Source organism: Sorex araneus, chromosome 5 (assembly GCF_027595985.1).
Source record: "Sorex araneus isolate mSorAra2 chromosome 5, mSorAra2.pri, whole genome shotgun sequence".
Taxonomy (NCBI): domain Eukaryota; kingdom Metazoa; phylum Chordata; class Mammalia; order Eulipotyphla; family Soricidae; genus Sorex; species Sorex araneus.
The window spans coordinates 24,360,450-24,937,165 of record NC_073306.1 but is presented as its reverse complement, the minus strand read 5'-3'; the positions used below and the strand labels follow the sequence as shown (position 1 = coordinate 24,937,165).

Here is a 576,716-nt window from a genome sequence, read left to right as displayed (position 1 = left end):
AAGAGCAAGTACGTGATAGATTTCCATTAGGGTAAAAAAATCTTAACGTTCCCTTTAATTCTAAGCCCTGGAGGCCTTTAGCAAGGCTGACAACGTCGTCTGGAGGATGGTAAATATTTGTCTATTTCAGAGGCAGCATTTATCTTCTAAGGCGCTCGTGCCAGTCCCCGTGCTGACAAGCAACTTGTTTATTTATTACCCTAATAACAAATAGATTGTCAGGCCTCGGGGTTCTGCATGCGCCTACACCAAGGAGGGGCTACTTCAAGCCCTATCCAGCCCAAACTCTGGCACACTCTGGAGGCTGGGAAGCTGAGGGACCGGGGCAAACAGGGACCTTGCTTATTCCACATCCTGCCATTTCATTTTTCATATGTTCTACCCAAAACTTCTCATGTAGACTTCCCACTGTGAGGCTTTTCAGGGGCTGACCGTGGGCTAACGGGAAAAACCATACTCAGCATGGTCCTCAAACGACTCTAGTTTAGAGGGACATAATGGTAATGATGATGATGATTATGATGATGATGATGATGATATTAAATGACAATAATAGTATAGCAGCATATATTCTGTGCCATGCACTGTGCAAGGTTCTTTATACATACAGACTCACTTGAGCCAACCATAAGCAGAAACTATTATTATCCCCATTTTACTAATGAAGAAACAAGCAGAGAGAGATTAAGGGCCTGCTCCTAAATCACTCCTATAAAATCTATTGCAATGCAGAGCAGGGGTAGATGCCAAGTGTTACATAATAACTATATCACAGTAATAATATTAATAGTGCACTCATTTGTAGTCACACAGCCTCTTTTCACATGCCAGGCCCCCACCCACCTCTGGGCCTTTGCACTTGCTGCTTTCTTCTTCCTAGAACAGTCTATCCAGAAACCCATGTCCTGCACCTTCTTCAAATCTTCATTCAACTTGCAGGTCACCTTTCAGGAAGACCTTGCTTCCACTGATGCTGCTCAATCCGTTTTGCTTCACTAATCTGGAGAGCATTTGCCTCCACCTGTCAGAGCCATTTCGCTTCATTATGTCCACCTTTCTCCACTCCTATACCTGCATAGGTCAGGGAAGTTTTCAATCTTGTTTCCTGCTACATTCACAGCATGGTGAGCAGACCCTGGACACTGAAGGTGCTCTATTTGCTGAGTGAATAACTTCCCCCTTGCTGTGTGAAGGCAGTCACTCTGCAGCCTGCCCCTGGGGCCTTCCTCAGGGTCCAGTACCTTGTGTCTAATAATATGTGCTATTAGCTCCATGGAAAATCTCACACCTCCCCTCCCAAGGTCTCAGGCTCTGAAGCACTTTGGCCTCTTGGCTTTAGACAAGAGCCCCTTTCTCAAAAAAAAAAAAAACATAGCAGCCCCACACCCTATCCCAGCATCTCCTCTACCTGAACTGGCTGCTCATATTGCTGAGCACCCAATTGTGATCTTTGGAGCAGGTCTGAAGTGGCGTGGGGTGGCAGTGAAGCCTCAGGAGCCCTGGAGCAAGGCTTTCCTGCTGTCCTACCTACTCCTACATTTGGGGCCTGGGGCATGTGGAAAAACTATTCTTTGCCTGTTTTCCAATTACTTCATGGGGATATTTGTTGCCACAACCACAAAGTCTCATCATGAGGACTAACAGATTATAGTAAGCCCTTAAAATGATCACCATCAATGAGTTATGGTTACTGTTGTTGGGATTATTCACACTGGGAGAAGGGGCTGCACAGAGAGATGAAGCCCAGTTGCTATTGGATGAGATAAGTGTTACAAGGCCCTGTGCCCCAAACCCCAAAGAAGCCCCATGCAAAAGAAAGATCATGAGACAGAAAAGTGACTGATCATTGCTCCCCTAGTAAAGGAGTGGCTTTTGGGGGTATTCTTAGTTAGATTCTATGGTAGAGTCCTCAGAACTCATCTCCAGCCTCCCAGCCCTAATCTCCAGGGAGTTCACCCAGCCCTGGGCCTCCCGAGTTCCCATTACAACCCATCTCTATTATAACATTGGGCATCATTCCTGTTCATGGGCCTGCAACACACCCATCTAGGCTGTGACCCTAGATGTGACAAGTAGATACACTTTACCCTGATACAACACTGGGGCCCCAGCACCTACCATGAAGGCTCCACATCTGAGCAGAGCTCTCAAGCCCTTCCAAACCAGAAGTATAAAGTCTAAAGCCTTAGCCTCTTCCTCTTGATGAAGAACACACTTTCTAGCCTTCTGTGATGTGAGCATCTTGAAGAAAAGGACTTCTATGACCCTTCAAAGCATAGGTCTTCCAAAGTCAGTGCAATGATTCAGAAGCTAGAAATAAAGATCAGGGACTGAAGTTGGAATGTTTGTTAGAGAAGGATGAGAGTGGAATCAGTTCCCTTTGTGAAAAGCATCATGGGTAAGTTTAGAAATGGAACAACCAGCTTGACCAGTCAGGAGCCTCCTGCTATTCTTTATATCATAACTTTACTTACTGGTTGTAGGATGATTCATGGCTTGTAGGGAGAAGACAGGACCTGCTGTTGTGAGACAGTTTGCAAACATTTTAATATCCTGACAATATTCAGCCTCTATCCATAACACAGACAGTAGACCCTGACACACTAATGGGGACCCATGGTCTTATCTTCCAGGAGTTTACACCCCAATGGGGAGCTACTGACCCAGGAAGAAAGATAAACATCAAGAAGACGGGTACAATGAAATAAGAGTTTGCAAGGCATACAGGGGGCCCAGGGAAGGAAGAGTTGGGTTGTTCAGATGAAAATGTGTTTTTGACCTTGGTATTTATACCTTGGTATTTGACCCCACAGATGAGGGCTAACTCACAATAAAGACCGTGAGAGCAGCAAGTGCAAAACCTGGGATTAAGTAGGTGTGGGGTCAGGGTCATAGAGATAGTACAGCAGGTATGGTGCTTGCCTTGCTGTTAACTCCGGTTTGACATCCAGCTCCCATATGGTCCCCTGAACACTGTCAGGAGGGATTCCTGAATGCAGAGCCAGGAGTAGCCCCTAAGCATCACTGGCTGTGACACAAAAACTAAATTTATTTTAATATGTGGTCATGTTGAAGAAATAGGGCCAGAAGAGTTCAGGCAGGGCTCAGACTGGAAAAAATGGAAACTCCAAGCCAGGCTAAGGAGTTTAAAGTTCAATGCAGCAGACAGAAGACAAAGTGTATTCAGGCAGGTAGATACCATAGCTGGATCTGACAGGAAAAAGGTTCTGGTTACTGCATAGAGTTTGCAAAAGTCAGAAGGGAGGTCAGAAGGCCAGACAGAGGCTGCAGAATCCTAGTTGAGGAGAATGAGGTCTGGGTCAGGGCATGGAATAACCAGTGAGACAAGGAATAGAGAATGGCTCTGTGGGTGGGCAGCACCCTCTCAGTGAAACATTAGTTCCACTGGACTGGACTTGGCCCATAATTATTAGACAATCATTCTGCTTCTGGAGGAGGGAACCACAAAGACATCTGAGAGCTAAGGGGACCATGATGAGCACGGAGTACGGTCCCCACATGTTTAGCTATCAGGAAAAGATCATTGGCAACTCCCACACAGTGACAATCTATCTGAGGCCACCGTTATAGCCACTGGACCATTGAAAGGAAAGGGGGAGGAGTAATCCCAACTCACTCAAGATTCATTTGCTATTTATCTCTCAACAGAGAACTCTGTGGGACAGAGTATTTCTTGGAGTTGTCACGACCATCCTGCAACTGGTCAGAGAAGAATGGAGACCAAAAGTTCTAATCTGAAGCTGAACTGGGTTAAGGTTTCTGAGGCAGGAAATTTTGTGGTGTTCTGCTGCTGCCACTCAGTAGCAGGCCGTGACCTATGAGATGCAGGTTAGTTCCCTGCCCGATAGCCTCAGTGTTCTCTTTGTGAGAAGTAGACCATGGGCTGGAGTTGTAGCTCATCACAAGAGCACTCTCTGCATGTGTGGGGCCCTGGCCTTGATCCCCCAAGCACCACAAAAACAAAAATGAGAAAATAAATCACTGTGTACCTCACCTGGGGATGGTACCTCTGTTTTTATCTGCCTTCTGCTCTATAGGAACAAACCAACTCTGCTTGCATGCTAGCAGAACAATCCTTTATTAAGCACCAGACTGAAAAAAAACACTGTACATATGTACACACACATGCACACACACACACCCACACACCCTTACAGTGCAGACACTGTTGCCACCATTTTAGTGACACCATTTTATTCTTTAATAAGATTCAGGGAGATTCAATCTTGTTCAAGACCACACAGAAAGCAAAACGCAAATCTGGGGTTTAAATGTGGATTTGTTGAATGCTAAGAGGTGCAAGTTTTCTGCAAGGTCCTGTAGGGGCAGGATAAAAATGGCAGAGGTCTCGGGATCCCTTATTTCAGTCAGTAAGCGCAGGCTTTTCTACTCCCTTGGTGCTTTCTCTCCCTTTCTGATTATGCACAAACCTAAAATGATACCCTAACGAGGACAAGATGTGCATTTCTCCATGTCTCAGTGTTCTCATCTATAAAATGGAATTCCTACAGAATCTAGTTCATAAATTGTTGCAAATTAATTGAGTTAATTATGTAAACTTCTTGGAAGTATTTAGTGATTAACATTCAATATGTATTGTCTATATTTCTAGATAACCCTTACTGTCTACTGTAAAATATACTACTGCAGAATACCACTTATGGGTGCATTAATTCATACAAATATCATGCTCTTTAGCAGAAGCAGTTCTCTATCTCTCTCTCTCTCTCACCTCTTCCCTTCTTCCTCTAATGAAATAGAAAAATCTTGTGTTATAGGGTCTTAAAATCTTTCTAGCTCTTTAACAGACCTAAATCCTCTGCTTTCTGGGTAACGACTAGACCATCCGCCCTCACCTCTTTCCCCATTAGGAGATGACATATGACTGGATTCTGACCAACAAAATGTGAACAACAGTTACTTCGTGATCTGACCCATGAAAACCTCCATGCTCTTTTCCCCTTTATCCTCTGGGTAAAGATGAGATCATACTTTAGCCACATGCTGAACTTGACAGACCCACAATTTTTATGTAAGGAGCCTGGGTCTCTGACTCACCACTTGGAAGAGAGCTTTCCATCAATCATAAACAACTATTCTGAACTTTACTGGAGGATGAAATTAACTTCTGTAGTGTTTGAACCATCATGCTTTCATGGGTGTTCTTGTTATAGCAGCTAGTCATACCTAGCCAATTCTAATGTTTGCAAGCAGCTTAATGCAGAGCCTGGGGCATGGTGCATATTCAGTTTATGAAGTGTCAGAAGGCCAGAAATTCTAATAATGTTGCAGGAGACCCTAAAATATCAAATTTTATTTTTGGTTCTAGAAATTAAGTCTTAGTTTTTTCTAAACCCATGAAATCACATAGGGGAACTTCTTTTTAGAACAATAATCTGGCAGGGTGACTCTAAAGTATAATGGAAATAATTATAACTAGAATTTGTCAAGATTCTTACTATGCATCTATCATTTAACCTTTAGTAATGTCTTTACCTATTTTTTATTTATTTCTCCCAAGTAAAGTACAGATACCCATTTTATAGATTAAGAAACTGAGGTTAGGAATTAAGTAATTTAGCCAAGTCATAAAGATATTAAGTTGGTAGCCTAGCAGAGCTTGGGACTTGAACTTGAGCTTTATTGACTTTAACCTCTCACTTTCCCTGGGTGAAAAAAAACCCTCCAGTCCTTCAGCCCCTCTTAAACTGATCCTAGTGAGATTCACTCCAAACCCTCAACCAGCAAAGGAGGACCATTAGGTCTGAGATCACAGGACAGATAAGCCAAGTTTCAGTGTTAGGTCTTTCTGCCTCATTTTCCCAGGTTCAGTCCCAAGCCCAGATCCAAGTTTGGGTCCAGGACTGCCGCTGCTAGACCTACGCTGATGCAGCATGTAAAAAGCAGGAGAGAAAATCAAGGAAAGCAGCTCCCAGTAGGGAGGAGGGAACTTATCACCCCACTCTCTCTCCCCCTCCTCACCTTGCCCAGATTCCCGTGAGGCAGCTGGAGGTTGGACCCCGGCCTTCCCTGCAAGGTCACCTTCACAACAGTTCCACCAGGGCTCCGGCTGGCAGCACACGCCAACGCCAGGCCGTGATGGATTACTGCTCGCTCTGGCTACTGTTCACTGCACAATCCAATCTAGGAGACACACATATTTCTCAATTCAGGGACTTCTTTTATTTTATGAAAAATCAGCCAGCTGCTCAGGCATGAGTGGTGGGGCTTGGCAAGAGCCTTGGATTTTGTGAGCTTCCTCCAGCTCTGCCGCTTTCCAGAATTCTCTTCCTCTCTGCCTTAGTCTATCCAATTGCCTGCACTATCAGGCCCACAGAGTACAAAAGAAAGAGCATGGGCATGGAAGTCAGATAGTCCTGAATTCAGTTCCACTTCTGCCATTTATTCTCTAGGAGATTTTGCACAAGTTCTCCCTGAACTTCAGTTCCTGGTGCATAAAATGATGACAAAGCTTCCCAGACTCCAGAGTTATTATGAGACATACATGAGTCGTGGGTGTAGAGTTCCTGGCACAGTAAATAGCTCTGTACTAATGCACAGAATCTACTCAATTCTCTTCTTCACATCTATCCTTTTTGGGTTTATTTGTTTGTTCGGGGTCACACCTGGTAATGTTAAAGAACTACTCCTTTCCCATGCTCAAGGGTCTCTTCTGGCTGTGCTCAGAAGACCATACGGTGCTTGGGATCAAATCTGGGACTGCTACATGCAAAGCCTGTGCTCCAAGCCTTTGAGCATTTTCCTGGCCTTTCAGCTTCCTTTTTTTTTTGTCACATTTCTCTTCATTCTCTCTGTATACTTCTTTCCCTCCCTCTCTACCCCATTCACTGAGATCATGTCAGTCTTCTTCTCACTTCTCCTTATTTTGCCAGTGCCATTGTAGTCACTGAAGGTTGCACACACACTTAACTGTGATGCTCATGGGTCGTGGCACCCACATGCTCAGCCACGATGCTCACTCATCAGCCCTCATTTAGCTATGATAATCACACACATTCTGGTTGTAGGGCTCTCAGGAGTTCACACATATTGCCATGCTTCTGGCCACAGTGCTCTTATATCTTAATCTATAGTGCTCACAGTGCTCACAGTGCTTACACTTTAGTTTAGTTGTGGTGTTTGCACACACTGGCTGTGCACTTGAGATCATACTCCTGGTAGCCCCAGGAGTCCCACACAACACAGCCATTGGGACTACACTAGGCTCATATGGGCCATGCTGAGCGTTGAATTCATAGCCACATACTTGCAGTGTAGGTGCTTTTAATCCCTGAGCCATCCCCCCGACCCCAGTCATGTCCCTCTTAGGTCTCCCAGAGAATGTCTCAAACTGCACTGTCCTAGAAGTCAAAGCAATTACTACCATAGGTTCCTCTAAACGAAATTTGTTCTTTATTCATTTTTCGCCTTTTCTAAACAACTATAGTTTGTCTTGTGCTGTCACTAGGACATATTCCTTATGACTCAGACAACAATGATGTCGAGACTGTCACTAACTTCTGAAAAGGATAAATCTAGTGCACACTTGAGCTATGTTGTCACTGGTCTTTGACATTTCAGTAAATCACTCTTCCCCACTCTTCACCTTCTCTTGATGCTTAATCCTTATGATTTGAATATGGTACCTCCACTTGCTCTGAGAGAGGAGAAAGTAGCCAGAGACATAGCTCAATGGGCTAGAGCATATGCTTAACATGTGGAGGTCTGAGTTTGATTCCTGGCACAACGTGGTCCCCTAAGTGCCACTGGGAGTGACCCCTGAAGCAAAAGAAGGTGGGATTAGAGAATGTATTATTTGATAGGAAGTAACCAGAATGCTTTCTTTATGGAGATAAGTGAAAGCAAAATAGCAGGGGCTGGAGCAATAGCATAGCGGGTAGGGCGTTTGCCTTGCACGCGGCCGACCCAGGTTCAATTCCCAGCATCCCATATGGTCCCCTGAGTACCGCCAGGGGTAATTCCTGAATGCAGAGCCAGGAATAATCCCTGTGCATCGCCGGGTGTGACCCAAAAAGCAAAAAAAAAAAAAAAAAAAAGGCAAAATAGCAGCCCACTCTGTCCCAAGAGCCCAAGTTCTCTACTTCTTGGAAAACTTAAGTCATTCTGATGATGAGCTTTTAAGTGAGCAGAAAACTAGGAAGATGGGTTAGATATGAAATCAAAGCTGAGGGCCAGTGGGGCTGGAGTGATGGTACAATGGGTAGGGCATTTGCCTTGTATGCAACCGACCCAGATTCGATTCCCAGCATCTCATATGGTCTCCTGAGCACTTCCAGGAGTAATTCCTGAGTGCAGAGCCAGGAGCATTGCTGGGTGTAACCCAAAAAGAAAAAAAAGCTGATGGCCAGAGAGATAGTACAGTGGATAGAGCACTTGCCTTGCATGTGGACAATCTGAGTTCAATTCCCGGCATTCTGTATGGTCTCCTGAGTCAGCCAAGAGTGGTCCCTGTGTACAAAGCCAGGAGTAAGCCCTTAGCACTGCCAAATGTGGCCCCAAAACCAAAAATAAATATATAAATAAAATCAAAGCTGAATCAAAGCTGTGAGGAGAGATAAAAATTGAGCTCAGCCTTCTAAAATATCCTTGGGTTGCCTTCTGTGGAGGCCAGTTTGGGTGTAAGGCAAGGTTGTCCTTCAGTTCGAGAGGGCCCCTGGGTGGAAGAGGTCACATTGTGAGCTCCAGCAGGCAGCAAAGAGTCAGAGGTCCTGAGCACCTGAATCAGCCTCTATCACCAACCATCAACCAGCATCTTCCCAGCATTCCAACTTCCCACTCAGACACGCAACCCCTCGGCAAGCCTCTGCCATGGCCATCCTCCTGCTTCCATCCATACTGCCTCTGTATTAATCCACGCTCCCAATTTTTATCTGCATCATTACATCAAACTCCCCTATAAAGGTCTCCCAGCCCCAGCCTCTGACAACCTACTCAAACACAAAGTGGTTTATTCCAAGGCAAACCAAACCATTTCTCTCCAGTCCTTGAAATTCTCCAATGCCTGCCAGTCTAGTCTAATCTAACATTTTAGATTAGAAAACATTTCCTGCAATAGTCCAGGTGGTAAATTTTTTAGGGATGGTGTACTATAAACACTCTGTAGCAACCACTCAGCTGTGCTCTTGTAACAAAAGCAGTGATCGACAGCAAAGAAATAAATGGGTGTGGGGCTGGAGCAATAGCACAGCGGGTAGGGCGTTTGCCTTGCACTCGGCCGACCCGGGTTCAATTCCCAGCATCCCATATGGTCCCCTGAGCACCATCAGGAGTAACTCCTGAGTGCAAAGCCAGGAGGTAACCCCTGTGCATTGCTGGGTGTGACCCAAAAAGAAAAAAAAAAGAAATGGGTGTGGTGTGTCTGGAAAAAAATTTCTATGTACAGAAAGAGAAAGTGAGCCAGATTTGGCCAGTGACACAAAGTTTGACGATATCTGTTGTTTAGACCAATCCTCAGTGCTCTGAATGGTGAGTGCCCACAGCCTCATGAGTCACCCTGCTATGTGATGTTTGCTCTACAATCCAGTGACACAATATGACAAAGTTCCTCCAAACAGGTTCTGCTTTATCAGGGCCCCAGAATCTTGGTTTATTTTGTCCCTCATTTTCATGTCTTTACCTAAATCTTACCCACACATCTTAGAAGACACGACTTCGTGTTTGAAGGAAATTTTTGTCATGTCATCCAAATTTGACACATTCAAATTTCATTTGACTCTACAATGTACTTCTAAGAATGTGTCTCAGACAAACTCACCTGCAAGGACTCAAAGACATAAATCTTGAGGTTGTATGTTGCAGTATTGTTTGGAGTTTTAAAATAAACTAGAAATTACCTAAATGTTCATTAATAGGTGTGTGATTAAATTCTGATACACACATGTGAATATTATGCTGTTATTTATAATAACACCAGTCTCTTATTGGCAGTATGTAATTGGGTTTTGCTTTTAATCCATCCAGCCACTCTGAACCTCTAGGTTAGTTCAGTCAATTTATATTTAGAGTGATTATGATATATGAGGACTTGCTACTGATACTTGATCTTCTGTGTTCTTGTTCTGCCTATTTGTTTATTGACTTGCTTAATTTTTTGAACTTCAAAAATAATGAATAAGGGCCAGATAGATAGTTCAATGAGTAAACACTCACCTTGCATAAAGCTGACTGCAGTTCAATCCCTGGCTTCCTATATGGTCCACCAAACACCACCAGGAATGATCCCTGAGCCTGAGTAAACCCTGCCAGGTAAGGCTCAAGAACAAACAAAAAATTAAAAGTTAAACCTTCTTTCCACATTCCTTACAAGGGCAATCTACTGATGGTGAATTCATTCAACTTTTATTTTTCTGGAAAAGTCTTTATTTCTTCATGTTACCTAAAAGAGTTTTGTGGTAAAGTATTCTTGGCTGGCAGTTTCCATCTTTAAGTATGTTGAACATGTCATTTACTCTACCCTGGCCTGTAGATTTTCTGCTGAGAAGTCTGACAAGAGACTTGCTTAATCTTTAGAGAAAAACATAGATTTAAAGTAAATGGATGAAAAATGGGACTCCAAACTTATAGAAAACTTTAAAATTCAGGAAATTAATTATATTCTTTTTTTCAGATAAAACAGATTTTCAGCAAAAAAATAATAAGATATAAATATGAATATTATATATAATAGTTGAATCAATGTAACAGGATGACATAACTCTAATTGATATATGTACCAAATAAAGGATAAAATAGTAAATAGAATTCAATTACATAAAACAAATGTAAATATACCTAAAAGGAGACATTTACAACTACATAATAATTGTAAGGGACTTTAACAGCCCAGCCCATCTGTAGTATTGACAGACCATCTTGATAATCAACAAAGAAATAATGACCTAAAATGGCAAAATTATATGAAGACTTAATAGATATTATGGAGCATTTCACCTAAATACAACAGAATACCTGTTCTTTTTAAGTGTCTATTGAACATTCTCGAAGATGGATCATATGCTGAGAAACAGAAAAGTCTTATAAACTTATAAAGATTGAAATAATATCAAGCTGGGGCTGGAGTGATAGCACAGCTGGTAGGGCGTTTGCCTTGCATGCAGCCGATCCGGGTTCAAATTTGAGCATCCCATATGGTCCCCTGAGCACCGCCAGGGGTGATTCCTGAGTGCATGAGCCAGGAGTGACCCCTGTGCATTGCTGGGTGTGACCCAAAAAGAAAAAAAAAGAAATAATATCAAGCATCTTTTCTGATGATTATTGAACAAAATTCAAAATAAGAGAAGAAAACCACAAATATGTATAAATTAAACAGTATGCAACTGAACAATTATTGGATTAATGAAGAAATCAAGGGTGAAATTTAAAGGAAAATACCTGAAGGCAAATGAAAATGAACAAATGGCTCATCAGAACCTGTGGGACACGTAGTAGTAAGAGGGAAGTTTATGAGCAATGCAAGCATATCTCAAAAGATTAGAACATCACAAATTTAAAATCTACATTTATGGAGCATAGAAAAATAGTCCAAAGGGTTAGAACACATGCTTTGCATGTGGGAGATCGGGTCTCAAACCCTGGTACTGTATGATTCCTCATGCACTAGTGGGAATAACCCCAAAACAACAAGCCAGGAATAGCCCCTAACAAGTGTGACTCAAACTTGAGCACTAACAAGTGTGACTCAAAATTCAAAACTTAAAAAAAAATAAACTACATTTATAACTGAACAACTAGAGAAAGAATAATAATAAAGCTGAAAGACAGTAAAATTAAAGTGTGTTTTTTTAACTCAAAAGATAAGTGAACAAGCACTGGTGGAGGGATGGGTGTTTGAACATTATGTAACTGAGACTTAAGCCTTAAAGCTTTGTAACTTTCAACATGGTGATTCAATAAAAAAAATTAATTAAAAAAATCTAAAAAAAAAAGATAAGTGAAATCAAGAACATGTTCTTTGAAAAAATAACAAAATAAACAAACTTTTAATCAGACTGATAAAGAATAATGCAAATAAACTCAGAAGTAAATGAAGTTAAAATATGTTACTGAAATTCAAAAGATTGTAGGAGAGTATTGCAAATACCTATGTGGCAAAATAATGGATAATCTAGGAGAAATGGACAAATTCTTAGGAACACACAGTATTCTGATAATGAATCAGGCAGAACTAGAATTACTGAACAGACTGAGTAAGAAAAGAAACTAAAACAACAATCAAAAGCACCTCCCTCCAAAAAACAAAATACTAAGACCAGATGGCTTTGAATTTTACCAAACTTTCAAAAGAATTAATATCAACCTTCTCAAACTCTCCAAAAAAATTATAAGAGGGAAAACTTCCAAATATACTTTATGAAGCCAACATTATCTTAATCCAAAAACAGATAAGAAAATTACATAGACTGTAGACCAACATCTCTGATAAACACATATTCAAAAATCCTCAACAAAATAGTAGCAAACTAATTCAAAAATGCTTTTAAACACTCATATGCCATAATTAAGTGGGATTTATTTTATTTTACTTTATTTTTAATTTTTTAAATAAAATCACTGTGAGATGCATTTATAAAGCTTTCATGATGGGTTTCAGTCATATAATGTTTCAACACCCATCCCTCCACCAGTGTACATTTCAAGTGGGATTTATTTTAGGGATGCAAGAATGATTCAACACCTACAAATCAATAAGCATGATATTACATACTAACAAAAGGAAGTACTAAAACACAGTCATATAAATAGATCCAGATAAAACACTTATAAGATACAATATCCATCTATGACAAAACCCCTCAAAATAGTCATAAAGAGTATACCTCATGATAATAAAGGCCAGGTGAAAAATACCCAATAAGTATTATACTCAACAATGATAAGTTAAAATATTTTCCTCTAAAAATAAGAAATAAGGCAAGAAGGTCCACTTTTACCAGTATTATTCAATATAGTGTTGGAATATATAGAGACAATTATACAATAAAATGAAATAAAATTCAAGTTGGAAAGGCAAAAAAAGTAAAACTATCTGGGTTTTTTGAATTATTTTAAATTACATAAAAATATGCAGAGAAAATCCTGAGGGCTCCAATAAAAACATTAGAAGAAACTATTTTCAATAAATGACAGGCTACAAAATTAAAATAGAAAACTCTGCTGTATTTCTACATCCAATAATAAACTAGTGGAAAGAATAATCAGGAAAACAATCTCATTTATAACCCCATCAAAAATTAAATACTTGGAATAAATTTAGTTAAAGAAGTGAGAGACCTCTTTCACTGTTGGTAGGAATGCCGACTGGTCCAGCGTTTCTGGAAAACAATATGGACAGTCATTCAAAAACTAGAAATTGAGCTTCCATATGACCCCACAATACCACTTCTGGGAATATATCCTGAGGATGCAAAAAAAAAAAACCACAGTAGAAATGACATCTGTATCTATATATTCATTGCAGCACTGTTCACAATAGCCAAAATATGGAAACAACCCGAGTGCCCTATAACAGATGACTGGTTAAAGAAACTTTGGTACATCTACACAATGGAATGTTATGCAACTGTTAGGAGAGATGAAGTCATGAAATTTGCTTATAAATGGATAGGCATGGAGAGTATCATGCTAAGTGAAATGAGTCAGAAAAAGAGAAGGACAGACACAGAAAGACTGCACTCATTTGTGGAGTATAGAATAGCATCACATGAGGCTGACACCCAAAAACAGTAGAAACAAGGGCCAGGAGGTTTGCCCCATAGCTGGAAGACTGCTTCATAAGCGGAAGGGAGAAGGCAGATGGAATAGAGAAGGGATCACTAAGAAAATGATGGCTGGAGGAACCAGTTGGGATGGAGGATGTATGCCAAAAGTAGATAATGGACCCAACATGATGACCTCTCAGTGTCTGTGTTGCAAGCCATAATGCCCAAAAGTAGAGAGAGAGTACGGGGAATATTGTCTGCCACGGAGACATGGGAAGGGTGGGAAAGGGGGGGGTATACCCAGGATATTGGTGGTGGGAAATGTGCACTGTGGAGGGATGGGTGTTTGATCATTGTGAGATTGTAACCCAAGCATGAAATAAAATTTGAAAAAAAAAGAAGTGAGAGACCTGTATACAGAAAACTATAAGACATATTTGACAGCCAGGGAAATAGCTCAAAGAAATAGAGTACTTGTTTTGTATGTGGGACACCCAGGTTTGATCCCTGCTTCTGCTTGTATCCCAGCACTAAATTGTGAGTAGTTTATCCATGTAGCACCACCAAGGGTGGTCCCCCAAAACAAACAAAGAAGATATAATCAAAAAAAGTTGATGACACAACAAAATAATATATTCTGTGCTTATTGGTGAGAAAAATGAAAATCAATGAAATAGCTATATTATCAAAAGATAGCTATATTATCAAAAGAATATGCAGATTTGGTATAACCCCTATCATAATCCCAAAGGTATTCTCATACATATAAAAAAAAATAAAACAAAAGAAATAAAATTTATTCAGAGCTACAAAATATGTTAAATTGTACAAAGTAAAAAGTAAGATCCTTAGTTCCAGAAGGAAGAAGACAGAATAGACACTGCTTCAATCAAGACATAAAGATAACCACTAAATGCATAGATAGGTGTTCATCATCTTTTAGTATCAGGGAAGTGCATATCAAAACAACAATGAGATGCTACCTCACACAAGTGAGAAAAGCTATTACCAAAATGATAAGAAAAAAAAAGTGTTAGCTAGGATGTGTAGAAAAAGAAATCATCATTCAATTCACTGTAAGTAAGAATGTAAACTGGTGCAGTCACCATGGAAAATAGTACACAGATTTCTCAAAAAATATCTAAATAGTATTACCTTATCATCCATTTATCTCACTTCAGAGTCTACAACCAAAGGAAATGAAAATAGGATATCAGGGTTGGAGTACAGTGGTTAAGGTGTTTTTCTTGCATTTAGATGACCTTACCTCTAATCCCCAGCACCACATACAGCCCCCTACACATCACCAGGAGACACTCCTGTGCACAGTCAGGAATAGCCCTTGAGCTCCACAGTTGTGTCTCAAACCCCCTTCCATCCCCAAATAAAGAAAACATTATCCAAAAGATATCTGCATACCTGTGTTCACTGCAGTATTACAGTAGCAAGAAAATAGAAACAACTTAAGTGTTTTCCAATGGATGGATACATAGATAAAGAAGCTGGGTATGTGTTCCACTTTGGAATATACTGAGTATATATTTTAGCCAGGAGAAAAAAAGAAAATCATGACACATGAAAATCATGAGACAACATAAATGGACCATGAAAAAATCATGCTAAAGGAATCAATCAGCCAGAGAGAGAAAGACAAATCCTACATGGTATGTTTAAGTCAGACTTAGGGTTGGGGACATAACACAGCAGTCAAGCACTTGCTTTGTGTGTGAAAAGTCCAGCACCACCATTTACCACCCCCCACCTAAAAAATAAATAAATAAATACTAGACTGAGAAATAAAGTGGTTGCCAGGGACTAGGATGTAAGGGAATGGGGAAATGTTGATTTCAAGGGGCACAAATCTTCAGCTGTAAGATAAATAAAGGACAAAGGAGATGCTATACGATGGTATAGGCATTTAGGCCCATGCCTTGCATGAGATCAACCATGGTTCAATCCCTAGAATTACATGGTCCTCCCAGCATCTCCAGGTGCAGCCTACCAGGATGATTTTAGTAATTTCTGGCACCACAGGGGCTGAGCAGCACTGAATCCTCGGGCCCTTGCATTGAACCAACTCCCAATTAGCTAAGAATCACAAGGAAGGACCTTTGGCTTCCTGCGCTCTGCTTTGGAAGCACCCCACATCCCCCCCAAAAAAAAACAGGTCTGAGGATCAAATATGAAACGTGGTAACTATAGTCAATAACACTATACTGTACGATTGAAATTTGCTGAGTTGAACTTAAATATTCTCATCAATCAAAAGAGAAAGATGGATGTATTAATTAAGTAGATGGTGGAATATCTTCATAATGTATACATATATCAAATCAGTGTGATGTACATTTCAAATATCCTACAGTTTTGTCAATTATAATTCAGTAAAGCTGAAACATAAAATGGAAAACGAGATGCAGAAGATAAGTATGCATTCCCTTTTGTGTAAAAAGTGATCAACTTTTTACATAGGTTTGATATGTGTGATATCTATGTGTTTCTGAGGTAAAATACTGAAATATAATAGTGATTACCTCTGGACAATGGAACTGTATGTAAGGGTTGGAGCAGCGTCTCCTGGTGTGGTTGTAAAGCCTGTGCTCTGTGTGGATCCAGGGAACCCACAGTGGCAATAACGGTCTGGAGTTGTGCAATGCAATGGCAATAGCTCTGAGTGTGGAAAACAAAAAAATTTTACACCAAAATCTAGAGTTTTGGCATCAATCCTAGATTCAGAAACTGCTTGTAGCTGTTGTCTACTGCCAGATTATGAGCCTTTTAAGGGTGAAGAGTCTGCCATGTACACTGCACAATGCGAATCACACCATCAAAGACAAATATAAGGGCCAGGGACATTGCTCATCAGTACAGCACTTGAATTGCATGTGTGGGTCCTGGATCCTAGGTTCAATTCCTAGCACTGCCAATAAAATTAAAATGTATGCAATTGACAGGGAGAGAGGAGGTGACGGGGAACAGGAGAATGGATTAATCTGATTAGAGCTGGATCTCTCCAGAGACAAAGCAGGAAAAAAAAGAGAAACTTAAAGCAAAGAGAAGAGAACAATGCAAAAAGGTGAAAGTGGTGTTTAGTGTAATATAGACAGCCTATGTGTAGGTGGGGATTAGATTCAACACTTCAACAGACATGCTGTATGCCTGAAAGCATGCTGGACCAGCCAGTTTTCCGAACAAAGTCAAATGTAGCTGAAGTCAGCCATGCAGAGCTCAGCAAACTCTAGCCTTCTTTGATAGCACTACTTGCAGGCATGGAAAGATAAGAACAAGATCAGATTCCCTGAATATCTGGCAAAGTATTGGTATCCTAGAGGTGAGAGGTCAGAGATAGCTTCTGATGAGGTCTCTAAAAGCCTTCGTGAAGAAGCTGGTATGTGACATGGTAGGAATAGGGTTTCACCAACCAGAGAGAAATCAGTGAGGGGCAAACGTGGGTAACATCTTAAACAACAGAAGAGAAATAAGCACAACAGGACACTCTCAGGTTGCTGGAGCATAGAACCACACAGGAAGAACGCTACAGATGAAGCGTGTGAGGTTGGCTGGCTGGAGAGGGAGGGCCTGGAACATGAGGCCGAGGATGCTGGCCTGTCTCCACGCTTTTGGTAGAGTCTGGGTTTCCAGCTGACATTCTCGGAAGCCGAGGGTCATTATCCAGGACATTAAGTGGCTAATGGGCCCATCCTAGTGCCCTGTGCAGCCCGGAGCACAAATGTTTTCCAAATGGTGTTTTTATCTCTTGGCAACAGTGAGGCCAAGCCCTCTGAGCTAAAAGCCCTGTACTTGTTATTGTCTACTCTCCTCTCTACTGCCCATCGCCTAAAGCCGTGACAACTCTCTCCTTATCACTGTCGCCCTCCTCCAACCCTTCCCCGGAAATAAATCCAAACCCACACCTGCACTCTCTGACCTCATTTCTTGCCACTAATTGATCCGAGCACCAGGATAACAGGCAGCAGGAGGATTCGTCTCTGGAGGGTTGAAGCTCAGGAGAGAGCCTCGGTTATGAGCCCTGTGCCAGCTGCTGGGCCTAATATGCCTCCTGGGTCCTGAGAAGAATAGCCTAGACCCAGGAGAGGGTGAGGGGAGTAGGTATGAGGATGTCAGAATAAAACCCACCACTCCCAGGTCACATCTGGAGCCACTGGACAGCAGGATCCCCAGCCAAGCGTGAGGAGCCAGCCTCCCGGTGATGCTGTCAGCTGGGCCGTTAAGAAGGCCCTGAGGATGTTCTTCTGCTTCCCTTCTCCCATCTGCGGCACATGCTCTTCTTGCCACCTCACCTCCCCAAATAGGACCCAGAGGAACAACAGGGGAGAACTTTTCTAAGCATCCTGTCAAGCCCTTTGATGTCTTCTCCCCATAAGTTCAAGCTGGAGATGGAGACACAAATATAACTCCCTCACCTTTGCCTGCTCCACAGCGATGCCCAGCCTCTGCAGCTAACCTACTCCAGCATTGCTTCCTTCAGGAAGCCTACCTTGATTGTTTCTTTCCTCCCTGATTCATGTTTTCTCCTTTCACTCTGAGCCACGTCATGCAGTCTCCAGAAGAATGGCCTGGGTTTGCAGAGTTATATTTTTGTAATGACTGTTAATCAGTCAGTCACTACAACCCATAAACTTTAGAAGGGAGGTCTCTGTCATCTCTCTGTTTAAAGGGAAAGGATTGTAATTAGACCTACAAGAATGGAGTTCCACCTCTGTAGCAAACCACAACACCCAAAAAGAGAGTGCAAGCAAATGGGAATGCCCTGCCACAAAGGCAGGGTGGGGTGAAGGGGACAGAGTGGGGGTGGTGAGAGGGATGCTGGGACCATTGGTAGTGGAAAATGGGCACTGGTGGAGGGATGGGTACTCAATCATTGTATGACTGAAACGTAAGCATGAAAACCTATAAGTCTGTAACTTTGTCTCACGGTGATTCACTAATAAAATTTAAAAAAAAAGAATAGAGTTTCATCCTGACCTCTGCCAGCTAGCATGACCTCATAGAAGTGGTCCAACCTTTAAGAGCTTCAGGTTCCCCATCTGGAGAATGAAGAAAATGATAGTCCCCTTCTGGAGAAATTGTAATGGACCAGTGGGACTGTCCTCATGCCCTAGTCAGAAACTCTGCCTTCCTTGTAGGGCCCACTCCTCTATTCCCCACACTATGTGTTCACAGAAGAATGTTGATTTTCTAATTTAAAATGATATAAAACTGTTTTTATTAATGATGTTCTCCACTTCGTAGGCTGTAACATTACTGTAGCAGTGTGTTCTGACCAAAGTGTCCTGTGGACAATGAAGGCTTGACCTGGAATACATTGCCACATCTCTAAAAATGAGAAAGTCCCTGGCAGAAAGGCCAGGAGTGGGCCTGACCCCGGGAGACATTTAAGAGTGCACAGTAGGCTGCAAGAAAGGACTGAGGTCTGTGGGAACAAAGGGAGCCCTCCCAAAGTAGCCCAAGGACTGAAGTCATCTGCCAGAATCTCAAATCCTCTTCTTAGAAAGCTCTTTGTTTAGGTTTTTTCTCTGAAAGGCCTTTGAGTTCAGGTTTCCCTACCTGAGCATAATTCCTCCTTGAATGGGATACTAAAAAGAAAGGAAACAATCACTGCAAGATGCCTACCTACATAGGGGGTGTTCAAGAGACAGTGACTATGGATTTTAGGGACTAGGGTGCTCAGTTTTCCCGACGCATCATTTATATACCTAAAACTCATTGATCTTAAGTATACAATGCAATGAGTTTTGGTAAAGGCATCTTAGTCATGTAATTAACACCACAGTCAGAATATAGAACATTGTTATCACATTTTCCCTGTGGCCTCTCCCAATCAATATTCATGGTCCCTCACAATCACTGATCTGATTTCTGTTCTTACAGATTTCCTTTTCTGGGATTTAAAATAAATGTAACAGCACATTAAGTCACCTTTTGGGTCTTGCTTTTTCCATCAGGCAGAATACATTTGAGGATGCAGCATGTTGTGGCAAGTACCAGCAAACATTCCTCTTTATAGTCAGTAGTTTTCCTTTGGGTGGGTGTGCCATAATTTGTCTATTCTTTCAGCAGTTTGATGGATATTTGGGTGGTTTCTAATTTTTGCTATAGTTGCTATAAGTTATTATAGAATCACCAAAAATCAGGGCTAGAGAGGTCCTTAGAGACCATGAAGTATATTGTCCCTTCATCTGGAAGATTTTTTTTAAATGAAATTCAAAGGGGAAAACCTCATGGTTTAACTACGTGGTACTCAAAGTATTATCTGTTAATCAGCTACCTCAGCAGCAGCATAATAAGAATGTGGAGTCCCATAAAGGAACAAACATAACCTCTCAGAATCCGCATGGCAAACCATAATGCCCAAAAGAAGAGAGAGAGAGAGAGAGAGAGAGAGAGAGAGAGAGAGAGAGAGAGAGAAATTACCTGCTGTAAAGGCAGGTTGGGGGTGGGCAGTGGGGGGAAGCAAATTGGGTTCATCGGTGGGAAATGTACACTGGTGGAGAAGTGGGTGTTGGAACATTGTGTAACTGAAACCTGAGTATGAACAGCTCTGTACAGTGTATCTCATGATGACTCTCTCTCTCTCTCTCTCTCTCTCTCTCTCTCTCTATATATATATATATATATATATATATATCACTGTCTCTGTCATCCCGTTGATCATCAATGTGCTTGAGCGGGCACCAGTAACGTCTCCATTCATCCTAGCCCTGAGATTTTAGCAGCCTCTCTTTACTCACTCTTCCCAACGTTGCCGCATTGGAGGCTCTTTCAGGTAAGGGGAATGAGACCCATCATTATTACGGTATTTGGCATACTGAATACACCACAGAGAGATTGCCAGGCTAGGCCGTGCGGGCAGGATGCTCTCGGTACCTTGCCAGGTCCTCCAAGAGGGAGAACTAGGCTATAAGAGGTTTCGGGGAAAGCAGGGGTACACTGGGGATATTGATGGTGAGGAATGTGCACTGGTGGAGGGATGGGTGTTTGATCATTGTGTGATTGTAACACAAACATGAAAACTTGTAACTATCTCACAGTGATTCAATAAAATTTGAGGGGGAAAAAAAAGAGGTCATGCGGCCGCAAATGCAGCAGCGCGCTTCTGGGAGCTTTGTTTTTGTGATTTTTTTTTTTAATTTTATTAGTGAATCACTATGAGGTACCGTTACAGACTTACAAACTTTCTTGCTTGCATGTCAGTCATATAGTGGTCAAGTGCCCATCCCTCCACCAGTGCCCATTTTCCACCACCAATGGTCACAGCATTCCTCCCACCACCCCTCCCCGTACCCCACTCCGCCTCTGTGACAGGGCATTCCCTTTTGTTCTCTCTCTCTCTCTCTCTCCTTTTGGGTGTTGTGGTTTGCAGTAGAGGTATTAAGTGGCCATCATGTTTGGTCTATAGTCCACGTTCAGCCCACATCTCCCATTCCAAATGGCCCGGGAGCTTTGTTTTATAGTCTCTGCATCTTGGCCATTGATGGGATTACATGGCACCCGGGGCAGTTTGTGGGTGTGGCTGCTATTAGAAAATGGCAGAGTCTCTTGACCCCTGACCCTGGTTATCTTCACCAGGGCTCTGGAGGGGGGTGGGTTGAGTTTCCCTCCCCACCGCAAGCAGAGCCTCAGCAGCCAAAGACCTCCAGAACCCAGCCACAGCATGCTCAAAGCCATTCTCCACACATTTGAACAAGCCTCACGCATGAAGGAACCAGCAGAAGAATGTGGAGTCCTAGCCCCATCCAACTTTCTGAGTCTAAATCTTTGTGTTAGCAAAATACCTGACCACTTTGTAGACACTACCAGTTTAAAACCATTTGTCTAGAATGCAGTAGATTCATATAGGACTAAGTACTAAGACATCTGACTCCCAGGCAAGATCTGCTTGCCCCAAATCACAGTAATTTGTGGTAATGTAGTGGGAAGTTAGGGGTCCACCTTCAGGCTCACTAAGTGCCACTAATATGGAATGAATCTAGCTGCTCTATGGCTGCCTCTATAGCCCTTTGGCAGCATAGGAACACTTTGTGTCTGGGCCAGCCATGGTCCCAGAGGTCCTGGGTTCCTTAATTGAAAATAGCAATTATTTATTTAGATGACAATGCTGTTAACATGAAGAATTAATGTTAGTCATATGGCTGAGATGGAGGAGGCAGAAAAGAAGTCAGGAAATGAGTCAGGAGTCCTGATTGGCAGTGGGGGAGGGGTGGCCTTCAGAGACTAGAGCACTCAATAAATGCATCTCCCTCAGACACTCCTCCACCATCATGTCTTTTCAGCATACATCTTTGAGCTCATGCTCACTTTCCTTAAAGATATTATTTGTATTACTGTCAAATGACATAATGCATGTGATATTAGTAAACAATAGCAAAGAATTGTTCACAGTGTTTACAAATTATAAAATAGTCTATTGTTCTCATTTGTGGGTGTCTATTACAGAAAAGGAAGTCTAGAAGTGAAAATAATATTGCTAGTCATGAAATTTCTTTTATTCTGTGATAAGCTGTTAGAATGTATTTCCCAGCTAGGGAACAAACAACAAACTTTGTTCATCCCAGGAGATATAGTCAACTAGCAAACTCAGAGGATGGGGCCTCACACTTAAGACATTTTCTGAATGTCTATGATGGTGTGATGACTAAATGTCTATAATGGTGTGATGACTAAAAGCAGAGTTAAAGACAAGGCAGAGCTTGTATGAGTTCAAATGTAGGGGGCTACTCAATATATGCGTTCAGTGGCCAAGAACCATCTCCCCAGGCCTCCTGAGCAGAGGAACAAAGAGACAGGGGACTCACAGGTAAATGGTAAAAGTGGCCTGTTTAATGCAGAGCTGTTAGCATACTTATAGAACATTTGAGGTGGGTTGAGGATAGGATTGTATATAGGTGTGATTGATCATTTACAAAGGATCATTATCAGAGGCAATTATATCATCAAGTATATCATCAGAGGCAGTTCTTTTGGGGGGATTAACTCAAGAAGACTCTGTCTCCAGGGGCTATATGAAAAGATTTACCCAGGGTAACAAGCATTGTATTGCTTTTCTCTTCCCCTAGCTTCTAGTAAATAGTAAGTTTAAACTTAAACAATTAAGTTTACTTCTTATTAATACTTACAGTTATTTGAATAAACAGTAAGAGATATAAATTACAAAATTTAGTTCTCTGGACTCCAAGGACTAGCCTGGTGGGCTTTAATGTAAATCCCATACTAGTTCCTCAGGCCAGTTCAGCTTTTCCTTTCCCATGGGGGTCCTATCTCTTAAATCATAACAGCTTGCATCAAGACCATGCTTTTGTGCTTTCTAGACTGTCCCATTTTGATGCTAGGGTAGCTTTGTCACTTGCCCTGGATCCATTCAGTTCCCACAGTGAGACCCCCCTTTTTGGAGTGTTAGGAACTACAGTGACTGAAGCCTGAGTCAAGTAATTATGATGAATTCCCAGGAGTAAATATATTTCAGAGTCAATCAACTCCCAAATATTAGGAGCACAGCACTAACAGTCTTTCTGTGTTTAAGTGAAGAACACTGATCTGTGGTAAAATATAAAAAGTAATAAGGGAAATAGAAAAGCAAGCAATTCACTTCAAATACAAAAACCTAAGTAACAAGACCTAAGGAACCAAGTCAAACTTGGGGAATTGTAAAGCACAAAGGAAAGGTTAAAGATAAACCTGGGGGAATTAGGAGTGCTCATAAGAGCACTGTAAGCTTCTCTGTGGGGAGGAAAATGGTCAATTCACTGATGAAGCCTAAAGCACTTAGGGTTAATATCCAACACTTTATGGTTTAAAATTGGGATAAAGTTAAAATACAAATATGTAGCCATCCAAGGTGACCTGCCCATGACTAATAAGTAATGTCGTGTCAGTACTTGAAAAGAGACTGTGGCTGCAATGGCTATGGAATACTTTTTCCAGGAAAAAGTGAGGAGAAGCAAGATCTTAAAAGAGAAAAAAGGGAACAATGCACCAGAACGTTGTGGAGAGAGTGTTGGGGAGGGATATAAACTGCAAACAGAGTTCAACATTTGATGATTAGTACAGAGGTTCCCAAACTTATGATCACTGCCCCCTTTTCAGAAAGAAAAAAAAAAAAACACTAAGTAAGCGCTGGGAATCTACCTCATAAAGTGAACAAACAGAAAGCTCACTCCAATTGCCTCCAAAGCTACCACTGCCTAACCCCATCATTCCAGGGCCCCCTAGAGATAGAATTGCACTCTTTGGGAAACATAGGGCTAGAGTATAGAGTAGAGAAAAATGGCCTGAGATGAGATTAGACACCAAGACAGGCTAAGAAAGTGGGACCCTTTTCTTAAAAACAAGTCATGAAAGAGTTTTAAACAGAAGCCAGGTATGGTCACATTTGTAAATTGATCTTAAGAAAATTACAGATCTGTAACAATCTGAATCCAGTCAGCATCCATTTGCTCACAGGGAATGTGAGTCATACAAAGCCCAATGCTCACTAGAAGTGTAGATTCCTGTACCTCATTCTGGGCCCAACTATCTCAGGGTCACGAATCACGAATCACGAAACCCCGTTAATTGTCAATTTCTCAAGCGGGCTCAGTAACCTCTCATTCGTCCTTTCCCTGAGATCTTAGAAGTCTCTCTCACTCGGCCCTTTCAACGATGTCACACTGGAGGCTCTTTCAGGGTCAGGGGAATGACACCCAGCTTGTTACTGGATTTAGCATATGAGTACACCATGGGAAGCTTGCAAGGCTGTCACATGTGAGCAGGAAACTCTCAGAAGCTTGCCAATTTCTCCCAGAGGTAGAAGCAGGCTACAAGATATCGTGAGGCCACAAGCTTCTGGGAGCCTGCTTTTAAATCTCTGGATGTTGGGGCTGGAGCGATAGCACAGCAGATAGGGCGTTTGCCTTGCATGCGGCCGACCCGGGTTCGAATCCCAGCATCCCATATGGTCCCCTGAGCACCGCCAGGGGTGATTCCTGAGTGCATGAGCCAGAAGTGACCCCTGTGCATCGCCGGGTGTGACCCAAATAAATAAATAAATAAATCTCTGGATGTTGACCGTTGATGGTATTACACACACCTGTGTTCCTCTGCCAGTACCTTCATGCGTGAGGCCTGTCTGAACATGTGGAGAGGGGCCTCGAGCATGGCTGTAGCTAGGTTCCAGTGGTCTTTGGCTGCCAGGAGCTCTGCTCGGGGTGGAGAGGGAAGCTGGACCCCATCCCCTCCGAGGGGCCCCGGGGAAAACAGCCCCGCGTTTGGGCAAGAGACTCTGCAGTTCTTACAAAGACCTGTCCTTGTATCTCAGGGTAAGTTCTAGAAACCTGCTTCAGCTTAAGAATGCTAGTTTTAGTTTTGTTTTTTTGTCTTTGCTTTTGTTTTCCTTAGACCACTAGTTTTAAGTTCTTCATTTTCCAGAAGAGGAAATTAAGTTTTAAATGCACTTGAATTTCTCCCAGAGTTTATCAACTAGTAGATGGCAGAGTTAAAGACTGAAAAACCCAAAGCCATTTCAGGATTCTACCCTCATGAGATTAAACAAGGGTACATATGTCAATGCCAGACATTGTGTCTTGTAGACATATTCAATAATCCTATACACAGCCTCCTCAAGAAGAAGCATTCTATGGGGCTGGAGCGATAGCACAGCGGGGAGGGCATTTGCCTTGCACACAGCCGACCCGGGTTCGATTCCCAGCATCCCATATGGTCCCCTGAGCAGCGCCACGGGTGATTACTGAGTTCAGAGCCAGGAGTGACCCCTGTGCATGGCCGGGTGTGACCCAAGAAACAAACAAAAAAAAATTTAAAAAAAAAAAAGAAGCATTCTAGAACTCTCTACACACCCTTTCCATTGACTGTCCTACCACCCAGGCGACTCAAAACAGACCAGTCTCAGCTGGTTCAGATCATCCTTCAGAAAGTCTTCCTGTTGCTGTGCACTAATTGCCTGTCTGCAGCAGCTGGCCCCAGGTGATGGGTGTCACGTGAACAGATTAGAGGTAAAGAAAGTAGAAGTCAGTCTAATTGTGTGTCATGTCACAGAACACAGGGACTTCATTAAGGACCAAATTTTGCTAAACAAAAACTTCACTGAAATCTTCCTTGGCCTCCCCTGCCCTCCAGACACATGGCACTTATTCCCATAGACTGAGGAAGCAAAACAAAGAATCATGCCTTCTACTACAATCAGACCTGCCTCAAGTAAAGTGAATACTCTAAATGTACAATCAGGATTTAAATAATACGCAATCCTTATATAGCATGTACTCTATGCTACTCACTGTTCAAGTCATTTCCACTTTAACTTATAAAAACCCTGCAGAGATCAGGTGGACTGGTCAATGGTTGGAAGCTTGCCACTAGTGTATAGGGGGCAGAGGGCAATTAGGATAGAGAATGGACCAATGTGACAATCACTGTAGCACTGTCATCCTGTTGTTCATAGATTTGCTCGAGCAAACACCAGTAATGTCTCCATTGTGAGACTTGTTACTGATTTTGGCATATCTAATATGCCATGGGTAGCTTGTCATGCTCTGCCATGCAGGCAGGCTACTCTCAGTAGTTTGCTGGGATCTCTAAGAGGGACGGAGGAATCGAATCCAGGTCAGCCACATGCAAGGAAAACGCCCTACCCACTGTGCTATCGCTCCAGTAGAAATAATCACTCTGTACAAGAACTGAATGTGAAAATAGGTAAAGGTATATACATGATGGCCTTTCAGTGTCTGTATTGCAAGCATAATGCCCAAAAGGGAGAGAGAGAGAGAGAGAGAGAGAGAGAGAGAGAAAGTGCCTGCCATAGAGGCAGGTGGAGGGTGGGGAACGGGGTGGGGGACATTGGTGGTGGGAAATGTACACTGGCAAAGGGATACATTTTGGAACATTGTATGACTGAAACCCAATCATGAACAACTTTATAACTGTATCTTACAGTGTACCTCAATTTTTAAAAATCATACCCATTAGGAAGAAATTTTTTTAACCCCTCCAGGATAATAGCCATTATTACTACCACTTTACAGATGAGGAAATGAAGTCCCAGTGACTGACCATAGGTCTTCGGACTGATGAGTGGTCAAGCTAGAGTGCAAATGCAGGCAGTCTGGCTTCAGAGCTAATACGTCTAACTACGGTATTAAACCTACTCTGTGCCAGTTCCTGAACTAGGCACTGAAAACAAAGATGAACCCAAACCCAGAATCAAAAGAGCTCACAGTCCAGTGGAAGAGACAGTCATAAGAACAGGTGATATCAGCATTATGTGCTAATAAACAATAAAATCCAATAGATGGAGATCCTAGAAAAGATTCTCACCCCCAACACAGTTCAGAGATCAGGGAGGCATCCTGAAAGAAAGGGTTCCTGAGCTGTCCTTGAAAGATAAACATCTGCCAATAATTGCTCCCCAGGAGGCAGACATTAGTATTTCCTATGCCTCCATCAGTTCTGGTCCTGATAATCCTTTCCCTTCCTAATTAGATCTGTATACTTCCACCCAGATTCTGGGCCTGATGAGGGAAGATTTGACAAAACACTACTTTCTTGATCCCATGTATTTAGGCACTTCTAAAAACCTCAACATACCATTCTCCAAAACTTCTTTGGCCGCATTGTGAAAGAGATTCTTTGCAGTCAATCTTCTAGCAAAATACAATTAAATTATGGCTCTAAACCCGAAAATAGAGTAATGTTTCTCTCCTCTCTTATTTGGAATTTTTATGAGGAGAGGAACGTACATAGAAACTAGCTTAATTCAGTCACTGGAAGGTTCCAGAAACTAAGAAACATGAAACAAGAAGTAGGCAATAAGAAGGAGAGAGAGAGAAAGAGAGAGAGGGAATGTGCCTGCCATAGAGGCTGGGGGCGGGGAAGATGGGAATGGTGGGAGGGATACTGGGAACATTGGTGATGGAGAATGCACATGGGTGGAGGGATGGGTACTTGAACATTGTATGACTGAAATGTAATCTTGCAAGTTTGTAAGTCTGTAACTGTATCTCACAATGATTCATTAAAAATTTTTAAAAATTAAAATTAAAAAAGAAGTAGGCAATAACCTCTAGGTTCCTAGCTGCATAACGAGGAGAACAGTCCTCAAGATAAAGAACAAAGGAGAGCACATATTGGATGAGACTCTAAGCAACTGAAAGCATGTTACAGAGTTACCAGCTGTTCCTGTCTCCATCTGGACTCCTCTTATCAAAAATATCTAGGTGGCTCTTTTTATACAGGATCACCCCATGCAAGTGAGACTTCCCATCCATTTTTGGAAAGGAGATTGTGTCAAGCACCCCCAAGACTAAGTGCTGAACTGGGGGGAAATATCAGTGTTGCTCCCCAGTACATTGGTAAAGTCCAATAAAACTTGACTGATCTGACATCCAAACTGATTTGCCCCAAACAGAGTTCTTGGTGCCAAGAAACAGGTTTCGCTGGAAAGGAAATAGGGGAATGACTCTGAGGCTATACTGAGAGTTAGACTCTGGGTTCATCACTGCCTCAAGTCTTGTTTTTCTCATCTGTTAGATGAAGCTAATCTTCTGTGATAGGCTCATCCCTATAGGCTCCTCTTGCAGAGCTGTTGAGGGAATTGGATGGGACAATGGCTGTGAAAGCTCTTTGTAAATGGATTCAAGGTACAACTGTAAGCTTCCAATAACAATGCCCAGCTTTCCTTTAGTTACTGATCCCTATCCAAAAAAAACCCAAGTCATATTTTCTTGCTCATTTACATCTATTATTTTTATCTTCTTTTAGATATCTTGTATCTTATTTTATCTTCTTGCACTATTTCCATAAGGTAGCTAGGATAGGTGTCATCCTATTTCAGAGATAAGATATCAAGAACCCAGGGAACTAATTCTTATCCTAGATAATTTTCTTTCTCATCGAGCTTTCTATATAGGAATTAATAACAATTAAAAGTACAATGCATATATGTGCTTAATAACTCTAAAGTTGCTAAACAACTATGTTTAGATATTTTTTATGATTATTCCTCACAACCATGCAAAAAGGGGTAGGGCCCCTCACATTTTATAATGAAGCAACTCATGCTCCTAAAGGTGAGAATACAAAGTTCAGAGTCACACCATCAAAAAGAGCTAGAGCCAGATGTGGAACTCATTCCTAAGATTCCAGATTCAGCATCTGCTTTTCTCCATTGCTCCAGCTTAAGTCAATCCTAGGCAAAATTTTCTTCTAGATAATGGTTTCAGAAGTTTGGAGGTGGATTTTAGCATTTTGTAACTGACCTTGACTGATCTTTACTAGTTCAAATGGTCTTTTGAACTCTACATGCACTTCTGTGTAAAACAAGTGTCACCTTTTTAAAAACCGCACTAGCCCCTCCTAGATGCTATATTGCCTTCATGCCACTTGAATATACTAGTTTCTATTTGTTTCCATGTTCCTTCTTCTATTAGCCTGGGAAACTTCCATTTTATCTATGCCCTAAGTATCTACACACAAATGTCACACATGGTTTTACAATATTGGAAAAAGTATTTTATTTTTCTCTATTTAAGTTTTTTATCTGTAAAATGAAGGTGTAGGAATGATCATTTCTAAATTTCTTCCAGCACTAGGAGTATTTTATTTTATGAGAATGGTGTTTCCTCCACCTAAGAAATCACTCATACACTCCAGTGCCAGTTTTGTTCCCATCTATTCTCTGAGGGCTTCTTTAATTCCAACAGACCTTTAGGCCGACTTTCTCTTCTTCCTCCTGAAATTCTAGAGCAATCACTCTCTTTGCCAATATATCAGCCTTTAGCCCATACCATCTCAACCATCTCAAGGCCTGAGCATGGACAACCTGGCCATTCTCAGGGCTTACTTCTGGTTCTGTGCTCAGGGATCACATATGCCAGGACTTAACCCAAGTTAGCTGTCTACAAGGCAAACACCCTAACTGCTGTATTATCATTTCAGTTCTTTGTTACCTTTTCCTGGAGTATCTACCTTGTTTCCATACATTGGACAGTGCATCATATCTCTACAACTCTATCACAGGCCATAAAGCTTTCACTGACTGAGGGAATAAATTCTAGTTTTAAAAAAAATCACAGAATTTATAAGTCAGAGAGATAATAAAATGGACAACACACTTTCTTTTTGTGCTCCTGACCCTATATGCATCACCACATAAGATCCCCCAAATAGTTGCAGGGGTGACTCCTGATCATAGAGTCAGTAATTACCCTTCGGTACTGCTGAGTGTGGTCCAAAACAACCTTCCCTCAAAGTGGTAAGGAATTGTCAAATTTAAAGTCAAAACATTGGGTTTGAATCTCAGTTCTGTAACTTTCAAGAAGTGTAACTTTGGATCTAATCATTTTAACACTTTGAAGACAAATTTATTCCATTTAAAATGAGTAAGTTGTAACAGTTCTGAGAGTCTAAGAAAAAAAATTATGCCATCTTTTCAAACTCTAGAGGCTCAGTGGTGATGAATACACAGTTAACTTCTGAGTGACTGCTGTCAAGCAGAGGAAGAGGAAAGTGCACATGCCTTTTCATGGTGGAAGACACTGTCCTCAAATAGCACATCCTAAGCACCACTGGCCCTGGCCTGCCCGTGTCCTTTATCAAGGCCACGAAACAGAGGCTGCTTCAGAACCACGGATAGCTCCATGATGCTGAGCCCATGGCCTGGAGCCCAAACAGTCCTTTCCACCAACAACCAGATGTTCCTGCTTTTTCAGCCAGCTTAAGGCTAAAACAAACCTTTTCAACCAGGGTTTATCAGAGTTTCTAAATTACATAGTGGGAAGAAATTTAATTGGTTTAATTAAGAAAGTTTATTTCATGGTAATTCAGTTTTGTTATGCTGCAAGACTTAATGTGTCCTCTGGTGGGAGCGTCTGTTATAAATATTCATTGCTTCACTCAAATACCCTCTCCTGGCCCTAATCTCCCTTTCTTACCCCATAGAGTTTGAAAATGTGTCTGAAGAATATTGAAGAAAGTGAGGTCTTCCTGAACAAGGACACCAGGCCAGGACAAGGTCAACTAAATTTAGTGTGAAATGCACAGAGAGTAGAGCTAAAGGAGATTTTAGAGATGTCGTCCACTCCTCCATCATTTAAAAAAAAATAGAGAAACTAAGGCCTGGTGGGAAAAGGAAGGCAGAATTTAGCCAATGGCAGAACTTTAATTAGAGATCAAATCTCCTGATCTCCTATAGGCCACTCTCATCTTACAAATTCCAAATTCAGAATTGTGTGGTTGTCACTGTTTTTGGTGGCGGTAGTGGTTGACCCTCCCCAATAGTGCTCAGGGGCTATCCAAGCTTGATTCTTAGGGGTCACTCCCAGAAGTGCTTGGGGGAGGGCGGCTGTGTGGTGCTAGGAATTGAATCCAGGACTCTTGAATGCAAGGCAAGTACTCTAGCATGTTGAGATACCTCCCTGGCCCAAATCCAAATATTTTAAAGCTAATCATAGAGATCAATTTTCATATCTACAGGAGAGGAAATTAAGACCTAGTAGGGGTGCCGATTTTTTAAGCTGCATACAGACCCATCTACACCCCTCCAAGCAGCATTTTTTTCCAGGTCCTGAGAATCATGTTACATCTGTGGATCACTTCCAATAGAAAAATAGCAGCTTTGTGTTATATTTATACACCTACACTGGCTGTATATGGGGATAAGAACTGAGATTTGACATTTCCCTTCCTTGAAGTATCTTACAGTCCAGTTGGAAAAGGGAGATAAAATGACATTAAGAAGCATAATGATAATAATGAAACCCCTTATGCATAACTGAAATGTACTTCTCATGTAATTATTTCATGCTTTTGTGCCTTTTTATGTAGATATCTTTCCTCGATGCTGTTCCTCAGTCAACTCATGCTCAATCTTCAAGAACCCAGAAAACCTTCACACACCCTGCCTCCTGACATTTATAACCACAACTAAGTCCCTCCTTCCTCCATGCAATATTGTATACTACCATCCTGTCTCATGGCATTTATCCCACTAAACAGTTCTTACTTGTCTAGCTCCTCACTAGGGTAAGCTTCTTGCCAGTGCCAAGCGCATTATCTGGCATAAACTAGAAACTCAACAAATGCTAGCTAAATGGATGAATATGAAGCTGATTTACAGTGGTGTTTCAGTTCATTGGGGTATAAACCTCAAATGGTTTTCTTTTTCCAATAATTGCTACTAGCTGTGCTCTGCTGAACCCTCTCTTTCCTGCTGAGTATCAGGCTGCCTTAACAAACTCAGTGTGAGACCATAACTTTTCAGTCATGTTCAGTTATTATGAGTCTCATTTGGGTTCTTACGATGTAGTACTATTTTCTTATATTGTTTTATTCTGAGGATTTATTCCAATCTTTTCCTCACCCACCCTGTCATCTACTGCCTCATCTCCATCTTCCCTAACCCAGTTCAAATATGTTCTAGTTTGCATGGCAGGGTCTGCTCTCAGTCACCTTCCACTGCTCTGGCCCTGGGTGGCAAGGAGGGAGACAGGAGGTCACGGGCTCCCAATATGCCCTCTCAGTAGAATAGTTCTCTCATAATTGCATCTTTGCTTCTAACCAGGTTTGTTTTCTATGGGCTCCTTATCAGTAGCAGGGAAGCCCCCATAAACTCTTTCAGTGAGGGATTTCCCCGAGAAACTCCCCCACATACTGGTAATTCCTCCTGAGATTTGCCTCATCACTGACTGACATGCTATCACAGTCTCACAACTCAATCCCTTGACACCCCTTGTTGCGTGGGTTCTTAATCTCAACTAATCTCTGAGGGCCCTTTCTGAAATGTGAACACATTTCACATATGACTGGGGTAGGGGAGGCTGTCCTTGACCTTGCACTCACTGAGCCTACACCCATCTTTCCTCTGCTCTTCCACTGTTGACAGAACTAGGACAGGTGGTTCAATGGAGAAAAAGTGTCCCTCGATTGTTTCTGTGAGGCTTTTTGAAGAGGGGGAAAAAATGCCACATTTGGTTTATGGGAGGGGCTGGGAAACAATGGCCTTTTTGCATTTTTTATTTATTTACCATGAAATTGCAAAGTTATTCATGATTGGTTTCAGGCATACAATGTTTCAACACCAATCCCTTTACCAGTGTCCACTTCTCTCCACCAATGCCCCCCAGCCCCCAACACTTGTTTGCCTCTTACCCACCAGTCTGCTTCTTTAAGTGGTGCTTTTCTCTTTTTTAAATTTTTGCACTGTGGTTTACAGTACTGTTGCTGATAAGGTTTCCTATTTAACACTTTATCACCTTTCAGCACCACTTCCTCCTCCTGATTGAATACTTCTCTCCACCATAGTCATTGTCCTCCTTCCTGTCCTATCCCCCAGCCCCCTAAGGTGACATGTTTCCTACTGAATATGAGTTCTCATGTTATTTATTTCAACCGATAGCACAGCGGGTAGGGCATTTGCCTTGTACACAGCCGATCCAGGTTCAATTCCTCCATCCCTCTCGGAGAGCCCCAAAAGCTACCGAGAGTATCCCACCCGCATGGCAAAGGCTGGCAAGCTACCCATGGCGTATTTGATATGCCAAAAACAGTAACAAGTCTCACAATAGAGACGTTACTGGTGCCCGCTCAAGCAAATTGATAAACAATGGGACAACAGTGCTACAGTGCAGTGTCTTTGGGAAATAATAGTCTTTTTCTGCCTCACACCTCTGACTGGAGAAGAAGTCAAAATGGAGCTGGTTTTGAAACCAGGAGCATCTTGGCCAGCAGGTTACTATCCTGATTTGTGGTCAGTTTCTTTAGAACACAGGGACACTGTGTCTTTTTTCTATGCCAAAAGTTCCTGAGGGTGGTGGTGTGGGAGGAGGTTCCACTCTGTACCTCACTCTCCCCTGAATACTATTTCCTGGAATTGAGGCTCGCATAAAGGAGGTTCCCAGGGGTAATCAGGGCAAATTTCCTGAAGGGAACAGGCTTAGCCAAGTCTTAAAGACCAGATAAAATTAGAAGAGCTAAAGAAATAAATGTAGTGTGGGCACAAGGAAGAGGATATGGTTATGGGTTATGATGAAGATAGTACAGTGTTAGGTATATAGCAGACTCACAATAAACAATACAGATTAAATGGATCCACCTGCAGCTGGAAGCTTTCTCCAGAAAAAAAATTAAAAGACTTTACAGTCAGAACCCCAAATTTAGATTACCACTCCCATCCCCATTAATTTGGAATCTTTAGTAAATCATTTGACCTCTCAAGGTCTCTAATTCCTCATTGGAAGGGGAAAATTAATAAAATCACATAGAGGATTGCTAGGATGATGAACCAACTGTATGACATGTGGTAGTTGTAGAAACACCAGGAGGCCCCAAATGCATTTATTTTCTTCTTGGTGGCACAACTCAACTACACATCCCAGTTCCCATAGGATTCCACAGAACTGAATTCTGGCCAGTCGAATGTGGGAAGCACTGAATGGTACTCCCTCTAGCCTTGACCCATGAACATGCACTCACCATGCTTCCTTCTCCAGCAGGGAGTGAGAAGCAAAGACTTCAGGAAAGCAAAATTAGAAAAAGAAGTGCTCCCAAGAACTGCCTAGTCAGCCTTTAAGGTGGTCAAGAAATATGTCTTTGTGGTTTAATCCACTGAGATTTTTAAGAAGTCCCAGAACTACCTTAGCTCAGCATTAATTACCTCAACTAGCACACACTAGAAAGTATTTAGTAAATGTTGGTCATTGTTATTAACAATATTTTTATTTCATTCCTGTAGCTTAAGGCACTTTTTATTTCCACATGAAGTCAATCCTCACGGTGCCCTTACAAATGAGGTATGGAGAACAGAGATTTTAATGAAAGATGAAACTGAAATCAAAACATAGTGAGAAGTCGGGCCCGTGCTCGGCTCCGGCCGGCCGGGTTTTCGGCCCGGGCGCCCATGCCCCTGCAGAGCCAGTGGATGTGGAACAAGCGGGAACCAGAGACAGCTTTAGGAATTGGGGTTCCAGCAAGTGCCTGCACCCATGTATGGAGACTGTGAATTAAGCCTTTGCCCCACGCCGGCTAACGGAGGAAAGAACCTTCCTTCTTGGTCTCTCTCCCCTCCGGGAGAAGGCGTGGTGTCCGACATTTTGTGGGTCCGTTGAGAAGGTACGAACTTGGTGGCGCGGAAAAAAAAAAAAAAAAATGTGTGCTTTGAACTTGAAACAGCCGCAGGATACAGAGCCAGCCCTAGTCGGGCCCGTGCTCGGCTCCGGCCGGCCGGGTTTTCGGCCCGGGCGCCCATGCCCCTGCAGAGCCGGTGGATGTGGAACAAGCGCGAACCAGAGACAGCTTTAGGAATTGGGGTTCCAGCAAGTGCCTGCACCCATGTATGGAGACTGTGAATTAAGCCTTTGCCCCACGCCGGCTAACGGAGGAAAGAACCTTCCTTCTTGGTCTCTCTCCCCTCCGGGAGAAGGCGTGGTGTCCGACATTTTGTGGGTCCGTTGAGAAGGTACGAACTTGGTGGCGCGGAAAAAAAAAAAAAAAAAAAAATGTGTGCTTTGAACTTGAAACAGCCGCAGGATACAGAGCCAGCCCTAGTCGGGCCCGTGCTCGGCTCCGGCCGGCCGGGTTTTCGGCCCGGGCGCCCATGCCCCTGCAGAGCCGGTGGATGTGGAACAAGCGCGAACCAGACAGCTTTAGGAATTGGTTTCTGGCAGAATTTTCCCAAGACTTTATACAGAAATCCAAAACCGCGCGGACGCGGCAGCGTCCGCGCGACTTAACATTTATAATTGTCATCAATGTGAAAGGGTTCCATTTGAACAGGTCAGACTTGGGGGGGAAACTCCAAATAATAACAGTAAGTTTTTGTTGAAATATTGAAGGTTCTTAATGTAACAGCCACCTCTGGACTATGAGCTAAGCAAAAGCCCCACGCTGGCCAACGTGGCGTGGAGTACACCATACTATGAGGCGCAGGAAGGGGGATGAGGGGGAAAAATTAAAAAAAAAAAAAAATGGAAAAGGAAAAAGAGAAAAAAAAAGAGAGAGAGAGAGTTATGTCAACTATAGTGAGTTTTGTGTTGAATTATGGAATGTAATCAAGGTAAAGAAAAAATGAAGTGAAATTCATTAGTTATACAGTAGGGGGTAGGGGGTGGGGGAGGGGGGTAAACTGGGGTTTCTGGTGGTGGAATTTGGGCACTGGTGAAGGGATGGGTGTTTGAATATTGTATAACTGACATATAAACCTGAGAACTTTGTAACTTTCCACATGGTGATTTAATAAAAATTTAAAAAAAAAAAAAAAAAAAAAACATAGTGAGAGTGGAGGTACTCACAAATAACTTACCAGCCAAGTAGGACCAAGACCAACCTGACTCAGGTCCCTCTTATCCTGACCCAAAGCACTGGGATCTTTTGGGTTCACACAACCAGCACCTGCCCCACTCTCATTTCTGTGCAGGCCAGAAGCTGAATGTCAACTTAGAGTCAGTGACAAGACATAAGCGTCCATCATTCTTAATCAAGTTTGTGAAAGGACAGGCCAATCAGATTCCAGATAGTCAAGAGAGAGGAGGTAACATCATCCTTGATTCAGAAGACCAAATGCTCCCGAGAAAGAGGTAAGAAACTTAGATTCTTGGTCTGGCCATACTTCCTCACACAATGACCTTTGTCAAGACACAGTGCAGCCCAGGGTGGTGTGGTGAGTAGAGTCTGCAGAGCAGATCAGGTCTAGAGGCTGGTCTCACCCTAGAGGTCTAGAGCCAGGACTCTTCTGAGGCCAGCTTTGGGGATGGAGGTGTGGGGCAAAGGGGGGAGCTCATACTTCAAAACCCTAGTCAAATGGCATCTGTCACCAAAATAAGTGGCCCACGGTCCCATCAGGGAGCATGTGCTAGGAACAAATGGTGTTTTGTCACAATAATTGCTTCCAACAGCAATTTCCTTTCCTGGATGGCTTATTGTTATTATTATTGTCATGCCTGTTCGCTAATTAGGTTGAGACATGAAATATTTCCACAGTACTGATAACAAATTCCTCTATCAGAGGGAATCAACTGCCCTCCGGTTGGCAATCCTGAAGAAGACCTCACCTGCCAAAGCTGGAGAGTCTTGAGACCTGGAGACTCAAGAGATCCCAGGAGGACAGGGACTTGCCAAAGGCCACACAGAAATCAGAGAGCCAGGATGGGAATGCAGGCCACTGGGCCCAGAGAACAGTGACTAGCTGGTCACTAATCTGAGTGGGAACAAAATTTCATTACTATTGCTACTATTTTAGAACATGCACTTCCAGGCTGAATCCTAACACCACTTCTAGCTGCACATCCTTTTTTAAATTTCAGTTTTCTTATCTGAAAAATTGGTGAGTAATTTTTATCACCTCAGAAAATCACATAACCAAACATAAAGTGCCTGCTCTTTAGGAAATGACTGGTTCTTTTTAGTCAACATTAGTAAAAAGGCCCAGAAGACAAAAGAGGGCGGGAGAGGTATTATGATGAGGAATACAGATCTAGGACCTGAGATGGGTCTGAGGGGTTGAGCCCATGCTTCTAGGTGTGAAGGCCTGGATTTTTGTAGGTGGAACAATCTACAAATCTATGGGGTTTGGCCCCATTGCTAACAAGACAACAAAAGCACAGATTCAGAGCAGGATTGCTAAGGTTTGGACTGGCCTGCTAATCAAGCTGCTTTACCTCCTGGCTGGAGCGATAGCACAGCGGTTGAGCATTCGCCTTTCATGTGGCAGCCCGAGTTCGATTCCTCCGCCCCTCTCGGAGAGCCTGGCAAGCTACTGAGAGTATCAAGCCTGCGCGGCAGAGCCTGCAAGCTACCCGTGCATATTGGATATGCCAAAAACAATAACAATAAGTCTCTCAATGAGAGACGTTACTGGTGCCCGCTCAAACAAATCCATGAGCAACGGGATGACAGTGACCAGTGGTACATACATCACAGGTTACACACACACACACACACACACACACACACACACACACACACACATACATACACACTGTACCCAGAAGCACATGCAATTATTGAAACTGGCCCAAAAGAAATTAAAGAGATGAATTACCAGCAACTCTTCTGAGCAGGGACAGTTGTGCTCGTCTTGTCCTTCCCCTAAGACTTCAGCTACAATTACAGATAAGATAACGTAAGATGGAGTGTGCCTTGGGAAACCAGTGCAGGAGGAAATTCCTGCAGCCCCGCCTTTCTAAAATTGAGCTCCCTGAGTCCCTTGCTCTGTGAACACCACTTCTTGTCATGATGCAGACAAGGTGTTTGCCTGGAGGACACAAATCCACTGTCTTCCAAACCACTGATTTGCTGTCAAACAAGCTCTTAATCATCCCTGGCACCTGGCTCTCAACTGGACTGTCTCTCAACTATCTCTCTCAACTGTCTCTCAACTGGACTAACCTGCTAGTAGCCATGGAATATAGGATCTTCATGATACATGAGTATCTCTATTTTTGCTTTACAATCTTGTTTAGTGTTTAGTGTTTAAAAAAATTTTTCATGTGGACCTCTCAGTGTAACTTAGAAGGTAGGAAAATAAATATTGTTTTACCTGCTTCAAAGACCAGAGAGGGCTAGAGACACCCTAGGTCACAGAGCAGAAAATAAGACTGAACTCAGAGCACCAGCACTAAGTCCTGGCAACCCGAGACTGCAGAGCAGAGTGAAGAGAAAGATTCTTGCCCTTACCCTCCCCAGAAACTCCACCTTAGCTCTGTGCCAGACACCCCAGTGGTGGAAAGTGGGTGTGGGGAACACATGAGCTAAGGAGGTAGCTGTGAAGGGCTTGTTCTGAGGTGGTAAGGAAGGAGGGGATGGTGGTTTGGGGGCCTGGGTTTCCCTGGCAGGACAACAGCTGTAATGTCTGTGTGTGGTCAGGAACAAACCCAGGCTCTGTGCCAGAAAGTTAGAGAGGAGAGGGGCCACTGGGAAGAAGGTTAATGAGGCCTGGAAGGAGGGTCCTCCTTAAATTCTATACTCTAAGCACCTCTCATGCTCTAACTCCATCTTGACCATGAGTTGAGAAATAGCAGATTGGAGTCCAGGACGTGTGTGGTCAAGCCCCGGCAAGAAGTCATGCTCTGAGCCCCCTCCAAGCATTAAAGCAGACTGACCTCTGTGCCCTCCACCCACCGCCCAGCCTGCAAGTCCACTCACTGCACCAGCTCCGCCTCCTTCAGCCTGTGCTGGGCTCTAAAACCCTCCCTCTCATTCCCTAGAGTTCCGAACTTCTGCCTCTCCTGCTCTGCCTCTCCAAGCCCCTTCTCACCCCCACCCCTACTCCCACCCACTGGCTCCACAAATCACAGAGCATCCGTGGCCCGTGAACCATCTTCTGTCTGTGCCTATTCCATCTCCAGCAAGAAAAACGTTAGAGAAGGAAAGGTGTCCATCCAAATTCCATATATTAGTAAACTCTAGTTCCCAGTGTTCCTTTAAGGAAATAATGAAAGTTAAATGAGGTCAGAAGACTGGCTCCCTAAACCAATAAAGCTGGTGTCCTCTATAGGGTCAAGGATGGAGGCTGGAGAGATAGCACAGCAGGTAAAATTCAATCCCTGGCATTGCAAATGGTCCCCTGAGCACTGCCAGAACTGATTCCTGAGTGCAGAGCCAGGAGTAACCCCTGAGCATTGCCAGGTGTCAGCCCCTCCCCCAGCCCCCACCAAAAAAAATGAGGGAGAGCGAAGTGTGTGTGCACAAAGCCCTGGAAGGGACCAGCCAGAAGGTTACCATCTCCAAGCCCAGAAAAGAAATCAACCTTGCCAACACTTGAGGCTTGGACATGCAGCCTCCACAGTGAGAAGAAAAATTTCTAGCATCTGATCCCCCGGTCTAAAGTGCTCTGTGTGGCAGTGACAGCAGAGCTATCCTGTGTCATGTCTCAGTTGTATGACCTTAGATGGTCTCTTCCCTCTCCAAGACTTCTAGAATCAACAAATGGGGTTTGTTAAACTAATAGAAACTCAAGAATGTTCACCCGGGGAAGGTGATAGTCAAGCAGAAGTGATTGCTGGCAGGGAGGGTGACTTTCAAGAAGAGGAGTACCCAGCAAAGCTAGGGAGGCTTAAAATAGCTCAACTGGAATGGCCAGGTAAGGCTTGGTCTAAAAACAAACCAGTAAATAGTTCTTGGAAAAGTACTTAAAATCCAAACTCTCAATATTCTGTGCAACTGAAATAGTTTCTTCCTCCAATAAATGTTCGCTTGACTGAAAGCTCCCATATTCAAAAATAAAAGTACTTTTTTTCTTGCAAATATATTTAGTAAGAGGTCAGTATTCATATTAGAGAGACTATTGTGTCTCTAGCCTAAGCCAAGGTGGACTTTAGGTTGATTTTTTTAATCGCAATATTTCACTTGTAAGTATAAACATTACTCCATTAAAATAGGTGATCTTTCTCACTTTTGGGGATCTTCTTATGTGATTCACCATAACAAGTTGAAATAGAATAGTTCTTACCTAATTAAGGGAGAGAAGAAATTCACATGCCACATCCAGACAAACTAAGCCCTGAGTAGTTGCCCTTATAATGAGGTTTTTCACTTTCTCCTCTCCCAATTCAATGATTTGCCCCCCAAATCCACCACTTTGCACACCTACAGATTACATAGTGGAAAGATCATCAGGTGAGGAGATATCACAGAGGAGAGAGTTGAGGAGAAATTAGAAAAGGTGGGGGGTGGGAGCTGCCTACCCTTTCCATAGTCAGAAATGGGGGGTCACTCAGTGGGACTCACTGTGGCATGTCCTTGCTTCTGGATCCAAGGAAAGTGTTTCCCCTCCCAGTTGGTGGCTGATCCCTGGTCTAAGTCTTGGCTGCGAGATTATGCAAGTTAAATTTTTCTATGCTTCTGATTCTACTCTTCAGCACTTCTCTTGAACGGTCTCCTGTTTAAAGAGTCACTTTGTCATCAGGGGCCAAAAAGAGCTTCCACCACTGGAATCAATGATGCAAGAGTTTGACTTCGTCCAACAGTTGATTTTATCCTCTCTTTTCAATTAGGCCATGCTGTTTGGCATGATTGACACAGAACATGTACTGACTGGGCAGAGCAGAGCAGTTGGGGGTCTGCTGGGAGTTCTGGAAGTAACACTGGAGAATCTGGGCCTGCAGATCAGTATAAAGGGATGAGACTCAAACTGCTTGAACTTTCCCTCCACCACTTCGGCAGCCTTCTGATACTGCTCAGTGGTGACCTTGTAGAACTCTGCATTCCTTTCCTCCAGTCTAGCCAGCTGCTCTTTGGAGAATGCATCCTGCTTCTTAAGCCATTTGATCCTTCTCTTCCAGCTGCTTAGCCAGGGTTTTTGCCCTCTAGCGTTCCTCCTCCCTTGATATTCTCTCTCAAAGAGTAACTCTGGTTAGCTGATCCATACTTTGCTTTGCTTTATTCATTTCTGGATTGCAAGTTCTCTCTTGGTTTTCTCCATGCCAGTTCCTCAGATTTCCTTCTTTTCAACTCTATCAGAAACTGAGGCACCAGACGGACGGATAGAGTGAGAAGCCTTCTAACTAAGGGAGGTTTCCTTCATAAGATGGATGACATTTTCCAGAAGCCAGATGCCCTTCACCACAGTGATGTTCTCAAATGTTTTCATTCTCATCCAACTGGAAGGTGACCCAGCAGGTGCTGGAGGTTGCACCCATGGCTCCCACTTCTGTTCCCACAGAGATTTAGCATGGACCCCAGAGCACTGCTGGCCCCACGCACATGTGTGTACACATAAGCAGACATACCCAGACTCTCACCCAAAAGTACATTTGAATTTAAAATAATAAATCACTGTATCACTGTATTGCTGTCATCCCATTGTCCATCAATTTACTTGAACAAGCACCAGTAATGTCTCTATTCCTCCCAGCCCCGAGATTTTAGCAGCCTCTCCTTACTCGTCTTTCCCAACAATTGGAGGCTCTTTCAGGGTCAGGGGAATGAGACCTATCATTACTGTTTTTGGCATATCAAATATGGTGTGATAATCATGGAAAATGGGTAGGAATTTTCTTATAATGTGTTGCGGCTGCACAGTCTGGAAAGTGGCCTGGAGCATGGTGGCAGTTAGGTAGTGGAGGTCGACTGCCAGGGCTGGGTCCCTTGGGGCAGGGAGGGTTCTCACCCGCCCCCCCCCTCTGGATGCCCCGAATGAAAACAGCCTGGCACAGAATCCAGTGGCATGGCTATGGGGGCCTCATTTCAATAAATATAATAAATACAATTTTATATTATATACTTATATTAAAATATAGTTTTAATAAAGATAATAAATACAATTTTTAAATAAACCAAGAACTGTGTGAGATGAAATTAGGGCATGGGATTGAGTGCAGGTGGAGGTCACACAAAGGTCACACAAAGGCCCCTGTCCTTTCTTCTGGGAACAGAAAGAAGGCATGGAAGAGTCTTGAGCAGAGGATGACAGTGTGGGTGCTGGATTGAAAATGAAGTAACCACCATGGTGGTTAGGACAGGAGGATATGGTGTGAGTGACATTCAGAGATCAGACAGGCCAGATGAGGTGATGGCTTTGGTTTAGAAGGAAAAGGAAGGATGTTGCCCCCCAATGCCCCATTCTCCCTGTGTGCCAGCTCTCTGACAGCTGCACTGTGGAGCTGGGGATGGAGGAACCCATGGAGGGGAACACCACATCTTGACACATCGTGAGAGGGACTGTGGTTCAGTCCAGTAAGAGCAAAAGTCTATCACAGAATAGTCGATGACTGTTGACTTGAGAAATAAAAGGGATTATCACCTGGGACATACTTTAGATCTCAAATGGCCATCCAGGCTCCCCCCATAAACTGGCAGTCCCCTAAATGAACTCTTTTATTTTTCTATTTCAGTTAAGCAGAAGTTTTAACTTCTAATGAGGAAGGGCACAATTGTTTATAAACTATTATTAGTAGAAATTCATGCATGAACTATTCTAGCATCACACCCTCCACCTATGTGTCCACTTTCCTCCACCATTGTCCCAGGGTTCTTCACCCGCCCCACCTTCATGATAAGCTTCCTACAGAAGACAAGTTCTTAGTTTCTGTTGCCTGTAGACCTTTGTTTTTCCTCCTATCCTGTTTCTTCTTGTCCCACGTATGAGAGAAATCATTCTGTATTTGTCCCTCTCCTTCTGACTGACTTCATTTAGTCTAATGATTTCTAGCTCCATCCACATGGTAGCAAATTTCATAATTTTGCCTTAGTGAACTCTGACCTTCCCAACTAGCCAGACCGTATCAAGATAAGAACCAGATAGACCACCGGTTAGAAAACAATCAGACTAGAACCAGAACACAGATCCTCCTGGTTAAGGATCGATCAGGTGCTATGTGGGAGAGGACATACTTCAAACTTCATTCAGCCGCTGCACCCACCTTCCATTTGTCTGCAAAAAGACCAACTCCCTTTAAAGAAGAGGAAATTGGGGCTCAGAGTCTCAGCAATTATCCCCCTATCCCCACCAATCTCCCCTACACCACCCTTGCTGGCTGAACACAGCATGTCCACAAGAGAATACAAACAAATTCCTGAAAATCAGCTGTACTACTTGGCTAAAAAATATTTCTTTAAAAATATCCTCTTGGTGGGGCCTGAGCGATAGCACAGCGGGTTTGCCTTGCACGCGGCTGACCCAGGTTCAATCCCCAGCATCCCATATGGTCCCCCAAGCAAGCCAGGAGTAATTCCTGACTGCAAAGCCAGGAGTAACCCCTGAGCATCGCTGGGTGTGACTGAAAAAAAAAAAGCAAAAAAAAAAAATATATCCTCTTGGGATTGGAGTGATAGCACAGTGGGTAGGGCGTTTGCCTTGCACAGAGCCGACCCGGGTTTGATTCCCAGCATCCCATATGGTCCCCCAAGCACCGCCAGGAGTAATTCCTAAGTATATAGGCCAGGAGTAACCCCTGTGTATCACTGGGTGTGACCCAAAAAGTAATAAATAAATAAATATAAAAATATCCTCTTAACTATAATATTTTTCTCCATACTTGAACATCTTAGACCACAATTTTTAACTTAATCTGCTGGAAAATAGAGCCTGGCCCTGTTTCTTGTCACTCTGCTCTGAGAACTGGTTCTCAGCTACAAATTATTTCCACTTCTCATTAGGAATATTCATTCATCCCATCACATTCAGGGCCCAGTTATTACCCCTTGAAACATATAATTAGAATAAAATTAGAAAATCTGAGTATCAGATTTTCCCCTTGTCTTTTCTCTTATTGTCAGATAGAGAAACTGAGACCCAGAGAGGGAAAGAGTCACACATCCACGCAGTCACAGAGCTGAGACTTAAACCCCAGTCTTCTAGTACCCCATTCCTGTCTCTTCCATCACTTTTGCATAAATAAATCAGAAATGTCAATAAAACCAATTACCACTTGCCAGTAATTCATGTCAATTCACTACCTGGACATGGATTCTCTGGGTTTGGTTCTGGACATTCTGAGGGATCCACCAAGCTCTCCCTGCTCTCACCTGCATCCAAAAGCATATCATGGACGCCACATGCTGCCACTGCGGTATTGAGAGCCTGAGTAGCTCACAAAGTGGACTAAACAGAGAAACGGGGCATTTGACAGCAGAAGTCAGAAGCCAAAGATCAAGAAATAAATGAACCCAACACCTTTCTTGCCAGCACTGGGCTTGTTAGCTTTCATGCACTTTCTCATTTTGTCCTCACATCAACCTTTCAGGGTGGAGATGATAATATTTCCATTTTAATATGAAAAAATGGAGACTCAGAGAGATGAAAGACCTTTGACACCGTGTGCCACCATGGGAGGGACCCAGCTTCTTTCCCCCAGCAAAGTCTCAGTCTGTTTTCATGCCAGTTGTACATGAAAGTGGGTCTTTTCTGAGCCCCAAAGGGGGAAAAAGGATAAAATGTAAAACAAAACATGCATGTCCCCATCACTGAGAGATCAAAGGAAAATGTAAATAAGAGGAACAAAAGAAGGAAGCAAATGCCCCCCAAATCACTGCAAACAGAAGTCTGAGGGAATAGAGTGAAGGTGGCTTTGCACATGTGACCATTCCTCAGCTGTCCTACCCTTCATCAGGCTCAAGTTCTGGCTTGTTGGTTCCTTAGAATGTTCTCCACACCAACAGTAGGGCCTCTATCCCCTGATGTGCTTCCTACACTGAAGTTAGCTCCCAGACTTTTGAGGTCTTCACTACCAGTCTGCTCCAGACCCATAATCTCCCTTCCTGGGATCTGAGGAAGTAAAAGAAGGGCTGGAAAGCCTGGTCCCTGCCACATGTCCCCATGACCTGCATTAAGTCAGTGCAATCTCAGTCATTTCAGTGTTTGCTCTGTGGGAGGCCTATTGAAGGGACAGAGAAGCACAAAGTTACAGGCAAAGGAAGTCAACCTAGCTGAGTCCTGGTTTCTTCATCTGTAAATGGAAGCAACTCTCATTTCCCCTATAGAGCCTGCTAGAAATAAGCACAATACTCTGTGAATGTTCTGCCACTTCACAGGCAAAGATGCAGAGACTAAAACTATCCTACCACAATGATGGTATCTCTGTCCTTCCCAGAATCCTACAGCATGAACCCCAGCATCTTCCACACCAAAGATACTGTGGCCCTCAAAAGTGAGAATCTGGACCAGAGAGATAGTGCAGTGGGTAGGGCATTTGCCTTGTACATGCCCTACATGTACATGGTTGACCCAGGTTTGATCCCTGGCATCCCATATGGTCCCCCAAATACTTCCAGGAGTAATTTCTGAGTGCAAAGCCAGAAATAACATCTGAGCACTGCTGGGTGTGGTCCAAAACCAAACAAAAAGGTGAGAATCTATTTGCTTTAGCCACTAAGCTAGGAGTTGAACATCACTGTTTTCTCTCTTTTTTTTATTTTTAATTTTTTTTTAATTGAGATCAGCTCACTCTGTTCAAAGCAGGCCTCAAGAATCTCTAGGGTTGAGTCTGGGTCAGATGTGGACAGCGAGAAAGCCTTGCTGATCTGTTATATCATTGAATCAGCACCTAGCTCAGAGGTTGGTATAATCTAAGTATTCTGTAAATACTTGTTGAGCAAACAGTGTATTTGTAAGGGAAATTGTGTTGCAAACCCAGCAGAAACTTGCCTAGATAGCCAGGGAAAGGATAGTAGCACTGCACTGTAGCATTGTCATCCCGTTGTTCATCTTTGCTCGAGCGGGCACCAGCAATGTCTCCATTGTGAGACTTGTTGTTACTGTTTTTTGCATATCTAATATGCCATGGGTAGCTTGCCAGGCTCTGCCATGTGGGCAGGATATTCTCGGTATCTTGCCAGGCTAGTAAAAAGTGAAATTGGACCTTTTAAACTCTAAGAGACAAAAACTCAAATGTCCCCAAGCTTCTCTGTTACCTCTCTTTACTTCTCTCTACCTATAAACATCCTTCCACTCAAAAAAAAATAGGACTTCCCCCATACAGCATGAAATGTCACAGCCTGTGTCTCCTGAACCTCACATCTAACATCTACTACCAGAAAGGACCTGCAATTTTCTTCCCTTCATTCCAGTTCAAAAGATCCCAAATAGGCCTCTCTGGTTGTCCCCAGCTGAGTTAGAAGCACAACTCTGGCCTGGCAGGTGAGCTTACAGATCATAAACGCTATTTCTAGAGAGTGAACTGTTATGAGTCAGACAGTAATTCTAATTGGTGACTGTTACAGAAATACAAATTACATGAACACTTGTCATTGTGTGCACAGGATAGACAATTTTGCATTTTCACATTGTGTTATTTGATTCTCCAGGCAACCATTATTAGAGTAGTAGGGGAGAGACATCCCTCTCTGTTTGACAGAGTAAAAACACTGAGACTGAGAGGTTAAGTGAAACCCAAAAGAACACAGCTAGGTTTCAGAGTTGGACCAAACCTCATGTTATTTGACCTCTACACATATATTTGACTGGCAAATAGATACACAAGAAGCAAGAGAAGGACTGGTGAGATAGTACAGTAGGTAAAGCCTAGTCAACTAGGATTCTATCCCAGGGACACAATTAGTCCCCAGACTTTACCAGGGGTAATTCCTAAACACAGAGACAGGAGTAAACCCAAAGCATCGCTACATATGGCCTAAAAACAAAACAAAACAAAGAACAGTAATGTCTGTCAATTACTAAATATCAGGCCCTTTACATAATTAAATTACATTTAGCTCCTACTTCCCTGTAGGTATCATTCTCACTTCCACTTTTTTGTTTGTTTGACTTTAGGTTTTGGTTTTGGCTTTGGTTTTGATTTTGTTTGGAGCCACACCCAGCAGATCTAGAGACCAGTTGGTTCAGTGTGCAAAACCCACTCTTGGCAGTGCTCAAGGGACTACGTGGTATCAGGGATTGAACCTAGGCCTCCTATGTGCAAAGTATGTGCTCAGCCCTGGGGAGTTATACCCCCAGTCTTCACGTCCACTTTTTTTGGATGAGGAATTTGAAACTCATTCAAATAATTCAGGACTAAAAACAGGATTGGACCCATGTCTCTAATGGGAAAACCTGAACCCTCTCTTTACATATCACTGCAGGAACATAAAACCAGTGCCAGGAGCTTGGGAAATGCCCTAACATCCCTCAGTTCAAACCCTTCCCTCTCATTTGCCACTTAGAAATGTCTGGCTTCCTTCCACCTAACCATTGATTTCTCTGAGCTGAAGTCTGCTCCTGTCCTAGATGGATAAACCTTTCTGAGCTTGTGGTCCTCCAGGTGAGACCAGCAGCACTAGCTACCCTTGAGAATCTTTTGGAAATATACATGTTAGGGCCCACTGTTATGGACGGAAGGTACTCCCAGCCCTAATTTATTTGTTGAAACTCTAACTCTCAGTACCTCATAATGTGACTACATTTAAATACAGAATCTGTGGAGGTGACAAAGGTTAAGTGAAATATTGGAGTGGGCCCTAATCTATCATGATGCCAACCACTGAGTCATGTAATAATTGGTATCGTGGACTACCAAAAAGTATCATGAAATACTGGTATCCATTAAACAACTATTTCCTGAAGAAGTCTTGCAAAACTATAGCTCCCCCCGATCCCTGTGGCCATGGGTGAGTGCAGGACACATCAGCTCTTGCCTAGATTCCTGTGACAGCCTCTAATTGATCTTCCATTTCTAACCTCTCCTGGCCTTTCCATATCTACCCATCTTCCAGTGGAATGAGTCAGTTAAATCTCCTATCACTTTTCTGACCATATCACTGCCCTGATGAACACCCTCTCATGGCTTCCCATCCCACCATCCTCAGATCAAGTTCAAGTTCATTAGCTCAGCACTTGAGTCTTCATGAATCCTCCTCACCTGAGCTAGTATGCCACTTAGCCACGGATCCTAAGGTAAACACTGTTCCTTAGTCATCAAGTCCTTTCACTTTCTCTCTTAGATGTTAAGATCATATCACTCAAACTCCCTTGCAATTGGGTATTTCTATGTATTAAGAACCTATCAATAAAACGTAGAAAACCATATCCTATCTTGACCACCAAAACTTCCTGAATGTTCCTCTACCTGTTTTGTCCCTAACTGCCAGCCAGAGATCAATGCCAGGGTGATCTTGGAAGTCACATGAAGGCTATAAAACTTCTGTAGCCTGGATTAACAATGGTGAGGTATGAAGCACCCCTCACATCTCCCATTACTTCCACTAAATGAGCAAGATATTGCACCTATTTTATTAAGTCATTGACTATTTAGAATTTTACATTATAGCTTCTGGTGTTAAGAACAAATAAGGCCTTAGTCATATCTTGGTCATGCAGACTCTTTGGGGGAATTTTAAAAAAGCCTTGTCTTGTCTGTTTTCCCTCTGTTCCCATCCTCCTGTTCTGTTCATTACCCTATGAGTTTAGCTCCAGTGTCTCCTTCTCCAGTCACATGACTCACTCTCCACCCCACCTCAGGGTTTGTGGGTCCCTCCTCTCTTTGCACCAGGATTAGCTGTTATTCATTGACTGCTGACTATGTACCAGGCTCCATGCCACGCATCACAATCATGTCTCTTGAACTGCCCCACCCACTTTAAGTGGACACCTAGAGGTGAGGCACTAAGGATTAAGTGACTTGCCCAAGGTCACACAGCTAATACTTGGCAACATCAGAACTTCAGCGCAGGAAGACTGGCTCCCTCCCACTCTTAAGTATGACATGCCACCATCTCACGTTTCTCCATTATTATTCTTATACCCAATAAGAATTTCTCCTCCGGTGAGATTTATAATGCAAATTAAATATAATGTGATCCTTTAATTAGAGAGCACAGTTTGCACTGAGCAAATCAGGCTGGTTATAACACACGGTGGAGGAAGAATATGTCACAAGGGGACTCATGGAGGAGAGACCTGAGAGCTGGGACCCTGGTCTCCGTAAGATGCTTCCTGAGAAAGGCTTGGAATTTTTTACTCCAGTGGAGGATGGCCAAGGTCAATGGCAGGTGAGAGGAATCTGCTCAGTGACAGTGCTGGGGTGACAGGAGGGAAAATGGCTGCTCCTTAGCATAACAACGTGTAAGGCTAGATCTGCTCTGTGATGTTCAGGTTTACAGCCACGCACTTAGAGCTGTAAAAGCACCTTTATTGTTGACATTCCTGAAGGAAAAATAACTTCGCTATGGTGAGTCTAAAAGTGTCTAGCCCTTAACCTCTTTATCCCCATTGAAGCAATTGTCTCTGTAATTCCATTCTTTATAACCCAACATGACATAGGAAATCCTACTAGAACACAACACACACCTGAGTCTGCTGGGATGTTTGTGAGATGTTAGTGCTCCCAAAAGGCAAGCCCAGGTCCCCTCCACTGCTGGGCCTTGGAGTTTGGCATGGACCAAGAGCCCACCCCCATCTCCAGCTGCTTGCTGTGGACTGCCTCTGCTGTCACCCACTGCATCCCCCAAGATCCCTTTATTTTTTTCACTGTTGTGTCATTTGTGAAACAGAGCATTGTAACTGATCTGACTCACCCTACCTATCACTTTCAAATAAACTGGTTGATTTTCCCAGAGCCAATATTCAAGTGAAACCAATGGCACACACCACCAAACACAGCCACCAAGAATATTAGAAAACTCTCAGCAGTCAGTGAGTCCCAGGTTCAAACCCCCACTCTACTATACCCTTATTCTGTGGTCTGCGGCCAGGAGTAACCCCTAAGCACTACTGCATGTGGTCCCCAAATTATTTATTTATGTATATATGTATTCATATATACATATATATTGGCTACTGCTAAATGGCATCTTCTAATCATCTAGCACTAAACTATTTTTTTTAGGGTTTTTACTATGGTTAAATTCGCACAATGGACTTTTTTTTTGGCTAGTGCCAGGATGGAACCCAGGTTCTCTACATGCAAGCTTGAACTCTACCACTGAATCATATCCCTGGACCCCAAATTTAACCACTTTCAACACTTCAGTGGTATTAAGCACATTTGAAGTGTTGGGCAGTCATCACCACCATCCCTCTCCACTACTATTATCATCTTGAAAAACTAGCTCATTAGTGATAACTGTCTGTTCTTTTCCCTCCCAGGCCCTGGTGAGCACCCTGCTACTTTCTGTGTCTGAAATTTTGGCTAATCCAAATACCTCTTAGAAGTGGAACCATATAATATCATTTTGTGACTGGCATGTTTCTATAGTTAGGTATTTTTAATGCATCCTTATATTTAGAGACATGATGATATGCTGTCTAGACTTTTGCTTCAAAATAGTCTAGAGACATGGTAAGTTGGAGAGAGTGGGCAGGAGGAGATGAAACAAGAGAGGTCGTGCTTGGTTGATAGCTATTGATGCTGAGTGAAAGAAGAATATAGGGTGTGGTAAGGATTTATAATTCCCTCATATATTATCCTGATTTTATACAAACTTGAATTTTTCATCATAAAACTTTTTTGAGAAATAAAATATAAAATGAAAATATTTCCAAGCAGCAAAAGCAACAAAAAAATAATACAGCATACAATACAGAATAATGCACAAACAGCAAAACTAATACTGTTTTGTATCAAGAGGCAGCAACCTTTCAGACAGGCTGGCAATGGCATGAAGAGGAAGCAGGAGATGTTCAGGAAGAGCAGGGCCCAGTTGGGTTTTGCACATTTGACTCGGACATGCTGCGCTTCTTCAGGACAACATCCAGATCAGAACCAGCGTGCCTTGGAATGAGCAACTCCAGTCATTTGAAAGAAACCTTAAAATGAAACACTCGCTGCCTTGGAGAGCCCCATCCTGTGGCTTCCAATTCAGATTACAGTCTTTTGTCTTGTCCCATGTTTTCTATGTGTAAAACCCTTCTAAATTTGTGACAGACAGCTTCCCAAGTCCTATGGGGATGTAAATGTGGAAAGCATTAGAGAAAGGTGGCAATACCTCCCCTATCAGTGGAAACAGAAGCTCACATGCTGAAGTAGCCCACCAAGCACATAGTTCCTCCATGGTTGAACCCCAGCAGCATTCACTCAAGGTTCTCAGCTAAAAAGGACAGGTAGAGGGAAGCAATAAGTAACTAGCATTTTGTTTCATTTCATTGTTTTATGGAGCGGGGAGGGACTCCCCAACTGCTCAGAATGTCCGGGGACCCCTCTATTGACCAACCAGGCCAATCATTCAGTGCAAAAGCCTGAGGGCCCATTGCAGTACTTCTTTGGACCTATAGTGTGAATGATTTCCCAGGGCATGTTGTTAAGGCTTGGGGTCTCCAAAATTGCCCGCAGAAATGCTCTCAGGACCGTTTGGTGTCAGGGATCAAATGTGTGGACTAGCCACATGCAAGGCAATGCGTGCTATTCTTTCTCTCAAACCCAGTGTTTAAAGTAGGACTCTACTGGGGCTATTTGGGGTTTTCCTGTTTTGTTTTTTGTTTGGGAGCCACATTTCAGTGGCACTCACAGCTTTCTCCTGACTCTGCATTTAGAGATCACTCCTGACAAGGGTCGAGGAATCATAGGAGGCACCACGGATAGAATCCGGGTCAGCTGCTTGTAGGGCAAGAGTCCTACCCACTCTACTATCTCACCAGTCGAAGGAGTAGCCTATTGAGGCCAAGACTTCTGGTCAAGCTCTAAAAATCCCTTAGTTTTCAGCAATGCCAAACAATTCACATCTGACACATCTCCAAAATAACATGATACCAGTGAATCTTCTCAGGTTAATTTGTCCAGACTGAGAACTGTGGGGCCTTCTTGGAATGGGAACAGGCAGATTCCCCTTTCTACCAGAAGGCACAGCACCTGAAGCCAAGCCTAACACCCTCCAACACAGAAAAGGACCAGCTTCGCATCTAATCTCAAAGGACAAGCAGCTGAATCTTTTTAGTGGGACGACTCTATGGGCTGAAAACTCTGGGTTATTCTCAGTACGGAGTGAACTAAAACCCCACACACATTTAAACTCTGCAACCAAAAAAACCAACAGTCCTTGACCATACCCACCATCTTGCCAATAAAGAAACAGCCCAGCACACATGTCCAAAAGAACATGGACCACTGTAGCAACCTCCTCACAATGCTTCCTACCTCCACCTAGCCCCTTTCTAGTTACTCTGGGATCAAGCTTGCATTGCTCCATCACAGATCTGGTGGGAAACCCTTAGATATACCTTCGCTGAAAGTCCTTGGTGATCTGAAGTGCCTGCCTGTTCGGCCTCATTAATTGCCCCTCCACTCACAGCCCTGCCCTTCCAGTCACACTGGGGAACATTCCCTGCCAGCTCTGTCATCCCACCACCACAAACACATACAGACTATGAGATAACAATCCCTTCTGGGTCCATTGTTATCTCTCTGCCTATGAATTCTACCCCAAGATATAGGTTTCTATTACTGAGAGAGGTAGAAAAAGAGATTAGGAACACTGACGTCTGCTCTTCCTGGGGATTGCTAGAAAAAGACTGATGGAAGGAGTTGAGGGCAGAGACCTGTCTAGGACTGCTGCTGAGGTTCACGCCTGTAACCAGGCAAGGAAAGACATGCTGACACACAGTGAATTGCAGCACAGCTCAGCTACAGGTTTCTCCGGTGCCGAAGGGCCTTCAGAATTGTTCCAAACTAAAGAAAGAGAGCTGACTTTTATAGCCCTCCATCAGCCAATCCCTGACCATTGTGATTCTCCAAGAGGAAGCTGACATGGGGAATGTTGTCCTCCTGAAGCTAAGGGCAATGTCTAGGTAGCCACCACCACTGATGTTCCCAGAAGCCGAGACTGAGGGACTGGGCTGAGCTTCCAAAGCACCACAGTCTCCGCTCCAGCCTCTGGCAGACCCGAGTTTGAATCTTGCTTCTGTCATAGACAGGAGTTGTGACTTGTTTCTGTCATTCACCTTTGTGGAGAAAATAATAGGCACTGCCACTCATTGGACGTGGGAGTCTTAGGCAAGAGAACTGTCTGGATTACAGCCCCAGTTTAAACTCCACTGTTTATCTTCCCCATCTCTCTGCACCTCTCCCTTAAAATGACAGCAACGAAAAGAGAAAAATTAAACACCCACAGGACAGAAAGCTAGGAAGAAGAGTCACAAAGGGATTCAAGAGTTCAACATCCTTATGTTTGCTGGAAGGGGGGTGGAAGAAGGAATTGCAATTATTTTACAGAACGGTGAGAGCCACCCCACAGCCAAGCACTGGGGCTGGGCCTGCACTGGAAGAACATGAGCACCCTCGGGAGAGCGGCATTCACCAACTCCCTGCAAAGCAGCAGAGCAAAACACCCTCGTCTGCAAGGCTGTTCCCTAGACTGCTCATGGACATTTCTCCCATTTCATCTGTCTGCCTTCCCTGAAGCCACTTCTCTTCCCAAACCTCTTCATGCTATTAGGCTTGCTTTTGTAATTATGTGATTCAAATTAATATTAATAAACCAATAAAATGTGATTGAGAAAAGGGAGTTATTTTTATGGAAACTAAGCTGAATGCCTTGAGAGACTCAATGAGGACAGATTGCTTTTAAAATGTTCAGCTAAGTTACAGACAGGCAATTGGAACAGATTGGGAAGAAATGATATGAATCTAGACAGAATCTGCATTCAAATGGTTGTTCCCTGGTTCCTTTCAGTTTTAGTTGTACTTTCCAGAAGCTAAAGCAGGAAATGGCAGGCAATGCTTAAAGCATAGATCTATTTAAGCAAAGATCTTAGAATCTTAGACTCTTTAATAAAATTCCAGTTAACAAACCAGTACTCAAAGAAAAGGGTATCTGCATAGTTTAGAATAGAATTAAATGTTTATAATGTGTTTCATTTTTTAATGATTTCTCACTCGAAACAATCTTTTCAATTAACTCAATTTGCACTAGTTTCTACTGGGTCAGATAAGACCTGCAGAAGGTGTACTAATGAGGAGAAAGCCAATTGCCTCACAGAGCCAGAAAGAGGATAGGGAATAGGAAATGAGATTTTGAGGGTGAGGAGGGCTGAAAACAGAAGGATTGAGTGAGAATCTGCCGAGGTAATGATCAGCCCCCACATTAATGAACTTTCTTCCCTGCTCTTCTGGGAATATGATATGGCAGTAATCTCTAGAGTGATCCCTATGCACCGGGCTCAGGGTTTCACATACAAAAACTCAGCAAGCCATGGGGCCATAATCCTTATTAGGTCTAATTTAAAGATCAGAAACTGGAGCATCAAAAGATTAAGCAACTTGTCTGAAGTCATACATGAGTGAAACATAGAACAGGGATTTGCCACCGAGAAATCTGGCTCCAGAGTCCATGCACCTACCTACATCTACCCTGCCTCACCCAAGAACAAAGGTAAATCACAGAGAAAAGAGGTTTCCTTATTGATCTTTCTGTATTCTCCAAACAAATGGCCAGTGTGGTCCATCTGCCTTCACAGGATGTCCAAAGCAGACCCTTTTCCTTAACTACCAACAAAAGCTTAGGACCAATGAACATGAGTAAGACCTCCAACATGAGAGACATCAAGCCAGAAAACAGCACAATACAGCAAGCATGCAAAATGAGGAAGCTAAAGGACAGACACAGAAGTCAGAGATCAGAATGGAAAATATCACTAACTAGGGTCAGGGAGGTGGCTGAAAGAGCATGAGTGTATAATGTGGGCATCCCGGGTTCACTACACAGTCCCCTAAGCACCAACAGGAGCAACCTCCAAGGCTGGGGAGAGCCCTTGAAGACTGCTGGGTGCTAGCCCAAAACACAAACTGCTAATATCCTCAGAGGGTTAAGTAAGGATATATCTATGTCGGGGAGGGGGTGAAGAATATAGAATTGATGAAAAACACTCTTGAAAATTAAAAATAGAATAGCTGAGATTTAAAATTCAACATAAGAACTGGTACATAAATTCCAGAAAATAATCTCCAGGGTAGAACAGAAAGACAGAAAGAAGGAACTAAGAAGATAAAGGAGGCTCAGGAGCCAACTCAGAGGAGTTCCAGAAAGAAAGTGGTAAGAGAAAAAAATGAAAGTTTCAGGAACAGAAGGATGTCAGTCTCCAAGTTGAGAAAAGGGTCAATCAGCGCTCAGCACGACAAATGACAGAAGTCACCAACATCCAATATGTCACATAAATTGTGAAATTCCAGAATCCCAAGAGTAAACAGAAAATACTGTGAGACGGGGAGAAGAGAAGCTCTAATGACATGAAGCGTGCACAGCCTGGACACTCTGAAGGAGGGTCACTGCAACCCAGGACCCCGTGCTTAGAGGGATTATTTGAAAAGGGCAAGGGTGATATACCATAAATCCACATACACAAAAAAGCCCCATCCCTTTGAAATTTCTTAGGAAGAGATTGAGTTACCAAAAGAAGAGCGTAAACAGAGAGAGAGAGAGAGAGAGAGAGAGAGGGAGTTCCAGGGAAGGGGCACGGGCAGACAGCAGGGGCATGGGCAGACAGCTGGGGAGCACAGTACGAGAGGGACTGCCCCTGGGAGAAAGAAATTCAAGACAGAATATGGAACACGACAACGCTTTGTGAGGAAGACAGGGGACCATAGGTAGAGGGCAACTCTGACAGCTTTGGGGGAAATGAAGAGGCGTCTCCTTAACAGGAATGCTGATCACTGCCTTGCCTAAAAATAGCGCTCCAGATAAACAGGGCAACGGATGGGACTGGAACACGGCTAAGTCCTTCTTTTTCCAACAGGAAGACAATAGATAATGTCTGAAGTTGGTAAATTAAGAAAGAGCAGCATAAGCATATTGCTTGGAAATAAGTAGGTAAAGGTCAGAGAACACAGGTGACATTAGCTAAATTGGTTGCCAGCAGGGCTGCATTAGGTGCGGGCAAGCGAGAGACTGGAAGGTTCTGTTTGAACATAAGCCTTTTGATTTGCATCGGCCCGGACCTCAGAGTTCCTAAAGCATTTTCACCCGCAATAGCTCATCTGCTTCTTTAAGAAACTCCCGAGCACAGAGCCAGGAACCGAGGCCCAGACAAGGGCAGAGACTTTTCAAGGTCACAGAGCAAGGTCTGATCCATATTGTGGTTCCTGAGATGCCTCTGAGCACCCCTCCAGCCACGCCCCAACGGGAACTGACTAAGGGCCCTGAGGCGTCGGCGCGGACGACTCTTCGCCCCCCTCCCCCAAACAACCCTACCCCCCCGCCCCCTAGGTTTCCCAGATTTTGTCTCCGAACTCCGCCAGGCAATGGTAGCATGGACGTGACGGGTCTCCGCCAGCCACTGCCCCTGCGCCGCCCGCCGAGTCCCGCTGTCCTTGGGAGGACACGCAGGGAAGCCGCGCGCGGTGCGGCAGCGCCCCCTGCCGGACACTCTGCTCCCAGACATCCTCCCGGAAAGGGGCTGCGACCCCCGACTTGCTTAACTCTCTGGGGTCAGGTAAGATGATGGCTGCTCTGGTCACTCGATGGCCTGAGGACTCTGATGACAGTGCCATCCGCTCTTGAGTCACAGGACACGTCGGCCACCAGCTCCCTCTCCTTGGACAGACACCCGGGCTACAGGGTGACCTGCCCAAGGTCACACACAAATGTCCTCGGTTCAACCAGACTGGAACCCAGAAATCTGGTGGACCCTTACAGGGGGCCAAAACTAGTTCCCTCGAGCTGCCTCTTAGACTTTGCAGAACTAGTTAGGGGAGGGAGTTGGAGCCTAGCAACACTGGCATGAACCCCTGTGTCACCTTGGGTGAGTCCCCAATGAGAGCCCAGTTTCAGCCCAGCCAGTGGATTCTTGACTTCCTCTAGTCCTTAGACACCCAGTCTGGTCATGCCTGATCTCTACAGACAGATGGGAGAGTCTCAGATGGAAACCAACCTGCCCAGGGGGCCCACTATCCACCTCAGGGGCACCTCCTGCTTCAGTAAGGACAGCCTTCTGGCTGAGTTCGAGTGTGGGCTTTGGAGCCCCATCACCTGGGTTTGAAGCACAACTTTGTGCCTTCTCAGTCATGCGACCTTGGGCAAGACAGGAAAACTTCCCAATTCTCACCGTTTGCCCTCACAATATGGAACCCATAGCTAATACACAGAGACTGTGTGCATCAGAGCTCACCTAACACCAGAGCTACCCCAGCAGGAAGTAGTTACAGGTCTTACAAGTGAACACAGAAAGGTTAAGTAATTTAACCAAGGTCACACCAAAAACAAGAGGCGAGCTAGGACAAAAATCCAGGTGTTCTGTCACCTCCATTCATTACCATACTGTCCTGAGATGGTGACAGTATAGATGTGGAGAGGATTTTGTGAGCAGCGAGATGAGGGGTAGATAGCCCAGGGCTGTTGTTAGGATTGTTCACTGAGCACCTGCGTGCCCAGCAGTGCACTGACCCTCTGGGCGAGGCAGCAAGCAGGGTGCTGTATCACTCTTTGGTCCCTAGCCACAGCCCTCAGGTAACTGCCAGTCATGGAAAGACAGACACTGAACAGATCCACACAGGTCCTGGAAGGGAAGACATTGAACAGATCCCCACACAGGCCCTGGAGGGCCAGACATTGAATACATCTACACACTGACCTGCAGAGGAAGTGCTTGTCAGAGATGGGAATCCAGGCCCAGAGACAGAGCTCTGTGGTCGAGCACTTGCCTTGCATGTGGGAGACTGTAGATTCAATCCCTGGTCTTGCAAAATAATACTAATAATGATGTTTTAAAAGGGGGGTTCCAGGGAAATAGCTCTAAGGGCTAGTGTTTATGCTTTCCAGGTGGGATAGCCAGGTTTGATAGCCCACACTGCTTAGTTCTTTGAGCAACATGCCGGGCAAGTGCCTCCTGAGCACCATCCAGTATTTTCCCAAACCCAGGCAAAACAAAACAGAGGCAGGAGTCTATCCCAGGGTCCCAGAGTGATCCCAGATACCAAGGCCTCAGACCGGGCTGGGGAAGGCCTTTGGCCCTCATGCTCCTTGGGCTTAGCTGGAAAGGTGAGGTAGTGGAGGGGCCCCTGTGGCAGCTATTTGCACCACCACCAGCTGGAAATCCTCCAGTTCCATGTAAAACTGGGTGCTTGAGACTCATAAGTACGTTGTTTGAAAAACTCCCCCAACCCAGGAAAACACTTGCTGGGTGAGGGGGTCGGGCAAGAGGTTGTGTGAGTCCTCAGGGAGGAGACTATCCTTGGGGGCTCTCTCCTCAGAACTTAATCCTTCCAGAGGTGGCCTGGAGACTGGAAAGCCCATGCAGCAGGATCACAGAGGTCCCTCCCATCAGCACAGAAGAAGGCTCCTTCCTCTGTCCTGCTGAGGCCCCTGAGGGCAAAGGGGATCCAAGCATCTCTCCCCCAGCACAGACCATGGGCCTTCTACTGGCCCCTCACTGCAGGCTGGTTTGTTCAAGGGGAACTTGAGTCCGGTGAGCAGGGGGGAAGATGGGAACAGGTCAGGAGAGCGGGGGTTTTGGCAGCCACACAAAGGCTGAGGAACGCAGGTTGAAGGAGACAATGTGTTTGCCAAGGTCTTCATTTTCCTCCGAGGCCACACAAAACCAGCAGGGCTGGGTCCTCCTGCCTCTGCAGGGTATTTTTAAAACCACCCACCTCTAAAACTCTTCTGTTCCTGTGCTTTAAAGTTTCTCTGAAAAGTTAGAATAAATTTGCCTGTCTTTTCTCCCAGACAAATGCAGAGGAGGAAAACAAAAAGAACACGTATTTTATGAGCACAAATTTGGGACAGTGACACCTCCAATCATCATTTTATGGCACGATGATATACAGTAATTAGGTGTCAGGAGTAATCTATGGCCACAAGAATAGAGTCATTCTCTGCAGGAGAAAAAAAAAATGCTCTTTCCTCTCTGAAGGAAGTCTAAGCAGTGGGGAGAGATGGGGGGAGGAACCCAGCCTGCGCAAGGCAGCACCCAGAAGCCCACTGGGTACTGTGAAGGAGGCCAGGGCAGTCTGGAGGAAGCAATAAAGGGCCAAAGGCAACACAAGAGGAGAAATGGCCTGCACAACTGAGTTTGGATGGGGGGTATTGGGAAAGGAAAGGGTATTGGAGTCTTTGGGTGACGGAGGTGATGGGTATGATTTATAATTATGTACCCAGGAGATCATCATTAACAGTATTGCACTAACATTGCTCTGTCTGGGACTTCCAGTACTATGTTGAATGAAAGTGGCATGAGAGAAAATCCTTGTTTCTGACCTTAAAGGGAAAAACTTATATTTTACCACCATGGAGTATAATGTTAGCTGTGGCCCTATCATGCAAAGCCTTTATTAGGTAGAAGTTTATTTCCTCCACACTCATTTTGTTGAAAATTATTTTTCACAAATTGATGTTGAATTTGGGCTGGAGCGATAGCACAGCAGTTGGGTGTTCACCTTTCACGCGGCCGACCCGTGTTTGATTCCTCCGCCCTTCTCAGAGAGCCCGGCAAGCTACCGAGCATATGGAGCCCGCACAGCAAAGCCTCGCAAGCTACCCATGCATATTGGATGTGCCAAAAACAGTAACAATAAGTCTCTCAATAAGAGATGTTACTGGTGCCCACTCATACAAATCGATGAGCAACAGGATGACAGTGACAGTGACAGTGATGTTGAATTTATCAAAAGGTTTTTTTCTGCATATATATACAGATGCTCATATGGTTTTACATTCATTGTGCTAATGAGGTTCATCATCTTTTTAAAAAAAATTTTTAAATTTTATTTTAATGAATCACTATGAGATACAGTTACAGACTTACAAACTTTTGTGCTTACGTTTCAGTCATACAATGTTCGAGCACTCATTCCTCCACTAGTGCACATTTTCCACCACCAATGTTCCCAGTATCTCTCCCACCACCCTACCCCATCACACCCCTGCCTCTGTGGCAGGCACATTCCCTCTCTCTCTCCTTTTGGGTGTTATAGTTGGCAATACAGGTACTAAGCAGTCATCATGTTTGGTCCATAGTCTACTTTCAGCACGCATCTACCATCTCAAGCGAGCCCTCCACTTACTTAGTGGTCCCTTCTCTATCCCAGCTGCCTTTACACCAAGCAAGTGAGACCAGCTTTCAAGCAGTGGAGAGATGCTCCTGACCCTTATCTCTACTGTACTTAGGTGTTAGTCTCCTATTATGTTTCTTTATATTCCACAAATGAGGGGAGAAAGGGACTCTTCTTCACTGCTGGTAGGAATGCCGACTGGTCCAGCCTTTTTGGAAAACAATATGGACGTTTCTCAAAAAACTAGAAATTGAGCTCCCATTTGATGCAGCAATACTACTTCTGGGAATATATGCCATAGATGCAAAAATGTACAGTAGAACTATTTACAATACCCAGAATCTGGAAAAAACCTGAGGTTCATTGATACGCATATGTTGAACTATCCTTGCATCCCAGAAATGACTTTCAGAAACTTCACTTGATCGCAAATGTTATTCTTTCAGACTACACTGTCCTTTCAAAATACAACTGATTAGTAACCATAAAATACAATGAGTACACACAAAATTTTTGACCAATCTCAGCAATGGTCAGGGGTCACTCTTGGCTCTGCACTCCTGGTGGTGCCCAGGAGACCATATAGATCGAACTCAGGTCTGCTGCTTGCAAGGAAAATTTCCTACCCACTGTAATATTGCTCTGGTGTCATCCAAAAATATTTTAAGTAAAAGCTTTTTATTGATGTATAAAATAGATTCAGAAACTGCACTAATAAATGTACATTTTAGTAAGTTTTCATAAAGCATCCCACCTATGTAACTAGCAACCAGATCAAAGTTCATAATTAATAGCACTCCAGAAGTTCTCTTATCTCAGAATAATTAAAAACACTGCTCTTCAAGCCCTAAGGTTTTTTGGGATATCATCAATGGCTCTATGATCCCAGAGTTCAGACAATGATTTCAGACAGAAGCAATACAACCAATGCCTCAATAACTTTCTCCGTTCATTCACTTCTTTGCACACTGTTTTTTTAAGTATTCATTGTGTTCTTTCACACTGAGCTTGTGAGACTAACACAACTAACAATTAGTGGTTTCTCCATATTACAGATGGAGAAACTGAGGTTTAGAGAAGCAGCATAATATGCCTAGTGTGCAATAGGTAGTATTCAGAGAGGATGACATCATATGTGCCAGGTACTTTGTAGGATTTTTGTCATGTAAATTTCACATCAACTCTAAGGGAAGCTGAGAGGTTGATAAACTTGCCTTGGTCACACAGCTAATGAGAAGCTGGGATCTAAACACAAATCTAGTGGAGTTTAAAACAAAACACCATTCACCCAGCCCAGGACTATCTTCTGGAGTCTGAGACAGAATTGATCACAGCTGGTGACCGCTGCTCCTAGCCCCTCTCAATGAGTATGTCCAGGATTTGACACAGTCACTGAGCACTGTTGGCTCTGCTCTGAGTCACTCCAGAATCCTGCTCCAGTCCTTTTCCAGTGCATTGAGATTGTGTGCCAGGGAACAAGTACCACCTTCTGACACTGAGGCAGGCAGAGCGACAGGCAGGAGACTCCAGAATCCCATCTACACCCCTCCCTTCATATCCCTCAACCTGCCCTTCATGTCTCTTTCCCCTACATCCTCCTCTTGTCCCTCTCCATCCCATACCTTCAACAAGTCAGAGGAAGAGGTTTTCATTTAAAGTCAAGCCTCAGAAGAAGACACAGAAGGAAGAAGGAAAGAAAATAAAAAAGCACAGTCTCCTGGGACTGGAAGGGGATGGCCGCTCAAACATGGTCGCTGTCCTCTCTGTTCTATCACCAGCGACCTGTGACAAGCCCCCCAAATTCCAGCTGGCAAGAAAACAAACAGAAAACAGGTATAGGAGTAGGTCTGAGGTGTGTAAGTAATGTTACTTAATTTTAGCCACCTCTAATGACTGGAGCAATAGCACAGCAGGTGGGGCGTTTGCCTTGCATGTGGTTGACCCAGGTTCGATTCCTCCGTCCCTCTAGGAGAGCTCGGCAAGTAACCAAGAGTATACCGCCTACACAGCAGAGCCTGGCAAGCTCCCCGTAGCATATTTGATATGCCAAAAACAGTAACAACAAGTCTCACAATGGAGACGTTACTGGTGCCGCTTGAGCAAATCGATGAACAATGGGACAACGGTGCTACAACAGTGCTACAGTGCTAATTTTCCAGCTTGTCATTGCATACAATTTCTTCTTTGCTCCCCTTTCTGTTCCCAGCTAAATGTGGGAATTTCCAAACTCATGACCACATTTATTATGACCACAGAATAAATCTGTAGTCTGCATACTTCTCTCTGGGAGACAGAAAACAAGGCAAGACCATGACACACCCCATGTTCTGTAGGGGGAGACAATAGGGTTTGTGTCCCCTTCACTGTGTGACCTTCAGTTCACTGTACAGCCTCTGAGGGTATCAGCTTCCTCATATCTAAAGTGGGGATGGAGAGCCAGAGTGATAACTCAGTGGGTAGGGCATTTGCCTTGCATGCAGCCGACCTGAGTTCGATCCTCAGCATCCCATATGGTTCCTGAGTGCAAAGCTAGGAGCAACCCCTGAACATTGCCAGGTATAACCTGAAAAGATCAGATCAATTAATTAATTAAGTGGGGGTGAAGAAGGTACTGAGATGGTTTGATGGGCTGGAGGTGCAGTTGCACAGGTTCAATACTCATTTTTGTCCCTTTATGGCACCCAAGCATTGCCAGGAGTGTCTTGTATACCAAGGTGGGAGTAGCTCCTGAGGACCACTGTGTATAGTTCCCCCAGAAAAAAAAGTAGGGGGTGTTAATGCAGAGAAGCTTGCCTCCCAAACTTAATGACAATGAAAAGAGCAAAGAGATGAACGGTCCCTTGAGAGTCAAGTAGTTCTCAGTGCACAGTGCTCAGGACATGTAACTGATATTTTTGGAGGCCTGTGTCTCCAAGCACAGGTGCCCTGGGCTCTCAGAGCTGCTGTCTCAACTCTCACTGCCACGTGGTGGGAGCAGCAGCCTTTCATGCCCAGATGTTTACAGGGAAGCTTGCTGCCAGCTGCAAGGTGCTTTAGAGGCTGCTTCTATAGGAGGAGGTCCCTCCCTCCTTCCTGTGTGGGGCTCAGATACAGAGTTTCTGTTGGGTGGGTTCTGATCATCAATCCATTAGTCATCATTCTACCACTGAGTTATGATGGCAACTTACCATGAGCCCAGGACCAAAGTCTGAGACCTTGACATCTTTTTAAAAATGTGTATTGAATCACCATGAGATACACAGTTACAAAGTTGCTCACGATTGGGTTTCATTATACAATGTATACAATGAACATTATACAATGTTCCAACACCCATCCCTTCACCAGTGTACATTTCTCACCACCAAAGTTCCCAGTTTCCCTCCCACACACCTCTACGGCAGGCACTTTTCTTCCCTCTGTCTGTCTCTATCTATCTATCTCTATCTCTCCTTTTGGGCATTATAGTTTGCAATACATATACTGAAAGGTTATCATATTTATCCCTTTACCTACTTTCAGCAGTCAGTTCTTGTCCAGAGTGATCATTTCCAATTATCATTGTCGTAACTGTCCTCCCCACCACCACCACTGTGGCAAGCTTCCAACTGTGGACCAGTCTTCCTCCTCATTTCTACTGTCACTGGGCATTAGTCTCATACTAATTCGTATATTGTATAGTATTATTATATAATATATACTGTTATTATAGTTTATAGTCATACTATATAGTATTATTATAGTCTCATACTAATTATTACATCCCACAAATCAGTGCAATTATTCTATGTCTGTTCCTCTCCTTCTGAACTCATTTTACTCAGCATGATATTCTCCATGTCCATCCATTTATAGCAAATTTCATGGCTTCATTTTCCTGGTGGCTGTGTAATATTCCATTGCGTAGATGTAGCATACTTTCTTTATCTAGTCATCTGTTCTTGGGCACACAGTCCTTACATCAGTCCTTACTACAGCTAAAGCATTAGTTATGTCAAGAAATAGTCTCTACCATAACATTCCAAACCTCAAGGATGTCAGATGTTCGGCAGAAAACAGGATCTGCAGCAGCCTACAGATCTTTCTTCTATTCCACCTGGCTTCCAGAAACACAAAGAGAAAGAAAATACATAAATAATTTAGTTATATAATAAATCCCTCCCCACACCAGGAGTTCCTTTTACTTTCTTTTCTACTTTTTAATAAACTTTTCTACTTTCCAAAAAAAAAGAAGAAAAAATACAGAAACCCAACTTATTTACCCAGGCAATGGCTAGAGATGGATTAAAACCAGTGTTTGGGTGTAGGGGGACAGAGAAAGCACAAGGAATAAGACATTTGACTTGCTTGCAACTTTTGAGTCCCAGCAACACATGCTCCCCCCCTCCCCAAGCATGCCAGAAGTGATCTCTGAGCACAGAGCCCAGGGCAGCCCCTGTTGATGACAGGGTGTATCTCAAAAACTTCCTCCCCAACAACAAAAAAGAGCATTTATTAATGTCCATTGATTGCTGGGTCTTTGCTTTCCTCAAGTCATGTCATCTCTTTGAAAGAGGCATAAGCTTCCTGGTTGCAGATAAGAAAATGGAAGCTCAGGTTAAGGTGGCAGATCTGAGAGCACAGCCACCTGCTTCCCTGAGGAATGTGCCTTTCTCCCTGGCCTCTGCCTCCAAGCACATGATGGGCACCTATACCCTCCTCAGTCCTCAGTACCTCTCCCCCTGGGCTCTACTGCCTCCCAGCTTTCCCTCTCTCTTCTCTGAGCACTCCCACATACAGATGGTGTTCATGAATTCACCACTGTGGCCAGTTATCCACATAACTTCTGATGCTGCAGCAAACACATGAAAAGGGGGAAAAGCTTTTCTATGTATTAGAAACTCTGTCTTTTGTCACTGCTCACCATGGGTGTCTCAGCAAAGTACCATGGACAAGCTGGCCAGGAGCCCTGAGACTCAGAGAGGACACCTGTGGACAGGAGAAGTGCAACTATCTGCCACACATTCTAGTAGCTTCATCACTAGGCACCACCACAAGCTTAACAATCTACAATGGGAGACAGAAGCCCATAAATACTATCTCTATAAAACTCGGGTTAATAAGGGAATATAAATGTTTTGACTTCATCTTAGACTCAGCCATGAAAGAATCACCACCTCTTTTGGCCTTATTCCATGTGAGAGAATCAGATCCAAACTGAAACCCTTCTCTACAACACCCACATCCATAAACATCTCTAAGGCCACACTGTAAAAAATCACAGCCGGGGAAACCCTTCTTCTGACTCTCTCCCTAACTGCCACCTGCCTAAAGAGAGGGTGATTTTGTGCAAAGATACTGACTGTTTAGATGACAGTGTGGGACAACTCCTTCGGATCTGGAGGTCTTTCTTTTGGACACCTCCAGCTCCAAAGGACATCAGAGATGCACCTGGAGCTCATGACTGCAGGGGACCCAGTGGCCTTTTTATTTCTTCATTTACACAGAGCAGATGCACAGAGCACAGGCCCCTTACAGAGTCAGCTGATCTGCAGGCAGTTGGCTCACCCAGGAGGGAAGGCCAGGCCAGGAATCAGAGACAGGAAAGTTGCATCCTCATGACCCCAGTTGTTGCTCTTGGTGGCTCTCAGAGCTTTCCTGTTGCCCTCACCAGGTGAGAAGACCAGATTCGTGAGCAAAGAGCCTCTCGAGGTCTAGCAACAATTCTCTCACCACATGGGCCCTGAATAAGACCCAGGGAAGACTTATAGCAACTGAGTCTCTCAGACTCTGATTCTGATGCTAGATAATGGCTGTGTCACCCTGGGGAGATGGCTGGCCCTATCTGAACTTTAGTCTCTTTCATATTTGTTTTGTTAGGTTTTTTTTTCTTCAGTTGTTGGGCCACACCCAGCAATGTTCAGGGCTTACTCCTGGTTCTGCACTCCAGAATTACTCCTGGAAGCACTCAAGAGACCACATTGGCTTCTGGGGTTCAAATCTGGGTTAGCTGCATGCAAGGCAGCAGCACCCTCCCTGCTGTTTCTCCATCCCCTAAATTTGAGATTCTTTATAGATAAACTGTCTTACCTCCAGACTGTTCCTTTCTTGTTGGCCTTCTTTTCCAGTTTTAGTGAGATGTCATGAGCATAGAGTTCTGTTGAGATACATAAGTATGTGTACCACAAAATGGCTTGATACCCTACACTGCAAAATGACCTACAGTTAGTGAGCATCTATGGCCTCATCGTCCCCAAGAAAATGTTTCTCCAGTTCTTGGTCATGGGATTCTATCAAGCAAGCACGGGTGTCATTCTAATTAAGAAGCTGTTTTCTAGAGAGCTGGGTTAGAACATATTGGGATCCACTCGCAGGAAGGCAGAGTTAGAAGACAGCTCAAGGGGCTGGAACAATAGCACAGTGGGTAGGGTCTTTGCCTTGCATGTGGCCAGCTTGAGTTCAATTCCTAGCATCCCACATGGATGCTAGGACCCTCCAGCACCACCAGGAGTGATTCCTGAGTGCAGAGCCAAGAGTAACCCCTGAGCATCATGGGGTGTGACCCAAAAAGCAAAAACAAAAAAGAAAGAAAAAAGAAACAGTTAAAGGCCCCCCTCAAAGTGCTTCCCTGCACTGAAGACCCAACTCTTTCCTCTCTCAGATATCCTTCCCAGGATCTAGGGGCAACCTTTGGGCCTCTGTCTTCATGCCATCCCTTAATATTGCAGTCCTAAAGTAAATGTTTTCTTCCTGGTATTTGTTCCAGAAGGTCCATGTACTTCCATAAAACCCAGAATCCCAGTGAGCCACAGCTCAGTCACCCACCCCAAGTGCCACAGATCCTTGAACACAAGTTCCAGGGCTTGTCTGAGCACCAAATGTGCCACATCTCACTTTGCCCTTCGTGTGCCTTTGGGCACAGTCATCTGCCTTTTGCCAGTGAGGAAACAGAGGCAAAAAAAAGAGCAACCAACTCTGCTGGTAGGGAGGAGGGGCAGGGAAAATGAAGGATGACTTCCTGAAGATGGTGGTTTAAGAGCACCAACTTAAGAAAGAGATGTGGGCTGGGGATCGGTGGGGGCCTGTGGTCATAGGGTCCCATTATCCTAAGCCTCTAATTCTTACTGCCTTAGTAGCCTACTGGAGCTGAACTACATGCAGCTATTTCTATTATTTGAAGGAGAGACATACCTCATGGAACTCAAGGGCTATTCCTACCAGCATGGTGCACGGAGGACCATGTGGTTCTGGGGATCCTACATGCAAAGCATGTACCGGAGCCCTTTGGGCTATCTCCCTGGCCCCATAAGGTTATTTTTTAAACTCAATATTCCAGGCTGTGAAGCAGGCCTGGGAGAAGCAACCATTCTAATCTCTCTGCACGTGGACCTACAGAGTAAGTGCAAGCTCAATAGTCTCTGCCAGCACAGCTCAAACATCCATTACAGAAAGTGTCCTTCAGCAAGGAACAGGCTGTACTCCTAATCCACTGAAGCAAAGTCGGCTAGTTCCTGCTACGCCCTGTCCTCAGGCCTCCGTGCTGACAGAGTTGCAGCTGCCTGGGGAGAGGGAGCAGCATCCTGCACTGCCGCCTGGCAGGTGCCTTCAGGGAACAGCATGGTCATGCCAGTGCAGGCACTAGCATGAATGGGAAGGACGCAGGTTAGGGGCCCCACTTCCACCTGGTGGAAGAGTCAGGACCTGCTTGCTCCAGCAGAGAGATGGAAGGGCTGGCAGAAGAGGCTGCAGGTTCTGGAATTGCAGCAGTGACAAGCACTCAGCCAGGACACTGCACTGGCATGTGTGACAGTGGGGGTACGGAGGAGTGCGGAGAGCCTCAGTCACCAGCAATGATGGTGCCAGATAGTTTCATGCCCTCCCCGCCAAACACTGAGTTTGGCTCAGGATGAGGCTGGCCTGGAGCTGCACGGTGGAGAGCTGCAGGGCTAGAAGCCGTGAGAGAAAACTGATATAGAGGGAGACTTGAGAGAAAGGCTGGGAAGGGAAGGGGGGCTCCGTGTGGAACCTGCCTTCATCAGCCCCAAGCTTCTGGATCCTTGTAACTCCTAAAGGGTGCCTGGATGTAGTTTTACCAGTTGTCAGTGTAGATAAAGCCTAAAATCTCTAGGGTTTAACACCTCCCAGTTGGGTTCCTGCTCACAGTCCTGTATGGACAGGCTCCAGGCTCCTGGGTATGCTCTCCACTCGCACAGAAAATGGAAAAGGAAGAGGTCTGGGGGTTCCCTGGGAGGGCTCACCTCTGTCGCTGAGTCCCACCACTGCACCAACTCCAAGATGACTGGAAAAATGGATTCTGTGCACAGAAAACCGGTTTGGCAAACAAGCCAGTGGTTGTCGCTTCAGACCCTATTCTGATATTTAGAAGCACAGAACCTTAGAATCATAGACCCACTGAATCTATGGATTGCAAATTCAGAGATCTTAAAGCTGTGAGGCCTTTTCAAGTACCATCATCAGTATTTTTGAAAGAATTCATCACAGACTCAGCTGACTTGTGGAGGATTTTGCTCCTCTCCTGCATCAGCTTGTGAGAGGCTAGAGGGAGGAGTCCGCAATTCCCTATCTCCTCAGCATGCAGCTCACCAGTCACACTAGCCATGCAAGCAGTGCTGGCAGAAAGAGACCATTCTGTGCCAGACTCTAGGTGTCAAAGTTACCGGGGATACCTTTATAGGAAGCGGAGTGACACTATAAGGCATCTTAAGGCATTTGCTTTGTATGTGAAATACAAAGTACCACATATGATCCCCCCAAGTACCGCCAGGGGTCACTACTGAATACAGAGCCAGGAATAGCTCCTGACTACCAATGAGTATGGTCCAACACCCCCTGCAAAGAAAATTTCATTCACTCCTCACAGCAATCCTATTACTATCCCCAGTGAACAGATAAGAAAACTGAGGCAAAGCGGCTAAGGAGTTAACCTGAGGTCCAACTGCTGGTAAGCACTCAATAAATGTTGGTTGACAAGTAAATGCCAAAGTGTTGTGCATTGCTCCCAGAGCTGACTGCTTGCCTTTCATTCTCTCTCTCTCTCTCTCTCTCTCTCTCTCTCTCTCTCTCTCTCTCTCTCTCTCTCTCTCTCTCTCTCTCTCTCTCAGTTGCAAAGGAGGAAGACAGTTAGTTGTCAGGGCATAATTGAAATATAAAAGAGACCGACAGATGGAGAACAACTCACTTTGTCGTTTGCTCCCTAAACTTCCAAAACGAATCCCCCATCACAATGGGAACATTGGCAGGGCCTCATTAATTTGGGGGAATGGGGTGGGGGAGGATGTTGAAGTCAGCTTGAAGCAGAAGCTGTGGAAGGGCGTGTCCTCCGGCTCATGGAGGAGACCTTGCTGTTCTGTCTAATTAACAATAAACCGGATGCCCTGACACCAGTTCGTGTCTACATCTGTAACACACTGACAATCTAAAAATGCCAGCCTCCTCCTTGCATGTCAGCTAAATGTCACTGGCAACATTTGATGCAATTCAGAGATGAAAGTAAATCCAATATTATCCCTAACTAAATAACCACAGACCCAATCAGAAGGCCTCAGCCCCAGAGCAGGCTAGACAGAGGAGGCCAAGCTGCAGGAAGACGGGCAGGGAAGCTCCTTCCAACCTGAGCCAGCCCAGCTCCCTACCAGCCCAACCCATGGACAGGAAGCTTGTCCATGCTGCTGGGGCCCAGGACCTACAGTCCCTGAAGCCATTTGGTCAGGGCTCAAAGGTCTGTTTCCCACTCAGAGTCTTCACCTGTCCAGAGAGCAGGCTCAGCATGTCCTGAGGGAGGAATGACACTGCACAGATGCTCGGCAATTCAGCTATGTCAGCCCCTGATGATGATGTGATGATGATTTGGCAACATAGTTGCTGGAGACTGTCCGGTCCCCATCAGCACTGTGCATGCCTGTGTTCCTAGCCCCACCCTACAGGAACACAGGGAATGAATGGGTCTGAAGGAAGGAGCGTGTGCATAAATGAGTGAGACTACTTTTCCTGCTCCTCAAGAATCTAGAGGCTTTCACAAGCTGGGGGAAAATGCAGCTCACATAGAGAAGGGAACACCAAGTAGGGGATGTTGGGAGGACCCATTTGAGTTGGAAGGTGCAAACTGAAGGTAGACTATAGACCGAACATGAAGGCCACTCAATACCTCTATTGCAAACTACAACACCCAAAAGGAGAGAGAACAAAAGGGAATGCCCTGCCCTGCCGCAGAGGCAGGGTGGAGTGGTGGGGGATGGGGTGGGGGTGGTGGGAGGGATACTGGGATCATTGGTGGAGGTAAATGGGCACCGATGGAAGGATGGGTAAACGATCACTGTATGAGTGAAATGCCAACACAAAAGTTCATAAGTTTGTAACTGTACATCACAGTGATTCTGTAATAAAATTTAAAAATAAAAATCATTGTTGCTGTTTTTTAAAAAATAAATAAAATAAAATGTTATCATGGGGTCTGGGTGGTAATGTATAGGCCTTGCTTGTGTGAGGCACTGGGAGCCATCCTGGCTCCAAAGAGCCCTCCTCACACCACTGGGTGTGTCCCCCCTAGGCACTGCTAGAAATAACCCCAGGTCCCTGTGCACTGTCAGGCATACCCCTCCCACCCACCCCCATGCAAATGACATTGTCAGACAAGACAAAGAAATGCTGAGGGACTGTTCCAAGTACAGAGACTGAAGAGCTGTGATAACAATATACAGTGTGTGATGGGAGCAGTTGACCTGGCCAACCCACACACAGCAGCTAAGACTGATGAAACAATCCATGTTTCCTTCTGTGGCTCCCGTAACAGATTGTCACAAAGGCAGGGACTTAAAACAACACGCATTTATTTAGGATGTGGACTCGGATACTGTTATTTGCCTAGCTTCTTAACTGATTAAAAATCGTTGTACTGGCGATTAACTCACAGATGTTGATAGCTGTACTGGACTTAGAAAACCTCCTTATCTTTCAAAACTATGCACTATATTTAGAAGCAAAGGATCAGGAACTAGTCAATTCCTCTTAAGCTGTTTATAGATAAGTGGCAGAGAGGGGATCAGAAGTAAACGTGACAACCCACCACGGGTGCTCCTGGAATCGAAGAACGTGGCATTGTACCCAATGTGCAGCTCGCTGGGAATCTGAAAGAACGTCCTCCTGAAATGCATCTAGAGGGTCTCCAATGTGTGCAATAGTCAAAGACCTAAATGAGGGACTTCCTGTATCTTGGCTCCATCAGCAATCAAATAGGTTCAGCTTTGGGGGGAAGGGATGGGGTGCATTTTAGACAGTGTGTGTCCTCAACATATTAACAATACATTCAGGTGACTCAAGACCTTCTCCTTCTCCAACACCCACATTCTCCATCTCCTCTCATCCCTCCACCTACATCCAATTGCTCATCATGCCTGAACGTCGCACTATGATGTCTCCCATTATCAAGTATTAGTGCATCCTTGGTGTATCCCTATGTCATTTCATTTCATCAGTACAACAGCCATTCAAGTTGGGCACCATTATCACCTCTTACAAATGATGACTCCAAGATCAGAGAGACTAAGTAACTTGCTTAATTTCACTGTCAGAACTAGACTTTAAATCATATCCAGCTAATCCTAAACCCAGGTGCTTCCTACATACTGCATGCTTCTCCCTCCAGGACCCACTCAATCAACATTTCTTAATTAGGGAGGTAGCTGAAGGCAGTTGTTCCCCTGGTGGCCCCTGAGCACCACCATGGGGCTGAGCTTCATGGGAAGGGGCCCCAGTAACCCTTGGATTAACCCAATTACATATATTTCCCTAAAGAGAGGAAGAGGGGGAGATAGATAGATAGATAGAGGGGGGTGGGAATTACCTGCCATTGTTGGGGGAGGAGCAAGAGAGAAATAAGGGGCATTGGTGGTAGGAAATGTACACTGGTGAAGGGATAGTGTTGGAACATTATATGACTGAAGCCCGATTATGAGCAACTTTGTAGCTGTGTATCTCACTGTGATTCAAAGAAGAAGCAAGAAGAAAGAAGGAGAGAGGAGAAGAAGAAGGAGGAGGAGGAGGAGAAGAAGAAAGGGAAGGGAAGGGATGACGATGAGGAGAAGGAGAAGAAGACGAAGAGGGAGGAGGAGGAGGAGGAGAAGGAGGAAAGGAGGAGGAGAGAGGAAGAAGAGGAGAAGGAAGAGTATGAAGGAGAAGGAAGAGAAGAAGAAGAAGAGGAGAAGAAAAGAAGAAGAAGAGAAGAAGAAGAAGAAGAAGAAGAAGAAGAAGAAGAAGAAGAAGAAGAAGAAGAAGAAGAAGAAGAAGAAGCAAGAAAGAAAGAAAGAAAGAAAGAAAGAAAGAAAGAAAGAAAGAAAGAAAGAAAGAAAGAAAGAAAGAAAGAAAGAAAGAAAGAAAGAAAGAAAGAAAGAAAGAAAGAAAGAAAGAAAGAAAGAGAAGGAAGGAAGGAAGGAGAGGAGAGGAAGGAAGGAAGGAAGGAAGGAAGGAAGAAGGAAGGAAGGAAGGAAGGAAGGAAGGAAGGAAGGAAGGAAGGAAGGAAGGAAGGAAGGAAGGAAGGAAGGAAGGAAGGAAGGAAGGAAGGAAGGAAGGAAGGAAGGAGAGGAAGAGAAGGAGAGGAAGAGAAGGAGAAGAAGGACAACAGCAACAAAGACGACAACGACCCTGGAGTGATTCTTGACAGGACAGACCAGGCAAGGGACTGAAGAGGTCAGGTCAGTTCAGTTACCTGGAACATGGTGGGGCAGGGACAGGGGTGCAGGTCAAGCAGTGAAAAATACCTATTCCTGTGCCCAGCCCTCAGTAGTTGTGGCCTGGGTCAGTTTCCAGCCCCTTACTGAATAGGTGTTCGTGCTGCTCTTTCCTTTGTTAGTCAAGTCTCTGCTGCCCTCTAGTGGGACAGAAGGAGATGACGGGAAAGAGGCGCGGAGTCCAGGAGGAGGGAAACCTCCTGTTTGGGCAGAGGCATCTGTGAGCTGTTCCCCAGACACGTGAGGGGAAGGTACAAGTCAGTCAGCCTCAGCGGGAGAGGTATTCAACTCTCTTCAGGTCTTATACAGAGCGCTAAAATTAACTCCAAACTGAGGCTCCACAACAGTGACAAGAACAAGAAAATTAAACGACATGCATTTATGATTAACCTGTTTTAAAGAAAAGCAGCTGTAGGCAATGAAATGCACTATTTTCTAATCATTTGTTTCATTTTTCTACTCCATCCGTCGAGGTTATTTAGCTCTGGCATATCTACACAGTGAATCCTGTGCAACGGTGAGTTCCTGCCCCTGAGTCTGATTCTTCTCCGAGTCACCTGGGAGTTTGGAATCAGCTGTGCAGAATGCTGACACCACCAAACGGCCACACACTTCAGATTGGATACTTGCTTTACTGGTTGTCTAGACCGGGAATCAGCAAATAGTCATTAAGATTCTATTTTTGTAAAAGATTTTTTATAAGATTGATTTCTGCCTCTTTTTTTTATGTTGGAAAAACAAACCAAAGAAAAACTCACATGAGAGGTCATTGAAACTCACAAAGCTTCTACATTTATAGAGTTTGCTGACCTCTGTCTAGACATAAGAAAGTTATGGAGACCATGATATTCATACAGACCATTAACACATTAGAAGTGTGCCACTACATCATATTTCACTAATTATATTGAAGAAATGCTTCCCTACACCTAAAAATGTTGTGTGATGTGGCAAGCTAAAGAAAGAAAAGGAAAAAAGCATTCACGTCATTGACAAATAGGAGAAATATCAAAGTATGTTCTGTTGAAGCTGAAGGTTTCAGTTTAATAACTAAAATTTATATGGGGTTGAGGAAGCAGTTTTACAGCACATTAGACATCAGATTAAATGATACTAAAATTATATGCAAAACAAACTGGAATGACACTCCATTTGTCAGAGTATGGTTGAATTACATCCACCGTCTAGGCACAGAATTTAGGGACAAAAATCAAAGTATTCTCTGAGAATTAATTAGCTATATAGAATTTCCAACAAAGAATATTGCATGTTGCCACCAAAGAGAGATACTCATGTTCAGGGTCATGATTTTTATGCATCTAACACAAGTTTGATCCCCAGTCCCACATGACTGACCCCCAAGAGCTGCCTGGAACCCCAGCACCACTGGGCTAGCTGGTAATCCCTGGCACCATAGGGCCTGAGCACCACTTTTATCCTGAACCCCCAAATTGAACTTCCTGTCAGATTGGCCCAGAATTGCTAGGAGGGTCTCCCTGTCAGGCCTCGTGGACACTGTCCTATACATTTCACACCCACTCAAAAAAAACTCATAACAATACTGTATTTTTTATTATTATAAATTTGGTCTTACAATAGCAAAATTTTAAATAAACTTAAGGACACACAAGTGCTCCAGCTCAACATTCTTCAAATACCGCTCTAGCTCTCAGGCCATTGGTAACAGGGATTTCCCACAGTCCCTCTTACTTCATGGGGGTCCTCAGACCGTTTTCCCTCTTCTCCTGTAGCAGTACTACCTTTCAGAATTTGGACCTCTATTTTGGTTTTTATTTTGCTTGGCTTAGGAGGGGATTGAGGCCCCAACCAGGGGTCCTCAGGGGCTTTCCTGGCTCTGTGCTCAGGAGTGAGCCATGGCAGTGCTCAGGAGACCATAGGTGGTGCCAATTGGTACGTGCAAGGCAAGTGTGTTATGTGCTATACTAACTCACTAGCCCTGAACCTCTATTTGTCAGATATTTTCATCTTTCTTTTGCTTCACCTTTCAGATTTTCATCTCAATTTTTTCTCATAACTCCTGAATGAGTTCGGCATATGTGCTCTCAAAAACTTAACACCCTGGGGGTATGGTGTCGCCAGCAGGTACCTGCAGGGCGAGTGCATCAGCAGCCATATGGTGCCTTCAGGCTTTCTGATACCCCAATTGCTGCTGTATCTTTGGATGTATCCCAAAAACTTGGGACTGAGTTTACTAAGAAATTAAATGGCCAAAAGTTAGGTATATGGGAACCACACCCACAAACCACCTCCATCTCAGCTATACAAGTTTATTTATTGGCCTTATTTCAGAGACCCATAAATAAATCTTGAAAGAGATCAAAATCCACAATCAATCTTTTTTTGTTTTTTTTTTAAATTTTTTAAATTTTATTGAATCACTGTGTGATAGTTACAAGCTTTCATGTTTGGGTTACAATCTCACAATGATCAAACACCCATCCTTCTACCAGTGCACATTCCCCACCACCAATATCCCGGGTATACCCCCCCTTTCCCACCCTCCCCCTGCCTTGATGGCAGACAATATTCTCCATACTCTCTCTCTACTTTTGGGCATTATGGCTTACAACACAGACACAGAGAGGTCATCATGTTTGGTCCATTATCTACTTTTGGCATGCATCTCCCATCCCAACTGGTTCTTCCAGCCATCATTTTCTTAGTGATCCCTTCTCTATTCCATCTGCCTTCTCCCCTCCACTCATGAAGCAGTCTTCCAGCTATGGGGTAAACCCCCTGGACTTTGTATCCACTGTCCTTGGGTGTCAGCCTCATGTGATGTTATTTTATACTCCACAAATGAGTGCAGTCCTTCTGTGTCTGTCCCAATCTTTCTGACTCATTTCACTTAGCATGATACTCGCCATGTCTATCCATTTATAAGCAAACTTCATGACTTCATCTCTCCTAACAGCTGCATAGTATTCCATTGTGTAGATGTATCAAAGTTTCTTCAACCAGTCATCTGTTATAGGGCACTCGGGTTGTTTCCATATTTTGGCTACACAATTAATCTTAGACCTGTGCATGGCTGAACAGATCAGGGTAAACAGACCCCACCATCAGAGTGGGGTGGGGCAGCCTGGAGCTCACCCAAGCAGAGCCCCCAGCAGCTGCTTGCTTCCACAATTCAAAATCACCATCATACTCCTGGTCTGACTCCACCATCTCAGGATGAACCTCACCAAGATATAATCTGCTGAAAATATGGGTATACGAGTTTTTTGTCTGAAATCTCCAGGCTTTCTCAGAGTTGGGATGAGCTACCTCCCTTCACTTCCCAATACTCCTGAAAGCACTGGCAGTCACTCCCATGAACCAACTCCAGTGCCACCATGTAAGCTCTACCACAAGCCTTGCTTCAGAAACCCATAAATAAATCTCGAAAGAAATCAAAAGCCACAGTTAATCTCAGACCCACGCATGGCTGAACAGACCAGGGTAAATCAGAGGGGTTGGGTCAGCCTGGTGCCCGCTCAAGCAGAGCTCCCTGGCAGCCACTTGCTTCCACAATCCAAAATCACCGCCATGCCCCTGGCCTGACTCCATGGTCTCAAGATGGATCTCACTGAGACATAATCTGCTGAAAATTCTGGTGTACAGCTTTTATGACTGAAATCTCCAGGCTTTCTCAGGGTTGGGATGGTACCTCCCCACACCCACCTCCCTATACTTCCAGAAGCTTCAGTAGTCATATCCACACCCACAAATCTGCCACCTAATTGAAAAGTTACTCCAGCCTTACTGTCCAGATAAAAATACTGAATGCCCTGAACAAATACCATGACCTTTCAGCACCTGTATTGCAAACTGTAATGTACAAAAGGAAAAGGAGAGAGAGCAAAAAGGAAAGTGTCTCCCATAGAAGAAGGCTGGAGTAAGAGGTGTGGCGATGGGGGATGGTGGTAGGGAAATAGGAGACATTGGTGGTGGGAAATGTACACTGGTGGAGGGATGGGTGCTGGATCATTGTATGACTGAAACCCAGTTATGAAGAGCTTTGTAGTGGTCTATCTCACGGATATTCAGTTTGAAATAAATTTTTTAAGCAACTTGGAGTTCATACCCAATTCAATCAGCTTAATCAATGACTGAATAAATAGCAGTACTCCTACATTAAAATAATTTTTTAAAAAAACTTGATACTCAAGAGATTTTCTGCCTGATCATTCCTTTAACTGAATCCTGTTAATCTCCAATGGATGCAATATCTTCTGTATTTTTCTGAGAGTATTCATCAGAGGGCTGCTGGATTTAGGGGGGGGCGGGGAATTTGTCACCAAGCAGTCTTCCTCTGGAGTGACTTTTGACTGGTTGTTTTTGCTATATTTTTTCTACTAAAGGCTTTCCTTGATCTTTGATCATCCTTGTCTTTGTGTGAGGCATTACTAAGAGAACCAAGTTTCCTCAAAGAAAAGACAGATTTCCAAACCAGCACAAAGAAGGCAATAGATAAGCCTGGACATCTTTAAGATGAAAAGTGCACAAAGATGACATAATGGTAGACACAAAAGCCAGACTGAATGAATTTCCACCGCTAAATAAAAAATGAGTTGAGTATTTGAAATTGTGAGTAAGGCCAGGGAGATGGCTCAGAGAGATGAAGAACCTGTTTTGCATGAGGAAGCCCTGTGTCCCATCCCTGGCAACACAAGGTCACCAAGAACTGCTGGATATTGTCTCCTAGGATACATACTGTGCATGCTTGACCACCTGGGGAAAGCCACCAAATTACATACATGTTTTCTGTGAGGTATATATGGTGATAAATGTCTTAAAAGACTGGAAATCTTTGGTTAAAACCTATGAGTTCGCAATGATTTAACTTTATAAATAAATATCTGGGAAGAAAAGATTATCCTTTTACTAGAAATTTTTACTAGAAACTAATAAATATGAGAGAAATGGTGTAATTAGAAAATTACCCCCAGAAAACATCACGATGGATAAATTAGGCAAAAACTTTCTGCCCACAGGACAGAAGTCGGTGTACAACTGGACAAAGAGAGGGTCGCGCTGCAGAAACCTGTACTGCTTCTCTGGGAAACGCCAGCATGGGAGACAAAGCAAGACTCAGGAAGCTTCCAGTGGGCGGGACTGTGCAGGACAGAGCAACACTCTCCCCATCTGGAAGCTCGGCTCTAGGGGCCATTACTGGCACAGCTGGCAAAATCTGAGAGGGCTGCACATCGGATGGTGGCCTTGACTCCTTGTAAGGACCATGTCCTTGGTTTCTGAGAAACACTGATCTTTAGGGCCAAGGGGGCTGGTTTTCAGCAAATCAGCAAATATTACTATATTCACGTATCAAAGGAGTTTGGTGAAGTGTAGGCACTAGGAGCTCTTGAAACTTTTTTCTAAATCTGAAATTCAGCTCCCCAAATAGATAAAATTTAAAACATTTTAAAAAGAAAAATGAGAGTTGTGGACTTGCGGGTGGAGATTACGACAGCGGGACCCCCAGGCTGGGGGCAGTGCTGACTGGGTCAGGGTCACCCACTCCCACCCTGTGTTTTCCCCCCGGACGGCAGGAGCTGGGGCAACAGGGCGAGAGGCGTGCGGGGACTGTCGCTCTGGATGCAAACGTCCCCTTCTTCTCCTGTTTGCCCACCCTCCAGTCTCCTCAGGGCAGGGACTCAAAGTTCCACCCCAAGAAATGAACCTCTAGCCTTCTGCCCAGCTACGGAAGGGGTCATCTGGACAGGTGTAGCGAGAAGCCAGGGGTCATTGCGGGGCAAGCTTAAAAAGTAATTTTAAAAAATTTTAAGACGAAGAGGCTTCTCAGGTTAAGATGAGCTTGATAAGGAAGCCTGGGGTGAGGGGTCGTGAGCTAGGGGTGCGGGGAAATGATGGGGCTGCTGCGTGTCTTTCCCAGCCCTCTCTTCACGCGCGTTTTCACCTGCGGAGGAGAACTGCGATCACAAAAGAAAGTGCCGGGAGGGGCCAAGGGCCGGATTTGAGAGCGGCAGGAGGGGGTCCCGCGCCCCTGGGCCAGAGTCTTCCAGGGGCTGAAGCCCAGGGCTGCAAGCAAAACAGCGGCCAGTGCCAGACCTCGCCCTCGGGGCCAAGAACGGGCTCAGAATAGATTCAGGGGCCCACGTCCAACATTCTCGCTGGGATGGGTGCAGAGAGCAAGCTCCCAGCCGAGACCCACATCTGGATGCCCCCACACTCACCTCGGCGCCTCCCGCTGCTCCAGCTGCGCTCCGGGGTGGGCCCGAGGACCGACCCTTCCCCCCGACACCACACGGGGGCAGCAGAGGACAAGCGGAGAAGCGGGGTCTGGGGAGGGGGCAGGAGAGGATGGGAAGCAGAGAAAGGTCTAGAGAACCAAGAAAACGGGCACTGAACCGACAGAAGGCAGGAAAACGCAGCTGGGAGTAGAGACAGCCGAGCATTCTCAGGGAGGGCATGCCTAGGAGCCCCAGAGAGTGCTAGTCACAGTACAGTGACACCGTATGACAGATGTCACACTGGGACAAAGTGCTGTAGCAGCCGGCAGCTCCTTGCTGGGGCGAGTCGAGGGAGGCACAGGGCGAATCATCACCACCAGGTTTGCCCTCAAGCTGCTGAGAGCTGAGAAAGGACAGCCAGACAGTAGAGGGAGGCAGGGCTTACCCACTGGCCCTGGGGGGTGGGGGAGGACAAGGAGAGGAGACCCTGGGCTAAGTCACACCCTGCCCCCCGCCACCCACATACACATATACCCCACCTCAAATTCCACTGTGTCTGATCAACATCTAGACAAGCAACCGTCCTACAAGAGCCACCTCTTTGCTCAGGAGCTGGGGTGCCCCTCTCCTCCAACAGCTCCAAGGACAGTGCAGCTGGGCACCATGGGCAAGTGCTTCCCTCTCCTGGCCTCAGCCTTTTCTTCTGCAAAGTGGGCATCATTCCTTTTCTGAATGAGGTGGAGGATGAAAGGAGGCAATGACGGACAAGTAAGCCCACAAGGTGCTGGTTGACAGGAGTGCCCGGACTCAGAGGATGTCTGCAAGATTGTGGGGTTCTGAGCCTCAACACAGCAGATGCCCAGCAAAGGAGCTGGAATGCAGGTCCAGCCTTGCTCTGCAGCATCATAGCCCACTCCCATATCCCCGTCATACAAGCTGTATTTTCAGTCATCCATTAGTTGGGAGCAAAGCTTTGTATCCCCATCCACGCCCCTTAAGAGGCATGATCACTGTGGTAAAGGGGTGTTGGCTTTTCTCGCAAGGACTCCTGGTCATCTCTGGGGCCCACTGGAGGCAGACGGTCCTCTAGCCTTAGACACTGCCTTCACTCTCAGCAGGTGGCCGCCCAAACCCTGCCTCACAGTGGCCTCAGTGCCAATGGGTCCCTGCTTTCCCCTTCCTCCCTTGCCACACACACACACACACACACCCTTGCCACAACCTTGCCCCTGAACTTCCGACCTTCCTCTGTCCCTGTCCCTTGCAGGAGCTTTCGCGCATCCCACCCCTCTCTTGACACCTTCTCAGCAGCACATACTTGCCGAGTAGCAGGTGACCCTCTGCAGTCTTCTCTTATTCCTTCTGTCCACACATTCCTCTGCCCTGGCTTCCAACTCTGGACACCCTTCTAAATTAGCAAGTCCCCTCACATCCTTGCCCTTCTCAGAAGAGCCCCTGGAAGGCTGCCTTTTCTGTTTCCCAAGCACAACAGCTGTGGCAGTGCGCCCTTGCTCCTTCCAGCTTTTCCTCTTACTTCTCTGACCACAGCCCAGTTGTGACTGCACCTAAACACAGACCCACGGTAACTGCCTCCTTCTTGCCTCCATCGGTGTGTCTCACAGAACCTCAACTACAATCATCCCAAACCTGAGCGACTTCCCAGTCCAGGTGTGGTTCTTTCACAACTCACAGGACCTGAGCCCCTTCATGCTCCTCTCTCCTGCCTTCATATTCCATCAGCTCTGCTCTCCCAAACTTCCTCTACCTTCTCCCCACCATCCCAAAGAAATCTAGGCTACAGTCCTCCAACCTACCTCCTGCAGGAAGTCTTCCCTGGTTGCCTCAGCCATCATTAGGGGCTTGCCTGGAAGCCCCCTTCCCTCCATCCAGGTCCCAGTTTAAATACTAAAGTTAGGAACTAGGATTAGCGGTCAAATGTGTGGTGCTTTTCCCTCACTTCTGGGGAGAGCACACCAGTGAGAATGTCCTAGTAGGTCAAAAATATTGCAAATGGCTAGTGTTGACAATAATGTGTAGAAAGGGGAGGCTGGATATGGTCAGTGATATGCAAGTAAATTGACACAGACTCAATGGAAAATATTAGGAAGATTATTTTTGGGGGAAACATGTTTATACCATATGATCTAGCAATCCCATTTCTATATATTCATCCAAAGGACATGAAAATACTAATTTAAATCACTCATGTGTTCATAGGAGCACTATTCCCAATAGCCAAAGCATGGAATCAAGCTAAGTGCCCAACAATAGTGGATAAAGCAGTCATGGTACGTAGATTCAATGGAGTATTATTCTGCTATCTAAAAGGTGCATTTGAAGCCATAACCACATCCCACAGCCCCTGCCCAGCTTCAGGACTAATCTTTAAAAAGGTGCAAGCCAAGTCACTGAAATTCACTGGTACTAAGAACTCTGGACTAAAAACTCTGGGGTGTTCTCAGGAGGCAGCCAGGCTGAATCCCCGCACTGCCAAAGCCCTAGCAGCTGCACCCACACCCTACAGCCACTACCATACAAATGACCCAGCTTCACAGCTTCACAACTAATCTCCTAAGAGACATCAAGCTGGTGAAAATCACAGGACACAGATCCTTGAGCTCTTGGAACCCACAGCCATATATGCTATGAAGCAGTAGTAATTAAAACAGTATGGTACTGAAATAAGGACAGACTCTAAGATCAGTAGACACAATAGATACAGATCCACAGGTATATAGTCAGTTAATCTTCAACAAAGGAGTAAAAACTATGAAGTGGCATAAGAAAGCCTCCTCAACAAGTGGTGTTGGGAAAACTGGTCGGCCACATGCAGAGAGAGAGAGAGAGAGAGAGAGAGAGAAGGAACTCAGACCTCTTTCTAACACCATGCACAAAAGTCAAATCAAAATGGATTAAAGACTTTGATATCATACCTATATCCATATGGTGCATAGAGGAAAATATAGGTAGAACTCTCCATGACATTGAAGCTAGGAGCATCATTAAGGATGAAAGGCCACTGATCAAGCAAGTAGAAGCAATGGTAAACAAGTGAGATTACACTAAACTAAGAAGTTTCTGTGCCTCAAAGGAAACTGTGATTAGGATACAAAAATAGTCCACAGACTGGGAGTAATTATTTGTCCACAACTCATCCAACAAAGGGTTAATATCCAAGATATATAAACCACTAGTAGAACTCTACAAAAAAAATCCTACCCTATCAAAAATGGAGAGAAGAGATGAACAGGAACTTCTTCAAAGAGAAATACAAATGGCCAAAAGGAATATGAAAAGTTCTTATATTACTAATCATCAGGTCAATGCAAATCAAAACAACAATGAGATATCACTTTACACCACAGAGACTGGAACTCATAATAAAGAACAACTACAACAACCAGTATTTGCAGAGATATAGGGGAAAGGGGACCCTTATCACTGCTAGTGGCAGTCGACTGGCTCAGCTTTTTTGAAAACAATAAGGACATTCTCAAAAAAAACTAGGAATTAAGCTTTTATATGACCCAGAAATTCTACTTCTGGAAATATACTCCAAGGGCCAAAAAGCACAATACAGAAAAGACAGCTGCACTCCTGTCTATTGCAACACTACTTACAATAGCCAAAATATGAAAGACTCAAATGCCCAGAACAGATGGCTGACTATAGAAACTATGGTACATATACTCAACCATAATACTAAATAGCAAAATAAGTCATGAAAATGGCTGCAATGTGAATGGATCTGGAAAGTATCATGTTGAGTGAAATCAGAGGCAGAGGAACAACCTCAAACTGATCTCTTTCATACGTGGGACATAAAGATCCTTCATAGAGGAATGTCAAATGCGCAAAGGCAATAGAACTAAAGAACAGGAAAACTGGTCGTCAGTGGGAAGCTTGGCACTAGGGCGGGCATTGAGGGATAAGTTAGGGAAGGGAACACTGGGACCATGGGGGAAGGGGAAGGGGAAAGTACCTGCCACAGAGGCAGGTTGGGGGAAAACTGGGGATATTGGTGGAGGGTAGTGGGTATTGGCTAGGGATTGGCACCTGCAACTCAATCATAAATATCTTTGTAACTTTGTAATTCACCGTGATTCAGTTTAAAAAATGCAAACACAGAAAAAGAAAAAATAGCATGGGTTGAGTTTCCTTCCCCACCCCAAGAAGGACCCTGGCAGCCGAAAACTTCCAGTACCCAACTGCCACCATGCTCAAGGCCACTCTCCACATGATTGGAAAAGCCTCACCCAAGAGGGAGCCGGCAGAGAAACCCAAGTATGCAGGAATCTGTGACTGAGATCTCCAAACCCACTCAGATCCAGACTGGGCCTCCTACCCCCAGTTCCTCAGTTTTCCAGTAGCTTAGCTGTCACACCCACAAATTGCCCCCGGAACCATGTAATCTCATCAATGGCCAAGACCCAGAGACTGTAAACTAAAGCTCCTGGAAGAGAGTACCAAAGAATTTCCTAAAGCACGTGGCCACAAATGGCCTCTTATATTCTAACCCACTTACTTACCAAAAGTAGCACACATTTGTTTGATTTTAACATACTTGCATGTATTCTCTTATATTCGGGCTTAAATGGCTCCAGAATGAAATACAACAACCTTCACGCACTTCCCTCTTAATTGTGAAGGTGCTTGGTGGTGGGATTGGTGTTTGAATATTATCTGTAATGAACTTAAGTGAACTACTTTTATGAAAATAAAATATATGAAAATAGAAAATAAATAAGTGAAATAAATTAAGAACTGAAAAAAAATAAGAGAGATTCTAGAATCAAAGCACTGATTATATGACAAAAGGAATCCCCTTTCTGGTGGAAAGTGAGAGGCTTTCACAGCATCAGAACTAATAAGATTCTTTCCTGGAAGGGTCTGGGCAGATATACAAATGAAAAGTCCACTTAACAGTGGCTATATAATAACTCCAGCATCTCGGGGGCTGGAGTGATAGCACAGTGGGTAGGGCATTTGCCTTACATGCGGCCGACCCGGGTTCAATTCCCAGCATCCCATATGGTCCCCTGAGCACCACCAGGGGTAATTCCTGAGTGCAGAGCCAGGAATAACCCTTGTGCATCGCCGAGTGTGACCCAAAAAGCAAAAGAAAAACAAACAAACAAAAAAAGAGAATAACTCCAGCATCTGAAGGCTCTGGAGGCAATGAGAATTCTAGGATGCAAAGCTCATTATTAGCCAGAAGACCTTTAAAAAAAGAGCATCTGTTCTCTATTTTTAGTGGTCAGTTAAGTTCACTCAAGGCACATTACAAAAACTGGATCTCACACCTCAAAAGAAGCAGTAACCAAAATACAAAAAGAACACACAGAATGAGAAAAATATTTATACAATATCCATCAGATAGGGGCTTAATATCCAGGATACAAAAAACACTGGTAGAATTGTGCAAGAAAAAAATCTTCAACCTCATCAAAAAATGGGGAGAAGAAATGAACAGAAACTTCCTCAGCAAAGAAATTCAAATGGCCAAAAGGCACATGAGAAAATGCTCTATATCACTAATCATCAGGGAGATGCAAATCAAAACAACAATGAGGTATCATCTTATACCACAGAAACTTGTATTACTTGTATCACTTGTCATCCCATTGTTCATAGATTTGTTTGAGCGGGCACCGGTAATGTCTTCATTAGTCCCTGTCGAGTACTAGTGTAGCCCAATGGCATCTGCTCGCTCCAGGAACACAAAGAGCCTCAAAACGTTCATTCAGGGTCTTGACAAAGAAGTCTGGCCATCTCACAGGTGGGCGGTCACATGGTCTTTTGACATCCCGTGGAATCCAGTCAGTAACAACTCTAGTCCAGTGGTCATCTCTATATTGCATTACATGTCCAGCCCATGTGATTTTTGATGCCTTGGCAAATGAGACAGCGTACCTGATTCTTGATCGTCGATGGAAGTCAGAACTCCGGATTCCTTCTCTCACTTAAGTGAAACATGACACTCAAGCATAGCTCTTTCGATTCCTCTTGGGAGATCCAAATACCGTACTCATCCTGTTTTTGAGGGCCCAGGTCTCTGAGGTGTATATTAGTGCAGGAAGAACGGGGGAGTCAAAAAGATGTGCCTGGAGCAAGAAGTTCTTCGTCCTCTTAACCACTTCTTCGACGCTCTTGAAGGCATTCCATGCTGCTCTCTTCCTCTTGCACAGTTCAGGTGCCAGTTGTTTGTCATGTTGAGTTCTCGACCTAGGTATACATAACTGCTGCATTCAGAAATGTTTGTTTCATTGAAGGCAAATGAAACATCAGGAACTAGTCTGTTTCTCATGAACATTGTCTTTGTGAGATTCAGCTGAAGTCTGACCTCTCCACACTCATGGTCGAAGTCGGCCAGCATTCGTGCCTCTTGGCTGATATTTGGTGTTATGAGAACAGAAACTAGCACACATCAAAAAGAACAAGAACAACCAGTGCTGGTTCGAATGTGGGGAGAAAGGGACTCTCACTCATTGTTGGTGGGAATGCCAACTGGTCCAGCCTTCTTGGAAATTAATATGGACATTCCTCCAAAAACTAGAAATTGAGCTCCCATATGACCCAGCAATACCCCACTTCTGAGAATATTTCCTGAGGGTCAAAAAAAATTTAAAAAACAGTAGAAATGACATCTGCACTTGTACGTTTATTGCAGCACTGTTGACAATAGCCAGAATCTGGAAATAACCCGAGTGCCCAAGAATAGATGACTGGTTAAAGAAACACTGGTACATCTACACAATGGAATATTATGCAGCTGTTAGGAAAGATGAAATCATGAAATTTGCATATTTCATGCAAATTTAACCCTACAAATGGACATGGAGAGTATTATGCTAAGTGAAAGAGAGAGTCAAGCATAGAATGACTGCACTCATTTGTGGAATATAAAGTAACATAATAGAAGATTAACTCCTAAGGACAGTAGAGGTAAGGGCCAGGAGGATCACTCCACAGTTTGGAGCCGGCCTAGTGCTGGACGCAGTTGGGATGGAGAAGGGACCAATCAAGTAAATGATGGTTGGAGGGATTGCTTGGGATGGGAGATGCATACTAAAAGTAGACTAAGGAGCAAACACGATGGTCTCTTAGTATCTGTATTGAAAATAATAATGCCCCAAAGTAGAGAGAGAGTAAGAAGGAATGTACCTGCCACAGAGACAGGATGTGGGATGGGGTAGAGGTGGCGGGAGGGATACTGGGGACATTGGTGGTGGAAAATGTGCACTGGTGGAGGGATGGGTGATTGATCATTGTATGACTGAAACTTAATCGTGAAAGTTTATAACTGTATCTCATGGTGATTAAATAAAAATAAATAAATTTTAAAAAATTAAAACTGGGGGCTGGAGTGATAGCATAGTGGGTAGGGCGTTTGCCTTGCATGTGGCCGACCCGGGTTCAAATCCCAGCATCTCATATGGTCCCCTGAGCACCTCCATGAGTAATTCCTGAGAATTCCTGAGTGCAGAGCCAGGAGTAACCCCTGTGCATCGCCAGGTGTGACCCAAAAACCAAAAAAAAAAAATTAAAACTGGATTTCCATGGTACAATTTAAAAATACATTCATCTCCTGCAGTTGGAGGGCAGTCTGTGCCAAAAATCAACCCAGAATTTGATCATGAGTATGACTGAATTAGAAAAGAGATTGAATTAGCCCTCACAGTTCCAATGAACCTAGAGCTAGGGTTTCCATATATTGAGAACAAATGGTCCCTTTAATACTTGGGATTCATATTTGAAAACCTGAAATCCTCCTCACTCTCCAGACTCTACAAAATTGTATAATTCTCCCTTTCCTTTAAGAAGCAGCAGCAGCAGCAGCAGCAGCAGCAGCAGCAGCAGCAGAAGAAGAAGAAGAAGAAGAAGAAGAAGAAGAAGAAGAAGAAGAAGAAGAAGAAGAAGAAGAAGAAGAAGAAGAAGAAGAAGGAGGAGGAGGAGGAGGAGGAGGAGGAGGAGGAGGAGGAGGAGGAGAAGGAGGAGGAGGAGAAGGAGGAGGAGGAGAAGGAGGAGGAGGAGAAGGAGGAGGAGGAGAAGGAGGAGGAGGAGAAGGAGGAGGAGGAGAAGGAGGAGGAGGAGAAAGAGAAGAAGGAGGAGGAGGAGGAGGAGGAGGAGAAAGAGAAGAAGGAGGAGGAGGAGGAGGAGAAGAAGAAGAAGAAGAAGAAGAAGAAGAAGAAGAAGAAGAAGAAGAAGAAGAAGAAGAAGAAGAAGAAGAAGAAGAAGAAGAAGAAGAAGAAGAAGAAGAAGAAGAAGAAGAAGAAGAAGAAGAAGAAGAAGAAGAAGAAGAGAGGAAGAGCGGAAGAGAGGGAGGAGGAAGAAGAGAGAGGAAGAGAAGGAGGAGGAAGAAGGTAAAAAGAAGAGGAGAAGGAAGAGGAGGAGGAAGAACAAGAACAAAAAGCAGCCCCTCACATTACTGAGAATCCCTGTAAAGTCCTCCTCTGCATAAAATGTCTTCCAAGGTCATGATTGTGCTCCTCCTCCTACTCCACCCACCACAATTACATGTAGACAAAAAAAAATAGGTTGTGGTCTGATCTTGGAGTGGCCTGGTGGGAAAGTACTGTCCCTTTTCTGAGAGGTAAAGGATTATTCACCATCAGGCTGCAGGACCTAACTTACATAGCTCAAGAATAATTTTACATATGAACATTATACTTTTTGAGGATGATGGGCCTAGGGGAGAAAGACTCTAAGGAAGAAGGGAGGTGGTTTATTTAAGTAGTCCTATCACTCAAGACTTCATATCCTGACGTGGATGTTCAAAGCCAATCTTAATGCGTTGTTGGGATGATTTCTTAAAACTCAGTGATGGGGCCGGAGTGATAGCACAGCGGGTAGGGCATTTGCCTTGCACACGGCCGACCTGGGTTCGATCCCCGGCATCCCATATGGTCCCCCAAGCACCGCCAGGAGTAATTCCTGAGTGAAAAGCCAGGAGTAACCCCTGTGCATTGCTGGGTGTGACCCAAAAAGCAAAAAAAAAAAAAACTCAGTGATGATAATGGTCTATAAGAAATGAGAAAGCATTATCATATATGCCTTGGTAAAGTGTTAAGAATGAGGTTAGGAATTTCAGAGAAGTGAGCATATAAAATGTATTCATTATATAAGAACTTACTAAATTATGTAAGACTAAATAGTCACCATCTCTTTTTTTTGCTTTTGCTTTTTGGGTCACAGCCGGTGATACATAGGGGTTACTCCTGGCTCTGCACTCATGAATTACCCCTGGCGGTGCTCAGGGGACCATATGGGATGCTGGGAATCGAACCCGGGTCAGCCGCATGCAAGGCAAATACCCTACCCGCTGTGCTATTGCTCCAGCCCCTAAATAGTCACCATCTTATGTAATATTCATTATGTAAGACTTAAATAGTCACCAGCTAGAGACACACTAGAGGACAGCCTATGTAAACAGGCCAGGGGACAGCCACTTTACTATATGACTATGTCTCATTAAATAACAAAAAATGCACATGAGAAAGTTAGTGGTGGCTTTCCTCTGTAAGACAAACTTATAGAAAGCATCATGACTCCCCTAATGGATTGGGATCACATGAAGGATAGTGGTAATTGGATTCCTGACCCAAATTCACTTTACCATTGGGTCCATACTATGTTCTTTAGACTTGTCCCTGGGGTGCATATTAAGAAATTATACTTATATATATGCATCTATATCACTGTCACTGTCAGTCATCCCATTGCCCATCGATTTGCTCGAGCGGGCACCAGTAATGCCTCCATTTCGAGACTTGTTGTTACTGTATTTGGGATATCGAATACGACACAGGTAGCTTGCCAGGCTTTGCCGTGTGGGCGAGATACTCTCAGTAGCTTGCCAGGCTGTCCGAGAGGGGAGGAGGAATCAAACCCAGGTCGTCCACGTGCAAGGCAAATGCCCTACCACTTTGCTATCACTCCAGCCCATGCATGTATATATGTGTGTATATAGTCACAGAGATTATACATACATATACCATGCCGGGCCACAGCATCTCCTTCGGGGAAAGCATGTGGATCTAGAAGTGTTACTTCTGCTCAGGGCTCATCTACCCCGGCCACGGCATGATGTTCATTCGCAACGACTGCAAGGTGTTCAGATTCTATAAATCTAAGTGTCATGAAAACTTTAAGAAGAAGGGCAACCCTCGAAAAGTCAGGTGAACGAAAGTCTTCAGGAAAGCGACTGGCAAAGAGCTTTATTACAGTGGATAATTCATTTGAATTTGAAAAACAAAGAAATGAACCTATCAAGTACCAGCGAGAGCTATGGAATTAAACAATTGATGCAGTGAAGAGAGTCAAAGAGATCAAGCAGGAGCGGCAAGCTAAATTTATAATGAACAGATTAAAGAAACATAAAGAACTACAGAAAGTTAAGGATATCAAAGAAGTTAAGCAAAATATCCATCTCTATAGATGGATATCCGTGCCCCTATAGCAGACAAAGGAAAGAAGCTGGAAGAAAAAATGCTACAGAAATTACAACAGGTTGTGGGCATGGAAGATGTTTCTTAAAACTCCCACTGCCAAAAAACCATTTCCATACAGGCATTTGAAAATCTCCTTTGGAGTCTTAAAATTTTGAAATCATTGTTTTATTTTGTCTTATGTTAGTTCCTTCAAACAAAAGGTTTGAAGATGCGTCTGCCTTGCTATCTCCAAAGCTTAAGTGAGTATAGATGTTAGGTCATATCTGTGTTAACCCTTCACTGACGGATATACTTATGTAAGTCTTGAAAATTCTGTTGTAAATGGAAAAGTGCAATGAGAAAATAAAGTCACACTGCTTGAATATTGCAGCATTTACAAATAATTGATAAAACTTTATGACTCAGTGTTATATAAAACATTTTTGTTGTAAATAATTTTCTTTATTAATGTTGTAGAAGGAAAATGCAATAAGGAACTAACAATCTGTGATACTTAAGTAACTTTTGATTTCTTTTTCTTTCATTAAACTCTCCAAATATTATAATGGGTTCCTATGTTGAGGGCTAATTATATTGAACTATTCTTACCTAGCTTGATTGTTGGGATAGGTCAGGTAAGAGTTGAGCCATGTGTCCCTAGATTGGCACTGCACTGTGTAACTTGATGTGGTTCCCAGTAACAGCTGTTTCTCAGTTTCACAGTGACTTAGTAGCAAGGGAGTCGTGTGCCTTTAATAAAGTTTTTATTTTCCTGTAAAATACAAAATTTTTTAAAGTTAAATTTATGGGTTTCATCTTTATATATTGTTTGAATATAAAATAAACTATAAAGGTAATATATATATATAGTTGTAGAGAAGACCTCATTGGAAGAAAAGGTCAAGTTGGAACAACTATTCCCTGCCCTGGACAAGAAAAGGAATATAATATATTATAAAATCACACCTGGAGTGGAAGAAATTAGTGTAATTCTCAATAATGTAACAGATGCAAGAATAGTTTTTGGTTTAAATAAAATCCCTATTTAACTTACTACTAAATTGCTGCAAAAAAATAGAACACAGTGGAAAATATAGGATTCCTAGACATTAGCCAGTGGTAAGTTCAATCACAATCGTTGTCCTAGATATGGTATTTCTGTTAGAATAAATATATACTTTGAATGTAGTACTGGTGAAGTAAGTAAATTCTTTTCAACTTCCATCAAAAAGGAAGCTGAGAAGCACTCAGTTCACAGGTATTCACATTCACCTAGGATGAACAGCAATATGCATTGACCTTCTTGACCCAGGGCTATGATAATCCTCCTTCCTGTCACAATATAAGCCAAAAGAACACTGATCATTTTGACATTTCTACAGAACATCATCATACTGATCCACTATACTGATGACATCATGTTAATCAGATCTGTGAGCAGAAGTATCCTAGATGCTTTGTAAAGAAACATAAGTGCCAGAGAACAGATTAATCCCCCAAAGATTAAAGGACCTGCCACATCAATAATGCTTTTAGTAATTTAATGCTATACAGTATTCTAGGACACTATCCCAAACTAAAGGATCAGTTATTGAACTTTTTATCTCCTACAACGAAGAAAGAGATACAGAATTGGTAGTCTTTTTGGAATTTGGAGACAATCCACACAAGTATACTGCTTTAATCCACTTATTGGGTTATTTAAGTTACACCTTTTGGGAGGACTCTACAACTGGGTGGGGTTTTCGGGGGGGGGGTGCCGCTGCTATTAAATCTGCTCTGAACTTTGGCTATATCAACCAGTAAATTTAATGTTGTTAGAGGTGTTTGTGGTAATAAATAAGACATGAATCTCTGAAACACCTCCACCCAAATAAGACTTTCTATGTAGATGTCTAAGGTTCTGGAAGGAAACTACTTATAAAGGCAAGTTCCTGAAATGTAATAGGTCATTAGAGGACACTGAGCCTGACCTAGTCCATTAGATCAAGGAAACTAGAGGTTATCAGATCCACAGATAGCTATATTATATAATTTTAATGGTACTTTAATATTGGACTTGAGACAGTTCAAAAGGTACAAAAAGCTTCTACTTCTAAGTAGAAGTTATCTACCAGCATCCATAACTTCTACCTCTGTTGAAATCTGGCCTTCCAATCATCTGGGTTCATGAACAGGAAAATAAACCCATCGTTACATTCATGCAAATCAAAAACGTACTTACACTAGGGGCTGGAGCGATAGTACAATAGGTAGGGCGTTTGCCTTGCACACAGCCAACCCAGGTTGGATTCCCAGCATCACATATGGTCCCCTTAGCAATTCCAGAAGTATTTTCTAAGTGAAAAACCAGGAGTTACCCTTGTGCATAGCCAGGTGTGACCCAAAAAGCAAAAAAAAAAAAGTGTACTTATACTATACTGCAGCCCATTCATAAAGGGCTCCAGGAACCAGGAATGAGAGAAACCCTCCCAGTGGAAAAACTTGAGGCATTACATATAGTCATCAATTTTGCGTGGTTGGGTCAGAAGGAAGTAAAGACTCTCAGGAGATGGTGAAACGTTTATATGAAAAGTGAGAGGCATTGGGGGCTGGAGTGATAGCACAGCGGGTAGGGCATTCGCCTTGCACTCACCAGACTCGGGTTCAATTTCCAGCATCCCATACAGTCCCCCCAAGCACCACCAGGAGTAATTCCTGAGTGCATGAGCCAGGAGTAAATCCTGTGCATTTCTGGATGTGACCCCCCAAAAAAGCAAAAAAAAAAGTGAGAGGCCTTGAGGAAGGAACATTAAATGATAAAATATAAAGATATCCTGAAGGATCTAAATTAACGTATGGGAGTGGTTATGAAATGGAAAGCTCTTCATATTTCAAGAATATAAACTAATTAGATGTGAATGTGCTGCTCTTTAGCAACCTACCAAGTAGAGTGACTTTTTTTAGTGGGCAATATTTTATATATTATGTTTACAGTCTTGTCAGGTTGACAAAGATAGATGCTATGCATGGCCCAACACCTTAAACTCTTTCTCACCAAGCCTGATCTAGCAATGCCCACTTTCAATAATGGTATTGAATTTCTATAAGGTGCTATTTCTATATCCCAACAGCTATGGGTCCAACCCAAGAACTGAAAGTAAGCTTGGTTCATTTACCATAACTCAACTGGGAAATGTGCTTCTCATGTACAACACACACCTGAAAGAGACTTCCAAGGGTCAGAGGTTCTAAAAATCAAGGATGATTACTTTTTTGTTTCGGTTTGGCTTGGTTTTTTGCTGAAGGATATTGTAGAAGTTTCATTAAACCTAAAACTAGGATTATTTAGTGATTATTTTGAATTTTAATGATTCATCCTTCAGGTTATGAAGATATGTCCCCCGATAATACTACTGGAATACTCAGCCCTGAATATCATGAGGAAACATAATTGCTGTTGCTATTAATAAGGAGAGGATGAAGTATGTCTTGAATTTGGTATTCCATGACAAGTTAAAATTGTAAAAAATAAGCAACTGGAGTAACTGTGACCTTATAGAACAAGATTACTAGGGCTTAAATTCCTTAGGATTAGTGACTTAAGTCTCCCACTTAACTATCGAGACTAACAGGAGTTCTTACTGAGCTAAACAAAAACTAAAACTCTTAAATGGATGGTAGAGGAAGAATAGGATGCCTCTCAGTAAAAGCCTTCAAGATAGCATGCTGCAAGCGCTGTAATTTGTTTCACTAAGCTTTTAGTTGTCTTTTTTCAGGAATGATGAATGGTTGCCACCATGGAGAACCAGTGACAGGACCGAGTAGTCTTATTGTGGGAACAGAGTCATCTATGCCAGGAAAGGGGAGTCAGCAAATTCTGTACCTGCCTTCAGTTTTAAAATGATGTCTCTTGGGGGGTTGGGGGGGAGGTTTACTGTGGTTCTTGGTGGTGGAATATATGCACTGGTGAAGGGATGGGTGTTCGAGCATTATGTAACTGAGACTTAAGCTGAAAGCTTTGTAACTTTCAACATGGTGATTCAATAAAAAAAATTAATAAAAAATAAAATGATGTCTCTTAAAGTAAATATGGTCCTATTTTTCACCCAGTCTGATAATTTGCCTTTAGCTTAAGTATGTAACTTACTACATTTTTATGACTTTTTCATTTAATTTTACTTAAATTGTTTTTAACATCTTCTATCGTTTTAAACTTTTTTTTCTTCTTTTTTTTTCTTTTTGGGTCACATCCGGTGAGGCTCAGGGGTTACTCCTGGATCTGCAATCAGGGATTACTCCTGACGGTGCTCAGGAGACCATATGGGATGCTGGGAATCGAACCAGGGTCGGCCGCATGCAAGGCAAACGCCCTACCTGCTGTGCTATCATTCCTGCCCCCTTTTTTTCCTTTCTTAAAAAAAAATTTAATGAAACACCATGAGATAAAATTACAGACTTACACACTTTTGTGATTACATTTCAGTCATTCATACAATGGTCGAGTAACCATCCCTCCACCAGTGCACATTCTCCACCACCAATGTTCCCACTATCCCTCCCACCACCCCCACCCCATACCCCCTGTCTGTGTGGCAGGCACATTCCCTTTTACTCTTTCTCCTTTTGGGTGTTATGGTTTGCAATACAGGCAGGAAGTGGCATCATGTAGTCTATAGTCTACTTTCAGCATACAAGTCCCATCCTGAGCAAGGCTTCCAAGCATCCTTTGCTTGGTGGTCTCTATCTCAGCTGCCTTTTCCCACAGCATGTGAGACCAGCTTCCAAGCCATGGAGGAATGGTTTTTAACATCTCTTTATTACCGTTAATGCTTCTGCTTTCTTTTCTGTTGCCTTTGAATAGATTGAATGGTTTTTAGTCCTTTTTCTCTAATCGTTTTCAAAATTATACAGTTTTTTTCTATTCTTAAAGCTGCCATTATAACTTTTTCTTTTTTTTTGGGGGGGGGGAACCACACCTGGTGATTTGACTTAACAAAGTCTAAAAGCTCAAAATGTTACCATCATAATATGAGTTAGATTTTAACTCCAATAACGCCCTTTCATATACATGTTATCATTTTGTGCCACCTTTTTAGAACAATGAAAATTAGCCATTTTATTGTTATTCATTTATTTAAAAGTAGGAGTACTACTATTTACTCAGCCATTGATTAAACTGATTGAACTGGGCATGGACTCCACATTACTTTTTTTTTTAATTGAATCACCGTGAGATACAGTTACAAAGCTTTCATGTTCGAGATCCAGCCATACAATGATGGAACACCCATCCCTCCACCAGTGCACAATTTCCACCACCAGTGTCCCCAGTATATCCCCTCCTCCCATCCCAGTCCTCACCCTGCCTCCATCGCAGGCAATTTCCCCAATACTCTCTCTTTACTTTTGGGCATTATGTTTTGCTATAATTTTCCCAACACTATTCAAGCCTGCCTGCCAGGGGCAGATACTAAATCATGTATTGTTCATTGCTCATTTTTAATATCTTAGGTGCCATGGCCATGCACTTCTGGAATCCTAGATTATAAATGGTTGGGTTCCAGAGACATTTCTGTAGGGCACTAATCCATCTTGTGATTCAATTGGGTGTCTCTGAACCAGGGCTGTTGGTGTACTACGATGGCACCCAGAGGCACATTGGGAAGGTGACAGCTAGGCCGAGGAGAGGGCCAGAAGCCAGGGAGGGACAGCATGGAGATTTAGTCCTGGAACCCGAATACCTGGGACTTGTTTGTAGAAGCTCTTGGTTGCCAGGATTCCATCTGGAGTAGGTGGGGAGACTGTACCTGCTCCATTTGAAGTGCCCCGGTGAAAATGGCTCCATATAGAGCCCGGAAGATCTTCAGTTCTGTGGTGTCTTTCGGGACTTGCTGCTGTGTGTTTGGCTTTTGATCTCTTTCGAGATTTATTTATGGGTCTCTGAAGCAAGGTCAGTAATAGAGTTTACATGATGGCACTGGAGTTGGTTTGTGTGGGTGACTGCCAGTGCTTCCATGCGTATTGGGAAGTGGGGAAAGGTAACCTACCCCAACTGTGAAAGTCTGGAGATTTCAGTCACAAAACCCGCATACCCGAATTTTCAGCAGATTATATCTTGGTGAGGTCCACCCTGAGACGAAGTCAGGCTGGGGGTATGGCAGCAATTTTGGATTGTGGAAGCAATCGGCTGTTGGGGACTCTGCTTGGGCAGGCACAGGCCAACCTGTCACCCTCTGATTTACCCCAGTCTGCTTAGCCATGTGTGGGTCCAAGAATAACTGTGGCTTTTGGTCTTTTTCAAGATTTATCTATGGGTCTCTGAGATAAGGCCAATAAATAAGCTTGTATAGCTGAACTGGAGGTGGCTTGTGGGCATAGCTCCCACATCCCTAACTTTTGCCCATTTAATTTCTTGGTAAACTTGGTCCCAAGTTGTTGGGGTCCAACCAAAGGCACAGCGGAAATTTGGGGGTATCAGGAAGCCTGAAGGCACCATCAGGCTGCTGATGTACTCACCCCACAGGTTGACCTGTTGGCAGCATCATACCTCTAACAATCTTATTATAATTTAAAATAAATCATTTTATTATGTTTTATGTACCAGTGCTCATGTAGTAAACCCATAAGCTTAACATTTTTATTGTTCTTGTATTGTATTCTTACTTATCAGTTAGATTTTCTTCTTTTAGAAAAATAATTATCGTTATCCTTTCAACATGGGTCAGTTACTGGTAAATATCTCAGTCTATCCTAAAAATATCTTTATCTTATCCTTATGTTTAAAGCTGGTTTGCTACAGAATAAAATTCTACTAGATATTTATTTTATCTAGGAACTGTGGCAGTGCAATATCACTGTCAACCAGCTTCTAGTGATGCTACTAACTAAGCCTAAGCTAGTCAATTGTTATTTCTATGGTTCTCTTATTTTAAGATGTTCTCTTTCAGTTTTCTACATATGGGGTGTGTGTATATGTGTGCGTGTGTCTCTGTGTGTGTCTGTTTTTGTCTGTGTCTATGAGTAATTTTTTACCCTGCTTAAGATATTTAGGTTTCCTATACCTAAAAGTTTATGTCTTCCATAATTTCTTGACCATACTTATTCAAAATTTCTCTTCATATTGTCTTCATTCTCTGTATTCTCTTTCTGATTGTTGAACTCTCTTATTAGCTTTGTTTTCTAACTTATTATCTTTGTTTTCTGACTTGTGTCTAATATATTCATCTCTGTATATATGTACTTAGGTAATTTGGTAATTTTCAGCTATCTTCCTGTTCACAAATTTATCCTTCATCTGTGTCAAATCTTCTATTTAATCTGTTTATTTAATTTTTTACTTCATTCTCCAGTGATTATATTCCTCACATTCATAAGTTGTATCTGATTCTTTTTTAAGATTGCTTTACACTGTTTTATATTGTCTTGTTATTTTATTTTTTTAAATAAGAAATTATGGAGGTGTTGCCAAGACATTGCCTGGTCTAGTCTGTCCAATTCAATATAATTATTTAAATGGTTAGCATAAGTCACCTTATGATTGTGTGTTCCATAAGGGCAGAGCCATATCTGTGCTTCAATCAATGCAGTCAATATTAACTTTGATGCTCAACTTATTTTATCTTTGGCTCAGGAGATTCTGTGCTGTCTACTGAGTGCTTTTGATATAGTCCTATTTCTTGTTTGATAGCTTCAATACTTTCTCTCTTTTTTAATTGAATCACCATGAGATACAGTTACAAACCTTTCATGATTGAGTTTCAGTCATATGATGATTGAACATCCATTCCTCCACCAGTGTACATTTCCCACTACCAATGTCCCCAGTATCCTTCCTGCCATCCCCATCCCACCCCACTCCCTGCCTTTATGGCAGGCACTTTCTTTTTTACCCTCTCTCTACTTTGGGGCATTATGGTTTGCAATACAGATACTGAGAGACCATCATGTTTGGTCCTTTGTCTACTTTCAGCACACATCTCCCTCCCACTTTCTTGATAAAAAAATATTCCTTGGCAACTGAAGAGATAGTACAGCGAGTAGGGTGTTTGTCTTGCACATGATCAATCTTGGTTCAACCCAGGGCACCCCATATGACCCCCTGAGCCCTGTAAGAACTGATCCCTGAGCACAGATTCAGGTGTGCTCCCCCATGTCTGCCCCGTGGAGGAAGGAAGGAAGGAAGGAAGGAAGGAAGGAAGGAAGGAAGGAAGGAAGGAAGGAAGGAAGGAAGGAAGGAAGGAAGGAAGGAAGGAAGGAAGGAAGGAAGGAAGGAAGGAAGGAAGGAAGGAAGGAAAAGGAATAAAGGAAGGAGGGCGGGAGGGAGGGCAGGAGGGAGGGAGGGAGGGAGGGAAGGAAAGAAAAAGGGAGGGAGGGAGGGAGGGAGGGAAGGAAGGAAGGAAGGAAGGAAGGAAGGAAGGAAGGAAGGAAGGAAGGAAGGAAGGAAGGAAGGAAGGAAGGAAGGAAGGAAGGAAGGAAGGAAGGGAAGGAAGGAAGGGAAGGAAGGAGGGAAGGAAGGCGGGAGGGAGAGAGGGAGGGACGGAGGGACGGAGGGATGGAGGGACGGAGGAAAGAAAATGTTCCAGGTTTATCTGTGACTTGCAGTAGGCCATTGGGGATAGGATGGGGAGGAAAATGGCCTGGGGATTAAATAGCTTTAAGGGCTGGAACACAAGCCTTTATGCAAGATGCTGAGATTTGACTCGGGAAATGGTTCCCTGAGGACTGCTGGAAGCAACCTTCAGGCACAGTTACATATGACCCCAAAACTTAAAAGAAAACAAATAAATACCAAAACTTCCTGGTTATCACAGTATTGTGGTGAGGAAATAATATTTACATACCAAATTCTGATCATAGGAGATCTCTTTGCTCTAATTTGACATTATTTTAAGGCCAACTTACTGGACAGAATGAAGAAATTTAAATATTTTTAAAGTCATGAATTCATATTAAATTCCTCATTCAAATTCACATCAATAGGAATTTTTAAGCTTTGAATTTTTTTAATTGAATCACCATGAGATAGACCACCACAAAGCATCATGATTGGGCTTCAGTCATAGAATGTTCCAACACCCATCCCTCCATCAGTGTACATTTCCAGCACCACTCTCACCAGTGTACCTCACACCAACCTCCAAATCAAATCCTCCTCCCCACACCTGCCTCTATGGCAGGCACCTTTCTTCTCTCTCTCTCTCTCTCTCTCTCTCTCTCTCTCTCTCTCTCTCTCTCTCTCTCTCTCTCTCTCTCTCTCTCCCTCTCTCTCTCTCTCTCCCCCTCTCCCTCTCCTTCCCTCCCTCCCTCCCTCTCTCCTTCCCTCCCTCCCTCCCTCCTTTTGTGCATTATGGTTTGCAGTATGGGTGCCAAGAGGTCATCGTGTTTGTTCAGGGCATTCAGTATTCTTATTGGTAAGGTACATCAGAAGTAGCTTTATTTAACTGGGTGGCAGCTTTGGGGTGTAAACATGACTGTCAGGGCTTCCAGAGGTACAGGGAGGTGGGGGTAGCCCATCCTGACCCTGAGAAAGCCTGGAGATTTCAGTCACAAAACCTGCATACTCTAATTTGCAACAGATTAATAACTTGGTGAGATTCGTCTCAAGATGGTGGAGTGCAGCCAGGGGCATGGAAGCAAATTTGAATTGTGGGAGCAGGCAGCTGCCAGGGTCTCTGTTTGTGGGGGCACCAGGTTGACTCACCCCCCTCCAATTTACCCTGGTCTGTTCAGCCTTGTGCAGGTCTGAGATTAATTGTGGCTTTTGTTCTCTTTTGAGATTTACTTACGGGTCTCTGAAGCAAGGCGAGTAGAAGAGCTTACCTGGTGGAACCAGAGTTGCTTTGTGGGGGTGACTGCCTGTGCTTTCAGGAGTATAGGGAAGTGGGGGTAGGTGGCCCATCCTGAATCCGAGAAAGCCAGGAAATTTTAGTCACAAAACCTGCATATCCTAATTTTCAGCAGATTACTATCTCAGTAAGGTCCATCCCAAGACATTGAGGAGTATTCTACATTCAAGTTCCACTTTAAGCTAACTTTGGGTTTATTTGCTAAGTAGAGAGAACCTATAGGGAGACCAAGAAGTAACAGAGGGAAGGAAAGAAGTTAATGCAAGATTCCAGCTACAGCCATGGGCAATTAGATCTCAAGCTCATGAAAAAGTTTTGGGAATGGTTGCATGTCTGATCTATGGCATGCAGATATAATGTACCTACCAGTAAGATACATAGATTATTCCACAGCTTCAATGGATCACATTTTAAAACATTTTCTCTAGACAAATAACTCTTTTTAATACAAGCTCATTAACCAGCGACTCACAAATAAATCTTGGAAGAGATCAACAAGCTCCAAAAATGCCTCCAGACACCATGCCTGGCTGAATCTCATATCCGGAGCACCACAGATATGAGTCCTTTACCTGCCCAAACAGATCCCCGGCAGTGGAAAACCTCCAGAACCCAATCACTGCCATGCTCACGGTCAATCTCCACAGTCTCGGACAAACCTCATCCATGAATGAATCTGTTGAGAAACTCAGGTATGTGACTGAAATCTCCAGTCTCTCGTGAAGTCAGGGATGGGCGACATCTCACTTATTCCCCTGTTCTTCAGGAGCCTGGCAATCATACCCATGAACTGTCTCTGGTGCTATATAAGCTTATTAACCAGACACAATCCAGAAACTCACAGATAAATCTCAGAAGAGATCAATAAGCTTCAGAGATGCCTCCAGACCCCAAAGTCACCATCCAGTATACAGATAACTCCAACTGTATCACCTTATTTAAAATCTTAGAATTTCTGGAGATTTAGAATTTTTAGAATTTTAGAGAAAATTTAGAATTTTCTCTTCTGAATCTCAGAAGAGATCAATAAGCTTCAGAGATGCCTCCAGACCCCAAAGTCACCATCCAGATACAGATAACTCCAACTGTATCACCTTATTTAAAATCTTAGAATTTCTGGAGCAACATCTCATAATCTACACCACTGATGTACCAGAAGTAGCACACCACAGTGGATGAGATGTGAAGTAGAAAGCAACCGATCTCGATTTAAAAAAATATTAGCACATAAAGCTCAACCTTTAAGAACATGTTATTGCTTACACAAGGGCTTAATGACTCCAGGGTGAGATACAACAATCTTCACACACTTTTTTCTAAGGAAATCTTTTTTGATCATTTTTAGCGAATTATTTATAACAAGCAATGCAAAATGGGAAGTTGGGAAAATTTTAAATAATGTAAATAATGGTGGTGGTAAGGTGTAACGGTGGTGGGAGTGGTGTTGGAATATTAAATATAATAAATTATTGTGAACAATTTTATTAAAATTAAACAATTTTAAAAAGAGATTATGATATAAAACAGTGAAGCAAATGCCCCAAACATATTAAAAAACTCTCTATAATTAAAGTTGTGACTAAATGTTACTGAGTTAAGAAATAAAATATAGAAATAAAAACGGGGTGGGGGGGAGAATTCTTTTCATAGTCCCAGAGGAATAGAGAAAGGGCTTAGAAAGTATGCCTGGCAAGCATGTGACCATGAGTTCAAGTCCCTGTGTCTCACACGTATGGATAGTGATCCTGGAAGCCCTGCTGTCATCCATCCCTGGCAGCACAGGTAACTTCCAGCCACACCTCAGCCAGGTGTGCATAAGCACTACAAAAAATGAGTGCTACTTTGGTAATGGGGAGGTGAGTTCATCAAAACTGTAAGTGTTGGAGCCAGAGTGGGAAGTGCACTAGCCATGCCTGCAACCAACCTGGGTTCGATTCCTACCATCCTGTATGGTCCCCAAACACTGCTAGGAGTTATTCCTGAGTGCAGAGCTAAGAGTAACCCCTGATCTGGGTATGGCAAATGCCCCCCAAAATAAATTCTGTTAATAAAAACATAAGCATCTGGCTATAATGTATAATAATTCTATATAATTTGAAGCAGAATCTCCTGCCCCCGCACCAGGCTGTCTTCACCACAGCACCTCAGAGCAGGGAGGGGTTGAGTTTCGCTCCCCACCCCAAGCAGAACCCCAGCAGCCGAAAACCTCCAAAACCCAGCCACAGCCATGTTCAAGGCCACTTTCCACACACTCTGATGAGCCTCACCCATGAAGGAACCAAGAGAGGAATCCAGGTATGCGGGACCCATAACTGAGCTCTCCAAGCCTGCTCAGATTGCGACTGGGCCCCCTCCACCTAGGTTCCCCGTTTTCCAGTAGCTTGACAGCCACACCCACAAACTGCCCCCGGCACCATGTAACCTCATCTATGGCCAAGATTCAGAGACTAGAAAGCTCCTAGAAGAGAGTGAAGCAGAATCTCCTGCCCCCGCACCAGGCTGTTTTCACCAGGGCACCTTGGAGGAGGGCGGGTTGAGTTTCCCTCCCCACCCTAAGCAGAGCCCCGGCAGATGAAAACTTCAGAACCCAGCCACAGCCATGCTCAAGGCCACTCTCCACATGCTCGGATGAGCCTCACCCATGAATGAACTAGCAAAGGAACTCAGGTATGCGGGGCCATGGCTGAGATCTCCAAACCTGCTTGGATCGGGAGACTGGGCCTCCTCTATCCAGATCCCCCATTTTCCAGTAGCTTGGCAGCCACACCCACAAACGCCCCGGTGCCATGTAATCTCATCAACAGCCAAGATTCAGAGACTATAAAACAAAGCTCCCAGAAGAAAGCAATGCAGAATCTTGCACGGCAGAGCCTGGCAAGCTACCCATGGCGTATTCGATATGCCAAAAACAGTAACAATAATGGGCCTCATTCCCCTGACCCTGAACATGACAGGGACAAATAGAGACGTTACTGGGGCCTGCTCAAGAAAGTCGATGGGCAATGGGACAACAGTGATACAATGATATAATTTGAAATAATTAATCATATGTACAAACAAACATCTTTAATAATTTTTTTAAGTTTTCCAAATGAGGGATAGAGAGGAAGGGAAGGAACTTTGAGATATTGGTGGAGGGACACTGACACTGTTGGTAGGTGTGGAGCTGGAACACTGTATGCCTGAAACACTATCATTAATAGTAGTGTAAATCACAGTGCCTAAATACAAACTGGAAAGAAAAAAGGCATCGAGCCCCAGCAAACACCATAACTGGAAAAGTATGTGTGAATGCCATGGAAGTACAATATCTGGGAAGCCATAGGAGTACTCAGGAACCCCCTACAAGCACCACAACTATAACCAGTGTACTTCAATTAAAGAGCGTGACTCCCTGGAAAATGTGTGTGTGTGCAAGCACGATGGCTAAGAGTACAAACCTCAGGGAGCACAGAATTGGACCAATGGGCAAGCACTGCTATAAAGGGGAACCTCACAGGAGGTGTGTGTGCACTCCCAGGCTTTGCAATAGTAAGTTCAGTCACAATAACAACAAAGATAAGGGGGAAAGAAGAAGGAATTTTTAAAAGTTTCTTTCAGTAGTTATTATGAAGGAAAATAAAATCTGTGGCTCAGGGACAGTACAGCAGGTAGGGCACTTGTCTTTTATGCAGATGACCCGGATTTGATCCCTGGCACCTCATTTGGTCCCCCGAACACTGAGAGGAGTAATTCCTGAGTCCAGCAGGAGCAGGAGTAACTTCTGAGCATCACTGGTCATGACACCAAAAGAAAAAATGTAAAAGAAAAGAAAATGAAAGTTAATGGTGGATAGAAGAGAAATACAGACCACAAAAAGTTTCTCTGCTGAATTTTGCATGTATAATCTTGCCATTTGAAAAGTGTAAAACCAATGACAGTGTCTGCAATAGCATCCTCCTTGATGGTGTCTGCAGCTTATTGCTTATATAAGCTGCCCTTAGAAAACTTAGCGATTCTCCTTTGTGGTAGATATATATATTAGTCTTCATGCTGTTCCCAGTCTTAGATAGCAAACTGGTAGGCAGGTGCTTCCGGAAAACCCCAGGGCATTATGGGTTCATATTAATCAAGTATTTGTATCCATCTGCACCATGGAATATAAGATTGAGGCTCTACATCAGGGTGAGTTCAAGATCCCTGGCTGCCAGAAGGTCCACGTCTCCTAGAAGTGGGGCATTACCAAGTATAATATGGATGACTGTCAGGACGTTGTAGCCCAGAACTAACCTCAGAAGAGATGTCAACCTGATGTAACTCACAGCTACAAGGGTCTTTGGGCTAAAAAATATGAGGCTCCCTTGGAAGGGACACAGGCCAAGCCCAGCAACTGTACCCATACCCTAGAGTTGCCGACATATAAATGGCCCCGTTTATGTTGCCAAAATATAAACTTCACTGCTTCATGACTAATCTCAGAACAGACACCAAGTCAACAAAACTCCCAGGTACACTGGTCTTCAGGCTGAAAACTCTGGGGCTTCCTTGGGCAGAAGTTGGGCTGAGAATTATCCCAGTTCTATAGATCCTAGAGCTTCCAGAGTGGCATGGTCGTGCCACATACCCAAATTTCACAATACTGACAGTCCAGTAAAAAAAGCCCAGCAAATTAGATAGAAAAGTCATTTAAAAGCCAACTAAGTTCAATAAGCAAAAACAATACAACAGAAGGTTCTAATAACAACAAAAAGTTCAGTAAATCCTTAGATCGTGACTTAATAATCCTCTTATGAAGGGCCAGAGTGATAGTACAGGAAGTAGGATGCTTTTCTTGCCCACCGGGGTTCAAGCCCCAGCATTCCATATGATCCTCTGAGCCTGCCAGGAGCGATTTCGGTGTGGATAGCCAGGAATAACCCCAAGTACCACTAGGTGTGACCCCCAAATAAAACAAACAAAATTTACTGAACTATTTATTGGTAATTCTATTTACCACTTTGTTGTAACCAGCAATATAAAATAAATTACTTTGTGCCTGTCAAAAGGACAAGCTTGAAGCAGGGGGCTGGGGGGCTGGGAAACTGGGGACAATGGTGGAAAGAAGGTCACCATGGTGGTAGGATTGGTGTTAGTACATTGAATACATAAGAGGATTGTATTATGAACAATTTTGTAAACCATGGTGTTTAAATAAGATTTTAAAAAATGTAAGAACAAAGAAGAAACTGTAGCAAGAAAGCTGCTCATTCCATATGGCTGTAAGGCCATACACATCCCTAATCATGGGCCTCTGGACAAATACAGGGTTCTGCATTCCAGAGAACCTTGGACTTACCCTCCCAATTGCCTGATTGCCCTCCTGACCCCACCCCAATAAATTCTGCTTTCTATAAAAAATTAAATAAAATGAGTACTACAAATCCAGAAAAGGGAAAAGTAAAGGTTAATGCTTTCTAAATACATCATGTTATGGGGCTGGAGCGATAGCACAGCGGGTAGGGCGTTTGCCTTGCACGCGGCCGACCCAGGTTCGAATCCCAGCATCCCATATGGTCCCCTGAGCATCGCCAGGAGTAATTCCTGAGTGCAGAGCCAGGAGTAACCCCTGTGCATCGCTGGGTGTGACCCATAAAGCAAAAATAAATAAATAAATAAATAAATAAATACATCATGTTATTTAAAAGGGAAAAATATACACCCTATTTATTTATTGCAACAATTAATAACAACAAAATTGTCTTCAAGTCTTCATTTTTCAAGTTATGAAATTATCTTTATCTCCTGTTTTGTTGTGGTGCCAGGAATTGAACCTAAGACCCCACTGAAGTGAGGTTGTATGTTCTGCAGTTGAGCTATATAACTCAGTTCTCAGTTAATTATAACATTTTAACCATTTATCAAAATGTGATTCTGACTTAGCTCTACAGTATCAGGAAGCTAAAAACTAACATTTTCATGAGCTAGTTAAATACATTGCTCTCTGAGGTGATTTGTGTTGCTCTATGTGATCGAATTTCCTCACCTGGAGGAATTATTACAGACGCTCTTAACGTTCTTTGTATATTTTGCAAGATTATGAATTTTGTCCCCTTATACTTTTGGGATCCAAAATTGTGTTACTGTTAAAGACATAGCTTTTAAAAATAATGTATCATTGGACACATGAAAGCATATGAGACAAAATAGGTCAACTCATATTTTTTGTTTCTGAAAAATATTTTGAGGGAATAAGTGACACCACAAACTTCATATAAAGTATACATTTTAATAAGTTTTAATTTTATTTATGTAAATATCTTCATTATCATAATCAAGAAAATGAACGTATTCATCACTCAGATAAATTCTTCATGTTGCTTTTCAATCACTTCATATTTGCTTAAAATAGTATAGCCATCATCGGGGCTGGGGCAATAGCACAGGGGGTAGGGCATTTGCTGACCCGGGTTTGATTCTGAGCATCCCATATGGTTTCCTGAGCACTGCCAGGAGTGATTCCTGAGTGCATGAGCTAGGATTAACCCCTGTGCATCGCCAGGTGTGACCCAAAAAAAGCAAAAAAAAAAAAAATAGTATAGTCATTAATGCATGTTTACTATTTTGTTTTGTATACTTTTTATTTAAATTTATTTTATATTAAGAAAACTCCACATAATTTTAAAAGTATTCTTTTAAAATCACTTTATGGGTGGGGGGGCTGGAGCGATAGCACAACGGGTAGGGCGTTTGCCTTGCACGCGGCCGACCCGGGTTCGATCCCCGGCATCCCATATGGTCCCCCAAGCACCACCAGGAGTAATTCCTGAGTGCAAAGCCAGGAGTAACCCCTGAGCATCGCTGGGTATGACCCAAAAAGCAAAAAAAAAAAATCACTTTATGGGGGTATGGTGCCACCAGCAGGTCAACCTGTACCTGGGGGGCAAGTGAATCAGCAGCCTGATGGTGCCATCAGACTTCCTGATACCCCAAAATTGCCACTGTACCTTTGGCCAGACCCCAACAACTTGGGGCCAAGTTTACCAAGAAAGAAATAGCCAAAGTTAGGTATGTGGGATCGATACCCACAAACAACCTCTGGTTCAGCTATCCAAGTTCATTTATTGGCCTTATTTCAGAGACCCATAAATTTCCAGAGATCAAAAGCTGCAGTAGGGCCAGCGGTGCAGCGTTCTGCAGGTGAGTGGGCATGCCCTGCAGGGCATAAGCCAATAGTTTATTTCTCTGGAAAAAGATGGAGACAATGGTCATGATCCAGAGACACCTAAAAGAATCTCTGAACTAAGCAGCTCGCTGCTGAGATGCCTCTGGACTTTAAGCCAGGCTGACTTCACCTGGGCACCTTAGACAGGGGTCGGTGTTGTCTGTCCACCTGCCCCCTAAAAATCTCAGTGGCCACCAACTTCCAGAATCCAATGAGAAGTGCAGCTACGCAGGTTCAGTGACAGCAAAGTCCAGGCCTCAAGGGATAGGGGATGGGCCAGTCCCTCTCATCCACCGTCCCCAAGGGACCCTGGAGGTCACGCCCACAAACTGCCTCTGGCTACTACTTAAACTCCTTAATGGCCATGATCCGGAGACATACAAAAGAATCTCCCGATTCTTTTGTATGTCTGCATACAAACTCTGCAGAGATTTCTCCAGATCCTGATTATCTAAAATTTTAGAATTCCAGGTGCAACTGCTCTTGTGGCCACATGACATCATATGCTATTCATAACAAGCAATACAAAAGAGAGTATGGAAGAGACTGTCTGCCATAGAGGCAGGGGGAGGGGCGGGATGGGAGGGTTACTGGGCACCTTGGTAGTGGAAGATGTGCACTGGTGGAGGGTTGGGTGATCGATCATTGTATGATTGAAACCCAAACAGAAAAGCTTTGTAACTGTATTTCACGGTGATTAAAAAAATAATTTGAAAAATAACAATAAAATAAACATTCTTAAGTAAAAAAAAAGTAATGTGAATATCATGCCCAATTCAATCAGCTTAATCAATAGCTGTATAAATAGCAGTACTCCTACATTAAAAAAAAAATCACTGTATCACTGTCATCCCATTGTTCATTGATTTACTGGAGCAGGCACCAGTAACGTCTCTATTACATTCAGCCCTAAGATTTTAGCAGCCTCACCTTACTCATCTTTCCCAACCATTGGAGGCTCCTTCAGGATCAGGGGAATGAGACCTATCGTTACTGTTTTTGGCATATCGAATACGCCACGGGTAGCTTGCCAGGCTCTGTCGTGTGGGCAGGATACTCTTGGTAGCTTGCTGGGCTCTCTGAGAGGTATGTATATGTCTTTTTCTGTATTGGGGATATGAATATGTCATGGGGAGCTTGCAAGTCTCTCCCGTGTGAGCAATAGACTCTTAGTAGCTTGTCAGGCTCTCCAAGAGGGACAATAAGGCTATTACATGTCTGGGAGCTTGGTGGGACTACACGGAGCTGTGGGCAGTTTGTGGGTGTGGCTGCCAAGGTACTGGAAAATAGTAGGTCTGGGTGGAGAAGGCTCAGTCCCAACCCGAGAAGGCTTGGAGATCTCAGCCCCGGGTCCTGCAAGGCTGGATTCCTCTGCCAATCCCTTCATGTTTGAGGCTCATCCAAACATGTGGAGAGTGGCCTTGAGCATGGCCAATAAATAAATAAATAAAAATAAAAATCATTTTACAAAATCATTTTTGGTATGTTATAGCATCCAGCCATTGTTCTTTGATTTATCCTGGCATCTTTTGCAATTTTTCTTCAAAATTTAATTATTTTACTTCTTGTAAATATGGGTTCCCTTAATTTTGCCTTGCAGGATCAAAGGCTTCTTCACAATATTTATGTGCTGATCTTCAATTATGAGTTTTACTCTACATTGTTTAAGGCTTATTTTGGCTTTTTTGCAAATCACGATCACAATCACGAAATCCTGTTAATTGTCAAATTGCTCTAGTGGTCTCAGTAACTTATCCATTCATCCTATCCCTGAGATTTTAGAAGCCTCTTAGATGCCGTATTAGAGGGGCTCTTTCAGGATCAGGAGAATGAGATCCAGCTTGTTACTGGCTTTGGCATATGGATACACCATGGATAGCTTTCGAGGCTCTCCCATGTGGGCAGGAAACTCTCAGTAGCTCGCTAGTTTCTCCCAGAGGGAGAAGTAGGTTATAAGATATCCAGTGGCCACAAAGCAGCCTCGCACTTCTGGGAGCTTGCTTTTAAGTCTCTGGATGTTGGCCATTGATGGGATTACACACACCTGGATTCCTCTGCTGGTACCTTCATGCGTGGGGCTTGTCCGAACATGTGGAGAGGAGCCTTGAGCATGGCTGTGGCTAGGTTCCAGTGGTCTTTGGCCGCCGGGAGCTCTGCTCGGGGCGGGGAGGGAAGCTGGAGCCCATCCCCTCCGAGGGGCCCAGGGGAAGACAGCCAGGCATGCGGGCAAGAGACTTTTTTGCAAATATTTTTGTGTAAATATCTAAAATTTCATTGGGCCAGAGAAATAATACAGGAGGTGAAGCACTTGCCTTGCACACAGTCAGCTAGGGTTCAATCCCAACCACCTCATGTGGTTCACTGAGCTCCACCAAGCATGGCCCCAAATAAAAACAAGTTCACATAATATATAATTTAGAAAAATAATGTGGAACAAAGAACAAATTGTGAATTGAATCTTTTATGCTCATACTTTTTTTAGGCTCTAGAGTATTTATTAATACTTTACACAGTTGAATTTTATTGGAGTAGTCTGTTTCACTGTTATACCTGTACCCAACAGAATTTTGAACACATATGATGTTATTAAAAAAATGGATAAATTTTTCTTCAAGGTTTGAAAAACTTATCACACATTTGACACCACTTTTAAAGGTGTGAATCCCATAAAGTTTCAGAGAATGAGTGTATGAGGCATGAATAAGGATTTGGGGTTAGTATCTTTGATGTTTATCTGAACTAAGCCATACTTACCAAACCAAAAAAAAAAAGTATTTTTTTCTACACTTTATTATACTGTTTTAAGTTTAAATACAAGTAAAATCTCCAAAAAGTCACACACAAAAATGGAATTAAGTAACTCAAGTTCTTATTCTTCATCTGTATAATCACTATACTATCATCATTTATTCCAAATCTGTTTGAACATAGGAATATGGAATGCCATAGACATTGGAATAATGAACTGTGTTCAAGAAATCTCTAAGGCATCCAGATTTTTTCTTTTAGTCTTTGGGCCTTACCTAGCAGTGCTCAGGGCTTACTCCTGGCTCTGTGCTCAGGAATCACTCCTGGTGGAGTTCAGGGAACCATATGAAGTGCCAAGAATTGAACAAGACGGGAGCTGGAGTGATAGCACAGCGGGTAGGGCGTTTTCCTTGCACTCGGCCAACCCGGGTTTGATTCCCAGGATCCCATATGGTCCCCCAAGCACTGCCTGGAGTGATTCCTGAGCTCATGAGCCAGGAGTAACTCTGTGCATAGCCGGGTGTGACCCAAAAAGCCAAAAAAAAAAGAAAGAAAGAATTGAACAAGGAAAGCACCCTACTTATGTGACTATTGCTCTAGCTCCCAAACTTCTATGAGTTTTACCTGGAGACAAATGCAGAGTTGAGTTCGCATATGGTGGAAACTGACTGTTGGATTCCTCTGAAATTTCATGTAGAATATAATTCTAAGTAAGGTAAATTTAAAAAGTCATAAATTCTGGTTTCAATGAGGATGGAGTTAGCACATTCCACACTGTCTCTCTTATTGAAACACAACAACAAAATCCCGGGGGCAGGGTGGAATACATAGAACAGATATCCAACTCTAAAATTTAGGAATTGTAGGAAAAGACAAAACATGAAGAGCAATGAATCCTGGGGTGAGTTTCTTTGTTTTATAATTCTCAAATAATATCTCCCAGCCTGAAACTAAAGGCAGCCTGAAACCCAGAACAACACATCCAGAATTTACATATTCAACAGAAAAGACTAAATCTTTACTGGAAAAGATTGGGATAAGGCAAAAATTTCTACTCTCATCACTCCCATTCAACCTAGCAGTAGAATAGCAGTGGAAGTGAAATTATACCTACTTATAAATAACATAAGTACCTGCATAGAATATCTCAAGCATTATACAAACAAACAGACAAAATTCTCTAACAAGTGAATTTAGCAAGTTATAAAGAACATGATGTTGCTGAATGTACCAGGTCTGGACCGAGAACTCTGGGGCCTTCTCAGAATGGGAGTGGGAAGATTTTCCTTTCTGTTTGAAGGTTCAGCAGTTGCCACCCTCATCCCACAATCTCTAGCATCAAGCCACCAAGCCACTAAATCATTCCAGCTCCACAGCTTAAATTTAATAGTTCTGACAGCCCAGTAGGACCACAACAAGTTTGTTGGGAAAGTTGTAGAGAAGACTACCAAGCTCAATGAGTGAAAACAAGAATACAAAGGCTCAATTAGCACCAACCATCTCAGTAAATTCTCAATGACTTTAGTAACACCATTGTGAGATATAGCAATTATCGCAAATTGACTTTAATTGATCTATCTTTTGATAATTTCATTTGCCTTTTTGTTATAACAATAAATATGAAGTAAATTTGTTTGTGCCTGCTTGGGTGGTAAGTAGGGAACTGGAGATATTGGTGGAGGGAAGGTCACACTGGTAGAGGGATTGGTGTTGGTATTGAATGCATGAAATAACTGGATTATGGAAAAACATTGTAAATCATGGAATTATAATTTTAAAAGGTTACAATATCTACATACCAATGCCAAATGTATGTATGTATACATAAAACAAATTAATAATGGAATCCAAATTTTTTTTTTTTTGAGGGTACAGTTACAGATTTATACACTTTTGTGCTTATACTTCCCTCATACAAAGTTCGGGAACCCATCCCTTCACCAGTGCCCATTCTCCACCACCCGTAAACCCGGCGTCCCTCCCACCCTCCCCACTCCCATCTCCCCCCCACCCCACCCTGCCACTGTGGCAGGGCATTCCCTTCTGATCTCTCTCTCTAATTAGCTGTTGTGGTTTGCAATAAAGGTGTTGAGTGGCCGCTGTGCTCAGTCTCTAGCCCTCATTCAGCCCGCAACTCCCTTCCCCCACATGGCCTTCAACTACAATGTAGTTGGTGATCGCTTCTCTGAGTTGCCCTTTCCCCGGAACGTGAGGCCAGCCGCGAAGCCATGGGGTCAACCTCCTGGTACTTATTTCTACGGTTCTTGGGTATTAGTCTCCCACTCTGATATTCTATATACCATAGATGAGTGCAGTCTTTCTATGTCTGTCTCTCTCTTTCTGACTCATTTCACTCAGCATGAAACTTTTCATGCCCATCCACTTAACTACAAAATTCTTGACTTCCTTTTTTCTAACAGCTGCATAGTATGGAATCCAAATTTTTAACCCATCAAAACCTTTTTTATTTTTTGCTCTTTAGGTCACACCCAGCGATGCTCAGGGGTTACTCCTGGCTCATGCACTCAGGAACCACTCCTGGCAGTGTCGGGGGACCATATGGGATGCTGGGAATCGAACTCGGGTTGGCTGCATGCAAGGCAAAAGCCCTACCCGATGTGCTATTGCTTCAGCCCCCCATCAAAACTTTTTTAAATGGGCTGAAATGTTAGTAGAGTGGGTATGGTGCTTGTTTTGCATGGAGGTGACCCATTTTGATCTCTGATGCCACATATAGTACCTTGAGCCCCATCAGGAATGACCCCTGAGCACAGAGCCAGGAGTAAGTTAGTTATGAGGACCACTGAATGTGACCTCCAATCAACAAACAAACAAAAAAGTATTAATTTTCCTTTTTTTATACACCACTGGCTTGGTGGCTTGATGATGGAGATTGTGGGATGAGGGTGGCAAGCTAGGATTGGAGCAATAAATTCACAGTTAGGGGCAAGCTTTTCATTCAAAATGCCTGCGTTCAATCTAGGCATCACATGGTCCCCTGAGCACCACCAGAAATGACCATCCCCCAAGCCCAGCACCAAACTGGTAGCACCCCTGAGCATCTCGGATGTGGATCATCATCTACAAAGAAACTGACAAGCTAGTTCTGAAATTTATATGGAAATTAAAAGGATACATAATGGCCAAAACAATCTTCAAGAAGTCAAAAAACATGCTTTTCAATTTCAAAACCTATTACAGGACTAAAAAGATGACTTACTGAATATCTGATCAGCACCACACAGTCCTCTGAGCACTGCAAAGAATCAGGAGGTGCCCCTAAGTACCACCAGGTATGTCTCCAAAACAGACAGAAATATTATAATGCTACGATAATCAAGACTGTGTGATATTGGCATAAGATAGATGGATGTAGCTTCGTAGAATAGTACCTAGAATTCAGAAATAAACTCTCACATATCAATTAACATAGTTAATTGAATTTTGACAAGGGTGAAAAAGCAACACAATGAAGGAAAGAATAGTTTTTTTCAACAAATAATAAATAAAACAATTGTATATCTACCTTCAAAAGAACAGGTTAAAATCATTATTTCACACACATACAAAAATAACTGAAAGAAAACAAAAACCAAATATAAGTACGACAAATGTAAAACTAAGCAGAAATGTAGGTAGGAATATTTATGATCTTGGGGGACCATGTGTGCTGATTTCTTAGATATAAAATCAAAAGCATAAACCACAAAGGAAAATTAGATAAACTGTCACTGTCATCCCATTGCTCATCGATTTGTTCGAGCAGGCACCAGTACCGTCACTCATTGAGAGACTTATTGTTACTGTTTTTGGCATATCCAATACGCACGGGTAGCTTGCCAGGCTCTGCCATGCGGGCTTGATACTCTCCGTAGCTTGCCAGGCTCTCTGAGAGGGGCGGAGGAATCGAACACGGGTTGGCCGCATGCTATCGCTCCAGTCCAGATTGTACTTCATCAAAAATTTGTAATATGTTGCATAAGACATTACCAAAGAAATGAAATGTTAACCCAAAGAATGAGAGAAAATACTAGCAAATAATCTAGCTGACAAAGAGCTTTAATCTAAAATGTATAAAGGAATCTTACAACTTAATAGCAAAAAATACAACCAAATTTTAAGATGTACCAAAGATTTGAATAGACATTTCTAAAAGATACACAGATGGACAAATGATACATGAAAAAATGCAACATCATTAGCCACAGGGGTATGTGAATCAAAACCACAATTAAGTACCAGTACATACACATAAAGGTGGACCAGAGAGACAATACAGAAGGAAAGAGACTTGCCTTGCTCTTGCATTTAACTCACCTGGTTAGAATCCCTGGCACCACATATGGTCCCCTGAGCACCACTCAGATGTTACTTCTGGTCAAGGTACGACCTGAGCACCTTTGGGTATAGCCCTTCCCCAATCCCAAAAACAGACAATACATTTTGGCAAGAATGTGAAGAAATTTGAACCCTAATAAGCTACTGGGAACTAACATTGTACAACTGCCAAGTAAAATAGTTTGGCAGTTCTTCAGTTAAACCTGGATCCAGAATATGATCCAGCAATTCTACTTACTTTTAAGTATTTACCTTCAAGAAAAATGAAAAAATGCAAACATATGCCCAACAAAAATCTGTAAACAAACAAAAAAATCTGTAAACAAATGTTTATCGCTAATGAATGGATAAACAAAATGTGGTATGTCTATACAAATGAACAACAAAAAGGAGTGAAGTATTAATCCATGTGACACGGTTGGAGTTTGAAAATATTATGCTAAATGACAGTTTGAAAATATTATGCTAAATGACAGGTAGTAAAGGTAATGTACAGGGTCCAAGCAACAGTACAACTGGTAGGGTGCTTGCCTTGCATGCAACAGACAGGGTTCAATCCCTGACACCCTGATGGACACCTGAGCCCTACTTTTCAAAAAGTACTTGAAAAGTTACTTAATATAATTAGTTCATAGGCAAATGCAAATCAAAACCTCAATATCATGATATCACTGTACGGCTAAAAAATAGCTTTCAAAAGGAGAAAGTTGAGAGGAGCTAGTGAGATAGTAAAATAGGTACGGCATTGCCTTGTGAGCTAGTAGAAAGCCTGAACACACCAGGTGGTCCAAAATCAAACAAAAGAAAATCAAACTAGGAGCTGGAGCAATAGCACAGTGGGTAGGGCGTTTGCCTTGCAAGCGGACCCCGGGTTCAATTCCCAGCATCCCATATGGTCCCCTGAGCACTGCCAGGAGTAATTTCTGAGTGCAGAGCCAGGATTAACCCCTGTGCATCACCAGGTGTGACCCAAAAAGCAAAAAAAAAAAAAATCAAACCAGGTATAGCCCCAAATCCAGAAACAAAAAACAAAATAAACATACGTGCATACACACATACACGTATACACAAACATAAAATGACCTCAGTAGGGGTAGTTGGCCAATCCTCAAAATGTTTTGGTTATTAGGTATTATAACAGGAGTTATTACTATTATATATGTATATTTTTTTAATTAATTGACAATCAGATTTTAGTAACAAGGCTATAATAGCGTAAATGTTTGAGCTTTAGGTGACAGTATTACTGCATCATGCCCACCACCCAAGTATCAGTATCTTTCTGCCACTGTCCCTAAACCTCTTCCCATAAGCCTTCTCCCCACTGCACCTTGCTAACCTCACTTCTATTGCCACTCTAAGGGTCATTATGATTTGCAATTCCTAGATAATCCCAAGTGATGGTAAACACCTTTTCATATCTCTGTTGGCCATCTGTATGTCTTCTTTGAGGATTATGCAGCATATTAGTGATACTGTGATTTTGTAAGAAAAATAAAACAAAGAAAATATGCCATGTTTTATTGATGCATACTGAGGTATTTTATAGTGTAATTTTGCTTTTAAATATATCCAAGAAAGATCAGGTGAAACAAATAAAACAAAATTCTAATATTAGTTATGTTCTGAGCATATAAGTTTTTATTGTACTCTAATTCTTAAATACTTGAAACTTTTCACATTAAAACATTTTCCAAATTTGGGGAGATGCTCAAAGCACAGAAATGCAAGTTCTAGACCCCAAGTTCAATATCCAACACCACATCATTCCCACCTCAGCACTGACAGGTAAGACCAGCTTAGCACCACCAGGTATGACAGGGGCCCCACCTCAGCACTGCCTTAGTGTTCACAGCATTCTGAGGTCCAAGCATGCTGCACTCCTCCGGCCTGATTGCTGACTGTCCAGCTTGCACAGCCAGACTAAGTAACAACAGGGGCAGCACATTGATTTTCCCCAGCACTGCTTAGGAAGCCCCCATAACAGTTTTTAAAATTAAAAAAAAAAAACCCACATCATTGAAGCACAGAAATCTTGGGGTTAGAACCTGTAAGATCCTCGTGTCAATTTAATGCCACAGAATATCTCAACATTCTTTGGAGAGAAAATAGTAACATTCTTTATAAAGCATTTATTCTAACATGCTAAAAGACAGTTTTAGGTTGAAATGGATATAAAAAACAGAATAAATGAAACTTATTCTGAAGGCGTGGTTCAAATCCCTAATCTTCCATAGCTGCCAAATGAGATCATCACAGCTCTGCCCTTTGACCCTGGAAGCCCTGTTATCTGTAACCCCCAGTGCTGCAAACAGTTTCCGGATGCACCACAGTTGGTGTGCGTGAGCACCACAAAAAAGGGGCACAACCCTCAGTGAGCACTACCACTAGAAAGATATGGGTCACCAAAGCCAAAAATGCAACCTGTGGGGAGCACATGTGCACATTACAGAGATGCCCACAAGCACTGCCAATCACAACTCGTGCATCTCAAGTCAGAGTGCTCACCCTGATGAACACAGGTGCAAGAACAGCAACTTAAGAACCACAAACCTCAATAAGCACCACAGCCGAGCACGCAAGCACTACAGCGGGTCATGTGGCTTCTGCGAGCACCACACTCAAGTGTGAATATGCCCCCTATCACCACCACAGAAATAAAGACAATGATAAAGGGGAAGGGGCAAACAAAAACTGTTAGAGAACAAAAGAAGAACCGAGATGCACCCTGCTCATATTCCTGACCCACAAAATCATGACAATAAAATGGTACTGTTTTCAGTCACTAAAATTTTATGTCACTTACTTTGCAATAATAGTATTAGAAATAGAAAAAAAAAGAATGTTCTACCTAAACTGTGCAGTGACAGGTGTTTTTATCATTGGTGTGAAATTTTAAAAATAAGAAGCCATTTGCCCTTGAAAAAAAGCCGCAGAGGTGAGTGTCCTGACTACAAATTCTGCTGGACTCTCAATGACTGGACTGACTGTGCTTCAGTAGAGGGCAAGGGCAGAGCTTTCCAGGCCCTGGGATCTGCAAGGGCTAAGAGCAGGAAAGGGCATCTTTCGGTTAGGGACTGACTGAGAGGCACTCAGGATGGAGAGAGTGCAGGCAGCCAGGGATGGACAAGTGGGAAAAGGGGAGAAAAGTTGGTGTTAGGGAATAGAGGGAAGGGGCAGATTAAAAGGAACGTTCAGGAGGTGGGGAGCCCTGAGGTTTAAGAATCACTGGAGTCACAATAAATCTAGGAACATGCTGCCCAGGGTCTTACCCCAGGACAATGACCTTGAGGGGATGCAACAAGTTAAGTGAATTATTTTAAGAGGTATGAATAGAAATGGTGAGAGGCAGAACACCAATGTCTGGGGTCTCAAGGCACATCGCCTCCACTGAAGTCCTGCCCTGTGGTGGGAAGGAATGTGCTGGGCCACTCTATCGTTCCCAAGGGCCTGCAGCCACCCACCTGCTAACTCCTACTCCATTTAGTGCCCTCACTCAAAGGTTGTAATAAGCTCAACTCTGTATTTGAATATTAAGCTTCTCCCTTCACCTTCCAACTATATCTGCACTCCAGGGTCCCATAGTTCTGTAACTTCCAGTGACTCACCCAGCCCAGATTTGTAGGAATCAGCCTCAAGTCTTCCTGGTTTGCTCCCACATTGAATCTGGATTCCAGCTGCTCATAAGTCTGCCTCTTTTCTCCTGTTCTTATGGATATTTTTAATTAATTAATTAAGTTTAATCTTGGCGTCACACCCAATGATGCTCAGGGCTTATTCTTGGCTCTGTGTTCAGGGAATCACTTCTGCTGGTGCTCACAGAACCTTACGGTGCCAGGCATAGAGCCTGACTTGGCTGTGTGCAAATCCGTCCCTACCCAACTGTAATAACTGGGATCCCCACGGATCTTTTTCAGGTGCTACTATCTCTCAAGATTCCTCAGAGGAGAAGAGTCCACATAGTCCACATGGTTCACATGGTCCAAATGTGGGATCTCATCAGGCATGGCTGTCAGTGACTTCCAGTACTCTCCCAGTCTGGCATTCAGGTCATTCACATTCTGACCTCTGACCACTGACCTTCATCTGCTTTCCCCTCATTCCCTCACTACTGCCCTCCAGACATACCCATGTGATAACTCTTCCCCAAACTCTCTAGCTCTCCTTCAGCCTGGGGCACTCCAGGGGATTTGCAAGTAAAACTCTCTCTACTCAGTTCCTTTGAGTTGTTTATTCCTCCCAGAACTGTGGTGATCCTACACTCAAGCAACTGAGAGGTGTTACTAGGGGTGCCTAGAGATAAAGCACTCAGCTACCCATGATTCAATTCTTGCAGCAACCAAAGCAGAGTTGCTCCCATCTGCCCTACTTTTCTGAGGAGGAAAGTGAGGTGAAGGGCCTGCCTAATTGGCCTCTCCCTAAGCAGAACACTGGGGTGAAGCAGACAAGAGCCCCGCCTGCTTCTTGTCTCTTGGCCTCCTCCGTTGCAGAAAATTGGTTCTCAGGGCAAGAGTGGCACCTGTGCTGCCCTCTTGTGGACCCTAAGGTCATAGGAGAGCAGGGAGCATACAAAAAGTGCTTAATAGATGCTGTTAACTAAAGTGCTCTGTGAATGAATCAACCAGCCATTGAGGAGCCTGGGTCTCAGCTCTCCACTAGCTCAGGCACTGAGGAGGATCCTAGGCAGAGGTGCTTAACACACACCTGCCTTCCAGTAAACAGACAACCGCTGGGTTGGCCTATGAGGAGAATGACAATTAAAAAAAAAAACTGAATTATTCAGAAATACCAAATGATTATACTAGTGTATAAATTAAATATTATAAATTATGTAATAATGTAGAAATTATTGACTTGTTTAATTACATAATTAAAAATTAAAATATACTGAAAATTACTTCTTGGGTGGTAAGCAATCCTCCCTCCCCCTCCTGACGGTGCCTCCCCCACAGCCAAGGCCAACTTCCCGGAGAGTTTGGGAATTTGCAGGAACTGTAAAGGTCAAGAAGGAAAGTCCCTTGCCATCTCCACCTTCCCACAGAAAAAGCGGGAGACGCTCCAACCTACGACCGGCGTTTTCAGGGTCAGAGACGTAAGCTCAGCTGAGACACCAGAACCCTGTGCCCCACTGGCGCACGGACCCCCACAGAGCTCAGCTCCGGGAGCCAGATGTACTCACTCAGCACCCGCCCCCACCCAGTTCCGCCACAGGCATTTAGCACCCCGCCTGGGCCCCCCGCGTTCTGGGCTCAGACCCGCGCTGGCCGTCGCTGTCGGATTCGCAGCCTCAGTCTTCTCCAGCGCACGGGGCAGCGGAGTCGGAGTGTGAGCGAGGAGGGTGCAGAACTTGCCAGGCGCCGGGGATGCGACCGACCACCCCGAGTTTCCATACGGAGCCTGGGTCGCCGAGGATCTCTGGCGAGAACCAGAGGAAACTGGCAGGTCGAGAGCACTGTCTCCTTAAACTTGTTCCGCTCACGGGCCATGCTGATCTCGAGCGAAGGTGCTGGAAGCTCTGCACTGCAGCCGCGACCTGTCTGGGCGCTTAAGGCCAGCCCCTCTCCTCTCGGGAAGTTGGGTGTACACAGGAAGGGGGTTGCCCCGCCACTACCCCACCCCGCAACTTGGGCCAGCGGAGAGCGCTTCGTGAGAGGAGAGGTGAGCCCTAGGCCGAAGGAGAAGGGACCCGAGGTCCCCAAGCTTAGGCAAGTGTCTAAACCTGTTTCCTCCTTGGTAAATGGGGCAGATGGTAAACAACTCGCTGGGTTCTCCCGGCTTACTGTGAGCATGGACTATTATCATCCACGAAACCCAGAAGCTCAGAGTGGGCGACGGGGCGCGCAGGTCGCCGAGCCGCGGGTGGGACTGAGCAGCCGGAGAGATTGCGGGGCGGGAGAACCAGAGTAGGTGCCCCCCAGAAAGCAAGAGACTCAGAGGCTCTGTATGTCCCCTTGGGTGGAGACGGGCCTCTGGAAGGCGGGCGGAGAGGGCTCCCCACGTCTGGACACCTGGACCGGGAGTGGGTGCAGGAGGAGAGAGCGCAGCGGCGCGGGATCCCGAAGTTCTTGCTTCCAGAAGCTACGGGGCGTTTTCCGCGCCTTGTTCTCTTGTGAATAACTTCCCTCCCGACCTTCTCCTCTCCCACGTCTTTCCTTCCCTGTCCTCCTCACCTCTCTCTCTCTCTCTCTCTCTCTCTCTCTCTCTCTCTCTCTCTCTCTCTCTCTCTCTCTCTTCCCCCCTACACAGTACTGCTCCGATTCTTCTCCCCCAACCCCCCGCTTCTAGTTCGTCGTCACCCTCGCACTTTATAACCAGCCAAACACCCCTTTCCAATTAAAGTGGAATTAGGCAACTCAATCAAATTAGTTCCCTATTAAAGCCTTCTTTATTAAACCGTTTTCTTGTCCTGCTATTAAGTTTCACCGCCTGGCGGAACTCGAGCCGGCCCCAGAAGTTTACCTTGGGATGTCGCCGTCTAGGGGAAGGGATCCCCATTTCCCGGAGAGCGGGTCACCTAGAGGGGGTGGATGGTTGGCGGGGGAGGTCTGTGTGGCCATGGCGGTGCGGAGGTCAAGGGGTCCCACTCTCCCAGCAGCTCCCCTCCGCCGCCCCTACTTCCCCCACCGTCGCCAGCCCGCACCAAACTTCTCCAAAAAAGGAAGCTCCAGGTTCCGGGTGAGGGCTGCCACCAGGTTGAGCCCCAACCTGCGCCCGTGTAGCACACGGAGCCCAGGCCTCCCGCCTCGACGGGCTCGCGGAGAAGCTGCCCGCAGTGTGGACACCCAGAAAGCCCACCGCCCGCCGGCGGTATGGGGCGCACACCGAGTCCCAAAGGTGCCCAAGGCTCTCCAGCTCCGCGCCCTCCGAACTCTCCAAGTGCCGCAGCGAGGCTAGTCGCCCCGCGCCCCGGAGGGTCCGACTACCCGCCAGACCGCGGTCAAGTCGCATGCCGGACCTCTGCAGCCACAGCGAGAAAGCTACACCTTTTCCACCGAGAAGCGGGACCGGATTGTGTTTTCTTAGAAAATAACATTTATTTCTAGTTCATGTCTATGCAAAGGAAAGCACAAAGGGAGTCATTCTGGGCCGCGCACCCCACTCCAGCCTGGGAGCGTCCCGGGAGGGCGGCCGCTCGCTCAGTTTCTGCGTCCGCGCGCGCCTCGGCGGCCCGGCACAGGCCGGCTGCAGGCAGGAGGGGCAGTGGGCGGGAGCGGACCGAGTTGATGATATATTTTGTCTATCAAACCTGATAAGTACAATGCGCGCATAGTCTAATTTTTTTTCCCATTTTGTCCTTTTTTTGCTTGTTTTTGAATATTTTTCACGTTAATACGGAGGTCACCTACAGATTACAATTAATAACTTAGAATTCCATTTTATAACATTATACACTGGCTTGTATATATATATGTATAGATTATATATAGATTTATACATATATAAAAACACACTGCACCAAGGAAACCCATGCTTATCGGCATAAGCAACAAAGAGAGCAACAAATACCGCAACGAGGAAAGTGCACCTTAGAACTTGTTTCCTTTTTTTCACACTTGATATCGATATATATGTTGTGTCCCAAAGGCTCGACTCAGTGCCAAGAGATTTATACATCCTAAATTTATATTTGTTAGAGCAAATATTTTAAAACAAAAATAAGGGAGGGACGACACAGAAGCCAGACTCTAGGACTCTCCTGATCCTCCTGCGAGCTCGGCAGGTCTTGGGGGCTTAGGGGGAGGAGTGGGGGCGCAGAGAGCAAAGCTGGGGGGCGTGCGCAGCGCCCCGCCTCCAAAGTCTCCCGAACTCCCGGCCCTTTGAAGGGCTGAGGTCTCTAGGAGGGGGGACGGGCCGGGGAAGGGGATGAGGTTCAAGGACCCCTGCACCTGTCACTGCTCCTATTTGCTCCTCGGGCCCCGCCAAAACAAAAAGGTCAAGAACCTCAGCGGGAGAAGCGCCCCGCCGAGGCGAAACGGTCGCCCGGGACGCAGCGGGGCGGTGGCCGGAGGGGGGAACGGGTCTGGGATCCCTGCGGGGGGCGTCCGGCTGCCGGGCTCCGCGCCTACTGCTTCTCGGGGGCCCCGTTGACCATCGGCCCGTAGAGGCCGCCGCCGTAGGTGGGCTCCTTGTGCACGGCGGCGGCGGCGGCCGAGCGGTCGCGCATCAGGTCGCTGAAGGCGTAGTCCATGGGCGGCCGGAAGCCGAGCGTGGGCACCAGGCCGGCAGTGGAGTAGGGGGCCATGAAGGCCAGGCCGCGGCTGTGCGCCGCCGCCGCCGAGTAGGCCAGGCGCAGGGGGCTGAGGCCCAGCGGCGCCCCCAACGGGTAGGCCCCGGCGTCGGCGCCGAAGTGGCTGGCGTTGGGCTGCAGGGGAGAGAAGGCCGAGCGGCTGCTCAGCGAGCCCAGCGCCCCGGGCGCCATGGCTCCGGCCAGCAAAGGTCTGTGGTGCGGCGGCGCGGCGGGGCCCGCTTGCAGCGGCCCGGGCAGCGCGGGGCCCCCGCTCGCGGCCGCGTCTACGCGGCCCGGCCAGGCGTCGTCCGCGGCCGCCACGGCACCCACCGCCGCCTTCTCCGGGGGCGCGATGGGGCCTAGGCCGGCCGCCAGGCCCCCGCGGTGGTGGTTCAGCACCTGCTCGATGGCCTGCACCACGTCGCCGCCGCAGCCCTGCAATACCAGCTCCAGCACACCCCGCCGGTGGCCCGGGAAGACGCGCGTCAAGATGTCCAGCGGCGTCCGCTGCCGCGGCCCCGGGCCTCCGCCCAGCCCCGGCGCCGGCACGACTTCTGTCTCCTCTTTGTCAGCCTCGGAACCGGATTCGGAGCCCAACGGGCTAGCAGAGCCCCGGCTGTCCTCCTCGCCACCGCCCGGGCCAGCGCTGCCGGGGCAACTGCCACCTGCCTCCTTGGGGGCCCGGGCCAGAGGCGACCCCGAAAAAGACTCTCCGTCGCCGTTTTCCGAGCCGGAGCCGGGCCGTACCTCCGGGGACGATGTCCCAGGGCCCGAGTCCGCGCCGTCGGGAGATAAGGGCTTCCCCTGAGGCTGCGGGCTGCCGGGGCGGCCTGCCTGAAGCAGCGTCTTGGGGAACAGGTCGAACTTCTGTAACTTTGCCTCTGGAAGGGAAGAAAGGGGAGGTGAGAAGGGCTAGTGGGGAGCAGCCACACCCACAGTGTCTCAGTCCTTTGGATCTGTTCCCTTCTCCTCTGAGCCCCTCTTTCTTTCTGCTCCCACATATTCCTTCCTCTCATGGGACCTTGCAGTTCTCTTTCCATATACCCAACTCTCTTCTCCTCTCTCTCTCTCTCTCTCTCTCTCTCTCTCTCTCTCTCTCTCTCTCTCTCTCTCTCTCTCTCTCTCTCTCTTTCTCTCTCCTATGACCCAGCCAGATCACCTGTGCCTCCCTTCCTAAATCTGTGATCATCTGTGATCTTCACCTGCCTTTACTAGCCTTATCCAGTGCTAGAGAAGTGAGCTGGCCCTAGGTTCAGCAGCTGCAACATAACTTCCACCTTCACCAGGAAAAGTTAATGGGATTCCAAGACCTTGTGATTCCAAGAGCCAAACTGACCCTCTCTGTTCTGGGCCTGCCTGGGAGAGCTCACTGGGCAGTGAGAAACCGAACCCCACTCTCCACAGTCAGAAGTAGAACCGCTACTATTTCTAACCCAACTTTTCAGATATTAAGACCTAAATAGTCATTTCCTCCCGAGCTGGGATGTGACAGGGCCCCAGTGGCCCAGCCTGGCTTCTGGCTCCCCCAGTAACAGTCACAGGAAGCCTCCGAAGAGGGCGAAGAGGGTGGGGCCCAGCAGGTAATGGGTGGGGGGGACTCGCAAACAGGCTAGGGGGTACAGAGAAAAATGAGACTGGGTGGGGGTGGGGTGAAGAAGCTGAAAAATAGCAGTCAGGCGCAGCCTGCGCAGGCAGGAAGCTCAGGACTGTGAGAAAAATGGGAACACTGGGGGAAAGAAGCAAGAAGTCTTCCCTGCCAAGGGAGGAGAGAAGGGTGGGCGTGGATGAGATCGGGAGAGCTGGGGAGAATAGAAGGAAACCTGGTTCTTTGCGGGGGGGCGAGGGGGGAGGGTGAGCAGTAGGTGGGAAAGCCCGCGCGCGCGCGGGTTTCCGCACTAGGGACAGTGTGCGGAGTAGCTGTGTGTGGGTCGAGGAGAGGGAGATGAGAGCGTCTAAGTCGTTGGGTCTTGGTGGTTAAGAAGGAAAGTGTCAACGTTCCTGAACCGGGAGACATGCCGGTTGGGACGTTTCTGCCCCAAATCAGAGCTCCAACCTTGGAGCATTGGGAGCCGGGGACCCAACTCTTCAGTGCGGAGTTGTGGGGGAGGCGGAGGAAGTGGGGGCCGCGCGTTCCTGTTGCCCTGCTCTGCCCGGCCCGCCGCATCTCACCTGAGCTCCCGGCGCCCGCTGAGCCTCCTCCGGTCCCTGCGGGCGTCCCAGCTCCCGGCGCCCCGCCGTCGGCTGCGCACACAGAGCCGAAGACCTCGTAGGCAGGTCGTGGCGGGATGATGCCGTTGGCCGCCGCCAGCGCCAGGCCCTCGGCCGTGCCGTAGAGCAGCTGCAGCTCACGCGCCTCATTCTCCTCTTGCGCCTGCTGCCTGCGCAGCGCCACCTGTGCAGCCATGACGCGCTGGCGCTCGGCAATGAGCGTGCACTTGGCGCACAGACAGTCCTTCCAGCGGCAGTAGCGCTTGTGGCCCTTGAGGGCCGACACCACGCCGTGGTTGCGGCAGCGCGCGCACTTGGGCGTCCTCGGGTACTTTTCCGCAGCCCGCAACAAAAGTGGTGGCGCCCGCAGCAAGCCGCCCGCCACGCTCACGGGTAGAGATGCGGCGGCGGCTGCAGCCGCCGCCACCGACGCCACCGACGCCACGGGCGGCCCTGTCGCTGTCGCTGCCGCCGTCGCCGCGCCCGGCACGGTGGGCAGCTCCGAGCGCAGCTCCATGGCCGGACCTGGCGTGGAAGACGCGAGAAGGGGCAGAGACTGATCGGGAAGGGTGCGCTCCGGGGAAGAACCCAGGCTGGGGGGTTTGGTGGGGGACCCAGACTCGGGGGGAGCAAGTGCAGCAGCCGCAGCGAGGCTGGTGGTGGCCAAACGGCTGGAAGAAGGCGCCTCCCGAGCCCCCTCGGAAGAACTAGCTCCTCCCCACGCCCCCCGGAGCTCCTCTTCCCAGATCTGATGTATACGACGAGCGTGAGATTTCGTTTGAATCAGTGGCTCCGCTAGGGAGGAAAAAGACAAAAACATTAAAGTCACCGGGTCGGATTGAAAAGGAAGGTTAAAAATAATATTCCCTAAAGTTTAGCTTAATTGGAATGAGGCGAGAAAGATGTTCATTTGATGGGATCTGGGCTAGAGAAAAACTCTGACCCCAACAGCCCAGAGCAAGGTAAGAAATCCAAGGCGGAATGTTGGGTTCGTGACAGCGCGAGAGGCAGCGAGAGACGGGCGGGCAGAGTTCATCGGGCCGGACCGGAGGACCGAGAAGAGTTTGGGAGAAAAATCAGCGAGGTAAAGAAGCGCTTTTGGAAACAGAGTGAGGACTTGGAAACAATTCCGAGGCAAAGTTGGGGTGAGGGGCCCAGGAAGAGGTGGGGAAACGGGGCTGCAAGTTCCATGCTGCGGGCCTCCAGGGTATGGGAGAGAAAATGGGCGAGAAACTGAGGTTAGAAGGCCTGAACAGGAGGAGTGAAAAGGAAATACAGGACAAGAAACTTTCTAGGTGAGGCAAACCCAACACAAAGTTTAGGTCAAGAGGGCGAAGAAAAGAGCCAAATCCAGTATCTGGGCCGCAGGGTGCACGCCGGGACGAGGGGCGTGCGTGGGAAAAAATAAAACCAAGCAAGCAAAAAGGAGGTGAGAAGGAGTAATAAAACCTGCCACACAATGTTTAGCTCCGAGGCCTGGGCTCGAGTATCTCGCGGCAAGTTCCGTGCAGCAGGAGGGAGCCTGATCCCCACCTTCCCCCCTGCCCGCCCTCCCCTCGCTCCCTCCCTCTCTTCCTCCCTCCCTCCCTCCCTCCCTCCCTCCCTCCCTCCGGGTTTAGGGTCAGTGTCGTCAGACACGCCCTCCCGGGCTCCGAGGGGGGGGCACGGGGGCGCAGATCCCCGCGTTCCCGTCCCAGACTTGGATTCCTCGTCCTCTAGGGCCCTGCCCGCAGCGCCGCAACGGGGCAGCCGCCTCCGAAATCGGCTGCGAGTGTACACGGGAGTCCCACCTGCGCCGCGGCCCCAAGTAAGGCCGGCTTCCGAGCTTCCGCCACGGGCCTCCTCCGGGGCCCTGGGTCCCCTCGCGGGCCTGGGCCCCGGTTCTCGTGTCTCCGCCCCCGAAACACAGACCCACTTCCGACGCGCGCTGCCCGAACTTCCCTCAGACCCCTCGGGGCCAATCAGCCCTTGAGGTCAGCTTGGCCAGGGCCCGATCCACAAGGCCCGCAGGCCCGGCAGCCTCCCCTGCACCCCACCCCCTCCGGACCTCCATTACCTGCCTGGGCTTTGGGGAGCCTCCTCCTCCGCTGACGCTGCACGCGCCTCCCAGCTCCGCTCGCGACGCCGGCGCTCTCGGCCTCTTCCCCTGGTCCCCTGGCCGCTGGTCTGACCACGTCACCCTCCTTCGGTCACCATGTCCGAACTTCCGGACCCTTTGGAACGCCGCGCAGTCCAACCCCTCCGTCGGGACCCGGAGGAGGGGGCCGCGCGGGGACCGGCCGGCTGCAAGTTGCGTCCCGGCCCTCGCCGCGCCGCGTCCCCTCGCGGAGCGCGCCGGCCGCTGCGCACAGCCGGGCCCCAGTTGCCCGGCGCTGCCACACTCTCAATGAGCCGCTCGCCCGCTCTATTGTTGCTCCTTAGGGCTCCATTAGACAGAATTGGACAACAATGTGGCGCCTGCCATTGGCCAGGGGAGGCAGACGCCACTCTGATTGGCCGGGCCCGCGCCCGGGGAGCCCCGCATTCTACAGTGTCCGAAAGATTCGAAACTCCAAAAGCTCCGCCGAGTGCCTCGGGGAGGGGAGGGGGCGCGCCAGGGAAGGAGTGGAAAAAAAAAAAGTGGGCTAGGAGGAGCGTTGCAAATATCGTGACAAGTCGTTTCCGTGCGCCCGAAAGCGTGTGAATTGCGCCTAATTACTGTGTCCGGTGCGCCTCTGCGTAGACGAGTGTAACCCCTCGGTTTCTGGGGCGCGGACGTGGCTACGCGGCGCTCACAGGCCGGGGGGCACTTGGCAAGGCCGAGCTTCCCAAGTGGCCCAGGCGGCTGGGGGCGGGTTGGGGGCAGGTGACAATTCAATTACCGCCGTAGGGGTGGGGGTGGAATGGGGGCGCGGGTTGGGGAAGGGAGGGTGTTCATGGCATAAATGCCAAGAGGATTTTCCTGCCTCTTCCCTACTCGCTTTCCCCTTGCTCCCACGTCCCACACATCTGGGATAGTGAGAGACTATTGTTTGGGCTTCCCCCGCTGCCTCCTTTAAAGAGTAGGTCCTTTATTTGAAAAGTTTTGATACGATAAGTTATTCCGGAGGGTAAGTGTGGTCACCAAGGATTTTCGTTTGTAAAGAGGAGCCCACAGGAGAAAAATGAGATTGCGCTTGCAGCCGGCTCCCGCTGCGCTCCCCCAGCTCTACGCCTTCCCGCCCCCCCCCCCCGCCCCCCTAACCTCCTCTCCCTTCCACTCCTAGCTCTTTCCTTTTCCCGTTTCTCGACCATCTCGGGTTTTCCGCCCTGGAGATGGGATTCTTTCTAGTTGTCGGCGTTTTAAATGAACAGTTTGCGTTTCCTTTTGAAACGAAGTCAAAGTTGGCCTCTCTGATTCTCCAGATGCCCTTGAAGGCAGGACGCGCGCCCGTCTGCTTGTCCTTCCGGCTTGGAGACAAGGTCGCCACGGGCCCCCAGGAGCGGCTCTAACTTTCGCCGGGCTCTCCGTCCTGACGTCACGGTCGAGGAGCAGCGGCCTGCAGAGAGGTAACAGGTCCCGCGCTTCCCTAGTGAATGGCATCACTGGCGCTGCGTCCCCCGGCCGGCCAGAGCGACTCGGCTCTCTCTAGCTCCGCTCTCCCTGCCCTCCCCGTCTTTTCTAACTTCTAGTGAGTTTTCCCGCTCATTTTCACTCGGCTTTGCTCGCCGAGTAAAGGCTTTACATTTAATTAATCAGAAAAACGCGCTTTCCCGTTATCTGCCCTTCTGTCCCGACCGCCAAGTTGTCGCGTTTCTCTCCAGAGCCAAAGATGTGGGACCCGCGCCGTCGGGGGTGCGGTTGTTCTGGGCGTGTAGAAGGGACCCAGGGTCTCCGCCCGCAGATCCTGCACCTGACGTGGCGGCGGGGCCTTGAGTTTTGCCTGCTCGGTTGCTGCTGCAAAGTGGTGGGGCTGAGCGTTGGGAGTGTAGGCGCGGGCCGCGGGGCCCCACCTCAGAGCGCAAAAACCCTGGCTCGGGGCGCTTTCCCGGAAGGAGTTACCCCAGTAGCAGGCGGAGGGAGGGGAGAACCGTGGAGGGAAGGTTGGATGCCCCGGACCCAGCGGAACGTGCAGGAAACTTGAGGGACGCCTGTGAGACTCGCTGCGTGCGACATGGCGCTTGTCGGTGCTAGTGTCAGAGCCTGAGAAGGTTGTAGGGAGCAAGGAGGTCGGCTTCTGGGGTGGGGGGCAGGGGGCGCAATCTTCAGCGTGGGTGAGAGTTGGGGAGTGCCTCTGGCCTTGTCTGTCCCGTGGGAGCTGAGGGCCCCAGCCCCACCTTCTCACTCCTTTCGTTGATGAACAGTCTGTGCGGTTTTCACTAGACCCTGGGCCAGGGGGTGGGTGTTTGGGGTGGAGCACAGCCAGCAAGCACCAGGCACCCACCTCCTCCCAGAGCATTCTCAGATAAAGTTTTAAAGAAATTGCTTTGAGCCTACATCGAAATAAGATACAGAAGCTCGCCTAGCTTTGAGAACCACGGCCCAGACGCCCCTCTTTGACACCTCCACTTAGTGTGCCAAGGACCTTGTTTTCCTAGGATGGAGAGAGGGCACGTCCTGGAATCCAGCCCAATGTTCTTCTGTCTTCTTTCCTCATTGTTCACACCCCAGCAGGTCCCGAACCCACAACCTTTCTTCCCAACCCCATACAGGTCAGGGTGCTCTTGAGAGTAAAACGTGCTGTGATGGGGGTAGGTGGGGAGAGGGAGGCAAAGTAACCCTCCTGTGCCTCAGACCCCTGCAGGCCCCAGAAGGGTAATCCCGGCTGATTTTGGTGGCACTGTGAAGGGGAAGCAGGTGGCATGGAGGGGAGAGCTGATCCAGTGTGGAACACAGGGCTGCCCCATAGACACCCTTGAATGTAGCTTCACACTTGCCCACACACCTTGGCCACTTTTGCCACATTTTGCAAAAGTTTGGGATACACCCTCACACCTGCCTCCAAAGCCCACCCATAGGGAACCCCTCTCCTGCTGCACTTCCCCCATATCCAGGAGAGCCCCAGAAACTTCCATTGTTCTACCAGCATTCTCCCAAACAGGTTGCATCCCGGGGATGTGGGGGGGGGGCATCATTTGGTTGACCCCCACACCAGAGTTCCAGTCTCAGGGAGTAGAGACTACAAACCCAGATGGGGACACATCTCACACTGTTCCCCCCACCCCAACTCAACTCCGGGGAACCTGCAGGCACGACCCCCAGAGCAGGTAAAGCTGTACGGTTGGGACAAGTGAGGTTAGTGAGGGCCAGAGTCTGTCCACACATACTCACACACTGGCCCTGTGTGCCTTCTGAGCTCAGAATCATGTGAGCATCAAGCTGCCGCCTCCACAGTGAGGTAAATGTGGGGCTGAGGATGTTGAAAATGGGCTCAGCCTCCAAATCCAGAGGCATATCCTCCCTTCACGGTCTCAGTTGGGCTTCATCCCTCAGCTCCTGCCAGGGCACTGTTGGGGTTCACAGGGTGGGGCCTGGTGGAGATCTAGGGTGATTCAGAGGTTGGGGGCTGGAGGCACAGGCGGCAGCGCTGAGTGGGAGCTGGGCTGGGGGTGCTGCTGGGGGACCCGAGAGGCACTGACTTTTGCGCTATTTGCCCGCAGCCTCGGAGCAAGCAGACGCCATCTGTTTGCCGGCTGAGGCGCATCCCATTTAATTACCCTCCCGGCAGCCTAATAGAGATGATATTAAACTAAATCTTTCTGACATTAAAAGTAATTATCCCCAAACCAGTGGCTCTGGGACGGAATCGCCCCTCCCGCCTCACCCCTCCCCTGACCGAGCCAGATTCCGTTAGTTTGGCTGAAACTCGTCACCCTGGAAGAAACCTGGGGGGTGGGGATGGGGGGAGAAGGAAAGGGCCTTTGGGAGCTGGAGTCTACACTGGTCACCCCCCCCAAAGGTTTCCCCCCACAACACACCCCCCAAAACACTCCTGACGCATGAACACGGGTGTAGAGAAACACACACCTGTACACACACAGACACACAACGACAACGTTTTCCTCCGGATCAGCTCACGAGCCACGTTACCTGGGACTCAGCGGCGGGTGCAGGGAGGAGCAACCTGGGATGGGAGCCGCCCGGACCCGGCACCCCACCCCGCTGCGACGGCCCCTTGGTGGGCTCCAACCTGCGGCTCTGGTCGAGTCCAAGGCCAGGGCTCCCCGCACAGTTTAGGGCCAGAACCCCCTTCCCCGTCTGGGGTACTGCGCTGGTCTGCGCTCCCCGCGCGGGACCCAGCGCCCCACGATCCCCCAGCTGTGCCTCAGTCGCTCCACCTCTAGGAGGCGAGCCCTGTGATCCCACTTGACAGGTGAGAAAACAGAGTGGAGAGGGGATGCCCCGCACCTCACACCGGGTAGGGAGCCCGCAGAATTCAGTCGGAGCTCTGGCGTCCTAGAGCACCCACCCAAGTCCAAATCGCCTCCGGCTTCCGGGCGCTCGGCTCCCCGGGGCCTGGGGGTGCTCACTCTGTTCCCGACCCTCCACCCGACGCTGGCGGAGCGGGCTGTGGCCCGACTGGGGCCCGCGAAAGCCTGGCGCTACGAGCAGCCCGAAAATCCACGCGGAGCCGCACCCCTACACTCGGTGGGATGAAGCCTGGCGCCCGCAGGGCGCGTGCGGGAGAGACAGCGCTGTGGCCCAGGTTCCCCCGTTCCGAAACGTTCTTCTGGGGCGTCTCTGCTACTGGGACGAGCGTCCCGCTATTCACCTCGCTTTCTATCAGTCGCCCTTGGGTCCCACGCGCCACTCTGCTACACGCAGCGGAGGTGCCGGGGTGCTGGGTGAACTGGTTTGGGGAGAAGGCGCTACGCTCCCGCGTGAGACAGGCGGACCGCGGCCCAGCCGGGCGCGGGGCCCGGCCCGGGGCCACAGGGCTGCTAAGCGCAAAGGACGCGGGGATGGGTCTCGCACGCCGCTTTCTCACCTTCAGCTCTCGCCTCGTTGGAGAGACCCGGGGCGCTTCGGTGCGATTCCCCTCAATTCTTTGCTGCTTTTCGCGAATGCAGAAGGGAGAGTCATTTTATTCGTTCGTTCTGGCCCACAGGCGATCGCTCAGGATGCGGGCTCAGTGGATCCAGCGAAGTCAGCGGCGGGCGCCCTTAGAGAGCTCGTGGACCAACTGGGACACTGACCTGACGAGTGTACCAGGAGAGGACCGGGGGAGACTTCCTGGAGGACCCTCCAGGAGACTTCATTTTCCCAAGTGAAAACTGCTTAATCTGTGAGACATTATCAAGTCATTGTAGACAACCTAGCAAAGCATGTTTAGAATATATATATATTTTTTCTCTGCCTCCCCATTTACAAAATTAGACTTTTGTTACTTGCTTTTTATTTGCAAATATGATATTTTCACATAGCAGCAGTGCAAGAGAGTTGCGGGTTTTTTTGCATAATTTTTTTATTTTATTGCATAGATGTACTTTGATGTAACACGGTCAGTTCTCTATTACAGGTATTCAGTTCGCCAATAAACATTGCTACAATGACCATCTTTTGTGAGTTTGTCTAATTATTTCCTTAGGATGAATTCTGAGAAATGCAATAGACTGGTCAGAGGCTGCTTCTATTATGATAAAGATTTTTGGTAGTTACCTGTCAAACAACCCTCCAGAAAAGTCCCGTCAAGGACCAAGTAGAAGACATCTTGCTGACTTTTGTAATCTTTGCCTCAAGCAGGAAAAATGTATCTTAATTTTCATTGGAATTTGCATTTCCTTAATAATGCCTTACATTTTTTATGTTAATTACTTGTTAGTTTTAAAAATCCGTGACTACCCTTCCCCCCTTTTTTTATTATAAAACTTCTCCTTTAATTTGTAACTACATATTAAGGACAGTCATAACCTCTCATCTCTAATGCATCCTGCACTTCATTTTTCTTTTTGTTTATTGTGTTGTTGTTAGCCAAAGTTAACTTCTGAAACGTTACCAAGTCTTTCATTTTCTTTATTGAATCTATTCTCTCTCACTTAGCAAGGGTTTTTTGAATCCAACTTTAAAAAGTAGTTATTTATATTTTATATTATCAGTTTTATTTACATGTGTACATTTAGCTCATCTGAAATTAATTTTGATAGAAGGTGTGAAACTTGCTTGTAACTTAATTTTTCCCAAATGATTAACCAGTTACCATAGCACTACTTAATGACCCACCCTTTTCCCCATCGGCCATATACTATATACTAAATTCTCAAATGGCTGAGGTCCTTTCAGCACTTTCTCTTCTAGGGAACTATTTGCTTTTTCACTAACTATTTAAAATTATTGTAGTCTGTAATGCAGGGGAGGCAAGTCACCCTTCGGATTCCTTCCACATTCTCCTTTTTCAACATTCTCATGGCTTCTTTGTTAATACATTCTTTTGAATAGACTTCTGGATAAATATTTTAGAATTTATTGTATAGTTCTTCAAATAAATATTTTAGAATTTTTAAAGCAAGTCTTACAAAGCACATAAGATGGGCACGGGTGGATACTTTGGATATTTTATTTGACTGCCCTTAGGCATTAATTTGAGGAAAATTATGTCTTCACATACTAGGTATTTCCATTTGGGACACTGTATGACTTTCCATTATTCAGGCAAAGTTTGTCATTTTGTTCCTACAGTTCTCTTCAATAAGCATATTTCTTAGTTGAGAAGAGAATCACCTTTGCCATCATTTAACTAAATAAGGCAGAACCAAAGAAAGTTACTGATTATAATATATTTATTTTGGAACTACTATCCTTTCCAATCCCTTCCCCAATAAAAATTAGTTCTTGCAGTTGCCTGGAGCTGAGTTTGGAAGCCTTGGAATTGACCAGGCCAAGGAAGGGAGGGCGAGGCTGGCTGTTTGCACAGATGAAACCCTGCAAAAGACTGAGCTATTCACAGGTATTCCTGGGCTCTGGGGACCACAGCCACCTGTGTGGTTGTCTTTGGGCTTCTTTTCTCTCGCTCCCCAGAGGGCCTTTGGAAACAGATTCCAGGATTCAGTCCCCTGCCAACTTGCGACACAGACTTGCTGTGCTGCGTGACTGCGGGTAGCCGCCAGCCTTGTATGGGTGCACCTCTCTGCCACCCTAGAATGAATAGCCAGCAGCAATGGGCAGGCCGCCGGGTGTGGGTGGGGGTAGACTGAAGAGGAAGAGCATTAGAGCCAGAGATCAACTTGGATTTGAATCCTGACCCCTCTTCCAAACTGTGAGGAACAGATATTCTGGGCAACACACTCCCCATCACCAGCAAAATTAATCTGGGAGGGAACACTAAGGCTAGCAAGGAGGGAGCTAAATCCCACAGTTTCCACTCACCCTTGGCACCTTTTCCTCAAACAAGGAGTTCTCAGCTTCCTACAACTCCCCCCCCCCCCCCCCCGCCACCCCGCCCCCAACCAGCTCCCTCTCACCTTCTACTGCCTGCAGCCTCCTTCCAGACTGTGCATCCCTGGTAGAATTCCCAGATGCCTCATTGGCCTGGGGCACCTTATTAGTTTTCCTCCTGCTTGGGGTTGTGGTGGGGGCATGCTTTTAAGCCAGTTTTTTTCTGCTCATTTGAGGCTGTATAGGGTGAATAAATGTGTTTTCAGACTTCCAGTCCCAGGGCAGTCAGCCCCGGGAGACTTGTCAGTCTGGATACCAGCCACTAAGGTGCTGATGCCTCCCTCAGGCCTGCAGAACTGCAGGCTCATGCGGACCTCCGGCTCTCCTGACTCCATCTCCTGACTCCACACTCCACACTCCAGTTCAGAGCAGAAGAAATGGGGATATGGAGAAGTCACTTTTTCAGGGCTCCCAGTTAAGCACAAAAGGACAGGGGCCCTAGAGTCCATAGAAGAGGGTCTAAGAGGTGGAGTTGAGGCCACTTTTTCCCACTTCCAGTCTTGAACTGATCCCCTGGGGTGGGTGTATGATGGGGGGCAGGGAGCATTTTCTTTGTTGTTTGGAGCCTCTCTTTGGAGTTTCTTCCTGGCCTCTTGTGCCCCTCAGGACTGAGCTTGTCATCCCTCCACTGCCTGCCAGATATCTGTGCCCCTTGGTGAAGCTGCAGTACTGACCAATAGTGGAGCAGGGCCATCAGCTGGCCTGGGCTGGAGCCCTGCTCTGCTCACACTTCCCCTGCATGAGTGTGTGTGAGTAAGGCTCATGGGGTCCTAATGCAGTAGCACAACGCAGAAGTCCCTCTGGGCGCCGACACAGTGCAGGGCTCTGTGTGTCTGTTAGGTAGTGGTTAGGTAGGTGTGAAATGAATTTCTCCCTCCAGAGAGAAAAGCCTGCTCCCTCTCAGTACCATTCTGCCTTCTTTAGAAAGAACCCTGAGGAGCTGGGAGCTAATGACGGGAGGGCCTCTGCTCTTGAACAGAACCCGAACATGTGCTCCAGATAAAATTTTGATGGATTTTCTTGGGAGGAATTCTTGTATGAACTTCCAGGGACTCAGGACTCTCAGCTATGTCTCATCCTAAATTACCTCATCTGCCCTGCTCCAGTGGCTCCAGCAAGTAGAACATGTTTGCTATGAAGCACAGAGTGGGTTCTAAGGCAGGAAGAAAGGAGTGGCAGCTCAGGCCCTGTCCCCAACCTCCAGGAAGCAACCCTCTGGTCTCTTCAAGGGTGTCACTATTCAAGGCACATTCTGGCACTGCTGATTTTTAGTGTGGTTCTCCTAAGGTCCCCATGTCTCAGTATACTTTTACTCTAGAAATCATGATCTGCTCTTTGTGCCCATAAACTCCTGCAGTATGCAAAAACCCATCAAATGCACCCCACTTTTAATATGAGGAAATTGAGGTCTCTAGGCTATAGTTGTACAAGACAGTTCCTCACGATGTTGATATTGTTGGACATGCCAGAGTGGAAGCTGTGGGCAAGTCAGTCTGTTGCTCTGGGTCACAGTTTCCCCATCTGTATGATTTATAATGAAGACAGTTTAACTTGCTATCACTGAAAATGCTCTGAAAGGAGTAAGGGGCAATATAAACCCAGCTAAGAAGGTTCCCATGTGGGTCACCTGGGTATCCATCTTTGGAAATGTAGAAAAAGTCCTGGCCTCCTCACCTAGCTTTCTGTACACGCTTCTGGTTGACCCTCAAGGAAAGAATTTCAATAAGACTCTCTGTGGCCATTCCTCAGAAAATGGAATACCATCCAATGAGAATGTTACCAGTGTATGTCCTGGTGAGGTAGAGTACATATCTAGGACATGGAAAGCCAAGGTAGCAGGCAGATGCATTTGAATCTCATAGTGAACTTGTTTTCTAATCTGGAACCCAGACTGCCAGGCTGAGCAGGCTGCTTCATTTCACACGGACACCCCTCTCCCAGATTGGGGGCCTCCTCTGGGTTCTCACACCTCCTGGAACTTCTCTAGCACTCACCATATTGCTCTGGCATTAGTGGTCCCCCCCAGCCTGGCAGTTCTGAGACAACAGTAGGGGTTGAAAATCCAGTGATTAATAAAGAGCCTGAACATGACTGGCCAAGTCTAAGTTAACAAGATCTTCTAAAGCAAAGGGGTTATCAATGGAAAAATGTATTTGCTAACTCTGAGACTTTGAGCAAAGTAACCTCCAGGCTTCAGTTTCTTAGTATAGAAAGCAGCCAGCTCCACCTACTAGGACGGTGATGTGGGATACTTTCTTCCTGGGCCCAAGGGAGACTTCTGTGCAAATTATCACCATCCAGTGACAAGTGCTCTGCAAGGGGCCAACATAGGGATGAGAAGGGCCCTCTCTCTTGTCCTGGGGACTCTGGGAGGCTCCTTGGAGAATGGAGACCCTAAAGTCTGCTTGAAATTCCTGGATCCTGCTGCCATTGGAGACAATCTCTTAGTATTTCCTGCCCAAGTGTGTTCACTGAGTGAGCTAAATGAGGAGTAAATGAGCTAACATAAGTGGAGCAGCAGTGCCTGGCATACAATAAGCTGATAGAATCGTCTAGTTTTTATATTATCTTATTATATATTATTTATTAGTAGTATATATTTTTATTAATCCAGAATACTTGTTTTTTTAAGGACTGACATGTGCCAGGTGTGTGCTACGGAATAAAGCCACAAAGCATTAGCCTACCCTCAGGGTTCCTATCACACACAAAATCTGAGCTGTGCCTTAGGGTACAAATGACTTCCTCTCTATGGAGGCACTGAGCCAAGCAGAGGAAAGAGGCACTCAGGGACTTCAAACACTGAAAAGGGCAAATCTCAAGAAAGTGGTTGAGGAGACAGAGGGCGCTCTTCAGAGGCAGCAGGGAAGAGCAGTCTCCAGAAGGCGGGACGGTGGGGCTTCCTCTCCTACTCTGCCTTCAGAAGCAGCCCAGGGAGGGAACCTCCTGGGTGAGAGAACACAGAGCAAGCATGAACTCTGGGGACTGATTCAGAGTGGAAGCTCAGCTCCTTTTCTTCTTAGCTGTGTGTCTCTGGGACAGTGGCAGAATGTCTCTGAATTTGTTTTCCTAACTGTAAAATAAGGATACTATTAGTAACTCCAAAGTCTGAGGAGTTATGATGCCCAATAATATGGCTACGTTCATCTCCAGCATGTATCTTCTCTGGGAGCATGTGAAGTCCCCAGCATTGTAGGACTCAACACCAATTTCTCTGCTCTCAGCAGTGCCAGTCGGTTTTGCTCCAGCCTCAATTAGCTCACTGCTCAGTAACCAATGGATGCATGACTGTTAGGTGCCAGACCCAGGGTGGGCTCTGAAAATGAACAGATGATTAAGATTTGGTCTCTGCCCTTACCGTTCCCAGAGAAGCTACATACTGGAGATGAACATCACTGGGACATGGGCATCACTTTTTTTTTTCTTGCTTTAAATTCAGTGGCTAAGTACAAATTTAGTGGGCTAATTATGTATGATTATGTACTGGTCATCTTTTGGGTTTGTTTTTGGAGCTCAGGGCTTATTTCTGGCTCTGTGCTCAGGGATCACTCCTGGCAGGGTTCAGGGGACCATATGTGAGGCCAGAGATAGAACCCAGGTTGGCCATGTGCAAGGCAAGCATCTTACCTGCTGTACTATTGCTGTACTGGTCATTTTGTTAGACTTTGAAGACATAGTGTGACTCAGACCTTTAGTGGGGGTTCTAGTCTGGGGTTTGGGATATGATGCATGAGCTGAGTTATACTCCAGATGATCCAGATGGGTCTCCCAGGGAGGAAAGTTCACCAGAGGCACCTAACCTAGACGGTGTGCAGAGATTTGGGAAACCATCTTGTGTAGGAGCTTGTTAGTGATGGACGGGCACTGAGGGCAGAGGGCACAGAGTGGAGAGGTGATGAGGAATGAAGCTTTCAGGAAACTGCAGGCAGCTCAGCGAGTGTCAGGGCATGGCTGGAGTTACAGATGGGGAGGGAGGCCGGGGCCAGATGACAGGAGCTGCAAATCCAAGCCAAGAGTTTGGATTTTATTCAGAGGCCAACATGAAACCTTTGAGAGGATCAAAGCTGAGGTGTGGCATGATGAGGCAGGTGTTTAGAAAGCTCTTCCTGGCAGCTGTGTGGAGAGTGGAATAGGAGAGAGGGGACTGGAGACAGACAGAGCAATTGGGATGTGGTTTTATAGCCCAGGTGAGAGACTATAAGGAGCTGAAGGGAAGAAATGTCAGTGGGACACAGGATGAAGGAGCAGGCCTTGGATTTGAGATGGGAGATGGGAGAAGCAATGGGATGCTTCTAGATGGACTGCATGTGCTTAATAAAGAGCCAGCTTAAATTCTGGCTTCTGGTGCACCAGGAAATGGGTCATTTTGTAGAGCTGAATCTTCTATAAAAAATACTTTCCCCCTCTTACCACCTGTCAACATTTTAAGAGCTATAATTGCATTTATTCTTTGAAATGACTGGGTGTTCCTACGGTCTATGAAGGCAGTCGTATCTTTTTATACACACTAGCAGGAGATTTGGAGTCAACAGTCTGGGCCCAAGTCCTGCTCTTTTAGCCATGGAGCTCCAATGACCATTTCACCTTTTCTTCAGAATAGGGTCTAGATCAACCAGCTAGAGGAGTGTGTGTGTGGGGGTGGTAATGTATGGAATGTTCCCACTACATCCCAAGGCACTCCTCCCTTTTTCCAGGATGCCCCAGGTTTGTCCTTATGGATTTGTCGTGACACTGCAGGGCTCTTTGACTTGCCTTGATGAACTATGTCTTTTCACATAAAAGGCAACTTTTCATTGACTAGTTATTAACTGTTTTAATTGCTTTATGTGTTAACTGTTACATTTTGGGGGGCTCTGGGCAGCGCTCAGTGGTGGGTCCCACTGATGCCAGAGTTTGGACCAGGGTCAGAGTCTGGCCTGCAAGTTAAGAGTCTTAATCCCTGTACTATTTCTGGCCCTACATGTTAACTGCTAGTTAATTTAATCTCCATAACCTTATCTGCCTCTGCTATGATCTCCATCTCACAGCGGAAAAGCTGAGACTCAGGAAGGTGAATGTCCTAGTTCACAATGCTGGCACGTGAGCAGCGGGAACCCAGGCACTAAGGATCCAGAGGTTGTTCTTTTTTTTTTTTTTGCTTTTCGGGTCACACCCGGCATTGCACAGGGGTCATTCCTGGCTCATGCACTCAGGAATTACCCCTGGCGGTGCTCAGGGGACCGTATAGGATGCTGGGAATCGAACCCGGGTCGGCCGCGTGCAAGGCAAATGCCCTACTCGCTGTGCTATCACTCCAGCCCCAGAGGTTGTTCTTTCATGCATTTCATCACCTCACAAAACCAAGAGCCACAGTGTGTAAATTAACTAGCTGAGACTGGAGTGCAGTTCCGTCTTACTAATGTTTCCTTTCATAGCAACCTTTTGAAAGCAGAGAGAAGCTGTTTGGCTAGTTGGGTTAATGGTCATCTTCCAAAGCAGATGACAAGGGAGAAGCACTAAAATGCAGAGGAAGGTTCAAGGCAAGAAAGACTATATGCTGCTGCATGTCAACTTTGGGGATTGATCTTTCTTCAGTTTATTTTCAGGGTCCACACCCAGCTATACGCAGGCTTGCTCCTGGCTGTGCTCAGGAATCACTCCTGACAGTACTTGAGAGACCATATGTGGAGTCTGAGAATTGGCCACATGCAAGGCAAGCGTCTTACCCACTGTATTCTCTCTCTAGCTCGTTCCTTAAATAAGAATACAGTGCTCCTTTCAGAAGTGTTTAGCTTCTTTGTACACAATTGCATGATATTTCAAGATTCATTCTGGGACATGAAATTTTGAGATTCTACAGAGCTGCATATAGACATGAAAACCAGAGTTTGAGTCCTGACTCCTCCCTCTGCTGACACTCAATGTGATTTCAGCAGCCACTACCCCAGTCCCTCCCCAAGGATAGTCTCTGCCCTGTGCCTTGGCCGCAGGGGGCTGGTACAGATGTGGAAGGTGTGGTAGTGCATGGGAATGTTAGCAGGATGCTGAGGTTCAGATACTCACCGTAGGTCACACAGCCAGTCAGTGGCAGATTCAAGGATTCAAAGTGGAAGACACTGAGGTCTCTCTGTGTATGGCCTTCCTCCCTCCAGGAACGTTTGTCTTTTTATTGTGTTTGTCTATTTATTGTGAGGCCACACCTGGCAGCAGTAATTCTGGGGATACTAAGGCTATATATATATATATATATATATATATATATATATATATATATACACACACAAACACACACACCTACCAAGCAGTGCTTGGGACTCTCCGGTTCCAGAGATTCAACTCAGAGTTTGCGTATACAAGGCATAAGCTCTACCATTAGAGCCACATTCCTGGCCCTTACATTTCAGGGTTTCTTTTTGCATTTTTGGGCCACACCTGAAAGTACTCAGGAGCTACTCCTGGGTTCAGTGTGCTGGGATGTGGGGGTTGATCCTGGAAATGCTTGAGGGAACCTGAGGTGCCAGGCCTGGAAGCCAGGGCTCCCACATACAAAGCATGCGCATTAGCCCCTTGAGCTGTTTCTTGAGCTTTCCTCTCTGAATTTTAGAAGGGATCAAATGAGGTAACACATGTGGTTAAGGTCACACAGACCATATATGCAATGCCTGTCTGAGTTACTCCTGGACTGAACTAATTCTAGCTGTCATCCAGGACTGAGCAAACAAGGAGCTGAGTGTGATCGGGAAGTGACCAATCACAAGTACGGTGCTGGAAATGATGAAGAACCCATTCTACCTCCAAATGGAAACACCAGTGCTTTCAGAAAATTTGCTAGTGCTCAGCAATCTCTTTAAGATCCATTTCACTGACCAGCTAACTCTGATCAGCAGATGAGCTTTATAGAATAGCAATTCTAATGTAATTGAGACTTAAATTCTGTTGTTACAAAGTAAAATTTGTAATAGCCTAACTTCTCTTCTTCTGCATTAAAAAGGAAAGATTCCAGGGCAAGAGACATAGTACAGTGGGTAGGGCACTTGCCTTGCTTGTGGCCAATTTGGGTTCAATCCCCGATATCACATATGGTCCCCCAAGACCTGCCAGTAGTGATCCCTGAATGCAGAGTCAGGAGTCAGGCCTGAGCACCGCCAGGTGCACTATCCCTCTCTTCCAAATAGGGATGGTCCCATAAGGGATGTTCTCATACAAGCATCAGACTTTGGATGCTTATTTCTCTGTGATCCATAAAACCAGTGGTGCTAGAGTATGTTGTCAACATACCAAACCAGAACCTCTTGAGCTGCACTCGTGAGAATCAGTGGCAAGTGGGCAGTACTTCCTCAAACCTTTAGACATGTGCTCCAGATGTACAACCTTTTGAAATAGGAGCACTGGAACAGGGCCCCAGGAGCTTCACCACAGAAAGTAGGGCCCAAGACACTGAGCAGATCTTCGGATGGACTCACTGTGTCGGCAGGCTGGGATGGAAAGCCCAGGAAGTCTAAAGGCAGGAGGAAGAATGGTAGACAACTGACCTGCTGTTTCTGTGGTGATAGCAAACCGCTTAGGGTTTCCTGTAAGCTGCTTTAACCATATGAAGTCACTGAATGCTGACCTGTGAGAAGGAGCATGAAGCATGAAGGAGCATGAAGGAGCTGCTCTCACTGCCAGCTCTGAAGCTCAGTACACTAGAACGTCTCATGTGTACAGTGATGATTCAGAGGCTTTCCCCAATAGAGAGGTGAATGGGCTAGTACCTCATGGGACTGAGCAAAGAGACCCACCTTCCAAGACAGATAAGGTTCAAAGAGGGTGTGGAAACATCAGACACATTCAAGTAGCATTTAATAACTTTTATGAAATTGGTTTCAGAGTGAAGTCTGCATTATTAGAATACAGAAGTGATACTAGAAGGGAACAACAGGATTTCAAACCCAAATTGGATGGGGCAAGTTAGACATGCAAGTAAACGCAGAGTTCCTTCCTGCACCCCACCAGCACCATTGCTGCTATTTGAGTTCAGCCTGAGTTCAGGGCTGTAGCTTCTCCATGGCAGCTACAGAACAAAGTTTACTGGCAGGTAAAGAGTAGAGCTGGTGCTGAGAGTACTGCAACATTGGGAATGACTGTCATGGGGGGACATGGGGTGAGGAAAGTAGGAGTAGAAAGGAAGTGTTCAGAGTGAATTCCATAGCATATCTCTTTTCTCTTTCAGCTGCCCTGCAGAAGCAGAGTTGGAGGAGGCAGGTGTAGCACTGTCTTTTGTCTGTTGAAATCACATCTCCTTTAAGTGTGTACAAGAAGGACCCTTGTTGAAGCATCAGAAAAAAGACACCATGAATTTGTCTGGGTAATGCCCATTTTCGGGCTGAGGGAAAATGGCCAGGCATGTTGCAGGCTTCGGAGAGTTCCTCAGCTTGGGCCGGGGAAAGAATCAAGCACACATTTACTTTTGGACAAGTATACTTTGCCCAAAGTGAGGGCGGAGAAAGAGGATGGCAGGTAAGGCACTTGCCTTGCAGTGGCCAATCCTGCTTTGATCTCCAGCACCGTGTACAGTTCCCCAAGCACCACCAGGATAACCCCCAAATCAAAACCAAAATGCCCAAGTCCAACCCCTTGGGTTAAAGACCATAGGTTATACAACAAAAGATATGGAGAAACATTTCAGGACTAAAAAGAGATCCCTGGGCCAGGAATGTGGCTCACTGGCAGAGCACATGTCCTGCAGGTATGAGGCCCAGGACTGTATGCCCTTGAGCACCCAGAGTGGCCAGGCTAGCCCTTCGATTCTGCTGGGGTGGGTCCCTCCAATTAACAACAACAATGTGAAGAATGAACAGTGCTTCCATGAACTAAACTCCGAACCCCAAACCATGGGTTAGTAAAAACCCACACTTACTAGATCAAAACCCAAATTATTCTACGTGGGTTCAGGCAACACATGCATTCTGAGCTGAGTGCTCACATTAATTTTTTTAAATATAGGAAGGAATCAAAATTTTCAGCCCTCTCATTTGAAACATAAGAAGAATGAAACACCGACTCAAGAGTCCAGGATGGGGTGGCTGATCAAATTTTTGTCACAAAGTGTTTCAAGCACCAAGTGACAAGATCACTTGCATGACAGGGGAGGGCAGGAGGGAGGAAGGGTGGGGGGGAGAGAGAGGGGGAGGCAGAGAGGGAGGGAGAGGGAGAGGAAGAGAGAGAGAGGGAGAGGGCTAAGGAGAGGGAGAGAGGGCAAGGGAGAGAGAGAGGGGGAGAAGGAGATAGGGAGTGGGAGAGGGAGAGAGTGGAGGAGAGAGAGAGAGAGAGAAAGGGGGGAGGGAGAGAGAGAGAGAAAGGGGGGAGGGAGAGCGAGAGTGAGAGAGAGAGAGAGAGAGAGAGAGAGAGAGAGAGAGAGAGAGAGAGAGAGAGAGAGCACAGGAGAGCAGTAACCACACCCTGACATGCCAGCACTGCCCACATGCATGTCCGCAGCCAGGCCTCACCCATTAATTATGGGCCCAAAAAGCGTCTGCTTTGGTCTCACATCTACCCGGTGCTTGGGAACACCTGCCCTCTCCTCACTGCAGTGGAACAGCAAACACCTCCTGGATGAAACCCGGACACCAAGAACAGCAGCAGTCAAATAAGACGCTGCGTCTATGTCGCCTCAATCCTTGACACCTTACAGCTTAGTAAAGAAGTCAGAAGGTAGCAACGAAATGATAGGCTTGTTCCTCCGTTTTATTCTCCATGCCAAAGAACCCCAACTGACTATCCCTTCCACCTCTTACGAGTAAGTGAAAATAAAAAGGCAGAGGTGTATGAACGCGGACTCAAAAGACAGTGAAATGTGGTGACACGGACAGACAGAATTCTCCGAGACACCACAGGGAGAAGGTGGGCGGGAGAGGCTCAGCCCTGTTCTGGGCTCGCTCACACGGAGCAGTGCGGTGGTGGCTGAATGAGGGGGACAGGAGGGAGAGAGGGGGTACAGGGTTGGGAACACATACTCGTGGAGGGGAAATTTTAAGTAGCTATGTTTATTATTACTTCTTCCCCCCCGAGCAATCTTGCAAGAGGCAAAAGTGTGACATCTGAACTCAGTGAGACGAGCGTGTAGGTGGGTTGGCCATGAGCCGTCCTCTTGACATAGGCCTCTGGCTTGTCAAGGAATGGCTGGTTCCACGCAGGGCCGTGTTTACTCTTTTGCTTCCAGGAAAAGGGTTTCTTGAGGGAACAACTTTACCTCCAATAACGATTTATTTGGGTCCAGCTGGGTTACCTAAAACGATAGAAAACATGCATTCAAACACTAGAAACAGACACCGTCTCCCCCACGCACACTGATTCTGAGCCTACTATCGGCTGGCACAAGCACTTCACATTTATTATATTATTTGAGCTTCAAAATAATCCAGTGAAGTAGGTGTTGTTATTCCCATTTTATAAGTGAGGAAACCAGGTCTCAGAGAGGTCAAGTCTCATAGTTTGGTGGAGGAAACTAGCATGTGACCTTGGGCTCCAGCTTGGAGATGGGGCCTCTTCCAGGGCAGGGGTCAGTCCCAAGTCTCTCGCTCAAGTCACCCTAGTCACACCCTCGAAGATTCTTGGAAGGGTGCCAGTTCCATGACTGCTGCAGCACTGAGCACCTCTGCTTGCTTAACTCCTGAGAGCAGGGAGGTCTTTTCTGCATGGTGGGAGAAGAACTATGCCTTGGGGCTGATCTCACCCAAATGAACCAGTGTAAGCACTGAAGGGCGACTGTGACCAGGGAGGTATGTCCTTGGCTGAGGAATGGCTCCTGCAGGCTCATAATCTCCTTTGAAAAGGGAGGTAGCAGGGCAAATATTTAGTTTGAAAAAACAAGCAAATGTCAAGTAACTTTGCATTTAAGAAATTAAAAAATTGTTATTTTACACTACAAATTTCGAGGAGAAGATAGACAATATGTGGGCTCAGCAGGGATATATGCTAATTACAGAGGGACCCTAAGTTAGGTTTTTAGGCTCCTCAGGCTGGAGGTAGAAAGCAATGGAACATGGAGGTTTTCTTTCCTTTTTTTTGCTTTTTGGGTCACACCTGGCGATGCACAGGGGTTACTCCTGGCTCTGCACTGAGAAATTACCCCTGGTGGTGCTCAGGGGACCATCTGGGATGCTGGGAATCAAACCCGGGTTGGCTGTGTGCAAGGCAAACACTCTACCTGCTGTGCTATTGCTCCAGCCCTGGAGCATGGAGGTTTTCTATGGTTACTTTTTTGTGCCAGTAATCAGACCCAGGGCCTCACATATGCGAGGCAGACGCTTTGCCACTCAGGTGCTCCATCCATAACTATTGAGGTTTTCTGAATCCAAGCATGAAAAACAAAACTTTCTTCTTCATTATCAAAGGGGTACACGAGTTTTAGAAATATAAATTAAGTAGAAAGGACAATGGATTTTGATACTACACAGATACTGTTTAAGTGACAGCTGTATGGACTAATAGGTTTGTGGATTGAGTTAGTATCAACCTTGAAAGACTTCTGTGGGGATCAAATAAAATGAAGATAAAATTAAAAAACACAGTTTCTGGTACAGAGCAGATTTCCACAATGGCCACGAGTGAGAGCAACTCCAAGGATAGCCTGATACACAGCCTGCAATTTGCTAACAGACACAGGAGGTGAGAGCAGCACCTGAGGCATTAATCTTATCCTCTGCTTAATGCATCACATCTAACCTGTCTCCTAACCAAGGGAGAGGGAGGCTCTGGGTGAATTGGGGGAGGGAGGGGGGGTCAGGTTGGGAGGGTGGGGGCAATGGGTAGGGGAGTGCAATGGGCAGACTGGTGAGCTAAAGAAGGAACACTATCTTCCACTGTATCCAGCTGGAAACCTGGTAAGCCCATGAGGGTCATTAAGACACATCCACCGCTACGATCCTCTGCTTAGAAGAACCTGAAGCAAAATCACTCTACTGGGATCTCATGGGTGCTGGGCAGATGGGCAGGCAAGGCAGTGGGGAGGGCCTAGCCTGCTGTCTGCTTCCAATACACTGGGGGGCAAGCTGCTGGCAAATGTTTACCCACTTCCCAATTAGCGTACAATACTGCACTGGCTTCTGTCAACAAACAGAGCTATGCTGCCTCTGCTTCCGACTAGTTGGCATTTTCTGCCCAGCTGCTTCCGCTATTGTTCTTAATTAACATGCCAGTGCTCTTCCGGCATCTTCTACTTTGTTATTTGTAGTTTGTAAATATGATGCTTTCTGGGAGAAACCAAAACCACCACAGTGCTCTATCTGGGCATCCTGGCAGGAAGATGCTAAGCAGCTAAAGGGAAGGGACGCTGGAGCCACAGGTCACACTGTCACAGCCTGAGTTGTCAGTAAGCAAGGTTAGAGGTTCAGAAGACAACTCATTTTTCCCCCCTGCATGAGAAAACTGCCCAAGAATAATGAAGTGAGCTGGAGAGCTAGTATAGTGGGTACAGTGCTTACAACCTGGATTTGATTGCTGGCACCCCACATAGTCCTCTGAGACTTCTGTCAGGAGTCTAGCATAGAGCCAGAAGCAAGCCCTGATCATAGTTAGGTGTGGCCCCAAAACCAAAACAAGAAAAAAGAGTTAAGTAATTTCCCCAGTCATTTCAGATGGGAGAACTAGAATGAGAAGGAGGGAGCTAAAATTCTTGATCACCTATTGCTTGCCACACACTCTCAGCTCTATTACTAAAAATGACCTTGAAGAAGGTACACAATCTGAGAGCCTGAGTGTTCCCATCTGTAAGACAGCAGTGTTTGCAATTTCTCTTGTATCGATTGCTGGGATGGTTAAACAGAATAAAGTTGGTGAACACCTGGTAGAGTGCCCAAGCTATTCATTGCTCAGTTTCTGGTAGTCACGATGATGAACACTGTCTTCAATAGGTTCTTGGAAACTGAGACAAAAGTAAAAACCATGTATAATTGTAGGATAACACTGGGTTCGTCCTTTTAGCCTTGCCACAGGAACTTTGTTTACCTTAAAGCAATGCCCTTTCTGTACGGACACAGGAAGACAGTTAATATTATGCTTTGTAACTTGGGAGCTGATTGATTCCAATAATATTTACTCCTGGGCATCTACTTTCTCAACTCAGTTGCCTTTAGTTCCTAACACCCCAAAAGCAGGGTCCCAAAGAGGGACGGAATGGACCCAGGGCAAGCTGTGAGCTACCCTGGCATCGAAATGGGCCAAGCCAAAGCACCACAATACTCAACTATAAGTTGGGAGCATGGTCATAGACAAATGCTGTTACAATCCAAAAGTAATGATGAGACTAGGACCCTGCTGGGGTTAGGAAGACTAACCTGACCTGAGGACTGTGGTTAAAAAAATACAGTAAGATGTCCTCAGGAAGAACCAGACTTTAAGTTTGATATATCACTTACTGTGCTCATACAGAATGACATTGCTAGAAATATTAGAAGTAAATTTACTATTTAAATTTACTATTTAAGTAGATTACTAGCTGAGGAAAGAAGAAAGTGACACACCCTGGATGGGATCCCACCCTTGGGCAGATCTCCTAGTAATCTGGAGTAATCTCCTTAGATGAGGTTTTGTTAATCTCTGTAGGAGATTACCCCTCTTACCCCTCTTTGTTGATTTGTTAATGTTCAACCCACCTTTGTGTCACCACCCTAAGTGATTGCTATATAAACTAAGATTGTAAGAGAAGCAGAGAGAAGACACAGAAGTAGGAAAGAAGACACAGAAAGGAGATAACACAGAAGCAGGGAGAAGACACATAAGGAGGAAGAAGACACAGAAACAGAGCACAAAGAGAGAGAGTCAGGGAGTCTTGGAAGAGACCAGAGGAAAAATGACAGAGAGAGAGGTCAGAAGAGACCAGAGGAGAGACTACAGAGACAGACAGAGATAGATAGATAGACAGAAGAGAGCGCAGCGGCACATACAGAAGCAGAGCACAAGGAGGAGCCATCTCGATCTGGTCAATACACGGTGGCTCAACAGCACCGAATGTGAGTGACGCGTGAGAGAGAGCGAGAGAGCACCGCCCTGAAAGCCTGAGAACAACACTTCTGTTGTTCACCCACTTCTTTTTTTTAAAAAAATTTTTTTTTTTTGGTTTTTGGGTCACACCTGGCGATGCACAGGGGACCATATGGGATGCTGGGATTTGAACCCGGGTTGGCCGCGTGCAAGGCAAATGCCCTACCCGCTATGCTATCACTCCAGCTCCTGTTCACCCACTTCTGTGCATGCACACATTTGTATTTTCTTTTACATATAATGAAATTGTTCCTCAAATAATGTCCTGTTCGTTAGTGGCCAGGATTTAACTTTTCTCTCATCAACATTACAACAAAATAATGTTAAATGAAACGCTATTTAAATACCTGACATAGTGAATGAAGCACTGTGTGAGTAGTGGCTGTGGTTGAGCTAACTTAAAACTAGAGCTCTTTCCCAGAAGCCTCTTTGAGCCCAGATCTGCATCAGGATGCCTGGTAGAAGTGCTTCCTTCTCCCTAACATGACAATGTCTGAACACCTGGAGATCTCTTTCTATAGCATAGGTGAGTCTGGGGCACCCACACAAGTTCCCCCCTGATAGTTATTCACACAGGAATTTCTAAATTCTGTTTGGCTTCCTTTCCCATTTGCCTGCACAGACAAAGACTATTGGGGACCTAGGAGGATAAACAACTTGGAATTTCTTTCTGGGAGGATAGTGACCACAGTATCCTGCAGTGCTCTGGACCCCATTTCTGAAGGATCTGAGTCCCCTGGAGAGATCTCTTGATATGGGGGAGCTACAAACCATTCCTGCAGAATTGGAGGTGTCTCCCTGATGGGAGGGTGCTGACACGTGAGGGTGGTATACCACTCTACTGGGGTAGGTGGGGGCCAAGTCTGCTCTCAATGAGTATCTGAAGAGCTGATCAGTTGGACAAGAGCAGATGTGGGTGTAAACATCAAAGTTGCAACTAACACTTTTATTTTCTTAAACTCCTTCCCTTGGATGTTGTTCTAATGATTGGGGGGTGACACACAAGCCTGGCTCTGGTGAGTACCAAGTACTAGCACATTTAGTTATGGTGCTTACTGAGTTTTGGACTTCTTTAGTTGTGCTTACAGATATGCTCATACATGGGCTTATCAGAGGCTGCAATTCCTGGCTTTAGCACTTAATTTAATTTTTTTAGTTGCAGTAGCAGCTACTACTTACTGAGCACCCACTACATAGCTGGAACCATGTTTCATACTTCAGTTAGTTCTCAAATCAACCAAGTGAATGGGTATTATTATTATTGTCACTTTTCAGTAGAAAAGTAACACTTGGCCAAGATAACACTACAGGTGTATCTTGGCTAAAGTTGCAAGCAGAATAAGATTTCACATTCTAATGTGTCTGATTTTAAAGTACACGGCAACCAGAGCTGCAGTGGGGAAATGGAGAATGAGTGTACTTTCTACTGAATATCCTCTGAAGCAGAAGCTTGTTTTAGGATAATGATAACGATAGCTAACATTTACTGAGTATTTATTTTGTACTAAGCGTATTCCAATCACTTTACATTTATGTAATATTTAAATTTCATAATAACCGTCTGAGGAGGGTTATCTGGATTAGGAACAACTATTCTCATTTTACAGATTAGGAAACAGAATCATGGAACAGATTAAGCAACTAGTCCAGATCTCAAAGCTCTTAAGGGCAGAGCTAGGACATTAACCAAAGGCAATCTAGCCTTGGTATCCATGTTTCACTACTACTCTAAGAGAAGTAAGTGATGCTAAAAGTGAACACACACACACACACAAATTTTGGATGAAATGACTTGGAGTGTGTTTCTAACCAAGAAAATAAGACCCAGGATATAAGATCTTCACTTTAAGAATGGCAAAAGGTCAAAGGGTCAGGAAAAAAAATCCTGAAATGTTTATAAAATACGAATACAAAAACCCAATCTGAGCTTGTGTTCTGCCATTTACTTGGGACTTTACTGAATTATTGACTCTCTATATCAACAGAGAAGCTACCCTTTGGGACTCCTTGAAGAGGGGGGTTGTATTTCCAGTTAAGAGGTATGGCCTGACTTTGTCTATGTTGGAAAAGGAAAGTCAACTCTCTTGACGTTTTATTCATTATACTTAGGAAATGGGAATGGATCTACAATGTTCGTATTAAGTTAATATTTTAGCATTTTGTAAATGCTAAGAAAAAATGTTTACATTAGTAAAAATAGGACATGTTAGGTACCGAAGAGAGCTATTTGCCTTTAGATCAATTTTCTCTGCGGTATGAACTTTCATGCACATGTGATTTCTATTATTTTTCTGGGTGTAAATTCCTTTTCTTAAGTATAACATTGCTATAAAGAGAAATGTAAATCAATGTAAATGTAAATCAGGTTCTCAGCATAGGTGACAGTGAGTTCTAGAGGTGAGGAGGGGAAAGCTTTCTCATGGCCAAACCATATTTCACAAACAGGCAGTTTTGAGGCTTAGGGAGGTCAACTGACTTGACCCAGCTTATATGGTTGATTAGGGCCAGAGGTATATTCTTACCTTTGGACTTTTGGCATCCCCCCCCCCAAAAAAAAAACCACTTGAATATAGCCTCTATGGAAGCAATATGAAGATCTTTCTAAAAAGAAAAAAAAAAGGTACAGAACTCCCATATGAGCCAATGACACTACTTCTTGGCATCTATCCTCAAAACACAAAAACATTAATTCAAAAGGATAAATGCATACCTATGTTCATCACAGTCCTTAGTACAATAGTTAAATACATGAAAACAGGGGCTGGAGCATTGATACAGTGGGTAGGGCATTTGCCTTTCATGTGACTGACAGACCTATCCCAGCATCCCATATCGGTCCACTTAGTACTACCAGGAGTAAGTAAATCCTGAATGTAGAGCCAGGAGTAACCCCTGAGCACTGCTGGATGTGGTCCCAAAACAAAAACAAAGCAAAACAAAAATAAAAACAAAAGACATGTGAACAACCCAAACGTCCATCTATAGATCTATCAAGAAGTTGCAGTATATAGACACAACAGAATACTATGCAGTTTCAAGAAAGAACAAAATAATGCTATTTGGTGCAACATGGATAGGTCTAGAAGATATCATAGTGAGTGAAGTAAGTCAGAAGGAAAGGGATAAATACAGAATGATCTCTCTCTTATGGGGGACTTAAAGATAAACCACTGTTGTCAGTATTGTACATAACAGAACCTCAATCAATAAAAAACAACTGAGCACAGTATTACTAGATTGGGAGTTACTTGAGGACAGGAGCTAAGTAATACAATAAGTAATAGTAATATGTAAATAGTACTCTATAGCTTTGAAGATATTTACTACAAACATTAACTCACATTGATATAGGGTAGGGAGCATTTTTAGTACCTTTTATTTTATTTAATTTTGCTAAGGTAATGATTTCATTTTGAGAATGAATAAGGGAAAGATGATTTAGCATTTTCACATTTTGAAAAGTGTTAGCTTCAACAATGGTGCCGAAACAACTACTTCCATTTCTAAAAAAAATTACATGCAAAGCGTAGAAAGGTCACAAAAATGAACTTAAAATGAGTCACAATTAAATGTAAAATACAAAACTACAAACTTCCTAGATTAAATAACATGATATCTAAAAGAAAACCTAGATGAAATTGGGTATGATGGTGACTTTTTTTTTTTTAGCTTTTTGGGTCACACCAGGCAATGCACAGGGGTTACTCCTGGCTCTGCACTCAGGAATTACTCCTGGCAGTGCTCAGGGGACCATATGGGATGCTGGGGATTGAACCCAGGTTGGCCGCATACAAGGCAAATGCCCTACCCACTGTGCTATCGCTCCAGCCCCCCGAGCTCTCTCTTGAGCGTGTTATTTTCACTATTCTCTCTCCCACTTATCCCTTCCTCCCTCCTTCCGAAAACTCTGAATAAAATCTATTTACTTAAAAAAAAAATCAGAAGACTGTCTACACCAAACACTGTGAGTATGAGAAGCAGGTAGGAACTCTTATTGTGGGAGTACAAAATGGCAAAGCTACTTTGGAAAACAATTTGGAAGTTTCTTATAAAACTAGTATTCCTTGGTATTCTTGTAGAAAAACCAAAACTTCCATTCACATAAAACCTTCATTTTACCTTTATGCCTAAACACCAGCACTTGGAAGGATCAAAGTAGGTAAATGGATAAATAAATTGTAATATGTCTACACCAGTGGTTTTCAACCACAGGTCCATAATCTGGTGCTGTTTCTACTTTGGTCCGCTTCCAACACTGTCTTCTTCCTGTCCCCTCCCCAGCCCCAGAATATCGTGGGGGCCCACAGTGGACTGTATGGCCCCAAGCTGAGAAATGCTGATTTAGACAATGAAATGATAGTACTAAAATGAAATAGTATTAAGCCATCTTGGAAAGACATGGAGAAACATTAAATACTTATTACTAAGTGAAGGAAAATAGTCTGAGGAGGCTACACACTATATGATTTCAACTATATAACTTTTTGATGAAGGTCAAACTACAAAAACAGTAAACAGATCAAACTATAGAAATAGTAAACAGATCGCTGAGAGTGTGATGTCATGGTGGTGGTACTGTAACACACACAGTCATACAAGTGGAAATTGGTGGAGTTCATATCTGAACACAGATCTTACCATCTATAATCCTAAGCAGCACAGGGCTGCATAAGTTAAGTTTCCAGAAGACAGTAAAGCTAACTATATCTGTTTGCACTGGCTTTGATTTTGGGAAGAAAATTAAATACTGTTGGTCTGCTAAGTAACCGATTCTGCTAGTCACACTTAGAAAAATATCATGTTTATAGTTACTGATACCAAACAAGTTACTATTTGGCCTTTTATAAACATTAGGCATGATACTAGTTGTTCTATATATTATCTATTATTCACAACAATCCTATAAATACTCCTGTTATTACTATGTATAGATGAAATCTGAGATAAGAAATGATTGGAGGACTTTCCCTGGCTTCCAGAGCTAGGATAGTCAAGGCCAGAACTGATGGAGTTTTGTGAGTATCCAGTCTGTATCTGATGTGCTGGCCTTCATGGCCTCATTCCCACAGGTCCTGCTTCTAAACAGGGAACAGTTATATGACTAACTAGCTTACTCCTAGGCACAAGGCAAGCAGACACTATGCAGCGATATCATTGCTCAAGTCCTTGTCTGGTGTTAGCTTTGTTGTTCCCAAGGAGCAGAAGCTATTTTTTGTTACTGCCAACTTGGTCCTAACATCTAATTGTCCATTTTCGTTAAACACCTTTTGACAAACTGAGAATCCCTAAACAGGGAAATCACCCTCACAGAGTATCAGAGGGAGAATTTAAGGGTGGATCTGCTGGTCATGTGCTGATCAGGGTGTGGAAAAGCTTTGGCAACTGCAATCTTTTGCAGAAGAAGTCTTTTTAATAAAAGAGAGGGCTATCCTTTATCATCAACAACCACAGCCAGTTGCAGTTCCTTGAAATTTGTCTACATTGGCTGCAAATAATAAAGTAAATCTAAAACAAACCTCTAATGGAAAGGGCCTATGGTGGGAATACTCTAGGATTTATTTCCATATCATCCATTTATTTCCAAACTCCATTCCTGTAGTTTCTGGACCAATCCCTCTTGTTGGAGCACAGGAAAGTAGTGGCACTGGGTAGAGGGTTTCCAAAAACAGTAATAGAATCTCCTCTCCCTCCTCCGCCCCTCCCCCCTGCCATTATTAACTTGCAGAAGAATGGGTTTCTGGGTGGGCTTCTATGGCTACAAAACATAAGGTATCTATAGAGTATTTCCTTTCCTTGGCTTTTTTTTTAAATGAATAATAAAAGAAAAGTTAATGGAAGAAGAAAAGGAGAGAGAAGACGTAGGTGACAAAGGGAAAAAATTTGAATCTTTCTTTGTTTTTGTTTTGGGGCCACACCTGGTGATGCTGACTGGTAGTACTAGAGGAACTACGGGATGCCGGGAATTGAACCCAGGTTGACCATGTGCAAGGCAAGTGTCCTACCCTCTGTATTATCTTTCTTCCCATCCTTAGAAATAGTATCTTGTAAGCTGCTATATTCATTATTTATTTTATTAAATAATAATGATGTAATAATAAACACTGGGAGCTTACAAGGTGCTAACTGTGCTAAGTGCTTTTTAAGCACTACACAACCCTGTGAAGGAGATGAAAAAATTTTTTTTCTTAAAAAAGAAATGGGGAAGCTATGAGGTGGCTCAGTTGTAGAACATACACTTTGCATGTGTGAGAATTGGGCTCAATCATGGCACCACAATTATTAACAACGATGAATAAAACCCAAGGGCACGGCACTGTACCACGACCAACTGTGCACACAGTCCCTAGCAAGCCCAAAACTAAAGTGTGTAATTCCTGGTGCCAGTCACTACAGTAACAACAAAGAGGAGGGGAGGAGGAAAATTTATGTGTGTGTGTATATGTATATTCATAGAGATAATATAATTTGCCTAAAATGTCACAGGCAGGAAATGGCACAGCAAAAATGTAAAAAACAGGTTTGGGGCTGGAGAGATACTATAGTAGGTAAGATACTTTCTCTACATGGGGTCCAGCTGCATTCAATCCCTGACACCCCTTAACATCCCCAAAACACCGTGAGGAATGATCTCTGAATGCAGAACCAGGAATAAGCCCTGAGTACTGGCGGGTATGGCTAAAAAACAAGCAAACAAACAATCAAAAGACAGGTTTGGTGTAAAGTCTATACTCTTAGCTAAGTCATATTAGACAATTCTGTTATTACAGTTACTCACTAGACTATTTATTCAAAGTCTTGGATGACTGTCTCATCCATGTAATAGAAGCATGTGTTTCTCTGTAAAGTATATTATCTCAGGCATTTGGATAAATTTCACCCAATTTAGTCCCTGAGTTTCCTCAGACCAAGCAATTTGTTAAAAGTTGAAGGGGATTGTAGAGGTCAGCTTGTATCAGTTAGACAGAAAAATCCAATGAGTGTAAAGAACTTATCCAAAGTTATTTGGTATTCACAGCAGATCTAAGCCCAAAGGGATTCTTCACTCCCAGTGTGCACATTTAGATGAGTTGCTAAATGAAGCTTCAACACTCAAGTGTTACTAATGTCAAAATGCCCTCAAACTTGGGGCACTGTTACCTAAACACTAAACAAAAACTGTGATCCTCTTCTTGTACCGGTATTCCTGATGGTGATTGGTTCCTACTAAATAACAATGTTAGGTCTAGAAGGGCTCAACTGTCTTATTAGGTTTGGCTTAAACTTCTGGAAACTTTTATCCGTGGCTTCAGAATGTAGGGAGTGGGGTGCTAGAGAGGCTACTTAGGCAAAGTGGCTGGGGAGAAGTAAGCATTTTGAATGCATCTGAATACTCCAGCAGGGTCATGAGAGCTGGTGCGTGCGTAACTCTGCACGCAAACACTACTCAAGAGCTGGAGCTTTGAACAGGAGTTAAAAGAGTTGAGTCCCTAACGATATACAAAAGACTTGCCGGTGTGATTTATTCTGATGTATTTACTTATCCAATTACCAAAACAGCAGGAGATCATTAAATTTCCTAGTTACCAGATGCAGCACGTTCAATATCTTAAATGTTACCAAGGCTCTCTCTGAGCTATTTTGATATTACATTTCATCTGCCCCAATGCGTATGAAACGGAATGGCAAGAATCATGAACAGAGCAGGTGTTTTCTTTGAAGGTTGGTCCAGTAGATGCCTGTACAATACCAAGCTTATACCAAACTCATGGATTTAAGGAAACATACTACAATGAGGAACACAAGAGGGAAGATGCTAAGGAAGCTGGAATCCAAGGTGGTTGGTGATGGCATTTTACCATATGGACTTTTTTTACAAACTCTTTTCCTCTCAGTTTGGTCCTCACATACACAGGTTAGGGCTGAGAGAAAATGAGGAAAGAAGAGAACAAGGGCCCTGTGGGAGACTGCAAATCTGCTACCCCACCCGAGTCTACTGCTTCTGACTACATCCACGGGATCTTGGACTAACTTTACTCAGTGTCCATGCACGTTAAACAGGATGTTGATATCTGATGCCCCGCAAACCGAATAACCAGAGCTAGTCTTCCGTTGTGCTTTACACAAACAAGAAAAAGCAACTTAAGAAGAAAAACATATCTGAATTGTCCAGAATCGAGAAAGAACCAAACTGATCCTGTTAATCAAAACTTGCTGAGTGTCAAACCAGAAAGTGTGTGCCATAGACCACCAAAAAATACAGAGCAAGCATTCCTTAAAAACATTCTAAGACTTAAGTGGCAAAACAGATGAGTATTCTAGTTTTCTTTAGAAAAAAATTGAATAAATGAAAACCGGACCTAAACTTTTCACAGAGGTAGTAGTGACTTGACCCTAAGATTCTTTACTACTCTCATCTCTAAATACTATCCCACATCAACCGTGTGCCCTATCCAATTAAGAGCAGACTGCTATTTCCCAAAGATCGCTTATGCTTTTTGTCCCTGAACCTTTGCGTACACTATTTCCTCTACTGGACTATGCTTCCTTCCTAATTCCACCTGTTGAAAACATACACTTCAAGGCTCAGTTCAAGAATTATTTCTTCCATGGGACTAGGCCTAAGTGATAGAGTCTAAATTAGTCTAGACTCTTTTTAATTCAAATGTAGACACTGGCAATGCCAACCTTGTCTTTTGCTAGAGTAGGCAACTGCTTTCTAGGGAATCTATCTGAAAGGATCAGCTCAAGTGGTAGAGCCCCGGATTCAAGCCCTGCACCACATTCCCCACTCCCCTGCCTAGCACCACTGGGAGAGGCTCCAGACCTCCTCACTCAGTGCTGGTGGGAGTGGTCCCCCAAACCAAAAAAGAACAAAAGCCTCCAAATTTAAAGGATCAGCTAGAGTCTATATCAAACCCTATTTGTTACGCCTCTCATTTTATGTTTTTGACAACTGTTTATGCATCTGTCTTTCCTGTAAGGTTGATTCTGCAGGCAAGTCTCAATGCACATCTATTCCCAGGGCCTAGAATACTGCTGGAAAGTATGTGAATTTAATAAATGTTTGCTGACAGAATGACCTACTGAAGGAGTGTGGGGAAATTCTTCACTTCTCCAGAGAGCCTCCACCATCAAAGGGGAGTCAGGAGGGGCTGTATCCCCAGACCCTAGACCTATAGCATCTGCTGCCAGGAGGAGATTACCCCAGCAGTCCCCCAACTCTGGCGTGGCTTTAGTTGTGTGGCACAGACAGACATGGGTAATGACAGTAATTTGCATCAGTTGCCTTTCCCCCTGCCTATTTAAACTGCTGTTGGAATGGACTAATTGGAAGGACTTTAAAAAACTGTCACTGTCATCCCGTTGCTCATCGATTTGTTCGAGCGGGCACCAGTAACGTCTCTCATTGAGAGATTTATTGTTACTGTTTTTGGCATATCCAATACGCCACAGGTAGCTTGCCAGGCTCTGCCGCACAGGCTAGATACTCTCGGTAGCTTGCTGGGCTCTCGAGAGGGGCGGAGGAATCAAACTCGGGTAGGCCGTATGAAAAGCAAATGCCCAACCCCTGTGCTATCGCTCCAGCCCTTAAAAAACATAATACTCTAAATACAGAAAACTGTTCTGAATTATTAAGCAACATTTTCAATGCAGCTGAATAACCTGAAGTGACTTAACTGCCACCTGATCCTAAGCTCTGGCTCAGATAAATAAATGTGAAATATTGTCAAATCCTCAGCTTATAGGTGCCTCCAGCGACAGTAAATAAAAAGCTTAAGTCTTCATAAACTGTCTGGATAAAGACATTTTCACATGAAAAGAAGAGTGAGAGGAGACAATTTTAAGTGAAGGCAGTAGGATGAGGGAAGTCAATAGTCTGTGCTGGTTTTCAGGACAGATCCATCAATGGGGCAGGTATCATCTATGTTCACGTCACTGAATCATAAAATCATACTATCAGAGCTAAAAGAAGATGAAGAAATTGTTTTATGCTCTTCTTATTTCAGATGAGAAAAATAAGACCCAGAGAAGTGATGTATCTCCCTCAAAGCTACAAGAAATGGCTGGAAGAATAAAAATTCTGCCCCTGTATGACTAACTTTTAGCAGTGTCCCTCCCACTATACCATACTCTTCTGGAATGTCCTGCTATAGAAGGCCAAGTGACAGACAGGCAGACAAAATAACTGGCTGTTAAAAAACACCAGAAGTTTTAACCACAGATGACTTCTGGTGCCTTCCGCTACAGTACGTACAAAGCTTAAGTCTCCTTAAACTGTCTTAGAGACATTCTCAAATAAAAAAAAAGTAGTGAAAAGACAATATTAAATAAAGGCATCAGGATGAGGGAATTCCAGGGAGTCTGTGAATTCACCTTCAGAGTTCTACTTGCATGGCAGGGAGTGGGGTGTGGGGTGAAAGGAGAGACAGGGAAGGAATAAATGAGGATGAATGTTACTATGAAAGTGGCCCCTCTCTTGCCTATCCTCAAGTCAGGAGTATGCTGCCTGTGTGTCTGTCAGAGTAAAAACAGGAAAACCCAAACCAAGCAATAAAAGCGGGTGCATGAATGGATAGGAATACAGATTTCTTTCTTTTTTACTTTTTTTTTTTAGGGGGGTTATCCAGCCTCACCTGGCAATTCTCTGGGGCTACTGATTTTGTGTTCATTGGTCACTCTTGGTAGTGGATGGGGACCATATTGAACTGCCAGCACTGAACTGGGGAGAGTCGCATTCAAGGCAAGCACGTGAACCCCTGTACTATCCCTCTGGCCCTGTAATCATCTCACTGATTTACCAAATAAGTATTTCCTGAGTGTTTATTAAAATTGCTAGAACACAACAGTGCACCAGGAACTGTCTCTCACTTTCAGTAGGTAGAGTATAGGGCTGGACTTAGACAAGAAATTGGCCCAATATGAAAACTGATCAGCATCACTGATTATCAAATAAATGCAAATTAAAAAAACAATGAGATATCATCTCACATAGGTGAAAACAACCTTATATCAGTACCAGAAAAAAACATAATGGTGAGGATATGGAGAAAAAGGAATGCTCATTCACTGTTAGTGGGACTGTAAACTGGTTCAGCCTCTATGGATAACGGGACGGAAATTTTACAAAAAGTTAAAAACAGAACTACCATATGATATAGCAATTCCACTCCTATCTACCTATCCAAAGGATACAAAAACACTAAATCAAAAAACATATGTACACATGTTCAGTTAGTGCTATTTATAATAACTAAGATTCAGAACGCAGAATCTCTGTCCCCGCACCAGGCTGTCTTCACTAGGGCACCTTGGAGGGGGATGGATTGAGTTTCCCTCCCTGCCCCAAGCAGAGCCCCAGCAGCCAAAAATCTCCAGAACCCAGCCACAACCATGCTCAAGGCCACTCTCCACGTGCTCCGACGAGCCTCACCCATGAAGACACCGACAGAGGAACCCAGGTATGCGGGACCCATGGCTGAGATCTCCAAGCCTGCTCAGATCAGGACTGGGCCTCCTCCACCCAGGTCCCCCATTTTCAATAGCCACACCCAAACTGTCCCCGGTGCCATGTAATCTCATCAAGTGCCAAGATCCAGAGATTATAAAACAAAACTCCTGGAAGACAGTGATGCAGAATCTCGTACGGCAGAGCCTGGCAAGCTACCCAGGGTGTATTCAATATGCCCAAAACAGTAACAATAATGGCCCTCATTCCCCTGACCCTGTACGTGACAGGGATGAAAGAGATGTTACTGGCACCTGCTCGAGCAAATCGATGAGCAATGGGAAGACAGTGATCAGTGAGTGATAAGATTCAGAAACAGCACTAGTGCCCAATTACTGATGTGTAGATAAAATATGGTACATAGACACAACAACTACTATCTACTCAGGTACAAGAAAAGATGAAACCTGCCTTTAGCTATAATATGTATGGGATTGGAGGGTGTGAAAGTACTAGATTATCTCACTCAGAGTAAATAAAGAAACAAAATAAGGGAAAAGACAGTATCAAGTGAAAACAAATCCTGATGGCAAAACTGAGGTGACTAGGTATGAGAGGGGGATAAGTAGAAGGAAAGGTGTTATGGAGAGTGATGGAGGAATATTGCCACTTTGGTGATAGTGGTATTGTAAAAGTGTAGTCTTAAAACAAACATTTACACTTCTATAAAAATCCAAAAACATAACCCAAACCTTTCTTTAGGGAACTGTCTTCTATAAAAGAAAGAAAGAAAAAAAGAAGAAACTGGTCCACTGCAATTTGGAAAAGGAAGTGGTTATGCTAGGGAAGAAGGCAGTGAGTAGGCATATGCCCAACTCAGTCCAAAAGTGTCAGCTGGCTCCACATTTCTCTTTCCTCCTACTCTTAATCGAATATACCCAAATTTCCTTAATCAAATGAACTATTTTACTGACTTATGCTTTCATATAGAATAAATCAGTATTAGTTGCTTACTATGAGCCAGGCATGACACTAGGAAACACTCAGATGAATTAGACATAATTCCAATTAATTTTTGATTTGATGTGTACAATTCTTTTTGTGTTTAAAAAAAGATTTATTTCACACCTTCATTTTGTGACTAAATTTGGGGCTTTTGGTGTCTTGTTTGCCTAAGGTATTAAATTTCTTTCCTTCTCTGCATCTTGGTGTTTTCATCTATAAAATAAGGATCCTGGGGCTGAGGAGACTGCTCAAAGAGCTGGAGCATGTGCTTTGAATGTGGAGACTCCCCAGATTTGACCCCTGGCATCCCATGGTCCTGAAAGCAATGCCAGGAGTGACCCTCGAGCACTGAGCTTTGTGAAAAGCAAAACAAAATGCCTTTTCTAGTTCTCAGAATCTAAAATTCAAGGCCTATCTTACATAAAACCAACTAAACGAAGGAAAGAGAAGAAAATCTGGAAATGTAAAAATAAATCTTCAGGTGTGGGATTCAGCAGAGAAAATAATCCTGAAGTGTTGAGGTCCTAGTTGTAGACGAAGAGCATGGTGTGGTCAGGGTGACGTTGGCTAGAGCTGAAACTGGCTCTGGCAAATCAGTAAGGCCCAGGGGGATTTGGCATGTTGATGCATGTGCTAATGCACCCTGGAACTCCAGCACTGGCTTTGAAAATTACAAGGAGTGTCTAGAAAAGGTTAATCTGTGCATATACACGTTTGCAGTTGTTTGTATTTACAATGGGGTTATTATACAGACTTTAAGTGAGCAAAGCGTGTCTGCAGAAGCACCTGGAATACTGAGCACAGAACTAATGATTTTTTATTTATGGTTGGATGGAATCAGATTATATTGTATATACAGCCTTCAAATTTTTATTTGATTTCTGATATAGTGATTATGAATGACAGTGTGTTCATAAACATCTTATAAAACTAAATTCTGGGTAAAGCAAGCAATTTTGGAATGATTTATACACATCAGCATACCAATACCATGACTAGTAATGGTCACTTCATTTTATGTGCCATGACATTAATTGTTCAATAATAAGAAAGTAAAGATCTCTAAGCTTCTGTGTCCTCATCTATAAAATGGGGTTATAGTTATCTTCATATAATTAATACATTCAGTTATGCATAGAGTAAGTACAAATGACCTTTTTTTTGGGTTGGGGGGCATATCCAGCAGTGCTCTGGGGTTACCTTTGGTGCAATGCTTAGGGGCCATACCCAGTGGTGCTTGGGCAACCATGTGGGATCAGAGATCTAATCTGGGGCTCCCACATGCAAAGCTTATGCTCCAGACCTTTGTGGTATCTCCCTAGCTTGCAAGCATGAGTGTTTTTATTCACTGTCATCACTCTCTAAGGCTCCAAGTCCTTTGTAAGTAAGTTAGAAAGGAGTGAAAACAGATTTTATTAAGGCTCTATATTCTACAGAGCTTCCAGGAATTGGCTGTAAATCACCTCAATTTCCTGTGTATGTATTTCCTTTCATCTAGTCAGGGACATACAATGATGGGTTTTCTTATATAATACCACTGGTTCTCTTTAAAGCTTAGCAGGCCCCTTTCCTCTCTTTGCCACCAACTTTGTGATAGTATTTTAGTATGTGCTGAGCATTCACAACATGCTTGTATTTTATTTACAGTATTGTTTAATTTCATTTTTGCAATAGCCCTGTGAAATAAATACTACCATTATGCTTATTTTATAGATGAGAAAACTAAGCAACATAGAAACCAAGGGAGGAAATAGAAGAGTTATGATTCAGTCTGAGATTCCAGATCCAAATCATTTAACTGTTATCTGTACTATCGTTCTATTAGTCATCTCCATCAAAACTGTTCCAATTACTGTTGGGGCATTTATAGGTGCTGAGTCAGTTTTGGGGTTTAAATCTCTTTATCCTCTGTTGGAAAGTGCCACATAGACTTTCTTGTGGCATCTCAGATTCAACAAATTCTAAAATGAACCCACCACTTCATCTGTCTTCATTTGTCATCTGCACACGATAACTACCATCTACTAATTTAGGCTGGCACCTGTAAGTCAATCCTTCCTACTCCCTACATTTCTGAAGCTAGACAATCACCAAATTCTGTTGAGTAATCCTTTCTTTGAATTTTTAATTTCCTTTGACCTCTTCACTGCCATCTTAGCTCAGACTCCTACAGCCTGTTGTCTACTACATTAATCCTATCTGGTTTTCCTTCTCCAGATGCTCCCTAGTTTAATAAAAATAATCAACAGATTTGAGACAGTGGGCAAAATGAAGAACTACAGAATCAAAAGTTGAATATGGAGCTTTTGGGCAGTCACTTTCTAGCTATGGAAAGAGAAAGAAAACTGAAAATGTAAAAGAATTTTCAGGTGTCGGATTCAGCACAGAAAATAAACCTGAAGTTTTGAGGTCCTCGTTGTGGGTGAAGAGCACTGTGTGGGCAGGGTATCAACCTGGCAGCTCCAAGACTTGGCATCTTTAAATAAGAGCTTACCCTACTCTACTTGTTCAAATTTCTTTGAACTAGAATTGATTTAGTGAGGGTAAGAATATTATCTAGATTATTTTCTGCTGTACTGTATTCCCTATACCTAATATATAACCGTGTTTAAATAATATTTGTTGGATTAACATATAGAAAACTTCAGTATTTTTTTCTTCTATCTCCAAGGTAATTTTCCGCCATGCCTGATTTCATATCCTAAATTCCAATCTTAGCTATTATCACTTTATGGTGGCCAGTGAACTCTATGTAAGAAATAGGGGTGAGGCTTCGAGGTACAAAACTGGAGAAGACATACCATAGCTATTGTCTTAAATGACCTTATATGGAGCCAGTCTTGGAAGAACCGTGACATATGTAAGGTATAAATATACTTTAGAAATAGGTGTGTCTCTCAATGCAGAAAAGCCACTTGACACTCCTATGTTCATTGTAGTACTGTTCACAATAGCCAGACTCCGGAAACAGCCCAAGTGCCCAAGAACAGATAACTGGATAAAGAAACCATGATATATCTACACAATGTAACACTATGCAGCTGTTAGGAAAAATGAAGTCATGAAACTTGCTTATACATGGATGGACATGGAAAGTACCATACTGAGTTAAATAAGTCAGAGGGAGAAGGTCAGATATAGAATGATGACACTAATCTGAGGGATACTGAACAACAAAAACAACAACAACACACTATGATAATACTCAAAGACAGTAGAAATGAAGTCCAGGAACCATAAGCTATTAGGACAGAAAAGGAACCACTATGACAAGGACAATTCGAAATGATCACTCTGGTCAAGAACAGAATACTAAAAGGAGCTAAAGGGATATACATGATAACCTTTCAACTTTTCAGTACCTGTACTGAAAATCATAATGCCCCAAAAGGAAGAGTAAGTGAGTGAGTGAGTGAGTGAGTGAGTGAGTGAGTGAGTGAGAGAAAGAGCGTACACCTAAAGGAGAGAGCAAGATCTAGAACAATAAGAAGTGTGTGTGTGTGTGTGTGTGTGTGTGTGTGTGAGAGAGAGAGAGAGAGAGAGAGAGAGAGAGAGAGAGAGAGAGAGAGAGAGAGAGAGAGAGAGAGAGAGAGAGAGAGGGAGAGGGAGAGAGAAGAAAAGTGTCTGTTGTAGATGCAAATTTGGGGTGGAGCAGTGGGAAGGAAATGATAATGGTGGTGGGAAATGTACACTGGTGAAAAGTCAGGTGCTAGAACCTTGTATGAAAGAAACCCAATCATGAACAACTTTGTTACTGTGTATTTTATGGTTCAATAAAATACAAATTCAATTAAGAAAAATAGGTGTGTCACTCAGCCTAGAAAAAAACTCACAAGTGAATTCAGAAATAAATTTACTAATAAAAAAACCCAGAGAGTAGGTAGTAAACTGTAGATATTTCTACTTGAATACCACTCTTTACTCCTTGTTCTAAGGCATGTGAGGCGCACAACTTCATACAATCCTGACAGCTAATATTGAATGAAGATTGTTTATCATCTAAAAATTTAAAAAACACACACAAGAAAACCGCAACTGAAAACAGGAAGGGGGTGAGTAGGAGAGAAAAATGATTAAAAATAATAAGTTATCATTATTACTGTGTTGAATGCTATGTATATTAAACATTACACATTTTTAAAAATTTGTTGCTCATAATAACCCTTTAAAGCAGGTATTACTACTCCCATTTACCAAGAGATTAAGGACTCTTTCTAAGATCACTCAGAGAAGAGATGATCCTAAATTCATGGCCAGTCCAACAGCCTGTTGTGTACTCTTGTTTCAGGCTACAAAGCCTCGGAATGAGATAGAAAAGAAGAGGTAGTGTTAAATAAATCATCTTTACAGTGTTGATCTGTATTTGCTTATGAGCTTATAAATAAGCAAAGAAAAAATAAATAAATACCAACAACTCCCTTTTTAGTTGAAGTAGCTAGTTTGAAGAACGCTTGTCTCTGCATGATGAAAGTGGCTGCAGTCTCAAGGATGAGAGCAGGGCATCTGTGCGCACTATTACAGATCGGGGCCCAAGTTTATGCTGATGGTGAGGGAACACCTGTATCTCAGAGATGGCTATTTTTGAAGACTGCATTTCCCTTCGGGTTCTCTTGAAAAAAGACCTTTGAGACCTCTGGGTTCACTGGTGCTAGCATACTTCTGAGGCAACATTTACCCTCTGCCATAATTCTGTACTGTTACATGTGAAGAAGAGAAGCAAAGTCAAATGCTTGGATGTTTCCCAGTTTGTAGGATTTCACCTTCATAAATTCTAGAAGTGGATCTGAGATGTGAATATGTTGAAAAGTAAAATTACATGCAGAGATAAGAGTTAACACGGGACTGCTATTTTTGGGACAGGCCTGCTTCCAAAGTTGGTGACTAGCTGACATATGGGAAACTGAGTTTGGGGAGGGTTTTCACCATTCCTGGAATTATTAAAGTGGTTCACTATGACAAAATGTGTTTATGCAGAACACCTGTCTTCTTACTGGGATTCTGAAATTTTGGTACATGCTAAAAAGTATCTCTGTAATGCCTCCTGTCATAAATCTGGGGGTGAGGTTAAGAGATAGTACAGGAGTAAGGTACTAGCCGTACATAGAGCTGATCTGGTTTAATCTGCGGCACTCAAGGAGTGAAGACTGAGCACAGAGTCAGGAATAAATCTGGTGCACAGCCACATGTGATCCCCAAATCAAACAAAAAGACCCTCAGGTAATGGGTCTGTGATAAGTTTCCTTGCCTGATAACTTTAATTTTTTTATTTTTTGTTTTTTTGGGCCATATCCAGAGGTGCTCAAAGCTTACTCCTGGCTCTGTGCTCAGGAATTACTCCTGGCAGTGCTCAGGGCACCATATGGGATTGAACTGAGGTCAGCTGCATTCAAAGTAAGCACCCTGCACTGTTGTACTGTCTCTCAGTTTCCTAGTAACCAACATATATATGTGCTACCTCAAACCATTGATGGGGATATTAAGTGTATCATGTGTCATTTTATGGAGAAAAGAACCATAGAAATTTATCTCTGGTTCCCTCTGCATTTAGTATTAAACTTAGTTTTGTTGTTGTTGTTGATTTTACTTTGTGTATTTTTAATTGTAATATTGACATGAATATAGATATATGCTAAATACTTTGTGTTTGGTGAGGGAATCATCAGAATATAAATATCTTGCTTTCCACTCTGCCCCACTCCCCACCCATTGCAATACAGAAAAATGACCTATTCCACCAAAATATGGTAAGAACTTTCTTTTGATAAGAAAGGATAAAGGAGAAGAGAATGATGAAACCTTGATGTCTGTGCAGCAATGGAGTCTTTAGTGAAAGATCACATCCCCACAGAGCTGGCTTTCTGGTTCCCCTGACTGATTTGATGACTGCTAATGTGAAGGGGGAAGTGCAGTCGTCTCTAATGCCTCTGGGTTTTGTTTTCTCTCAGGTGGCAAGAGAAAGGGTTATGAAATTCACTGAGCTTTGGTTGGGTCAAAAATTTTAGAAATGTGTACTGTACTCTCTTACCAAGCGGGATAAGAAGAATAAGTTCAATCAGTTACCAGAGATGAAGTATTCTTTTAGATAAATGTGAGGCAGAGAAAAGCAAAAGCTGCATTTCTTCAGCTTTGTTGGTGTCACCTCCACCGCCACGTGGAGCATAGCTTCCTCCCTTACTTTCCTGCATTCCAGCAGAACTCCATCCCCCGCACCCCCCCACACACACACTGGTCAGTTTTAATATGAACCCTTTAAATGCCAATTTTATTATTAGTTGAGTAAATTCACAATAAAAAACCTGGGGGGGGGATTTGAAAATTAATGGTTTTGTGTTTGGTAGATATTCTGTGTGTTTCTTCTTCTTCTTATTATTATTTTTTGCTTTTTGGGTCACACCTCACAAAGCACAGGGGTTATTCCTGGCTCATGCACTCAGGAATTATTCCTGGTGGTGCTCAGGGGACCATAAGGGATGCTGGGAATTGAACCCGGGTCGGCTATGTGCAAGGCAAATGCCCTACCCACTGTGCTATTGCTCCAGCCCCAATATTTTATATGCTTCTAATTTTGTAAATACCACAGGAATCATTTCAGTCAAAGAGAGATGTAAAGAAAAGGTTTCAGTAGAATAAAATTTCCAGAACTGATTTTTCTCTTTGGGCTTTTCTTTTTTTTTGGGGGGGGGGAGGGGGGAGGGAGTCACACCTGACGATGATCAAGGGTTATTTCTTATTCTGCACTCTGTAAATACTTCTGATGGTGCTCCCAGGACCATATGGGATGCCGGGTATCAAACCTGTCGGCCGCATGCAATGCAAAGTCCTACCTGCTGTACCATTGCTCTGGCCCCCAGAACTAATCATTTTTGCTTAATGGAATTTTCATTTATTGGAAAAAGGGAGACAACACAGAAAAGAGAGACAACCTCCAGCTAGAGATATATTTTGTGAGTTTTACAAGACTGTTCTGAGATTGCTCATGAGACCATATAAAATCAGATATTCTTAGACTTTTCTAGCATAAACTGCTTATTTCTGAGGAGGTAAATTTGGACCAGACAAAAGAGCTTAAGGAAAGCCTTGCTATTCTGTGAACTTGGAACACACTGCCTGGTCTTGCAGCATCATGGCTTTGTTGCTGCTGCAAAAGAAAATGTTGCTGGCATCTTTTAGAACTCTGAATCCATTGGTCCAAATTGTCTGGACCTGCCTCTAAACTATTACCTGCTTCAAGCTGTTTTAGCCTCTGAATGCCCTTGAAAGCAAGAAGGCTCAATGAACAAGACTTTGTTCAACTCTGGAACCAGAGCAGATTTCACACATCTCTTGGTGGGATATGAAATAGTGATTACATCATGGTTACTAGCTATCATGTCTGTGGCAGATACACATGCAGAAAGGAAAGGGCTGGCTTTTTGATGAGATCATCTAAAATTGAGGTGGTAAGAGCTATGTTTGTTTGATATAGTAATGGCTTTCCTAAATTGTGATTCATGGCCAAAGCAGTTAAATCAGGGATAGAGTAATGCAAGGAGTGTGCCCTCTGCCCAGTCCTGACTGGTGGACACCTGGCTTTCTTTGGGAAAAGGCTCATTGCTAATGACTAGTGTTTGACTTAAGAGATTCACTAGTTAGCAACAATGGACTAATCAACAGCTTGCTTCTATTTCTCTAATCTTTCTCCTGGCACACACACCTTAGAAGCAGTTTGGTTATTAAATGATGCTACTCTCAAGAGAGAATTATCTTTTCTAGGTTGCTCAATGGATAAACAAACACATAAAATGGTGGGAGGTTATGTAAACTTGTTCTAAAAGATTTTATAATTCAGGATATTGCCCCAATTCCTAAAGATGCTGTTATATAAGACTGATTCCACACAAATCTTGCATTTTTCTGTAAAAAACTGCATATCCATATTTCTTGAGAAAATGTGTGGGTAAGATTTGCGGATTAGAGAAAAATTATGATTACTAAAAGGGACATACCAACTACTGAGTATTCAATCAAACATGACAGTAGTAACTGTGAGACAGCAAAGGGCAGTCCCAGTCCCCCCGCACGCTGTACAGAATGTGGTTTACACCAGTGAGGTGGATCACTAGTATCCCAGACAAGTAAAACTGGGAGGCAGTCAGTCTCTGAGAGAAAGGGTTGAAATAAATTCTTTGGATTGTCTTGGCCCAAGGGTGAGAGGGAAGGCAGTCGGCATGCCAGATATGTGTCCTGCTTGGGGGGTGCTCTAAGCACTGTACGTCAGCCTTGTTTCCAGGGGTAATACGTGCATTCTCTGGAACTCTACTTCTTGTGTGTACCCTGGTATCATACAACCTCATTTCTGGAAGGTGTTCAAGCTAGCTTCAACTCAGCCAAAATTGCCTATACTTGGTTCAATAGCTTTGCCGGCCAAAAAAACTTTCGCTTTCTAAGCTACATCTTAACGGTTACTGGATTATTTTAAGAAACCAAGCCCTGAATCCCTGCAAAGAATAACTCAACCAATACTGCTGGCTGCTCTCCTTTTGAGTGGAGAATCCTACTTGTCTGTTAAATAAAGAAACCTGGGCGAATGTGAGGGTAAAGCGATACCGAAGCACTACCATAGAAGGGCTGACAACCAATCTTTAAAAGATTTGCTCTAAGGCTGGCTCTCAGCTGATGTCGGGGATCATGGGTTTTGGGAGGTCCTTCTAGTGTGAGAGTAATAACTACTTCCTCTGGGACTCTGGAATTCTGGTATCCAGGCAGAAGGTATAAAGGTCCTCAGCACCCCCAACTAGCCCTGGGCATTGAATCTCTCCTAGGATTCCTTACATTTACACATGGTGTAACGTTTACACATCAGTGTTTCTCAATCTTTTGCTGACTGTGGCCCTCCTTTGAATCAAGCTTTCTTCCTGGGGCACCTTTATCCTAATGGTTGGCTGCCAAGTTTTGTTTTGGGTCCCCCCCTTATGCGATTTTTCACCCATAATCCCCTTGTGAATAAGAGTGGGCACACTAACCCAAAGCTGTGCAAACAGCACAGTTTATGATAAATAACTACTCTGAGCAATTGACTGCATTGTTAGTAACATAACGATAATATTTGCCTGCTTTTAGGAGCTGGAGAGACTGTACGGGTTAAGGTGTATGCTCTGCATACGACCTACCAGGGTTATTACCTGATATGATACTAAATATGGTCCTGAGTCATACCCGGAGTGAGCCTTAAGGGCGGAGCCTGAGTATTACCCCAATACCCCCCAATCCCAACAAAACTCCAAAACTTGGCCTGGTTTTTCTGGACTTCACTCCCATGTTCTCTCTGCTGATTTAAGTATTTCTATTATATATCATATATATATGATTATGATCATTTATATATCATTTATATGATATGAATATGGCTATCTATCAATCACTCTGTTTTTATGTTCTAAATCCTCTTAAGGAGTTGCTGAAACTGGGGTCTTCTATGACATTTTACATGAAAAAGTGTTCGGTTTAGTATAAAGAGCAGAAGCCTTTGAAGGTTCAAATCCACTTGTGTCAGTTACTATATGATTCCCAGAAATATTACTAAATGACTCTTAGCTCACTTCACTTGTATTATCCATATAATGGGGCTGTATTTATTTTGAAGTGTTTGTACTTGTACTTGTATAAAAATGAAATGTCTGGCACCAGGTCTTGCAGAGGTAGATTATTAATATTTGTGGTGGTAAGGGGAGGCACAACACTGGTATTCAGGGGACATTGCATTGCAGGGAATTGAACCTGGGGCTGCTACATGCAGGGCAAGTGTTCCAGCCCTTTGAGCCACCTCCCTGGCCCTGTCTAAAGTTTTTTTTGGGACCATACCTGACAGTGTTCAGGGATTACTCCTGGTGGCGCTCATATGTGTGGCCAAAGAATAAACTGGGGTCAATAACATGCAAGACAAGAGCCTAACCCCCTGTACTACCTCTCTCTATACCCTTTCCATTAATAGATTTTAGTTTCTCAGAAAGTGCTATAATAACTGAAGATTTCATAATCTTCACAAAATCTGAAGATTTTTTTTGGGTGACAAAATAGTTTCATAAAAGATGTCAAAGACACTTTTCATATTAGAGATTCTTCATTCTCAGAAGAATATACTCAAATTATCTTGAAACTAAGCATAAACTGTACCAAGACATTTCTCTGGAAACTTCTCTAGTATTTGGTCATAGTTCCAGTGCGGTCCCACTGGATTCTGTTCATGGAAATAGCAATGTGGAGGGAGAGGAAAGAATATGCTTCCATAAAGGAAAATATAAATGAGAGTGAGATGTGTGCTTTTAATCTAGATACTACGTACTGCTCAGAGGCACGTCCTGTAGGTGAGCTGAGTTTTCTTTCCCAGCACATGGTCTACTCATCTTAAAACTTCACATGTCCTGAGTACCTACTATTTGTCATGTTTTTGTCTTCAAATAACCCATTTTATTCTTACCACAACCTCATAGGTGGCATTAGTGTTTGCCCTTTATAGAAGGAGCCAGATTAGAGGTTGTATAAATTACCCATATCCCATCTGATAACTGTCTCTTTACCCCATCAGGCACTTTCCCTGATATAATTGTGAGGATTCTGAACAAATTTTTAAGGGACTAAAGGAATTGTACTAAGGGAACTGCAATATATAGAGCACTTCTTCGAAGGAAGGATCTATTGTAACATAAGTGACAAAGTGCAAGTCACCCTCATATTAAGAATGAGGAATGTGTCTAAAAACTTATTTTTGTAAAGGCTAGAGACAGGTCAAAAGCAGTGACTTGCTGGAGATAGATCAAAGAAACTATGCATTTCCAAATCAAATAGCATGGCCCTCTGCCGTTTACCAAGTGTTTTCATTATCACTTTTGATCTTATCATCATAATATATCTGTGAAGATACTTGGCACTATCCTTACTGGAAAGATGAAGTAACTGAAACATAGAAAAGAAATAATATACTCAGTGTAATTCAGTGAATAGCTTGGAAGTATCAGCATTAGAACAAAGATCTGACTGACTTCAAGTATAAAGGAAAGAAGTAAGAAACTGTATATCAAAATACTCAGATTAGGCATTAGCAGATTTTACATCCAAGCATTTTCCCAACCTTTTCATACTTGACTCATTAATCTCACTTAAAGCACTGCAATGTTCCAAAAAGATGGATATGGGGTATGATTGTGAAGACTTGACTTCAGCTTTTCTCGTCAATTCATCTTTCTCGGTCGCCAGTGAGATATAACAGAAAGATTCAACACTTTCATATTTAATTTCCAGCTCTGTTTTTTTGCCATGTGGTCATAGTTTCAGCATATCTTTACACCGCCCCCCCCACAACCACTTTATTTAGACTATTGTATATTATACCACAATTTCTTCATCTATTCATATGTTTTTAGATATTTGGGCTTTTCCATATTTTGGATATTGTACTAAGCCAGCTCTTAAGTTGCAATGAATACAGAGATGCATCTTTCTGAAATAAAGTTTTTATGTTTTGGGGTTAGATGCCACAAACTGAAGTTTCTATGTTGTACAGAATACTATGTTGCTGCATGAAATGATGAAATCATATAGTTCTCAGCAACTTGGGTTGCATTAGAGGGTATCATGTTAAGTGATAGCCCAAATTTGGAAACAACCCAAGTGTCTAAGAACTGATGACTGGATAAAAAGAAAAAACTGGTAAATACAAACAGTACAATATACTCCATTGTAAAAGATAAAATCATGTAATTTGCCACTATAGGATGAAACTGGAATTTACATCATGCTAAGTAAAGTTAGGCAGAAGGAGACAGAGGGATATGAGGATATACCTTCCTCATATGTAGGATACATAGATGAATAATAAGGGAATAATAACTGGTCAAAAGTAAAAGAAACTGAGAACTGGTCTACAGAACTGGGTTTTCCATGATAAGAAGATGAGAAGAACTAAAGGAGGGGATCCCTGAGACAATGGTGGAGGAAAGTGGATCCTCTGTTGGAAGGTGTGGTGCTGGCATGTTGTGTGCATGCATGAGAACACTACCAGTGACACGACTGTAAAATTATAAATCATAGTGGTTAATAAAATTGAGGATTTTAAGAAGATCAGATAAAAATAAGTAATTTTATAACCAGAAATAAAAAAAGTCTAATATAAAGTGAAAATCAATCCCACTGCAATATTAGGGGCATTAACATATGAGAGTGAAGAGAGTCATTGAAGCACAGAATTTTAAAAAAATATTGTGCCTGTGCTTGAAGCTGCAATTTATTGCAATGCTGATTTTCTAGTTCTATGTCTCTAATTTTAAAGTGGGAGTCTGCAAATCCATTAATGGAGTTTTTAAAAGAGCCAATAATTCTACAAAGCAATGGCCACAGAAAACTTGGGTTTTAGTGTCTGCAATGCTAGTTAAAATTGAAATGTGATTTAATTAAAGTGCATACTTTCCCCATCCTTTAATTCTTTCATCTGTAAAAGGGCAGTAATCAGTCTTGCTAATTCTGGGATCCTTTTCAAAAAAGAGGCATTATAATTCTGAGGATACATTCTGAAGTATGAATTAGAACATTTAGATTTTTTTTTAAACACAAATAGTCATCATTGCACTAGCGAAAGAATTCCCTGCTCTAGCTATAGGAGAGATGAAGTCATGAAATTTGCTTATAAGTGGCTAGACATGGAGAGTATCATGCTAAGTGAAATGAGTCAGGAGAGGGACAGACATAGAAGGACCGCACTCATTTGTGGAGTATAGAATAACAACACATGAGGCTGACACCCAAGGACAGTAGATATAAGGGCCAGGAGGCTTGCCCCATAGCTGGAAGCCTGCTTCATGAGCAGAGGGCAGAAGGCAGATGGAACAGAGAAGGGATCAACTAAGAAAATGATGGCTGGAGCAATCAGTCAGGATGGGAGATGTGTGCCGAAAGTAGATAATGGGCCAAACATGATGACCTCTCAGTGTCTGTGTTGCAAGTCATAATGCCCAAAAGTAGGGAGAGAGTATGGGGAATATTGTCTGCCATGGAGGCAGGGAGAGGGTGGGAACCGGGGTATTGGTGGTGGGGAATGCGCACTGGTGGAGGGATGGGTGTTTGATCATTGTGTGATTGCAACGATCTCGTGGTCGTTCAATGAAAAAAAAAAAAAAAAGAATTCCCTGCTCCCAGCTTTCCCTAGTGGTAAGCCTTACTCCTCTCTATCCCCTCGCTCTTGTCACAGTAATGAGCATCGATACTCTTATGCTATGGGAGGGGTGAGAAGGCTTACTTTTATGTATTCAATTCCTACCACAACTCTCTAAGATATTACCATTTCCCTATCAATGATAAAAAAGAAGATATCTGTTGATCATTTATGTCTTTGAGGAAGTGTCTGTTCAATTCTTCTCTGAAGTTTTTGATGGTGTTGTTAGTTTGTTTTGTTTTTTTTTTTTTTTTGCTTTTTGGCGATGCACAGGGGTCACTCCTGGCTCATGCACTCAGGTATCACCCCTGGTGGTGCTCAGAGGACCATATGGGATGCTGGGATTCGAATCCAGGTTGGCCACATGCAAGGCAAACGCCCTACCAGCTGTGCTATCACTCCAGCCCCGGTGTTGTTAGTTCTTTTGTTTTTAATTTTTAAGCTGTGCAGTTTCATTATATGTCTTAGATATTAGCTCTTTGCCAGAAGTATGCTAAGTGAATATTTTCTTCTAGTCCATAGAGTGTCTTTTTTTCCCAGTCATTGTTTCTTTTGCAGTGCAGAAATTTCTTAATTTAAAATAGTCCCATTTGCTTATTTTTGCTTCTGTCTGCTTGGCCAATAGCACTCAGTCACTGAAGGTGCCTCTAACGTCAATATTTCCTTCAATATAATTTATGGATTTGATTTCTGATCCATTTTTTTTTCTTTTTGGGTCACATCTGGCACTGCATAGGCGTTACTCCTGGCTCTGCACTCAGAAATTACTCCTGGAGGTGCTCAGGGGACCATATGCGATGCTGGGAATCGAACCAGGGTTGGCCGTGTGCAAGGCAAATGCCCTACCAATGTGCTATCACTCCAGCTCCTTCTGATCCACTTTGAAGGAACTTTGGTGTGAGAAAGGGATCCAAGTTCAGTAATTTTTTTTTTTTACATGTGGCTTACCAGTTTTCCCAGAAGCATTTGTTGAAGAGGCTTTTTTGCTCTACTTCATACACCTACATGTTTTGTCCAAGGTTAGTTATCTGTATCATCAGGGAAATGCAAATCAAAATAATAATGAGATATTTCCTTACATCAGCAAGAATGGCACACACCAAAAATGAATAAAAGCATCAAAGCTGGCATTGATGTGGGCAAAAATGAACCCTTATCCAGTGTTAATGAGAATGTCACCTGCACAAATACGCAGACTTCTCAAAAAAATTAATGGAGAGGCTGGAGCAATAGCACGGCGAGTAGGGCATTTGTCTTGCACACAGCTGACCCGGGTTCGAATCCCTGCATCCCATATGGTCCCCTGAGCACTGCCAGGAGTAATTCCTGAGTGCAGAGCCAGGAGTAACCCTGTGCATTGCCGGGTGTGACCCCAAAAGCAAAAAACCCCCCAAAAAAACAAAAACACCCTAAATATGAAAATATTAAATACAGGAAAAGCGAATCTTAAAAGCAAAAAAAAGTTCAGTCTAATCACCACTAAAGAGCACTAAAGATCCATATTACTATACTCTTGTTTCACTCATGCATCATCTATTTGTGGAGGTTTATATCAAATTAATTTCTTTACTGCCTTCCCTATCACTGCAGGCAAAAACCCCAATATCTTCCAACTGTGGATAGAATTGGAATACAATTGCTTTAGATGCATATTTTCACCAGAACACATATATCCTTCAAAGTCAGTTAACAATTTCTTTTCTCTTTCTGTACACCAGCATCTGAGACAGAAGTCAATGTTTTGCAGTATGAAAGAACAAATATGTGAACAAAGTACAGATGAAGTTGTTTATGGTTCAAATACAATATATTACTGTAAATGAAGCCAAGGCCTTTCAGTAGTAGCTTCTGTATAGACTGCAAGTTCTACAAGGGAAAGGACTGCGCCATTGGGAGCCGGAGTGATAGTTTAGCAGGTAGGATGCTTGCCCTGCACAAGGCTGACCCGGGATTGATCCCCGACATTCCATATGGTCTCCCGAGTATCACCAGGAGTGACTTCTGAGTGTAGAATCAGGAGTAAACCCTCAGCATCGCTGAGTGTGACCCTGGGGGGGCGAGGGGGGAAGAGGGAAGTGTAAAAAGAAAGGAAAGAGGAAAGAAAAAAGGGGTAAAAAAGGAAGTAGAGAGAAGGGGAGAGGATGGTTGGGAGAGATATTGTAGGACAAGAGAAAATCTGAGAGCTGGCAGGGACCCCTTCCTTTGACTCCGAGGCATAAAGAGGGACGTGGAGAGAAGGCTCAGCTACCTCAATCCCAGAGCAATGCTTAAGAAAGGCCAATGGGTCTTTGTTATGTTCTGATGTTCACCTGGTTCACATAAAAAAATGGAAAACAATTCAGTGTTCCCAGCAATCTTTTTCAAAAAATAGCTTTATGAAAAGACTTCATGTCTGCTTCTCTTCTGGTTGTTCCAAAGTGCTCAGTTCTCAGCAGACTTAGAGCAAACAGTTGAACAGAAGGGACTTTTACCAACAAGCATTGTTGGGGTGAAGGGGGCAGGAGTACAGACGAACTAAGTTTAACACGTCCTCTGGTGAGAAATCAGTCTGTTTTGTGGAGAAAGGGCAAAGACACAATAATACTCCTAGAGTTAAGTCTTATGTTATTTGTTATTAAAGAGGCAAGGTTTTAAGATGTGCTTTTTAACAGTCTTTTAGCTTGGCTGTAATTTAAGATGACTTTTACAAATTAGATCCTAATCCATGTAGACACAGATGGCTGTTACAGAATAGCCTTGCAAAAACACTAGTCATTCAACTTGAAAGAGCATTCAGAAAGGATGAAGTGCCATTAACTCTCACTCCACCCCTCTAGGAGGTCTAATGAGTCCTGGGTGGGCTTTCTGGGTTTAGGTCTGAGTCTGGAATCTGGGTGGGCCTACGGTGTCTGTTCTCATTTGGAGCAACCTCTCTAGTTCACTCTGGAATCAGAGACTTAGGATCAGATGAGAGGTCATTAACACTTAACAACAGTAACTGAATGCCAGTGTGTGAGGCACCATGCTGGGAACATCAGGGGAGACAGACATGAACAGGATATGGACAATCTCTGTAAATATTGACAGAACAAGAGGACAAGTGCTATGATGAATGTAAAATCTGTGGTGGGTACAAAGGTGAGGAACATGGGCAAAGAGAGTCATCACAGAGATATTTGAGCTGGGCATTAAAAAAATGAGCATACACATGCCAGGAAAAGTGAGGAGGTAGATATTGAAGGAAAAGAGAACAGAGTACACACAAGCATAACAGGCATGACAGTCTTTCACGTCTTTAGTGAGTACTGAGCAATCTCCTATGTTCTGAGAAGCATAATTTATGGCTAGAAAGGTAGGTATAGACCAGATTGTTAGGCACTTTTGAAAACATTCTGAGGAGTAAGTACTTATCCCAGAGAGCAGTAGAGAACTACTAAAAATTTGCAAATAAAAAGGAATGAACTGAGCTGGGTTTTAGAAAAATTACTCTGTAGCACAATTTCAGGTTCACCAAAGACCATAAACTGGACCTGTGATGGTTTCTTGATTTCTCTTATAGGCGGAAATCCCTCTCCTCGCCCCCCCACCCCTCTGAGGAACTGGGCCAAACTTCCTCTAAAGTGGTTTTATGATGGGGATGAAATAAGAAATAAGGTCAAGTGTGAAAGGAAAAATGGGAGAAGAAACTGATAACCAAGTTGAATAGCAAGCTTCAGTAGTGTAAACAGAAGATGGATGATAGAGATCTAATGAAGAATCAATTCTCTCTAAGACTAAGTGATGATTTAAGAACTAATCCATACTGACACAGTCTACACTGAAAAGGCTGACTGGTTCGTCAGCAAGTTCAAGGCAGCCAACCACAGAGCCAAGGACCCTGTACATTTCACTTCACAGTTCTGCATCTTTATCATAGGTAATTTCCACAGTCCCACATTTTCACCTTATGAGAAGACGTTATTAATACTGATTCACAAAATCCAGTTCCTATTAAGAGATTGTTTTCCCCACCGCACCCACAGTAATCAGGTCTAAAAATAAATTGAAAAGAAAACAAGAGGCTTTCCTTGCTCCACTTCATAGTCTTGGCTCTTATGTCAAAGATTAGCTGTCCACACACCTGAGGGCCTGTCTCTGTTCTCTCAATTCTATTTCACTGGTCTAAGAGTCTGTCCTTATTCCAATACCAAATTATCTTACTTTAGCTTTACATTTTAAAGTTGGGAAAAGAAAAGCCTTATATTTTCCTTTGTTCCTAGGACTGTCTTGGCTACCTGAGGAGTTTTATTATTCAATAAAAATTTTATCAGCATTTGGTATATGACTCTAAAAAAATGTAATGGTTTTTATAGTGACTATATCCAGTCTGTACAGTACTTTTGTTAAGCTGATTCCCAGGTAGTTGATTATTTTTGAGGCTAAATTGTGAAAGAGACTGTTTTTTTAAATTTCTCTCTCTTCCATTTCATTATTTGCATAAAACAAAAGCCATGGACTTCTGATTTTTTAGCCTGCCACAATTTCTATGCAGTCTTAAGAATAGATGAAATTATGCAATTTGCTGGTAGTTGGATGGAACTGGAAACTCTGGTTCCTGTTGGCCTTAACTGAGCATTTCTCTGCAGGGCTGGGGAATGGGGCATTGGAGAAATCCCTGGGACATTGATGGATGGGTTCTCTAGTGGTGGGTATGGTGCTGGGATGATGTATGACTAAAACTCTTACTAATAGTACTGCTCATCACGGTACCTCAATTAAAATGGGAATAAACTAAACAAAACAAAGATTAAGGTTTAATTTTAAGTCACGAAGGTCCTGAGACTCTCTTACTTTCAGTACATTTTTCAGTAATGAAAAGTGAACTCCTTTATTCCTTAGATTCCATCTCTTCCAGAACTTCTGGAAGTCTAAGGGAAAAAGTACTCCCAGAAGGGGAATATTTAAAACTAAGTGCTAGGAGGAACTACTTTAGTGGTCAAATTTTATAAATTCTCCAAGAAGAGATATTCATTATAGAACATAAGTATGATAATCAGGTTGATCCTTAACTTGTGATAGGGGCTCTTTTCTGTTTATACATAAAGGTTCTATTTCAGATTTAGTACTTTAAGGCAGTTTGTTAGCTATGGGGTTTGCATGCACAGTTCCCTTGTATATGTCTGTGCAACCGAATTGGGAATAAGGAGGAAGAGTCTGGAGTAGCATGTGGGGCTAAACTGAAAGGGACCAAAGTGAACACCAGGAATTTACTAAGGTAAGTCCTACGTTAGGTAGCATTTTCATCATGTGTACAGAATATGTAGCTGAACAGGGCCAAACACAGCTTGTTTCTATTTGTACATGTCACAGTCAATGTTAAGAACTAAGATGAAAGCTTACCTAACCCTTGGTTTTGGTGTGTTGGATGGTCTGGGTTAGTAACCCAGACATTTTATTATCATTAGGTCATATCAGAATCAAAGAATCATAAGATTCACTGTCACTGTCATCATTGTCATCCCGTTGCTCATTGATTCGCTTGAGCAGGCACCAGTAATCTCTCCATTGTGAGACTTGCTGCCACTGTTTTTGGCGTATCGAATATGTCACGGGTAGCTTGCCAGGCTCTGCCGTGCAGGCAGGACACTCTTGGTAGCTTGCTGGGCTTTCCGAGGCAGGGGGGGAAGGAATTGAACCCAGGTTGGCTGCATGCAAGGCGAACGCCCTACCTGCTGCGCTATTGCTTCAGCCCATAATAAGATTAAAAAAATATTTTTATGTATCATCGAGGTAAGCTAGTCTGAATATCAGCCTATATAAAGAATACTAGAAAGGAGTCCTTCTTTATACATATTCATCCTTGTGGAAAAGGGATCATGTAGTTCTTGATAACCAATGATGACAGGAAAATCACTTCAGCATAACACAAGACATTCCTTTCTTAGAAAACTGGACCAAATTTTCCTTCTGTAAATTTCAATTTACTGGTCCAGTTTCGTTCCTGAAGCCTCGAAAAGCCAGATCTCTCTTACACAACAGATCTTCAAGCAGCTGATGACAACAATTACACTTCCCAAGACAATTCCTCTGGAGGAATGTGCCTCAAAGGATGTTATCCAGGTCTCTGACTTTTACACCAGACCTGCTCGAGATAAATGCTTTTGCTTCTTTAGGCTTCAGCGAGTTTTGGCATGGAGTTTAAGGATTTATAGGCAGTTTATACTTGTTGGGATTATACCTCTGAACATGCAACACTTTTTGTTAGTAACTACAATACATTACCAATGTACCATAACCACTGCTAAAACATGCTCTTTTTGTTCTAACATATGAACAAATGATTTTGCCTAAACCCAATACAAAAATCTCTTCCTATGGTTATATAATTATATTAAATTTCTTGGGATTCACATTTTCCTACCATTTCATTATTTTAAGGTATTTTTGAATACTATATTTCATAATCCATAGAATCTAATAGTATGATAGTTTTAAGTTTCCAGAAAGCATAGTGACTAATAAAGGATTAAATATGGAGTTACTTGGGTCTCTCTAGAGATGGCCATCTCTTAGTCAATACTATCTGGACACAATATTTAAAAAACATTAAATTCATCTAATTGTAGATTTGTATCTTTTCACTTTGCCCCAGAATACTGTAGGGACTATCAGGTACTGTCCTACAATGAAGATGCACATGTCATCCTCCCTGACTTTGCAGGCCAGTAAGATTATCAAATCACAAAATATTCTTGATTTTTGGGTTGGAGAGATAATATAGCAGGTAGAGCGTTTGCCTTGCACGCAACTGACCCGGGTTTGATTCCCAGCATCCCATATGGTCACCCAAGCACTGCCAGGAGTAATTCCTGAGTACAGAGCCAGGAGTAACCCCTGTGCATTGCCGGGTGTGACCCAAAAAGAAGAAAAAAAAATTCTTGATTTAGCATGATGTACTTTTAGTGAACTGACAATCACTGACCCTGCTCTAATTGTTAGGCATGCAATTCTCAGAAGATTTACAGGAGACTATGGGAAGACCTGTATAGATTTTGAAATGGAAGATATAACTAGAAAGGAAAGACAGATCTAGTGCCTAATTTTTCACGTAGACATATGTCTGCTGGCCTGGTAAGCATACCTCTACAAAAGTTGAAAAGAACATGGCATTTAGAACAAAGACCTTGTAGCAGGCTGTATCGTGGGGCTTTTCACGGACTACCTTGTCTAGCTACCAAGATGGGATCTTTCCCATCTAGACACATTTCCTGAGACAGGCATGACAACTTACATCTCTCCTAGGAAAGGTACTCAACAGCTTGAACTCATCCCATGGAAATCCTTTGGAAGCTACAAAATCAAAGAGGATCTGGAGTTTATTGCTGGCCAGGAAACGTCGCTCAAGGAACTCGCCACTGGGGGTCCGGATCCGTAGTTTGCTCACAGGCTCAGCATTTTCTTCTGGCTCTGGAGGTAAGGCCTGCTCTAAGGAGAGTCGGATGGCCTAAGAAGGGTAAAAAATAGGTGTTAAATTGTTTGATGGGTAGAACTGTGGGAAAGGGGAGAGAGACTAGAAAAAAAAACTCATCAAGAAGTTATTGCCTATTTATTAACCAAGCCTAATGCTTGAACAATAAAATCAAGTATTTAATTTTTTAATATTCACCCAATCAGCAATTAATTAAAATAAATCCCACCTTGATGACATATTATTAAATCAATAGGTAACTACACAGAAAAGTAATTTGTTTTTTACAACTGAGAAAATAGGTATCAAACACTCACTGCCTCTTTTCTAGGGTACAAATTAAGACTATTAGAAGCATTTACAAAAAACACATATGTACTACATACACAAATAATGTACTCTAACGTATTTATGTATTTATATACATACACACTCAATATATTCTCTAATTGTGTTTATATGCACGTGTGAGAGAGAAATTCATTTTCTAAAAAGAAATGACTGAAAAATTCGCTGAACACTGCACTGGCTAATATATTAATAGTAAATGGAATGGAACAGATTCTTTTTCGTTTGTTTGTTTGTTTTGGGCCAGATCTGGCAATGCTCAGGAATAACTCCTGGCTCTGCACTCAGAAATCACTTCTGGTGGTGCTGGGGGGCCATATGGGATGCGAAGGAATGAACCCAGGTTGGCCGTGTTATGCAAGGCAAGAGCCCTAACCACCGTATTATTTCTTCAGTCTCAAGGAACAGAATAGATTCTGTTAAAAAATTTCAGAAATAGTGGTGTTCATTCTCACAGGTGTGAGGTGATACTGCATTGTGGAATGATTTGCCTTTTCCTAATGACAAAAGATGATATTTTTTTCATGTGCTTGTACAATCTGTATGTTTTTTCTGAGAAGTATTATTCCCTGTTGCCCCCTCTCTACCCTCTCACATTTTTCAAATGGTTAGTTTATTTTTCCTTCCCTTTTCTGTCGTGATAACTACGAGTCACACATACTTGTGGCATTTGCATGTTTTTAGCTATGGGCTGCACGTGTCAGTTGGGCTGGTCATACTCACTTGGCTGCAGTGCACTAGAGATACAATTTGTTGAGCTGCTGAGAATCTTGCAAGGCCTATGCACTGGGATCGTACTGGGCATGTACTGGACATTTGGGGTGGTACTAGGAATCTAACCAGGGAGTCAAAGACATGTACTGAGCTACCTATAAGACCTTTTTGCTTGTTATTGTTGAGTTAGTTAAGTATTCTAAGCTCTTTAAGTATTCTGGATATGAACCTCTTGTTAGAAGTAGAATATGCAGATTTCCCCCAAACTTAGAGGGAGCTGTTTGGATTTCTGTTCTAGTAGCTTTCCTGTGTAAAGATCTTTTAATTTGATGTAGTCCCACTGTTTACTTTTCCTTGTTTTCTTTGCCATTGGAGCTGAGTCTCCAAATACATCTGTGAGGTCAAAGTGTATCATCTATGTTTTCTTTTATGTTATAGTTTCATATCTTAGCTGCAATAGTTTTTTCTTTCTTTCTTCTTCTTCTTTTTTAAATTGAATCACTGTGAGATACAGTTACAAAGGTTTTGTGATTTGTGTTTCAGTCAACACTTTTCCAATACCCATTTCTCTACCAGTGTGCATTTCCCACCACCAATACGCCCCACATCCCTTGTGCCACCCATGCCCCCTATGGCAGGTGCTCTCTCTCTCTCTCTCTCTCTCTCTCTCTCTCTCTCTCTCTCTCTCTCTCTCTCCCCCTCCCTTCTTCTCCCTTTGGACATTAGGGTTTGTAATACATATACTGAGAGACTGAGAGTTCATCATGTTTGGTCCTTTTAGCTGCAACAGCTTAATTAAAATTTTGAATTGGAGCATTAGATAGACAGTTACAGGGGTTAAGGAATTTGCCTTGCAGGCAACTGACCCCAGTTTGATTATAAGCATCACATAACGGTTCCCTGAGCACTGACATGAATGGCTCTTGAGCAGAGCCAGGACTAGTCCCTAAGCTCCACCCCAAACACCTTCCCTAAATTTTTGGAATTTTTATAAGTTATTAGTAATCTACTTTCATTATTTTATACTTGTCAATATAACTTTCTACTTTTTTTTTAAGAATAGAGAATAACTTCTATTCTCTATTATATGACCTTAACTCCTTTGACATACATTAATACTCTCACTCCATATACATACACACACACACACACACACACACACACACACAGATATTTTCCCCAACCTTAGAGATAGCCATTTGGATTTTGTTCTAGTTGCTTTTCCTTTGTAAAAACTTTTTAACTTGATGTAGTCCCACTGTTTATATGTGTGTGCATGTATATTTCTCTGGTTCCTTCCTTCCTTCCTTCCTTCCTTCCTTCCTTCCTTCCTTCCTTCCTTCCTTCCTTCCTTCCTTCCTTCCTTCCTTCCTTCCTTCCTTCCTTCCTTCCTTCCTTCCTTCCTTCCTTCCTTCCTTCCTTCCTTCCTCCCTTCCTCCCTCCCTCCCTCCCTCCCTCCCTCCCTCCCTCCCTCCCTCCCTCCCTCCCTCCCTCCCTCCCTCCCTTTCTTCCTTCTTCCTGGTCTTACTTATGGTCTTTGTGTTTCCAAACAAACTTTAGAATTCTGGGGCTATAGAAATAATAGAGAGGGTTTAAACCTTTCGTGTGGCTGACTCCAGTTCAACCCCCAGCAACATATGTGATCCCCCAAGCTGTCAGGAGTGATCCTTGAGTACAGAGCCAGGAGTAAGCCCTGAGTACCAGTGGGTATGGCACCAAACCCCTAAAATAATCAACCAAAGCGAAATACAACAAATTTTAGAATTGCTTGTTCTAAATCTTAAAAATATGCCACAGCTATTTATACAGAACCTGTACATTGTTTTAAGTAACACAGACATTTTAATTTGTTTTAGGTCCATATTCATCTGTGCTTAGGGTTTACTCCTGGCTCTGTGCTAAGAGCTCATTCCAGGTGGTAGTTGGTGGAACATTATGTGGTGCATTATGTTGTGTTGACTACATGCAGTGCTAGGGATCAAACTTGGGTTGGTTACCTGCTGTACTATCTTTCTGGTCTCAACACAACTACTTTTTTGTTTTGCTTTTTTGGGTAATACCCACTTGTGCTCGGAGATCACTTTTGGCTCTGCACTCAAGGATCATTCTTGGCAGGGGACCCTATGTAGTGACGGGCATTGAACCTGGGTCTGATGCGTGCAAGGGAAATACCTACCTGCTCTATTGCCTTTCCAGCCTGGTAGTCCAGTTCTATCCCTAGCATCACCTGGTTCCTTGAGCATTGCTGGGTGTAGCCTTGGAGGTCCCTGAGCAATTCTGGGGTAGCCCTAGTGGTGCCCTGCTCAGGATCAAGCTGCACTGCATTCTCAGACCCTAGCATTGAACTCTATGGCTGAGTATCATCACAAATGTTCAACAGCTAACAGTAATGATGTTATTATTATCATTATTCCCTTTACATCTTTTATTTTTATTTATTTATTTATTTATTTATTTATTTATTTATTTATTTATTTATTTGCTTTTTGGGTCACACCCGGCAATGCACAGGGGTCATTCCTGGCTCATGCACTCAGGAATTACCCCTGGTGGTGCTCAGGGGACCATATGGGATGCTGGGATTCGAACCCGGGACGGCCGCGTGCAAGGCAAATGCCCTACCCGCTGTGCTACCGCTCCAGCCCCACATCTTTTATTTTTTTAAGTTTTTTTTATTTTTTTTGCTTTTTGGGTCACACCCAGCGATGCTCAGGGGTTACTCCTGGCTCTGCACTCAGGAATTACTCCTGGCGGTGCTTGGGGGGCCATATGGGATGCCGGGGATCGAACCCGGGACGGCCGCGTGCAAGGCGAACGCCCTACCCGCTGTGCTATCGCTCCGGCTCCTCATCTTTTATTTTTTAAAAAAGATTTTGGGATACATTCAGCAGTGCTCAAGGCTAACTCCTGTCTGCACTAGGAGTTCACTCTTGATGTCTCAGGGGACAATATGAGGTGCAGGGGATCAATCCCAGGTCAGCTTTACCTATTGTACTATCTATTCTCCAGCCCTGCTATACCTACTTAAAACCAGAATTTAATATAATTATCTTTCGGCTTCTCTTTCTAGTCTCCCTTTATTCCACCTATCAACTTGCTTTTCATTTTGACATTTTCCTGCACAGTATAACAACAGATGCTTACATTATTATCTGAACTCAACCAATTTAGACTACAGAGTCATAAACAATGTAACTCATTGTCCTATTCATTGTGCAGACAATGGCTATTTCTCAATGCACTCAGTCTCCAGGGCCTTTCCCCAGAGTGAAAACAGAACTCAGATATCTCACACCAGTAGTCTGATGTGGAAAACAATGAAGACATGTATTAGGTAAACTGACAAGCCTGGGACCTGAATACCCATGTTTTATTGGCAATAAAGAACACAACAAAAATACATCAGTAGCTCTGTTTCAAATATACTGACTAAAAGCCTATCTAAGTAAACACTTTTGTAAAACAATGACATAAAGGACACCTCCACATATCTATTATCAGTCTTAGTAAACATCATTGTTAAAATTCAGTTTGGTTTGTTCAACAAACATAGTTTTTTATTTGCATTAACATAGGTTTATAATGAAATAAACTCTAGTATAAGTTGAACTACTGTTTTACTAGAAATACATGGATGAATATTCAAATCACTCATATCTGAGGGCTAAAATTGGGGAGGAGCCCTCTTTTTTTCTTATTACTTCTTATATTCCCTGCCCCATTTTCCTTGTGGTATCAGGGAGGACTGTACCCAGGACCTCCCACATACAAAAAAAAAAAAAAAGGCATGTAGTCTACCACTATCCCCGGTCCTGAAAATGGGAATCTTTTCAATGTGAAATTATAAAGATATATCCTGAGAAAAGTGGGGGTGGGAGGATAGAGAGCACAGAGGTTAAGGCACTTTTCTTGCATCCTGTCAAACCTGGTTTGAATTCCTGGAACCACTGAGCACTGCCATAAATGACCCTAGTACAGAGCTGGTAGTAAGCCCTGAGCATCTTTTGGTCTTGTCCCCAAACCAAAAGCAAATAAAGAAAATTTAATAAAAAAATAAATAAGTTTCTGCACAATCACATTTTTTAAAAAGGAAGAATAATATATATCAGTATCTTACATTTAGAACCAAAGACTGGCTTAACATACATAACACACATGCACACACACGCATATGCACGTGTGCACGCGCGCACACACAACACACACACAACACACACACACACACACACACACACACACACACACACACCCTCTATTTTGCTGAAGCAGAATGTGACTTAAGCAAAAGATAATATTCATTAATGCCAGTATTTCTCATTGATCAACTATCATGTGCAAGGCATGGCTCTAGATGATGGGAACACAGCATTTATAATACAAGGAGTATTTATTTTATAGGGTGACAGAAAAACAACAGATACACATGACGACAGTATCTAGTTTGTCACATAGTGGTAAACGTTATGAACAGAGTTGAGGGAATAATTGTAGGAGGGAAATAAGGGTACAGTTTTAAGTACTATAAGCCTCAATAGGCAAATAATCTAGGTCTAAAGGAAAGAGGGAGTCACATGCACATAGTGTGAGAGAAGCACAAGAGAAGTTGCAATAACTATGTTGAATTCATTCTGACTTAACTGAGGAATAGCAGACAGTCAATGCAGCTGGAGAAGAATGAGGAAGGAAGAGGGTAAGTGTTGATTTTGAGAGGAATCAGAAAAGTGAACAGATCATATATGACCTTAAGTATTCCACTTAGTGATTTTCCCTAGTTTAAAATTAAGATATAATTCATATATAGTAAAATGCATCCTTTTAAATGTATAGTTCCAAGAGTTTTGACAAAGGCACACAATTATATGCTCATCATCAACAATCAAGGTCGTCAAAATGTACAATCTTTCATTTATAAACTAAAAAAGTACTAGCCTATAATATATGATAAAATGATATAGTTAATACTATTGCATATTTGAAGTTAAGAGAGTAGATCTTAACTTTTCACCACACTTTAAAATTTTTCTTTTTTTGATATCTATATAAGATAACATATGCTACCCAAACTTACTGGGGTAATCATTTCATAATAGGCATGTCACTACACTATACATCGTAAATTTACATAGTGCTATATATCAATTATATTTCAATAAAAATGGAAAAAAATGAACTATGAACTATTTTACTACCCCACAAACACTTCCTTAGCTCATGCCTGGTTTTCCTCCTTCAAAAAGTTATATAAATATAAACATTAATGTCATATCTTTTTGATTTTAGAGTAATCGATGTTGAAGAGATCAGCAGTTCCTTCATATTTATTGCTCAGTAGCATTCCATTATATACACATTCTATAGTTTTATTACTCCTTCAGCTGAGGTAAATTTGAATTGTTTCAGTTTTATAATGACTACATAAAGTCACTATAACCATCTTCATATAGATTTTTGTTTGATAATGAGTTAGACTTCTGAGTCATGGTATGTATATGTTCAGCACTGTAAGAAGGCACTAAGCAGTTTTGCAACAAAAATGCATTATTCTGCCATTTCCATGATTAGTAAAAATTCCAGTTGCTTTTCCTTTTTTACCAGTACATGATATGTCTTTTTAGTTTTTGTAGTCACTGTAATTATGCTACTTTCAACAATGCCAAGAGTGACCCCTGAGTACAGAGCCAGAAATTACCCGTGAGCACTGCTAGGTGTGGCCCCAAGCCCCCAATAGATAAAAAATAAAATTAAAAAGTCATTGTAATGGTCTGTATCTACTGTTTTTTTAAAAAAAATTATTATTTTGAGAGGGGGGAGGGTTGGGGGCCATTTGGGCACACCGAGTGGTGTTCAGGGCTTATTCCAGGTTCTGAGCTTAGGGATCACTCCTGGCAGACTCAGGGGATCATATGGCACACTGGGATCGAATCAAAGTTGGCTGTGTATAAGTCACCCTACCTACTATACTATCTATCATTCAGGCCCTTCTGCTATGGTTTTAATTTGCATTTACCTAATGTCTAAGAACACTGTGCATCATTTCATGTGCTTCTCTGTCTTTGTGTGCATCTTCTTTGATAAAGTACTTGTTTAAATATTTTGCCCTTTCAAAGACTTTCATTATTTGTTTTATTAGTGAGTTCTGAGTTTTCTTCATGTATTCTGGGTATCAGATATTTGACTTCCAGTCTGTGACATGCCTTCAAATATATCTGATGGCTTCCTAAGCAGTGCTCAGGGTTCCACAGGTCCTTAGGTGATTCTCAGTCAACAAGGCCAGAGAGTTCAGTAGTAGGGTCTGAGGATGAAGTGCAGCTCAATCATGATAGTGCTGCAGACCACCAGGGCCATCCTCAAAGTGCATGGGGAGGGACCTCCAAGGCTATGCCCAGAGATGCTCAAGAGGCCATGTGATGCTGAAGACAGAACAGGGATCCTGGCTGGGACATAGTACAGCAGGCAAGGTGCTTGCCTTGCACGTGCCAGACCTGGGTTTGATCCTGGCACCACATAGGGTCCCTTGAGAGCTGGAAGAAATGATCTCTGATTGGAGAGTCAGTCATAAGCCCTAAGCACGTCTGGGTGTGGCCCTCAAACAAAATGACACACACAAAAAAGCACTAAGGTACTGTGCTCTTGTGTTATCTCTTTTCAAATTTTCAGTTGCTTTTTGAACAGCAGAGGTTCTTAATTTTGATGAAGTCTAACTTTGATAGGTACTATTTTATGGATTGTGCACTAATGTTAGATCTAAATCAACTTTGCTTAACTCAAGGTAGTAAGTAATTCAATTGTGCTTTTTTCTAGAACTGTAAGTGTGGGGCCTACACCTGGCAGTGCTTAAGAGGCCCTGTGGTGTATGGAAGGAACACTAGACCTCTACATGAATCATAGTCTCCAGTCTTCACTGGAAGTTCTAAAACTTATTTTGTGTTAAAAATTTTTTTGCACATGCTTGTCTATTAATAGTTACAGTATCATTTATTGAAAAGGCTATCATTCTTATTTGAAATGCCATTGAGTCTTTGTTGAAAATCAATTGACTATACATATGTGAGTTTATTTCTTTACTCTTTCTTCTGTTTCATTGACTTATGAGTCTATTCTTTGCCAATTCCCAAAGTGTCTCGGTTATTTTATGTTTTAAACTCTGGAAATAAAAAAACCCAATAAAACAAAAAAGAAAAACAAAAAAAAAACTCTGGAAATGTAAGTCCTACCATTTTATTCTTTTTCAAGATTGCTTTGGCTATCAAAGGTCTACCATCTTGACTGGCTAAAGAAACTTTGGTACATCTACACAATGGAATATTATGCAGCTGTTAGAAGAGATGAAGTCATGAAACTTGCTAAAAAATGGATAGACATGGAGAGTATCATGCTAAGTGAAATGAGTCAGAAAGAGAGGGACAGACATAGAAGGACTGCACTCATTTGTGGGGTATAGAATAACATCACAAGAGGCTGACACCCAAGGACAGTAGATACAAGGGCCAGGAGGACTGCCCCATAGCTGGAAGCCTCCTTCATGAGTGGAGGGGAGAAAGCAGATGAAACAGAAAAGGGATCACTAAATGATGGCTGGAGCAATCAGTCGGGATGGGAGATGTGTGCCAAAAGTAGATAATGGATCAAACATGATAACCTCTCAGTGTCTGTGTTGCAAGTCATAATGTCCAAAAGTAGGGAGAGAGTATGGGGAATATTGTCTGCCATGGAGGCAGGGGGAAGGTGGAAAAGGGGGGGGGGTATGCCGGGGATATTGGTGGTGGGGAATGTGCACTGGTGGAGGGATGGGTGGATCATTGTGTGATTGTAACCCAAACATGAAAGCCTGTAACTATCTCACGGTGATTCAATAAAATTAAAAACAAACAAACAAAAACAAAGGTCTACCATCTTTAACTTTTTGAAATCTATGTCTTTCTCTATCTCCTTTCCCTATTTTTATTGTTGATATGATCAGAAATCACACACACATACTTAGTTTTGGTGCTGGGGGTCCCGTAGGACAGCATCCAAATGGCAACGCTTCTGGAATATCAGTCCGTTCATGCCAAACATATGGTTTCACACTTGCAGGTGGTCTGCCACTGAGCAGCCCCTGAAGTCTTTCATATAAATGTTAAAATCAGCTGGTCAATTTCTTAACACTGCAGAAATTTTGATTGGAAATCATAGTAAAGATTTTAGCTCTATTTTGAGATATGAAGTCACTGCATTTTTTAAAAAAGTGACATGGTATGTCAAATGTTTTTAAAAGAAGGCTGGGGGAGGGAGGGAGAACTGGGGATAATGGTGGTGAGAAATGTACACTGGAGGAGGGATGGGTGCTGGATCGTTATATAACTGAAATCCAATCATGTAAAACCTTGTAACTGAGCATCTCATTGTGATTTAATAAAAAATAAAAATAAAAACAGAGAATTTTATAGGAAAACAAAACTGAAAGCATGAATTCAAGTTGGGAAGCTACTAAAACAACACAGAAGGTGACAATGTGACTTGAAAGAAGGTGGTAGTGATAGATTTAGATGTACTTGAATTTTGAATATATTTTGAGGATGGCTGAGCCAATAGGAATTTATCTTTACTGAGAGGGAAGTCAGTCATTCCAATGCTTTGAGCTCAAACAACCTGAAAGATTTTCTACTTATTAAGGTAGGGAAGACTGTAGAAGTAGAGCTATCTAGATGAGGAGAGTAAAATCAGTTGTTCAATTTAAAACATGTTAAGTTTGTGAAAATGATCATATTACCATAATTTCTAGAGCCAAAATTCAAATATGTGACTTTTAAATATGCAGAACAGTTTGTATGTTGTGATCTGGACACCATGTAACTAGAATTTCTAATCTGTTTAGACTAGAATGGTTCTTAGTTCATACAATAACAGCAAAATATTTCAAATTGGATTGATTTAAGAAACTGGTTAAAAGATCTCTTTAATGCTAATATATATGTATATATATATGTCTTGGAACATACTCATTAACTAGTTATAGAGATTCAATTAGAAAATGTTTGTAAAATGTTCAGGAGAGTGTAGGACAAACTGATTGCTCAATAGATGGTGAAGATGATGGCAGGGATAGTTATCATTTTGGTCCAGAGTACTGGAATAATCTTCAAGAAGTAAATGATACAGAATTAAATCACACATATAAATATAAACTGGTGTTTGACCAGTGATGCTAGTCAAACCCAGGATCCTGTACATGCAAAGTGTGTACTCCAGTCCTTTCAGCTATCTCCTTGGCCTATACAAATTTTAAAAGCAGTTTTACTTTAATAATCTAGTCATAGTCCTGCCTCATTGAAGATAGAGCCAACAGAACTTGCTCATTAATCCACTGCTTCAGCCACACATTATTTCAAGCGCATGAAAGAATACCAGACAGGAACTCTTGTTCTACTTTTACCAGGCAAAGGTTAGGTAAGAATTTTAAAATAGGCTTTTAAATCCTGCTATTATCTCACTTTTTTTCATCTGTAACATGGTAACGATATCTCCCTTACTATTTTGCAGGTGGTTGTGAAGCTCAAATAAAAAACCTAAAGGCAAAATGCCAACGTTTCTAATGCCATTGTCTTCTGTTCTGTTCTCATTTTATGGTATTTAACATTACTCAGTATATTGTACCTGGTAAAGCATCAAGGCATACAAAGAAACAATTTGGGTAAAAAGGCAAAAATACAACCTTTCCCTTTTCTGTTTCCTGAGTAAGTCCTGATGTCTTTTCCCCTTTGTAAACTGTTAACCCATTCCATGCCTACTCTTCCATCCATCCAGTCATCTACTGAGTGATCCAAAACACTCTACTGTGTCATCTATAATCATCAAACTTTATCAATCCCCCAAATCCTCTCTGTGAAATCTCTTATTATGGTCATGCAAGTAAAAAATTATCCCTTAAAATATTTTCAGCACTCTGTGTCATTTCAATGTTTTTTTTTTTTTTGTAATAAACAGTATCTTTTCTTTTTCAGTCACTACTTGCCTGTATTAAACAGTGAGTTCCTTAAGGGCAGAGGCCATGTCTCATATTAAATGAAAATGAGTTCCTGATTTAGTAATTTTCAGAAAGAAGGAGAGATGACATATATTTGGTGAGTATTGACTGAACCAAATACTCAGGAGTCAAAAATACTAATTGAAAAAAAAATACTAATTGAATTCTTCTCTACTAATCAAAAGTTCAATGGGGTCAGGCAGACAACTCAGGAGTTAAGGGTGCATGCCTTGCATATGTACAGATCCATCTTTAATCCCTGCTAGTCCACAACTTCCAAGCATCACCAGATGTAGCCCTTCTTCTGGGGAAGTCCTGGAGACCACACTGCTGGTCCTGCACACTGTCACCTCATTTGGCCCTAGCTATGATCCATTTGGTCTGTTTGGCCAAGTATCACTAGGAGTGGACCTCAGGTCACCTGAATGCTGCTTGGTAGAACCCTCCCAACCACCTCTTCCATCAAAAAGGGGAAAAAAAAAATCCTTCAGTGACCAAAAAAAATATTCAGGAAATCTTTGAAAAGTTATGTAGTTTACACATTTCTCTAGTTACTACAAAATCCACCCTTTATGATTTTTGGTTTTGAGATTACAACAAAACCTTTAATCAGGAGCCATACCTGTTCCTAGGGCCACATCTGGCAGTGCTTGGAGCACTATATGTAATGCTGAGATCTGAACCACTTGCTGTAGTCATATTCAAGGCAAGTGCCTTAATCTCTGTACTTTCTCTCTAGCTCCCAAATCCACCTAGTAAATGGACTGTCAGGGGCCAGAGAGAGAGAGAGAGAGAGAGAGAGAGAGAGAGAGAGAGAGAGAGAGAGAGAGAGAGAGAGAGAGAGAGAGAGAGAGAGCGAGCTCAACAAGTAAATGCATGCTTTGCATGTAAGTGCCCAAATCAATATCTGGAACCCCACATTCCCCCAAGTACTTCTGGGAATAACCCCTTAGCAGAGAGCTAAGAGTAGCTCCTGAGGAACACTTGGTGCACAAAAACACAAACTGAAAAAGGGTGAGAGCTGCCATAAAATTGCAGTTTCAGTTTTTGCAATGATGCCTTTGATTTTTTTGTGCTTCATAAATTTGCATTAAAATAAGGAAGTTAAATTAAGCTGTCATACATTACTTGCTCTTAGAGTTACTAGATTTAGTTGGGATTATCATAGGAAACATTGCTCAAAGGTCATAGTGCTTGAAAAAAAATCTAAGCAATTTCCAAGACCATTTATCTGATATCATAGACACAGTGAAACTTATAAACAACCATACTTTCCTTTATTTTAGTCCAAGACCATCAGATAATTAATTTTATGGTTCACTTAAGCCCATATACAGAAACCTACCTATCATATGCACTTAGTTCTTGTGCTACATTATCTGCTGTCAAGACATTAATCTTACCTTCTGTTTTTATCTTCCTTTGTCTGCCATTTGTACTGATATCACTATCCTTCCTCCATCCCCTGCCTCCAGACCAAGTGGCAAGAAATAAATCCTTTTAATATTTATAAGTAGCAGAGAATATTTATGGGTGACCTCCTCTGTACAGACTTTGGTTTCTTTCCAAATATGTTCTGATTTCTCTGAGTTCACTAGAAGTGAATTTATTTATATGTTAACCTGAAACTAGTTTTAGAAAAAGTAAATATGTAATCAGTAAAATAGAGGAGATTGTTGTTGTCACTTGATTTTTTTTTCTTTAAAAGTCTTCTTTCACAGATGAAGTCTGTGAAATTTGCATATAAATGGATCAACAATGAAAGTATCATGTTAAGTGAAATGAGTCAGACAGAGATAAACATAGAAAGATCACACTCATCTGTGGAATATAAAGTAACAGAGTGGGACACTAACAGCCAAGAGTAGTAGAGATAAGGACTAGGAGGTCTGCCCCACAGCTTGGAAACTGGCCTCACATGCTGGGGGAAAAGGCAGCTGAGATAGAGAAGGGAACACCAAGTAAAGGATGTTAGGAGGACCCGTTCGGGTTGAAAGATGCAAGCTGATAGTAGACTATAGACTGAACATGAAGGCCACTCAATACCTCTATTGCAAACTACAACACCCCAAAGGAGAGAGAACAAAAGGGAATGCCCTGCCACAGAGACAGGGTGGGGTGGTGGGGGATGGGATGAGGGTGGTGAGAGGGATACTGGGATCATTGGTGGAGGAGAATGGGCACTGGTGGAGGGATGGGTAAACGATCACTGTATGACTAAAATGCAAACACCAAAGTTCATAAGTTTGTAACTGTACCTCACAGTGATTCACTAATAATATATATATATATATATTTTTTGCTTTTTGGGTCACACCCAGCGATGCTCAGGGGTTACTCCTGGTTCTGCACTCAGGAATTACTCCTGGCAGTGCTTGGGGGACCATATGGGATGCCGGGGATCGAACCTGGGTCGGCCGCGTGCAAGGCAAATGCCCTACCCGCTGTGCTATCGCTCCGGCCCCATAAAATTTTTTTTTTTAAAAAGTCTTTCACAGTCTTTCTACTTCTCATGACCAAAGACTGGATCAAAATATGGTCTTCCTAGATTTTACTAATTTCACTTCAACAGTTTCCACCAGGCAAAATGTGGCTACTAAGGAATTTCCCTCTAACCAAAGTGATTCGACTATTCAATACTTCATTTTTCTAAAGGATATTGAAATACTGGAGATAATCAAAATAATAAAACTAGTCTTGTTTCTCAATATAATTACATGGGTTAGGATTTCTGGTTAGAAGGGGATGCAGTGTTACTGTGAAAAGTCAGGTGACTTGGCTTCTGGTCCAGGTTATGTCTAACCAGTTTGGTGACCATAGGCAAACTGTATAATCTATCTGGGTCTCAGTTTCTTCATAGGTTGTGCAATACCAGCTTTTCACAATGAGAAGTTTATTGTATATTTGTATGTTGAAATATGTTAACTGATGTTCCATGAAAAAAAGGATCAAATAAATATGGATAAAGGGCTAGAGAGATATTATAGCAGGTAGGGCACTTGCAATGCACAAGGATGACCGGGTTTAATTTACAGTACCTTATACAATTCCTTGACCCCTCCAGGAGTGATCTCTAAGCACACAGCTATGAATAAGCCCTGGTCACAACCGGATGGGTCCTAAATCCTCCCCCATCCAAATAAAATAAATATGGATAAGACTAAATTTAATTAAGTAGTAATTTATACATAATTTAATTTCTTAATAGTGGGATTTATTAAGAGACTTTTATTTTAACTTCATGAGGAATGAGGGTGAAGTACTTAATATAGACTGAACTTTTTCTGGGGAGAGTATGTTGATGGACAAGTTTAAGTAATGACTAGTCTGCAAAATATGACTTCCTGTCTCTACATCCAATTCTCTCACATGTTGACAGTTGGAATATATACTGAGGTATGCTAAAGGATATTTATGGGGTCTTTGATGAGAAAACAGGCATTATTTACATGTAGAGGAAATTTTTTGACCCAGGATATATTTGGTAAATCACAGGAAAAAGTACATATGCTACTAAGCTCTAAATCCAAAACGTAAGTGAGCTCTGGATGTGTGTGTGTGTGTGTGTGTGTGTGTGTGTGTGTGTGTGTGTGTGTGAGAGAGAGAGAGAGAGAGGGAGAGAGACAGAGAGAGAGAAAGACAGAGCATGAAGATAGTCCTACATTTTGTGTGAGTGCTGAGAAAAATCAAACTTCATACGTGAGAAGACAAGAGTGTTTTGTTTATTTTTGGGCTAAACCCAGCTGTGCTCAAGAAACACTCCTAGCACAACTCAGGAGACCATATGTGGTGCTGGGGGTTCAATCTAGGTCTGCTGAATGTACGGCAAGTGCCTCATCTGCCATTTTAGCTCTCTGGCCCTTATTATCACCTACAAGGGGGGCAGGGCTACATCTGTATCCCTACCCCTAATATATTTGGGTAAGTAGTAATTATTCAAAAATATTCGCAAAATGAGTGAATGAAAAGTTTTTTTATATTACTACAGATATGGCATGAAATCAGGGGAAGGAAAAATCAGTCAAGATGAATTAATTTCTATTTTTTAAGGGCCCAGTGCAAGATGTTGTAGACTAACCAATAATGCCTATTGCTGGGTAAAGTGAAGCTTGAAAGTGGATAGAGAAAAATGCAGCCTTCATATTCTTACCATGGATGATACCCAGGAAGGGGAGAGTATTAGGAAACAATAGGAGAAAAGGACTGAAAAAGAGACAACATAAACTAGGGTGACAGCAAGTTTTCTAAGGCTTCCTTACATTCCTTACAACAAATTAGGAATGATTCATTTTTTTTTCTTTTTGGGTCACACCCAGCGATCCTCAGGGGTTAGTCCTGCCTCTGCACTCAGGAACTACTCCTGGTGGTGCTTGGGTGACCATATGGGATGCTGGGGATTGAACCCAGGTCGGCCACATGCAAGGCAAACACCCTACCTGTTGTACTATCACTCCAGCTCAGGAATGATACTTTTAAGGCTAAGTCTACATTCTAACTTGACTGCAGGAAAAGTGAAAGGAAGAAAACTGTTGGATATTAACAGCCTCAATATTAAAAGTAATGAAAATGAGCCCAGTTTCTGAATAACTTTTGTAAAAATTAAGCATGCCCTACCTCACGTTCCTCTTCTTGTTCTTTGCGAATCTGTTCCAAACGAAACTGTTCTGCCATCTCTCGCTCATGAGCTTCTCTCTGTCAATAAAAAAAAAAAAAAGTGAGTCAGTATTCAATAAACATGGACTCACTTTAAAAAGAAACAAACATAACAACACAAAAGAGCTCCTCCTTAGCTTGGCCAAGAGGTACATAGTGGTAATGAAAGTGCCTCTTTCTGTAACAAGAAAGGAAATAAGCATTAACAAAACATTACTCTCAGATTATATTGGATTTCTATTTAAACATTGGGGTAGCTCTGAATAATGTGTCACTAAAGATGCTTAAGAAATCTTCTCTGGTGTTTCCTTCTGGCCATTTCTGCTATCTGGTCTTCTGGTTTCTGGCCTACCATGTTACATATCTAATCTCCAAGTTCTGTTCACATCAGACTCCATAATGCACCTGGACTTTCTGAATCTTACTGCCAGTGCATATTCTTACTGTACTCTTCCACTTTTTCTTTATTTAGTTCACAGAAGCAATCCTTCTGTGCAACAAGTGATCAACCTGGGTTCAATATCCAGCGCCTTACATGGTCTCCTGAGCCAGCCAGGAGTGATTCCCTAAGCAGAGAGCCACGACTAAGCTCTGAACACCACCAGGTGTGGCTCAAAAACAAACAAACAAACTTGCTAGGCTGGGCTGGAAAGCTAGTATAGGGATTAAGGCACTTGCCTCTAAGTACTGCTAGGAGTGATCTGGGACCACATAGCTGGGAATAAACACCCTCACCCCCACCTCCCACTTTCCCTCCCCAATGGTACTGTCAGAAGTGGCCCAAACTTCCCCAACCCCAAATTGCTGGATTTTATCACAGATTGATTAAAAAACAAAACTTATACTAACCTGTTTTTTTTAGGTTTTATTTTATGATTCTCTCTAAAGTAAACTTTATCTTGTCAAAAGGACCATAGTTGGATCGGAGTGATAGTACAGTGCCTAGCATGCGGCTGACATGGGTTCGATCCCCTGCATCTCATATGGTCACTCAAGCACCGCCAGGAGTAATTTCTGAGTGCAGAGCTAAGAGTAACCCCTGAGCATCGCTGGGTATGAACCAAAAAAGCAAAACCAGGGATAGAATTTTATTCTGTTAATCTAATTTTTTCCATTGCAAACACATTTTTAGGAACAAAAATAACAAGAGTACTTTTTTAAAAAAAAGGGGAGACTTCTTAGGACTGAGCTTATTAACCTAGAACTACCTTGAACCAAACGTACCTTTGCTCTGTCGGCTTCAAGAGAAAGGCGATAGGCTTCATCTTGCTCTCTTTTCACATTCTCTCTGGCTTCACGTTCATCCTTAAAAAGAAACGTTTCAAGTGCATTTTACCATATGTTTTTAAAGAAAAAAAAGTCAAAATAATTCCTCTCTTATTCCTCAAGAATTAATAATTAGACGAGGTACATTTTAATGTATGGGATATAAACAAGCAAATAAGATAAGCAGCATGGTATATATTATACAGAAAAGTGAAGTAAGCACTTACAAATGGTGTGACCTTGGGTAAGTTAGTGAACCTCTCAAAATACTATTTGTCTCACAGTGTTCTGAGAGTTAAATACAATAGTATATAAACTGCCAAGCAAAGCACCTAATTGAGTCTATTTTCATATGACTTGTTATGTTCTCTTTTCTCCTGATTTTTTCTAAGACAAATTTAGATTGTCAGCACCAGGATTAAGGATTGGGAGAGCAAAAGACAAGGGCAAAATCCCCTGATCTGCATAGAAAAAGCTGAAAGCAAAAAACCCTGTTTTATTTATACCAGTAAAGCTTGGTTATCAAAAGAGTATATCCTCACACCATTCATACTTATGAAGTGTTTACCTAAGTTGAAAATCTTTTACAATATTCTTAGCTTCTGAAGTGACAAGACAGCCTGCCTATATTTAAATCATTATCTCATATGAAACTGATAGATGATTCATGGGCTGGGGAGCTAACTCAAGGCTGGAGCACATGCTTTTCATGTAGGAGTTCCAGATTCCATTCCTAGTACCACAGGGTTCCTTGAGCACTGTGTCAGAAATACCGCAGCACTGTCAGGTAGAACCTCAAACCAATAAAAATGAAACAATACTCTAACACAGGTTAGTTCAACTACCAAAATTTCTCATTTTAAATTCTTGAGTATAAGCAATAAATATATACTTTAGTATTTATCCTCACACACTTGTATACTGTAAAATGTATATTCCCTTCTATTTTGTGAATTAGACTAAATTATATAAAAATCATGAACATTACTATTTTTATCTATAAAAATGAAAATTTCACATGATTTAACAATGCTTTAATTTTTTTTCCTCTACCAACTATTTTTCTCAGTACTGAAATTATGTTTAGATCTGCCACTGGTGTTCTCTCTAATGTCTAAGACTTAGCCCCTTAAAGCTAACACACCTTTTAGTTTCAGTCACTGTCACTGTCATCCCGTTGTTCATCGATTTGTTCGAGCAAGCACCAGTAACATCTCTCATTGAGAGACTTATTGTTGCTGTTTCTGACAGTGATTCAACTAATTCTATAATCTTTTGTATAATCAGTAAATGTTATTTATTTCCAAATCTTCTATAAAATATAAGGAAGATTTAGATGTTGCTTACCTGAAGTTAACTGCTAAGCTATCTATGGTTGAAACAAACATTGCTTATCCTAAGAGATCACTAACAGTACAAATAATTCATGTGATACATGATTACAAATGAAGAGAAGTGGGATTAAAAAAACTACTTGGGGGGCTGGAGTGATAGTACAGTGCGTAGGCCTTGCATGTGGCCAACCTGGGTTCAAGCCCTGACATCTCATATGATCCGCTGTACACTGCCAGGAGTGATTCCTGAGTGCAGAGCAGAACCAGGAGTGACCCATGAGCATCCCTGGGTGTGACACAAAAAAGCAAAAAGCAAAAACAAACCAAAACAAAAAACCATTAAAACAAAACAAAACCAAAAAACCCTACTTGGTTGGGCTGAGGTTATACCTCGGTAGTACAGTTTCTAATTCCATCCCTGGCACCTGTACCCCGAGAAACAAAACAAAAACAAAAAACCCAACCTTTTTACACAGAGATTTTTTTCACTGTCACTGTCATCCTGGTTGCTCATCGATTTGCTTGAGCAGGCATCAGTAACATCTTCATTGTGAGACTTGTGACTGTTTTTTTTTTTTTTTTGGCATTATTGATTACGCCACTGGTAGCTTGCCAGGCTCTGCCGTGCAGGCGAGATACTCTCAGTAGCTTGCCGGGCTCTCTGAGAGGGCAGAGGAATAGAACCTGGGTCGGCCGCATGCAAGGCAAACGCCCTACCCACTGTGCTATCGTTCCAGCCAGAGATTTGTTAAAATTTTTATTTTAAATATGCATAAATATAATTTAAACATAATTTAACTAATTCCAAGAGAGTATTTCCCACTTTGGTCTACATACTACGGATTTGCTATTATCAGTGATAATCAGTCTCATAGGACATAATTTATATATTTTCTGTACATTCTTGTGTTTGTCTACTTAATGACTCTGTAAATTTCTTTTTGCCTATATATTCGTATAAAGTGACCACCTAATAGGTCATTTGGTCATGAGTGACCTATATGTGGTATGTAATGTCCTTTATTTTTTTAAGTTACTGAGGAGAGATAATAGGATATTTGTTTAAGTCCTAGCCTTGTCAGTAAGTTGTGTGGTCTGAGGTAAATGTTTCCTTTTCCGTTATTTTTAAACAAAAGGAATGAACTTCTAAGGTACTTTCAAGGTAAAAAGAAATGTTGATTGTTTCCAGTAAAAGTCAAGAAGTAAAAAGATAGAGCTCATCTACAAAGTGGCTCATCTGAGTCAATGAAATTGAGTGGCGAGGCAGAAACGACCTGTTTGACAGAGTGTACACACAACAAAAGGGCCTTCTAAGAGCTGTCACAGCCGGAAGCCCTTTGAGCACAACTATAGTTTATAATAAAGGCATCCTAAGTAAATAGCTCTGTTTTAAAACAGACTTTTGCACAGATAGATATGAAAGGCCATGAAGTACAGGGATTTCTGCCACAAAATGTGGCACCTGTTGTGAGAGGACTTCCTGAACCTGCTAGTGTGCTTCCTTTCCTCCCCTCTCTTCCTTTCATTTCCCTCTTACAATTATTAAGTAACACCATTGTTTCACTTTTTAACCAGGCATGATGAAGCACTGGGAATACACAGGCAGGGCAGTTTAACAGGATAAGACAGTAATATTCATGCTTGTACCACCAAGCATGCTTGGACTATTATCATTTTATCATGTCTCTTGATTTACTGTAGAGTTTAGTATTCAAGCTTTACATTACTTCCCTTTTCTTAAATAATGTTACTTTTCCAGAAGGAAGATGTCTTATTGCACTATTTCTATCTGTCCAAAACTTGCTGGGTCACATAGTACAGGGATTAAGAGGCAATTGCCTTGCCTGTGGCTGACCCCTGTTAGACCTGGGACCACATGTAGTCTCCTGAGCAGTGCCAGGAGTGATCTCTCATCACAGAGCCAGGTGTAAGCCCTGAGGACAGCCAACCAATGCGGCATCAAAAAAAAAAAAAAAAAAGTATAATTAAAAAAATAATTAAATAAAATAAAGTTAAAATGTCATTCTAGAAAACAGAAAATACAGTAGAACAGCAGAGTTTAAAAGTATAAATAGTCAAATGAAATACTCATTTTAATTTTCCCTTGTGAGCATCAAACCTAGTTTGAATTCTGACCATTACTATCACATGTGACTTGAAAGAGATAAATTTTGAGAAATCATCATCCTCCCAACAGTTTGTGTGTGAATGTTACAGGGTGTTATGATCACGTAAACCCAGATGATACTATTTCTGGGTATCTAGAATCTATGGCACAGGTTCCAAAGACCCTGTAGGTATACCACGGTATGGTCCCTTATTGACCAATGCATCTAACATCAGGATTATGTAACATGACTGAAAGCCTCGAAAGAAGCCTGGCTTCTTAAAAAGCAAGAACAGGAGTAAGAAAATAACCTTCCGATAGAGAGTGCTAGATCCAGTACTATCTTCTTGTAACATAATTTGCATAAATAATAACTTGTTAGGTAACTTCATGCTGATGACTGGGCATATTGCCTAGCATATAGTAGGTATTTAGCAAACATGGATTGAATTGAACTAGGAAAACAATTAATGCACTCTTTCTGAATTATCAAAGCAGGAAATCTAGTCCCCAACGTTTCTGTAAGATTCAGTGATGTTATAAATAATCTGATATTCTAAAATAAGTAAATGAGTCTATATACCTTCAATATTCAAATATTTTAAATTGGGTTAAATGAAAAATAAAATCCTGGTCGATGGCATTAAAACACTTTTCCTCCACTTTTTTTTTAACATTAAAGCACTGACATTTACAAAGTTATTAATAGTTGAGTAAAAAACACTTTTAAAAAAAATAATTTAAGGGGCTGGAGTGATAGCACAGCAGGCAGGGCATTTGCCTTGCACATGGTCGACCTGGGTTCGATTCCCAGCATCCCATATGGTCCCCTGAGCACCGCCAGGAGTAATTCCTGAGTGCATGAGCCAGGAGTAACCCCTGTGCATCACCAGGTGTGACCCCCCCACACACCAAAAAATTTTAAAGCCAAATTAAAAAATTTTGTCTCTAAAACAAAGTGTGTATTTTCTAAGTAAGCACTTAGTATGAGAACAGAACGAGAAGAGATTTTTAGTAAATAAATTCTATTACTTTGTGTGGACCTGCAAAGAAATATTTGGGGGCTCATATGAATGATATTGGATTGAATTCTTGTGCTTGTCCTGAACCATGAGCTATCTCCCCAATCAAAGTAAAAAACAATTAACTCTTAAAGTGACAAATTCATTAATTCACCAGAAAAAATGTAAGAAATTGTCGTGACTTCTTTTTTAGTTTGGGAAGTGGAAGACTTTCTTTTAAAATAATTTTCATCCCGGGGAGCTAGAGTGATAGCACATTGGGTAGGGCGTTTGCCTTGCATGAGGCCAACCTGGGTTCGTTTCCCAGCATCCGATATGGTCCCCTGAGCACCACCAGGGGTAATTTCTGAGTGGATAAGCCAGGAGTAACCCCTGTGCATCGCTGAGTGTGACCCAAAAAGAAAAAAAATTTTTTCATTCTGGGCTGGAATGATAATACAGCAGGTAGGATACTTACTTTGCATGTGCTGACCCAGATTCAATCTGTGGAACCACGTATGATCTTTCAACCCCCACCATTAGTGACCACTGAGTGCAGAGCCAGAAGAAAGCATTGGCAGGTGTGGGTAAAACCCCAGCAAAAACCAGAAATCAATTTTTTTTTTTGGTTATCATATGGTTTTCATTTTCTGGAACTGGAGTTCAGACTGTATTTCTTGAAAGTTTCCTTAGGGCTACAGACTATTCTGATAACCTTATTTACAATTTATGATTTTAAAATAAAATCTCATATTTTAAAAATATCAGAATTAAGACATTTCTCAAGAAGAGTGAGACAAATGGCTAATAAGCACATAAAAAGATGTTTAACATCATTAGGAAAATGTACATAAAAACTATAGAGATACCACTTTACACTCAATACAGTTACAGGTGTAAGGTGCTCACTGCATCATTATTCATAATAGTCAGCAGGCAGAAATATGTATAAGAATAAACACCAGCAGGTATATTCATAACTTGGAAAATTATTCCACCATAAAAATGAATAACATGCCAAAATGTGGAGGAACCTAAGTTAAAGAAACTGGACACTAAAACATTCATGAAAATAATACTCGTGATCAAAATTAGAGGAAAATCATATGAGCTACTATCTTGGTAGTTGTAGTGTCAGTAATTAACAAAAAAACTCTCTAAAGTGAAACAAGGGACAGGAAATTTTTTCTTTCTCCACTTTAAGTGTAAATGACATTTGGAAAGATGTATTAAATTGGCATTCAGAACTGCACTGCCTGATAGCCTTGGCTCTGTGTGGTACTGGGGTCTGGACATTCATACTCTGGCCAAATAACTTGGATTCTAGTCACCATCCTTTCCTTGACACACAACAGTGAAAAGGTCATGGGTCTCAAATATAAACAGACTTGATTTGAGTGCTAGGTTTGCCAATTAATTTCTGTGGCACTTTAGAGAGAAGGTTCTTGACCTCTTTTAACAGATCAATTTTATCTCAAAAATGGGGAAAATACCTCATTAGTAGACTATTGCAAGTTGAAATAAATTGACAAATACATATCACTTAGCACAGTATCTAGGACTGGAATAGGCATTTTATGAGATATCACTGTTATCCTCATCAACCTAATAGTAATAATTCTCTTCCTTCTATTAACTAAATGTATAACCTCTAGTCCAATCAGTTTAATTTCTCTGAAAATTTTCAAATGACTGCCTAGGCAGATCTGGGACAAATCACTGCTCAGTGAGAATATATGTTTTTGTATGTAAATTGGCAGTGGTAAATGAGGGAAGAGAAGGTTGATGGGCAAAATGCTGTGACCATGAGCCTCATTTGTTTGAAGTTTCTTTCCACTATTTCCTTGGATAGTATCAAGTCATTGTCAGTGTGTCACCATTGTCAGTGTAGTCCAGGGCCCAAAGTGAAGACAGAAGAGGTGTAGTGCACATTCAGTGCCATATGTAATTCAGAAGAAAAGCGTTATTACACTGTACTATATGTTTCAAAAGTGTGGTGCCAGAAATTAGCATGCATGAAACATGATTAAAAAAACCCTAATGATCAAAAGATCAAAATAAAATAAAAAGTCTAAGAAAATTTTTTATTTTCCTCATGATTATTCTGATTTTTTAAAGTATCAAATTTTAGAAAGTCTTTTATTTTTTCTATTTGGTGAGCCTACATAGCTATTCTAATAAATATATTATTGTAGGTTATATGTGTGCGGTGGACTGGAGCGACAGCACAGCGGTTGAGCGTTTGCCTTTCACTCGGCCAACCTGAGTTCGATTCCTCCGCCCCTCTTGAAAAGCCTGGCAAGCTACGGAGAGTATTGAGCCCGAGCGGCAGGGCCTGGCAAGCTACCCGTGCATATTGGATATGCCAAAACAGTAACAATAAGTCTCTCAATGAGAGACGTTACTGGTGGCCGCTCGAACAAATCCATGAGCAATGGGATGACCGTGACAAATGTGTGCGGTAGGCAGATGAGAGGAGGTTCTTTTTTGTATGAGCCTCCATCCAGGTGGAGGCCTTAAATCTGCTCTACTTTAGGCGGGCTGAAGCTGTGAGGATCAAACAGAAGAGCACACCGTAGAACAGGGCTCTGAAATGTACTAAGGGCTCTATACTGGTATTTTGTTGAAAGAATCAGGAATGACTTAGAAGGCCTTGTCCATTCTGTGGTAAGAATGAATCCGTTTACTCTCAGTTATTTGAAAAAAAAAGCTGAAATCTTGCCATTTGTGGCAACCTAAATGGAACAGGAGGGGACTCTGTCAAGCAAAGTCAGTCAGGAGAAAGACAAATACTGAATGATTTCACTCTAATGTACAATAAAAAGAAAAAAAGAAAGCAAAAGAACAGCTGACACCAAACTAAGATAAACCTTCGAATCATGTCTGCTGAAGTGAGATTAGCAGATGGGAAGGAGAGAGCAAAGGGTAAAGGGAGTTCTGTGGGCTGTGGTGGAGGGTTACTGGTATTTTGGTAGTGGGTCTGGTGTAAATTTGTAAATTTGTATTCATAAAACGCACATGGTGTTCTAAACCAACATTTCCCCCCCCCCCAAAATTCCTTGGCACTGGGGTGTGATTTATTATGGCAGATTTTCTTCTGTAAGAAGCTCTCATTTCCTTGTTAATCAGTTTCCAATAAGTTTTTGCAAAGGAAGATGTAGTATTAGTGAATAGTCCTGTCTGTATTTTTTCTAAGACTTTCAATCCTTTAAAGTATTATATTCCACAGTATTTAAAGCCCTTTCACATATGATACTCACAATAATTAGGTTGGCTGGAAAGGGACTTTATTTCCATTTAGAGATGAGGAAACTGAGATTCAGAAAGGTTAAGTGATTTTCCTAGGGTCACACAGCCTGTGAGAATGCAGGTGACCTATTACCTCATCAAAAGCTCTCTCTACTTGCATGTTTATTTTGCTTCCCACCTCTTAAATTTCTCCGTCTAAATACTGTAAATATTGTCCTTGAAGCAATTTAAGAGATAGTCATGGGATAACTTTGGGGGATGCAAGAAAGTTTCTACTTGCTGAGTGAACTGAAAAGTTAAAACAAATATAGGTTCAGCTTACTTCATAGAATCTTTTTTTATAATTTTTAAATTTTTTATTAGTGAATCACCGTGAGGTACAGTTACAAACATACGAACTTCGTGTCTGCATTTCAGTCATACAATGATTGTTTACCCATCCCTCCACCAGTGCCCATTCTCCTCAACAAATGTTCCGAGTACCCCTCCCATTACCCTCACCCCGCCTCTGTGGCAGGGCATTCCCTTTTGTTCTCTCTCATTTTGGGTGTTGTGGTTTGAACAGAGATATTGAGTGGCCACTGTGTTTGGTCTATAGTCTACTTTCGGCACATTACTTCATAGAATCTTCATAGAGAGGACTGATTAAAAAAAATGCATGTGTAACCTCCACCCTTAATATTATACTGCAGAGTTTTCATCATCTGTTTATATGTCTAATTCTTGCTTCAGACCTTAATCAAATTGACAACACTTTGTCTTATTATATCTGTATCCCAGTCCCAAACAATACTGGTTTTTTGAAGAACCTTAAAAACTGAACAAGTAAACATTTGATTTCATATGTATCTGCATTATGTTTACAATTGTTAAACTGATTTGCTCCAAAAATCATTAATCAACTGCTAGTGTTCAAAAGCAGTGATATAAGGAAGATGATAAACCTGACATCTAATATTCTTTCAGAATAAGGATAGACTAATAGCTTTTATACAAAGACTGAGTAAAAATGTTAGATGAAAAGTGGTGTTTTTTAACATCAGTTATTAAAAACTTTTCAATATAAACCATTATAGGTCAATAAAAACAGAGATAAATTTGCAAATAGCTGGTAACTTCCAAGACTTCCTAAGACTGTTTGCTAGCTAGAATGTAAGTCTCTGGAATTTCCGGTGGAGATGTTTAGAAAAGATTCTTTTTCAATCTGGTTAGAGGTGGTATGTGGGACTGAGCTGAAAAGCTGGATTTAGGATTGCTTTGTGAATTTCTTTCATGCTTTGTGAATTTAATGTCTACTGTGGAGAAAGTGGACTAACTTGTGAGTTTATTGGTTAAACTAACCAATAGTAAATCTAAGTAACTGTGTGGCAACCAGGAAGAAACCTGCATATTTTCTAAGCTTGATGCAAACATTTGCATGTCTTGCTCAGACTTGGCATTAGCTTCTTGATAGATTCCCCAATTTCAAGCTCTTCCTATACGATTTACCTCTTCATTCATTTACATATTTATAAAAACATATGCATATCTACTGCATGCTATTATATTAGGCACTGCAAATAGTACGGTCAGTCAGACAGTATATTTCTTTCACTAGTTGTACAAGCTTAAGGATATATCTTTAGACAGAAAGGTGATACATGAGGTTTATTATAGGACAATCATTTTACATTTGCTATTTTGTTTCATCCCTACAATACCGTAATTTTCACTCAACAGATAAGGAAACTAAAACTCAAAATTGCTACGAAATTTCCTTAGAGTATGTAGCATGTAAGGGACTGAGACCAGGGTTACATTTAAGTCTGTTTATAAACCCAAAGTCTTTCCACTAAACAGATAGTTCTCAAATTATAAAATACATAGGAATCACTTGTTAAATGAAAATTAAATTCAGTAGGCGTAGTATTTATGCTAAACAATTTTGTTTTTAAAATGACTGTTTTAAAACAATCACATTTTGAAAGCACCATACTTCAGTGAGAAAAACAAAAACAAGCTATTAAAATAATGTAAATACCATCATAAAGATACAAAAAGTGAAGTACAAATAGCATCGACATCAGGACTAGTTTCTAAATCTGAAATCTAAATGTGCCAATTTCCTTCTTAAAAGAAATGAGTACTCACTGACCAGTTTAAGGTTCTAATCCTACAGTAGAGTACAGAAAAACCTCCTAGATATGTACATTTCTGTCTCTTTTTTGCTCCCTCCCTTCCTTCTTCTAATATTTTCTTGTTACTGTTTTTGGCATATTGAGCCTGGCCAGCTACCCGTGGTGTATTCGATATGCCAAAAACAGTAACAAGAAGTCTCACAATGGAGACATTACTGGTGCCCGATGGAGCAAATCTATGAACAATGGGACGACAGTGCTACAACAGTGCTACAGTGCTACATGCTAGGTACCAATCTAAACATTTTACACTGTTACAATTGATTTAATCATATCAAATACTAACTGAAGAAACTGAAGCATGAAGAGAGTAAGGATCTTTCTCAATATTATACAGCTTACCCACTAATTTATATTTGTCTCTCAGACAGTGAAATGCTCTCAGGACAGGACTATCTTCCAGTTTCCAAGGGTCTAATATAAACTCTAACTCATAGTATTTTTCTGGCCCATCATTTTTCAACCAGGGTATGTCATCCAGAATACTTGAAAGGAGTTATAGGAAGAAAACAAGGTCTTAGAGGGTATAATTAGGAAAGCGTTGGTAAACACTACCCTAACTTTATTCTCATTTCTTAAGCTTCCAAACTAATTTTCTTCATTACACTGTTTATGTTCCCTGCTTTGAACCTAATTGTTTCACAAACTGAGATTAAAATTTTAGATTTAAACGGCAAGTTCTCTGAAACAGAAGCCACATTACCCAGTATAACTTGGAACATGGTAGAAACTAAAAGTACTTTTTGTCAGGCTGAAATATAGAACAAAAATTTTACCAGTGAAATTGTTTAGTAATTAAAGACAAAACACACATAAGTGGGGAATGGGAAATTCCTCCAAAGTGGAGTGAGAGACTGAATGGGCAGGTATTTGTCAAACAGTTCTTTCTTGACAGAAGGCTGTCATTTTGAGAAGCAAATATGAAAGGGCTCTTAATCATATGAAGGATTATTCTTCATGGCTGGCTGGTCCTGACTTTCAAAGTGAAATCCTGTAGTTCAATCTCCAAGTAAATAGAAATTAGATAGCTACAGCTACACATTAAACTGATATTTGGATTAAAAAGTTGTATAGAAGGTTTCACCCTCTCCCCTGACACAAGATGTTCACAAACACTTTGGGTTGGTTGCATGACTGAATTTTTCTGTTGCCTTGCAGGAATCAACTATTTCAGAACTACAAAGAATATGTTCCTTGTCTCAGTTATACCTGGAATAGATGCTGTGAATAAACTTTATAGGTTGTATTTTTTACATCTTTTCCCCCAAAGTCAATGGCAAAGTAGTATGATAAAATACATTTACATACATTCGTTATGCATGAAAAAGAGAATTTAAGGAAACAGTTTTCTAGCAAAAGTACACAGGACTTAAAAAAAAGGGGGGGAAATAAAAAAACAAAATGATACCTAAAGACAAAAACCTAGGATGAGAGGCTGGAGAGATACTATGAGGCTGACCCGGGTTAGATCTCCCGCATGCTATAGGGTCCCCATACCCTCATCACCATTCCCGAGCACCACTAGGAGTAATTCCTGGTGCAGAGCCAAGAGTAACCTCTGAGTACTGCTGGATATGACACCCCCCACCCCCAAACACACACACCTCCCACTGCTAGGACCAGAGAGATAGTACAGTAGGTAAGGCACCTGCTTTGGATGTGGCAAGCCCAGGTTTGATTTCCAGTACCATATATGGTCTCCTGAGCACCACCAAAAGTGATCCCTGAGAGGAGAGCCAGGAGTAAGACCTGAGTGCCACATGGTGTGCCCCTCTAACAAAAGCAAACAAACAAAAAATCCAAAAAGCTAAATCATAAGATTTTTGAAACAGTTTGCTCCATTCCACATACCTACTACACATCCTATAAGACAAATATGTACTTTTAATTAAGAAAAAAATAACATTAAAAGGAAAAAAGTAAAGGCTTGACTATAAGTGAATTGGGGCAAATCATACTATTTATATAGGGCTGAGTTTCCTCAACTATAGCATCAAGAAGATTAAATGTTTTTAAAGTTCCTTTTAGCTCAGTCAAGGTTAAAAATACTAGATACTACATGCCTATATACTGCTTACTAAATAGTAAGAACATGCATGCTGTGCATGTGTTATCTTATTTAATATGCATAGCAAGTAGGTTGTATGCTCTGATTGCTCCCATTTTACATATGAGGAAATTGGAATTTATTTAATATGTCATAGGGCCAGAACATACATTTTAAACATGATCCTTCTCTGGGCGAATGTGATGTCTCTGCACCATACTTTCCAGCACTGCTATAATATATTGGAATAATTATATTCCAATGGCTATAGCCAGTATTGGTAAAGTTAATACAATTCCAACTGCTTTGTATAAAAAATTTATTTTCCTCACTAGCATATGATTTGGGAAAGTAATTTAATGCTCTAAGCCAATTATTTTAATAAAATGGGTATAAGAACAGCTGTCCATGGATGACCACTTTCTATACTTAACAAGAGATTCAAAAAGCTCTAACTGTTAAATAGGAATCTGAAAAGCTAATAATATAAATGAAAAAGATAAAATTTTGCAAAAACCAATTTTACAATCAGTTCTATGGGCTGCTTATTTTCCTGCTTTTAGCCTTAAATTTTTCTTCAATTTTTATTCAGGCAACATGATTTGCATATGCTTTTAATAGTAGTGTTTCAGGGATACAATGTTCGAATATAACACCTACCACAAGACTATCAGCATTCCTCTACTGATGCCTCTAGTTTCCTTCCCACCCCCTTAGCAAACCCAGTTCTATCGGCCAGCTCTCAAGCTCTGTTAGCAGTAGCCCATTTCTTATCTTAAAAAATTTTTTTGAAGAATCATGATTTGCAGAGTTACTGATAGCTGAGTTTTAGGCATATGATATTTTATATCCCACCACCACTTTCAACTTCCCTCTACTAGTGTTCCCAAACTCCATCAGCACCCCCAACCCACAACTCCCTTGACAGGCATATTACAAAGTTCAGTGGTTGCACCTTAGATCTCATGTTTTCAGTGTTGTTGAGTCTGTGCTTTGGATATATAACCATACCACTCTCTCCCATCATCAGTATAAACAAAGCCCCTGCCCTTGTCCCCCATTACTTCCCCTTCTCATCTTCTTCCTTCTCCCCTTGATTTATTTCTTTCTCTGTCCTCCTCCCTAAGCTCTGGGATCAAGGATGATTTGGGCATACTCTCTTTACTACATAACATTTCCTCATCCAGTTATTCTTTATATATAGATAAGAGATCATTTTGTTTGTCTTTCTTCTGGCTTCCTTTGCTCAACATATTATCTTCCAGTTCCAACCAGGTTGCAGCAAACTGCACATCTTCATAATCCATTCATTTGTTTTTGGACACCAAGGTTGATTCCATATCTTAGCTACTTAAAAAGTGCAGCAATGAATTATGGTGCACATACATCCTTCTGAATATTTTGTAAGTTCTAGGGGCAGATGTCCAAAAGTGGAATTGATGGATTATATGGCAGCTCAATTCTAAGTTTACTGTGGACTCATGATCCAAATAGCCATGATCCAGAGACTCACAAATAGCCATGATCCAGAGACTCACAAATAAATAGCCATGATCCAGAGACTCACAAATAAATCTCCTGGAAGAGAGCAACACAGAGTGACATACTGCAGAGATGCCTCTGGACCCTAAAGTTACCATCCAGTTAAAAAAAACAACAAAAAACAACCTCAGCTCTGTAACTGTACTTAAAAGTTTAGAATTCCTGGAGCATGTGGCCACATTCATGGCTGCATGTCATCTCATTCTCTAAGCCATTGATGTATCAAGAATAGCACACCACATTTGATGGGGTATAAAGTAGAAGGCAACCAATCTCAGGGAGGGAAAAAACAAACAAACATATATGTATTTGATATGCCAGAAACAGTAATAACAAGTCTCACAATGGAGACATTACTGGTGCCCACTTGAGCAAATCGATGAGCAACGAGATTACAATGACAGTATATATAAACACAAGGCTCAAGGGCTTAATGGCTCCAGGGTGAAATACAACAATTTTCCCACACTTTCCTCTAAAAAAACTTTTTGGGGGGCTGGAGCGATAGCACAGCAGTTGGGCGTTTGCCTTTCACGCGGCCGACCAGAGTTCAATTCCTCCACCCCTCTTGGAGAGCCTGGCAAGCTACCGAGAGTATCGAGCCCGCAGGCAGAGCCTGGCAAGCTACCCGTGCGTACTGGATATGTCAAAAACAGTAACAATAAGTCTCTCAATGAGAGACAATATTGGTGCCCGCTCGAACAAATCGATGAGCAACGGATGGCAGTGACAGTGATTTTTAGTGGATAATTAATAACAAGCAATACAAAATAAATTACTTAGGTCCTGCTTGGGGGGCACGGTTTGGGGGTTGGGGTGGGAAAATTTAAAATATGGTAGTGGGAAGGTGTAATGGTGGTGGGATTGGTGTTGGAATATTAAATATAATAAATAATTGTAAATAACTTCACAAAAATAAAGAAAAATGCTGTAAAAATATGACAGATAACTGAATCAACATGTCAAATCTTTTGGTGTGGACTAGATCAAAATTACATCAACTTCTTTATCCTGTCTTTCTGCCCACTCTTTTCCACATTATAATTCTTCCTTCACCTCTGCATAATATACAAATTACACTGAACCAGATCAAATCTTACATTTTCAGAGAATTTTCTCCTGACTATGAAGCATTGCTGAATTTTTCTAGGTACTTTAACAAGCTGTTACTTCTTTAAGTATGTTTCACTTTTCTAATTGTGAACAGTAAATTCCTTCAAGAAATAGTTCCTTTGTGACCTTAGACTCTGGGCTCAATGGGACCCGGGAGTAGAGATCCTCTGCCCTTTTCTCCCAGTTTCCAGTGACCCAGGGGTCACGCCCATAAGCCACCCCCTACTGGTGCCTGATAATCTCGTCATTGGCCACCATTCAGATCACATGGTTACTTCTCCCGGAAGGGAGCATAAGATGAGGACCCCATAGCCATGCCACAGGACTCCGTGCCAGGCTGTTTCATTTGGGGCGCCCCAACGGACCCAGCTCCGACAGCTGAAAACCTCCACAATCCAACCACCGCCAAGGTCAAGGCTGCTCCCCCCATGCTCAGGCCGAGTCTCACTCATATATGCTGCGAAAGTGGCCATGCAACACATCAGAAGACACTCTATCCATTCTCTGTAATTACCACATCATATTTGAAAGAGTTCAGGTAGTAGGCAAAAAAATCAGAGAAAAAATATGCATATATACATATTTTCAGATATATATACCAAAGCTCACAGCACCCAAACTTTAATAACATGTTAGTGATATCCTATAGAATGTCTTAATGGCTCCTGCCAAAATAGAACAATCTTCACATTGTTTCCTATATGAACACTTTTTTGTAAGCATGTTCAGCAGTTCTTCATAACAGACACTACAAAATATATTATTTTGGTTCTGTTTTGAGACAGGGCTTGCTTGGGGCTTGGTATGGAAACATCCCGAATTTGGTGGTGGGAAGGTGTAATGGTGGTGGAATTGGTGTTTGAATATTAAATGTAATCAAATATTGTGAACTAACTTATAAAATAAAAAATAAAAAAAATAGTTCCTAACTTAAAACACACACACACACACACACACACACACACACACACACACACACACACACAAACACCAAAACAAAACACCTTCCCAGAAGTAAGGAGTATGATTCACCCTCAATTTTGCGCAAATAAATTTACTTGGTAGCAAACAAATTTAAGGTAAAGCAGATAGTACAAGCACTTTCAGGTCTTAAATTCCTTGTCACAGACAGTCAGATATTGCCTAAGTTGAAAAGAAAGATTTATGAGAGATGTGACCATCTACAAATACAGTAACCTTAAGTGTAATATTTAAGATATGAACGATTTCTTCTGTATCTTTTAAAATGATCTGCCTTAAGAAAGTTTCAGTTAACATTTTCTTTTGATGTTTATTAGGTTTAAGACATTAGAACTTCTAGTGTAGATTAAGAAGACTTTAAAGGGCCAGAGAGATGGCTCAATAGGCTGAGTCATGCTTCAAATGTGGGAGGTCTGGTTCAAACAGAAGGCACAGCCAGGAGGAGCACCCTGAAGCACAGAGCCCAGAACAGCTCCTGAGCACTATAGAATGTATCTCCCCCCAACAAGAACAAACCAAAAAACCCAAATAACTTTAGAAAGGTTTTATTTTGAAGAACACTAAGAGAGCTACTTTTAAAGAACAATGGTACATAAAAGAAAATTAATTAACTGAACATGTTATCACTAATGCTAACTAATATTATGCAACAGGAAAGATAAACACACTCTGTTAGACTCTACTGTTATTAAAAGCGAAAGTGAACAGGTTGAGTCAGCTGTTCAACAATGCCTGCCTTTTTCTGTAATAAATGTTGACAACCCAAATCAAAAAAGAATGCATTACTGAGATAAAATCATTTGTCTTCTGTCATTACAAGACAGTTCCACCCAGTCTAAGCTTGTCAAAAACTGTTACAGTAATCCATGAAGAAGTCTCCACCTCAGGCAAAGGAGGAAAAATCTGATGAGTTAGCTCTTAACAGGTGTGCTGAATTATAATGCCAATGCCGAATCATAAATCTTTTTATATCAATGTCACATGAAAAATTATTAACTTTTACTTTGAGATGTCAAGCAAGAATGGGTAGATCAATCAGCAGGCACTTTAAGAAAAACAAATGCAAATATTCAGGCTGTGCATATACTTTTAAACATGAGCATTATGCCATGTACAGAAGTAGACAGTTATGACAAACTTTTATTCTACTTCAGTGAATATGATACTTGGGAATTTGGGAATGTCTGACCTACTTTTCATGTCAGCCACTTCGTTTTTCCCTAACCTTGGTAAAAGTGCTGCTTCAGTTTATCCCAGGAGTCTTTAATATAATGGCTGTACAGGACCACTTATGAATGAAAAACATAATTCTACTGTGGTTTTTACAAGTAAAGGTGTATTTCAGGCTCTATTTCTTTTCTTTTCTTTTTTTTGTTTTTTGGGTCACACCCAGCGATGCATAGGGGTTATTCCTGGCTCTGCACCCAGGAATTATTCCTGGCGGTGCTCGGGGGACTATATGGGATGCTGGGAATCGAACTCAGGTCAGCTGTGTGCAAGGTAAACGCCCTATCCACTGTGCTATCACTCCAGCTACTCAGGCTCTATTTCTATTCCACTGGTTAATCTTTATGTTAGTACCAAGCTATTTTGATACTGTTGGTCTGTAATACGTTTTCAAATCAGTTTTTATGATTTGGGATTACTTGAAATTCCTACAAATTTTAGTATAGGGTTTCCTAGTTCTGCAAAAAGACTAATAAATAACAGCAACAGCAAAATACTTTAGGATTCTTTTAGGGATTGCACTGAATCTGTAAATCACTTTGGATAGTACCACTATTTAAACACTATTAAATGTTACATACAGTACATTATTTAGGTATTAATTTCTTTCAGCAATATTTCAGTTTTCAGTGTATAAGACTTGGATCTCTTTGATTAAATTTACGACTAAATATTCTATTCCTCCTAATGCTAATGTTAAGTAGAACTATTCTTTAAACGTCTTTTTCAGATTCTTTACTACATAGTATATAAAACAATTTACTTTATTTGATCTTATATTGTAACTTGCTTGAATTGAGTGATTTTTGTGCATGGAATAATGAGGATTTTAAAATATAAGAACATGGCATCTGTGGATAGAGGCGATGTTACTTTTCCATATACAACTGGGATGCCCTATTTATTTTTTAAAAATTTATTTTTTAATTAGTGAGTCACCATGAGGGTACAGTTACAGATTTACACATTTTTGTGCTTGTGTTTCCCTCATACAACGTTCGAGAGCCCATCCCTCCACCAGTGTCCATTCTCCACCAACAATGGACCCAGTATTCCTCCCACCCCCAATCCCATCCCCCCACCCCACCCCGCCTCTGTGGCAGGTATTCCATTTTGTTCTCTCTCTCCTTTTGGGTGTTGTGGTCTGCAATAGGGGTATTGAGTGGATGTACTATTTATTTTTCTTTCATAATTGGTACTATTCTTGTGCAAATCATCATCTTTTGGGGGTTTGATTTTAGGACCACACCTGGGGGTGCTGCGGGAACCAAAATGTGCCAGTCACAAACTGCCAACTTTAGAAAAATAGCTAAGATCATTATTTTTATATAATAAACCTTGGTATTTTATTCTCAAAATTAAAAGCCACTGTAGTTTTAACCTAATAAAAGATTTAGGATATATATGCATATGTTACTGAGGGCAAGATAGATAGCATAGGGTTTAAAGTGCATGCCTTACCATTGGCTGATGCTGGCTCTATCTCCAGCATCACAGATGGTCCCTAAACACTACTAGAAGTGATCCCTGAGTAGAGAAGCCATGAATAAACCCTGAGCACTGCCTGTTTTGATGCAAAACCAAGACAAAAAAGAAAGAATATATTGCTTAGACACCAAGTTTGAGCAGGCTCTGGTATTTTATTCTTATTGTCAGTATCATAAAAAAGTTTTTGCTTCATGATTTATTATTCAAAACTTATGCTCATATCTTCTTCTCTTTAGATCAGAGGATGCCGTGTTTATTTAGGGTTGAGTTTGCACCCTGAGACCATTTTTTTTTAAACTTCTGGGTCATACTCGGCGATGCTCAGGGGTTACTCCTGGCTCCACACCAGAAATTACTCCTGGCGGTGCTCAGGGGACCATATGGGATGCTGGGAGTCGAACCCGGGTCAGCCGCATGCAAGGCAAACGCCCTACCCACTGTACTATTTGCTCCAGCCCCTGAAACGACTCTTTTAGAGAACCAGTTTATCTGCTAAGAAGGAATAACTTAGATTCTTGTTCTATTACTTACACAGTTTACTAGAAGATGTTTATTTGAAGCTGCTTATAATATTAGTACTTTCCACAATTTTCTTTATTTTAAAGTCTTAATTAATTAATTTACTTATTTACTTAACTGCATTACCATGAGAGAGAGAATCACAAAGTTATTCACAATTAGGGTTTAAGCCATATAATGTTCCAACACCCATCCCTTCACCAGTGTAATTTCCCAGCACTAATTTCGAAGTTTTCCTCCCATCCCCCCCAAATCTCCCCTATCCAGTCTGCCTCTATGGGAGGCACCTCTCCCTATTCCTCCCTCTCCCCCACCCCTTTCTCATTTTAGGCATTATGGTTTGCAATACAGATGTTGAAAGCTTATCATATATATCCCTTTACCAACACTCAGTTCATGTAGAGAGAAATCATTTCCAACTATTGTTGTCATACTGGACCCTCCTCTATCTTTACTACTCTCCACTCCCCATACACTTATAGTAATTTCTAACCATTGACCAGTACTAACCATTTTAAGATTTAAGGGGCATATTAATTGCCAGCTATTCATTTCAGTAAATCAGTGTTTAGACTGACATACTAGGTGCAGTATTTTGTTACTTGACTGATCTTCCTTGTTGAACTTAAAGTTTTTAGAAAAGTCATATTAAGATATAATTCGTATATTATAAATTTCAGCCATGCAAAAAAATTGTCACTCTCATATCCATTTCATGCATTCTTTCTCCCTCTCTCATCTCCAAGTAACCACAGTTCTACTTTCTGTTTTTATAGATGTCCCTATTCTGCATTTTCATGACTGGAAACATACATGTGATCTTTGTTGACTAGGTTATTATTTTTTTTATTATAATGTTTTCAAGATGCAGCTGAATTTGTAACATGTATAAGAACTTCATTCCTTTTAATGGCTGAATAATATTGCAATGTCTGATTACACCATATATTGCTTAAATATTTTCCCCATTTGCCCTTTAATGCACATTGGATTGTTTCTACCAACTTATGTTCTGGCAAGCAATCTATGAACCAGATGCAGATACTCCATAATATTTTTTTTCCATAATATTTTTAAAAAGATTTTATTATTCAAATTACAGTTTAGATAATATGGTATAAAAATGTAAAAGCAGGGCTGGAGTCATAGGACAGCAGATAGGGCATTTGCCTTGCACGAGGCCGACCCGGGTTTGATTCCCAGCATCCCATATGATCCCCCGAGCACCTGAGTGCAGTAACCCCTGTGCATCGCTGGGTTTGACCCAAAAAGAAAAAAAAAAAAAGTAAAAGCTTATGGTAGTGATGTACAATTTACAGATACTAGCACTACCAAAATGCCCATAACACTCTAATACTGTCCTTATATTACCTCTAGTTCATATTTTTACTAATGCCTGCTATGTTAATTTTTAAAAAATTTTAGCCATTGTAGGAGAAAAAAGTGTGGTAAAAGTGTTGGTAAGAAGAGACCACCATGGAGTGATATCACTATGGTTTTGATCTGCAATTACTTCATGACTAATGAAATGGAACACTTGGCCATTTACATATCTTCTTTGGAGAAATATTTACGAAGGCCCCTTTTCACTTTTTATTTGTAATTAGTTTAATATTGAGTAATAATTCGGCAGAGCCTGGCAAGCTACCCATGGCATATTTGATATGCCAAAAATAGTAACAATAAGTCTCACAATGGAGACGTTACTGGTGCTGCTTGAGCAAATCGATGAGCAATAGGATGACAATGATATTGACAGTGATGGTAATAATTACTTCTCACATCTTATGAAGCAACATATTGTGGACAATGTGTCATCACTCTTCCACAGATCATCCTACTGTTCTTGCATGCCATTTAATTGTGACATTTGGTGAAGTACTTTCTTCCCCAGTAACTCATTCTGACTTGTTTAAGTTTTTCTTTTACTCCCACCCCCCTTTTTTTTTCATCTTTATTGCTATCTTTATCTCTGGATTTACAAATCTCCTGGCAGTAGTAGGATTTACAAAAATTTCTACCTCAAGGAAAGCAATTTATAAACAAATTCTCCTTTGTCATTTGGTCACTTTACCACCTTTAGCTTTGGAATTTTATAAACATACTATTTTTCATTTTTTTTCAATAAAAGTAAAAAGCTATAGATTTAACAGTTATATCATTGAGATTTACTTAATAGTGAATGAAAAACTTATGACTTCATGGAAGGTTTTGTAACAGAAAAATGCTAGCACCAGGAGTAAATAGAGCGATCACTTCTTATAAAATCAATTCTCATATAAAACCTATTCACAAGGGATGGGTGTTTGATAATTGTATGACTGAAACAATCATGAAAGCTTTGCAAATGGCCAACCCAGGTTTGATTTCTCCGTCCCTCTGGGAGAGCCCGGCAAGCTACCCAGAGTATCCCAACCTCACGCAGAGCGATACCCCTGGTGTATTGAACATGCCAAAAACAGTAACAACAAGTCTCACAATGGAGACGTTACTCGTGCCCGCTCGAGCAAATTGATGAACAACGGGATGACAGTGCTATGACAGTGCAGTGCTATGACTGCTGGTGTAAAACTCATGACAAGTAGATTCGGTTATCTTGGTATGTGCTATATTAGTACTGGAATTCTCCAAGTTATGTTATTACTGATAATGAACTAGATTGAATTCTATTATATTTACAATATTTGTTATACTATTTTCACCACCTTATGCTTTAATGAATCATACTGAAACCTACAGTCAATCCATGGGTTTGATGCAATCTATCGAAATTCCAGTTGCATTTTCACAAAAATTGAACACACAATCAAAGAACATGTATAAGAACAGAAAAGACCCTAACTAATCAAAGCAAATTTGAGAAAGAAGCACAGAGCTGGAGATATGATGCACTTTGATTTTAAACAATGTAATGCATACATAATGCAATATGGTTCTTGCACAAAGAAAAACAATAGATCACTGTGACAGAGCAGAGACCCCAGAAATAAATGAAATAAATATGGATTAAACATTTAATGTATGACCTGAAATAATAAAAACTCTTAGAAAAAAATATAGGTGGTAAGTTCCTTCTAACCGTAACCCTAACCTTAGGCCTAAATATTGGGGATGACTGTTAAAATTTTCTTCCAAATTAAAGGAAACCAAATGAAATGAAACAAATTGGACCACATCAAAGTAAAAAGATTCTCCACAACTAAAGAGACCATCAACAAAATGAATAGCCTATCAATAGGGGAAGAAACCTGCAGATCATATACCTGGTACATACAGTTAATATACAATTAAACAGCAAAATAATAATCTAATTATAACATTTGGAGAAAACTGACCATACTTTTCCCTCCCAAAATAACATAGTGTCAGAGAATGGAAGTTCATGCAAAGCATGCAGGAACTCCAGGTTTAATCCCTGGTACGACATGGGCCATGATACTGTTCTGTGTGGCTCCAGCACAAAAGCAAACAAAAAATGAAAGTTAACATAGAACACAGTAATTTGGTACATGAAAATATGCCCAATGTCATTAATCATTAGGAAAATAGAAATTAAAATCACAATGTATCATCTCACACCTGACAGACTAGCTATTATCAAAGGATATGGTTAGAATGTGGAGAAAAGGTAATCCTTGGACAATTTTGGTAAGAATGTAAACTGAAAACAGTCACTACAGAAAATAATATGGAAGTTCTTAAGAAAATTAAAACAAGAGCCAGGAACATACTATGAGCCAGAGTGCATGCTTTGCATTCAAAGCCCTATTTTGGGTCCCAGGTACTGATTTCAGCATTGCTGGAATGCACTGTAGGTATTATTCCTATGGTGTAATAGGAATTATACCACATATAATTGGTGTAATTAATTACATGTGGTGCAATTCCTATTACATGTGACAACATGTGGAGCACCACCACATTTTGTCACAAAAATAAAAACAAACAAAAATATAGAGCTACTATATAACTCAGTATTGCACTTCTAGGTATCTTTTGGAAAGAAACAAAACCATGAACTCAAAAAGATGATCATTGCAACACTATTTATAAATGTCAAGACATAAAACAACCTAAGTGTCCATGAATGGATAAATAAATAAAAGCTTATTAGTGCAGAAAAAACATCTGCACTCCAATGTTGATTGCAGCACTATTCACAGTAGCCAAAATTGGAAACCCAAGTGACCTAGAACAGATGACTGGATATAGAAGCTATGGTACATGTATACAGTGGAATACTACTCAGTGCTAAGAAAAGGTGAAGTCATGTAATTTGTTGATACATGGATGAATCTGAAGAATGTCATGCTGAGTGAACGAGTCAGAAAGAGGGACAAAAACAGAATGACTTTACTCATACGTGGGCTAATAAAAAAAACATGGTAAAAGAGTAATTAATGCCCCAAAGTACTTGAAATCATGAACAGAACTGGTTCTTAGTAAGAGGCTCATCACTGTTAGAAGAGAGGAAAGGTTAGGGAAGGGACCACTATGACAATGATAGAGGGAAATGGTCACTCTGGACAAGGACTGGTTTCTGAAAGAAGGTAAAGCGCCATGCATGATACCCTATCAGTAACAGTACTGCAAACCACAGTGCCTCAAAGAGATATAGAAAAAGGAAAAAAAGATCTGCTGAAGACACAAGCTAGGAGGTGGGAGGGAAACTGGGGGCCTTTGTGGAGGGAAGTGGACACTGGTGAAGGGACTGGTATTGGAACATTTTAAACCTGAAACCCAATCATGAATAACTTTGTAAGTTTGCAACTGATAATGATTCAATTAAAAAAAAGTAAATAAAATTTTAAGAAAGAGAGATGTGGTGTGTATATACACAATTTAAAAATGTAAAATTTTGTCATAAGTATAAAACTTAATAACCCCTGAGAGGAGTATTATATGTAAAATACATCAAATAGCATATAATCTTACTTATATGTGTAATCTTGGGATGGGGGAACGCCACCAACCCAGATTAAACAAAAGTAAACTGACAGTGGGAGCTGCCGCGTGCGAAACGGACCCTCTGCTCCTAAAGATTATGATCTGAGAGGTCTTCTAACCCATTTTGGCACCCAGAGCGGCTTCTTACAGAAATGCATCTAGACTGTGAACTGAGCTAAAATATCAGAAATCCAAAACCACGCGGCCGCGACAGCAGCCGTGCAAGCTCATAGAATCTTCATTCTCAGCAATGAAAAGAAATTATTGAATGATGCCTTTTCAGCAGGCCTGATTGTTGGGGGAAAATTCCAAACAATAACAGTGAGTTCTCTATTGAAATACTGAATGTATTCAAAGTATAGAGAGAATAAAGTGAGGATCACTAGCTACTTAGGTGGGAGGGCGAGAGGGGCGTATATTGGAGTTCTTGGTGGTGGAGCATGTGCACTGGTGAAGGGATGGGGGTTTAATCATTATATGACTGAGACTTAAACCTGAAAGCTTTGTATTTTTTTTCACGGTGATTCAATAAAATAAAAATTTAAAAGAAAAAAAAAAGTAAATTGACAGATACAAAACAGGTTGTGGTTTGCCAGACAAAACAGAAGTTCCTGGACAAAAAAGTGAGAGTTGTGTAAAGCCAGAAATCCCTAGTAACAAAACAATCAAGATGAGGGTATAATATACAGCATGGCAACTATAGCTAATAATACTATATTAAATATTTGGAATCTCTCAAGAGTATAAATATTAAAAATTATCACCATAAAGAGGACAAAATGCCTGTGATGACTTCTTCCTGGGTTAAAGAAAACACGAACACAAGTCAGAATCAATATTCTGTATTTGATTGTTAGCATTGGAAAAAGAATGGGATGACAATTATGGAATTTTAAATTGGAGAAAGGAAAATGAGTGAAGTGCTGAAAACAGTAAGACAAAGACAAATCTAAGGTTGAACAAGTCACATAGTCCATGAACAAACCATAAAGCCAACAATCTCCTTTGGAGAGACAAAAAGCCATCAGGAATAAATAAGCTTACCCTGTACTATTACCAGTACTACTTCTTAAGTCCCAAATCAGAAACCTTTAAGAATGCTTCTCTAGCATATTTTTCTCATGTTCTACTCATTTATCTCAGGATTATCAAATAAGTGAGACTGATGTAACTGTTATTAAAATCTGCTCTAGTTTCTAACATTTGTTTTGTGGCAATTACTGGCCTACTGCTGCTGAAATACAAGTCAACCAGATTGGGTAGGCCCCAAGAAGTAATTCCAGGTCTGTCAAAGAGGATTCTAAGTAAATTAACATTAACAATAAAGTAAAAATAGATTAGAAACTAAATATTATAAACTATTGATAATCAGAGTTTTCTAAGTTAGCTTAAAAATAGTATGCAGGAGATAAAATAAAGCCATCCACAAGTTAGAAAGCATTTACTATTGCTTATTACATAAGTACAAAACGAAACTACTATCAATGAAAATGGCTATGAAGACAGCAGCTCTGTTAAAGGGGTGGGGGAATGAGCAACTTCCTTGTTAAAGATAGAAAAATGAAGGGTCAGAGAGTATAGAAGGTAGGGCTCTTGCTTTGCATTTGATAGACCCGGATTAAATCCCCAGCACCACATCTGGTCCCCCGAAGTGATTCCTGAGCAGAAAACCAGGAGTAAGCCCTAAGCACAGTTAGGTGTGGCCTCAAACACCCTCTCTTCCCATTCCAAGAAGACAGAATAATTGGAAACAAAAAAAGTGAAACCATTCTAGGCTACTGAAGAATAATTTGGAGTGTGAATAAGGTTATGTTTGATTTTCTTCAATAAAAGCTTCATGTGGTATAGACTCTTCTGGCTCCACAATGCAATGGAGTCACGGAAGTGATGCACGTAACAGAACCAAAGTTAAGTTTAAATAAATCAGATCTAGGTAACATTCCTCTAAACCTGTTTACAAATTTGATTTTAATCCCAAGCTTAAAATAAAGTCTTATTTAAAATTAAAAAATAAGGGCAAATTCACAATTATAAGAGATAGTGTTTCTTTTCACATACTTAATAGGTTCCACATCATTATCATCTATTTGTAGTTCAAAAGAAGTCTTTAAACTATGAAAAGCTTTTCTTAGGAACTCTACTTATGACCTGAGTGATAACTTCCATGAAGACAGTCTAAAAACAAAGAGAAAGCCTTATCTCTTGCAGCTAAATTGCAATAAAAATTTCAATTATATGGAGCCTGGGATTTTTCTTGTAAACCTCATATTAAATTTTGTGCTCAGTATTAAAGGAATTAAAGTCAATTTCTTTACCAATGAATTATGAAGAACACAAATTAAGATGAAAGAATGAACTGGGAATATGCATGCAAATATTGTGCAGTCATATTATTATACAGCATAATCTGCAAATCTAGTACTAATGAGACTCGAGATTTAAATGGCTGAAGAATGTGTTTAGTGATTATTGTCAAGCAATTCCTCTCTTTCAGGATAAACATAATCTTGAATGGCAACACACCTATTATTACAAATTCCTAACTAAGCACAGTACTTCATTATTTCAAAATGTCACTGTCAATTTATAGAGTAACAGATAAACATCTTTCCACCACATATCTGATTACCTTTTCTTCAAAGTAAATGAAACTCTATTAAGAAAAATTACAAACTTAACATTTTTACAATAAAAGAAACCTAATGAGTATTAAATTCTATGCTGGTGATAGTACTCCAAACTTTCCTATTAGTTATTGTTAGACTCTATATCATTGTACGGAAATGTTTATTTTCAGGTCACATTGTTTCATTTAAATTCTGATGTTCAATCATTAACAAACATTTACTGAATGCCTACTCTGTCCTAGGTATAACAGTGAGAAGATAGAGCTGCATAAAGAATACAGTATGACCTTTGCTCTTAACAAACTCACAATCTAAAAGATGACAAAGACAAGTAAGTTAAATAAAACATAATAGTAAAGATTGTATTAAAATTCTCCTCATGTTTCCCATCTGCAATAGCTAAAGGATATTCTACTGAAAACACTCAATGTACTTGGTAACATTCATTAATGCTCTGATAACAAAGTTCTTATTGATTCTTTGATTTTAAGACTCCTATTAGTTGTGTGACCTTGGATAAATTAACATAACCCTATCTTAAGATTGTTAATTTTCTAATCTAAACAGTGGAGAAAAATAGTATCAATCTGTGCTAAAATTTTAATTTGCCCTACAGGATTCACATTTCACTTTTTACCCAGGTAGGTTCTCTTGCCTTTCTACTTTTAGTTTGGTTCAGTTAAATGAGTTACCTGCAAGAGAAGAGACTCTAGAAGAAAAGTGAAGTTTTCCCTCCTTTCCTCACTACTAGGTCACCAAGGGCAAGTTATATGCCACTGTAAATAAGAGTCCTCTTCAGACAGTACTTTCTCATAGGTCTTTAAATTTAGGCGTGATAATGGTTCCCTTAAAAGTTGCACTATCAGGGGGCTGGAGTGATAGCACAGTAGTAGGGCGTTTGCCTTGCACGCGGACAACTCGGGTTCGATTCCCAGCATCACATATGGTTCCCTGAGCACTGCCAGGAGTAATTCCTCAGTGCAGAGCCAGGAGCAATAACCCCTGTGCATCGCCCCCCAAAAAGAAGTTGCACTATCAGGCAAGAGAGATAGGACAGTGGGTAGGGCACTTGCTTTACAGATGGTCAACCTGGGTTTGATCCCAGAACTGTAAATAGTCCCCTGAGCACTGTTAGGAGTAATCCTAAGCAGAGAGTCAGGAGTAAATCCCAGAGCCCTTCTGTGTGTGGCCTAGGCCCCCAACCCCTCAAAACATATACAAAACAAAAAACATGATTATTTATTGCTGACTTCCAAAATATCTGCTCATCTCTATAATTAGTTCCTTTGCTAAACTCTTCTCTACTAACCCAGTTTATAAGTGTGATTTGCTTTCTGCCAGGACCGACTCAAGTATCAAAAAAAATAGGATTATTTTGAAGATCACATGACACGATAAATGTACTTAGCACAGCTCTTAGCAAGTTATATTATTCAGTTAAGTGTGGACTACTATTGCCATTATTAATACTGTTGCTATCATTTTTTATTTGAAGTTCCTATCTAATATTGTCCGAATATGTTTAGGACACAAATTCAGAAATTTGGGAAACTTTTACTAATACTTTGAAAATTAATAATATAAAATAATTTAATAAAATAATATAAAATAATTCAATAATATAAAATTTAATAAAATAAAATGAATTTACTGCTAACCAATTTCAATATTTAAAAAAATAACATTACCTTAAAACCAAGTGGAAAACACACATAAGGGACAGGGTTTACTGGACAAGTTTTTTCTGCAAAGGCACCCATAAACTTAAATTCTTGAGTCTTGGATTATGAAAACAGTGCGGAGGGGCTGGAGCAATAGCACAGCGGGCAGGGTGTTTGCCTTGCACGTGGCCAACCCGGGTTTGATTCCCAGCATCCCATATGGTCCCCCAGCACCGCCAGGAATAATTCCTAAGTGCATGAGCCAGGAATAACCCCTGTGCATTGCTGGGTGTGACCCAAAAAGAAAAAAAAAAAAAGAAAACAGTGGAGTGAAATATAAATGCAATGGCATAAAAATCCTTAGCAAATGAATCTTTATAATCATTATTTATAAATCATGACAACATCATCTTATGACAAATTCTCATAAAATCCTGTTCAAGGTCTATGTAACCTTTTACCTACCTCATCCTTTATATCTTCTTGTTGCTGGGCTGTGAAGATCTCCATTGCAGCCATGAGTCGCATCATTAACTCATCCACTGTTGTGTTTCCTAATAATATGTAAATATTGCAAATTTTACATTAGTAAGATTAAAAATGGAAAGTCATTGTAAAACTAAGTCATCTCAAACTAAGCAAGATATTATAGTAGTCTACCTAGTTAAAATACTTTCATCGAAAAGTTTCTTATATTCAACATGAAAGAGTACATGGTAATCGAAATTTCAGAAAATTTATATTTGAGCACTGTAAGAAGGTCCAAGTCACGGCAACCAAAAGTTCTTTTAATTATAAAATTATGTAACACTACCAATAACTCCACTTACATGTTGATGATTCAGAACAGATACTTTACATGTATTACTTTATTTAATCTGTGTAAACAATTCTACTGAAGGTCAAAGAATTCATTTTAAAGAGAAGGAAAATGAGGCTTAGAAAGTGCAAGTAACTTGTCCAACCAAGGTCATGAGAGTTAAGTGGTAGGGTGGGGAATTGAAATTATGTCCAACCCAGAAACCTACTACTCACTTTGTCACATCTACACACTATTTATAGATTATCTCCTATCATTAAAATTACTTTGGTAAACACAGTCGTTCAATTCTAAATTTCTTTTTTCTTTTTTTTTTTTTGCTTTTCAGGTCACACCCAGTGATGCGCAGGGGTTACTCTTGGCTTTGCACTCAGAAATTACTCCTGGCGGTGCTCATGGGACCATACGGGATGCTGGGAATCGAACCTGGGTCGGCCGCTCCAGCCCCAGTGGTTCAATTCTTAAGAAAAAAAAAAAAAAGAAGGGTGGGGGAGATGATTCAAAGGGCCAATGCACGTATTCTGCATGAAGAAGTCCAATCCCTGAGATTCATGGCAGAAGCAATTCCTGGGCACTGCCAGGTTGTGGCTCAAAACAAACAAACAAAAGCAATGTTTTGACATTTTCTGAAAAACTGGTATTTTTGTCTTTCATCTGCTTCAAACATACTACAATCTTTTTGGGGGGCTAGAGGTTATTCAGAGATGTTAAGAGTATTCTCCTGGTGTGGCTCCTGGCAGTGCTCAGGAGACCATGTGGTGCAGGCAACTCAACCTAAGCTACTCACATGCTTTCTATAATTTATACAATATTCTCATACTTTAATCTTTATCAAGATGGCACTTAGGGCAATGTACAGCAGGTAGGGCACCTGTCTTGTGCACAGCCAATCCGGGTTCAATCTCCAGCACCGCATAGGGTCCACTGAGTACTGAAATCATGTCAATGAAAATTCTGACTTTATAGATGTACATTTTTTTTTGTTTGTTTTTGTAACCTGGCGATGCACAGGGATGGTGATGCTGTACTCCTGGCTCATGCACTCAGGAATCACTCCTGGCAGTGCTTGGGGGACCATATGGGATGCTGGGAATCAAACCCAGGTTGGCTGTGTGCAAGGCAAACGCCCTACCTGCTGTACTATTGCTCCAGCCCCTAGATGCACATTTTTACAAAGTAGCATTCCTTTTGCATAGTTCCTCATGAATAAGGGGGGAGGGGCGGGAATCACTGTAAAAGCATACTTCATATTCTGGAAAATATTGGTTTACTGAATTATGTATTCCTTCTGAATATTGATATAGCGACTTTATCACTGGCAACAAGTTTTATCAGTTTTATTTAGGAAAGTGATAGATTAATTTTAGTCATTTGGGAGAAAATGTCTGTTTAATCACCCAGGCTACATAATTACAGTCTGATTGTCATTTTTAAGTAAAGATGTTATTCTGGACCAAAACTGACTTTATATTTTTAAAGTGCTTTATCCATAGTTTCCATAGTGTCACATAGGTCATTAAATATTAATAGCATATATTAAGAAGGTTAAGCTTCAATAAATAATTTTTTTAAAACCACATGTGTATGGAAGTAAAAAGCATGACAGGTAATACTGTTTTGTGTCCTTGTCCTCATCAACTGAGATGCTAACAGTTTCATACTACACTGATTTTGTCCAATAGTGCATATGTTAATGCAGTAAAAAGGTAAAAAGAAATTAAAAGCATTAATGAAAATAATTTTGATTTTTGGATCCCCAGAAAGAGACTAAGGTATCCCCAGGATCCATGGATTACACTCGAGCACTTTGTAGCTACTATAAAATTGACTTTGACAGAGAAAACAGAAATAAATATCATCCTCATTCTCCATTTGTTTTGTGCAATTAGTTTCTCCATCAGGTATTTACAATGAAAAACTGAATATGAAACTGAATACTTAAAGGTATAAAGAAAACATAAAATCTCGACTGCTTTATTTAAGCTTTAAAGGCACTAAAATTTACAACCTCCCTTCATCTGCTATAAAACATTTAACTCTAATAGTAGCAGAAATTATGTATCTCAGACACAAATCTTTTCTTGGGGTACCTGAAACATTCTTTTTATCCTGTGACATAGTAAAGATATACTGTTCCTGGTTTAAGCCTTGCCATTAATAAGGTATCATTTCTTAGTAATTCTTGGGATATGTTAGTAAAAGGTAAAAAAAATCATTCACATTTCATTTTTTTGATAAAGATGTGCACTGTGATTAAATTCACAGGCCTCCTATAGCTTCTCGCCTCAAGGTTGCATCTTAGACATGAATTCACACAAAGGGGGAATTACTGTCACTGTGAACAATTCAGTTGTCAATATAGTCACTAGATGTTCTAGGTAACTAAAGATATGCATTTCTTCCAACCAATCAACACTATAGCAATAAATAAATATAATTAGAAATGTCATCTTTGACACCTGATTACAACCTAATTGTTAGTTTGGAGAATTTAGCAATTCTGAACATTTATCCTATAATTATCTTATGTCCCAAGGGCTATGCAATTTTATTAAGATATTTCTGTTGGATTTTCATAAAGGATATTTCACTTTTGCTAGAACTATCCTGCTTGAGGATGTTCCTCTTCAGAATGTCCTCATTTTGAAATGCAAAGATATTTGCCAACACAGAAAAATACTATGAATTTTGATAGAAAAAAAACGACAAGATTACCATATATGTAAAAAGATACTCTACTTCCGTTATGACATATACTTTACCTTGTATCACATTTAACACTTCATTAGACGATCTCTTTCCCATAATAATCAGAAAAAGTGGAAACTGATCTGTTTTTTGATTCCGAATGGTTTGTGCAACAACACTGCCGAAGTGCCTATTGCACATTGTTAGAAATCTAAAAATGAAGCAAAATCAAAAGCAAATTTTATTTCAGGATTTAATACATTTCCTCAAATTTCATTAAAAGTACTAATTGTTTTATGTTTCACTTACACAATTTGATTTCAATATGTAAAATTCTGCCATACTGAGTTTCCAACTATATATGAGACAGAAGTAGATTATCATTAAAAGCAGGAAGCCCACCCTCAGTGCTATTTGGGATTGACAGCATAGAATACTTAATCTTAAAAATTATAGGCTGTATTACTGTTAAGCATGAGAAAAACAAAATGAATATTAAAGACTAAAGAACTATTTAATTGGATGCGTAATGAAGAAAGGCACAAAGTTAAATTATTAGCATCATCCTACTCTAAATAGAATTTTGCTATATTTTCCACAAGTCTCTAGAATCAAGAACTGCACTGTGGAAATTGTGTTTTCTCTAGTAGTAGTAGGTCTTCTAGTTTCATACTTAGTATGGGATAAAAATAATAATTCTAAGCTTTTGACCAAAAAAAGCTCAGAGATATTAGCATACTGAAGTCTAGCATTAGTATTCTTAACACGATCTGGAATAAATGAAAAAACTGATAAAGCTTTTCTCTTCTATTAGAGGACTGTTTGAAATTAGCATTTCTTTCAAGAGAAAAGGGTAGCTTATGATATGTTTTCAGATCTGATGGTAAAAAGTAAATGTCATAATAATAATGAATTATGAAAGACCAAATGCAAATATAGAATGCTTTAATAAGATCCAATTTAATAAAGTCTGTAAAAATAATGGACTTTTAATAACACAGGTCACAAAAGGCAAAACTGTGGAAATTCTGGGGACTAGCCACTGGAACTGGCTTATTAATTCTTAATTATGTTCATGAAAGGCAACTTAAATCGTGTGTTTTCTTATGCCTTATGATAATATTTTAGGTAACAACTCCTCTGAAATGTATGTTCTAGCTGATGAGCAAAGTCCTGTCGTCACATGCATTAGAAGGCAAATCTATTTGAAAAGACAAACGGCATTAAAATGTCATGTGCTCAGATTCATTTGATATCCAAATTCAAAACAGAATCAAACCTCTTAATTTTTAAAGCCAATATCTTTCTTGTCTATAGAAAGTCATCCTAGAAATTTAGGCTGAATCCTCCATAAAACTTGTGCTATGACTACAGACAGTAGACCGTGTTAAGGGCCACTAGAACTGTCAGCAAGAGTGTCAGGACAAGTTAGCACCATTGCAGTAAGTTCATTGGTTGGCAGGTTCACATACACATTTAGAGCAGCAATAATCACACTTCATGGCAATTTGAAATGACAAGGTCTAAAGAAATCCATTGTTGGCCATGAAATATCGGTGCCCCCATGAAAATTCAGATCTTCACATTCCACAACTATTATAGGATAAAAGGTGCTCAAACAGCCTAAGCCTCCATACCAAATTTCACACCCGTATATATAGCTTTAATTCATCAATGGAGGTGTACAGATCTAGAAAGTTAGGATTCTCATTTTTCTTTCTTACTAACATATTTGAAGTCAACCTTGACCCTGATCTGATACTGGCCACCAGTGAAATTAAATGTTTTTTTTTAAAAAAAAATAAAAATGAACAAACAGTTTGAGTGCTGTTTCCTACAAATAAGTCCTTGTTGCTTTCACCAGTGAATTAAGTGGTGGTCACAAGGTAGATGGCCATTGATGAGCAATACTCTTACACATAATATTAAAGACTAGCTAAATAGGATCTATCCAAAGCAGAAAGGAAGGAAAGGAAAGGGATGTGAAGGAAAGAAAGGTAGGAAGCAAAGCAGGCAGTCTGGCCTAGTGGTTTTAAAGATTCAATGTCAAGACAATCTGAAATGGAAATTGCATAAATCCCAAATTATTTTTCTGTGAAAATGATGTGGAAGTAGAAATAATTACGAACAAGCAAGTATCTTGTTGTGCTTAAGTGAATAATAGATTTCAAAATTATATGAAATATATTTGAGATAAACAGTCTTCAAAGGCACACTAGCCCTTCAATTAAAAATTTAAAAAAGTCAATATAGTATTTGTATCTGATATGTCCTCTATCCAAGGACGATATATTAAATGGATTTTGGGACTAGGAATGGAATAGGAGTTTGCTCTATCCATTTCAAGCATCAATCTAAAGAAAAAAACAACAACACAACAAAGTGATGGTTTCAATCAAATTTTGGCAAATCACACTAATTTTTAGAAGTAGTTGAGAGGGGCTGGAGCGACTGCACAGCGGGTAAGGCATTTGCCTTGCATGCAGCCGACCCGGGTTCGATTCCCAGCATCCCATATGGTCCCCTAAGCACTACCATGAGTAATTCCTGAGTCTAGAGGCAGGAGTAACCCCTGTGCATCGCCAGGTGTGACCCAAAAAGTAAAAAAAAAAAAAAAAGTAGTTAAGAAATACTGAGGGATCATACAACCAGCTGGGAATTTCTCATGGCCTAATAATAATAATAATAATAATAATAATAATAATAATAATTTGCTCTCATCAAAAAGAGACTGTTGAAATTCTAATTAATCTGATTACTCTTATGAAAATCTCTATTTACTTTGAAATATTCAAATTGTAATCATTAAGAGAATGTAGGGCTAATGAACAGACCCAAATTACAAAATTTCTACTTGTCAGTTCCTTTTATTACAATTTATAAGAACTTCAGAATACAGACACTCAGACTTTGCAATGGTTGGCTAGCTCACTGCTTCTTCCAAAGACCATTCACAACACACCATCAAAAGTATAAAAACCACTTTGAAACATTACATGAAAAGTAAGCATAGCACAAAAAAAGGGTTTAGTTTTCCTTTTTGTGGGGTCAGACGGGGTGGTGGCTTGCAGACAGTATCCAGGAGGCACTGAGGGCCACGCCTGGCTTTCCTCAGCACTGCTGCGTGGGCCTGAAGGTCAGTGCTCACAACAGTGATGTGGTGCTGCTCCATCCTGGCAGTGCTGGCAGCCAAAAGGGTGTCTCCCAAGAATGCACAGGGATCACCAGGGCTACAGTTACTAGTGCTCAGGGACCAAGCAAGGTCTGGAACATGCACTCCAATCCTTTGTGCTTTCCTACTAGATCCAGAAAAAAGGACTATTTTAAGAGAAAAAATGTGGTTCTCTTAATTGCATTATTTTCTTCCTGTTGAAAAGCTTAAGTGAACCAGTGCATCTAGTGGCAGCAAGAATGATGTTAAAAACAGTATATAAGGTTCATGAAAGTCAGGCATTGTGAAGAGACAAATGGCTTCTCTAATAATTAGGTTCCTGAACCCAGTGGCGGAAGCAATGATAACTGGGTTGCAACAAAAATAATACTCTACTTTTTAATGATAAAACTGTCTTCACTGAGTAAGATAGAGAAGAAAAGGTATGGGAAAGAAAGAAAGGTTGAGGAAATGGTTAATGACAAATCAAGTAAAATACACAGACTCCTGAGGCTGGAGATATAGTACAATGGGTGGGGTTTCTTGCCTTGCACTCCGCTGACCAGTGTTCAATCCCTGGTATCCCTGTGCACCAACAAAAAAAATTTCTGAGTGCAGAGCCAGGAGTAACTCCTGAATCTTGCTAGGTATGGTCCAAAACAAAATAAAAAAGCAATAAATCAGCTTCTTTGATCACTGGGCTAGGTGTGAGTGACTCAGAGTATAGTCTAAAACTCTGGCCTTAGCAAAGAAATAAAATCTAGTTAGTAGCTTGTTTTTATCAGTTCTTGACATTAGAAATCTAAAACTGGAAAGAATAGATAAAATAGTTTTCCACTAAAGTTTGGGGAAGAAAATAAACAGAATATCTGATGGCTAGTATATGTTAATCATTAGCAAAAGTTTGAGACCCTAATGCATAGATGTTTTCTCTCTTGCTAATGGAAACTAGGATAATAATAAATCAGATAAGGGGAAAAGTAATTTCATTTTAACTTAAAATGGGATATAGTTTAGTTTCTTTTAATCAAAGTCACAAATACAGAAGTCTCTGACTTTTACTAAGTTATACATTAAGATAAAATAAATACTAAAAGAGGGGCCAACAAGAAAGCTCAAGGGGCTGGAGTACATGGTTTATATAAGAGGCCCAGGTTCAACTATTGGTATAGCACAGTCCTCCCTGCCAGCAGCTCTGTGGGCAGCTTACATGTAATAAACCAGGAGCAGTATCTAAGCACTATTAGTGGCACTGTAGAACTGTCGTCCTGTTGTTCATGGATTTGCTTGAGCACACACCAGTAATGTCTCCATTGTGAAACTTGTTGTTACTGTTTTTGGCATACCGAATATGCCACAGGTAGCTTGCCAGGGTCTGCCGTTCAGGTGGGATGCTCTTGGTGGCCTACCGGGCTCCCCAGAGGGGCGAAGGAATCAACACAGGTTGGCCTCGTGAAAGGCGAATGCCCTACCGCTGTACTATTGCTCCAGCCCAATATATACAATATCAACTAAAATAGTATCAAAATTCCTGGCTACCTATTGTTGAGCTATTAAACATATTAAGTGTCCTTCTGCTAATGTGCGGATCATACTCCAAAACAAGAAATTACTGAGAATTTATGTTCAACAGTACAACGTAACTTCTCCAATATTATCTAGTACTTAGGGTAAAGTTTTTTGTATACACTCCCCTAGTTGGAGCTGCAAATCTTAAAAACTATTTTTAAATACTTAGTACCATTTTTTTCATTAAAAATATTTTATTTTATTTTAGGCATCATAGTTTACAAATTGTTAATGGCAGGATTCAATGCAGAAAACATTCCAGCTCCAGAGCATCCACCAGTTGTTGGCTTCCCTCTACTGCTTCCCTCAGCAACTCCAGTACTCCCCACCCCAGCCTTCTCCCTAACAAAGTGCCTAGTTTTAAGGATGCTTCTCCTTTTAAAATTCATTGTAGCAAAAATTAATAAAATAAAATAAATTAGTGTAGCAGTTTTTGACATAGTAATAAGCCTCACTGGGCTGGAAGGGCATTTGCCTTGCATGAGACCGACCCGAGTTCAATTCCTCCGTCCCTCTCGCAAAGCCCGGCAAGCTACCGAGAGCATTCCACCCACACGACAGAGCCTGGCAATATACCATATTGAATGTGGTATATTCTATATGCCAAAAACAGTAACAACAAGTCTCACAATGAAGACATTACTGGTGCCCGCTCGCGCAAATCAATGAGCAACAAGATGACAGTGACAGTGACAATAAGCCTCACTATGTACATATATTTATTCATCTGCCCAGGATCTAATCAACACATTTATATGCATTACTATATATATTTATATATATTTATTTACAACCCAGAATATAAACTAGAGGAAGGGTTTTAAAGAACATATCCCTAGTTATCCAATGAATAATTCTCCTCTCCTCCCCCCCCTTTCCCACTGTAGGCACTTAATAGTCAAGGCTCTTTAATGACTCATCAAGCTGCAAATACTGTTGAGATATGAAAACCAGGCTATACAGAGAGATTTATCTTTTACTATGACATCATTTCCACAAGTCTGCATATCCATCCATTGTTCATCTCATTTCTGGAGTTCCCAATGGGAAAGATCTTTAACAACTCTGGTACATGCCCCTTTATACTCCGAGGGTAGTGCTGGATTTTGTAAAGAACCCAAGGTCTTTGTTTTAAACTAAGTCAGGTAAACCAAATAGATGGCTGAGCTAGGGGGACCTTATCTGTAAAGGTAGTAATCTTTTAACAGTCAGAAATCACTCCAGGGAGTTACCTGAAAGTTAAGTTCCTTAGCCCCATCTCTGTTTGATTCAATAGATCTGAAGTCCAGGAAAGCAACTTAAATTTTTATCTTTTATAATTGCAGTTTGAGTAAATGGATACAGTATGTTATTAACACTTATTCTCAAGTACAAAATCACTGCACCTTCAACTACCACCAAAGTGCTCAAGATTCTCCACCACTGTTCTCATTATGTCATTTCTATTCTGCCTTTTCCTTCCCTTACCAATTCCCCTCCCCTGTGTTTGGTAATCTTGTCTTTGTAGTCAAAACTTAAGAATTGATCATCATTCAATACTGTCTATTCCCTTGTTTATTTTTCATATACCACAGATGAGTGAGATCATTTGATATTTGTTCTAATCCCTGTGACTTATTTTGCTAAAACAACTGTCCTCTAATTCTATCCAAGTTGCAACAACAGACTGCAAGATTTCATCTGGAAACGGTCTTTTTCTGGTTTTGTTTTTGATCTACACCTTGTAGTACTGGGGCCTATTCCTAGCTTTGTGCTTAGGGGTTGTTCCCCAAAGAGACCATGCAGTGCCAGGGATAGAATCCAGACCTCATGCATGCAAAGCATGTGCTCAAATCATTGATCTTTTTTTTTTTTTTAAAAAAAAAAACAAGTTCCAACCACACCCCAGGTGATTTTATTATTAGTAGGAAATGGACAAAGCAAGACTACTTTCCTTGTAGTTTTAAGCTGTCTCTAGGGTAGTTTTAAAAGAAGTTGTCCCCAACATAGTACAGGCAGTCTCATGGGACCAAACGTTTGGTCATCTAGGGTGATAATCAAACTGAAGATGCTAATGCTCACTTGTTTCATTTGGGAATTAACTATTAGAGCTGCTTAGATTCAGAGGTACTGGGAGACAGCAGGCTATACTTGGTTGGGCTCAGTGGTGGGGCTGAGTAGGTAAGAGGTGTGGGGCTGAAACATAGGCCCTATGCGTTCCAGCCGCCAAATTCCTAGCTCTGTATCTTAGCTGTCTTTTCTTTAAATTTATCTTTTTTCTTTTTGTGGTCATCAATAGTGTCGTAGACATTTTTCTTAGGCTTCCTTTGCAACAGTAATAAAACATCATTTTAAATAGCTTAATAATATTCTATCCATTAGAAGTAATTGTTGCCATATTAATCAGTCGCTCATAGCTAGATATTTTTGGTCATCATAACTAATATTGGATAAATATCTGTTAAGTATTTCCTTCTTAAAAAATGTGCAGTGAAATTAAAGGATGAAAGGGCAGATTCATTTATAAAAGAATGACACAATGCCTTTTATGTAAATATAAATGTTGTATGTATGCTAGAACATAAACTAGAGGTAAATTTAAGAAAATATAGGATAAGATTTAATCTATAAAGAATCTACTACTGACTGCAACTGATTGCCATGTAGACTTACCAGTATCAGTAAACTCAAATGATCTCATAAGGTAATTATCAAAATTAAAAAACAAATAAAAGTGAGGCAAGGGTGCCATGGCAAAGGTGTGGGGGAACAAAAAAAAAAGTAACTTCTTAATCCATTTCTTGTTGTTGTCTATAAATCACTCAAGTGAAAAAGCTTGGAGGCAGTTATATCGAATCTATAGGGACTAATTTATGCTAACTTTTAAAGAATAATAATCACAAATTATTGGCTGGCTTTTAATATCAACACTATTAAGAACGAATTTTTCTTCATTTTTGGGGGTACTCAGGGCTTACTCCATGCTTTGCACCCGGAGATCACACCTGGTAGAGCTCAGACAATCACATGAGGTGTTGGGGAGTGAATCCATGTTGAGTGTGTGCAAAGCAAGCACCCTATCCACTGTATATCTCTGGCCCTAGAATATGAACTTTTTGTTTGATTTGAGGCCACAACTCGCAATGCTTAGGGCTTTCTACCATCTTTCAAGCCAAAAATAATTTTTAAATAAGCCAAATAAATCCTTGCTCGGAGGGAGAACATCTAATCCAATCTCTTATCAAATATGAAACTTCTGTCTCCAACAATGTAAAGAGAAGATTTATTTTCCGGGGACTGTATAAGAGAGCAAATTTATGTTGGGTTCCAGTAGTATTTGTTTTGTCTTTTACCAATCATCAATATTTATGAGGGCTTATTAAATATATGACAAATAGTTTATATACATAAGATACTAAAGATAGGAGTCAGAGAGATGGTACACGGGTCAAGGCCCATGTCTGGCATGCAGCACACCCAATTCTGAAATCTCAGCAGCACATGGTTGTCCATACTACCTCGAGCATCACTGGTACAACCCTGAGCTCCCAATCACCACTGGTATGGCCGTGAAAATCCTCAGCACCTCTAGGGTTTGTCCAGAAAATCCTAAGTACCTCAGGACCTGAGCAGTACCACATTCTAGGACCTTGCACAGAACCTTTGGCCCTGTCTGCCAAGAATCACTAGTGTCTCAAGCACAGCTTAGGAGACACAAGCATAAAAAATATACTAAAGATATTTGGGGTTTGATAAACCAAGGCCTTCAAACATTTAGGACTTTGGTCAGTATGAAACTGGAGCCTAGATTAAGTGTTAATATTAAATGCATGGGAGAATCCGAGAGAAAATTGGAACTTAGAAATTGAGTAGAGATTTTGTTCCAAAATGGTGCACCAGAATCCCTAACAGGAGAGAAATCATTTCTTATTCAGCTCTGCATCCTAGCACTTTGTGCCTGTTTGTTGCAAAAAATGGGCCAATTCCTGTTTTATAAACTTTATCTCCACTGCAGCCACACTGATGACAAAAACCATGTTCACACAATTTATAAAATCATTTAAATTAAGACTTATTAGTGTGAATTAAGATGATCACTAAGTGCTTCCACATACAAACAAGGTGACTTGAACCTTCAAATAAGCATATATTGGCACCAAGCTCATGACTGACTTCCTCCTGAATTTTAGGGTACTGTAACTTTTATGTACTCTCATCTTGTCACTACCCTGCCAGACAATGTGATTTATAAGAGGCATAAAATATTCAAATATCCAAAAAGTAAAAAATTATTAAAACAATATATAATGGGAATGATGGTTATGGTAATTATGGGAAAGATGATAAAGTCAAACAAACCTGACTTTGTGACCGATAAGTTCTTTCTTTGAATAACTTAAATTTTCCAAGTCTTAACTTTCTCATTTATAAAATATAGATAATACTTCCTTTTAGAACTGATCTATGGACTAATACATATTAGTTTACTTTTCTCTCTCTTATGTGCTTCAGAATCAAGACTGGCATTTATTCCCTGTCTTCTCTGAAAGAAAATTAGGATCACGGCAAAATACTGCCTAAAATATGTTATAATATCAATGCTATATTTGTATAATTAAATGAGTTATGTTTAGTCCCGTGCTGATACAGTATTCTGCTGCTGTACAACTTTTAGACTACCTATCAATAGGCACCATCATAAAATCATATCTTATTCTATGGTACAGACTTTTCATTTGGTTGTTCTTATTGTTTTGGGGCCACATATAGCAGTGTTCAGGGACCATGCCTAGCAGGGTTTGAGGAACCATATAGGACACTGGGAGTTGAAGCTGGGTAGCCTGCACGTAAGAGTATGTGCCTTAACTCTCTTCGGCCCTCCTAGGGCTACAGAGTTAAAGATACATTATTTTTCACGACATGTTCTGATTTTTTCCAAGCTAAAAACTTTGACTATGACTTTATAACTATGTAGAATTTTTTTCAATGTCATTTCAGAGTTGGTTAGTTTCTCTTGGAACACTTCAATTATATTCAATAAAGTTTTTCCACATATTTGAAAAATATTCTAATAGGTGAAAACAATGCAGAGTATTAGTAGATCATACACAAGAAATCCTTTAAAAGATAAATGACCAAGAGCACAGAATATTCAGACTTAAGTCACCCATCATAGCTTTTAACCTAGAATTGATTACAACCCCAGCATTTGACAAAGGCTCACTTGAGACAATGATATGTGACAGAGTTGAATGAATAAGAATGTGTAGATTTTCCCTCTAAACTTAATACCTGCTTTGAGTCAGATCACCCAAAAGGAGTATTTAAGGACCAAATCACCTAAGTTCCTTAAAGAATTATCGCTACTGAAAAAAGACTTAATATAAGCCATCTACTTTACAAGGGATTGATATAAGAAACATCTATTTGAAATAATTTTTTATGCAAAACAACAGTAGAAAATAATTGTCTATTATGTTTTATAATACCCTTATATAAAAAACCATACCAAAAAATCTCCTTGATTTCAGTGCCAGAAAAATCTTGCTATGAACTCTTATGGTTTCCTATACACTATTTCTATCAGACAGTGATGACCATAAATAGTAAACTCTAAGGCATAGCTTCTGAACAAAAACTCAATAAATTATATTAGATGGACAGAAAAATAAATAAGGATGTGTTTATCATAGATTTTTTTCCCCCTTAGCTGACAGAATTAAGAGAACTGGAGTACTGAAAAAAACATTTATAAATATTATTTGCTACTTTTGTTTTAATCTAATTTTTATTTTCCTATTTTTACCTGCCCTCACAGCAGAGCCTGGCAAGCCTGCCAGGAGTGACACAAAACAAAAAAAAGAAAAAAAAAAAGAATGTTTTCCCAATTCAAGGCTTATATATATTACTGGATATCTTACTGAATTTAAAAAAAGTAGTAAAATAAATGGGTCAGTAAAAATGCTAATTAATGATGGAAGAAATGGCTGAATAATTATTTATTTTTCCCCTAAACTACTATTGGATCAATTATGTTCTCTATTATGGAATTTTTCTTTTCACCTTGAGTAAAAAGGATTCAGTTCTTCCAAATTTATATGGGAGGAGAAGGACAGTGGTGGAGGGCCACCAAGTCTCTGCTGTTGGGGTGATAAAGTAGCATTAAAACAGTTATATGAAACAGTTTTATAGGAACCTGTTAAGATCATGCTATCTTAATAAGAAAAAATAGATCTAGACTGCCAGAATTTGTATTCTAAAACTAAAAAAGTACTTATTCTTTTTATTAGTATATACGGAATGTTGATTTATAATGATGCATACATTGAGCTTAAATGTTGTAATGAAATGTTACTTCTGTAAAAATAATTTAAATGAAAAAAAGATTTCAGTAAATCTCACGTCTATTTGTTCCTTGAGCAAAAGTTATTTGTTCTATGCCTATAAGCCTTTCTTCTATTTCTACTACCCACCCCAAAAGGATGTTCTCACTTATTTAGTAGATATTTGTTATTGAATAAGACAAGATCATGGAGCAAGAAGCATAATGCAGCAGAAAAAATACATGTAAGTTTGGGATTTATAAATGATATGGACATTTGCGTTCAGAATCTTGGGTAAATTACAGAAATTCTCAGAGTCAAAATTAGTTTCCTTTTGTGTGAAATTATATTTTTGCTATTTATTTTGTAATTGTGGTCAAATGAGACTCTGCATGTAAACCAAAATATATGTATATGTGTATATGCATGTATATATATATATGTGTGTTTGTGTATATATAGTGAGTATGAAATTATATATAGAAGTTTCTGATCTCATATGCAGAAAGTGCTTAACAGGTACAGCTGTTAATAGTGTTTGAACTCTGGCTTACTGATACTTTCAGCAGAAGCTCCTGTCAGAAATGGAATGAAACTATAGGAATTTCACAGGTAAGGAAGTAGCCTTTATTGGTGAATGAAAAGGACTATAGTTTCTTTGGCTACACCCTCTAAGGTGATTTTTATTATATGACCATAAAGTAGTTAAGAGATATGCTATAATCTATTTAGAGACTTTAATAATATTTATTTTAAAAATTGAAGTCTTATTTCTCGTTCTGCTGTTAAAATCAATTTAAATAGCAATTAAAGTCATCAGAAAATCAGAGCATATTAGAGATAAAAGGTCAGCACCCCTTTTTGGGAGTAGCATTGTAGCACTGTCGTAGCACTGTCATCCCGTTGCTCATCGATTTGCTCGAGCGGGCACCAGTAACGTCTCCATTGTGAGACTTGTTGTTACTGTTTTTGGCATATCGATCACGCCACGGGTAGCTTGGCAGGCTCTGCTGTGCGGATGGGATGCTCTCGGTAGCTTTCTAGGCTCTCTGAGAGGGATGGAGGAATCGAACCTGGGTCTGCCTCGTGCAAGGCAAACGTCCTACCTGCAAAGGGATAAAAATGAAACAAAACAACCACCCAAAGTAAAAATGTAGAAATATCTTATAGCTTCCCTATTACTCCCTGTTCTTCATAATTTCAGGGTAATTAGATACTTTTGGGGGGGTGGGGGTTTGGGGATATGGCTTTGTGGCTTTGGCTCTGCTTACAGTACTCAGGGGCTATGCCTGGCTCCATGCTGAGCTCCAGGAGGTATTCAGGGGAGCATGCACTGCTCCCAAGTCTCCTGCATGTCCTCAGCCCTGAGTCTGACCCTTTCATGGTCTAATTTTGTTTTACTTTTGGGGCACAACCAACATGGCTTAGAAACCATTCAAGATGGAACTTGGAAGAACATATGGGATGTTAGGGACTGAACCCAGGCCAGCCACATGCAAGCAAGTGCCCAACCCATTGTACTATCACTTCAGCACCCAGCTTCTCTACATTTTTATGATGTATATCTGTTTGCATAAACAGCAAGGGAATTGTGTATTACAAAAATCAATCTCTGAGTAATAGAATCGTATGATGTTTTTCCTTTTTTGAGGTAGTGAGGGGAAGTGGGTACCCATGAAGTCTAAGGGCCTACCAGGCTGGTGGTTCAATTTGAGGGCTTAAGAATGCCGTACTGCTCAGGTCCTATGGAGCCCAGGATTACCTGGTCACCCTGGTGGTGTTGGGGGAACCCAGGACTCTGAGCCAATGCTGCCTGTAGGCCTGCAGAGCTGTAGCCATTGACTATCCGGGGAACAAGCAGTGCTAGGAACTGAATTTGGGTAGGGTATATACTTAGTATGCTGGGTATGCATCCTAACAACTGTACTATCTCCCTAACCCTGCTATTTTTGAAAAAACATCTTTTATTAGTAATGTTACAACAGTCTTAATGTTCATGCTTTCAGTGTAAAAAGCTACTGAATCTCCACCAACATTAAAATGCCCAAGACTCTCCACCAGTGTCCACATGTTGCTTCTAGTCTACTCCTTCCCTTCCTTATTTCCCAGCCTGCACACTTTACCGTCCCCTGACTTGGTAAGTTCAATTCTATTGTCAGAGACTAAGGGTCTGTGTTCAGTAACTGACATATTTATTTTATTTATTTTTTTCTTTTCTTTTTTTTTAAAAAAAAATTTGGGTCATACCCAGCAATGCACATAATGCACAGGGTTACTCCTTGCTCTGCATTCAGGAATTACTCCTGGCGGTGCTCAGGGGACCATATGGGATGCTGGGAATCGAACCCGGATCCACTGTGTGCAAGGCAAACAGCCTACCCGCTGTGCTATCGCTCCAGCCCCAGTAACTGACATATTTAAATGCATATGGGTTTGCTTTAAAAACTAACTTTAAGTTAGTACTTAATGTAACTTTCCCAATAGTCAAATAATAAATTTTTGTTACTAGTGTTACTAGAGTTGTTGAGTAATTTATTTGGGTGCTGCTTAGTCTCCTATATTTTAGTTGATAATGAAACTAGGTAACACAATTTCTCACACAGAAATAAGCAATAAACTTCTTTACTGTTCAATTCCTTCCTTAGCTGAAGTTGTAGAAAATTATGTCAAAGAGATATTTCTTGCTCCTAGTCATATACCGGGGGAAGAAAAGATTCATGGAGGAGACTGTTCTGAAGGATTCTTCAAAATGTTGCTGAGATTTTGGACTAAGGATAAATTAACAGATGTTTTTTAAAAACCTATAGTTAATCTCTTGTGAATAATATAAAACCATTTACTATTATTATTATAAGATCAAGCTCTAAGATACATTGTACAACAATTCCACAAACTTTAATACAATGTAACCGTGTTAAACTGAAACTATTCAAAAAGATTCAAACATTGTTTGCTGAAAGAACAACAAATCTATTATTCCTTAATAAATTACCTAAACATGTAAGAAATAAGATTCCACCTCATTCACTAATTCCAAACTAACAGGTCATATACTCCTTCCATTTGCAGTGGTATATTTGGCATTCTGTATCAGAAAATAACTGGGTGCTGAAATCTCTTTGATTACCTTTTATGTAGAGTGATAAGCAAATAAGGGAAAAATGTCAGATGAACCAATTTCCATAGGTGGTTTTAGAGCTGAACTAACATGCTTCCTATATAAGTTCTGAGTGTTTTATAACTACCAGAATTTATCAAAGAGAAGAAATGTGCTACCAATTTAAATGGCATAGGTGATACGCTTAGTGATAACCCTACCTAAACAACCATGAATATAAAGACTTACACTGACAAGCAATCAAAAAAATAAATCTTGAGAATTTTTCATTTAGGCAAGAAAACCAAAGACATAAAGGAATATTTTACTTTTCAAAAAAATGAAGATTTCATTTTGGGAATATCTTACTCTAGAATTTATTAGGGCCTGGAATGATAGCAGAGAGGTAAGGTGCCTGCCTAGCGTGCAGCTGAACAAGGTTTAATCCCCGGCACTCCATATGGTCCCCCGAGCACCATCAGTAGGAATCCCTGAGCACAGAGTCAGGAGTATGCTCTTAATACAGGCAGGTGAGGTCCCAAAACCAAAAGAAAAAAAAAAAAGAAAAACCAACCAAACAAACAAAAAACCAATTTGTTTCATTAGATAATACATTTTATAATCTATATAAATACTAGATCAAAAACTACCTAAATAAATACTTTGGCAAATATTATCTACATAAATACTAGATCAAATACTATCTATATAAATAGTTTGGCAGCCAAACTTTATGTGAATCTGTGTATCTGGAAATACTACTATAGTGACATTAGGAGTATTTGCACATTACTATACACAAGTACAGCACAGGACAAGAAAAGATTGTGCAAAGAACACAAAGGAGCAAAAGTATTGAGCTCAATACTTTGTATATTTGGAGAAGGTAATGACTGTTTTAATTCTGTAATTCTCATAACCAAGATATTAAAAATACTCAAAACACATGATTTAGGAAAAAGACTGAGGAGATACTAGGAGAATAACAAATGATAACTAGATTGAAAGTGATGACTAGGTTGAAAAAACAAAACAAAACCTTAATGTGTTGTTCTTTTGAACTGTTTTGTCAACAGTATAATCCCTGTATAATTCTTTTCTACTGATAGTTTTCACATAGACTATGAAAGCACACAGACAACGGTATTTGAGTTACATACATACTTCCTGAATAACATTAATTAGATTAATGTTGGGGCAAAACAATTTTTTACACAAATCAAACATATATAAATACCATGAAGTTACGGTCGTAGAGCCAGGTAGTGTGGGAAGTATCCAAATCAGAGTAAAAAGCTTATAAAGTAGTAATTTTAAATTACCTGAAAGAACATCTTTAAAAGGATAATCTATTTTAAATAGAGCAAAGAATGTATTATAAACAGTTTATCCATCATCTCTATACAGAATGGCTTGTTCTCAATCGTAAGAGGCCATCACCTTTCATCCTTTCCTTCTTTGCCTTCCTTTCAGTAATATTAGGAAACTATTCACAAGTGCACCCTTGGACAATGCTAAGCAGTAATTATGACTTGCTGACAAAGAGATATGAACAATTACTGAGCCCATTTTGAAACCCTACACTAATAAAGTCATTAGATGCTGCCCTTGCCATGATCCTTCTAAAAGCTTCTGAAGTTACAAGAACACACGGCATTGTTTGCAGGGACAATTGCTGCTGGCAGAACGCAAACCTTGAGTTAAACCATGCTGCAAATTGATCTTGACATTCTGTTAAGACCGCCACTAAAAATCAAAAGCAGAGGAGAAAAGGAGAAAATGAGTGGGTAGGATGTAATCATGGAACAGGAGGGGTTCCTCCTCACCTTCTCTCCTCCCTCTTCACAAAACATACCAGGGAGAAAATGACAAACTCTCCTGGTGTTTTGGAACCTTTATTACAAAGCATTAATTAAGCCCTTGACCTGGGATGCTTAGGATAGCAATACATTTCCTTTAAAAGTATTGGAAGGAAGATTTAGCACAAAGGGAATAAAGAAAGTTTCGGGGAAAATTACATGGAAATTTGGCAGGAAGGCTTTCTGGAAGTCTTAGTACCCTGACCACAACATGTCCATCTGTTTTGTCAGCTACTTCTATAACTGCTCCTTGGGTAGCAGCTGGAAATTAACACTCCTTGTGTTTCCCATGCATATCCCACACCTGGGCTATATCTGCTGGATCAAATGAAAGTGTTGAGTTAGAGTAACATGGTCAGCTAGGTTTCACCCAGGCATGAAATACACAGTAGTTTGGAATTAAGGATAAGCCAGTGTGAATATAGCTAATCACCGAGATACAAAGTACAAATGAAGACAGCCTATTGATAGTGAATGCTTTTTGAATCAATTAACTCTCATGGAAGATTATGTAATCTGGAAAACTATCACTTGACCATTAAGGCTAACAAGTACCTGTCAGCACAGTGGCAAAAGCTTACAGTAACCTTAAATACTGCACCAAGGCATCAAGTTCAAAGGCTAATACTGACATGCATAGAATTTGTATATATGAAAATTGATTTGGTATATGCAAAATGGAATACAATGCTATGGCTGTTATATGCAAGCTGTGAAACTCAGGCACTATCAGCAATTCCCGGGGAACTGTTTGCAGCTATTCTGAACACTGCTTAGAAAAAGTGTGTAATGCCTGATTTAACACTTTGAAGTGTGTACACTGATGTGCTAAACATTTTCACCTCAGAAACTTAATACTTACATAAAGTAACTCAGGTTATAAGCACTCTGGCACTCTACTATCAAATTCAATGTTATATATATATACAGATACTCTGAATCAATTACATACTAATGACCAAGCGAAACATCTGCCTGAAAGTATTTCCGATCAGAATGAGAGAATAATCCTTTGAACCTACTTGTGACAGGTTAATATTGGTGTTATACTGCTTTAGATACACTGTGTGACTCTCTTTAGCCAGAAACCCACAGCTTATCTTGGAGGATACATGCCCACAATAAGCATTCAAATAGTTCTATCAGAGCTAAGTAAATTAATACTTACTGTGGTAGTGCTTCAAACAATACTATCTATATTTAATTCTGATGGTGCCCAAACAGAATTTGCATGGCTGCTTGGCAAACCTCACTCTTAGCGTACTAGTTCTCTGCTCCCCTAGACGCATTTATTTTACGTCACCACTACTGTAGATGGTTCAGATTACCACCCCAGAATGATTCAACTGAAGGAACCAACTGTTTCAGAAATAAGATAGAGACCTGATGTGTCGGGAAGGAAACTCTGGCACAACTGGACAAGCTCATTTGGTTGAGAATTCAAGTCTATTTCCAGATGGAGTCTGTGACACATGATCACAGTCCACAATATTTTGTTTTACCAAGCCAGCAGAAATGAGGTACCCAGTCCAGACATTATAAGTTACTCTACTAGGAGAATGGGGCTTTTGTTCTATTAGTTTCATTAATGGTTGTGGGGCAAACATGACACAATTAAAGCATTACAGCAGTATTTTCGATGCTCTTCTCACTGCCCAAATTGGTTTCTCTTAATCACTATCTTTCAAAGAACTTACTAGAGATTATTGCTTATTTGCCAATGTAACACCTTCTAGAAGGCTTTGTGTAATACAATGAGATTATAATAAGGCAATTATCAAGGAAACAGACAATAATCACATAATGTAATAAGTGCCATCAAGAGAGTTAGTATAAGGATAGAATGGAAATACAGAAATGCACATTTTAACCCAGACTATGCAAAGGAATGTGGAGAGGCAAATTCCTAGAAGCAATTTCTGTCATGAATTTTAAGAAATTATCATTCATAGCCAAGTAATCACTCACTAATATACTGTGTTCAAAACTATTTTTTGTATTAGTTAAGTCCATGATAGTTTTCTCCATATTACAATCTATCCAAAAAGAATATATGATCTCTGTTCCAGTGTCTGTCTGGTTAAGCAAAGGCCAATACCCTTAATGATAAGGGAAAAATCATTAACAAAACAACTTCCTGGGATCTGTCCACCTTGGTTGGTTGCTCTTAATCCTCAATCCTATTCAAAAGATAAAGGATTATAAATCGAAGAATCTGGCCTTCAGTGAATACACCACTGACTCATCATTTCAGGTATTCGGAGGTGTAAAATACCAGTGTTTGGGGGCTAGAAAGATACTATAAAGGTTATAGTATGCCTTGTATGTTTAAGGGCCCAAGTTTGATCTCCAACACTGCACGGCCCCCAAAGCATTGTTGTGTTGGTTCTAGTATTCCTGAGCACTAGGGGGCAAAGCCGCATTGCACTGTTAGACCTGAACATTGAACTTTCTAATCCTGTTGGCTGAGCATATTGAGAAGTGGCCCCTGAGCACTGCTTGGGAGGCTGCTTGAAGATAAATAAAATACCACTATTCTGTAAAAATATCAAATATCTGCAATTCAATAAGTAGGAATGTTAATGTAAAACTTTCTGAAAAGTAATATTCTAATTTCACTTGTCCATGAATCATCTTGAAATTTACCTCTACTCCCAAAACACTATGTATCTATACATCATATTATGTAAAAGCTCTGTCTTATCTACTAGACTGAGAGGTATTTTTTTTTTTTAAATCATTTGTCCTTTTTTTTTCTTTAGGTTTTTAGGTGACATCTTACTATGTTCAGGGCGTACTCCTGGCTGTACTCAGACATCTCTCCTGGCAGGGCTCAGGATGCTGGGAATATAAACCAGGTTGGCTACACGCAAGGCAAGTGCTGTACCTGCTGTACTATTACTCCAGTCCCAACACTGTCATTTTTAACTTTTTATACTCAGTGTACAACATCATTGCTAGTTCATAGTAAACAGTAAAAATTTTCTCACTAAATAAGTTATATGCTTTTTAAAGATATATTTTAACCACTTACATAAGTAACAGAATTTTCTCGTTTACCAATCTCTATAATTTAGGTTCTTTCATATACAGATATATAATATTGCTTTTATCTGGATCATTCGTCTGATAGCAATTTAAGAAATTATAATTACTAGCACCTTTAAGATTAATAAGCTTTCTCAAGACCAATGAGAGCTTTCTCTAAACTAACAAGAGAGAGAGCAGGGCTGGATCGATAGCACAGCGGGTAGGGCTTTTGCCTTGCACGTGGCCAACCCGGGTTCGATTCCCAGCATCCCATATGGTCCCCCAAGCAATGCCAGGAGTAATTCCTGAGTTCAGAGCCAGGAGTAACCCTTGACATCCTTGAGTGTGACCCAAAATGCCAAAAAAAAATTAAAAAAAAAACAACAAAAAACTAACAAGAGCTTTTAAGAATAGTCTTGACAAGGCAAACAACAATACTGTACAGAAAAACGTTTTCCAAGAAGGCAGCCTTCATTTAGATATGTAATATTGAAATTATAAGCAACATTTTCAGTGGTATTCACTCCACATGCTTATGGAGTTCCTTTTTATTAAAATTTAAAAAGTGCCTTGCTTAAAAAATTAAATGTTTAAACTCTTACAGGATATCACATTACATGGAGTAAGAAGATCCACATAACCACTACTGCTAAAGCTTGATATCTCAGTTTCATTTAGAAACGCTCTAAGATTAACAACAAAAAATATTTTAATCAACTATTTACAGTTATTGTTAGTTAAATAAGGTATACAATATAGAAAAAGTTATAAGAATCATTTTGGAGGTGAGAAATCTAAATAATCAGTATCAGCAAGATAATGAGTATTTCTGTGACACTCAACTGACTGTCATCCTATTTTGTTTCCTGAAATCAGGAAAATTTAACTCATCACAGCAATCAACATTATATTCTGGTAACTTTACCAAAACTTATTCACTTACTTTAATATCCTTCGTTTACCTTCTATACATACAAAAGTTTCACAGTAAATTGTGAATAGTGAATGATATGTAGGCTTAACCAGAGTAATTAAGCAAAAGTAAAATTGCTAGGCAAGTCCCTTACCATATATTTTACCATCAATATCTCTAGTTATGGTACATGTAGACCCAGAAAATAATTAAGGAGCCATGTAGACTGATGTTCTTTAAATTTATGTTAGGTTAAACTAGTACAACCAACAAGGAATCAGAAAAGAATTCCAACAGGTACTTATTTCCAAACTTTTACATTGTCATAAATCAGTTAAAAAAGAAACCCACATCAACAATCTTACCTGTGAGGCCTACAAATCTCTCATTTTCACATACTGGCCTATTTATTTTTAATTCTCTCAAAATAAGCAAATAATGGTGCGATGACTTTTTGCGTAAAGTCAACTGATCAATATATACAAGTGGAGCAGTTTTCTATTGAATTTAGAGTGTAAGTTTGAGGTTTTGTAACTTGGTGTTAAAGCATCAAATAAATGATGCAATTAAAATTTATGACAAACACCCTTGGATAAATGTGGTGATGAAAATCTAAGAAAGATCAGAGATGGAAACTCAATTGAACATTTTTTATTTAGATTAATCTATGACAGGTGATAAGAAAATTGTAGCTGAGCTAAATTTTGAAGGGCAATAATCCATCTAATTAATTCTCATACAATTTGATATATCAGAAGGTTATCCATTTTTAGACTATCTGGGGGAAATACACTATTCTAATAAATTTTTATCTTATATTTATAAAATGGGTACTTTTCCATTTGCCTTAAGGGTAATTTTGGAGTTGTATATGAAAAGCAACCATATAATTTGTTACTTACATAAAGAATTGTAATATCTTAGTACAGTTATAATATGCATTGAATTTGCTTTTGAACAAAGATTGCCAATTATCTCACATTCCATAAATTGTTACATTTTCTTTCTCTCTGGCTCTGTTTTTCTTGTTCATGTATATTAAATTGAATTCCTAGATGTATCCATCCCCAGTCTTTAATATCATTTCTTTTTATTTTCATGACAGTAACTTAACGTGACTGCACATTTAAAAAAACGTAGACTGAAATATCCTATGATTCTCGATAGTCGGTTCTTCATTGAGAAATAGCTCTAAAGTCTTAAACAAGGCCTTTATTTTGTGTTTTAAAAAAGTGTCATAAGGAGTTAATAGGACACAGCTGTACTGGCTCTTTCTAATAAGCAGCTTCTGTCGCTTTGGTCACCACAGGTGTCTCTGTAACCTGCAAACTCTTATTACTAGTGTATCAAAGTTGTGCTACTTAACAGACTTCTTTAGTAAAACATAACAAAGCAATTACATGGCTGTTGATTGCCAGTCATAAAAAAAAAACCCTCAAACACTATTTTTCAAAAGAAACTACACTGCAATTTTTTGTCATTGTAAAATAAAAGGAACTAAGGAATTAAATGGAGGATAGAACAAAATAACAGCAGGTAGTCTGGTGAACTTAGCCACTACAGATGGTTTAGAAATAGTGTTTCCTTCTCCATCAAGTAGTGCATAAAAGGAAAGGAGGAGATTCCTTACTGCCAGTGAATGGCAAAAGATTTAGCCAAGTCTCCAGTCTATGTATTTTGCCTCATGAAAGACCTTCGATGCTGCATTTTTATCTGTTTGTGGCACTGCTTTTCATCACCTTTAACTGAGTGTGAATAATAACCTGATTTAATTTAAACAAATACAGGTGCGAAAGGTTCTTTATTTATGTATAACAGGGAACATTTCCAAGTCAGAACGAAGTCATCCTATGAAATTTCTAACCATTTGCTTAAAGAAATGAAGTATTAGATGAGAAAAATTGCTTCAACACTCTTTTGCTTCACGTATAAGGGAAGAATCATATTTCGTTTCTCATTCAGATTACATAAAACAAAATTGGAATGATGAGCAAAATTCAGTGAGTCATAAAATAATAAAACAACAATCATTTAAATTAGATAACTACAATAGATTTGCCTTGAAATGAATTAATTTAATCTCCTTGTTCATAACCAGCAGTGATTATGATTATTTTAACACACAGGATGTTATGGCAACATGTGTATTTAAACATGCTATATGTGTGTAGATATATATATCACATGTCACATATATCATATATCAGAAACTGACAAGAAACTCAAATCAACAAAATATGAAGAATTATTCATAAGTTAAAGATTTCATAATTAACAAACTAAGTAAATTTGTCCTGACAGCGAGGGAAAGGATTTTTCCTATAGAGAATATGGATGTATTGCTGGCTGTGTGCAAAAGAATGTGTGCAATAAAGCGATTACATCAATTAGCATATGCTAGAGTTACGCTATTACCAACTCCACTGGACTGTTTGAGAATGCCCTGCTTTCTTCACTGGAATTATTAAAAAATCGAACTTACTACTAACATTATGTTAGACTCGTCTCATATTTCCAGATTATTATTCTAAACCTGGATTTTCTCTAAGTGTTCAGAATATTAGGATATACAGTATATAGAAATGTACTATATCTATTCTGTTACAAAATGACAAGAACAATGAATTTTAGTTTTGGATTTTTTGATTATCCTTGAATTAAAGAAACCTGTTAAAAATTAAGGGATATTTTCATAAACCTATATAACTGCACATGTGAACTATAACAAATTTAGCTAATTAGCAATAACGTAAAAGAATTTAAAGCTGAGAACAAGGTTTATGATGCTGATAATGAAATGATGAAATTTTTAAAAAAACAAAAGCCCAACTTAAACTTGTGAGTAACAGTATTACCTTGCTCTGTTGGCGTCCTTTGTCAGATCCCATGCCCAGGTTATAAAATTTTGACTCAGATAAGAGACAATAGATTCAGCACAAAGCATTTGTGAGCAGAACACATTGGTTAATACACTTTCATCATGGTGGAGGTAGATAGCAAGAAGCTTTCTCTGGAAAGAAAAGAAAAGACATGTGAATTAAAATATTCTCTGTTGGGTTTTGGAACTCATAATCAGTAAGTATAAAAACAAAGACAAAAATTATTTAGTTTTTGTCCTTTAACACTAGTTCCTTTAAGATTATGTGACACTTGGAGTTTCTTAAGCAGAGCTAATATAAATCAATTTTGCTTTCTTATACTTTAAAAATAGGATGATTACATTCAGTTACAGATTGACATCTGATTTTTATTAACATGCACAAGTTTATCTCAAGTAGAAATTTCAACAGCTTTAGATTTTTCAATAGAATGACATTTTCTTTAAATAAAATTGATTTACCATTTTTCATATTTGATGCATTCTTTCTACACAGGAGAAAATTAATTCTGTACTATCCAATTATAAAGAGAGAAAGTTATTGAATACCAAAGCCTCTTCCACACTTTTTATGCTTTTAATCTGATAGTCTCTTCTATTTGAAAAGGGAGTGTAAGAAATTTAAGTTTTGTTTACTTTCACAGTAACTTTAGAGCACTTAATATGTTGTCCAATTAAAATATTTATTTAAAAATATGTAACTAGTTGCCATTTGAAAAGATGATATAAAATATTTATTTCACATAAATTCTTTCTATTTTTAATTAAAGAGACATCCAATGCAGTTTTCCACACAGAAAATGATTTTTTTCTATTATGGTAAAATCGTTTTTAAGAAGTGGCATGTATTCTCTTAAAAGTGTCATCTGTCATAACTGAATATTCAATAAAATCACTGATACTAAAAACTGAAATTGAGCAACATAATTTGCAACATGTCAGCTTTAACAATGAAAAAAACTAGAGATTAAAGAACCTAAATAGTTCTTGATTAACTTCCCTTACTATCTTATAAAAGAGTTGGGTTTAAGGATATTCACAGTTACCAGAAAACAGAAATTTAAAAACTTATGGTAAAGGCAACAAACAAAACCTACCTATTAGATTCTGGCAAAGGAAATTTCAAACAAGATTTGTGTCTTTTCCTTCACATTAAGCATGAATATGATGATAATAATTAATAACTATTATGTGATTCTAAACAAAGGACATTTATAGGAAAATATAAAGCTCATGTTGCTAAAAGGTTAATAAGGCTTGATACTTGAAGTATCCTCATAAGTAATCCAAATTATAATAATAAAGTAAACGTTAGAAAATTGGTGTCAATGATAAACTTACTACATAAGGTTAGAGAGGTAAAGTAAAATACTTAAAGCATCTAATATGAGCATAAGTCATCTGTTACTTACACACCCAATACATACTTTAACACCCAGAATAAATGTGTAAAACTAGGTACTAACTCTACTAGCATATGTGGAAATGATGTTTAGAAGGTTAACTTGGCTTATATTCCAAAGCTAGTTAAGTAAACAGTACATCTACTTGAAATCCAGATGCCATAGACTCCAAACACAGTGTTCTTTTTTTCCCCTTTTGAACATTACAGTAGTAGCAGGGAAATCAAATACACTGAAGTAAAGGTTTAGAGTGTTCACAGAATATGCCAGACTGACCACTACTCATACATCAATGCTACTGAGGCCTCAGAAACATCATGCTGTGGGAAGGACAAGATTCTTGAGTAAAGGTAGCCAAATCACTTTCAACAGTAGCTGCATCTATGTGCCAATTTATTTATTCATCATTCAACAAGCGTTTGTTGAAATACTCTATGTCAGGCCCAGCAGGAAGCAGTGGCGATAAAAAAGGTGAACAAGAAAAGCCTACTGGATTTCTTCAACTCTGTTTATACCTACAAATAACAGTAGCTGGCTGCTAGAAAGTTTGTAATCAGATACCAATAAATTCCTACTCATCCTTCAAGGCATAAAGCAAATGCTTCCCTTAAAGTAAAACCTTCCCTTACTCCTCCAGGCAGAGTTGAGTTTCCATTTCTGGGTCTCTATTTCTTTATTACTACTAAAATTGTTTACTAATTGTCCTCTAGGCAAAGTCTCTCAAGAGTGAAGATCTCGTACAGCCTTCTTTGTATCCCTAAACTAGAACAGGTCTCAGGATATTTGAGGAAAAAAATCATGAAAGCTGGTGGCAAAAAAGACAGCAAATGGCAGTAGCAATGCCCAAACACTTAGTAAACCAACAGAGAAATCTGCTACACTAGAGCAAGAAAGTAAACCTGGCAGCAATAAGAGATTCAGAGTTTCTCTTCTTAGGCACTTTCTAGCAGAACAGACAGAGGGATGTCAACCTCTAATTCTGCTTGTTCGTATCTCAGCAACTACATTTAATGAGACACTGGGAACAAGAGAACTGCCCACTTTTAAAGAAGCATATTTCTAACCAAACAATGGCAATGGCTAAATCTTTAAAAATGCCTATTTTTCTCAAGAACACTGCAATGGAACATTTAGACTTTGGGAAAGAGATTAGTGATTTACATTGCTATCTCACTGATTTAATTTAAATGCTCTTCCAAACCAAACACACATGTGCTGAAGAGGCTACTAAGAAACCCAACATGCAGAGTTCCCTATAAGTACAGCCTACAGTGTTGACTGAAACTAAACTTGGAAATCCAGGGCACTAATGCACAATATCAAGCAATAAAACAGCATCTCTTTGGCAATATTTAATTTAAAAAAGAAGAAAGAGGCAGGCGAAGATCAGGCACTGTCTGTTTTGGAGGATCAACCATTCTGCATTTCAAAGCATTGGTCCCTGCAATATCCAGGTTACTGTGCTAGAATCTCCACTATTATATCGCAGTTGTGAGAGGGAGGGCAAAGATGTGTTTACTCAGTGATTAGGCCCTTAGAATAAGCCTCTAGCTCCTAGAGAGACAGCTCACCACTTATTCATTTGGGCCAATTCACAAAGCCTAGGAAGATTAAACATCCATGCTGAGAAGACAAGCGAATGCAGATGGTGAAAAAGAAATAAAAATTCTTTAAAAACTCTGAGATGACTTCATTATTTTTCCACAAGGAAACTTTAGGAAAGTGTTTAGTTAGAGAAAAACCCACATTGACCTCTCTCTAAACCCTTAATCTTTCCTTTGTGGTGGCATTGCTTTGTGGTAAGCGACTGGCTCGCCTCGCCCCTCTTTTCACTGGAAGCTGAGAGAAAAAAGGCTCTGGAGAAACAGTTTTCGTTCCAGGGACACAAACCCCTGACACTGTTAAACATGAGATGCCAGGAAAACACTTAAAAAAAAATCCCCACTTTACACTCTAAAGTGTGAGAAAAGAAGATGATAAAAAGTATCAGAAGAGGATCTTCATTCGGGTTGGTGGTACTCACACAACGGTTTTCAAAAGAAAAATTGACTAATCTTAAAATAAGCTTTTCTCTCTAACATAATAAACTTTCACAAAAATGTTTTCTTCTGCAGTATGACAGCAATAACAAGAAAAATATAAACATCTGACAATGTGCAAATGCTATTCAATCTGGGTTATATAAATCTGATTACATTACAGACACAACTAAATGAACCCCAGACTTGAGTGTCCTATTATTTTATTGAGCTCAACTAAGTAAACACAGGCCCAAACAGTGAGAACTGGGTCCAGCATGTCAAAAGGCTGCTTTTGTGGGGGAAAAAAACACAATGTTTTGTTTTCAATTACTATATCCATTTTTCTCTGTGGTCCATTATTAATTTAGTTCAATAGCATTTATAAAGTACCTAGCTGTTAGGTGTTGAGAATATAAATATGAATAGAAGTTCCTACCTCTTTGAGCTATAGGATGGTGAAGGAGAGATTTAACTGCAGTACCAAGATCAGGTAGCGAGTAATAAGATCAGAGCATTCCAAGGACTATATTTTACTTGTCCTTTCTAACTTGGCAGAGTGGTTGCAAGTCTGGTAGATCTGACAAAGGCCACGTAGCTCAGATACACTCTCTGCAGATAACCTCTTTGTGATTTAGGTTTTAGTGATCACAGTATAAAGAAAATTTTCTAAGCTTTATTGTAACAGAAACCTAGTTTTGCCATTTACCAGGCATGTAACAGCGAAGCAAGATAGGTGGTATAAGGACTGTGAACAAATTAAAGTATTTATTTATAATGTCATGCCCACAGTAGGGACTAAATGTAAAGCAGCTATCAGAATAAAGATTTCTGAACTGTTCATACACAATAAAGATCCTGAGAACAATTTCAAGAAAGCAATGAAAACGCATTCAGTGTTTTGCAGCTCATTTGTGTTTTGCCTACTGGAAATAGTGTTTGAGGTGCTTAATTGTGTTCCTGGATTCAAGGGCCTCATAAATCTTCATATTCAAACATAGGAGTTAAAGTTCCAATTTAGTGCATAGGATGTACCAACTTAGTAGTATAATCAAAGTGACTGGGTCTTGAGGTATGATAGTTATTATATTTACACACTTAGCATCAGAAACATAGAATATTAGAGCTGGAGAAAAAGAGCTGGTTAGGTTTCAAAATAAGCTAGGCACAGACTAGATACTCAGAAAATATTTACTGATGGACTAAAAAGATGTCTTGCTCTTTTTTTGAGCAACAGAGCACCCATAATCTGTGTGTTCAATGATTTTAAAATTGATGTGACAAATACAATTCTAGACATGATAGTTTACAGTTTTTTAGTAACAGAATTAAAATAACATCCTTCGTGTAAACTGAAACCTGATATTTCTCTCATCTCATTTTCCCTTAATTTTCTATTCTCATGATGACATAATAATCAGAATCATTATTATTATTTTATTTATTATTATGGTAACCACACCAAGCAATATCCAGAACTTTTTTTTTTTTTTTTGCTCTTTGGGTCATACCCTGCAATGCTCAGGGGTTACTCCTGGCTCTGCACCAGGGACCATATGGGCTGCTGGGGATTTAACTCAGGTCCTCCGCATGAAAGGCAAACGCCTTCCCCACTGTGCTAATACTCTGGCCCCTCAATACTAAGAACTTACTCTGTCTCCACCCCTCACCCCCACCCCAGGATTACTCTTCGTGATACTTGGGGAAACATATATGGGGCCAGGGATCAAACTGGGGTTGGCCACCTGCAAGCAAACACCTCCAGTTCTATCTATACTATCTCTTTGGCCCTTATAATTTAATTTTTGAGACTAGTTCATTGGTATGAAAAAAACTGATATAGATATAATAAACATTTATCTTTTACCTGTACATTTCAATTATCAATATTTTATTGTATTTGTTATTCTTTTCATGTTTCTTTCCCCCAAAACATATAAAGTCATACACATCAAGGCATTCTACCCTAAATACTTTAATATATCTCTATTAAGAAATAAGGACATGGAGTCAGAGAGATACTACAGTGGGTAGCACCCCATATGGTCCCCCTGAGCCCCACCAGGACTGATTCCTGAGCAAAGAGTCAGAAGTAAGTCCTGAGCACCTCTGGGTGTGGCCCAGAAACAAACAAGCAAGAACCCTAACAAAACCAAAGAAACAAAGACATTCCATACACAATCATAATTTTTTTTATCACAAATATGATATTGTTAAGTAGTAAAGCTAATATAGAAGCCATATTCAAATTTCCTAGGTACCTCACAATGGAGATGTTACTGGTGCCTGCTTGAGCAAATCGATGAACAACGGGATGACAGTGACTGTGACTGTGACAGTGACCTCCTTTGTAACTCTTAACCCTTTAAATCTAAATTCTAATTAGGATCATCCCAGTATACTGCTTATCTGCACAACTCTCCCCATACATGGGTGTTCAGAGAACAAGCCTAAAATCCAAAAGAAACTCAAAAAAGGTGCAGAGTGAGAGCTAAGGCAGGGCAGCATGAGCCACACTTGTACATTCTGCTTTGTCAACTCCTAACTATGTGGCTTTGGAAGCCATACAGTGCTACAATCTAGTCTAGATGAGAGTGGTATGTAAGTACTATAGTAGAGGAGGTCCGAAGGGTCTATATATGAGCATCAGAATGGCCGTTGCTTTGGAAGACGATATCTTAGCTGTGTTTAATTTTAATTTTATTTTGGTCTGTTTGAGGGGAGTTCCAAATAGTGCTAAGGAGGCCTAGCATCCCTCCCTGAAATTCTTAGCCAGCCAGGTCAACAGTTCAATGGAAGGGCCTGAGGATGCAATGCTGCTTGGGCCTTGTAGTGCTGGGGATTACCCAGGATACCCCAATAATGGTTGTTGTCCACCTGCTTTTGGGACCAAGAAGATTAATATGAGGTCAGAGCCTGTAACACAAGTGCCTTAATACCAGCATTATTGGGCCAACTTCTGAATTTTAAATCTAGGTGATGTGATGATAGTAAGAGTGAAAAAAAAAAAAGAAGCAAAAACACTGGGTACTGATGTCAATGGGAAGTGTATTAAAAAAGCTTTTTTTTTTGAAAATTGAATCACACTGAGCTACAGTTATAAAACTCTCATGTTTGAGTTTCAGTCATACAATAATTGAATACCCATCCTTCCACCAGTGTACATTTTCCATCACCAATGTCCCCAGTATACGTTCCCTACCTCGAATCCCACCCCTCCCCCTGCTTCTATGGCAGACAATTTCCCTCTTACTCTCTCTCTCTACTTTTGGGCATTTGTGGTTTGCAATACAGATACTGAGAGGCCACCATGTTTGGTCCTTTATCTACTTAAAATACCTTTAATTTAAGTAAGTAATTTTTCAAGAGTATGAAGAACCACAGAATAGATTTATTTATGGAAATAATTACTGACACTACTTTTTAACTTCACAAGCTGATTTCAGAGAACCTAGAGGTAGAAATCAACTGGGGAACTTTCAAAAAGATATACCCAGCTACTAAAGCTAAGGTTCCAGGATGGTATCTTTTAGCTCACCCTTCCTGAAGCAGGTGTTGAGATAACATCTAGAAATCATGAGGACAGACATATTGTCTTACAATGGAAAAACTGTCATACAGAACTAATAGGTTGAATAAAGTCTAAAGTAAAATCAAACTCTTCATGAAATAAGCTTATAGGTTTTGACTTGGTAGAGAACTTCATTCTTTTTTACTGTTCAGACTATAATATGCAGCTCAAATATCTCTGAGGAAGAACAACATGAGACTAAAGTTTTAGGAATAAGAAAGTTCAATAGACTGGCTGCTACAACAAACTGCAAGCTCTTTGGGAAATTTGCAAGAAGAAATATTTAGGTAAGAAAGTAGAAAGTTTCAGGTTAGACAAAGATCTCATCTTCTAATTGGCTTTCCAGGTAAACACGAGTAGTATCAAACACCAGAAAAAAAATCCTTATGAAAGTGAACAAGAATTGTATTTTGAAACCTTCACATACACCCTAAACCTAAAGCTTACATGGTACTGTAAACTCATATTAACTCAAACTTAAGAAGTCAAAGAAGAAAATTCTTACAGTTTCTTTTGAATTTTGAATTATACTTTAAGGGATTACAATTACTGCTGGCCTGAGGCAAATAATTATAACTGCTCACTAGCCTTATATATCTAGTTAGTGAGAAGAAAGGATACTATTCTTAGATATCCAAGTAAGAAACATGATGCAGGCAAAAGAAAACAAGGAGACTGCTATTTAGTGGGAATCTTGTCAAGTCTTCACGCAAAAATCAGGAAGCGCTTACACTGATAACATGTGTCCATCAAACTCACTTAACTCAGGGCTAATTTTCCATAAAGACTTGCAAAAGAGTAATAGCAAAGTTCTATATTTATCTAAAAACTCCATATGTGCTATATAATATGAATTTGAGAATGAAAAGGGCAGCTAAAGTCAGCCATTGTTAAGTGGTTAGTCCAGGTATTTTATAATAAAATACCTACAGTAATTTTTATAATATGAAAGGAGACCAATAATGCTATGTAACTCTACCTACTGTTTGGGGGCTACACTCTGCTATGTTCACTCCTGGCTTATTCCTGGTTCTGCACTCAGGTATAACTCCTGACAGAACTCATGGTTCCATATGTGATACTAGGGTATAAACTTGGGTTGACATGTGCAAGGCAAGTGATAGTAGGGTATAAATCTGGGCTGACATGTGCAAGGCAAGCACCTTACCTGTGATACTCAAGTCCTGATACCTCACTTTTTTCACTTAATATATCTTCAATATCAGTCTAAATTTATGTAAAATCTTCTATTTAAAAAAAAAATTACTGCATTGTGGGGCTGGAGTGATAGTACAGCGGGTAGGGCATTCGCCTTGCATGCAACAGACCTGGGCTCAATTCCCACCATTCCATATGGTCCCCTGAGCACCACCAGGAGTAATTCCTGAGTGCAAGCCAGGAATAACCCGGGTGTGACTCAAAAAGAAAAAAAATTACTGCATTGCATTCTGCTGTACAAATGGCATTAAAATTATTTTTAGACATTTGCTATTACAAACCATGTTATATTGTCCTTGAATTTCCTTTAAATATGCTTCAATAAAATACAGAAAATATTTTACTATTGTGATAGGTGAAATGACAGTATAGTTTTAATCCATATTTACTACAGCATGAAAGATCTAATATCTTTTACCATTTGTATGTCCTTTCCATGAAATATATGCTTATGTTTCTTGACCATACTGGGTTGTGTTTTTCTTATTGCTAATAGGGTATTTCTTGAGAAATAAAACCTCCCATATCATTAACAAAAGCACTATGCATCAAGACTTGACATTAAAAGTATTTTGATTTTAATATGCGTTAGTACAAGATGATAAATGACAAAACTAATATAAAACCAACATTCTACTGAAATGCTTCATAGAAGAAAGTCCAGAACACACTGCAGTAGTTCTATGAAAAAGCAATATTATTTTCTTCTGTTTTGTTAGGCACACCAAAGAGATGTGAGAAAAACATGACACCAGAAGATACACATATGCACACAAAGGCACACAAAAGCTAACAGGCTGTGAAACTTAGAGACCCAAAATTTGCAAAGTATGAGGCAAGAGGGATAATATCTTGCATGATATTGATTGGACCCAGGTTCCATCCCTGGCATTCCACAGGTCCCCCTTTTGATTCTTGGGCCATACCTGGTGATCTTCAAGACTTACTTCTGGCTCTGTGCTTAGGAAACACTGTAGGCAGGGCTTGGGGAAGCCATATTTGTTATCAGATCAAACCTGGGTCAGTAGCATGTAAGACAAGGGCCATAATCTGTATACTATATTTGTAGTCAATATTATACATTTTTAAATGTAGAAATATACTGAGAGGTTGAAAAACCTAGTTAATAGCACATAGCTAGTAAGCAGGGAGTGAGAATTCAAATATTACATTCTGTAAGTATCCTATCTTTTAAGTAAAAAGTTTAAAGACTAGAAAGAAATATTTCTGTTAGCATACATGTAAAATAATTGCCTATGAAGAGTGATCTTTGAGCAAAAAGCCAGGAGTAAGCCCTGAGCACTGCTGAATGTTACCCCAAAACCAATATTTAATAAATAAACAGGTAACTGAATATCAATTACTTTCTAAGGCCAGAGATGACCCTTGAAAAAAAATGAACACACGCAGACACAGTCCATTAATGGAAATCTGCCTTGCTTTTGATATTTTAATAAACTTTGCCTCTATTGTTTTAAAAATATGGTTAAATGCTTCTCAAAAAGATTGTGAATAGCAACAAGCTAAAAAGAAAGTTTTATACAATAGCGTATCTTGAAATCTTGAAACAAATTTAAGGACAAGAGAGAGAGCTAATAGGACTGAGTGCATGCTTTACATGAGAGATGCTTGGGTTTTATTCTCAGCACTTTATAGTCCACACCCTGAATACCAGAGAAATCACCTAGCACAGAGCTAGGAGTAGTCCTGAAGCAGTGCCAGGTGGGACTCCAAAAATCACATTTTCCACTACAAAAACCAATCAAACTTAATTAAGTTTTAAAAAATTAAATAATTTTCTTGACATTAATATTTTTAAATTTTTAATTGGGCAGATCTTATATGTAAAGTGGAGAATTAGAGGGAAATTCTAAAGAGAGTGCTAATATCATATTAACTAGTAGGGACATACAATTATAGAAGTGTATTGGATATGGCATGGCTTCATTTACAGTAAAACATATTAACTTTTTAAAGTTTTTGTTTTTGAGTCTCACACAGTAGTGCTCAGGGATTAATCCTGATTCTGTTGTACCAGGGATCAAATCTGATGGCGACAACTAGCATTGTACAGGTTTAGAGAACCATGAAGCACTAGGAACTAAACCAGGCATGTGGCTTGCAACTCCCCCTTTAAGCTAACTCCCGGGTCACATATCAACTCAGATTTAAAAATACAATATCCATGGGGGAGTCACAAGTAGTGTTTGGGGGGCCAGGACCCATCCTGGTAATACTCAACCAGCTGGGCATGGCTCAATGAGAGGGTAGTGCTTTGTGGGCCCTGCTGGAGAGTACTCAGGCCATCCCAGAAGCATTTCATCCAGAGTCATACATGGTGCGGACTGGGGACCACGTGGTACAAGAGAAAGAACTGGTACATGCAACATGCAAATCATATCGCTTAACCCCTGTACTGTCTCTCCAGTTCCTCAACTTTCAAATAGATATTTTCTTTAGGAAAAAATTACACAAAAGCAAAAACATTTTTTTTTAAAAAGCACAAAAATACTTAATAATAATTATTTTCAGAGCTTGGATTATGTGGTAACTCATTTCTAAACTTCAAATGTAATTGTATTTTTCAAAATAACAAATATCTGTATAATGAAAAATTTAAAATTTCTATTAGGATAATAGTTTTTAATCTCACTTACATTCAGGATAGTTGTCTTGCCATTAAGGACTTTAGATTAAAAAGTAAACAAAGACAAGATGAAGACACTAAACATAATTTCCAAAGCACAAAGCTTTTTTTTTTCTTTTTTGTTGTTTTGGGTCACACCCAACAATGCAGAGAGGTTACTCCTGGCTTTACACTCAGGAATTATTCCTGGAGGTGCTCAGGGGACCATATGGGATGGTGGGAATTGAACCAGGGTCAGCCACATGCAAAGCAAACACCTTACCCATTGTACTATTGCTCCAGCCCCAGCACAAAGATTTTTGGGCTGTTTTTACAGGATTACGGAAAGCTTGAGACTAACCAATGATAGACAGCCAATGATAACTGTGACTTCCAATTTACATAGAACATTTCTCTTGAAAGCACTGTACAACTGTAGTATTTAGAATTATTTCAACACAAAAAATTTCTAATGATACTACTTTAAATGGGTTGATTTATACAAATAAGTAAAATAAAACTTAGTAACAAGCACAGTTAAAGCAAATCATTCCATAAATGTTCAATGGGGTCCTCAAAATTCCTTTCTGGAGTTGTTAGAAGAGCTAGGTCATGAAATACAGAGCTGTTACTTTATATCATTTCTCAATTTGTCCAAAGCTGCTTAACCAAGCCTTCTATTTTAGCCGTGGTGCTATGTACCTTTACATGTATCACTGTATCACTGTCATCCCATTACTCATCAATTTGCTTGAGCAGGAACCTGTGTAGAATTCAAGTTAATCCTCAACAGAACCAAAAGAAAATAATCAAAGGAGATAATGACTTTCTTTTTTGGGCCAACTTAGAAACAGCCTCACTCTTGAGGTCAGATTTGTTAAGTGGGAAATCAAGAATTAAGCACTATTTTCTTTATGTGTAATATTTGGAAACAGCAGTTTACATATATTACTGAAGTCTGAAGTCAAGATCTAAGGACATCTAACATAATTACTGATATCAGAGCTTAATTTCCACAGGGGATGCATGGAAACAATCCTTCACAAAGAGAAAAACAATATTAGTACTAAAAGTGTCTAAACATTACTTAGGGAGTCTTTTTTTTTGGGGGGGGGAAGGTAGTAACAGGGATGAAAATTTGGAAGGGCTTTAAGAAGAAAAGAAGCTTTTGGGGGGAGTTGGAGGATTGAGAGGGATGCTAGGGATATACTGAGCAGTGCTCAAGGGTTATTCCCAGCTCTGTGTTCAGGGGTGATGCCTGAAAGTGCACAGGGGGCTAAAAGTGGTGCTAGAGATTAAAACAGGATCTGCTTCGGACAAGCCTTATCCCATGTACTCCTGTACCACTCTTCTTGTACACCTTACTTAATAATCTTCAGATATTCAGGGAATCACAATGGCCATGGGTATACTCTTCTGTAGCTTCAATTAAGGAGGGTAATCAAAGGTTCTCATTATCTAAAGATACAATATAAGCTTCATTCCACAAATGCCTCTTAAATGTCAGGTAATGACAGGGACCCATAGCCCCTACCTTGGGTCTGCTGATTTTTCCATCTTTATTTCTTGTAATGTAACTATTCTGTATTCTTTGCTTCAGTACACCTATGTTGGTTGTAGTTCCTTTTAATCTTTTTAGCCTTGTGTTTTTTGTTTGTTTTATTTTGTTTGGAGCCCACCCAGCAGTTCTCATGGCTTATTCTTGGTTCTGCTCTCAGGGAACATCCCCGGCAGTGTTCTTGTTGGCTATGTGCAAGGCAAGTGCCTTGCTCACTGTATTATTTAATGCTCTGGTCCATTTTGCCTTAAAAAAATTTTTTTTCCTGTTTAGAATTGTTACTTTGCCTAAGCAGTTACTATAAGGGTGAAACTGACGCCATGACTGAGAACAATCAGTAGGCCTCAGGTTCAGTTCCTAAAACTAAACCAGGTTCAGTTTTCCAGAAATCAACTAATGTGTAACGAGCCAACCTGAACCCACCTGAAAAGTTCCTGGGTCCAGCAAGTGGGCTCAACCAATCACTATGCCCCTGAAATTGTAACCATAAACTGTTACTGGAAACTATTGTTTAACTGTTGCCTGACCACTGTTCCCCGACCACTGTTGCTGAAGTGCTTGCTTTAACTCTGAAACTTTGAAACCTATATAAACTGCTTGATACTTGGAGTCCAGGTCCAGGTCGCTTTCAAGAGACCACTCTGTGGGTGAGAGAGTTGACTCCAATTAACTGGAATAAAGTCCCTTTTGCTGTTGCATTACTAATTTAGTGTCTCTGTATCCACTGCCGCATGAGGATCTGAAATTTGGGCATAGCATATGGGGGGCTCGTCTGCCCAGGATCCTCTACTGGAGGTGAATTCAGGCTGCACCTGGGTATATGGGATTGTGGAGAAAGCCACGGTCGATCAGGGGCAACTTTACAGTCGAGTGACCTGATCGTTAAGAGACCACACATGGGGCTGGTCTACAGGGGGTGCAGGGACACCCAGAAGGGGATCGGTTTTTGGGCCCATGCCAGGCACACTCCATGGAGGGCCACAGACCAGGTGCCGAGGGAGATGTCTCCAGTACCTCTAAGTCTCCAAGGAGCAGTGGACTCCTTTTGGTAAGGTCAGTTGGAAAAAGGAGAGAGAGCCTCAGGTTTTTGTGTGCACAATATAGTGTCTGTCTCTGCTGTTTGTCTGTCTTCTCAGTGTTGAGTCTTCTGGACTGCATGTGTTGTGAGCCTGGCTTGTCTGCTTGTTTTTGGTCCATTGCTTTGTTTCTTAATTATGGGCCAGGCCCAGGGAACCCCACTCTGTGTTCTAATGAATTGCTTTTCAGATCTCAAGGCAAGGGGCCAAATCTATGGCCTAGAATTAAAGAAAGGTAAGTTTCAGACCCTCTGTTCTTCGGAGTGGCCCACCTTTAATATCGGGTGGCCACCAGAGGGAACGTCCCACCTGCCCATCATAAAGAAGGTTCGGGATATAATCAATAGGACCTGCTCCTGAGGCCATCCCAATCAGTTTCCTTATATTCTGATGCAGCAAATGATAGTGGAGATTTCTCCCACCTGGTCAAAGTCCCTATTACTATCAGAGTCAACCATTCCAGTCATGGTTGCCACAATGGAGGGCGAGGAGGCAAGGAAAAAGAGAGTCAGGAGAGGAGGTAACAAAAGCCCCATCCTCCCAGATTCTGGACTTTATCCATCCTTAATAAATCTGCATATCCCCCCGGAGATTCCACCTCTCTATGCCCCACTTCCCCTGGTCCCTGTGATCCCTGACCTCTTGCCGCTCCAGATACCCGGGTCTCCAGTCAGTCAATTTGAGGTCCTGAATGCCTCAGTCCTGCCTGGACCAGCAGGAGGCTTGTGGCCAAGGAGACATAGTGAGGAAGCAGAGGCGACTGCTGAGAACACCCTGTCCTCCACATTCGCCTTCCCTACTCGGGCAGCTGGACCAGTAGGGCCAGGTGGGGTCCATACCTACCAATACTGGCCCTTCTCGACCAGTGAATTATATAACTGGAAAGCCCAGACTGCTTCTTCTCAGATAAGCCAAAATAATTAATAGATCTATTAGAATCTATCCTGTTTAACCATAACCCGACTTGGGATGACTGCCAGCAGCTGTTGAAAACTCTCTTCACCAAAGACAGAGAATGGATCTTGGCAGAGGCCCACAAACATGTTACAGAGGATGATGGCTGCCCTATCACCCAAGCCAATCTGATTGATGCAGGCTTTCTGCTGAATTGCCCTGATAAGTGGGACTTTGAACAACAGGAAAGTAGGGAGCATCTCCGAATATACTACCAGCTCTGATGGGCAGTTTCTGAGTGGCTGCAAGGAAGTGGACCAATTTGGCTAAGGTAAATGCTGTTAGACAAGAGCCCACTGAGAGCCCATCTTTCTCTTGGAAAGGATATATGAGGCATTTAGACAATACACCCCTATGAACCCCCTGAAGGAGACCAGGGTAGCAGTGGTTTTAGCTTTTGTTAACCAGGCTGCCCAGACATAAGAAAAAAACTGCAGAAGATAGAAGGGTAGGGGAACAATCAGTCCAGGATCTCCTGAAAGTGGCTGAGAAGGTGTTCGACACTAGGGAAATCCCAGAGGAGAAAGAGGATAGTCAGGCAAGAGGACCAGGAAAGGCAGGAGAGGGCAAGGTAGGAGGACTGTAACTTCCAGGCCAAAGAAAACAGGAAAACCCAGAAGGAGCTGGCAAGGATCCTGGTTACAGGGACTAGGATGGTGCCAGAGAAAAGGGGGGAGGTTAGGGCATGGCAGGTTGGTCCCCGACTTCCTCAGCCTTGGCTGCAGTAAGGGCAGTGTGCTCTTTGCCATGAATTTTGACACATTTGGGGTAAAACAAGTGCCCCCGTCAATGGCAGACTACCCAGGAAGAGGCTATTAGTCCCTGAGCCACCCAAGTTTTGGTGGCTGGAAGAGATAATGACTAGAGGGGATGAGGCTCGGGCCCCCTCCCCGAGTCCTGGGTAACCCGGTGGGTTTCATAATAGACAAAGGAGCCCAGTACTCAGTAATTACCCATCATCCAGGCCAAATGTCTTCTAAGACAGTTGGGTGGAAGGAGCCACTGGCAAAAAGTCATATCATTGGACCACTTCTAGAAAGGTGGACTTGGGATCAAAAATAGTGTCACACTCATTCCTGGTGATCCCAAAGTGTCCAGCCCCTGTTGGGAACGGATCGCCTCACTAAAGTCAAGACTAGAATATACTTTGAGGAAGACAGCATCAAGGTAACGGATGGTGAGGGACACCCCCTCCATATACTGACTGTACCCATGGCCGATAAGTACAGTCTTTTCCAAGATAAAGTGGCCTCTGGTATAGTTCCAGAGGTAAGGCCATGGGTGGAAAGGATCCCTGGGGCCTGGGCTGAAGCAGCTGAAGTAAGATTTGCCTTTCATAGGGCCCCAATTTTGGGATAACTCAGGTCCGGGACAAAGCCAGTCCGGGTGAAGCAATATGCGATGCACACTGAGGCCAGAGTGGGGATCGACCCTCACCTCCACAGGATATGGAGGCAGGGATACTGCGATGGTGTAGGTCACCTTGGAACACCCCCTGGCTGTCGGTCAGGAAATTGGTTGGGAGGTTTTGAGGGGGAGGACTGTCCAAGATCTTAGGGAGGTGAATTGGCAAATGGAGGATATTCACCTCATTGTTCTGAACCCATATATGCTTTTGAGCAGCCTTCCTCCCGAGTTTGTGTAGTACACCACCCTGGATTTAAAGGATGACTTCTTCAGCTTGCCTTTGGCTCCTCAGAGTTAAGACCTTTTCGCTTTCAAATGGTGTGATGAAGAGGCAGGGATCAGCGGCCAGTTGACATGAACCTGCCTCGCTCAGGAGTTTTAAGAATTCTCCAACCCTGTTTAATGAGGCTTTAGGGGAAGATCTTGGAAAATATTGGAGCCGGAAGCCAGAGCTTGTGGTCTTACAATATATAGATGACCTTCTACTGGCAGCCCCCAGCTGAGAGGTATGCAAACTGGGGACCAAAGACCTACTACAGACCTTGGGACAGCTGGGGTACCACGCTAGTGTGAAGAAGGCACAAATCAGTAAGGAAGAGTTTACTTTAGGCTACAAGCTGAAAGAGGGGCAGAGATAGCTGACTCAGGCAATGAAAGAGACTGTGTCTACCAGTGCCACAGGAGCCCCTGGCAGCGCAAGAGTTGAGTTCCCAGGCTCGGTAGGATACTGCAGGTTGTGGATCCCTGGGTTTGTGAAACTGGCCAAGCCTTTGTATGAAGCCAGTCGGGAGGCCCTTTTGTGGAAATAGACTGACCAGATGCAAGATGCATATGAGACACTGCACTAGACTTTGTTAGCAGCCCCAGCACTAACCCTCCCCGACCCCACCAAACCATTTTGATTATTTGTGGAAGAGAAAAAGGGGATAGATAGCCAAGGAAGTATTGGTCCAAGAGCTCAGCCTTTGGAAACGACCAGTCGCCTACTTATCGAAGAAATTGGACACCATAGCATCTGGGTGGCCATTTGTTTGAGAATCACTGCTACAACTGCCCTGTTAGTCAAAAACGCTGATAAATTGATTTTTGGACAGAACCTTATAATCACTACTCCTCATGCCATAGAGAGTGAGTACTAGAGAACCCCCCAGGGAAGTGGATTACCAAGGCCAGACTGACCCACTACCAATGGCTACTCTTAGACATCCCTAGAATCCAGTTCCTCACTCCAGTCATGGCTTCATGACCACCAAGGGAAAGGAAATCAAGAACAAAGATGAGGTGTTGTAGCTTATTGGAGACTGTACAGAAACCGAAAGCAGTGGCGGTGGTGTATGTCCTGGGACATCAACGAAGTGACACCTGAGAAACCTAAGGCAACAGAGCCGCAGACAACACCTCCAGGGAAGCTGCCCTACAGACAGAAACATCATAAGTACCAACAGCCTTGAATTTACACCTGCCACCACCAGGTATGGAACACTTGTTTCCTCTGCCAGAATACTCTCTGGAGGATATAGACTGGATCACCCACCAAGTGGAAGCGGAACGAGAAGATGGGTGCTACCGTGACCTGGAAGGATGACTCCTCCTACCAGAGGACCTTGGGAAACACATCCTCTTGCACCTGCACCACATCACCCATCTCAGAGAGAAGAAAATAATGACTCTAATGGAGATAGCCCGTCTGAGGTTCCATCATCAGAGACGAATTGTAAGGGAATTGGTGGAGGGATACCAAGCCTGCCGGGCCATGAGACCAAGGAAAGCTGCACATCAGCATACAGGTACAAGAGGAAGGGGGAGAAAACCGGGAAGCAGCTGGGAGGTCGACTTCACTGAGGTGAAACCTGGCAAGTACAGGTACAGGTAACTCAGGATTATGGTAGACACCATCAGTGGCTGGGTGGAGGCATTCCTGATTAAAAAGGAAACAGCTATGATAGTGGCCAAAAGCTATTTGAAGAGATAGTGCCCTGATATGGAATACCTGAGTCAACTGGCTTTGACAAGGGTCCTGATTTTGTCATTAAAATTATCCACAGTTTATGGGGCTGGAGTGATAGCACAGCGGGTAGGGCATTTGCCTTGCACGCGGCCAACCCGGGTTCGAATCCCGGCATCCCATATGGTCCCCTGAGCACCGCCAGGGGTAATTCCTGAGTGCAGAGCCAGGAGTAACCCCTGTGCATCGCCAGGTGTGACCCAAAAAGAAAAAAAAAATTATCCACAGTTTAGCCTCAGCTTTGGGGACTGATTGGAAGTTACATTGTGAAAACAATCCCCAGAGCTCAGAGAAGGTAGAGAATGAATAGGACACTGAAGGAGACTCTAACTAAATTGGCAATGGAAACTGGTGGGGACTGGGTGACGGTCCTACCATATGCCTTGTTCTGGGTCTGTAACTCTCCCTACATACTCAATCTGACCCCATTTGAAACTGTGTATGGGGCACTGCTGCCTGTTGTGGCAGAGAACTCCAAAGAAGAGACCTCGCTAGAAGGTTCCCCCGGACCTGCTTCAAGCAGTCCAAGCACTGCATGAGGCCCATCAAGAAATCTGGCCAGTAATTAAAGCTGTATATGAAAGTGCAGGGGGAGAACATGACCCAGGGCATAAGATAACCCCAGGGGACTGGGTATGGGTCAAGTGCCACCAGAGGAAGACTCTTGAACCGAGGTGGAAGGGACATTACTTTGTTGTTCTTGTGATCCTAACTGCCCTTAAGGTGGACGGCATCAGACCGTGGATCTACCATTCCCAAGTGCGGAAAGCTAGTCCGTGGGAACAGAAGAAGGCAGAGGAGTGGACAGTGTAGTGGCACTCTGACAACCACTTGAAGTTGATGCTGTCCCGCTCCTGATAGGCTGGACCATCCTACTGAGCCTGTCTGGAGCAGCGGCACAAGTAAACCACACCAACTAATGAAAGTGACCTGGGAGATAACTAACCCTGTCATTGGAAAGGTGGTGCTGACAATGATTGGGAGAATCCCCCTTGGACCTGGTTCCTAAGCCTTCAGGTACATCTGTGTAATTAGGCGATGGGGCTTCTTTCCTCAAAGTAGGAGGAAAGCCCCTAGACTAACGATCTGATGATGGGTCTGGTATTAACTGTGGGTTCAAGAAAGGGAAAAAGAATCTCCAACAGATCCCCTTTTATGTGTGCCCCAAGCATCCCCAGAAATCAGGGTGTGATGGAGCAGAATCCTATTTCTACGCCAGATGGGGTTGTGAGACTATAGGACAGGCATACTGGATATCTCCTCCCGCCCAAAACCTCATCGATGTATGATGAGCAGAAGGAGCGGTGTTGGATTGCCTCAGGATTTGGATGGCACCCCACATCAATGTGTAACCCCCTTAACATCACTTTTACTGTAGAGGGGTGACAGGACAGGGGGTAGATCAGGAGCCGGATGTGGGGATTACGCCTATAACAAAGGGGGGCTGACTTGGGGATCCTGTTCTCTGTAAAAATGGATCTCAGTCTTATAGCCCACGAGGTGAGCCCAAATCAAGTCCTGAAGACATCAAAGCCCAAGGGAAAACCATCTGGAGGTAGGGCCCGTGCACCTCAGGAAAGGGTGACACCCACCCCAAACTTTGGATCCACACCAGTACCAGGCTCCCCGAATAGCACTCATAAGAAAGAACCCCTCTGGGATTTGATACAGAACCACCTAACTTGGTTCTAAATCAGACTAGTCCAAATGCCACTGCCTCCTGTTGGCTGTGTTACGATGTGAGACCACCATTCTATGAGGCAGCATAACTTAATGTGACAAAATATCTCTATGGAAGATAACCCCAGGCAGTGCAAGTGGGGGGAATGCAAGGTGGAGTTGACCCTGCAACAAGTGAGTGGAGCAGGTACATGCATAGGAAATGTTCCTCAGGTCCAAAGCAGTCTGTGTGGTGGGGAAGAGTCAGATCTTAATAGGACTGAAGGTGGGAAATGGGCCGTCCCTAACAAAGGGGGATGTGGGTCTGCTCCAAGACGGGACACACCCCTTGCTTATCACTTAATGTGTTCAATGCTTCTAAAAAATGCTGCATCCTGGTCATAGTCTTACCCCGAATCCTGTACCATTCTGAGGAAAGCATGTACCTAAATTGAGAAAAGGGAGAATTAGACTGCAGAAGAGGGAACCCCTGACCGCTATAACGATTGCTACCCTATTTAACCTAGGAATTGCAGGGACTGGTACCAGTATTGCCTCCATCACCTTACATCATCACGGATTAACTTCTTTGAGGGCGGCAACAGAGAGGATCTAGAAAGGAGGGGACGTCTATCTCAAACTTAGAGAAGTCCCTCATCTCTTTATCGGAAGTAGTTTTGCAGAACAGAAGAGGCCTGGATCTGCTCTTCCTACAACAAGGGGGCCTCTGTGCTATCCTGGAAGAGGAAGGCTGTTTCCATGTAGACCACACTGGAGTGATCTGAGAGTCCACAGCCAAAGTAAGGGATGGGCTGCTGCAACGCAAGAGATAGAGAGAGGCTCAAAAGAGTTGTTTTGAGGCTTGGTTCAACCAGTCACCGTGGCTGACCACCCTGATCTCCACCATCCACCCTGAGTATGCTTTTGGTTATACTTACTTTTGGCCCTTGGGTACTGAATTAGTTAGTGAATTTTGTTAAGGATAGGATTAGCACTGTACAGCTAATGGTACTGCAGCAAGAATATCAGATTTTGGAAAATGAGGAGGATTCCTCATTCTAAGTCCACTGGAAAAGGGGGAATGTAAGGGCAAAACTGATACCATGACAGACAGCAGAAATGAGAACAATCAGTTAGGCCTCAGGTTCAGTTTCTGGAAGTTCCTGGGTCCAGCAAGTGGGCTCAATCAATCACTATGCCCCAGAAACTGTAATGTAACCATGAACTGTTACTAGAAACTATCGTTTACCTGTTGCCTGACCACTGTTGCCAAAGTACTTGCTTAACTCTGAAACTTTGAAATCTGTATAAACTGCTTGATACTAGGAGTCAGGGTCATCAAGAGACCACTCTGTGGGTGAGAGAGTTGACCCCAGTTAAATGGACTAAAATCCCTTTTGCTGTTGCATTACCGATTTGGTGTCTCTGTATCCACCGCTGCCTGAGGATCTGAAACAGGGGCATAACATTAACTATTAAGACTCTGGTCTGAGACAATTCCTCAGACATTTCCTGAACTCCTAAGTAAAGTTATTCTCCTCTGTGCTTTCCTTGCCTATTATACAATATGGATTTGTTTATATTATCTTTCTTAGTAGACTCTGGGGCTGGAGTGATAGCACAGTGGTTGGGCTTTCGCCTTTCACATGGCCAACCCGTGTTCGATTCCTCCGCCCCTCTTGGAGAGCCCGGCAAGCTACTGAGAGTATGGAGCCCACACAGCAGAGCCTGGCAAGCTACCCGTGCGTATTGGATATGCCAAAAACAGTAATACTAAGTCTCTCAATGAGAGATGTTACTGGTGCCCGCTCGAACAAATCCATGAGCAACGGGATGACAGTGACAGTGACAGTATACTGTGAGCACCTCAAGAGTAAGAACTTTCTATATTCTAAAACTGTAACAGGCATGTATAAATATCTGTGGCTGAACTAAACAATAATTCCTACTAGATCCTAGATTCTTTTTGTTGTTGTTGTTGTTAATGTTTGGGTCATACCTGGAGATGCTCAGGGGATATTCCTGGCTCTGCACTCAGGAATCACTCCTGGTGGTGCTAGGGGGACCATATGGGATGCTGGGAATCGAACCCGGGTCGGCCGTGTGCAAGGCAAATGCCCTACCTGCTCTACTATCACTCCAGCCCTAGATCCTTCTTAAACTATTGTTCATGAGTTCATAGAGGGGTCCCATAAGTGAAAAATATGGCAACAGAAAACTGTTTCTGAAAGGGCAACAGCCAAAAAATTAATTCAAAATTAACAGCATAATGACTCTGAAGTGTTTCTGGCAGTGCTTGTCCAGATTGCATTTCTCAGGAGAAAACATGTTACAAGTGAAAAAAGTTTATGCAGACCTGATATATAGGTAGGGAGATCATGAAACTAATCACCTCATGGTCTGAAATAAAAATGATATCATAATGTTACTTAAAAAAAGGGCACACATAACATGTCTGTTTTACTGAAGTTGGACGTCTGCTCTGGACAGTATTGTAAATTCCTCAAGAGAAAGGCAGAAAGAACTATGAGCACTCTGACCGTCAAGTGCTCTCAAATGAAATCAGTCTGAAGCAGTTTTCATTAAGATGGATTGAATGTGGCATCGTGAGAAACACTTTATCAAATGTAGTGTTTTACTTAGTGATTAACTATATACCAGTTGATGAAGCTTCCCAAATCCTCTGTAATCCCACCACTCCAATAAACATTTAATGAGTATATAAGTTCAAAAAGCCCAGCAGAGGATTTAAACCTTCAATCTTGTTTTTATTTACTCTTGGAACTCAATTTCTCACTTCAAGTGAAGAATGCTGATGCTTGAGGCTCATCTGTTGCCCTGGTAAAATTAATGTGCCTCCCACAGTTTAAATTAAACATGTGATATTTAAGATAAAAGAAATTTAGGAAGACTGCCACAGTAGCGGTCACACTTGCTTTGAAATATCTGAACATCTGAAAATTGTTTTCTTAAAAATGTTTTATTCAAAAGTTTAAAAAAATAGTATTGAAAAAGATTCAATACTTATATGTGAAATCTGAAAAGGAAAAGATGGGATTTACTTCACTGTAGTTAGCACTGAACACACTAAAGTACAGTGGTATACAGTAATTCATACTTGTCTGTATTCCTGTGTTGGAATATGAAAACCTTTAATTGGTTTCTGCTAAATACTACTGATGAGATATGTATAAAAATGCTTTGTTTTTGTGCCACAGCCAGCAATGATCAGGGATTACTCCTGGCTCTATGCTCAGGGATCACTCCTGGAGGGGGTTGAAGGACCCTATATAGTGTTGAAGATCAAACCCTGGTCAGCTGTGTTCAAGGCAAGCACCCTACCTTCTGTACTATCTCTTCAGCCCCTGTAAAAAAATACTTTATAAATCACAGTACAAATGAGCAGTACTATGTAAATCTGAAGTAGTAATGCTATTTCTGTACTTACTAGGTTCGTCTTTTAATGAAGGAGGTGTATGTAATTTAGTTTAGAACTATATAAATGTAGTTGCTCAGATTTAATTGATTCATCATTCAGATATATTTAATTGAAATTTATGGTAATAAACTATTACAAACTTCTGTATGCAAAGCAAGTGCTCAGCCTACTGAACTATCTCTCTGGCTCTATACTACAAATCTTATGTATAAAAGACAAAGGTGAAAAAGAAAAAGCCAAGGACAACAGGAGAATGAAAAAGTTAGTTTTGGAGTCCTAAGAAGTTAGACGTTGGCATGAATCTTACACAAAACACAACAATTAATTGTTAGAAACCAATGACTTTATCTATTAAAATACCAGGACAAATGAAAAGCAAATAATCGTTTCATTACAAATATCCAGAAGTTAGTAAGCAAGAGTTTCTATGTTCTTTTGGAGGTAATCAGTCTGAAAAAATTCAAATACCAATTTACTGCAGAAAGTACGCTATCTTCACTTAAACTTATAATGTATAATGACTTAGTATATCTTACTGTAGTTTTAATTTTCATTTAATTTATTTATTTATTTATTTATTTATTTATTTATTTATTTATTTATTTATTTATTTATTTATTGTTTTTTGTGCACCCGGCGACCACAGGGGTTACTCCTGGCTATGCACTCAGGAATTATTCCTGGCGGTGCTAAGGGGACCATATGGGATGCTGGGATTCGAACCCGGGTCAGCTGCGTACAAGGCAAATGCCCTACCCGCTGTGCTATCGCTCCAGCCCCTCTTACTGCCAATTTTGGAAGCTACAAGTTAAGTTACAAATCACCCTATAAATTTTCTGGTAACTGCAACTGCTCAGTAAGCTTGCTGTAAAGCTGAAACAGACATATACCAAATACATTCTTGTCAAGAATTATTAAAAAATAGACTGAAGTACAACTAGATATTCTTTCATACATATTAATACCCAACAATAAGTGACTGTTTAAACATAACATGGCATAAAATGAGACGTCACAGCCATTTAAAAAATCATATTATAATAAACTGGAGCAATAGCACAGCGGGTAGGGCATTTGCCTTGCATGCGGCCGACCTGGGTTTGATTCAGAGCCTGGCAAGTTTCTGAGAGTATATGGCCCACACAGCAGAGCTTGGCAAGCTCCCTATGGCATATCTGATATGCCAAAAACAGTAACAAGTCTCACAATGGAGATGTTACTGGGGCCTGCTTGAGCAAATTGATGAACAACGGGACAACTGTGCTAATATAATAAAATATTCAGCATTAATTACAACAAATCATTTTTGCAATAAAAAAATTTACCCTTAATCAATAAAAATCCAATATGACTTCTCAGGGAACAGAACTAAAGGTACAAGTTAAAAAATATAAGGAACCAATCACACACATCTAAAATTTGGAACAATCTATAAATCATCTAGTATGATTTCTTTACAAAAGCAAATGTCATTTTAAAAAGTAGAGGATGATTTTAGTACACACTGAGAATTAGTTTATATTAGACAAAAGCTGTTCATTTTGTTACATGTAATAATGACACAATTTTATAAAAGAATATCACTGCTTGAAAAAAACATGCCCACAATCTTTAGTGGCCTATAATTTACTTTCAAATGTTAAGAGCAAAATATACGCCGCCAATCCAGATTTGATTCCTCCGTCCCTCTCAGAGAGCCCAGCAAGCTACCGAGAGTATGCTGCCTGCACGGCAGAGCCTGGCAAGCTGCCCATGGTGTATTCGATATGCCAAAAAACAGTAACAACAAGTCTCACAATGGAGATGTTACTGGTGCGTGCTTGAGCAAATCAATAAACAATGGTATGACAGTGCAATTCCAAAAAAATCCATTTATGTATCTCTTCTTAACTTTTCTTTCTTTTTTTTTCTTGAATCACCATGAGATACAGTGACAATGCTTTCATAATTTTCAGTCATACAATGATCAAATACCCATCTCTCCACCAATGCACATGTGTACATTTTCCACCACCAATGTCCGTAGTATCCCTCCTGCCACCCCCATCCTACCCCACCCCTACCTCTGTGGCAGACAATTTTCTTCTTTCTCTCTACTTTTGGGCATTATGATTTGCAATACAGATACTGAGAGGCTGTCACGTTTGGTCCTTTATCCACTTTCAGCACACATTTCCCATTCAGAACGATCCCTTCTATATCCCAACTGCTCTCTCCCACCCTGCCCTTGAGGCAGGCTTCCAACCATGGAGCAATCCTCCTCGTCCTTGTCTTTACTGTCCATGGGTTTTAGTTTCGGACTGTGTTATTTTATATTCCACAAATGAGAGCAGTCATTCTATGTCTGTCCCTTTTTTTCTGACTCATTTTATTTAGCATGATACTCTCCATGTCCATCCACTTATAAGCAAATTTTATGACTTCATCTTTTCTAACAGCTGCATAGTATTCCACTGTGTAGATGTACCAAGGTTTCTTTAACCAATTGTCTGTTCTCGAATATTTGGGTTGTTTCCAGATTCTGTCTTTTGTGAACAGTGCTGCAATGAACAAACAAGTGCAGATGACATTTCTACTGTATCTTTTTGCACCACCAGAATATAATGCCAGAAGTGATATTGCTGGGTCATATGGAGGCTCAATTTCTAGTTTTTTGAGGAATGCCCATATTGTTTTCTAAAAGGCTGGACCATCAACAATGAATGAGAGTCCCTTTCTCTGTGCATCCACAGCAGCACTGGTTGTTCTTATTCTTTTTGATGTGTGCCAGTCTCTGTGCATTTATGCAGCTCTAACACTTAAAAAATAAATGCTTCAAACAGTTTATAAAGTGGTGTACTCCACTATTCTTAGAACAAAGAGCAGCTTATGTTTTGTTTTTTATTATTAAAATAGTGACCACAAAGGATAGTACTGAGGAGGTGACTGCAGTAGGGCTTGGCGTGGCATCATCATTGGTGCTCAGGGGCTACCAGGATTACACTCGGTGGTGTTTGGGATCAAAACCAAAGTGATACACATGCACAAGTGCCATTACCTGGACCTATGTAGACTTCTTGCTCAATACATTTTGAATTCTTGAAATATATTTCAATCTTCTTGACTTCCAAATTATACCATCTATTTCTACACTTAAGGAAGATTTTTTGGTTGTCCCAAATGAATTTTTTTGGGAAAGTTATTAAATATATGCCAGTAGATTATCTAATAGTTTTGGAAAAAGAATATCCTTTAGCAAGAACTGGTCAAGCATGTAACTGAGAAGAATACACACATATAGCCCTCTTAGCATATATGACATTATTCTCCTAGATAAAACAAAACAAAAAATAAACAAACAACCACGCTATTTTCAGGTTTGATAAAAGTCTGGATACCACATAGGATAGTAGTATCCTATCATACTAGTACCCTTTGAAATGGCTATTTGGGTGATGATTATTAGGTGATGAATTGATTGGTAGAGGAACCAGAAACAAAATCAAGCTTTCAATCTGAAAAAAATCAGAAAGCATCAAGCACTGCCTCAGGACTGGTTGGTAAACTTGTAGGATATAATTTTAATCAGGAAAGGCAAAATTGTACTTACATCTCGGGCTTTCACATAGAAGGCCTCTTGAAAAGCAGCTTCTAATGAGCCAATAAAAAATACAGGATGGCAGTCACCATATCTATAGGAAAAATCACATCTATTAATTAAATACATTTCAAATTTACTTCAAAATTTCACAAATTAACTTTAAAATAAATGTTGGGCTAAGGTTTCTTCAGCTCAGACTAAATATTAAAACATTCCTTTAAAGGTGTTGGAATGACCATTAGTTTTAAGAATCCTCTTATTTTATTTTGCTTTTTGGATCATATCCAGCAGTGCTCAGGGATTACTTATGGCTCTGCCCTCAGGAGTTACTCCTGGTGGTGCTCAGGGGACCATTTGGGATGCCAGGGATCAAACCCAGGTTGACGATGAGAAAATAGCAACGGAAAAGTATCACTTAAACAAAAATTAAATATTTAAATCTTTATTTAAATATGGAAAATTTCAAATGCACTTGAAACATTTTTATTTAGACTCTTAAAAAACAATTGTTAAGCAATTCTTAAACAAAAAGGTTATATAAAGGACATTTTACTTGCACTAACATAGTATCCTATGTGCTGGCTATTTTGGAAAGAATATGTCAAAATATTAAATAAATTATCAATTTCTACACTTCCAAAAGATATAGAGAAATACATTCTGATGGGACATAAATGATCTACAGGTTATCTGACAAATAATATGTTTCATTAATAGGATTAATCAATATAAATTAGTATATTATTTGAATACTTTATGGATAAATTAAAATAATCTAATTAAAACTGCTTTAGGAAAAATCATAGTAACATTGAAAGAACATCAATCTTATATAGTTAATATCCTAACCCTACCTTGAAGAAAACTCTGCTGTAAATTGTAATAAGGCATCTCCTTCATTTTCTGCGTTTTCTGGCACTAAAAAACAAACAAAAGGAAAAAACAAAAACAAAAAAACAAAACAAATAGACACAAAAAACAAACCACATAACATCTAATCCCACATATAAGAAATATATTTAATCAATAAAGAGAAAAATAAAATAAAATTTTACCTTCTGTGATGTATCTGAAGAGATATTTTTACTCCATATACATTAGAAAACTTTTACCACATCTTTAAAAAAAGGCTTGAAAGAATTGCAAGCTCATAAATTGTAGAAAATCAACTGATACAATCCAGTTAACTACTTAAAATATGAGCCAATCCTAAATTAAGATGTCACTGTTTTCATGATATAAATACTTTTCTGATTAAATCATATGATTATGATTAAATAATAAAAAGTCTCAAACTGTTGTCAAAAAATAATTTTATGTAAATATCATATCTCTTTCAGCTCATAGGAGTTTCCTAATTCCACAAACTTCATAAACCATTAAGTACTGATTTTAATAGCCATTTTGTTTCTAACATATCCTATGAGTATTCAATATGCAGTCTTCTAAGTAGAAGGGAGTTGGCACATTTAGTATACATTTTTCCTTCCAAAGATGGTTATGTGAATGGAAAAATAAAGCTACTAATCTTAAAAGTGGTATCTCTGGTAAGATAAGGCAAAGCAAACACAGTCACAGAAAGTGCAGCTACTTATCCACCTTTGTGTTTAAATAAAAGAGATGTGGGAAAGCATAATTAATTATACGCATGAAACAAAAGTTACATGCCCTTGCATTTTTTATGACTTTTACTAAAGCAATGGGAGTTGTTGAACTTAATATAGTAAAAATTCAAGAGAATTTAACTTTAATGAATAATGCCCATTTACTCTATTTCATTTCTGCAAATCTGAAAGACTAAGAAATTTTTAAGTTCACTGATCTTCACAAATTTCTGTATTTGGTGGGTAGAATTAGAATGCTAGACCCAGAGAGCTATTAATACTCACTCATTGGAGATTTTCTCAAGGCAGATGATGCCATGCCAAATACTTCTCCATCATCCACACCAAATTCTGAAGCATCTTCAAAGTCATCTCCATCACTATCACTAACCATATGAACATCGGTGCTTTGCTATTTAAGAAAAGTCCCAATTAGTTTTACAAAGAATTTAGGAAATAAAATTCCAAGACAAAAGTTATATATTTAAAACAGGGCATATTGTTTTAAATGTTTTATTAAATAAAATGCCATCTACTAGAGTAAAGCTTAATCTTTTCTAATTTAAGTCTAACATAAATTGATACTTATAAAAGAATCACTGGCTGGAGACTGAGGAAAAATGAAGGATGCTAACACACTCAGTAAGTAAAAGAGTCTCTTGTATATTTTATCCCCTAGTCGATACTATACAAAAAGTGCTCAATAAATATTTACTCAGTTAAGAGGTAAGAGACGGTCTCAGGTAGACGTAATGGTAGAGTTTTAAATTGTCAATTTCTAACCACAATGGTTCTCAAAGTTCTAATTAATGAAACATAGTACATATACCCCAAAATTTTTGGAAGCCATAAAATACATTACCTGAAAGCTTTTTAAGAATGACACTATCAAATATGGGACAAGATAATGAGGCTTAAATTCAAAAAGCATTTACTAAAAAGTTATGTAGTAAATGTTTACTAAGGCATTGGCAACGTGCTCTATTCATCTTGTTTGCAGTCACATCTGTTAAGATTTAAGATACTACAGTTAAAAAAATACCGGCTTTAAAACATGAACTAACTTGCTGATCTCTAAGTTAGAATGAGATTCTAAATACACTGAGATTTAAAACACACTGAGTTGTGAATTCTGGTAAATATTCATGCTTTGGATTAAAAGGGGGTCCCTCGCCTTCTACAGATGGAATCCCAGCGACACTGAGCTTCTCTGGTATGTGGGGACCGGGACTATTTCTCCAAACTGCATGGTGGCACTGGAACTGGGAGGCTCCAGCCCGCCCCTAAAGCCAGAAGTCACGCCCTCATCCTGCCCACCCACCCCCCCACACCCCCATCTTGCCGCACTCAGAAGTGAAGAATCCTGGCTGGCAGCCACCACAAGTTGGAGAATGCTCCAGACCCCGGATCGGGCCAACAACACCAGGTCTGCACCCAGACAGAGAAGGTGCAGAGTCCCCACCTTCTCCATATGGAATCCCAGTGACACTGAGCTTCTACTAACATGGCTCCGGTATGTGGGGACTGGGAGTATTTCTCCAAACCTCTCGACCTTTCCTGATATACAAAAAACTTCTCAGGACCAGCTCCTCCGTCCCTGAGCAGCTATGATCCCAGAGGCACACAAACCAATCTCGGAACGCAGCAGCTGCTGGCAGATATACTCCTGAACTGTGAACAAAGCTATGACCTCATGCAGCCCTGGGAGGGGAAGGGTTTTTGTCCCTCAGACTTTCCCCCTTTAGGCAGCATGGTGACTGCTACCTTTCAGAGCCAATTGGACAGAGAAGTAGGAGCTTGCAGTGATGGGGCTCCTGGAAAATCTCTCGATGGGTGGGGCAGAACTGGCCCTGCTCCCCACCCAATTGAGACCCCGAGTGGCCCCCTATGAACAGCTCCTCTGCTCCTAACAGCCATGATCCTAGAGGCACACAAACCAATCTTGGAATGTGGCGGCTGCTGTCAGAAATACCTCTGGACTTAATTACTAAAATACCAGAATTCCAAAACCGCGATGCCGCTTTCACGGCCGTGCAACATCATATGCTCTTCATTATCAGCGATAGAAAACAAATAATCTAATGATGCCTTTTCGGCAGGTCTGATTGTGGGGGGAAAAGTTCCCAAAAAATAATAGTGGGTTTTCTGTTGAAATCTGAATGTAATCAAAGTAAAGTGAAAAAATCATCTGCCACACAGGCAGGGTGGGGAGTGGGAGCGGGGTATACTGGGGCTCTTGGTGGTAAAACATGTGCACTGGTGAAGAGATGGGTGTTGGATCATTGTATGACTGAGACTTAATCCTGAAAGCTTTGTAACTATTCTCACGATGATTCAATTAAAAAAAAAAAACTTAAATAAATAAATAAAAACAAAAAGGGGGTCCCAGCAAGGTATCTAGCTAAGTGCCTTTTCACACCATGTCCAACAAATACAGTCTATAAAGTCTACAAAGACTATTTACTAAATAAAATTTATATCCTTTAAAATATGGTCTGTGAGCTTTAGTTTTAAAAATGGGTCAACAATTTGACCCTTAGGTTTATACAGAAGCACTGTCTGTAGCACTGCCGTCCCGTTGTTCATCTTGATTTGCTTAAGTGGGCACCATTAACGTCTCCATTGTGAGACTTGTCGTTACTGTTTTTGGCATATTGAATACGCCACAGATAGCTTGCTGTGCAGGTGAGCACAGTTTAAAATATTTGCTAGAAAAACATTAAGAGAAACAGAATAAAAAGAACTTGGGGGGCTAGAGCAATAGCACCACTGGTAGGGTGTTTGCCTTGCACGCAGCTGACCTGGATTCAATCCCTGGCATCCCATATGGTCCCCCAGGCATCACCAGGAGTAATTCCTGAGTGCAGAGCCAGGATTAACCCCATGAACATCACTGGGTGTGACCCAAAACAACAACGAGACAACAACAACAACAACAAAAACCCTTGGTCAGAAGGGCAAGTTATAATTCAGTCAGATGTTAGATCTTAGATTTTAAAGATAAAAGGGATTTAAATATCTCTAATCAATGTTTTTCTAATTTCTTTTCACAGAATTATCTGCTTCCACTCTGGTAGGTGCAGGGGGAGGACAACCAGGAACCAAATATTCTTGTGCATGGCCCCTTCTTTTCCATATTCCTTTAATTGTTGGGGGGACTCTGAAGGTTCTCAGGACACGATGATATGGTTTTTTAAAAACTACTGTTTAACGAATTTAACAATTTCAAATGAAGACAGTGATAATCTATTTCATTTGACAGTATTCTTAGCATTTCTTCCTTGGGCATAATAAAGCATTAATGCCCAGAATTCTAACATATCCCCTCTTATCTTTAAGTTATCCTTTCCAAAGGTTTGGATATAGAAGGTAATAAAGATATGCTTATTGGATGAATAAAAATGAACTGTCCTTGCCTTACATGGTCTATCCGCCATCCTGACTTTACCACTATTTCTCAAAAAAGACTTGGTTCTGCTTGAGATACTAATCCTACTTCAGTATTTTATTCTATACAGACAAGCTCTCCTCCTGATGTCAGCAGCAAAAAACAGATAAAAATATTTTAAATTCCTTTTTATTTCTGTGCAATGAAGGAGTCTCCTCTATGAAACACATTTATGGACTATGACTGTGTATGAAGCCATAACTGTGCTTCAATTCTTTGTGTTTCAGGAGGTAAATAGTCAGAGATAAGAAGTTCCCTTAGACTTTTTTTTATTTTATTGAATCACTGTGAGATAGTTATAAGCTTTTATATTTGGGTTACAATCACACAATAGTCAATTGTGTGCACCCATCCTTCCACCAGTGCACATTCCCCACCAACAATATCCCCGGTATACCTCCCCGTTCCCACCCTCCCCCTGCCTCCATGGCAGATAATATTCCCCATACTCTCTCTCTACTTTTGGGAATTATGGTTTGCAACACAGACACTGAGAGGTCATCATGTTTATTCCATTATCTACTTTTGGCACACCTCTCCCATTCCGACTAATTCCTCCAGCCATCATTTTCTTAGTGATCCCTTCTCTATTCCATTTGCCTTCTCACTTCTGCTCATGAAGCAGGCTTCCAGCTATGGGGCAATCCTTCTGGCCCTTGTGTCTACTGTCCTTGGGTGTCAGCCTTATGTGATGTTATTCTATACTCCACAAATGAGTGCAGTCCTTCTATGTCTGTCTCTCTTTCTGACTCAAGCACCTTTAAGGATGAAACAGCACTGACCATGCAAGTGGAAGCATACATAAATGGGACTACATCAAACTAAGAAGCTTCTGTACTTCAAAAGAAAGTGACCAAAATACGAAAGAGCCCACAGAACAGGAAAGAATATTTATCCAATACCCATCCTATAAGGGATTAATATCCAGGATATACAAGACACTAGTAGAACTGTATAAGAAAAAAAAATCTCCAACCCCATCAAAAAATGGGGAGGAGAAATGGACAGAAGTTTCCTCAAAAAAGAAATATAAATGGCCAAAAGGCACATGAAAAAAATGCTTCACTTCACTAGTCATCAGGGAGATGCAAATCAAAACAACAATGAGATATCATCTCACGCCACAGAGACTGGCACACATTCAAAAAAACAAAAGCAACCAGTGCTGGGGTAGATGTGGGGAAAAAAGGACGCTCTTTCACTGTTGGTGGGATTGCCAACTGGTCCAGCCTGTCTGGAAAACAATATGGATAGTCCTTTAAAAACTAGAAATTGAGCTTCCATATGACCCCGCAATACCACCTCTGGGAATACATCCCGAGGATGCAAAAAAGCACAGTAGAAATGACATCTGTACCTATGTATTTATTGCAGCACTGTTCACAATAGCCAAAATCTGGAAACAACCCAAGTGCCCTAGAACAGATGACTGGTTAAAGAGACTTTGGTACATCTACAGAGTGGAATACTATGCAGCTGTTAGGAGAGATGAAATCATGAAATTTGCTTATAAGTGGATAGACATGAAAAGTATCATGCTAAGTTCCCTTAGACTTTGAGACTCAGTTGCAAACAGATAAAGGGACAGATTTTTTTAAAAAGTACATCCTATGTTCCTTTTGGAGCTTTAGTCATGTTCACAGGTAAGTGAAAAAACAAAATAAAACAAAACAAACAAAAACACTAAAGTCCAGCTCTATAAACCTTCTCATCTCAGCCTATTAGTTAATTTATTATCCCAGCCTTCAGTTAGTCCTGCCTAGAACTCAGTATTCTCTGTAAGAAGCATAGTTAAGAAGGAAGGTGGAAGGACACAAGGAAGAATAAGAGAACTGCACTACCTATCTTTTTTTCACCCCTTTGTTTTATTTTATTCAACACCCACCCACATACACAGGAGTCCTCTTTCTCCTAATCCAGTTTTCAATCAAACAAAAGCCTCTTTCCAAAACAATTGGATTTTACCTCATAGCAGGATCATGATTTTAATTGTCTCCATGTGCCTACGTAACCCATTATCAATCCTGTCTTCACAAAGCATAAAAATAGCAAATCTCTTAAGAACCCAGAAAGTGAAATCCTATGGCAACATCTTCAAAGGGAGGTATCTAAAAATCAGATTTTATTCAAAAAAAGTATATTTCAAATATGAATTATTGAAGTATCTGCAAGGATGAGCTACTTAATTATGTATAAGGAACTCCCAATCTCTTCACATTTTCTTATCAGTCATCTAACAGGTTAGCAAAAGCTTTTTCTAAAAATGAGATAAACAATCTTTTTTTCATTAATGTTTGCTGATGAGAATAGATCATTTCTTGGTTCACTCATGCTGCCCTTAAATTCTTTGAATCCAGAGATGCTATTTATTCAGAATTTTAAAACCAGGGATAAAAAAGTAAATCTATTTTGGCTGTTTATTGCATTAATTTATTCTTCTCATTATTGAACATTTACAACCACCTACTAAGTGTCACAATGTCTGGACTTCACTGAAATATTTAGTTTAGGCTCTCTCAAGGAGTATGTATATATACATATATATGCTATAGCAATAATATGTATATTATTGCTATAGCATATATATGTATATATGCTATATGTATATATATATATGCTATAGCAATAATTAATTCTGATACCAAATGACAAAAGTGATGACAGGTGAATTCTGAGAAAAGCACCTAACATATTAAAAGTGGGAGAAATCTGAGCAAATTTCCTGGAAGAGAAAACTTAGAAATAAACTGTGTGAGGCAAACATTTAGAATTCATACTTAGCATTAAGGCAAACTTAAAACAGCAACAGATATTCCTTTAACTAACTGATTATATCAAAGCATGAGGTTGAGAGCTTAAGATAGAGATAAATGATGTTTCCAGCTTTAAAAGAAATTCTATAGAAAGACTGAATAATTCTATATTCAGCTACACATCTATAAGAGAAATCGAGTAGGCACCAGTAACGTCTCCATTGTGAGACTTGTTACTATTTTCGGCATATCGAATACGTCACGGGTAGCTGGCCAGGCTCTCTGAGAGGGACAGAGAAATAGAACCTAGGTTGGCCGCGTGCAAGGCCAATGCCCTACCCTCAGTATTATAGCTCCAGACCATAAGAGAAATAATAAAGAAATAATAAAGATATAAGCGGATGCTACTGATTAAAGGAATGATTAGTTACTCTAAGGCTAGTGAACAGTGCTATAAACTTCATTTAAGTGTAGTATTTAACTCATACCTTTAAAAAAATATCAAGTGTGCAGTATGTGTCGTATATGTAGTGTGGTAGAAGACTTTCTAGAAAGAGAAAATATTTCAACAAAGAATCCAGAGACACAAACTAAATCATCAGCTCCATGTCTTAGAAAGAAATATGGGCTAAAAGTAAGCAAAAAGATCTTGTGCAAAACTAGATATGGCAGTCCTTAAATTGGCATGCAGTCAGACTTTATTCTGAGAACAAGAAAGAAATGTCAAGTAATTTTAAGCAGAGTCCTGTTCAAGGGAATTACTCTGATGGCTTAGAAAATGAATGAAAAGGACAGACTTACTTCAACAGAACTAATAGTTACTGTTTATCAGTTAGATTGAGAATTCAAGAAAAAAAAAGCGGCAAATATGACCCCAAGATTTCTACTTTGCATGACTGAGTGGATAAAGGAGGTCAAATCTAATGAGGGGTATGAAGGCCAGCTTTCAGACAGGATAAATTTGAGTAAATTCTAAAACATCCATAAATATAAGAGAGGTAAAAATATATAATAGCAGCTAAGTTAAACTCAGTGGAGCTTAGGAAAGAGGTCTGGAAAATATTTCTATTTAGAACTTATCAGCATATAAATAATAAGAGAAGTTACAGTTTATTTAAAAAATGAGATTTAAAAAACACTTAACAAATGTTAACAAATGTTAAAAGTTGGCGAAAAAGTTTTCTGTTAAAAAACTGAACTGTTCACTTACATGTTCATATGTAATAAGTGTTCACAAGACATATTTCATAATAGTTATGTATAGCAAAAGATAAGGGATCAAAGATTAGAAGATGAACTGAGAGAGGATGGAATGAAGGTACAGCAGGTAGGGTGCTTGCTTTGGGCATGGCCCTCTGGGTGATCAATCCCCAGCACCTCATTTGGTCCCCTGAGCATCATTAGTAGTCATTTCTGAGTGCAGAGTCAAAAAAAAAAAAAAAAAAAAGAAGAAGAAAATGAGCTGAGAGACAGACTCATAAAAGCAACTTTAGTGAAGCAAATAATTACAAGAGTTTCTGTAAAATGAAAATTGAGGAAGAGACAGATATGGTATTATGCCTCCACATGCTTCCAAAAATAAATGAATAAATGAATGAAAAACAAACAGTTAAATTTACAATCAAAAGATCCAGTATTGGGAGTATTGGGGCTGGAGAGATAGTGCAAGGAGTAAGTGCTTGCCTTGCACACAGCTGACCCTGGTATCCCTAGCACTATCACCTGAGCATAGTCAGCAGTGATCTCAGAGCACACAAGGAGTGAGCTCTGAGGTCTACCGATGTGGTCCAAAAAAGGACACCCCAACCCCCTGCCATACACACACAAAGACTATTTGCCTACATATTCTCTATATCATTTTGGGTAAGAGTCTTTTTTTCTCAAAGAAAGAATATGACTAAAGTATTGATAGATAACAATGACTGTGAAAGATACAGCATCTGACAAGAACTATCAACTGCTTCAATTCTTTTTTTTTTTTTTTTTTTGCTTTTTTGGGTAACACCCAGCGATGCTCAGGAGTTATTCCTGGCTCTGCACTCAGGAATTACTCCTGGTGGTGCTTGGGGGACCATATGGGATGCTGGGGATCGAACTCGGGTCGGCTGCATGCAAGGCAAACACCCTGCCCGATGTGCTATTGCTCCGGCCCCAGCCTCAATTCTTTAAATCCCATTTTAGTCGCATAGCATGAAGAAGTCAAGTGGTAGTAAATTAAATTAATAAAAAGAGTTACACAGTACAAGTGATTCTATGAAGCTTAAGTGTGTGTATGGGGCTGGGGGTGTAGGAAGGGAGGGGAGAGGAAAGATGAAGTTAAAGCAGGAATTTCTCAAGCAGCAAATTAAGAGTGAAACAACTGGTGCTAAAATAGTTACTTTAGGGGCTGGAGCGATAGCACAGCGTGTAGGGCGTTTGCCTTACACACGGCCAACCCAGGTTCGAATCCCAGCATCCCATATGGTCCCCCGAGTACTGCCAGGAGTAATCCCTGAGTGCAGAGCCAGGAGTAACCCCATATGCATTGCTGGGTGTGACCCAAAAAGTAGAAAGAAAAAAAAATAAGTTACTTTAAAAAATAATTTTAATAGAAAAAAGGGTCCTAAAAATCTCTATCAAATTAGTTTAGATGGGTCCAAAGAGCAACAGGTTTCACGGTGACTGAAATGAATAGATGTTGGCTTGTGTTGATGATATGCATTACTAAAAGCACGGAGACGAGTTTTGGGGAATGCGTAGGAAGTTCAGTTTTGTGAGAACAAATCTGTAGTGGGCATTCAAGTGGAGTTTCCAAGAGGGCAAAATGCTTAAATCATTGTTTTCTCTCTCTCTCTCTCTCTCTCTCTCTCTCTCTCTCTCTCTCTCTCTCTCTCTCTCTCTCTCTTTCTCTCTCTCTCTCTCACAAGAAGGAAAAAGAAAACGAAATACAAAATAAGAGCAGAATCCATAAAGTGTACTAAGGAAAACTGGCATAATTCTAGAGGATAAGGACCTCAAAGGTGCTTTTCTTTCTTTTTTTTTTTCTTTTTTTGGCTTTGCTCAGGACTTACTCCAGGCTCTGTGCTCAGGGATCACTCATGGCAATGCTTGGGGGACCATATGTGGTGCTGGAATTGAACACAGGTCACTGTACTATCTCTCGTGTGCCCTCAGAGGTGTTTTCAATGATTGGAGTCCATTGGCAAACATAACAAAAACAAAAATAAACAGACTGGAGGAAGGTAGACTATAGGAGTTAAGGTGCTTGCCTTGTATGTACCCTAGCTCAATCCCTGGCACCTCAACACTGCCAGGAATGATCTCCAAGCACAGAGCTAGGATGCAGTAATCCCTGATATGCCTGGAATGGCCCAAATTGGCCACCCCCTCCAATTTATAAGCAACTGAGGCATATAGGCATATGAAAAAATATGAAGAAAATTAGCAAGAATAAGAAAGAAAATGGACATCATCACTTACTATTAGGAAAATGAAAATTAAAAACAATGATATATCACCTTGAACCAGTAAGAATGGCATACAATAAAAAGAAGAACCTATCAGCATTGGTACGGATGCTATGTAAAAGGAAGCCTCATTCTCATTCTCTGTTGGTGGAAATGTTGTCTGGTTCAGCCTCAATGGAAAAATATGAAGATTTCTTAAAAATAGGAAAAAGAGCTCCTACATATTCCAGCAATTCCATTTCTTAGCATCTACCCCCCACTACCACAAATTCTAATTTAAAAAAAATATGCAGACCTGTATTTTTTGCAGTACTTAACACAACAGCCAGAGAAGGGAAATGGCCCAAATGTCCAATGACAGATGAATGGATCAAGAAGCTTTGGTGTATAAATACAACAGAATACTATTTAGCCATTAAAAACATCATGACAGTTTCTGCAAATTGGGTTTAATAAACTGGAGAGAATAAAAATAAGAATACAAAGTAAGTCACAGGGAGAACAAATGCAAAGTGATTAACTAATTTGTAATACACATAGAAACAAAGCAAGGATACTATAGTATAGTATAGTATAGTATAGCATAGTATAGTATCAAATGATAGTATCAAATGATAACATAACCCATGGCACTAGTTTAAAAAACTGAGAATATCAGGCAAGGGGTGGAATGAATGGAAAGGAATGATTTAATGGATTGGAAGTAACAGGACATTGGTGGAGGGTCATGGATACTATGTTTGTAGTGAGGTACAGTTAACAGTATAACAAAATCATAAATGTTAGTATTACTATAAATATGTGAAATGAGTGGTAGAAGGAGGAGGCAGTAGAGTTAAGTGTTTTGGTTTGTTTTTTAAGACTGGAAAAGTGAAAATTTATAAACTAAAGAACAAACAAAAACCCTGAAATACAGAGTTTTGGGAATTACTTGCATGCAGTCTGGTCAAGTACAAATCCCTTCTACAAAATCTGCTTTGTTCACAGCCATATTTTTAGCACTTAGACCACTACTGGGTATACAGTAGTACGAAGTCAGAGTTTACTTAATGAATCTTCTCTATTATTCAAACTAAAACCCTATGTATCATTCTTATATCCTCCCTCTCATTTTTCCAAAAATATTTTCTACAAGTCACCGGTCTTACTGATTTCCCTACTGTTTTTACTTCCTATTTAAAATACCCATTTATGCTTTCTCACTATCGTTTGCAATACTAGTACAATAGATTCACATCTGATTTCTAATCTCCAGTCCTTCCTACATCTAGGCTATGGACAGTAAGGTGCTCTTCTTTAGGATTTGTATTTTTTTTTGGCGGGGGGAGGAAGCTGTTTACTTAATCACTTGAAGGACCTGTATGTCTCCAAGACTTTAAGATACCCACTTGACACACAGACCTATTTGCTTTCTCCTCATCTTTTTCAGTTTCCCATTATTTTGCATGAGTATCAAACTGCATCATCTCTCTATACATCAAAGCATGCTATTTCCTCTGACTGTACTATCACATCTATTTCTTCATTTGGCTGGTTCTGACTCACTCTTTATAAATAAATTTGGTTCTCAACTCTGCTTGCCTTTCTTCTTTTTAAAAACAGTCATTAATAAATATTTATTCTGTGGCTGGCATGTGCAATGTACTATGCCAGGTGTTAGGGCTACAGAGGAGGCAAAGAAAGACAAGGCTTTTGCCTACAGACATTTAGACAAGGTCAGCCTATCCTCATAGATTTGATTTCTGTATGATATTTGATAATTTTCTTATTAAGCATACATCATGAAATTAGTTTATATTCACATAGTGACTATTTAGTGGATGCTTTCTTAATGATTTTGACATCATGTGTGAAATTAGTTGGGGGCATGTTTGTTTGTTATTCTTGGGGCAATCCTCCTCCTCTTCTGGTCAGGTAGAAGTCCTAAGCACTCAGGGTCCAACATCCTACCCAAGTACCTGAAAGAAGAAAGACAGGATAGGCACCTAACTATTTACATGAGATAGGGGAAGATCACTAGATGAGGGTTTAACTGCAAAGGCAAGATGAGAAAAAAGAGAAATACTGAATTATCACAACAAAAACGTACATAAATGTACATACAGGGCCAGAAAGAGAATGTCAGAAACAAACTTTCTAGAAAATACATGACTATTATTTATAAAATTAAAAAACTGGGTTTACTACTGTTGTAAAATATCTCCCTTACTAACTAGAAATTTAATATGTTCAATTAAAACCAGAAAAAAAAAAAGCCAGTTCCACTAGACAGAACCTACAAGGACACAGATTTCAGTTTAAAATAAGGAAGATAAGGAAGAAAATGACAAACAGATACTCAACAATAAAACTGGTTGCCTACTGCCACTGGAGATAAAGTATTTTGAAGGGATAGTTGGAGTAAGATTTTGCAGCAATTCATAGATTGTGATCCTGATGGTTCATATCTAGAAGATATTAAATGCCTAACAAATAAAAGACAGATGGGTAAAAAAGGAAATCGAATTAAAGAAATGTTTCCCGATTTTCTAATACTACAGTAACACAAAAACAAAGGTATAGATTCTTTTCCATTTTTCATAGTCCCTTGGAGGAGATGATAGCTAGGAAAGAAAAATAGACTCATCCCAGATTATTAGATTTTTAGACATTCTTTAATTTGGCAAAGCCTGCTCTATCTTCTTCTCTAATCTGAAGAACGTGTAGCCTCATAAAACTAATCCTGATTGTACATTTTCCTGCAGAAGGACTGCACAAATAACACAAATCATGGTGAGAGTAAGTGAAGGAAGGTGTCTTTTTCAGAGATTAATTAAAATTTTAGGTCGAATTCGCTGGTGATGTTTTACTTATTATTTTTATTGGATGGGGAGCAGGGGTGGGGGGGTGCAGTTTGGCCCAATCCTGGCAGTACTCAGCAGCTATTCCTGGCTCTATACTCAGGAATGATCCCTGGTGACCATATGCAGGGATGGTGATCAAACCAAGATCAACCACATGCAAGGCCTTAATCTAAGTACTACGTCTCAGGCACTAGCTGGCCATCTTCTAATGCCAGAAAATTTATCCATAAAATATTTGAAGAGAACCAATGTTAGTCACTGAAAATATATCCAAGCACTAGAAATAAATATCTCAACAAATTATTCCTGACCAAGCATGAAATAACATTTTTTCCTTTCATGAGTATTACTGAGGAAATAAAAGTATGAGAAGAAAAAAAAATGAAGCTCTTTAAAGGAAATTAACATTTTCAGAGGCCAAAGAAAACAATACAGCAGAAGTAGCAAGGAAAAATCTTGTCTTTGTGGATTTCTGGAAAATTCATAAAACACTAGAGTAGGAAATTATCTTTACAGATGATTGTAAATTAGAGTTTTACTTTCATATGTTTTATTTCATATATTTAAGTGATATGAACAGACATGTCTTTTTTTTTGAGGATGGCTGAAGCGGTCTTATGGCAGTTAACATAATGACTTTCCAATATGCAAAGTAATTTAAGTTGGAAAAGTACATCTATATTATATAGAATATAAGCCAAACTTTTGAATATTTGAACCATGCACTAGAAATAAAATATACTGGTGTAAATGAAGTTTTCTGTTATTTAGTTAAGACTTCTAGTTATATATACTTTTTAAATAATTGTGATGACCATTCCCAGTCCTTAGAAGGTATACTCACAAAATAGTCCCCCTACATACACATCTGACAGTACAGGGGCCAGGAGGCATGTTTTACATTACCACTAAAGCCACACAAACCCCCCAGCCCTAAGGAATACATGTTATAGACATAAATTTCAACAGCCAGGTTCTTTCCTACTCCCCTAAAACATGTAAGTTTTTTTTTTTAAAGCTATGGAAAAAAATAATACCTGCAAGCATAAAGACACATATAAGCATATCACATCTACAAATAGATTCACTCTTATTTCTCTTCCTATTTATTTTTACAGTAACCTGTGTGCAATGTCATTACAGTAGTTATTACAATATGCCAGTATTATTAATTTACTAATCTATTATCCTTGACTATGATCACTCTTGTATCAAAATTTATTCATCTTTGTTACCTTTTATCAATACTTGGCTCATAGACCGGATCCAACTCAAGGAATTGAAAGGACTGTCAGGATCAACCCTAATAAATGTACTCAACTACAGAGTCAGCAGCAAAGAAAATCCCTTTGTTAGCCTGACAATTCCAAGTAAAAATCATTTAAACCAATTCACCAAAATGCTGTCTAACTGAAACATGAAACTTACAGATCAAGAAGGCGCACATTAGCAATGATCTTGCATAGAAAGTTTCTCCTTTTAAGAATTTACTGAGACTCTATTCACGCTACATTAACTTTATCTATTCATTGCTGTGGCAGATGAAAAAAAGAATAGGAAGTGGGCAGGTGGGTGGAGTATAGGCCTCCTGTTCAATGAAAAGCTGGCAAATAGGCTTACCTCTTCAGACTGTTCCCGGGTCTGTGCAGGTGAAGATCTTCTTCCCACTGTAAGTCGATGGCAGGGATAAGAGAGCCCTGATTCAGCAAGACACATCTGCAAAAAGTGAAAAACATCACTTGTAAACAAAATAAAGCTACATTTCACAATTTTACATTTTGGTTCTATTCTATTATTTTTGAAGTTAGAGCAGAAATGAAGTTAGATTAGAAAACTAATTCTTTTTTTTTTTTCTTTTTGGGTCACACCTGGCAATGCACAGGGGCCACTCCTGGCTCTGCACTCAGGAACCACTCCTGGCTGTGCTCAGGGGACCATATGGGATGCTGGGATTTGAACCCGGGTTGGCCGTGTGCAAGGCAAACGCCCTACCCGCTATGCTATCACTCCAGCCCCTAGAAAACTAATTCTAATACACCAGGTAATAGATTATAACATAATGAAATAAAAATTTTCCATATATGAACTCGTAATAGCTAAGACTATTAAGTAACAATGATGGGTCTCATTTCCCTGACCCTGAAAGAGCCTCCAATGTGGCACCATTGGAAAAGATGAGTAAAGAGAGGCTTCTAAAATCTCAGGGCTAGGACGAATGGAGACGTTATTGAGCCCGCTCACAAAATTTGACGATCAACGGGATGATAATGATGAATAGCTAAGGCAAGACAATACTGTCTAAGTCTTAGACAAGACTTGAGGGTCTTGGAAATACAAATAAGCTTAAAATAAAGCTAATCGGGGCTGGAGAGATAGCACAGCGGGTAGGGCATTTGCCTTGCACGCGGCCGACCCGGGTTCGAATCCCAGCATCCCATATGGTCCCCTGAGCATGACCAGGGGTAATTCCTGAGTGCAAAGCCAGGAGTAACCCTTTGCATTGCCAGGTGTGACCCAAAAAGAAAAAAAAAAAAAAGCTAATCATATACATTTGACCTCTCCAAAAACAGGCATATATTGATACTTTTCTGATTAGTAGGGTAATGCCTCACTTTCCTAATTCCCAATACCCTGTATTTCTAGGAGGAGGGTACCAAGAAGAATGCCTGAAAGCATTAAAAACCAAAAACCTGGTGTCGAATTTTTAGTACAGCAGATACCATATGATCTAAAAGACTATGCCCAAATCTGCCAAGTTTAGTCAAATTAAATAATATTTACTTCTATTTAAGTTAATAGTGAGAAGATATCAAACAACTACTTGAGATTTAAAGTACATTTTCGCAAATATAAGTACAGGCTACTTTGGCCTAGATACAAGCAAAAAATATTGACTAGCCAAAAGAAGGTGTTTTTCTTTGGATTTTACTAAGTAAAACATTTGTATTTTAATTTAGCTTCTTTGTTAGAAATAAAACAAGCTCTCCATCAGCACACTGAAAACATGCATTAATAGCTTTATGGCAGATGTAAATTAAATTGATAAGAGAAAACCTGTAAGTTCATAAGAACCAGAAAAAGATACTTTAGTGGGTTAGTCAGGGTTACAACTCAAACATGTGCTATAATCAAACTAATTACCTACAGATAAATATTTGAATGAACAATGTAAATGTCACACAAATAACCAAGTATTCATGTGACATGTGTATTCTCATATAGAATATGCTGATAAAATATTATATGGATTGAAGGCTGTTTCCCTTTAGTCTGTTTAGAGAATTTTGTTTTTGAATCTAGATGATTTAGCATTATGTTTTATAGGTAGCAGATGATTTGATTAATAAACTAAACAAAACAAAACCAGTAATTATGACAAGGAAGTTAATTTACTTAATTTCAATACAAATAAAAACAAACAAATTGAATAGAACAACAAGGCAACATTCTATGTTATTTTCTCTCCTTTTTTTTTTTTTTTGGCTTTTGGGTCCCTTTTTCCAGAACTTATTCCTGGCTCTCTGCTGGCAAGGCTTAGGGGAGCATATGAGATGCTGAAATCAAGCCCAGGTCAAATGTGCAGAAGGCAAGTGCCTTACTTGCTGAACTATTATTACCTTGGCCCAATTTTCACAATATTTTTGATTTGCACTAAAAGAACCTCCTCCCCCCCAATCTGAAATGTTATGGTAATGAAATAGTAGTGATGGTAAATGTCAGTAACAGAGTAGTATAAAGGAAAGCAATCTGAACCAATAACAAGAAAAAGTTCTTTTCAAAGACTGCCTAACCTCCTGATCCCGGTAAAGTCATTCCTATATTTGAAACTAGAGTTTTTCATTTGTTAACTGAGGTGATAAATCTCAGCCTTTAACTCTGCAGACTTTTGAAAGTGAGGAAAAAGTGACTTTGAAACTAAAATGAATTAGGAAGAAGGGTTGTTATTCTGTGACCATTATTTTCAGGACCCAGGGGAAAAAAATTAGTGATTAACTTGCATGAGGATTACCTTTCATGTAATCAATAATGTGCTAAAAGTCCACATATTTTAAGATGTGCTAGAAGAATATTTACTAAAAAAGGATATGGTAATGCAAAAGGGCTGGCTCCTTCTAAGTTGGTCAAGTTGGGCCTATGTATCATTCCATGTAAGATTCTACTGATCACAGTACACCAAGGCACTTAAAAAATCAGCATGTTCTGAGTTATTTGCACCCAACAGTAATTAGAGATAGAGTAATAACTTCATCAGGCAGTGTCATGTAGGGCTGAGGGACCATAAAGAACAATAATTACTCAGAGAGTGACTTTAAGAGGTTAGAGCTAAAGCAAACATTTGCTGGGTCTTATTATCTAAACTTCAATGACAAATCAGTAATTAAAAAAATAGGAAAGTACAATAAGGGGGCAGAGAGATAGTACAGAAGATAAAGTGCTTGCCGTGCATGTGGATTGACCATGGGCGCACATATAGTGCCCTAAGCACCACCAGGAGTGAACCATGAGCAGAGACAATTGGGAGTGCTGACTCAGCCAGGTGTGGATCAAATACAGAAAAAAAAAAAATGAAAAAGGTGAGCAGCTGAAGATAGAGTATGAGTAGATAAGGCACTTGCCTTGTAAGCGGCTGACTCTGGTTCAATCCCAAACACTGTATGGATATCAGGTCCCCCAGGCATTGCCAGGAGTGATGCCTGGGCAAAGAACCAGGAATAAGCCCTGGGTACAGCTGGATATAGCTCCAAAAGGACAGCAACCAAAAACAGTAAAGTGAAAGAATTTCTGTGCTTCAATTTTCTTAGAATATGGCAGAATACAATGTCATTAATTTATAAGATAAGATCATATAATTTGTCCTATCACTGTTAAGGTATTAGTATGAAAATCCAATGACAAATGCATGTGAAATCAAATGGCTATATAAATGTAAAGGGACAATACTACTATCAACAGGGTACTAATTTTGCAAGAGATTGAAGAAAAATATTAGGACAGCAGATTTGTTTGGTTTATAACTTACAGGGTTAATTTTGTTTTGGGACTATACCTGGCAGTACTCAGGGTTTACTTCTAGCTCTGCACTCAGAGGATCACTCTTGGGGGACTCCGTGGACCTCATGTGGTGTGGGGATCACACCATGAATTAACCCATGAATTACAAAGTTAAAAAATAATTCATGATGAGTTTCAGGAGTACACTATTTGAGTACCAATCTCTTCACCAGTGTTATTTCATTTTTAAAGTAAAGATTTAGGGGCCAGAAAGGTGGCTTTATAGGCTAAGAAGGCATGCTTTGCGTTCAAGAGGCTGAAGTTTGATCCTGGCACAACATGATTCCCCAAGCACTGAGCAAGGAGTAGCCTCTGAGTACCTCCTGACATGCCCCACTCCAAAGAGGGGCAACTAAGTAAAATGTAGCTTAAGTGCATTATATTTACTATAGTTCTGAATTAACCTGTACTTAAGGGCAAGCTTCCAAATCCAAGATTTCTTTAACCTAATTCAATACTGTGACTCATTTTCAAAACATATTTCAAGGTTCTGTTTCAATTTATTATGAGCACAAGGACTATAATTCTCAAAAGATGTGATGGTATCTATCTACCATTATAATATCATGGAGTTTTACTGCTCTAGAACTCCTCTGCACTCTACCTATTTATCTCTCTCCCTTGTACCCCTTGAAAGAACTATCTTTTTACTACTTCTTTAGTCTTGTCTCTTCCAAAATACTACAGAGTTGTAAAATCATAAAGAAGGCAGCCTTTTCAACCAATACCTTTCAATAAGTAGTATACATTTGAAATTTGTCTACATCTTTTCATGATTTGAAATCTCATTCTAACAATGCATTGTACTACAATCTGGACAAACAGAGTCTGAATGTATCACACTCTATTTGTCCATTCACTTATTAAAACACAGCTTGGTTGCTTCTAGGAAATGGATTTATGTATAGTTTCCATAAACATTTGGGTGCAGTTTTTTTGCAGACAAAATTTTCAACACTTTTCCTTAAAGCACCAAGGAGTGCAACTGCTAGGCTCTATTTATGTAAGGGTACAATTATACACACGCACGCACACACATGGGTATACTTAGCTTTGTAAGAAACCACCAAATTCTCCAAAGTGGCTGCACCATTTTGCACTCCCAGCAACACCAAATATGAGCTTTTATTGTTCATTAGATGTTGTCAATACTTCGAATATTGGACATTCTACTAGGTGTTTAGAGATATATCTCATTATCGTTTTTTGGTTTTGTTTTTTGTTTTTTTGCTTTTTGGGTCACACCCGGCAATGCTCAGGAATTACTCCTGGCAGTGCTCGGGGGAACATATGGGATGCTAGGAATTGAACCCAGGTTGGCTGCGTGCAAGGCAAACGCCCGACCCACCTGTGCTATTGCTCCAGCCCCTCATTATCGTTTTAATATTCCTGGCAAACATATGATAGTTAAAACCTTTTCATGTATCTTCTTAGATGAGATGTTTGTTAAGGCCTTTGATCCATTTTTTAATCAGGTTATCTGTTATCTTGTTGAGTTCTAAGAGTTCTTTGTATATTTAGGAAAACAGTTCTTTATCAGATGTATCTTTTTGTAGAAACTTTCTCTTAATTTGAAGCTTACTTTATCATTTTTTAAAAAAGCAAAGACTTTTACAGACTATAGACTGAACACGATGGCCACGCAATACCTCCATTGCTAACCACAACACCCAAAAGGAGAGAGAGAACAAAAGGAAATGCCTTGCCACAGAGGTGGGGTGGGGGGGAATGGGACGGAAGGGGGGAATGGGACGGAAGGGTGGAAGGGAGGCTGGAGTCATCGGTGGAGAAAGGGCACTGGTGGAGGGATGGGTACTCAAGCAGTGTACAACTGAAACACAAGCACGAAAATATGTAAATCTGTATCTGTACCCTTACTGTGATTCATTAATTAAAAAATTAATTAAAAAAATTTAAAAAAGCAAAGACTTTTAAACAGGTGTAGCACTGTAACACTGTCGTCCCATTGTTCATCGATTTGCTTGAGCGGGCACCAGTAACATCTCCTTTGTGAGACTTGTTACTGTTTTTGGCATATCGAATACACTATGGGTTGCTTGCCAGGCTCTGCCGTGCGGGCGGGATACTCTCGGTAGCTTGCTGGGCTCTCCGAGAGGGTCGGAGGAATCGAACCCGAGTTGGCCACGTGCAAGGCAAACACCCTACCCACTGTACTATCACTCCAGTCCTTAAACAGGTTTACAGAGTTTAAATTCACTTTCAGTATTCACTGTTTATTATTTATCCTAATGGTGGTTCTAACTCAAGCCTCTTTCTTATTACCCATTGTAATAAGCTTTCAGATGACTATTGGTTAAAGAGTACATTTGCCATACAAAGGCTTAAAGAATACATTTGCCATCAATTAGTCAAAACTCTTAAAGCCTATTTGAAGCTATTTTCCTTCTTATAGGAGTTTATTACTTTTTTTTTTTTTTTTTGGTTTTTGGGTCACACCTGGCGATGCACAGGGGTTACTCCTGGCTCTGCACTCAGGAATTACTCCTGGCGGTGCTCAGGGGACCATATGGGATGCTGGGATTCGAACCCGGGTCGGCCGAGTGCAAGGCAAACGCCCTACCCGCTATGCTATCACTCCAGCCCCTATTACTTTTTAATAAACAAAAACTATGCCAATGATTCTCAAAGAATGGCCTGTAAACCAAGGGTTCCTGACATCATACCAGGTGTTCCACAAGGTCAAAATAATTTTTATGGTAATAATAGCACTTTACTTTTCATTATTTTAAAATTGATAGTGAAAAAGCAAGGATAGGCAGAGAACTAATATTCTCTGCATTCATTCTCATGAACTATCGATATCATAAAAGTATATATCAATAAAAGATCAACTGAAAGTGCAAAAGAGGACAGTGGATCATATATAAAAGAGTACAAGTATATGGACATGGCTCTAAATTTCCACATTAAAACTAATCTTTAAGAATATTTTTAAATATTTAAAAGAATAATTAAAGGATATGCCATAGCCATGCCACCGCACCCAGTGCCAGGCTGTTTCATTCGGGGCAACCTGGAGGAGGGCGGGTGAGGCCCGCCCCAATGGAGCCAGCCCTAGCAGCCAAAAACCTCCAGAACTCAAGGCCGCGCTCCACACGCTCGGAGGAGCTTCACCCATGAGTCAATTTATTCCTAGACTTTTCGTACTTTACACCACCAATATACCAAGAGTAGTATACCACATTTGATTGGGTTTAAAGTAGAAGGCAACGAATGTTAGGGGGAAATATATTTACATAGCTATAGATATAAGCACATGACTAAACCTTTAACAACATGTTACTAATCTCTTATAGAAAGGCTTAATGGCGCCTGGGTGAAATTCAACAATCCTCACATACTTTCCTCTAACAAATTTTTTTAGGATCATTTTTAGTGGATTATTCATAACAAGCAATACAAAATAAATTTTGGTTCTGCTTTGGTGGCAGGGTTTGAGGTTTGGGATGGAAATATGGCAGTGGGAAACTATATGGTGGTGGTTGGTGTTCAAATATTAAATGTAATCAAATATTGTGAACAGCTTTATAAAAATAAAAAATAAATAAAAGGTAATTAAAATACCTCCCTACTTTCAACATTAACAACAAAAGCAAAGGGGGAAAAGAAGATAATTTTTTTAAAGGATCATTAGACCAATAGTCTGTGAATTGCTGAGCAATGTAATATGTACAGATAAAACTATTTTTATAAATAATACTAGCTATCATTTAAAACAACCAAGAAAACTAAAAAACACATTTTGTCAAATTGTTCTTGATAATGTTTGATTTTGGTAGGATGAATGGAGACGCTACTGGTGCCTGCTTAAGCAAATCGATAATCAATAGGATGACAGTGATACAGTGAATGTTCGACTTTATATAACTAAGAAATCACTACTTTCCTTATAAAAAATTAATATATGCAAAAGATAGTTCCTATAAAGGATCTTAACTGATCACTAGCTATCTTTGACAAGGCACTAAGCACAGCATTATTCTAAGTTTAGTCATCAGGTGTTTAAGTCCCTTCTCCCCATTCTTTAAAAATATGAATTAGTTCTTTAAAGTATTTTTATTTTGTAATCAAATTTTAGATCTCTCCCAAATATGTAGTTGCAGCTTACTCACACCTACCTTTCTTTCTCACTGTTAATGAAAAGGACTAAGTACTAGAGTGAAAACTTAGGAAATGGCAAGGCAATAAAAAGTCCATAAAGCAGTCATGAAGAACTTTAAGGTTCTTTTATAAAGTATAGACTTAAATCACATGAATGACCTCTCTGATCCTGTGTTGCAAGCCATAATGCCAAAAAGTAGAGAGAGAGTATTGGGAATATTGTCTGCCATGGAGGCAGGGGGAGGGTGGGAAAGGAGGGGCATACCGGGGATATTGGTGGTGGGGAATGTGCACTGGTGGAGGGATGGGTGTTTGATCATTGTGTGGTTATAACCCAAACATGAAAGCTTGTAACTATCACAGAGTGATTCAGTAAATTAAAAAAAAAAAATTGTAATCAAGGATCCTGGATGTGACCTTTTATATTACTGAAACTTAGGTCACATCCAGGATCCTTGACCTGTATGTGATTATATGTTTAGTAATACAATCAACAATTTTAAAACTATTGCTCTGCTCAGTCTATCTTTTAAAAAATGAATTCCTGGATCAAAGAGATAGTACAGGAGTAAAGACACTTGCATTGCACCTCAGACTTTGGTTCAAATATCCAGCACTACAAATGGTCTCCCAAGCACCTCCAGAGGTAAGAAGTTTGTAAAATACAGTTCCCTATGTTCTTTTGTTTTTCTTTTTGGGTCACACCCAGTGATACACAGGGGTTACTCCTGGCTCTGCACTCAGGAATTACTCCTGGTGGTGCTGGGGGACCATATGGGATGCTGGGAATCGAACCCGGGTCAGCCTTGTGCAAGGCAAACACCCTACCCGCTGTGCTATCACTCCAGCCCAAGTTCCCTATGTTCTAACAAGAACAGTAATGAAGAATTTGTTGATTTGTTTTTGGCCACACCTGGCTGTGCTCGAAGGTTACTCCTGGCTCTGTACTCAGAGATCACTCCTGGAGAAGATGGCAGAAGTGCAAAGGAGCAAACCAAGGTCTAATGCTTTCAAGGAAAATGTCCTACCTGCTGTACTATCTCTCCAGTTCTTAGGAAAAATAATTTTTTTAAAATAAAAGACATTTTAAGCTTGTCATCATCCTGACAAGGCATGAATATAATTAATTCTATCCACTTTGGAAATGCTACTGAGCCACCAGCATTATTAATTTGAGCTACTATAATATAAAGGGGATATTTATTCATATATTCATACATGTTACAAAGTGATTCTTAAATTGGATTATAACTGGCCTATAATAACCTTTAAAGTGAATTTGACATGTTTCTAAGTTTGAAATTTTAAAAAAGTAGTTACTATTGAGTTTAGTATGTACTGGCATTATATGTGGTACTTTATATGCTTTATCCTAATTAATTCTCAAAATAACCCTGTCATATTGGCAATACTATTCATCCCATTTTAAAGGGGAGGTTACTTAGCCTTCTTTAGATTAAGAAGCCTGCCCAAGGTCACAATGGTATTGAGTACTAAGCCAAAACTTTAAGTAAAGCAATTTTATTTCACGGTAATTCAAAAATAATTCAAACAACTAGTCGTGCCCTGTTATATGCTGAGTTATGTTCCTAGAGAATATCAATTCATCAAGAATTACACTAGGTGCTTAATATAGGTCTACATATATGGAAAACTTACAAATGAAAGTATATCATGATTGCATATATTACAAAACAGCTTGAGAAAAGTACAATAATTCATCAATTATCAGTCAACTACAAGGTAAAAATCTTAATTGATTCTGAAGGCCCTCCAATTTTTCAACTATGTCACATTTCCAACCAACACAAAGTATTCAATGACTAAGAAACCCTATAGACAACTGCTGTATCAACCCTGTAAGTTTTAAATGCTCACTATTCACAAGAAAAATTAAGATAACTTTAAGCCAAACTGAATCATTAGGTAGAAGTTTCATTTATTACCAGCCAGAATACAAATCAAAAATCAAAATAGCTTATTTATTCACAGTCCAAGCTTATTTTTTTTTAAATTGCTTATGTGCTAGAAAAGTCACAGAGCTTTAATTTGTGGCAGGTTGAAGCAAGCTTATTAAGAATGTTAGTTACCAAGTGCACATCTACTTGTCTGGACAAGCCCACTGCCACATTCTTGTAGCAGGGTTAAATAGCAGTTTAGTCACCTCATAAAAAAAGCACACTGTTAAAAAGGAAGTGACTAATAATAATCTGGAACCAATAAAATATTTTAAGAGATGTGCAGGTCAAGATCAATTATCTACAAAACTTCAGTGTAAATAGCTCAAAAACTGTGTTCTCTGCTTGGCCTTGCTGTGTTACTATCCTCAATTCATTTGGCAAGTAGGGAAGTTTAGTGAAACAAAAACCAACAGTAACAAATTCAGAGGTTTAATTGCTATGTGAATGTTACCATGTAAGCAAGGAGAATTGAAGTTATTCAGTTATTCACAACTGCTGCTATAAAGGGTTTCATTTCAGATTCTGAATTAAGAGTTGGAAGGGTTCTTAGAATTCATCGATTGATGGTCTATCAACCAGGAGACCAAATTCAAGACTTAGCCTGTGTGTCACTACCTAATGCTTCCAACAAGCATTTCTACTCCATCCTAAGCAAGAATTTTAAGAGAAATGTATCAACAGCCTACAGCTACGTTTCTTCTAACAGCAGCCTCAACCCTCCCCCTAAATTCCAAATGAAAGGCACTTTGATTTCACAAGATCTAGCCTAATCCTCCATTTAATAGAAGAAACTGAGACGTAGAGAGGTAGAGTGGTTCACCCAAAGCCATACATCGGCTTAATGATAACACAAGTGTGTTCTCTTAACTCCTAAATTTTTGTAATAATAACCAATGCCCTTTAAAGATGTTATAGTTAGTTGCAAAATACTAATAATAACTAACTTGGTTTAATTATCGCACATTTCTAAAATCATTTTTAGGAGACACACACATAGATATGAAAAGAATTTCAAACTGCTTTTTCAAACACTGCTCACCTATTTAAAGAATGGCCAGTTTACCAAATAAAAATCCTATCAAGAGAGTTTTTATCTGCAGGGAAATATAAACCAAAAAAAACTCAGTTAAATCAAGTCCTGTTTTAAAGTAAATTCTTTAGCTGTTTGTGTGTATAAATTAAAATTGACTTGATTTTCAGTTCCAGAATCAGCTTCGTCATTTAATTGCTTGTGAGCACCCTCTAGTGGAGGGCAGAAGAGGGAAAAGAATATATTGCTTCTCATCTATAAAACAGGTAATCCCTTCTTTCCTATGCCTTCATTTATTCATGACTGAATAAATTATATTAACCACATACTAGTCCCTACCTGAATCATTCACTATATATTAAATTCATCATTTATTCAACATATATTTATTCAATGTTTAAATTCTTTTTTTAAACTTTTTTTTTTATTTTATTGATTCACCGTGAGACAGTTAGAAGCTTTTATGTTTGAGTTACAATCACACAATGATCAAACACCCATTCCTACACCACTGCTCATTCCCCACCACCAATATCCCCACCTTTCCCACCCTCCCACTGCCTCCATGGCAGACAATATTTCTCATACTGTCTCTCTGCTTTTGGGCATTATGGTTTGCAATGCAGATACTGAGAGGTTATCATGTGTGGTCCTTTATCTACTTTTGGCACACAACTCCCATCCTGACTGATTCCTCCAACCAACATTTTCTTAGTTATCCCTTCTCTATTCCAGATGCCTTCTACCTACCCACTCATGAGACAAGCTTCCAACTATGGAGCAATCTTCCTGACCCTTATATCTACTGTCCTTGGGTGTCAGTCTCGTGTTATATTATTTTATATTCAACAAATGAGTGTAGTCCTTCTATAGCTGTCCCTCTCTTTCGGACTCATTTCACATAGCATGATACTCTCCATGTCTATCCACTTATAAGCAAATTTCATGAATTCATCTCTCCTAACAGCTGCATAGTATTCCATTGTGTAGATGTACCAAAGTTTCTTTAACCAGTCATCTGTTCTAGGGCAGTTGGGTTGTTTCCAGATTTTGGCTATTGTGAACAGTGCTGCAATGAACATATAAGTACAGATGTCATTTCTACTGTTTTGCACCCTCGGGTTATATTCCCAGAGGTGGTATTGCAGGGTCATAGGAAAGCTCAATTTCTAGTTTTTGAAGCTCTGTCCATATTGTTTTCCAAAAAGGCTGGACCAGTTGGCAATCCCACCAACACTGAAAGAGAATCCCTTTTCCCCCACGTCCACACAAGCAATGGTTGCTTTTGTTCTTTTGAATGTGTACCACTCTGTGGTGAGAGATATCTCATTGTTGTTTTGATTACTAGTGATGTGGAGCATTTTTTTTTATGTGCCTTTTGGCCATTTGTATTTCTTTTTTGAGGAAGCTTCTGTTCATTTCTTCTCTCCATTTTTTTGATGGGGTTGGAGGGTTTTTTTCTTATATATTCTACTAGTGTCTTGTATCTCCAGGATATTAGTTCCTTATCAGATGGATATTAGGTAAATATTCTTTCCCATTCTGTGGGCTCTCTGTATTTTGATCACTGTTTCTTTTGAAGTGCAGAAGCTTCTTAGTTTGATGTAGTCCCATTTGTTTATGTATGCTTCCACTTGTTTGGTCAGTGGTGCTTCATCCTTAAAGATGCTTTTAGCTTCAATGTCATGAAGGGCTGTGCCTACATTTTCCTCTATGTACCTTATGGTCAATGTTTAAATTCTTATGTCAGAGGTTTGGATCCTGACTTGTATATTTAATGATAGTTTCTAAGACCTCCTTTTCTCACTTGAAAAAAATGGCAATGATATCTATGTTGACAGTATTAAAAAGACAACTAAAAAAGTGCCTAGTGTTAATTTTTTCAATTTTTTTTAAAAACAACACACTTTATCTTTGGCTCCCTGCCAAAAGGAAGGATTATCATATAAGTGTTTTCAGACACAATGTCCAATTGTCTTTAAGAATTTAAGCCTCAATGATAGTATTGGTATCAGTTAATTGTTTATTAGCATGCATTTTATAGGCTCTTAAATATTAACTACATTTAACTTAATTAGCATGTGCTCTAAAATACACACAGGATAAACAAATACATTATTGGATCTTTGTTTTGTTTTGGGGCCACACCTGGCAGTGCTCAGGCTTACTCCTGGCTCTGTGCTCAGGGATCACTCATTGAGGGGCTCAGGACCATATGAAGTGCTGTGGATAAACCCTGGGTCAGTCGTGTGCAAGGCAAGCAAGCACCTATCTGTTATACTCTCTACATACTATACACCCTATCTCTCTAGTCCTACATTACTTAATCTTTTCTACACTAAAGTTATCCAGAATACATTGATAGTTAGTGAACTAATTCCTTCTTAGGCGAACAAAGTAAACTTATTAGGGCTTTCTTTTTTAAAATTTTTTGGTTTTGGGCGATGCTCTGGGGTTACTCTTGGCTCTACACTCGAGAATTACTCCTGTCATGTTCAGGGGACCATACAAGATGCTGGGGACCAAACCTAGGTTTGGCCACTTGCAAGCCAAGCAGCTTATCCACAGTACTATCTATCCAATCCCCTTTGAGGGGGTTCTTATCTCTTCTCAAAATCTTGTTTTACATTCTTCTAAGTGCTGAACTGTGGAAGGTATGTTTATTTAGATATATTTTGGCTCTATGTCTGACTATCCATTTATAACATTCACTATCTGCTTATGACTTTTTTCCAGAGGAAGGGGTACATGTGGCGGTGCTCAGGCCTTACTCTGGGCTCTACCTTCAGGGATCACTCCTGATGGACTCAAGAATTCTTATGGGGTGCCAGTGATAGAACCCAGGTCAATAATGTGCAAGGCAAGTGTCCTATCCGCTGTACTGTATCTCCAGTCTTCTATTTATGACTTTTATTTTTAAGGAAATGTGGCAAGTGGTATCTAAAAACAACTTGCTACAGGTGTTCCATTAATTCCATTCTTATGAGATGAATTTAACCAGGACCAAGAGATAGGAAACAGGGTACTGGAAGCAGGGAACAAGGATGTTTCAATCTGTTGCAGTGGTTTGGGAGATCAGTTAAGCCTCTGACAACTCTTAGGAATACATTTATAATCAGTCTGTCAACTACTTCTTACAGTCACTACCATTTAAACAAGTATTGCTTTGAGTCTTAAGATTGTATAGGCCTTTACTTTGTCCCATCAACGCTGTCTATAATATATTTCTATGGGTATAATGATACCAGTGGGCTAATACATTAAAAGAGTGTGGTATATAGATTAAAAAAAATAGGATCTGGGTTAAAAATTCTAAATCTGTCTTATTCATTATATGACACTGGTCAATTTTGTTTTATTATCCTTAAATCTCTCTCTCTCTCTCTCCCCTTCACCTCTCTTATAAAATGCTAGTCGGTTCAATACACTGACTATCTTTCAAAATAACTGACTATCGAACTTTCAAATAATTTGTAGTTGCATATCCTTTTTCATAAGGCAATATAATTTTAAACACAATTTAAGATTGTACATCATAATGTCTTACCAAACCAAGTTAGATCATTTACACACACAAATTAGATGATTTTCAACTCCATTCATTCTGAACAAAATTTCAAAACTAAATCTTGTACAACTTTCCAGTTATTACTCCCAATACCCCTTACATTTTTTTATGAGTAGATTTTGTTTGCTCACTGATTCAAAATGTACCTTTCACTTACCTACCCTTTAGGCTTTTACTCATCATTACTCTTACCATCTTTTCCCACCTATCTGATAGGAATGTATGAGGAAATATAAATGAAATATCTCAAATTTCAGCCCACCCTCCAAAACTTCCCAAGTTCAAATCTTCTGTAAAACACTCAGTATTTTTTGGTATTCAAGCATACCTACTGACTCTTGGGACAAATATTTCAGAAATTAAAATCTTTTAGTCAGATAGTTTTTAGGGGAGAACAGAATTTCATATGGATGCTGTGTGGAAGGGGTAGGAATTTTAGGCACAGAGGTCCTACCTGGGGGGTCTGGTTCTCTGTTAAAGATGATAAAGGCTTAGAAACTGGACTCAACTGAGCCTTGCATGCTTCTGATCCCAGTAATATCCCTGGCACCATGTATGGCCCCCGAGGCACAGCCAGGAATGACTGAGCACAGAGCTTTAGCACCTCCGTCTGGTCCCAAATCAAAACCGAACAAAAGACAATGTACGGTGTTTACAGACAGCAAAACTGAAAAATATACAGCAAGCTTCATCTGGTTCCTTTTCCACTAATGACTTTGCATTCTTCAAGGAAGTATACATATCTGTGCTAAAAAGATGAAGACTGCAATTTATTCAGCTCATTCACAGAAATTACTCATTCACATAAATCACACAAAATGCTAGCCGGTTCAATACACTGAATATCTTTCAAAATAACTGACTATCGAACTTTCAAAGAATTTTTAGTTGCATATCCTTTTTCATAAGACTATAATTTTAAACACAATTTAAGATTTTACATCATAATGTCTTACCAAACCAAGAAGTATATAAAAATATTTTTGTTATCAAAACTGCAAAATGAAACCCTGTGTTAAAATAATACAACAATTTATATTTCATGATACTTGTTATTGTTTAATTAGGCTCTACAAAAACATCTCTTAAAAGGTATTCAGCAGTTTATGTTAAAATCTATATTGGGTGCAATGTGTTCAGGTTATAAAAGCACCAATGCTTATTTTATCTGCCCACAAAGTGTAGCTGAGATAATTACTGCTGACAGCTTTATTCAAGGTTCATTTCACTTTTTCTGCTATTTTTCTCTGGTTATAAGTTCAACAGAGCCCATGGGAAGCCACACCCCTCACACCTGTTAGGCTTCTTCATGTTACGGAGGGCCAGTATGGACATGTCACTTCAAATTAGCATTGTACCAGGGCGCTAACTGTGACAATTACTTATCACAGGTTTAACTTAAAAAAAGTTTCTAAATCAACCACAAAAACAGTGTCACAGAATGTAATTTAAACCTGTAAAAGCAGGTTGCATAAAAAACATTCAGAGAGCCACAGAAATGTTCCCAGGGTCGAGCTTTGTGTTATATCTGAATTATGCAGGAATGCTCTGCAACTGAACATTTCCTTTACAACAAAACAAAACCAAACCAAAAAGGTAAACAAGGAAGAGTCAGCAGATATACTTTACCAGCAAGCAATTAGATGCAGGCGGCCTCTTTAAGTTTTCTTCATGATTATTTTCCAAGCATGAATATTTGATTCATTTTAATTCTTTTACATCGGGTAACAAATTCAATAATGAAATATTTGCAGATAAAGCAAACCAGTTACTTCTAGATTTGCCAAAGGAATGGTTAGGGAAAAAATAAAACAATGAAAACACAAGCTCTCAGCTAGGTACAAAGCAAGCATTTTCTCCAAAAATTGTTTTTTCCACTTGCAAACCAGAAAATCATCTTTATAGAGAGGGTAGGCGTTAATACAAAAAGGAAAAGGAAAAAAACCACACACTCAAATGTGTTTCAAGCAAGTTATTAAAAGCCTCTCTGTTTCAAGTGCAAAATAATCTCAGATTTATGCCACCTCTGAAAGACCAGGGATAGTTGGAGGTGGTTAATATGGACTGCTGTGAGGCTAATTGTGGATCTTGAGTTAATTACTCTCTCCTGATAGGGGATTTAAAAAATAAATAAAGTGCTCTTTTACTTTATTTTTACTTCAATTTTAATTCAAGGAAATTCCAAATGAAAGTGACTAAGCTCTGGATACAGCACTATTTGCTGCTGTTCTTTAGAGGAAGATCTAGAAAGCCTGAGATAAATTAATTTGTTTACGTCATATATAATGCTAATGTCAACTAACAAAACAACAGTATTTGGATCTGTTTTTGCTACAACAAGCATGATTTGATTCATAAAGTCTTTTACCTGGAGTTAAACAGAAATTCAAAGTTGTTTTTCAGACACTCAGAGCCACGCACATATGCACACATATACAAGCAAACATGCATCCAGACATACACCAGCAACCGGGCTACAGAATGCAAACCAAACCAGAACTTGTAAAGACTGGCATCAAAACAGAATCTGGAAGTATTGAACCAGTATTTCCTAAAATAGGTGATAACACCCTCAAGAGGGCGCTGGAACTATTCAGGGGGGCAGTAGTGGCCTGGGGGAGGGGGGTGGAGGTGGGGCGGCACAAGTGTGTGTGTGTGTGTGTGTGTGTGTGTGTGTGTGTGTGTGTGTGTGTGTGTGTGATAAATAGTCATAAAAAGCAAGGGACAAAATACTAAGCAGGAGTTTAACATAACTACTAGTTTGCAGAAAGTCACACCGATTTCTCAACATGATCAGTTAACAGGATAATTTTAACACAGTAATAATTTCAGAACCTTAATCCCACACATTTTGAAATTTATATATAAATTAAATATGTAATAGGTGAAACAAATACAATTTTTTTGTGAAACCAAAAATACAAAAGGGATGAGTTTTGCAAAATTTAGAACATAACACAAGGTAATTTCCTAACACTAAGGAAATAATTTATTAAGAAAAACATATAAAATAAACATAAGAAATATTGTATAATAAACTAGGATCTTATTTTAACAAGCCCTTTGCCTTATTCTCTAATCACAACAGACTAACAGATAATCAAGACCAAATCTTCAGTTAGGAAGGTGCTTTTACCTAAGCTGGTTCTTCATTTAAAGTTTAATAAAGAGATTCTGCTAGCAGGAAAACCTCATTATTTTAGAGAGCTACTGTATTAATTGGTGGTAAATTGAGCTCTTCATAACCACAATACCTTCAAATATGCAAGGATACATCTCAAGCCTGCTTTGTATGCATAAAGAGTACCAACCAGCCATTTGGCACATATCTAGTCAATAGTGGGATGCCATTTACCCCAGAACATTGTGGAACTCTTTGGATAGCAAATATAGATGCTCTGGATATTTTTCCAGCAGCATCTAATTCCTTGGCAAAACTCAGGCAGTTATGCTAACAGCATTGGTCTCAGCACATGAACACAGTGATGTTGGGCATCCTGTCATGACTTTTCCTCTTGGGATAAGCAGGGTCTGAATTAACAAAACTAACATAGGTATAATAGCATAAATGGATGCTGTCTCAAAACTAGAAAAAAATCTGCAGTTAATTCATTGTCAAGTGATTTTTCCCCTTCTACTCAACTCTGATGTCTTTGCTATGAATCTCTAGATTTCTTGGGTTCAAGTTTTTTTTAACTTTGCCTGTATCTGTGCTTAGAAAATAGGTCCTAAAGTCCTTGAGACACAGATTTTCATTTGCTAAAGACTCATGCATCTGAATTGTATAGAATCAAAGAGAATCTCAGAGTTAAAGGAAACCTAGCTGTGGAGGAGAAAGAATGGACAGAAAGGAAAGCATATACTAATATACAACAGCCACTTTACATTCATCGCCTCACTTCCCACTAAAAAAAGGGCTTCATGAGATAGATATTATCATATCAGTTTCAAGAAACAGAAATCCTAAGATGCTCTTTACTCTTGGTGAAGCTGAGAATTAATTCTAATTTAATGTTTTAATTATAAAATCTTTATGACTATCCAAATGAAATAAACTTTTATTAAGTTAATTCTTATTTATTAACTTATCCTGTCCTAAAGAGTCTATTACTCCCATATGACCAATGAGGAAACACTACTCCCATATGACCAGTGAGGAAACACAGTCATAGCAAAATTAGTATATCTGTCTACAGCTATTGTAAGATCTTCTATTACAAGATCACATTTCTATTTTCTAATATAACTCATTTGTCCGCTAAGGAAACCAAAGTCCAGAGTCTCAAAGGTGCTGGAGAGATAGTCAGGGATCAAGGCATTTGCCTTGCATGTAGCTAACTCTGGTTTGATTTCTGGCACTGTATATGATCTCCTGGGTACTGTCAGGAATGACGCAAAGACAGTGCCAGGAGTAGCCCCTGAGCATCACCAATGTGGCCCCCAAACCAACCCATCTTCCCTAAAAAAAATTTAAAAATAAGCAAAAAATAAAAATACCCAAGTTTTCCAATAGAAGACTATGACCCTAGTTCATATGCTTTAATGTACATTTGTGGTTCAAAATACTCATGTATCGCACTAAAATTTAATCAGTCTGCTAAATGATATAATAAAAACTCGTTCCCAGTTAAAACAACATACAAATCTATTTAACAGAATTGAAGTAAATCATCAAACTTGACTCTCCATTTTCTTAAAAACTAAAACCTTTTACTCAGCTATGTCCTGGGACAAAATTAAAAAATACGTTACTGTCATTTTTTTTGTAAACTTTGATAGAAAGTGATGGCAATGAAATCAAATCTTTGCTTTGCCAAATCAGGAGGCATTCATTAAGGTTGGTCCTTGGAATTAAGCACAAGTAAACTGCCATTCTGGATCACATGACAGGTAGCTAAGGGGTAAGTATCAGTGATCAACTCTACTAGCATGGGATGTCACTGTGAGGAGAAGGCAACCTGGCTCTCCTGGGAACTTATGACTGTGTGTGTGTGGGAATAACAGATGTCACAAGCAAGCATGACCAGAGATGGTCTAGAGTTTCTTTAGCACACCCTTAAAAATCTACCTTCTTTACATGAACATATAGAAAATCATTTCCCAATTATACTCAGGCTATAATTGAAATGTCTATAATTCAACTGTCTTCTGGCAGTTGGAGACCTCTGAAACCCTGCCACAGCCATGCTGAAAGGCCACTCTCCACACGTTCAAATGAGCCTCACACATGAAGGAACTAGTAGAGGAACCCAGGTGTGCGGGACCCAGGGTTGAGAACTCCAAGGCTGATCGGATCGGGGCTGGGCCTCTTCCACCCAGATTCCCCATTTTCCAGTAGCTAGGCAGTCACACCCAGAAACTGCCCCCAGCACCATGTAATTCCATCAACGGACAACATTCATCCAGAGACTATAAAACGAAGCTCCTGGAAACGAAGCCTAGTTCTCCCTCTTGAACAACCTGGCAAGCCACCGAGAGTTTACTGCCCACACGGGAGAGTCTGGCAAGTTCCCCGTGGCATATTCATATACCAAATACAGAAACAAAGATGGTCTCATTCCTCTAACCTTAAACTGCCTCTAATATGGCACCATTGGGAAAGACGAGTAAAGAGAAGCTCCTAAAATCTCAGGGCTAGGATGAATAGAGACATTACTGGGCCAGCTTGAGCAAATTGTTGATCAACAGGATGACACTAAATACATACCTCTGGGAGAGCCCAGCAAGCTACGGAGAGTATCCCGCCTACACGTGCAGAGCCTGGCAAGCTACCCATGGCATATTCAATATGCCAAAAACAGTAATGATAGGTCTCATTCCACTGACCCTGAAAGAGCCTCCAATTGTTGGGAAAGACAAGTAAGGAGAGGCTGCTAAAATCCCAGGGCTGAGAGGAATAGAGACATTACTGGTGTCTGCTCAAGTAAATCAATGAACAACGGGATGACAGTGATACAGTGGTACTCAGGGCTATAATTCCAGCGGCTCCTATAGGAAGATATGGCCTACTTTGGAAAATACTATTCTAGACTCATCCTCCAAATCTTCTCTAAAGATATAATTCTCTCTCCTTCATCATCTTAGACTTGGTAATTCTGTACATAGTATCCATACACTAGATTCATTCACCTTTTCCTGAATGATGACATTGTCATTCTCACCATATCCCAACTATCTGTACTAAGTTTCATCTTTTTAAAACCTTAAATATCTTGAGGTATACCAAACTTAAACAAAGTCATACCAATAGGTCTTTAACTGACTATATTCAACCATTTTAACTATGGCATTTATGGGATATTTTCAATTTGAATGTAGTTAATAATTTTCAGAATTTTAAAAACTTTTCCTCACATATCAAAGCACAAATGGCACTGTGCTACTGAGACAATCAGAAAACCAGATGTTTCCATGGGAATCATTTGGTAGACAAGAATAACATGGTTTGCAACCAGACTCCACAACTTTTATAAAGACATTTACTTCTCTGAACCTCAGTTTTTCCTTGTAAGAGAAAGACAGTAGTAGCTCTTCTGTTGGGTTAAAAAAATGAGAGAAAAAATTCATTTACAAGACTTAAAAGCTGAAACCAACTGAAATGGTTTTACTCTCTCAATGTTTACTAGGCTCATCCTGTGTAATATGTATGTGTAATATTATACTTTATACATACAACTATAATTGCAAAGAATGATCAAAATATTCAAAAATTATATTTCACACCAGAAGAACTGACCAAAGATCAGTGTAGGGTGGGAGAGATAGTACAGGACGGTAGAGCACTTGCCTTGCAGGAGGCTGACCTGGGTTTGATCCACAACACCCCATATTGTTGTTCCCAAGCATTCCAGGAGTGATCCCTACGCACTCTTGCCAAGAGTAAGCCCTATGTACTGTTGAGTGTGGGCCCCCAAACCAAAACCAAACAAATTAAAGGATTAATTTGATTTAGTATGGAAAAAGGGCTGCAGTAAAATGAGAACAGATACACTGAGCCAACTCTGGTGGCTTTTACAAGAGTACAGATAGAAGAAGTTGGTAGCTTTTATAAGGTTGGTGGCAGTGGAAATGGATAAAAGTAAATGATCAGAGCCATACTAAAATTAAATTTGTCAGGAATTGGTGTTTTATTATTATTATTATTATTCTTTTATTGAATCACCATGTGGAAAGTTACAAAGCTTTCAGCTTTAAGTCTCAGTTATACAATGCTCGAACACCCATCCCTTCACCAGTGCACATATTCCACCACCAAGAATCACACTATACCTCCCCCAATCCCCCCACCCCTCAATCCCCCACCCCACCTGTGTAATTGATAAATTTCACTTTACTTTCATTTTACTTTGATTACATTCAATATTTCAATTAAAAACTCACTATTATTGCTTGGAGTTTCTCCCGGACCTGCTGAAAAGGAAGCATTTGATAATTTGTTTTACATTGCTGAGAATGAAGAGATATGAGGTTGAGCGGCTGCACTAGCGGCTGCACAGTTTTGGATTTCTGTATTTTAGTATTTTAGTAACTAAGTCCAGAGAAATTTCTGCCAGAAATTGCATCACTGCAAGCTTGTACCTCTCTGTTACTTTATATTCCACATATGAGTGCAATCTTTCTATGTCTGTATCTTTCTTTCTGACTCATTTCACTCAACATTGTACTTTCTATGTTGATCCACTTATATGCAAATTTCATGACTTCATGTTTTCTGACAGTTGCATAGTATTCCATTGTGTAGATGTACCAGAGTTTCTTTAACCAGTCATCTGTTTTGGGACACTCTGGCTTTTTCCAGATTGTGGTTATTGTAAACAGTGCTGCAATGAACATGGAAATACAGATGTCATTTCTACTATACCTTTTTGCCTCTCCGGGATATATTGCCAGGAGTGGTATTGCTGGGTCAAATGGAAGCTCAATTTCTAACTTTTTGAGAATCGTCCATATTGTTTTCCAAAAGGGCTGAACCAGTCGGCATTCCCACCAGTAGTGAAGGAGAGTCCCTTTCTCCCCACATCCACGCCAACACCGGTCGCTATTGTTTTTTGGGATGTGGGCCAGTCTCTGTGGCATGAGATGATATCTCATTGTTGTTTTAATCTGCATCTCCCTGATGATTAGTGATGTAGAACATTTTCTCATGTGCCTCTCAGCCATTCGGATTTCTTCTTTGGGGAAGTTTCTGTTCATTTCATCACCCATTTTTTGATCAGGTCGGCAGTTTTCTTCTTGTGGAGTTCAGCCAGTGCATGTATATCCTTGAAATCAACCCTTTATCGGATGGGTACTGCGTAAATATCCTTTCCCATTCTGTAGATTATCTTTGTATTTTGGTCACTGTTTCTTTTGAGGTGCAGAAGCTTCTTAGTTTGAGATAGTCCCATTTATTTATCTTTGTTTTCACTTGCTTGGCCAGTGGCGTGTCATCTTTGAAGATACCATTAGCTTCAATGTCTTGGAGGGTTTTGCCTGCTTTGTCTTCAATGTACCTTAGGGATTCTGGTCTGATGTTGAGGTCTTTAATCCATTTTGATCCGACTTTTGTACATGGTGATAGGTGGAGATCTAAGCCCATTTTTTTGCATGTAGCTGTCCAGTTTTGCCAGCACAATTTGTTAAACATGCTTTCCTTGCTCCACTTCACATTTCTTGCTCCCTTATCAAAGATTAGATGATCATATATTTGTGGGGTGTGTCAGAGTATTCAACCCTGTTCCATTGGTCTGCAGCTCTGCTTTTGTTCCAGTACCATGCTGTTTTAATTACTACTCCTTTGTAGTAGAGTTTGAAGTTGGGGAGTTTGATTCCTCTCATTTTCTTTTTTCCCAAGAATTGCTTTAGCTATTCGTGGGGACTTATTGTTCCATATGAATTTCAGGAGCGTTTGCTCCATTTCTTTGAAGAATGTCAAGGGTATTCTTATAGGGATCGCATTGAATTTGTATAATGCTTTGGGGAGTATTGCCATTTTGACAATATTAATTCTTCCAATCCATGAGCAGGGGATGTCCTTCCATTTCCTCTTTTATTTCCTGAAGTAGCATTTTGTAGTTTTCATTATATAAGTCCTTTACCTCCTTAGTTAAGCTGATTCCGAGGTACTTGATTTTTTGGGGTCACACCCAGCGATGCACAGGGGTTACTCCTGGCTCATGCACTCAGGAATTACTCCTGGCAGTGCTCGAAGGACCATATGGGATGCTGGGAATTGAACCCGGGTCGGCTGTGAAAGGCAAACACCCTACCCGCTGTGCTATCGCTCCAGCCCCTCGGGATTGGTAGTTTGGATAAGATTCTGCAAGAAGCCAGGATGTACCAAGAGCAATTACTACATGTGTAACTAAATGGGCACTGATGTCATTCACAGAATTATGGAAAGTAAGATAGGGCACCCAATTTTGATACATTAAACTTGAGACCCTTTGCAGTCTCCAGGAAAATATAAAAAGATTCTTCTGGAGCCAAAATGGAAGAAATAAACAAGCTCAGATATAGAAAATTGTTAGTACTGACCATAATTATGACAATTTAAGCTCTAGTATAATGAAAATACCTAAGTAGAACATACAAAGTAAGTCAAAATATAGCCCCAAAGAAAATGAGCTTCTAGGAAACAGAAAAGGAAGATGTATCATAGAGAGAAGAAACAAATTCAAAGTCTGTCCTAAGAGCCAAGTACAGTAAGTTCTCTAAGGGATTAAAAACTGCTAAGAAGTATTCAAATAGTTCAGCAGTAAAAACAATCCAAATGTCTACCTCATCAAAGTAGCACAGATAAATAATGTGGATTTTTCCACACAATGAAATATTATAAGGCAATGAAAATAAATTAATTACAGGAATAGATGAGACTACAGATACTTTCATAAACACAAGTTTTTTAAAAACAAAGGGAAGGGAGAGAATGAAGAACTCAATATACCGTATTTATTTACTATAGGATTCCATTTATTTATGCTTAAAATGAGGCAAAACTAATCTATGTTCTTATCTTTCAGATGAAGAGGACATAAGAAGGATTTCTGAGGTGCAGGAAATATTCTTTTATAATTTGATGCCCTTATATGAAGACATTTATGAAAAGTCATCAAGCTGTGCACATGATTTTTACACTTCCCTGAATGAAGCATTGAAGTGGAAAAAAAAACCTTCCCAAATGCTAAGAAAGGAAGTACAATAAGATTTAAAAAGCACACTGTGTGCAGTGATAGGGTCATCACTAGAACCTGGGGGGAAGAAAAAAAGCTATTCTGGTGGGAAAATAAGTTGAATCCCAGAGTGGTATAAATAGAGGAAGGGGAAATACGGGATGGTAACTACAAAACTGAAATTTGGTTACAAGATAAGAAAAGTAGAAGCTGAAGCAGACTATATTTCCTGCTTTTGTTTTTAATACTATGCATTGTGTAGATTTCTTTTAAAAAGATTTTCAAATTTAAGTGTGAATAGAAATTTACTACAGTAAGATTAAAACACTAAAGATGAGATGATTGGTGAAGCACAGAGAGAGGATGGGGGTTCACAGATGAAGGGATGACCTTGTTTGGCTTGGACCAGAAACAAGGTTTTCTTGTCACTCCCCAAATCTAGTACTCCTTTTCTGTGTATGGTTATCTGATTTCAAAGTGTGGATCTGCAAAGCACCCTAATGTTCAGTATAAAGGAATTTCCAATCATAAATTCTGTCTCTGATTATTGTCATTATTATTTAGTTTGTACCCTACTTCCAACCTTCCCTTTATCACTGCTATTTTATTTTGTCAAAGTATTGAACATATGCGTGTCCTGCTTGCACACCTGGCTGTGTGCTCACTGAATCAATTCTACTCTTGTTGTGGTGCTTGCTGGGGTGTACTGTTAAGCAAGGTTGCTGCAGGGCTCATACATCTTAATTGTGATTGCACCCCTTTTTCTACTCCTCCTATATATTTTGCTGCGGTGCTGCTGGCACTAGGGATCACAGAGAGTGTATTTGTCAGACTCAAAGAGCAGAGCTGCCAGGACTGCACTCAGCACATGGGGGACAGTAGGTATTTGAACTCATGACCATAAGCATACAAGGCAAGCTCCTACACTATTTCTCCAGGCACAATAGCTTTTTTTTTTAAAAAAAGAAAGGCGGGGGGGTTGGGGCAGGGAGCCTGTCAAGCTTGAGTTGATTAAAAAAAGCACTATTTTCCATTTTTTCTATCACACATTCTTATGAAACAAAATGATAACTACAATGAAGATAGAAAGATCATCTTTGACTTGCTCTATACTGAACAGTATAGTATGAGGAAGAGCATATATAAGGAAAAGCCTTCACAGACATCTTGCTACAAATCTGCTATTATGAAGCCTAGGATATGCTAAGGGTGTGAACCCTATTCTGCCTGCAATCAAGTACCACTGCAATTTATTAATTATGGGGTCATATGTATATATCCTAGTTTTTGCTCCTGTGTAAAATGGACAAACAATACCCTTCACCCATAGGTCTGTCAGGAAGACTGAGTATTATTACATATTTATTACTAAATATATAATAATTGTATGCTCTAATGCTTTGTATGGTATATTTTAAATATTTACCTAATATTACTGTAATTCCCAGAGATATAGAGCTAATTAGAACTGAAGACAAAGGGACCAACCTTACAGGACAATACAAACTTTATGAAAAATACCTGAATTATTATTATAGATGAAACTGGAAAAATTTATATGAGGAAAATAAAAATAAGAAACTTGGGGTTTAAGGCTCAAAAAGAAATCACTCATAATAAAGTAGAAATTAGACTTAAATGTGGGCCAGGATTCCCTTTCCACTTTTTAATTTGCATATTATTGAACTAAACCACTTTAAACCTCAGTTACTTCATGTATAAAAATTAGCAAAGCCTTTTATGACTAATAGAGGGGTAGGATAAAATTTAGAAGGACTGAGCAAAGTGTCTACAACCAAATAGGATAGATGAATAATGTTTCTATTATTAATTTTGTTTGTAATTATGAAAGAGGAAAAAAAGAAATGTTTAAATCCATCTAGACATTTTTATAATGTTCTAGGGTTTATCACAAAATAAACCATATTTATTTGTACTGTATTTGATGTTAAGATATCTGAACTTCAACTTTTAAGTTACTAGTACTCACTGCGAAACTTGGGATGTCACACTGAAAGCTAGTATTTTGTTAAACTTCAAAATTTTACAATAACCTACAAATACACAAATATAAATGCTAGAACAAGGATGAAATAGTTTAGCTTCTGAATTTAGGAGATACACTGTCATGTTAGTTAAAAGAACAAAATCCTTGAATATAGCAACTGTTTCAACTGTTTTGCTTTTATGCCACACATTATGCTCAGGGCTTATTCCTGGCCTATCCTCAGGGATCACTCCTGCTGGTGCTTGGGGAACCAAATGTGGTGCTGGGAATTCAATCTAGGTCAGCTGCATGTGTAAGGCAAGTACCTTAGTTGCTGTACAATATCTCCAGTCCCTAAGACAATTGTTGTTGTTTTCTTAACTTAGAGTCACCATATTTTTTTGAGTCTGTAGATCCTTTCATCTAGTATTATAGGTTTCTTCTATTTGCCTGCTTGTTTTGGTTTTAATAATAATTATCAGTTTTAAAATGCTGCAAGAAAATGATCTTCAACAATTTCTCAATGAATGACAAAATTCTGAGAACAATTCCTATGATAACCACAGCAGAAAAGCTCTTCACATAATAATACAACGTTATAAATATTTTTCTTTCCATTATGTAGGATACTAAAATAGAAGAGTGATGATTAAATTAGTCATACAAGTAAGGAAGGCAATAAACATGACTGGGCAACACCATGTTAATGAAAAGTCTATTAAATATCATTTGAAAATGTCATATTTGTTTGTCACTAGTCTAAAGGTTACCCTTTTTTTGGGTTTGAATTACAAATATTTGAATTTTATGATTTAAGTTTACATTTGTTCTAATAATGAGACTGAAAGGTTAGAAACAAGTAACACAAATCAGATCTCTAGGCTTCCAACTACACATCTAATCCTAGGCCAAATTTCTTTTTCTGAACCCTTATTCATGTGCTATTCATATGTCTGTATACTTAGTATGTTTTGCCAGAAATTTAGGATTTGGGGTCTCCATCCATTCTTTTTTCATCTCTTCAGAGTCTCAAGTTACTCCTTTATTCAGTTTGATTCTTGTTTCCTGTTTAACCCCGAATTATCTTTAAATTTTAAAGCAAAGATACTTAAATGCTTCACACCTGCCTTCAGATATACACGGTTTAATCCTGTGGGGGAAAACCTATCTTAAGATACCTATGATTCCACCTTGTTAAATTCTGTTCTCCAGTTATTTCTTAAACTGCACCCCTCCACCCACTACCTCCATTTCCAATCATACTCTAGGATCACCAGGTTTTCTTCTGAATTTGGAGCACTGAGGTTGCATTCATTTTTAATTATTCTATTACAGAGAAAATGAAAAAAAGAGTCACCGTAATCTTGACTAAAAAGGTGTCCAAACAAGGCAGGGGAGATGCTCTCAGTGCATATGCTCTGTATACAGGAGCAAAGGGACTGGTTCAGTTGCAGCACACCGTAATCCCCTGAGCATCTGAGAGCATTGCTGGAAGCAACCCCAGAGCAACATGCTAGAAGAGCCCCTGGGCGCCTTTGGGTGTGCCCCCCCAAAACAAAACAAAGCAAAGTACCCAAATAAAACTGTCTGCTTCTAACACCAAATTATTATAACAACAGTTTAGTTTCAAAGGATGAAATGATATGCAGAAATTAAAAATAACTTCCAAACTTTAAGATGGAACAGTTAGCATGTTTCACTAGCAATGCATATGTCAGGTTTTTTTATTAAAAGCAAATGCCTAACTATACCATCACTAATGGCCTAAAATATCTGAATTAACTTGTTACATAGAGTTGGAGGACATGTACTGGTTCTTAAAGTTTTTATTTGTAGTATCAGTCTTGTATTTTCTAACCTGTCATAATTAATTCAGTCCTCTTACACTCTGAGATCTCCACAATAATAAGAACTTTATCAGGCTGGTGTTGGTATGAAGTGGCACAGCAAACTGAAATCCCACTGGGAACAGTCCACAGACTTCTCTCCTAAGCAGCAAAAAGCTGTTATCATTTTCTGAATTACAGGAACTATAAAAGGACACTCTACTCAAGCTGCCGCTGAATGTCACCTGAAAAGCAATCACAAAAGGGCTCTGTCTTGGCTTATCTCTGAGCTCTGTCACTACGGCAACCAGCAGGGAATAAGTATCTGTGGGTCTATGAATTTCAGAATCCCATAAAAGCCAGGGCTAAAAAGGCATGTGCAGCCTCTCAGAGATTGACTGCATTAATACATTAGCAAATACTGTGAAACACTGGATAAATGTCAGCAATTATGGAAAAAGCGTCTAATAACGATATTCGTTGCCTGTCAAACCCCCGTGAGGTTTGATATGTAACTGCCACTCAAAGCTGTCTGTAATTTTATCTCTTTTATACAACTGAATCCACAGCATTCAGATTTGTACTTTGAAAGTAATAAACTGTAAAGCAGTTCATTCCATGTTGATCACAACTGTCAACAAACATACAATAAAAGAACATAAAAGACTTTCATTGGCTGTGGGAACAATCAGTACCAACAATCTCTTGTAGATGTTTATTAAAATTTAAAAAAACTTATATATTCTATATGTAGAATATTAAACAATGTCATAATGTGAGATAGCACTGGATTTGACTATTGATTAGGTCATGTTGAGCTTAAAAGGTTATTTAATAGGCATGAATTTTCACCTTAAACTTCAGGTTAGAAACTTTCTAAGAATATAGGTTAGGTAATTATATACAGTTGCAATTAAATATATACATATGCATATGTGTGTTTTACAAATACACACATGTGCATACATACATACATAGAGTCACAAAATCCTGATTATTCCCACACAGGCTACAATACTATCCTCACTATCTTTCATTAATAGAAAATTATAGGCATTTAATTGTATCTAAAACTGAAAAGAACTAAAAGTGTAACTTAACAAGCTGGGAATGCTATGTTTCAGATTTATACTTCCATTGCTCAAGAAATTACTTTTTAAGAAATTTGATCACATGTTACAGCTGTTCAAATGCAATAAACAACATGTTAACTTTAAAATACAAATGTCAAAGATTAAGTTATGTACACATGTTTTATACACAGCCTTCCATTTCTCAGGAAGAATAGTGTCATGCATGTATAAAAATTCCAACAAGAGTCTTCTCAGTGGCAGAGAAAAGAGCTTATTTCCTGAAAAAGGAGCAGGATGCCTCCTTAAAAAGCAGTAATATATATCAGAGCAGTGGGCTACCATTTATTGTAATTTTGAACTAATTACTTGACTTTTCAGTGCTACATTTAAATACATGCAAGAAACATTTACTGTATATTTATTTGTGCCATGGGTTCTGCTAGATACTTGAGAAGATGAGTAAGAATTCTGCCTTCATAGTTTCAGAGGAAAGTGTATGTAATAAGTTATTGTAAGCACATTTCCTGAAGCACATGCCAGAAGGAAAATAATGATTTAAAATAACCCCAAAGAAAATTTACAATTGATAGTATTTGTATCCCACTATAAAATATTAAGTAACTATGAGTAACAAGAGTATTACTGTTTATTCCCTGACATATTAATAACATAACTAATCAAGAATATACACACAAGCCAAATTATATAACAAAACTTTAAATTCACATAAATGCTAACATAATAGAGAAAAATATAGGCAATTTTGTTTCTTTTATCAAATAACTACAAAATTTCAAACAAATCTAAGTGTAATTATGAAAAAGTTAGACTAAATATTTATTATTGGAACGTGTGTGAGACACACAGACACACTGGAAATGGCATGACTCAAGAGAAAGAACAAAGGGGATAAAACATGGGCATTCAGCATGGAAAGAATGAGTTCCAGTCCACTGATGTATCTCTTGAGCCCTAATTTGTGAATGTTCTTTTCCATCCATTGATCTATGGGTCTACCTTTATACAAATGCCACACTCTATTAAATGCTGTATTATTTTTTGAAATCAGGCAGTATTTTTAAAAATTTTTGTTCCTAAAAAATATTTTGGAAATTCCAGGTTCTCCATAACTCAAATAAATTTCTGAAGATAATCGTTAATTTCTACAAAAAGACAGACTACTGAGATTTAATTGGACTGTAGTGAAGAAATAGGCTAATGTGGGGAAATTTCACCTTAAAGTAGTGAACGTAAGAAAGAAAAAAGATCAAAACCCAAACCAAAACATTGTAGAGTAGTCAAGGCATTTGCCTGGAATGCAGATAACCTGATTCAATTCCCAGCACTGCATATGGGGTGCCCTGAGAACAGAATCAAGAGTAGTCCGATTTCCTCTGGATATGCCCAAAACTGAGAAAAACTAAATTCTATGATTTATAACTTTTAATAAATTAATTTTTAATTAAATATGCACATCCATAACCATTTTTCAATTTTAAAAAAGTGTACTTTTAAAATTAATTTTAAGCAATAACTTATAATTTTTAGAGTGCAAATCTCACATATTTTGTTAGATTTATCTCTGTTTCATAGTTTTAAATAGAATCATGAATGGTTTTTTTTTCTAATTCTATTTTCAAATATTCTTTGGTACTTGTAACTGAGTATTAATTGTGTAACCTATGACTTAACTCTCTATCACTTTTAGTAACTGTTTTACTGACTACTTTGTTTAACATACCAAAAAATCTACTATACATTTTCTGATTTTCTGTAACAATAAAGATAATTTGAAGGGATGGTACTGCTGGTACCATACAAGCCGGTATGGTGCTTGTCTGACATGCAGCTGACATGGGTTCAGACCTGGAACCAAATAATGGCCACCCAAGCCCCATCAGAAATCTCCTGAACAAAGAGCCAGGAATAAGCCTTGAGTACATCTGGGTGTGCAAAAAAAAAAAAAATTTAAGTGAGCAGCACATAAAATTTTATTACTGTTTGGGTAATATAATTTCAGTAGCATTCATGATTATGGTACTGATACACAGAATTTCATACCTGCTATAATATCTCACTGACCCCTACAATTTTTTTTGGGGGGGGGCTTTTTAGGTCTCACTCAGTGATGCTCAGGGGTTATTCCTGGATCTGCACTCAGGAATTACTCCTGGCGGTGCTTGGGGGATCAAACCCGGGTCGGCCATATGCAAGGCAAACTCCCTACACCCTGTGCTATATCGCTCCAGCCCTGACATCTACAATTTTTTTTTTTTGGCACCAAATTGTCAGTTTTTGTTTATCTGAAAGTATTTCCCTTCTCGAAAGAATATTTTGATCTGATACAGAATTTTAAATTGTCTTTTTAAATACCTTTCAACACTTAACAATAAATTAAAGTCCTTCCACTGTTCTGGGATTCAGATTGTTTCTGATGAGATATCCACAGAGTGTATGGGTGTTCCCCAGTGTAAGGGGCATTTTTTAAACTGTTCCTATGAAATTTCCCCCCTATCATTTGCTTCCAGTAACTTCATTACGAAACACCTTAGGGTAAAAGTCTTTTTGTTTCCCTTTTATGGATTCACTGAGCTAACTGTATCTCTGAGCTTTACAGTTTTTCATTCAACATGGAAAATTTCAGTGATTATTTCTTTAACCATGGTCATCTTTTCCTTCCTTCTCTGACTACAATTTAAGTTAAGGCTATTTTATTTTGTCCCTGAGATCAGTGATACTGTGCTCAGTTAATCTTTTTTTAGTCTCCATTTTCTCAATTTAGACAGCTTCTACTGCTCTATTTTCAAGTTCGTTGGTCTTTACTCTAGTAGCTTTAATCTGCTATTAGGCCACCAGTGACGACCCAGTGATCTTTCACTGGGAGATCATATTAGTTATTTCTCTCTATGAGGTACATTAGTCTATTTTATATATTCTATAATCTCCCAATTAGTATTTTAATGTTTGAAATCGTGATCATAATCATAAAATAGCTAACTGTTAAAATCCTGCCTGCTAATTCCATGATTTCTAAGTCATTTCTGTATTACTTTTGGCTCAGTTTTCTTCAATTTATCAGGGGTCTGCCCCAGACAAAGCAAGTACCTTACCCCCACTCCTACTATCTCTCAAGGCACTTGAAGATTGTTTTTAAGATTGTTTAAAAAAAAAAAGTTTGGAAGTAATCTTTACTCAAAGGCTAATTTTTCCGTTTTACTAAGGTGTGACTTTTCTGGGGAATATCGGTATATCGTGAAAGCCCTATTGTTTACTGAAGTGCCTGTAGTCATGGTGGCTAATAGCACAATAGGTAGGGCATTTGCCTTGCATGTGGCTGACCCAGGTTCCATTCCTCTGTCCCTCTTGGAGAGCCCAGCAAGCTATCGAGAGTATACCGCCAACAAGGCAGAGCCTGGCAAGCTACCCATGGAGTATTCGATATGCCAACAACAGTAACAACAAGTCTCGCAATGGAGACATTATTGGTGCCCTCTCAAGCACATCGATGAGCAACGGGATGACAGTGATACAGTGATTTCCAGTTCAATGCGAGCTCTGAGAATTGATTGTCTTATAACTCCTAGTTAACTGTTCTCTTTCCTGACAGTTCTTTATCAAATCTTATGGAATGTTATCTTAAGCAAAAGACCAGGGGAACCTATGCTGATTTCTGGATATTCTCTGCCAGCACAAAAAGTATAATTTCACTGCTTGGCCTCCCTAAACTACTCTCTCTTTTCAAACTCAGAAATCAGCAGGTTCTATTTCTGCTTTCTCTTGCTGCTTGTAGGATCCCAAAACTGCATTCTGGCTGAATAAGACTGCTATTAAGAGCCAGGACATAGTACAATGGTTAGGGAGCATACCCTGAACACAGCTGATCTGTCACCACATTCCACACATCCCCCTTCCTCCAGCATTGCGGGGAGCATCCCTGGAGGTCATGAGTAGCTGAACAATTATACATTTTACATTAAATTCATCAAAAAAAAATCCACGAAGAAAGACATTAAATTCATTAGTCAGGTGGATGAGAATCGCAGCTGGGGCCCCTGAAAAACACCTATGTATTGTGTGGCAGGCAAGCCCCTTCCTCACCACCCCCTTGCTTGTCCCTAACAAGATTTCTTAGATTTCTTCTTTAGAGTCCTACACTACCTGTTATATAATATCTGAAACAGTTTCACATATTTCATCCTTTTCTTTAGTAGTTAACAGAGGAAAGATTTCTATAATAGTCACTACTTCATGAGATGAAGAAAAGCCTACACACTTGGGATAATATACTAAAATTGTGATTTATAGAATTAGATATTAGTACTTATAAATTTCTTTTTGGTGTGTTCACAAGGATAGCCCAGTGGATAAGGTACTTGCCTTGCATGCAGCAGGTCCAGGTTCCACATCCAGCACCGAATATGGTTTCCCAAACTCGCCAGGAGTGATCCTGAGCATAGGCCAGAATTAAGTCCTGAACAAAGGCAGGTGTGGCCCCAAAACAGTAATTTTTTTTTATATTTACTGAGTAATTATGCTTTTGAATGCTTCACATACTCAACTATAATTCTTACTCTCTCTATTCAGGGTACAGTCAGTTTCACAACTTTTCATTCCTTTTAAACTTAAACTTTATTCTACTTTCTGCTCTCTAAGCTGTTCTTTCTGTCTGTTTAGTCTTTGCCTGTGTTATTTGTAAAAGACTCTATATGTTGACAAGGGCAATGAACTCTCTGAAGCTACTGAGTCTCACCACCATCAGAAGCAACATTATCTATGACCTTGCCAAATAAAGAAAAAGCCAGTAAAAATGTCCAAAGATTGCCTGAATCTGTCTCACCTTGGACAGGCTAACAAAATAATTTAAATACCATAAGATGACCCTGGAGCTACTCAAAGAATGCTTCTGATTCTGCATGTGTATGCAGTTTAAAGAAGGTGCTTACTCAGGGGGAAAGAAGCTAATGTTTGTTGAATGCCTACTAAATGCCAGACATTGCACCACAGGTTGGCAAACTTTCTGTATAGGGCTAGAGAGTTGATATCATAAGCGCTGTGGGTCATGCTGGTTTGTTAAACTATATATTCCTGACATTAAATATAGTGTAAAAACAGTTGTGTATGTACATAAAAGGTAAGTGTGACATAGTTATAATCAAACATTATTGACAAAAGCAAAAATGACAATGCATGATACCACTCCTGGGAATATATCCCGGAGAGGCAAAAAGGTATAGTAGAGATGACATCTGCATTTCCATGTTCATTGCCGCTCTGTTTACAATAGCCACAATATGGAAAAAACCAGAGTGCCCGAAAACAGATGATTGGCTAAAGAAACTCTGGTATATTTACACAATGGAATACTATGTAGCTGTCAGAAAACATGAAGTCATGAAATTTGCATATAAGTGGATCAACATGGGAAGTATCATGCTGAGTGAAATGAGTCAGAAAGAAAGAGACAGATATAGAAAGATCGCACTCATATGTGGAATATAAAGTAGCTGAGAGGTACAAGCTTACAATGTTGCGATTCCTGGCAGACATTTCTCTGGACTTAGTTACTAAAATACTAAAATACAGAAATCCAAAACTATGCTGCTGCTAGTGCGGCCTCCTGACCTCATATCTCTTCATTCTCAGCAATGGAAAACAAATTACCAAATGCTTTCTTTTCAGCAGATCGATTTTAATGGGGAGCAACTCCAAATCAATAATAGTGAATTTTTTTGTTCAAATATTGAATGTAATCAAAGTAAAGTGAAAGTAAAGTGAAATTTACCAGTTACACATGCGGGGTGAGGGGCTGGGGAGGTGGGGGGAAGGGGGGAGGTATATCATGATTCTTGGTGGTGGAATATGTGCACGGGTGAAGGGATGGGTGTTTGAGCATTGTATAACTGAGACTTAAACCTGAAAGCTTTGTAACTTTCCACATGGTAAATCAATAAAAGAATTTAAAAAAAATGACAATGCATGGGATATGGGCTGACAGTCATTAACTGTCAATCCTGCCTTACATATTAGGTAAAACCATTTGAAACTACCAATAGTCATTTTGTTCTTAAAAACTAGCAACTTCACAAGATTCAATTTATTGTGTTAATACTTTAATTTTCACATTAGACTTTGAAAAGTATTAATATAATCCTTATTGTATAGAAAAGAAAATTCAAGTTCATTTATCAAGTAGCACCCAAAAAAAAAAAAAAGCAGGATTACGGGGCCAGGGAGATAGAACAGTGGGTAAGGTTCTTGTCTTGCATGCAGCCAAACGGATTTCAATCCCCAGCATCTCATATGGTCCCCTGAACCCTGCCAGAAATGATTCCTGAGCACATAGTCATGAGTAAGTCTTGAGCACCACTGAAAGAAACAAACCCCCCCGAAAAGAAATACTGGAATTCAATGAATTTGCTTTCTTGTTTTTCTCCCCACTGCCCACTATGTCTTATTCTCTCACACATATACAACACACAGTGATATAACTCAGCACAGTGTAGCATCCTTCATAAGCTCCTTCCCCAAATTCTGTTCTTTTATTTGTCACTTGAGAAATACTGTTTTTACTGTTGTTTAATTTTTTAACCAACTGATTAATTCTACTATTTTTTGCTGTTGTGATGACCAAAGATCACACACACACTTGGTGGTGGTGTGCTAGAGGCCACACATTTTATTATTGTGCTAAAGCTCTCAAATAAGAGAACTGCTGGGATCACTTGACACACAGAAAGAGAAAGGGCTGTTTGGGGACCAAACTCACAGCTTATCCACTTGCAGGGCAGGCACTTTGTCACTGAGTTATTTCTAGAACAGATAACTTAATTTTTATTAAGAAGAATATAAACTTGGCACTCAAACAATTCATCAAATTATAAGCATACAAATTCAATACCCATTAGCTCTTTATTGTCATAGAAATCTACTTAGTAGAACAATTTAGTGAGTAAATGTATAAAACACTACATTTGATTCTGCAGAGCACTACAAAGATGAAGACAGTTCTTAGGCCTAAGTTTTAAATTTCAAAAAAGGAGAACACAAGGAAACAAATTAAAGTGTAAGTAAAATGTCCTTTTTTCTGAGAACCAATTTTTTCACTATCCCCATTTCTTAGCAAAATTTGTCCTTCCTCTTAATACAATATTCTTGCATTTCTATAAACTTCAACGGTCATTGTTTATATATTTATCTCATACTATTACCTGTGGAAAAGAAATTTATCTCACAACTTTATCACCCAGCATAATTACTGTGTATAAGAGGCACCACTACAATGTCAAGAGAATGAAAAGATAGATGGGTGAATGAAAAGAGTAACAATCACAGGTTAAAAATACATTAAATACTGTCTCAGACTAACTATTTAATATTTTTTAAAAACCTATAGTAACTAAATTTGTAAATACTAACTCTTTTGGTTTTCACAATAACTCCATTCATGTCAAACATTAATTATCCATGTTTGATAGTTACACAACTGAGATCCAGAGATATTTACTAACTTCTTTGTGGTTACAGATATGGTAAGTGATTAATCAAAGAAGAATAAATAAAATAACAAAGGAAAATAAGAATAACTTAAATAGAATATAAATATAAACTGTTTTCTAGTGGCACTGAAGAAAAGAAATGTGGAAAGACAGATATAAGCAGAGTTTTCTTTAAAAAAAGGCTCTGAAGGGAGGAAATAATTGTAGATATCCTAGGTGAAAGAACAGTGTGATTAAATGACACAGACTGGGAGAGAGCACCAAGTATATTTGAGGAACAGGAAAATGAGTATTTAGGTAAAGCTGAGCTATATATAATAGTCACTTATTTATTCAGTATGTTCTATTCAAGCAATTCATTATTCAAGGAATACTTATTTCCCTGGGTCTGTATGGGAAAAGAGGCCTAGAGGGGAAGTTTGAGATCAGAGAATTAAGCATGTAAGTGTCAATATATCAATATAAAACATGTATTAATCAGGGCTGAAGGAAAAGTTCGGCGGGTGTAAGGTGTCTGGGTTCAATCTTCAGAGGGGGGGATCCAGTGCCCGAGTTATGTCTAGAGTTTGACACTTGCCAATTATAATGCCTCACTTATAGGAGAAAATGGCTACCATCAATAGTCTCAAAGATGATAAAATTACCTCACTTGAGAATTGTTTTTATTTTGGGAGAGAGGGAGGGCTGGCTTTTAGGCCATACCCAGAGGTGCACAGGGTTTACTCAAGGCTCTGCACTCAGGGATCACTCCTGGTGGGCATAAGAGAACATATGGGGTGCCATGGCTCAAACCCAGGTCTGCTGCGTGCAAGGAAAGCATCTGCTGTATGTGTGTATGTGTGTATACATACATATGTGTATATGTATATGTGTGTATGTGTGTGTGTGTATATATATATATATATATGTATGTATATATATGGTGAAGTGAAGTGCAAATGCCTTACCCCTCCAGCCCACACACAATGATACTGTCCCTTTTTTAAAAGGACCATGCCCAACAGTGCTCGGGGCTATTCACTGTCAGGGGCTGTTGCTGGAGGTGCTCAGGGGACCTTGCAGTACAGGGGATCAAGCCCAGGCATCCCAAATATAAAGCATGTGCTTCAGCCCTTTGAGCCACTCCCTGTTGTTTCCATCTGAAGAGCTGAAGAAACTGAGGCTCTAGTTAGAAATTTCCAGGCAACTGGGGCTGGAGAGATAGGACAGCAGGGAGGGTGCTTGTCATGCACACATATGACTCAGGTTTGATTCCCCGCACCCCAGAGGGTCCCCTGAGCACCACCAGGGGTTATCCCTGAGAACAGAGCCAGGAGGAAACCCTGAGCATGAACGGGTGTGATTCCAACACAAAATAAAACAGAACAAAATCTCTAGGCTGCCTCTTGTCCCCAAAGCCCACGTATATATGTATATATACATTGCCCCCTCCCTCAACCAGCAATGCTTAGGGGTTAGTCCTGATTCTGTGATCAGGGATCACACCTGGTAGTGCTCAAATGACCATATGGCATACTGGGGATCAAACCTGGGTCAGCTGCCTGCAAGGCAAATGCCCTAACCTCTGTATTATCTCTCTGATTCCAGCTCCACTTTTCTTTACTGTGAAGAAAGGAGCATATATATGGTTTTTACTTTACCTCATATAAAAGATATTAAATAAGATTCTGATTATGAATTATCTTATTTTAATGTGAAAATATTTATTAAGAAGCTGAATCCTGAACATATGCCTAAAGACCTCTAGTTTTAATTACTTATAATTCCTCAAATTCTGTATTAATATTCTGTCACCAATGATGGGACAACAGAAGACTATTAGCAATCTCAGACAGGGGGGAAAAAAGGAATGCAAAAAAAAAACATTAAAAATGGAAGGATTTTTAAAAAATCTATTTCATACAGGCATTATTAAAATATGGGATTTAAAAAGTGACATATATTTAAATTGTCTGCATTATAATAAGGTGTCTAGACATAATTCACAGTGTTAAAATTATTTCTACTATCTGAAAGCCAAGGGCGTCCTTGTTAAAGTGTAAAATGAGATTTCGCCTACTTGCAACTCCTTGTTCTCACAGCTGAACTGTCACAGCATGAAAACATTCCCCTACTGGTGAAGCTTTAGATACCTATTTCCCTGGTGAAAGAGTGCAAAGAGAACTGAAAGAGTTATTGACAATTCATACAGTATCCCATACCCCATTATAGTACAACTACAAGCAAAGGAAATATTTTAACTCTAAAGGAGATGGGGCAACAATATTTTAAATGATTGTTGACTTCATTGAGCAGTGTTGAAATGTCAGAAGACTATAGCCTAGAAGATTCATAAGAGACTCAAGATTATACAAGAATCTAATTATAGGAAGTCTACTTCTTGGTCCTGTTTGCTAAATCAAAGGTTAATGAGACGTATACTGAAGAAAACATCTCCCATGTCATTACAAAGTATTTCTCTTTTACGAACAAAACATAAATCAAAAAGGATTTTTATTCAGGTATTCATTAACTTCTTTTCTAAAAAGAACAGCTTCATTGAGGTATAATTTAGATGTCAATTTACTCCAAGTGTTCAGATTGCTAGACTGTTAGTAAATTTACAATTATGCAACCATTTCTACAATTAAATTTATAATGTTTCTATCATCCCAAGTCCTTTAAGTTTTTGATATATTTCCATACATTTGTGGAGGCCACTAGCATCTAAAGTTACTGTATATTCAGAGCTATACAAATTTCTGCAACTGAGCAGAAAAAAGTACAAATTAACCTCACTTTTAATGACCTTTATAAGCAATCCTCTGCTCTGCCACTGGGAAGAAAATGTTCAGGTGCTTTCTCTGAAAGTTAAACCATTCTAAGTATTAAGTATGGCACACTGTCTTGGAAAGAAATTAATTATATTTTTGTTGGTAACACATTTCAGGTTGTTTACACAGCTGACATTTCTCAGCTGTACCCAATTCATGCCCTAAGCTGTGAGGAAGATTTTTTTTTTTTTGTAGCAGATGCCTCCACTTGAGTGATTTAAATAAGTATAAAAACATTATCGCCTACAACAAAATAGATTACAAGCACCAGCTTTATAAGGTCTGATAATCCTAATGAAAGAAAAGTTTCTTGACATTTCTTTGGCTAGAATCTCCTTAGAAAAGTACATTTTAAGTAATTTTTTGCCAAAATTTAGCAATGGGACTAGTTCATCAGCTATGGCATCAGTTAAAAACAGCCTGGCCCTAAACATCTTTGTTGTATCAAATCAAGCAGCTCAAGGCAATATCTTGCCAATGTGGTAACATTTGCTCTGGGGAGGTGTGGGCAGGCATCACTTCACAGGTTCTGGGAAAAGGTGCAAATATGAATAATGAGGCAAAAAAAGAATCAAGCCTCTTAATGGAAACTCCCTCTTGTGTTCCCTGTGATATAAATACAGCACAGGTACATTACGGGTCTGGATATTGTGGATTTTAACCGCTTTTTCTGTATTTTCCTACAGTAATAAAATTGTGACAATTATTTTATTGACAATTATCCTAACAATTATTTTTGCTTTACACTTTTAATTAAGGAAAATTTCAATTATAAAATTTCAATTATATATAATTATATATAATTTCAATTATATAAGTTGAGAGAATGCTATAATAACATATATCACCCAATTTCAATACAGATAAGATGACTACCTTAGATTTATTAGTAACACTATTTCCTCCCCTAGCCCAACAGATTATTCTGAAACAAACACCAGATACCATTTAATGTTCCTTAATAAGCCAATGACGGAATGCTCGTCATTCTTATCTGAGACATAATTAACCACTAACAATTATAAATACTATTGTCTAGTATGAGTCAAGTATTATAAATGTATCATCACCAATATTCATAACACTATAAGTTAATGAGAAGTTTAACAAATTCAAGCGAATGCCCAAATATTATATTGCTTTCTATTGATGTTATCATTTCCTATAAAAGTTTATTAGACAATGCTAAGAAAATTTCTAGTTTCTTCTTAACACCTCAAGTAAAAGGAAGATTACCACTGATGAACATTACTTTCTTGTTGGTAAAAAAATATATATATGATTATTTTCTTTCGGTTTTTGCTTCTGGGCCATACCAGGCAGTGCTCAGGGATTACTCTTGGCTCTGTGCTCAGGAATTACTCCTGGTGGGACTTTGGATGACCATATGTAGTGCTGGAGGTGGAACCGAGGTCAGCTGCACATAAGGCAAATGCCATACCCGCTATACTATCTCTCTGGTCTCTCTTTAAGTTTCATAACCCATAAAGCATTTTCCAAAGGAACTGTTTTCAGAATATAGAATCATTAGATTCAAGGCACATATATGTAAGCTAACAGCTTAAAGGTGTTTTTATTTCCTACAGAGACTCTATATTAAAAGGCAGGAGAGCGGTGCTGAGACAGGGTGTAATAATTACCCAGTTGTAAACGCAGCATTTACTAAAAAGTAATTCAATTCTCAATCACAGTAATAATTACAATATTCATTATCACAAGATGTTTACAAAGTCTCTACTTTAGTCTTACTTATTTTAAAAATTGGATGATTTCTGGGTTTTCCTCCCTCTGGAGAAGCCCGTGCTCTCTTGAAAATGTATCTCTTTTTCTCCCCTCACATCTGTCCAAATTTTTTTCAATAAAAACTGTTGCTTCACTAAAATAAAAATTAGACAACTTCTGAACTACTAAGACACCAATTTTTACTTTGAAAAATGGGTATTTGTACTAAATAACAAAGATGATAGGTGAAAATGGCCAAGTAAAATTTCAGGTAACATTTACTCTCTTGGAAAAGAATAATCACTGGGAAGAGGGCAGAGAAATTTTACAACAGAAAAATCCTTATAAGTAGATATAAAAGATTAAAAAAAAAAGACTAAGTGTTTTCATTTCTGAAGAAAATAAAAATAGATATGTTTAAGAACATAAACATTAATTACTTTTTAAAAATTCTGGTCTAGGGGCTGGAGCAATAGCACAGCAGGTAGGGCATTGCCTTGCACTCGGCCAACTTGGGTTCAATTCCTAGCATCCCATATGATCCCCTGAGCACCACCAGGGGTAATTCCTGAGTGCAGAGCCAGAAGTAACCCCTGTGCATCGTTGGGTGTGACTCAAAAATCAAAAATAAATAAACAAACAATAAAATAAAATAAAAAGTCTGGTCTACCTTGGGAATAGTAGGTGTATTTGGTTGTTTGGTTTTTTGATGGGGGAGAGTAAGGGAGGTGGGCAGTGTTTGGGACATGCTGCTTAGAGTTGCTCCTAGCACTATCTGGCAGATCATGCAGTGCTAGGGATTGAACAGGGAGAGGAGACGAGGGGAGAGGAGGGAAGAGGGGAGGGAAGGGAAAGAAAGAGAAGAAGAGGGGAGGAGAGGGGGTTGGGGGAAGGGAGGGAAGTGTTGAATTAAAAAGCATCAAATTCCTAATACTAATATTGTAAAATATAATATGTATTTATAATCCCAGGCCCTCAGCAAATGTGGTGGTGGAGAGTTTAAGTCCTTACAACAGTGGCTGTCCACATCACCGGCACTCCTTCCGGTTGGGTCCTCCAGAAGGCTGCCGGTGGCCGGGTGGGCATTGCCCGACTCTTTCCCAAGGGGTCACTGCCTTCCCCAGACCCCACCTGCCCGCCCCGCCTGCTGAGCCTGAGCGTCACTGAGAATAAATGTGATTCCATCTAGAGGCCAGTTTCTTCAAGGACCTGAAATTTCAGTTACAAATACTCGAAGCCCTTTCTTAAAGAGAAAATCTGATTTTCTTCTAATCAACTACTTTAGTGGAGAGAAAGGCAGTGTCCAGGGCCCCCAGAGCCTTGTCTAGCTGGCCAACACCTTGCCCACATCCTCCTTGCCCCTGTACTTCCTCTTGCCATGTGTGAACTGGAGGCCAAAGACCTCCGGAATCCAGCCACAGCTATACTCAAGGCCACTCTCCACACCTTCGGAAGAGCCTCACGCATGAAGGAACTGGCAAGAGGAACCCAGGTTTGCAAGACCTGGGGCTGGTATCTGCAAGCCTGCTTAGATCAGGACTGAGCCACCCCCACCCAGACCCCCCCATTTTCCAGTAGCTTTGCAGCCACACCCACAAACTTCGCCCCCCCTACCACCCCCCCAGCGCCCGTTTAATCCTATCAACAGCCAAGATCCAGAGACTATAAAACAACGCTCCTGGATGCTCGAGGTCGCATTTGCAACCGCAGGACATCTTATAGCCTAGTTCTCCCTCTCAGAGAACCAGGCAAGGTACCGAGAGCATCCTGCCCACACGGCAGAGCCTGGCAAGCTCTCTGTGGTGTATTCGATATGCCAAATACAGTAACAAGGAAGGGTCTCATTCCCCTTACCCTGAGAGAGCTTTCAGTGCGGCACCGCTGGGAAGAACAAGTAAAGAGAGGCTGCTAAAATCTCAGGGGTAGGATGAATAGAGACGTTACTGGCACCCACTCAAAGAAATCAACGGGATGACAGTGATACAGTGATACAGTGATATTGTAACATTACTAACAGAAAGCTTAAATACTTGACTTACGAATGCCCTGCAAGTGAATTAAAATTTGACATTTTCATTTTTTGCATAATTTGATGTATAAAATTTTTCACTAAAATATTTGATTATCACAATTAGACTGAAAGTGGCAAGAAGAGTGGAGGATATAAAAGTGGTAACTCAACTGTCACTTACTGAGTCATCTGTGGCAGACGTTGGCCAGCCTTCCCATAACTGATGGCGAACAGGGATACTGGTAAGGTCATACACATTCCTTTTTACCTATAAGAAGAAAGAAAAACATTTTTAAAAGAGACTTTTCAATAATAATCTTAAGCTAGAAAAATATAAATAAATATTTCACTAAAACATCTAACCAAATTTAAAAACAAATTATTTGCGGCTAGATAAAATAAAGGTTTCAGAAGTACCCCCTATTTGCTGTTTTTATATTCCAGAATGGCTTCAAAATTCCTGCCAAGAAACTTGGGATATAATTTACCTAACAGACTAGAACTATACATTTATTTAATCAATTTGGAAGGATGTTCCTAAACAGTGCTTAGATGTCTGTGGGGACCATTCAGGGGAATAACTGGTCAAGCAAGCCTGGCAGTTAATGCAGGGCTCCAAGACTGTTTGGGCCCTGTGATACTGGATTAGCGCCCTGGAGGTGCTTGAGGGCCCCAAGGCCCATACCCAGTGGTATGCTGGAGGCCTCTGGGGCTACTGCCAGAGGTGTTAAGAGGGTGGCATGTGGTGCCACCAGAAATGACACACTGAACTACCTCCCCTGGGTTACCAGCCTTGATTTAATTTAAATTCTCAAGAAATGCAGTGACTTAAGCAAAGGGTCTGTTTCATGTTTCTATGTGGGAAAGAGAAGGGTGAGACTTTTTTTGGAGCAAGAAGAAGAAGGAACCAAAAATTTTCTCTAGCGTTTGATGCAAATTTCAAAGATATAAAAAACCTATTAATTAAACAATGCAGATTATTTCTTTAAAAATCACCCTGAAATTAAAAACTCTTATTTTAAAAGATGATTTGCTGACAGTCATTCATTTATATATGTCAGGCCCCACCTGAGAAGAAAATAAAATGAAAAGCAACAGAGAAATTAACCAGTGCCATATTAAATCTGTGCTTTTTCATGTTAATGTGATTTAGTTTTCTTAGTCACAAACTACGGTCTTGTATGAGAAATGAAATTGTCCTAGAAAAATCTAGAAAACAAACTGAATTAGTTATTAATCTAGAACTGAATCTAAATGCATGCTTTCCATTTTACTGTTAAAGGTAAAAAACTAATTTTCAATGTACATTATATTTTGTATTTTAATGAGTGAGAAGTCGAGTAAATCATCAGAATAAAGGATATGAAGGTTAAACTGCATTAGATAAATGTTAAAAAAATTAGATATTTCAGCTTTTTTAAAACATTTTTCCTAAACAAAAAAAAATTTCAGTGACTAATAAATGAGCAAGTTGTAAGAATGGAGAGATCATCCACAAAATTAATTATCAGGTTAGTTATGGGATCCCTTGCTGTAACAAATTAAGCTAGTCTTGAAATGTTGTACATAATATGCTCTCCAAGAAGACCTTAGTAAGAAAAACAAGAGGAATTCATTCATGTTTTTAAAATACAGAAGTCTAAAGTATCATGTAGTCCAGTTACAGCATTTTGTATCATATTACTGCTTATTTTACATAAACACTTCTAAGATACCTTTCCAATGAAAGAGAAATATATATTCACCAGGGAAGGGGAAAAACAAAACTAAACTCCTCGGAACTCAATCTATTTTTATCTCTAATGTACACCTGTGAAAAAAGACTTAGTAAATGAGAATGGAGGAGCTTGAGGGCATGACTTGATCTCCACTCAATTCAAACAAACAGCTTTTCTTCAAAGGTTCTTAGCATTGGCTAGTCTACCATGCAGTATTTTGTTTATGGCCAGCCATTAAGTCTGAAAATTTTCATTAGTCATTATCAATCCAACAATTTAATTATATGCAACTGGGCAAGACTGACACTTCCACTAGCTAAGACAATTTTATCATATTTAAACGTTAGTGTTCTTAAGCAGAATGGGGTTTCATAAACCCAAAGTATTACACTGATGAAAGGGAAGGAAAGGAGAAGAGGGGAATGTGTGGTTTTAAACCCCAAGGCAAAAAAAAAAAACAAACTTTCTAATTTTTTTTTAAACAGTGTTGCTTAGACATACCAAGGTTCATCAGATTAGATGGGGGGGAGGAGGGGTTGCGCAAGACAAACTTTTACATCTGTTGTAAAGGTGACAAGGCTACCCCAGCATTGGGGGATGCACACAAATACGAGCTGAGTATATAAACTTCGGAGCGGGATTCTTAAAATTCCACTTTAATTCCGAAACACAACAATATGGTATTATGAAATAAACAGTATTTTTCTTCTTTCATGAACTCATCTGTAACTGCACTAAACTGAATAACATTCCTCTGGTATTCTAAGCCCGAAACGCATGTTCTGGCTATAGTGGTATGTTGGTAGAAAGCACAATGCCAGACTGATGTGCTGAACAAAAGTGATCAAAGTAAGAGTAATGTTAGCCATTGCACAAGTATTTGGCTTCATTGTTCTCTCCAGAATGACATCTGTTAAGCAACGTGTCATAGAATAAACTAGTTAATGCAGACAGAATGTGATTGAGAGGGTACAACATAAAGCATATTAGGCTAATGTTCAACTGTTCCAGAGGAAAAACTAAATTCCCAGGGTTTTAACCTTGTGTGAAAACACAATCACTAAACAACAATTTAAGTGAAAACAAATTAGCTTTTCAAAAAAATTCCATACTTATTAACAGTGTACCCACAGGCAAATTTTAGCATTATATAAATGGAAGAAATAACAGTTCATACAACAGCTTAAGTACAAGTACTAATTCTACAAACGGATATATTAAAAAGTTACATAATCTTTATAGATGGCTTTATTTAATTAAAACTTTAAATCATAACCCTGTAGGGAAGGGGGAAAACTTGAAATGCACATGAAGCTAAAGTAAAAAACAATTATTTTCTAAAAACTGTATTCTAAGAAACTTGAATTAAAATAATACATTTGTTTAGATGCAAATCAATTAAAAGTCATCATGAATCAAAAAGAGAACATAGTTCCCTCGGAGATAGGGAAGGATGGAGAAATAAATGAGGATTGGAGGAGACAGAGGAAGGATTTGTGGAAAGAGAGAAGTGGCAAAAAAAAGAGAGGGGGGGAGGAGGATCGGGAGACTGAGAGAAAAGAAATACTACTTGAGAGATTTGAAAGCACTTGAGACATGCAAAAAGAATATACACATGGTTTGGTTGCTATAGCGTGCACGTTCAGCTGCTATTATTGTGATATTTTGATGGAGTTTTATCTTTAGAGATTTATGTTAAATTCCAGTTAAAGACAAGTGGCACTTCACAGGGTAACATTTCCTAAGCACCTTTTTGTCTTACACATTTCTTTTGATCTGCAGTGGCACAAGATCATGCTGAACCTTTATAATCTGTTCAGTTCTTGTTGTGCATTAATCTCTAAATCTATGAGATTTCAGACTATTAACCTATGCAAATGTTTCATTAGTTTTGAAGAAATTTAATAAATTCTGTGATTACCTGAACATTAAAATTATGCTATAAACCATGTTGCATTTAGATTAAGTTCTAGATTAATGACTAATTCAGTTTGTTTTCCAGAATTTTCTAGGACAATTTCATTTCTCCCTCATACAAGACAGTAGGATGTGACTAAGAAAAATAAATCACATTAACTTGAAAGAGTACAGATTTACTATGGCACTGATTAATATCTCTCTTGCCTTTCCTTGTTAATAAACATCTATTTACACCTGATAATAAATAAAAATCTATGAAATTATCTTTTTCAAATTTCAACTTCCTCATTGCAGAAATCCTAATCTACTCTTATCTAATTCTAATCTAATTCTAACAACACTGCATGAGAGATCATTTTATTATGATCTATTACATATAAAATTATATCACTAATCAATTATAATTACTTTCAATGTTTTGTGTTCCATGATTTTCAAATGTTGCTACATTTTAGTTATACTTTATCAAATACCTTAGGAAAAAATTCTTAGGAAGTAACCCTGCTTGAATGTAAGTTCTCAGGCTAGATTTGCATCTAATCACTGTATTCATAATGTCGCACTGTCATTCTGTTGTTCATAGATTTGCTTGAGCGGGCACCAGTAACGTCTCCATTGTGAGACTTGTTACTGTTTTTGGCATATCGAATACATCACTCATAGCTTGCCAAGCTCTGCTGTGTGGGTGGGATACTCTTGAAAGCTTGTTGGGCTATCTGAGAGGGACCGGGAAAAAACAAAGTTTAGTAGTTGTTATTCTAGGAATATTGGTATAACCTCTCTGTGCTTTACTTAAGTTAGTATCAGAATAAAATAAACAACTTATGATTTTCAACCTCTAAGACCTACTATTTAATAAAATATTAAGATTAATATGGAAGAGGGGATATAATCCTAGGTACAAGAAAGAAGCATGAAATGTAGTTAAGACATACTTAAGTAATGAGAGAAATTACGGGTAGGTAGGAGCATTGGGACCACACCTGATACTGCTCAGGGACTACTCCTGGTTCTGTGCTCAAGGGTTTTGCTCAGTGGTGATCAGAGAATCATGTGTTTACAAGTATTCAACTGGCCCTCCTGCATGCAAATAATATGCTCAGTCCATTGAGTTAGTTCTCTATGAGACTTAGTTCTCTCTTTCTAAGAGTAAGTCTTAAACCAGTAAGGCCAGAAAATAAAAGAAAAATAGTAAAGAGTTAATGAAGTAAATAAGACATAAGCCCTTCCCCCTCAAATACCAGAAAACTTCTAATAAATTCAGGTTAAGAAATACAAATATGATAACTATTAGATGTGAATATTTTTTTCGATAAATAAGACTTAATTTTGTGTTTATTAGTTTTCCAAAAAAAAAAAAAAAAAAGGGACTGGAGCGAGAGTACAGTGGAAAGGGCACTTGCAAAGAGCCAGCCCAAGTTCAATCCCAGAATTACATATGGTCCCTCATGCATGACCAGGTGTGATTTTTGAGCAAACCAAAAAGTAAAATGGTAAATTTATAAAAGCTAGTTTAAAATCCCTCTCACAAAATATAATTTAAAAATAGAGTGTAAAAAAAAATAGAATGTTATCACTTCTTGGCCTTTTGGCTAAGATCATGTGTAAAAATAAAATGTCACACTGGAATCCCCAAATAATTTTTCACTACCCAAATTATAGTAATAAGGCTATACAGTTGTGATACAGCTGTCAAATTCTATTAATTCATTAAGATCTTTAAAAACTCAAAATCTACTTGACAATTTTGAATGTATTAAACAATTCAATAAAGTTAAAGATAGAAACAAAATATTCTGTTGTATAGGTTTAGAATAAACAAAAGATGCTTAGGTCTCTAGATTCTATATTTTCTGGATTAATACTATAATTAACTATAACCCCTATAAAAATGCACCCTGGACTACAGGCATTTATCTCATTCTCTTATCAATCTTAGAAGACGTCCTTTGGTCATATTATGTCAAACTAGGTCATATTTGGTCATATTAGGACCTGAGTATATTCAATCTTTAAATATAATAAACTTTAAAGCTGATATACTTCACACTACCATATTGATGATCTGGTTAAGAGTTTGAAAAATAATAACTGCATTGAACAAACAATGTGGGTGTAAGGGTTTACCAAATAGTAACTAATAGCGAAGTGGGTAGGGCGCTCGCCTTGCACGAGGCTGACCCAGGTTCAATTCCTCCGTCCCCCTCGGAGAGCCCGGCAAGCTACCGAGAGTATCCCGCCTGCACGGCAAAGCCTGGCAAGCTACCTATGGCATATTCAATATGCCAAAAACAGTAACAAGTCTCACAATGGAGATGTTACTGGTGCCCGCTCAAGCAAATCAATGAGCAACGTGATGACAGTGATATAGTGATGAACAATTGTCTGTGTATGGGAGTTTGTCAAATAGTAACTGAATTTGAACAAATGTGTGCATGTATAAATAAATATAAGATGTTATAGAAACTAGGCTTAATTCTAGTTTCTGTGTGAGCACATGTGTAAACCAAAATTAGACATAATAGGAACATGCTTAATTCTATTTTTTCTTTCTGCGTGTGTGTGTGTGTGTGTGTGTGTGTGTGTGTGTGTGTGGTGTGTGTGTGAATCAAAATAAGACATAACAGAGACTAGGCTTAATTCCAGTTTCCTGGCAATCATTGGTGCTCTGAAAGGCTTACAGTTGAGAATCCAATCACTTTTGATCCACACTGAGTTTTGAACACATATTTTATATCTAAAGACTTTTCTTCTTTTTAACATACTGTACATCCATAGCAGTTGCACATGGATTTGTTTTACTAAGATGCAAGTTAAACCCTCCTAAAAATCCTTCCTGAACAAAAACACTTGAAACCGGATGGTGCAGGGGGAATGAGAAGGTGGCATCAGTAATCAAATGTTAATTAGCAAGCTTTTTCCTCCTTCCCTCAGGGCTGGCCTGTGTTGGAGAATTCAAATCAGAAATCAATGCTCCAAGTGTTTAACTATTACTTCTTCTCATTAACCATTTAAATAAAAAACTCAGCAATTCTCTTCTCATAAAAACAGTAACTGGAGACATTTCTTTTTCTCAAATACCATCTTTCTAGAAAATAATGAAGATACTGTTTGAAGAAAACTATAAAAAATGAAGTAGCTTTTAATCAGGCTTTGAACTGACTGTATTCTACTCATTTTAAGACACATTTTGGCTCAAACTAAATTACCTACTGTAACTAAGTTTTCTTAATACCATTTTTTAAACCTGTATCAACACTTATCTATAAATATAACAACTGACATCTAAAAATATAGTTGGGAACAATAATAGCAAAGCTAATCAAATTTGGAAATTAGTTTGACATATAACCAAAAATAAATTTTAGTCAACCTATAAACCAAACAAGGATAAGGTTTAAATTACAAACATGGTTACACTAGTAATTTACCTTATAAGTTTTGTGTAGTTAAATGGTATAAAATTTCCTAAATTAGATCATATTTCAAGTGACTGAGCAAATATTCATAGATTTAAATGAACTTATATCTTAAAGTTAAGACCTGTATTTAAAAAAATAAGAACTACTAAAGTGCTAAAAAAAAAGTTTACATATATACAAGATTAAATATATTCCAAACACCCCCCCAAAAAGCTAAATTTTAGCATTTTTTACAATTATTTTTCTACAACAGAGGTTCTCAATGCCTGGAGCCCCCCAAAAGCAGTATAAAATAATAAAAATTAAACTGCAGGGACCCACTTAGACCTATAGTGTATAAGAAATTGGGACCCAGGAATCATCTTTTAACAAGACCTCTAGATAATTCTTAGCAAGCCAGTTTAAGAAATATTATTTTAGGATATGTGATTTATAGATTCTCCCAGATTGCCAGGCCTCTCTAATTTACAGATTCTAAAATCCTTTGAACTCTTGCCTAAGGTGGAAAGTCCTTTTTTTGAGAACATGACTTTACTATTTCAGAAATTAAGAAATACTATACTTTTGGCTGATAAAATGATTCATTTTTAGTCTTAAAATATAGTCTTCATCATTCAGTATCTGTGGTAATCCTCAATTTCTACCTTGATCTTAAGCTTTATGATTTTACTTAGAAGACACTTCTACACATGAGCCAAATTAGAGGGAGGAGGGGGCGTCGTGGGGGTGGGGGGAGAGAAACCTACCAGGGGTTGGAGCTCACCTTGCATGTGACACAACCAGGTTCGATTGGACCAGGACCCATAGGGTACCCAGAGCACCGCCAAGAGTAATTCCTGAATGGAGAACCAGGAGTTGCCCCCTGAGTACCACTAGGTGTGGCCCAAGAAACAAAAACACTACACAGACACCAGAAAACTATGTTTGAAGTAAATGAAAGATTGACAAGGATTTGTTTTTATTTCTTTTTGTTTTGTTTCTGTCTCTTTCATAGCCTACTGAAAACAAGATACCATCCTGCCCTGCCACTCCCTCTAACCTCCCCCCCCCCGATTAAAAAAAGTCTCAAATCAGCCAGTCAAAACCTTGTTCTAGAAGATATAGTTCCACTCATTTTTGGAAACAGTAAGAGAGCAAAGATTTGCTGACAATTTACTGGCCCAATAAATAACAAAGATGCAAATATTCTTGACTGCTTGCAGTGAATAAAAATTTGTAAAAAAAGCAATCAGTAGAGTGTGTAAGGCATTTGTCTTATACTACACAGAGCCGACCTGAATTCAATCCCTGGCACCAAATATGGTCCTCACAAACCCCACAAGAATGATCTCTGAGCAGAGACAGGAATAAACCCCTGAGCACCACCAGATGTGACCAAAAACGAAGTCTTAATTTTAGTAGACAATTTGATATAGTGTCAGAGAATAATTTACAGCTTAATCTTAAGGACATATCATACATTTAGACCAAAGTTTTTTTTTAAGTAACCATGAAATTACAAAACTATTCATGATTGGATTTCAGACATACATGTTTAAAGACTAATCCCTTCCTTCACTAGTGTCCACTTCCCTCCATCAATGACCCTGCCTCCCACTAGTATGCTTGTAAGAAAGGGACTTTTAGGGAACCTCTTCTCCCCTCCCCGTCCGTCCCCTCCCCTCCCCTCCCTGTCCCCTCTTCTCCCTTCCTCTCCTCTCTTCCCCTCCTCTCCCCTTCCCTCCTCTTCTCTCTCTCTTTCCCTCCCCCCTTCTCAGCATGATGCTCTCCAGGTTCCTCGAAGTAGCAGCAAATTTCATGACTTTACCTTTATTATGGCCAAGAAATAATCCATTGTGTATATCTACCAGTTTCTTTATCCAGTCATCTATTCTAGAATACTTGAAGACTTGAATACTTGAATACTTGAGCTGTTTCCAGATTTTGGCTCTTGTGGATAGTGCTACAAAGAACACTGGGGTGCAAGTGTCTTTTCTCCCGATTGTTCTAGGGTGCTAAGCCCTTTCCAAGAAGTGGTGTTGCTGTGTTAAAAGGAAGCTCAATCCCTAGATTTTTAAGGAATGTCCATACTGTTTTTCAAAAAGTCTGTCCCCGTTGACAATCTCACCAGCAGTGAGTGAGAGTCCTTTTCTCCTCGCATCTGTACCAGCACTAGTTGGTTTTGTTCTTTTTGACCTGTGCCAGTCTCTGTGGTGTGAGATGATATCTCATTTTTTTAGATCTTTTTTTCACATCCCTTTTGGTCATTTCTACTTCTTCTTTGAGGATGTTCTGTTCATATCTTCTCCCCATTTTTTGATGATGTTGGATGTTTTTTCTTATAAAATTCTGCCAGTGCCTTATATATCTTGGATACTAACCCCTTATCAGAGGGTGTTGAGTAAATAATTCTACCATTCCATGGATTTTCTAAATATTTTGGTTATTTTTTTTTAGGTGCAAAAGCTTCTTCGTTTAATGTAGTCCCATTTGTTATCTTTGCTTCTACTTGCTTGGTCAGTGGTGTTTCACCATTGAAGCTGGTTTTAGCTTTAGTATCATGGAGAGTTCTGACTACATTTTCCTCTATGTAACTTATGGATTCATGTCTAATATCAATCCATTTTTATTTGACTTTTGTGCATGGTGATAGAAGTCTGAGTTCATTTTCTTTTTTTTTTTTTTTTGCATGTAGCTAACCTATTTTCCCAGCACCACTTGTTGAAGAGGCTTTCCTTGCTCCACTTCATATTTTCTGCTCCTTTATCAAAGATTAACTGATCATATACCTGAAGGTCTGCCTCAGGATATCAATTCTATTTCACTGATCTGAGATTCTGTCTTTATCACAGTGCCATGCTGCTTTAATTATAACCACTTTGTAGTACAGTTTAATGCTGGGGAAAGTGACACCTCTGATTTCTTTTTCCCAAGGATTGCTTTAGCTATTCGGGTGGGGGTGTGGGTATCGTTCCATATATATTTCAGGAGTATTTGATCTATTTTTTAAAAATTGTCATGGGTAACTTGAAAGGGACTACACTGAATCTGTATAATGTTTGAGGAGTATAAACCAAATATTTAGCTACAGGATATTTTTGTAAAATGATATAATCTTAATAGCCAATAAAATAAATATCACAGTTATTAAAATGATAATGTTGAATCAGAGACAGGAAAGTATATCCTAGAGACCAATCCAGTCTCCTATTTTTGTTAAGTTACACTGAAAGACAACAAATTTATTTGTTTATATACTGAGCGGCTGCTTTTGTATGACTAAGATAGATTCAAGATACACTGTGTAGCCCTCCAAGCCTAAAGTATTTTTACAGCCCTTTACATAAATGTTTGATGACCCAAGGCAGAATATTTAATAACATTAATATTATTGCATTTATAATTATAAAATTTAAATTTTTGCTTGTTAAGTTACATACATTATATGTAAACATATACATACAGTATATATATGCATAAAATTAGATATATAACAACTGTGTAAACTTGTTCTCTCTGTATCAGAGATTATTGCTCATTTTTATTTTCTGTGTATGTATCTTTTCTAAATTCCTATTCTGTAACTCAAAAATCTTTTGTTTTAATTTAAATTAAAGACATATACTTCAGTTCAAAAAACTGGTATTCCTTTTAACTATGTGGCTAATTATCTGAGTGACTCTGAGCAAAGGAAAAAGGATAGAGAAAAGCAATTATTTAGTATCTGTTTTAGCAAAGAAGTTTAAAGTTAGCAAATAATTTAGCAAACATTTCACATCTTCTATAAACCAAGAACTAGGTTTTACTTCAGTACCAATAATATAACAATAACAACAAAGACCTTTCTATATTTTTTTAGTGAAGCAAAATAGTATTACTGAAAGAAATTTACTTAAGTGTGAGGAGAGAGAGATACATGTTCAAGAGAGAACACGCACTTCTCCACAGTGGAAAACCCTAGATATATTATTTTTATTTTTTACAAATGAAGAAACAAAAGTTCTGGAACAATAATTTTGCCAGACATTATTCCAGTTAATAAATGATAAAATTAGGAGGATTTATTTTTATAAAACCTTAAAGTCTAAATTCTTAATGACTGTGACTTTATCATCTCATGGCCTGAATTTCCTCTTCTGCAAAATAATGAGCTATAATAAATTATCTTTGAAATTCTTCTATACTTGAAATTTTAGTATGTGCTTTTGGGGGTGGGATGGTAAGTGGGACAGGCGGAGGTTAAGCCACACCTGGCACTGATAAGGAGTTACTCCTGGCTCTGCTCTCCAGAATTATTCCTGGAGGCACTCTGGAGGGTTAGGTTTCTGGGTGAGTCATGTGCAAGGTAAAAGACCTACCCAAAGTCCCTGCCAGAGATAGTGCAGCAGAAAAGGCGCTTGCCTTGCATGCGGCTGACCAGGTTTGATCAAAAATCCCTCATGTCTCCCAAGCCTGCCAGAAGTGATTCCTGAGTGCAGAGCCAGAGTCAAGATAAACCTCTGAGCATTGCTGGGTGTGGCCAAATAAAACTTTGTATGAGGCCATTTTCACATACTCTGAATGGAGGGCGTTAAGTGATTAGTAAGAGTGATTAGCTAAGAGCAAAAACTCTGTCATGAGAGCAAGTGACCCTTTCATACCTGAAGTAATGCAAAAACTGATAATGAACAGTTCCAGGCTGTCAATTTTGTATTTTTAGGAACTATAGAGGAAAAAGAACTACCAGTTCAAAAAAGAACTTGTTACTGTTTGAAGGACTAAATGTTGTCTTCACAGTTTGAAATAGCTTCTGGTGTCTCACATAGCTATGGGTAAAAAAGCAAAATAAAGAAATTTAGGAAAATAAACAGGTAAAATAAAAAGTAAAAGAAGAGCAATTAAGGGGCTGGAGTGATAACACAGTGGGTAGGGCATTTGCCTTGCACTCGGCCAACCAGGGTTCGATTCCCAGGATCCCATCTGGTCCCCTGAGAACGCCAGGAATTAATTCCTGAGTACATGAGTCAGGAGTAATCCCTGTGCATCACTGGGTGTGACCCAAAAAGAAAAAAAAAAAGAAGAACAATTAAAATAATATACTTTATTATGTAAAGGTTAGCTTATGCATTTCCTATTATACATGTATGCCTCCTGAGTTCCCATCCATACTACCCTAAGAGTTTTGCTGGGAATAAAAGAATTTGAGGGGTCAGAGAGACAAATAGTACAGCAGGTAAGACACCTGGTCAACTTGGTTTTGAGCACTCTATATGGCTGTTTTCCAGAGCCTAGCTAGGAGTGATTCCTGACTAAAGAGCCAAAGGTAAGCCCTGAGCATCACCAGGTGTGGCCCAAAACCCCAAACTCCAAAAAACAAAGAAGTATTTGAAGACATTCATCACAATGACAGCCTGTCTCTTCTGTCATTCTACAGTATAACAATTATGACCTGTCTTTTATTCCTGTTTTCCTTCTCAATTGTAGGGCACACGTACCAACTTCTCCTCCTTTCCTTTGCTTTGAAGAAATTCATTTTCAACCTAAATTATTTGCGACCTAAATTATAAAATAAAATTACAACTATAGGGACTGAGAATGTAGTTCAGTGTGTGTAGAATATATGTTTTGCATGTATGAGGCCCTGGGTTCAATCCTTACACAACACACACAAATTATATTCTATGAGGGAAAAGATATAAGGCAATGCCATTAACCTATGCTATCAAAAGAACTATATTTGCTTTTAGATTTTACACCTAGGTACACACACACAGGCATATTAGCACACACATATATACAAATAGTTGCTAAAATGTCATTCAGTTGGTCTAATGACTAAAGGATAACTTAAAACATTATTAATTTAATATTTCTTCTTTAAAAATGTTTCAAAGACTACTTCTTATCAAATATTAAATATATTACATGGGAATCTAAATGTTTTGATAAAAATACATGAATCTATTTTACTAAAGATTAGATCCTTTCCCACTAAGATAACACCATACTGACCACTCAAAGTTGGTGTTTATGCTTGCTTTGCTTCTGTTGTCCATCTAGGACTTGGTCTTTGTCTAAGATGCTGAAAACAGTGGTGGGAACCATCATCAATGGAACCTCTGCCTATAATCAAATCTCTTAAAATTTTATCTTTTCTTGTTAACAACAACAAAAAAGTGCAAAATACAAAGACAACAAAGAGGCTCAGTGTTAGGGTCTGCCATGAATACTAAAGTGGCTTGGGGGTGTGGCTCATCAAGTGAAAATAAACCATTCAAGTCACCCACACATCAGGGAGAAAGTTTGGGAACAACTAAACCAGTGTTTGCAACTGGGGCCCTAGAGTCAGGAGAGTTTCATTTCCCTTCACTTAACAAAGGTGCTAGAGACAACCTTTCCTTTTGGAAATAGTAAGAAATTTGCCCTGAGAGATACTTAAAAGTGTTTCTGATCAAGTTTTTATATTCGAACTTGCTACTTTCTAAGAACAGCTTTCAGCATTACTGTCTTCGAGAGACATGGGTAGGAGCACAGAAAGGGCTATCTTAGGGAAGCTGCTGATATGGCCAAGCACAAAGACATAATAAAAAGAATATGCATCATTATAATATACTGAATCAATTTTAGGTGAATGAGGCAGAGCTAGAAATCAGTTCCAAATGAAAAGTTAATAAAGCTGATCAAAATGAACAACATTAGGACCCTAACATGGAAAACCATACATACCCTAAGGACAGATGCTGCCAATACTCAAAAGCTCCATAAAACTGGCTTTTAAAGAAAGCAGTTAAAAGTTCCAACCCAGTTTCATAATCAGGGCAACTTTGAAATGTAAAGACTATTTTATAAGAAAATAACAAAAATATCTTGTTTTTTCCATTTAATGTGCTCTTAAGGTTAGAAGGTTTTTAATCGCATGATTCATTAAATCTAAATAAACTGTCTGAAATTTAAATAAACTGCCTGAAATCTCCTGTTAAGAAAAATTACTCCTGTTTATTCATTAACAATGCTATTTATTAGCTCATCCCTGCCATAACCTATTCTATTCAAAACCATATGGGAAAGAACATTAAAAAACCTCCACAAACCATGGACTTCTGGTATTAGTGCTACACACTGCATACCCCTATTCATTATTCTACCTCTCTTGTTTAATCTATCATTAAGATTCAGTGACCCTACGCTAAATTTAAAGCAGATCCTTCCTTCCTCCCATGCCTAAATTCACATACTTTTCTAGTTGGAGATGCCCTCAAGTATTAACAACTCTATGGGGTTTCTCTAATCTCAGCTCTGAACTATGTCATGCTATAGAACCAAGAAATTGCTGTTTTACGTCTCTAACTATGGAGGTTTCCATTAAAAAAAGGACCATATAATTTACTTAATAAGATAAAGACAGAAAAATCACCATTTAATAAGTAATTTTTCCTTAAACATGATAAAAGAGGCACATGGAGATACTGTCATATGCTGTTATCTTTAAAGTGACTAATAACTAGACATATTTCAACAGTATTCATCTCAGAATTAGTTTTAAATAAATAACAATGTTCAGGTGTTGGTTATCTTAATAAATAGAAAAATAAAGGAAATAAAAAATTATTTAAATATATAGTTGATAATATAACCACATAAGAAAAGAAAATTTCAAGAAATTACAAAATAAAGAACTCTTTTTAGGACACAAAAACACATTAAAATTTCATTTTCAAACCATATACAAAAAAAGGGGGCACAATTAAGGCTAAGGACTGTGAATATAATGGCCTATCAGCAGTTACAAAGCTTTCTGTGAGGACAGAAATGTTTTCTATCTAGACTATTCAATAGTAACCAGTAGCGGCAGAGAGCTACTACAAGGTGGTAACAACAGAAAATAGCCTTTTACTCTAAGTTTAAATAATTTTAAATGGCCATATGTGGCTAACCATTATATTACTGAACAGTATATTAAGACTACTTAAAGAATATGAAGCAATATAAAAACAAACATATCCCCAGCAGAACTTCATGTTTCTCCTTACTTTCATTTTCATAAAGAGAAAGGCATAAAGGTGAAATAGTATGATAAATTAACTTTTCAAATTTTTACTGTTTTTATAAATGTTATTTTAGTCTGTAAAGTATCAATAGAAAATAGTTTTCTCAAATTTAAGTGTAATAGAATATGTGTAAAAGGTAGTTTTGAAGAAAAGAAATGCTGAGCATCAACATATTAGTTAAATATTTTACATTATTCACTGATTTGTTTCTGTTTTTTACAAAATGGTAACCTGAGAATGACAATGATTTCCAAAAAACTCTAATAAATCATGTTAATTGTATATAGATGGCAGATTTTTATTTAGGAGTAATGATTTAATATACCTTTCCTTTTGGGTCAATACTCCCTAAAGCAGTCATATTGAGTTAGAAGCAGAATTGGAAAGAAATGTTGTAAATAGATTCTATAACCACCAGCAGGCTCAAACTCAGTCCCTCATTAACTCACATTATTAATGAGCATTTATCATTTAAGCGATTATAATGAAGCAAAGAAAGTTCAAGATGGAGCTGGAGAGATGGTAAGTAGAGTGGGTAGATTGCTTGAATTGCACAGTGCCCACCAAGGTTCAATCCCTGGCACCAAGCCACGGCAAGAGTAATCACTGAGTAGAGTCAGGAGTAAGACCTGCACACCAATGGGAGAAGAGAGAGGAGTGGAGTGGAGGGGTGGGGTAGAGAGGTTCTAGATGGACAAGACATAGTACTCTCTACTTCCTTAAAGACTAATTTCATGGAGGGGGGAGTGAAGAGGGGAGGAGGATTTGTGAATAATTATTTACAATAAAAATAAACTTGCTATAGGGTTTGGTTTTGGGGGAAGGGGAGGTAAATAAAATGGTAAGTGATATCAATGAAAAATGCAAGTACAACCACAAAAAAGAATCTCAAATTAAATGTAAAACCTTACTGCCTCTTTTAAAAAATCAGATTATCTCCTAATTAACCCTAAATTTTAGAGTTTAACATTAACAACTTTTAAAAATACGTTGTTTACTGTTAATAAAGTGGTAAGAGTATGCCTCACTGGATTTATAAGCAAAACATAAACCAATTCTAAATTTAAAATGTACATTCAAGGTCTGAAGAAATAATACAGTAAGGCGCCTGCCTTGCACACAGTCAAGTTGGGTTTGATTCCCAGCATTCCATATGGTCCCACATGCACTTTCAGGAATAATTCCCGAGTGCAGCTAGGAGTAACCCCTGAGCATCACTGGGTGTGTCCCTAAAACAAAACAGAACAAAATTTTAAAAAAAATTAAAACTACATTCAGTGGATGGAAGATAGTACATTGGTTAGTATGCATGCTTAGCATGCACCTGACCGGGGTTCAATTCCCATTCCGAGCATTGCCAGATGCAGCCCTGGAGTAACCTAGTGTTCTACTGCAGAACACTAGAAGGTTGGGGTAAAAAGCTCCCAAGAAGTGCTCAGGAAGTTCATTCCCAGAAATACTCAAGCAACCTGGTCAGATGATTCAGTGGTGCTGCTCAGGCCCTGTGGTGCAAAGGACCACCAGAATTACACACAGTGGTATTTGTGAGGACATACAGTGCTAGGGTCAACACTTCCCAAAGCAATCATACTCAGTTAGAAGCAGAATTGGAAAGAAATGTTGTAACAGATTCTATAACCACCAGCAGGCTCAAAGTCAGTCCCTCATTGACTCACAGTATTAATGAGCATTTATCATTTAAGCGATTATAATGCAGCAAAGAAAGTTCTGGGTATCTAACCAGGATGCTATTTTCTGGTCCTTGTGGTAATGATATACTTCAAAGCTTTTCTTCAGGGACAATCTGTGATACCAGGGATTTGAACTTAGGCCAGCCGTATGCAAAGCAAGCACCTTGTCTTCTGTACATCTCTTTTGCCCAAAACATACTAATTTTTTTTTCTTTTTGGGTCACACCTGGCGATGCACAGGGGTTAGTCTGGCTCTGCACTCAGGAATTACTCCTGGCGGCTCAGGGGACCATATGGGATGCTGGGAATCGAACCTGGGTCAGCCGCGTGCAAGGCAAACGCCCTACCCGCTGTGCTATTGCTCCAGCCCCAAAACATACTAATTTTTAATGGTGGCAACTAGCTCAAACTTAAAACCCTCTTGGACCAAAACAAGTACATAGCCAAACAAAACTCTTATATTTGCCAGTCTGCAACCTCAGCAAGAGACACACAAAGGTAGAAAAGACAATATTTTGTTGTCTTTGGGAACTCAGAGCCCTGTGAGGATCATTTTCTTGAACAAATATTTATGGTACAATGTGATAATTATTCTAATGAGATAAATAAAGCATTAGGAAACACTTTGCATTTTAAAAGTGGAAGAGACCATTTGAACAGTGCAAATGCCATTTTTGAGTGTCAGCGGATATGCACAATTTGCACACATTACTGAATTTTATGCTAACATCAAGTGTACGGGTACAAATCCAGCTTTATTACATGGTACGCCTCTATTTGAACTCTATTCTTAAAAATCCTCAAAAATCTGGTTCCCCAAGTCCACCAGGAGTGATCCCTGAATGCAGTCAGGAGTAAACTCTGAGCATCGCCAGGCATGGCCCCCAAACAAAACAAAACAAAACCTCACTGTTTTTTCCCTACCATTGCTCCAAACAAGTCTTAAGTTTCTAAAGATCAATCATATGAATCTTTGAAAAAAGAGCCAATCCCTTTTTCAATCCAACTCATTTCATAAAAGAGAAACTTTTAGATACTCTTTTCAATGTAATAATCCCACTGGGAAACATTTATAAAGTACATACTCTGTGAGTTTTAGGTATTAACACTTGAGTTATACGTATATTTTACGAGGTTTTATTAAAAATGCAAAATACACCTATTTTGTATCTGCCCAACTCTATACAGTGTAACATGCAAAAACACATAATGCTGGTGAATAGAAAAGGAACAAATGTTTTTATGAGGGACAATTGGCAGTATCTGCCAAAATAAAATGAATGAATACTTTCCTTAAGCTCATAGAAAATGACTATCATCTTCTTTTTTTTAGACTTTTGAGTTCCTGATTCATTTACAATAAAAATATTATTTATATAGGGCTGGAGCAATAGATTGCACATAGGGCACTTGCCTTGCATGAGGCAGACCATGTTCGATTCCCTGGCATTTCATATGATCATCTGAGCAATACCAGGAGTAATTCCTCAGTGTAGAGCCAGGAGTAACCCCTGAGCATCACCAGTTGTGCCTCCTCCCCCGCACAAAAGAGAAAATATTATTTATATGTTTTTGGTAATCATTGTGAGGAAAAAAAGTACACTATTCAGGGGCTGGAGTGATAGCACAGCGGGTAGGGTGTTTGCCTTGCACGCGGCCAACCCGGGTTCGAATCCCAGCATCCCATATGGTCCCCTGAGCACTGCCAGGGGTAATTCCTGAGTGCAGAGCCAGGAGTAACCCCTGTGCATCGCCAGGTGTGACCCAAAAAGCAAAAAAAAAAAAAAAAAGTACACTATTCAATGTCAAATGAATGCATGAAGAATATATTTTATATTATTAAGTTTTATTAAGTTTAGAAAAGTATGAATTGTGAAATAAATCAAGGTCACATATAAAAACTATAAAAGGAAAACAAAGTATTTTTTAAAATAAAGTAAGACCACGGGTTGGAGCAACAGTACAGGAGGCAAGATTCTTGCCTTGCACACAGCCAACCCGGTTATGATCCTCACCATTCCATATGGCCCCCAAAGCCCACCAAGAGTGATTCCTGAGTGCACTGCCTAGAGTAAGCCTAAGCATCATCAGGTACAGGTCCCCCCACCCCAGAAAAAAATGTAAAATCATCTGATATAGACATTATCCATTCAAAATAAACCTGATTTTCTTTGTAGATATTTCCTCCCAAACCCAAACCAATCTATGTTCATTCCACTTCTTCCCTACTATCATTTATTCAGCTACTCAAGTCAAAATTTTAGGATTCATCTTTCATTTCCCAATGAAAACCACCATCCATTCCTTTTAAAATAACTATGTCACTTGTCTTTGTGACTTTATGGTTGGCTTCTGCAATCCATTCTACACACAGCAGCAAAAACAGTGTTTTAAAGGATCTGAATGTGAACTGATGAGACAACTCAATGTGCTGAAGCACATACACTGCATGAAGGAGTTCCGGGTGCAATTCCCAGTACTATGTGGTTTCCCTGAGCACCAAGCCAGGTGTAGTCCCTCAACACCTTAGAGTGCGGTCCACATTTTTATTTTTTAAAGAAGTTGTAGTAAACTTCAGAAGAAATCAAGTTCCAGAAGACTTCTCCAAATACCCATGTAAGGCTGAGTTGTCTGGGTCATCCCAGAGGCCAGTAAGTCAGCCCAGGGCCCGCTCAAAAAGGCCTTACAGCTGAAAACTCTCACACACCACAATCACCACCACTCTTTCGTCCAGACCCCACTGCTTGGGATGAGCCTCATCCAGAAATTAATCTGTAGAAAAACACAGGTATGGGGATTTTGTAACTGAAATGTCGAGAATTTCATGAAGTTGGGATGGCTTACCTTCGATCATCTCCCTGTACTTCGAGAAGCCCCAGCAGTCATGCACACACACAAAGCTTAAAATTTAATTAAAATGTAAACCATACCGTTTAAAATTTAACTCCAGCTACATCACCCTGTTAAAAATTTAGAATTCCCTATAGCACGCTGCCACATTGCAGCCATGCAACATCTCAAACTCTTATCACTATATCACTGTCATTCCATTGCTCATCGATTTGCTCAAATGGGCACCAGTAACGTCTCCATTGTGAGACTTGTTACTGTTTCTGGAATATCAAATATGCCACGGGTAGTTTGCCAGGCTCTGCTGTGTGGGCGGGATACTCTCGATAGTTTGCCAGACTCTCCGAAAGGGACGAAGGAATCGAACCCGGGTCAGACGCATGCAAGGCAAACGCCCTACCCACTTGCTACCGCTCCAGTCCAGGCAAGCCATAATTGGAAAAAGTTATATTTTATCAACCTGGGATTAAGAATAAAGTTGTAACTGAAAGCATCTCAAAGGCATAACTTTGCTTGATGCTATGATTGTACTGAGGTCAAACAGCTGAGTACGTGATTCCTTTAATTCCTTAGCGGGAAGAAGGGGTCAGTACAACTTTAACGAGGTGGTATAAGTAGAGATAGATGTGATATTGTTATGATATAAGGATCTCAAACTCTTTAACATTGACAAACCAGTAGCAGTAGACCAGATTGGATGGGATATAATATACAAGGCAATCAATCTCAATTAGCAAAATATAAACATAGAAGACTTAACCTGTAACAACATTAACCTGTAGCAATCTCTTATACCAGGACTTTATGGCTTCAAAGTAAGATACAACAATCTTCACTAACTCTCTTCTAAGGAAATGCTTTTTGATCATTCTCTTAGCAAATTATTGATAACAAGCAATACAAAATAAATTATTGAGGACCTGCTATGGGGGCAGGTGATTGGAAAAACTGGAGACAATGATAGAGGGAAGGTTTAAAGGTGGTAGGACTGGTGTTGGAATACTGAATGCCTGTAATATTGAACATTGTAATCACAGTTTTTATATAAAGAGTAAGGGGGAAATTGAAATTAACTGAATGGCAGAAAGAAAAAAAGGAAGAAAGAAAGAAAGAAAGAAAGAAAGAAAGAAAGAAAGAAAGAAAGAAAGAAAGAAAGAAAGAGAGAGAGAAAGAGAGAGAAAGAGAGAGAGAAAGAGAGAGAAAGAAAGAAAGAGAGAGAGAAAGAAAGAGAAGAGAGAAAGAAAGAGAAAGAAAGAAAGAAAGAAAGAAAGAAAGAAAGAAAGAAAGAAAGAAAGAAAGAAAGAAAGAAAGAAAGAAAGAAAGAAAGAAAGAAAGAAAGGAAGGAAGAGAAGGAAAGAGAGAAAGAGAAGGAAAGAGAAAGAAAGAAAAGATGATGATAATGATGATCATGATCATGGGGCCAGAGCAATATTACAGCAAATAGGGCACTTGTCCTGCAAGTGGCCAGACAGGGTTCAATCCCCAGTACTACATATGGTCACCCATCCCCAACAGAAGTGATTCCTTAGTGCCAAGCTAGGAGTAAACCCTCTCGGGTGTGGCCCAACACACCACTATCAACAGCAAAAAGCTTATGTAATTTCCCTATTTAAAAACCTATTAAAGCAGAGGTTAAGAGTGACAATTCAGCAGATAAGGCATTTGGCTTGCATGCAGTCAACCCAGGTTTGATCCCCAGCATCCCATATGGTCCCCTTCGCACTGCCAGGAGTAATTCCTGAGGGCAGAGCCAGGAGTAACCCATTCACATTGCTGTATGTAACCCAAACACCAAAAAATTAAAAAAAAAATCTTGACATATAAAAGCATTCCACTGCACTTAGAATATCTGTCCCTATCTACTTTTCTTAATTAATAATGTATCATTATCCCTTCACCCACCAAGTTACTTTTTTAAAAATAATATATGACCCAATCCAAATCAGTTAAATATGCAGTAGGAATTGTGCTCTAAGTATGAGAGACAAATTTCACTCCTGTTAAGACACCAGTAGAATAAACACAAAGCTTTATATAGAGGCAATATATTACTACTTGGGAAGACAGAATAAAGATAGTTTAGAAGAAAGAAGCAAGAGATTTACAGAAAGCATTTTAGGATGGTTTGTGCTAGACCTAAGCCTTTAAAATTTATTTCTTATTCAAGTTTTAAATTTTCACTGGATATTAAGCTATGTGGGGCAACTACACTGAGCAAACCCTTATGATAAAACAGTTCTTTCTTCTAGATATAATAAAAAACAATTTTTATTTAGAACAAACATAGCTATAGCTTTTTCCTCTAGTTCACCTTGAAAATTATTCTTCTTTTCTTATTGGTAAGAAGAGCAAGCAAGACTGTGCTGGAAATCTGACCCATGGTTTGTGTGGGATGGCAAGGCAAGTGCCTTAACTTTTGTGCTATTTTTATTTTTAAATTCTAAGCTCTTTATGTTTGAAGATTCAGGTGTGTACAGGGGGATCATATGTGATACTGAGGATTGAGCCAGAGTGATTTACATGCAAAACAAGAACCTAAACCTCTGTACTTTTTGGGGGGTACAAAGCTCCTTCTTTTGGGGGGATGAGGAGGGGGAAATTAGGGCCACACTCAAAGATGAAGAGATATATATATATATAAAATTATATGGTGTTTTTCTGAAAATTGATAGGCCTGTGTAAAAGTGAACTCTGACATTCAACAAATGTTGAATGTTTCCTGAGCACAGATTCAAGAATGAGCCTTGAGCACAGCCAGGTATGGCTCATATTGCCTCCCCAAAACCCCCAACATACACACAAACAACCCAAAAAAGAATATGCTATTCTGCTTGGGGTTTGTTTGATTTTGGGTTTTTATTTGTTTTTATTTTTGTTTCCGGGCCACATGTAGTGGTATGGGATCACTCCTGGCAGTACGTGGGGACCATATGAGATGTCAGAGTTTGAACCCTGGTTGGCTGCATGCAAGGCATATACTCATGCCAGCCCCAGAGTATGCTATTCTGATGGATACCATGAACAGCTGCTGCTGCTACTGTTTTTGTTTGTTTGGGATACATTCTGTGGTCCCAGGGCAAGAGAGGTGGTCCAGATGTCAGTGATCAAACCCAGGCTGGCCACAAGCAAGACAAATCCTTAACCTGTGTAACCCTGAACTCTACCCATGTACTTCTTAAGTATAAAGTGATAACCTACCATAGGTTGGACGCTAAATTCAGAATTTGTTATTTTTCTTAAAAGCCTTTAAAAAATAACTTTCTTCCATCAATGCTTCTTTTCTTTCCTACCAAAATTTGTGATGACTGTAACTTTGTGAGAAAAAAAATTATGCTTTCTTATGAATTCCATAATAACTGGAGATAACTCAATAATATGTATAGGTATATATATACAGATATAAATACTAGTCCACTCTAATTTTTTAACCTAAACAGGGAATTATTTTTCTGAATAGCTTCAATCTTTTAACTTTTCTACAGACCAGGCAAGTTTTTATTGAAATGTCATCACTCCATTATTATTTTGCTTGACTCTAACATCTTTAGTATCTGTGGTGCATCAATTCCATACTGCACAGAATTTCAATGTGCAACTGAGTAGCTGAAAGGCATACCTCCAGAGATAGAGTGCACTTGCACCTAATTAGAACTGTTTGAAATTTTTCGCACTTTCTGTAAAACCAACAAATATGCATGTTAGCTAATGTCATCTTTTCTCTATCTCGATTTGCCAACAAAAGATTTTATCAGTTGTATAAAGCAAGAGCAGAACTAAAAAAAAAATTATGTTCGTAAGTGATTAGCTTACTTACCTTCTAGGTGAAAAGGGTGAATCTGCTACATATTTAATATGCACTGGTAGAACTCAGCCTTTTTGAAAGGAACTTATAGGTCTCGAACCCACATAGAACTATAAAGCTTAAAGAACATAAAACTTACTGAAAAAATCTCAGAGACTAAGTTGTTATTTCTACTCTTCTAATACTCAATGTTATAATATGAACATGTTTATCTTCCTCAAAACAAAAGAAATTTTCAGTGGCTTCAAGTTTGTATAGCACAAAGCATACAGAATAATCAAAAAGCACAACACTTTTAAACTTGAATCGTAATTAACATTTTAGGGAAAATTAAGTTAAAATTACTTAACTGCTTTACACCTAATCTTATACTGTTACTCTTGGTAAAAATGATAGTAACATTAAGTACAAATTGTTTAAATACAGAAAGTCTTAAGGTAATCTTAAGGTCCTAAGATATTTTTTCACTTGTCAGTATTTATACTAAGACTAGAGAGCATTAATCACTTACCACTTATAATATGAAAGAAAAATTTTCAGCTAATTTGAGATGTTTCACACTATTGGCATCCAACTTAGAAATTGAAAGGTGAGCCACTCAGTTAAGCAAAAGATGCCAAAAACTTAGTAGGCAGCAAAGTCATAGCAGGAGTAGTTTAACAGGGTGATAATGGACAGAAATGCCATCCTTACTGTGCTATTGAAACATGTGTGTTTAATAGACTTGATTTCCAATAGACACTTTTTTAGGTTCAAACTCTGAAGCAGAAAGAAAACTGTAGTTCATGCTTAATGGGTCACTTCAGAACTTAGCATCAAAAAGTGACACATAAAAACTGAAAATCTAGGAGGCCCCACACACACACATACACACACACACACACACACACACACACGCACGCATGCACAATCAACTGTTACTCAGTGTTAAAAGGAATCTAATACACACTGTAACATGAATGAAGCATGAGTACATTATGCTAAGTCAAAATAAGCAAATCATAAAGGAAAAATACTACGTAACTCCATTTATATAAGGTATATAAAATGGTTAAATTTATCAAGACAGGAAGAATGGTGACTGCCAATGAGTGGGGAGTAGGTAGGTGGAAAATAAGGGGGAGAAAAAGAGCTAGGGGAGAGGCGGGGAGAGAGAGAGAGAGAGAGAGAGAGAGAGAGAGAGAGAGAGAGAGAGAGAGAGAGAGAGAGAAACCTCTGCAATGGAAATGCTTTATAATCATAGATGATTTCTTCTATCTCCCTAAGTTCACAAAATAGGATTCAATTATCCACACCCATGAACAAGTATAACTGGGTTAGAAAATACATGAGTAACCCCAAATTACTATTTAACACTAAAATGTTTTGAGGGCTAGGGACTCTACTGCAGAGTCCACTCTTAGCATGTGTGAGGCCCTATGTTCAATCCCTAGCAAAACACACACACACACACACACACACACACACACACACACCTGTCTCAAGCCTTTATTTAGAAGTTTGTGATATTCTTGTGACCAGAAATATGTCAGAAGAACTGAACTTTCTTTACCTGCTAACTCTTATTTATACAGTCAACAGTAACACTGGTTTCAGTATACATCATTTTCTATAAAGCCACTCTTTCCAAAAAACTACCCATGACATTCAATGAAGATGTGCTGTACACTTTATTTATTTACTTATTCCGTTTGCTATACACTTCACAGTATACTACTGAGGGCATGTGCCCTGCCTGGGTTAGGTTCCTACTACCAAATGGCCCCAAGGCATGGCTCTGGATGGCCCCAGCATCACAGAGGTGCTCCAGGTTTCCCTGGCACCTAAAGACCAGAGCAATTACCTCATGGTCAGGCATTTCCACTAAATCACTGACCTCACTGGCTGAGAATCACCTAGAATTCCTGAGTACCACTAAGGGCACTCCCAGCACTTCCCAAAAAAGACAAGGGAAAAGCATGTATTGTGGCAAAAATAAATATTTCTTTATAGGCTAAACATGTCATTTATTACACCAGAACCCTCCAAATTAATTTGGGACAGATAGGCACAAAAAGAATTGTACACATATAAATGTGAAAATGAGACATGTCTCCTAATTTATTCAATACTTAACGTGTAGACATAGAAAGACCACTATGTTATGTTTAAATTACACACACTGGATAAACAGAAAAATTTATTTGAAATCACTTCTTATATTTTATATTGGTCTGTAATTGGAGTAAGCAAATTGCCCAAGTTCATATAACCAGACAAAAAAAACCCCAATTATTAACAATTTCTTTTCAACCACTGAATGCCTGCCCTTATAAACTTCTTACTTAGCCATTTAAAAGACATTTCTACACAATATTTAGTGCTGTAAATATAAAGATTAAACTACTGAGAATCTGCCTTCAAGCAGTCTACCCTGAAAGTAAAAAAACAAAAACAAAAACAAGGATATAAGTGTTGTAAGATAAATGGGATACAGGTTTAATGGAATATAAGAATTCTGTTCACATTTTGAAGTTCCAAGAAATTCTGTAATTTTATAGGCAAAAACTTTTGAGTATCTGCATTTCTACCTTATGAAAATGCTAAACAAACAAACAAAACAAAAATCAGTACACCTGGGGCTGATCATGGGGCTTGTTAAAGAAAGAAAGATTAGAATTCAGATTTCCTATATTAACATGCTAACTACCAGCAATCAAAAACTACTGTTGGTTTGATTAAATCTGCAACACTGCATTCCTAGGTACAAGAAACTCTTTTAAAAACTCAGCTATAGCCTTATTTAGAAGGAAACTACCAAGAAGATACCTGGCAGGTATTACAAACTAAGCATGTTTTAAAAAGAAGCTTTATTTTAAACTTTTTATGAAAACTATTCTCAGCATCATTTCTTTAACAAATCTTTTTATTTATTTATTTATTTTAGGTACTGTGTGGTTCAACAAAACTGCTAATGGCAGAGAGTCATGAAATGAAAACATTTTTAACAAGTGTCCACTTTCTTTTACCATTTTAACATGAGTCCTTTCGGTTCCTTTTTCTTTTTTCCTTTCTGTTTTTAGGGCACACTAGCAATGTTCAGGAGTTACTCCTGATTCTACACTGAGAAATTACTGCTGACAATGCACAGCGGACAATATTGGTTGCCTGGGATCAAACCCAGGTCGGCCGCGTGTAAGACAAATGCCCTACAAGCTGTACTACCTCTCCAATAAGTAACAATTTTTATAGTCAAATCACAGAAATCCTCAAAACATTCCCTCAGAAAGTACATACTCATGTCACTATACATGAAATGCTAGGAGTACTTAGAAACCTGTACTTAAATACCCTTAGTAGCAAAAACACTGATTTATAGATTCTTCTTTCTTAATTCAGTAATTCCTTAAGCATATCACTCCATGAAAAAATTTAATGGTAGACCCAGAAATAAAGAGATGAATTCGATGCCATTTCTTTTGGGTTGATGTTGTTCGTAAGGTACTCTTAGTCTAACAAGGGAAATACTTAAATAAATCAATCATTGTAATTAGAGTGGTAAATGCTGACAGACTATACATGTCCAGAGGAAGAGGAGGAGTTTGGAAAGAGAGATCTAACCTGAATAACCATAAATTTACTACCCAAACTAATAATCACCTGGCTTGGAATAGTTGGCTTCAACTTATTTTGGTATTTCTAACTATCCCAACCCCTTTATAGGACAATGACCGGCCATATGTGAGGCCAAATGGGGAAAAAAAAAAAAAGAAAAAGGGAAGAAAAAGAAACAGGAAGAAACCCTGCATCATGGTTTTTCTAAAGCCCATTCCTAAAAATCTAATATAATTTTTGTTTCTTTATCACAGAGGTAGGGCATTCTCTTTTCATGCGGCCGACCTGTGTTCGATTCCTCCGCCCCTCTTGGAGAGTCCCACAAGCTACTGAGAGTATGGCGCCCCCACGGCAAAGCCTGGCAAGCTACCCATCTCGTACTTGATATGCCAAAAACAGTAATGTCTCACAATGTGAGACATTACTGGTGCCCGCTCGAAGAACTCGATGAGTAACAGGATGACAGTGACAGTGACAGTTTCTGTTGCTCAGGATCACGCCTGGCTTGTGCTCAAGGACCATATGCACTGCCAGAGACTGAACCAGGTTTCAGCGATATACAAAGCAAGAGCCTTAATCTCTGTAGTATCTGTCTGGCTAAAAATTAACTTCTTCAGTTTTTTTGTTTGTTTGTTTTGTTTTGGAGTAACAAAAGTAGCTGTGCTCAGGGCCTACTCCTGGCTCTGTGCTCAGCGATGACTCCCAGTGGGACTGACTAGAGTAACCATATGGGTTTGGGGGATCAAACCTGAGGTGGTTGTGTGCAAGCAAATACCCTAGCTGTACTATCTTTTCTGGTGCCTAAAATAACTTTTAAGCACAAGAGGTTATACAAGGCAAACACAAAGTCAACCAATTTAAAGAAGTCACATTTTATTTATATTTAATACTATATATGCACATTAACATATCAATCAGACTGTCTTTAGAGTCATGCATATACTGCTTCATTATAACAAAAAGCAATTATGACATCTGAAATTACCATTACCAACAAAAATCAGGACTCTTAGGATATTTTATGATTTTCTAAAGATAATCATAAAATATTTTAGAAAATTATGTACATACTGGTTACCATCAACAAAATTTTCACCCGCACGAAGATAGCAGCCTTTAAAAATATATTAGAATTCCCCTGTTTACTGTATATGAAGAATAAATAAAAGATCACTCAATTCAAAAGAAATAGACTAAAAGAAAAATATTTAACTAATATCCTATTATAATTCTTAAACAATTAAAATGAACTTCTATTTTTTTGTTCTTCAGCCACACCTGACAGTGTTTAGGGTGTGCTCCTGACTCTGTGCTCAGAAATCACTCTTGGTAGTAGGGTCAGGAAACCAGGTGAAATGTCAAGAGATCAAACCCGCATTGGTTGCACACAAGGCAAGCACCCTATCCACTGTACTATTTCTCCAGTCCTTAAACTTCTAAGAAAATAGTTCACATTTTTGTTAGGCAAAAACTGGACTACAAATATAAATAACAAAACCAAAAGAAACAAGAATGAATAACAACATATTTTGAATGTTATATTTTGAATGTGTGTGTATATATATATATAGATAGATAGATATTTAACTTTCCTAAATACTTAAAAATATTTCAATCTAGGGGTGACAGAGGTAGTTCAGTGGCCAAGGCACCTACCTGCCTTGCATGAGGCCAACCCGGGTTTAATCCTCAGCACCCCAAAATCCCCTAAGAATGATCCCTGAGCACAGAGCCAGGAGTAAGCCCTGAACACATTGAGTATTTCAATCCCCCTACCCCCGCCAAAACCAAAAAATTATAATTTCCAATCTAGCCTGGGAATAGCACAGTGGTAAACCACCTGCTGTGCAAGCAAGCAGTTGGCCACAAATTTGATCCTCAGCATCACCCCATATGCTCCAAGTATAATACTGGCAAGCACTACTATTTTGGATCCACGGAGCCCTTAAAACGTGTACAACCATTCTGGGTACCACCACCAAATGTGCTATCACCACAACCCACAAAGTGTGTGTCACCTCCTGTCATCACAATGAAAGAGAGAAGGAGGGAGAGAGAAAACGGAAAAAGTAAAGGGATTCAAAAATCATTTTCTTCTTTTAATTGTCAATTTTTAAAAAGAAAAAAAGATGTTCAATATACCTTATATAGACATTTACCATACTAACACTTAGAATAGGCTAACCAATATTAGAGAAAAAGGAAACTATATAAATAGACACAAATTAAAATGCTCTGGGAATGCGACATTTCAAAGAAACCCAGCAGGTATGTAAAAAATCTAGAGCTGCTTATAATTAAAATCTATAAAATGGAAGGATCAGTGTCTTGTCTATGGCTTTTCTATGACTCTCTTATTTTCTAGAATATGCATTATGTGCTCTCACAAAATACATGAAGCTTACACTTTCCCAAATGAAGGTCTTTTAATTTATTTGGCTCAAATGATCTCTCAAAATGTCTCAATTTCCTCGATATGGACATTTTTTGGTGACATAAAAAATTATCTTGGATTCCTATAGTCATTTCAAAAACTTAACTAGGAGGGTCCATTCTCATCTTCTGAAATTGGCCAAATAACATTTTTTTCATCTAATTTTAAGTCTTTAAATCAATTCTAACAAACATTTGACTTTTATGTTTTATGTGGTCAATTTTCAAATTTTGAGCAGCTAACTTTTCTAGCTAAAAATTTACAGTATAGATTTTCTAGCATAAAGTTTCTAGGAAATCATATCTTAATTCATAGAATATTGAAAGAAGACGAGAAAAGAAAGAAAGAAAGAAAGAAAGAAAGAAAGAAAGAAAGAAAGAAAGAAAGAAAGAAAGAAAGAAAGAAAGAAAGAAAGAAAGAAAGGAAGGAAGGAAGGAAGGAAGGAAGGGAGAAAGAAGGAAAGAAAGAGAGACAGAGAGAGAAGAGAGACAGAGAAAGAGAGAGAGAGAATATGAATAAAGACCCCTGTCTGACTACATCTACCTGGCTATCAATACTCTGGATACTACAGAATAAAACTCCGCTGTCTTTTAAAAAACTCTATTTTGTACTCTAAGTGCAAATATAATTTGTTTTCTAATGTCAAGTAAGAATTTCCCTCACATTATGATTTTCCAAAGTACATTTTTCTCTCATTTCCTTCATTCCTTTCCATCAAGTGTCCATGTTCTGTATTATTTCTCCCCCTACTCTCCCTCCACCCCCAAGCATTAGCTGTAAAATAGATGTAAAGCTTGGTGTAAGTCCAAAAATTTTATGATCAAAATACATACTTAGCAAATTGTTTGGCTAAATCTTTCATGTATGATGAAAGATTATTACCACAATTCATTAGCAAATTATAGACTTTGAAATGTAGGCAGACAAATATTTGGCCCTGTATCAATCAATTTGGACCAGCTGGGTAGAAATTCACACAATCCCAGGAAACCCGGGAAGTGAGGTGCTCTTTCATTTTTCATTCACTTGAAACATTAAAGAAAAATTATCATTCTATAAAAATGTCCACTTTTCAAGATTTTTAGCAGAGCTATTTTAGAATGAGTTTTATTTTCAGTCAATTAGTATTTTAGTGACCAACAAACTCATTATTTTTCTTTCAACTGATTATGGTCGAATAGTGCCTAATTGCATAGACAGGCATCTTAATACTGGACAACTATACTCAAGTTTAAAAATCAAATATTTAATAATGGTTCCATAGTCAAAGGGGAAGGGAGTACTTTTACATATACTAAACCAGCCTAGAAACTAATTTCGCGGTTATTCATGATAAATAATATCATTAGCATTCTTCCTCTGAGCCTCCCTAGCCTAGTGAGGTGACCCTGTACAAAGATTCTGATTGATCCTATGTCTGTCTGTTTTGGTTAAGCTACAAGGCTATATATGAAGACAGCTGCACTTTGGGAGCAACTTAAAACAAATTTCATCTTAGTGGCATCTAATCCAGTGCTTGGTACAAGATGCATGGAAAAGTCAGTGTCAAAATTAAACAATGCCGGCTTTGCAATGAACAGATGCTTTTGCCTTGCAGCTGTAAAAACCTTAAAACAATCCAGTACTCTACTGTCTAGTCACGCAATGACCACAAAGCAAGGAATACATTTTGTCATTTAAGGAAAATATTTGCTATGAGATTTTAAAGTTTTTTCTTATTTAAAAAAAAAAAGTCTAATAAATAACAAATATCTTGAAGGAAACAAGGGTAAAAGAGCCCTAAATTGGGCAGAAAAGATATTTAAAGTGTATCTGTCACACTAACCATGTATAAAAAAGAGTAACTTTTTCACCACATATTCAGACATGTAGAAAGACATATCAGAGTGGGGGGTTAGATGTTTTAAGAGGTTACAGTCAAGCAATCATTAGTAATACAAGGATAAACATGTAAATAATTTTCTACATGATTGCCTTTTCTTAATATATCTGGTCTTGATCATATATTTTTTAAGCACTTTGCATTCAGTTAACATTCTTTGATTCTCCCCCACCCCACCCTGAGGGTGGGGGGACAGCAGAATAAGGAGACTATTAGTCTTAGTTTAAGGGTAAAGGATACTTAAATGTCAAAATGTTTCTCAGTTTAAGTAATATGATACTGTCCCAGGACTATAGGAAAACTGCAGTATTTTTCAACTCTTTTCCCTAGAAAAGAGAACCAAACTCTGGCATTCAGGAATCTAGGAATTAATACTCTAATACTGAAATAAAATCATGATGAGAACAGTCCTAACAACCTTATCTATAAAACAAAAAAACTAACCCGGCCTCAATAAGTGACTGCCTGGTCATGATCAATCCACTCCTGCTAATTGAGGTTTTAAGGATATTTTCTTATGGTACCTACAAGAAAATGAATTTGTTGGTCTTACCTTAATAAATAGCTTACTACAAAAATTTTTTTTCAGTGAGTTTTTCCAAATCATTTCATTTTTTTCTTGAAATCCTTGTTCCTCAAGGGTATCAACTCATTAACACCTCATTACTTATAAAATTTCATTGGATGTTTTGTTGGTTCAAAGTTTTGGGATTCCCTTTATATTCCTCCCCACCCTATAACCTACATTTCAATGAAAAAGTCCCAAGATAATGACCACATTTATAGGAAAGAAATCAAACTTATTTTAAATAACAAATAAGGAATACCTACTCTCTTCACAAAAGTTTTCAAAAATTAAATTTGAAATATACTTGTGATTATTAGATTGTTAGAATATGTCCATGTCTTATTTTCAAAAAATGTAATACAAGCATACTGACAAAACATATTGCTGAGTTATGGACCTTTACAAGACACTCACTTAAAAAGATCAGCCAAATTTTAAAGCAATATTTTCTATGAAATATTTAAAATTATTAAATTATATACTACCAGTGTGATTTCGTGTATTCTTCACAAGTAGCTATAGCTGTGTTAATAACATATCATCAAACAAAAACAAACCAGGCAAAATAAATCATGAAAACTGAATTTTAAAACATAAAATTCAACAAAATAACTGACATGTATTGCTAGGTGTGATCCCTAATATCACAACTCATATCGCTTAGAATACAAAACTTAGTTTTTAGTGTTATCAGTACTCCAAATTACAGTATTATAGATAAACAGCTTTAAGAATTAAGACTTAGAAATTTGCACCAACTGGGTTTGCTTATATTTTCCTGTTACCTCATAATAACTTAGCAAATAGTCTGATGTATGCTAGCTAGAACTGCATGAAAACATTTTGTTTAGAAATATATTTCAACTTAAAGTTATTAATCACACAATTCCAGATAACATTTAATATTACTTATTTTAATGGGACCATGCATAGATTTACAAATATTGCAGGTTCAAATAAATGATTCTAAGAGTATTTTATTTTTGGTTTTACTCAATAACAGCAATATTTCTTAAAGTATATATTTTACTAAAAAAAAAAATAAGTCACAAACCAAAAGCTAACAGATGTGTGACTTCTAATTAGTTATAATAATCTCTACTTCAATGCCATTAGAATGAGCCTTTCTTTTCTTTTGAAAACTAAAAAAGCTTTCCTTTGAATTTTAAACTGCCAGGGCGCTTCAAAGTCAATGTACAAAATCTGCTTTGATTAAAATTTTAGACATCTACAGTGATAACTTTATGAAAGGAAAATATTAAATTATAATTATCCTAAACAGACACAGTCTTGTGAAACTAACCCTACATTCACGTTAAAACACAAAGAGTTGAATATAATGAATTTGATTCATCCTCGGACACAAAGCTTCACCACAGTAAACTCAGTCAACTGTTGCTCTTGCGCCTATATTCATGGTGCTTAAATAGCGCACTTTAAAACAAAAAAAACTCCAATTGGCTTTTCATATATCCACCCTCCCCAAAAATAACGCACTTGAAAAACTTAAATGATATGAAAGGCTTCAAGGCCTCTTTTCTCCCTTTCATACTCCTTTTTTTTATTTCTGTTTGCAGTAATCTGCCTTTCTCTTTCTCTTTCTCATTGCTACAGAGCAAGCGAGGAGGCTCAGAGCTTTGAAAAGGGGGCTCAGTGTGTAATGGGTCCACTAGAATTAATTTACTTGCACCAAATCCATTGAGCACAGAGGTTTTTCCCCCCTCTCTCTCCCTCTCCCTCTCTCTCTCTCTTCTCAAATCATTTGGAGTCGAACGCAGCCCCCAGCCTTTGTAATTCTAGTAAAGCACTTAAAGTGCACAGTAGGTGTTCATGAGGACCATCTGGTCAAAAGCAAAACAAGCTGCTGATTTTGCCTTTGAATAGAATGAAGCAAGTGTGAATTAGTCTCTTCAATTAGCACTATTACAACCTGTCAAGTGCATATTGTAAAACAGGATTATTACAGTATTGGTCACCAGTGCAATTATTTACTCTCTGCCTTTTCTTGCATATAAAAATGTCTTATGTTTATTAGTCTTTGATAACTGAACATAATTTCTCTTACCCCAGACATTTCAATATTACCAACACACAAATCACAGATTAGGAAACCTGGCTGGCCCGGAAGATGTTAGAATATACATAGCTTAAAAAACAAAGAACTGAAATCATTGTTCTTAATTCTTACCAAAATTTCACTGATTCTATCTATGTGAAATGTAAGTAAAGAAATACATAAGTTAAAAAAAATTATAAAACAGATTATTTTATACTTTCAGAGGGAGAAAAAGAAATGTCAGTTCCAAATGACTGCACTGTAAATATTACTTAAACTTATTTCCTAAGGGAACAATTTATTAAGAATCACAAAACCCCTCAATATTTACAAAATGGCTATTACTGATTTGTTAATTTGAATTCATCTGATCTGTTAAAAATACAACTTAAAAATAATTATACGCATACTTAAGTAAAACATAATCTCTATTTTTCAGAGTTAAGAATAAAAGCTTGAATTCACCACCCAGTTGCTTGAAAACTATCTCTCATTCTTGCTAAGATGTCACTAGTAATTTTAAGTTTTTAAAAATCAAATTATGACATGTAATAATTAAAATGGATTCATTCTAACTGGGCTTATATATGCCATTATCTTGCAGTAAAAACAAACCACTTAAACTTTTCCTTGAATACACATACAATTTAATTTACCCTCTTGCATATGCACATTTTCAGTTTCCCAACACTTCTGTTTGGTGCCAGCATTCCAACCCCTTTATATTGAAAAAACAAACAAAACAAAAACAAAAACAAGAAACTCACCAACAATTATACTTTAAACATTCACAAAAGGCGAATGTTAGGAAATTACAATCAATTCACTACTAGAAAACTACTTATTATTTGAATGTGCAAAAGACTATGCACTTAATTTACTATTATTAATGATTTTAACATTAAAGAGTTTAAAATACACATTACTCAAACAAGTTGCAAAAGAAGGAAGTAGATAATTAGATACAAAATCTGATGAATTTTAGTTCTTTATGAATCATAATTAGTTTCAAGATTTCACAATTATTAAATCAATATTGTTCTTAAGACAAATATGATGTATACATTTAGTTCACTTCAAAGTACTAGCTTCCCACTTAACAATCATCTGTATTTGCAGGAAAATATTTTACTATTTCATGCAAGATAACTTTATAGGTTGTCAATTATCTTCATAAAGAGTAAATCAACATTAATAAGAGCAGTGAGAATTCTTTGGGTAAAGTGAAACTTGGAAGAGGATTTTAATAATTCCAATAGCTATTCATTGTGTTTCTCAATATAATAAATAGATAATATTTTGTGATGCTGCACCAAAAATGCTTAGGTTTCTTATTATTGTTTTTCTAGTTTATGTGCATATTCCTTAAGTTTGTATGACATCTACCAAAAAAGGGGTATTTTGCCTAAGAGAAGCTTTGCTATTATTGTTGAAAGATGGACAACAAAGAATTAGTTTCCAAGAAAAGCTGGCTTGATTTCAGGACTTTATATCCTTTTCCACACCTGGGTTTAGGCTCAGCCATAGGCAAATCAATCTTCCTTCCCCTTAATTTAACCAATGCCAAGTTTATTTGTAACTACAGATCTTTAATAGTATTAAAATTATAAGAATCAGTACAATTAACTATTTAAAATTATGAATTCTCAGTTTGAAAGTTCATCAAAGAAGGTTTATACAAATCTTTCTGGAAATTATTTTAAAGCACAGCAAAATAGCTAATGTGTCACTCTAAAAGCTAGGAAGACAGATTCTCACAAAGTTCTTGGTATATCATGAAAACTAGAAAGGATTTTTACATACTTAAGACACCTGCAACTCTCCATTTTGGTCTTTTTATAATAACACTGCCTTTTCTACAAGTAGGAGGATAATTTAAATGGAAGGGTTTGTAAAGAGCTTTAACTATATACGATCTCAATATTTAACTAGCTTAAATTAAAATCTAGAGCACCAAAAGACATAAGTCATGCATTCTAAGGCAGAGACCAGAGCACAAGAATTAACAAACATTTGTACAACTATCAATTTATCACTACTAACTTGCATGAACATATGGCCACAGAGTTTATTTGAAATTCAAACTGTAATGAAGTTCTACTATTTTGGAATTTTTTAGATGTATTTTGTCCAATTAAAAGCTGAAACATCTTTTTTTGAAACCACTCATTTAACAGAAATTTTCTTTTGAGAAAAATTTGACAACAGCTTTCTTAAAAAAAAAAAGGGCCAAAAATAAATATGCAAAAATATAACAATTTTATTTTTTATTAAAAACAAAAGTAAGAGAGTAGTTATACTGGAAAAAAATGTTTTTAAATTCTTTCCTTCCTCACATATTGGTCAAAATTCATCTTGAATCTATTAGACGACAATGAAAAAAGATTTCTAAAACTGGTGACCATTAACTGATATGATTTCTATTCATTACAGATTCTATATTTACAGCAGAATTCTACCATTTATAAGATAACATTGCAAAATCATTTCAAGATCATATATTTTTTCAAGATACAAAATGACTTTAAATCATTCAACAACAACAAAAAAAACACATACTTAAGTATCACTGTGAGATGCACTATTTTAGCAAAGAGCACCTTGTCCTGCTGAAATCTAGGGACTCCCCCCCCCTCCTTCCCCCCAACCCTGACCAAATATACACACTTTCCATATGCCACAAATTAAAGGAGAAAAGTATTAGGATTAGGCCTACAGAGTATGACCCTAGAGTACATAATCCATGTTCTTTTTCTCAACTGTACAGAATAAAAGAGAATAGATATACCAGTATTTTCACTGAAAAGCAACTAATTCTGTAAGTTCCTGACAACTACCATTTCAAAACAAATAAACTTTAAAATATAAAGAAACCCACTTCTTTGAAAAAATATGTAAGAATATTTCTAGACCCATTTTCTCTCAGAAAATGGTATGGAAAAAAATGTACTGTTTTCAAGTCCTTGAAGCTTAAAATACATTAATAATCTAAATAACAGGCCATGGAGAACAGTTTCAGCCAACTGTGGCGTACAATGGCACCTTAACTGAATTTTAAATATTTCTTTTAATAATTGATGTAGTCATTTTGAATCATTCTGCATAGCATATCAGGTGTGAGCAGATTGCATTAACGCTGCTTAAACATTTCAACTTGTCAGTATGGCCAACTCGATTTCGGAAATATTTGCAGTATTTTCCCATCGAAACAGTAATAAAGGCAAAATAAATATATGCCACTACTTTATAATCACCGAACATTAATGAATATTTTATGTCTTTTTAAATCTCCCTGTTTAATTTAAAAGGGTGAAATTAAGTCTCCTCCCTGCAATATGCCAATTATCTGTAAATCAAACAATAACTTGGCCATTATGCTCCTTTTTGTTAATATAAGAGAAGCTAATTTGAAAACACTGAACAGCATTTTTAGACTATCCGTTTAATAGTCCTTTCTGCCCTCTTGTGGTAAAAAGCTGAAATACACTCAATCTACAGCAATGAAATATTTTTTTATAAAAGGCAACATGTTAGCTATAAAAATTTCAATTAAAAAATCTAATATACTTATGAGTCACATATTATACTAGTTATTAAAAAATAACTCAACAAAGAAAGAAATTACCCCTTATTATATTAGCTTTTTTGGTTAAACTAGAGTTATTTATTTTGAAACTAAATTTCCTTGTTAATTATTTTAAATATCATTTACATTTTAATAACATAAGTTTCTTAGAATAAATGTATTAGAGTTATAAGTAAACTAATTTACAATGTAAAAACCAATAGATTCTTCAAGGAATTAAAATTTTTAATATAATGAGTAGACCATCCATTACAGTGACTAAAAATGAAATAGCAACTAATATATTTTAAATCCTGGGAAAACCACTCAAATCTATCATTCAAAATAATTAAGAGTCAAGCAAATTTTTAAACAATTTACTCTTCAACAAGCTATCCAAGTGATAAACAACTGATTATGCCAAATTCAGAAGTTAAAATTCATTGGCAAAAGATGAAAAAGGAAATTATTAACAGTTTAACCATTACTGAAACAGCTCATATGATTCTTGAAAATGATTAGGGTGAAATAACTTGGTCTTACAATGTGACATTACTAGTGATTTTAAGCAATGTGATGTAAGAAAACATGAAATAATTTCAGATTAACACTGATTAATTCTACTTTTTAAAATATCAGTAGAAAAATGGCTGCTTTTTGTGTCTTCACAACTTACAAGGGGTAATGTGATATACTTGTCAATTTCAGTGTTTCTAAACATAAGTCCTTTCACAGCCTTATACCCCCATGGAGATAAGTTGCTGGCTTTTAGGTGGGTGGGACCATAGGAAAGAAGGTACCTCTTCTCTCTTAGGGGAGGTTCTTTTTCAAAATAGTGGCCCTGGTTGGCCACATTGAAAAAAATGCCGACTCTATAAATACACTCTTGTCAAATATTCTGAGATAAAAAGACTGACAATAGCACCCTTGATACTATGCATATGACTGGATTGAGCTGCTTAGGAAAAGCCTTCTCAAATTCCTTTTGGAAACAGTCCTGGGTACATATTTGTAAGTAGTTAAAGTACAAGCATAATAAAAATGTATGCAGCCAATAAATTTTGATAAATTAAAATTTTGAACTAAAATTTTGAATAATAACCATGAAGTCAGAAAATATATTTTATTATCAGACTTTTACGTTGACATTTTAAATACTTATCAAGATCTCTCATTTATAACATCAATTTTTCTGGGTCAAGTCATTTAGTATATCCACAATAATCATTGAAGCTCCAGTTAATTAAAACTAAGAACCCAATAATGAAACATAAAGAGAGTTTCCAACCAGAACCGATAAGCCCTCTTTAACAGGGTCAACAATAGCTATAATGAGTTACCTTTATTCCTTAGCTGTGAGACATAACTCACCTCTTGAATGGTACTGCTTCCTGAGAAGTTCAGGTTGTACTCCCGCTGGACTTCTCGGTGGGTGATGATCAGCATGAAGTTTTGATTTAATGACTCCTGCAGGGCACTGAAAGGGTTGAAAGAAAAACAAGGAACTCTGAGATGAACAAGTTCTATCTTGCTTCCAGAGAGCTGCAAAAACCCCAGGAGTACTATAACCTCTACACAGACATGTCCGGGCCCAATGTTATCATCTTTTCCAGCTCCTAAAGGCAAGAGAGCATGCTGAGAACAACCAGGGGAGCTAACCTGTTAACTCCTTCTCTACCAAGGTGTTTTTAAATTTCAACTCTAAATGCTTTTCATACATAAACTTTTTGCACAAGCCACATGTTACTGTCACTTCCTCCAAAAGATCCAAATTTTTCAAATTTATCACACTACAAATATGGTACTAAAATGAACACTCAAAGCTTTGGTTCAATTCCATATGAAATAAGAATCTTGCAAGGACAAGAATATGCATCCATTTATGAGTAGAAATAGGCTTCAAACAGAAGACCCTGAAATCTGTAGAACTTTAAATACTATACCAAACTTCCTTAAAAATAATTGTGTTGTGGGCTAGAGTGATAGCACAGCGGGTAGGGCATTTGCCTTGCACGCGGCTGAACCGGGTTCGATTCCCAGCATCCCGTATGGTCCCCTGAGCACCACCAGAAGTAATTCCTGAGTGCAGAGCCAGGGATAACCCCTGTGCATTTCCGGGTGTGACCCAAAAAGCAAATAATAATAATAATAATAATAATAATAATAATAATAATAATAATAATAATAATAATTGTGTTGTGTTCTCACCAAGGGCTCAGAATTCAGAAATTGGAGAAATTAGAGTATTTCTTTTTCTCTTAACTGTTGTGGTGACTATACCTGGCATTGTTCAGAAACTAGCAAAGCCTCGTCTGGTGGTGCTGGTTTGTGTGTGTGTGTGTGTGTGTATGTGTGTGTGTTGTGGTACATGGGATCAAAACCAAAGCCAAACCATGTACAAACATGCAAGGCATATGTTCTTCCTCTTCAGCATTCACCTTCCCCACACCCCCACTCTGCCAAACAATGTCAAAGTTCAAAAATGCTGGAAACGTGTCAAAATCATGAAGAATGAATGAAATTAGGCACATTAAGAACATACATCTCAGTTATATTTGTACATGACAATAGTAAGAAGCACTATTAGTATTGAAAATAAAATTCTATCACCCTTATGTCTAAATAATTTGTACACTCTGTCTCTAAAGTAATTATGTCACGCTTATGGAATCAGTAAAGTATATTGGATGAGTTCTGGCTTTCATTACATTTCTTTGCCAATCTGTAACTATGTGATAAAGGTACATAAACATAAGATTAAAATTAGATAATGTTTTTCCTATTGTCTCCTATAAAGTTTAGAGATTGAGACTACATATGTATATATCACTGTCACTGTCATTCCATTGCTCATCAATTTGCTCATGCGGGAACCAGTAATGTCTCCATTGTGAGACTTGTTACTGGTTTTGGCATATCGAATACGTCATGGGTAGCTTGCCAGGCTCTGCCATGCGGATGGATACTCTCGGTAGCTTGCCGAGCTCTCCAAGAGGGATGTATATATGTATAGCATAAAAATTGCTGATGAAAATTAAAATCAACATTAAAATAGAATTCTTGTGGCAGAAATCTTTGTCATCACATCATTAGCACTTAAGCATAATGACTACATACTGTTGATAAATATTTACTGAATAATGAATAAAGTGTAAATTTCCAGAAGGCAAGAGTTTTTGTTTCTCATCTTTATTTCTCATACAACAATGCTGCCTTCTGGAAAACTACCAGGGAAACTAAGATTTTGATTTTTTTACTCTTTTATCAGTACTAACTCAAAGCCTTTTCTTTTTTTTTCCAGGTGCAAGAAAACTAATCCAATAAGAAACAGAACTGTCTATAAAAAGTTCCACAATCTAGGGCTGGAGATAGGACAGCAGGTAGAGTGTTTGCCTTTCATGCAGCCTACCTGGTTCGATCCCTGGCATTCCATATGGTTCCCTGAGCACCACTAGGAGTAATTCCTAAGTAAAGAGCTAGGAGTAACCCCTGAGCATTGCCAGGTGTGGCCCAAAAAGGGAAAAAAAAAAAGCCTCCACAATCTAACAAGACTAGATATCCAGACAGTCAAAGAGTCAAAGTACAAAAAAATTTTGAGAACAAAGTGCTTAAATAGTCATGATGGGAGGGTAAAGGGTTGGTGGAAAACTTCAAAGAAGGAAAGTTTTAAATTAAACTATGAAAGATAGATAAAATTCTGGAAACAATTCTTGAAAGAGATGAAATCTTAGCAGGTGGTGGAGGTGGGATGGGAAAATATGCTGGCATTTTTAGATAAGGAAATAATAAGTAGGACACATCATGCACACTCATTCAGTTAATATTGACTGAGGTCAATGTTTATGATATTATTCTAATTGCTAGATATATGGTGACGAACACAAAAACATGCCCCTGGTTCATGACTTCATGAAACATATTCTAGTAAATAAGAAGCATAAATACCAAGTAAATGAATATTCTATTGTCAGGAATACTAAGTGCTGTGGGAAAAATAAAACAGGATTATAATATGAAAGGTAACACAGGGATGGGATGAGGAATTGTTTCCAACAGAGTATTTGGGGAAGGTATTAAGTTCAGGTTAGTATAGCAGAGAGATGGGGGCTGAAGAGACATTACAGCAGGTAGGGTGCTTAATTTGCACATGGCTGATGTGGGTTCAATCCCAGCATCCCATATGGTACTCCTGGACTGTTAGGAGTGATCCCTGAGTACAGAGCCAGGAGAAACCCCTGTGCATCACTGGATGTGGCCCAAAAACAAAAAGAAAAGAAAGAAGAAATCCAATCATATAAGTCCTTGTAGACCTTGTAGAGGCTTGGTATTTATATTAATTGCAAAGGATAGCCATTGGAGGTTTTTATACATCACAATCAGTCTAACAGTACCATTTAGACAATATACACTGGATGCTCAGGTTACAGTGAGGAGCCAAGGAAATCAAATAGACTAGTTTCACCAAGAAATGTTGGTGGCTTGCCAAGAATAGTAGAAACAAGTACCAGGAGATTGTTTCCATGGCTTGGAGGCTGGTCTCTCATTCTGGGTAACTCAGGGAAGGGACCACCAAGTAAAATGTGGTTGGAGGTCATGTGGGGGAAGGGTGAGGTGGGCGGAAGACAGACTAGAGACTGAACACAATGGCCACTCAACACCTTTATTGCAAACCACAACACCTAATCAGAGAGAGAGAACAAAAGGGAATTCCCTGCCATAGTGGCAGGGTGGGGTGGGGGGAGACGGGACTAGGGAGGGGGGGAGGGATGTTGGGTTTACGGGTGGTGGAGAATGGGCACTGGTGAAGGGATGGGTTATCGAACTTTGTATGGGGGAAGCATGAGCACAAAGATGTATGGATCTGTAACTGTACCCTCACGATGACTCTCTAATTAAAAATAAACTAATAAAAAAAATAAAAAGAAATGTTGGTGGCTTGGACTAGGGTGATAGAAATGAAAATAGTAAAGAGCTATTTGGTTTACACATACTTTATAAATTGAAGTCATACAACTTACTGATGGAGTATGAAAGAAAAACATAATACCAAGGTTTTGGTCTAAGCAAACAGAAGGATGCAGATGTACTTAATAAGGAAACTGAGGCAGAACCACCTTGGGTGGGGAACCTGAAAGGAAGTTTAGACTATATGATTTAAGATGCCCTAAATAACCAGAAAGAAAAGTAGTAACCTTAGACAACCAGAAATAAAGTAGGACTGGGGCAATAGAACAGTAGTCAGGGAACAAGTCTTATATGAGTTTGATCCCTGGAACCACATGGCTTCTAAGCATTACCTGGTGTAGCCCTGAGGCACCATGTACTGCTAAGGAACACTGTATATCCTAGCACTGTATAACACAAGAACAATCATATTCTCAGTTTCTGACACTGAGCTACCAGCACAGTTGTACCAAGTATCACCAGGAACCCCAATTACTGCTTGGTAACTCTCTACACCATCCCACCCCAGCCCCCCAAAAAAAGCATTTAAGTAAAACATCAAGTAAATGAATTCTGAGCAAGAAAGATAATTGCATAAAATTAGTATTTAGATTTTGTGCTCAATAGAAACAAGCAGTTAAACAGAAAAGAAGGCCAACGTAGAATGCCCAGGGCATTCCAATAATTTGAAATCAAACAGATGAGTCAGTAGAAAAGAGATTAACAAATAATTAGTGAGATAAGAGAAAAGCCAAAAAAGTTCTAGTGTAACTGATTCAAAAGAATTCATGGCTGTAGTTAAAAGGGCATGAATGACTGTGAGAAGCTGAGGTGTTGAAGTGCAATAAGGCCAGAAAAATGGCCATTTTCAGGAAATTGTAGATTACTGTTTGAACCTCACAATACTCTTACATATCTTTCATTGTGGTCACACTGAGCTTTACACAATTTCCTGAAAATGGTATATGATTAGGGGGCATCGGGTAGGATTGGGAGACCACAGGAAGGAAACAAGGTTGAGTTGGAAAGCCATAGTCATAAAAATGTTGAGAAACACTGTTCCAAGCTTGGCTGACTCGTTCAATTCAAAAACATTACCTTATAATAGTTAAAATTTCTATTCATATTCATCACCTACTTTCCCCAAATGCTGCACTGCATTCAGATGATTTCGTGACCTGCTGTTTGTATTTAGTATAGATCTCCTTTTCTCTGAATTCATGTACCTTATTTACACTTAATTGTAGAGTTTTGTATAATTTGCTTTGTTTCATACGTATGTCCTAAGTTCAAGATTCTAAATCCTTTAAAGATAAATATCTTGTTTATTTTGTAGGCAAGGTTTTTTCTTTCTATTTTGGGGGGGCCACACCTGGTGGTGCTCAGGACTTTACTCCTGACTCTACACTCAGGGACCACTCCTTCCAGGCTTGGGAGACCATATGGAATGCCGGGGTTCGGCTGTGTGCAAGGCAAGTGCCTTACCCACTATATTATTTCTCCAGCCCCTCTTGTTTATTTTAAAGACACCCAATAGTGCTCGGAGAGTCACTCCCGCCATGCTCATGGGAACATTTGGGGCTGGTTATTAATCCAGGTTTTCGGACATAAGTGTTATCTTATTATTCTTCATTATTTCCTTTGATTCAGAGGGATCAGGGAATGGGTTAAGTGGATACATTGCTTTTCAGGAGGCCTGGTTTAAGCTCAAGGAAACAAATGGTCTCTCTCCCCTCATCCACCCAACATGGAACTTAGGGTGGCACCTGAGATTTCCAAGTAGAGGAAGGGAGTGTGGGTAGGGGTAAGAAAGAAAGGAAGGGAGGGAGGAGGGGAAAGGGAATAGAAAAGAAACAGTTCTGCATATTCTAAACTGCACATAAAAAACAACCCATTTTCACCTTTTCTAGGTTACTGAAAAATAACTGACATTTCATTTGAACCTATCTGGGAGTTGCCATTTTATTTAAAAAGCAATTGTCCAATTGCTATTGCTAGCTATAAAAATGAAGAATCCAATGTCTAAACTATATTTGACCCTATCTATTTACATGTGATCATTCTATCTCCCAAATGGCTACGCTACTTTGGGGATACAGAGATTAATGAGAGTCTGACCTCCCAGGAATTCACAATTAATTTATTCTTTAATTATTTTATTCCTATTACTTATAATAATACAGGCATAAAAGATATAATCATTGACCTCAAGACTTTTCAAAGAAGGTTAATACAGGATTGTGGATAAGGAAGAGAATTTTAAGTATTGTGAAGAATGGATAGTTACATGACAAGATATATGAAATGGTTTCAGAAAGACTATTTTGAACAAAGACAAAGATTAGAAAATAAAGGGAAGGGTGTTGAAAGTAATGAAGGGAAAAGTGTAAGAAAACACAAAGAAATTATAGAGCATTAAGGATCTATAATAAAGTGTAGTTCGTATCCACTTCAGTCAGCTCAATCAGTGGCTGAATAAATAGTAGTATTCCTGATTAAAAAAAAAAGAATCTATAATATAGGTGAAGTTTCAACAGATATGCTACAGAGCTAAGTTTTGATTATTACATAGATCCCCCTTTATGAAACCACACATATACTTTATACTTTTAATGTTTGCCTTTATGCAATTCCTTAAGTATGTCTCTTGATCTCTACTGAAGAATGTGCAGTAACTGCAGAAGAGTTTGCCAGGACAGCTGACTGACACTTCATAGCATCAATTTAGTCTAGCTCCATTTCCTTGATAGCTTTGGGTGAGAGTAAGTTGGCAAGGGGGGCAAAATATATATTTATATATATATATACATATATATATATATATATGCTTTAACCTCTCAGGACTCAGAGAGTCAAATCTAAATCCCTACTCCACTACTTACTAATTGTTTAACCTTGAAAAGTCAATCATAGATTAACTATTTCTGGTTTGACAGTTTAAATCATTATCATCATCATTATCATCATCCCATTGATTGTCGATTTTCTCGAGCGGTCTCAGTAACGTCTCCATTCATCCTAGCCCTGAGATTTTAGAAGCCTCTTTACTCACCCTTCCCAACAGTGCCACACTGGAGGCTCTTTCAGGGTCTGGGGAATGAGACCCATCACTATTACTGGTTTGGGCATATGAATAAGCCATGGGGAGCTTGCCAGGCTATCCCATTTAAGTACTCAATATCGTAGTTAAGATTTGTAATCAAACTAGATGTCCACCAACAGATAAGTGGATGACAAATTTGTGATACAGATACACAGTGGAATACAACACAGCTCTAAGGAATGACAAAATCATGTAAACTGTGGCAAGACAGATATAACTGGAAAATAACACATTGAGCGGGTATGGTGCTGCCAACAGGTCAACCTGTACTTCCAGGGCGAGTACATCAGCAGCCTGATGATGCTTCAGGCCTCCTGATAACACCCAAATTGCCGTTGCCTTTGGCCAGAAGCCAACAACTGGGGACCAAGTTTATTAAGAAATTAAACGATCAAAAGTTAGGGATGTGGGAGCAACACCCACAAACCACCTCTAGCTCAGCTATATAAGCTCATTGCTTTATATATACACATTTACTTAGTATTTACTATATGGACACACCTTCCTAAATTTTCAAATTGTTTTGTATATAATGCTATCAACCAGCTGGAATCATTCTTTAAATACCTTCACTAGGGGCTGGAGCAATAGCACAGTGGGTAGGGCATTTGCCTTGCACGCGGCCAACCCAGGTTTGATTCCCAGCATCTGTTATGATCCCCTGAGCACCGCCAGGAGTAATTCCTGAGTACAAAAGCCAGGAGTAACCCCTGAGCATCACCGGGTACAGTATTTTTTTAAATACCACATCTAAAGCCTAACTGAGGCACTTAACTAACCACTCTCTATATTCTCAGTTTCCTCATCAGGAAAAGGATAATAATGTCACAGAACCATGAATTTTTAGAAAACCACATTGGAGTTTAGTTTCCTTTAAGATTTTTTTTTTTTTTTTTTTTTTTGCTTTTTGGGTCACACCCGGCGATGCACAGTGGTTAGTCCTGGCTCATGCACTCAGCAAAGCTAGAGGGACCATAAAGAATGCTGGGAATCAAATCCGGATCAGCATCCTGTAAAGCAAACACCCTACCCAGTATGCTATCACTCCAGCCCCACCTTTTAGATTTTTGTTTGGGTATTTATTTTGTTGTTTGATTTGTTTGGGGGCCACACCCAGTGCTGCTCAGAGTTACTCCGGGCACTGCACTCAGTAATCACTCCTGGTATTACTCAGGGACCATGTGGGATGCTGGGGATCAAACCTGGGTCAGCCATGTACAAGGCTCCCTCCTGGCTGTACTATCTCTCCATCCCCTGCCTTTAAGTTTTAAAGCAAACTGTCATGGCAGTTAAAACAGAACACATTTCAGGACACCAGACTTTAAAATATCACAATGAGAGTTAAATAGTCACAAAAGGATCTAAGGTGCTAGTGTGGAAGTTATTTTTCATGCCAAGGTTCCATTTCTCTGCCTAGTAAGATCTTATTTCTATATTAAATTTGTTTATTAAGGAATGGAAACACAAGCAATTGTGTAACTCATGCATGGTTTGACTTGCTAAGACCACTGTCAAATTTCCTAAAGTACTACAAAAATAGCAGTAGACTACCTATAGAGAGAGAGATCAAGAAGGTTTAACACAGAATTTGGCATATAAATTAAATAACTTTTATTTTGTTGTTTTGTATTTTATTGTTTTTAAGTGGTTTTTTAGGGAATGGAGGGTAGTTGGGTATACAGTAAAAGGCTACAAAGAAGTTAGTATGATAATTTACATAATTTGGAAAGACTATTGCTAAAATATTATCTAAGCAAACTGCTTAGATACTACCTAGCAGATGGGGTCAAATTCTTATCTGCAACATCTAAAAATAATTTTCTCCCTAACAAGTATCTTCTAATAGCTTTTTCGAATAGTTAATCATAGATAATATACCTCTGAGGAGTTTTTCTTTTACCTTCCTCTCCCCACCCCTCTTTCGAATAAAAAAGGTATTGGAAAAAAACAAACAAACAAACAAAAAAGGTATTGGGCTATGCCCAAAGGTGCTCAGCACTTTCCCTGGCTCTTTGCTTTGGTATCACTCCTAGCAATCCTTGAGAACCATATGTGGTGCTAGGGATCTTACCTACTGCATGTGAAGGTAAGGCCTGAATCACTGCTATTTCTCTGACCCTTTCATTTACCTTCAAAGTGTCAGTTCCCTACTGCAACTTTTGACCTTTGCAGTAGCTCTGAGGGTAAATACCAATCAAAAAAACGTGAGAAATGATTAAAAACTTTTTAATAGCACATTTCCTCTTTAACTTCAAAAAGAAAGGAAGATATGGTGAAATGTAAAAGCTTTTAATTTAAGTTTTGGTTTGGAGCCATATCAGAGATCATTCCTTCTAGTGCTCAGAGCCATATGCAGTGCCAGGGAGTAAACTCTGGTCACCAATGTGCAAAGCAAGCACCTTATTGGCTGTATTCTCTCTCTCTCTGACCAAAATGTGGAAACTTTTTAGATGCAATCTGCAGCTAGAGAAATAGTTCAGGGTAAGATGCTTGACTTGCATAGAACCAATTCCAATTAAATCCCCCCCAGCACCACATTTGGTCCACCAACCATTTCAGGAGTGACTTCCTGAGCAAAGAGACAGGAATAGCACATAAGCAGCATTGGGTATGTCCAAAATAAAAGCAAACTAAATTTTGCTTCAATACAAGAAATAAATCCAGTGGATAATATAGTCTCCTTATTAGTTTTATTCTCCATTATTTTTATTTTACTTCAAATGTTTGCATTAACCTACCAGGAGATCGGTTTGTGTCGATAAACAAAAGTCATTAAAAATCAGAATTGCTCTTATTCTCAAATACAGACTGAAATTAATGTTCAGAATGGAACAAGAATCTTCCACATTTTCCTCAGGTTTTGAGCTAGTAGCTATTCACAATGACAACTACAAAAGAATGGCAGGATTTTAAAGCAATGAGTAGGCAAAGAGCCAAACATTTTCACATATGTCATTTCATAATTCAAGCAAGTCTCCAACCTTCAAAATTGTGGGTAGGGATAGGAAGGATAGGAGATGAAACTATTGAAAGATTGAGAGGAGTCAGAGATAGCAGAAGGGTTAAGGCACTCAATCCCCACCATAGAATCCCCAACGCCACCAAGCATGGCTAAAGAGATCCCAAACACCACAAAGAAAAGCCTACTACAAAAGCAATGCTGTATCCTGAGCTCTACTACTGAACTTTCCAGCAATCCACATGACCAATAGCAGTGGTCCCAAGGCCTTCTGAGCTAATGTTTAATAAGTCCGTTCCCCACACAAAAAAAGGTCTAAGTGAGATTGGTAGACAAATGACACATCAATATCCACTAAGCATTAAATATATAATTTCCCAACATAATTCTAGAAACAGCTTCAGCTTTGAGTTTCTAATACACTTTCATTTGTAAAATCACTGCCCAGGGTGATTCCATTGTAAAATAACTATGAACATTTATCACAAACGGAAACTCATCTGTTAAATACCTGCCTTCTAATCAGTGCTACTTTTATTTTAATTCACTGGCTTAAAGTATTTTACAGTTTCTTCCATTTTTTGTTAATAATGGAAAAATAATGTAAAGTAAATTTTAACATTTAGGTTCTAATAAATAAAGTTGAGGCTACTAGTAAAAGCATTTTTCTACATGTACATACACAAAGCCATAATCAGTCTCCATGTCAAGAACTGATAAAAGCAATATTATAAAAGTTAATTTTAATAGTTTTGGATGCATTTCACATTAAAAGGGCACTTCAGTGACTTACCTACATGAAATCATATGACTATTTCGAGTGCTGGAGCTATAGTACAGCAGGTTGGGCACTTGCCTTGCATGCATCTGACCTGAATTCAATCTCTGGGTCCCTATATTATCCCGAGTGATTTCATTTCATATTACTTCATAATTCTAGAGGGATCACTAAGATATCATTTCATAATTCAAGCCAGTATCCTATCTTGAAAACTGTGGGTAGGGATAGGAAGGATATGAGATGAAACTATTAAAAGATTGAGAGGTGTCAGAGAGACAGTACAAGGGTTAAGGCACTCAATCCCCAGCATAGAATCCCCAAACGTCATCAAGCACCACTGGAGATCTGTCCCAAACATGATGTAAGAGTGATCCCTAAGAATGCCGACTGATTCAGCCTTTTTGGAAAACAATATGGACGATTCTCAAAAATTTAGAAACTGAACTCCCATTGGACCCAGCAATGCCACTCCTGGGAATATATCCCGGAGAGGCAAAAAGGTATAATAGAAATGACATCTGCATTTGTATGTTCATTGCAGCACTGTTTACAATAGCCAAAATCTGGAAACAACCGGAGTGCCCAAAAACAGATGACTGGTTAAAGAAACTTTGGTACATCTACACAATGGAATACTATGCAGCTGTTAGAAAAGATGAACTCATGAAATTTTCATATAAGTGGATCAACATGGAAAGTATCATCTTAAGTGAAATGAGTCAGAAAGAGAAAGATAGACATAGAAAGATTGTACTCATCTGTGGAATATAAAGTAACATAATGGGAGACTAGCGCCCAAGACTAGTAGAGATAAGAACTAGGAGGTCTGCACCACAGCTCGGAAACTGGCCTCACATGCTGGGGGAAAAGGCAGCTAAGATAGAAAAGGGAACACTGGCCATCTTGCTGCATTCAACAAAGAATCTGGGCGTTCCGGTAAGCCACACAGGCCGGAGAATGCTCCGGACCCCAGACCGGGCCAGCAACACCAGGGAGCCAGACGGAGGAGGTACAGCCTGTACGCCTTCTCCAGATGGAGCCCCAGTGACACTGAGCAGCTACTAACACAGCTCCAGGATGTGGGACTGGGACATCTCCAGACATCTCCAGACCTTTTCTGAAAGGTATTGATGCCATCCAGCATGTCTGACTGTTGGAAAAAAACCTCCAAATAATAGTGAGATTCCTGTTGAAAATTGAATGTAATCAAAGTAAGGAAAGAGTAAAGTGAAAAATGTCTGCCACACAGGCAGAGGGGGAGTGGGAGGGGTGGTATGCGGGGGTTTGATGGTGGATCAAATATGAAAACTTTGTAACTGTATTTCATAGTGATTCAAAAAAAATAATTAATAAAAATATATATATATTTAAAAAAAGAAAAGAAGAGGGAACACCAAGTAGAGGATGTTGGGAGGATCCACTCAGGTTGAAAGATGCATGCCAAAAGTAGACTATAGACCAAGCAAAAGCCAAATTAAAAAAAAAAGTGGCTATTTTAATATACCTGATAAAATGATTTTTCAAGGCAAAAATGGCTGCAGTAAGGTAGCAAAAGAATCATTCAATTATCATGTAACTGTTACTAATTTCTAATTAAGAGGAGAAATGGTGAGGAGCAGTGAGATGAATTAAAGAGATGGAGGGGCTGGAGCAATAGCAAAGCGGGTAGGGCGTTTGCCTTGCACGCGGCCGACCCGGGTTCGATTCCCAGCATCCCATATGGTCCCCTGAGCACTGCCAGGAGTGATTCCTGAGTGCAGAGCCAGAAGTAACACCTGTGCATCGCCAGGTGTGACCCAGAAAGAAAAAAGAAAAAAAAAGAGATGGAGTGCATGCTTTGGAGATGTATCTTGGCACCTCTACCTGTGGCCCTAAAACAAAAGAAACAAAAACAAAAAATAAGAGGAATTACTTTCCTGCATATAATCGATGAACAGGTTTCATATAAGAAATAAGTTATGAGGGCTGGAGAGACAGTACAGTGGGTAGGGCGCTTGCCTTGCATGTGGTCAACAGAGGTTTGATCCTGAGTATCCCATATGGTCCCCTGAGCACCACCAGGAGGAGTAATTCCTGAGTCCAGAGCCAGGAATAACTCCTAAGGATAGTCAGGTGTGGCCCAAAAACAACATAAGGAAGGAAGGGAGAGAATAAAGGAGGGAGAAAGAGAAGGAAGGGAGGAAGGAGGTTTACTTCGTACAGCAGCAAAATAGTAGGTATAGTGCCTTGTATAGAGTTAAACCAAAATTTAAGGATATTTTTTTTTTTAGCAATTACTTGAACTGAGAGCACCTTAAAGTCTTCAGTGAGTGGAGTTGGTCATGTTAAACAAGAGCCTTCATATTAGAACACTAACAGGTCTAAGGGAAACACTGTTAGAAAATATAAGTTTATCAAGATTAAACAATTAGACTAGGAAAAACAAAAAGCTGTAATTGGGCTCCTGGGATACTACAGACTGTCCCCATCCCAAATTCATATCCTGAAGCCTGACCCCTAATGTGATGACATCTGAAGGCCTTTGGAAGGTGATTAGGTTTAGAGAAAATCACTGAATGCGGTATCAAGATGGGATAGTGTCTTTCTAAGAGCAGAGACCGAAGCATTTTTCACTCTCTGCCATGTGAGGACCCCAGGCGAACAGTTATCTGAAAGCCGGTAGAGTGTTTTCACCAAGAACCAAATCTGTCTGCACCTTAATCTTGGGGTTTCCTAGCTCCAGAAGGTTACATTTTTATTTGGTGACGGAGATCAAATCCAGGTCTCATTTATTCAAGGCATGTGCTTTACCACAAAGCTACATCACTGCTGCACCAAGTTCCAGAACTGTAAACTAGGAACATGTCTCTTATTTAAGCCACCCAGCAATGGCTTTACATTTTAGCAGCCTGAGTTGAATATAAGGATTTTTAGGGCTTCTCCATTGATAGTACTGAAGTAAATAGCTGCTATCAGATCAGTGTATACTTCTAAGAAGCTGTCTGTTAGTTTATATGCCCCATTCATTGATATCCAACTCATTAAAATCCATGAAGAAATCAATGTTTTTGTCAAATTCCATATAACTTAAGGATACTTAAGAATTGCAGATTTATCATATGTAAATTATATTTTCACTAAAAATAAACCATAAAAATGCATGAATAATCTCTTACCAACTCTGCAATAGCACTCATAAATGTAGATATAAAATACAACACTTTCAATTAATGTAAATGAAAACCATGGTTTTTGCCATCAGTATTTAGTATTATGTGCCACTGACATATATGGTTGTTGTTGGTGAAACTATTCTTCTCAAATCAATGCCACATATTTAAGAAAAGTGTTAGCACCAACATAGGGATCAAGATTCTTCTTTCACATTTATGCATTGTACACATGCTTTTTTTCTTGTTTTTTTTTTAACTAGATATTTAAAATTAAAATACAAATGTAAGGTAGGCTCAGGCGGTTCATTTCCACTAGATTTTATTTTACAAATATCATCTGATAATGGAGCAAAGCCAGCAATTTCTTTCAAATTACCGGCTTTTTATTATAAAAATGTAAATAACCTTGGATATGGTATTGAATTTTTCATTAATGCCTTACAAATTATATCCTTACCAAAGGCCCTAAAATTTTCCTCTTTTGTCTCTTTGGGAATTTTTATGATCTACAATGATCTTTTTATCCTTTCAGATACATCAAAATTTTAAATTAAAAAGCATGACACATGGCAATTTAAATTTCCATTCTAAACTTACAATCATATGAGCTCTTGTCAACAAAAGACCAAATTTACTATAATTATGGATTATTTACACTAAAACAAAATAAGAAATCAATATGTAAATGTAATGTTTGTTGTAGCTAATGCAGCCAGCAATGACAGATTAGGTTCAAATAGCAATCAGTTTGAAAATCTGGCACATATGTAAATGAGGAAGGAACTTGATGTTTACATTTGACTGTATTTCATTCAGGATTTTTAAATTGTCTAGAGAATAGCATAAAAATAAAATGTTAATCTTTCCACTATAAATAAAACTTGAGCCCTCATCATAGCTGAAACTACATTTTGCTCCTGTCCAGCTAAACTAACATATGATACTAATAATTCTGAGCTGGAGATTACATCATTCTTAATTAACACTCTGCTACAGTTGTTAACATCCTCCAAGACACCATGTTATCATCACCACAAGTTCTGTAACAATCTTAAAACCACGTTTAACAAAGGTTGGCCTCTTACTCTGCAGCTACTTTTAATTGCTTTCTTTGCTGGCAATTAAATATGTCTATATAAACAAACATTTGGTTTCACATAATTCTTAATAACAATTTTCAATGATAATTTCAAAGTTCAGGTGGCCTTATGTCTATAATTACTGTTTATATAGTGATATATTGGATTCAGCAAAATGTATTAACCAAAGTATATAAGATTAATCAAAATGTGGTAATTAGTGGTGATAGTGATATATTGTGATCCATCAAGTAGTTCTGTCAAAACAATTCAATCCATCTAGACAAACCCTCATAGTATACAGGAACTTCCATGGAAGCAAAGAAAATTTACAGACTGACTAAATTTTGTTTCAAGAATGTGACCAAGACTCTTTTTTTTTCCTTGCTTTTTGGGTCACTTCCAGTAATGCTCAGGGGTTACTCCTGGCTCTGCACTCAGGAATTACCCCTGGTGGTGCTCAGGGAACCATATGGGATGCTGGGAATCAAACCCAGGTCGGGCGCGTGCAAGGCAAACGCCCTATCAGCTGTGCTACCTCTCTAGCCTGTGACCAAGATTCTGACTATTCACTAGAACAAGAAAATCTGCTGTTCTTTTTCAGATTCTATGGTAACATGCTAATCTCACTAGTCACCGACCTATAAATAGGCAGAAAATCATACAAATGGGAATAATAAGTACATCAACTCAGTCACATGTGTTTGTGATCTCCATCAGTTTTTAAGCTGAGGAAAAGAATTTTTCCTCAAGTGCAGGAGAGAAGTACAGTGGATAGAGCACTTATCTTCCATGCATCCAACCAAGATTCTATCACTGGCAATCCATATTGTCCCCAAGCATGCCGGGAGTGATCTCTGAGAGCACAATAAGTCCTGAGCACCACACAGATGTGACCCCCAAAAAAAGAATTTTGTTCATCCATAAAATATACACCATTGGGAAAATGTGCTGTTCTCAAAATGAACCACTATTCACAAGCCCTTTATTAATAAATATTTGTCAACATATTGCTTCCAAATTGTATTTTTATAAAATTTCATGTTGCCAACTGAAAAACTGGTTATAAAAGTTTATTTTGGGGGCTTAGGGGAGCCTTAAGAAGTGGTACTCAGGGGCTACTCTGGGTTCTGTACTTAAGAGTCACACTTCACGTGGTGCTCAGGAAACCTTAAACAGTGCAGAGATCAAAGTGCTTTCAGCTGCATACAAGGCAAGTGCCTTAACCCCTGTACTATCTCTCCAGTTCCCCAATTATTTCTTGAGAAATGATGTCATTTTAAGAATGACACATCAAATATAGTTCTCTTTCACTGTTTGCTTTGGTTTGGGGGGGCCACACTTGGTGGTGGCTCCAGTGTCTGTTCCTGAGTACACAGAAACCACAGGGTGCCAGGAATAAAACCAGGGCTCCCACACGCAAATGTGTACATAGCTCCTTAGAGTTATCTCCCTAGCCATCAAATAGTGCTCTGATCACAATGCTGCTAACTTAAAGCATTTTCACTGATAAATATTCTCTGGAAAAACAACCAAAAGAGTTGCTTTGTAAAGCTTTCTGGAAGAAAAAACAAATTAATAAGAATTGTAGCATATGTTTGCATATAATTATTAAAAAATGATAATTTATATATTAAGTTAACATCACACTGCTGTAAAACCTCACACATGCCAATCAATAAATAGTTGCCATGAAGAAAGTTTACTAAAAATATAGACTTTTTTCAAAAATATTTTTTAAATGTTATTTACTATTGGTTTATAATGGCAATTTTATTTACCATTGGTTTTCAGAGACTAGTTCAGAAAATTATTCAGAAATGAAATCTATATTTTTTTCTTGTTGCAATTAGGAGTCTTTTGTTGGTAGCTGTTCATTTCTTCCTAATGGGACTGTATCATTTCATACATCTTTTTAAAGGTGGTAACTGTTCATTTTTCCCTAAGGGAGCTATATGACTTCATTCATCTTTTTAAAGAATTTATTGAGAATCTACTTTGGGCCTGCAGATACTGCTCCTAATTCACACATAAGCTAAATGGAAACTAAACTTGCAGTTAAGGACCATATTGATTCAACCTTTTGAACAATGCACATAGGTACTATAAGGAGTTAAAAAGTTCTATGACATCCAAATCCTGACTCATCAAGAGAAAGTACTGAGCATCTGTACTGTGCCAGATCTGATGTTTACATGTGCTTTATTTATTTAGCACAGTGGGTAGGGCGTTTGCCTTGCACACGGCTCACCTTGGTTCGATTCCTCCATCCCTCTCAGAGAGCCTGGCAATCTACCAAAAGTATCATGCACGCATGGCAGAGCCTGGCAAGCTACCCGTGGCATATTCAATATGCCAAAAACAGTATCAACAAGTCTCACAATGGAGACGTTACTGGTGCCCACTCGAGCAAATCGATGAACAACAGGACGACAGTGCTACGACAGTGTGACGGTGCTATTATTTGAGGGACTGAAAAGTTGTGTGTTCATAGAGCCCAGGAGCACTCCTGAGGGGCAATAGGGCCACCTTGACAGTGCTTGAAGGATACCAGGCCAATATCCAGTGGTGCTTGAGAAGTTATGTAGTGAACAGGGTCAGACTTAGGGTCTTATGCACAGGCATGTACTCCAGCCTTCTGCGCTATCTTCCTGGGCTCTGAATCATACTGCTCGCTTCTCTTAAATCCTGAGAGACAGAAATTATCATCCTGAGCATTCTAAATGAGAAAACTAAGACTTAATGGACTTTTCAATGTTCTGTTTCAGCACTTCAGTTCTGCCAGTCATAAAATGGGATTAGACTAAATGATTGCTTTCCTCTCGTTCTCAACACTCTCATGATATGACTCTTCTTGTGTTAAAAGAAAACTACATCCACACACATACACACAATAGCAGGTTATAAACAAAGGAGAGAAAATACTGAAAGGATTAAAATCTGTACAAAGTTTAAGAAGTGGTGGACAATACAGCACGTACGGCGATTGCTTTACAAGTATCTAACCAGGGTTCAATCCCCAGCATCCCAAACAGTTCCCTGAACACCCCAGGAGTGATTCCTGAGTATAGGGCTAGGAGTAATCCCTGAGCATCAATGGTTGTGGCCCCAAAACAAAACAAAAAGAAAAGAAGTGGTTGGGCAACAGAAGTAGGATGCTTTTTAAAAAGCAAACTTGGGGCTGGGGAAAAAGTCCAACAGACTATTTCCTTTTTTTTTTGAGGCTTTTAAAATATAATTTAAAACTATTTTGTACCAGTACAATATATTAATTTTACAAATGTAAAATTTTATCAGTTGTTAAAGCATCTGCAAAAACCACACAACCTACCTGAGCTTTATTGCACAAAATCTATAAGAAAATATTAATTTTAAAATTAGAAAACATAAAAATGCTTTCAATATAGAAGAGACCATCTGATTTTAAAGACAATACTCTATAGAAATGTCTACCCAGAAAATAACAAACTTTCACAGGATACCAAACTGGACTGATGTTTCAGCAGATCCAGTACAAAGCACTATTTGAAACAGTCCATGATACTGCATCCAAACTGTATCATCATTCTTCATTAGAAATCTAGATGCCACTCAAGGCGGTTTCTTATACTTAAGGAAGTTGAGGCATTCTTCATTGTGAGCATTCTGAATATCCCTAACATATCAAAACAACACTTCAACACTTAAATAGCCATTTGCTGGGTTTTTTTCCTTTGTGCAGATTATCTCTGGCAACTGTTTTAAACAACTATTTGATGATGCTTCACTTATGCTGGTAGAAAACATCCAGTTAAATATGCTTTTAAAACCTAGTCCTTTACAAAAATCAGTTTATAAATTTGTGTCACAAAAGTTAGTGTCAAGACCATAAAGATGGCCTTCGTTTTGTTTTTCACTGGTTGACTCTCCTAGAGTTGGAATGGCAAATCTCACACTTTTTAGTGTAGTGTTTATTGGGAAGACATCTAAGAACTAAGCTGAAATTCCAAGACAGTTAATAAGGTTGTATGATAAATTTTAGTGGGAAAATACTCTGAACCTATATACTAGTGCAGGTGTTAAAATACTAATGAGTAAAGCTCTTGATGGTAATTCACCTCATACAATGAACATAGCCTGGAGTTCCAACAGACTATTTAATTGGGATAATGGGGGACTGGAGAGGGGGAAAGGGAGAGAGATAGTAGAATGATCTAAACACAAGGTGGAAGAAATAGAAAAGGGAGGATGGGGGAAAGGAAATATACTATGTTTGTATGCAAATCAATGCACATTCTACTCAAAGGGTTGCAATTCTTAAGGACAGGTTGGAGAAGCCAGAGAAATATTATAGCAGGCAGAGTGCTTCCCTTGCACTGGCTGACCCAGGTTCCATCCCTGATATGGCCCCCAAGCACTGTTAGGAGCGATCCCTGAACACAGAGCTAAGAGTAAGACCTTAGCACAATTGAATATGACTAAGAAAAAAAAAAAAGAAAACAATTTGGTTTTGGCTTTCCTATATGTAAGACATGTGCTCTAGCCCACTGATTTATCACTCAGGCCCCAGCTGGATACCTATTAAATCGTAGCTGAAAGGGTATAAAAAGCAGAAATAAAGGAAGGATGTTTCAGTATTTCCCAAGGCATACAATCAATGTTCAGCAGGTATAGTTAAGTGCATATCAAATGTAGAATTAGAAGAGTTCAAAACTCATGAAAAAAAAAGTTTAGTGTACTAATGGCTAAAACCAGAAGAAACAATGAATAAAAGTCTAATCTCATGCCAAAGAGTATTTAGCTTTTGTATACAAGGAATACTGTAAAATCTTTTGTTCCTCAAACATCTAATCTCTACTATTGCATGGTGCATGATATCCCACTATTAGAATTTTATTAAATTTTGATGTCTCTTATAAGGTACCTTTGCTATGGAGAGTATTCCGCTCCGAACGGCAGACCTGGCAAGCTACCTGTGGCATATTCAATATGCCAAAAACAGTAACGATAGGTCTCATTCTCCTGACCCTGAAAGAGCCTCCAATCGTTGGGGAAGACGAGTAAAGAGAGGCTGCTAAAATCTCAGGGCTGAATGTAATAGAGACAGTACTGGTGCCCGCTCGAGTAAATCGACGAACAACAGGATGACAGTGATACTTATAAGTATCGATAGAAACATGTCACTCTGCAGTATTCATTTCTCAAATATTTACAAGTACCTACTAGGTTTCAGGAACTCTTCCAGCTGTAGGAACTACAACAGTAAAAAAAAAAAAAAAAAAAACCTGATTTTGTGTACCTTTACACTGCGATGAGGAAGATAAACAACAAGTAAAAATGTTACTAAATTACTAATAAAATACAGTACAGTGACAAAACAGAGGGAAGTATAAAATTTTGCCTACAAATTCAGTTCTTTGACAGCCATCATTTTTCACATAATCCATTTTCTCTTATAGTTATTTCATTACTTTATATAAAATTTTACGATCTCACCTAAATTTTTAATTATTTCTAAAGAATTTCTAAATTTCTAAAGAAAGGCATTATTTCAAGTTAATAACTCTAGCTCCATAGTTAACTAATTTGGCCAGAGAGATAGAACAACAGGGAGGCACTTGCCTTTTTACACAGCTGAACCAAGTTCAATCCCCGGCATCCCATATAGTCACCCAAGTGTTCCAGGAGTGATTCCTAAGTGCAGAACCGGGAATAACCCCTGAGCACGGGTGGGTGTGGACCAATAACAGCAGCAATTTAAATTCAGAACCATGGATACAGATAGCATATGAGTGCATGTTCGATCCTTACATGTTCCATCATGTACCATGCTGGTGCAGATACTAAGGTCAAAAACTAAAACAAGGAAATAAAACAAAATAAAATAAAAACAAGGGCCAAAAAGATGATAGTACAGCAGGTAGAGTGCTTGCATTGAATCCCTCTGAGCACCACCAAGAGTCACTCAAGTGCAGAACCAGAAGTAACCCCTGAGCATCCCTCCAATGTGGCCTACATAGAAAAATAAGATTCTCTCCTGATATGTAAAGAATCTATTTTCATGACTGATATTTTTATTTGTGCTCACTTGATTTGTTATCTTGGTTTTTCAAATGCAAATTATTCTGTCAAGTATCTCTATCACATTTCTGTATTCAATCTCCCCTTCTATTTCCTTCAGAATAACTGTTACTTCCTTAAAGATACAATTCAATTGTTCTTTTTCTTTTCTTCGAATTAGGGGCATAAAGTTACTAAGTACCATTTCTCCTATATTAGTTGTTTTAGTATCTAGTACTTTCATTTATATGTTCACTTCTAAATCAAATGGTTAAAGTTCTGATTTCATATTTACCCATATGTTAGTTTAGCACTGTGGCACTGTCCTCCCACTGTTCATCGATTTGCTTGAGCGGGTACCAGTAACATCTCCACTGTGTGACTTGTTGCTACTATTTTGGCATATAGAATACGCCAAGGGTAGCTTGCCAGGCTCTGCTGTGCAGGCAAGATACTCTCAGTAGCCTACTGGGCTCTCTGAGAAGGGGGCAGGAATAGAAGCCGGGTCGGCCATGTGCAAGGCAAACGCCCTACTCACCGTGCTATCACTCCAATCCAATATTAGCTTAAAGTAAAATTTTTGTCATATTCAGAACTACATAGATCTTATAGATTTTTTTTAGTTCACAATTAATTTTACTATATAATATATAATAGAGAATTGGATCAGCACAGTATTGCTTTTTGGTTACTGACTTTGTGTTGTAGTATATATGTCAACATAATAAGTATTTCATGTGTATTTAGATAGATCAAATTTCATTGGAACCATGAAGATTTATTAATTCATTAGTATATAAAAGATGTTTGCATATAATTGTGGTCGATGTATTTCAGTTTATTCTGTCAGGTTTTGTAGGTTTGTGTCCACAAGTTCCTAATTATCATATCTTCTTGGTAAACCCTTTAATGCTATTTCTTAAGTTCAATTTTGTGATATTGCTATATTATATTATTTGCAGTAGTACTTGGTTTATGAACCTAAGTGTCATTTTCTATCCCTTTCTTTTCATTTGGGGCCATATCCGATGGTGATTAGGGGCTGCTACTGGTGCAGTGTTAGGGTCTGTTTCCAATAGTGTTCGTGGGACATATGATACCAGAAACAAAACCTAGACCTACCCCTTGCAAAGCATGTGCTCCAACCCTTTGAGTTATAGGCCCTACCCTGTCCTTTTTTTTTTTTTTTTTTTTTTTTTGCTTTTTGGGTCACACCCAGCGATGCTCAGGGGTTACTCCTGGCTTTGCACTCAGGAATTACTGCTGGCGGTGCTTGGGGGACCACATGGGATGCCGAGGATTGAACCCGGATCGGCCGTGTGCAAGGCAAATGCCCTACCTGCTGTGATATCGCTCCGGCCCCCCTACCCTGTCCATTTCTTTACTCTGTAATTTCTTTAAAAGATGTTTCTCTGGCAACAATATATAGCTAACAACTTTTACAATCATATTTGAGAACTTCTGTTATTAATGAAAGTTTAAAGAGATACTTATTGCAATCTTTATATATCTGGTTTGTTTCCTGTTCTTTTTTTTTTCTGTTCTATTTTTTGTTTTCTACTGTACTTATTTTTCTGTGCTTCTTTTTCATATTACTATTTGATGATGTACTGGTTTAGTATTCTCATTCTCTTTCTCTTCTTAGAGCATGCAGGTTACTTTCTTTCATGTTTATCTCCTTTAGTTATAACATGCCTTGCACGCAGCTGACCAGGGTTCTATTCCTCCATCCCTCTCGGAGAGCCCAGCAAGCTACCGAATCTCGCCCTCATGGCAGAGCCTGGCAAGCTACCTGTGGCATATTCGATATGCCAAAAACAGTAACAAGTCTCACAATGGAGACATTACTGGTGCCCGCTCGAGCAAATCGATGAACAACAGGACAACAGTGCTACAGTGCTACCGTGCTACTTGTAACATGTATATCTAGGCTTACACTTTTCTATAATATGCATTGATTATTTGGGTTTTGGGGGTTTCTTGCTTTTCTATAATATGAACTAAAGCTAATAAGGATCTTGAAGCTTCTCCTGTATCATTAATTCAATTTTCCATCAGCAAAATATAGGTAATAATATTTATAATTTACTATCAGATTTGTATAGGATAATGGATATAAAGAGTTTGGCAAAAAGGCCTTTAAAAATAACAGTTATTGGAGCTGGAGCAATAGTACAGTGGGTAGAGCGTTTGCATTGCATATGGCCGACCCGGGTTCGATTCCCAGCATCCCCTATAGTCCCCTGAGCACCGCCAGGAGTAATTCCGGAGTGCAGAGCCAGGAGTAACCCCTGTGCATTGCCGGGTGTGATCCCCCCCCAAAAAAAACCAGTTATTGCATATGTCACTTATTGATTACATTTGCTTCATACTTTCTTAATACTTTTATTCTTGTAAATACTACCTATGTTCTATATCAGTATAATTTCTAATTTTTAATCATCATTACTAAAACACATCTGAATCCATAACAAAAAAATATTCTCCATTTTTGACATCTTAAATATTCTGATGCTACAATCAATTCTTCTGTCTCTAAACCTACTAATTACACTTTAACACTAAATCCCTGAACTCCATCCTACCCTCCCTGTTATGAACTGAACTGTGCCTTCCTTCCCTACCTCCAGAATTCTTTTTTGTGGGGGAAGGGGACTTCCAAACAGTGCTTAGGAGGTCTAGGGACTCACTGGTGGATCATGGTCAACTGGCTAGCAGTTCAATGCAAGAGCCTAAGGATGAAATGCTGCTCACCCCCTTTCCAAAGTTCTCCTACTGATGTCCCATTGACAACATAAATATACAAAAGGTCCCCCTTCTAATCTGCAGAGGCTATGTGTGTATGTGTAGTTTTTTTTTAATTCAGAGGAAGATTGTATTAAAAAGAGAGAAAAAAAGAGCATGAATCCTCCATAAGCAGTATTCCCTGTAAGGAATACACTTTAAGATACCCAGCAGATACCTGAAATCATAGCACTGACCCTATATGTAGTGGTTTTTTCCTACACATAGCACACCTATGATAAAATGTCAGGCACAGCAACAAACTAGTGAAAATATCCAGTAATAAAATGGAACAACTATAATAACATACTATAATAAAAATCCTGTGAATACCATCTTTCCCCCAGCCTAATGTAGTATTTTTGGTCTGCAGGTAACTGAAACAATAGAAAGAGAAACTGTGAATAAGGATGATTTCAGGGGAAGAGATGGGCTAGAAGTGTAACACATGGACAGTGATGAAAGGTCTTGGGCACTCTGGTAGGGGAGAAGCAGTAACTTTATACGTCAAAACTGCAAATGTTAACACTAGAACAATCATGCTTCTTAAACCAAAATAAAAAATAATTTTAAACAAGATAAATTAAAATGAAGTACATGATACACAGTTTTTTAAAAAGTAATTGAAGGTTTGAAAAGCTGGAGGGATAGCACAGCAGGTAGGGCATTTGCTTGCACATGGCTGACCCCAGGTTCGACTCCCAGTATCCCATATGGTCCCCCGAGCACCGCCAAGAGTAATTCCTGAGTACATAAGTAACCCCTGTGCATCACCAGGTGTGACCCAAAAAGGAAAACAAAAAAAAGTAACTGAAGGTTTGAGAACAGACGTTGGGGAGAAGGTACAAATAAGATGAAATGTGAGAACAGATGTCTCAGTAACAATAACCTTTAGAAAAAGTGAGAAGAAAAGTTTATTGGATGAATCAACCTCAGTAGCAGACTGAATATAAAAACTAAATGATATCCAAACAAAATTTCTGTTAAAAGATGAACTAGGGAAGTCTAATACTGGGGCCAGAGAGATAGTACGGTGGATAGGGCATTTGCCCTACACGTGGCGGATCCAGGTTTGGTCCCTGGCATCCCAAATGGTCCCCTGAGCACTGCCAGCAGTAATTCCTGAGTGCTGAGACAGGATTAGCCCCTGAGCATTGCTGGGTGTGACCCAAAAAGAAAAAAGAATGTCTAATGCTTTTAATGAATAAGTTATAAAACTCCTATGAATAGAGACATGTTTCCCCTTTCTTACTTTACTATGATTTATAGTATACTTTGAGAATGTGCTTTAAGAATACTGCTTCCATCTTGTTTCAGTTAATTAGTAAAATGTGATTCACTGAAAAAAATTATTAGGTCGGGTAATGTGGCTTAGTAGTATAGTGCCTGTCTGCATGTGTGAAGTCCTGGTTTGAGCAAACAAACAAAAAAAATTGAAGTCTTTGCACATAAGTTCTCATTAAGCTTAAAAATGTTTTTGAAAAGAATGTAATTCTACAAATAATTCAATTATAGATATTCATATTACAACTGTGATACTCAGCTTTTTCTTCTTTTGAAAAAAGATAGTATAAAAACAAAGACTCAATTACCAAGCACCCCCTAGTGGCAGTAAAATTAAGTTAAGAAAAATATGTTTTCTTAGAATATAGTTTAAGATATAGTTCTCTATATTCTTCACTAAACAATAAGGCTGAAATAAATGATTTTTAAGCAGTAACTTAGGATCATTTTATTTTCTATAACAGTTTACTAAATTATAGTTTTCTTAACAAATTCAATACACACTGAAATTTTATGAATATTCTTGAAAAACTACAATAAGTGAGATTGCATATAAATGATGGGCCACCCTCCAGAACTCACAGCTGATTCTCCCAGAAGGGAGCATAAAATGAGAATCCCATAACCATGCCACCGAACTCCGCACCAGGGGTGCCCCAGAAGGAGCGGGTGAGAGCCCTCTCGGCCTCAAGGGACCCGGCCCTGGCAGCCAACCTCCACTACCTCACCACCCGCCATGCTCCAGGCCGCTTTCCACATGCTCAGGCCAAGCCTCACACGAGTGAACATATTCCCAGAACACACGGCCACGAAGCACCACGCAACACAGCATCATAAAGAGAAATATATATATATACATATATATATATTTACATGTATATATGTGTGTGTGTATATATATATATGGAGAACTCTTGGAGAGCCCGGCAAGCTACCAAGAGAATCTCACCCACACAGAAGAGCCTGGCAAGCTTCCCATGGCGTATTCGATATGCCAAATATAGTAACAATAACAGGTCTCATTCCCCTGACCCAGAAAAGAGCCTCCAAACGTTGGGAAAAATTAGTAAGGACAGGCAGCCAAAATCTTAGAGGAATGGAGACATTACTGGCACCCACTTGAGTAAATCAATGAACAACGGGATGACAGTGATACAGTGAATGTATATAATGCCCTTTAAAGACTATATATTGACAAATTACAAGATTTTTTTTTATAAAAGGAAGGCTTCTTTGGAATAAAGTTTTATATGTATCAAGAGTCTAAAAACTACAGTCAATGGAGAATTCAGAATCAAAAGTATTGTTAACCTTGAACAATTCACAAAACTTTTCTAAACACCTCAATTCTTCATCCATGAAACAGAGGTACTAAACTTGGTGTGGAGATGTGGTCCAGTGGTACAGTATATGCTTGGTATGCACGAATCCTGGGCTTAATCTCCAAAATCAGGAAAAATAAAAATTGGCCTGCATTCTTTTTCACTAGCAGAAGTGTCTACATGTATCTATTCCTTCCACCCAAATACTCTATCCTCTTTGGCTTTTGTTTAGCTTGAACTTTTAGGTCCTTACTATATCAACACAGGAAAGAGCAGCATTGTAACTTGGTAAATACCCAAAAAGTCAACTAGGAAAGGTTACCTTCCTGCCAAAAGAAGTACTCTTTCTCCAATAAACATAGCATTTCATAAGCACTGTAGATTGCCTGGGGTTATATAATCTTGCCTAGCAGTTGTGCAACTGGCAATCAAACTAAGGTCAGTAAAAATACAATGAAGACCATTTCCATTAGCCCACAAAGACACTGTGATGAGTCCACTTAATAATGCTGCCGTAAAAAGATATATTCTACCCTTTTGTAACTATGTGGATATTGAATGACAGTGACTCCAATCAGCCTACAAAATGATGTTCTACTTGACTAGATAGATAAGTCTATTTAACTCTTTGATTAACTTAGTTGAAGTTACTATAATCACAAGTTTTCTTGGCTACTTGCAAAAGCACACAAATATTTAACTTCCAACTAGCATTTGATTTGTACATAGATATAAAGAGCAACCAAAGTAGTCTTTAAATTCGTAGCTAAAACACAGACCACTGAATACATTAAATTTACTTTTAGTTCAGTGATTTCAACTTTGAAAAAGCCAAATTTAATTTTCTTTTTGCTATTATCTACTGTAGGATGACATTACTTTGTCCTTTCCCTCCTTGCCACAAGTAGCTTGTCCCGGTTTTACCCAGAGTTTAGGCTTACCCCAGTCTCACCCATCAAGGTGTTCCCGAATCTCTCCCATCCCTTTGTTTAGCTATAATCACTTCTCCATGCTCTCTTCCCCAAAAGAGTTAATCCGAGGCTTTCCCTTAATCTGACTCTGCTAATTTGCAAGGTCAGACCTTCCTAGGATACTGAATTTATATTATATAAGTTAATATTGCCTTTCTCTTCTTCTTGTGCCTTTTGAATAATTTACTTTAAAGCTATGACTGTTTTGTATAGACACAAGAAGACAATATTATGTTTCTATAACTTGGGAATTAATTGGCCTCGAATATTCCCTCCCGGGCCTCTGCTTTCTCCACTTAAGCCTCAGTTGCCCTCAGTTCCTAGCACCCCAAAGTAGGGTCCCCGACGTGGGACAGGAAGGATCCAGGGCAAGCGGTGAGTTATGTGCTACCCTGGCATCGAGATGGGCCTGGCCAAAGTGCCTAATTCTTAACTATAAGTTAAGAGCTTGATCATAGACAAATGCTGTCATGATCCAATAGTAATTATGAGACTGGGACCCTGCCAGGGATAGGAAAGACTGATCTGGCCTGAGCACTGTAGTCTGAGATTGAGATGGCCCCAGGAGAGCAATTCTATAAGCTTTAATGCATCTCTTATTGTGTCCATACAAAATAATTAATATTGTGAATTCTTATATGTTTGCTGGCTGAGGAGAAGAGAAACACATTCATGGGACTCCGCCCTTGGGTGGATCCTCCTGCTGAAAGAGAATTAAGTCCTAGGAGAAGCATCCCCTAGGGGAAAGGAACCTTACCCTATTGATGGTGACCACACCTACGTGTAGGCCCCAACCCCCTGATGCTGTAGAGATTTAACTAGGCTGTGAGAGTGGGTTGGGGGGCCAGATCCACGAGCCAGATCCACGAGCCAGATCCACGGGGCAGATCCACGGGGAGAGACCCAGGAGAGCGGGAGAGAAGCGGAGGGAGAGAATGAAATAAACGGATCGAGCAACCAGTTTGGCCTTCTTCCTTCTTCCTTCCGTCGCCTGCCCTCGACTGACGGCACACACAACGGTTCTGGGGCACCGGACGCGGGCGGTGAGACAGAGCCGCCTAGAGAGCCTGCGAGTGCACGCGCCCCCTCGGCGCGCTTTAGTTTAGTTTTTTACAATCTACCAGTAAAGGTATGACTTTAACAATAAGAAATGTATGTTTGCTTCTCCCCTCAAAGTACTCCAAAACTTGTAATTTCCAAAGCGATAAGAATAAAATGTAAACGATCAAGGAAACTTACTGTTCATTACATGTCTTGTCTGAGTTGTTAAGAAGTTAACTTTTAGAAAATCCCTCAGAATAGAAGCTGAGTATCAGGAACACCAACCCCATGATTACAGAATTGTATGTAACTTATTAGTCACCACCATCTCTACCTTCACCTAACCTTGGGGATACAGAAATGAATGTTGAGCTTATCACTAATAGTCACTAATTACTTATGTCTATATAATGATGTCTCCATAAAGCATCAGAGTTGAAGGGTTTGAGGCACTTCTAGATTAAATAAGAACGCATCCAAGTGACACCGCAAGTTTGTGTGTCACTGCTAAAGTTTTACAGCAAAGAAGATTCTGTGGTTAAGACACTTTTGTATCTGGTACCAGGCATCTCTTCATCTGACTGTTCATATATACTCTTTAAAATATGTGTTGTAATAAATTGGTAGTGTTAAGCACTTTTCTGAGAGTTCCATAAGCCATAATTATATAACCTAAGAAAGGGGTTGTTGGAACTTCTACTTTAAAGCCAGCTCTTTTAAACAAAAGTCACATTTGTGACTAATATGTGACTTTTAAACAAAACTAATATGTGACTTTTAAACAAAACTAATATGTGACTTTTAAACAAAAGTCACATTAGTTTTAGGCCACACCCAAAGGTGCTCGGGCCTTACTCCAGGCTGTCCTCAGATATCACTCCCATCACTCCTAGCCACAGGGTACCATATCAGGTGCCAGGAATCAAACCCAGGCAGGTCACATGCAAAGTAAGCACCCTACTCGCTATACTTGCTATGGCTCCATTTGGACTAATATTTACATAACAGATTTTTGCTGAAAGTTTCATTTGAAAAAAAAAAAAGATTCTACTACTGAAATAAAACAAATAATTCAATTAAAAAAGTTTGAAAATTGGACTAATTTAACCGTTGTCGTTAAGTTAGAGCTTTAAAGAATTCATGATTTGATATTAATATAGATACAACTGAAAACAATTTAGCAGACTTTAAATTTCAGATTCCCAGGAAAAGTAAAAATCTTACCTAGTATGACTAGATGATGGTGGTGGCAAGTCTGGTGTAAGCACGTAAAGACTGTTGTTTTTTGGCAAGTGTAGTGACTTCAGGACCGTCTGAAAAAGATAAATTATTGATGTGCATTATTACTTTTTCCTTATTCTTAAAAATTTGCAAAATTTATCGCTGAATTTTTATCTTTTAAACAAGCTGAGTAATGCAAAAAAAATCAAAAAGAAATAAATCCAAGCAACCTGTATCTCCCATCTAAAATTAGCCTAAATATAAATGGTGAGATAAAATAGAAATCCTTTAGCTCATGCAGAGATACAAACAGATAAGTGAAATTCACCTATCTCTTCACTGAATGACATTCTTGCGACCAAATCATATTTCATTCCCATATCATCAAAAATCAACAATATAAATTTTCAAAAAAAAAACAAGAGAAAATTTAAAAATTAACAATATAAGTTTGCAGATATAATTTAGGAAAAAAGGTATCTAGAAAAAAAAATCACAGGAAACAATCAAATTGTTTTTTGTTAAGAGGGAAGAGATGCACACCTATGGGTACTCAGGGCTTTATTCCTGGCTGTTTGTACTCAGGGATCACTCCTAGCAGGGCTCAGAGGACAACAAGGAGTGCTGGGGTTGGCCTCAGTAAGTACTATGCTCCGGTCCCTCAAATTATTTTACAGATGGAGAAATGCTGCCTGAGAGGTAAAGTAGCACTGTAGCACTGTCTTCCCGTTGTTCATCAATTTGCTCGAGCAAGCACCAGTAACATCTCCATTGTGAGACTTGTTGTTACTGTTTTTGGCATATCAAATACGCCATGGGTAGCTTGCCATGCTCTGCTGTGTGGGCGGGATACTCTCAGTAGCTTGCCAGGCTCTCCAAGAGGGGCAGAAGAATTGAACCTGGGTTAGCTGCATGAAAGGCAAATGCCCTACCCGCTGTGCTATAGCTCCAGCCTCCACTTCTTGGAGAGGTAAAATAACATGGTTTATTATCTAAATCATTTAACTTTCACTCCTTGGAATTTTTTCTTTTCTCTCTCATCTTTATTCTCTCTCTCTCTCTCCTTCCCTCTCTCCCTCTCACTCTCCCAACCACAGTAATGTGCAGCCATATATCCAAAACACAGAGTCAACAACACTGAAAACATGAGACCTAAAAAGCTGCAACCACTGGAACTTAATAATGTGCCTGTCAAAGTGACAGGTGAGGGATGGGGCAAGGGATGGGGGTGGGAGGGAACATGGGAACACTGGGGGAGGGAAGTTACCACAGTGATGGGACTGGTGTGGAAATGCTATATGACTAAAACTTAACTATCAACAACTCTGGAAATCAGTTCTTTAGAAGAAAAAAAATGAACAGTATACCAAAGAACTATACGGGTTGAGTTCAAGATGAATAATAAAAGAATCATCAGAGTCTCTAAAGAATAGGAAGGCAAATGTTATAAAGAAACAACAGTTAAAGAAGCCAGGAACTAAGGTGAACCCAGTGGCAGCAGCTGGCATCCAGGGGCCAGCTTGATACTCAGGATTGCTCTCTTCCCCCACCAACCATCCCCAGTCAAGATCCTGTCCTACTACCACCAGCTACTTATTTCTTCACCTCTCCATAACCCACTGTGAACAAACAGAGAAAACACAAACTGTAGTCACCTAACCATACAGAAACTCACAAGAATTAACTGCAAATGTCACAATGGGAAATCAATGCAGAACCTACCAAGCTTAGTGAGTGAAGATGGTAGCCAGGAAGACTCAACCAGTAATAACAAGTAATAAAAAAATTTTCTCTTTTAAGGAATTTAGAGAGGAATTTCTGAGGATGAATAAGGAGTTCAAAGAAACAATGAAATAGACAACCAATAAAACACAATAGGATATGAGAGCAAAAGTGGGAAATCTACAAACAGAAATGACAGAACTGAAAAACTTGGCAAGTGAAATGAAAAACTCAGCAGCAGAGTAGCAGCTGCTGTGGACAGAATCCATGAGCTCCAAGATGAGCAGAAAACCTCCAAACAGAAGATGAGAAGAAAGCCTCAAAATAATCAAGCAGTTGACAAGAGAACTTTGGGGTGAATTTAAAAGGAACAATGTAAGAATCATCATGGGCCAAGAAAGCAATCCTGATGAAGAAGCAACAATCAAAGACATCACTGCTGAGAAGTTTCCAGAGCTGAAAAGTGCATATACCCAGATGCTAGAGGCATAGAGAGTACCAGCTTACATAAATCAAAATAAAAATACTCCAAGACACATTGTAATCATGACAAAACTATAGACAGAGATAGAATACTGAAGGCAGCCAAGATCAAAGAGGGAAATAATATAAACGGGAATATCTTTAGGATTTACTGTAGATTTATCAAACAAAATCCTCCAAGTTGAAGACTGTGTTTAGATACAGTGAAAAACCTCAAAGAAATGAATGCCTCACCAAGAGTATGTTACCCAGTTGGACTATCATTCAGATTTGAAGGAACAACACAAAATTTCACAGAGAAACAACTCAGGACCTTCATATACTTAAAGTCATCGTTACAAAAAGAACAAAAGGGGCTACTTCAAGACAAGATGTGTCCTACAAATATGCCAAATTCCTGCAGAAAGATGGCAAAAAACTCACTGACCATAATCTCTCTCAATGTCAATGGGCTAAATGCACCAACTAAGAGACAAAGAGTGGCAGGATGGATTATAAAATCACACTCATCACCCTCCTACCTGCTTGATGTACATATGAATAGTCAGAGAAAATACAAACCCAAAGTCGAAGATTGGAAGACAATTCTTCAAGAAAACAATTGCCTCAAAAAGGCTGAGGTGGCCATACTAGTATCAACTGACATAGACTTCAGGCTGCAAAAGATTCTAAGAGAGAGTGAAGGTCATTTCTTAATGACTATGGGATAGGTACATCAGGAAGAACTTACACTCCTAAACATACATGCACCTCTTGAGGGACCAGCACAATACTTAGAATGACTGCCAATACTTAAAAGTAACTGCTAATAGACTTGAAGAAAGACCCTGACAACACAATAGTTTTTGGAGACTTCACTATCACTCTAAAACCCCTTGATAGATCAACTAGACCAAAGCTCAGTAAGAAAATACTTGCAGGGTTGGAGCAATAGCACAGCGGGTACGGAGTTTGCCTTGCACACGGCTGAACCTGGTTCGATCCCCAGCATCCCATATGGTCCCCTGAACACTGCCAGGAGTATTTCCTGAGTGCAAAGCCAGGAGGTAACCCCTGTGCATTGCCGGGTGTGACCCAAAAAGAAAAAAAAAAAAGAAAATACTTGCTTTGAAGGAAGAAATGAAAGACAGGTGTTTAGTAGCTACATATAGGGCTTTTTAATTCTCAAAAAGCCAAATAAACATTCTTCTCCAACAAACATGGAACATTCTCCAAGACAGACCACATGCTGGGGCACAAAAATAATTTAAGAAATCATCAATAAGAATTTTCTCAGAGCTGAGGATTAGAGGCACCGAGACCCAAGAGAACCAAAGGATCCTAGCAAAAACAGAATCAACTAGGAAAACGCCAAGACACATCATATTCAAAATAACAAAATCCAAAGACAAAGAATACTACAAGCAAAAAGATTAAGAAACATAAAAAGAAAAGCCTTTAAGATGGAGAGCAGATCTATCAAATGAAACTTTGCAAGGCAGAAGTGGATGGAAGGATATGGTACATAAAACTCAGCAAAACCACTCCTGGGAATATACCCTAGTGGCCCTATAGCACTGTTAATTGCAGCACTATTCACAATGCCCAGAATCTGGAAACAACCCAAGTGTTCAAGAATAGATGACTGGGTAAAGAAATTATGCTACATCTATATAACAGAATACTAAACAGACAAAGTCACGAAATTGCTACATGAGTGAACACAGAAAGTATCATGCTGAATAAAATGAGAGACAAACACAGAATGGTTACACTCATTTGTGAGATTTTTTTTAAAAAAAGGTATAAGCTAACAATATTCAAAGACAGCAGAAGCAAGGTCCATGAGGATAGGTCCACGGCAGGAAGCTTGCCACCACAAATTGTGGGTGTTAGGACAGAGAAGGGACAACTATGGCAATGATAATTAAAAATGATCACTCTTGACAAGAACTGATTGCTGAAAGGAAGCAAAGTGATGTACATGACAAATTCTCATAACAATAATTATAAACCAGTACCTAAAAGGGAAGGAGAAGGGGGAAAGAGAGAAAGAGAGGGAGGAAGGAAGGGAGGGAAAGTGCCATTAAAGCAGGCTCAGGAAGGTGGGGGGGGGGACAAGGGGTTATGGGAGGGATCTATGGGAGGGAAACTGGGGACATTGGTGGCAGGAAACATATACCGTTAAAGGGATGGGTATTGGAAGATTGTACGGCTGAAATGCAATCATGAACAACTTCATAACTGTATATCTCATGGTGATTCCATTTTAAAAACTAAAAAAAAAAAACAACAACAAACAAACAAAATACCCTCAATGAAATTAGTATCTTTTCAAGTATACTATATCCCACTAGATTTGAAGGAAAGAACAAGCAACAGCTTAGGGAATTCTTATCCTTGAAACAACACTGTTTTTTGTTTGTTTTGGTGGGGGAGGGGGGGCACACACAGCAACGCTCAGGACTTGCTTCTGACTCTGTGTTCATTGATCACTCCTGATGGGGTAGTGAGACCATATGGGATAATGTCAGCTGCATGCAGGGCAACGCCATACCTCTGAACTATCACTTCTGCCCCCTTGAAATGAGTTTTGCAAGAAGTGTTAAAAGATCTTCTCTAACAAACAAGACAAATTTGCCAACATGAAATTCCCAACACTGAAGATGACCCTTTCTAATAGTGCATATGGTTGCCCTCTACAAGATTAAGAAAGGTATGTCTAGCTTGCTAAGGAATTTTAGAAATTTTCAATTATGAATTAAAATTTATATTGGTTAAAATCGCTTAGCCATCAATCATCACATATTGATTTGTATTAATTTACTTTATGAAAATGTCATTTGTTATTTCTTTAAGTTTTGGTGAAGTGTATATGAAATATATCTGCTATATGCCTGCTGGGGGGTGGGAGGGAACCTGGGACAGTGATGAAGGAGGGGGGATTGTGGCAAAGTAGTGGTAGTACTACTGTTAGAACACAGTAAGCCTGAAACAACTCTGTTATGAACAATTTTGTAAGTCATGGTGTCTTAAAAATTAAAAGAAAACAATCAAGACACTGCATGAGATCATCAGTAAATTTTATAATGAGGTCATTGGTGATTTTAACATGAACACTAGCAAGCTGAAAGGAAATGGAAGGAATAAAACTGGAGGCAGGGCTGAAGCAATAGCACAGCAGGTAGGGTGTTTGCCTTGCACGCAGCCAGCCCGGGTTTGAATACCAGCATCCCATATGGTCCCCTGAGCACTGCCAGGAGTAATTCCTGAGTGTACAGCCAGGAGTAACCCCTGTGCATCACTGGGTGTGACTCAAAAAGCAAAAAAAAAAAAAAAAAAAAAAACTGGAGGCAACAAAACTCAATTCTTTAAGGAAAGTTCTGAAATCATGGAAGGTAGAGGAATCAAGTGATGACTGGAAGGGAAGATGGGATCAAGAGAAAAATGAAATACCATCATTCTGTAATGGTTACAATTCATTAAAGGTAAACATTAATGATGAAGAAAAGATAGAAAAGACTTAGAATGAAGTTCTTGATTAGGATGAGACTTATGAAAAAAGTCATTCACATGAAGAACTGGGAGTAAAGCATTCAAGCAATTAAGTATCTGTCATATAAAGTTGTAAAGAATTTGAGACTATAAAAGTTAAAAGAAATAAGAAACAATAGATTAATTCAAGATACATGTTGCTGCAGTTTAGAAAGTGAGGGTGTAGAGGTAAATCAGAGGTATGGTTCTCAATAAATGAGTGAAAAAATAATATCATATTAAAGAATGCTTTAGTGGGGCTAGAGTGATAACACAGCGGGTAGGGCGTTTGCCTTGCATGCGACCAACCGGGGTTCGATTCCCAGTATCCCATATGGTCCCCTGAGCACTGCCAGGGGTAATTCCTGAGTGCAGAGCCAGGAAAACCCTTGTGCATCGCCGGGTGTGACCCCCAAAAAAATAAATAAATGAAAATTTAAAAAAAAAATAAAGAATGCTTTAGATAAATGCTTTCCATGAAAATTGCTGACTTAGCTCTCCAGTATTCACTCTGGACCTGTTCACGAGCACAGTGCAGGACCAGGTAGGGTTGCACAACCAAACATGGCTGACTAGAGGCAGGCCTCATAGGCCAAACAGAGGCAGAAAAAAGAAAGGGCTTAGATGTCCAGACAGGGACAGAAGCTGAGCATAGGAGTCTCACCCATGCACACGTGGCCATGGCCAGAGACTAGAAAAACAGAAACAGGGTGACAGGAACTGCTGGGATAGAAGAAGATAGAAGAAAAGATGTTAGGGAACTGTTGGGATAGTCAGAGGAAAGTCTGGGGACGCAATTTCAGACTAGGAAAGCTTATGTGGGAGAGAGCAACTTGGGGATAGGTCCTGGCCATCACACAATGGAGGTGATCAGACAACATGGGATGGGACTAGGATGTTGTACCTGGAATGGGGCAGCACCAGAAACAGGATAAATAACATTATTCATGGGTAAAGAAGAGTTCTGGACATGGGGGCAGGGACCCTAACCCATCTACTTAAACGGTAAACACAAATTTTTGATCTTCTGTGTTTTGTATGCAAATCTTTCATATAATTCTCAAGAACCAGCACAGGAAAATCCTCTTTCCCATTAACAATGTTATTACAGCAGAATCAAGTAGTTGCAAGAAAGCAATAGGGGTCCACAAAGTCCAAAAGATATGTGCAGAAAAAACATCTTCTGACTCAATGCAGAATATCACTAACTAGTAATTAAATTTATAAATATCTTACCACTCTAAAATTTGTGTAGGGACCTGAGACCAGTTTGGGTTCAATATCTGGCATCCCATATGGTCACCGAGCACCACCAAAATTGATTCCTGAGTGCAGAGCCAGAAGTAAGCCCTGAGCAATGCCCCATGTGGCCCAAACACCAAAATAAAATAAAATTTCTATAAGTATTTTATTTAATCATCCAAGGTATGCTTATATGTCAAATGCATTCACAAATAATTATTTACAAGCGCAATACCTATCAGAAACATCACAAAGAAATGAATCAAAGGTCAAAGATTCTAAAGCAAAGAAACTGGACTCAGTGGCAGGTCACATGTCCTTCATGTGTGAAGTTTTGGGTTCAACAAAATAGACAAAACAAAACAAAATAACTCACGCTGTCTTCCACATCTCCAGTCTTCCAACCTTTTAACAGCATTTTAGACACTGGTATCTGAAGTTCATTTTCAAGAATCTGTTTAATCTCCCCTGTATAAATAAAAATAGACTAAATATTACTAACAATGTAATATAATCAACATTTGTTCATATGAGGGCTCACATTAGTGTTTTTCATACGTAATATTCATTTGATGAAGAAGAAAACTCTAACATAGTGCAAACTTCCAATACTGATCAAAAACTAGGCTGCCCCTTGGAAGAATTCAGATTCAGCATTATAAGGCACTAGAAAATAAAACTAGTAACATAGTTAAGTGCACCAAATTTTAAAGACACAGATATCAGTAACTAGGGGTGGAAAAGACAGTCTATTTTTAAACCAATCAATATGTGCTACACATGGGGCTAGAGAGATAGTACAGCAGGTGGGGCATTTGTCTTGCACATGGCCAACCTGTGTTCCATTCCTTGCAACCTATATGATCCTCTGAGTACTGGCAGGAGTAACCCCTGAGCACTGCCAAGTTTGTATCCCCAACAACAACAACAAAATGCTCCATAAATGACAACAATAACAGATAAAATATAAAACTTGAGGCATTTGTCTTTACATTATGTTTTACCTCCAAGGAAGATAAGATAGCAAGATGAAAGCAGAAAACAACCATAAAGTAGCTTAAAAAATTAACCCAACATATATGAATCATCAAAATTACATAAGGAAATGAGTCATAGAGAGAAGCAACAAAAAAAAATTACTAACAAACGCTATATACTAATACTAAAACACACAGCCTCAGGCAAAAGCAATAGTACAGCAGATAGGGCACTTGCCTTTGACAAGGCTGACTCAAGTCCAATCCCCAGCATCCCATGTAGTTCCCTGAGCACCACCAGGGGACTATACAGGATGCTAGGGAATGGACCTGAGCACTGCCAGGGGCCTATACAGGATGTGCTCAGGGCTTCCTCCTGGCTCTGTACTCAGGGACTACTCCTGACAGGCTAAAGGAAACCATACAGGGTACTGGGGATCAAACCCAGGTTGGCTGTGGGCAAGGCAAGTACCCTATCTACTGTACTATCACACTGGCCCCTAAATTAGAGAGGGCTTTATGGAAGATGAGACTTAAATATGACTTGAAGTTACAGAACTTCAGTTCTAGACAGTCAACCCAAAATTAACAATATTCTATATAGTAAAGAAATAATACTGGACAGTAGAAAGGCAGAAAGGAAAAAGATGCTAATGGAAATAGTGAGGAATCACAATTTTCCCAATGTTACACCAACTATTTTTAGAGATCTCTTTATAAGCCAATCAGGTAATTTATGGGACTATAGCATATTAAAAAGACCACTGTTCAGAATGTAGTCTATGACATTACATTAATAAATAATTCAATTTTCTATGTAATAAATTATTTAATATTTTTAAACCAGTATAATAAGTTAAATGAAAACAATTATTCCATGCTAATAAAGTGGTAAATTCCATGCTCAAAGTGGGCTAGACTGTAGGAAGAACCTTTGCCATCCAAGTTATTTTTTTTGAGATGAAGGGAAGAGAGGGATTTTAGGACATGCCAGGCAAAACTAGGCCAAGAGGGCAAAGTACATGCAAGGCAAGCAGGGGGCTTCTGATCTCTGCCACCCACGTTCTAGAGAAACACAAATGCCTAAACAATGCTACAATCAAATCTTTTTTGACATCAGTCAGATTTTCTAACTTTCCTAAGGCATTGTGGATAGTGACTAAACTTCGTAAAATTTATCCTAGCTAAGCCATATATTGGGAGCACAAACTTTTACAACCTTGGCTTTCAAAAATTACAAGAATCGTTCTGTTTATGGAAATGGTAAAAGTTTATATAAAATAATACACAAGTGTCTTATTACCTAGCCAGTGTAGGTCTAATAAAAGTTCAATAAAATTTCAATGGAAGTTGATTACTCTTTCGAGAATATGCAAAATAGTTTCAGTAGTGAAATGGTAGAATGTGGCAAGTTTCAGAGCCAGAATTCTTACAGACATCTGCCTGACTCCAAAATTCTCACCACAAGATGGCACTATCATTATATTTCCCTTGCATGTTACTTGAAAAACTGCCAAAACATTGAGATGTCATGAAAACTAGCACTTTGGCTCTGATGGCACAAACGCACATGCACGCGCGCGCGCACACACACACGCATGTCATATGTGTATATATATATATGTATATATATACACACACAGAGAGACATACACACACTTATATTTGAAATTTATAGACATTGTTATTCTCTTGAAACCAATTACAAAAATCAACCACTGTCCCTCATTCTTTAAGTTCCATCTTATTTTGTCTCTAAGTTCTTCAACTCTATATATGATTATTTTTAGTTGTTAGTGCCACACCTGGCAATACTCCAAGAACCATATGTGCTGCCACAGGATAGAAGTGGGACTCACTGTGTGCAAGACAAGTACCTTAATCCCTGTATTATCTCTACAGGGCCTGAGAGTACAGCAGATAAGGCACCTGCCTTGCACACAGTCAACTGCGTTCAATCCCTAGCATCCCATATGGGCCTTCAAGCGCTGCCAGAAGTGATTCCTGAATGCAGAGTTAGGAGTAAGTCCTGAGCATTGCCAGGTATGTCCCAAAAACCTGTCCTATGTCTTGAGCCTTCACCTATGCTTTTAAAAATAATAGTAAATACTTCCTTTTCATTGCTTAGTATTACTCCATGATTCCATGGTGTTTTCATTATTTCAACCTAGAATTCATGTACTTTGTAATTCTCCCCTTGTTGAGTATAAGCTGTAACAAATAACTTCTAATAAACAGAACAATATAATGGTAACAGAACATTACTTATGGTTACTAAAAACCTTGAATACCATTTTGTTAGCACCTCCTTTCATGTCATGTTCTTTGCCCATTCTGATAATACAGCTCCTTGTTGTGAACTCTTCTATGAAGAGATAAAAATAGCAAAGAACTAAAGGCAACCTTCCACGAAAGAGAATGAGGAACTAAAGACTCTCAGTTCAATAGTCCACATATAAATGAATCCTGTCAGCAGTTACATCAATGGATAGCAAAGGGTTAAGGATCTTGCCTTGCATGAGGCCGGACCCGATTCCATCCTGGAGCACAGAGCTTGAGGACCACAATGTGGCCCCAAAACAAAAAAGAAGAGTGTCTGGGATTTTTCAGAAATGGACTAAATCAGGATAGCGGGCTTGGTTCCCTGGAGCTGAGCTGGTTGCAAACTGGTGGACACTGTAACATAACTGTTATAACCTATGTGGGGCCTCCAGTTTAGTCAGGTAACCTTTTCTCTGTGCTTTTGTCTTCTCATCTTCTGTGGGAGTAGTGACACACGTCACAGGGCTTGTGCGCACCACTGAATGTCTGGGAAGAAGGTGTTCACTCCCAGCAATGACCCATCTGAAAGAGCTGCATGGACCTAGCATCAGACCAAGGCTAAGTCACAGGCAGAGAAAGTGCTGCCCTGCATCTCCAAGAGATGGAGACTGCTTTCAGGGGAATCATTTTGCCACGGAAATGGCTTAGTTTTTAATCCTAAGAGTCATGGGAACGTCCAAGAGCTTAAGTCCAAAAGTGACAGGTTCAGGTAAGTTGCTGTAATGAGGTTTGGTATAGAGGAAATGATCCCTGCCTCCAACATTCTTCCTTACAAAAACTACTGAGAGCTGGAGCCTTAAAAAGTCCTTCAAAAGATATTCTTGGTGATCACACTCATTTGCATATATATAAAAAAAAGCAGAGTATGAGAATAATACCCAGAGACAGTACAATTGAGGGCCAAGAGGACTGGTGCATGATAGGAAGTTTGTCACAAGTTGTTGAGAGGATAGAACATTCAGGATAGAACAAACAGAACAGTTTCCAGGACAGATCATATATTAGGACATCAGACAAACCTACATAAATTACAAACATAAAAATCATAGCAAGCATCCTATCAGGTCACAATGCCACAGAGATAGAAATCAATCATAAAATGATGTGAAGAGACTCTAACAACTGGAGACTAAACAAGATGCTACTAAGTAACAGCTGTACCAAAGAGGAAATCAAAGAAGAAATTTTTAAAAATTCCTTGAGACTAATGATAATAAAGAAACAAGTTATCAAATCTAAGAGACATAAGGGAAACTCACAGCAATACAGCTCGACATTAGGAAAGAAGAAAAAAACAAAATTAACAACTTAAACACACACCACAAATACTTAGAGGACCAACAAAAATGAATACAAAGAGCAGGAGAAGGAAGGAAGTTAAAAAAAAACAGGAATTAACAATATAGAAAATAAGAAAGCAATACCAAAAAAAAAAAAAATCAATGAAAACCAGAAGTTGATTCTCAAAGAAATAAATAAGACAAAGAAACCTCTGGCTAGATTTGTGAGGAGAAAAAGAGAAAGTACTCAAATAAATAGAAATGAAAGGGGGAAAATTACAATTACAACAGAACCCTTAGGAATCCAAGCTTACTATGACCAACTCTATTCTATTAAGTTGCAGAACCTAGAAGAAATGGACAGATTCTTAGAAACATGTAATCTTCAACTTCACTATGAACAACTCTACTCTGTTAAGTTGCAAGACCTAGAAGAAATGGACAGATTCTTAGAAACATGTAATCTCCCAAGTCTGAAAGGAAAAGAAATTGGCCTGTCTAGGCCAATATCAAACAAGGACATTTAAATATTAGTTAAGAATCCTGCAAAATAAAAAGTCCTGGTCTGGATAGGTTTACATGTGAGTTTTATCAAAACCTTTAAAGAAGACTTACTGCCATTGAAACTTAAGCTTCTCCAAAATATCGAAGAAACAGGAATCTTTCTTAACACCTTCTACAAAGCTAACATTACAATGAACCCAAAGCAGAGACATTTCTAAAAAAGAAAACTTCAAACCAATCTCCTTGATGAACAACGATGCAAAAATCCTCAAAAAAAAATTTTAGCATATCGAATCCAACAGCATATCCAAAAAAATCATACACCATGATCAAGTAAGAATTATACCAGGGATGCAAGGATAGTTCAACATATAGGAATCAATTAATATAATAAAACACATTATAAAAAAAGATAAAAATTATATGATCGTATAATCAATGCAGACAAAGCTTTTTACAAGAGCCAATATCTATTTATGATAAAAACCACTAAAGGGACTGGAGCAATAGCACAGTGGGTAGGGCATTTGCCTTGCATGCAGCCAACCCGGGTTCGATTCCCAGCATCCATATATCATCCCCTGAGCACTGCCAGGAGTAATTCCTGAGTGCGAAGCCAGGAGTAACCTCTGTGCATTGTCAGGTGTGACCCAAAAAGCAAAGGAAAACAAAAAGCAAAAGAAAGAAAAAAACACACATTAAAGTAGAAAAGACTTTCCTCAAGATAGTAAAGGCTATCTATAACAAGTCCACTGGTGAAAAACTGAGACCATTCCCACTGAGATCAGGTACAAGGCAAGGACGTCCATTCTCTCCATTTTCATTCAACATTGTATTAGAAGTACTAGCAACAGCACTCAGACAAGAAAAGAAAATCAAAGGGGTCTAAATGGGAAAAGAAGTCAAACTGTCCCTATTTGCAGATGATAAGACCCAAAAAAGTCCACAAAAAACTTCAGAAACAGGGGCTGGAACAATAGTACAGAGTTTACTTCTGGCTCATGCACTCAGGAATTACTCCTGGCAGTGCTCAGGGACCATATGGGATGCTGGTAATCGAACCTGGGTCAGCTGCGTGCAAGGCAAATGCTCTACCCACTCTGCTATCGCTCCAGTCCCTCAGCAAACTCTTAAATGCTGTGTATTAGGTTAAATCCATTGCTGGGTTATAACAAACATATGTTCAATATTCCTACCTTCAAGATCAAACTACATAGGAACTGAAGAGAGAGCAGAAATATCAACAACTTAATAACCAATGAAAGAAATTAGTTTCTAGAATATATAATAGAGGAATCAAAATAAAGGACTAATTTAAATAAAGGAAGGCTACAACTTCTAATAAATCCGAAATATCCCTGTGTGCACCTTTCATCATAGTTTATAACTAACCAATAGTGAACAACAGAAAAAGTACATGAAATTATTCTCTGGCATAAAATTCATAACAAATACATTATAAGTATATAAAAATTAGTGAAAATAACCATATATCTAGACTAATAAGTAAACTGTAACAGAAATTCAAAAGATCATCGGAGATTACTTTGAAAGTCTGTATGCCATGAAACAAGAGAACTAGAAGAAATGGATAAATTCCTGGATTCCTATAATCTCCCAAGGCTGAACCAAAAAAATGTGGAATACCCAAATAGACCCAGCACTATCAAGAAAATTGAAATGGTAATCAAAATCTTCCCAAAAACAAAAGCTCAGGTCCAGATGTATTCACTAGTGAATTCTTCCAAACCATTAAAGAGGACCTATTGCCAGTCTTTTTCAAGCTTTTCCAGGAAACTGAAGAAATAGAAACACCCCAAACAGTTTCTACGAAGCACATAGCACCCTGATAACCAAAAGCAGACAGAGACACCACAAAAAAAAAGAAAGAAAATTACAAGCCGTTATTCCTGATGAACACAAATGTAAGGATCCTCAACAAAATATTAACAAATAGAATCCAACGATTCATCCAAAAGATCATACATCATGACCTAGCGGGATTCATCCCAGAGATGCAAGAATGGTTTAACATTCACAAATCCATCAACATTATTCGTCATATCAAGAAAAAAGATAAAAACCATATGATCACATCAATAGATGCAGAAAAAGCATTTGAAAAGATCTAGCACCCATTTATGAAGAAAACTCTCAGCAAAATGAGAATTGAAGGAACTTTCATCAATACAGTCAAAGCCATCTACCACAAGCCCATGGTAAGCATTATTCTCAATGGGGAACAAACTAAAGTCTTTCAAGATCAAGGACAAGATAAGGATGCCCACTATCGCCACTTCTATTCAATATAGTTCTAGAAGGTCTGGCTATAGCACTTAGGCAGGAAAAAGATATCAAGGGCATCCAGATAGGAAAGGAAGAGATCACAGTATCACTATTTGTGATGAAATGATACTAAGAGAACCCTAAGATCCACCAAGAAGCTCCTAGAAACAACAGATTTGTGGAATAAAATGATAGGTTACAAAATCAATTTCCAAAAGTCCGTGGCTTTCCTATAAGCAAATAATAAAGGAGGAAAAAAAGTGATATGGAAAAAAAAATCCCATTCACAATCATGCCTCAGAAAATCAAGTACCCTGAAATCAGCTTAATCAAGGAGGTAAAGGACCTGTACAAAGAAAACTACAAAATACTACTTCAAGAAATAAAATAAGGGGCTGGAGTGATAGCACAGCGGGTAGGGCGTTTGCCTTGCACGAGGCTGACCCGGGTTCGATTCCCAGCATCCCATATGGTCTCCTGAGCACCGTCAAGGGTGATTCCTGAGTGTAAAGCCAGGAGTAACCCCTGTGCATCGCCGGGTGTGACCCAAAAAGCAAAAAAAAAAAAAAAATTAAATTAAAAAATAAAATAAAATAAGATATAAGAAAATGGAGACACGTCCCCTGCTGATGGATTCAGAATAACATTGTCAAAATGGCAAGAGTACCCAAAGCATTATACAGATTCAATATGGTTCCTATAAGGATACCCATGACATTTTTCAAAGAAATTCATCAAACACTCCTAATATTCATACAGAACAATAAACCCCAAAAGCATATCTTGGGAAAAAAAGAAGATGAGAGGCATCATCCTCCCCAACTTCAAACTGTGCTACAAAGCAGTAATGATTAAAACAGCATGGTATCGGAATAAAGAAAGATTCACAGACCAGTGGAATAGGTTTGAATATCCTGACACACACCCTCAAATATATAATCATTTAATCTTTGATAAGGGAGGAAGTAATACGGAGTGGAGCAAGGAAAGCCTCTTTAACAAGTGATGCTGGAAAAACTGGACAGGTACATGACAAAAAAAAAATGGGCTCAGCACCCCAGGTGGAATAGGTTTCGTGCCTTGGCCCGTTCCCCCTGGTGGCTCGGTCACCGCCATCTTCCAGAGGCCTATGGACAGCCAAGTAGGGGCCCACAGTGACGAGACAGGCAGGGCCTCATGGGATGGGGTGGAGCCGGCCCTTTCTTCACCCGCCCCAACTAGATCCTGAGCTGCCACCCACCAACAAGCCCTCTGGCCACCAAGCAAGCTGCTTAATGGCCATGATCCCAGAGACTCAGAAATAAATCTGAATCCTGCGGCTTTTGACGGAAATCCCTCCAGATTTAATTATTAAAACTTCAGAATTCCAAATTCCAAATACACACGATAGCGGCCGTATGACATCATATGCTATTCATAATCAGCAATAGAAAACAAATTATCTACTATTGCCTTTTCGGCAGAGTGTTGGAATAAGATCCCAAATAATAATGGTGGGTCTTGTGTTGAAATAATGAATGTAATCAAAGTAGAGAGAGAACAATGTGGAAATCATCTGCCACACAGGTAGGAGGAGGGTATGGGATGAGGGTATTCCAGGTTTTTTGGTGGTAGAAAATGTGCACTGGGGAAGAGACAGGTGTTTTATCATTGTATGACCGAAACTTAAACCCAAAAGCTTTGTAACTGCTCTCACGGTGGTTCAATAAATAAATTAAAAACAAAAAATAATGGGCTCAGACCTCTACCTAACATCATGCACAAAAGTCAGCTCAAGATGGATTAAAGAGGAGCCAGAGTGATAGTACAGAAGGTAGGGCGTTTGCCTTGCACAGGCAGACATGGGTTTGATCCCCGGTGTCCCATAAGCACCATGAGGAGTAATTCCTGAGTGCAGAGCCAGGAATAACCTCTGGGCATCTCTGGGTGTGACACAAAAAGAAAAAAAAAAGATGGATTAAAGACCTCAACATCAGAGCAAAATCCATAAGATACATGGAAGAAAAGGTAGGAAAAACCCTCCACAATATTCTAAAGTTATCTTCAAAGATAAAATGCCACTGACCAAGCAAGTGGATAAAATAAGTGGGCCTACTTTAAACTAAGAAGCTTCTGAACCTCAAAAGAAAGAGTGAAAAGATACAAAGACAGTCTTTGGAATGGGAAAGGTTTTTCAGCCAATACCCTTCTGATAAGAGGTTAATATCAAAGATATACAAGGCACTAATTGAACTCTACAAGAAAAAGAACATTCAACCCCATCAGAAAATAGGGTGATGAAATGAACACAAACTTGTTCAAAGATGAACTTCAAATGGCTAAAAGGCACATGAAAAAATGCTCTTCATCACTAATCATCAGGGAGATACAGATCTAAGCAACAATGAGATATCATCTCATACCACAGAGACTGGCACACATCCAAAAGAACTAGAAATTGAGCTCCCATTTGACCCAGAAATACCACTTCTGGGAATATACCCTGGGGGTCCAAAAACACACAGCAGAAACACCATCTGCACTCCTATGCTATGTTCATTGCAGCACAGTCCACAACAGCCAGAATCTGAAAATAACCTAAGTGCTCAAGAACAGATGAATGGATAAAGAAACTATGGCACATCTACACAACGGAATACTATGCAGCTGTTAGGAAAAGTGAAGTCATGAAATTTACTTATAAGTGGATGAACATGGAGAGTATCATGTTGAGTGAAATGAGCCATAAGGAGAGGGACACATATAGAATGACTCGATTCATTTGTGATATATATAGAAGACTATACAGTGCACGGCCAGGGAAAACGGGCTAGGAGGACTGGACTGGTGGTCAATGTTTGGAGTCAACCACATGTGTATATGGGGACAGAGAGTAGGTAAGATAGAGAAGGGACCAGTATGACAATGATAGTAATAGCTAGAAATGATCACATTGGACAAGAACTGATTGTTAAATGTAGGTAAACAGATATTCCTGATAACCTTTCAGTATCTGTACTGCAAACTATAATGCCCAAGAGGGATAAAGGAAGAGAGGGTGGGAGGGAAGAAGAGAAAGAAGAGAAAGGGGGAAGACAGAAAGGGGTGGGGGGAGAGAAAGGAGAGAGAGAAGAAAAGCACATGCCATAGATGCAGGCTGGGGATGGGGGTGAGGGGTGATGGTAGGAAAACTGGGGACACTGGTGCTGGGGAATGAACACTGATGAAGGGATGGGCATTGAAACACTGTATAACTGTAACCAAATTATGAACAACTTTGTAAGGTTCTATTTCATAGTGATTCAATAAAAAAATCTGGAAAAAAAAAAGAAAACTGAACAGTTAAAAAAAAAAGATATGATGCCTATCATGTAATAACAATTGATTTATAATTCACTTTGAATCAAATTTTATTTATAATATGTTTGTAACTACTTTAATTGTATTTTTCAAACAATGAGGATTTGACTGCTTCCATTCTATCACATTTGCGCTGAAGTCTACTCTTTTTCCCCTGGCCCCCGACGCTCACTTTTTTTTTCATTGAAATATCAACAATTTATAAAATGTAATGGCTGATAATTCTATCACATGACTCCACAACTAAGTTTTTTAATATGTCATAGTTACATTCTTCAAATTAAGACAGAACTAAAGTGCAACATTAACATACATAATTCAGAGAAACCATCATTTACCACCACCCCTGAAATAAACACCAGGCTTTACTCAAATGGAGTAAATTAATAAAAAGTGCTTTATAACAAACTAGCACTGTAGCACTGTCGTCCCGCTGTTCATCAATTTGCTCGAGCGGGCACCAGTAATGTCTCCATTGTGAGACTTGTTACTGTTTTTGGCATATCGAATACACCACAGGTAGCTTGCCAGGCCCTGTCATGCAAGCGGGATACTCTCGGTAGCTTGCCTGGCTCTCCGAGAGAGACAGAGGAATCAAACCTGGGTCAGCTGCGTGCAAGGCAAACACCCTACTTGCTGTGCTATCACTCCAGTCCTATAACCAACTAACTTTCACCATATAGCAATTATTTAATCAACAGAAAAAAACAGAACACTTTGAAACGAGACACTATTAACTATTCAGAGATGGCATTCCAATTTTCTTAAAACAGGTAACAATCTGAGTTAATATTAATACTTTTAAAAAGCACTGAGCTCTTCTCTCTACATTAATTAAAAAATAATCTTCACTAAACCAAAATATTAAAAGGTTAATAACAACTAATCTGAGAAATTCAACCTTCTTAGTATTACTGAAAAAACAAAGAAAGTATAGTCAATTCTGACTACTTACTACTGTAAACATAAAACTATTTTCAAATATTATATACAAAAAAGTTTATTTTAAATATCAACAGAGACTATGTAAAGTGAACATAAAATTTCAAGCTTAAAAATTTGAATTGAATTGAAAAATTTATAAAGATACTCAACAAACATGATTATGCAGAGTGAAGAATCTGTGAACTTGAAAATTAGTCATTTGAAATTATCAGCGAGAGATAAGAAATAAAACATGGTAAGAAAAGCTTGAGGTTGGGGACTGGAGCGATAGCACAGCAGGGAGGGCGTTTGCCTTGCATGCGGCCGACCCGGGTTCTATTCCCTGCATCCAATATGGTCCCCTGAGCACTGCCAGGGGTAATTCCTGAGTGCAGAGCGAGAAGTAACCCCTGTGCATCGCCAGGTATGACCCAAAAAGCAAAAAAAAAAAAAGCTTGAGGTTGCAGAGATCTCTCCAGACCCTAATTATCAAAATTTTAGAATTCCCATGCAATATAATGGATAACATTATATGTTATACATAACAAGCAATATTTAAAAAACTGTCTAGCATTGCCTTTTTGGCAGGCTTGAGTGGTGATGGGAATGTTGTTGAAATATTGAATATAATCATAATAGAGAGAGGGTATTGTAGAAATTGTCTGCCTCACAGGCAGAGGAAGGGCTGGAATGGGGGGAGATACTGGGGATTTTGGTAGTGGAAAATGTGCACTGGTGAAGGGATGGGTGATTGATCATTGCATGACCAAAATTCAAATATGAAAGCTTTGTAACTGTATCTCACAGTGAATCAATAAAAAGTGTGTTGTTGGGGGAGGGGGGTGCAAAGCCTGAGGAACCATTAAAAGAACAGTACATGTATTACAGAATTCAAAGAAGGAAAAGACAAAAAGAGCTTAAAAGAAAAGAAAGGCAGGTCCAGAAATCTAGTAAAGTGGCCTGGGTTTGTTCCCTGGCATTTGTACAGTGGCCTGAGCATCACTAATAGCAACTCTCCTAAGTAATATGCTCACAGTGGCCCCTGGGCACCACCAGCCAGGTGTGACCCAAAAAAAAAAAAAAGTCAGACTTTCCAAATCTCAGAAAGGAAACAGACCTACAGATTCATAGAGCAAGTAAAATAGAAGCCAAAAAGATGACTCCTAGGAAAGTCCACATCAAAAACTCATTACACAGAGTGAGTCTCCACACAACTACCAAAAGATTTTTTCAGCAATATCTTGCAGGCCTGAAGGGTGTAAATGGTATAGTCAAACACTGAGAAATAACGACTTTCCCATATGAAATACAACAATCTTCTTTGTCTCAGAAAATAGAGTAATGGTTTGCCAGGGACTAGCTGAAGGGGAAAATAGGAAGTTGTTGTTCAGTGGTTATAAAACGTAAGTTATCCAAAATGAAAAAGTTCTAGAGATCCGTAGTACAATAACATACGTACACTTAACAAAGATATACTCTTTAAAATTTAACAGGGAGCTGCAGAGATAGTACAGCAGGAAGGACACTTGCCTTGTAGAAGGCCTACCAAGTTCAATTCCTGGCACCACATAATGGTCCCAAACACCCCCAGGAGTGATCCCTGAGTGATTCCTTATTCCTGAGTCAGGAGTAAGTTCTGAGTACTGTAAGGTGTGGTTCCAAAAGAAAAAAAATAAATAAATAAAATTTAAAGGGGAAACTTTAAATTTTATATATTTTATTTTTTATTTTAAATTTTAAAATTGTTTATATTATTTTATATTAACCACCACAATTAAAAAGAGAAAACAATGCACGAGAATACTCCTGGAGTGGGCACAAAGAGAAAGGACTCTAGACAAGAAGTTGGAAAGAAAGTGGAAGAATACAGGCAGATGGAACAAGTGCAAAATCTTTAAAGTGAACTAAACCATTCAAAGAACTGAAAGTCCTTTACAACTCAGACACACAAAGCAAGGATGAAAGTAGTTAACAGATGGGCTGGAGCGATAGTACAGTGGGTTGGGCGTTTGCCTTGCACGCGGCCAACCTGGGTTCGAATCCCAGCATCCCATATGGTCCCCTGAGCACCGCCAGTAGTAATTCCTGAGTGAAGAGCCAGGAGTTACCCCTGTGCATCGCCAGGTGTAACCCAGAAAGGAAAAAAAAAAAAAAAAGAAAGTAGCTAACAGATGAAAGTGTGGACGGGTCCTAATCAAAAAGGAACTTAGAGGCCATGTTAAAAGATTTCAATTTTTTAGCCTGGGATATAGTTCAGTGGTACATGCTTCACATGAATAAGGCTCTGGAATCAATCCCCAAAACACACACATGCAAAATTGTTTTTTAATGTTATCCTAAAAACAATGGAAAGTTTCTGAATGGTTTAAGTTAAGGAAATAACAGTGATTAATGTTTGGGAATGATCACTCTTTAAACATCATCTTTGATTTTCCTTCTAATGTAACTTAAATAATAAAATTAAGTTATAAGATGATTCGTCCCCAACAAGAAGAAAATAAATGTAATTTAGATAAGATAAAAAATTACATTAAGATAGTAATTAATGCACTTTCCATTCTATAACAAATAAAGATCAAATAATCTAAAACATGAATTCAACATAAATTCTTTATAGCAATTTGGTAAAATCTGTCAATAAATGGAAGACATAGACCAAATTTTCCTTAAATAAAATAATACTGAAGCATTTATTCAGCTGTTAGAAAGGAAAGATAAAAGCATTCCTATCTTCATCTATCATTAATCTTAACATAAAAAGTGAGTGAATTTCAGCTATAAAGTTCAATATATATTCTACAATATATAATAATTACAGTATATTTTTCAGCTCCTAGATGTTTGCTTTTCATTTGTTCTCAAAGAGCATCATGTATCATTTTATATATGTAGAACAAGATTGTTCTCAAACTTACCTCAATCTCAACATATTGTTTTTTAAAAGAATATGTATGGGAAAAATAAGAGTTTAAATTTGTTTTTAGTCTCTTGACAGCTGGAAAGAAAGGTTATTAACTGAAGTTTTGCTTAGTAAATTATTTATCTGTGAAGATTTAATGGTTGGAAAACCTTACCAACAGTACAGCTGTCTTCAAGTACCACATCAACATTTCTGTCTCTGTACTCAACCCTGAAGTCCAGCATCCGGGGTTGCCTTTCAACAATTTGCCTCGATGGCATTACTGGTCGAAATGCTGAAGAGGAAGAGGGCGCTGAAGCTGGAGGTGGGTGACTGGTGGGATCAAATGCAGGTCCTGGTATAGTCTCACCTCCATAGTCACTGAAATATTGACACAAAAGAAGCATTACCATTAAACAAGTCATTAATTAAAGACATTAAGGACCCTCTCCACACTCAACTTATCTTTTTCTTCCTATCAAATTTACCTACTTGTGTGCATCAAAGCAAAGCTTAACTTGATTTCTACAGCTTCCATGAAAGCTATGAGAGTGAATAACACAATTCTCTACCACTCACACCTGCATTTTTATGTCTATTACAAGATTAGGTATTTATTTATTAGCATATCAATTAACATTTGCATAGCAGAACCTGGCAAGCTACCTGTGGAGTACTCGATATGCCAAAAACAGTAACAACGACAGTCCTCATTCCCCTGACCCTAAAAGAGTCCCCAATATGCCACTGAGCTACACTAGCATGCAACAGAGACAAACGGAGATGTTACTGGCGCCCGCTCAAGCAAATTGATGAACAAGAGGATGACAGTAGTACAGTGCTCAATTAACATTTATAGTTTGCCTTATGTTATTATGATCTTAACAAAACATCACTGAATATATGTTCTTCCTATCTCTCCTTTGGGATGGGTGGGGGTTGTGCGGGGAAGATACAACAGGCAGGGACCACTCTTAATGGTACTTAAGGATAACTCCTGGCAATAGTCAGGGAACCATATGCAGTGCTAGAGATCAAACCAGAGGTTGGCTGCATGCAAGGTAGCCTGTCTTTTCTAAAGTTTGTTAAAGTTAAGGTGCTATTTTATAAGGAATGGGATGGGACTATAAGATGTGGAATGGGAATATATGAATGAAGTCAAATTGAGATTAAAATCTTTAGCCTCTGGAGTACTGCTAAGCTTCTTTTGTAAATAGAAATAGTTCCTCCTCCCATGACTAAAAAGATTAGCCTTCTCTTGCTTGAAAACTATTAATACTTTCACTGAGTCAGCTGACCTGAAAGGGAATGCCTAATCTCAAAATCGACCCCAACCATCATTAAAATCAAAGCTAGGATTACTCTATAAAACAGTTTTACTGAGTCGATAACTTATACCTCAAAATAGTAAGATAGAGAAATTAAAACAACAAAAGTCTACGAACTAGGTACCAAAATCAAATTTTGGATAGGGCAAAATGTAACAGATTTACATAAGCAACTAAAGTACACCAAACAATTGTTTGGTGACTAAATGAAGCCTAAAGTCCAAAGGAGTCTAAATTTAGTAAGAATGAAACAGCCAAACTTTCTTGTCATAATCTAGAAATCTGGAGATTTTTAAAAATAAAAATACTCAAATAAATTTAATGTTGAACCTTAATATACACATAACCCTTCTAGATTATCCATGAAGTCCCAGAAGATATTGCACCAGAACACTGATAAAGATATTAGAAAGGGGATCTGCAAGCTTTTATTTTTAAGAGGGGTGCTCCCAAGTGATGCTCAGGAGGACCAGGGACACAGAAGCACCCCATGTGTTTCTCTGAGTACAAAGCCAGGAGTAAGCCTTCAGCACCACCAGATGTGGTCCAAAGACCCCCTCGCCCCCGCCAAAAAAAAAGCTGTTTTGCGACCAGCACTGCCAGAATGGTCTGGGTATCTCCAGCTACTGCAGGGCCTGAGCTGCTGAATAAACAGCCCTTCTGGCTAAGAATCACCAATGGGAACACCAAAACTTTGTTTTAAAATAAATATCTGGATGCCATATCAATAGTACGTGTTTGATCTGTCTTGTTATGATTTTCCAGACATAACCAATACTACAACAGATAGGGCACTTGCCTTGCACGTAGCCAACCCAGACTCGATCCCTGGTCTCTCAGATGGTCTCCCAAGCACTGCCAGGAGTAATTACTGAGTGCAGAGCCAGGAGTAAGCCCTGAGCAAGCTGGGTGTGACCCAAAAGGTCAAAATTAAATAAAATAAATTTTGTAAAGATTTTTTATCGCTGAATATTATTAACCTATAATATGACTCAATGTTCATTTTTGTTAATTTCTTTTTTGAAACTCCTGATTCGTATGGAAAACTGCAGAGAAACCTATTTAAGATCTAACTTCAACGAAAAGAGGTATTCTTTCCCCCTTAACTTTAGTCTATTAACAATACAGACGCTTGGAAAGCAAAAAAGAAAAAGCATAAATTCATCACCTGTCTCAATTTTGCTTCAGTAGTTTCAACTTTGATTCTTTTCTCTCCCCTACTTTTTGGGGGAGGGTAGGGAGTGAAGTGGGCTCCCAAACCTGCTCAGGGAACCCCAGGGTCACTCCCAATGATAAACAACCAACCTAGCCACAAGTTCAATAATAGATCCTGAGGATGCAGTGCTGCTTGGACCCTCAGGTGTCAGCAACCACACAGTAGGACTGGGAATGGTGGGACCAAAATCACACCCAGGGATGCTGGAGGGAGGTGGGGCGCAAAAAATAGGCCCTGATACTATCTCAGGCCCCTGTTGTTTCAAATTTTAAGTTGAATACAAATAAAAGTATGTTAAAAATATATAAATGTCTTTAGGATAAAAATGCAACTCATTTAAATGTGCGTCAGGAAAGATAATAAAATTCTACTGGTCAAAATGGGGATTCTCAGAACCAGAAATATGTATATATTCTAAAAGCAGAAAAGGTCACAGTTCGAAAACAAGTCCTCTTCAGTAATCTCAATGTATTAAACAATGGTAGAAAAAAAACTACAGTCCACCTAACTAGGTCATACAATAAATATGTTGATAAATACCACCCACTATGTCAATAAGGAAAATTACACTATTAATTCATAAAAATTTTAGAAAACATAGGGACCTGCTCTCTAATAACATGCTTCTACAACCAGTACTTCCTTCTTATAATAATTATATACAAAAATAATTTTAAAGGCTCTGAATAATATGTTGAATAAATAAAATATTATACTGACAATGTATATATATACATGCACATGTTAAATATTTGACTGAATACTTTGTGTTAAAAACTACATAAATCATACACTTCACATGTCTGTTATATTAGAAATATACTATTTTTAATATAAATTAGTCTTGGAGTATGAGGCAGACTTGCTTATATTTCTGACTCCATCAACATCATGTTGTTTCATCTGGACCAAGACACTTTATGCCTTATTCTCTCTACTTGTAAAATGAGAGATAATAATATCTGCCTTTACTCATTTATAACTAAAATTAAAATTTTAGAAACAAAGTATGGTATAAACATGCATTATATCCCAATTTTTTTTAACTGTAAAAAATTCTTACAATTAAAGTTTGGATTATCTCGATCAGTGACCTTGACTAATAAGTTTTAAAAAATAAAAAATTATTTTAAGAACTACTTTAAAATAAAACAAGGTTGATTCCACCACCTACTACATTTATGACCTTGGGAAAGTCTGCGACAACTCTATGTCTGAGTTTTCCCCATCAACGAAATATGAATATTATCTCTTAATGTTTGAAATGAAAACAAAATAGGGCAAAATATGTCATCTGTCAAACACAATGACATAAGCATTTTTAATGTTAATTTTATTTGACTTAAACTATTGTGGATATGTATAAACCATATTCCCACTTTTAAAATCATGTAAAAACCAGTTCAAGAAAAGCTATAAAAGAAAAAGGGGCCGCGGGTTATGTGGCTAACTAAGTACAGAGAGTAAGTCCTTTACTTTATGAAATCATGTTTTTAAATAACAACTTAAAGTCACTGTCACTGTCATCCCATTGCTCACTGATTTGCTAGAGCAGGCACCAGTAATGTCTCCATTGTGAGACTTGTTACTGTTTTTGGCATATCGAATTGCCACGGGTAGCTTGCCAGGCTCTGCCATGCCAGCGGGATATTCTTGGTAGTTTGCCAGGCTCTCTGAGAGGGACAAGGAATTGAACCGGGTCGGCCGCGTGCAAGGCAAACATCCTATCTGATGTGCTATTGCTCCAGCCCATATTAATTTAAAGTAGCTCTTTTTTTTCTCCATCAACATATGGAGTGGTTGAAAGTCAACTGTATTCACAGATTACATTTAACTTTTCTATAATGAACATATAAAACAAAGAACCACTTAACTGCCTACATATACCATTCCTAGCATTGTATCTTCTACTTTGTGTTAAGCCTGTAACAAAGAACAAAGAGTCCTTTTTCATTTTCAGTAGATAAATAAGAAAGATTTTCAGTTTATTTCAAATCCACGTGATTTGAAAGCTAAATTACAAAGTGAAGAGTATTACTAGATAGAACAGACATCCTTGTATGCTTTTATGGATATATGAATCATTGCTTAGTTTAACAAAAAAAAATCCATTTCAATGAAAGTTAAACCCAAAATATTAATAATTAAAAATCAATTCAACTGACTATCTGGTCATAAAATATAGTAAGTAAAAAGAATCATCTGTGGGGCTGGAACAATAGCACAACGGGTAAGGTTTTTGCTTTGCACGCGGCCGACCCAGGTTCAATTCCCAGCATCCCATATGGTCCCCTGAACACCGCCAGGATTGATTTCTGAATGCAAAGCCAGGAGTAACCCCTGAGCATCACTGGGTATGACCCAAAAAGCAAAAAAAAAAAAAAAAAGAATCATTTGTGGCAAGAAGGACAACTTATTTAAGCAGGGAGGAGGGAATTTACACAGTTCACCAACAGCAAATACTATTAATTGTAAGAAATATCCAATATGTACTCAAAACAGAGCAGCTGAATCCACAAGAGTTGAACAAGTAAAAAATTTTGGCACCTAAAGCAGAATAACATTTACTCAAAAATAAAACTGGATCCATATTTAGCGTATAAAACTTTCTAAACCAAGATCAAAAAAAAAAATCATGAATAAGTTTCTATAATTATTTAACTTACCTTCTAGCCAAGGTTTCAATACAACTGAATGATTTAAAACCAAAAACATGAACCATTAATAAATTTGGTACCAAAAAAAAAAAATTAGTACAGACTCTGAAAATTAGTTGCATTTACTTTGTGGAAAATTCTGATAGTTTGGGGCTGGAGTGATAGAACAGCAGGTAGTGATTTTTTAAAAAAATTTTTGCAATAGTTCTTTTTTTCCTCTCCAAAACAACCAAATTTGCTCTTGCTCTGCTGTTTCTGTTAGCTTCGTCTGCACTTAGCAGAATATGCTCCAGTGACTTAGAAATCCCAGACACCAAAACATAAGCCAAAGTTTGAGTTGAGAGGAAGGGAGAGTGAGGAAATTAAGAAATTAAACTATATTTGGAATGGAATATGGTACTTTATTATTCCAGACATAGTCTTCAAATTGTAAGAAAGAATTATAAACTTATCTTAAATTTAAAGAACTATTTTGTAATTATTAAAAGTTTTCCAATTTTACCTTCTGGCAAGAAAATGGCACAAACCACAAAAAGCATTCCACATGTTAACACTGAATTCCTCAGGTAAAACAATTTAATACTCTGAGGAATTTTATTTTTTAGGGATTTACTCAAATTGCCAAGTTATCATATTCTTAAGTTAGAAACCAAAAGAGAGGGGAAGACTAATAAGCTATTTTTATAAACAAAGCCTAGATAGACAGATGATAATTGTGCTTAGGTCTGAGCCAAGTCTCTTTTTTATCAACAGTTTTTAAAAGGATCCAAATTCCTTCTATCTTATTAATTTATAGACAACTTTGAAAAGCTTTGTTAAAATTAAAATAAAGGAGCCAGACAGATAGTCCAGCAGGGATGGCATTTGCCTTGCATGCGCTCAACTAGGATTTGATCACCAGCATCCCATATACTACAAGCAGCCAGAAGAATGCAGTCAGGAGTAACTCCTGAACATCACCACTGGGTGTGGCCAAAAAAAAAAACAGAATAAAAGAAGAAAAAAAAGCTTTATCAAACAGGTAAATAAAAGTAGTAACAATCGTTTTTATATATATTTATGCAATCTGAAGAGAAACCAGAGTATATCCCAACACCAACCCACCATCATTGTCACCTTCCCTCCACCATTTTATTCATTTCCCCAACCACTCCTTAAGCCTGCCTCCCTAGCAGGCCCACAATAATTTATTTTATAATGCTTTTATATTGCTTTATATAATCATTCAATGGCTAATGGAATGAACAAAAATAATTTAGTAAAAGAAAATTTATGAAAATTGTTGTAAATCACCATGATGACTTTAAGTCCTTATCTGAGGATTTACTAAACTATAGTTGCAAGTTATGGGAGAGCCTGGTAAGCTGCTCATGGCACATTCATATGCCAAATCCAGTAACAATGATGGATCTCATTCCCCTGACCCTGAAAGAGCCTCCAATGTGGTACTGTTGGGAAGGATAAGTAAAGAGAGGCTTCTAAAATCTCAGGGCTAGGACAAATGGAGACGTTACTGAGACTGTTCAAGAAAATCAAAGATCAACAGGATGATGATCATCTTGGAGAGTGGCCTTGAGCATGACTGTAGCTGGGTTCCGGAGGTCTTCAACTGCCGGCACTCTGCTAAGAGCGGGGAGGGAAACTCAACCCGCCCCCTCCGAGGGGCCCCAATGAAGACAGCCAGGCAAGGGGGCAAGAGACTCTACGTTGCTCTCTTCCAGGAGCTTGGTTTTATAGTCTCTGGAAGCTGGTTGCTCATGTGATTGCACGGCATGGGGGCGGCAGTGCAGTTTCTGGGTGTGACTGCCTAGCTACTGGAAAATGGGGAATCTGGGTAGAAGAGGCCCAATCCCGATCAGAGCATGAGGCTTGTTCACATCCAGAAACTGCCCCCCCCCACCCCTGGTACTGTGTAATCCCATCAACGGCCAACATCCAGAGACTATAAAACCAAGCTTCCGGTACATCTGATAGCCTAGTTCTCCGTCTTGGAGAATCTGTAAGCCACCGAGAGTTTACTGCCCACGCGAGAGAGACTGGCAAGCTCCCCATGGCATATTCATATGCCAAATACAGTAACAAAGATGGGTCACATTCCCCTGACTCTGAAAGAGCCTCCAATCATTGGGAAAGACGAGTAAGGAAAGGCTGCTAAAATCTCAGGGCTAAGAGGAATAGAGGCATTACTAGTGCCCGCTCCAGTAAATCAAAGATCAATGGGATGACAGTGATACAGTGATACATTATCTTACCATTAAGCACCTTATAACATACCTTTGTAGAATGCCATTTTCCTGGGGTATTACACCATTGATAGCTGCCTGCAAACAGAAGGACAGAGAAGGCAATTTTAGGAAACAGAAAAATATTCTGGGGAGTAAAAGAGGGTAAAAAAAAATGCTATAAAGGGAAATAAGCATATTTTAAACATTATTTAAACAAAATGCGGAATGTTCCTTTTAATAATAAAAAGAACATTCACTATTAAATGTTCTTTTACTTCACTACAGTAAATTATAGTTTGGAAAAGTTTAAATATGCATTGATATACAGTAACCCTAAATCTTAGATCATAAAAAACTTAATCCCTTTTTCAAGTATGGTTCCCTGAGCACAGAGTCAAGTATGACCAGGTATGACCCCTTTATCAAGTAAAACATTCAAAAAAACCAATAGTTAGAAATCTTATAATAAGTAAAAATAATACCTTACAATAATACTAATAATTTTCCTTACAGTGAAAAGCAAGAAGGGAAAAAAAATCACAAACAGAAAATCAACAATGATAAATTTTAAAAGTAGCAGCCCATCCCCCTCTGGAGAAGCCCAATGCTTTCTCTTGAATAAGTATCTCTCTCTTTTTCTCTGCCCTCACATTTCTCTAAGTAAATTCCTTTAAATAAAAGTACTTTGCTTTACTCAACAAAAGTGTATATATATATATATGTAATTTTTTTTAATATGTAAAGCACTGGCAGAACTTTACAAGAAAAAAATACCCAATCTCATTCAAAAATGAGAAGAGAATAAAAGCTTCTTTAAAGAAGTACAACTGGCCAAAGGCATATGAAAAAATGCTCTAAATCACTAATAGAGAAAAGCAAATCAGAACAATGAGATACTACCTCACACTACAGAGACTGACACTCATCACAAAGAACAACAACCAGTGTTGATATGAATGTGGGGTGGGGGAAGGGGCACCCTATTCACTGCTGTGGGAATGTATACTGGTCCAATGTTTTTTGGAGACAATATAGACACTCCTCAAAAAAAGCTAGAAATTGAGCTTCCATAGGACCTAGCTATTCCACACCTGGGAATATGCCACAAGGGCACAAAAAAAAAAAAAAAGAAGAAAAGACTTCTGCCCTTTTATGTTCACTGTACCACTATTCACAATAGCCAAAAATCTGGAACAAACCCAAGTGCCCAGGAATAGATGACTGGATAAAGAAACTATGGTACATTTTACACAATGAAATACTACTTGGCCTTAAGAAAAGACACTGTCAATGTCACTGTCTTCCCATTGTCCATCTATTTGCTCGAGCAGGCACCAATAACGTCTCCATTGTGAGACTTGTTGTTACTGTTTTGGGCATATCCAAACACCATGAGAAGCTTGCCAGGCTCTGCCATACGGGCGGGATACTCTCGGTAGCTTGCCAGGCTCTCCGAGAGGGACGGAAGAAATGAAGCTGGGTCAGCCGCTTGCAAGGCAAATGCCCTACCTGCTGAGCTATCGCTCCATCCTAAGAAAAGACAAAGTCATGCAATTGTTGATACAAGGAGGCATCTGAAGAGTATCATGATGAGTGAAGTGTGAAATGAGTTAGAGTGAGGATAGACACAGAATGCCCTCACTCATATGCGGGATATAAAGAATCATGTAGGGGGATAACTAAACCCCAAAGACAAGAGAAATAAAGAGCAGGGAATATGTCATGCATGCTATGCTATCAGGAACAGCATTGTAAACCGTAGTGCCTAAAACGAAGACAAAAAAGAGAAAGAAAAAGTAACTGTCATAGAGGCAAGTTAAGGAGCTGGAAGGAGACTGGGGATATTGGTGTAGGGAAGGGGATACTGGTAAAGGGATTAGTGTTGGAACATTGTAAGCCAGACGCTCAATCATAAATAACTTTTAACTCTGCAATTCATTGTGATTTAAATTATTTTTAATTTTTAACAGAAAAAAAAACTTTAAAACATCTCAGAAGTTGAATTTATTCATTTGTGTTAAAATCATTATTCTTAACGAAACAAACATTTAATATAGGAGATCTTTGATTAACTATACCACTATGATAATATTGAGGTTACAAAAGAAGAAAGGCACTGCCGGGGAAGTTGCCTTTTTAAAATGAAATCCTGGCAAGAGGTCTCTAAGGTAACAAGTCACCAATTACTAAATACACAGCTGATGATGTGGATGTTTTTTAATCAAGTAGCTGGATGATGTGGATGTTTTTGAACAGGTAGCTGAACTTGTATGCTGAACTGTCGGCAGTTCATTTGAAGACTAACAGATAAAATTATCTAGAGGAAAAAACACCTTTCCAAATTTTCCTTTGCATCATAATGACTTATTTCCTCCCCTTCCCTATCCATATCCACATCAAAATGAAAAAGATTTTTAAAAAGCTAACATTTCAATATTTTATCAGCTGTCTGGAAATCAGTTACCTAAAGGAGTTTTTGTATTCTGTGAAACATTAACTTAAATATTTGCCAGAGGTGGGTCAAGTTTACAATGTTTTATTATTGAATGGGAATAAAGTAGATTGTATGATTATTGATATAAATGTTGTGAACTGTAATGCTCTACTGGGGAAAAACAAAGAAATCCAGAGATTAAGACAGACAATGGACTGGGCCAGAGAGATGGCGGGCAGGGCACTTGCCAGCATGTGGCAGACCCAGGTTTGATCCCCACCACCACACATGATGCCCTAAGCAGAGCCAGGAGCAATCCCTAAACACTGCCAGGTGTGGCCCAAGAGCAATAGAAAGCAAAATAAAAACAGACAGTGAATACCAGAGAACCCTGACAACTCTAAGGTTCATAAGCCTTGAATTAAACACTAAAATTAGTTCACAAAGCCACAAATTCAGTGGAAGCATCTTTCTGCCCAGTGCCACGTCTGTTATTCCTATTCTGCTGACAGCAAAGGTTCCACAAATATCTCCTTTGCTAAAAATTAGAAAATGTAAGAGAATATACTATAACCTTGGAAAAGAAAAAAAAATACCAATATCTAGAAAACTTTTGTTCAAATTTTCACTAAGGAATGCCAAGGTTTAGAGAAAGAACACTAAAGATTAAAAAAATCCAAGGTTTAAATCTAGACTCATTTGTTAATTTGATGATCTCAGTAAATTCTTTATTCACTAAAACCCCTTGGGTCCCAGCTTCTTATTCTATACAATGAACGAAAACTACATCCACAACAAAAAAAATGAGTCTTTTTCTTCATTAAAGGCACCAAGTTCTTTGTAAGAGATTTAGAAAATATGTTTGGCATACTACAGTTTCCCATTCATTGCAACTTTAAAAATAAAAAATTAGGCACCTGTTGGATAATATTGGGTTGCCCTTGCTCTTTCCCAGGGAGCTTAAGGTTTATTGAGTCACTCCCACAACAGTGCAACTGAGGCACACCCAATTCCATCAGGCACTAATAATCGTATTTTGCTTTTCTCTTTCCTTTATATCATCTGCGTGGTTTACTTAGCAATGTTCCTTTTGTATAGACACAGGAAGAGTTGATGCTATGCTATGTAACATGGGAGTTAATCAACTCCAAAATAATATTTACTCCTGGGCATCCATATTTACTTAAGCCTCAGTTGGCCTTAGTTCCTAGTGCTCCAAGAGCAGGGTCCTGAAAAGAGACTGGATAGACCCAGGGCAAGCTATGAGCTATCCTGGCATCGAAATGGGCCAAGCACCATAATACTTAACTATAAGTTAAGTTAAGAGCACGGTCATGGACAAAGTCTGTCACAACCCAGAAAGAAGTAACTGAATAAGGACCTGCTGGGGTTAGAAAAGACTAACCTGGCCTGAGGACTGTGGTCTGGAATACACAGCGAGATGTCCCCAGGAAGAGCCAACCTTTAAGCTTAATATATCTCTTACTGTGTTCATACAAAATGACATTGTTAGAAATATTATAAGAAGTAAATATACTATGACTGCTTAAATGGATTACTAGCTGAGGAAAAAGAGAAAGCAATACACCCTGGGTGGAATCCCGCCCTTGTGTGGATCTCCTAGAAATCTGGAGTGCTGAACCCTCAGATAAGATTCTGTCCTTGAATTAATCCCCTGTAGATTTTGTCCTTGAGTTCATCTCCTGAAGAAGAGGCTTTACCTCTCTTTGTTGTTATAATAATGTTCAACCCCACCTTTGTATCCCACCCTTCATGATTTCCCTATGGTCTGGAATCATATGCTGAAGATGTTGAAGACTAGATGTTGGGGACGAGAAACTCAGGACTAGATAGATGCTGAGGAATAAATGCTGAGGAGTAGACATGAGGACGAGATGTTGAAGACCGAGGAGGAGAACTGAGACTTTGGAGACTTTGAGACTAGATGACAATGACTGAAAGTAGAGGATTATAAGACTATGTTGAGACATTGACACGAAGAAGAGGATATATAACGAAGGAGTGAACTTTGAGGTCTACAAGGAGACTAGGATGATGGAATTCTGATGACTTGGGCTATGACCAAAACGAATGACTATGCTTGCACAGTAAAGGGAGAGATCGAACTACGCCATGCCAGGGAGGAGAGAGATATAAACTCACAATGGACCAGCCCGGGGCCTGGTTCCTGTTTCTCTGCTCCCTGGGTCCCTTGCCCATGTCCACCCTGGGGAGGTGGCTGTTGGACACCAAATGAGTCCTGCGTATGCGTGCCCATCACCTTTTTTTATTTGAAACTTACATGCACTATAATTTAAAATATTTTGAATATTAATATTTCAGGAATGCAATGTTCCCACACCACAACAACCACCAGAGAACCAACATTCCTCTTCCACCGTTGTCTTTAAGTCCCCTCTCAAGACTGTTTCACTCTCTGGGGCGGCTAGGGAGAGCCCCAGCAGCTCTTCCTCTGGCCACTAGGGTTCGGTGGGCTCAGGCTGCTCCCCCACCGGGGCAGCCCAGGCCATGGGTGGATGAAGAAGGAAGCGAGGGCCAAGCCGGTTGATGATCAGTTGCCCTTTATTCTATTCTCCCCAGTCTCCCTAAGCCCCTCATTCTAGCCTCACACTGCCCCTCATTCCCTTCTTCTCCTGTCTCTCGCTCATCTCTCCACACTCTCTCTCGCAGCCTTGCTCGCATCTGTCCATGTGCCTGCTCCTGAATTCTTCCCCTACATTCTTTTCCCTCTGTCCACCCCCCCCCCCCTGCTAGTCTCTCAGCGCTCAGTCTTGCTGCCTTGGTCACTCTCTCATCTCTCTCCAACTCCCCTATTGTGGGTAGCCACCACACCCCACCCTGGCAGACAGCAAAATCAACATATCAAAAGCCCTTCTCTGCTCAAGGGCAAAATACCACTTAGGGGTGTTTCTGCTCTCCTTAGTCCAATAACTTAATTAACATCTTAACATTAGTTATTTTGTATAGACACTGTAAGAGCATTGAGCTTGTAGGGTGGCTCTCCTGGGAACATCTCACCACCGACTCAGACTACAGTGCTCAGGCAGGATTAATCATTCCTAACTCTAGTAGGGTCTGAATCTAGTTATTGCTTTTTGGATCATGACAGCATTTGTCCATGACCAAGCTCTTAACTTATAGTTAAGCATTATGGCACTTTGGCCAGGCCCATTTTGATGTCAGGGTAGCACATAGCTCACCGCTTGCCCTGGGTCCATCCAGTCCCTTGTCGGGACCCTGCTTTGGGGGTGCTAGGAAGTAAGGGCGACTGAGACTTAGGTTGAGAGAACAGAATTCCTGGAGGTACCATCTGGAGTCAATTAACTACCATGTTACAAAAGCATAGCACTGTCTTCTTGTGCCCATACAAAAAGGACATTGCTCTGAATTAACTATGCAAAGGACTTAAGGAGAAGAGAAAAACAATACTTACAAGTTAACAGAGCACAAAGAAAGAAGTTACAAATAAACACAGAGGACTGGGAACACTGTGATGGGAGCAACCCAATAAACCTAAGCTCCCTGTGGCAAGGCAGAAAGGACAAACAAATGTTATCCTACACAAGACCTCCCCCACACATTTAGCAGTCTCAATTCTATCCTCAAACTCTCAAGGTCGTTACCATGTTTCTTTATAATCCATATATGAGTAAGAAGATTCAGTATTTGTTTAGCTCAGCATAACACCCTTCAGTTACAAGTTGCAGTGAACTGCAAAAGTTCATCTTTTTTTATTGCTGAATAGTATTCCACTGTGTAAACAAACCACATCTTTACCCACTAATCTGTTCTTGGGTACTGAGTTGTTTCCTGACTTTGACTACTGTGATTTTGGATAGTGTTGCAGTTAACACAGAATTGCAAATATGCTTTCAAATGAATGGCTTTTTGCTCTAGGAGTAGATGCCCAGAAGTGGAATCACTCAGTCATAAAACAAGCTCTACTTTTTAATTTTTTAGGAGTTTCCATAATTTTTCTGGGGAAACAAGCCACAGAATTCCCCGATAATGTGATAAAGAACACTTTTTCATAGCCCTATTGGCCATAGTATGTCTTCTCTGAGGAAGTGTCTATTTAACTCCTGTCCCAATTATGGATGGGGTTGTTGGTTTCTTCTGCTGTTAAGTTTTTTTAAGTGCTTTAGAAATCTTGAATATTATCCCTTTGTCAGATGTGAGCTAAGAGGATATTTTCTCCCACTCAGCAGAAGGTCTTATGTTCCAATATAGTGTGTTTTTATTTTTCCTCAGTGGAGAAACTATCCAGTTTCATGTATTCTTGGTTTTTTAAATGTTTGCTCACATTTCCTTAGTCAATAACATCTAATAACTGAGACGTTTATGGAAAAATTTTAATCATCATAACTAAGGTTTCTCATAAGATTTCTTGGGCTACTGATAGCTTCAGATGGGGTTAGTCACCAGAGAGAACAAGCAATGATGAGATTAGCATTTTCCATCCTTACTCCCTAAGTTAATAAATGATCATGGAATCAGAAAGTATAGAAGTTAAGGCACTTGCCTTGCATATAACTCCCCTGGTTCAATCCAGAGCACCACATATAATTCCCCAAGCACTACCAGAAATGACCCCTGAGCACAAAGCCAGGAAAAAGCCTTGAGTACTACTGGGTATACCCCAACCACTTTCCTGCCCCCAAAGTAAATGATCATGCCTACATAATAGAGCCTAATAAAAATCCCACTCAGAGTTTCAATATAAACTAACTATGGCTATATATATATATATATATATATATGCATATATATATTAATGAAGTTTTTAATACAGTATTACCTTTAGAGAATTCTTCAGGTAAGAGAATTTACTAGTATTGATAAAAATAAATATAAAGTAGAGGGCATGCAAACACTAATATTTATACATTCTTTTTATATCTTTATTTATATCTTTTTATATCTTTATCACCAGAGCTTCGTGCATGTGAAACATGCGCACAGTCTTTAAGCTCTCTCCCCAGCCCCTTCATGTCATTGTCAAGAAAGTGGAAAAGGCTATATAATTCATATTCAGTAGTCTATGATTTGTGTTCTACTGCATGCAGCTGACACCAATATGATCCCTGGCACTAGATGGTATGATCCCCTAAGCAACACCAGGTGCAGCCAACAAGGCCCCCTGGTCACCAAGAGGTATGGCCCTGGATATCACTGAGCATGGCAGGAAGGCCCAAATAAACCCCCGCAACAGCACCACAGGGTTTGAGCAACACGACATCTCACTGAACCATTGAATCTGTTTGCTAAAAATCACTGGCTCCCACACATCCAGAACACCACTTTGGAGTAACCTCCCCTTCAGAAAAAATTTATAAAAAAAGAAGAATGCAAGGAGGCAACTTGATATGCATGATGCCCTTTCAGTAACAGTACTGCAAACTACAGTGCCTAAAAAGGAAATGAGATAGAGAGAAGTGTGTTCCATAGAGGAAGGGTTGCAGGCAGGGGCAAGGTAGGGGGAGGTAGGCAGGAGAGAAATTGAGGACATTGGTCATTGGTGGCAGGAAATGTGCACTGGTGAATGGATGGTGTTGAAACACTGTATGACTAAAACTCAATTATGAACAACAGTGTAACTATATATCTGAGGGTGATTCAATATAAATAACTAAAAAGAAAAGAAAAAAGAAGAAAGAAAACAGAATTTCAATTGCCAATGCTCAAATAGCTCCTAACAGCCAAGTATTTGGCATTAATAAATCCTAGTTTGATTTTTTTCGGGGAAATATAACAGAAAAGAGAACTTTAGAAATGTAATTGTTCCTTTCCACAATCTGTTTTTGGTCAAACACACACACACACACACACACACACACCAAAAAATTTTCACAGAACCCTTCCAAGAAGCTATCAAAACGGCCCAACAGGCAGAATGAAGATTGTGCAGAACAGATTAAAGACAAGGAATATGAGAGAGATCATAAGACTAAAGATGCCTGAAAGATTCACCCTTCTAAAATAAACATCTATTGAAGGAAAACAATTGAGAGAGACAGACAGACAGAGAGAGACAGAGAAAGAGAAAGAGAGAGAACTGACAGCCAAGATCTCAAATACTAAACCATAATGCAATAAAGGTTTGTAAAGGGAAGAACTTGCTTCCCTTCTATAGGTTCTTTGCCCACTCCCACTCCCACTTAACAAACGTAGACTTTAGTCAGCATCACATAAAGGCCAACTTAACCTCTCACATTTCTGTCCAGCCAAAACAACTGCCAAATACTCTAATGTGGGAAGAGAAAAGGGAGAAGTAATCTGCCTTTTACAGATTCAATTTGCAACCAAAACCTGAAATATCTGAAGGATAGCAGTTTGAACGATTACTGAGGTAATATACTGCAGAATTCCAGGTAAAACTTCTAGACCAAAGTCAATAAGCCAGATCTGCTTCCTATCATAAGCAACAACATAAGGAAACCACTACTGTATTTTTTACTGGTAGTTCTAAATATAAATGCCTCCATTTTTAGGCCAATGGATGTTTAAACTCAATTAGTTCAGAAAAGTAAATTGCAATTACTCTGTGAAACAAATTGTGTAGGTATTATGGATAACACATGTACAGCCCCAAAATCTAGAGAAACCAAGAGAAAGAAGAATAGGAGGAAGGAAGGGAAGAAAGAATGGAGGGAGGAAAAAGGAAAGGAAGGAAGGTAAGCAGAAAATAAAAAGTCTAGATCTTAATTAAGTGGCAATGATCTTCTTCCTAATGGTAGAGTCAAATCACCTGGAATTACCTCCTTCCCTAATTCATTAGCAAATTCTCATTTCTGAATTGTTAAAATATATCCAAACTTTGGTCACATTTTACTCCTTCTATTCTAGTCTGAGTATCCATCTTCTGTCTTTCTTTACTCCAATAGTCTCCAAACTGATTTCCCTGCTTTATCCTTGTTCACCTTTATTGTATTCTTATCACAGTGGCCATAGAAAACCTTCAATCTAAGCTGGAGACTATGATCAAAATCTTCCACTGACTTTTACTTTGAAATGAAAAGATAAAATCAATAAGATGTTTCATCCTTTCCCACTTATTATTGTACTGGAGCTTCACTCTCCCTCCTTTCCAGAGCCAATCTTGTCTCCTTAATGTTCCTGAAAAATGCTAGATCCAATTTTCAGATAAGAATCTTGTGTTACTCATTCCCTCGCTTAAAATGTTCCTGCCTCCACTGATGCATAGCTCACTACTCACTAATTCCTTTCCTCAAGTCTACATTCAATTGTTACCTGCCATCTTTAAAAACATTTTCCAGACTCCTAAAATATATTTTCCTCCTCCTTGTATTATTTTTCCCTTATTTCCACTGACACAAACTGAACAATTTTACTTATTTATATCCTTGATTATTTGTCTTCCACTATGAAAATATAAGCCCCAGGATGGCAGGGACACATTTCTTTGGTTTATTGCTTTTTTCCCAGCACTAAGAAGAAAGCTTTAAATATAGTAAATGTTCTAAAAAATATATTCTGGTGAATTTCTAAATGAAAGTGTTAAATGTAATTAATAAATTAATAAATCAGTCCTCTTTTGGGATCTTAAGAGAGAATGAACAGGAAAAGAAATTGTCATGTGCTATATACGATATATATATCACTATACATGAATTATATTATATTTCATCTGTTTCATTTTATCCTTATTCTCTGAAATATGCTGAAGATAAGGAGAATAACACTGTGTGGAATTAACCAATGCAGCCAAGATCACAATATAGCATTCAAACTTAAATCTCTCTAACTCAGAAGTTCTGTAATTTTTAACACAATGCAATTCGAAGGGGGTACTTCTTCAAATAAATAAATAAATAAATAAATAACAAAGAAAAGGGTTAATTTTTGAGTTTCAGATCTATCAGCTAAAAATCTCTGTAATGATACTAGCAATACTAAAGTTTATTATAGTTTTTTGAGTCACAAACTATTTTAGAAACAGAGAACAATGCACTTATACTTCTGTATGGAGAACAATGTTAAGGTGTTTGCATGAAAAGGAGGTCAGAAGACATGAGAGAGTTTAACTATTAACACCAATAAGGTTATTCCTAGAACTCTCTAATCTGCACAGAACTCCTAAGCCTACAGAACACCAACTAGACACAAACTATCCAATGTACTGAACGATGGCAATAGTCTACATCTGCACTGAACCATATCGTGTTCTCACTAGAACCATATGTTTTTCAATGATATGAAAATGGCCAGTGTGATTAATCATTTAATATGAAGTCAAATACCTATATGGGGATACTTAGAGAAATACAAATAAAATTAGACAGAACACTTCTAAACCCACCATTCCACTTCAGTCATCTCCTTCACCACTTTCACTATCTCTCTAATTTAAATGATGGTGCTGATTAAAAAAGTAAATTTATTTTCCCCAAACTGACTCAAAGTAGAAATTACCCTATAGCTGAGTCATTAGTGTTTTTATTCTTAAAGGAAAAAATACTTAGAAAATACAGAGCATAAAATGCTTCAGGAAATACTAGTTTTGGACATGGAAAACAGGTTATTTAACAAATCAATTTAAGTGAATGATACAAGCTTCTAATTTTGTCCTTCTTCACATGGCAAACTACATGATTCTAGAAATTTGCCATTTAAAGGTTGTCCAACTGTCTGCATACAGATGTTTATGATAATTTTGCATGATCCTTTGTATTTCTAGATCAATGATAACTTCACCTTTTTTCATTTCATATTCCTTTTATCAGTCTTCTTTTATTCTTTTGGGAACCCATCAAGGGCGTTATCTTTTGCATTGATAACCCGTTTTTAAAAAATCTGTTCTCCGGCAGACCAATGGAACAGGGTTGAATACTCTGACACATCCCCCCAAATACATGACCATCTAATCTTTGATAAGGGAGCAAAAAAGGCGAAGTGGAGCAAGGAAAGCATGTTTAACAAATTGTGCTGGCAAAACTGGACAGCTACATGCAAAAAAATGGGCTTAGACCTCCACCTATCACCATGTACAAAAGTCAGATCAAAATGGATTAAGGACCTCAACATCAGACCAGAATCCCTAAGGTACATTGAAGACAAGGTCGGCAAAACCCTCCATGACATTGAAGCCAAAGGTATCTTCAAAACTGACATGCCACTGGCCAAGCAAGTGAAAACAGAGATAAGTAAACGGGACTATCTCAAACTAAGAAGCTCTGCACCTCAAGAAAAACAGTGCCCAAAGTACAAAGACAATCTACAGAATGGGAAAGGATATTTACGCAGTACCCATCCGATAAAGGGTTGATAACAAGGATATACAATGCACTGGTTGAACTCCACAAGAAGAAAACTGCCAACCCGATCAAAAAATGGGGTGATGAAATGAACAGAAACTTTCCTAAAGAAGAAATCTGAATGGCTCAGAGGCACATGAGAAAATGTTCCACATCACTAATCATCAGGGAAATGCAGATCAAAACAACCATGAGATATCATCTCACACCACAGAGACTGGCCCACATCCCCAAAAACAAAAACAACCGGTGTTGGCGTGGATGCGGGGAGAAAGGGACTCTTCTTCACTGCTGGTGGGAATGCCGACTGGTTCAGCCCTTTTGGAAAACAATATGGACGATTCTCAAAAAATTAGAAATTGAAAAAAAAAATTAGAAATTGAGCTTCCATTTGACCCAGCAATACCACTCCTGGGAATATATCCCGGAGAGGCAAAAAGGTATAGTAGAGATGGCATATGTATTTCTATGTTCATTGCAGCACTGTTTACAATAGCCAGAATCTGGAAAAAACCAGAGTGCCCCAAAACAGATGACTGGTTAAAGAAACTCTGGTACATCTACACAATGGAATACTATGTAGCCATCAGAAAACATGAAGCCATGAAATTTGCATATAAATGGATCAACATGGAAAGTATCATGTTGAGTGAAATGAGTCAGAAAGAAAGAGAAAGACATAGAAAGATTGCACTCATATGTGGAATATAATGTAACTGAGAAGTACAAGTTGGCAATGATGCAACTTCTGGCAGATATCTCTCTGGACTTTAGTTACTAAATTACTAAAATACTGAAACCCAAAACCGAGAGGCCGCTAAGTGTGGTCACTCAACCTCATACCTCTTCATCCTCAGCAATGGAAAACAAATTATCTAATGATTCCTTTTCAACAGGTCTGACTTTAGGGGAGAGACTCTCCAAACAATAATAGTGAGTTTTGTTGAAATATTGAATGCAATCAAAGTGAAAGTAAAATGAAATTTATTAGTTACACAGGCGGGGGGGGGGGCCAAGGGTAGGGGGGCTAGGGGCGTGGGTGGGGTAGGTGTGTGGGGGTGCGGGTTGGAGCTATACTAGGATTCTTGGTGGTGGAATACGTGCACTGGTGAAGGGATGGGTATTCGAGCATTGTGTAACTGAGATTTAAACCTGAAAACTTTGTAACTTTCCACATGGTGACTCAATAAAAAATTTAAAATAAAAAAAAATAAATAAAAAATAAAAATTAAAAAAATCTGCTCTCATTTCTTATCTTTTATTATTTGAAAATGAGTGTTTGGGGCACACCTGGGAGTGCTCAGAAGTCACTCCTGTAGCTAGCAGGATCAAAAAAGGATCAGCAGCGTGCAATGCAAGTAACTTAACTCCTGTACTATTTCACCAACCCCAATTTTACTGATCTTTTGTATTGTCTTCTTGGATTCTGTTCATATCCACTCAAAGTGCTATTAATTTCCTTCTGTTCATTATCTTTTTGGTCCTGTTTGTTCCTCTTTTTTTCTTTTTACTTCTTTCAGCTGCAATGAGAAAAATCTGTGTTCATTTCTTTAGATGTATACCTACACTATACCTCTTTGATTATCTCATTTAATGCCATTATTTCCTTGTTAATTTATTTTCCTTGTTAATTTCTTGCCCACTGCTTTCAGTGATGTGCCGAAATCACAAACAATTATGATGCTGCTATCAATGTGTCCCCAAACACACTGATAGCAAAATAGTTAGATGTCTGTTATTTAACTATTTTGTATATTGGATACCCCTATGCTGGCACACATAACATTGATGACTTTACCTTCTTGCTGGGCTAATCTCATCAATATATAATATCCAACTTTGTCTCTCACTACCTTTCTTTAGTTGAAATTCTGTTTTATTAACTATGAGACTGACAGTTTCTTACACATCACACTATCTCTGACTCCCCCCACCCTACACACACACACACACACACACACACAAAATATTTCCTTTTAGGAAAAAACACTAGGACTGGAGTGGTAGCACAGCAGGTAGGTTGCACACAGCCAACCTGCGTTCGATTCCTCCATTCCTCTCGGACAGCCCGGCAAGCTAACAAGAGTATCCCGCCTGCACGGCAGAGCCTGGCAAGATACCCGTGGCATATCTGATATGCCAAAAACAGTAAGAAGTCTCACAATGGAGACATTACTGGTGCCCACTCGAGCAAATCAATGAGCAACAGGATGACAGTGATACAGTGATATTGTCAGACCCATCTGATAAGGGGTTGATATCAAGGATATACAAGGCACTGGTTGAACTCTACAAGAAGAAAACATCCAACCCCATCAGAAAATGGGACGATGAAATGAACAGAAACTTTCTCAAAACAGAAATCCAAATGATCAAAAGGCACATGAAAAAATGCTCTTCATTTTTGGAAAAATGCTCATCATCAGGGAGATGCAGATCAAAACAACAATGAGATATCATCTCACACCAGAGACTGGAACACATCCAAAAGAACAAAAAAAACCAGTGTTGGCTCGGATGTAGGGAGAAAGGGACTCTCCTTCACTGCTGGTGGAAATGCCGACAGGTTCAGCCCTTTTGGAAAACAGTATGAATATCAAAATATTAGAAATTGAGTTCCCATTTGACTCAGCAATACCATTTCTGGGAATATATACCAGAGATGCAAAAAAGTATAGTAGAAATGACAAATGCACTCGTATGTTCACTGCAGCACTGTTTACAATAGCCAGGATCTGGAAAAAAAAAAAAGAAGTGGCCGAGAACAGATGACTGATTAAAGAAACTTTGGTATGTCTATACAATGGAATACTATGCAGCTGTTAGAAAAGATGAAGTCATGAAATCTGCTAAGTGATTAGAGTCAGAAAGAGAGGGAGAGACACAGAAGGACTGCACTTAATTGTGGAATATAAAGTAACAGAATGGGAGACTAACACCCAAGGATAGTAGAGATAAGGACCAGAAGGACTGCTTCACAGCTTGGAAGCTGGCCTCACATGCTGGGGGGAAAGGCAGCTCAGATATAGAAGGGACCGCCAAGTACAGGGTGCTTGGAGGGCACTTTCAGGTTGGGAGATGCATACTGAAAGTAGACTATAGACTGAACATGATAGCTACTTAATACCTGCTGCACTGCAAACCACAACACTCTAAAGGAGAGAGAGTGTAAAAGGGAACGCGCCTGCCAGAGGCTGGGGTGGGGATAGGGGGGCGGGGGAGTGCCGAGGAGGGGGTAGGGGGTGGGAGGGATACTGGGAACATTGGTGGTGGAAAATGGGCACTGGCGGAGGGTGGGTACTCCAACATTTTATGACTGAAACAGAAGCATGAAAGTTTATAAGTCTAACTATACCTCACGATGATTCAATACAAAAAAATGTAAAAAAAGAAAAAAGAGAGAGATCTAACCTTTAACAACTGAACTTAGAAAGGTGTCTGTCAAGGGGCAGGCTAGAGGAGTTGGGGGCAGATGTGGAAGGAAACCTGGGAACATTGGTGGAGGGAAGCTGACACTAGTAGTGGGATTAGTGCTGTGATACTGTGTATCTAAAACATAACTATGAATAACTTTGCAAACCACTGTGCTTTAATTTAAAAAAATTCCTTCCCAATTTCCTCCGAAAGCCTACCAAAACATGACCTTCTCTTTGTCTCTCTCTATCTCCTGTAGCTTACTACAATTTGGTTCTCAGTTGCAATTCCTCTGCAATTTCCAAATAGTAACATACTTTGTGGGAAAAATAACTGGCCATTTTGCACCAGGTATCATTTCACTGCCCTTAAGGGCCAATCAATCAAGAGATGATGAATCTAGAAAGCTCTTTCCAGGCAACAAGCCGACAGGTTGAAAGATGAACTCACCAACCTCTTTGAAAGTAATCATCTTGACTACATGATCACAGTACCATTTATGGAAAAAAAGAATAAGGATTTAGAGGAAGGGTGAGCTGCAGGCTGTTAGTGGCAAAATAATGAATAAATCCCCTAGGGGGCTGATCCCCTGTTAAAGCAAACTATCTTATCTGGAAACCTAATCCGAAGGTTTCTAAGAGAAGGTTTCACCAGTCCTTGTATTAGGCTTTGTGGGTAAGAACATGGACTGGACAATTTTTCCTCCTCAGATTAGTGCTGTTGGGTTTTTATTCAGATCTTAATTTCTTTTGCTTTAAAGTTTACTCTTTCTTTGTTTGGTGGTGTTCCAGGTTTATTCTGGGCTCTGCACTCAAGAATCAATCCTGGCAGGGCTCAGCAGACCATATAGGGTGCCAGGAATCATACCCAGGTCAGCTGCAGGCAAGACACACGCCTTAACTCCATCAATTTTACACTGAAGTCTGACAAAGGTATCACACAATGCATAGGTACTTTTGTTCGGTTGGTCTTGAGCTTTGCACCACAACCAGTATGCTCATAGGTAGCTCCCAACTCTACTCTGGGGTCTCCAAAGTTAAGCCCAGTCTGCCCTTGCTAACTCTTCTGCCCTCACACAGTGCATTTTCCCACTTATTTCCATGAATCAAAGTGCCTGATCAAAAAAATCCTTCCTTTTGAAGTCTCTACTTTGTGTTTAAGAGCCTGGGTTAGATCCCTGGTACCACATGGTCCACTGTGTAGCACTATGTGTAGCCCAGAAATACCACCTGAACATCTTCTATGGAGTGTGCCACATACATGGTGGCAGTGGAGACAGGTTGTCCCTTCCCATTCCCCAGTCTGCTCAGGGTCCTGGCTGTCACACCCACAAACTGCCTCTGGGTGCCATCTCAGCGTATTCACAGCTTTAATCCAGAGACTCACAAATGAATCTCAAAATGGACTAGCTCCCAACAGAAATGTCTCTGGACCCCAACCATTTACAATTTTAGAATTCCAGGAGTGCACTTGTACAGCTGTGCGACCTCTCAGGATATTCATAATAAGCAATAGAAAATACAATATAGCATCTACCTGTGGTAGGCAGGTAGGAAAATCTGAAATAATGGTGGTGATAAGGTATAATGGTGGTAGGACTGGTACTGAAATATTGATTGTAATCAATTAATATGAACAACCTTCACTGCATCACTGTCATCCCATTGGTCATCGATTCGCTCGAACAGGCACCAGTAACAACTCCATTCATCCTAGCCCTGAGATTTTAGCAGCCTCTCTTTACTCATTCTTCCCAGCGGTGCAGCATTGGAGGCTCTTTCAGGGTAAGGGGAATGAGACCTGCCATTGTTACTGTAGTTGGCATATCCAATACGCCACGGAGAGCTTGCCAGTTTCTGCCGTACGGGCAGGAATGCTCTCGGTACCTTGCCAGGTTCTCCAGCGGAAGAACTAGGTTATAAGAGGTCGTGTAGCCACAAATGTGGCCGCGCACTTCTGGGAGCTTTGTTTTATAGTCTCTGGATGTTGGCCGTTGATGGAATTACATGGTGCGGGGGGGGGGGGGGGAGTTTGTGGGTGTGGCTGCCAAGCTACTGGAAAATGGGGGATCTGGGTGGAGGAAGCCCTGTCCCAATCCAAGCAGGCTTTGAGATCTTAGCCCCGGGTCCTGCACACTTGGGTGAACAATCTTATGAAAATAAAATTTTTTAAAAAATAAATAAGTAAAAATGTCTCTGTGTGTGCTTGTACAAAGGAAGAGTATGTAGGAAGCATGTACCTCCAATGAGCAATATCCCCAATCAACAGAAGTCATTTTAATTTATTCAATAATTATACATTGTTTTATTCTTTAATATTTTATTTTACTTTTTTAGTGATTTACAAGACTATTAATGGTAATTTTAGGCATACATCATTCCAGCACCACACTCACCACGAGAGAACCTACTTTCCTCCACCTAAGGTCCCTCCCATTCCCCTTTGAACCCCCCACCCTGTAAACTCAGTGCTGTGGAGCAGTTCTCCATTTCTGCTGCCTTTGGTCATTTGTTGTTGCCTTACTATGTATCTTACTATATCTCACATAGGAGAAAGATCATTTTTTGTTTGTTCCTTTCCTTCTGGCCAGACTTCTCTCAGCACGATACACTCTATCTCCTTCCACGCAGAGATAATTACATTATTTCATCCTTTATATTAACTGCATAGTATACTATTATGTAAATATACCACAACTTCTTTTTTTTTTCTTTTCCTTTTGGGTCACACGTGGCGATGCACAGGGGTTACTCCTGGCTCTGCACTCAGGAATTACTCCTGGCAGTGCTCAGGGGACCATATAGGATGCTGGGAATCAAAATCGGGCTGGCCGCCTCAAGGCAAACTCCCTACCCGCTGTGCTATCACTCCAGCCCCACCAAAACTTCTTGATCTGTAGTTGTCCATCTTCTTGTCCATCTGTAGTTGGACATTTGATTTGTTTCCATATCTTGACTATTAAACTAAGTACTACAATGAACATAGGTGTGCATATAACCTTTCAAATTAAAGCTTTTCTATTTGCAGAGCAGATGTCAAAAAGTGCTATAACTGGGTCATATGGCAGTTCTATTTTTACTTTTCAAAAAAATCTCCATATTGCTTTCTACAGAGGTTAAACCAGGTAACATTCCCACAAACCATAAATGAGAGGTCTTTCCTCACCACATCCCTGCCAATACTAGCTACTTCTAGACATTGTTTATATGTGCCCTCTCACTGGTATAAAATGGTATCTCATTGCTCTAATTTTCATTTCCCTGGTAATAAATTACAATAATTTTTCATAAGCTTACTAGCATCCGTATTTCCCTTTGGGGAAGTGACTGTTCTTCTCTCCCCATTTTAGGATGGGGTTAATGGAGTACTCTGTACATCTTGGATATTAGCCCTTGATATATTTTCTCCTGTTCAGTTGGCTTTTTATTTTAGCTTGAATTTCTTTTGCCATGAAAATTTTTTAATTTTAATATAGTCCCATTCATTTATTTCAACTTCTGTCTTTATCTCCATGCTCAGTTCGTTCATGGACTATTTCTTGAAGAGTTCTGCGTATGCTTCCTTCAATTAATTTTGTGAATTCTGGTCTAATCTAATCATTAGTCCACCTTGAATTTACTTTGTGAATGCTATGAGATAAAATTCTCGTTTCTTTTTTTTTTTCTTCTTAGACATGGCTATTCAGTTTCCCCAGCAGTAAGTAAGTTAAGAGGTTTTCCATGCTTTACTTGAGGTTATAGAAACAAAGTTCATAGAAATAAAAGGTAATAGAAATGAAGAATATGAGAACTGGTCTTCAGAAGAAAGGTTAAAAGGGGGAGGACAGGCCCCCCCAACCCCAATGCATCTAGGACTGGGAACAGAACATTATAATAGGGGAGGGAAGTGGTCACTCAGAAAGGAGGGGGTGTGCTGAATGTGCTGAAAGGTGGTAAATTGTTATGCATAAAACTCTATCACTAAAAGTATTGTAAACCATAGTGCCTTTAAAAAAAAATCAGTGCCTGTAACAAAGGCAGAATGGTGGGTGTGATGAAAACTGTGAAGATAGGAGGAGGGAAGTGGACACTGGTAAAGGGATTGATGCTGGAACATTATATGCCTGAAACTAAGTCATGAAAAAATGTAATTCATGGTGCCTTAAAAAAGAAATGTGCTTGAGAAAAATCCAAGAACAAGAAATAAATATTTAAAGAACAAACCAGAACTATACAAAATTATTAGAACAGAGTGAGAGACTGACACAAAAGGATATGGCCCACATTCGGGATATTAAGAAACACAGTAGTGGAATAACAAATGCCCCAAAGCAGCAAAAACAAGAATCACAAGAATTGATTTTCAGTAGGAAGTATGCCACTTGGCGGGGTAGATAAGAAGAAAAAGGGAACACAATAACAATAGTAAAGGCAAGTGTTCAACCATGAGGAGGAGAAGGAGGTAAAAGGTAATAAAGTGTTATGCATAAAGTCTCACCAGCAACAGTACTGTAAACCACACTTCAAAGATTGAAGGGGCAAGAAAGATTAAGAAAAAAAAAAAAAGTAGGCAGGGCCTGTGCCTTAAATGCAGCCCATATAGAGCTTGGGCATATAAAACCAAACCAGATTCAATTTGTGGCACCACAGGACCTCCTGGGCATCACCAGGCTTCATCCTGGAGACTCTAAGCACCAAGTTCAGTGCTAGGTTTAGACCCTAGTACTGAACAAATAACCTGGTTGGTTGGTTGGCTGAGTTTCAGGAAAGGCTCCAAGCTCCCAGAGCCTACCTAGGTGGCAACTATAAATAAATTAAAAATAAAACACAGATTACAGTAGGAACAGACAATCTCATTATTTTCTTTTACTGTTTACAAATTTAGGGATTTAGTGCTACTAACCTATGCCAAAAACACCAAAGTGCCAATATCACTTTATCACAGTCCCCTGGAACTTTTTGGCCCTCCTCTCTCATCTTGGCACCACCACACTCTTGGTAATCTCAATTGTGTGATCAAACTCAAAGGATTTATATTCATTGGCCATTTTCTATTCCTGTGATTTGTTTCTTTACCACATGAGTGAAATCATCTGGTTTATTTGTCTTTCTCCTTATGATTAATTTTACTTAGCATGACTGCCTCCTATTTATCCACACTGTTGCAAAAGACAAAGATTTCACTGAGTAGTACTCTCCCAAATATCTATCTATACACCAAGTCTTCTTTATCCACTCATCCATTGCTGCACTTTGGATATTTCTAAATCATAGCGCTAGAATGAACACTAGTTATATACTTATCTTTTCAAATCAGTGTTTCTGTGTTCTTTGGATATCTAAGAATGAAACTGCTGGATCATATGATATTTTTAATATTTTAGAAATATACTTTCCATAGAGCTCTGACCAATTATTCCTACAAAGAGTGAATAAGTTTCATTATTCACCAAACCTCCACCAGCACTTGTTGTTTCTGGCCTTTCCATTTATAGGCCAATCTTAGAGGCATGGGGGATAACCTAACTTGCCATAAAAAGTGGTTTTATCCACATAACTGTGAGAAAACATACTGGAATGTCAAACAGGGCTAGCAGTGTGGCTCAGTGAAATAGTACAGCCCTTGCACATATGAGACTCTGAATTCAATTCCCTAGTACTTCACATGCCTTCATCCCCAGAACTATAAAAAGTAACGCCCTCTTCAAAACTAACTATTGAGGCTGGAGAGGTAGTGCAGGAATCTTATAAGATACTTCCCTTGCATTCAGCTGATCCCAGTACAAATCCTCTGAACTACATATGACTGTAAGTGCCACAAGGAGTCACTCCTAATCACAGAGCATCACCAGGTGTGGTCCAAACACACACACCTCCTACCCCCCCAAAAAGATGACAACTTATTCCTTGAAGATTTTGTTTTGGGGGGTGGGAAATGTTGGACCACACCTAGCAGTGTTCAAGCTACTTCCAGAGGAGTGCTCAGAGAACTATACAGAGTCAGAAATTGAATCTATTGAACCTAGAGATTCCACAAGCAAAGCATGCACTCGAGCCCAAATTTCTATATATTCTCATATCATTACAATGAGGATTATTACTTTTGTAAGCTGAAAATAAAGTTTTATTTGAAATTTTTAAAAAATATTTAACAAAGATGTTAATAGTAGCAAATCTATATAAAACAGATAGTTGAAAGTTAATTATGGTAGTCTATATGGATTGAAAATAACTAAAGATCTAATGCCAGCTCTACAAGTACACAGCTACTTAAGAAAATTAACTTTTCAAAATTGTAAGTCAGGCATCCTTAATACTTCAAAGGCACTGAAGGACAATAGGCCATCCCATTACAAGCAATACTACCCCAATACTATATACAATTTATTATTATTCTTCTCCTGGAAGGAAGCATAAATTGAGGCTCCCATAACCATGAACACCGGACCCCATGCCAGAGGCTGTTTCCACTCGGGGCGCCCCAGAGGAGGGTAAGTGAGAGCTCTCCCCGCCCTAAGGGACCCAGCCCCAGCAGCTGACCTCCACTACCTACCCACCTCCACCCTCCAGGCCACTTTCCACACAGTCGGGCGGAGCCTCATGCATGAGTGAACATATTCCTGGACCATGCAGTCACTGACACATCATAAGCCACTCCCTACCCATTTTCCGTAAAATCATAGAGGGAAATATGTATATATATGCCTCTTGGAGAGCCTGGCAAGCTACCAAGAGTATCCCGCCTGCACAGCACAGCCTGGCAAGCTCTCCGTGGCGTATTCGATATGCCAAAAACAGTAACAATAACAGGTCTCATTCCCCTGACCCTGAAAGAGCCTCCAATCGTTGGGAAAGACGAGTAAGAAGAGGCTGCTAAAATCTCAGGGTTGGGACGAATGGAGATGTTATTGGCGCCCGCTCGAGTAAATCAATGAGCAACGGGATGACAGTGATACAGTGATTAGTCTGTTTAGCAATTGTAAATAGATTAGAATTCTGTGAATGTGTACTGCTATCTTGAGACTAGCCTTTTGAATTATTGCTGCACTCTCCCACCCAAATTATAACACATCTATAATAAACTATCTGAACTCAAAAGAAAAACCATACCAGAATGCCACTTCTTTTTTCTTTAAATGAATTACTGTGAGATCCAGTTACAGACAAACTTTCATGATTATATTTCAGTCATACAATGATCGAGTACCCATCTCTCCACCAATGCCCATTCTTCACCACTAATGTTCCCAGTATCCCTCCCACAACTCCCACCCAAAATGCCACTTAACAAACTTAGAAAAAAAAACAATCATCAGTGAAGGCCACAGGAAGTGAGGTGGAAACATCACACAGTTATTCAGGCAAGCCTGACTTTTCTCTCCATCCAAGCAAGGGAAATATGAACCTTATATTATATTATATAACCTTATATTATATTTATAGTCATATATAAAAAAAAGAAAGTGCTTTTTAAATTATCTAAGAATTCATAATTATTGGTGATTTAATTCCGACCTGAGTATGAGCTTATCAAAGACATAGCATTTAGGTTTTAATCATTCTAATTAGTTATAGATAGACTATAGTCTGCTGAGCCATACATAATGTGTATTAAAAATAAGATTTCATTAATTTTATAACTGGCCAAAAAGACAAATATACTTGAAATAAGACAGAAAAATAAGCATTATATCACTTACAAGTATACTGTAAAAGGAAATCAAACTCAGGAAAAAATAGAAAATTGATTGCCAATTTCAAAGACTGAGGGGCAGGGCTAGAGAGATAGTAGGGCCCTTACCTTGCACCACCCAACCCAGCTTCAATCTCTGGCATCCTCATATGGTCCCCGTGCACCACCAGGAGGAATTCCTGAGTGTAGAGCCCGGAGTAACCCCTCACCTGAGCATTGCTGGGTGAGCACCCCCCCCCAAATAAAGACTGAGAGGCAATGTTAATAAATAAAACTGATCAAGGGTAGAATGTGAAATTTTTAAGATAAATACTTCTGGGTATCTAAAATATCAGCATGATCTGCCCCGGGAGGGAAAAGGTTTTTCTTTCTCATCCTTTCCTTTTGCCCGCGGCATGGCGACCACCATCTTATAAGGCCCACTAAAGAAAGGTACGAGCTTGCAGTGATGGGATGTGTGGGAGATCTCAGGATGGGGGGCGTTACCGGTGCCGCTCTCCACCCAGATGTGACCGCAAGCAGCCGGACACAAACGGCTCCTCTGTTCCTGAATGCCCATGATACCGGAGGCCCACTAACTACTATCGGCACTCAGCGGCTTCTTGCAGAAATGCCTCTAGACTGTGAACTAAGCCATGGCCCCATGCCGCCCCAGGAGGGGAAAGGTTTTTCTCTCTCGGCCTTTCCTTTTGCTGGCGGTGTGGTGACTGCCATCTTATAAGGCCCACTAAACAGAGGTAGAGCTTGCAATGATGCGACTTTCTGGCAGAAATTTCTCTGATCTTAAGTACTAAAATACCAGAAATCCAAAACCTCATATGCTCTTCATTCTCAGCAATGGAAAACAAATTATCAAATGATGGCTTTTTCTGATTGTTGGGGGGAAATTCCAAATAATAATAGTGAGTTTTCTGTTGAAATATTGAATGTAATCAAAGTAAAAAGAAAATAAAGTGAAAATCATCCACCACACAAGCGGAGGTGGGGGTGGGGGTGGGATGGGAGGTAGACTGGGGCTCTTGGTGGTGGAACATGTGCACTGGTGAAGGGATGGGTCTTTGATCATTGTATGACTGAGACTTAAACCTGAAAGCTTTGTAATTTTTCACATGATTCAATAAAAAATTTTAAAAATTAAAAATAAATTAAAAAAATAAAATACCAGCATGGTGACTCTAGTTATATACTGCGTGTATCTATGAAAGTTACTAAGAGAAACATCTAATTTTTACCACACACACAAAAAGAAAATGTGAATTGATGGATGTATGCTGTCAATTATTTCACAATATAAACCTGTATAAAATCATGTTAAAACCCTAAATTTATGAAATGCTATAAGCCATTTTTATTTTTACTTCAATAAAGCAAAAAAAAAGAAAGAAAAAGTGTACTTACCACTAAGTCCCAATTATTCTGTTCAAGCAATGTAATAGCTTCATCAATGTTTTCAATGCCAGTACATGCCTAGAAATAAAGTAAAAAATACATCATATATAATTTCGAGAATGGGGAGTCTCATATTAAAAAATAAATTCATAATGGGTAACCAGTTTGAATAAATATAAGAATAAACCCAAGACACTAGCTTAATGCTCATGAGCATTTTACGGATACTATCTGAAAATTGTCAACTACAGTGAAAATTTGCATTATCTAACAAAAAACAGTAAAATTAAACAATGAAAGTAAGTTTTGTAGTCAAGTATGCTATCTAGATTCTTAACTACTTAGAAAAACTTTGATCTAAGAGATTTTACTATGACACCTAACAAACAGCTCAAGTGACATACCACCTGCTTTTTAGGCATAAGCCCATAAATTAGTTTTGTTTGGGTTTTTGTTAGTTTGAGGGTTGCAATTCTGGCCACCTTGCTTATACATATTTTAAGTGCAATGCTCCATGGTTTGGGGTTGGAAGGATTGCAACATACTTCGGTACATGCTCACGAATATCAAGCTGTGTACCACAGATCATATACTCTATTGCAGCCCCAAGAAGTCTCAGACAGCGGTAAGGCATTTGCCTTGCACACGGCCAACCTGGATTCAATTCCTTGCGCCACATATGGTCCCCCAAGCTTGCTATGGGTGATCCTTGAGTGCAGAGCCAGGAGTAAGCCCTGAGCACAGCCAGATGTGAGGCGTGAAGAAAGAGAGAAGAAGAAGGGGGAGAGAGAGAGAGAGGAGAGGGAGGAAGGAAGGAAGGGAGGGAAGGGGAAAGAGAGAGAACGAGGGGTTCCAGACAGAGGACTTGTCAGTATTAGGGTTGACGTGTGCACATCACCAGGTTATCAAACTCAGTGTTATGGTTTCAAGGTAGGTGTTTTTCAGGGTTTTTTAATTTTGTTTTCTTTTGGCTTTTGCCAAATGGAGGGGATAATGGAATAGGGGATTTGCCTTGCACACACCTGACTCGGGTTCAATCCCCAGCATCCCATATCGTCCACCCGTGCACCACCAGGAATAATTCCTGAGTGCAGAGCCAGGAAGAGCCCCTGCGCATCACCAGTGGTGAAAAACCCTCCCCCAACACACACACACACACACACACACACACACACACACACACACACACACACGAATTAAAAAAAGGAAAAAAGAAGAAATAAAAAAAAAATTAGGACAGGGGCTAGAGCATCAAGAACATCAGTACATGAGGAGGGAGGGACGTAGGAAGGAAGGAAGAACAATGAATCAACAAAACCCAAAGAATGTAAATACAGAGATAAAACAGTTTCAAAAAAAACTGTAAGCTATGGAACTGAAAAGTACTATAATTGAAAATTAGCATGTTTCAACATAATTCTAAACAGGCAGATGAAGAGATGAGAATATAAATCAACAGAAATCATCCAGTTTGAGAAGCATAAAGATAAATGAACAGGAGTCCAGGATCTGTCTCATAAGGTTGCAAAGTATGTATTACCAGGTTTGATCCCTGACTCTAGATGGTTCCCCAGCAAAAGAAGCAACCTGAGCACTAAGTCAGGAGAAATCCCTAAGCACTTCTGGATATGGCTAAACCTTTATCCCCACACTTCAAAAAGAAAAATGAAAAAAAGTCTAAAAACATGAAACCCCAGGGAATGAAGAAATTATAGCTGCTAACATTCCAAATTTGATAAAACATGAGAAATAACATGCAGCTTTCCCCGTGATCCAAAGATAAACAGTCCTATCTTGTATGATTTAGGAGTTTAGGAACCATGGTTATAGTAGTGTTAACATATATGTTTTCAGTGTACAAAGTTATTGCAAGTTTGTCATTACTAAAGGGCCAAAGACTCTCTACCACCATCCTTATGTCACTTCTAGTCTGTACTTTGCTACCTCCTCCTAACAATTAGCATCCACCTCATTTCTGAAATCAAATTTCAAGGGCTTGTTATCATACTGTCCATTCCCTTGCTTTGTATATGACAGATCAGTGACATCATCAGTATTTGTCCTTCTTCTGACTTAAGTGAAATACTTAATGTGATACCTTCCACCTCCCTCCACATTGGCAAAAGGCAAGATTACATCTTTTCTCTCTCTCTCTCTTTTTTGTTGTTGTTGTTTTGTTTTTGGGGGGTCACACCTATTGATACTCGGTTGTTAGTCCTGGCTTTGCACTCAGGAATTACTCCTGGCAGTGCTCCAGGAGACCATATGGGATGCTAGGGATCAAACTCAAGTCGGTCGCATGCAAGGCAAATGCTTTCCAGGTGTAATAATGCTCCAGCACTAAATTTCTTCTGTTCTTATAGTTACACAGTATTTAATTGTGCATATATAACACAAGTTTTTTTTTCCAAAACTGTTCCCATGGGGTTTTTTTCCCAGTTTCTTTGTTTTTTTGTTTGATTGATTTGGGGTTTTGTTGGTTTCTTTAGGGGGCTACAACAGGCAATATACAGGGGTTATTCCTGCCTCTGCACTCAGGAGTTAACTCCTGGTGGTGCTCAGGGGAATATATGGGAAACTAGAATCGAACCCAGGTCAACCTTGTGCAAGGCAAGCACCCTACACACAGTACTATCTCTCCAGCTTTTTTTTTTTTCTAAATTGAGGTACCATAGTTTACATCACACCATCACAAAATATACAGTATTTTATCACTATCCCAAAATTCCTTCTCACCACCACTATCCCCACACACCTCATACTTTCAGTTTGATTGTTTCGTTGGCAACATCCTCAAGGTTTGAAACTTCCATTGGGGATTATCTAATGCATTCCTTTATGTCTATATGTCCACATGAATGATATCATCTGGTATTTATGTTTTATGATAAATTTACCTGACATAATTTCTAGGTTTCTCAGACCCAAAGAATTTACCAAAGCATATCAAATAAGAACACCGTACTCTGGGGCTGGAGAGATATTACACTGCTCTGGAGTGTGATCCCTGAGCACAGGGCCAGAAGTTAAGCCCTGAGCAAAGCTGGGTGTGCCCCCCACCAAAAGAGAAAAAAAATCAAGGAGGATACTTAGTACTTGTGGGTTTGTGATTTTTAAGGTGGGGGAGGGGGTATTGTTGTTACTGTTTTTTATTTGAGTTCCCCCAAACCCCCAACCCCCCAAAAAAGATTGGTAGAAGAAATAAGTTTGGGGAATTGCCCTAGAGTAATCACAGAGAAAGTAAGAATAAACAGAAAAAGAAATGACAAAAAGCTCAAAGGTCACAAAATTAAAAACAAAAAAGTGGGGGAGTCATTTAAACATAAAAGAAAGTAATTAGGGGAGAACAAATGACACATAAAAAAGCATATAAGCAAAACTGCAGAACTAGGGCTGCAACAATAGTCCACATGGTAAGGTGTTTATCTTGCATGTGGCCAACTCAGGTTCAATTCCCACAATTCTAGTGATCCCCCAGGAGTGATCCCTGAGTGCAGAGCCAAGCATAAGCCCTGAGCACCACTGGGTAAGGCCCCAAAATTAAAATATCTACATATACATATTTTATATTTATGCACGGAAGAGCCTGGCAAGCTACTTGTGGCATATTCAATATGCCAAAAACAGTAACAATAATGGGCCTCCTTCCCCTGACCCTGAACATGACAGAGATAAATGGAGACATTACTGGCGCCCACTCGAGCAAATCAATGAACAATGGGACGACAGTGATATAGTGGTTTTTTATATTTTATTATATTTAAATGAAAAACACTGAACATTCCACTAAAAAACATCAAAAAAACTTTTTTTTCCTTAAGTGCAATGGAATATCCTCTGAAACAAAACATACATTAGAACAAAACGCATTTAATAAATATTTTTATTTAGTTAAGAAAGACCACAGGGACCAAAGAGGTAACTCAGAAGAGTATTTGGTTCAAATAAAACCCATACCTTGCATGCATGGAGCCTGGGTACAATTAACAGAATAAAAAATTAATACATAGTTTTGATGGGGCTGGAGAGATAGCACAGCGGGTAGGGCGTTTGCCTTGCACGCGGCCGACCTGGGTTCAAATCCCAGCATCCCATATGGTCCCCTGAGCACGGCCAGGGGTAATTCCTGAGTGCAGAGCCAGGAGTAACCCCTGTGCATCGCCAGGTGTGACCCAAAAAGCAAAAAAAAAAAAAAAAAAAAAAAAAAATTAATACATAGTTTTGAAAGACCTCAAGTCTTTCAAAAACCTAACTTTATACTTTAAGAAGCAGAAAAAGAACTAAGCTGAAAGCCAACAAAAGGGGAAAATAATAAAAAGATTGACGATAACCAAAAATTGGCTCCTTTGTGAAGATAAAATCAGTATTCATCCAAATTAAAAAAGAAAAGAGATTCAATTTACTATAACCAGAAGTGAAAGTGGAGATATTTTTTAAATGATTTTAAACATTATTGACTACAGTATATTTTTATGCAATCTCAAGGGTTAGTTTTTCCTTTAAAGAAAGAATGTCAAACTGAGGTCAAAAGTTTCCTTAGCAACCAGCTAGAGATTCTTAACACAACACATTGAAATAGACTACTCTGTTTAAGATATTGAAGCAAGCTGTCTCCTATATTGTTTTCTCTTGTGTTAATTTGATATTAAAGTTATGGTTTTAATTATCTTATTTATAAGACTGCTTTGTAGAGATCACCAAAGAGAAGATCAAATATATCATGAAAATAAATTATATCTCTGAGGCTGTGACCTTTCTGATGATCACAGGCTGAGGCAGGGAAATACCCTAAGTCACTAGCAGCACGATGCACTAGTCAAACACTGGAAGACAAACAAGAAGGGGAATGTGGCAAGTAAAATGCACTAAACTCCATCACGCCCGTGCCTGCCCCAGCAACCCTTGCAGGTTGTCAGACATATCAAACTGAGCTGAGTGAAACCAGGTTTCCACAATCCCAGCATGGCAGTGACCTCTACCTACTTTAATATCACCACATGCCAGCTTTTAGATGCACACTCTAGAAATGTGCTAAAGAATGCAAACTGTAGGAGTGGCAGACTGGGAAAAAAGTTGCCTTCTACCTATAATATTATCTTAAGTGGCAAAAAAAAAAAAAAAGATTAAATTTAGGCTCTTGAGGAGCCAGTGAGATAATACAAAAGGTAGGGCACTTGCCATGCACACAGCTGACCTGGGTTCAACCCCCAGCAATCCATATGATCCCCCTCCAAGCACACCAGGAATGATTCCTGATCCTGAACACAGAGCCAGGAGTAACCCCTGAGTATCACTGTGTGTGGCCCAAAAACCAAAAGGGGAAAAAAAAATGGTGATCTTTAAGAGGCTTATACACATACACCACACAAACACACACTAAAAGAAAGCAGCGTAACCACCAGTGTTGGATATCACTGGGTTGTCCTTGCTCCTCCCCCAGGGAGCTTAAGGTTTATTAAGCCAATCGCACAACAGTGCAACTGAGGCACACCCAACTCCATCAGGCACTAATAATCCTATATTGCTTTTCTCTTTCATTTATGTCATTTGCATGGTTTATTTAGCAATGCCCTTTTTGTATAGACACAGGAAGACAGTTGATGCTATATTATGTAACACGGGAGTTAGTTGATGCTATACTATGTAACATGAGAGTTAACTGACTCCAAAATAATATTTACTCCTGGGTATCCATATTTACTTGACTTAAGTCCACTTGCCCTTGATTCCTCGCACTCCAATAGCAGGGCTCCAACGAGGGACTGGATGGACCCAGGGCAAGCTGTGAGCTATCCTGGCATCGAAATGAGCCAGGCCAAGCACCATAATACTTAACTATAAGTTAAGAGCACGGTCATGGACAAACTGTCACAACCCAAAAAGAAGTAACTGAATAAGGACCTGCTGGGGTTAGGAAAGACTAACCTGGCCTGAGGACTGTGGTCTGGAATATACAGAGAGATGTCCCCAGGAAGAGCCAATCTTTAAGCTTAATATATCTCTTACTTTGTTATACAAAATGACATTATTAGAAATATTATCAGTAAATACACTATGACTGTTTAAATGGATTGCTCGCTGAGGAAAGGAGAAAGCAATACACCCTGATGGAATCCCGCCCTGGTGTGGATCTCCTAGAAATCTGGAGTGCTGAACCTTCAGATGGATGAGTTAATCACTGTAGGAGTGGCTTTACATTTCCTTGTTGTTATGCTAATGTTCAATCCCACCTTTATATCCCCACCCTTCATGATTTCTATATAACTATGTTGTAAGGGGTAAGAGGAGAGGAAATGTTGAACATGTTAAACACTAGATGTTAGGAAGGAGATGTTGAAGATGTTGGAGACTAAATGCTGGTGATGAAAAAGTTGGGACTAGATGCTAAAGGCTAGATGCTAAGGACTAGACTCTGGGAAGGAGATGAAGACAAGGCACTGGGACTAAATGCTGAAGTCTAGATACTGAGGACTAGATGCTGGGGACTAGATGTTGAGGACGAGAAGGTCAATGAGGAGACATTGAAGACAAAGAGAAGTGAGACTTTGGAGACTTTGGGACTAGAAGGAGAACCAGATGACGACAATGACTGGAAAGAGAGTACTTCGAAGTCTACCAGGAGACTAGGATGATGGAGCTCTAATGACTGGGACTATGATCAAAACGATGACTAAGACTGCGCTGTGAAGGGAGAGATCAAACTACAGAGAAATCCAACTATCGACCAGCCTGGAGCCCCAGTTCCTGTTTCTCTGTTTCCCTAGACCTTTGCCATCGCCGCAGCCGTAGACCAGCCTGGGGAGGTGGCTCTCTGCCACCAAACGTTCCAAGTCCCACGCGTGCCCATCGCACCTTTTTCTCTTTTGAAACTTACACACTGAGGCACAGATAAGAGTCATGTATCACAAACCAAGAAAGGTTTCACAGCTATCAGAAGATAGGAAATCTCTAAAACCTCCAGGTAATGGAAGTTCAGCTAATACCATAACTTTGGACTTCCAGCAAACAGAAATCTGGGGGTCAGGGTGGGGGAACACTTTTTTTAAGCACCTATTTGGTATGTATATACTTTATGTGTATATGATCAATATACATGACAGGAAAAGAATACAGTACCAGAGCTGGATCAATAGCACAGCAGGTAGGGCATTTGCCTTGCACACGGCCAACCTGGGTTCGATTCCCAGCATCCCATATGGTCCCCTGAGCACCGCCAGGAGTGGTTCCTGAGTGCAGAGCCAGGAGTAACCCCAGTGCATCGCCAGGTATGAGCTCCCCGCAAAAGGAAAAAAAAAATACAGTACCTATATATTTAGACATTTATAAAAGAGCACACAAAATAAAATACCTAAACTAAATTTTAATTTTAAGAACTACATTGTTAAAATGTGATTTCAAATTATGAAGTCCAGGCAGCTTCCTGACTTTACATCACTGTTGCAAATCCTGAAGTTTAAGATTAAAAAAATCAAATCAATACTTAGTAATATGTCAAGAACGCAAGAATCAAACTGTATATTAGCTGACATGTTAGAAGTAACTAAGTTCAACAAAATGTCACAGTGAACACTATATACAGCTTTCCCTGAAAATAAACAGAATCTCTCCTTCAAACACACAAATACACACTGAAAGATGCGTATGTTTCTATATATATAGTGCATATTTCCCATTCAACAAATTCTTTTAAAAAAATAGCACCCATCGGGGGCTGAAGCAATAGCACAGCGGGTAGGGCGTTTGCCTTGCACGCGGCTGACCCGGGTTCAATTCTCAGCATCCCATATGGTCCCCTGAGCACCGCCAGGGGTGATTCCTGAGTGCAGAGCCAGGGGTAACCCCTGTGCATCACCACGTATGACCCAAAAAGCAAAAAAAAAAAAAAAGCACCCATCATAGTCACATGAGGTATAATGAATATGAAAAACACCCAGATTTACAGTTAATCTCATTTAAGTACCAAAATAAAATAATTCTGCCACAAATTAAAAGACCAAACCATAGCAGAAGAAATAAAATTTGTGATGGCCTCCCAGGGAACTCTTGCAAATCACAGGCCTCAGAACTGCAAGTAGTTGAGATCACAAGCAACTGTTCCTGTAATCGCTTATTTCCTGTAAGCAAAGAAAGATCCTTCTTCTCTACCCAAGCCAAAAGTTTCATTAGCATCTAATTACCCTTATTAAATACCTTCATGCTTAAAATACTCAGAGGTCTATTTGTTATTTTTGTTTTTCACCAAACTGATACAAAATGGTCCTTTTCAAATGACTCCCTTTAAAGTCATACAAAAAACAAAACATATTAAACATAAAATAGCATGCAGTCTTTCAGACTCTAGTTTTAATAAAGGGCCATTCATCTCAATTCCCTTTAATTATTACAACCACTAAGTCTTTACTTTTCAAAGTGCTTTTCCTTTGTTTTATTTTAAGTTGTCAAGTAGGTTTTATTGTGAAAGGAGTCTGGAGAGGCTGACAGAAATCTCAGCCCATTTCCCTTTGGTTCTACAACTGCTGTGTTTTTGTTTTTTATCTATTCAGAATACCCCAACCACTATCCTGGAGATGCTCACAGTCCACAAAAGCAAATAAACATGTGAAAAACAAGCCATAGCTGTTATGTAAAATGATTAAAATAAGTGATACCATAATAAAATGATACTGCACCATGTGTGTAAAATATGAAAAAGATTCTAAAGAGAAAGCCAAGGATTCAGAGAATAAAACAAGGCATTCCAGAGAAAGTAACAGAGTGCAATGCTAAGGATGAAATGAAGTTCCACAAGACAATAAAATGTAGAGATCATTTTGTTTGTTTTTGTTAAGGGGCCACACCAGCCAGCTGTTTTTGTCCCTAGCGGCCCTGCCCTCTAATGCCACTCCTTACTGTGCTTTAGGGAACCATATGCAGTGCTAGGGTTTAAACTCAAATCATATGCATGCAAGCCAAGTACTACATCCCGTAGTACTTACCAACTCTGTGGCCCCTGGAGATCATTCTGCACAGAGAAAACATTGGGGCCAACACTATGAATGCATGAAGTTAAAGTTTTTTAGAAAATGAAAGTAACTAAAATTCAACACCTACCACCTGGATCATTTTTTCTAATACTACTCTTGTGGGGATAGAGCAGAAGGATGTTTGCCTTGCACAGAGACGACCCAGGTTCAATCCCTGGCATCCCATATAGCCCCCCAAGTCCCACCAGGAGTGATCCTTGAGCACAGAGCCTGGGTGTAAGCCCTGAACACTACCGGATGTGGCCCCAAAACATAACAAAATTAAAATTACTCTCCAACAAGGAAAAAAAAAACAATGTTCCTTAGAGAAATTGCTGACTGATCAGAGCAGGCAATAAACAAAATGACCCTAAGACACCTTGCTGTACCAAAAAGGAAGCACATATACACAAACACAGTTAATAGTAACTAAAAGAGCTGACACACATAGAGACACACCTAAAAGAGTTCCCCATAGTTAAAGCTGGAACGCTTGAACAACAAAATAAAGCACAAAATATATATCCATAAGGAAAGAGGAATGGGGGAACAAAGAGGGCGGGGGTGGTGGGGTTAGTTTTCTGGGGGCCCAGAAAATGGCTCGAAAATGGCTCAAGCGTAAGAGAACAACCCAGCAGGACAAGTTATATCCGTATCACATGCTGTGATATCATATCCATATCACATATCACCTACCCATCCCATCAATGCCAAGAATGTCACCTATTATAAAACAGTAGTAACTTGTTTAAAAGAACTATTTCTAACAGTTCTGTAGGACCCCTGAACAAGCAATCAAGATGCATCCCTTGCCTTGTCAGTGGCTACAAAGACTGACGTGCTGTGTATGTGCACAAGCTCCTTTCTGAACAATTCTGGGCATGTGAAGCAATGCAGAGAATTGAAAATGGGACCCACTAGCCTCCCCATTCTCTGAGGGTTATTTGCAGTCAGTCCCTAGATGGGTTTCCAACTGGAAGCCAGGCCTCAACTGCAACTACCCCACACACACCCCGCCTCTCACCTCCCCACACACACGGACACACACACACACACACACACACACACTCACTCTCTCTCACATACCTCTTTCTTATTGATACACTATGATATATACAGTTATAAAATTGTTTGAATTGGGGTTCAGTCATACAATGTTACAACACCCCTTGCTTCACCGGTTTTCCTCCCCACCCCTCACAAGTCTTACCTCTGTGACGTACACTTCTCTTTCTCCCCCTATTCACCCGCCTTCTCTCTCTTAGGCTCTGTGGTTTGCAACACAGGTAATAAAAGGTTATCATGTATATCACTTTACCTCCTTTTTGCACTCAGTTCCTGTCCAGAGTGATCACTCCCAACTCTCACTGTCATAGCGGTCTCTTCACTGTCCTAGCTGCACGCCTCCCTGCCCTGACCCCACTTGGGACAAGCTTCCAACCATGGACCGGTCCTCCTGGGCCTTCATTTCTACTGTCTTTGGTTATTAGTCTCATACTATATTCATTTGTTTTTAATCCCACAAATGAATGTAATCATTCTGTCTGTCCCTCTCTCTCTCTGATTCATTTCACTCAACATGATACTCTCCATGTTCATCCATGTATAAGCAAACGTCATGACTTCACTTTTCCTAAGAACTACGCAGTTCTGCATTGTGTAGATGTGCCAGTTTCTTTTATCCAGTCATCTGTTCTTGGGCACTTGGGTTTTGTTTTTTGGTTGTTGTTTTTGTTTTGTTTTGTTTTGAGGTTCTGGCTATTATGAATAGTGCTGCAATGAACATATATGTAAAGATGGATCTTCTACATTGTGTTTTTGGGTCCCTAGGGTATATTCCCGGCAGAAAGTCTCTTGCCCGCATCCTTGGCTGTCTTCCCCGGGGCCCCTCGAAGGGGTTGGGCTCCAGCTTCCCTCCCCACCCCAAGCAGAGGACCCGGCAGCCGAAGACCACCAGAACCTAGCTACAGCCATGCTCGAGGCCCCTCTCCACACGTTCAGATAGGCCTCATGCATGAAGGTACCAGCAGAGGAACCCATAAGTGTGTAATCCCATCAACAGCTAACATCCAGAGAGAGATTTAAAAGCAAGCTCCCAGAAGCGATATCTTGTAGCCTACTTCTCCCCCTGGGAGAAACTGGCAAGTTTCCGAGAGTTTCCTGCCCATATGGGACAGCCTTGCAAGCTTCCCATGGTGTATTCATATGCTAAATCCAGTAACAAGATGGATCTCATTCTTCTGACCCTGAAAGAGCACCCAGTGTGACATCGTTCAGAGGGCCGAGTCCAGAGAGACTTCTAAGATCTCAGGGAAAGGCCGAAATGAGAAGTTACTGAGCCCGCTCGAAAAATCGATGATTAACGGGATTTCGTGATGGTGATTTAGAGGGTATATTCCCAGGAGTGGTATTGCTGAGTCATATGGAAGCTCAAATCCTAGTTTTCTGAGGGATGCCCATATCATTTTCCAAAAAGGTTGGACCAGTTGGAATTCCCACTAGCAATGAATTAAAGTCCCCTTAGCCCCATATCCACACCAGCACTGGATGTTCTTATTCTTTTTGATGTGGCCAATCTCTGGAGCATGATATCTCACTGCTGATTTGATCTACATCTCCCTGATTAGTGATGGTGAGCATTTGTTTTTAAATATGCCTTTTACCATTTGTATTTCTTCTTTGAATACAAATGAATACGCTTCTGTTCATTCTTTCTCCCCATTTTTTTGGTGGGGTTGAATGTTTCTTTCTTGTAAACTTTTACCAGTGCCTTATATATCTTTGATAATAATCTCTTATGAGATGGGTATATGGTAAATAATTTTTCTCATTCCACATTCCACGGCCGTCTTTTTTTTTTTTGGGGGGGGGCACACCCGGCAATGCACAGGGGTCACTCCTGGATGCACTCAGGAATCACCCCTGCGGTGCTCAGGGGACCTTATGGGATGCTGGGAATCGAACCTGGGTCAGCCGCATGCAAGGCAAATGCCCTACCCTCTATGCTATCTCTCCAGCCCATCCACAGCTGTCTTTATATGCTGATCACTGTTACCTTTGAGGTGCAGAAGTGTCATCTGCTTATATTTTGCTTCCATTTGCTTGGTCAATGGTGTTTCATCCTTGAAAATACCTTTACTTTCGTCCTTGAAAATCAGGTCATGGAAAGTTATATGTTTTTTTCTGTGTACCTTATGGACTCAGGTCTGATACTGAGGATTTTAATCCATTTGGAATTGACTTTTGTGCATGGTATAAGAGGTCTGAGTTCATTTTTTTGCATGTAGCAGATCAGTTTTCCCAGCACACTTGGTCAAGAGGCTTTCCTTGCTCCACTTCATATTTCTTGCTTCTTTATTGAAGATTAATTGGTCATATACCTGAGGGTTTGTGTCAGGACATTTAATTCTATTTCACTGATCTGAGGGTCTATCTCTGTTTCAATACATGCTGTTATAATTACTAATGCTTTGTAGTACAATTTGAAGTTGCAAAAGATGACGCCTCCCATTTTCTTTTTCCCAAAAATTGCTTTAGCTAGTCATGGGAAGTTTATTGTTCCATATGAATTTCAGGAGTGTCTGATGTATTTCTTTGAAAAATATCAATGTATTTCTTTGAAAAAATGTATCTAGCCTTTCCGGCCCCGCGCGAGATCGACCCCGGAGGCAACTGAACCACTTTGGACACGAGCGGCGCCCCCAAAATGCCTCCAAACTGTGTGCTCGGAGCTTCTGCCCAGGCGCTGCCGGCGGGGTATGGTCTTTTCTCTCTCAACTCTTTCTTTTTGAATGCAGCAAGGCAATAGCCGGTTTTCAGACTATGCAGGAAGCCCGGGAAAGCCGATGGGGCGGGACTTCCGGATCCGCCCTGTGCCGGCGGACATTTAAGCACAGAGCCATGTGGGGACGCTCCTTTCCGGCCCCGCGCAAGATCGACCCTGGAGGCAACTGAACCACTTTGGACACGGGCGGCGCCCCCAAAATGCCTCCAAACTGTGTGCTCGGAGCTTCTGGCCCAGGCGCTGCCAGCGAGTGATGCAATTACCAAAAGAATTTTCCCTGGACTTCATACAGAAATCCAAAACCGCCCGGCTGCTATCGAGACCTAATCAAGAGACCTAATATCTCTTGATTGTCAGCAACATGTAAATGTTCCTTTTTGGCAGGGCTTACCGTGGGGGGAAACTCCAAACAATAGTACTGAGTTTTTTGTTGAAGGCTAAAAGATTATAGCGATAGAATTTTAGGCAGAATTTTCCCTGGACTTTATATAGAAACCCAAAACCGCGCGGCCTCGGCAGCCTAATGTCATCTAATCATCAGCAATATGAAATGGTTCCTTTGTAATGGGTTGGACTTTGGGGGGACCATAATAGGGTTAAAGTTTGTAGAGACGTGTAATTTCTGGCTGTACTTTCCCTGGACTTTATACAGAAATTCAAAGCCACGAGGCCAATGCCATGGCCACGCAACCTATTGTCATTTAATCATCACCAATATGAAATGGTTCCTTTTTAGCGGGTCGGACTTTGGTGGGAAATCCTAACAAGAATAGTAAGTCTTTTGCTGAAATATTGAAGGCTACCAAAGTGGTAGCCATCTCTATAGACTGAACTAAGCCATATCCCCACGCCGGCTGAGAAGAAATATCCTTTCTCAGGAAGAAACTCGGCGTGGTGTTAACCATAGTATGATGTCCATTAAGCTGACACGGACCTGGTGGCGTGGGAATCGGATACAAGGGAATAAATTATTATGTACTGGGAACAGCGGGACGCTGGTGGAATCTCGAGCCGGGGACGATACCAGCGTATTACTTTTGGTTCCAGAAACTGCTTGCAGACATTCTACCAGACTATCAACTAAGCCAGAGCCCCACGCCGGCTGATGACGGGAAATAACCATCTTTTTTGGTTTGTTTTCCCTTTGTCAGGCAGCGTGGTGATTACTAAACAGGCGTGATCTCGGTGGCGCGGGACGAGGGGGGAAAAAAATAAAAAAGTTATGTAACAAACAGCAGGACTTAATATCTCTACATTCTCAGCAATGGAGAGCCATCAAATGCTTCCTTGACAGTGGGACTGTCTTTTCTTTTTTGGGGGGAAACCCTAGCAACAATAGTGAGTTATGTGTTGAAACATGGACTGTAACCAAGATAAAGCGTAAACGAAGTGAAACTTATCACTTACAAGGGCAGGGACTGGGGGGCAGGAGGGGGCGGGAGGTATAATGGGATGGTTGGTGATGGAATATGGGCACGGGTGAAGGGAAGGGTGTTTGAGTATTGTATAACTGACATAATCCTGAGAACTATGTAACCCTCCACATGGTGATTCAATAAAATTTAAATTAAAAAATAATAATAATAAAAATAAAAATGGAAGAAAAAAAAGGCGGTGGGGGGGGTCAGGGTTCCAACCCTAGCACCACATGGCCACTGAGCATTTCTGGGAGCAACTCTGAGCATGGCTGGGTAGGGCCCAAACAGCAAAAAGGAAAAAAAAATAAATTTATGATATTTGACATCTCAATTTTAAATGCATAATAAAATATCATTATTTATTAAAAAAAAAAAAAGAAAAAATGTATCTAACAGGTACTGCACTGAATGTGTATAATACTTGGGAGTATTGCCTCCCCCTCCCTTTTTGGATCACACCCGGCAATGTACAGGGGTCACTACTGGCTCTACACTCAGAAATTACTCCTGGCGGTGCTCAGTGGACCATATGGGATGCTGGGAATCGAACCTGGGTTGGCCACATGCAAGGCAAATGCCCTAACCGCTGTGCTATAGCTCCAGCCCCATTAATGCCATTTTGATTATGTTGCTAATCCTTCCAATTTATGAGCAGTGAATGTGTTTCCATTTCCTCGTGTCCTCTTTTATTTCTTGAAGTAGTGTCTTGTAGTATTCTCCTTATAAATCTTTTACCCCTTCAGTTAAGTTGATTCCTAGGTACTTGATTTTCCATCAATAAGTACATAAATGAAGTATGATCCATCTATAATTGAGCAGTGGCTTTCAATAACTGGTTTACATAAATAATTTGTTGCATAAAAAAGTTATTTGTGCTTAATAGTTGAAACCTATCAGTAATTAAAAACAAAGCACAGAAATAAAAGGATGTAGACTATCTTGAATATTTGATAACCATATATGTAACATTATTTCAGAGATATGCAACATCTAAAAACTATTTTTGTCAACCATGAGATACCACCTCACACCACAGAGAATGGCACACATCCAAAAGAACAAAAGCAACCGCTGTTGGAGAGGATGTGGTGAGAAAGGGACCCTTCTACACTGCTGGTGGGAATGCCGACTGGTTCAGCCCTTTTGGAAAACAATATGAACGATTCTCAAAAAATTAGAAATTGAGCTCCCATTTGACCCAGCAATACCACTGCTGGAAATATATCCCAGAGGAGCAAAAAAGTATAGTAAAATGATATCTGCACTTATATGTTCATTGCGGCACTGTTTACAATAGCCAGAATCTGGAAAAAAACCCAAGTACCCTAGAACAGATGACTGGTTGAAGAAACTTTGGTACATCTATACAATGGAATACTATGCAGCTGTTAGAAAAAATGAAGTCATAAACTTTGCATATAAGAGGATCAACATGGAAAGTATCATGCTAAGTGAAATGAGTCAGAAAGAGAGAGACAGACAGAGAAAGATTGCACTCATCTGTGGAATATAAAATAACAGAGTAGGAGACTAACACCCAAGAATAGTAAGAATAAGTACCAGACGGTTGACTCCATAGCTTGAAAGCTGGCCTCACATTCTGGGGAAAAGGCAGTTCAGATAGAGAAGGGAACACCAAGTAAAATGTGGTTGGAGGCCACTCGGGGGGAAGGGTGATGCGTGCTGAATGTAGACTAGAGACTTAACACGATGGCCACTCAACACGCCTACTGCAAACCACAATACCCAATTGGAGAGAGAGAACAAAAGGGAATACCCTGCCACAGAGGCAGGGTGGGGTGGGGGGAGATGCAAGTGGGAGGTGGGAGGGATGCTGGGTTTATTGGTGGTAGAGAATGGGCACTGGTGAAGGGATGGGTTCTCGAACACTGTATGAGGGAAACACGAGCATGAAAATGTATAAATCTGTAACTGTACTTTCACGGTGATTCACTAATTAAAAAATAAATTAATTTAAAAAAGAAAAAACTATTTTTGTTTTCTGCTTAGTTTCTGGCTACTTTAAATTTAGATAACTGTAGAGTTTTTACTTTATAATGTTAGGTAAAAACTAAATATTAGGTTAAAACTAATACACAAAATATTACATAATGATTTTAAGCCTTAGCAGTCTACAAAATATTTCTATTTTCACCAATCTGCATGTGTAAACTGTTGAAAACCACTGCAATAGAATATTACTCCATAGTAAAGGCCTGAATTTCTAATACATGCATCATCATGGATAAATCTTAAAAACATGTCAAAGACAGGCAGAAAATACAAGACTTTATGATTCCATATAGACGATGAACAAAACTAAGAAAAATAATACGCAAAATAAAAACAATAATTTCTCCTGAAAGATGGAGAACAGACGAGAAAGAGTCATGAGACAACTTTTTAGAGTTCTAACGTCATTGGATTGGCATCGATCACATCATGCCATTTTCGACAGTGGAGAACTGTTCTTCGGAACTTGCGACAGTGGAGGCGTCAGTGGTGTCGGTGTCCTCATGATCACAAACTCGGCCATGAGCACTGATTTGTTTGAATGCCTAACAGACGCTTACAGTTGAATAGATGTGGCTCATTGCCAGCAGTTTCTATCTTTGTCATCTACGCACCAACATTCAACTATGATGAAGAAGAAAGTAAGAAATTCTACATGGAGCTGGAGAAGTCTATAAAGAGGACCACACATTCTGCCCTTCTGCAAGGTCATTGTCCGTGATTTTAACGCCAAGATAGGACAGAGACGGTCGCCCAAAGAACTCCACATCAGGAACCACATTGGACATGGGAGTCTCCCAGTGGACAGTTCCATAACAAAATTGACCACATCGTATTCAATTGAAGTTTTGTCTGACAATGTTGTCCCAAAATTTCAAATGGGATCAGACCACTGTATCCTTCGTGCAAAATTCTACTTCACAGAGCGGGGAGAGAGGGGTGCAAAGTTTAAAGAAGAGAACTCCCAGAATGAACACCAACTGGGAGCTCTGTGGCACTATTGCAGCAATACGGGGAGATGCTGACGTTGATAACATCAACGAGGAATACGATCAACTGGTTCAGCACCTCCATGATTGTTCGAGGAACACTGCGAGAGAGAAAGCCACAAAGACTCCTGTCTTCGGAAACTCTCAAGCTCATTCACCAGCGTGGTTTGGCACGACCTTCAGGCAATCATAAACTAACCTCCAAGCTCACAAAGCTGTGCACAGCAGCGATAAAGGAAGACTTCAAAGAGAGTAGAGCAGCAGTGTTGGCCGATGCAACAGAAGCTGGAAAAAGTATTCACAATGCCCGCCTGTCCTTTGCCAACTAAAAGACCAAGATGACTGCCCTCTGACATCTTATCACATCTTCCAGAAGTGCAATAAAGAAGGTTATCCACGACTTCTACTTGGATCTCTTCGACAGCCACATCCACCTGCCCACATATCAAATTCCACAGGATGGATATGTCATTCCCAGTACTCTCCCTTCCAAAATCCGACACGTCATTTTGTCGGTAAAGAAGCGTACAGCAGCAGGCCCAGACAAGGTCAGACTCGAACACCTGAAGAATCTGCCCCCAGTACTCAGCAATACACTGGCTTGGCTCTTCACATGCTATCCCCACGGAAAACCAGCAGGGCGGTGCTGTTGTACAAAAAGGGAGACATCCACGACAATGGCAACTATTGCCCAATCTGCCTGTTGTCCATTGTCTACAAGTTATTCGCTCGAGTCATCCTGAATAGAATTAGCAGAACACTAGATGAAAGACAACCACGTGAGGTTCTGAAAAAGGATTCAGCACAACCGACCATATCCACATAGTGACCAAGCTCATTGAGGTTTCACAAGAGTTTAAGATGCCGCTCTGTCTTACATTTATTGATTTAAAGAAGGCCTTTGATTCTGTTGAGACTGAAGTGGTCATCAAAGCCCTAGCCAAACAGGGTTTCAAACTCAGTACATCAGGATCCTCCATGAGCTGTATTGCAGGATCTCAACATTCTACAAGGAAGTGATCACTGACGTTAAGAGAGGGGTTCGGCATGGCAATGCCATTTCAGCGAAACTCTTCAGTGCTACCCTCAAGAACGTCATGTGATAACTGGAATGGGAAGGAATGGGAGTGAAGACAGAGGGTCAGCAACTACACCACTCCGCTTAGCTGATTACATCATTCTAATAACACCAAACATTAGCCAAGTGGCCCGAATGCTGGCCAACTTCAACCATGAGTATGGAAAGGTCGGACTACAGCTGAATCTCACGAAGACAATGTTCATGAGAAGTGAACTAGTTCCTGATGTTCCACTTGCTCTCAATAAAACAAACATCTCTGAATGCAGCAGTTATGCATACCTAGGCCGAGAATTCAACATGACGAATGACCTAGCACCTGAGCTGCGCAGGAACGCCTTCAAGATCGTCAAAGAAGTTGTTAAGAGGATGAAGAATATTCAGCTCTGGGCACATCTTTTCGACTCCACTGTTCTTCCTGCACTAACATACGCCTCAGAGTCCTGGGCCCTATGAAAACAGGATAAGAACACTATTCGAGTCTCCCAAAGAGGAATTGAAAGAGCTATGATTGGAACACCACATTTCACTCAAGTGAGAGAAGGAATCTGGAGTTCTGACCTCCCTTGATGATTGAGAATCAGGGACACTGTCTCATTTACCAAGGTGTCAAAAATCAGATGGTCCGGACACGTAATGCAATTTGGAGACGACACTGGACTAGAGCTGTTACCGACTGGACACTGGACTAGAGCTGTTACCGACTGGATTCCACGGTAAGTCAAAAGAACGCCTGGCCGACCACCTACGAGATGGAGATGGTCAGACTTCTTGTCAAGACCCTGAATGAATGGTTTGAAGCTCTTTGTGTTCATGGAGCGAGCAGACGCCATTGGGCTACACTAGCACGCGACAGAACGAATGGAGACATTACTGGCGCCCGCTTTAGCAAATCAATGAGCAATGGGATAACAAGTGATACAAGTGATACAAGGAGTATTCTATGTTTTAATTTGAGCTTTATAATCTTATCTTTGTTAAAACTCACAAAATTATATTTAGAGCTCTCAAATTTGGTTTTATTTATCCTTCACTTACTCTTGTTTTGGGGGGGTTTGGGGGCTGGGGGGGTGTCGGTGGTTAAGTATAAGCCAGCAATTCTTAAGTGTTTCTTCTGGCTCTGCACTCAGGAATGACTCCTGACAGTGCTGAGTGGAGTATATGGGATGCTGCAGATCAAATATGGGTTGACTACATGGAAGTCAAATTCCTTACCTGCTGGAGCTCCTTAGCAGTTCCTTAGCTGGAGTTCCTTAGCAGTCTGGCCCCCTACTCTTTCAACAAACACTTATCATCAACTATGTACAGGCACTATTCAGTTATGGAGAATACAAAGAACAAAAATACAGAAAATTTTGCTCTCATTTACATATGTATTGTAAAGAAGGGATGCAGCGATAAAAATAAATTTAAATATACACATATAAGGTAGTATAAAATAAAAATTTAAGCAGGGAAGGGAAATAAAAAACATTGGGAAGGGACTATAATTTTTAATGTTTTATTATAGTTTAGATAATAGGTTTACAATGGTGTTCAACTTTATGATACTGCTATTTGAAGTTATTGCACACTACTACCCACAAAGTGGCTATGACCCTCCACTCCCTCTCACCCACCTTCTTTTCCTCTCATCTATTCCCCAATTATGTTTTGATTGACAGTTATAATTTGGTGAATACTGTTACCTCCCTTGGCCACCGTCCATCTGTTCCAGACTCTCCACCTATGTTCTTGTGTTACTTTCCAGTTAACTTCATCGTTCCCTTCAACTTCTCCCCTCCAACCTGGGACTCTCAGATTTGTAACCCAATTTTCAGAACTTAATATCTACAAATAATATTGCCCATATCCTTGATTTGTTTCTCCAAATACCACAAACAAGTAAGGCCATTCTATATACCACAAATGAGTAAGATCATTCTGTATTTTTCTTCTGTCTGGCTTATTTTACACACCCTAAAATTCCATCCAAATTGCCATGAACTGCTTACTGTATTTTTTCTTGTGGCTTCATAGTATTCCATTCCTTATCCATTCATCCCATGTTAAGACGTTTGGGTTGCTTCTATATCCAAGCAACTGTACTGAAAGTGGTACTGAACATAGCTGTGTATGTATCTTTTCAAATTAATGATGCATGCTAAAATAAAAACATACCCAACGTACTGGGAAAAGATTCTTCACAAAATACTTCAAATAAAGGACCAACATACCAAAAAAAAAATCAAAAATAATAACAAAAAATAACCCCATCAAGAAATGGGGAGAAGGGATAAAGAGAAAATTCCACAAAGACATATGGATGGGGAACTAGCATATGAAAAAGTGCTTGTTTTAAAGAAACACAATCAGTATTACGGACACACAAATTAAAATGACAATGAGATACCACCTCATACCAGTGAGAATGGCACAAATCAAAAATACTGGAAACAAGTGTAGGTGATGGTGTGCCATTATTCTCTCTTGGTGGGAAAGTCATCTGGTACAGACAATACAGAAAACAAAATGGAGATTTTTCAAAAAATAACAGCTCTCACTTGAGCCAGGTATTCCTTTTCTAAAACACAGAAAGCCCCAACACAAAAACATTAATTTAAAAAGGGACTAAATTTTTGATAAGTTGAGCAGATAAGACCACCCTGAGATCTTTGAGGGTTTTACCTATGACTTAATTCTATAAATGGAATAATGACTGGATGTAGCAGTATGATCATTCTAAGTCTAGGTTTCATGAGTTTCTGCTTGCTCTCTTATTCATCGTAACAGACGTGAACCCATATAATTATTAGGTTACCTACACTTCTTCAAGAGGATCTTAAAATTAATAAGTGTGGAATTTATCTGAGTCAAGCCTGCTCAAAAGCCAAATCAAACAATAGTTGTAACTTGAAGCAAAGCTACCCAAATAGCCCAGATCAGCAAACTCACAGCAAATGTATGAGTAATAGTAAACAACTACTTTACGCTCAGGGAAATTTGCTGCTTAGAGCATTAGTCTTAAATGTACAACTATGTCTGGACTTATATTTTTCAGAAAAAAACATTAACAGGGGCCAGAGTGACAATTCAGCAGAAAGGGTGCTTGCCTTACATACAACTGACCGGATTCAGTGCCCAGCACTTCATATGGTTTCCCTGAGCAACAACAATAAGAGTGATCCCCTGAGTACAGAGACAGAAGTAAATTCTAAGTACCCCTGGGTGTGGAACAAAAACAAAACAAAACTTTAGCAGTACTAAATAAACATAAAAAGAAATGAGGGCATCAATAAAAATGGTTTAAAAAAAAAAAGAGAGAAAGACAGATGAAGCAAGTGTCAGACAGTAGGGCATTTGCCTTGCATACGGCCAACCCAGGTTCAATCCCCAGCATCCCGTATGGTCCCCCAAGCACTTTCAGGAGTAATTCCTGAGTGCAGAGCCAGGAGTAATCCTTAAGCATTGCCAGGTATGACCCAAAAAGTCAAAAAACAGAAACAGAGAAAAGAAAAGAGTCAGAGAGAAAACAAAGGGTCAAAGGCATATGCCTTTAATGCGCAGGGCCCAAGTTCAATTCATGGTATTGCATGACCAAAAATAGCATCACCAGTTCTATAACCTTATAAATATAAATCACTGACAACTACCATGTGTGGTCCTGCTAGCCAAGCAGTGATCACTGAGCCCTAGCACTAAGTCATCCAGATTGTTTAGCTCAGTATATCTAGGAGCAGGGCACTGAGCATTTCTTAGGAGGCCCCCCCATAAAAAGCAATAAACAACAGTTTTTGTTTTGAGCTACCATACCCCACTGAGCTTAGGGCTTACTCCTGGCGGAGCTCAGGGGACAATTTATGATGCCAGGGATCAAACCTGGGTCATCTACATACAAAGCAAGTGTCTTAGCTGCTATACTATCTCACCAGCCCCAACTCTTTCATATATAATAATGAAGACACAGACCTCCACAAAATATCCTGGGTGAAAATATTAAAGTTGTTTTTGTAAGCTATTTCTTAGTTAAAAATTAAAAATATAAATATTTACATCTATTTTCTTTTGCTTTACTGTCGAGTTTTTTTCATATTGGTTTTGGTTTGGGGCCACACTCAGTGATGCTCAGGGGTTACTCCTGGCTCTGCACTTAGGAATTACTCCTGGCAATGCTGGGGAGACCACATGGAATGCCAGGGATCAAACTCGGGCTGTCTACATCAAAACAAGTTCCTTGAATGGAACACTAACACCCAAGAGTAGTAGAGATAAGAACCAGGAGGTCTGCCCCACAGCTTGGAAACTGACCTGACATGCTGGGGGAAAAGGCAGCAGAGACAGAGAAGGGAACACCTAGTAGAGAATGTTGGGAAGACCCACTTGGGTTGAAAGCCTCGTACCAAAAGTAGACTATAGACCGAACATGATGGACACTCAATACCTCTATTGCAAACTACAACTCCAACAGGAGAGAGAACAAAAGGGAATGCCCTGCCACAGAGGCAGGATGGGATGGTGGGGGTTGGGGTGAGGGTGGTGGGAGGGATACTGGGAGCATTGGTGAAGGAGAATGAGCACTGGTGGAGGGATGTAAACCAAATACAAAGATGAAAGTTCATAAGTTTGTAAAAAAATATAAATAAATAAATAAATAAATAAAAAGACAAGTACCTTATCAACTATATTCTGGCCTTATTCATCTATTTTCTTACAATGAAAAAATAGAAGATTTTTTTTAATTGCCTACAGGTGAAGAGAGGAAATGGGCAAAAAGAAAATGAAAAGAAACTGCTTGAAATACACTTCCATTTTTATATTTAACTTTGAAGCCATGTAAAATTTTATATTATTACTCAACAACAATAAAAATTTAAGATTCTCAAAGATCTTAAACTCAGCAGTTTAATAAATCAAGCTTTGACAGCTATTTCTGATGATCAGTTTCATTCTCCCAACTTTCCTCCATTAAAATCTAAGTATTTATCAAATTATATACAGCTGCTCACAAATCTCTTTATTTCCCCTGCTAGATTCTAATACTGTAAGACATAGTAACTCTATCTTAGTCATCATATCCCAAGTACACAGCTAAATCATAGTTACTCAAACCTATTACATTTTCAAATTACGTTGGCTACTAGCTTGTTATTTTCAGTTAAAAGTCCCTTTAGAGTCTTTTATGTTATTCAACACACTGTAGAGCCTACCCTTTCCTAAGCATATCTTGCCTCTAATCCCTGAAAGTAATACTGACCTGTCTTTTTGGAATTCTGTGTGTATGTATTTCAAAGATCCTGAGATAAATATATCTACAGACGTAACTCAGAGATATTTCTGGTTCGGCTCCAGACCACCACAAAACAGTAAAATTACAAAAAAGTGAGTTACGTAAATTTTTTGGTTTCCCAACACATATAAAAAATATTTGATACTATACTATCCTTCATTGGTTTTGCAATAGAAAATAACGTCTTTTAAAAATGTTTACAATTGGCAATTGGGTCAGAGCAACAGAACAGTGGGTAGGGCACTTACCCTTGTATGTGGCCAACCCAGGTTCAATCCTCAGAATCCCACATCGTCCTCTGAGCCTTGCCAGGATTAATTCCTGAGTGCAGAGCCAGGAATAATCCCTGAGCATCACCAAGTGTGGCCCATAAACAAAACAAAACAAAACCAAAAAGCACACAATTAAGTGTGCAAACACAATCAAATATAATTACTATTAGTGACCACTGCAACCAATTTATGCACTAGCATACCACAATTAAAGTGTGCAAACCCTAGTAAGTATTGCAACTGAAACTGTGCAAGCACCACAACCAAGTGTGTGACTTTCAGTGAGGACCACAAATAGGCAAAACCAGTCATAATAACAACAACATAAAGAGACTGAAGGGAGAATAGATATATAACATAAAAATAGTAATTCCAATTTTTAATTAAGTATGGTTTCAAGGGACAGAGAGATGATCCAGTAGACTGTAGCACAGGCATTTAATTCTGGAGGCCCATGTTTGATCCCCAGTATCAATGTTGCCACAAGCATCACCATGAGACTTCTGAGCACTGTGCAGAAGAAGCCCCTGAGCACCACTGTAGGATAACATAGCCTCAGGAAGTTTAGGTTTATTGGGTTACTCCCATCACAGTGCTCCCATTCCTCTTTGTTTATTTGTAGCTTCTTTCTTAGTGTTCTGTTGACTTGTAAATACTGTTTTTCTCTTCTCCTTGAGTCCTTTGCATAGTTTATTCAGAGCAATGTCCTTTTTGTATGGACACAGGAAGACTTAGCAAATGCTATGCTTTTGTAACCTGGGAGTCATTTGACTCTATCTGATATTTTCCTCCTGGGCATCTGTTCTCTCAACCTAAGCCTCAGCTGCCCTTACTTCCTAGCACCCCCAAAAGCAGGGTCCCGACGAGGGACGAGACGGACCCAGGGCAAGCGGTGAGTTATGTGCTACCCTGGCATCGAGATGGGCCTGGCCAAAGCGCCTAATGCTTAACTATAAGTTAAGAGCTTGATCATGGACAAATGTTGTCATGACCCAACCAGTGATAACTAGATTTGGACCCTGCTAGAGTGAGGAATAATTAATCTGGCCTGAGTGCTGTGGTCTGAGTCTGTGGCAAGATGTTGCCAAGGAGAGCTGCCTTGCAAGCCTCAATGTATTTCTTGCTATGTCCATACAAAAATAACTAGTATTAAGATGTTGATAAGTGTTTGGACTAAAGAAAGGAAAAAAACCTTAAGAGTCAGGAAGGGCTTTGGAATGCCCTAGCCCTCAGGAAGGGCTTTCTTATGTTGATTTTGCTACCTGGCTGGGTGTACCTTAGAGGGCAAGGTGGGAGAGACAAGTAGGAGGAGAGACAGAGAAGCGAGAGAGGCTGCAGTTGATCCAGAGAGGACAGAGCTGGGAGTGCGGGAGATGAGAAAGATGGAAGACTGAATAAACGGTAACTAATCAGCAACCAGCTTGGTCCTCATTCTTCCTTCGCCTGTCCTTGGCCAAGGCCGTCCCAACCCAGCCCATACACAGCGGTTCCAGAGCACTGAACGCGGGTGGTGAGACAGAGCTGCCTGGAGAGCCCGCGAGTGCACATGCCCCTCAGCGTGCCTTAGTTTTTTACACACCATCAGGTGTGATCCAAAAACAAATTTAAAAAAAATTAATTCTAACTTCATAACCCCAAAAAAAAAAAAAGCCAACTGTTTGGATATCATCAAACATTCATAAGTTGCAAGAAATAAAGACTCTAGGTGTAACAGGAATATAAAAATTATTTTTACATGATGATAATGCTCAAGAGTCAAGGAAATAGTACAGGAAGTAAGTTATATGCCTTAATGTGACTGACCCCAGTTTGAAACCTGGTACCACATATGATTTCCTAAGCACCACCAGGAACCATTCCTGAGCACAGGGCCAGGAATAGCACAAGCTCTGCAGGGTGTGGCCCAAAAACCCAAAATGGAGTACAGAGTTGGGAAGGGGAAGTAGAGTAATTCACAAAAATTAAACATGAAATTGCTGTATGACCCAGGAATTCTAATTCTGAATTTTTATACCCAAAGAGCTAAAAACAGCATGAGCTGAGATTGAAGCTCAGTGGTAGAGTGCTTGCTTGAATGTGTGAGGCCCTGCAAAGACTGCTTGGCACTTCAAAGACAACAATAAATAAATATTTTTAAGCTGAGGACCTTAAATAGATATTCGTCATTTATTTCCATACCAGCATTATTCACGAGAATCTAAACATGGATGATGAAAGTGAATAAACAAAATGGTATATTCATACAATAAAGTATTATCCACCCCCTACGACTACACATGCCACAACATAGGTAGATGTTGAATAAATTACACTGAGAGAGACAATGAGACAAATATTGCATTACTCTATTTATATAAAATGCTTAGACAGTCAACATTCATAAAATCAGAAAATATAATGATTATTGCCAGAGTCTGAATTGGTAAATGAAGTTATTGTTTAAGGGTACAGATTTTCAGTTTCACTTACAAGTGGGCCTAATAAGTCATTTTATATTTCACTTGTCCTTATTTGAGCATAGATAAACAGCTAGTTTCCAAATAGTTATTGATACTAATATACCCAATACCCAATTTAAAAATTACATGTAAGGAAGAAAAGGTGGCTCAAAGGTCTGGATCACACATGTTTTTCACCCCTGGAGCCCCAGGTCCATCCTCAACCCAACATGGTGCCCAAGCACTGAGGTAGGAGTCATCAAAACAAAAAATTTTTAATTTTCATATCTTTAAAGCTTTCCCAATGATAGTTCCAAATCACCCATCTTTCTTCACTAAGTTTACTACTATCCTAAATATGCTTTTGTTACTGTCTTATTTTCCTTTTAAAAACTCATTCCTTGGGACTGAAGATATAGTGCAGTGGGGAAAGTGCTTGCCTTGCACGTAGCTGACCCGGGTTTGACCCCCAGTATCCCATATGGTCCCTCAAGCAGCGCCAGGAGAAATTTTCTGAGTGAAGAGTCAGGAGTAGCCTCTGAGCATCACCAGATGTGCACCCCCTTCCCCCCAAAAGAAATCATTCCACAAATAGAAAAACTCATAAAACTTATACTTGACTAGTCATACTTACAAAATTTAACATTTTTATTCATTATATGTGTATGATTATAACTGAATCAAGATATATTTTCACTTATTAAGCACTTATTCTATTACAGGCTTAAGCAGCTCAAAGTTTTGTAAGAGAGACATATGGGAGTGATGAAGGGAAGGAAGAAAAGACTGGAGTAAAACATCAGATAAAGACAGGAAAAGAGCACTCAAGTTAAGAAATTTTAGACTAACTTTTATTGGGCCAAAGACATAGTACAGGGTGTTATGGTCGTTCCCTTGATCCCATCGGCCCTGATTCAAATTCTCTCAGCATAGCCAGGAGTCGCTCCTGAGCAAACAGCCAGAAACAGCTACTAAGCTCAGCAAAGTGTAACCCCAAACCAAAAACAAATTAAAAATTAACTTTTATTAAGGCATAAATTTATGATAAAATGGGGGGGCATACCCAGTGATTCTTAGGGGTTACTCCTGTGCACTCAGGGATTACTTCTGGCAGTGAACGGGGGACCATATGAGCTGCCAGAGCTCAAATCCTGGGTCAGCCGCATGCAAGACAAGTGCCGATCTGCTGTACTATCTCTCCAATCAGGCAGAAAAGTTTTACAACAAAAAATTTTGGGGGAAAATGAAAGAAATTATAAATGAGACATACCCACATTTTTAGAATATTCACATATACACCAGGGATACCCAAAAGCAGAACACTTTGTGAACCAAAACACAACAGAGTAAATAACTATTGTTGAGGAACACCAAAACAGGTCACTGTATCAGACAGGACACAAAACACAGCATGGCGTACAAGCATCTATTTATCGTGTAGTTCTTGGCCCTACTCATCAAGTTTACCTGAGATGTTTATTCAAAATAAAAACTGGGAGGTTAGAGAGATGGCTCAAGCTATCCAGATAAAACTAAAAGACATCGGTTTGATCCCCAACACTGCATGACCCTCTGAGCATAGAGCTAGAAGTAACCTCAAAACTAAATTAAATTCAGAATATTAATCTTCGTTTCATAAATGAATCACATTTCCTGAAAGTGGAGCTCTAAAACAAACATTACACTAAGTATCCCAGGTGGTTTTCACACTGATTAAGCTTTGAAAATTACCAGTACAGTGGAAAAAAAGTCTTGTCTGCCCATCTCTGGAAACCAAACTAGTTATTTTCAGATAAGCCACTTTAGTTCATATGAAAAGTTAAAAAGAATTACTAGAGACAAGAGGTAGGGCTAAATGCACTCATTACACTGCCAACCTGATACAATCCCCAGCACTACATGGTCCCTCATGCACCACCAGGAGCAACCCCCAAGTCAGGCCAGATGTAAGCAAAACAACAGGGGCTGGAGTGATAGCAAAGCGGGTAGGGCTTTTGCCTTGCACGTGGCCAAACCGGGTTTGATTTCCAGCATCTCATATGGTCCCCTGAGCACCGCCAGGAGTTAATTCCTGAGTGCAAAGCCAGGAGTAACCCCTGTGCATTGCCAGGTGTGACCCCCACAAAAAAAAAATGGACATCAGTAAGCAAAACAACAACAAAAATTAAAGACTAAAAACAAAAAGATCACTTAAAGGGCTGGAGAGATAGTATAGTGAGTAGGGCACTTGCCTTGCACAAGTCTGGCCTGGTTTTGATACCCAGCATTCCATATGGTCCCCTCAAGAGCCCCAGGTACGGCCTCCCAAAACAACCCAAAAAATTACAATTAAAAAATAAATAAAAGGATCACTAAATTACACTATTTAAATTTTTACCAAGCATGATTTTGTTATTGTTCTTTATTCTGGTTACAGCATCATACTCTGGTTATAACAACCTTCAAAGATGCTTCCAGTGGCAATATGTACTAAGAAAAATACATCATGTCTTTACCCTTTCCCAAAATAAGCTGTCATAGGATTCTATGCTGATGCAATCTACTCACAAGTTTATAATTGCTAATAAATGCCAAATAATGCCATGGTGCAGGTGCACATTTTATCAAACAACATTTTATCACTCAAAATGACTGTCAAACAATCCAATGTCAAGCTGGAAAATCTGACCCACTTTTAGTTTCTTAAAATAATTTTAAGAGCCCTTCTTAAAGTTTAAACAAAAAAATATCTTTTGTAAGTATTCAGTCAATGACTATAAAATAATGAAGTGTAAACAAATATCAGTAATTTATAATCTATTGTTTTAAAAGGAAAATAGTATACACTATACAATTATAAAAGAACTCAGTAGATTTTAAGATTCCACTATATTTTTTTCCAAGTAGACTTCAATAATTTAAGTCGTTTGCAGTTAGCTTAATCAAAATGTAGGTAAATTAAAACTGACTGAAGAATTTGGAGAATAATAGTAGTATTTCAAGGAAGGGTGTCTTTAAAAACTAATGAAGGTTAGGGAGGTAGCCCCAAGTAGCCCCAAGAGTTAGAGTGCACACTTCTTGTATGCAGGAGTCCCCAGCACCACTGAGGGTAGCAGCCGCCCACCCGAAATAATAAGCATTAATGAAAGGTCCAGGGATGTGGCTCAGTGAATGGTAGAATGCCTGTCTTGCAGGCTCGAAGTCACCATTTCAATCCTAGGCACCACTCCATCCATATCACCAAATGTGATCTCTGGCACCATAATAGGTCAACCCCTGGCACACCACAACAAAGTGCACAAGCACCACAACCAAGTGAACAGCCCCCCAGCATACCACAACAAAGTGCGCAGGTCTGATATCAACAAGTTTTCTCAGGCTTATATTCATAAAATGTCTTCTTTTCACTCTTTTTTTTTTTTTTTGCGTTTTGGGTCACACCTGGCAATGCACAGGGGTTATTCCTGGCTCTGCACTCAGGAATTACTCCTGGCGGTGCTCAGGGGACCATATGGGATACTGGGAATTGAACCCGGGTCAGCTGCATGCAAGGCAAATGCCCTACCCGCTGTGCTATCGCTCCAGCCCATCTTTTTCAGTCATAATGCACAATTTTGCTAGATATAAAATTCCAATTGGGTCATTTTTTCTTTTTTTTTTTTTTTTTTTTTTTTTTTGGTTTTTGGGTCACACCTGGTGATGCACAGGGGTTACTCCTGGCTCTGCACTCAGGAAATCACTCCTGGCGGTGCTCAGGGGACCATATGGGATGCTGGGATTTGAACCCGGGTCGGCCGCGTGCAAGGCAAACGCCCTACCCGCTATGCTATCACTCCAGCCCCGGGTCATTTTTTCTTATAGTGCTTTAATGGTATCATTTCTTTTTCCCTGAGAGCCTTTGAAATGTGCCATTAATAAGTAAACAAACTCAGAGAAAAGCAACCAAGTAATAAGAGTGGTACGATGAAATGATGGACTGGAGAGATAGCAAAGCGGGTAGGATGTTTGCCTTGCTTGTGGCCGACCCGAGTTCATTCCTCCGTCCCTCTCATAGAGCCCAGCAAGCTACCGAGAGTATCCTGCCCGCACGGCAGAGCCTGGCAAGCTACCCGTGGCGTACTTGATATGCCAAAAACAGTAACAAGTCTCACAATGGAAACACTACTAGTGCCCACTTGAGCAAATTGATTAACAACAGGACGACAGTGCTACAGTACTACAATGAAATGATAAAATAGGGTTCAGATAATAAGAATTAATGATAACTGCCTTCATAGGTCTGGAAAAATATATTCTGTAATAAGTCTAGAGTAAATCAGTAAGTTACAAAGAAAAATTTGACTAGCCATATTAGCTGCCTTATGATGTAGTAAGTCTGGATGTTGGCCGTTGATGGGATTACACACACCTGGGTTCCTCTGCCATTACCTTCATGCGTGAGGCTTGTCTGAACGTGAGGAGATGGGCCTTGAGCACAGCTGTGGCCTTGAGCAAGCTCCCAGAAATGTGTGGCCGCAAAGTGGCCATGCAATATCTTATAACCTACTTTTCCCTCTGGGAGAAACTAGCAAGCTACTGAGAGCTTCCTGCCCACATGGGACAGCCTCGCAAGCTTCCCATGGTGTATCCATATGCCAAAGCCAGTAACCAGATGAATCTCATTCCCCTGACCCTGAAAGAGCCTCCAAAGCGGCATCGTTGGGAAGGCCGAGAAGAGAGAGGCTTCTAAAATCTCAGGGATAGGACGAATGTAGAGGTTACTGAGACCGCTCGAGCAACTCGATGATCAACAGGATTTCGTGATTCGCGATTCATGATGATGTAGTAAAGCAGTAATAAGGTTCTGACTAAAAAAAGTGATCACCTCCTATAATAACTAAGCCAGAGCAGGTATTCAATAAATTTTTACCAAGTGAGAAGCCAAAGATACAGTGTAGGGGTTAAGGTACATGTTTTGCATCCCACCAACCCTGGTTCAAAACCCCAGGTTCACTTCTAAGCACAGAACCAGGAGTAGACACAAAGCACTGCTGGGTATGACATGAAAATATTCAGTGTATCACTGTATTATTGAGTAAAAATATGACTAAAGAGAGTGGCAAGTGGTACACAACTCTGATAATATATAAACTTAACAATATATGTGAATTATTTCAAATATCGGTTAAAATATATATATACGTGTATATATATACGTGTGTATATACATATATATATATACTTTTAGTACACAGAAGTGTCTAAGAATTTGAAACATTGCTCATCTATCAGGCATTAGGCCAGGGAGATGATACAGTAGATAAGAGGCCTGCCTTGCACGTGGCCTATGCAAGCTCAAATTCCTAGCACTGCACATTGTCCCAAATGCGACCCCTGAACACAGTACAAGTGTTATAAATACCAAAACATAAACAATCAAAAGAAGTAAATGTCTTATTGGGCAAACTAAAAGCATCCTATCTAGGATTCCTAAAGCAACAGCAGGAAAGCAACCTAGGCCTATGGCTCTTCAGTTTCATTCAGACTCTCCTCATGTGGAACAAATACCAGTTGTAACATCCTCTGGCTAAAAGGTGTTTCTTGTGTTCATGAAGATTTTCTAAAAATTCTGCATATGTAACTACTGAGTCCTAAGATCAGAATACATGTCATCTTTGTCCTTTCACCAAAAAGATGACTCAAATGTTAAGTCAACGTAAAACCTGGATCAACGTCCTGGAAATGCCACAGTTTTACAAAATTCTCTTTCTCAATCATCTGTGCATATACGTGTGTGTGGGGGGGAGGTCCAGAGGGCTTTTTTGGTGGGGTGTTATTTTATTCATTTGCAATGCCAGGAATCAAACCAAGAGCCTCACCCCTATAAGGTAGGTGTTTGTAGCACTGAGCCACATCCCTAGCCCCTACACAGTTTTTTTTTTTAAGAAATAAAAATGCTCTAGCAGACATGAGAGAAACATGTGATTGGCATATAAATGTCTTTTAAGATATCAAGTTAAATTATTCCAGCATAATGAGTAGAATTTAGGATCTAACAAAATTTTTAATCTTAACAATAAAAATTCATTTTGGCATAGTCTACATTTTAACTTTACGTACTTTTCACACATGTGTTAGTGCAAAGACTATAGTTTATACAGTATTTCTATGTTCTTTAAACAAACCATATTTAAATATTACCATCACATACTGTTCAACTGTTCAACTGGGATAATAAATGGCAGAATAAAAAATAGAAAGCCACTGCAAAAACAGATTGCATCAATATGCACAAAAAATGACATCGTTTAATTGGTCTTTTTTTCTTTTAATACATCTGTTGTACCTTTTTTAGGTTTTAATTTTGTTTAAATACTGGCTACAAAATGAAAACGCTGTAGTATCTCTTTGCCAAAATAGCAAGTCTTCAGTTATGAATTCCATGTCTTCAATTTCAGCACAGAAAGTTAATTTGTTACAAGTTTCTACCTTTTACTTTGGTAAGAAATTCGATTATTTTTAGGAAATCCTTATTCTAAGATTACAGTTAAGGAACTTTACAAACAAAATTCAATAAAGATTCAAATTTTCCAGCGACAACAAAGATAGACAAAAAATTACCAATTATTTTGGTAAAATGCCATGATTACATGATTTAACTATTATTGCTATATTACTTATGAGTTAAAACAATATTCTTTTAATCTTACAGTACATTAGAACATGAATACTAGCACGCTCTCCGCCCAGACGAGATCCGGAGCAGCCACACACAAAATGGCTCCTCTGCTCCTTAAAGACTATGATCCTGGAGGCTACTAACTACTTTTGGCACCCAGCAGCTTCTTATAGAAATGCATCTAGACTGTGAACTGAACTAAAGCCCCATGCCACCCAGGTGGGGAAAGATTTTCTCTCTAGGCCTTTTCTTTCGGCTGGGGTGGCGGCAGCGGCACCACCCACAGTGGCTACCGCCATCTTCTAGAACCCACTACCCAGAGGTACGAGTTTGCAGTGACATGGCCAAGAGATCTTGGGATGGGGGTGTTACCAGCAAGCTCTCCGCCCAGGCGAGATCCAGAGCAGCCGCACAAGAAACTGTGAACTGAGCTAAAGTATCAGAAACCTAAAACCGCGCAGCCATGACAGCTCATATATTCTTCATTCTCAGCAATGGAAAACAAATTATCAAATGATACCTTTTCAGCAGGTTTGATTGTTGGGGGAAATTATAAATAATAATAGTTTTCTGTTGAAATATTGAATGTATTCAAAGTATAGAGAGAATAAAGTGAAGATCATTAGCCACACAGGTGGGGGAGTGGGAGGGGGGGTATACTGGGGTTCTTGGTGGTGGAACATGTGCAGTGGTGAAGGGATGGGTGTCTGATCACTGAGTGACTGAGACTTAAACCTGAAAGCTTTGTAACTTTTTTCATGGTGATTCAATTTTTAAAAAAGGGGGGGCTGGAGCAATAACACAGCAGGTAGGGCGTTTGCCTTGCACTCGGCCGACCCGGGTTCGATTCCCAGCATCCCATATGGTCCCCTGAGCAACACCAGGAGTAATTCCTGAATGCAGAGCTAGGAGTAACCCCTGTGCATCACCGGGTGTGACCCAAAAAAAAAAAAAAAAAGAAAATAAGAACATAAATACTATACTAAAGTTTCAATCCTCCAAAATCATTTTTATTTTTGGTGGAATTTATTTTATTTTGGTCATTTTTTTTCCTCTACGGATATTTTTAATGGCTTTATTTACAATATTCATGTGGGGGAGGGGGCAGTATACTCCAGCTGTTGAATGGAGAGTTGTCACGTATCTAAGTAGTAGGATAACTCAACACGCTAAAAAGGAAGCATTTAGACACAAAAATGTGAACAGATCTCAAAATCAACATATTTCATGAAAGAAACAGGAAGAGAAAAGGACACCTTATCTATTTTTTACTATATACAGTTCTCTAAAAATGAAACTTGTTACAATGAGTAGGCCCGTGGTTGCCTGGAGTGGAGAAGAGGCAGAGAACAATAGGGAGATTTTTTTTTCTTTTGGGGTCACACCTGGCGATGCACAGGGGTTACTTCTGGCTCTGCATCAGGAACTACTCCTGCTGGTGCTTGAGGGACTATATGGGATGCTGGGAATCGAACCCGGGTCGGCCGCGTGCAAGGCAAACGTCCTCAGATGGAGTGGGTGTCCTGCTTGTGTTATTGCTCCAGCCCCAATAGCAAGATTCTTGAGGAAGCTCCGTGGTATCAGTGTTCTGGAGCTTTACTGTGGTTCTGTATTCACAACTTTATAATATTATAATCACAGGTGGCTTCCTAGGTATAGCTATCAGCAAAGTGGACTTTTACTCACATCTGTTTATTTCATGGAAATTGGCGAGAAGAAATTTCTAGAAAAGTTACTACAGAGATTACAAGCTTATACTGTAACTGTGGCAACTATCTACCATGAATGAATGAGTCTGGATTTTATAATTTTGTTTTCTTAACGACAATGTTGAGACTCTGTACTGAATCCCAAAAAACAGCAGCTCACCAGAGATTTCTCCGGACCCTAGGCCGAGCTGATTTTACCACGCACCTCAGATGGAGTGGGTGTCCTTGCTCTGCCTACTCCAAATGAACTTCTAGTGGCTACAAACTTCCAGAAGAAAGCCCAGGTAGGAAGTGAAGACTCCAGGCCACATGGTGGCAGTGATGTCCTTTCCAGTCTCCCAGCACTTCAGGATCCTGGCTGTCATGCCCAAGAAATGCCTCCAGGCACCATTTTAGCACATTAATGGGCTTGATCCAGAGGCTGGAATGTCATTTTTAATTATGACAGTTTTCAAGCATATAAAAAACTTATAACAGCCAAGTGAACAGCAAATAACACAGTATTCTTTTTTTTTTTGGGGGGGGGTCACACCCGGTAATTCACAGGGGTTACTCCTGTCTCATGCACTCAGGAATTACTCCTGGCAGTGCTTGGGGGACCATATGGGATGCTGGGAATCTAAACCGGGTCAGCGGCATGCAAGGCAAACGCCCTACCCTCTGTGCTATCATTTCAGCCCCTCAACACAGTATTCTTTCTGGTCTTGTTTCACTCCTCATGAACCCCATTTGCAAGCCCTGACCTAGATTGCTCTGAAGTAAATTTCAGTCATAATTTCACTCATTTATAAGTATTCCATTATACGTAATGAAATGTTACAGCTAAAAGCTCCCTTTAAAAATAAATTCAGGGGCTGGAGCAATAGCACAGTGGGTAAGGCATTTGCCTTGCATGGAGCCGACCTGGGTTCAATTCTCAGCATCCCACATGGTCCCCTGAGCACTGCCAGGAGTAATTCCTAAGTGCAGAGCCAGGAGTAACCCCTGTGCATCGCCAAGTGTGACCCAAAAAGCCCCTCAAAAAAAAATGTCAATAACACATTATCATATTTAAATTTTTTAATTTCACTGAACACCCAGTCAGCTTTGGTAAATAACTTTGGGAGGGGAAGGGAGTCACAACCAGTAGTGTTCAGTACTTACTCATGGCTCTGTGCTCAGGGATCACTCCTAGCAGGCTTGGAGAACCATATGGGGTGCCAGGAATCAAACCCAGATTGGCCACATGCAAGGCAAGCAAGCACCCTACCCACGTACTATCACTTTGACCTTTGACAAACTATTTCTTTTATTATACAAAAATAATCACAAATAATATTTTCCTCTGCTAAAACACAATATAGTTTTTTTTTATTTTTTTAATTTATTTATTTTTAATTAGTGAATCACCGTGAGGGTACAGCTACAGATTTATACATTTTTGTGCTCATGTTTCCCCCATACAAAGTTCGAGAACCCATCCCTTCACCAGTGCCCATTCTCTACCACCAGTAAACCCAGCATCCCTCCCACCCTCCCCAATCCCATCTCCCCCACCCCACACTGCCACTGTGGCAGGGTATTCCCTTTTGTTCTCTCTCTCTAATTAGGTGTTGTGGTTTGCAATAAAGGTGTTGAGTGGCCATTGTGTTCAGTCTCTAGTCTACATTTGGCACGCATCACCCTTCCCCCCCATGACCTCCGACCACATTTTACTTGGTGTTCCCTTCTCTGAGTTGCCCAGAATGAGAGACCAGCCTCCAAGCCATGGAGTCAACCTCCTGGTACTTATTTCTACTATTCTTGGGTGTTAGTCTCCTACTCTGTTATTCTATATTCCACAGATGAGTGCAATCTTTCTATGCCTGTCTCTCTCTTTCTGACTCATTTCACTTAGCATGATACTTTCCATGCTGATCCACTTATATGCAAACTTCATGACCTCATTTTTTTCTAACAGCTGCATAGTATTCCATTGTATAGATTTACCAAAGTTTCTTCAACCAGTCATCTGTTCTAGGGCACTCGGATTTTTTCCAGATTCTGGCTATTGTAAACAGTGCTGCGATGAACATATAAGTGTAGATGTCATCTCGACTATATTTTTTTGCTCCTCTGGGATATATTCCCAGCAGTGGTATTGCTGGGTCAAATGGGAGCTCAATTTCTAGTATTTTGAGAATCGTCCATATTGTTTTCCAAAAGGGCTGAACCAGTCGGCATTCCCACCAGCAGGAAAACACAATGTAGTTTTAAAACAAAGTCTATGCCTCTAGATTTGAAGCCATCCAGCCTTAGCTGGTACCAATTCTTTTTTTTTTTTTAATTCTGGCCACAGTATCATTTTTTTCAAGTTCCATTACTAGGGCCATGAGATAGATACCAAACTGACAGTACTCCTAGAAAAATAAAGTAAGATTACTTATCACAAATATTTATACTAATACCTTACAGATTAAAAAAAAATCAAAAATATTTTTTAATTCCAGGGATCAGAGGAATAATACAGTGGGTAACACACTTGCCTTGCACGCAACCAACCAGGCTTGATCTCCAACACCGCATATGGTCCCCCAAGCAACACTAGGAGTAATTCCAGAATGCAGAGCCAGAGTAAGCTCTGAGCACTGCCAAGTGTGTCTACCTGCCCCCTCCCCCAAAAAAAAGTGAAAAATAAATATTTCCAGGGGTAAAAGAATATATAATGCAGTGGGTAAGACACTTGCCTTAAACACAGCCAAACCAGGTTTGATCCCAGCATCCCATAATGGTCCCTAGGGCACCACTAGATGGTTTCAAAGTAGAGAGCTAGGAGTAACTCTAATCACTGCCCTTTGTGGCCACCCCAAACTTTTAAAAATCCAGTGACAGGATAACTTCTTGCTCAAGTAATTCAAATAGCAATCACTGCTACATATAGGTTCAAAATAAGTAGTTTTTGTTCTTCGATTACTCTTTTAATGCACAGGTAAATCCAGGGACAACAGAAAAAAACTTTACTGTTCTTTTTGTGTCTCATAAAACTACAATAGGATAAGTATCACTTGTATCACTTGTCATCCTGTTGCTCATTGATCTGCTCGAGTGGGCACCAGTAATTAATAGGATGCTGCACTGTAGCACTGTCAACCCATTGTTCATCGATTTGCCCATGTGGGCACCAGTGACATCTCCATTGTGAGACTTGCTGTTACTGTTTTTTGGCATATCGAATATGTCATGGGGAGCTTGCCAGGCTCTGCCATTTGGGAGGGATACTCTAGGTATCTTGCCAGGCTCTCTGAGAGGGACAGAGGAATCGAACCCAGGTCGACCGTGTGCAAGGCAAATGCCTTACCCGTTGTGCTATCACTCCAGTACATTAATAGGATAAGTAAATTAAAAAATAGATAAAAGTTTGATATATTTTTAAAATGCAATTGTATAAGAGCCTGAGTTCTAATACAGACAGGGTGCCAATCAATCCCAGGCACCCAATATGGTCCCCCAAGCCCTCCAGGAGTTACCCTTAAGCACAGAGCCAGGAGTAAGCTCTGAGCATCAAGATGTGGCCCCAAAAACAAATAATAATAATAATAATTAATAAAAAGCAATCATACAAAGTATAGTACTTATTAAATTTTTCCATCACTGCAGTCATATGATAGAGGACGGGAACATGGGAATGGGAAGACAGGATCCAAAGAAAAGCAAACAACAGTCTCATAACGTCTTTACACTTCAATTTCTATTAAAAATTCATATATATGACAAATATTCTTGCTGTACTCAGGTTTACACCTGGCTCTGTACTCAGGAATCACTACTGGAGAAGGGTTTGGGGGAACCATATTGAGTACTAAAGAGTGACATTCAGTCAGCTGTTCAAGGTCAGGCAAATGCCTTAAGAGATAACCTTAATATGTTATCTCTCCAGCCTGGAAAATGCAGATGAAACAACACAGAAGCAGCAGAGAGTAAAGTTCAGTAAATGTTATTAATAGTTATTACTACCATCTCTGAGATCAATCTACAAAATGAAAAAATCATTAAGTTACAATTTCACTGGCACTGGAAGAAGTCTCCAGACTCCTGGATCAAGTGCATAGCAACAATAGTATATTGATTTCCAAATCCATTTCCCATAAGGTGACAGACAGTGAGCCAGGTGACATCTGTACATACAGTAGACCACAGAACAGTGACTTAAGCTATGGGAATGTAAATCTTTTACCATGGACATTAAGTATGGCTACCATGGACATTAAGTATGCCGATCCTTCACTTCAGAGGTACAAAGTATCTATCTTTCAGACTATAAGCAAATAAGCCCTTCTGTCTGAAAAAGAGACTACCTTGAGTGGTTCTACAACACTATTGAAAAGATTAACTGCACAATTCAGACAGACACACAGATGCCACCCAAAAGCTTATACCCCATCCCCACATCTAACCATCTTGGCTACTGTTTCTTATGAATATGTGACTCCAGCAGATACTCCGATTAATCTGAGTCACAGAGGGTGAGACTAAACCTATTAAATTTGCTTCATACAGCATCTAATTAAGGCAGCTATCAATAGAACTCCAAGCAACAAAATTCAGGATTCTACACAAAAATGAGATTAAGAAATCTCCTAAACCACCAAGATCTATGTCAGAAAGTTTGGTGGCTTTCTTTCTGTTAAGCACTTTCCACTTAGCCCAGGGTAATAATTAATCCAGGAGCATCAGAGTGTATAGAACAGGCATACAAAGTGCCGTGGAACACAAGGGAGATGTCTAGGGCAATTTTATTATTCATAACAACTCTGATCAGTGAGTTAAAGCTGACTTGACTCCTTCCAAAGGTCAAGACTTGTCCCTGATTACTTTAGCCAATATGTCAAAGAACAAGTTGCAAACACGTATTTTAGCCAATGACTTCCCTCACAGAGACAACTGTACACAGGGTGTGTATAACAAATAAGTTGTCATTCTGGAAAGTTTGCCCAAGAAACATAAGGTACTCTCATTTCAGAAAGATCTTCACAGTTATCTGAAAAGCTAACTGGTGGTGTGTCTTTAAACAGGTAAAGGAATAAAAATACATGACTTTAGGTGCCAGAGCAATAGTACAGCAGGTAGGGTGCTTGTCTTGCACGCAGCCAACCCAGGTTCAACCCCTGGCATCCCATGTATTTCCAGAAGTAATTCCTGAGTGAAAAGCCTGGAGTAACCCCTGAGCATCAACCAGTTATAGTGCAAAAATCTAAAATAAATAAATAAATCAAAGTGCATATCTTTGGGAGGCAGCCACACAATGCCTGACCTGCATACAAAACATACATTCCAGGGGCCAGAGTAATATAGTACAGTGGGTTACCTTGCATATGGACAACCCAGGTTGAATCCCCAGCACCCTATATTGTCCTTCTCCCTCTGTTTCACTTTGCTCAGCATAATTGCTCCAGTTCCACCAAAACTGTAGCAAACTGCAATATTTCATTTTTTCTGATCACTGAGTAGTATTCCACTGTATGTATATATATACATACAGTGTATATATATACATATATATGTACATATATATACATATATACATATATATATACGTATATACATATATATATCACAATTTGTATATCCACTCAAAGACTTTTGGCTATTGGAGTTATTTCCAGAACTTGGCTATTGTAAACAGCTCTATTATTCATTTCTGAAAGGACTGAAGAAAGCAATCAGTTCAAACTGTCCCATTTACTCAGTCACCTAACAGAATCTCTTAGTAAAGTCTATAGAATGGTGACAGGGAAAACATCAAAAGATGATTATAGTGTTTCACACAGATGGCACAAAAGCTGAGGTCAAGTCCTACTGTTTCCAACAGACTTTCAGTAAGGATATGGGAAATGACAATCAAATAAAATCAGAGCTACCTAATGTAGGATCACAGGCCCAGCAATCAACTAAACTCAATGTTCCTCCAATAATTTGGAAGAGTTGCATCAGGGCATTTTCTTTCATGAGGAAGACTTCATGGGTGGTTCTCAAAGACAAAAAACATAAATGTTTTTCCTTTACTAAAACCTTATAGGGGTTGGGGGCTGGAAAGATAGTACAGCAGGTAGAGCGTTTGCCTTGCAGGCGGCTGACCTGGATTCGATTCCCAGCATCCCATATGGTCCCCCGAGCACCACCAGGAATAATTCCTGAGTGCACAAGCCAGGAGTAACCCCTGTGCATCGCTAGGTGTGTCCCAAAAAGAAAAAAAAAGAAAACTTACGGGGTCAACAATATTCCCATTTCAGTTAGAAATTTTTGTTCTCACTCTACTGACACAAAATAATTTTGTACCATTGCAATAACTGTAACTTTATCTTTTTTCTAATCATCATGCACTCATACTCAGGCCTGTCATGTAAAAAAGACAGAAAAGCGAATGCTGTAAATTTTTTTTTAATGTAGAAGTACTGATATTTATTCAGCTATGATTAAGCTGACCAAAGCTGGCATGAAATCCTGTGCATTTTCTTAAGATCTACAGGAACCCATTTATGATTCCCACTGTCTCATAGGCTACTCTTTAAGGACTCTGAGAGTGTACTCAAGCACATAGTAATTCTCCTTATGCTCTAAGACCATATCAACACAACAAATAGAATTCAAGTGGCTGAACTAGAATAACATTTTAATTACTTGAACCACCTTTTGTCATGTTGTAAAAAAAGGTGTACCAACAAGGCTGGCATCGGGTTTCTACTAGGAGGGAAAAAAAAAAGACTATGTATCATGACATCATGATGACCAATGGCAATGGTGGAATCCTGAATTTTTCAAGTCGAGTTATTTGATCTCTCACTCCATTTCTGATATTTACCCAGGAGAATGTCAAAGATGATCACTTTCTGGTGATACCTGCATTCAATGATAAATAATTTATTAAGAAGGGTGAATCCAGAGAAATAGTATGGGAGTTAAGGCCCATGACTTGTATTTTGCTGGCCCTGGTTTAATCCCTGGCACCACACAGTTCTGAGCATTGCCAAGTACAACCATAGGATCATCCCAAGCACTCCCTGGAAGACCCAGGTAATCTCTGGCCTCACACAGACTGAGTGGATGGAGCCAGAGCGATAGTGTAGTGGATAGGGTGACCCCTGCATGCAGCTAACACAGGTTCAATTTCTGGCATACCATATGGTTCCCCCAAGCATTGCCAGGAGTAATTCCTGAGTGCAGAGTCAGTAATACTCCTGGTAGGTGTGGCCCCAAAACAAACAAACAGTCTGACAAAGGCCTCCACATTACACTACTGGTCCAGTTGGCCAAGAATTGCCAAAAGAGGCCACTGGGAATCCTCCGCTCTATCCAAAAAAAGAAAGGTGCTAAACCAACATTCGACATTCATCCACGTACTAGACACCTATAGGTGGTAACAAGCATACACATATCATATCATCAAATATTTTTATTATCAACCCTTTGTTAAGTGGCCTTCACAATTAAGGGACATGATGGCATGATTTGGGTTTATAAATTAGACTGAAAACAGCAACTATATTACCAAATAAAGTGACAGTAGCAGTGAGGTCCCACTGATATCTCAAAAGAAGGGTAAAGAAGAAAAGGAAAAAGGGGAATGAAAGGGAGGGGAAGGGTGAAGGAGGAGAGTCGAGGGGGGAAGAAGAAGGGGAAAAATTAAGGGGAAAAGGGGGAAAGGGAAAGACAGAGGGAAAGAAATTCTGACCCTTATATGGGCATCTAAATGAGTGATCCAGAGAGTTTGGTTTTCATTGTTCACAGTTTCAAAGAGAGCCATCTTTAATCTGACCGTCTACAGTGTCCACATGTCAGACCAAATAGCTAGGTCACCAGCAACAGGCCAAATGACTGTAGAAATACAAGTTTCATGAGGTGAATACTGACCAGCAAGAATAGCCTTGAGTTCTGTCCACTACACACATACACACACACACACAAAAAAAAAAATCACACCCACTAATCATTCCAAATATCTGGTGATCAGGACAACAGTTTCAGAAAATAAGCAGAAACATTTCGTTTCAGCTTGGTTGAATCACTAATGATCTAGGTCCAGATTTAAGGAAACCAATCTGAATTAAGGATCCCAACAAATATCTAGGAATCTGGTTTCCTCTAAAGGAAAAGTGAGCTCTAAGACATTATGTACCCACATCTCTCAGACATACCAGTGAAATTTCTAAAAAGTTTGCTTTTTCATGGAGTTGAAGCGAGAGTACAGAGGTTAGGGCATTTGCTTGCCTTGTACAGGACCAACCCAGGTTCAATTCTTGGTACCCTATGGTCCCCAAGCCTACCTAGAGTAAGCCCTGAGAAAATGAAGGTATGGCCCAAAAACAAAAAATAAGCAAAAAATAAAAACTTTACTTTCTGTCCACAAGGTTGCACATTTGCCTCCTTTAACAGTACACACCTTTACATAGAGGAGTTTGTGTGTACATCTGTAAATATTGTCTGAATAGGAAACAATCTTTTGCACAGCCACATATGTTTTGTGGTTGTGGTTGTGGGTTTTGGTTTTGGCTTTGGTTTTGGTTTGGAGGCCACACCTTACTGTGCTCAGAGCTTATTATTGACTGTGCTCAGGGATTATTCATGGTGGTGCTCAAGTGACTATATGCAGATTCTGGGATTAATTCCTATCAGCTACATGCAAGACAAGCATCTTAACCCCTGTACTATTTCTCCAGCCTCCAAGTGAGATCTTAATATTATCTGTGTTGCCTTAGGGAGCAGAAATGAGTCTGAACCTGTGTCTGACTGAAATATTAATGGAAAAATATTTTTTACCACCAGAAAGGAAATATGAGGTTTGATGAATGTTAGCAACACGCACAGGAATAGCAGCTGTTCTGCACCTACTTTTCTGGTATTCAGTCTATTACCACCTCATTTCTCCTCACTAAGAGGCAATGAAAAACCATTTAATAATTTGCTTAATATGCTTGATACCAATTCTCATTGTCATCCCTCAAAGTCTGTTATGTCAGCCCATAAATAAGGTCCTCATGGTTTCTCTTCCCAGAAACCATGTATCTGTCAATTTTCCCTCCTTTTTCTGCCAAAATTGCCAAGAGCAGTGAAGGAGCTGACCTTTTACCCTACTTGCAAGCTAACAAATTAACCTGCCAGTGTCATGGAAGCTGACAGAAAACCTAGACTTCTGAAACACTGACTCTCTTACAGTTTACCGTTTCCTATAAGATGACATAAAGTAGACCAAGTTATACCTGCACGAGTTAGATTGCATTACAAAAGAAAAATCAAGTCTAGACAATCCAAATCTTCTCAAATTTATACTAGGTCTAACTACTCTTTTCTGCAGACAAATATATTTTTCAGGCTGGTTACTACATAAACATTCTACAAAAGATAGAAACACAGAGGGAAAGATAATACAAGAACTAAGATGCTTGCCTTCCATGCAGTCAACCCTGGTTCAATTCCTGGTACCACAACTGGTCCTCCAACCATTTTTTTAAAAAACATTTTACTATTTTCCTACCAATGTCTATATGATATTTTCATTTGTTCTTGGCACTTAGGACTTACTCCTGGCTCTGTGCAGAGAGATCACTCCTGAAAGAGCTCAGGATACTATATGGTGTACTGGGGATTAAAACCAGGTTAGCTACATGTAAGGCAAACAGGCAAGTACCTTAATCACTATGCAATCTTTCTGGCCCTCCATATGAAAATTTTGAATGAGTACTTCTACGAATTAGATTTTTTTAATGTGAGTTCAATCCTGCCATTCCATTTTTTAAAGGCAGTGGGAAGCGAGGGCAGGAGAGATTGTACAATGGGTAGGGTGCTTGCCTTGCAAGTGGCTGATTCCTGGCACCTTATATGATTCCCCAAACAATCAAAACCTAAATACCACCAGGTGTAAGCACTGAGCACTACCATGTGTGACCCCCCCCCCCGCCAAATTCGGGGGGAAAAAACTAACTCTAGGTTATGAAAAAGAAATTGACAAAGGCAACATATAATACTAGCATAATTATTATAATCTCCTGGCCTGTGAATGTTCCTTTCTTCTAAACAGCAGGTCTTAGTGTTTATGTCTTCAAACTTGAGGTCTTCTGAGAAAAGTATGTCAAACTTACAAATTTCTTTTTTTCTCTTCTTTTTCTTTTTTTTTCAGGGGGTGAAGGATGGAGAGGGGGTACACCCAGCAGTGCTCAGTGCTTACTCCTCGCTCTGCTCTCAGGGATCATTTCTCAGGGATCACTCCTAGCTGATCTCAGGGGACTATATGGGTGCCAGGGATCAAACCTAGGTTGGATACATGCATGCAAAGCAAAAGCCCTATCTGCTGTACTATCTCTCTGGCCCCAATTTCTTGTAATTTTAAAAGACAGAAAACAAAAGCAGTCCGAATCTCTGCTGATGAGACATATAGAAACAGTAGATAACTATATCTCTGGATCCCAATATTGGGTCACTGTAGAATTCAGGTGTTAACCTGCACAGTAAGTGATTCATACAGAACAATCAAAACCTAAATGCCAATGTTATTATTCTTATTCCACTAAACCTAAAATAAGAATAGTCAATTGAGATAAAATACCAAAATACACCACTAAAATTTACTTTTCAAAAGGACCCAGGGAAGGGGGGAGGTATATCGTGATTCTTGGTGGTGGAATATGTGCACTGGTGAAAAAAATAAAATTAAATTAAATTAAAAAAAAAAAGGACCCAGGAGATAGCACAGGATTGGAGCTTATGATTTGCAATGCAGAGGCCCAAAGTTTGATCCTTAGCACCACAGGATCTCCCAAAACACTAGATGCAATACTAGTGGCCTGTAACCCTAATGGACACAAGCAGCAGAGCACCAAACCCTCAAGCCCACACAACTGAGTCAAGTGCCCAGAGAGCACACAGGAAGGCCCCTCAAAATAAATAAAATTAAACTTTTAAACAAGGCTTAAAATTCTAAACATACTTTCCCTGAGAAAGATTGAGAATGGAAAGCTAGGAGGACATGGGGAACAAAGGTTTCCTCTTATAACCTTTTTCTAGTATTATTCTATCATTAAAGAATTTTAAAACCAGTGGGGCTGGAGCAATAGCACAGCGGATAGGGCATTTGTCTTGCAAGCAGCCGACCCAGGTTCGATTCCCTGCATCCCATATGGTCCCCTGAGCACCGCCAGGAATGATTCTTGAGTGCAAAGCCAGGAGTAACGCCTGAATATCGACTATCGACGGGTGTGACCCAAAAAGAAAAAAAAAAGAATTTTAAAAACAGGGTAAATTGAAGGAAGGTGGAGGTGGGAGGCAGAGGTTGTGTATGTGACTAGAAGTTAACTAAAGCTATTAAGATATACATAAGCAAAACTTGCTTCCACTTTCCTAAACCATAACTTGATATCTTATCCTTTCTATCTCAATTATTCCTCCTTAACTACAAGTTAAGAGACTGCTCTTGAAATTATCTCAAATATTTCACCCTTAAAATCACAGTTTCAGGTTTAGGAAGATAGTACAGGGGTTAAGGCACTTATACTGCACACAGCTGACCCTGCCAGGTGTGGACCAAAACCCTCCACAAAAAAATGAGTGTGAGCAAAACCATAATCAGGAAGAGTTATACAGATTTATATAGCAATTCAGTAACAGCATTCAAGTTTTAAAGGTTTTGTTTTTTTTTTTAAGCTTTAGGCCCTATATTTTGCCTTTTTTATCTTATTGAGTCCTCTATAAAAGTTAAATCAGAGGTGTCTTACAATTGTCTAAAGGCCAGGAAGATCACTCCATGGCTTGGAAGCTGATCTCATGTACTGGGGGAAAAGATAGCTGGGACAGAGAAGGGACCACTAAGTAAATGATGATTAGCGGGCTTACTCAGGATAGTAGATGCATGCTGAAAGTAGACTATAGACAAAACATGATAACGGCTTAGTACCTGTATTGCAAACCATAATGCCCAGAAGGAGAGAGAGAGTAAGACAAAATGTGCCTGCCACAGGGGCGTGGCGGGAGGGATACTGGAAACAATGGTGATGGAGAATGGGCACAGGTGGTGGGATGGGTATTTGAACATTGTATGACCGAAACATAACCATGCAAGCTTGTAAGTCTGTAACTGTATCTCACAGAGATTCATTAAAATTTTTTTAAATAAAAAAAAATTTAGAAAGTGTGTTGCACTTAAGTTACAACCCTTAACTTAATTATCAAAAGTCCAATTGTTCTTTTCTTGTTTTGGGGGGGGGGGCACAGTCAGTGATGCTCAGAGGTTACTCTTGTGTCTCTCTCAGGAACTACTCCTGGTGGTGCTTGGAGGAACATTCAGGATGCTGGGGATTGAACCTAGGTGACCAACATGCAAGGCAAGTGCCCCTCCCCCTGTACTATCGCTACAGCCTCTCAAAAGTCCAATTCTTATTCTACCAATGACAGAATTGACTATTCAAAATGTTATGACAACAAATGGTAGAAGATATCTAAAAATATGCAAAAATTTAAATTTTCACTCTAGTGTACCATACCAGTCAATGTTCATAATATACCCTCAAACTATTCACTGAAGGGACCAGATAGTACAGAAAGTAAAACACTTTCTTTGTACGCAGCTACAGTAGATACAATTATGGTTCAAATGCTCAGCACCAGCAGGGGTCACTCTTGAACACATGCCAGAATGGCACTGAGCACCACCAACTGGTATTGCAAAAAAGCAGTAATTGTATAGTGGGTAGATCACATCTAGTTCCCCCAAGCACAGCCAGGAGTGATCCCTGAGCACAGACAGAAGTAAGCCCTGAGCATTGTTCAAAGAGTTACAATAGGGGAAAGAAATACACAAGGTGACTATGCAGTCTGATATAATTCAGTAAGACAAAAATGAACTAAATGTACTTAAGAAAAAATTGATTCATTATAACTGGTCACAGAGTATAGACAAGCAAAAGGAAAGCAATGGGTTTTGAAAGATAAATAAAATTTTCCAAAGGTACACATAAAATATGAGTTCAAAGATAGGTAGTCTGAAACAGTAGATTCTATTATGAGCAGCAAGTATAAACATAAATGCTTCATTTTTCTATCATCAAATGAAATAGAACTAAGATTACAAAATCAAGGAATCATAAAAACGGAAGTATCTTCAAGTCATCTAGCTCAAATGTTCACAAGTGCAGTCCTTGGTTATAGAGCATAACCTGGAGACCTGGTAGGAATACAAATCTCTTAAGTCCCACAGTAAAACCAATGCATCACTCTGACGTGAAGCCCAGCAACCTAGGGCTTAACAACCTTTCCAGGTAATTCTTAGCCAAATTTAAGTTTATTTAGTATTTTTTGTAAAATTCTCAATGACATTTTTAGGCAGAGCATACTATGTAGAAAAGTATCTTGTGCATTATAGAATGTTCAGCAATACTTCAGTCTTGTGCCTACCAATTGACAATTGCACTCCCAAACTGTGACAGCTAAAAGTGTCTCCAGACATTGTCCAAGGTCCCTAATGTAAGTTGCCACAAATAATATGTAAAGGAGTATATGTGATTATCTTTCAGGAAAACTTTATTGACAACAACAGGTGGTGTTTTGACCCTAAGGAAACAGATTGTTGAGGCTTAATCTAGATCACTTATCTAAATCATAACTGAATGTCCTTAATCCCACTGCTGCCAAATGATTGTCTAGGCTATCTGAATATTTGATCTAGTCTACTTTTCAAGTAGCTATGTCGCTAGGGAGATATTCCTTTTATAAGCTCACACAGGAAGGATAAATTATTTGCTTACAGAATCACAGCCAATACAAAAACAAAACACTAACAGTCTCCAACAGAGATGTAGTCATAAAAAGCTACTTGTGAATCACTCAAATGTGTCAGCACTTTGCAGTTACTAAACCTAGAAAACAAAGTACTGATTTTAGAGACTGGAGAGACAGAGCAACAGGCCAGAGCACATGCTTTGCAGGAAGGAAATCCAGGTTGGATCCCTGGAACCTCAGAGTCCTGCGAGCACTCCTAGGCAGAGAGCCAGGAGTAGCCCCTGAGCACTGCAGGGTGTGACCCAAAAACCCAAAGAAAAGTACTAATTTCACCAACTTAAGGTGCTAGTGGAGAAAGTTATTTAAAAGACCTAAATAGTACTTCAGACTCGTAGGCCACAGTCTCTGTCTCAGCTATTTACCTGTCACTACACAAGAAAGACACGAGGTAATAAATAAATGGTCCTGGCAGTGTTCCAGTAAACAGCTAGTTTACAAGCTATTATTTCCTGATCTACAGTTCTCTAAAACCTATCTGGTAAACAGGCATCAAACAGCTTTATTGAACAAATCTAAACTTCATTTCACAGCCTCTGACCACCTATGAGTTTAGAAGCAGGACAGTGAATAGTAGACTAGGAATGCACAGACAAAATGTAACCCCTCTTTCCCTTCCTTCCATTTCCCACTTTCTCTTTGCCTTCCTTAGACTATACCTGATATGTGCCAGAAACTACTCAGTTATTTTTGCATAGATGTCATTTGGAGAAATTTATTTTTTTTTATTTATTTTTTTTTTGCTTTTTGGGTCACACCCAGCGATGCACAGGGGTTACTCCTGGCTCTGCACTCAGGAATTACCCCTGGCCGTGCTCAGGGGACCATATGGGATGCTGGGATTTGAACCCGGGTCGGCCGCGTGCAAGGCAAACGCCCTACCCGCTGTGCTATCTCTCCAGCCCCCTGGAGAAATTTATTAATGGCGGGTGAGACTTGTTATATTCTAGACCTATAAGCTCTCTGACACTTTTGTGTTGGAAATGAATGCTACTATGTGTACCTGGATAAAAACCTCTGTTTCAAGCTAATCCAAGACCTTGGACTAGTCACTATCTTTTTCAAGGATTCAATTTCCATGAAAGAAAAATGAGAAGAAGAAAACATTATCTCTGAAGTACCTTGCAGAAAACAGACATGTACCTTGAACCTGTCAACAAGTAAAAATAACAGCAAAAATGTACTTAACATTTTCTGTGTCAGACACCTATACTAAGCACCTACTATATACAAAATCATTTATTCATTTATTCATTTATTCATGAAGAAACTCAGGCACATAAATGTGAAATAAGTGATCAAAGACCATGAGTGTTAGTGGCAGAGCTGTGATTCAAATCCAAGTGACTTGATCTTCAAAGGCCATGTTCTTTTTTTTTTTTTTTTAATTTATTTATTTTTAATTAGAGAATCACCGTGAGGGTACAGTTACAGATTTATACACTTTTGTGCTTATACTTCCCTCATACAAAGTTTGGGAACCCATCCCTTCACCAGTGCCCATTCTCCACCACCCGTAAACCCAGTGTCCCTCCCACCCTCCCCAATCCCATCTCCCCCCCACCCCACCCTGCCACTGTGGCAAGGCATTCCCTTCTGTTTTCTCTCTCTAATTAGCTGTTGTGGTTTGCAATAAAGGTGTTGAGTGGCCGCTGTGCTCAGTCTCTAGCCCTCATTCAGCCCGCAACTCCCTTCCCCCACATGGCCTTCGACTACAATGTAGTTGGTGATCGCTTCTCTGAGTTGACCTTTCCCCGGAACGTGAGGCCAGCCTCGAAGCCATGGAGTCAACCTCCTGGTACTTATTTCTACAGTTCTTGGGTGTTAGTCTCCCACTCTGTTATTCTATATACCATAGATGAGTGCAATCTTTCTATGTCTGTCTCTCTCTTTCTGACTCATTTCACTCAGCATGAAACTTTTCATGCCCATCCACTTAACTACAAAATTCTTGACCTCCTTTTTTCTAACAGCTGCATAGTATTCCATTGTATAGATGTACCAAAGTTTCCTCAACCAGTCATCCGTTCTGGAGCATCCGGGTTTTTTCCAGATTCTGGCTATTGTAAACAGTGCTGCGATGAACATACATGTGCAGATGTTGTTTCGATTGTACTTTTTTGCCTCTCTGGGATATATTCCCAGCAGTGGTATTGCTGGGTCAAATGGGAATTCAATATCTAATTTTTTGAGAGTCGTCCAAATTGTTTTCCAGAAGCAAAGGCCATGTTCTTGTTTGTATATTTTTGGGCCACACCCAGCAATACTCAGGGGTTATTCCTGGCCCTAACCTCAGGAATACTCCTATCAAAGGCCATATTCTTAACCCCTTCTAAACTTACACATGGCAAAATATTTTATACTGAAACAATATGGTTTGTTCTTTAATGAAGAAAATAACAGAAAGGAAAGAACAATAAAGAATACTTTCAAACATAATATTCAATGTCCTACCCAAGAAAACATATGATGCTTCAGAGATAACATCAAAAATAAAAATTAACCAGCTGGAGTGATAGCACAGCGGGTAGGGCATTTTCCTTGCACGTGGCTGACCCGTGTTTCATCCGCAGCATCCTATATGATCCCTGAGCACCACCAGGAGTAACCCCTGAGCATCGCCAGTATGACCCAAAAAGCAAAAACAAAAAAAAAAAAAAAAGAAAGAAAGAAAGAAAGAAAGAAAGAAAAATTATCCAGGGACCAGAGCAATAGTACAGCAGGCAGGATACTTTCCTTACCAGCCCACCCAGGTTCAATCCTCAGCATCCCAAATGGTCCACAAAGCACCACCAGAAGTAATTCCTGGGTGCATAGCCAGGAGTTAGTTATCCCGAGCATCACCAGGTGTGGCCCAAAATCAAAACAAATAAACAAAACAAAACCAGCTATCCCATTTGGACCAACACCATTTCTGCACACATCTCTTTTGTAGTTGCCAAATCTTTGTGTCTGTTTAAAAAAGCAAAGAAAGGCCTGAGAGTGTAATGAGTAAGTTGCTTGCCTTGCAAGCAGATATTAAAATTCTGACCACCAAAGAATATGCTTCAGCTTCACACCCCCCCCAGCAAAAAAAAGAAAAAAAAAGGAAAAGAGAAAAAAAAAGAAAAGAATACAATGTTTCATTCAGAAGGGAAAAATGTTATAAAGGCATAGATACTTACAAATGAATTACTAGTAATATCACTGAAGAATCCTTCCTTCAAAGAAGAATTGATAGTAAAGTTCAATATATGAAAATGTATAAAGCTGGGGCTGGAGCGATAGCACAGCAAGTAGGAAGTTTGCCTTGCATGCAGCCGACCTGGGTTCAATTCCCAAGATCCATATGGTCCCCTGAGCACTGCCAGGAGTAATGCCTGAATTCAGAGCCAGGAGTAAGCCCTGTGCATCACCAGGTGTGACCCAAAAAGAAAAAAGAAAGTATAAAGCAATTTTGGGGTGTTTTTTTTTTTTTTTTGGTTTGAGGACCACACCTGTAAGTGCTCAGGATTTTCTCCTGGCTCTCTGCTCAGAGATCACTCCTGGAATGCTCAGAGGACTACATGTGATGCCAAGGATAGAGGTGCAGTCAGTTCCTAATCAACAAACATATGTGGTCTAAACCCCACCCCCTCCAAAAAAAAGATACCATGTAATCTCTGAAAGTTGGTTCAGAAAGAGTATTTTTTTATATTGCATCACATAGGGTTTTTTTTTAAGCAGAGAAAGCAAAATATGTATGATATACATATATATATATACATACATATCTACAATTGCTTGGCTATATTCACATCTGTAAGCAGACCAGCTACAGTCTCAAAAGTTGTTTGATAAAATTATTTTTGCTCTATACCTGAGCCTAAAAAAGAAAAACTGTTAATGGATGCTACCACTACAAACATAATATGAAGTTTCATCTAAAGAGAACTCTTTGTAATAAAGACTAATTGGAAGGGGGGAAAACAGTCCTGAGTGATCAAAATCTGCCTGTTTTTTTCAAACCAGCAAATCCACTGTTACCTTTTAGGTACACTATTCTGTTCGTTCCTTTATCGGTAACACCTATGCTAATGCTATTTACGCTGAAAACTAAGTCATGTTTTTAGATTCAAAAAATTCTAAACTCATTTACTCAGAACTGAATTTACAATTGTAAATTAAAATTAATATTGGCATTTTCTCAATTCAAAATTTTAGTGATATGACGAATATAGAAAATATGAGGCTTGGGAGATAGCTCAAATGACCAGCATGCATGCTTTATTGTAGGCAAAAGGCCTAGGTTAGATTCCTATACACCATATGACATCCCAAGTACTGCAAGGACCTACACCCCAGAGCATTGAGTCCAGTGCTGCTTCTGAGCACCACCACCACCATGTGTGGCCCAAAAACCCAAATGGGAAAAAACAAACAAACTATAGGCAGTTTCTAAAAAATTTCAAAATAGAAATACCATATGCGCCAATAATTCTACTGGGCATATGACCAAAGGAATACAGAGTAAAGCTCAAATAGGTATTTGGACACTTGTATTCATGACAGCATCAATGATCCACAATATTCGAACACGAGGGAAAGGTAACAAATGGATGAGCAAAATGTGGCATATACATACAACAGAATATTACTCCACCTAAAAAAGAAATTCTCTCATATGCCACGTCAAGGATGAACATTACAAATATGTTAGTTAAGGTGCCCAACAATGACTCATTAGAGCACTTGCCTTGCAGGCATGAGGCCACCAGATCTACCCCACACTGCCTACATGTGGAGTACAATATCAGCAGCTCTACAGTCTTTAACCCCAGCTATAACAAAGTATGTAATATCTAGTGCACCATGATCAAGTATGTACAAACACCACAACTAAAGTTGCAACCCCCAACAAACATCACATCTAATTATGTACAATCATCACAATCAATGTAGGTGACCCCTAACTATAGCAGCAACAACAAGGTGGGGAGGAGGGAGGAAGATACATGATTGTAATAACATTATGTTGAATTTAGTATGTCAATCACAAAAGGACAAATACTGTGTGATTTCAATTCTATAAAGTCACATACATAAAAGTAGAACAGTGCGTCACCAGGAATGTGAGAGAGAAGAATGACAAATTATGGATAGGTATGGTTTGTAAGATAAAAAGAATTTTGGATGGGCCACAGCTATAGTACAGCAGGTAGGAACTTGTCTTGCATGTGGCCGATTTAGGCTCAATCCCCAGCACCCTATATGGTTCCCTGAGCCAAGCTAGGAACAATCCCTGAGCACACACAGGAGTAAGCCCTGAGCACAGCCAAGTTTGGTCCAAAAACAAACAAATTCTGGAGATGGATGGTACTGCTGTTGCAAAACCACAATAAGAATGTACTTAAAAACCACTCAATTAGGAGCCTAACCATAGTTACAGCAGGTAGGGCATTTGCCTTGGGCACAGCCCATCTGAGTTCCACCAGGGCCAGTATTCCACATGGTACCCCATACACTGCAGGAGTAATTTCTGAGTGCAGAGCCAGGAGTAACCCCTAAGCAATGTCAGGTATGCTCTCTCCCCAAAAAAACAAAAATGAATTGAACACACAGAAGTAATTACTATCGGGCTGGAAAGATAGTAGAGCAGGAATGACATCTGCCTTGCACACAGCTCAGCAAGTTTTAATCCCATGGCACCAAACATGATTCCTTGAGCAGAGTCAGGAGTGATCCCTGAGCAGAGTCAGGAATAACCCCTAAGACCACAGCCAGGCATAACCCTCTCCTCCTTCAAGGAAAAAAAAAGCACCATGTTGACCTTTTTTTTTGTTGGGGGGGGGGGGGAATACCTGACAGTGCTTAGCGCTAACTGTAGCTCTGAGCTCTGAGCTGAGGAATCACTCCTGATGGTGCTCAGGGGTGCCAGAATTAAACTTGGGTCAGCCACATGCAAGGCAAGTGCTTTATCCACTTTACTCTCTCCAACCCATCACGGCAAATTCTAAGTATATTTCACTATAATTTTAAAAGCAGTTTAATTGGGAGGGGTATTTTTTATTTGGTGGGAGAATCTTTAAGAGGGCAAGCTAGATAGTTGCGCTTTTTTTTTTTTTTTTTTTTTTTTTTTTGCTTTTTGGGTCACACCCAGCGATGCTCAGGGGATGCCGGGGATCAAACCCGGGTTGGTCACGTGCAAGGCGAACGCCCTACCCACTGTGCTATTGCTCCGGCCCCGATAGTTGTGCTTTTTCATGCTTTGATCACTGATCTACAAAGTCCCAAACCAATCCCACTTAGTTATAATCTTATATCTACTACAGATCCAATTTATCTTTTAAATTATAGCTCAAAATTTGGAATATGGGTACGTAGGTTTCTTCTATAACTGGACTGATATCTGTCTCCCACACAGTAAACTATGTAAACAAAATAAAAAATTAAGTTCAATTTACCACATGATTGTTTTCCATTTCTTTAGTCCTTTCTAAACTGAGTTGCAATATTTAAAGAAAATGCAAAAACCCTTTCAAAAGCTTCTCCATATTAATATATTGTTTATAGAAACTATAACCAAATTCTAAACTGTAGTTTTAAAATTCTATTCACATTTTAAAATTATGTCCCTTTCTACACAAAACATATTGAGCTCTAAAATAATATTTTTCACAATAATATGAAACAATATTATTTTACTAAGTTTCACTTTTGAAAGAGGAAATGCATTTGTCTGGATTCTGGAAGAACACAGCATCATGCAATTACCTGCACTGCAAAATAAATTTCCCAGTTTCTGTTAACTGCATAAATGCTTGCTTCTATTTGTTAACTAATTTATCGTAGTTCCCAATACTATGAATTTCAGGCACTTATTCTGTATGTATATAAATTGTTACCATTCCCACCATTGCAGTTCTAGTGCCATGCTACCATAGTTCTAGTGGCATACTACCATCAAAAGCCCACCTCTTCTTTCTCCTTCCTTCCCTCCCTTTTCCTATGGTAACCATCATAGTGTTCACCGTCTAGTAGTTCTGTTTTGTTTTGTTTTTTTCAGTTTGTTTGCCTTAGTTTGGTGATTCATACCCATATCTAAGTGAATCCATACAAAATTTATCTTTCACTTCTTTACTTTTTTCACCTAGCCTCAGTGTTCTGAAGGTCTATCCACTCTTGTGCCAAAGAAAACATTTTCATCTTTTTAATGGTAGAGTAATATTCCATATAATAGTAGTCTTATCCGGTAATCTTTTGGTGGACACTTAGACTGATTCCATGTTTTAGCTACTGTGAATATGATGCTATATTTAAGGTTAATTCCATAAATAGTTTCCAATAATATATGTGAAAAAAAGAATTTCCAATAATTTATCTGAAAACTAAGTCCACAAAAACAAACTGATCTGAAATCATCATTTCTGAGAGATATAAAACACTCCTAAACACATAAGGCTAATGTGTTTAACATGTATATAAACTATCCTAAATAACTGTATATTCTACCAATAATGTTCTTTGCCTATTTATTCTATTTTATTTTACTTTTACTTTTTTGGGTCACACCCAACAATGCTCAGGGGTAATTCCTGGCTCTGCACTCAGGAATTACTTCTGGTGATGCTCAGGAGACTATATGGGATACTGGGGATAGAACCTAGGTCAGCCACATTCAAGGTAAATGCCCTATCCACTGTACTATCGCTCTGGTACCGTTCTTTACCTATACAACATGAAAGCACCACCAGGAGTAATTTCTGATGGCAGAGCCAGGAATAACCCCTGAGGTGTGGCCATAAATTAATTAACTGATTAAAAGTCGGCCAAAAATCCAAGACCTATTCTGATCCTACAAAACAACAAAATCCTGTGATGAATCTTTAAGAAGCTTTCTTCTGAGAAATTATTTTTTTAAAAAAATCAAATGTTGATATTTGCAAACTCCTAATGTATCTCAAATACTGGTATTTGCAAACTCCAAACACATTAGATACCTTAAGATAATCTAAAGAGAAAATTCTGCACATGAACATTAGCACTATAGCACTGTCGTCCCATTGTTCATCGATTTGCTCAAGCAGGTACCAGTAACATCTCCATTGTGAGACTTGTTACTGTTTTTGGCATATCGAATATGCCACAGGTAGCTTGCCAGGCTCTGCCGTGCGGGCGAGATACTCTCTATAGCTTGCCGGGCCCTCGGGAGGATTCGAATCTGGTTTGGCCGCGTGCAAGGCAAAAGCCCTACCCGCTGTGCTATCACTCCAGTTCCACATGAACATTAAGTTGTAAAATAAGAAAAAAAAAATACAAGACTAAAACCCAACATAATCTCAGAAAAATATTGCCTTCTGTGGTAGTGTTTGACCATGTGCAATGATGAAGGCAAAGTCTGCCTATAGATAACAGTAATTTCTAAGTGAAAGCCAAAACCAATGGTTAAAGATATCTTACTACACTACTTTCTTCACCAAACAACAAAATGTCAAGGTGGCGTTCGCTGGACATTAGCTTCAACTCCAAGTCTCTCATGAAGCAGAAGCTCTAATTTCAAAGGGTCTTCCTAAAACAACCTGTTTACCAGTGTATACACTACAGTTGGGTTTGGTGAGGGAATACACAATCGTTGTTAATCCTTTGAAACTATTCCTGAAGAAAGAATATTCATCAAGTAATTCAAATCTGTAGAGGAGGAGAACGTGCGGCATGAGGTGGTAAATTCACTAGGCTTTGAAGACTCCACAAAGATACTTTGTGTCTATTCAGGCAGTTTGCCCCTTCCTTATCTACCCGGCAAAGACTCCATTAAAAAGCATCAAAGTCTCACATGTTTATTTCTCCCTGAAACTGATCACAATGCCTTGCTTACCCTCACATTCTTTCTTACTCTCCCTTTAATTCACCACACCCACAACATCACACGTTCCACATCCACACTCCCTTACAGCCTCACACTTTGTGCCCCCTAATTCTACACCTTCGCCATATGACAGAGAAAACACGCACGGCTCCACACACATAAATACACAAATAGCATAATTCCTCCTGTCGGAATGGTCTCTATACACCCAACACAACCTGTGAAATATAGACACACACACACACACACACACACACACACACACACACACACGCCGGGGAGACTGAATAAAAGCCCAATACACACAAGGCTACAGCGCTCCAACTCGGTCGAGGAAGAGGCCACCCTTCTGGCACCCGCAACGCACGAGGCCTGAGGAGAGAGGGGAACCGGGCCAGATACTTCACCTGAAAATCCGCCAGGATCATCTCCCGGTCCATGTTGGACGCCATGGCGGCTGCCGAGTTCCGAGGCTCCGGGAGCGAAGCGCGCACCTGGGAGGAAGACGGCGCCTCCTGCGGCCGTCGCCGCCGCCGCCGCCGCCGCCGGGCGCCGAGGGGGCTGGCGGGGGAGCCGGCGGGCGGGGCAGCGCGGAAGGCGCTAGTCGCTCATGCACTCGGTAACCTTCAGGCGCCCGGGCCGCCCGCCTGCGCCCCGCGGAGCCCGCGCCACAGCCGCCGGGACGGGGAGGCTGGCCTGGATGCAGGGCGGATCTTACTGTCGCCGGCCAGGATGAGGGCAGGTTGCGACAGCGCGCACCCGGCTCCCTTCAGTGGCGGCTCGGCTGGCGGGGGCGGGGAAACCGAGCGAACGAGCAGGCGGGCGAACGCCGCGGCCGCCTGCGCCTCCTCCGCTTCCTCCCCGGCCGCCGCCTCCGCCCCTGGTTGGCCAGAGCCAAGGCTGTCGCACATTTTGCCTGTCATCGAGGTCGCAAAGCGCCGCTTTGCGGCTGCCACGTGACTACCCTCCTGTCAAGCGACTACCGGGCTGGGATCTGTGAGCGGCGGGCGGCTATGCCAACTTGCAACTGCGGGAGCCCCAAGTCCCGCAACAGGTTATTCCGGTTTAGGTTTAATCGAGGGCCTCAGGGTACCGCCTCCCTCAGGCTGCGCTGGGGATCAGATTCTGCGTCTTACGTGGCTCCCTAGTAATGCGTTTACTCATCAAACCTCGCAAACCGACTCAGTGCGTTAACAACCCTTCTATCGCACAGCATTTCGTGAGTGTACATTCTTTCTAAAGAAGTTTCACCCGAGTGCAACTTCATATAGTCTCTTAACGCCCAACCTCACGGCTAAAACCGTTTACACAGTGACACTCGACTCCCAAGACCCCTGTCGCCAGCACCCTCAGATTCACAACAGAGGTAACCAGACTCCCATGCTAAGGCGTGGGGAGACATGAAGGTGAGAAAGGTAAGAATATCGACAAAAAATAATAACAAGGGTTTGTATGTTACGATTTTTTTAAAAAGCCTCTAGAAAGCACATATTTTAGATACATCTTAGACGAGGACAGATTGAGACCAGCTTTGAATAAAGTCAGTACTTTCATCATAAGTTAAGCAATTTTATTAGAATATTAACGAAAGTACTAAAAGGTTTAACATGGCTTAGAAGTTGGCAATCTTGGGTCAAAACTAGCCATACCCTGGATACAATGATTTGGGGCACTTTGTAATTATCATTGCATGTGGAGGAAGAGAGAAGAAACTTCCACATGAGAAAATATCATCTTTAGACTAGTATTTACTTGCGTTAGGAAGTATGTAAAATTCTAAAACTGACCTGATGTGACTCATTTTTATGCTGTAATGAAAATAGATACTAGTGAAATCACCATTAGAATTAAGGCCTGGGTTTTTGTGTGCTCTGAACTCAAGAGCACTGTGGTGTTTTAATGATCTTGGTTTATTCTGTGTTTTTCTTTAAGTAAAAAAATATATATATAATGAAAACCAGGCCTACAATTCTTAGGTTGAATTCTAAATTCTAAATCTGAATTTAGACCAGAATTAGCTAAAAACGAGTAAAATACATAAACTGAAGTGTCTGTTTAATTGCCATTCCTATGGAAATCATTCCCAAAACATAACACAAACATGAATAAGGTGAATTCTTAAGTCATATTCCCCATCAGTGAGTTGAATCACTGGTAGGGAATATAACTCAGTAGTAGACATTGTTTCACATTTGTGAGAACCTGAGTTCAGTTTCCCACCTGAGTTAAGGGGAGATGTGACAACAACAGAGATAAAACATAATACATAATAAAACGTAGTAGAATCTATTGAAGCTCAGCAGTGTGTTTGTTCATGGCATTTCTTTCATGTCAAGGCATATATGAACAAGGCAGGAAAATGATTGTTTCTAGTTACATAGGATTACTGGCACCCCAAATAGTTTTTTTTCTCTATGACAATATGTATATACCTCAGTCCCGTTCACATTCTGGCTTACCCTGTGCTCACTCACTTTTTTCCAGGGGGAATTGAAAACAATATGATATGTAAAACATGGGAAGATACCCTAGATGTTAGGCACATGGGTTCTAATAGCAATTTCCCAACTATTAATTGATAGTATTTTGATGCTTCGTGAGTCTATCTGACTTCAGCCTCTGACATGACTGTTTCAGAATATAAGAAAACAATTATGAAAATGTTTGGGAAAAAATGTTTTTACAAAAAAGATTTCATGGTCCACATTTCTTTTCTTTTTTTCCCATTGTCAGCATTTCTTGTTTTTTTGTTGTTGTTGTTGTTTGCTTGCTTGCTTGCTTTTTGGGTCACACCCGGCAATGCACAGGGGTCACTCCTGCCTCTGCACTCAGGAATTACCCCTGGAGGTGCTCAGGGGACCATATGGGATGCTGGGAATCGAACCCAGGTTGACCACGTGCAAGGCAAAAACCCTACCTGCTGTGCTATTGCTCCAGTTCCCCATCATCAGCATTTCTAGGCTTCAGTTATAACTCTGTTCTTGACAAAATTCTGAGGACAGAGCCAGGAATAAGCCCTGAATACCACAGGGTGTGGCCCAAAACTAATGGTAATAATAATAATAATGACTATACTAATAATTAATGCCATGATTTAAAATTTTTGCGCTTTATTTTTTTCTCTAGTTGTTTTATCCACACATGATGAATTTTATTCCAAACATAGAATATTCCATGAGATTCTAAATCCTCTTTTTTTTCCTTTTTGTTTATTTATTTAGGGGGCCACACCCAGAAGTCCTCAGGGCTTACTCCTGGCTCTGTACTCAGGAATCATTCCTGGCAGTGCTCAGGGGATTATATGAGGTGCTGGTGATCAAACCCAGGTCTGCCACATGCAAGACAAGTGCCTTACCCACCGTACTTCTCTCCAGTGCTGGCTTACAACTGTTTTACACAATTAAAAGTCTTTTGAGAGGCTCATGCTACAAAGTGATAGATCTAGGGCCAAGGAGATAACTCAAGGGCTGGAAGGAGTGCCTGGCTGTGGAGGTTCCAGTGTGAGGGTGCTCTGGTGCCCCACCCTCCAGCACTGCCCATCCCCAGAAGCACCATGCTAAGCCATGAGTGGCCTCTGGATCCCTAAGGAGGTCTCTAGCAAAACCAAGCCCAAGCAGGACCACATCCTTAGACCCTAGTTTTGAACCTTCTGATCACAGTTTGAGAGACCCAGAATAAAATTAATTAGTAAAAAATTACAGATCTAGTATTCAAGGCTAGGTCAAAACTAGTGAATTTTTTTTCCATTTGGGAATATCTAGTACCAAATCATAACAAAAAACTCTCAATAAAATGATAATTTAAAGAACTTTCCTAGACATAGTCAAAGCCATTTACCACAAACCCACAACAAACATATACTCAATGGGGGTAACTAAAAGCCTTTCCTCTAAGGTCAGGCACAAGACAAGGTTGCCTGCTCTCACTTCTATTCAGTATAGTATTAGAAGTACTTGCCTTAGCAATTAGGCAGGAAAAATAAATTAAGGGCATCAGATAGAAAAGGAAGAAGTCAAGCGCTCATGATTTACAGAAGACATGATACTATATTTAGAAAACCCACAAGAAAGATTCTACCCAAAAAAAATTCTAGATGGGGGCTGGCCAGTGTCCACCCAAACAAAGCCTCAGCAGCTGCTCACTCCCACACCCAAAAACTGTGGCCATGGTTCTGGCCAGACTCCATCACCTCAGGGCTAAGCCCCACAGAGAACTGAACCTGCTGAAAAACTCAGGTACATGGGTTCCTGTGGCTGAAAACTCCAGGCCTTCTCGGAGTCAAGATGGGCTACCTCACTACCACCTCCCTGTACTTCCAGAAGGTCTGGAAACCACGCCCATGAACCATTTCCACCACCATCTAGGTTCATCTACCAGTACTAGCCTTGTTCCAGAGACTCATAAATAAATGTCAAAAGAGATCAACTAGCCACAAAAATTTCTTGGACACAGTCCAGTTAAAATTTTAGCGCCAGAAGGGCTGCCCAGTTAAAGATTCTGGATTTTCTGCATGCATAGCTGCATCTCTAAAGTTTACAACACTGACAATCCAGTTGTAGCACACCAGATTGTATGGGATGTAACACAGAAGCCAACCAGTCTTGACTAACAAAAACATTAAGACAGAATGCTTAACTTGTAATAACATCTTAGCAGTCCCTCAGACAAGGACCTTAATAACCCTATGATGAGATAAAACAGTTTTCAGGGACTGGAGTGATAGCACAGTGGGTAGGGTGTTTGCCTTGCATGCGGCCAACCCGGGTTTGATTCCCAGCATCCCATATGGTCCTCCGAGCACTGCCAGGAGTAATTCCTAAGCATCACCGGACCCCCAAAAAGAACAAAACAAAAACCAGTTTTCACTAATTTTCTTCTAACGAAATATTTTTGATCATTTGGATTTGTGCCATTCTCTGTGGTGTGAGATGATATCTCATTGTTGCTTTGATTTGCATCTCCCCAATGATTAATGAGGTAGATCATTTTTTCATGTGCCTTTTGACCATTTTAATTTATTCTTTAAGGAATTTTCTATTCATTTCTCCTCCCCATTTTTTGATGGGGTTGGATTTTTTAATAAGGTTCTACCAATGCTTTATATTTCTTTGATATTAATATCATTACCCTTATCAGATGGGTAATGGATGAATAGTTTTTCCTATTCCATGGGCTGTTTATGTAACTTGGTCGTTTTTTTTTGAGGTGCAGAAGCTTCTTAGTTTAATGTAGTTCCATTTGTTAATCTTTGCTTCCACTTGCTTGACCAGTGGTGTTTCACCTTTGAAAATTTTGTTAGCCTCAATGTTATGGAGGGTTTTATCTATATTTTCTTCTGTGTACCTTATGGATTCAGGTCTGATGTTGAGGTCTTTAATCTATTTTGATCTGACTCTTTTTTCTTTTTGGGTCACATCCAGCAATGCTCATGGGGTTACTCCTGGCTCTGCACTCAGGAATCACTCCTGGCTGTGTCGGGGGACCATATGGAATCCTTGGAATCAAACCCGGGTTGGCCGCGTGCAAGGCAAACGCCCTATCCTCTGTGCTGTCGCTCCAGCCCCTGATTTGACTTGTGCATGGCGTTATAGGTCAGAGTTTATTTTTTACATGTAGCTGTCCAGCTTTTCCAGCACCACTTGTTAAAGAGGCTTTCCTTGCTCCATTGCATATTTCTTGCTCCATTATCAAAGGTACATCTACACAGTGGAATACTACACAGCTGTTAGGAAAAAATGAAGTCATGAAATTTGCTTATAAATGGATGGACATGGTATCATACTGAGAGAAATGAGTCAGAAGGAAAGGGACAGATATATAATAACTGCATTCATTTGTGAGATATAAAAAAAAGTGTGAAACTAATATCCACAGCCAGGGAAAATGAGTCAGGAGCACTGTTCAACTGTTGGAAATTACCCCAAAGGTGTGGGGGTGGAGGATAGTTAAGATAGAGGAGGGTCCATTATGACAACATAGTTGTAAATGATCACTTTGGACAGGAACTGAGTGTTGAAAGTAGGTAAAGGGATATACATGATAACCTTTCAGCATCTGTATTGCAAATAATGCCTAAAAGGAGAATGAGAAAGAGAAGAGAGGTGCCTGCCATAGAGGCAGGCTGGGGTGGAGAGTAATTTGAGGGGATGGGAGGGAAACTAGGGACATTGATGCTGGGATATTACACTGGTGGAGAGATGGGTGTTACAAACGAAATTGGGTTGCATGACTGAAACCCAATCATGAGCAGCTTTTTAATGCTTTATCTCATGGTGATTCAATAAAATAAAAAAATAATATTGAAAAGAAGTGTTGGGGGAAGCTCCTAGGAACAATAGATTTGTACAGTAAAGTGGCAGTCTATAAAATTAACATGCAAATGTCTATGGCTTTCCTATATACAAATGATGAAGTAAAAGAGAATTTTTTTAATCCCATTCACAATTTTGCCTCAGAAAATCAAGTACCTATCAATTGGCTCAACCAAAGAGGTGGAAGACCTGTACACAGAAAACTACAAAACACTACTTAAATAAATAAACGAGGAAATAGAAACACATCCATTGTTCATGGGATTGGGAGATTGTCACAATGTCAGTATAGCAGCACAATTGTCACAATAGCAGTAACCCCCAAAGCATTATACAGATTCAATTTTGTCCTGATAAGAATACCCCATGGCATTTTTTCAAAGAAATGGATTCAAACACTCCTGAAATTCATATGAAACAATAACACAACTTTCCCCAAAAAGTCAAAGCAATCCTTTGGAAAAGTCGATGGTAGGTATCATGTTCCCAACTTCAAAATCTATATTACTACTATAAAGCAGTAGTGAGTAAAACAGCATGATGCTAGAATAAAGATAAATCCTCTGATCAATGGAATAGAATGAAATTCCAAAGACAGTCACTCAGGTATATAGTCAGTTAATCTTCAATAAAGGAGCAAGAAATATGAAGTGAAGCAAAGACAGTCTCTTCAACAAAGGAACAAAAGGAAAACTGGCTAGCCACTGTAGCACTGTTGTCCCATTGTTAATCGATTTCCTCAAGCGGGTACCAGTAACATCTCCACTGTGAGACTTGTTACTGTTTTTGGCATATTGAATACGCCACAGGTAGCTTGCCAGGCTCTGAGGTGTGGGTGAGATACTCTCGGTATCTTGCCAGGCTCTCCGAGGGGACGGAGGAATCAAACAGACCTCTTTTTTTTTTATTGAATCACCATGAGATAGAGCATTATAAAATTGTTCATGATTGCATTTCAGTCATACAATGTTCAAGTACCCATCCCTTCACCAGTGTAATTTTCCAGCTCCAGTGTCCCCAGTTTCCCTTCCACCTCTTCAAGCCAGCCCCCCACCCCAGCCTGCCTCTGTGGCATCAGACCTCTTGGTATGATGTCATACACAAAAGTCATTCAAAATGACTTAAAGACCTCAATATCATACCTGGACCCATAAGGTACATGAGGAAAACAGGCAGAACTCTTCTGAAGCAGGAGATATCTTTAAGGATGAAACGCCACTGATCAAGCACGTGCAAGTAAAGATAAACAAATGGGACTACATTAAATTAAGAAGCTTCTGCACCTCAGAATGCAAAGACAGCCCACAGGCTAGGAGAATTTATTTTCCCACCATTTATCTGATAAAAAGTTAATATCCAAAATATATAAAGAAGTGGTTGAACTTTACAAGGAAAAACATCCAATTCATCAGGATGGGGGAGAAGAGATGAACATAAAATTACTCAAAGAAGAAACACAAATAGCCAAAAGGCATATTTAAAATGCTCTATATCATTAATCATCAGAAAAATACAAATCTAAACAACGAGATATATAACCTCACAGCAAAAGAAACTGGCTCTCATCACAAAGAACAACAGCCTGTGTTGGTGTGGATGCGGGGGCAGTGGGGTGGGAAGGGACCCTCATTCATTTCTGGTGGAAATATTGATTAGTCCAGCCTTTTTGGAAAACAATATGGACATTCCTCAAAATACTAGGAATTTAGCTTCTACGATCCAGCAATTCTATCCCTGAGAATATGCCCTAAAGGTCCTAAAACACAATGTGAAAAAGACATCTGCAATCCTCTATTCATTGCATCACTATTCACAATAGCCAAACTCTGGAATCAGCCGAAGTACTCAAGAATGAACTGAATAAGGAAGTTATGGTACAGGTCGGAGTGATAGTACTGAGGGTAGGGTATTTGCCTTGTAGGCGCTGACCTGGGTTCAGTCATCAGCATCCCACATGGTTTTCCCTGAGCACCTCCAGGAGTAATTCCTGAGTGTAAAGCCAAGAGTAAACCCTTGAATCCCCAAGTGTGCCCCCGCCCAAAAAAAAAAAAACTACTTATGGTACAGATACACAGTGAAATATTATGCAGCTCTTAGAAAACATGAAGCCATGAAATTTTGCTGATATATGAATGGATCTGGAGAGTATCATGCTGAGTGAAATGGGTCAGAGGGAGAGAAAGGGATAGAATGATCACACTCATCTGTGGGATATGAAGAAACATAGTACAAGAATAGTGCCCCAAGACAATAGAAACAAAAGGCAGGAGGACTGGTCCTCCATAGGAAGCTTGCCATAGTGCCGTAGCAGGGGAGGTGTTAGGACAGAAAGGGACCACTATGACAATGATAGGGGGAAGTGTTCACTCTGAACAAGAACTGGGTGCTGAAAGGAGGTAAAGTGATACGCTTGACAACCTTTCAGTAACAGTATTGCAAACAACAGTGCCTAAAAGGGAAAAGTGCCTGCCACAGAGACCGACTAGAAGGCACGCGGGAAACCAGGGTTATTGGTGGAGGGAAGCAGACCCTAGTGAAAAAATTAGTACTCAAACATTGTACGCCTGAAACCCAACCATGAATAACTTTGTACCTTTGTGATTCAATAATTTTTTTTGATTAGTGCTTAATTTTTTATGCTTACCTTGTTGTGTTCCAGCAGTTCACCCTCAATGCTGCAAAGTTTGGAGTTTTCCTGAATAGACAATTTATTTCCTACAGCGTTTGTTTTTTTATAGGGGGGAGGAGCTTTTGACCTTTTGGGTCATATCCAGCAATGTTACTCCTGGTGCTTGGGGGACTAAATGGGATGCCGGGGATTGAATCCAGGTCAGCTGTGTACAAAGCAAACACCCTACCCACTATACTATTGCTCTAACCTTCTTCCCTATAGCCTTACTGTGATTGTATACCCACCATCCAGATTCTTTGTCTAATATAATTGTCTGTATTTTTTAATTGTCTATTTATTTTGGGGGTACACCCAGAATTGCTCAGGCATCACTACTGGAGGTGTCTATGGGACCATATGGATGCCAGGGATATGCAACGCAAGTGTCCTACCCACTGTACTATATATAGCTCTGGCCCTTAATTGTATAGCTTTGTAAACAAAAATAAATGCTGATTGGAGTAATTGGTCAACATCTGAAGCTCATTCTTGCTTGTCTAGTTTCAATTTTGACATCAACGTGATCCCCTAAGCACTGCAGGGGAGATCCTGAGCACCAAGCTCAGAATACCCCTTGAACAACACCTTTGTGGTCCCCCCAAACAAAATAATAATAAACTATTCATTAAAAGAAAAACACTCGTTTCCCCCAAACCCCTTAATAGAAACAATTTTATTTCAGTGTCACAACCCAAGGGAACAAAAATAAAGATTCTGTCTGTATATAAGCATAAACAACAAAAAATTTTAATCAGTGCATTCTCATAAGTTGTTCATTGCATTAACTCACATTGGGTTACTTAGAGCTTTATTTATGTTTTTATTGAGTGACTGTTACTGAGACCACTCAAGAAAATCCACGATCAACGGGATGATGATGATGATGATGATGATGATTGAGTCACTATAAGATAAATAGTTACAAAATTATGCATGATTGGCTTTCAGTCATACAGTGTTCCAACAACCAACCCTCACCATTGTACATTTACCACCAGAAATATCCCATTTCCTTCCCACCCACCCCCAGCCTGTCTTTCTCTAGCAGGCTCACTCCCTCTCTCTCCCTCCCTCCATTTTTCCCTCCCTCCCTCTCTCCCTTCCTCCCTCTCTCTTTCTCTTTCTCTCTTAGAGTTTGTAGTACAGCTACTGAAAGGTTATCATGTATGTCCCTTCACCTCCTTCAGCACTCAGTTATTGTCCAGAGTGATCATTTCCAACTATCATTGTCATAGTGGTCCCTTCTCTGTCCTAATTGCACTTCCCCTCCCCCTACTTATGGCAAGCTTCCAACCATATACCAGTCCTCCTGTCTTTGGGTATTAATCTCATACTATGGCTTAACCTAATTTAAATACACATCTTTTTCTAGACTGTCCATGGTCTTTGATATTATAATTACTCTTTTCATTGCTTTTAAATACGTAGCAAAGATTATCTGTAGTTTATTTTGCTAAATGTTTACTTAAAATAACTTTAGATGTACATAATAGGTGCAAAAATAGTACAAAATGTTCCTATTTACCTTTATCCAACTTCCTCTAATATTGCCATCTTATGTTATCAAAACTAAGAATTGATATTTCTACAATTTTATTAATTATATTCTAAAGACTATATTTGAGGTTTTACAATAATGTCCTTTTTCTGTTCCAAGTTTAATACATTATGCCACATTGTATTAAATTATACTTCCTTAGCCTTTTGAAATCTATAGAAGAAATCTACAATTTCTCAGTCTTGACAATTTTCTTTTTTTTTTTGCTTTTTTTTGGGGGGGTCACACCCGGCGATGCACAGGGGTTACTCCTGGCTCTGCACTCAGGAATTACTCCTGGCGGTGCTCAGGGGACCATATGGGATGCTGGGATTTGAACCCGGGTCGGCCGCGTGCAAGGCAAACGCCCTACCCGCTGTGCTATCAATCCAGCCCCGATTGACAATTTTCAAGAGTAATGGTCAGTAACTTTATAGGATACTCCTCAATATGGCTGTGTCTAAAGTTTTCTTTGAATTGTACTGAATTGACAGATTTGAGGTAAGTATACCTTGAAGTGATCTGTCCTCATTATATCATGGGCATATAATATCAACATGACTTACTACTAGTGATGTTTATCTTACCCTTGATTTAATTAACAAATTTCTTTAATTTTATTGAACCACACCTGGAAGTGCTTGAAGTTACTTCTGACTGTACTCAGGGTCACTGCTGATCGTGCTCAGGCCACCTCATGCAATGTTGGGGATCTAACTAGGGTGAGCCATATTCAAGGCAAGAGCCTTAATGCCTATACTGTCTCTCTACCCTAATGAAGTTCTTTAAACAATTCTACTCACTTACAATGTAATTCCTGAGACATTTAATGCTATTAGAGTGTAAGATCCATATTTAAATAATAAAATATATTTCATATTCCAGAAAAGTAACTTGTAGGATAACATTGGGCTTGTCCTTTCAACCTTGCCACAGAGAACTTAGTTTACCTTAAAGCAGTGTCCTTTCTGTATGGACACAGGAAGACAGTTAATATTATGCTTTGTAACTTGGAAGTTGATTGACTCCAATAATATTTACTCCTGGGCATCTGCTTTCGTGACTCAATTGTCCTTAGATCTTAGCACCGCAAAAGCAGAGTCCTGACAAGGGATGGAATGGACCCTGGGCAAGATGTGAGCTACCCTGGCATCAAAATGGGCAGGCCAAAGAGCCACAATACTCAACTATGAGTTGAGAGCATGGTCATAGACAAATGCTGTCATGATCCAAAAGTAACACGAGACTTGGGCCCTGCTGGGGTTAGGAAGACTAACCTAACCTGAGGACTGTGGTCTGGAATATATAGTGAGATGTCCTCAGGAAGAACCAAACTTTAAGTTTGATATATCTCTTACTGTGCTCATACCGTAAGACATTGCTAGAAATATTATAGCAATGACATTGCTAGAAATATTATAAGTAGATTTACTATAACTATTTAAGTGGATTACTAGCTGAAGAAAGAAGAAAGCGACACACCTTGGATGGGATCCCGCCCTTAAGCTGATCTCCTAGTAATCTGGAATAATCTCCTTAGATGAGATTTGGTCCTTGAGTTAATCTCCTGGAGGAGTGATCTTACACCTCTGTTGATTTGTTAATGTTCAACCCACCTTTGTATCACCATCCTAATTGATTGCTATATAAACTAAGACTGTAAGAGCAAAGAGAGGGAGAATCAGAGTGAGAATCAGAGTCAGTCAGAGTCAGAAGAAGGGTCAGAGTCAGAAGTAAGGGTCAGAGTTAGAAGTAGGGGTCAGAGTCAGAAGTAGGGGTCAGAGTCAGAAGAGTCAGAGTCAGAAGTTAGAGCGAGTGCGACTCCAGAGAGAGAAGCAGAAGGGCTCCAGAGACTGAAGCAGAAGGGCTTCGGAGAGAGAGATTGGAAGAAGAGAGATCGGAAGAGACAGAGAGAGGTCAGAAGAGACCAGAAAAGAGACTACAGAGACAAAGTCAGAGATAGAGTGATAGAAGGGAGCACAGCTGCACACACAGAAGCAGAGCACAAAGGAGGAGCCATCCTGATCCGGTCCATACACAGCGGCTTGAGAGCACTGAATGTGAGTGGGGAGAGAGAGAAAGAGAGAGAGCCACTCCGAGAACACACACATCACCCTTCTGCGTGCGCGCGTTTGTATTTTTTACAGTAGCTCGACATTCTGAGCACATGCTCTGCATGCAGAAGACCCAGATTCTATCCCTGGTACCTGTGGTTCCCCCATTCACCACAAGGTGCAATCCCCAAGCAACACCAGGTATGCCCCCCACAAAATAATATTTTATCTAATAATTTAAAGTTTTTTATGAATCTAATCCCTTATCCTGGACCTTTTTGTTTGTTTTGTTTTTGTTTTCTTGGTTTTGGAGCCACACTCAGTGATGCTCAGGGGTTACTCCTGTCTCTACATTAAAGAATTACTCCTAGCAGTGTATGAGTGACCATATGGGATTCTGGGATGGAAACCGGGTCAGCAGCATACAAGGCAAATGCCCCACCCACTGTATTATCTCTCTGACCCCAATCATAGACATTTGAGTGGGGGGGGGGGGCTGGGGATAGAACGCAGGGCCTCACACATTCAAAGCAAGTGTTCTATCACTAGCTACATCTTCAACATTATCCTAAACTCTTAAGTTGCAAAAAAAGGGAAAAGAATAGAGGCCCAAGCAATAGTACATTGGATAGGGTGCTTGCTTGCACATAGCCAAGAGGGAATTAATCCCCAGATAACATATGGTTCCTCAAGTTGGGTTAGAATGATCCCATAGTGAAGATCCAGGAGTAAGCTCCAAGCACTGCTAAATATCAAATACCCAAAAATCAAAAGAAAAAGAAATGACCACAAAGTAGTAATAAAAGACTCTAAGATTGGAGTCTAAGACCTGACTTTAAATCCTTTATCCACTTCTTAAATTTAAGTGACAGTCTCTCTAAGCCTTAATTTGTTCACTGAAATAAATGGCAATATTAAACTTACAGGTTTGTAAGGTTTAATAATGTGTGCATCATTTTATAATCATGAAACTTGGCCACTCAATACCTCTGTTGCAAACTACAACACCCAAAAGGAGAGAGAACAAAAGGCAATGCCCTGCCCCAAAGGCAGGGTGGGGTGGTGGGGGATGGGGTGGGGATGGTGAGAGAGATACTGGGATCATTGGTGGAGGTGAATGGGCACTTGTGGAGGGATGGGTAAACAATCACTGTAGGAGTGAAATGCAAACACAAAAGTTCATAAGTTTGTAACTGTACATCACAGTGATTCTCTAATAAAAAATTTTTTAAATCATGAAACAGTACAAAAATCTTGTTGCTGTTACACATTCCTTCTTGGGCATTTTTAGTTGCATATTGGATATATTTTTTACAAAAAAAATTCATAGCACTAGAGAGATAGCTCAAAGGGCCAAGCTTATCTTTGCATATGGGTCCAGGATTTGATCCATAGCACCTGAACAACTCTTGAAGCAACCCCTGAATGCAAAGCTGAAAATAAGCCATGAGCATTGTTGGGTGTGCTCTCCCCAAATAAAAAAGTTTTATAAAGGTTTGAAAAAAGGCTGCTGAATATAAGAAACAAAATGTCAAAGCCAGGGACTGAAGAGATAGTAGTGGTTAAGGCACTTGCTTTGCATGAGGCTCACCCTGATTCAATCGCTGACTCCCCATATAGTGCAATGATCCTCACCAGGAGTGACCCCTGAGTGCAGAGCCTGCAATAATCCCTGAGAACTGCCAGGTGTGACCCAAAAAACAACAAGCCAAATACAAAACTATGAAATGATAAAAAGGTCCCCTGAGTATACCATTGTGTTCTTTGCCTCTGTCCGATCTATAAATACAAAAGCAGAAAACAAACCACACAAGGAAATTATAATACTACAAACACACTTTCATAATTTAATAATCAAAAGATATTTATCACTTGTTATAACTTGTAGTCCCATTGATCTTCGATTTGATTGAGCGGGCGCCAGTAACGTCTCCATTTGTTCCTGTCGCATGCTAGTGCAGCCCAATGATATCTACTTGCTCCAGGAACAGGAAGAGCCTCAAATCGTTCATTCAGGGATTTGATGAAGAAATCTGACCATCTAGTTGGTGGGCGGCCACAAGGTCTTCTGACATCCCGTAGAATCCAGTCGGTAACAGCTCTAGTCCAATGGTCGTCTCTGAATCGCATTACATGACCAGCCCATCTGATTTTTGATGCCTTGGCAAACAAGACAGCATCCCTGATTTTTGACTGTCGACGGAGGTCAGAACTCCGGATTCCTTCTCTCACTTGAGTGAGACGTGATATTCCCAGCATAGCTCTTTTGATTCCTCTTTGGGATACCCGAATAGCGTTCTCATCCTGTTTGCGTAGGGTCCAGGTCTCCGAGGCATATGTTAGTGCAGGAAGAACGGTGGAATCAAAAAGATGTGCCTGGAGTTGGAGGTTCTTTGTTCTCTTAACCATTTCTTCGATGCTCTCGAATGCATTCCACACTGCTCTTTTCCTCCTGCGCAGTTCTGGCACCAAGTCGTTCCTCATGTTGATTTCTCGACCCAGGTACACATAGCTGCTGCATTCAGAGATGTTCATTCCATTGAGAGCAAATGGAGCTTCAGGGACCAGTTCCTTTTTCATGAACATCGTCTTGTTGAGATTCAGCTGCAATCCGACCCTTCCACACTCGTGGTCGAAGTCGGCCAGCATTTGTGCTGCTTGGCTAATGTTTGGTGTTATGAGAACGATGTCATCAGTGAAGCAGAGGTGGTATAATTGTCGACCATCTATCTTCACTCCCATTCCTTCCCATTCCAGTCGTCGCATGATGTTCTTGAGGGCGGCACTGAAGAGTTTCCATGAAATGGTATCACACTGCCACACCCCTCTCTTTACATCAATGATCACTTCCTTGTAGAATGGTGAGATCCTGGTGGTGAATCCACAATACAGCTCTCGGAGGATTTTGATATACTGAGTTTGAACGCCCTGTTTAGCCAGGGCTTCGATGACCGCCTCAGTATCAACAGAATCGAAGGCCTTCTTTAAGTCGATGAATGTTAGACAGAGTGTCATCTTGAACTCTAGCGAAACTTCAATGATTTTGGTCACTGTGTGGATATGGTCTATCGTGCTGAATCCCCTTCGAACCTGGCTTGCTCACATGGTTGTCCTTCATCTAGTGTTCTGCCTATTCTATTCAGGATGACACGAGTGAACAACTTGTAGACGACAGACAGCAGGCAGATTGGGCGATAGTTGCCGATGTCGTGGATGTCTCCCTTCTTGTACAACAGAACGGTCCTACTGGTTTTCCACTGAGACGGAACCTTGCATTCAGATAGGAAGCGTGTGAAGAGTCGAGCCAGTGTATTGATGAGTACTGGCAGCAGATACTTCAGGTGTTCGGGTCTGACCTTGTCCGGACCAGGTGCTGTACGCGTCTTTACCAACGAAATGGCGTGTCGGATTTCAGAAGAGAGAACGTTGAGAATGACTTATCCATCCTGCGGAATTTGGTATGTGGGCAGGTGGACATTGCTGTCAAAGAGATTCGAGTAGAAGTCGTGAATAATCCTCTCCACTGCCTTTCTGTAAGATGTGATAGATCCATCGGGACATCAGAGGGCAGTCATTTTGGTCTTGTAGTTAGCTAAGGACAGGCAAGCGTTGAGAATACTTTTCCAGGCTTCTGCTGCATCGGCCAACACTGCTGCTCTTCTCTCTTTGAGGTCTTTCTTTATCGCATCTCTGCACAGCTCTGTGAGCTTGGACATTAGCATGTGGTTGCCTGAGGTTCGCACCAAACCACATTGACGAATGAGCTCGAGAGTTTCTGAAGACAGGCGTCTGTTTGTGGCTTTCTCACTCTGCATTCTTTGCACAGACATGGAGGTGCTGAACCAGTCGATCGTATTCCTCATCAATGTTGTCAAGGATGGCATCTTCCCACGTTGCTGCAATAGTGCCAAAGAGTTCCCAGTTGGTGGTCATTCTGGGAGTTGCCTTGTTAGACTTAAATTTTGCAGACTTCTCTCCCCATTCTGTGAAGTAGAATTTTGATCGATGGTCCGATCCTGTTTGGAATTTTGAGACAACAGCGACATGGGTCAGGCAAAACTTTCGATTGAATATGATGTGGTCAATTTCATTGTCGAACTGTCCACCGGGAGACCCCCATGTCCAGCGTTTAGATTCGGCCTTCTGGAACTGTGAGTTACCATGGATGGTCTTGGTCGACATGATGAATTCAGACAGTCTCTCACCCTGATCGTTCCATTCTAGGCCATGTGTCCCAATGTGGAGTTCTTTGGGCGACCTTCTGGGACCTATCTTGGCATTAAAATCACCAACAATGACCTTGTAGAAGGTGTGGTCTTCTTTAGAGAACTTCTCCAGTTCCATATAGAACCTCTCAATTTCTTCTTCATCGTAGTTGGAAGTTGGTGCGTAGACGATGAAGATAGAAACTGCAGGCAGTGAGCCACATCTATTCAAGCATAATCGTCCAGTTCGGGTTGTTAGGCATTCGAATGAATCGATGCTCATGGCCAAGTTTGTGTTGACAAGGACACCAATGCCACCAACACCTCTGTTGTCACATGTTCCGAAGAACAATTCTTCTCCAGTGTCGAAATGGCATGAGGTGATTGATGTCTCCTCATTTCGGTCAGACCAATGATGTCATACTTGATCTTTTGCGCTTGCACCATCAGGTCCTCGATGGATGCTTCTGATGCCAGTGTCCATGCGTTGAAAGTACAGACAATCATTTTAGTCTTTCTTTGTTTTGACAGCCTAGTTCGTCCCGGAGATTTTTTCAGCCTCTCCTTGCTCATCTTTCTTAATGCTGCCGTATTGGGGGCTCTTTCGGTGACAGGTGAATGAGGCTAATTGTTGTTACTGTTGTTGGCATATCGAATACGTGACGGGTAGCTTGCTAGGCTCTGCCATGCGGGCGGGATACCCTCGGTAGCTTGCCGGGCTCTCTGAGAGGGATGGAGGCTTTTAGGTCGGCCTCTAATCGCCCTTAGAGGTGTTACCATGGTTCACACCAAATTTGAACCCTATCAAATATGGTGCGGGAACAATGGGTATTAAGTGTTTTATGGTCCGGAGAGCGGCCTGGAACGGCCTGGAACGTGGCAGTGGCTGGGTAGTGGATGTAGTGGGTGTCGGCCAGTGAGGTATTTATCTGGCTTGAGTAGGGTGGGCGTCCGGGTTGGACCCCTCCCTCAGATGCCAGAGATTGGAGGAGGCAGACAGAGGATCTTGTTTCCAGGTCTTGTTGAATCTAGATTTCAAGGTCGCAAAGTTCTGCTTACCTGGCTTTGCAAAGATATTATACTTACCTTTTGCAAAGATATTTATACTTAAGCCATTTAGGGAAATGAAAAATAAGGAAAAAATAATTAGATTAAATTGTTTTGTTTTGGGGCCACAACCAGCACTGTGGTACATAGGGACTAATCTTAGCTTAATGCTCAGGGGATCACGTGGTGCCAGACTCTAACTTGGGGTTCCTGCATGCACAGAATGCAAAGCATGCACTCCAACCCTTTGAGTCATCTCGTAGCCCTAATTGTACTTGTATAAGATCTTTATTTTTATTTATTTTGGGTTTGGAGTCACACCTGACAATGCTCAGGGGTTACTCCTAGATCTGCACTCAGAAATCACTCCTGGCACCATGTGGGATGCCAGGTATTGAACCGGAATCAGCTGCGTGCAAGCACCTTACCCACTAAACTATCTCTCGGGTCCCCTCTATTTAAGTCCTTTAAAGTGACGGTGCTGGAGCCATAGCTTAGTGGATAGGGTGTTTGCCTTGCACACAGCCGACCCAGGTTCGATTCCCAGCATCCCATATGGTCCCCAGGGGTAATTCCTGAGTGCAGAGCCAGGAGTGACCCCTGTATGTCACTGGTTGTGACTCAAAAAGCAAAATAAATAAATAGAGAATAAACTTTCGGGAAAGAAAACTTTCCCATGACCATTGGTATTTACTATCTAATCATGAAGTTTATTTTTCAGTAATTGAGAGACAGATCATTGCTATGTTAAAAGATAAACCACTAGGCTGGGATGTAACTCCATTGCAGAGTATTTGCCTTTCATGTATGTGTGAGGTCTTGGGTTCAATCCTGGTATTTCAAAAATAAATGGAAAGAGGCTACGGTGGTTAAGTCACACACCTTGTATAACGTTGACCCCAGCTTGGTCTCCAGCACCATCTAGTCTCCTGAGCACCAGTAGTGTGGTTTAGAAAAACCCTGGCACCGCAGTACAACGAGAAGCACTGCAGCCTTGAACCCTCATATTGAAGCTGGCTGGTTGGCAGAATCACCAGGAGGGGCCCTACTGAGCACTGTTTGGAAGGCCAAAACAATTAAAATAATAAATATATGTTTTAAAAAGAAACCACTGCTCTCAATAAATGTGTAGATGGTAAACCTTATTGTAAACCATGTAAGAATATAAGCTTATTTAGGGCAGATAACCTCACCTTCAGATTTACTTCAGGGAATTACTACTCAATAAATACTAGATTCTCATTAGGAGGAAATTTGTAGTGCCTAGACTTGCTCTCTGAAGGAAAACTGTAACCTCTGTGTTGCCAGTTCTGATTTACACAGTAAGCAGAGGAAGCACGTTTACATCACCAGCAAAGTCAGTTAAAAACAACTTCCTTTTAAAAATGTAGTATTGGGACTGGAGCGATAGCACAGTGGGTAGGGCATTTGCCTTGCACTCGGCAAACCCAGATTCGAATCCCAGCATCCCATATGGTCCCTTGAGCACATCCAGAGTGCAGAGCCAGGAGTAATCCCTGTGCATTGCCAGGTGTGACCCAAAAAGATAAATAAATAAATTAATTAAAATGTAGTGTTTTTTTTTTCTTTTTGGGTCACACCTGGCGATGCAGAGGGGTTACTACCTGGTTCATGCACTCAGGAATTATTCCTTGTGGTGCTCAGGGGACATATGGGATGCTGGGAATTGAACTCAGGTCAGCCACATGTAAGGCAAATGCCTCTAAAAATGTAGTATTAAGAAAAAAGGTAATATTTCAGCAAAAGCACTTAGTCACAATGGGAAAAGTCTAGGAAGGAAATTAAACACTGGCCTAAGGCATTTGCCTTGCATGGGTAGTACCTGATTAGATCCCTGGCTTTGCATACTGTCCTTTGAGCACCACTAGAGGTCTCTCCTGAACAGAGCCCCTGCACAACACTCTTCTGGATATGGTTCAAACACAAAAAAATGATGAGAAAAACTTGAAGGAACTTCTTTACACTTGCTTTTAAACTTTATATTTCATTTTTTATTATAGATGAGGTGGGATAGGGGAAACATCAAAATCTCAGTGTTTACATTCTCCAAAACTCTTAATTCTTTGTGCACTTTAAATTACCATAAATTTCATGTACTAAGTATAAACATTTTATTTCATGAAAATTATACAACTATAAACCTGTACCTTTTCCACCATTTGCACAAGTTCATTCTTCCTCTTTTTTTTTTTTTTTTTTGCTTTTTGGGTCACACCCAGCGATGCTCAGGGGTTACTCCTGGTTTTGCACTCAGGAATTACTCCTGGCAGTGCTTGGGGGACCATATGGGATGCCAGGGATCGAACCCGGGTCGGCCGCGTGCAAGGCAAACACCCTACCCGCTGTGCTATCGCTCCGGCCCCCTCTTCCTCTTTTAATGTCTTCTCATGAAAACATAACTTCTAGAAAGTAGCTCTCATAAATTGGACTTAGGCCAGTATCTCTTATCAGTCAACACTACTACTATTATCGTTATGCCCTCCAGCTGTACTAAAAGATTACATAGTAATTATATTATTTATGGAATTTACTCACATAAAAGGAATATTGACATGTTCTACATGAAATGTCTAAATATATGTAAGAAGTAAATTTCTTGTTTTGTACTTGATGATTAATTCACAACTGAAGTATAGTTACTTAAGAGCTCAGGGGTTGTGCTTGTTTTTCCCGCAGTAATTCAGTTAAAACATTGCCAGATTCTTCCAGCTTCAACTCCCTGCATGACTAACCAGCTGGTTTTGGTGTGCTTTGTTGCTGTTACTTCCAGTATAATTCCAGGAGCTAGGTACAACTGTTCTTTGAGGTTACACTTGCTAGAGGACAGTAATAGTTGGACCTATTTTCTTTTTTTCCACTTGGTTTCATTTTGCTACTGTGTGCAGAGAGCAACAGTGTGGGGTGTTTTAAGAACATATAATACAGAAAGTAGTTGTTAATCTCACATAGCTATGAGGTCAAAAGTACAAAGAGAATTGTCCCAGAAAAACAGATCAACAATTAGGGAAGGCAATTCTTTAGACAAAACTCAGGCCCTTCCCCCCTGAAAAAGCCATACCTAATCGAGACTTTTGAGAACAAAAATTTTAAACTTTGTCAGAAAATCCTTGCCAAGATCTATTTAAAGTTTTACTTTAAAGTTCGTAGCTTGGGGGCTGGAACGATAGTACAGTAGGCAAGGCAATTGCTTTACACGCTGCCGACCAGGGTTCGAGATCCCCGGCATTCCAGATGGTCCTCGAGCCCCGAGCATCACCGGGTGTGGCCCCAAAACAAACACAAAATAAAGTTCGTCGCTTTTCTCCCCTTTCCCAAGGAAATGGAATGTTTCAGGTTGCCACTCCCATTCCAGTTTACCTATGCTGTCATAAGTTTTTGTAAAGCCCAGTCCACGGAAGACTTGCTGTCGCGTTGTGCCATTGTCAGCTGCGGGGTGGGGGAGGGTGAAGGTCCCCGTGAGCACCACCCTGGGAGTGCGTCCGGCAGGTGCGAGGCCGAGGCCGGGGGCTGAGCGGTAGAGGCCGCGCGTCCACCGAGCGCGCCCGCTAGGCCTGGCCGCCCGAACTTGGAAAGCTCGGCGGAGGGGCGCGAGGCGGGCCGCCCTGCCCCGCCGCGGCCGGGGAGAGACTCGCTTCGCCTCCGCTCGCGCTCCGCCTTCCAGCAGCCAGCGCCGCCGTCTCAGAGGCCCAGCGGCTCTGCAACCATTTTCACCAATGGTTTTGCGCCCTTCCCTCCCCTCCCAGCATGGCTCGCCGCGGACTCCGGGCCAGCCCAGCGGACAAGGCCAAGCCGAACGCCGCTTCAGCTGGGGCCTGGCAGCGGGACGGGCGGCCGGCGCGAGCCGGAGCCGGCGAGCACCGGAGGGAGGTGGGGGCCGCGGGGAGGCGGGAGGAAAGGGCGCAGAGCGGGGCGGGGCGGAGCGAGCGCCAGCGCCAGCGCCAGCGCCACCAGGGCGGGGGGCGGGCCGTGGGCGGCGCCCGGCCTTCCCGCTCCCGCGGCGCTGCAACTCGGCCGTGCCTCCTTAAAACTCTGCCGTTAAAATGGGGGCGGGTTTTTCAACTCAAAAAGCGCTCAATTTTTTTTTCAAAAAAAGCTGATGAGGTCGGGGGAAAAAAAGGGAGAAGAAACCGGCACCGTCTCTGCTGCGGCAACAGAAGCGGCAATTGTTGAAGAGAAAAGCAAGAAAGGGAGGGAAAGAAAAAGAGCAAAAAGGGGGACAACTCGCAAGTTGCCTGTGGGGGTGAAAGGACCGGCGATTTTTGGGGGGAGACCAGCTACAAAAGAAACTGTCACCTGGAGCGCTGCGACTCGGAAGGAAGCAGGACCGCCCTGCTGGCTCCAGGACACAGCTGGCTGGCGGCCGCTGCCCACCCGGCAGCAGGCTGGGGACACAGGCCGGGGATCGCAAGAGGTGGGCGAAGTGGCACTGGCTGCCGAGGAAGACTGGACTAGCTGCGCCCTGCGACTGCGGCCACTCCTCAGACTCGGAACTTGGCCTGCGCTTCCCGGGACCCTCCCGATCTCCGGGGGGCTCTCAGAAAACCGGGGAAGGAAGCAAAAGGCGGCGGTGGCGGCTCGGGAGCGACTACAGTAGGAAGTCTCGACTGGCTGGGTCGTAGGCGGGAAGTTACAGTGAGCTGCCCGGTGCCACCGCGATGCTGCCGCCCGCTGCTCCAGCACTCCGGGGCCTCTAGAGACCCCCCGCCTCGCCGTGCCCCTTCCTCACACTACTGGGAGGCCCGGGACCCGGTGGGGCCGGCATGACCGGCTTGCCCAGGGCCCGCCGAGCGCCCGGCGGTCTCCGGAGACGCGCGCCGAGCCTGGCTCCCACGGCCTCTGAGGCTCGGCGGGGCTGCGGCAGCCGGGCGGGCGAACCCCGGAGCCTTCCCGCGCAGCGTTAGCCCGGGGCCCGGGCCGGGACGCAGATAAAGGCTCCTCCCGAGAAGCTGAGGCCACCGAGGAGTCGTGAGCACCAGTAACTGGAGGGACACGGAACTGTACTCCTGTGAGCCTCCGGCGCTCTTCTCTAACCCCCCCAGAGCACGTCAGCATCCAGCCCCCGCGGCGCGCTCCCCGCAAGGACTCCGGACTACCCCTTGGGCGAGACGGATGGAGACCGAGCCCCTCCGAGGACCTGCCCTGCAGTTGTGGCTCGCGCGACTCCAGTCACCACCGTGAACAAGGGTGGGTTAAAGACTTTTCTTGCCCCAACTGTCTTTCCTTTGCGCGGTCTTTTCTGCCCCCTCTAGTCTCTTAAAGCTCCGGACGCTTGCCTAGCAGAGATCTGTAGCGTAGGGACGTGACAGATCTGCCTGCATTTTTGGTCCAGAGTGATTTACCAGGAGTACTTGTGCGTCTCTGGGTCGCTGCTGAGTCCTTCGGATTCTTCATAGGGGTTAAAGCTAAAAAGCGAGAAGCGGAGCCCCTCTCCAATGGCTCAGTTTTGCTGAATAATCACGTGTGAATCGAGGGGCGGGCTTTTGGCAGGCTGGTCTTACTAGTATTTACTACCAAGCTCTACTCCAGATTAACCATCCCAGTCCTTCTGTCAGTTTCCGATGCCATCATGCAGCCCGGTTAGGAGAAAAGGAAAGGGGAGAAAGAAAAACAACTAATCCATCTTTTCCCGATCGTCAGGACCCTAAAGAATGGCCGAGCCTTGGGGGAACGAGTTGGCGTCCGCAGCTGCCAGGGGGGACCTAGAGCAACTCACTAGTTTGTTGCAAAATAATGTAAACGTCAATGCACAAAATGGATTTGGAAGGACTGCGCTGCAGGTTGGTATCCAGAGAGGTGGGGAAAACAGGTCAACTTTGTTGCTTACGTGACCTAGATTTCAAAATAACAGCTTTTAAGCTTTCTAGGGTACAAGATTTCACTGTCTTTAAACCTAGTTGGTTGCCATATTTTATATCTTTAAGTGGATCCAGCTCCCCTGAATGACGTACTTTGAGAAAAATCGTCAAATCCAACAACATCCTCCATATCAAGCGAGTTTGAGGTTTGGTCTTACTTTTGGAAATGTTTTTTGTGACGGTGGGGATTTTTAAGTAGTCTTAGTCGCGCCGAGGTGTTTTGCTTTGTTGCTGGGTTCTTTTTTTTCAGACGGCTCTGTAAACATTATGATTATTATTTGAAGCAAATACACTGCTATTAGTGGTTTCCGTACTTTACTCCAGCAATTTACTTTAACGTTAATTTTCTTGACTACTGGCGAGGGTGTTTTTCCCTCAATTGCTTCTAGCTTTGACAAACGACCTTTCCTCGTTTGGAATGGGTGGCCTGGGCTTGGGGACAGGATGTACATTTTACAGTTAATGTAATAAAACCCACCCATTCAGGACTAAGGAGGAATAAAAAGTTAAATTTTCTAATCAGAGCCCTCAGTTTGTAGTGTTTTTGTCTCTGTGGCCATGCCGTGGTATGTTCTAATTTTCAGTAATTAGATTTACAAGCAACAATTGAAACATACCCAGCTGCCAAGTATTGTACTATTTTTTCCTTCTCTGAGCCTTATCATGTAATTTAGTTGAAGACCTAGAAAAAGAAAAATGGCAAAGTATTCTGAAGTATTTGCTTTATGAGAATTTTGGTGATATTCTTATGAGCTATTTTTATTCGGAAACTCAACACTCAAAGCTGCTTTTGTAAGTCCATTGGGGGAGAGGGTGTTTAGAGTACTTTTGTTTTGTTATTTACAATTTAAAAATTAATTGGCAAGCAATATGCTACGAACAGACTCTCTACATAATATCTGTGCTTTTAAAATCACAATACACCAATCTTGCAAAAGGAAGCTTATTCATAGGTTTAAATTTTTATCTTGTTACTTCAGGTAGATTAAATGGAGAAAAGATTGGGTTTTTTTTTCTTTAAGTGGATCCAGCTCCCCAGAATGACTTACCTGAGGTTTTTCAACAGGTTTGATGATGATAAAAATTTAATATGTTAAAAAATGTTCTTTTAAGAACTCAAAATATAGAAATCTCACAAAGAAGGAGCTACTTCTCTCACAAAGAATAAGATCTTGCAGGATTTTTGACGAACAGGAAGACTGGGAGAGTTAATACTCTGAAAAAAAGTTTTGTTATACATTTTTAATACAACTCTTGAGATTTTGTTTATATTAAACATACTTATCTAGATACTAACACCTACTTATTGTGACTTAATACTATTACTAGCATATATATGTACATATATATGTAGTGAAACACAAACAAGAATCTCAAGGCTTATTTTCAGTATGTATAATCCTGTGTCACGTTTCCTCATAACTTAAGAAAGAACTTTCTTTCAAAACAATTTTCAACATAATTATTTTACATGAACAGATAGCAATTTTTTTCAACAAATTATGTTGATTTAACTCAAATATAAAAGCTTTTCTCCTCTACCTAGTATAAGATTTTCAATTAAGATTATATCAAGGGCCTTATTCGGACATTAGCTTTGCAAAGATCCAAGGTGTGCCTCTTATTTTTGCCAGTCTATGTTGTTTTTGCCAGCCTCAGTGGTGACTGAAACTTTGGAGGAATATTTTTGTGACAAATATCTGATTGTGTTAATTTTTAATATCCCAAAAGCATACTTCTTTGACGTTCTTGAAAAATTATGCATAATTTTTACCCACCACCCCAGATTAAAAGTCAGCACTGTTTTATCAATAGGGAAATTTAATATACTGGCCACGTTTATAATTTTCATTTATAAAATGTAATTCTTTCTAAATATATTTCATTATATTATTTAATTTGTGATTTTTAAAACATTTTAAAGAAATGGGTCATCCTTGTTTTTCCCAATGTATTATGACTTATTAAACAAACATTTGTGTCTTTATTAGGAAACTGCTTATAATAGATTGAGGTTATTATGAATATATTTACACGTAAGTGAAATCAGCTAAGGTGCTGAAATTTTGGACTTTGCAATGAGACTTTTTTATAACTAGATGTATGCTAAACTTCGTGCTTCTATATAAGGTATTTTATAATTATGAGAGCCTATTAGAGGCCTCTGATTAGAGTGAAATATATTAAAACAACAACAGGTAAATCTTAGCTGTGCTATTATTTGTACTTTCATAAGAAATTTTAATACATTTTGGCATTTAAAATATTAGCAATTTACCAATAGTTATTTCTACATTTCTGGTAAATACTGCAAAATGAACTAACATGAGACCATCAATAGATCATTAATTGGATTTAAACCAGAGACAAAGCTGCCCATGGGTCAAAATATACAGTAAATATCTTATTTTCTCTTATTTTTCTCACTTGATTCAGGTTCTTAAAACTTTAAGAAAGAGTAAGTAATATAACAGAATGCCTGCTTCATTCTTTTCAAGAATAACTACCATAAAATCTTTCATATAAAATACATGGTTTTTAAATTCAGTCTTAGATGTAGTAATATAATAAACAAAGTAGAACTGTTGTTCATTTAATGTTTTAATATTTGGTAACTCTTAAATTTTTCAAGTGAAGTATTCTAAACATTAGGAGCAAATATTAAATAACTTGCAAAAATATTTTTTTCACATGACACTTGGATATTTGGGCCTCTATTTGGAACCAACATTGTGAAAATTAATCATTTAAGAAAATACTAGGTCTGAATTTTTAATAGATTGCTTTTACATGAGATGAGATGATACGATCTGATGTGTGGAACTTGGAGGTCTAAAGAAACTCTTTTTAAAAATATAGATATTTATAAAATAAATTTTATCCACAATTGATTTTCCAAAATCAATATCGCAGGCCCATTTTATGAACATGAGCAAGCAAATAGAATAAAATTCATATTTACATTTTAAGTCCACTTATCTTAATAAATGCATGAAGTAGACAGCTCTTCATGGGAGATAGAGAACTGATTTGTCAGTGAATTTTGCACAAGTTGGACTAATTCTCTTTTTCAATTTATTCTGTTTTCCTCTACTTTTACCCTCCAGTACTTTCTTTTCCCAAACTGAGTCTATCAAACATCATTTCGGTTCTCTCCAAGCTTTCCATTACCAAAAAGTCAGTTAAGGAAGAGCTGTCTATTAAAAAAAAATTGGGGTCATTGGTAACAGGAGCACTTGAAGAATTCTACCATTTTTTACTTTGTTTCTAGGTTATGAAACTCGGAAACCCCGAAATTGCCAGGAGACTACTACTTAGAGGTGCTAATCCCGATTTGAAAGATGGAACAGGTTTTGCTGTTATTCATGATGCGGCCAGAGCAGGTTTCCTGGACACTTTACAGATTTTGCTGGAGTTTCAAGCTGATGTTAACATCGAGGATAATGAAGGGAACCTGCCCTTGCACTTGGCTGCCAAAGAAGGCCACCTCCCCGTGGTGGAGTTCCTTATGAAGCACACAGCCAGCAAAGTGGGGCATCGGAATCATAAGGGGGACACCGCCTGTGACTTGGCCAGGCTCTACCGCAGGAACGAGGTCGTTAGCCTGATGGAGGGAAACCAGGTGGAGGGATCTGCGAATCTGTCCTAAATGTGGGAGGGCTCTCCCATACAGCCTTCTATTTTGTCAGTAATTAGTTTGGGCTAATATTTGTTAAATTCAGTTTTGTCCTATTTTAGCAGCTAGTTAAATCCTCTGAAACTGCTAAATGGAAATCTTACTACAAGTTGATGAATATATTTAAGCAGCATCCTTTTCACCTGCAAAATCCTGATTTCTAACATGTAATTGCAAATAGCTTTGACTTTCTTCTGAACATTTTATCCTATCTTTTCCTGTCTTTTCCTTTGCCAGTCTCAATACCCAATTCAAGACTCAACTTGGAGATCTTGTTTTTAAAATGGTTTGTCTTGATACTTCTATAAGCCCAATTAAAACATTTTTTCAAAACAGGACTTTTTTCCTTTCTTCTGTGACTTCCTCTCCATAACAGCCTTATAACTTGCGACCTTCTAAGGAGAATCATACAGAAGTTCATGTTTTAAATCTGGACATTTAAAAAAGTTGACCAGTTGCAACAATAGGCATTCTATTAATAATTGAGTTACTCTTTTCTTTGCCTGCTCATGATTTTATTCTGTGCCTAGTAGTTATGCTTTAAAACAAAATAAGAACATTTTAGATATCAAATTTGAAATTATTTCAATGCAAATTATATAGTGTGCAATCTTCTCTCTTCATTAACTTGAATAACTGAAAGACAAGTTTCAGAAGTCGTGATCTGAAAACAAATATATACTTCTTTCAGAAAGTCATTTTTAAAGAAAAGCGCTATTAAAGATGCTTCCCTTTTTAAAATCACAAAATGAAACCATTGGTATTAAAGCACACTAAAGCACAGCACTTGTTTTTTTCTCTCCTTTTAATTAGAAATGTAAAATTATAGAATATTAAAGTAAAACGCAAATGCCAATTTTAGGGGATATAAATCCCACCAAGAACATATGTTACATATAGGATAAAAACTAACGTAGGCACTAAAATAACAAATTTATGCACTTTTAGAATAAGTGGGCTACTCCTACATACTTGGTATCTACAAAACATTTTAGTAAAAATAAAATGCTTAAAGGTTAGGTTCAGCTTTTTAAAAATTGAGTGAAGTGCACAAGTCACCAAGAGAATTTTTGAATTGTATCATTCCATTTTTAAAAAAGATTTTCACAAAAATCTTCGGTGCAGTTGCCATTTATAAATCTGTAAATGCTTTATTATCTCCCACGTGAACAAAAATGCTTTATGTCAAAGTTCACTCCTAATTCATAAGCTCCCTATCCTTACTCTAAAGATGAACAAACTACTTCCAGGGTTTACTGAAAGACAGACATGGTTCTGATGCCTGCCCTAACAAGGATCGGGATGACTGTAGTGAAGTAGTTTTCAATAATTTATTTTTCACGATAGCATTAAATAATATAGCAAAAACATTTAATCCTTTTTATTTGGTGCTAAGTTTCACCTTAAGTGTAACAAGCAAGATTTCATCTACTGCCGTCTGTAGTTACTGAGTAAATTTGTTTTTGACAGATATTAAACTTATAACACTTAAAGTTTAGGGAGAGGGTAGAAATTGAGATGCTTCTGAAGGAAAAGGTGTGTTTGGGGTTTTAAAGCTAAAATCAATATACAAGATTGCACTGAGTAAATATTTTCTAAATATGAGACTATTACTAAAAAAATTAAGACGTTTCTTGCAAGTTGCAACTGTAAAGATGGACATTTCTGAATTTCAAGTCCGATATAATTTTTCAGTATCTGCCAACTCAGCATTAAACTTACTTGTTTGAGATTTAATATATAAGGTATAGGATGTTCATAAAGTAATATAGAGAAGTGTATCTACGGTTACTTTGTTCTCAGGGAGTTAAAGCACAGTAAAGAGGATTCCCATCACTCTTTACCAGCCTGAAATTTGGTGGGCACTGAAATACTCTTTCTCTGGCTCTTCTCAGGAAATGACTGAGCTAGCTAATCTAAGTATTTTAGAAATGAGTTTTGTGGTCCTCTCTAGGAACTATAAAAAACCCTTATTCAAAACCTCGACAATATGACAATATTCACAAAGGCTTTTGAATATGTGGAAATGTGTAGAATGGGAAGCAACTGTGGTGGAGTTTAATGGGGTCTAATTTACAGTTAGCGGAGGTGGGTAAAGGTCTGAATTTATTCGGCTGCAAAGTGGAGATACAAGTGCTGATGACAGAGTGTCCAGAGGCCCAGGGAATGATGCTAGGGAACGGATGGAGGAAACTAGGTAGATAGGCGCTCTCAAATTCAGTTCTTCACCAGGTCCGCATCCACAACGGGATACTCAAGTTCAGCCTTTGCCCAGGGATTTGAACTGAGTTTAAATCTGGGGTAGGGGAAAGCACTAACAGGACCTTAGTCCACGTTCTAGTCCGGAGTCACTAAGCAAACTGCAGTTTAACATAATTTGGTAGTCAATAGTTTTCTAACGGATACAAAGCATCTCATAATGTGGTGAGCTCCTGCAAACATCGCCCTGGGTGCCCAATAAATACGATAAGAATTCTTTCCCGGGAAAGCAATTCAATTTGTAATTATAAATTTATCTTATCATCTTGATCAAACGAACGTTGTGGAACCGAGTAGTTTCGAAATCTCAGTTCCCAAAAAGGTGCTTTCGGCTGCTGCCAGGGTAGAAGCGATCCTTTAGCCAGCGCAGGCAGCCCCAGTGCTCGCAGCCTTGCTAACTGCCCTCAGCGACCTGGTTACGAGGGAAAGTCCCTCTCCGCGTCTCCCGGGAGTGCTTTGATTTTACTCCGCAATTCCAAAAAAACGGACCCATGCAGGGGCTAGTGAGAGGCAGGAGACGGTCCTCCAGCATGCACCGGCTCTGTCCACGGGCAACCCAAGTCCTCCACAAAGGGACTGCAAAGACATCTTCTGTCTCTTCGAAACCCTCGGGACCAAAACTTCACCCTGCGGCTCCCAAGAGAGGCAGTTAGAGCCTGAGCTCCCTCTGGGCGTGCTAGAAAGCCCGGGGTGGGGGTGGGGAGCTTCGAAAACCGTTAGGTCGAGTTTTTTTTTTTTTTTTTTTTTTTTTGCTCCCTCCCTCTTGCTAGTCTTTTCTCTTCCTGTCCAAATATTTCAAATCTCCGCGCCTTAAATAACAGTCTCCTTTTCTCTAGTTAGTTTCTGTGGCAGGTTTGGCCGCCCGCTGGTCTCTGCCCCCCCAGCGGGCCTGGGGCGTCTCGGGACAGCCTGCAGCCTGTCGGCGCTGCCCTCCCGCCCCCACCCCCGGCCCAGCCGGTGCGGCCCCGAGCGCGCCCGCCCGAGCCACAGCCCCCTCGGACCGCGGCCTCGCCTGACCCGGCTCTTCCCGCTCCCGGAGCCGCCTGAGGCCGCCCCCCGCCGGGACTCCTGTCAGCCTCGCAGCTCCACTTCTCTCCCCGGACTTTGGAGCCTCATCCTGTGGGGTGAGGGAGCGCCGCCGTCCAGGAGCGGAGGATAGGCCGCGGAGACGAGAAATCCCCGGACGGAGGCCGGTGGCTGGAGCCGGGCCCAACCCCCAGCCCGCGGGTAACCTTGGAGGCGCCCCGAGAGTGAGTGTGTGCTCGGGAGAGCCGGCGCGCGGCGCGGCGCTGCGCTGCGCGGCGCGGCGGGCGGGAGGGGGGACGGGGGCGGGGTGCGGAGCGGGCCCGGGCGCCTCCCGACCGCAGCCGCGGCTCCCGGGGCCGCCCGGATCCCCGGCCCTCGGTCAGCGGTCCCCGAGGAGGCAGTGGTCTTCCCACGGGACGGTTCCGACGACCCGAGACTGAGGCCGGGGGCCCGAGGGCGCCGTGGGAGTTGGGGCCCGCGGGCGGCGAGCGCCTGCCCTCAGCGGAGGTGAGCTGGCGGCGGGGCGCGGCGGCTGGAGCGGCTCCATGCCCGCGGCCGGTGCCAGCACTCCCCGCTCCTCCCCCGTGACAGCTGAGGACAGCCGGGCTCCGAGCCTCGCGCCCAGCTGCAGCTCCTCGGGCTTCTCTGCGCCTAGACGGCCGATTCGGGAAGTTGCGCTAAACTGTGGTACCCCCCCCCCCCTATAAATTCTCAGGCAGTCCAGGAGTGAACATGCACGTTCTTTCGGAAAGACCCTCGTCGTGAAAAAGCCGAGCACTGTGGGTCCGCCGGGACTTTTGATGAACCTGGGCGAGCAAAAGCACCTCGAAGGGGTCGTCTTGGTTTTTCAACGGGAAGATCTGAATCTTCAGCGAGTGTGGACCTTCAGTGATGCTTCAAAGGAATCAAAGCAGCTCTGGATGTTGGATTAGTGAATTAAGGTCCCAGTTTTTTTTTTTTTTAATGTTTTGCCATCTGCTATCATGATCGTTGTGTGAGCTTCAGGGTGTTAGGATGTGGATTTGGAATTTTCTGTTTTGCCTTTAATCCCCAGAGACATTAAATAACTGCATGGTAACACACCAAGCAAGCGAGCAAACGTTAAGCTAGCCACCAGGGCACCTACAAAAGCACAGGTGGAACTCATATATTTTGTTTGTTGAGCTCTAAAATGGCTTCTGAACCTCCCAGAGGTAACATCAAGAGGAGGGCTCCGGAGGAGAGGTTTTTTTTTTAAACTACACAGATATGATTACACTCCAGTTGTGATTATTACAATCCACCTTCTCTCTCTCCAAACTCTATCCTCCTTGATCAAGGAAGAATTTTAGTATAGGCCTATTCAATAATCTACATACAGCCTTTTACTCTTTCCTCAAGCACATCCACACCACTAAAAAGGAAGGAAATAAAAGGCCCCCACAACCCGCCCCCTCTTCCCCCAAATCTGTTGTTTTGGGAGAAGGTGGAGTAAAAAACATACAACAGCAAAACATTCCTTACTTAATTACCGGTTATTTAAACTGTAAAACAAGGAAAATCCTACATATGTGAGTCAAAGGTAGAAATGACTTTTCTAGGATTTCAAGTGATTCAGTTGGTACAATTAAAGTGATATCTTTTAACATTAAAAAATAATGGAGCAATTCTGGAATGAATAGGTAAGAAGCACTTAAATCTCTGTTGAAATTTTGGAGAAAGAGACGTCTGCTCTTATTTCAATTTCATCAGTTATAGTTGTTAACCAAGGAAAAATTGGTTATCTTGACCATTTAGAGCAATATCATGCGGACTAATTTTCTTTGTGAAATGCCTTAGTTTTTCTGACTAGTATAGGAATATTGGAAATGCATATATCAGCAAAACTGGCAGTATATTTTAATGTTAAATCTTTAATTTGGAAAAATGAACCAAATCATCACAGTCATATTAGAATACAGTCCGGTCTACTGTTTCTTCCAAATGTAGCATTTGTACAATTTGCTGGTAAAGAAGTCTCTGCTGAACTTAAATTTTATGTCTTGGAAATCTGATTTGCTACCGTAAAAACATAATATCTGGATATTTAGGAATAGTCTATAATCTGACTGTTCTACATAAAGTTAATGTATAGCATCTCCACTTAAATTTTGGAACATCTGCAAGAGCCATTGGGTGAAAATAGGTTTTGTTACATCATTTTCTCCACCCATATATTTTTACTAGCAAATGACATTTCTCAATGATGCAGCAGATTTTTGATCATTATTCTACTAATTCAAGTACTTAAGACCAAAACTACACAGGCCATGTAAAAAAATAACATACATTTCATTGTCAAAGTTTGGAAAAGATATAAATGTCTATTCATATTTTAAAAGCCTAGAATAACTGATTTGCAAATATATAGTTCTAGTATGACAATTATTAAGTTTAAATGTATATATCAGAAAGTATATTCATATATTTGAATACATAAAATTACTGTTATGCAGCATATGGTGATTAAGAGCCATTTTTTTCTATCTAAATAGGAAATAGCCATTTTTCCTATCTAAGTACTCAAATAAGTGATTAGCAGGTAATATGATATGATCTTCAACTATGAAATACAACTATAATCATCTTGAGATATAAAATTAATTGATGGTTCTATAGTATTTCGGTCTAAATTGAAACACAGTAGCTTTTTAAAAAAATACTATAATATATGATCACCTATGTATTTGACTGTCTCCATCTTTTTTTTAGTATACTTTTTAAAATTTTTAGCCTTCTTATTTTAGTTAATAAAAGTCAATATGCTGAAAGAGAATTTTCATTCTTTTCTATTCCTATTTGGTCAGCCATTATTTCTCTATTCACAGTTATTTTGGCTCAAATATCAAATTTGTGATGCTAAAATGTAATTATTATTCCAATTTATTTATATTTATTATAGACCTATAAGAGAAGATAAATTCATCTATATTTTGTTTAAAATGAAACCAAGAAAAACAAAGTCAAGCAAAAATATGGATAGAGGCTGTAATAAGTGTGTAAGTTTTCAATATAAATTACTTGAAGTATTAAAAAATATTTAATATTTCAACATTATTTCTAGGTTTCTTGATACTTTCAGTATTTTATAATTTTATAATTCAATAAAAATATTTATTTTCTGTATTTTGAAAAATAATATATTTTCATTTGCCATCTTGAAATAAGAACAATTGTTTTTTGAGAATAACTGTTTTAATTAATTAAAAAGCTAAAATATTAATTAAAACACAGAGAATGATATACCAGATCCCCAATTCTGTTTTTAATGCAATTCAAACTTCTCAATTACATATTTAAATTTTAGTATATTTTTCTTTCATAGGAAAATTTTACACTTGGTAAAAAGTACCAAAATTTTCTTTTTAAGCAAAATATTGGTATAAAGCATATGGTTGGTTATAGAAATAAAAAATGTTGGTCCTATCATATGTGAGTATTTTTTTATGTAGATGTATATGTTACATATTTCATATTAAAGCTCAGAACTGAATAGCAACTAGATTTTAAAACTAATACTACAGTTACTCCATATTCCCATTTTCAAAATTAACATTTTGATTTGCTATAGAAATAGAAGTTGAATTTTTACATCTATATGAGATCATTTTTATTAATAATTTAGAAAAACAGAAATAAAGGTCTTAGAAGTGAAAGTAGTGATGCAGGTTTGAGCTCTAGCTAGATTACTATTTTCAGTTCTGATCATGAAGTAAATGTATATGAGAGCCACATAATATCTACAATAATAAACTTTTTGCAATATTTGAAAAGGATTGTAATAGACAAAAGGAGAATAGCATTTTAGATGTCTTAAGTAGTCAAGTGTGCATGCAAATTAATATCAGTTACAGAATGAGCAATCTGTTAAAGAATCCAAAAATCAGGACAAAACAGACCAATAAAAGCAAAACAGTGAAAAATTTTCAAAAGCAAGGCAATGAATAAATTTTTTCATTACATCACCATAGGAAATATAAACAAATTGATTTTCTTAGTAGGGATAGTTTTACAATTTCCAGTATCCTGTTATTTCCTTGCTATAAGGCCTTTAAAACACAATGCTAAAAAATAACCACTTACATTTTATGGGCATATTTTTAATTATCTATGTAAAATGTTTAAATACAACAGAAAGATATTTTGTCCAAAAATAGCAAATTTAGTACCATTCTGTAAGGGTGAGTGGATACAGTTGAACATCTGGACTAAACTTAGGAGCTATTTAATGTGAAGTTGGAACAGGGCCATATTGGAGAGAGTTCTGAACTGACTGAATACTGACTAATTTGCTTAAGAAGGATCAAAATGGCTCTGAGCTAGTATTAATTGCCTGCAGTTGTTTAAATACACCATGTACCTACTTAGGCAAGTAATTTTATCCAGTTAAAAGAATATCTTTTTCATCCAGAAGGACATCACAAATGTAGGGGATATTAATGTAGTGATATAAAATATAACTACATAATAACATCAGTTGAAGATAAATCATTCCTTTAAAATTCTCAAAAACTTAACATGTTTTAAGCATTTAAAAATACAGTTTTTAAGCTCATGACTATCACCTACAAAATATACAACATATGCTAACATTATTATCTGATTTTAAAAATTGCTACAAAAAGTATATCACGGGGGGCTGGAGCGATAGCACAGCGGGTAGGGCGTTTGCCTTGCACGCGGCCGACCCGGGTTTGATCCCCGGCATCCCATATGGTCCCCCAAGCACCGCCAGGAGTAGTTCCTGAGTGCAAAGCCAGGAGTAACCCCTGAGCATCGCTGGGTGTGACCCAAAAAGCAAAAAAAAAAAAAAGTATATCACGGCACCTTTTAATTTATCATATCCTATTGAAAAATCACATCATGGTAGAGTAACTATATGCATCAAAATAAAAAAGATTACTATGATTGTAAATATGTGATCTAAACTAGTAATCTTTTTGAAAAGAAATAAATACATCATACCTAGGATCAGCAAAATGAAATTCTCTTACCAACATGAGATAAGAATTTTAAAGATTTGTTCATTCAACAAAATATTGTCTGAATTTATGAGGTTTTTGTGACACTTTTTTTTTTTATCTTTTTCGTTACCAGGCATTGAGCTCAGTGCCTCACACATGCAAGGCAAATGTTCTACCACTGAAGTATATCCCCAACCCTTTAGTGGCACTTTTGTCTTCATGAAAAACTAAGTTATATTTAGGATCAACGTAAGATTAACTTAACATTTCTAAAGTAGAGTAAGATTTTTTATATCACTGTTATGAGTTTAAATATATAGAATTTAAAATAAATCTCTTGCCAGAATGATATTTCAGCAGGTTGGAGCACATGCTTTGCATGCAGGAAGCTATGAGCAACCTCTTGACACAGAGTTGGAAGTAGCCCTTGAAAAAAAAAAACTCTGCAGGCCCATTGTGATGTTTCTCTTTATTCAGCAAAAAACAAATTCAAGAAAAGTCAGATTAAAACATAAAATTCAATTTTTTAAATAAGAAACAATATTAAGCCAACCAAAAGAAAATTTGTCACATCAAAACCAATTAATTTGGGAGTAAAGTAGCAAGATAAAAATATTAAACTCCCCTTCTAATAGATTAGAGTATTACTGGTTTCTTCTCCAGTGTTTTAGTAAATTAATCCTAACTGAATATTTAGGAAAGGGATTTGAACATCCTCAAACAATATGTGGGTGTCTTTGATTCCAGGCACCACGAGTGACCCCTGAGCACAGAGCCAGAAGTCACTGAGCACTACAAGACATGACCCCAAACCACTCCCTACAAAATATGTGGATCTGTATTCAGAAATTATGATAGTGATTTCTCTGAGTGGATTCTTTGAAAATATTATAATGTAGCTATAAATGTGCTCGCATATAGAAAAAGCTCAAAAAATCTTGCTTGCTGAATTTTATTGAATTCTGTAGTCATACAGTAGGCTAAAGAGTATTGCATATATAAATAAAACAGAAGATGCTTTTATAGATTTTTCCTTTTGATACTTCTAAATCTATATTTATATTAATTCCATTTACATTTCAGTAAGGAAAGAAGAGAAAAGAAACACAAATATGCTAACTACCCAATATTTATTTCATATCTGTATTGTCTAACTTAATATTCATCCTCATGAACTGCACTTTTAAAGCATTTTTATTTTATTTTGATAAAGTTGTTCACAATGATTTATTACATTCAGTATTCCAACACCAATCCCACAACCATTAAACCTTCCCACCAGCATTATTTTGAAAATTCCCAACCACTACCCAAGCCTGCCCTAATAGCAGGCCCTAAATAATTTATTTTGTATTGCTTGTTGGGAATAATTTTCTAAAAATGATTTTTAAAAAAGATTTCCTTATAAAAAAGTGTGTGAAGATTATTGTATCTCACCTTGGAGCCATTAAGTCTTTCTATAAGAGATCACTAACATATTGTTATAGGTTGAGCCTTGTGTGCTAATATTTTCCTTTTTTTTCTTTTTCCTATTTTTTAAAAATTCAATCACTGTAAGATACAGTCACAAAGCTTTCATGTTTGAGTTTCAGCCATACAATGATCGAACACTTATCCACCACCAGTGAACACTCTCCACCACCAGTGTCCATACTACGTCCCCACCCCCACCTCCCATCTCAGTCTTCATCCTGCCACCATGTCAGGCAATTTCCCCAATACTCTCTCTAGTTTTGGGCATTATGTTTTGTTTTTTTTTGGGGGGGCATTATGTTTTACTCAAATTTCCCCACCACCATTCAAGCCTGCCTGCCAGGGGTGGATGCTAGTCATTTATTGTCCATTGTTCATTTTGAGTATCATGGGTGCTGGCGCCATGCACTTCTTGAATCCTAGATTGTAAATGGTTGGGTTCCAGAGACATTTCTGTAAGGCACTAATCCATTTTGGGATTCAATTGGGTTCTCTGGACCAAGGCTGTTGGTGTACTAAGATGACGCCTGGAGGCTCATTGTGGGTGTGACAACCAAGACAACGAGTGGGCAGGGAGCGGGGAGGGACAGCCCAGCACCTCTGACGCCATGTGGCATGAAGATTTAGTCCTGGAACCCACGTATGTGGGCCTTGCTTGTGGGAGTTCTTGGTCACCAGGATTCCATCTGGAGTGGGCAGGGAGACTGCACCTGTGTGCTAATATTTTCTCAATCGAGATTGGTTGCTTTCTACTTTACATCCCATCCAGTGTGGTGTGCTGCTCCTGGCACATCAGTGGTGTAGAGTATGGCACAACTGCAGGCTACAGGAATTCTAAAATTTTAAATAGGGTGATACAGCTGGAGCTAAATTTTTAACTAGATGGTGACTTCGGGGTCTGGAGGCATCTCTGCAGCTTGTTGATTTTTTCCAAGATTTATTTATGAGCCTCTGAATCATGGCTGGTTAATGAATTTATATGACGCCAGAGACATGGACTGGACTTTTCACTCCCATTTTGCAAATCAGGAAATTCAGATTAATAATACTGAGTAACTTTCCCATTGTTCCAGGCTGACAACTGAGCATAAATATACAAACCGGGAGTATAGTCACTTGGAAATTTGGATTATAAAAGCAGAAAAAGAAAAGAACATGCAAGGAGCCAGAGAGATAATACAGGGGTTAAGCTGCTTATCTTGCACACAGTTGAGCCCATTCAATCCCAGCACCACACATGGTCCCCCTGGTCACTCATACTAGGAGTGACCCCTGAGCACAGAACCAGGAATAAGCCTTGAGCACCACTTGGGGTGGCTCCCAAACCAAATAAAACATAAAAAATTTTAACTTTTTAAATGGGGACTTACACTCTCCACTAGGTGTGACCCCAGAAAGAAAATACCAAGCAAGGGGTTGGGGGGAGGGGGACCAGTTGGAGGACAAGGATAAGGTAACTGGAAGTAACATAAGAACATTGGTGGAGGGTCATAGGTACTTTGGAGGTGGTGAGATGTAGTATCTGTGTACACCAAAACCATGTAAACATGTGACATAAACTATAATAGAATGGTTAGTTAAAAAAGATATGAACACATGTATCTGCTACTTCATATGGCCAGATGAAAAGTGCATATGTTGGGGTGGCGGGACAACACTCAGTGGTGCTCACATTCCCATCTCAGCTCGGAAGATTATGCAGCATCAGAGATTGATGGAACCCAGGCACTGAATCCTAAGATTGAACCATGCCTCTGGCATGAAGAGCATGTGCTCAGCCCATTGTGCTATCTCTCTGGTAGCAGATTTTGGTTTTTAGGGACCACATCTAGTAGTGCTCAAGCCACTAGGGGCACACTTGAGCTCCATGCCTGACACCACATGGAAAAAATTATCAAAAATTACAGCAAATCAATTTGTTTAATCATACTAAAAACTCATTTAGTCACTTCAAAGGTTAACAACCTTGGAACTAATTATATCTGAGTCCACATCTGTAAAATGGAGTAATGACACCTAACTTACTATATTTTTGTAAATATTGTATGAAATGTGTGGCACTATTTATGGTACCCTATAAGCCTTTTTTTTTTTTTGCTTTTTGGGTTATACCCAGAGATGCTCAGGGGTTATTCCTGGCTTTGCACTCAGGAATTACTCCTGGCGGTGCTCAGGGGACCATGTGGGATGCTGGGAATTGAACCCAGGTCGGCTGCATGCAAGACAAATGCCTTACCCGCTTGTGCTATTACTCCAGACCCGGTACCCTGTAAACCTTTAATTTAATTGTTTTATTTTTGGGCCATACCTGCTGGTACTCAGGGCTTACTGATCCACATTTCTTCACAGATTGCATTAATTAGGACTAATGTTTATTAATAAATTATTCCATACTCTAATGTGACACCACAAATTGCCCCCAGTGCCATGTAATCTCATCAACGGCCAAGATCCAGAGACTATAAAACAAAGTTCCCGGAAGAGAGCAATGCAGAATCTCCCATGGCAGAGCCTGGCAAGCTACCCATGGCATATTCAATATGCCAAAAACAGTAACAATAACGGGCCTCATTCCCCTGACCTTGAACATGACAAGGATGAATGTAGATGTTACTGGCTTCCACTTGAGTAAATCAATGAGCAACGGGACTACAGTGATACAATGATACAGTGAATGTAAGAAACTTGGTTGGCCATATACTAACAGATTTCCAGAAAATTAGATTTAGTTACATTAATCAGAAAAAAAGAAAATCCCTCTTAGGTGACCATAACTTATCCAAATAACTTTCTAAATAATTTGTCCCATCAGTCATTTTGTGGTCCAAAACCAAAACAAAACAGAAAAAAACAAAACCTCATTTTAAAGCCAGAATCTCAAAGGGTACTACCCTCAGGGAAAAACTGAAAGACTTAAGACTTTAATTTTTTTACTCATTTTTTTTAACAATAAGCTTTTGTTTAAGTATTATTGAGTTGTGAGTGTCTTAGTATTTTCTAGATAGAATTGTTTGTTTGGGGGCTACACCCAGCTGACCTTAGGGTTTTCTTTTGGCTCTGTGCTCAGGGGCCCTGGTAGTGCTCAGGGACCTTATGTGGTGACAGAACTTTAACAGGGGTTGGCCATACAATTTTTTATTAGATACAGGTTTTGTAAATATTGTCTCTCAGTCTTTAGCTTGTATTTTTTGTTTGTCTTGATGCTACACCCAGCAGTGCTTGGGACCACTGCTAGTTCTATGCTCTGGAGTCACTCCTGGTGGGTTCAGGGACTAAATGTGGTACCAGGGGTCAAACCTGGGTAAGCTACATTCAAAGCAAGTGTCCAGCCTGCTGCACTATTTTTCTGGCTCTTGAACTTGTCATTTTTATATAACCAAGACTTTTGTTTGTTTGGTTGTTTTTTGGGGTTTTATTTTTGGGCCACACCCAGCAATGCTCAAGGGTTACTCCTATCTCTGTGCTTAGAAATTATTCCTGATGGTAATTGGGGGACTGATTATATTCAAGACAAAATGCCCACTTGCTGTACTATTGCTCCAGCCAAGTTTTGAAGAAAAATTTTATATTTACTGTAAAATTAATCTGGACTGCAGCGATAGTACAGTGAGTAGGGCGTTTGCCTTGCACACGGCTGACCTGGGTTCAATTCCTCTGTCCCTCTCGGAGAGCCCGGCAAGCTAGCAAGAGTATCCTGCCCATACAGCAGAGCCTGGCAAACTACTTGTGGCATATTAGATATACCAAAAACAGTAACAAGTCTCACAATGGAGATGTTACTGGTGCCCGCTTGAGCAAATCGATGAACAACGGGACGACAGTGCTATAGTGCTACAGTAAAATTAATCATTTTTTTCTTTTCTGTGCATGCTTTGTGTGAACCAATAAATTTTTGCCCAAAATAGGGAAATGTAAAAAAAAGTCAGGGAATTAAAGTTCTTTTCCTATGTGCTCTAGCTAAGAGTTTCACAGGTTTAAAATGTACACTTATATCTATGATTCAAGTAATTTTTTTATATATGGTGTGAGATAGGTATTGAAGGTTCCTCTTTCTTGCATGTGGATATCCAGATGTTCCAGGATCATTTCTTAATATTACTATACTTAATATTTTGTATATATATACAAATTTTAATATTTTATATTTATATATAAAATACTTAATATTTGGGGGTTTATTTTGGGCAACACGTGGCAGTGCTCAAAGGCAACCTCTGGTTTGTTGTTCAGGGGTGGTGGTGTTTAGAAGACCATATGTGGTGGAGGGGATTGAATTCAGGCCTCCTGTACATAAAGCATGCACTATACCCTATTGAGCTACCTCTCTGACCCCCAAAACATTATTATTAAAGATTTTGGATATGGTACAAGTGGTAGTGTGTGAGTTCTGTGAGTTCAGGTGCGCGTGTGTTCTGTGGTCAAGAACCATCTCCCCAGGCCTCCTGAGCAGAGGAACAAAGGGAAGTGGGACTCATAGATAGATGGTAAAATGGCCCATTTATTGCAGAGTCAGTAGCATGCTTATAGAATATCTGAGGGGATTTGAAGTACAGGACTGCACAGAGGTGTGATTGATCATCTAAAGAAATAAAGTGTTTCCATGGAAGCACTTGGGGGATTTAACTCAAGGAGATGCTCTGTCTCCCAGGGGCACCTATATTGCTTTTTTCTTTCCCTTGCTGCTAGTACATATTAAATAATTAAGTTTACTTCTTATTAATACTTTCAGTTATTTGGATAAATACAGTAAGAGATATAGATTCCAAAACAGTTCTCTGGACTCCAAGGGCAAGCAAGGCTTTTATCACAAATCCCATAACTAAGTCCTCAGACCAATTTAGCTTTTTCTTCTCCATGGGGTTTCCGTCTCTTACATCATAACAACTTGCTCTGAAGTAGTGTTTTTATGCTTTCTAGGCTGTCCAATTTTGATGCAAGGATTGCTTTATTGCTAGGCCCTGGTTGATCCAGGTCCCATGGTGGGACACCCCCCTCCACCTTTTGGGGATGTTAGGAACTCAGGCAACTAAAGCTTGAATCAAGTAATTATGATGGATGTCCAGGAGTCAATATATTTCAGAGTCAATCAACTCCCAAATATTGGGGCATAGAGCATTAATGGTCTTTTTTTTTTTTTTGCTTTTTTGGGTCACACCCGGCGATGCACAGGGGTTACTCCTGGCTCTGCACTCAGGAATTACTCCTGGCAGTGCTCAGGGGACCATATGGGATGCTGGGATTTGAACCCGGGTCGGCCGCGTGCAAGGCAAATGCCCTCCCCACTGTGCTATCACTCCAGCCCCATTAATGGTCTTTTTGTATTTAAGAGAAGAACATAGTAAATATATGAGATTATAGGGAAATAAAAAAATAAGTAATTCACTACAAGTACAAAATACAGAGTCACCAGAAGGTTTCACTTTATAAGTTTCCAAACCTAACTTGGGGAATTTAGTAGTTAACAATGAGAGGTGAAATACAAAGGAAAGGTTAAAGATAAATTTGGGGTGGGGGAAAAGTTAGGGGTACTCATAAGAGCATTGTAAATTTCTCTGAGGGGAGAAAAAGGGGAAATTCACTGATGAAGCCCAAAACACTTAGGGTTAATACCCAACAATAGTAAATGCCTTCCATGTGTAAGGTTCTGGATTTGATTCTAGACATCCATGGCCTCTTTAGCACCACTGGTCAGCCTTCAGGCAGAACATGGCAGGGAATGGTCTAGGTGGAGCCAAGCCATCACTGTGGGAAACTCTAGTGATCATATATATATATATACATAGAAATACATTATTAAATATTATATATTACACACACATTATTGGATATTATATAGTAATTAAATTATAGTCATTAAAGCCTATATATTAAATATTATATTCATATATTATCACATTATATACAATCTACATTATTACATAATATCATATGGTATTACATAATAGCATATGATATTACATAATGTCATATGATATTATGTCAAGCAGAGCCTTGATAGTTGAAGACCTCCAGAACCCAGCCACAGCCATGCTCAAGGCCACACTCCACATGTTCAAATGAGCCTCACGCATGAAGGGACCGGCAGAGGAACCCAGGTGTACAGGACCCACAGCTGAGATCTCAAAGCCTGCTTGGATTAGGACTGGGCCTTCTCCACCTATAGCCCCATTTTCCAGTAGCTTGGCAGCCACACCCACAAACTGCCCCTGATGCTGTGTAATCCTACCAACAGCCAACATCCAGAGACTATAAGACCAAGCTCCCAGAAGCGTGGCCGCTTCATCAAATAGCCTTGCTCTCCCTCTTGGAGAACCTGACAAGCTACCAAGAGTCTATTGCCCACATGGGAGAACCTTACAAGCTCCCCATGGCGTATTCGTATCGCAAATACAGTAAAAGATATATATGTATACCTCTTGGAGAGCCTGGCAGTATCCCCAAGAGTATCCCACCCGCATGGCAGAGCCTGGCAAGCTACCCGTGGTGTATTCAATATCCAAAAACAGTAACGATAGGTCTCATTCCCCTGACCCTGAAAGAGCCTCCAGTCATTGGGAAAGACTAGTAAGGAGAGACTGCTAAAATTTCAGGGCTGAGTATAATAGAAACGTTACTGGTGCCCGCTCCAGTAAATCGATTAACAACGGGGTGACAGTGATACAGTGATACATATAATATTATATATAAATATTATAGTATATTTATATACTATTGATATAATATTTATAATATATTTATACTATGTTTTATAATATCATAACATATTTTAAATATTTCTATTATATGACATACAAAATATAAAATATATATTATATAATATCACAGAGGGCTGGAGCGATAGCACAGCAGGTAGGACGTTTGCCTTGCTTGCAGCCGACCCAAGTTTGATTCCTCCGCCCCCCCTCGGAGAGTATCTTGACTGCACACCCGCAGGGCAGAGCCTGGCAAGCTACCCATGCCATATTCGATATGCCAAAAACAGTAACAAGTCTCACAATGGTTATGTTACTGGTGCCCACTCGAGCAAATCGATGAGCAACGGGATGACAGTGATACAGTGATACAGTGATAATATCACAGGCTGGAACGATAGCACAGTGGGTAGGGCATTTGCCTTGCACATGGCTAACTTGGATTCGATTCTTTTGCCCCTATCGGAGAGTCTGGCAATCTCTATGTATAGAGCTCATATATACATAATATATGTAATATATATCCTGTTGCTCATCGATTTGCTCGAGCGGGCACCAGTAACATCTCCATTGTGAGACTTACTTGTAGTCCCATTGATCTTCGATTTGCTAGAGCGGGTGCAGAAACCCAGATTCCCGCTAGTGTTGCACTGATACCTCTTTCCTGAGCTAGACAGGCATGCTTTATAACTAATCCTTATGTGACCTCAACTGACATTGTAGTGGAGGAGGGAAATAGCCTCATTATTTCTGGGCACTGGTGAAAGTCTCAGTGGTGAGACTCCACTAATTCTTCTCTGACATAGTCCCAAGATCAGTTTTTGAAATTCAATCTATCAAATTGTAAGTTTTTTTAATAATTATTTTTTTGGTACTGAGATAGAACTCAAACATCATATAACAATGCAATATTTTTGTTTCCAGCCATATAATTTAATTTTGGGGGAGGGCTCTCAAGCAGTGCACAAGGGACCCCTGTGTCACTCCCTGATATTCTTGGCCAACTGGGCCGGTGGTTCAATGTGAGGGCCTAAGAATACAGTGCTGTTTGGGCCTGGTGGTATGGGGGATCAATCCAGGCTTGGGGTCATTCAGTGCCTTGCGTGCACCCTGACACCTGCACTAGTTCTCCCAGCCCTATAATTTAATATTTAATGTCTATTTCTAAAAACTGGCTCACAAAATTCTTGAAACCTTCACATTCAAGCTCTCATGAGTCAGCAGGAGCTGGCTGTAGCACAATTCTGTAAGAATGCACGTAACCTTTGATCCAGCAACTTTACTACTAGGATTCTACCCTAAGGAATTGATGAATTTCTCTTAAATTCATCTGTACAACTGTTAGCTTGTGTTACTGTATGTCTAACAGGCATATAATACATCTCAACTGTAATATATCCAAAACTAAACCCTTAAGTCTTATTCCGTAAAAATCTGTGCCTTCTTCCTGAGTTTTCTCCCTAAGTAGTCCACCATCACCCAAATGCTTGACCAGTCTTGACTGTTTTTTCCTCTAAAACCATCTATTTTATTTATTTATTTATTTTTACCCATCCCTTCACCAGTGTACATTTCCACTGTGGAAGAAGAGAAACTGGGGATATTGGTGGTAAAACCATCTATTTTAAAAAAATCTTTTAACCATCTATTTTTATTTATTTATTTATTTATTTTAAAACCATTTAAACAAACAGCAAAGTCTATTGGCTACATCATCAAAAGTATAATATGAATCTGATACTTTTTAGTTTTTCATCACTGAGTCTTGCTGGTGCTAATTAGCTGGTAAATCAATCTCTGAAATAATCACTATGGCTTTGGCCAAGGTTGAGCTACACCCATCTCTGGGGGCATGAGTCAGTTGTATCCAAAGCACCTGGATGAACAGATTCTGGCAAAAAGATTATTTTGGCTGTAATGTTGCAGCGTGATTAATTGCTTATGTTCTCTGCTATAAACGTTAATTTTTTTTAAGTGAAGCAAGGTAGTTTTTTAAAATTGAAACTTAGAAAGATGTGAGAGGAGAGAAAGGGGAAATTTGTTCAAGAGAGTACATAGGCAACAAAGAAAGGCATCAGAGAAACTAAGGCAAGCAATTTACATGTTCAAGGGCTTGAAGAGAGAGCCAACATTAGTTCTATACATATACATGAGACTAAGTTGGAAAAAGGAAAAGAAAAAAAAACTCAGCACCTAGAGCTTACAATGCTCTAGAAAATATTTTCATGTGTACCTTGTTTTGAAAAATAACTAGGTAGCCTAAACATTATTTTTTTGTTTGCTTTTTGGTTTTTGTTTTTGGGCCACACCCAGCGGCACTCAGGACTGACTCCTGTCTTTGCACTGAGCGATCACTACTGGCAGGCTTGGGCAACCATATAGGGTTCTAGAGATCAAACCTGGGTCAGCTGCATGCAAGGCAAACACCCTACCTGCTGTAATATCTTTCTGGCCCTAAGCAGATTCTTTTTTAAAAAATATTTATTCTAATGATCTAGAACCAGTTTGTGTTTTTTAAAGATCATTATGCTCAATTTATCATTTTTCACATATAATAGGTAATATCAGCCGACTTATCTAAATTCCTTTACATGGCATTACTAAAATTCTCTTTTATTCACTGTTCATATACTTAAAAGCAAAGATAAAAGAAGATCTGCTTTACAACTTTGTGCCAGTATCCTTTTAAACTTCTGTTTAGTTTATTGCCAATTTCTCTGATTTCTTCATTTGACCCACAGAGACCAGTTTTCTTCACTTGAAATATGTACTTGCCAAATAGGGCATAGTTCTAAACTTGAAACATTCAGAGCCTTATAAAAGTTACCCTGGCTTTTTAACCCTGACTTTTAAGCTGTAATAATTACTTCATATGAAAAATTTCAGAGTTACAGACCTTCAGTTTCTTGCACTTAAATATATATGATTATTCCTATTCAAGAAAGCTAAATGCAATTTACAAATTCAGTATGCACTCAAGTACCACTGCATATGAGTATGTAAAATTGTTAAGATACGAAGACAAAACTCATTTTGAGCTAAATGGAATTGAAGACTATTTAAATTATGCTGTTTGTATTTCCTACAATACAAAGATTTTTTTTTTTTTTTTTGCTTTTTGGGTCACACCCGGCGATGCACAGGGGTCACTCCTGGCTCATGCACTCAGGAATCACCCCTGGCGGTGCTCAGGGGACCGTATGGGATGCTGGGATTCGAACCCAGGTCAGCCGCGTGCAAGGCAAATGCCCTACCCGCTGTGCTATCACTCCAGCCCCCAATACAAAGATGTTTTAAATGCAATTTTTTCCCAGACACTCTTCAGTGACTGGCTCCATCTGACTTTCTTGACCTTTCAATCTAAGAGTGCTAATGAGTGCTGGCTCTATTTGAGTCTTGAGAGCCTCCTCTTTCTTTGTTTCTTCCCTTAACATGTTCACATCCATGTAAATTATCGTTCTATAAAATTGTTCTTAATTTAAGACCTCTAAGCTTGCTATCCTTTTTGTTTGTTTGGGAGCTACATTTTATGGTGCTCGGGGCTTACTCTTGATTCTGGAGGTACTCAGGGTGATCATGGCACCCCCATTAAAAATTGGGGGGCACACCTGGCAGCACTTACTCTGGTGCAACTCCCAACTTTGTTCAGAGATCACTTCTGGACCATTTAGTGCTGGAAATTAAACCTGGGCCCCCAGTATACAAATCACACACTCAGCAAGTTTAGCTCTTTATAGCCTGGCCATCCATTTCATGCAAGGACTCTGATTAATATTGCTTTTTCCAACATGTGTTCTGAATCAAGGTTGTTGTTAGAAATATTCAGATTCTCTGTTGCTGCTGACTTGGTTGGGTTAAAGTATAGAAGTGTCAGTTGTTTATCTTCTAAGTAACATTAAATAGCATTTTCATTCCCTTCATTTATTCTTCGCTTTAACACTATTTGCTTCCATAATAATTTTTATCTAAAATGTATTTTTAATGACTTCAAATGATCTCTATTAAGTTACATAGGGAAGGTATTATGTTTATTTTTAATCATTGTATTCCTTTATGCCCAGCATATAGCATATGTTCAATAAACTTTTGCTCACTCACTTATCCATTTATTTATTAGTTTTTGTGTCATATCTGGAAATGTTCAGTAGTCCTTCCTGGCTCTGCACTCAGGAATTATTCCTTGCAATGCTCTGGAGATCATATGGGCTGTTGGGAATCAGACTTGGGTTGGACATGTGCACAGCAATCATCTTATCTGCTATACTATCTCTTCAGCCCCTAGTTACTTTTGTTTTAGGGTCACACCCAGCATTGCTCAGGGTTGCTGACTCTGCACTCAGGGATCACTCCAAAAATCCTCCAAGGCCAGGACTCCAAAGCTCAAAACACTGACGTGCTTACCTGGCATGAGGGGACCCAATGGTTTGATCCTCAGCATCACATAGTCCCCTTCCTAGAGGGACCACCAAGCAATAAGCTGGAATAACCCCCAAGCACTGCCAGGTGTGGCCCAAGGAACAAAAAGAAAAACTAAAACAAGTTTATTTTTCTCTTATGAAATAAATAAATAATTGTATTCCAAATATAAATCCATGGGGTATCAATAGCACGCATAAATAGCATTTTGTAGACAAATTTGGGAGTTATTGTTTAGAGAAAACAATAAAAGTTTAATTGATTTTAAAAGTTACTTTAATTAGCACATATGTATTTGTAAAAGAGGACTGATATGTATGTAATATTTACCAGCTCTTTTATAATAGAACTCCTTTGTGTGTGTGGTGGGGGTGCAATTCTCAGGGCCAGCAGTGATGGAGTATTCCTGGCTCAGGGTTGCCCCTGGCAGTATTTGGGGAACCATACAGGACCCAGGATAAAACCAGACTCATTTATATGCAAGGCAAGCACCTTAACCCTTGTACTATCTCTCCAGCCCAGAGAGCCCCAGCTTTTAAATGAATATTGATTAAGATCATAAATTAGAATGCAACCTAATGGGGAAAGGTATGGCAGTTTTAAACTTTTTTTTCTTTCTGGGTCACACCCAGCAATGCACAGGGGTTACTCCTGGATCATACACTCAGGAATTACTCCTGGCAGTGCTTGGGGGACTATATGGGATGCTGGGAATTGAACCCGGGTCAGCCACGTGCAAGACCCTACCCACTGTGCTATCGCTCCAGCCCCAGTTTTAAACTTTTTTAGTAGAAAAATTTACTAGAAATCAACTAGAAAAAATTGACTAGATAAACAATTTCTTTAGTCTACTCCATATCTTCCTTTCATCTGCTAATTTAAAATGTACAACATTGAATGATCTTCATAATTTAAAATCAGAGATGCTCTTTTGTGACTTATCAATAAATTTAAACATTTTTATTTTGGATGGCACACCCAGCAGTGTTCAGCACTTATTCCTGGCTCTGTGCACAGGGGTCACTCCTGGTGGGGCTCAAGGGACCACATGTGGTACCAGGGATTGAACCTGGGTTGACCCATTCAAGGCAAACACCTTACCCACTGTACTATTGATTTGGTCCCTAAACATTTTTATAATCGAGACTCATTGAGTTATTTGTAATTAACAATAGATCCATAATATATTAATCCATGTTAATCCATACCACCATACCCTTAATCTAATTTGTCAACTCATCAGGATGGTCTACAACACAAAGCATATATTTTTATACATCAGTGCCCTAAATATTATTTTTATTTTAGGGAAAGTTCTAATAAAAAAAAACTCTTAGTTGTGGGATAGAAAGATAATACAGCAGGTAGGGTGCTTGCCTTGCATGTATCAGACCTGGGTTTAATCCCCAACATCCAATATGGTCCTCTCTGAGCACTAAAAGTAGTAATTACTGAGTGAAGAGCCAAAAGTAACCCCTGAGTATTGTTAGGTGTGACCCCCCCTAAAAAAAACCCCAAACCACCCTCTTAGTTGTGTGCATTTGGAGCAGAGATAAGTGGTTACCAAGAATGAGAAGTGGAAATGGATTACTCTAATTGAAGACAATGAAGAATAAACAATATAGAGAAAAAAAAACTTGTAAAGATAAAGATAAAGAAACAAACTTGACTTTCTTCAATTCTGTCATTTAAATGACTGTATGGAATTCTAAGTAAAGCTGATAAGTAAAACATTTTAAATGTAGAGATGTGTATGGGCCAGGAAGATAGCACAAAGTGCTGAAGTGTATGTTTTGCATACAGGAGCCCTGGATTCAATCTCCAGCACTGCAGAATCCCCTGAGCATTGGTGGGAGTAATCTTTCAGCATCACTGGGTGTGACCCCAAATCCCCAAAATGAAAAATAAATTTTTTATTGCAGAGATATTTTGAAGACTGCCAAAAATCAATCCTCAAGAAAAAAGAGGTAATTTATAAAATTTATTGTGAAATGGGATTCTTATGAATTCATGCCAAAAGTATTCTTTTTAAGATTGTTCCTATTTGTAAATATATTGCTTTATTGGAATAAACTTTACAAAATTAAAGTGAACAAAAAGGACTTTTTAACAGTGGTCTAAAGAGAGATTGACAAATTCTTTTAGAGATTTGGGGCTACACCTGGCAATGCTCAGGGCTTACTCCTGGCTCTGCATTCAGAAATTACCCCTGACAGTACCCAAGGGACCATATGGGATTCTAAGGATCAAACCTGGGTCAGCTGCATGCAAGGCAAGCACCCTACCAAATGTACTATGGGCCAGGCCCCCAAATCTGGCAATATTCTATATTGAATATGAGTATGTGAAAACAACCTGATAATCGTTAACAAACCATAAATATCACTTGTATCACTTGTCATCCCATTGCTCATCTATTTGCTTGAGCAGGCGTCAGTAACATCTCCATTTGTCCCTGTCGTGGGCTAGTTTAGCCCAGTGGCATCTGTTTGCTCCAGGAACATGAAGAGCCTCAAACCGTTCGTTCAGGGTCTTGACAAAGAAGCCTCATAGGTGGGTGGCCATGCATTCTTTTGATATCCCATGGAATCCAGTCAGTAAGAGCTCCAGTCCAGCAGTCATCTCCAAATTACATTACGTGTCCAGCCCATCTGATTTTCGATGCCTTGGCAAACGAGACAGCGTCACTGATTCTCAATTGTTGAGGGAGGTTGGAACTCTGGATTCCTTCTCTCACTTGAGTGAAACGTGGTATTCCAAGCATAGCTCTTTTGATTCCTCTTTGGGGGATCAGAATAGTGTTCTTATCCTGTTTTCGTAGGGCCCAGGTCTCTGAGGTGTATGTTAGCGCAGGAGGAATGGCGGAGTCAAAAAGATGTGCCCGGAGCCGGAGATTCTTCGTCCTCTTAACAACTTCTTCGACACTCTTGAAGGCGTTCCACGCCGCTCTCTTCCTCTTACACAGTTCAGGTGCCAGGTCATTCCTCATGTTGAATTCTCGACCTCGGTACACATAGCTGCTGCATTTGGAGATGTTTGTTCCAGTGAGAGCAAATGGAATGTCAGGAACCAGTCCATTTCTCATGAACACTGTCTTGGTGAGATTCAGCCATAGTCCAACCTTTCCACACTTGCGGTTGAAGTCGGCCAGCATTCATGCCGCTTGGCTAATAATAGGTGTTATAAAAACAGTGTCATCAGAGAAGCGGAGGTGGTACGTAGTTGCCATTTCTTTCCATTCACTCCCATTCCTTTCCATTCCAGTTGTCACATGATGTTCTTGAGAGTGGCACTGATGAGTTTCAGTGAAATTGATGTCGCCCTGCCAAACTCCTCTCTTTACATTGATGATCACTTCTTTGTAGAATGGTGAGCTCCTGGTGGCAAATTCATAATATAGCTCACAGAGGATCCTGATGTACTGAGTTTGAACCCCCTGTTTCGCTAGCTTCGATGACCACTTCAGAATCAACAGAATCAAAGGCCTTCTTTAAATCAATGAATGTTAGACAGAGTGGCATCATGAACTCTTGCGAAACCTCAATGAGCTTGGTCACCGTGTGGATACGGTCAATCGCACCGCATCCTTTTCAGAACGCAGCTTACTCGCATGGTTGTCCTTTGTCTAGTGTTCTGCCAGTCCTACTCAGGATGACTTGAGTGAGCGAACAACTTGTAGATGACAGACAACAGGCAGATCGGGAGGTAGTTGCTGGGGTCGTGAATGTCTCCCTTCTTGTATAAGAGAACGGTCCTCCTGGTTTTCCATTGGGATGGAACCTTTTATTCAGACACTAGCGTGTGAAGAGCCGAGCCAGTGTACTGACAAGTACTGGCAGCAGATTCTTTAGGTATTCGGGTCTCACCTTGTCTGGACCGGGTGTTGTACATTTCTTTACCGACAAAATGGTGTGTCGGATTTCAGAAGGGAGAACTCTGGGAACGACATATTCATTCTGTGGAATTTGGTATGTGGGCAGGTGGACATGGCTATCGAAGAGATCAGAGTAGAAGTCATGAATAACTTTTTCTATTGCCCTTCTGGAAGACATGATAAATCCATCAGGACATCGGAGGGCAGTCATTTTGGTCTTATAGTTGACGAAGAACAAGCAGGCATTGTGAATACTTTCCCAGACTTCTGCCACATCAGTCAACACTGCTGCTCTTCTCTCTTTGAGGTCTTCCTTTTATTGCTTCTCTGCACAGATTTGTGAGCTCAGACATTAGCTTATGATTGCCTGAGGGTTGCGCCAAACCACATTGGCGAATGAGCTCAAGAGTTTCCGAAGACAGCCGTCTTTTTTGTGGCTCTCTCTTTCGGTGTTTCTCACACAATCATGGAGATGCTGAACCAGTCGATTGTATTCTTTGTCAATGTTGTCAACGATGGCATCTTCCCATATTGCCACAATAGTGCCAAAGAACTCCCAGTTGGTGGTCATTCTGGGAGTTCTTTTCTTAAATTTTGCAGCCCTTTCTCCCTGCTCCATGAAGTAGAATTTCGCACGAAGGAGACAGTGGTCTGATCCCGTTTGAAATTTTGGGACAACAGCAACATTGGTCAGACAAGACCGTCGATTGAATAAGATGTGGTCAATTTCATTGTGGAACTGTCCACTGGGAGACTCCCATGTCCAACATTTAGATTTGGCCTTCTGGAACTGTGAGTTACCATAGATGGTCTTGATGAACTCAGACATAATGAACTCAGATTGTCTCTCACCTTGTTCGTTCCATTCTAGACTGAGGGTCCCAATGTGGAGTTCTTTCGGTGACCTTCTCGTTCATATCTTGGTGTTAAAATCACTGATGATGACCTTGTAGAAAGTGTGTTCTTCTTTATAAAACTTTTCCCAGATCCATGTAGAACTTCTCAATTTCTTCTTTGTCGTAGTTGGATGTTGGTATGTAGACAACGATGATAGAAACTGCTGGCAATGAGCCACATCTAGTCAACGTAAGCATCCTATTTGGGTTGTTAGGCATTTGAACAAATCAATGCTCATGACAAATTTGTGTTGACGAGGACACTGACACCACCAATGCCTCCCTCTACTGTTGCATGTTCTGAGGAACAATTCTTCTCCAGTGTCGAAATTGGTGTGATGTGATTGATGCCTTCTCATCTTGGTCAATCCAATTACATCATACTTGATCTTCTGCACTTGCACCATCAGGTCCTCGATGGATGCTTCCAATGCCAGTGTGCGTGCATTAAAAGTGCAGACAGTCATTTTAGTCCTTCTTCGTTTTGGCAGCCTAGTTCAGCCCTGGGATTTTAGCAGCCTCTCCTTGCTAGACCTTCTCAATGCTGCTATATTGGGGGATTTTCCAGGGTTAGGGGAATGAAGCCCATTTTTGTTACTTTCTTTGGCATATCAAATATGCCACGGGTAGCTTGCCAGGCTCTGCCGTGCAGGTGGAACATTGGTTCGCTCTTCACCAGTTGGCACCATTGCCACCCCCTCATCATGATGAGGCGGTGAACCATCGAGGGGGTAAAACCATAAGTATATCTATCTATCTATCTATCTATCTATCTATCTATCTATCTATCTATCTATCTATCTATATCTATATATATACACCCCCAAAACAAAATATTTATTTTTATTTTCATTTTTTATAAAGTTGCTCACAATAATTCATTACATTTAATATTCAAACACCAATCTCACCACCATTGTACCTTCCCATCACCATAAGAAAAAAGTTTGTGAAGATTGTTGTATCTCATCTGGAGTCATTAAACCATAAGAGATTACAAACATGTTTGTTAAAACCAGTCAAATGTGGGGGCTGTAGCAATAGCACAGCTGGTAGGGCATTTGTCTTGCACGCGGCCAACCCGGGGTTCGAATCCTAGCATCCCATATGGTCCCCCGAGCATAGCCAGGAGTAATTCCTGAGTGCATGAGCCAGAAGGGACCCCTGTGGATCGCCGGGTGTGACCCAAAAAAACAAAACAAAACAAAACCCCAAACAAACAAACAAACAAACAAACAAAAACCCAATCAAATGTGTGTATTCTTGGTACATCAGTGGTGTAGAGTCACGATATGATGGCCCATTAATCACCGATTTCTCGAGTGGGCCCAGTAACATCTCATTTCATCCTTTCCCTGAGATCTTAGGAGTCCATCTGTATTTGGCCCTCCCAACAATGTTGCACTGGGGGCTCTTCAGGGTCACAGGAATGAAATTCAGCTTGTTACTGGATTTTGCATATAAATACACCATGGGAAGCTTGTAAGGCTGTCCCATGTGGGCAGGAAACTCTCAGAAGACTGCCAGTTTCTCCCAAAGAGAGAAGCAGGCTAAAGATATCGTGCTGAGAGCTTGCTTTTCAGTCTCTCTCTGGATGTTGGCCGTTGATGGAATTACACACACCTGGGTTCCTCTGCCGGTACCTTCATATATAAGGCCTGTCCGAACGTGTGGAGAGGGGTCTCCAGCATGGCTGTAGCTAGGTTCCGGTAGTCCTCGGCCGCCGGGAGCTCTGCTCGATGTGAGGAGGGAAGCTGGAGCCCATCCCCTCCGAGGAGCCCTGGGGAAACAGCCATGCGTGTGGGCAAGAGTGGTGTAGAGTACCCTAGGAATTTTAAAATTTAGAATATGATTATAGAGCAGATTCACTCATGGGTGAGGCCTATGTTGCTCTCTTCAAGGAGCTTTATTTCTGAGTCTCTGTATCTTGGCCTTGATGAGATTATATAGTGTCGGGGAAAATTTGTGGGTGTGACTGCCAAGCTGCTGGTAAACTTGGGAGATGTGGGGAGAACGCCTATTCCTGTTCTGAGAGAGTTTGGAGATTTCAGTCACAGGTCCTGCATACCTGGATTTTTCTGCAGATCCACTTGTGAGTGAGGCTTGTCTGAGCCTGTGGACAGTGGCCATGAGCATGGTGGTGATTTGGTTCTGGAGGTTTTTGACTGCCTGAGCTCCACTGAGGCAGGGAGGGAAACTCAACCCACCCCTCTCCGAGTTGCCCTGGTGAAGACAGCCTGGTGTGCAGGGTCTTTACATTCTATATTGCTCTCTTCTGGGAGCTTTATTTCTGAGTTCCCAAATGTTTTTTAAAAAATATTACCACTACAAATATATATATATATATCTACACATATATATCTCTATATATAAATCTTTTCCCCTTTAAGATAAATTTTATCTTAAAAATACAATTTAAAAAAATAGATCCCCAGCACCTCATCCCCAGCCCACTAGGAGTGATCCCTGAACAAAGAGTCAGTTCTATGCCCTGAGCACCACTGGGTGTGCTCCCCAAAACAAACAACTCAAAGTAGGCGTTTACAGATTATTATTATTATTATTATTATTTTAAACAATAAAGGAAATTTATTGGCTCTTGGAACAGAAAAGTTGTGGGCTAAGACATAGCTGGAGCCAGGAGCTTAAAACTATGGCACAGTTGTTCAGTCTTTGTTCTTCATTTTTTAGGTGTTTTTTCCTTTGTGTATCACTGTATTACTGTCATCCTGTTGCTCATTGATTTGCTCAAGTGGGCACCAGTAATGTCTCCATATTCAGACTTGTTGTTACTGTTTTTGGCATATCTTTTTTTTTTTTTTTTGCTTTTTGGGTCACACCCGGCAATGCTCAGGGGTTACTCCTGGCTGTGCACTCAGGAATTACTCCTGGAGGTGCTTGGGGGACCATATGGGATGCCAGGGATCGAACCCGGGTCGGCCGTGTGCAAGGCAAACGCCCTACCCGCTGTGCTATCACTCCAGCCCCCTGTTTTTGGCATATCAAACACGCCACAGGTAGCTTGCCAGGCTCTGCTGTGTGGGCGAGATACTCTCAGTAGCTTGCCGGGCTCTCTGAGAGGGGCGGAAGAATCGAACCCAGGTCAGCTGTGTGCAAGGCAAATGCCCGACCCGTGTGCTATTGCTCCACATTTTATTTTGCTATTATTATTATTATTATTATTATTATTATTATTAACCATGGTGAGATGCACAATTACAAAAGTGTTCACGATTGGCTTTCAGTCATATAATATTCCAATGTTCATTCTTTCACCAGTGTACATTTCCCACCAATGTCCCCAGTTTCCCTCCCGCCACCCCCCTGCCTGCTTCTGTGACTTCTCTTTTTTTCTCTCTATCTCTGGCTCTGTCTCTCTCTATCTTGATCTCTCCCCCACCCTTTTGGGCATTATGATTTGTAATTTAGATACTGAAAGGTATATTCCTTTACCGACTTTCGACACTCTTGTTTGGAGTGATCATTTCTAATTATTAACTATTTATTGTGCTTGTCTGGGTTAATAATTTCTAACTATTATTGTCATTTTGGTCCCTTCTCTATCCTAAGTGCTCTTTGGTGCCACCTCCCTTCCCACACATACACTTGTGGCAAGCTTCCCCTATTCTTCCTGGTATTGGATATTAGTCTAATACTAATTTTTTAAATATTCCACAAATGAGTGTAGTAATTCTATATCTGTTCCTCTCCTTCTGACTCATTTCACTCAGCATGATACCACATCCATCCATTTACAAGCAAATTTCATGACTTCATTTTTTCTTACAGCTGTGTACTATTCCATTATAAAGATGTACCTTTGACAAAGGGGCAAGAAATATGACACGGAGCAAGGAAGGTCTCTTCAACAAGTGGTGCTGGGAAAACTGGGCAGCTAGATGTAAAAAAAAAATGAACTCAGACCATTATATAACACCATGTACAAAATTGAATTAAAGACCTCAGTAATAGACCTGAGTCCATAAGGAATATGGAGAACATAGGCAGAACCCTCTATGACATTGAAGCTAAAGGTATCTTTTTTTTTTTGAGTGGAAGTTTCTTTTTTTATTATTTTTTTAATTAATAGTTTATTTTTAATTAGTGAGTCAACGTGAGGGTACAGTTACAGATTTATACATTTTTGTGCTCATGTTTCTCCCTTACAAAGTTCGATAACCCATCCCTTCACCAGTGCCCATTCTCCACCACCAGTAAACCCAACATCCCTCCCCCCCTCCCCAGTCCCATCTCCCCCCACCCCACGCTGCCACTATGGCAGGGTATTCCCTTTTGTTCTCTCTCTCTGATTAGGTGTTGTGGTTTGCAATAAAGGTGTTGAGATACGAATGGCCAAAAGGCACATGAAAAAGTGCTCTACATCACTAATCATCAGAGAGATGCAGATCAAAACAACCATGAGATACCACTTCACACCACAGAGGCTAGCACACATCCAAAAGAACAAAAGCAACCGCTGTTGGAGAGGATGTGGGGAGAAAGGGACCCTTCTACACTGCTGGTGGGAATGCCGGCTAGTTCAGCCCTTTTGGAAAACAATATGGACAATTCTCAAAAAACTAGAGGTTGAGCTCCCATTTGACCCAGCAATACCACTGCTGGGAATATATCCCAGAAAAGCCAAAAAGTATAGTCGAAATGACATCTGCACTTATATGTTCATCGCAGCACTGTTTACAATAGCCAGAATCTGGAAAAAACCCGAGTGCCCTAGACCAGATGACTGGTTGAAGAAACTCTGGTACATCTATACAATGGAATACTATGCAGCTGTTAGAAAGAATGAGGTCATGACGTTTGCATATAAGTGGATCAGCATGGAAAGTATCATGCTAAGTGAAATGAGTCAGAAAGAGAGAGACAGACATAGAAAGATTGCACTCATCTGTGGAATATAGAATAATAGACTATAAGACTAACACCCAAGAATAGTAGAAATAAGTACCAGGAGGTTGACTCCATGGCTTGGAGGCTGGTCTCTCATTCTGGGCAACTCAGAAAAGGGAACACCAAGTAAAATGTGGTTGGAGGTCATGTGGGGGAAAGATGATGCGGGCCGAATATAGACTAGAGACTGAAGCTAAAGGTATCTTTAAAAATGAAACACCACTGACCAAGAAAATGGAAGCAAAGATTAACAAATGGGACTACATTAAGCTAAGAAGTTTCTGTGCCTCAAAAGAAACTGTGATCAAAATACAGAGACTGCCCACAGGATGGGAAAAATTATTTATCCAATACCCATCTGATAAGAGGTTAATATCCAAGATATATAAGACACTGATAGAACTTTATAAGAAGCAAACCTCCAACCCCATCTAAAAATAGGGAGAAGAAATGAACAGAAACTTCCTCAAAGAAGAAATTCAAATGGCCAAAAGGCACATGAAAAAAAGCTCTGTAGGGGGTCAGAGTGATAGTACAGTGGGGAGGACATTTGCCTTGCATGTTGCTGACCCGGGTTCAATTCCTGGCATCCGATATGATCCCCTGAGCACTGCCAGGAGTGTTTCCTGAGTGCAAATCCAGGAGTAACCCCTGAGCATCTCCAGGTATAACCCAAAAAGCCAAAAAAAAAAGCTCTGCATCACTAATTATCAGGGAGTTGCAAATCAAATCAACAGTGAGATATCATCTCACACCACAGAGACTGGCGCATGTTTTTAAGAATAAGAACAATTAGTGCTAGCATGGATGTGGGGAAAAAGGGACTCTCATTAATTGTTGGTGGGAATGCTGACTGGTTCAGCCATTTTAGAAAGCAATATGAACATTCCTCAAAAAACTTGAAATTGGGCTCCCATTTGACCCAGTAATACCACTTCTGGGAATATATCCTGGGGCCCCAAAAACACACAGCAGAAATGCCATCTGCACTTCTATTTTCATTACATCATTATTAACAATAGCCAGAATCTGGAAACAACCCGTGTGCTCAAAATAGATAACTGGATAAAGAAATTATCTTCAAAAAAATTGAAGTGGGCTGAGAGATAGTGTGTAGGATGCTTGCCTTGCACATGGTGGACCCAGTTTGATCCCCAGCACCCCATATGGTCCCCTGAGTATTCCCAAGAGTGACTGCTGAGCACCGAGTCAGGAGTAAGCCCTGATCATCACTGGGCATGCCCCTCAAACAAGCAAGATATTAAAAGTGGTACAGTAGATAGGGTGCTTGCCTTGTGCACAATCAACCCAGGTTCTATCTTCAGCACCCCATTTGATCTTTAAGCCCCACCAGGTGAGATTCCTGAGCACAGGGTCAGGAGTTAGCTCTGAGCACTGCCGGGTGTGGCACCAAAACCCAAAATAAAAATTAGAAGCCATATGTGTTTGTGTGGATGGATGAGAGGATATGTGATCAAGAAATGTGATCATGCATTGCTTAAAGAGATCTTGATTAATGACAGATGACATATATGATAGTGATCCCAACAGGCTCTCTGATATAGCCAAAGACGGTAGCTGACTATACCATCCAGGTTTGTGGCAAATACACTAAGAACAATACCATCTATAGTAAAAACAACAATTTAGTATTTTAGAAATGAGATTAAGAGATTTCTTAAATATTCTATATCTCTAAGTTTATGGTGCTTAATTTTTTTCTTTTTGGGTCACACCCAGCAATCACAGGGGCTATTCCTGGCTTTTCACTCAGGAATTACTCATGGCAGTGCTCGGGGGACCATATGTGATAATTCTCTCAACTCACCAAACATACTTTAAATTCCACAAGAGCAGTTCATGTAATTTTAAAAAATTAGTAAAAATAAATGTAATAGCTATCCTAACTAGACCAAAACATGAATTTATTTTGAAAAAGAAAAAAAAGTTTAAACACTGAAATGTAATGATTCTAAGTTCAACTGTTTATGTTCTTAGACAACTCCTTTCATTTTCCAGTGCCAGAGATCGAACCCAGGACCTCATTTATAGTGCAAAAACAGACACTATCTCTGAGCCAAATCCTCGTTCTCAGCAACTCCTTTTTTAGCACCGTCGTCTCATTGTTCATCAATTTGCTCAAGCAGGCACCAGTAACTTGTTGTTACTGTTTTTGGCATATTGAATATGTCACAGGGAGCTTGCTAGGTTCTGCTGTGCAGGCGGGATACTCTTGGTAGCTTTCCGGGCTCTTTGAGAGGGATGGAGGAATCGAACCCAGGTCGGCCGCATGCTATCGCTCCAGTCCAACTCCTTTCTAAATTTAAAAGAATTATTCTAAAAATAATAATTATTCTAAAAATAAGAGTCTCTTGCCCGAACGCCTGGCTGTTTTCCCCGGGGTCCCTCGGAGGGGATAAGCTCTAGCTTCCCTCCCTGCCCCGAGCAGAGGTCCTGGCGGCCAAAGACCACCGGAACCTAGCCACAGCCATGCTCAAGGCCCCTCTCCACACGTTTGCACAGGCCTCACGCATGAAGGTACTGGCAGAGGAACCCAGGTGTGTGTAATTCCATCAACGGCCAACATCCAGAAACTTAAAAGCAAGCTCCCAGAAGCGCGCAGCCACTTTGTGGCTATAACCTACTTTTATATCTATGACCTACTTTTCCCTCTGGGAGAAACTCGCAAGCTATTGAGTAAGAGCTTCCTGCCACATAGAACAGTCTCACAAACTTCCCATGGTGTATCTATATGCCAACGCCAGTAACCAGATGAATCTCATTCCCCTGACCCTGAAAGAGCCTCCAATGTGGCATCGTTGGGAAGGCCGAGAAGAAAGAGGCTTCTAAAATCTCAGAGATAGGACGAATGTAGAGGTTACTGAGACCGCTCGAGCCACTCGATGATTAACGGGATTTTGTGATTTCATGATTCTAAAAATGGCATTCTCCTCTCCAAGTAGAAGAGAATGTTGCTCTGTTGCTCTGTTGCTACCCATATCACATAATCACACTCCATCTCTGATATTAGCTATATCTTTTTGTTTGTTTTTGGGTAATACCTGCTATAGGGATCACTCCTGGTAGTTCTTCTTTTAAAAAAATATTTATTTAGTTTTGGGTCACACCTAGCAATGCTCAGTACTCCTGACTCTTCACTCAGGAATTATTCCTGGCAGTGCTGGGGGACCATCA

General features: G+C 40.2%; 3 protein-coding genes and 3 pseudogenes across 6 annotated transcripts; 3 read left to right on the top strand and 3 right to left on the bottom strand.

The window, feature by feature from the left end:
* Positions 1-40,711: 40,711 nt before the first annotated feature.
* LOC101538090 (MICOS complex subunit MIC19-like) lies at positions 40,712-41,377 on the bottom strand (annotated as a pseudogene).
* A 47,632-nt stretch (positions 41,378-89,009) lies between these two features.
* Positions 89,010-89,516, top strand: LOC101537822 (probable ribosome biogenesis protein RLP24; annotated as a pseudogene).
* Positions 89,517-103,115: 13,599 nt separating this feature from the next.
* LOC129405359 (small nucleolar RNA SNORA70) lies at positions 103,116-103,237 on the top strand (annotated as a pseudogene).
* A 16,685-nt stretch (positions 103,238-119,922) lies between these two features.
* DMRTA2 (DMRT like family A2) lies at positions 119,923-127,116 on the bottom strand. Of its 3 annotated transcripts, none has more exons than XM_055140786.1 (3): positions 125,995-127,116; positions 123,900-124,733; positions 119,923-122,611 (listed from the first exon to the last, which is right to left on the bottom strand). In XM_055140786.1, exons 2-3 carry the CDS (start codon positions 124,453-124,455, stop codon positions 121,566-121,568), a joined length of 1,602 nt encoding a protein of 533 aa, XP_054996761.1. In that variant the 5' UTR covers positions 124,456-124,733; positions 125,995-127,116; the 3' UTR covers positions 119,923-121,565. The 3 variants fall into 3 exon arrangements, with proteins under 3 accessions (XP_054996761.1, XP_054996762.1, XP_054996760.1); XM_055140787.1 differs by lacking the exon at positions 125,995-127,116 and adding an exon at positions 125,729-125,916; XM_055140785.1 differs by lacking the exon at positions 125,995-127,116 and having other exon boundaries at positions 123,900-125,449.
* A 15,900-nt stretch (positions 127,117-143,016) lies between these two features.
* FAF1 (Fas associated factor 1) lies at positions 143,017-516,482 on the bottom strand. The gene is made up of 19 exons (XM_055139161.1): positions 516,026-516,482; positions 458,422-458,490; positions 434,258-434,304; positions 426,958-427,163; positions 412,628-412,719; positions 405,295-405,383; positions 375,983-376,088; positions 337,285-337,371; positions 293,912-294,007; positions 280,087-280,213; positions 279,052-279,115; positions 278,207-278,288; positions 251,661-251,815; positions 228,959-229,095; positions 225,842-225,930; positions 197,315-197,395; positions 196,052-196,129; positions 180,193-180,405; positions 143,017-143,575 (listed from the first exon to the last, which is right to left on the bottom strand). The coding sequence occupies exons 1-19, from the start codon at positions 516,068-516,070 to the stop codon at positions 143,492-143,494; spliced, it is 1,947 nt and encodes a 648-aa protein (XP_054995136.1). The 5' UTR covers positions 516,071-516,482; the 3' UTR covers positions 143,017-143,491.
* Positions 516,483-537,441: 20,959 nt separating this feature from the next.
* CDKN2C (cyclin dependent kinase inhibitor 2C) lies at positions 537,442-543,322 on the top strand. 2 transcript variants are annotated; one of them, XM_055139381.1, is made up of 3 exons: positions 537,442-538,648; positions 539,102-539,241; positions 542,591-543,322. In XM_055139381.1, exons 2-3 carry the CDS (start codon positions 539,113-539,115, stop codon positions 542,966-542,968), a joined length of 507 nt encoding a protein of 168 aa, XP_054995356.1. In that variant the 5' UTR covers positions 537,442-538,648; positions 539,102-539,112; the 3' UTR covers positions 542,969-543,322. The 2 variants fall into 2 exon arrangements, with proteins under 2 accessions (XP_054995356.1, XP_004607201.2); XM_004607144.2 differs by lacking the exon at positions 537,442-538,648 and having other exon boundaries at positions 538,936-539,241.
* The last annotated feature ends 33,394 nt before the right edge of the window (positions 543,323-576,716 follow it).

Coding starts and splice junctions, on each gene's coding strand:
- DMRTA2 (XM_055140785.1), bottom strand. CDS start 124,758: ATGTTTTTGTCTTTTTCCTCCCTAGCGGAGCCACTGATTCAAACGAAA. Junction 122,612..123,899: donor AGCGGGCGCCGGGAGCTCAG/GTGAGATGCGGC, acceptor CTTCCCTTCCAG/AGGCAAAGTTACAGAAGTTC.
- FAF1 (XM_055139161.1), bottom strand. CDS start 516,070: ATGGCGTCCAACATGGACCGGGAGATGATCCTGGCGGATTTTCAG. Junction 405,384..412,627: donor CTGGAGATGTGGAAGACAGC/GTGAGTTATTTT, acceptor TATCTTTTTCAG/ACGGTCCTGAAGTCACTACA. Junction 280,214..293,911: donor CCCGGGAACAGTCTGAAGAG/GTAAGCCTATTT, acceptor TTTCTTAAATAG/CAAAGCACCGATGTTCATAT.
- CDKN2C (XM_055139381.1), top strand. CDS start 539,113: ATGGCCGAGCCTTGGGGGAACGAGTTGGCGTCCGCAGCTGCCAGGGGG. Junction 539,242..542,590: donor TTGGAAGGACTGCGCTGCAG/GTTGGTATCCAG, acceptor CTTTGTTTCTAG/GTTATGAAACTCGGAAACCC.